Source organism: Taudactylus pleione, unplaced genomic scaffold (genome assembly GCF_031769625.1).
Source record: "Taudactylus pleione unplaced genomic scaffold, aTauple2 ptg000928l, whole genome shotgun sequence".
In the NCBI taxonomy this organism is placed as follows: domain Eukaryota; kingdom Metazoa; phylum Chordata; class Amphibia; order Anura; family Myobatrachidae; genus Taudactylus; species Taudactylus pleione.
Genome location: NW_028285329.1, coordinates 974,770 through 1,464,765, shown reverse-complemented (window position 1 = coordinate 1,464,765; position 489,996 = coordinate 974,770). Strand labels below are relative to the sequence as shown.

Here is a 489,996-nt window from a genome sequence, read left to right as displayed (position 1 = left end):
CCATCTCTCTCCCCCTTCCCCATCTCCCTACTATTCCTCCCATCTCTCTCCCCCTTCCCCATATTCCTCCATCTCTCCCCTTCCCCATCTCCCTCCTATCCACCCATCTCCCCCTTACCCATCTCCACCTATTCCTCCCATCTCTCTCCCCTTCCCCATCTCCCTGCTATTCCTCCCATCTCTCTCCCCCTTCCCCATCTCCCTCCTATTCCTTCCATCTCTCTCCCCCTTCCCCATTTCCCTCCTATTCCACCCATCTCCCCATATTCCTCCATCTCTCTCCCCCTTCCCCATCTCCCTCCTATTCCTCCCATCTCTCTCCCCTTCCCCATCTCCCTCTATTCCTCTATTCCTCCCATCTCTCTCCAACTCCCCATCTCCCTATTATTCCTCCATCTCTCTCCCCCTTCCCCATCTCCCTCCTATTCCTTCATCTCTCTCCCCCTTCCCCATCTCACTCCTATTCCTCCCATCTCTCTCCCCTTCCCCATCTCCTCCTATTCCTCCCATCTCTGTCCCCTTCCCCATCTCCCTCCTATTCCTCCCATCTGTCTCCCCCTTCCCCATCTCCCTCCTATTCCTTCCATCTCTCTCCCCCTTCCCCATTTCCCTCATATTCCTTCCATCTCCCCATATTCCTCCATCTCTCTCCCCCTTCCCCATCTCCCTCCTATTCCGCCCATCTCTCTCCCCTTCCCCATCTCCCTCTATTCCTCCAATCTCTCTCCCCCTCCCCCATCTCCCTCCTATTCCTCCCATCTCCCCATATTCCTCCCATCTCTCTCCCCCTTCCCCATCTCCCTCCTATTCCTGCATCTCTCTCCCCTTCCCCATCTCCCTCCTATTCCTCCCATCTCTTTCCCCCTTCCCCATTCTCCCTCCTATTCCTCCCATCTCTCTCCCTCTTCCCATCTCCCTCCTATTCCTCCCATCTCTCCCCCCTTCCCATCTCCCTCCTATTCCTCCCATCTCTCTCCCCTTCACCATCTCCCTCCTATTCCTCCCATCTCTCTTACCCTTCCCCATCTCCCCATATTCATCCCATCTCTCTCCCCCTTCCCCATCACCTTCGTATTCCTCCCATCTCTCTCCCCCTTCCCCATCTCCCTCCTATTCGTCCCATCTCTCTCCCCCTTCCCCATCTCTCCCCTCCTATTCCTCCCATCTCTCTCCCCCTTCCCCATCTCCCTCCTATTCCTCCTATCTCTCTCCCCCTTCCCCATCTCCCCTTATTCCTCCCATCTCCCCATATTCCTCCCATCTCTCTCCCCCTTCCCCATCTCCCTCCTATTCCTCCCATCTCTCTCCCCCTTCCCCATCTCCCCATATTCCTCCCATCAATCTCCCCCTTTCCCATCACCTTCCTATTCCTCCCATCTCTCTCCCCCTTCCCCTTCTCCCTCCTCTTCCTCCCATCTCTCGCCCCCTTCCCCATCTCCCTCCTATTCCTCCCATCTCTCTCCCCTTCCCCATCTCCCTCCTATTCCTCCCATCTCCCATATTCCTCCCATCTCTCTCCCCCTTCCCCATCTCATTCCTATTCCTCCCATATCTCTCCCCCTTTCCCCATCACCTTCCTTCATCTCCCTCCTATTCCTCCATCTCTCTCCCCATTCCCCATCTCCCTCCTATTCCTCCCATCTCTCTCCCCCTTCACCTTCTCCCTCCTATTCCTCCCATCTCTCTCCCCCTTCCCCATCTCACTCCTATTCCTCCCATCTCCCCATATTCCTCCCTTCTCCCTCCTATTCCTCCCATCTCTCTCCCCCATCCCTATCTCCCTCCTATTCCTCCCATCTCTCCCCCTTCACCATCTCCCTCCTATTCCTCCCATCTCTCTCCCCCTTCCCCATCTCCCTCCTATTCCTCCCATCTCCCCATATTCCTCCCATCTCCCTCCTATTCCGCCTTCTCTCTCCCCCTTCCCCATCTCACTCCTATTCCTCCCATCTCCCCATATTCCTCCCATCTCCCTCCTATTCCTCCTTCTCTCTCCCCCTTCCCCATCTCCCTCTAATTCTCCCATCTCTCTTCCTCCTGTCTTCCCACTATTCCTCCCATCTGTCTGTCTCCAGCCCCATCTCCCCTATTCTTCCCTGTTCTCTCTCCCCCATCACCTCATATTCCTCCCATGTATTTCTCTCCATCTCCCCCTATTTCTCCCTGCAACTCAATACTGATGCCTTATGTGGTCTTTGGATCCTGGAAGCTTTCAATGTGTAGGTCCCAGTCCAGGTCCGAACCAGTGCTATGCCCCCTGCTAATGCTGCATGCCCCTGCTAATGCTGCATCCCCTCTGCCAATACTGCATGCCCTCTGCTAATGCTGCATCCAATCTGCTAATTCTGCATCCCCCTGCTAATGCTGCATGCCCCCTGCTAATGCTGCATCCCCTCTGCTAATGCTGCATGCCCCCTGCTAATGCTGCATGCCTCCTGCTAATGCTGCATCCCCTCTGCCAATGCTGCATCCCCCCTGCCAATGCTGCATCCCCTCTGCTAATGCTGCATGCCCTCTGCTAATGCTGCATCCCCTCTGCTAATGCTGCATGCCCTCTGCTAATGCTGCATGCCCTCTGCCAATGCTGCATGCACTCTGCCAATGCTGCATCCCCCCTGCTAATGCAGCATGCCCCCTGCCAATACTGCATCCCCTCTGCTAATGCTGCATGCCCCCTGCCAATGCTGCATCCCCTCTGCTAATGCTGCATGCCCCCTGCAAATGCTGCATCCCCTCTGCTAAAGCTGCATGCCCTCTGCTAATGCTGCATCCCCTCTGCCAATACTGCATGCCTTCTGCCAATGCTGCACCCCATCTGCCAATGCTGCATGCCCCCTGCTAAAGCAGCATCCTCTCAGCTAATGCTGCTTGCCCTCTGCTAATGCTGCGTGCCCCCTGCCAATGCTGCATCCCCTCTGCTAATGCTGCCTGCCCCCTGCCAATGCTGCATCCCCTCTGCTAATGCTGCATGCCCCTGCAAATGCTGCATCCCTTCTGCTAATGCTGCATGCCCCCTGCTAATGCTGCATCCCCTCTGCTAATGCTGCATGCCCTCTGCTAATGCTGCATCCCCTCTGCTAATGCTGCACCCCCTCTGCTAATGCTGCATCCCCCCTGCTAATGCTGCATCCCCCCTGCTAATCCTTCATCCCCTCTGCTAATGCTGCATGCCCTCTGCTAATGATGCATCCCCCCTGCTAATGCTGCATGCCCCCTGCTAATGCTGCATCCTATCTGCTAATGCTGCATGCCCTCTGCTCATGCTGCATCCTCTCTGCCAACACAGCATGCCCTCTGCTAATGCTGCATCCCCTCTGCCAATACTGCATGCCTTCTGCCAATGCTGCACCCCATCTGCCAATGCTGCATGCCCCCTGCTAAAGCAGCATCCTCTCAGCTAATGCTGCATGCCCTCTGCTAATGCTGCATGCCCCCTGCTAATGCTGCATGCCCTCTGCCAATGCTGCATGCCCTCTGCTAATGCTGCATCCTATCTGCTAATGCTGCATGCCCTCTGCTCATGCTGCATCCTCTCTGCCAACACAGCATGCCCTCTGCTAATGCTGCATCCCCTCTGCCAATACTGCATGCCTTCTGCCAATGCTGCACCCCATCTGCCAATGCTGCATGCCCCCTGCTAATGCTGCATGCCCTCTGCCAATGCTGCATGCCCTCTGCTAATGCTGAATCCCCTCTGCTAATGCTGCATGCCCCCTGCTAATGCTGCATCCCCTCTGCTAATGCTGCATCCCCTCTGCTAATGCTGCATCCCTCTGCTAATGCTGCATCCCCCTGCTAATGCTGCATGCCCCCTGCTAATGCTGCATCCCCTCTGCTAATGCTGCATCCCCTCTGCTAATGCTGCATCCCCTCTGCCAATGCTGCATGCCCTCTGCCAATGCTGCATCCCCTCTGCCAATGCTGCATGCCCTCTGCTAATGCTGCATGCCCCCTGCTAATGCTGCATCCCCTCTGCTAATGCTGCATGCCCTCTGCTAATGCTGCATCCCCTCTGCCAATGCTGCATGACCTCTGCCAATGCTGCATCCCCCCTGCTAATGCTGCATCCCCTGCTAATGCTGCATCCCCACTGCTAATGCTGCATGCCCCCTGCAAATGCTGCATCCCCTCTGCTAATGCTGCATGCCCTCTGCTAATGCTGCATCCCCTCTGCTAATGTTGCATCCCCTCTGCTAATGCTGCATGCCCTCTGCTAATGCTGCATCCCCCTGCTAATGCTGCATCCCCTCTGCTACTGCTGCATGCCCTCTGCTGATGCTGCATCCCCTCTGCTGATGCTGCATCCCCTCTGCTAATGCTGCATCCCCCCTGCTAATGCTTCGTCCCCTCTGCCAATACTGCATCCCCTCTGCTAATGCTGCATGCCCCCTGCTAATGCTGCATGCCCCCTGCTAATGCTGCATTCCCTCTGCCAATGCGGCATCCCCTCTGCTAATGCTGCATCCTCTCAGCTAATGCTGCATGCCCTCTGCTAATGCTGCATCCTCTCTGCTAATGCTGCATGCCCCCTGCTAATGCTGCATGCCCCCTGCTAATGCTGCATGCCCCCTGCTAATGCTGCATTCCCTCTGCCAATGCTGCATCCCCTCTGCTAATGCTGCATCCTCTCAGCTAATGCTGCATGCCCTCTGCTAATGCTGCATCCTCTCTGCTAATGCACATCCCCTCTGCTAATGCTGCATGCCCTCTGCTAATGCTGCATGCCCTCTGCTAATGCTGCATGCTCCCTGCTAATGCTGCATCCCCTCTGCTTATGCTGCATGCCCTCTGCTTGTGCTGCATCTCCTCTGCTAATGCTGCATGCCCCCTGCTAATGCTGCATGCCCCCTGCTAATGCTGCATCCTCTCTGCCAATACATCATCCCCTCTGCTAATGCTGCATGCCCCCTGCTAATGCTGCATTCCCTCTGCCAATGCTGCATCCCCTCTGCTAATGCTGCATCCTCTCAGCTAATGCTGCATGCCCTCTGCTAATGGTGCATCCTCTCTGCTAATGCTGCATGCCCTCTGCTAATGCTGCATCCCCTCTGCTAATGCTGCATGCCCTCTGCTAATGCTGCATCCCCTCTGCTAATGTTGCATCCTCTCTGCTAATACTGCATCCCCTCTGCTAATGCTGCATGCCCCCTGCTAATGCTGCATGCCCCCTGCTAATGCTGCATTCCCTCTGCCAATGCTGCATCCCCTCTGCTAATGCTGCATCCTCTCAGCTAATGCTGCATGCCCTCTGCTAATGGTGCATCCTCTCTGCTAATGCTGCATGCCCTCTGCTAATGATGCATCCCCTCTGCTAATGCTGCATGCCCTCTGCTAATGCTGCATCCCCTCTGCTAATGTTGCATCCGCTCTGCTAATGCTGCATCCTCTCTGCTAATGCTGCATGCCCTCTGCTAATGCTGCATCCCCTCTGCTAATGCTGCATCCTCTCTGCTAATGCTGCATCCCCTCTGCTAATGCACATCCCCTCTGCTAATGCTGCATGCCCTCTGCTAATGCTGCATGCCCTCTGCTAATGCTGCATGCTCCCTGCTAATGCTGCATCCCCTCTGCTTATGCTGCATGCCCTCTGCTAATGCTGCATGCCCACTGCTAATGCTGCATGCCCTCTGCTAATGCTGCCTGCCCCCTGCTAATGCTGCATCCCCTCTGCTAATGCTGCATCCCCCTGCTAATGCTGCATGCCCTCTGCTAATGTTGCATCCCCTCTGCTAATGCTGCATGCCCCCTGCTAATGCTGCATCCCCTCTGCTAATGCTGCATCCCCTCTGCTAATGCTGCATGCCCCCTGCTAATGCTGCATCCCCTCTGCTAATGCTGCATCCTCTCTGCTAATGCTGCATGCCCTCTGCTAATGCTGCATCCCCTCTAGTGCTGCATGCCGCCTGCTAATGCTGCATCCCCTCTGCTAATGCTGCATCCCCTCTGCTAATGCTGCATGCCCCCTGCTAATGCTGCATCCCCTCTGCTAATGCTGCATCCCCTCTGCTAATGCTGCATGCCCTCTGCTAATGCTGCATCCCCTCTAATGCTGCATGCCCTCTGCTAATGCTGCATCCCCTCTGCTTATGCTGCATGCCCTCTGCTAATGCTGCATCCCCTCTGCTAATGCTGCATGCCCCCTGCTAATGCTGCTTGCCCCATTCTAATGCTGCATGCCCCCTGCTAATGCTGCATCCCCTCTGCTAATACTGCATCCCCTCTGCTAATGCTGCATGTTCTCTGCTAATGATTCTCTGCATTATGTGCAGGGGTCTATCTAGGGGTCTGTGCACCCTAGCAAACTAATGGACTGGCACCTCCCTCCCCCCACATTTTCTGAATAATTCCTTTCTTCTCCCCAGCCATCCCCCTTCTGTCTCCTCAGCCATCCCCCTTCTGTCTCCCCAGCCATTCCCCATCTGTCTCCCCAGCCATCCCTCTTCTGTGTCCTCAGCCATCCCCCTTCTGTCTCCCCAGCCATCCTCCTTCTGTCTCCCCAGTCATCCCTCTTCTGTGTTCTCAGCCATCCCCCTTGTCTCCCCAGCCATCCCTCTTCTGTGTCCTCAGCCATCCCCCTACTGTCTCCCCAGCCATCCCTCTTGTGTCCTCAGCCATCCCCCTACTGTCTCCCCAGCCATCCCTCTTGTCTCCCCAGCCATCCCTCTTCTGTCTCCCCAGTCATCCCCCTTCTGACACCCCAGCCATCCTCCTTCTGTCTCCCCAGCCATCCCCCTTCTGTCTCCCCAGCCATCCCTCTTCTGTCTCCCCAGCCATCCCTCTTGTCTCCCCAGTCATCCCCCTTCTGACTCCCCAGCCATCCCTCTTCTGTTTCCCCAGTGATCCCCCTTCTGACTCCCCAGCTCTCCCCCTTCTGTTTCCCCAGCCATTAGCCTTTCCATTTCTGTGTCCCCAGCCAACTCTTTTGTGTGCCCTGCCATCCCCCTTCTTTATCCCCAGGCAGGGGCAAATGCAGGATTTTTAGGGGGGGATTCCAAATATCTATCTCCCTCTCTATATACGCACATATATATACATATATATGTGTGATACACCCCCATTTTTAGTTATGTGTATCTGTATTGTGACCCTTACGCAGTGCCCCCAGTAGTTTTGCCCCATATGCAGGTCCGCTCCTTATGCAGTGCCCCATATGCAGGGCCCCTAAAGTAGTGCCCCCAGTAGTTTTGCCCCATATGAAACGCCCCTTATGCAGTGCCCCCTGCTGTTTTGCCCAATATGCAGGTCCCCCTAAAGTAGTGCCCCTTATGCAGTGCCCCCAGTAGATTTTCCCCATATGCAACTCCCCTTATGCAGTGCCCCCTGTCGTTTTGACCAATATTCAGGTCCCCTAAAGTAGTGCCCGTTATGCAGTGCCCCACCCCACGCTCAGTACTTACCTCATCACCACGCTGGTTCCCTCTGCGCCACTGTATCTTCCTGCTGTTGTGTGGCTGTGGCAGGCTCCTCAGTAAGAGCAGCAATGCAGCGCACATGATGTCACGCGTGCCTTGTGTAAAAAAAAACTTTTTGAATTATTTGCTCGTACCACTGGTGATTGCCAGTGGTACGAGCAAATGCTTCATAAAGTGTTTTTACACAAGGCACGCGGTAAGAATCTGTGTGGGCTGGGTGGAGGGGGGGAGCAGAAGGGGCCCTAAACATCTACCCCTTTTCCACAGGTGGCACCACCGGATGGCGCCTCCCCTCGGCCGGCATCCCTGGCGAGTGCCATCCTGGCCAATGGGTAGATACGCCCCTGATTATGTGCATGGAACATGATGTGCAATCCGCCTGTATGCTGAGCTATGCGCATCTCTGCAGCTGGACTATGGCCCTGATTCAGAGCCGGACGCTGTGACCAGAGTGCTCGCTCTGAATCAGGGCCCACCTCCATTAAAATGGAGCGTCCACCTGGATGCTCGTATAGCTGTGGGTCACCACCCACAGCATATACGAGTGTCCAACAAGATGGTCGCGATGGTCTTGACCATCGCGACCATCGGACTTGTGAGTGAAACCCTGTGGTCGGGTTTCTTAACCGCAAGGCCAGGAGTGATTTTGGCTCTATTAGAGCCAAAATCACTCCCACTGACATCACTAGTGATGTCAGTAGGGCCAGCTTCAGACGGTAGGCGTTCCCATAGGAACGCCTCCGTCTGGCAGGCACGCCCACCAAAGGGGGCGTGCTGTCAATCAACATCGACAGCACGCCCCCTTTGGTGCGAGACCCGGAGCGATGGAAAGTCCTTCGCTCGCCGGGTCTCGCGCATGCGCACGACGGAGCTCCCTCCGTCGTGCGCATGCGCAGTGGGGAACATCGACCCACTTGCGAGCGTACTGCCACTCGCGAGTGGGTCTGAATGACCCCCTATATGTACGCCTAGCTTCACAGCTCTCACCATTATCAGTGAGCCCCTGAAAAGCGGCTAATTTATACTCATTCACAAATCTGCTATTTCCCTGAGATGCCCCATTACCAGTTCTGCCCCTGCAGCCACATGTGGAGACATGACTGAGAGGAGTATGTCTCAGTTCTGGAGCACGCGCAGTGATAAATCGCATGGCACGCTCCATATATAGGACAGGATACTTCCAACACCGCCCACGTCATCTCTTTGCAACTTTTAATAATTGTAGGTTTGGCGGAGCGACCGCTGGAGAAATGACCAATTGCCATGGACGGATGCAGACTGATTACACTACAGAGAAATCTCTTCGGCGATCTCCTGCGTCAGAGGGAACAACAGCAACGGGATCCTCTAACCGTCTTCACTGGGGGAGATCCCGCTATACATCCCAACTGGCTGACGAATGTGATCGAGGAGTGGAAGCAAACACCGGATAGGTCGGTACAGTACAGCGCATTCCATCTGCGCCATGTTATTGGAAGGCCACTAAGGTCGCTTTATATAAAAGAGCTAAATAATTAGTAACGCTCAGAAATAAGTTGTATACAGTAAATGTGTGTGTGTAAATGTTTCTGGACCTTTGGAATAGTTGGAAGTAGATAACTTTCAATAATATAATAACCTTGAATAATAAAAAAATCCTTTCTCCTGTTACAATGTTTTTTTCTATCAGTTAAATATTGTAGGTTGGCTCTTAGGCCCTCATTCAGAGCCGTACGCTCTGAGCAGAGCGCACGCTCTGAATGAGGGCCGCCCTCCATAAAAATGGAGCGTCCTCCTGGACGCTCGTATAGCTGTGGGTCACCACCCACAGCCTATACGAGCGTGCAGTTTGATGGCCGCGATGGTCTTGACCATCGCGACCATCGAAACTGCGAGCCGGAGCCTGTGGTTGAGGTTTTCGACCGCAAGCCCCGGAGTGATTTTGGCTCTATCAGAGCCAAAATCACTCCCACTGACATCACTAGTGATGTCAGTGGGCCGGCTTCTGACGGGAGGCGTTCCCGTGGGAACGCCCCGGTCAGGGAGGCACGCCCACCAAAGGGGGCGTGCTGTCAATCAACATCGACAGCACGCCCCCTTTGATCAGACACAACGAGCCGTCGTGCGCATGCGCAGAGCACAACATCGACCCACTTGCGAGCGGACAGCCGCTTGCAAGTGGGTCTGAATCAGGCCCTTAATCTATTTCTCCCGCAGACCCTTGGTTCAGTTGTGAATTAATTGTTTACATTTTCTCTATGCAATGAGTAAAGCTGCACACACACACGATTGCGTAAATGAGCGATTTTAGTTAACGATTTTCGTTCATTTTTTCAAGGGAAAAATGAACAAAAATCGTTTACTAAAATCGTTCATTTACTAAATGTAATGAACGATTTTTTTGAACTACAAACGACTTTTGCATATTCCTTTACTGAAAATCATTGAGTTGGTCAGTCTGACTTGAACTACAAACGTGAACGCGCATGAACGATAATCGTTCATCGTTTTAACTCAGAAAGTGAACGATATTTTTAACGATTGAACAATAAAGTTATCGAAAATAGTTAAAAGAAAATCGTTGTGTGTGTATATACCTTAACTGCTTCCCGGAAGGAAGATACTGTAGGTACTAGCACAACATAACGAAAGCTGCATACACACGTTTTTTTTTAACGATTATCGATAAAGATATCGTTTATTATTCAATCGTTGAAAAAAATCGTTCACTTTCTGAGTTAAATCGATTAACGATTATCGTTCATGCGCGTTCACGTTTGTAGTTCAGTCAGACTGACCAACTGAACGATTTTCAGTAAGGGAATATGCAAAAATCGTTTGTAGTTCAAAAAAATCGTTCATTACACTTTAAAAAATCTGACAAAAAATCATTGGTAACAAAATCGCTGTCTGTGTGTATGCAGCTTAAAAGGTCATCAGCTGGTTGTTAGGCGGCATACAATCATTCTGCAAGAAAGAGACACGTTTTCGATGCTGTGACAACCTGATATTTTAGACGTTAGAATTCTAAACAAAGCATCTCCCTACAAGCCAATTCTCATGTCGTGTTACCGGATCAAAATGTCTGTAAAATTACTCAGTCAGGTTTTAAATCTCACTGATCCGTTATGTTTGGATAATCTCAGGATAATGTCAACATTATCCACAGTTCCAGAATAAAAACGACTAAAAGAATCTGTACTTTGCGACTTCTCCCGGTGGAAATGAGACACAAAGACAACTGTGATCACATCTGCTGATTTATTGGCGCCTTGCGGAGCAGTAATACTGAAAAAGGGGAACAAAGTTACCAGGATGTCTGAAACGCACATTTTTTTTAAGAGTACAATAAATCCTCTTTTTTTCCATTATTGTGGCATGACTGATAAACAAAAAAAAAAAATGAAAATATACAACTTATATTACACTATGTGTTATGAACAAAATATAAATCTATTACTCTATGTTATATTTACATAATTATTTCTTATTAAATTTTTCAAGTGAGATGGTGAGTAGCACACACTATGCTTTCAGCTCCAGGCGTTTGATTGTCATGTCTTTCACTTTCTACACCCAGAATCATTTTCTCAGCAAACAATTGGGTAAAACTACACAGCCAGCAACCAAAACACAAATACAAAAAGTACAATATTAAAAATTCTTTCTCAACAACATAAATACAATATGTAGTGTGTGTGTGTGTAGCTATCATATATATATATATATATATATATATATATGTTCCAAATGCTGTATCCAAGTAAGTTTACACATATGAAGTATAACCAAACATAAATAAAAATTACTGTAATATGAAATAATATCTGCATGTTCAGATAATAAAGAAACACGGAGGAACTATTCCATGGACAGTGATATTTTTGCAAGTTGCTGCCTAACTATTCATTTTGTACCGCTTTATTTATTTTGTCATTATAGTACAGTACTAAACATTACTCAGCGTGTGATGTCTGTTCATACATCAACTTACAGGAGGCCGGCAGAAAATACAGGATCCCAAAATAGATGCAGGTTGGACAGAAAATGCCTCAGTAAACTTTGTTTTAAAAAATATAAAAAAACACAACATAGAGGATAGTATGTAACTAAAACAGAAAGCTGCAAAAAATGTTTTTTCTTTTTTAACAAAATTTTTTTTAAATTGCTAATAATCTCTGTGGCAATGATATTAATGTTGGACATTACTGTTTTTTTTTTGCTGCAATTCTTCAAGAATAAAAAGTTATTTATTCTGGCTTTTCTGATTTCTTTACTACTCTTTAATAGGTATGATGTAAAATAATTAAAATACAGTTGACTTATTTTTGTATACCCAGAATTTTCTTATACTCCACTTTAGAGAACACTGGGATTTAAAACAGATAATACTTGAGAGTTGTACACGTTTCACTTACTGCGCACTAAAAAAATATTTAGATAATAAAGACAGATTGTGGTTTACTAAGAAAAGGATTGTCACCAAGGCACGTGGAACGCCAAGAGATCAGTATTAATTAAGAATTGATTGATCAATGTCTGTCAATTGATTTTCACGTTCTGCTGGTTGTAGAAAGTAATTTAATAATCATTGTCTTTATGAAATACGATTGGCTAATGTTAAGGAACCACTTTTACGTAAGAGGATATTTTATAAAAGTGAGGAATGGAAATTATGCCTTATTCTTGTCTTGAGTAACTTGTTTGAGGGGTTCCCCCAACAGAACATCTATTTTATAGTGGACACGTAATGCTGTTATTTTTCTATGTATTTTTTTCTGGCTGAATCGTTCACTATAATTTTTATTTTTTAGACAGCCTGGAAAATATTTCTAATAAATAGAGACATTTTAAATACAATATGGTGTAAAACTATAAAATTATTCCAGCAAATGACATCTGAAAGGACATTTTCAGATTCCTCGGCTGTTATAGAATACGACCCGAGGGCTGAGACATACAATGGTGGCTTGCCGATGCTTGGTCAATATTGACTTTTCAAGAGAAGAAAGTTGCGTGGAAAATCAGTGCTTGGGGGTTATGTCCCAGTCTCCCAGGCAAAGTTCCTTAATAAAATTAACTATTGGCAAAAAGCCGCAAAATGGTGCCAAGAAAAACAAGGATCACGGAGAATAGCCAAGGCGTGATCTGTAGCCCTATAGAAAACATAACTGTTGGTACGTGTTTGGTTTGGCTGTGGCTAAGGCTGCCTTGGTGACAACTACCTGGAGCTTATACAAAGCATTTCTGTAGCCCAAAGTCACATATTCAAACAGAGCACATTTAGCATGATGGTAGTTAAAACATCCAGCAAATGAGAGACAGGCTCAAAAGACAGACCTAATTCCTTCAGAAAAATGGGGAACATTTCCAACGTTGCTTCAGATTGTACACATGAATAATGCTGTTAAAAAAAAGAGGTCTTTCTGTCCAGGGTGCTTAAAAATATGTTAATGACGGTAGCTGCAATTAAATACACACAACCTGGCAGGAGGGGGGAAGTTCTGAAAAAAGTTCTGCGCACATTAAAATTCCAACATCAACTGGGCTTAAAATGGGAACATTGATTACAGTCTTATGAAAAGGAGGATGGGGTATAAATGAGGGAACATTGATTATAGCCTTACGGGGGTTAAGAAAGCTATGAAAATGAAAGAATTATATATATATATATATATATATATATACACACACACACACACATGCACTGCCAGATAACAGAATAAAATAACTAAGAATAACAACGAATAAAATAAATTACACATAACTTACTAATCTGGGAACAGCCGACCAGTATTATTAATATTAATAAAATAATCATCATTACATTACTAACGAGAAGAGGCAGTTCAACTGAAATAATACAGTCTTCAAAGTACAAGCAGAGAATATATAAAACCTACATGCAGGATACGATGACTCTCTCCCAGAGGAAAAAGGTTCCCCACCCAGGAGCAGTATTTACCTAAACTGTAATGAGGGGGTGACTTCCATTTCACATCCAACCTGACCAGAGGAAGCTTGTCTATTCAACTAGAGGTTTAGGGGACTTGCAGAAAGTATAGAGCTAATTCATGTTACTTTTCCCCCCAAACATAAAAGGACAATTCTGAGTGTTGTTAATTTGTTTCCAATGTACGGGGAACTGGTAGACTTGGAGGGGTGACGGAGGGTGGAACAGCATAACCAATTCCTCCGGTATAAGGTCTGATATATTTTTGAATATTTAAACAGCTCTTGTCTGTGGAAGCTGCATCTCTAAAATGGCTGTAATCCAGTAGAATACAAAACAAGCTTCAGAAATTTGATTCAATAGAAGGAATCCGAAAATATGTCGTCTGACGATCATATACATGGGGCTATTTGTGTCTTAGTTCATTTTCTATTTAAACATATTGGCAAGGTTTGCAGTATTTCAGCAGACATTAAATGAATTGTTTTTGTCTTTGCAATATTTCCATTCCACTGATGTACAGCAGAGATACCTAACGCCGCACAGTCCTGCAGTTTGGAGATTTTACCGGTCTAAATAAAAACAAAAAAGCTGTGAACTCTGGAGATCTTTATGGCCAAATTAGAGCTATATATACACATATATATTTTTTTTTATTATTTTAAGAGCTAATATTATTTCTATAAAAAGTTTTTAAATTTTAAAAACTTACAATTTCTTTCCCAAAAAAATCTATTTTTTTCTGTTTTTTTTTTTTTTTTCCCTCCTCTTTCCTTTCCATTCTTCTCAAGATATTTGAAGTGCAAATATTCATTAAAGGCTTCTTAAAGTCTGGTGACAAATAGGATGTGGGATTTCATCCCATGTTAAGCATGGTACGAACATATCATTAGTACCAGAACACGCTCACACGCACACATAATACATGCCATAAAATATTCTTATGTCTCTCACCATCACCTGAGAACTGCAACTACAGTTTCTGTTCAAAATAAAATAAGAATTAAAAAAAAAAAAAAAAAAAAAAAAAAAGAACTCAACTTTTACCAGCTGCTGGTCAATTTTCAGTTCTTAAAGAGATTGTCTAAGACATAACACTGCCTAATTTAAGACAGACCAGACACAAATGAGAAAATAATGAGCTAATTCAGCACATCAGTACAAATTTGGCACTTGCTAAAAGACGCGGTGTAAAATGCAACAGATGAAGATATACGTCCATGATACAAATGGAAAAAAAAAATAGGTTGGGTGTCCACGCGCGGCAGACCCTTGGATCCGCTCAGAACGCCAAGGAAAATGGGAGGAGGAGCCAGTTTAGGAGAATCTTTTTTTTTTTTGTCAAAAAATTCTTAATTCCTCTTTAAACTTTAGCACAAAACGACAAAACACATTCACAAGCCACTTGTTGGCACTGTGTACCTGAGTGAGAATTTCTAGAACATTGTTGAACAAACAGCCATAAAGTTTTTGAGTTTTTGTTTTTAACATATGAAAAAAAAAAACAAAAACAAACAAAAAAAAAAGTTGAAGGGTAAGACGTCAGTGCTGAGCAGCTGAATTACTGGCATTTAGTTTACCCATAGCTTATCCCATTCGTTTGGTGGATATTCAGTCGTTATCTGTAGTTCTTCTTTCCGACTCCATTGATACTTGTTGAAAGTCGATGTCCCAGCTCGTATTGAGGAACAGTTTAAGTAACAGTCAGTGTATTTGAAAGCTCATGTGCTCGCCACTGATATAGGGTGAGTCGGGACCGGGCTTTATGAAGTCCACAAAGTTCGCGCCGTCCACCCGTTATCAGTTGGCTTGTTCCGCACTGTGATTTTCACTGTCACTGCCATAATCCACGTCTGGGTCGTCTTCCTCATCGTACTCGTCATACATTTCGCTGTTGACGTCGTCGTTCTGGATCTCCTCCTTGATGTGAGGCTCATCTCCTTTCATGCCGTAAGTGCTTTGGATGACCTGCATGCCTGGCTCCGGGCTGCTAGAGACGCTGGAATGCTCGGAGGGCAGGTGAGGCGACGGCATCCCTGCCATAGCTATGGCTCCTGGGTACACAACTCCCGTCGTGGTGATAGGGATCTGTGCTTGTTGCCTATATGACAAGAAAGAAGAGAACGCATATAAAAAAATAAAAAAAAATATGAAGTGCAATAAATACATCTGAAATCATCTTTCTACGAGTCTATTGCTCTAAAACGCCCTGCTTCGTGCTGCTACAGGTCGCTATCGGGGCTCTACAAGACATTACTAGCTTCTGCTCCCTGAGCGCCTCTGATATCTCACGGCACGTTCTAAAACACTGCGATAATAACCGCTCTACAACTAAAGATCACTTTCAATTTCTGTGTTAGTTTCAATTACAAATTAAATAATAAAAAAATAAAAATCAGTACAGCAAAAAAATGCTGATTTATTCACAGCTAGCAAGCTACATAGTATTATATTAGATTGGGATGTATTCAATGGTAATCTAAAACACCAAGGGAAAAAGTAACAAACGGGGCTCGAGACAAACATCCGACACAGCTACGTGTCATACTGATTGGATTAAGCTTCCCAGCAAATATACGTTTCTGTCAGCCGACTGCAAATATCTGAGATTTAATGAGTCATTTTATTTTTTAGCAAAAAACAAAAACAAACTTATGTCACAAAATATATTGAACATTAAGTCAACTTCCCCCGAAGCATAAAGGCGCCCCTGACCGTGTCTATTTGTACAGCGCTGCAGATAATGTTGGAGCTACTGCTAGGACATAAATGAAAGGTGGTGTCTGATATGGAGAAACGCGTCACCGCATTCTATATGTTCTATCATCATTCAGAGATAGCTGGACGCTGGCATTTGGCTATGGGTCACCGCGTCGGGCGCACGTTATTAAACAAGTCCCTAGATGGCACACGGTAAGATGGAAGATGCTGCTTGCGGATGAGGGGGGGGACTGGTAACTGGACAGAGGTGAATTTGGCCTCCTACCCTACGTTGAAATACTGTCTCATCTCTTGCCGTCTGCTGCGCATGATTGCTTTGTATTCACCAATCCTCAGCTTTTTGCCGTCGACTAGGCAGGTGCGTTTCGGCCGCGGCTTGTACTTGTAATCCGGGTATTTCTCCAGGTGCTGTTTGCTGAGCCGTGCCTGTTCTTCGTAGTAAGGCTGTTTCTCCAGGTTGGTCATGGCTTTCCAACGAGAACCTGCAAGACAAAAAATAAAAAAAAATTTAAAAATGTAAGTTGTCCTCAACAATGGCTGTGACACGTGTGCGTGTTTGCGCGTAATAATAATTAAAGGAGTTAAGCCAAACTACGCAATGACAGAACTGCTGATATAGCTATTCACCAACTACCACGAGAACAAGACGCATATTCCTAGCCTGTTCCCCTTACGCCTTTCGGCAACATAACACGACCATTAGTGCAGTATCGTTTTCTTTACAAACAGGCTGAAAGCACGTGGCAGAAACAGCGTCACATTATATGAGCTACGACAATTGTGGAGATCTGCTAGGAGCTGCCAAACAGCGGCCAATGAAATGATTCGGATTCTTCGCCACTGGTTGTTGCGCTTTTGCATGAGTTGACGCCGCTTTTGGTTGGGCCTCAATAATGGATCCGTACTTTTTGTATTATATAGATTAACTTATTAAAAGAAAATAAATTATTTCCCTTTAAATGTATGTGTTCCGTTGGGCTGATGACTGTGAAATACACAATATATACATATCCTGCCGATCTGAGCCGGGGATCGTGTGCTGTGAAAGATGTAACGCGATCTTCCTGTGTTGTCTCCCTGCATCTCTATTATCGCCCCTGACGTTAGGCTGTAACGTGTTTGGGGGCTACGGTAACACAGCAGATGGAAGTCTGGTCTCGGGGTAAATGTCTGTCATATTTATTACACGATCTGCAATGAATTTGCACGTTGTACGCGAACTACTGTAAGCCTAATGAAAGAAAGATGTCCCTCCGCGCTCCTGATCCGGGGCCAAACAGTGAGAGGCAATTCCTTCTGCTGTAACAATTCCAGGGGGAACGGCTGATTAGGAGCAGATCCCGGAGTATTACAGAACGTCAGCGCGGCTCTCAGGAGCTGAAGTGTCTGTTGTACACAGAATGTGCCTACACGGGGTCCCTGCCCATCAGACGTGTAAATGACAGACACATGGGCGCTTACAGCTAGACGCGGGGCTCATTCTATAGATTGCTAGGTAGTGTGAATATCACGTAGTATTATCTCTGTACCTAGTATCTTGCTGATGTTGGAGTTATGCATGTCCGGGAAAGCCTGCAGGATCTTCCGTCGCTCATCCTTCGCCCAGACCATGAAGGCGTTCATTGGCCGCTTAATATGCGGCTCGCTGCTTCCACGGCCTCTAGACTCCCGATATATCCTGGACTCTGACACTCCGGCGCTTCCTATGGAAAAAACGATGGGAAATGATTTGGATGAAGTGAATGTACGTGCGGATCTGTCGGGTTTGTACATTTATTCCATGGAGGAATAGACTGTAACGTAGACAGAACGAGAGTCCTGCCCATATAATTAGGCCCAGTTAAACACATAGGCCACAAAGACTGGGCCCTGGGGTGCTGGCAGAGGGTGCAAGGTTCACAGCTGAAGAATGAGTGCTAGAGACTAAGGGTCTCATTCAGACCCGCTCGCGAGCGCAGGACGCTCGCAAGCGGGTCGATGGTACCCAAATGCGCATGCGCACGACGGAGGGAGCTCCGTCGTGTGCATGCGCGAGACCCGGATAGCGACAGCCAAGCTGTCGCTCCGGGTCTCGCACCAAAGGGGGCGTGCTGTTGATGGTGATTGACAGCACGCCCCCTTTGGTGGGTGTGCCGGGGGCGTGGCTGCCAGACGGAGGCGTTCCCATGGGAACGCCTACCGTCTGGGTCCGGCCCCACTGACATCACTAGTGATGTCAGTGGGAGTGATTTTGGCTCTGATAGAGCCAAAATCACTCCAGGGCTTGCGGTCACCAAGACCCTACCGCAGGGTCTCGTCGCAAGCCCAATGGTCGCGATGGTCTTGACCATCGCGACCATCATCATGGACGCTCGCATAAGCTGTGGGTGGTAATCAGGCCCTGTGTGTGAGTGCACGAGTGACAGAATGAGTGCTAGGGACCAAGTGTACCGAGTGACAGAATGAGTGCTAGATCATAAGTGTGAGTGCACAGTGCCAGAAACAGTGCTAGATGCTGAGTGTGGTGCACGGAGTTACAGAATGAGTGCTAGAATCTGAGTGTGAGTGCACGAGTAACAGAATAAGTGCTAGATGCTGAGTGTGAGTGCACTGAGTGACAGAATGAGTGCTAGATGCCGAGTGTACCGAGTGACAGAATGAGTGCTAGATACTGAGTGTGAGTGTACCGAGTGACTGAATGAGTGCTAGATACTGAGTGTGAGTGCACCGAGTAACAGAATGAGTGCTAGATACTGAGTGTACGGAGTGACAGAATGAGTGCTAGATACTGAGTGTGAGTGTACCGAGTGACAGAATGAGTGCTAGATACTGAGTGTGAGTGTACCGAGTGACAGAATGAGTGCTAGATACTGAGTGTACCGAGTGACTGAATGAGTGCTAGATACTGAGTGTGAGTGTACCGAGTGACTGAATCTGTGCTAGATACTGAGTGTGAGTGCACCGAGTGACTGCATGAGTGCTAGATACTGAGTGTGAGTGCACCGAGTGACTGAATGAGTGCTAGATACTGAGTGTGAGTGCACCGAGTGATAGAATGAGTGCTAGATACTGAGTGTGAGTGTACGGAGTGACAGAATGAGTGCTAGATACTGAGTGTGAGTGTACAGAGTGACTGAATGAGTGCTAGATACTGAGTGTGAGTGTACCGAGTGACTGAATGAGTGCTAGATACTGAGTGTGAGTGCACCGAGTGACTGAATGAATGCTAGATACTGAGTGTGAGTGCACCGGGTGACAGAATGAGTGCTAGATACTGAGTGTGAGTTCACAAATGACAGAATGAGTGCTATATACTGAGTGTGGGTGCACCGAGTGACAGAATGAGTGCCAGATACTGAGTGCACGAGTGATAAAATAAGTGCTAGATACTAAGTGTGAGTGCACCGAGTGACAGAATGAGTGCTAGATACTGAGCGTGAGTGCAACGAGTGATAGAATGAGTGCTAGATACTGAGTGTGAGTGCACCTGCTAGATACTGGGTGTGAGTGCACCGAGTGATAGAATGAGTGCTAGATACTAAGTGTGAGTGCACAGTGACAGAATGAGTGCTAGATGCTGAGTGTGGTGCACCGAGTTACAGAATGAGTGCTAGAATCTGAGTGTGAGTGCACGAGTAACAGAGTAAGTGCTAGATGCTGAGTGTGAGTGCACTGAGTGACAGAATGAGTGCTAGATACTGAGTGTACCGAGTGACAGAATGAGTGCTAGATACGGAGTGTGAGTTCACAAGCGACAGAATGAGTGCTAGATACTGAGTGTGAGTGCACGAGTGACAGAATGAGTGCTAGATGCTGTGTGTGAGTGCACCGAGTGACAGAATGAGTGCTAGATACTGAGTGTACCAAGTGACTGAATGAGTGCTATATACTGAGTGTGAGTGCACCGAGTGACTGAATGAGTGCTAGATACTGAGTGTGAGTGCACCGAGTGATAGAATGAGTGCTAGATACTGAGTGCACCGAGTAACAGAATGAGTGCCAGATACTGAGTGCACCGAGTGATAGATTGAGTGCTAGATACTGAGTGCACTGAGTGATAGAATGAGTGCTAGATACTGAGTGTGAGTGCACCGAGTAACAGAATGAGTGCTAGATACTGAGTGTGAGTGCACCGAGTAACAGAATGAGTGCTAGATACTGAGTGTGAGTGCACCGAGTAACAGAATGAGTGCTAGATACTGAGTGTGAGTGCACCGAGTAACAGAATGAGTGCTAGATAGTAGCAGAAATAATTAGCCTACAGAGAGGCTATGACTACACTGATGTAGTGTGACTAGTACTGTACCGGGCCATGTAACACGGCTAGGCGTTCTTACCGTCAGAGTCTCCGCTCAAGTTGAAATCCATCATGGTGTGACTGAACTTTCCGTCATCGTTCTGCTTGACCGCCAGCTGCTGCGAGAGACAATCTAATGACACTTTCTCCTGCAGGAAAGACCCAAAATGTATCACATTAAGGAGATTTCTGTCATTACTAGTTTCACAGATCCACAAATACACGGCCCGCTGGCTCCGTCCTACATGTAACACGCAAACAATAATAAAATACAAATATTACTATCCTGTAATGTTCTGCGTGACCTCACAAATTCCCATACAGTAGGGCCCCCTACAAATCGCAAATCACTTCTTCTTAATTGAACTGTGAGGTGCAGGAAACCACGATAGGGATTTATAGGAAGTAGCGGAGGGGAGAGAGCGAGGTAACGGGAAATGCTCCGTCACTATATTCTCGCGGTTGCGCATGCACTGCGGTTAGCGATGTTCTCAGTTTTCCTGCAATACGACATAACAGAAGGTGTACGATGTATTTGGGCAGCTGAGGGGTCCATCGCGCATCACCTCCTGTGTTACAGATCAGAGCGTCACGCGGTGCTCTGTACATGATCCCCGGCGGACTTTGGGCCTGATTCAGAGCCGGACGCTATTTGCGCTCGCTCGTCCAGAAAATAGGGGTGGCTATTCAAATGAACCGTTCGCTGTTTGCGGTCTGTTCACGCCTCTAGGTCTAAACGAGCGTACAAAACTTGCGGCCGTTTTTTGGGAAGCTACGCCCCCTGTCCGCTCGCATCCTACGTCATGTCCGCTATTTATTAGATTAATCGAGTACATCGAACAGGGTATGAGCTGCTCGCTATTCTTGTGGTTGGTTTTTGCTACCACAATTTTGCGAGCAGTTCTGGCTATAAAATAACCCTGTGACGTGGTCAATGACGCTGCTGTATTAATTATGCACACCCATAAAACGCCCGTTTTGACCTTTAAGCACGCCTGCGATCGGATCTCCACTCCCCGTTTTCAAGCACCTTCCCCTGTTACCACCCACATACGCCTCATCCTGTCACTCAAATTATCAGGCATTCGCTATTTTGTGAGCACATGAATTTTGGCCGCACTGACTGGTTCGCGCATGCGTATAACGATCCGTACGCATGCGCAGTTGGGCAAACATCGCTCGGAGCGAACGAGCTGCCGCTTACGAGTGGCTCTGAATCAGGCCCTTTGTCTCCTGCTGAATAAGACAACACCATCGGTTTACCCTCTTCTTATTGGTCAGCACATAACGATCCTTCTCTAATCATCATATGTGAGAGATAAAAACGCCCATTAATATATAACGTTTCACATTGCTTGGCGGTAAACAGCTGAGATACAAGCTCTGATATGTGAATGGTTTCCTTCTAGAGACAGATCACCCGCCGGAAACGCCAATGGCAAAGTGCGCAGAGCAGATGGCGTGAGCTGTGAAAATCTGTATGACTGAGCCGTAACTAGTTCCTACCTTATAGCTATTACCCATAATACGTGTAAATACAGTGATCTGTGTGTGGACATTACATGACACCATCTATACATCCTACCAATGTTTCCCACTAAAACAAGAGTCAGAAAAGGAAAACACTGTAAACGCCGTCTGGCTGCGCAGATTCTGCCCACTCCACGCCGCTTTCATGGGCCTCTATTATGGCGGTAACAGCTCCACAGAAGACGGACCACCAGAGAGGATGAAAGGATATTCTGATGTTTTAATGATTAATTAGTTATCTTTTTATTAGGCAGGAATGAATAAATGAAAAGTGTGCTAGTCCCCCTCCCCACCATATCTGGAGTCTTCCACAGATAAAGGACAATAACCCCTCCCGAGAAACATCATTAAAACGTGAAGACGCTATGGAGGTGCGGGGGGCTTCTGGGGGACGCAGAGAGTAATAGCGCAAAATGTGTCGCTGGTATCTTCTGCTTCTCCATAATAGGGACCAGTGCACAAATTCACTGATATGTGTTGTTAATTGCTGACACATTGTGACTAATTACTGACACGTCTATTATGTGACGCACAATGGAAGATTTCCATGTGTTACAATATTGTATAGCAGCAGAGAGGTCAGAGATATGGGAGGGGGCTCAAACTCATCTCTTTATAAATTCTGGGGACAGTACACAAAAACATATCTTAACTAACAGAAAAATAAACTATATATATATATACATATATACATACATAATGTATGTGTGTGTGTGTCTATATATCTTTACAAATGGATAGAATATTAAGGTCAATGGAGTTAGGGGTAAATCCAGCAAAAAGGTGAAATTTTACAGCTCGGCAAAACCGTTCTGCATTGCAGGTGTCTGTGTGGAGAGCCAAATATAAACATTGCAAACATATTTATACTGCAAACATATACGTTTTACAACTCAGTGGGGGCACGTCCAATTCTAGGTTGCTGTGTTAATTAAAAGCTGCCCGGTATTTTTGTGCTACATGCAAAAGAGACTATTTACCCTGTATGCAAAAATAAGATTGCACCTCAGCCCCTGGCAGCACTGCGTGGTTTGTCCAGGTGCGTATGTGCCCCTTTAACAAAATTTGCCCCAAAGAGACCTTACGATGAGGAGGGACTTCCTTGCTTTAAATGATTAGCATTTATTAAAAAAAAAAAAAAAAAAAAACAAGACTATCAAAGTGGCACCAAATATATTTGTTGCTGGCCATTAAAGGATTTCAGTTCAGAAAAATATTATTTATTATTTTTATATTATGTAAAAAAAAAACTGTAATAATAATAATAATAATAATAAGTTTAAAAATTGTGGATTTAAAACAGTTTAAAAAAATTAAAATAAAATAAAAAAAATAAATAAAAATAAGTACCTCCTAGTATGTGAGCATCTATACACGATGACCACATAAATATACTTCCCCGTATTCTGAATTAAATGTAACAAGCTGGAGAACCCTTTGTGTCAGGTGCCCCCGGGGGTACACGTAGCCCCAGTCACGAAAAATTAATGCCAATCCTTTATGAGAGACTAAATAATGTAAATATACCCCAATGAATCTAGTGCTTTCAGGTTATAGAAGCGGTGATTTTGTGCGAGGAGTTATTACTCTGCTGCGGCTTCGTATCTATACATTTCTGTCATTAAAAAAATATTAAATGGAATCAATTGCAAACCCTCGGTGCTTGCACATAATCAGTCTCTGCCATGCGTGGGATCTCATTAGCTGGAAGTTATGGCACGGTGACAAGTGAGGGAGACCGACTGTATTGCGGTGTGTTCCTCCGACCATCTGTGAAAATACGGCTCGTAGCCATGGAAGACGCACAGCTGTAAATATACCCAAATCGGGTAAAAGAGTGATAGAATAAGCCAAGCCTTAAACTCAAACGCAAGTGTTTAATAATCGTCGATGCTGGACACAGAGCCAGGGAATGGATGGCGTAGACTGAGGGCTGATGGGATGGAAAATAGGAATCCTCACCCGTCCTGGCCGTGTCCCAAACAGTGAACAATTCATAAGGGGTACAGAACCCATGTCAGTAAAAGATTGCAGCGTATATTCCAATGCTGCGGCTGAACTATTATACCCAGAAATATAGAAAGTCAGAAAGAAGGATTTCTACCCAAACGCTGACTGTTGTGTCCATCAGTAACATTACTAACAGATGCGCTGGGCATTATATTACTACGCCGTTATCTAGATGAGCCTATCAGTTAAATGTTGGATATCAGGCCCAGAACGCACAGAGCCGTGTCCTATATATACTGTATTTCCGCCGTCACTTCATTGCATGCGAGAGGTAAATTATTTCATGTGTGAGCAGCTTGGCACTGAATATTCCATCTCTGGTGACCGCGCCTCATTTACCTCTGAGAACGCAACTCCAATATGTCCGCAAACTACTATTGGCCTTTGCCAAATGATTCTGGCTACATTGCTGCAAAGAGCTGGGTGTCTAGAACTGCCCTAACTTATCATTTACAGCAAGGACGCCCCTCTACCCTTCGCAAGTCAGCAAGAAGAGTAACTGGCTGAGCACAGAACGGGGGATTAGCAGATAAGCAAACAGCGGCCGTCGGACAATAGCGAGGAGTAAATCGAACACTTTCCGCGCAGATGGCTGCGCTCCGGTTACTTAGTGAATAGGCTGAGCGGAGTCACTAGAACTGGCAGAAAGTCATGTGTGGGAACAACAGCTGATCTGTATTAAAGGAGATTAACTCGTGCTGCCACGGCGGAGAGCCCGGGATTATTTTATGCAGTTCCATCCCTGTGCGAGCCGTCAGCACAATTACTGCCCTCCTCGTGAATGACTGATCTGTAGCCACAGTTAAACAGCGCGCTGCTTAGGGGCCCCCGTGCATCATGAAGATGAATTTCCATACCATCAAGATGCTTTTAATGGGCTCCCACATCCAACAACAGGATCTGCCGCGCGAGTGTAGAGGAGTCGGGATGAAGGCTTCCTGTCCAAAACCATTTGTTCGGTTGTCACTTGACAATTCCCAGCTAGCACCAGGGGAGGGGAGGGGGGGGGGGTGAGATGTAAGGTTGCCTCTGCTTTGGAAGATTAAAAAAAAAGGGTACAGATGCTTTCTGAATGCAACCAACTGCTGTACCCACAGCCGAATTCAATGCGCTTAACAAATCACGGCAATTTAGCTACCCTTGCGAGGAATATCTCCAGTCACTTTACATTAGCATCTGGCTGAGTGTTAAAGCCCCTCTTCTGCGTGGGGACCAGAGAGAGAGGAATTTCCGCTCCGAGCGTCCTTTCAAGACTGCTTAAATATTTGAATATAAATTCCTCTGCGCTCTGTGATCGCTTCTCCAGCTAACCCTGCGCTGTCTTATGCCTTCCCGCCTCCCGCACATGAAAGAGCGCGCACGGCCAGCGCCTGCCGCCCTAACCTGTGCGGAGACTTTTCACTATCCAGCCCACTGAGGACCTCCCACGGGTACATGATACTAACCTCTGTGCCAGCCCACATATGTAATGCTAAGCATTGTGCCACCCCATATATATTATGATAATCACTGTGCCATCCTATACATGTATGATGCCAACCACCGAGCTGCCCGTCTGACCTTTTATACAATATGTAACAAGAGGTTGTTACGATTCCCTTGGTTAATATATCCTGCGCGTGGCACAAACCTGCGTCACTTCCTCGCCGGAACCACAGAGAATGTTTGAGCACAGAATAATCGCTGCCTGAAACCTGGAGGCTAACAGTCATTTTATCAACGAATCGCTACTTTCTCTTATTTTATATCCAGGTCCTCTCACTTGGAGTGCTGACAGATTATATATGGCTCTGCGTGTCAGGCCGGCGAGCAGCGTCTAATTAATATATATCTGTCATTAGCAGAGACTCCACAGCTTGTAATAACTTTGAGCATTTAGTGGGATAACACGGCCTGTCAGCCCTGCTGCAGAGCGGTCGGACAGCCCCTTCTACATGACATATGATAATGGTTTAAACCCCCAACGGCTCAGCTGAGAATCAGCTAAACGTCTGTTCCTGGAGAGGATGGTATTATACCCACAAATCCCGCTCTGATCTCGCTAACACTCCGGCTTTGCTGCGATTTCCAAGTCAACCCAGATATTTCAAAGAATTCACAGCAACGAAATAAAACATAATTCACAATGGCAACCGGGGAAGGGGGAACAGCCGGCAACGCCGGGCCGTGGATCTCCGCGAATGTGCGCAGTAAAGCCAGCCCTAGCCACTGACCTTTTCCGTCCGGCAGTTGTTCAGGCTGAGGCTGTTCATCACCGCCACCTTCCCGTCCAGGACCTGCTGCTCCCGCCTGAGCTGCTCCTTCATCTGCCTGGCCTCCTGGATCGCCTTCGTCACCGCGTCGTGATCATTTAAATAGCCGGTTGAGGTGATGGAGGACAGGATGTCTGCGGAACAGAAGACGCTTTTCAGTGTTGGCAGAACTTTTTGCACCAAAGTTACACAATAAAAAAAAAAATCACACAACAACTTCAAAAATAACTGGACCTGTGGTATTTTAATTATATATATTTATGTTTAGGTTTTAGTACAATAAAAGCAGTAAGTAGCAGTTGTGTGCATAGCATCAGTCTGTTCAAACGTATCTACGTCATGCCAATGTTCAATGATGGAGTAAACGACACTCACCGAGTATAAAATACACTTAAGGGTCATATCAATTAGACGCATCTAAGTTGCGTCCGCGAGTAAGGCGCGGTATGGTACTGCCGGACCCGTGGATTTTTGCTTGCAGCCCCATAGGGCTTCGTAAAAAAAATCCACGATTCTGGGGTGAGAACGGGTCATGAGGGGTGCCAGTTCAACTGGCATTACCAGCGTTTCTATGCCGTTGCGATGGCAACTTTTCCCCCTTGCTCCTAATTGGATTGACCCCTTAGATTTTAGGACAAACTCTTGCAAGTTATTTATTAAATAAATGTCATTTTTATAACAGCTCCCTAATGCGTTATTATTAGTTACAAGTCGAGGTGCTCCCATATTATTCTGACTTTAGTCTCAGTGCCCCTGGGTATTAAGAGCACAACTGCTGGAAACCGCGGGGTACAATGCACACAGACCGAGGTGAATTAGTCACAGACTTGGAGAGACGTTGAGTAAAACTTTCCCTTTCATTCTGCAATTAATTCCCCCACCATCCTGCGAGCGCCTGGATAACAGCACTCACGCCCCCTAATACAGGCCCAGGAGATTAGGATGTAATGTAGCAAAGATTACAGGATGGCGTCAATCAAGCGTTTTTCGGATGCTCGTGTTAGGAGCTGTCAGCGTTTTTTGCAGAGTGTCGGAAAACAAAGGCGAACGGAGATGAAGAAAACAAACAAACAACCAGTGGAATAAACGACGGCACAGACTAAATGTAACCAGATTTACGGGTGGTGTCTGACAGATGGGGGGGATTGCGGGGACAGAAGGCAGGCACTAATCGCACATGAAATGACCGGCTTGCCTGAACATGTTCTGCGGATTCCAGAAAACTTTACAACCTAATCCATTTTTAGAACAAAAAACATCTGGGCCGTAACTCCTCTAATCTGCCAAAACATGCCATTAAATCCTATGATTTGTTGAAAAACATTAAAGATTAAAGAAAGCAAATCTAAAGTTGCTAACTGCCATGTTGTGAAAGGGTTAATTAATACTTTCTCTTTTGTGTCAATTATGAATGTTGTGTTTGCAGGGAGCCTTGTCTAATCACGTCAGATTACACATCCGCGCTGTATCACTGGACTCTTCCATCTGATCCAAACGCTGCCAAGACCTGAAGAAAACATTGTCTTGATGTTTAAAAGGACTTCAGCGGGGAAACTGGTGTCAGATTACTCCAGCTAAACCCCGCTGCAAGGTCTTTCTGCCTGCGAGTGTTACAACGGGAGGAGATTCAGAGCAGAAATGAATTAAATCTTTAAGAAGGGAAATTAATCTTCCCTGCGCTCAGACAGATTTGCGAGCAGCGCTGCAGAACTACTGGAAGTAGGTCGAGGAGTTTGTAGCTCCGGTGAAGAGTCTGGAGTAGGAAAGGATCGTTAGCACTGAGAGCTGTCAGCGGCAGATAACGCTCGTCAAGGCTCCACCTCCACCCTTAAGTCTACCACTTCAGCACCCTGGACAGAGCCGGAGGCATTCGCTATCAGCTCGGTGCGCCCGCCAGGTGCAGGTTTACTGTAGGTGCGTTTTAGGTGACGCTATAAAGACAAAAAGGGCCTTGTTCAGAGCCGTGGTTCAGCAATTTCTTTTGCAACTGCGCACGCACGGAAATTCCTAAAAAACGTCTACCGCGCATGCGTTACACAGAGTGTACTCACAAAGGTGTTTTTTGCGCTCGAGACGCACATTATTAGAAATGTTGTGGAAAAGTGATGTGCGTTCCTAGTGGTGCACGCAAACATGGTCCGTTCAGTAGGCGTGTTATGGGCGGGTCACTGCAAGTCGCTGCGTGTACAGCCGCATAGGAGGCCATGGTTAAAGGAAGACACTGCACCTCCCACGGGACTAGGGCATATTTCGAAAGTGCGACTGATGGTGGCGTCTAAGGACACCATAATCGGTCATGCTGCGTGTACAGGCGCTGAAAGTGGCGTGCACATTTGGCCACACGGATGTACACCAGTGAAGGCGTTTGTAGCGGTATTTGTATAAACTCACTGACCAACGACCGCCAATAGGCGCTTCTGCGTCCATCTTTGAAACAGGCCCAAAGACACTGAAAAGCACGAGTACTTCTTCCAGAGAAAATAAAGGATGCAATAAATAGGCTGTTGTTGATATTTTGGGGTACCGCAGACCCCCAATTCTCTAGGCACACGGGCAGCTTGTACAGTGGTGACTGACGCGGCTGCTGGAGGTGACGGATGCGGTGAGTCAGACACTGAACGCTAATTATTCCTCGCTCACCACTGAGTCATGTTCCAGGGAACCAGTCTGTCTGTGAGGGGCACTGGCCAAACCGAGGAGGGGGGGGGGGTGATCTGAGTCAGCAGAAATGCAATGACGTCTGGTGCTGGGGCATAATGTTATATACGTCCATTGTACATAGGAATTCATTCAGGTAATACAGATATAAAATGCATTGAAGGACAAATAAACGGCATAACTGAGTGTATCATATATGATAAAGTACGATACAAGTTTAATTTGTATCTTATGCAAATGTAAAGCACTTTGAGTCTCATTTTGGGAAAAGTGCTCTATAAATCGTATAATTATTATTTATTTTTGTTTTTATTCTGACATTGCAACGCAGCTCATTAGAAAGCAGACTATTCCCTCCCTCTTCTTTACAGACAGCTGAAGCTCCTCCCACAGCGTTAGGAAAGGGTCTCGTGCAGGTCAAAAAAGATGCGAGATGACCATTGTTTATGAATGGACCAATCCCACTGTATTTTTACAGAGTAAGTTGGCCAAGCTGTCAGTCACTCTGCGCCCGCTCTGTTAGAGAATCTGCTGACGTGACCGCCTGCTGCAGGGAGGACACATTGCTCTACGTATAATCACTCCTTGTGTATTACGCAACTCGGCAATACGCAACCTGCGAGATCGACTCATGTTAATAGTGGCTTTGCCTAATCTTTGAGGATGTACAAATGAGACTGGATTCAGCTTCTGGTGCGGGTGGAGAGTTACCCTGCGCTCCGCGTCCCTGCGGGGATAGACAAGCACAGATCGCAGTGCGGTAAATACAATGTAACCAGCCACATATGCTCTGCAGGGCGGGATGTGTACTGTGTGTATTGGCGCTAACAATGAGTTTGACAACATAACAAAACCTGTTTAGGATCTTTCATTGTATGTTTGTATATCCGCTGCGTAAATGAGACATAAATGTAATCTGCTGTCTGAGCTGTGATATAAGTATATAATTAACACCTGCTTGCACTTCCTCTAACAAAAAGTAAAACATCTTAATTGGATACATACTTTTCAAAGTTTGCTCATTTGCATATAGCATAATTAGCTTTGTAAAAAAAATAAAAAATTAAAAAAAAATTACTAACTGATGTAGACATCTTGTATTGTGACATGGAAGATCTATAAAAAGCCGCGTGTGAAATGAATAATGAGGAGGCCGCACGATCCATCCATCCTACATAGAATAATCAGCAAAGTTATAAAGTCTTCTTATCTGTGATATCAGTGCTGCCATTGTAAGGGGGAAGGGCTCTGATCACGGGGAGCCCTGTGTCATAAGACCCTCTAGTGAGTAAACATCGGTACCATCGATGTATATCGGGAAGTCACTCAGCATTTATGTCAAGTCTGACCAGCTGTAAAAACTGCACGCGGAGAGCTCTCGTGCTGTGTACAAAAACGCAGTGGCTAATTTATGCACGCCAATCAAACGGCGTTCAAATAGAGACGCCTGCGTTTTTATGACCACCGCCCCATCACCACCGCCAAACCCTGACAACATGTCACTCACTCTGCGATGGACTCCTCTGTGCGTCCGGAATCGCTGCGCTGTACGGCTTATAGGCATGTGCAATGGCAGGCAATTGCTCGATTCCGCGCCTGTAATCACCACAGCATCCGGTGCTGTATCAGGCCTACAGTCTTCTACAGGGGGCAGCTAGGTATGGACAGACCCCAGGAACCAATCAGAGAGGCCCGAGAAACGAACAGCCAATTACAGAGGCCCGAGAGATGGACAGCGATGGCCGCAGGCCCTCAGGGAACAGAGCTATCTTATTCTACTGTCACATATATATATATATATATATATACTAGCTGGAGTACCCGGCGGTGCCTGGGATTTTAAGAATATTTGTTTACACATCACTCTCTAACAAACCTCTCCTTAGGCAGGCCTCACGAAAAGGGTGACCAACTTCCCCATCCACAGTCCTAAGGTCTTGGAAGGAAGTAGGACCTGTAACGGTGTAAAGCAAACTTCAGAGATAGAAGCATTCAAAATTTGTCAGATGTACAGTGTAACAACGGCCAAGAGCTTCTGTTGCTCTGATACCAGGATGACCATTTACAGTGACTCCCTGTTTTCTGCGCATAGAAACTTTTCGAGATGAATTCCATGTGTAATATTTTGGCAGCTCACAGTACAGCAGGGTCCTTGCAAAGTCATAATTTTGACACAGTTGGAAGAAAGAAATGAATGTTGCTGCGTAATTTGGTATAGTCAGAGAGCTGAGAATGCCGGGAAAGCCTGCTAAAGCTCTCTTTGATAATAAACATTAAGATCATGATAAAACATGACAACACAAAACGCTTGATCCGAGGCCCTACCTATATGCCGTGAGGCCCCACAATGAGCGTCCAGCAAAAATTGTTTTTTTTAATTAATTAAAAATTAACAGTAATTAATTTCGATTTCAAAATTCTTTAGTTGCCTCCGCCGTGTTTTAATTTCACGATCTTCGCTTGTAAACTGTGGATTTGTATAGAAAAACAAAAGGACAAATTTTCGCTTTTATATAGTAGAGTAGAAAAGAAAAAATAGTAGATAAGCTAAATCCTTTTCTAATTCCGGACCTGACCTGTAGAGGGCGAATGCTATGCAAAAATTGTGGTTTTGAATTAATTAAAAATTAACAGTAATTAATTTCGATTTAAATTTTTTTTAGTTGCCTCCGCAGTGCATATGTAAAATTTCACGATCCTGGCTTGTAAACTGAGGATTTATATAGAAAGACAGAAGGACAAATGTTCACTTTTATATAGTAGAATATGTCCAGGCTTAGTTACCAGAGCTGTTCCTAAGTCCCATTACACCCCTTGTACATTTACACTAATAGAGCGGTAAGTGTTAGATAAATACAGGACACGGACCAGTACAATACTCAGCCAGGGATTCTATTCCAATATTTCATGTCTGTAAAGTGCATTTCTCATATCTTTGCCGATAATAAAAACTTTGCTTTAGGTGTATACTAAGTTATTATAACTGGAAGAAATATCTCCTAGCCTCTGAGAAACAGATCATTGCTGAGTAACGCACAAAAGCATGTATTGTCCCTGCGTTCAGCGGTGTGTAGTGATGTCTGCGTGTATCAGTGGCGTGTAGTGATGTCTGCGTGTATCAGTGGTGTGTAGTGATGTCTGCGTGTATCAGTGGTGTGTAGTGATGTATGCGTGTATCAGTGGTGTGTAGTGATGTCTGCGTGTATCAGTGGCGTGTAGTGATGTGTGTGTATCAGTTGTGTGTAGTGATGTCTGCGTGTATCAGTGGCGTGTAGTGATGTATGCGTGTATCAGTGGCGTGTAGTGATGTCTGCGTGTATCAGTGGTGTGTAGTGATGTCTGCGTGTATCAGTGACGTGTAGTGATGTCTGCGTGTATCAGTGGTGTGTAGTGATGTCTGCGTGTATCAGTGGTGTGTAGTGATGTATGCGTGTATCAGTGGTGTGTAGTGATGTCTGCGTGTATCAGTGGCGTGTAGTGATGTGTGTGTATCAGTTGTGTGTAGTGATGTCTGCGTGTATCAGTGGCGTGTAGTGATGTATGCGTGTATCAGTGGCGTGTAGTGATGTCTGCGTGTATCAGTGGTGTGTAGTGATGTCTGCGTGTATCAGTGACGTGTAGTGATGTCTGCGTGTATCAGTGGTGTGTAGTGATGTCTGCGTGTATCAGTGGTGTGTAGTGATGTCTGCATGTATCAGTGTTGTGTAGTGATGTCTGCGTGTAGCAGTGGTCAGTAGTGATGTCTGTGTGTATCAGTGGTGTGTAGTGATGTCTGCGTGTATCAGTGGCGTGTAGTGATGTCTGCGTGTATCAGTGGCGTGTAGTTATGTATGCGTGTATCAGGGGAGTGTAGTGATGTCTGTGTGTATCAGTGGCGTGTAGTGATGTATGCGTGTATCAGTGGCATGTAGTGATGTCTGCGTGTATCAGTGGCATGTAGTGATGTCTGCGTGTATCAGTGGCGTGTAGTGATGTCTGTGTGTATCAGTGGCATGTAGTGATGTCTGTGTGTATCAGTGGCGTGTAGTGATGTATGCGTGTATCTGGGGCTTGTAGTGATGTCTGTGTGTATCAGTAGCGTGTAGTGATGTCTGCATGTATCAGTGGCGTTGTGTAGTGATGTCTGTGTGTATCAGTGGCGTGTAGTGATGTCTGTGTGTATCAGTGGCGTGTAGTGATGTCTGTGTGTATCAGTGGCGTGTAGTGATGTATGAGTGTATCAGTAGCGTGCAGTGATGTCTGCCTGTCAGTGGTGTGTAGTGATGTATGAGTGTATCAGGGGCGTGTAGTGATGTATGAGTGTATCAGGGGCGTGTAGTGATGTATGAGTGTATCAGTAGCGTGTAGTGATGTCTGCGTGTATCAGTGGCGTGTAGTGATGTCTGTGTGTATCAGTGGCGTGTAGTGATGTATGAGTGTATCAGTAGCGTGCAGTGATGTCTGTGTGTATCAGTGGCGTGTAGTGATGTATGAGTGTATCAGGGGCGTGTAGTGATGTATGAGTGTATCAGTAGCGTGCAGTGATGTCTGTCTGTCAGTGGTGTGTAGTGATGGCTGTGTGTATCAGTGGCGTGTAGTGATGTATGCGTGTATCAGTGGCGTGTAGTGATGTATGCGTGTATCAGTGGCGTGTAGTGATGTCTTGGGATAGGTATACACAGAACGGAGGATCATATGGGGATGAGGATAGCAGAAGGTAATATAGAGCAGACTAGATGGGCCAAGTGCTTCCTATCTGACGTCACCTCCTATGTTACTATGACCCTTTCCAGCTAAGAGTGAGCCCAGCAGGGATTGTGCAGCGCTGTCAGTGTACACAGCACATTGTCAGCAGATATACACATACATAATGCTCTACACGCTGCTGCAACTCACCTATTGAATTGACTCTGACAGGGGGGCTGGCGAGCGTGGAGGAGACGGAGGGTTTGTGGGAGCTGTTGCTGCTGCTTATCCGGGCTGTTAGGAGATGGGGCGAGTTGGGCGATGTGGGTGATTTACTGTCCGACGTCTTGGGCCTGGCGGAGAGGTTCAATGGCTGAGCGGCATCGTCCTGCAAAGAGACAAGAAGCAGCAGAGTTATCCCAGGTGGGGAGGCACAGCCAGGCATTGCGCTCAGGTGCCCATCCTCGGGACACCTGGGTATATGGTGATATCACGCCTGCGATATGATTGCTGTCAGGCAGTGGATCTGTCCCTCCCGGGTAATCAGTTACTATAAGGACAGATACTTACTCAATGTGGCAGTAAAGTAAATCAGCATGTAGGGACCCCCGAGCAATGTACTAATAGAGGGGGGGATGGGGTACATGAACAACTCAGGAATGTGGGAAACCCCTTTGAAGCTAAACCATCATGAAAGTGATTTACTACAAGTGTATTATCAGCGAACTACTAAGAGATGAGACTACTAGAACCCTGACAGATGGGGACGGAAGTCCAGTGACCCCCCACCCTTCACAAACATTAAGTTGTTCCCCCCATTTCAGTCTTCGGAAAGGCGATCTCTGTGTAATAAATATGTATCCGGTCGCCTTTGGCGCACAATACATTTCCATTAAACACAACACACAGGAGGCGAGAGCAGCTGGAATCACGTTGTTCCGGGGATGTGGGGGACCCTGGGTGGAGCAGACGTCTAACATGCAGTCTCTTTATGAATAAATGAGAGACACAACGCAGGGACTGTCACTCTGGCGCTGCACTCACGCTGTACGCTCCGCCTAATGGTCCTTTAATAAGAGGTCGGAGCAGCAGAGCTGTTAATTCACATCATGTAAACGCTTCCCATCAATTACTGGCATTTACAGCCTGACAAGGTGCCCTCTCCCTTTCTCCTCGGTGTCAGGTCGTCACAGCCGCCTGGCTCGAAGCGCAGAGAGAGAGAGGACGCGCCGTCTTGTATGGAGAGAGGCCACATAACAGGAACAGGCCTCATTATAAGTTTACAAACCACTGAGAGACTTACACGAGTGTCACAAGGTGTTATTAGCAATCACTTCCAATATATCTGATTAATACAGTATATACAACTGATAGCGCGCCCTTTTGTATTAGTTCCAGTCTGACAATCGGAGAGTGTCTGTACTGTATAGGACTATCCTGCTTTATGTACTGTATAGGACTATCCTGCTTTATGTACTGTACAGGACTATCTTGCTTTATGTACTGTATAGGACTATCCTGCCTTATGTACTGTATAGGACTATCCTGCTTTATGTACTGTATAGGACTATCCTGCTTTATGTACTGTATAGGACTATCTTGCTTTATATACTGTATAGGACTATCCTGCCTTATGTACTGTATAGGACTATCCTGCTTTATGTACTGTATAGGACTATCCTGCTTTATGTACTGTATAGGACTATCCTGCTTTATGTACTGTATAAGACTATCCTGCTTTATGTACTGTATAGGACTTTCCTGCTTTATGTACTGTATAGGACTATCCTGCTTTATGTACTGTATAGGACTATCTTGCTTTATGTACTGTATAGGACTATCCTGCCTTATGTACTGTATAGGACTATCCTGCTTTATGTACTGTATAGGACTATCCTGCTTTATGTACTGTATATGACTATCCTGCTTTATGTACTTTATATGACTATCCTGCTTTATGTACTGTACAGGACTATCCTGCTTTATGTACTGTATAGGACTATCCTGCTTTATGTACTGTACAGGACTATCCTGCTTTATGTACTGTATAGGACTATCCTGCTTTATGTACTGTATATGACTATCCTGCTTTATGTACTGTACAGTACTATCCTGCTTTATGTACTGTATAGGACTATCCTGCTTTATGTACTGTACAGGACTATCCTGCTTTATGTACTGTACAGGACTATCCTGCTTTATGTACTGTATATGACTATCCTGCTTTATGTACTGTACCTGACTATCCTGCTTTATGTACTGTACAGGACTATCCTGCTTTATGTACTGTATAGGACTATCCTGCTTTATGTACTGTACAGGACTATCCTGCTTTATGTACTGTACAGGACTATCCTGCTTTACGTACTGTATAGGACTATCCTGCTTTACGTACTGTTCATTTTACTGTACGAGTCGCAGTCACAACTATAGGGAAACTCTTCTATAGATCTTTCGCCCCCTTCCTTGTGTCACCTCTCAGACATCCTCCCTCCAATGTCACCGTGCGCCATCTGCAAAGACACCTTGCCATGCCTACCACCATATCATCATCTGGAACGGCACAGGAACACAGACTGGCGCTTGATTATGCAGGAACATAGGTTGCCTTAAGGGTAATCCGGCTCCGGAAGCCATGATAACAAAACTATATAAACCGGTGATGGCCAACAAATGGCCCTGAAACCGCCTCCGGCCCTCCTAGCCCTCACCTGCCGCGCCGAACTCTGTGCTCCTCTGAGGTCACCTTTGTTGGTTGTTGTTTGTAATGCTTGTGTAAATGCCTGATATGTTATACGGAAAGGGGCTCATTCTCACTGATTAATGTACCGCTGATATGTTATACGGATAGGGGTCATTCTCACTGATTAATGTACCGCTGATACGTTATACGGATAGGGGTCATTCTCACTGATTAATGTACCGCTGATATGTTATACGGATAGGGGTCATTCTCACTGATTAATGTACCGCTGATATGTTATACAGATAGGGGTCATTCTCACTGATTAATGTACCGATGATACGTTATATGGATAGGGGTCATTCTCACTGATTAATGTACCGCTGATATGTTATATGGATAGGGGTCACTCTCACTGATTAATGTACCGCTGATATGTTATACAGATAGGGGTCATTCTCACTGATTAATGTACCGATGATACGTTATATGGATAGGGGTCATTCTCACTGATTAATGTACCGCTGATATGTTATACGGATAGGGGTCACTCTCACTGATTAATGTACCGCTGATATGTTATACGGATAGGGCTCATTCTCACTGATTAATGTACCGCTGATATGTTATACGGATAGGGCTCATTCTCACTGATTAATGTACCGCTGATACGTTATACGGATAGGGGTCATTCTCACTGATTAATGTACCGCTGATACGTTATACGGATAGGGGTCATTCTCATTGATTAATGTACCGCTGATACGTTATATGGATAGGGGTCATTCTCATTGATTAATGTACCGCTGATACGTTATACGGATAGGGGTCATTCTCACTGATTAATGTACCGCTGATACGTTATACGGATAGGGGTCATTCTCACTGATTAATGTACCGCTGATACGTTATACGGATAGGGGTCATTCTCACTGATTAATGTACCGCTGATATGTTATACGGATAGGGGTCATTCTCACTGATTAATGTACCGCTGATATGTTATACAGATAGGGCTCATTCTCACTGATTAATGTACCGCTGATATGTTATATGGATAGGGCTCATTCTCACTGATTAATGTATCGCTGATATGTTATACGGATAGGGGCTCATTCTCACTGATTAATGTACCGCTGATATGTTATACGGATAGGGCTCATTCTCACTGATTAATGTACCGCTGATATGTTATAAGGATAGGGGCTCATTCTCACTGATTAATGTACCGCTGATACGTTATACGGATAGGGCTCATTCTCACTGATTAATGTACTGCTGATATGTTATAAGGATAGGGGCTCATTCTCACTGATTAATGTACCGCTGATATGTTATACGGATAGGGCTCATTCTCACTGATTAATGTACCACTGATATGTTATACGGATAGGGCTCATTCTCACTGATTAATATACCACTGATATGTTATACGGATAGGGGCTCATTCTCACTGATTAATGTACCGCTGATATGTTATACGGATAGGGGTCACTCTCACTGATTAATGTACCACTGATATGTTATACGGATAGGGGTCATTCTCACTGATTAATGTACCGCTGATACGTTATACGGATAGGGGTCATTCTCACTGATTAATGTACCGCTGATATGTTATACGGATAGGGCTCATTCTCACTGATTAATGTACCGCTGATATGTTATACGGATAGGGGCTCATTCTCACTGATTAATGTACCGCTGATACGTTATACGGATAGGGGTCATTCTCACTGATTAATGTACCGCTGATACGTTATACGGATAGGGCTCATTCTCACTGATTAATGTACCACTGATATGTTATATGGATAGGGCTCATTCTCACTGATTAATGTACCGCTGATATGTTATATGGATAGTGGTCATTCTCACTGATTAATGTACCGCTGATACGTTATATGGATAGGGCTCATTCTCACTGATTAATGTATCGCTGATATGTTATACGGATAGGGCTCATTCTCACTGATTAATGTACCGCTGATACGTTATGGATAGGGGCTCATTCTCACTGATTAATGTACCGCTGATATGTTATACGGATAGGGGCTCATTCTCACTGATTAATGTACCGCTGATACGTTATACGGATAGGGCTCATTCTCACTGATTAATGTACCGCTGATACGTTATATGGATAGGGGTCATTCTCACTGATTAATGTACCGCTGATATGTTATACGGATAGGGCTCATTCTCACTGATTAATGTACCGCTGATACGTTATGGATAGGGGTCATTCTCACTGATTAATGTACCGCTGATATGTTATACGGATAGGGGTCATTCTCACTGATTAATGTACCGCTGATACGTTATACGGATAGGGCTCATTCTCACTGATTAATGTACCGCTGATACGTTATGGATAGGGGTCATTCTCACTGATTAATGTACCGCTGATATGTTATACGGATAGGGGTCACTCTCACTGATTAATGTACCGCTGATATGTTATACAGATAGGGCTCATTCTCACTGATTAATGTACCGCTGATATGTTATACAGATAGGGCTCATTCTCACTGATTAATGTACCGCTGATACGTTATACGGATAGGGGCTCATTCTCACTGATTAATGTACCGCTGATATGTTATACGGATAGGGCTCATTCTCACTGATTAATGTACCGCTGATATGTTATACGGATAGGGGTTAGTCTCACTGATTAATGTACCGCTGATACGTTACACGGATAGGGCTCATTCTCACTGATTAATGTACCGCTGATACGTTATACGGATAGGGGCTCATTCTCACTGATTAATGTACCGCTGATATGTTATACGGATAGGGCTCATTCTCACTGATTAATGTACCGCTGATATGTTATACGGATAGGGGTTAGTCTCACTGATTAATGTACCGCTGATACGTTACACGGATAGGGCTCATTCTCACTGATTAATGTACCGCTGATACGTTATACGGATAGGGGCTCATTCTCACTGATTAATGTACCGCTGATATGTTATACGGATAGGGCTCATTCTCACTGATTAATGTACCGCTGATATGTTATACGGATAGGGGTCACTCTCACTGATTAATGTACCGCTGATATGTTATACGGATAGGGCTCATTCTCACTGATTAATGTACCACTGATATGTTATACGGATAGGGGTCATTCTCACTGATTAATGTACCGCTGATACGTTATGGATATGGGTCATTCTCACTGATTAATGTACCGCTGATATGTTATACGGATAGGGGTCACTCTCACTGATTAATGTACCGCTGATATGTTATACAGATAGGGCTCATTCTCACTGATTAATGTACCGCTGATACGTTATACGGATAGGGGCTCATTCTCACTGATTAATGTACCGCTGATATGTTATACGGATAGGGCTCATTCTCACTGATTAATGTACCGCTGATATGTTATACGGATAGGGGTTAGTCCCACTGATTAATGTACCGCTGATACGTTACACGGATAGGGGTCATTCTCACTGATTAATGTACCGCTGATACGTTATACGGATAGGGGCTCATTCTCACTGATTAATGTACCGCTGATATGTTATACGGATAGGGCTCATTCTCACTGATTAATGTACCGCTGATATGTTATACGGATAGGGGTTAGTCTCACTGATTAATGTACCGCTGATACGTTATACAGATAGGGGTTAGTCTCACTGATTAATGTACCGCTGATACGTTATACAGATAGGGGTCATTCTCACTGATTAATGTACCGCTGATACGTTATACAGATAGGGGTTAGTCTCACTGATTAATGTACCGCTGATACGTTATACGGATAGGGCTCATTCTCACTGATAAATGTACCGCTGATATGTTATATGGATAGGGCTCATTCTCACTGATTAATGTACCGCTGATATGTTATACGGATAGGGCTCATTCTCACTGATAAATGTACCGCTGATATGTTATACGGATAGGGCTCATTCTCACTGATTAATGTACCGCTGAGGCTAAGTGTAACGTGCGGCTCTTTATTTATTATTTAGATTTATGAAACTGCGGGCTGATTCAGCAAAGAACGTACAGGAGAGAACGCACAAACTTGGTTGATTTTTTTCCACTGCGCGTGTGCAAACTGGCCAGTGCGAAAGGGTTAGGGTACGCAGACTACATGCAGCGTGTACGCAGCCCCTTCCGATATTGATTGACAGGAAGTGCCGCTTGTGCGTGGTGATGGGGGGGGTGGTCAGACGAACGCAGGCGTGCCTATGCTTTGGGACGCCGTTATAGGGGCAGTGCGGCGGCATATACAGCCATACCGCAAGCTGTTCACAGGAAGCGGCCAAAATCCTGCGGCAGGTCAGCTCAACCACTATTGTGCGCATGGGTCCGATGGTTCCCGATGTTACCGATGTTTATGCGATCTTGCGTCCTGATCAGGCTGTGTGTGAAGGGAGATAGGCGGCTTAATACGGGGCTGGGTCTAGAGACTTGTAGCATGCAGAATATCTTGGTTTTACAACATGATCGCATTATTACACTAATCATTTTCTAGCCACTCATTTACTAATTGCGCTGTAATTGCTCCTGGCCGCTCGTTATTAATGATATCTCATAACCGAAAACAATGGGAACAGCTGTATATCTGTAGTCCTATAAAAGGACTCCGTTCCTGTAAACAATTTCTCCATTCCTGCCTTCTCCTCTTAATTACGGCATTGCCCAGTGTGATGAGTATGACTGATATAAGTGCTGCCTCCCATGATTAGAATCTCTGGGGCATGTATGGGACTGTGAGAGGTGCCAGTCTCTCTGCCAGCCCGGAACGCCGAAGGACAGGACAGAGAGATTGTAACCTCGCCCACGGATGATGTGACAACGTTATGGGGCCCGGGGGCAAACACGTCTGTAATGAAAATGCAAAGTGATCTCTAGTCACAAAGACTAACATTATAACACTTGTGCGAGTTACAAGCAGACATCGTTCTCCGCACGGTAAAACGAGATGGCTGCAAGGGCAAAGGAATTGAATTTCCATTGACATTAAATACTGTGACTGCAATGTCAGATGTCACAACAGTCTGTTCCGATAACCACAGTGCTCATTTCATTTCCATCTTATCTGCGGAGGGTCAGTGCCAGGAGCTGGCGCAGAGGTCACCCCATCCTAATTTTAAATTGTAGTCTTTCTTTACATCAGCATTCGGAGCCGCTGTGAAGGAAAAACACGGACACGGCTTGGCAAGGAAAAGCCCTCGTGCTGTTAAATGTGCTTGGAAAGAAACTGCGCAAGCTGTGGGCTACAGCTATTAGATTGTAAGCTCTTTTGTCGCTGTTCCTACTTATCTGCTGACTGTAAAGGAAACAAAGTATGATTATAGAGTACTGCCGACTTTCATCACGTTGTTCGCTTTCTAGAAGAGATGGACGACCTGGAGTCCACCTATACAGTGGGGCAAAAAAGTATTTGGACAGCCACCGATTGTGCAAGTTGTTGCGCTGTAAAAGATGAGAGAGGTCTGTAATGTCCATCATAGGAACACTTCAACTGTGAGAGACAGAATCAGAACAAAACATTCCGGAAATCACATTGTATGATTTTTAAATAATTTATTTGTATATTCTCCCGGAAAAAAAATATTTGGACAATCAAAAAGTTTAACGCGATACTTTGTAAAGTAACCTCGGTTGGCAATTACAGAGGTCAAACGTTTCCTGTAGTTCCTGACCAGGTTTGCACACACTGCAGCAGGTATTTTGTCCCACTCTTCAATGCAGGTCTTCTCTAGACGTGTCTTGTTTTGGGGCGGTCGTCAGGCAACACAGACTTTCAACTCCCTCCACAGATTTTCTATTGGGTTGAGGTCTGGAGACTGGCTAGGCCAATCCAGGACCTTGAAATGCTTCTTACGGAGCCACTCCTTAGTTGCCCGGGCGATGTGTTTGGGACATTGTCATGTTGGAAGACCCAGCCACGTTGCATCTTCAATGCTCTTACTGAGGGTAGGAGGTTTTTCCCCAAAATGTCACGATACATGTCCCCATTCATCCTCTCCGTAATACGGATCAGTCGTCCTGTCCCCTTTGCAGAAAAGCATCCCCAAAGCATGATGTTTCCACCCCAATGCTTCACAGTGGGTATGGTGTTTTTGGGATGCCACTCTATTTTGGTTTCATCTGACCACATGACATTCTCCCAGTCCTCCTGTGGATCATCCAGATGGTCACGGGCAAATTTTAGACGGGCCTGGACATGTGCTGGCTTAAGCAGGGGGACCATTCGGGCGCTGCAGGATTTGAATCCATGACGACGTAGTGTGTTACTAATGGTAACCTTTGTGACTGTGGTCCCAGCTCTCTTGAGGTCATTGACCAGGTCCCCCCGTGTAGTTCTGGGCTGATCCCTCACCGTTCATAAAGATCATTGATACCCCACGAGGTGAGATCTTGCATGGAGCCCCTGGTCGAGGGAGATTGTCAGTGATCTTGTATTTCTTCCATTTTTTTAATAATTGCGCCAACAGTTGATCTCTTCTCACCAAGCTGCTTGCCTATTGTCACGTAGCTCATCCCAGCCTTGTGCAGGTCTACAATTTTGTCCCAGGTGTTCTTAGACAGCTCTCTGGCCTGGGCCATGGTGGAGAGGTTGCAGTCTGACTGTGGACCTCATTCAGAGCCGGACGCTATTTGCGCTCGCTCGTTCAGAAAAAAGGGGTGGCTATTCAAATGAACTGTTCGCTCTTTGTGGTCTGTTCACGCCTCTAGGTCTGAATGAGCGAACCAAACATGCGGTCGTTTTTTTGAAAACTACGCCCCCTGGCCGCTCTCATCCTACGTCATGTCCGCTAATTATTAGATTAATCGAGTACATCGACCAGCGTCTGAACTGCTCACTATTCTTGTGGTTGGTTTTTCCTACCGCAATCTTGCGAGCAGTTCTGACTATAAAATAACCAAGTGACGTGGTCAATGACGCTGCTGTATTAATTATGCACACCCATAAAACGTCCGTTTTGACCTTTAAGCACGCCTGCGTTCGGATCTCCACTCCCCGTTTTCAAGCACCATCCCCTATTACCACCCACATACGCCTCATTCTGTCACTCAAAATAGCAGGCATTCACTATTTAGCGAACAAACGATTTTCGGCCGCACTGACTGGTTCGCGCATGCGTATTACGATCCGTACGCATGCGCAGTTGTGCAAACATCGCTCGGTACGAACGAGCGGCTGCTTACGAGCGGCTCTGAATCAGGCCCTGTGTGAGGGTGTGGACAGGTGTCTTTTATACAGGTAACCAGTTCAGACAGGTGCCATTAATACAGGTAACGAGTGGAGGATAGATGAGCTTCCTAAAGAAGAAGTAACAGGTCTGTGAAAGCCAGAATTATTGCTGGTCGGTAGGTGTCAAAATATTTATTATCCGCAAGAATATACAAATAAATTGTTTAAAAATCATACAACGTGATTTCCGGAATGTTTTGTTCTGATTCTGTCTCTCACAGTTGAAGTGTACCTATGATGGACATTACAGACCTCTCTCATCTTTTACAGTGCAACAACTTGCACAATCGGCGGCTGTCCAAATACTTTTTTGCGCCACTGTAGCGGCGGAAGATCTTGTTACAACTGGGCTGCGTCAGCTGCGGGTTGGGACTATAGGAGGGGGTCCCTATTTTCCGCTCTACCCTAATTAGCTAGTTATTTATCACACGTTTATATTAAATAGTAATGATATAATGAGCAGCACAGTTGGCGTAATGATTCACTACTGTCTCCCATCCCTGAGACCACGAGTTCCTGACCAAAGTACTCTCTGTGAGGAGTTTGTATGTTCACCCATGTACGTGGGTTTACTCTGGGAGCTCTGGGGCTTATTCAGATCCGCTCGCTAGGATGCGAACGCTCGTAGCTGGCCGATATTCGCAATCTGTGCCTACATCGCAATCTGCATGCGCGAACCACTGCGAAAGATCGGGAGGCGCTCGAAATATTCTCTGTAAAGCGTTGCGCAGTATGTGTGCGCTATATATGAAGAGAATAGCATTATTATGTCAAAGGTAATAGTCACCAATTTCCTATTCATTCTATTTTTAGCAATACTATATATCGGTGTATAAAGGGGGAATGTTATTAGGCGTATCTTACAGATCGCTGAACGGAAACGGCGTGTACGCTTCCCAATGCATCATATACATACATACGGCTATATACAACATTTGCTCTTTTTGGCCACTTTGTGCAGATCCCATCTTTGTATGTGTATATTATTCTATTATCCTTCTAGATCATAATAATAATATATAGTAATTCTCTCCAGGTTAGGCTGCCCTGCCCTGCATGTCCTTGTAATGTTATTCATCTATGTAATGAATTACTGCCAAAATTCTAAATATAAGATAAAAACAAGGCTGATTATATGACAGAAAGTAGACATCTCCTGAGGTTATGGTGAATTCTCCTGTCACCGGGTCCATCAGAAGGGAAGCTAGCCTCACATATACCATATCGGTATCTCTGGCTGTCACTGAGCGGGGTATTGTGACACTAACCCCCCCCTCCCCCTCCTCCCAGGGGGTCCTGATTGTCTCCTCTGAGCTGATCTTTCTCTAAGAGATTGTTATTCTAAAGCGCACACAGGACCTGATTCAGACCCGCTCGCTAGCAAGCGTTCGCACGCAGACAGTCGATGTTTGCAATCACGTCACCTGGCTGGTTTTTACACTGAAGTGCTCGCAGTAGGGTATGGTCAGCCACAAGTGCTGCAATCGCATCTGATGGTACCCGATGTACCGATGGTTGCATACACTTCCTGGAGATGACATGCGCAAGTGGGCGTCTTTAGGCAGGCTGGTTGGCGTCTGCATACACAGAGCGATCGCACGGCCAAGACATAGCGGGCGTGCTAATGCCTTGCCATGCGATCGCCTGCCTCCCCGAATTTGCATAAGCATCTAGCGAGCAAACGCATCTAGCGAGCGGGTCTGAGTGAGCTCCACAGTCTCACGCTAGACCCAAATGTAAATCTACAGTTCTAGATGGAAGTTGCAATGAAATGTGAGGGATCTAATAATAATATTTAAAAAATGATTTAGTTTAATGACTGGATCCTGAAATTGTTCAGCATTAGAGCTAACTCGTTTTGCTCTTTTTCTGTGATGCTCCAAAACGCGTAGGGTTATAGCTCAAGACAAAGTGCACACTGGGAAACGCCTTCTTCTCCCCTGTATCTAACATATGACGTTCATACAGATAATTTGGAGTATTAATAATAACCCGATGCTGTGTTGTGGTAGGGTACAGGAGTGCATAGGTAGGGTCACATGATCACAGAAGAGGCCAATAGCCTGACTGCACTCTGTCATACGCCGCGGTCTGCTTTCAGCATTGCACCTTGGGAGAAAAATAAGTGTCCTAAATATCCTGGAACGCTCTTGGCGAGGACCAGTACAGGGTCCCAATATCTGCTGCGCAATTCTAAATTATTCATCAATAATTAGCAATCTGAAGACAGAGATTTTTCATTATTGTAATTTTCATTAAGTAATCAATTTTTTAATTATGGTAAATGACAAATTTTAATTAAATTACTCTGTCACCCCAAACAGCGCCTGCAGCAAGTAAGACACAACCCAGGCACAGAATAAGCTTCTTAAATCCTATATTGCTGGTTACTATGACTGGTGTTATACATGTGACAATGTAGCCGGTTTAGGGACAGTGTGACCCATCTCCTGACCTGTCACTGTATAATGTTATGTAAAGTTACAATATCATTTCTATGGCTGGATTACCGCATACAGCACAACCACACTCAGCGAGGAGTAATCTGCGCAGTTGGGGATATTGACAAAAGGCAACAAATATTGTAGTGTCTCTTAGGAGCGGAGTCAGCATGGATCACAATTGCAACCGTGTATGCAGATCGCTCGATGGTGCCTACTGTGCATTCATATGCGTGCGTGAGTTAGCTTTGCAATCGCTCTGCGATCACGCACGCAGAAAAAAAGCCATACAGAGTGAGTGGTGGGCCGTCAGCATTTGGGGGTGGTGACGTCGTTACTTGGGCATGCATAAATTAGCCACTGCGACGGCATACGCATCTTGTGTACTCACTGCATGCGATGAGAGTTGTCATTTCTTAGACAGGTCAGGGCTGCTGCAATTGTGCGTGAGGAGCCGATGTTACGCGATGGTACCGATGTATACGCAGGACAGCGAGGTCTTACGGATGTAGTGGGTGTCTCTATGCTGGCCTTGCGATTGCAGACATTAGCTTCTATTCGCAGCAGAACTGCGTGCGTAATCACGGCTGCGATCCCAATAGCGATCTCTAGTGAATAATGGGAATAATGTCTGACCGACCTGCCATCGGGTGTATAACAATATCGAGCTAAAATAGGAAACTCGTCAACGTATTAGTAAACGAGCTTCCACCATTCTGAAGCTGGGTGTGCTGCCCGATTAATGACACCACCTGTGCTGTTAATGGTAAAGATATTATAGAAAGCCCTGTTACCGGGATTATGAGAGAAAATCCCGTTTCCCAGGATTAAGCTACTCCTCAGTGATAAAGCCTCAGGATGAGAGCCGCCGGCTGTATCACACCAGGTAACAGTCACCGCAATGATGCCAAAGGTGACAGCTGGCCTATATCCGGACTCCTCCATCAGAATACGCCTCATTCCTCCGCAGCATAAAGCCGTCGTACAAACTGAACGCGGCTCAGCGCGTATCCGTCACGCAGCTTCCCGGCGGTCAGGGGTCTGAGAAGATGAAATGAGAGGTTGAGGGGACATTCTGTCCGGCGGCCGGATTTACTGAAGGCGATAAAGACGGCCCTGGACTTTTGCTGTGTCAAAGGTTACCCACGGGCTAATTCACGGTTTATGTCCCACGTCAACTCCTGCCTCTCAGTTTAGCCCTAACGTTGATGAAGACGTTCAGACAGCTGAGGTTTGGAAGGACATGTCCGGTGGGGCTGATGTGTCACTGTCAGGAGACGGACGCATCGCTGATCGCTGGATCTGGGACAGGACAGCGTTACAGGGGGAAAGTGAATATCTCATCTCAAGGAAAAGTTGTAGCGAAAGTCAGCGTCTGGCCGGATAATGACAAGGTGTTATGTGCACTACCTGGATTTATAGCACTGTCCAGCTCTAGGTTATAATGATTCCAATCACTGCTATGGCACAGGCCTGGTACCTACCCCACCTACTAACATTCTACACTCTCCTTACGCTCATTTCTGGATCTGCCTGGTCCTGGCAAAGTCCACAGCTATTATTCTTATGATAAGTACTAATTACATCAGCCACAGACACCGATAATCTCACAGGTCATCGTCTCCCATCTACAGACCGGAAATGTCGCAAACATGAATCAATTTAGTTGCCACGACGATTAAAACAATCCCCTTCCTGCAAATGTTTTCCTGCAGGAGCTGTCTGGCCTTAATATTGGTGTGACCACGGCTGCTATGAGATACTTAATACAGTTATTGACTGAGGATCCAGGAGGTTCAGGGGGTGACAAATGTGGATTAATGTAGACTGTCTTATTAACACGCTACATGTGAAAAGCCGTGTCTCGGGGTTGCGGGGCGACACGCTATCGCAGGTTGGTCACCTCTCGCTTGTCGCTGGCGCTGTGAGCATGCAAAGTGCCGTGTCTGTCAGCCTCATCACCATTAGGACACAATCTTATTCTTTCATTACAAGTGAACTCTGGCGGATCTCACGGCGGGGAGCCGTGTCTGGGATTTCCAGGCTGAGCTCGGAGGTCACATCCAGCCTATCATTTCCAGCATTATCTTCCCCGTCTCTGGCTCTCTCTCGCAGTCTCCTACTGGCACACAGCAGATTGAAAACAGCAGGTCTCACACGTACCACGCTGAACCATTGCACAGCCCTTCTCAGAGGTTCCCCCTCTCCCCCTGTCCCATCCTCCTCTCTTTCTTAGCAATTTGCAAATGTGACTGGCTCTGCCGCGTGCTGCCGAACTACCCTCCACCTGCCATTAACCCCTTCTAGGCCTACCAGCCACACTCACAACTGGTATTGCTGCTAGGTGCTGACACCAACACTTCTAATATGTGTTCTCAGTCTGTATATACAGACAGCTGCACAGTGCCACTTCTATTACTCTGTATCCTGGATATAATTCTCAGTATCTGTTCTCATTCTGTATATACAGACAGCTGCACAGTGCCACTTCTATTACTCTTTATGCTGGATATACATCTTAGTATGTGTTCTCAGTCTGTATATACAGACAGCTGCACAGTGCCACTTCTATTATTCTGTATGCTGGATATACATCTCAGTATCTGTTCTCATTCTGTATATACAGACAGCTGCACAGTGCCACTTCTATTACTCTGTATGCTGGATATAATTCTCAGTATCTGTTCTCATTCTGTATATACAGACAGCTGCACAGTGCCACTTCTATTACTCTGTATGCTGGATATAAATCTCAGTATCTGTTCTCATTCTGTATATACAGACAGCTGCACAGTGCCACTTCTATTACTCTGTATCCTGGATATAAATCTCAGTATCTGTTCTCAGTCTGGATATACAGACAGCTGCACAGTGCCACTTCTATTACTCTGTATGCTGGATATAAATCTCAGTATCTGTTCTCAGTCTGTATATACAGACAGCTGCACAGTGCCACTTCTATTATTCTGTATGCTGGATATAAATCTCAGTATCTGTTCTCATTCTGTATATACAGACAGCTGCACAGTGCCACTTCTATTACTCTGTATGCTGGATATAAATCTCAGTATCTGTTCTCAGTCTGTATATACAGACAGCTGCACAGTGCCACTTCTATTACTCTGTATGCTGGATATAAATCTCAGTATCTGTTCTCATTCTGTATATACAGACAGCTGCACAGTGCCACTTCTATTACTCTGTATGCTGGATATAAATCTCAGTATCTGTTCTCAGTCTGTATATACAGACAGCTGCACAGTGCCACTTCTATTAGTCTGTATCCTGGATATAAATCTCAGTATCTGTTCTCAGTCTGTATATACAGACAGCTGCACAGTGCCACTTCTATTACTCTGTATCCTGGATATAAATCTAAGTATCTGTTCTCATTCTGTATATACAGACAGCTGCACAGTGCCACTTCTATTACTCTGTATGCTGGATATAAATCTCAGTATCTGTTCTCAGTCTGTATATACAGACAGCTGCACAGTGCCACTTCTATTACTCTGTATGCTGGATATATATCTCAGTATCTGTTCTCAGTCTGTATATACAGACAGAACCACAATGCCACTTCTTTTATTCTGTATGCTGGATATAAATCTCAGTATCTGTTCTCATTCTGTATATACAGACAGCTGCACAGTGCCACTTCTATTACTCTGTATCCTGGATATAAATCTCAGTATCTGTTCTCAGTCTGTATATACAGACAGCTGCATAGTGCCACTTCTATTACTCTGTATGCTGGATATAAATCTCAGTATCTGTTCTCAGTCAGTATATACAGACAGCTGCATAGTGCCACTTCTATTAGTCTGTATCCTGGATATACATCTCAGTGTATGTTCTCAGTCTGTATATACAGACACCTGCACAGTGCCACTTCTGTTATTCTGTATGCTGGATATACATCCCAGTATCTGTTCTCAATAACAATAAATGTAGAAATATACAAGGTATGTGACCACGGACTGATAACTTTCGGTGCTGGGTGTGTCGTGTACCTTGGATTTGGGCGGTGGGCTGTTGGTGCTCTTTTCGGTGTTGATACCGGTTGGAGACATGGCAGCGAGGTTCCCCTGCGGCATTCCAGGTATCTTGTTCCCCGGGGACACTTGCATGGCGGCCAGCTGAGCGGCGTACAATTGCTGCGTGTAAAAGAGAGAGACATCAGTCAGGGTCCCTGCGCGGCGGAGGCAATGCGGCTGCTGTCAGCCCTGACTTTTATTCAGCACATTGAGACAGGAGCTGTCACCCTAACGTTAGTGACTTGTGTCCCGTGGGAAGGAATGACAGGCGTGACATGTGCAGCGTGCCATAGCCAGCCTGTCCGGAGCACAATAGCCAGCCTCTTCCAACTCGCAGCGGCTGCTGGAATGCATTGGTGCTTCTGGCTGACCCCCAGTGTCAGACGTGTGATTATTGTGTCATGTTTAATATAAACAGGTTTGATGTAGTTATTACAATGACCCAGAACAGGTAAAAGTACTCTGTCACCACCTAGAACTTCAATTTACCTGCTGATAATGAATGAGGCCCATTCGCTGATTACCAGCTCATACGGGGGAGTCTGCCTTGTATATCCCCCAATTATTCATTTCATTTACGGTAAAATGACCAGAAGCCAATAATATTTAACACTGACAACACACACACACACGCACGCACGCACGCACACACTATAACATGTATAATGGTGTGTACAGAAATCTGCTCTGATTCTAAGTGCAATTCTCAGTACCTGTCCTCATCGTCCAATAACGGTCAACGAGACGGTACCAGCAGTATTATTTTCTACGCTGGTTGTAATTCTCATTATCTGTTTTCATCCCAAATGCATGTAAATCGCACAGTACTACTTCTTCCTGTGTGCAAGTCCTGTTAAACCTGACTCGCTTTGTATTCTGCGTAAAGATTCATTGTATCATTGTAACAGCGCTGAGACCCGACCACTTCCGCTGCTCAATGGTCCTGACAGGTAACAAAGGACAGCGGCAGTCAGTAAATGATGTGTAAGAGAGCCGTCATCCCGAGTGCTACAGACATTCGTCTTACTGGATCGATATTTAAAGCCAAATAAGAGCTGATCTCTCTGTTATTTGGGGAACTGGAGTCCATCGCTTCTCTTATCTGCCACTAATGAGCAGTCCGGCTGACATGCCATCTAACATCAGCCAAACGGCTTATTAATACGCGTCCGTGATCAGGGAGGACGGAAGGAGTCGCACTCAGCGCTGTGCACAACACGGATACTGAGAGATTCAACGGGGAAACGATCTTCACGGCCTCAGACAACCAGGAATCACTCAGTGTATGTCAGGAAAATAAAAACACTGTATTTACTGACACAAATCCGCCCGTGCGGCAATCCTCAGTGCCAGACGGGCTCATCTCACCTGTCTGCCCCTTACAGAGTCTTCCTAACAAAAGATTCTTAAATTGCCCCTTGTTTGTGTTGTCGTAACCTCTGTTTGTGAGCTGGATGTGAGCGCGGCGGCGGCGTCAGTGACGGACACTTATTAATGGCAGGCGACGTTGAGTCTTCGCCTGGAGCTCCCCACGATGAGAGACAGTGTGATTTGTGCCCTGTAGTCAGGACTAGCAGGGTTCTAAGCAGAGAACCACAAAGGGGAAGATGGGGTTTGACAAAAAGATGGCATCACGACGGTCGTAGCGAGGAAAGCGAAATCTTCCCTGAAAGCGAGTCTGTAACAGTGACGATTCCTAGGGTGGTTCCGAGGCGTTCTGCGTCCCATCCGTCTGAGGGTCTATGATACAATGTGACAGGCGGGGGATCTCGGCCTCTTCACTGGGCAAAACACACTTGGGATTCGAGTGGGCTGAGGGCCACGCAGGAGTAACCAGACGTTAGCGAGAGAATCGCGGACGAGTGCGCTTCTGGGAACGCTCCGCCGGATATTGCGATGGGTTATAATTGAAGTGACTGAGCGAGAGACTCGGTAACTGGTTGTCGTTATTGCCGCTACAGTAAAGGAGCAAACAGGATTCATTTAGGTTATAGTTACTGGGACGCATCACCGCGGGAACGGGACAAAGATCCGGGGCGATGACATCAGAGAGTAGCGCTTTCCTTTTTGTAATTGTCAAACCTGCCCCATTAGCCCATAACGATATAGGGGAGTGCAGCCCTGATATAATGGGACTTATTCTAAGTTAGGCGTAAAGTGGCGGAAGCCTCATTTACTACGGTACCTCCTGCTACTGCGAGATTCAATACAGCGAGATTCTGTGCGCCTACAAGCGAGAAGCTGGGCTGTCCATTGACGTTATGCCGACCTCCGCACCCGTCATCATTAGTACCTCAGCTTCCAGCCGCATCCAGCTCTGTCAGACACCGGCTTCTCCTCGCCATGCGCGTGACATGATAGCACGGAACGCAAACCACATGCCTACGACCCTCCCGTGACCCTCCCACAAGTCTAAACAGTTTTGCATTTTCGCCACCGAGTTCCCGCCCTGAAACGTTGTTTCACGTAAACACAGATCCGGACAAATTCTGCCCGACGCAGAACAGGACGCAGATGTGCAAAAATGTGTAAATCGCATCACCGCTTGCGCGGTATGCTAATATTCGCCGTTTGCGTCCACGCAGAGATCCACCCGACTCAGGATATGCCGCATAATGTATAGGAAATACAGTGATCGCAGCGTAAATGAGAAAAAAAAAGCTTGCAATGATACATTTGCGCTGTGCAGAACACGGTGGTGTGCGGTGAGCTCGCTCTGCCGTCTGTACCGCGCTACATTAAATGCTGCAAATCTGTTTAGCTTTGACTCAGCTCCAGGTTTGCGTTCTAGCGCTTTACAAGAAATAACATGGGGCCCTATTTCACTTTCCTCTGTAACTGTTGCGATAAAGATGCGATCAGGGCAGCGCGCCCCTCACACCTACACGCGTTCCTGACCGGTATATGAGCTAATGTTTACCCAGTGACTCTGACACATTTCTGCTGAGGCAGAGAGAGCCGAGTGGGCTGACTCCCTAATACTAATCAAACATAGCTGTAGATATTTTTAGAAGAATTTTAGTTAAAAAATAAATGACAACTTTCTGACATGCTCCCAAATATTACTTTAACCGAGGAGGGTGGAGGGTGGGGGGGTGTATTTTCATTTGACAACCTGACAAATGTCAGACCTTTAGAGTAATTACTGTGCTTAGAGGGCCTCCGAGCAGCAGCCTGACGGTACAAAGGGGCAGCAACACAGAACATGGTTCAGGATTTCCACCACGGGCTCAGCGGGCAGCAGGAAATTCCATACACAGCAGCATTAAGCTAGATAATCATCCCTTTACAACGGTTTGCTGGGACTTGTAGTTCCAGATTGTAGTTGCTGACTTCTGGTATAGGGAGCCAATGTAACTAGCACTTCTAAGTAGATAAAGCAATGAACATTAATGAAGTATACATACGTCGGGTTAGCGAGCGTTATGAACAGTGTAAACGGGCGCAAGAGACGTCGGCGGCAGATAACACCAGCCCTGGCGTGACAGTCGGGTACGACGCACCATGACGTATGGCCCAGAATAAAGTTCTGCGGCCAGTGCCGTGTTTACGATGTGACTCCGTTCGCCTGGGCCGAGGCTGGGCACTGCGGAGCCACGCAACACTGCACGTCTATGTCCCTGGACGCGGCAGAGAACGGCGTCTGATGGCTTCTCTCTCGCTCCCGCCCTCCGGCTCCGCGTGCTGTGCAGTAATCTATAACAATATGCTGCAGCAGATGCCTCCCCATATGACGCGTGACCCGTCTGACTGACCCTCTTCACGTCGCTGTAGAGAAGCCGATCATTACTAGAGAGAAAGCGCAAGTCGCTCTCTGAAGTCATCAATCAGCAGACGCAGCCCAATCTGGAAATCGGGATTCATCTCAGCCATCAATAAATAAATACGTCCACCTTAATCTGTGGCCGTATATACATGGGACTCGTATAGATAACCCGCCAGTGTCGATGCCCACATATATATATATATACACACACACATACATATGAACATACACACACACACACACACATTTATATATATATACACACACACATACATATAGATACACACACACACACATATATACATGCTCACATATATATATACATATAGATACACACACTCACATATATACATATAGATACACACACACATATATACACACACACATATAGATACACACACATATATACATACTCACATATATATACATATAGATACACACACATATATACATACTCACATATATATACATATAGATACACACACATATATACACACACACATATATACACACACACATATATACTCACACACATATAGATACACACACATATATACATACTCACATATATACACACACATATATATATACATATAGATACACACACATATATATATACACACACACATATATACATATAGATACACACACTCACATATAGATACACATACATATATACACAAACAACATATATATACATATAGACACACACACACATATATATACACACACTCACATATATACATAGATACACACACATATATACATACTCACATATATACACACACACATATATATATATATAGACACATAGACACACACATATATATATATATATATATATATATATATATATATACACACACACACACATATATATATATACACACTCACATATATACACACACATATATACATATAGACACACACACATATATATACATATAGACACACACACACATATATATACATATAGACACACACACACACATATATATATACATATAGACACACACACACATATATATATATTATACATATAGATACACACACACACACACACACACACACATATATATATATATATATATATATATACATATAGACACACACACATATATACATAAAGATACACACACACATATATATATACACACACATATATATATATATATATATATATATATACATATACACACATATATACACACACATATATATATACACATATAGATACACACACATATATATATATACACACACACATATATATATATATATACATATACACACATATATATACACACACACACACACATATATATACACATATAGATACACACACACATATATATACACACACACATATATATACACACACACACACATATATATACACATATAGATACACACACACATATATATACACACACACACACATATATACACACACACACACACATATATATACACATATAGATACACACACACATATATATACACACACACATATATATATATATATATATATATATATACATATAGATACACACTCACATATATACACACACACACACACATATATACATATAGATACACACACTCACATATTGATCGCACAGAAGGAATATACTCAAGCTTTAAATAAACATAGATTAACTGAACATAATAAATGATATAATTGGAAGGATGTTCTTGGTAATCAACAATCTTTGGCATCTCAGTCTCATTAATGCCTGGAATTTGGCTCAGTTATTTCAATATTAGTCCAACTACAAAAAAAATCCATCACTACCAGTTCCAGCAACACTGCCGCAGTCCAGCGCTTACGGGGTTCTTCCCTCAAGTGCGACGCTGGCGGTCGCTGCGGCTGATAGGAGGCAAGGTGTATAAAGAGGCAGGTACCAGACTGTGATATACACATTAAGTCAGGACCTAAAACCATATGAACTGTCACGGGAAGGGGCCGCGTAGGGTCATCAGCGCGCCGGCTGTTTGTGTTGTAGTCAGGCCACGCCCCCTGGAATGTCACGGAAGAGGACTGGTTGTGTCGTGACGTTAAGGGTTAAAGGTAAAACTCAGAGACTGTGCACTAGCGCCGCTGACAACCCCGCCGTATCCTGTAAGATATAGATATACAGAGATATTTACTAAACTACGCCAAAGTGAATTTGTGCACAACCAAAAGTGAGCAGACATTTTTTTTTAATCATGTCTGGACTGCAAAAAATAAAGCTCTCTCAGCACTCATGAGAAGAGGCTGGTACGCAGAGCTGACACTCTACTATCTATAGGCGATGCAGAGATGCTGGCAGAGCCAATGACCTGACACTTACACCAAATATTACTCACAGAATATGCAGCGATTTCTGTCTCCACCTTATGTCCTTAAACCTATTACATCCTCTACTGCAGTAACGAGTGTAATTATACATAATTCTCCTCATGTGGCTGCATTTACAGGAACATCACTTGTATTTTACCTCTCTTACATCGCCCCCTGACTTATATTATTGCAGCAGTTCACCTCCGATAAAATAAATAACTGCGCTAATTATTATCACCATCAACATTGCAACGGCTGCGGGGCGTCCCTGATGTTAAGTCGCTGACCTAGCTCTACTTACTGACGTGCGCTTGTCAGTAAATATGTAACAAGCTGACTGTCACAACAAGGGGTTTGTATGAGCCAGTAAAACAGAATATTGCAGGTGTTGCTTTTCCACAGCAAAGTTCTCAACCCCCCCCCCCCCCCCCCCCCCCCCAGCCCACGTGGGCAAAGAGCTGAAGAAAGGGGCCTCAGAATACGGCATGAATAGGGATCACTGATCCTGCGGCGTACAGTGTGGACACAACCAAAACTCTGGGAAACAGGCCGTCACCTCGCCATCCGCAGCGTAACAATGGCGAGTCTTTGCAGATCTACGTACAGCGCAATGAAACCAGCACCACAGGGGAGATGAGGGGGCGGCCACCTCGGATCTCTGAGAATTTAGGAAGGCAGCCCCAGTGTAAGTCTGGCTGCTCCCTGACCCAGAATCCCAGATTTCTGTCATGTGTGTTATTTAGTGAACTGACGCGTGACATTTTCCAGAGTTCACCGCTGGTTAACGAATACAATACCATGAGGGGAAGGGGAGGCGGAATCAGAGGCATGAAGGTTTGATTGACAGCCGGAGCCCGTGATCAGCGCGGTGTAGAGACATCAACGCGCCACTGATACGCTAACGAGTGATTGACAGATTAAAGGGCAGAAAGCATAGATTTGCTCCTACTAATTATTACATGATCTTTTGTGTCTGCAAATCAAGTAACGCTCTGGATGGCGCAGAAATGAACTTATAGCGTTTCGTACTCCGGGGGTGTCTATAACCAGCGGGACATTTGCAGGTGACACACGGGTCACACCTCAGCCAGGGACGCGACGTGTGCACGCTGGGGGGACATGGTAAATAGGTCCCGTCGTACACTGCTTTGTGCTGGATACAATAATAGGAAATGTGGAGATAGACGGGAGAGGAGTGGGTTAAAGCAAGGATTTTGCCATTTCCTTTGTCCAAATGTCATGAAGCTCCAGGGAGTCTTCTGGGTGGTGATGGTTATGTCAGTGGCTCTGAACAGAATCTCCCCCCCGGGCCAAACCTTTGAATGGGCGATGACTGCAGCCCGTATGGGCTGGGGGGCATGGCAGAGAATAGCGCAGTTGTTTAGGCCGATCGACCTATATTCTTTAGCATGCAGAACGTATGTCTAGGTCGCTGAATTGTTTTGCCTCTATTATTATATCTGCAATCCACATTCATGGATTCTGAGGGGACAGGTTACACATAATATTTCCCAATGTATAAAATAGGCGTTGTTCCTTAGCCTTCTCCTGGGCACAGACTTACACCCAGGTCTGGTGGGGCAGGATGATATAGATCAGATAAGGGGTGTAGGTGGCACATTAATGGTTGTTTCCAGCTGCAAAATTACGTGATCCTTCTGTCACCTCTGAGGTCTCAGATATTATCATTATATTTTAATTGTTAGGCGCCACAAGATGTACTCAGCACTGTACAAAGGTAACAAAAAAAGTACAGTAACCGGTATATGTACAATTTACAAAAGTAAGCACCTCACAGGAGTATACAGTATCAATACAATAATTGTAGGGATGAGATACGGGGAAGACACAGCAGCTCTCAGTGACTCTGTACCCAGCGTATGGAGGAGCAGCCAGTGTCATAGTCACTGAGGGGAGACAGGAGACCAGGAGCACTGGTGGTAAGGATAGTGCAGTGGAAGGCACAGCAGCTCTCAGTGACCGTGTACCCAGCGTATGGAGGAGCAGCCAGTGTCATAGTCAGGAGACCAGGAGCACTGGGGGTAAGGATAGTGCAGGGGAAGGCACAGCAGCTCTCAGTGACCGTGTACCCAGCGTATGGCAGAGCAGCCAGTGTCAGTCACTGAGGGGAGAAGGAGACAGGAGACCAGGAGTACTGGGGGTAAGGATAGTGCAGGGGAAGGCACAGCAGCTCTTAGTGACCCTGTACCCAGCGTATGGAGGAGCAGCCAGGGTCATAGTCACTGAGGGGAGAAGGAGACAGGAGACCAGGAGCACTGGGGGTAAGGATAGTGCAGGGGAAGGCACAGCAGCTCTTAGTGACCCTGTACCCAGCGTATGGAGGAGCAGCCAGGGTCATAGTCACTGAGGGGGAGACAGGAGACCAGGAGCACTGGGGGTAAGGATAGTGCAGGGGGAGGCACAGCAGCTCTCAGTGACCCTGTACCCAGCGTATGGAGGAGCAGCCAGTGTCATAGTCACTGAGGGGAGAAGACAGGAGACCAGGAGCACTGGTGGTAAGGATAGTGCAGGGGAAGGCACAGCAGCTCTCAGTGACCCTGTACCCAGCGTATGGGAAAGCAGCCAGTGTCATTGTCACTGAGGGGAGGAGGAGACCAGGGGCACTGGTGGTAAGGATAGAGCAGGGAAAGGCACAGCAGCTCTCAGTGACCCTGTACCCAGCGTATGGAGGAGCAGCCAGTGTCATAGTCACTGAGGGGGAGAAGACAGGAGACCAGGAGCACTGGGGGTAAGGATAGTGCAGGGGGAGGCACAGCAGCTCTCAGTGACCCTGTACCCAGCGTATGGAGGAGCAGCCAGTGTCATAGTCACTGAGGGGGAGAAGACAGGAGACCAGGAGCACTGGTGGTAAGGATAGTGCAGGGGAAGGCACAGCAGCTCTCAGTGACTCTGTACCCAGCGTATGGAGGAGCAGCCAGTGTCATAGTCACTGAGAGGAGGAGGAGACCAGGAGTACTGGTGGTAAGGATAGTGCAGGGGAAGGCACAGCAGCTCTCAGTGACCCTGTACCCAGCGTATGGAGGAGCAGCCAGTGTCATAGTCAGTGAGGGGGAGAAGACAGGAGACCAGGAGCACTGGTGGTAAGGATAGTGCAGGGGACGGCACAGCAGCTCTCAGTGACCCTGTACCCAGCGTATGGGGGAGCAGCCAGTGTCATAGTCACTGAGGGGGAGAAGACAGGAGACCAGGAGCACTGGTGGTAAGGATAGTGCAGGGGACGGCACAGCAGCTCTCAGTGACCCTGTACCCAGCGTATGGGGGAGCAGCCAGTGTCATAGTCACTGAGGGGAGAAGGAGACAGGAGCACTGGTGGTAAGGATAGTGCAGGGGAAGAAACAGCAGCTCTCAGTGACTCTGTACCCAGCGTATGGAGGAGCAGCCAGTGTCATAGTCACTGAGGGGAGAAGGAGACAGGAGACCAGGAGCACTGGGGGTAAGGATAGTGCAGGGGAAGGCACAGCAGCTCTTAGTGACCCTGTACCCAGCGTATGGAGGAGCAGCCAGAGTCATAGTCACTGAGGGGGAGACAGGAGACCAGGAGCACTGGTGGTAAGGATAGTGCAGGGGGAGGCACAGCAGCTCTCAGTGACCCTGTACCCAGCGTATGGAGGAGCAGCCAGTGTCATAGTCACTGAGGGGGAGAAGACAGGAGACCAGGAGCACTGGGGGTAAGGATAGTGCAGGGGAAGGCACAGCAGCTCTCAGTGACTCTGTACCCAGCGTATGGAGGAGCAGCCAGTGTCATAGTCACTGAGAGGAGGAGGAGACCAGGAGTACTGGTGGTAAGGATAGTGCAGGGGAAGGCACAGCAGCTCTCAGTGACCCTGTACCCAGCGTATGGAGGAGCAGCCAGTGTCATAGTCACTGAGGGGGAGAAGACAGGAGACCAGGAGCACTGGTGGTAAGGATAGTGCAGGGGACGGCACAGCAGCTCTCAGTGACCCTGTACCCAGCGTATGGGGGAGCAGCCAGTGTCATAGTCACTGAGGGGGAGAAGACAGGAGACCAGGAGCACTGGTGGTAAGGATAGTGCAGGGGACGGCACAGCAGCTCTCAGTGACCCTGTACCCAGCGTATGGGGGAGCAGCCAGTGTCATAGTCACTGAGGGGAGAAGGAGACAGGAGCACTGGTGGTAAGGATAGTGCAGGGGAAGAAACAGCAGCTCTCAGTGACTCTGTACCCAGCGTATGGAGGAGCAGCCAGTGTCATAGTCACTGAGAGGAGGAGACCAGGAGTACTGGTGGTAAGGATAGTGCAGGGGAAGGCACAGCAGCTCTCAGTGACCCTGTACCCAGCATATGGGAGAGCAGCCAGTTTCATAGTTACTGAGGGGAGAAGGAGACAGGAGACCAGGAGCACTGGGGGTAAAGATAGTGCAGGGGAAGGCACAGCAGCTCTCAGTGACCCTGTACCCAGTGTATGGGAGAGCAGCCAGTGTCAGAGTCACTGAGGGGGAGAAGGAGACAGGAGCACTGGTGGTAAGGATAGTGCAGGGGGAGGCACAGCAGCTCTCAGTGACCCTGTACCCAGAGTATGGAGAAGCAGCCAGTGTCATAGTCACTGAGGGGGAGAAGACAGGAGACCAGGAGCACTGGTGGTAAGGATAGTGCAGGGGGAGGCACAGCAGCTCTCAGTGACCCTGTACCCAGCGTATGGGGGAGCAGCCAGTGTCAGAGTCACTGAGGGGAGAAGGAGACAGGAGACCAGGAGCACTGGGGGTAAGGATAGTGCAGGGGGAGGCACAGCAGCTCTCAGTGACCCTGTACCCAGCGTATGGGAGAGCAGCCAGTGTCATAGTCACTGAGGGGAGAAGGAGACCAGGAGTACTGGTGGTAAGGATAGTGCAGGGAAAGGTACAGCTGCTCTCAGTGACCCTGTACCCAGTGTATGGGTGAGCAGCCAGTGTCATTGTCACTGAGGGAAGAAGACAGGAGGTAAGGATTGTGCTGGCGAAGGTATAAGCGCACCCTGCCCAACAGTTTATAGTCTATAGGGGGATATAAACAGTTGGAGGGTGAATTGGGCAGGAGACAAGGTGGTTAGGAGGAGAGCATGAGAGAGAAGATGAGAAGATGGCTGAGTCAACAATCAAAAGATGTCTTAAGGGAACGTTTGAAGGTGGGATATAGAGGAAGAAAGTTGGACTTGGAGAGGAAAAATGTTCCAGAGGAGGGGGCGCTGGGGGAGAGGTCTTGGAGGCAGGCCCGGGAGGAAGTGACCAGAGCAGAGATGAGGCGGCAGTCAGAGGAGGGGGTGGTGTAAGAGAAATCGGAGGCAGGCATGGGAGGAAGTGATCAGAGCAGAGGTTAGGTGGCAGTTGGAGGAGGGGGCGCTGGGGTAGAAGTCTTGAAGGCAGGCACGGGAGGAAGTGACCAGAGCAGAGGTTAGGTGGCAGTCGGAGGAGGGGGCGGTGTGGGAGAAATCTTGGAGGCAGGCATGAGGGGGCAGTGTGGAAGAAATATTGGAGGCATTCAAGGGAGGAAGTGACCAGAGCAGAGGTGAGGCGCTAGTTGGAGGGGGCGCTGGGGGAGAGGTCTTGGAGGCAGGCCCGGGAGGAAGTGACCAGAGCAGAGATGAGGCGGCAGTCAGAGGAGGGGGCGGTGTAAGAGAAATCGGAGGCAGGCATGGGAGGAAGTGATCAGAGCAGAGGTTAGGTGGCAGTTGGAGGAGGGGGCGCTGGGGGAGAAGTCTTGAAGGCAGGCACGGGAGGAAGTGACCAGAGCAGAGGTTAGGTGGCAGTCGGAGGAGGGGGCGGTGTGGGAGAAATCTTGGAGGCAGGCATGAGGGGGCAGTGTGGAAGAAATATTGGAGGCATTCAAGGGAGGAAGTGACCAGAGCAGAGGTGAGGCGCTAGTTGGAGGGGGCGCTGGGGGAGAGGTCTTGGAGGCAGGCCCGGGAGGAAGTGACCAGAGCAGAGATGAGGCGGCAGTCAGAGGAGGGGGCGGTGTAAGAGAAATCGGAGGCAGGCATGGGAGGAAGTGATCAGAGCAGAGGTTAGGTGGCAGTTGGAGGAGGGGGCGCTGGGGGAGAAGTCTTGAAGGCAGGCACGAGAGGAAGTGACCAGAGCAGAGGTTAGGTGGCAGTCGGAGGAGGGGGCGGTGTGGGAGAAATTATGGAGGCAGGCACGGGAGGAAGTGACCAGAGTAGAGGTGAGGCCGCAGTTGGAGGAGGGGGCGGTGTGGGAGAAATTATGGAGGCAGGCACGGGAGGAAGTGACCAGAGTAGAGGTGAGGCGGCAGCCGGAGGAGGGGGGCGGTGTGGGAGAAATCTGGAGGCAGGCATGAGGGGGCAGTGTGGAAGAAATATTGGAGGCATTCAAGGGAGGAAGTGATCAGAGCAGAGGTGAGGCGGTAGTTGGAGGAGGGGGCGGTGTGGGAGAAATCTTGGAGGCAGGCATGGGAGGAAGTGATCAGAGCAGAGGTGAGGCGGTAGTTGGAGGAGGGGGCGGTGTGGGAGAAATCTTGGAGGCAGGCATGGGAGGAAGTGACCAGAGCAGAGGTGAGGCAGCAGCTGGACGAGGGGGCGGTGTGGGAGAAATCTTGGAGGCAGGCACGGAAGGAAGTGACCAGAGCAGAGGTGAGGCAGCAGTCGGAGGACGAGCAGATAGAACGCGGGGGAAGTGTTCAATACTATCCTTATAATGTGATGCATTTTGCATCTTTTGCGGGAAAACGCATATGAAGGACCACTCCAACCAATATAATAATTTTCCATTACACATAAGTGTTGCATGTAATCCTGATGTCTCCTCACTCAAGACATATATCAGGGTTAATAGAGCACTTTCTTTTAGCAAACAAACAGTACTGTCCACGTGAATACTGGGTGTGGCCCTAATGGGGTCAGGGCCTGAACTATTATATTTTTCAGAGTATCCACCATATACTGTTAATCCCTCTAGAGTGTAAGCTCTCATGGCTAAGGATTGTCTCGTGTCTGCATCTTCTTTGTTGCCCTTGTCCTGTTTCTATACACCCACTGCCCGGAGCGGCCGGGTTATCCGTCGCCCTACAGATGGTGATGAGGGAGACAGGACGGCCTTTGTGGACGTTTGCGTAAGGAAATCTCCATCTGCTCCTTGCACTGTGCCCTCCTGAGCTGAGCAGCGAGGAGAGAAGGGAGACAATGATCGGAGAAGCAGGCAAGGTGCGATGCCCACTCCAGAGGAGATTTGTATTAGATCTCATTGTCATATTGTTCAGAGGGGAAATGAAATGCAGCCAGCAGCTGCTGTCCCCTGCTCACCCGATCTCTCCGCACCGCCACTCTACTCGCTGCGCGCATTTGTATTAGTGCCAATTAATCAGCGCTATTGTTGTGTTTTGATTAACAAACTATTGGCCAGGAAATGGGAACAAATGCATTGTGAATTCAATATCTCGGTAGATTAAGATCTTTGTGGAAATAAAAGGAAAAGTAACCCCCAAAATACGATGAATGAATGACTGAGAGGTGCAGACATGAAGACGGATGGCGCTGGCGCTACCGTTAGTGCGGCCGGCCACTGACGGAGTCTGCATTTATGACACATACACTAGGAATGCTCAGACAGCGGACTGTATAAGCTGCCGGAGATTTATCAAATAATCAAAAGGGGAAGAGTGAAGCGGTAGCCCACGGTAACCAATCAGATTGTAGCTATCATTTATCTAGCACATTCTGTAATAGCTAGAATCTAATTGGCTGCTATAGGCCTCCGTTTGAACCCCCTTAGACAGTGGGGAAGCCCTGTTGGAGTCATTCTTATGGGTAGGATTCAGAATTGTAATCCAGGGGTATTAGAAGCCTATGGAGATACAGGGCCAATGAAGTGCCTAGGACTAACAGTCCAATAAGAAGAGATCAGGACTTGCTCTGAATTTCCTGCGCAGCCACTTACTCAGTCCACAAGAGCTTACAATCTGTTGCATCTGAAATCGCGGCACCAGTTCTTCTTTTTAACTTGAATGTTTATTCAACTGCTGGCGCCGCTGGTGCTCGCAGGAGGATCGCGGTTCCTGGAAGGACTGCCAGCACCAAGCCCAATTCATAACTGTCCTCAGATTAAAAATCAAATGACCAGTTTGGCAAACACAGCCCTCAGCAATTCCCATAGGATGCGAGAGGCTTCGGGAATTCACCATGGTACAGATCTGGCAATCGCACTAGTCGGCGACCCGCGCTTATACCACACGTGTCCGCACGGACGCGGTATTCTATAAACACAGAAGTGTAATGCCGGGAAGAGTTACCATGCGACGCGCTGCACCGATATGGCAGCGTCACTTTTATGGTTTGCAGTGCAACATATCTCACAAGGATCATACGTGTAATTTGCACGCATCTAACATGTGATTGTCGGAACAGGACAGCGCAGATGTCAGCAGTGTGTGTCCGATCCCTAATACGCCCCTGACGTTACACAATGCCATACAGATGTCTTTAGAAAGAAAGACTTATAACGTAGCGAGGTCTGACCCGGCAGAGAGAGAAGGGATGATAAGAGCCCATTGTGCTGTGTATCCGGACGCTGCACGGAGGCTGTAAATGATTAAACTGCATTGTTCAAGCTTTTCTCCCGTCCGTCACTAATATGTGTGATATTCATCGTGCTGGGATTAACCCCTGCGCCACCTCTAATATAGCGCATTCCCCGCGTACGCTACTGGCCTGGTGAGTGCCGCCTTCCCCACTGCACGGTGACACTTTCTGCCTCAAGGGAAAAGCAAAACCTTTTCCTAACTATTAAAGTTCAGAACATTCGGCTACATGGTGGCGGCCGTAATGTTCTATCACCGCCACCAGCTCCGTAGGTCAGACACTGGCCGGGAACAGGTTAATCAGAAAGGTCCCAGTGAGCAGGGATAACGCGCTCACAGTACAATCGGTGAATAATAATGTCTTCATGTTCTTGATGGACAATAACAGATGGACCCTCGTCCCCAGGAGCTGGCGCATTGTCTGGGGTCTTACCTGTAACTGCAGCGGACCCAGGCCGGGAGTTGCAGCAGCTGCAGCCGCCATGGTGGTTGGAATCAGCTGAACGGGGTAAGGGTCACCTGAGAGGGAGAATAACAGAGGAGTTAGCACCCTTTATCTACTCCCCACCTGCACATTAAATGCCGGCATTCATTCCCTCCAAAGCCGCCTTTTGTGCACGGTACAGGGGCCTAATGAAAAGCTCTATTGTCACTTACTAACACTCTGCACAATCGGAGCTGGGAGAGGAATTTGAATAAAAGGCAATAAGCAATTAAGGAGGAAACCTCATCCCTGGGTTGTTATTTTTCATACTGTATTTAGGGAATTGGGAAGAAGTGGTGCAGAGCGCTCGCACTGCTCCTCAAAGCGCAGCTAAAGCCGTGAGATCGCAGGGGCGGAATTCGTGGTAATACGTGAACTTAGGGTCTGAATCCGAACCGGACGCATTTGCATTTGCGATTTCACTCGCAAAACAAATGCGAATATATCCTAATGACTCCGAAGTTTACCTGAGCGTCGGGACGCTCACTGCTGCCTACTCGCATCTCCCTCCGACGACGTGCAATGCCAATAACGTAAATATGGACGCAGGGGCGCCTATCTCCTAACGCGCGTATAGGGCTCTCCAGCTGCGAGCAAGGACGCCGTCGTGCCTGATAAATGCACACCCAGAAAACAGTGTGTAAAGAGAACTAACACGCCTGCGTTTCTGTAGCCACCTTGCAAACGGCGACTACCTGTCAATCACTTTATGAGTAAATCCTCTTACTGACCGAAATCAGTGCGGCTTATACCTCTCGCAATGGCGTGCAATCGCTCAGTCTGCGTAAAACATGAAATTTCAGCGTGGAACGGAATCAGGCTCTTACTCTGCAAACCGCATAATATGAACCGGACAGACCCCCCCCCCTCCCCCCTCGTCATCACATGATACATTTCTACTTTCCAATATCTGCCAGGTCGCCCTAGATACGGCCGCTGCGGAGATAATAATCAGTAAAACATTTACGCCACATGTAAAGAGTTGTTTCCTGGGACAAGCGATGAAGTATTTTATAAAGCTGCGACCGTCATGCCAGCGACCTGATTACAGCGACATCAAAGTGCAGTTAGTGAGGATCAGCAGAGCGTTTGTGTTTGGCCCAATGAATTGGTCACTGATATGATTATCTCTTTATCTCTGCACACAGTAATGCAGCGGAGATGCAGCGCACGGCGGATACGGGGAACAAATGCCCTCCGGGACCACGTCCCTCTAAAGAGCCAAGTCTAATGTCACGGAAAGTAATTAAGCAAGTCCATGTATATAACAATGTACATAGGGCCTGATTCAGAGCCGCTCGTAAGCGGCCGCTCGTTCGCTCCGAGCGATGTTCGCACATCTGCGCATCCGTATGGGTCGTAATGCGCATGCGCCAACCAGTCATTGCAGTCGGAAATCGAGCGCTCGCTAAATAGCGAATGTCTGCTAATTTGAGTGACAGGATGAGGCGTTTGTGGATGGTAACAAGGGAAGGTGCTTGAAAACGGGGAGTGGTGATCCGAACGCAGGCGTGCCAAACGGTCAAAACGGGCATTTTAAGGGTGTGCATAATTAACAAAGCAGCGTCATCGACCACGTCACTTGGTTGTTTCTTAGCCTGAACTGTTCGCATGATTGCGGTAGGAAAATCTTACCACAAGCATTGCGAGCAGTTCAGACGCCTTTCGATGTACTCGATTAATCAAATAAATAGCGGAGATGACGTAGGATGCGAGTGGCCAGGGGGCGTCTTTACAAAATAGCGAGCGCATGTTTCGTTCGCTCGCTCAGACAGCCGTCAACAGACCGCAAAGAGTGAGCGCTCAATTTAAATAGCCGGCCCCTTTTTCTGAACGTGCGAGCGCAAATAGCGTCCGGCTGTGAATCAGGCCCATAGTGTCTATAGGGGACTTGCCCATCTGAGAGAGTTTACATTCATTATATTGCAAATATTTTGTGCATTTCCGACGTTCCCCTAATCTGACCGTGACCTGATTTACTATGTGTATCTCAAACACACCGTGCAACAGGGGGACTGTTACTGCCTAACAATTACCTATAGCAGCAGGGTCTCCCAACCTCACGTGTCCTCTGGATGTCTCATTACCTGGCACTAATTAACACTAAAAAGGTTTTAATTTAGTAGGTAAAACTAGCAAGTGCTTAATGGAAAGTATCGTACTTAGATGTCTGAAAATAGCAATTCCCCTTCCTGTCCCCACTCCGTGCATTAAAGTCAATGACACAGATTTATAGAAAACTCTTACCCCTCATATAGGGCTGATTTTATAGGGCACCAATCGCCGACTCCCACCGGAGGCCACCATGACGTGGGCTGGGCCAATATTCCACCTGTAAGTGCATTAGGAGGAAGTGACATCACTCAGGCAAAGTGGCTGATTGATGTCATCAGTTCCTGGAGACCAGATTGGTCCCACTCTCAGGGACATTGGCCCAGACCATCAGATGCACCAGTGGTAGCAGTAACCGAGGGAAGGCTCGGAGAGACGATGAAATCGAATGCTGAGGATACCGCCGCTGGCTGGGCTGTCTATGACTGATACAGAGCGCTGAGGACACGCCGCTGGCTGGGCTGTCTATCACTGATATAGAGCGCTGAGGATACGCCGCTGGCTGGGCTGTCTATGACTGATACAGAGCACTGAGGATACGCCGCTGGCTGGGCTGTCTATGACTGATCTAGAGCGCTGAGGATACGCCGCTGGCTGGACTGTCTATGACTGATACAGAGCGCTGAGGATACGCCGCTGGCTGGGCTGTCTATGACTGATACAGAGCGCTGAGGATACGCCGCTGACTGGGCTGTCTATGACTGATACAGAGCGCTGAGGATACGCCACTGGCTGGGCTGTCTATGACTGATACAGAGCGCTGAGGATACCGCCGCTGGCTGGGCTGTCTATGACTGATACAGAGCGCTGAGGATACGCCGCTGGCTGGGCTGTCTATGACTGATACAGAGCGCTGAGGATACGCCGCTGGCTGGGCTGTCTATGACTGATACAGAGCGCTGAGGATACGCCGCTGGCTGGGCTGTCTATGACTGATACAGAGCGTTGAGGATACGCCGCTGGCTGGGCTGTCTATGACTGATACAGAGCGCTGAGGATACGCCGCTGGCTGGGCTGTCTATGACTGATATAGAGCGCTGAGGATACGCCGCTGGCTGGGCTGTCTATGACTGATATAGAGCGCTGAGGATACACCGCTGGCTGGGCTGTCTATGACTGATACAGAGCGCTGAGGATACCGCCGCTGACTGGGCTGTCTATGACTGATACAGAGCGCTGAGGATACGCCGCTGGCTGGGCTGTCTATGACTGATACAGAGCGCTGAGGATACATCCGCTGGCTGGGCTGTCTATGACTGATATAGAGCGCTGAGGATACCGCCGCTGGCTGGGCTGTCTATGACAGATACAGAGCGCTGAGGATACACCGCTGGCTGGGCTGTCTATGACTGATACAGAGCGCTGTGGATACGCCGCTGGCTGGGCTGTCTATGACTGATACAGAGCGCTGACGATACCGCCGCTGGCTGGGCTGTCTATGACTGATATAGAGCGCTGAGGACACACCACTGGCTGGGCTGTCTATGACTGATATAGAGCGCTGAGGATAAGCCGCTGGCTGGGCTGTCTATGACTGATACAGAGCGCTGAGGATATGCCGCTGGCCGGGCTGTCTATGACTGATACAGAGCGCTGAGGATACGCCGCTGGCTGGGCTGTCTATGACTGATACAGAGCGCTGAGGATACACCGCTGGCTGGGCTGTCTATGACTGATATAGAGCGCTGAGGATACGCCGCTGGCTGGGCTGTCTATGACTGATACAGAGCGCTGAGGATACGTCGCAGGCTGGGCTGTCTCTGACTGATATAGAGCGCTGAGGATACGCCGCTGGCTGGGCTGTCTATGACTGATACAGAGCGCTGAGGATACGTCGCTGGCTGGGCTGTCTATGACTGATATAGAGCGCTGAGGATACGCCGCTGGCTGGGCTGTCTATGACTGATACAGAGCGCTGAGGATACGCCGCTGGCTGCGCTGTCTAGGACTGATACAGAGCGCTGAGGATACGCCGCTGGCTGCGCTGTCTAGGACTGATACAGAGCGCTGAGGATACGCCGCTGGCTGGGCTGTCTATGACTGATACAGAGCGCTGAGGATACGCCGCTGGCTGGGCTGTCTATGACTGATACAGAGCGCTGAGGATACACCGCTGGCTGGGCTGTCTATGACTGATACAGAGCGCTGAGGATACTCCGCTGGCTGGGATGTCTATGACTGATACAGAGCGCTGAGGATACGCCGCTGGCTGGGCTGTCTATGACTGATACAGAGCGCTGAGGATACGCCGCTGGCTGGGCTGTCTATGACTGATACAGAGCGCTGAGGATACGCCGCTGGCTGGGCTGTCTATGACTGATATAGAGCGCTGAGGATACAGGAGCGCTGGGAACAGTGTGTCGTAGCTGGACGGAGTTGCAGTGTAAGAATAAAGGATGACAAGATCAGTGTCTCCCCTACACGTCACTATTGCTCCCTACATGATGAGAAGATCGGTGTCTCCCCTACAAGTCACTACTGATCCCTACATGACAAGGAGATTGATGTATCCCCTACAGGTCACTACTGATCCCTACATGATGAGATCGGTGTCTTCCCTATAGGTCACTACTGCTCCCTACACGACGAGATCAGTGTCTCCACTACAGGTCACTACTGCTCCCTACATGACGAGATCAGTGTCTCCCCTACAGGTCACTACTGCTCCCTACATGACAAGATCAGTGTCTCCGCTACAGGTCACTACTGCTCCCTACATAACGAGGAGACTGGCGTCACTCCTACAGGTCACTACTTCTCCCTACATAACGAGGAGACTGGTGTCACTCCTACAGGTGACTACTTCTCCCTACATAACGAGGAGACTGGCGTCACTCCTACAGGTCACTACTTCTCCCTACATAACGAGGAGACTGGCGTCACTCCTACAGGTCACTACTTCTCCCTACATAACGAGGAGACTGGCGTCACTCCTACAGGTCACTACTGCTCCCTACATAGCGAGGAGACTGGCGTCACTCCTACAGGTCACTACTGCTCCCTACATAACGAGAAAACTGGCGTCACTCCTACAGGTCACTACTGCTCCCTACATAGCGAGCAGATTGGCGTCACTGCTACAGGTCACTACTTCTCCCTACATAACGAGGAGACTGGCGTCACTCCTACAGGTCACTACTTCTCCATACATAACGAGGAGACTGGCGTCACTCCTACAGGTCACTACTGCTCCCTACATAACGAGGAGACTGGCGTCACTCCTACAGGTCACTACTTCTCCCTACTTAACGAGGAGACTGGCGTCACTCCTACAGGTCACTACTTCTCCCTACATAACGAGGAGACTGGAGTCACTCCTACAGGTCACTACTTCTCCCTACATAACAAGGAGACTGGCGTCACTGCTACAGATCACTACTGCTCCCTACATAACGAGGAGACTGGCGTCACTCCTACAGGTCACTACTGCTCCCTACATAACGAGGAGACTGGCGTCACTCCTACAGGTCACTACTTCTCCCTACATAACGAGGAGACTGGCGTCACTCCTACAGGTCACTACTGCTCCCTACATAACGAGGAGACTGGTGTCACACCTACAGGTCACTACTTCTCCCTACATAACGAGGAGACTGGCGTCACTCCTACAGGTCACTACTGCTCCCTACATAACGAGGAGACTGGCGTCACTCCTACAGGTCACTACTTCTCCCTACATAACGAGGAGACAGGCGTCACTCCTACAGGTCACTACTTCTCCCTACATAACGAGGAGACTGGCGTCACTCCTACAGGTCACTACTGCTCCCTACATAACGAGGAGACTGGCGTCACTCCTACAGGTCACTACTTCTCCCTACATAACGAGGAGACTGGCGTCACTGCTACAGATCACTACTGCTCCCTACATAACGAGGAGACTGGCGTCACTCCTACAGGTCACTACTTCTCCCTACATAACGAGGAGACTGGCGTCACTCCTACAGGTCACTACTGCTCCCTACATAACGAGGAGAGTGGCGTCACTCCTACAGGTCACTACTTCTCCCTACATAACGAGGAGACTGGCGTCACTCCTACAGGTCACTACTACTCCCTACATAATGAGGAGACTGGCGTCACTCCTACAGGTCACTACTTCTCCCTACATAACGAGGAGACTGGCGTCTCTCCTACAGGTCACTACTTCTGCCTACATAACAAGGAGACTGGCGTCACTCCTACAGGTCACTACTGCTCCCTACATAACGAGGAGACTGGCGTCACTCCTACAGGTCACTACATAACGAGGAGACTGGCGTCACTCCTACAGGTCACTACTTCTCCCTACATAACGAGGAGACTGGCGTCACTCCTACAGGTCACTACTTCTCCCTACATAACGAGGAGACTGGCGTCACTCCTACAGGTCACTACTGCTCCCTACATAACGAGGAGACTGGCGTCACTCCTACAGGTCACTACTTCTCCCTACATAACGAGGAGACTGGCGTCACTCCTACAGGTCACTACTGCTCCCTACATAACGAGAAGACTGGCGTCACTCCTACAGGTCACTACTTCTCCCTACATAACGAGGAGACAGGCGTCACTCCTACAGGTCATTACTTCTCCCTACATAACGAGGAGACTGGCGTCACTCCTACAGGTCACTACTGCTCCCTACATAACGAGGAGACTGGCGTCACTCCTACAGGTCACTACTTCTCCCTACATAACGAGGAGACTGGCGTCACTGCTACAGATCACTACTGCTCCCTACATAACGAGGAGACTGGCGTCACTCCTACAGGTCACTACTTCTCCCTACATAACGAGGAGACTGGCGTCACTCCTACAGGTCACTACTGCTCCCTACATAACGAGGAGACTGGCGTCACTCCTACAGGTCACTACTTCTCCCTACATAACGAGGAGACTGGCGTCACTCCTACAGGTCACTACTACTCCCTACATAATGAGGAGACTGGCGTCACTCCTACAGGTCACTACTTCTCCCTCCTTAACGAGGAGACTGGCGTCACTCCTACAGGTCACTACTTCTCCCTACATAACGAGGAGACTGGAGTCACTCCTACAGGTCACTACTTCTCCCTACATAACAAGGAGACTGGCGTCACTGCTACAGATCACTACTGCTCCCTACATAACGAGGAGACTGGCGTCACTCCTACAGGTCACTACTGCTCCCTACATAACGAGGAGACTGGCGTCACTCCTACAGGTCACTACTTCTCCCTACATAACGAGGAGACTGGCGTCACTCCTACAGGTCACTACTGCTCCCTACATAACGAGGAGACTGGTGTCACACCTACAGGTCACTACTTCTCCCTACATAACGAGGAGACTGGCGTCACTCCTACAGGTCACTACTGCTCCCTACATAACGAGGAGACTGGCGTCACTCCTACAGGTCACTACTTCTCCCTACAAAACGAGGAGACAGGCGTCACTCCTACAGGTCACTACTTCTCCCTACATAACGAGGAGACTGGCGTCACTCCTACAGGTCACTACTGCTCCCTACATAACGAGGAGACTGGCGTCACTCCTACAGGTCACTACTTCTCCCTACATAACGAGGAGACTGGCGTCACTGCTACAGATCACTACTGCTCCCTACATAACGAGGAGACTGGCGTCACTCCTACAGGTCACTACTTCTCCCTACATAACGAGGAGACTGGCGTCACTCCTACAGGTCACTACTGCTCCCTACATAACGAGGAGAGTGGCGTCACTCCTACAGGTCACTACTTCTCCCTACATAACGAGGAGACTGGCGTCACTCCTACAGGTCACTACTACTCCCTACATAATGAGGAGACTGGCGTCACTCCTACAGGTCACTACTTCTCCCTACATAACGAGGAGACTGGCGTCACTCCTACAGGTCACTACTTCTCCCTACATAACGAGGAGACTGGCGTCACTCCTACAGGTCACTACTGCTCCCTACATAACGAGGAGACTGGCGTCACTCCTACAGGTCACTACTTATCCCTACATAACGAGGAGACTGGTGTCACTCCTACAGGTCACTACTTCTCCCTAAATAACGAGGACACTGGCATCACTCCTACAGGTCACTACTGCTCCCTACATAACGAGACTGGCGTCACTCCTACAGGTCACTACTTCTCCCTACATAACGAGGAGACTGGCATCACTCCTACAGGTCACTACTTCTCCCTACAAAACGAGGAGACTGGCGTCACTCCTACAGGTCACTACTTCTCCCTACATAACGAGGAGACTGGCGTCACTTCTACAGGTCACTACTTCTCCCTACATAACGAGGAGACTGGCGTCACTTCTACAGGTCACAACTACTCCCTACATAACGAGGAGACTGGCGTCACTCCTACAGGTCACTACTTCTCCCTACATAACGAGGAGACTGGCGTCACTCCTACAGGTCACTACTACTCCCAACATAACGAGGAGACTGGCGTCACTCCTACAGGTCACTACTTCTCCCTTCAGAACGAGGAGACTGGCGTCACTCCTACAGGTCACTACTTCTCCCTACATAACGAGGAGACTGGCGTCACTCCTACAGGTCACTACTGCTCCCTACATAACGAGGAGACTGGCATCACTCCTACAGGTCACTACTTCTCCCTACATAACGAGGAGACTGGCGTCACTCCTACAGGTCACTACTTCTCCCTACATAACGATGAGACTGGCTTCACTCCTACAGGCCACTACTTCTCCCTACATAACGAGGAGATGGCGTCACTCCTACAGGTCACTACTTCTCCCTACATAACGAGGAGACTGGCGTCACTCCTACAGGTCACTACTTCTCCCTACATAACGAGGAGACTGGCGTCACTCCTACAGGTCACTACTTCTCCCTACATAACGAGGAGACTGGAGTCACTCCTACAGGTCACTACTTCTCCCTACATAACGAGGAGACTGGCGTCACTCCTACAGGTCACTACTTCTCACTACATAACGAGGAGACTGGCGTCACTCCTACAGGTCACTACTTCTCCCTACATAACGAGGAGACTGGCGTCACTCCTACAGGTCACTACTGCTCCCTACATAACGAGGAGACTGGCGTCACTCATACAGGTCACTAATTCTCCCTACATAACGAGGAGACTGGCGTCACTCCTACAGGTCACTAATTCTCCCTACATAACGAGGAGACTGGCGTCACTCCTACAGGTCACTACTTCTCACTACATAACGAGGAGACTGGTGTCACTCCTACAGGTCACTACTTCTCCCTACATAACAAGGAGACTGGCGTCACTGCTACAGGTCACTACTGCTCCCTACATAACGAGGAGACTGGCGTCACTCCTACAGGTCACTACTTCCCCTTACATAACGAGGAGACTGGCGTCACTCCTACAGGTCACTACTTCCCCTTACATAACGAGGAGACTGGCGTCACTCCTACAGGTCACTACTGCTCCCTACATAACGAGGAGACTGGCGTCACTCCTACAGGTCACTACTTCTCCCTACATAACGAGGAGACTGGCGTCACTCCTACAGGTCACTACTTCTCCCTACATAACGAGGAGACTGGCGTCACTCCTACAGGTCACTACTTCTCCCTACATAACGATGAGACTGGCTTCACTCCTACAGGCCACTACTTCTCCCTACATAACGAGGAGACTGGCGTCACTCCTACAGGTCACTACTTCTCCCTACATAACGAGGAGACTGGCGTCACTCCTACAGGTCACTACTTCTCCCTACATAACGAGGAGACTGGCGTCACTCCTACAGGTCACTACTTCTCCCTACATAACGAGGAGACTGGAGTCAATCCTACAGGTCACTACTTCTCCCTACATAACGAGGAGACTGGCGTCACTCCTACAGGTCACTACTTCTCCCTACATAACGAGGAGACTGGCGTCACTCCTACAGGTCACTACTTCTCCCTACATAACGAGGAGACTGGCGTCACTCCTACAGGTCACTACTTCTCCCTACATAACGAGGAGACTGGCGTCACTCCTACAGGTCACTACTTCTCCCTACATAACGAGGAGACTGGCGTCACTCCTACAGGTCACTACTTCTCCCTACATAACGAGGAGACTGGCGTCACTCCTACAGGTCACTACTGCTCCCTACATAACGAGGAGACTGGCGTCACTCCTACAGGTCACTACTTCCCCCTACATAACGAGGAGACTGGCGTCACTCCTACAGGTCACTACTGCTCCCTACATAACGAGGAGACTGGCGGCACTCCTACAGGTCACTACTTCTCCCTACATAACGAGGAGACTGGCGTCACTCCTACAGGTCACTACTTCTCCCTACATAACGAGGAGACTGGCGTCACTCCTACAGGTCACTACTTCTCCCTACATAACGAGGAGACTGGCGTCACTCCTACAGGTCACTACTTCTCCCTACATAACGAGGAGACTGGCGTCACTCCTACAGGTCACTACTGCTCCCTACATAACGAGGAGACTGGCGTCACTCCTACAGGTCACTACTTCTCCCTACATAACGAGGAGACTGGCGTCTCTCCTGCTTCTCTCCCAGCCAGCACTATACCAACAGACACTTACTGCATCCGGCCTTATAGCTGAATCCAGGAGGTATGAGGAAGCCTTGCTGGGCTGCCGCTGCAGCTGCGAGCGTCCTCTGATCAGGTGGGAATACAGGGATCATTAGGGGGGGCAGCTGGCCTTGGACCTGTGGAACAAAAACAAAAGAGGAAACAATTATATAATTTGTCACTTATTATATCCGATACATTGTATTATCCCTACAGCACACACGGTATGTATATATCCCTACAGCACACACGGTATGTATATATATCTACAGTACACACGGTATGTATATATCCCTACAGTACACACTGTATGTATATATCCCTACAGCACACACGGTATGTATATATATCTACAGTACATACGGTATGTATATATCCCTACAGCACACACGGTATGTATATATCCCTACAGCACACACGGTATGTATATATATCTACAGTACATACGGTATGTATATATCCCTACAGTACACACGGTATGTATATATCCCTACAGCACACACGGTATGTATATATATCTACAGTACATACGGTATGAATATATCCCTACAGCACACACGGTATGTATATATCCCTACAGCACACACGGTATGTATATATCCCTACAGCACACACGGTATGTATATATCCCTACAGCACACACGGTATGTATATATCCCTACAGCACACACGGTATGTATATATCCCTACAGCACACACGGTATGTATATATATCTACAGCACACACGGTATGTATATATCCCTACAGCACACACGGTATGTATATATCCCTACAGCACACACGGTATGTATATATCCCTACAGCACACACGGTATGTATATATCCCTACAGCACACACGGTATGTATATATCCCTACAGCACACACGGTATGTATATATATCTACAGCACACACGGTATGTATATATCCCTACAGCACACACGGTATGTATATATCCCTACAGCACACACAGTATGTATATATATCTACAGTACACACGGTATGTATATATCCCTACAGCACACACAGTATGTATATATATCTACAGTACATACGGTATGTATGTATCCCTACAGCACACACGGTATGTATATATCCCTACAGTACACACGGTATGTATATATCCCTACAGCGCACACGGTATGTATGTATTCCTACAGCACACACGGTATGTATGTATATATCCAAACAGCACACACGGTATGTATATATCCCTACAGCACACACGGTATGTATATATCCATACAGCACACACGGTATGTATTTACATCTACAGTACACACAGTATATATATCCATACAGTACACACGGTATATATATATATCCCTACAGCGCACACGGTATGTATATATCTACAGTACACATGGTATGTATATATATCTACAGTACACACGGTATGTATATATCCACACAGTACACACGGTATGTATATATCCCTACAGCGCACACGGTATGTATGTATCCCTACAGCACACACGGTATGTATATATCCCTACAGTAAACACGGTATGTATATATTTCCACAGCACACACGGTATGTATGTATCCCTACAGCACACACGGTATGTATGTATCCCTACAGTAAACACGGTATGTATGTATTCCTACAGCACACACGGTATGTATGTATATATCCAAACAGCACACACATATGTATATATCCCTACAGCACACATGGTATGTATGTATATATATATATATATATAAAAAATATGGTAGTTGCTCAAATCACCTTAATTGCATAATACAGGTGCTTGTAAAGGGCGGGGTTTACACTGAACACAGAAAAAAAGAGATTTGCCCCTCAGCACACTGCAGCAAAAATATATATATATGTATATATATCCCTACAGCAAACACGGTATGTATATATCCCTACAGCACACACGGTATGTATATAACCCTACAGCACACACGGTATGTATATAACCCTAGAGCACACACGGTATGTATATAACCCTACAGCACACACGGTATGTATATAACCCAACAGCACACACGGTATGTATGTATTCCTACAGCGCACACAGTATGTATATATCCCTACAGCACACACGGTATGTATGTATGTATATATCCCTACAGAACACACGGTATGTATGTATATATCCCTACAGCACACAGGTATGTATGTATGTATATATCCCTACAGCACACACGGTATGTATATATCCCTACAGCACACACGGTATGTATGTATCCCTACAGCGCACACGGTATGTATATATCCCTACAGCGCACAGGGTATGTATATATCCCAACAGCGCACACGGTATGTATATATCCCTACAGCACACACGGTATGTATATATCCCTACAGCACACACGGTATGTATTTACATCTACAGTACACACAGTATATATATCCCTACAGTACACACGGTATATATATATATATCCCTACAGCGCACACGGTATGTACATATCTACAGTACACATGGTATGTATATATATCTACAGAACACACGGTATGTATATATCCACACAGTACACACGGTATGTATATATCCCTACAGCGCACACGGTATGTATGTATCCCTACAGCGCACACGGTATGTATAAATCCCTACAGTAAACACGGTATGTATGTATTCCTACAGCACACACGGTATGTATGTATTCCTACAGCACACACGGTATGTATGTATCCCTACAGCACACACAGTATGTATGTATCCCTACAGTAAACACGGTATGTATGTATTCCTACAGCACACACGGTATGTATGTATGTATATATCCAAACAGCACACACGGTATGTATATATCCCTACAGCACACATGGTATGTATGTATATATATATATATATATATATATATTAAAAATATGGTAGTTGCTCAAATCACCTTAATTGCATAATACAGGTGCTTGTAAAGGGCGGGGTTTACACTGAACACAGAAAAAAAGAGATTTGCCCCCCAGCACACTGCAGCAAAAAAAATAAAATAAAAAAATAAAAATAATATATATATATATCCCTACAGCACACAAGGTATGTATATATCCCTAGAGCACACCTAGTATGTATATATCCCTACAGCTCACAAGGTATGTATATATCCCTAGAGCACACCTGGTATGTATATATCCCTAGAGCACACACGGTATGTATATATATATCTACAGTACACACGGTATGTATATATCCCTACAGCACACACGTTATGTATATATCCCTACAGCACACACGGTATGTATATATCCCTACAGCACACACGGTATGTATATATCCCTACAGCACACACGGTATGTATGTATTCCTACAGTGCACACAGTATGTATGTATATATCCCTACAGCACACACGGTATGTATGTATGTATATATCCCTACAGCACACACGGTATGTATGTATATATCCCTACAGCACACACGGTATGTATATATCCCTACAGCACACACGGTATGTATGTATCCCTACAGCGCACACGGTATGTATATATATCTACAGTACACACGGTATGTATATATCCCTACAGTACACACGGTATGTATGTATATATCCCTACAGCACACACGGTATGTATATATCCCTACAGCACACACGGTATGTATATATCCCTACAGCGCACACGGTATGTATGTATCCCTACAGCGCACACGGTATGTATATATCCCTACAGCACACACGGTATGTATATGTCCCGACAGCGCACACGGTATGTATGTATCCCTACAGTACACACGGTATGTATATATCCCTACAGCACACACGGTATTTATATATCCCTACAGCACATACGGTATATATGTATCTCTACAGCGCACACGGTATGTATATATATCTACAGTACACACGGTATGTATATATAGCTACAGCACACACGGTATGTATTTACATCTACAGTACACACAGTATATATATATCCCTACAGTACACACGGTATATATATATATATATATATCCCTACAGCCCACACGGTATGTATATATATCTACAGTACACATGGTATGTATATATATCTACAGCACACACGGTATGTATGTATATCTACAGCACACACGGTATGTATATATATCTACAGTACACATGGTATGTATATATATCTACAGCACACATGGTATGTATATATCCCTACAGCACACACGGTATGTATATATATATCTACAGTACACACGGTATGTATATATCCCTACAGCACACACGGTATGTATATATCCCTACAGCACACACGGTATGTATATATATATCTACAGTACACACGGTATGTATATATCCCTACAGCACACACGGTATGTATATATCCCTACAGCACACACGGTATGTATATATATATATATCTACAGCACACACGGTATGTATATATATATATCTACAGTACACACGGTATGTATATATCCCTACAGCACACACGGTATGTATGTATCCCTACAGCGCACACGGTATGTATATATCCCTACAGCACACACGGTATGTATATATCCCTACAGTACACACGGTATGTATATATCCCTACAGCACACACGGTATGTATATATCCCTACAGCACACAGAGCATCACCAGGGATGAAACCCAGCGTCTGGTGATGTCTATGCGTTCCAGACTTCAGGCTGTAATTGCCTGCAAAGGATTTGCAACAAAGTATTAAAAAGTGAAAGTTAGGTTTAGGATTGTTTAGTTTGTCCCATTACTTTTGGCCCCTTAAAAAGTGGGAGGCACATATAGAAACCGTTGTAATTCCTACACCGTTCACCTGATTTGGATGTAATTACCCTCAATTTAAATCTGAAAGTCTGCAGGTAAATCACATCTTGTTTGTTTCATTTCAAAGCCATTGTGGTGGTGAATAGAGGCCAAAATATGAAAATTATGTCAATGTCCCAATATTTACACCTGACTGTATATATATATATTTATTGTTGGAAGCAGCTGTAATTGCACAAGGAGAATGTGAACAAGTAGCAAATATGCCTGTAACAGGAGCAAATGCGCCAGGAATACGGCAGGAGGCGGCTTCACTGTGAGTACAAAGCGTGGTCAGTATTTCAGTGCACAACACATACACGATACAGTATGTGGCAGGAAATAACCACCCACGTCGCTTAGAGTAAGCAAACAAGACGCAAATATAAAACGTTAGCTTTAAGTCCAGACTAATAAACATATTGTTTGCCTTCCCTTCTATGCATTGTGTATGTATGTGTGTATACATTTATATATATATAAAATAATGTCCCCGTCTTAGAGGTCTGCCTTTTCGTTCGGGCTAATGTCTTCAACCACTGGAATGATCGTTGGAGTTTTCACTATTTCATACAGCATTGGTTGAGGAAGGCTTAGGTGTATGACCCGTTCATCTGTGACAAAAGGGAGCCGAGCAGTGACGGTTCTAGTGAAGCAAAGTCACGGAAAATGTCTTTGCACCAATCTGCTGTATAGGAGCTGGCCAGGGTGCTGAAACAGACAGTGAGACCCAATCAAAGATAGCTTAGCATCAACTTAGAGAGGGGTGGGGAGTCTAGGACTGAGCAGTGTCACGTCTGAGGCAGAGAGTGAGAGACAGCCTCCAATGAACCGCAGCCTCCAACAAACTCATGGAGCTGCCCTGATGCAAACACAGTAGCCAGAAATGAGCCAGGGGAGGCATAGATATCAGGCATTAATAAAACAGAAAACATCGGAACACCATCAAATGATGTTCATTCGATGGTGGCAAACATCGGACCACCACCATGAAATGGTAAGAACACTACAATTGAAACAAAAACATTGATGGTTAGTAACCATCGGATTCCGACGTCCATCCCTACGCTGAACCTGCAGAAAGACTCCGGCCACCACAACTTCAATGTGAAGTGTTCCCTTCTCTTTCGTCATGGTGTACGAGGAAGACATGTCTATGAGATTACGTTAAGAGATGTGTGATTTAATTTTGAGTTAAACTTGGAAAAAGTGGAAATGAAACTCATGAAATGTTACGGCAAGCATACGTCGGAGAAACTAGCCGTGGCTAGCGACCTGTGCCAGATTAAAATTGCGACGCCACTTTCTGTCCATATCCACTTGCCGGTGCACCAGCTGTAATTAGCCGGCAGCATGGCCCCAAAGCCACACCTGCTGGCTGCTGATGGCACACAGGGGGAGGCGAGAGGCTGCTGGAGGAACATAGGGAGGTGAATTACTGGGGGAGGGGGCATCATGTGTATGGGGCACTATGATTGTGTGTAATAATGTGTTATATGGTGCACTACTACTATGTGGTATAATCTGTAAAGGGAATTACTGTGCGGTATAACGTGTAAGGGGCATTACTGTGTAGTGTAAGGGGCATTACTGTGTGGCATGATGTATAAGGGGCACTACTACTGCGTGGTATAATGTCTATAAGGGGTACTACTGTGTGGCACAACCTGAATGGGCTCTGTGTTGGGGCAAATGTATGTGTTTTTTTATTTTACTTCTGGGGTGGGGGGGGTTGGCTTTTTTCAGATCTTGCTATGCGGCCCACAAAGTTCTAGTTACATGCAAGCATAGAGGCGCTGGATTTAATATGAACTTGCATGAATCATCAAGTTTGCCCAGACTGAGATTAAAATGATACTTTTGTAGCTTTTTCACAGGTTTTTGGCATACTGCCAATTTCCACTGGAGCCAGCCCTGTGACCTGTGCAATTTAAGAGTCCCCATTTTTAGAGATTGAGTGACAGTGTGTGGCCCTGATGAAGTTCAAACCTAGTCAAAAACCTAATCCTGGTCATAATTTACCACCATGCCAAATTAGATGGAGATAGCTCCAAAAATCTACAGCACACATAGTATGTACAGTATATATACATTACATAGGAGCTATACATTAAGGAAGAAGTGTATACATATGTGTGTATATATATATATATATATATATATATATAGTCCTACAGCACACATGGTATGTACAGTACATATACATTATACAGGAGCTATACATTGAGGGTGCAGTGTGTGTATATAATATATATATATATATATATATATATATATATATATATATATAGTCCTACAGCACACATGGTATGTACAGTATATATAATTACATAGGAGCTATACATTAAGGACACAGTGTATACATATGTATATATATATATTCCTACAGCACACATGGTATGTACAGTATATATACATTACATGGGAGCTATACATTAAGGACGCAGTGTGTGTGTGTATATATATATATATATATATATATAGTCCTACAGCACACATGGTATGTACAGTATATATACATTATACAAGAGCTATACATTGAGGGTGCAGTGTGTGTGTGTATATATATATATATATATATTTATATAGATATATAGTCCTACAGCACACATGGTATGTACAGTATATATACATTACATAGGAGCTATACATTAAGGACGCAGTGTATACATACATATATATATATATACATACACACATATATATTCCTACAGCACACATGGTATGTACAGTATATATATACATTACATAGGAGCTATACATTGAGGGTGCAGTGTATGTGTATATATATATATATATATAGTCCTACAGCACATATGGTATGTACCGTATATATACATTACATAGGAGCTATACATTAAGGACGCAGTGTATACATATATATATGTATATATATATATATATATATATATATATATATATATACACACATATATATTCCTACAGCACACATGGTATGTACAGTATATATACATTACATAGGAGCTATACATTAAGGACGCAAGTGAACAGCTGTGAGGAATTTTTTGCATCGTTCTCTTCGGCAAAGAGCCATGAAACTTTTTTTAAATGGTTTCCAAGGATAAAAGTGACTTTGCCAAGCGAAGAGGCTCCAAAACAGGCCTCAAAAAACACTAATAGAAAGACAGATGGTTCTACTAAGATACTCGCTGCCAAAAAATGGGGGGAAAATAAATAAATAAAAATAAAATGTTATTGAAGCTGATTGTAAAGTCCTTTAATTGCTGCCAATGTGGATGTGCCACTCAGATGCTCATGCCATGCACTGGGACGGGGAGCAGGAGCCTACCCGGGTGACCTGGGCTTCTGAGCTGACAATCTAATGCTCCCAGTGCTACGGAGCAAGCCCACGGGACAGCTGTGCAATGCGGTAATTCCTGTTGTAGAACTGCCAGTGTCAGTATGCCCCCTCTCAGCCAGCTGGAGGTGATCGCCGACTGGCAGGGCATGCTGGCATTTGCAGTTACTCAGCGGCAAAAGGGCTTATCTTATACGCATAGCGGTTACACAACATAGTTCCTATGTTACTGCAATGAGGCATTAGGCCGCGGACCTGGCGCGCTCCTCTCCTTGGCGTCCATCGTCTCTCTTTTTCGGGATACCCCAGTGATATTAGCAGTGATCTCAGTAACACAGACAGGGGGTGATGCCGCGAGGGAGACACCGCCTGCGCCAATGTGCAACAAAACAGTAAAGATTGCCGGACTGCAGTGAGCCGAGCGCTTACCAAGTCTAGGAGATAACTTTCCACACCATATTTTGGAGACTGCACCTGATTGACATTGGGAAAACATAAGATACTTTTAGAATTGAGAATTGAGAAGAAGCAGCTTTGTGCAAGGAACAAAAGTAAAACAAAATCAAATAGGAGCCCTGAACCCCAGAATAAAAGTCATCGGATATGAAGGTAAAATACGCTGTTCAGTGTAACCCTGCGTCTGTGTTCTACTAAGCTATTACTTCCCCCACTTCCTTACAGACAGCTGAAGCTCTGCCCACATATTTCTGACTATATATCATGATGGTTACACAGAGCCGCTCTGCAAAGCAAGTCTACAAGTCTGTCAGTCTCTCTGTGTCTGCTCCGATATCATGGCCGCCTGCTGCAGAGTAGCGAGGGAGCATGGGAGACATATTTATAGAAGGACTCCAGTTATTTCACATACATATTGTCCAGCTCTGTCATCAATATCACACAAAGGTGAAGTTCCCAAATATACAGAAGAATTATAATAACTTTCCCACGTGGAAACCATAAGTGATCTCAGATAAACTTAACACGTACAAACTGAAGATAAGAAGGTTTTTAACTTCACCTCACTGTAAGAAACTATATATCAACTGTATTTACAGGTATGGGCGAAAAGCAATGTTATCACTGGTTACAGAAATAAATCCCGAGCTATGCTGTGGTTATTGCACATTGAGGAAGATAGGTGGCAGCGCAGCAAACAATCAGGGGGACTGGGATGTGTGCCAAAGAGCTCACAATCAAAGTAACAAAGAGAGCAGGTTTTAGCAACAGTCCAAATAGCTGCAACAGCTACTAACTCGCATATATTACTAATATTTCCGGGTCACCCCCACCCCCTTTCCGCTATACTCACCCTGCTCTGGCGCCTCTCTTGGTTGGTCCCGTCTCTGTTGTTGGGGTGGGAGCAGTTGGGGGTCATGGCACGGTTCCCACTGCGCATATATACCTGCCTTGTGCCTGCACCCTGTCTGTATGCGCAGTCTGATAGTGGTCACCATGATCACTGCCCACCCACACCAGCTCTACGGGGTCTATTCAGCAATAGTGACCAAGACGCCCCGAATATTATCTGGCAACATCGCACGATTTTTTTTATCAACTTTTACATTTGAAGTCAGCTATTCAGCATCATTTTATGCAGGGAGAGCGGTGCGGTAACACGCTGTCCCTGCGATGTTACAGAAGGCATTGTTTTCAGGATTCCAAAAACAATCCCTTCTGTTTCTGCTGCAGCCTAGATGAGAACGCCCCAATACTGCCCACTTATGCCCCTCCAGCAGCAAGAGGAGAAGCCCCTGACTTTGCACACGACTCCGCAATACCCGTACTTGTGTGCGCTTGGCTCCGCGGTGCGGAAAGGTGCAAGAAACGCTCCGCAAATGGGGATTGTGTGCCGCTGTGTATGATGCCGCAGATCTCCCCTGAAGCCCATTATTAGTTTTTATGTAAGTATGGGCTAAATCTTTACGCCTATAAAACAACAAGTGCGGAACATTTTATTGTTCCATATAAAGCTCTAAGAAACGATGACAGTAGAGAAGGTTCTACCCTGACATCTCGTGTTCCAGGAAAGAGCTCAGGGTGGGACATTTCTACCATACCGTACGGCAGATCTGGCTGCCTCCAGGCCGCGCGGCAGCACCGTGTGCTCCCTCTAATTCAGTTTCCAAACGCTGTTCTCATTATAGAGACAATTGAAATGAGAACTTTTGCTTCCCTTTGTTTTTTTCCCTGTCTTTGTGGTTTCGTTGACTGTTCCAAACCTGATGACTGTTCCCTTGGCCAGAAACATAAACGCAGTAATCACACAATTATTGTGCTGGGAACAGTTTAATTCAACATTCTGTTCCCAACCACAGAACAATTACCCAACAATTTTGGTTAACCAGAGAATCATGCTGCCTGGGGACGCAACGTTACATGTATGTGCGCAGGGTGTATTGCCTCACACAGGAGCCGCCACCAGCGATTTCTATCCGGTTACTGGGACGCGCTACATTCCACCAGCTTAATAAAGACTAAATTAATTACAAGAGCTTTTATTGACTTCTTTATCTATATCAGTGGGGCAGTTTTAATTATACGTCGGTGTGCTAACGAGACAGAAATGAATCTGTGCTTGGCTTTAAATGATGAAGAGATATCTCGCTCGGAGGAAAGGAATCCCTATGTTTGTGTCAGCGTTTATAGCCAAGCGCAGGAAGAATGGCGCTAGACCGAACTGATGCACGGCGCACTTTGCTCTGAATGCTGCAGGTGGATCGATAAATAGATATAAAATTGGCGTAACGAGCAGGGAGAGCTTGGACTCGGGACAGTGACGTGTGTCAGATCCGGCTCAGGAGAGGAAAGGGTTAAGCAATCGCAATAGTCACTCGTACAATGAGCACTGATATATATCGACCCAACTGAATGAAGGAAAGAGGGAGCATTACGTCAGACAAACCAGCACACTTAGGGGGTCATTCAGACCAGCTCGCAAGCGGGTCGATGTTACCCCAATGCGCATGCGCACGACGGAGGGAGCTCCGTCGTGCGCATGCGCGAGACCCGGACAGCGACAGCCAAGCTGTCGCACCGGGTCTCGCACCAAAGGGGGCGTGCTGTCGATGGTGACTGACAGCACGCCCCCTTTGGTGGGCGTGCCGGGGGCGTGGCTGCCAGACGGAGGCGTTCCCATGGGAACGCCTACCGTCTGAAGCCGGCCCCACTGACATAGTGATGTCAGTGGGAGTGATTTTGGCTCTGATAGAGCCAAAATCACTCCAGGGCTTGCGGTCACCGAGACCCTACCGCAGGGTCTCCGTCGCAAGCCCGATGGTCGCGATGGTCTTGACCATCATCATGGACGCTCGCTATAGCTGTGGGTGGTCCAAGAGGCCGCTCCATTTTCATGTAGGAGGGCCCTGATTCAGAGCGATCGCTCTGGTCAGAGCGTCCGGCTCTGAATCAGGCCCTTAATGTCTATTCAATTGGTAGGACATAAAAAGCAGGCAGTACAGGTCCCACGGTGTAAGTCTATAACCGATATAACCGCCTCGCATAGCCATTCCTACAGTAAAAAAGGCTCTGGCACATGTGGCCGGCGTACATGTGGCTTTGCTGGCACAGAGGGTATAGCCTTAACCACTACATGGCTGGGTGACACCTAACACAATGCCATAAGGATGCTATACATTACAGGCAGTTTTTATTCTCTAATTATATTTTGGTCAGTAATTTTGGTACATATTTTAGATATCGCCGTGTGTAATAGGGATAATACATGTAATATGCTCTGCGTATAGCCACCAGCTAGAAATCACTAACTGTGCGTTGCACTGGAACACCGCATGCAATCAACAGTCAGCTTTTATCGGTCTACTGCAGGGAAGATAATGAAAGCCAATGACTGATTGGTTGCTGGAACTTGCTGTAAATTGTACAGATAAATGAGGCGTTAGCCATTGAGTGTTTACAGCTTCTAATGGAGCACTGTAAAACATAGACCCGTAGTAAATACTGAATCTAATATTTATCTTTCTGACATTGTATTGGAGGGGTTAAATGTCTTTGAAATGTTGCGCTGTATTTACTAATACTGTAAGCTCTATCTGCTGCATTGAGAAGGCACGGAAAGTACGGTTTATTAAGCGCAGTAGTATCGGCTGTGTCCGGCGTACAAGGAGGGGGGAGGGGGGGGGGTTTATTCGGAGGCAGATTAGGATGTGATTAGTGTTAAACCAGCTGGAAGCAAATATGTAAAACATAAAAAGATTGTGTGCAAAAAAAAAACCTGTTATTTTAAACACATAATAAGAAAAAGCTTTTTATTTCCTTGTTGTGTCAGAGGGCGGAATCCAGCTGTGTTATATTCTATAGAAACAAAAGTGTATCAGCTAAAGTAAATACCGGCTTCAGCTCTACCACGTAGGTGCTCTGTGTGTGTTACAATCCATTCACAAGGCTGATATGACACATTTCTGCCAGATAATGTATATAAATGATGTATGATCAGAGGAGGGGGTGGGGGCAGATTCTCTGCCCCGGGCCGGGTAGTATGTCACTCCGGTGTCTGGGAGCTGAACCATTCATTTGTGGATGCCCCCTGTTCTAGGCACCATCACACAACGCGCAAAAGATTATACCACGACGGCAGCACCGAACCTGCGACCGCCATACTGCGCCGTAGAATAGGGCACTTCAGTGAGAAGCTCTCAACGGCTGCACCTGGTACATGCCCAGCGCCTTCCCAGCGCTGCCCAGAATCCCGACCCCTCCACCCCTCCCACTGCTGTAGAACAAGGGGATTTGCTATCTTTCTTCTCTTTTAAATCAGCCTTATTCCCGATCATCCATCCCAATTTAGCCTCTGCCCTAGAATACTAAGGACAATGCTATTGGGCCCATCTGTGCTCCACATTAAACTCTGGTAATCCCTCTAAGAACAGCTGGGCATTCACATGCCAAGCGCTGTGCCCTCTCTATGTCACAGTAACAGTGTATGGGCTGAGGACACAAAGTGGCCCAATGTAACTAAGCAGAGAGAACTATTATCATCAACTTCATGCTGAATGTATCTAACAGCCAATCAGATCCCATCCAATGTGACCACTGACCAATCATGTCTCAATTACACTTTCAGAAATGCATAGGAGACAATCACTGAAAGCTCATCTCTATCCTACATGTTAGTACCTGCCAATGATATAAGGAGAGTGTGTATAACCAGGAGCGGAGAACAGGACGGTGTATAACCAGGAGCAGGGAACAGGACGGTGTATAACCAGGAGCGGAGAACAGGACGGTGTATAACCAGGAGCGGAGAACAGGACGGTGTATAACCAGGAGCTGGGAACAGGACGGTGTATAACCAGGAGCAGGGAACAGGACGGTGTATAACCAGGAGCGGAGAACAGGACGGTGTATAACCAGGAGCGGAGAACAGGACGGTGTATAACCAGGAGCGGAGAACAGGACGGTGTATAACCAGGAGCGGAGAACAGAACGGTGTATAACCAGGAGCGGGGAACAGGACGGTGTATAACCAGGAGCGGGGAACAGGACGGTGTATAACCAGGAGCAGAGAACAGGACGGTGTATAACCAGGAGCAGGGAACAGGACGGTGTATAACCAGGAGCGGGGAACAGGACGGTGTATAACCAGGAGCAGGGAACAGGACGGTGTATAACCAGGAGCAGAGAACAGGACGGTGTATAACCAGGAGCAGGGAACAGGACGGTGTATAACCAGGAGCAGAGAACAGGACGGTGTATAACCAGGAGCAGAGAACAGGACGGTGTATAACCAGGAGCAGAGAACAGGACGGTGTATAACCAGGAGCGGGGAACAGGACGTGTATAACCAGGAGCAGAGAACAGGACGGTGTATAACCAGGAGCAGAGAACAGGACGGTGTATAACCAGGAGCGGGGAACAGGACGTGTATAACCAGGAGCGGGGAACAGGACGTGTATAACCAGGAGCAGAGAACAGGACGGTGTATAACCAGGAGCAGAGAACAGGACGGTGTATAACCAGGAGCAGAGAACAGGACGGTGTATAACCAGGAGCGGGGAACAGGACGGTGTATAACCAGGAGCGGAGAACAGGACGGTGTATAACCAGGAGCGGGGAACAGGACGTGTATAACCAGTAGCGGAGAACAGGACGGTGTATAACCAGGAGCGGGGAACAGGACGGTGTATAACCAGGAGCGGGGAACAGGACGTGTATAACCAGGAGCGGAGAACAGGACGTGTATAACCAGGAGCGGAGAACAGGACGGTGTATAACCAGGAGCGGGGAACAGGACGGTGTATAACCAGGAGCAGAGAACAGGACGGTGTATAACCAGGAGCAGAGAACAGGACGGTGTATAACCAGGAGCGGAGAACAGGACGGTGTATAACCAGGAGCGGGGAACAGGACGGTGTATAACCAGGAGCGGAGAACAGGACGGTGTATAACCAGGAGCGGAGAACAGGACGGTGTATAACCAGGAGCAGAGAGCAGGACGGTGTATAACCAGGAGCGGAGAACAGGACGGTGTATAACCAGGAGCGGAGAACAGGACGGTGTATAACCAGGAGCGGAGAACAGGACGGTGTATAACCAGGAGCGGGGAACAGGACGGTGTATAACCAGGAGCGGAGAACAGGACGGTGTATAACCAGGAGCGGGGAACAGGACGTGTATAACCAGGAGCGGAGAACAGGACGGTGTATAACCAGGAGCGGGGAACAGGACGGTGTATAACCAGGAGCGAGGAACAGGACGGTGTATATCCAGGAGCTGGGGAGAGGGTGGGGTATAACCAGGAGCCGGGGAGAGGATGGTGTATAACCAGGAGCCGGGGAGAGGGTGGGGTATAACCAGGAGCCGGGGAGAGGACGGTGTATAACCAGGAGCCGGGGAGAGGGTGGGGTATAACCAGGAGCCGGGGAGAGGGTGGGGTATAACCAGGAGCCGGGTAGAGGACGGTGTATAACCAGGAGCCGGGGAGAGGGTGGGGAATAACCAGGAGCCGGGGAGAGGGTGGTGTATAACCAGGAGCCGGGAAGAGGGTGGGGTATAACCAGGAGCCGGGGAGAGGGTGGTGTATAACCAGGAGCCGGGGAGAGGGTGGGGTATAACCAGGAGCCGGGGAGAGGACGGTGTATAACCAGGAGCCGGGGAGAGGGTGGGGTATAACCAGGAGCCGGGGAGAGGGTGGGGTATAACCAGGAGCCGGGGAGAGGGTGGGGTATAACCAGGAGCCGGGGAGAGGGTGGGGTATAACCAAATTGAACAGAAAGTGGTGGAAGGAGATTATTACAGAAGGAACTTGTAAGATTTCAACAGATTTCAGCTGTTTTAGAACTACAACTCCCAGCATGGCCCATTACTAGACATAAGATTATATCCCCAGTCTTGATGCATTACTGTGTATTTCCCAATTGTAAGGCGCACAGGAATACGCTGGGGTTTTATCAGCAAATGCTAATAACTAAGTAACGTTCAGCGATAGTGATGGCGAGACGCAGCCAGTCGCTCTATGGTGTCGTCTCTGTTCCTGCACACAGTAATAGCAGCAGAAGGTTTCTATGACAATAGAGACTGTAAGGGATTGGGCGTATTGCCAGAACCTGCGCGAGTGAGAGGTCGGGGGCAGCGCGCCTCAGTCCCCACCTCCCCTATTAGCAGATAAGATCCCTTGGCACAAGAAGGAAAATAAAGGGCTGTGCGGACGGGCATCACGGCGTGGGGCTACAGGACCAGGCAATGTGGCTGGCACCGTGGATAACGTGGCCTATGAAATGTAGCCGGAGATGGTATAATAACCTGTGTGGGGTCACCCAGCATATCCGCAATGAGGCTTCCTCACCCATTACCCAGTCTAAATACTATTAACTGTATTTCAATTATTAGGTCACCGACAAGGAAACACTACATGTAACCCGTCTCAGTGAATCCCCCTCCTGCAGCACAAGCTGTACTAGGAAGTGTGCAGATGGCTTCTGCAGTGATGTTTCCCGGATGTGTGTGTGTGTGTGGGGGGGGGGTGGCGGAATATCTTTAATTTGGGGCGAGCAATATCCTATTGGGTGCAGACTCTTGTTTAAGAATTCCTGAATGCCAGCAAGCTTGTAAAGACAACAAGATGCGCCTGTATTAAAACTTTTAATGACTTTAGTAAAAAAAAGGTGGAAGTTAGAAGCCAGCTGGCTGACTACACAAGGCAGGCTGCACAGCTTGAACTTAAAGCTATCTTAACATAATGAATAAGTGCCAATAATTAGCATATGTAGTGTGAACAGGTTTGCTGGCACGAACAAGTGAAAAACTCCAAGGTAAAGTTATTATTAGGGAGTAATTAGCTCTGTGAAGTAAATGAGTGAAACAATAGCTGCCAGCACTCACAATATGTCCAACATCTGACGGTGCAGGAGATAACATTGTATAGTATCGCTCCCTGCGCTAGAATCTGTTAATAACCATATGTTAGTGTAATTAATGCAGAATCTCTCTGACCTGTTGTCACAGAGGAACAATACTTGGTGGAAACCATCAAACAGCCAACGCGGAAATTCGGGCGGTATCTACTTAGTAATGTGCAGGAGATGTAGAAGGGGCTGGATTCACTCATGCAATTAACATGTTCCCTGCTTCCCGGAGATGGAGATATAATGTTCATACAGGACGCATGTCCCCGACGTATAATCTACAGCTTGTTATATGCAACAGTGATATAAATACCAGCCGAGGTGGCCCGACTACTCCCTGGGGCAAATGTACAGCCCCCGTGTTACATTTACGTCGTGAAGGACGTTTGCGTAAATGTTTTTTACCATTTTAGTTCCTACAGCAAGGACTCTGGTCTATTTATTTTTTTACAATAGTATTGGTGCATTATAATTTTATATATATATATATATATATATATATACACACACACACACACACACACACACACATATCAAAACCTCTGATGAACGCTATTTTTCTTATTAAGAGTAATTTAAAAGTAAACTGCATTCCTAGACTAACACACATACAATGGGCTGCTGCAAAGATGAAGTTACGTGAATTGCGCAAATTCGCAGTGCACCTGCCCACAAATAGAACGTATTTATGCAGACTTTAGCGCATCTGACTTTTGCGCCGAATAGAACGTATTTATGCAGACTTTAGCGCATCTGACATTTGCACCGAATAGAACGTATTTATGCAGACTTTAGTGCATCTGACATTTGCACCGAATAGAACGTATTTATGCAGACTTTAGTGCATCTGACATTTGCACCGAATAGAACGTATTTATGCAAACTTTAGTGCATCTGACATTTGCACCGAATAGAACGTATTTATGCAGACTTTAGTGCATCTGACATTTGCACCGAATAGAACGTATTTATGCAGACTTTAGTGCATCTGACATTTGCGCCGAATAGAACGTATTTCTGCAGACTTTAGCGCATCTGACATTTGCGCCGCCTTACGACTGGAGAAGTGGAAAGAGGACAGGACTGGCTTCGACAACACAGCCCAAGCGCAATAAAGGTGTGCGACATGCTGGCGGCGGAATCACGCCTATATGTCTGTTAGGGGGCGCTTGTTTTGCAGCCACAAATTGGCGTAATGCGTTGCATATGCTGCTGATGCGGAGCCGGATGTACACTGAGGTGCGAACTGCTCCGCGCATACTTTTAGTAATGCTACCGATACACCTGTACGGATCCCCGTCACCTTCCCGTTGTCACTGACTGATGTGGCGGTTGCCGGGAGACAAACTCCTCACCCCGCCGAACGCCCGTCAGACCGACACCGGGTCCCATTCGGTAAACGCCGTACGTTGGGTTCTCTGCTAACTACCACGAGCACTTTTGTGTTGAGACGCGAGGCCGGTTTCATCTTCTGAAATGTACATTCCTGACAGGTTGCGGCAGCAGCGGAGAGGCTCATTCATCTTGTTACTAAACATCTGTTTAAGGCCTGTGTGATCTACCTGTCAGAGCCCAGATCCAGCAAGTGTTTGAACCTTCTGCCACAAGCCTCCGTGCTGTTTTGATCAGAGGCTCAGAGCCAGCTAATCACTGCATTTATCTCCTGTAATGTTAGGAAAAACACAGCGAGGCTGTCTTCCCAATCTGACGGTAATTAATCTTCCTGTGGGGGGAACCTGGCTGCCTCAAAAAGGGGAAGATCTGAGGGGCTGAGGCTCCCGTTCTGCGAGTCCTCGGAATGTCTGTCCCTGTACAGCGAGATGACCTTCGCTGGCCGCACACCGGAGAGAATAAGGGACCAAGCGGCATTACGGTGCACCACACTCCCCCCTCCCCCCAGTTTCTGCCCGCACGGTCTCAGTTATAGACGTGTACTGATAAACTTCTCCGTCGGCTCTTTAGGACTCTCCGTCTGGCTCTTACATTCAGTACAATAACACCCACCTGTGTTTTTCTCTTAGTTAGATCATTTTGCGGGATCTCTAGCCGTAAATAGTAACGTCTGCATTACATTTACATCACAGAGACTGAATGCAAAGGGCACATAAGAGGCGTTATAATACAGATCAGCAGGGCACCGTTCTCACCACAACATAAATGTCCTGCGCCGTCCTGCCACTAAAACGCTGCGGGACTGAGACAGAAAACAAACCAGCGCTTTTCCTGCGCCAGCTCTGCCCAATAGTGTGGCTCTATTTGGAAAACATTTCTGCGCATTTTTGTTGGCACTACTTACTGTTTTTTTGATTATTCTATGCACATTTTGAATGTTCCAAAATGTGAAAATACGACATATACCCTACAGAGGGAACAAAGGGTGCGGCGAGATACAGGACCTCATTCAGAGTCGGTCGTTGCGGCCGCTTGGTCGTACGCCACCGATGTTCGCTAAACTGCGCATGCGTAAAATTTGCAATGCGCGTGCGCAAACTAGCTATTACGACCAGAAATTTCTCTCTCCTTGAACACAGCCAGGTCGTTCGTTTGAGTGACAGATTGAGGCGTTTGTGGGGGGTAACAGGGGAAGGTGCTTGTGAACGGGGGAGTGGAGATGCCTCATTATGCGAACGGCGTTTTATGGGAGTGCATATGGTTTATGGGAGTGCATAATTAACTGAGTAGTGTCATGGCACATGTGACATGGGAGGTTTTTACACGGACTTGATCGTAGTGCTTAAGAGAGGGTATGGTCAACCTTAAGCTCTACGAGCAGCTCCGATGGTTCCCGATGGTCTCGATTAATCCTTATATGGCCGGAGATGACGTGTAATGGGAATGAGAAGGGGGCATATTTTTAGTCTTACGGCCGCATCCTCCCCTCGCTCATCCAGCTAACGATCCCATCTTAATGACGCAACTTGTGAGCACTTCATTTGCATATCCGGCCCCTTTTACCTTACGACCGACTCTGAATGAGGTCCACAGTCTCCTATCACTGAGCGTCACTGTGCGTTTGCTGATGCGATATAGCTGTAGTGCAATTCTACTTTCCAAATCACTGCCAGCCCCTGGGGTCTCGGCTTCTGGTTAGAGCACAATACAGAGAAACAACCTTTATTACTATATTTTGGATCCTCAGTTGGCCGCAGTTACACAGAAGGAACAATTTGCACTTCCGCGCCTTATCCCTACTTTCTCGGTTTGGGGAAACAATGTTATTTTACACCAGAGGTATAATTCAGTCTTAGGAAGGCTATTGCTGAGATTTATCCTGTATAAATGTTACACTACACACTGATGTACTATTGTTAGCATTTATTGACCAGGATTTGGTGTTAGCTGGTTGACTGTCTCGCTCTATGCTGAGATATCATTGGACAAAAGTAAAATCATTTCTGAAACTTTAAAAAAAAAAAAAAAAGATATTTTGGAATGATCATTTCATAACAATCTGGAATTTAATTTTGGATCCGATTCAATTTCATTCTCTTATCGTCCACAATTAATGCTTTTCTGATTTTACAATGTTATAATTAGCAGCGCTGAATCTCATAATTGCCAGCAGAATGCATCTTAATATGTCACGGAGATCAAATAAGCTGATGCCGCTCCAGATTTTAATGGCGATATAGTTAAGTGGTCTGTAAATAAATAAATAAATGTATTTCATTCTGACGTGGGAGAATTGACCTAAAAGGAAGAGCAGGATTTGGCATCCGGAGGTCGACCCCCCCCCTAAAGGTGAAGCCTCAAATTAATTGTCTGATAATAATTTTGGAAGTGAGCGCATTGGAAGCTACTGGCACGTGCTGGAACATCCACCTACAGCACTACGGAATAAAGTGCATCTAGTCCGGTGCAGAAGCACAGATGGACGCGGGTCACCCCAGGTAAAATAAAAGGAGGATAGAGGGACAGAATGCGGATAATATATGTAGAGGCTGCACACAAACTACGTCACAGGACAAGAGCCCCATTCCTGCAGGTCCCCAAGTAAGTGCGCTCCCAACTCTAGGTCACCGATCCCCAATGGAAATTAGTTTGATAATCTGAACGCACAATCCGGTGAGAAGAATTAAACTACTGCCTGGGAACAATATGCAAATAATCCAATTCCTATTCGGGAGATCATACCTCTGGGAACGGCGGTGAATGAAGGCTTTACCCGCCGGGTTATTAGAGCATGACCCAAGCTTGCTCTAACACAATGCAGAACAGACTGTTTGTAGGTGGATATTACGCCTCGAGCTTGCGCCATGCTCCAAAAACCAAGTGGATGAAGAGCGGATTCAGAGGGCCAACGTCTAAATGGAGTTTCCCAGAGTTCTCTGCTGTTACATAGGAGTGGCTTTAATGTACACGGCTAAAACTTCTTTGCCCTTGAAAACTTTCCCGGAAACATCATTTAACAAACGTGTAAACGATTCAAGGGTATTTTCAGGACTGTTGTGTAATTAGAAATATGTTAATTTTGAGCCTGTTTACAAACAAGACGTTTGGACAACTACAATCTGGCTGTCAGCTGCGGAACCTTCGGAGACCCTGGCGAGTCAGAGGGAGAGGCGAAGCCAGAGGTAACGACCGCCAAACTGTGTCAGAGAGGTAACTTCACTGTCATCCAGCGGCACGAGGGGCTCAGTAGGGCATGTTCGCGGGGAGACAAGTGGGAGTTTTGTGTCTGAATAATTGCTGCCGGGTGGTAGAGGACACTGATCTGTCTACATGCAGATGGGGGAAGGATGCACAGGTTACAGGAGTCGTGCAGCCACAGTGAGCAGACAATGTGCCAGCCATAAAGCTGAAAACGGGGGAAAAGAAATCTTACATCTGATATTTAAAGAGGTGTTTCATTAAGCTGAAGTGACAGCCTCCGTGTAGCCTTCAGCAAACTGCCGACAAACCTTCCCCAGACGACACTTTGCCGATTCCGAGAGCAGGTTTAAGATAAAGAACTGTTAATATTGCACAAAGGCAAAGGTTTGGGGGAGAGGTGCAGATTCCCAGTACAAAGTCTAACAATCTTCTATGTGTACAGGAAGGAGGAACAAAACGAGAACCGGTACAATGAGCAATAGCCCCTGAACATGACAGAACAACCAGGGAAAAGGGTTTACAGAAGTCATTGCTGAATGAACCAGCAGCAAGTTACCTCTGCACCCAGAAAGCAGGTTCTAGAACACCTGATAGCAGAGAGTGTGCAGTGTAATGCGGTAATAGGAGCTGCAGACAGGTGACAAGCCCCCATGTATTCAACAAGTGCGAAGACAGCTCTCACCATCAGGCTTTACACTTCCAATGAATGCAGAATATAAGCACATTACTAGAGAGCGCTGCCACACGACTCGGGAGCAAAGCAAACACAGCAGGAACTGTCCACCCGGACAGACCATGCTGCACTGCATATGGGGAGCAAATACATTTATTATTGTGCATGCAGGATAAATACTGGCTGCTTCTGCATGTAGCCTACAACTGCTGGACAGCTTATTACAAGGCAATTTTGTTTTGAGTTCGGACACGACCCTCCCAAATCAAACTCTTTGCACTTTTTATAACTGCCCCTCCCCCCCATGGTGACATGGTTTTACCAAAGTGCAAAGTTACTGCTTTCTTCTTGCTTTGGGGCCTGAAGCTGGTAAATGGTATTCAATCCACTACCGTCAGTCATTTACCATAACACAGAACAGGTGGTAGGAGCCCGTGTATGGGGCACATTACCGAGTGACTGATAGGTGCTTTCTATAACCAAATAAAGAGATCCTGCCAACTCATTTCGCTGCCAGGACAATACACACAGGAGATCTATTATTGCAGGTTTACGGATAAGAGGTTTTCACAGAACGTGATGCGCCATCCTTAACACGCATTCAAAACTGTCCCAGTGGCTCCGTGCCGCATAAAACTGATTAGACATCCTGATTAGACATTAGACTGTACGCACGACTGAAGATGTGTGTGACATTATCGCCGGACAGCAGCAAACGCTTTCATTTTCCATTATCCTTCCCGGAACCTTCTGAATAATGAATTTCTGGATAAGCGGTCCCCTTCCTCACCCTAACAGTATCCTTATTAAAAAATATAAATATGAAAGAGGCATAACAATGTCACCAAAAAATGCATTGGTATATTGTAACGAGTCAACAGTGAAATGTTAAAGTTCATAATCTCTGACGCCTTTACATGGTGGCGTACAAACGCCCCTTACCCACCTGGCCTGGAAAGAGACAGATCACCTGCCATCCCGAGCCATGGCACCTTGGTTGAAGCAGACGTCCGGTTTAAGTAATATCTCCGCTATTTAAAGCGGATAGAAATGAAAGGCTAGCTTTAAAGGTAAATGCTCACTGCAAAGTCTAACCTGCTTTCATTAAGTTTCTAGTCTACATCTTGTGCATTAGGGGAAAATCTGCACTTTCATCCAAAGCTTTTAGCCACGGTCACATAATTCCTCTATCTCCACTTTCATTTACAGCCTCACTTAGCCCTATGATGTTTTCACTTCCTCCGTAATCGAATAAAACATCCAGTTAGCAACAAGCTGCATTAACATGTATCACAGGTGGCCATTGTTTCTCTTCCACGCTACCACCGCCGTTGTTTGGTAATTATAATGCCATCAAAAGGGGAGAAAAAAAAAACAATCTAGTGGTCTAAATCCTAGCAATTTATGGTCCTAATGCACAACACGGTTACACTGCATTAGGTTTCCTACAATAACAGGTATGCAGTAGATTGGAGGAAGTCAATGAACATCGCCATAGAGCCATTGTTCCTGGCTGACGTGGGCAGGATTCCTGCTGGTGCATAGAGCAGCTTAACGCAGCCAGAGGTCGGGACGGGGAAGGTAATTAAGCGAATGTTGCATTAGGGGGCTCTGACACATTGTTTCTACTCTTTGGAGAAACAATGTGTCAGAGACCCCTAAAAAGCAAAATAGGGAGGAGGTAACAGAGGGCGACTTAACGTTCTCCCTAATATCATGGACCTGTCTAGAGTTCTCCACCCACCGCCCGGCAGGTTGGAAGACGGCTGGGGATGTCATTTGGACGGTGTAGCAGAGATGTTGTCCTCTGGCTGGTAATCATTGGATATAGATCAAAACAGACAGAGAAAAGGGCTGAAGCCTCAGCTCTCTCCAGTACACATCTAACCCGCACTGAGCGTTCTGTATCTCTACAGACCTGGAGGTGTCTGTGATAAGTGAGATCCGTGAGAGAGACAAGGGGAACATGTAGTGATGGTGGGTGCTGGGGTCCAGAATCAGTCCTTGGAGACGTTACTCTGGTCCAAAGTTCAAGAATTCCCATAACTACTGATGTGTCCACCAAACGCCTGGCAGGACTGAGCCGCTCCGAGAGGTGTAGCGAACCGTCTTTTTGCATCTTATTCGCAGACGCAGTGAAAGACAGTCCGCAGTGTACTAGAGACTCTGGACTGTGACTTTAACCACATAGGAACTAGCATTAAACACATACAAAGAGGCACAACAGAACTTGGCGTCAGAAAAAGCTGCGGACGCTGCACCACAGCGCTTTGTCCCCAGACTCAAGCGCACAAGGATGTACAAATTGTCGCACATCAAAGTAATCAGTATAATCTAGCGATGTGGTTTTGTCGCTTCCAGTTGTTTTATTTATGCGAATAAGACGCACATTTTGAGTGAGTAAGACGCCCAGCGTGGCGAAGTTGTCCAGGCGCGCCGAGAGAGCCTGTTTGGCGTGACTGAAGCCGCGGCGTATGAAGACACATCTGTTCCAGGGTCGTTATTTCATTACATGAGCTGCTGACTCCTCAATGGGTTTTCCGCCCTTTTTTGTTTTGCACGATTTACACCTACAAATATTTTCCCTTCTGCTGTTCTAGGTGTCTTGTGATGTCACTTCCTGTCTTTACAACCCAGTTTGTCAATGACCGCCGAGCCCCCCCTTATTGTTCAACTTCATTTATTTGTAATTAGAGTGACAGTAGGTCTAGGCTGGCTGAGAAATCATCTGCGCTCTATGTAAGGTTAGAAGTGGAGATCACACAGATCTGACTGCTCGATAACGTAACTATAACAGGCCCCAGGGTCACGACCTCCGGGACATCTTCTATCATCCTGGGGGATCTGGGCTGTATGGGAGAGCCCTACTCCCCTCTGCAACAATTAACTTGTAACACAACTATGTATCTTGGCTGCAACCTAGTTCATTGCAGCCCGAAAGCTGCTCTTTGATGGGACGTTGGTGTAACCAGCTGATGCTGACATCACAACTCCCAGGATCCATGCACAAGATGAGCATTGCCTGCACCCTAATGTTACACTGTGACATCATAACTCGCAGGATCCATGCACGAGATGAGCATTGCCTGCACCGTAATGTTACACTGTGACATCACAACTCCCCGGATCCATGCACGAGATGAGCATTGCCTGCACCGTAATGTTACAAAGTGACATCATAACTCCCAGGATCCATGCACGAGATGAGCATTGCCTGCACTGTAATGTTACACTGTGACATCACAACTCCCAGGATCCATGCACGAGATGAGCATTGCCTGCACCGTAATGTTACACTGTGACGTCATAACTGCCAGGATCCATGCACGAGATGAGCATTGCCTGCACTGTAATATTACAATGTGACATCACAACTCCCAGGATCCATGCACGAGATGAGCATTGCCTGCACCGTAATGTTACACTGTGACGTCATAACTGCCAGGATCCATGCACGAGATGAGCATTGCCTGCACCGTAATGTTACACTGTGACATCATAATTGCCAGGATCCATGCACGAGATGAGCATAGCCTGCACCCTAATGTTACACTGTGACATCATAACTCCCAAGATCCAAGCATGAGATGAGCATTGCCTGCACCGTAATGTTACACTGTGACATCATAACTCCCATGATCCATGCACGAGATGAGCACTGCCTCCACCCTAATGTTACACTGTGACATCATAACTCCCAGGATCCATGCACGAGATGAGCACTGCCTGCACCGTAATGTTACACTGTGACATCATAACTGCCAGGATCCATGTACGAGATGAGCATTGCCTGCACACTAATGTTACACTGTGACATCATAACTCCCAGGATCCATGCATGAGATGAGCATTGCCTGCACCGTAATGTTACACTGTGACATCACAACTCCCAGGATCCATGCATGAGATGAGCATTGTCTGCACCGTAATGTTACACTGTGACATCATAACTGCTAGGATCCATGCACAAGATGAGCATTGCCTGCACCGTAATGTTACTGTGACATCATAACTGCCAGGATCCATGCACGAGATGAGCATTGCCTGCACCGTAATGTTACAATGTGACTTCATAACTGCCAGGATCCATGCACGAGATGAGCATAGCCTGCACCCTAATGTTACACTGTGACATCATAACTCCCAGGATCCATGCATGTGATGAGCATTGCCTGCACCTTAATGTTACACTTTGACATCATAACTGCAAGGATCCATGTACGAGATGAGCATTGCTTGCACCCTAATGTTACACTGTGACATCATAACTCCCAGGATCCATGCATGAGATGAGCATTGCCTGCACCATAATGTTACACTGTGACATCATAACTCCCAGGATCCATGCACAAGATGAGCATTGCCTGCACCCTAATGTTACACTGTGACATCACAACTCCCAGGATCCATGCACGAGATGAGCATTGCCTGCACTGTAATGTTACAATGTGACATCACAACTCCCAGGATCCATGCACGAGATGAGCATTGCCTGCACCGTAATGTTACACTGTGACATCACAACTCCCAGGATCCATGCACGAGATGAGCATTGCCTGCACCGTAATGTTACACTGTGACATCACAACTCCCAGGATCCATGCACGAGATGAGCATTGCCTGCACCGTAATGTTACACTGTGACATCACAACTCCCAGGATCCATGCACAAGATGAGCATTGCCTGCACCGTAATGTTACACTGTGACATCACAACTCCCAGGATCCATGCACAAGATGAGCATTGCCTGCACTGTAATGTTACAATGTGACATCACAACTCCCAGGATCCATGCACGAGATGAGCATTGCCTGCACCGTAATGTTACACTGTGACATCACAACTCCCAGGATCCATGCACGAGATGAGCATTGCCTGCACCCTAATGTTACACTGTGACATCATAACTGCCAGGATCCATGCACGAGATGAGCATTGCCTGCACCGTAATGTTACACTGTGACATCATAACTGCCAGGATCCATGCACGAGATGAGCATTGCCTGCACCCTAATGTTACACTGTGACATCATAACTGCCAGGATCCATGCACGAGATGAGCATTGCCTGCACCGTAATGTTACACTGTGACATCATAACTGCCAGGATCCATGCACGAGATGAGCATTGCCTGCACCCTAATGTTACACTGTGACATCACAACTGCCAGGATCCATGCACGAGATGAGCATTGCCTGCACCCTAATGTTACACTGTGACATCATAACTGCCAGGATCCATGCACGAGATGAGCATTGCCTGCACCCTAATGTTACACTGTGACATCATAACTGCCAGGATCCATGCACGAGATGAGCATTGCCTGCACCCTAATGTTACACTGTGACATCATAACTGCCAGGATCCATGCACGAGATGAGCATTGCCTGCACCCTAATGTTACACTGTGACATCATAACTGCCAGGATCCATGCACGAGATGAGCATTGCCTGCACCCTAATGTTACACTGTGACATCATAACTGCCAGGATCCATGCACGAGATGAGCATTGCCTGCACCGTAATGTTACACTGTGACATCACAACTCCCAGGATCCATGCACGAGATGAGCATTGCCTGCACCGTAATGTTACACTGTGACATCATAACTGCCAGGATCCATGCACGAGATGAGCATTGCCTGCACCGTAATGTTACACTGTGACATCATAACTGCCAGGATCCATGCACGAGATGAGCATTGCCTGCACCGTAATGTTACACTGTGACATCATAACTGCCAGGATCCATGCACGAGATGAGCATTGCCTGCACCCTAATGTTACACTGTGACATCATAACTGCCAGGATCCATGCACGAGATGAGCATTGCCTGCACCCTAATGTTACACTGTGACATCATAACTGCCAGGATCCATGCACGAGATGAGCATTGCCTGCACCCTAATGTTACACTGTGACATCATAACTGCCAGGATCCATGCACGAGATGAGCATTGCCTGCACCCTAATGTTACACTGTGACATCATAACTGCCAGGATCCATGCACGAGATGAGCATTGCCTGCACCGTAATGTTACACTGTGACATCATAACTGCCAGGATCCATGCACGAGATGAGCATTGCCTGCACCCTAATGTTACACTGTGACATCATAACTGCCAGGATCCATGCACGAGATGAGCATTGCCTGCACCCTAATGTTACACTGTGACATCATAACTGCCAGGATCCATGCACGAGATGAGCATTGCCTGCACCCTAATGTTACACTGTGACATCATAACTGCCAGGATCCATGCACGAGATGAGCATTGCCTGCACCCTAATGTTACACTGTGACATCATAACTGCCAGGATCCATGCACGAGATGAGCATTGCCTGCACCCTAATGTTACACTGTGACATCATAACTGCCAGGATCCATGCACGAGATGAGCATTGCCTGCACCCTAATGTTACACTGTGACATCATAACTGCCAGGATCCATGCACGAGATGAGCATTGCCTGCACCCTAATGTTACACTGTGACATCATAACTGCCAGGATCCATGCACGAGATGAGCATTGCCTGCACCGTAATGTTACACTGTGACATCACAACTCCCAGGATCCATGCACGAGATGAGCATTGCCTGCACCCTAATGTTACACTGTGACATCATAACTGCCAGGATCCATGCACGAGATGAGCATTGCCTGCACCCTAATGTTACACTGTGACATCATAACTGCCAGGATCCATGCACGAGATGAGCATTGCCTGCACCGTAATGTTACACTGTGACATCACAACTCCCAGGATCCATGTACGAGATGAGCATTGCCTGCACCCTAATGTTACACTGTGACATCATAACTCCCAGGATCCATGCACGAGATGAGCATTGCCTGCACCCTAATGTTACACTGTGACATCATAACTGCCAGGATCCATGCACGAGATGAGCATTGCCTGCACCCTAATGTTACACTGTGACATCATAACTGCCAGGATCCATGCACGAGATGAGCATTGCCTGCACCCTAATGTTACACTGTGACATCATAACTGCCAGGATCCATGCACGAGATGAGCATTGCCTGCACCCTAATGTTACACTGTGACATCATAACTGCCAGGATCCATGCACGAGATGAGCATTGCCTGCACCCTAATGTTACACTGTGACATCATAACTGCCAGGATCCATGCACGAGATGAGCATTGCCTGCACCCTAATGTTACACTGTGACATCATAACTGCCAGGATCCATGCACGAGATGAGCATTGCCTGCACCCTAATGTTACACTGTGACATCATAACTGCCAGGATCCATGCACGAGATGAGCATTGCCTGCACCCTAATGTTAAACTGTGACATCATAACTGCCAGGATCCATGCACGAGATGAGCATTGCCTGCACCGTAATGTTACAATGTGACATCATAACTCCCAGGATCCATGCACGAGATGAGCATTGCCTGCACCTTAATGTTACACTGTGACATCATAACTCCCAGGATCCATGCATGAGATGAGCATTGCCTGCACCGTAATGTTACAATGTGACATCATAACTGCCAGGATCCATGCACGAGATGAGCATTGCCTGCACCGTAATGTTACACTGTGACATCATAACTGCCAGGATCCATGCACGAGATGAGCATTGCCTGCACCCTAATGTTACACTGTGACATCATAACTCCCAGGATCCATGCACGAGATGAGCATTGCCTGCACCTTAATGTTACACTGTGACATCATAACTCCCAGGATCCATGCATGAGATGAGCATTGCCTGCACCGTAATGTTACAATGTGACATCATAACTGCCAGGATCCATGCACGAGATGAGCATTGCCTGCACCGTAATGTTACACTGTGACATCATAACTCCCAGGATCCATGCATGAGATGAGCATTGCCTGCACCGTAATGTTACACTGTGACATCATAACTCCCAGGATCCATGCATGAGATGAGCATAGCCTGCACCGTAATGTTACACTGTGACATCATAACTCCCAGGATCCATGCACGAGATGAGCATTGCCTGCACCCTAATGTTACACTGTGACATCATAACTCCCAGGATCCATGCACGAGATGAGCATTGCCTGCACCCTAATGTTACACTGTGACATCATAACTCCCAGGATCCATGCACGAGATGAGTATTGCCTGCACCTTAATGTTACACTGTGACATCACAACTCCCAGGATCCATGCACGAGATGAGCATTGCCTGCACCGTAATGTTACACTGTGACATCACAACTGCCAGGATCCATGCACGAGATGAGCATTGCCTGCACCGTAATGTTACACTGTGACATCATAACTGCCAGGATCCATGCACGAGATGAGCATTGCCTGCACCGTAATGTTACACTGTGACATCATAACTGCCAGGATCCATGCACGAGATGAGCATTGCCTGCACCGTAATGTTACACTGTGACATCATAACTCCCAGGATCCATGCATGAGATGAGCATAGCCTGCACCCTAATGTTACACTGTGACATCATAACTCCCAGGATCCATGCACGAGATGAGCATTGCCTGCACCCTAATGTTACACTGTGACATCATAACTCCCAGGATCCATGCACGAGATGAGCATTGCCTGCACCTTAATGTTACACTGTGACATCACAACTCCCAGGATCCATGCACGAGATGAGCATTGCCTGCACCCTAATGTTACACTGTGACATCACAACTGCCAGGATCCATGCACGAGATGAGCATTGCCTGCACCGTAATGTTACACTGTGACATCATAACTGCCAGGATCCATGCACGAGATGAGCATTGCCTGCACCGTAATGTTACACTGTGACATCATAACTGCCAGGATCCATGCACGAGATGAGCATTGCCTGCACCGTAATGTTACACTGTGACATCATAACTCCCAGGATCCATGCACGAGATGAGCATTGCCTGCACCGTAATGTTACACTGTGACATCATAACTGCCAGGATCCATGCACGAGATGAGCATTGCCTGCACCGTAATGTTACACTGTGACATCATAACTGCCAGGATCCATGCACGAGATGAGCACTGCCTGCACCGTAATGTTACACTGTGACATCATAACTGCCAGGATCCATGCACGAGATGAGCATTGCCTGCACCGTAATGTTACACTGTGACATCATAACTGCCAGGATCCATGCACGAGATGAGCATTGCCTGCACCGTAATGTTACACTGTGACATCACAACTCCCAGGATCCATGCATGAGATGAGCATTGCCTGCACCGTAATGTTACACTGTGACATCATAACTGCTAGGATCCATGCACGAGATGAGCATTGCCTGCACCGTAATGTTACACTGTGACATCACAACTCCCAGGATCCATGCACGAGATGAGCATTGCCTGCACCGTAATGTTACACTGTGACATCATAACTGCCAGGATCCATGCACGAGATGAGCATAGCCTGCACCCTAATGTTACACTGTGACATCACAACTCCCAGGATCCATGCACGAGATGAGCATTGCCTGCACTGTAATATTACACTGTGACATCACAACTGCCAGGATCCATGCACGAGATGAGCACTGCCTGCACCGTAATGTTACACTGTGACATCATAACTGCCAGGATCCATGCACGAGATGAGCATTGCCTGCACCGTAATGTTACACTGTGACATCACAACTCCCAGGATCCATGTACGAGATGAGCATTGCCTGCACCGTAATGTTACACTGTGACATCATAACTGCCAGGATCCATGCACGAGATGAGCATTGCCTGCACCCTAATGTTACACTGTGACATCACAACTCCCAGGATCCATGCACGAGATGAGCATTGCCTGCACCGTAATGTTACACTGTGACATCACAACTCCCAGGATCCATGCACGAGATGAGCATTGCCTGCACTGTAATATTACACTGTGACATCATAACTGCCAGGATCCATGCACGAGATGAGCATTGCCTGCACCCTAATGTTACACTGTGACATCACAACTCCCAGGATCCATGCACGAGATGAGCATTGCCTGAACCGTAATGTAATGTTACACTGTGACATCACAACTCCCAGGATCCATGCACGAGATGAGCATTGCCTGCACTGTAATATTACACTGTGACATCATAACTGCCAGGATCCATGCACGAGATGAGCATAGCCTGCACCCTAATGTTACACTGTGACATCACAACTCCCAGGATCCATGCATGAGATGAGCATTGCCTGCACCGTAATGTTACACTGTGACATCATAACTGCCAGGATCCATGCACGAGATGAGCATTGCCTGCACCGTAATGTTACACTGTGACATCATAACTGCCAGGATCCATGCACGAGATGAGCATTGCCTGCACCGTAATGTTACACTGTGACATCATAACTCCCAGGATCCATGCACGAGATGAGCATTGCCTGCACCGTAATGTTACACTGTGACATCACAACTCCCAGGATCCATGCACGAGATGAGCATTGCCTGCACCGTAATGTTACACTGTGACATCACAACTCCCAGGATCCATGCACGAGATGAGCATTGCCTGCACCGTAATGTTACACTGTGACATCATAACTCCCAGGATCCATGCATGAGATGAGCATTGCCTGCACCGTAATGTTACACTGTGACATCATAACTCCCAGGATCCATGCATGAGATGAGCATAGCCTGCACCGTAATGTTACACTGTGACATCATAACTCCCAGGATCCATGCACGAGATGAGCATTGCCTGCACCGTAATGTTACACTGTGACATCACAACTCCCAGGATCCATGCACGAGATGAGCATTGCCTGCACCGTAATGTTACACTGTGACATCATAACTGCCAGGATCCATGCACGAGATGAGCATTGCCTGCACCGTAATGTTACACTGTGACATCATAACTGCCAGGATCCATGCACGAGATGAGCATAGCCTGCACCCTAATGTTACACTGTGACATCACAACTCCCAGGATCCATGCACGAGATGAGCATTGCCTGCACTGTAATATTACACTGTGACATCACAACTGCCAGGATCCATGCACGAGATGAGCACTGCCTGCACCGTAATGTTACACTGTGACATCATAACTGCCAGGATCCATGCACGAGATGAGCATTGCCTGCACCGTAATGTTACACTGTGACATCACAACTCCCAGGATCCATGTACGAGATGAGCATTGCCTGCACCGTAATGTTACACTGTGACATCATAACTGCCAGGATCCATGCACGAGATGAGCATTGCCTGCACCCTAATGTTACACTGTGACATCACAACTCCCAGGATCCATGCACGAGATGAGCATTGCCTGCACCGTAATGTTACACTGTGACATCACAACTCCCAGGATCCATGCACGAGATGAGCACTGCCTGCACCGTAATGTTACACTGTGACATCATAACTGCCAGGATCCATGCACGAGATGAGCATTGCCTGCACTGTAATGTTACACTGTGACATCATAACTGTGCAAATGGAAAGTGCTCCAAGATGATGTAAAAGCAAAAGAACCTTTAATAGAATAAATCACAGACAGAAACCAAACTATTTATATCATGCAGGAAACGGGACTGTCCCCTGTGACACATGCTGTAATCTTTCGGTTGGCCTCACGCACCTCCGCCCTCTAGTTAGCGCTGCGCCCCATAACTGAGGTGTCTCCTGAATCCTGGGGGTCTCCGCGTGTTCCTTCTCAACATCTTGTCTTCCTTTTCCCTAACACTTTGGGCGGGATGTACCAAAGTGAAAAATGCAGTTAATACCCCCGAAAATGCAGCTACCCAATATAAACCTATGGGCTTCTTATCGGGATGCCTCCCCTGAGAAGGATCCAATCGATCCCTTCTATCTCACCTCCCGATCCGCGTCCTTCTGAGCATGTGCAGAAGGACGCCAGAGAGACTTCTGGGTGTTAATCCCGGAAGTCTCTGTATTCGGCGGCATCGCGAAGGACAGCTCTTACCGGGAGCGCTGTCCTCTGCAAAGTAAATATGCATTTCTAAGTACATACCGCAATAATCAACTGCAGTATGTACCTGATGGGAGGCGGAGTGTACTGCATGGCGTATGCGACACTTAGTACATCTTGCCCTTTATGGGCCCGATTCAGAGACGGACGATAATGCAATTTTCACGCTGACCAAGCGATTGTTTGCAATTGCACATGTGTATAAATTGCGCTGCGAGTGTGCATCGATCGAATTGCGATGACGGACGCACAGAGGATCCCAACGCAAAGTAACTGACAGGTTGTCAGCGTTTCGGGGGGTGGTTAACGGTTGGTCACCGAGCGTTTAAATGGCGTTACATGGGCGGGCATAAAACAGCCATTGCGGTCTCCTGCGCAGCATGAGAGCCCCTCTGCGAGTCAGGAGAGCTGCCGAGTCTGCGGCTGGCCAGACCTGCCGCAAGGGCAAGATGGCTGCAAGATATGCGTCGATGTTACCGATAGTTACGCAGGTAAACGACGTCGTACACAGGTAAGAAGGCAGCGGTGGGCGTCCCTACGCCTGGGTGATCTTTTCAACCATTAGCATATTTTCTCCACCGTGTTTCCGTACGAAATCGCAACTGCGATCGCATTACTGTCCATCTCTCAATAAGGCCCTCTCTGTCTGACACGTTCCTTGGTTCTGTAGATTGTCAGCTCACTTGGGGAAGGAGTCCTGTGCGTCGTGTGTTGGTGTCACGTAATTTGTACTGCAGTCCCTCAGTATTGTACAGAGCTGCGGAATACGCTGTATAACACTAAATAATAATCACTATAGGGTACATTATAACATATCGCTCCTACAGTGTGTTATTATGTTTATGATGGCGACTACATCCAATCATTTTAAAGTTGACAATTTGACGACAATGAAAGTAAGTAACGTGCTGGCTGATGTGCGCAAATTACTGACGACTGGCAAACAGATCTTATATTGTTGTCCTGTGCTTCCAATATAAAATGATATAAAATGATATGTTGCCACAACGCCATTGTCAATGAAAGACAGAACGCGGAATATCAGTATCTATATTATCCGTCATGTCAGCGTACAAAGATGTTTCCTACACCAACCGGTCTATTATTTTCCTGCAAAAAAAATAAAACCCCCAACGATTAAATGAAACTGTATTTAGAAAAAAAAAAATACTTCGCCAACGGAAAACTCAACTCCCAAATCCGCGCCGTCCTAATAATAGATAATAATAAGGGACCGGGATTCATTCACTCGAGCGCAGCGTAACATTTGGATCACACACTTGATGTGGACAAGGGGAAGAGTCTGGAAAAGGGTAATGTAGTACCAGGACGTGGTTGTTTTTGGAGATTACGGCGAGAGGCTCATTCGGAGACGGTGGCATTTCCCCCCCACAAAAGACAGTTCAATCATAGTCTCGGGGGAGCGGGGCTCAGAAGTCCTTGTCTTCTATGAAAGAAACACCTGTTATAATCTTGAAGCATAGAACACGGTGACAAAGCCTGCGGAACGGGGAGGGCGTGACACGACGGAAGGGAGAGCGCACGATAAATCGCTCCCAACAGAGCTCTGCATGCGTTACATGAATGGCAGCTAACCACCTCGCCGTCACTTCTCACAGCAGCAGTCACCGGCCGGACAAAATCCCTTTCTACGACTTTGAAGGTCAGTACTCCCATTGCAACGCGTTCCCCTCCTTGCATAATCCTGTCACATGAATGTATATTGTGTCATTAAACACGATATTACCATACATGGGGCCCTAAATGAGTATGATCATAATTAGCTTTTACTTAAGAGGCATCGCAATGTGGGCCTGATTCAGACCCGTTCGCTAGGATGCGTTCGCGTGCAGCTGTCAGCTGCCAAAGTATGCAAATCTCGCGATCGCTAGCAAGACATAAGCACGCCCCCACTATGTCTTGGCGTGCGATCGCGGTTTGTAAGTAGACGCCCACTTTCCCTTCGTGATACACGTCATCTCCAAGAAGTGTATGCAACAATCGGCAACATCGAGTAACATCGGACCCATACGCAGCACTTGTGGCTGACCGCACCCTACCGCAAGCGCTGCGAGTGCCACTGTGTGTAATTCAGCCACGTGACGTGTATGCTGATGAAGCATCTTAATTATGCACGCCCCTGAAACGGCGTTCAGATGCACAGGCGCGCCTGCGTTCGCACCACCACAACCCCGTTTCCATCGACCACTCCGTCACCACCTACAAACGGCTCGTCCTGTCACTCATGCCTGCGGAGCGTCTGTGTACAGGGTGCGAACGCTTCCCGATCGCACGGACTAGTTCACGGACTGCGTCTTGTACGTATGCGCAGATTGCAAACATCGGCAGGGTACGTGCGAATGCAGCCTAGCGAACGGGTCTGAATCAGGCCCTGTGTCCTTAGAGTCACACAAAGGGGCAAACAGCAAATACTGCAAAATAGCAGAGTATCATAGGGTAAGTGCAATACACAACAGCAAACACTAGTGTAAGTACATAGCAGAAGAACAATCATTACCATAACACCACAGACTGGGTCAGACAGATAACACGGGCAACGACTTGGCGAGGGAGCGAGTTCCGGAGGAGGAGGCACATCGGGCCAAGTCTTGGAGGTGGGACTGAGGCAGCGGTCGGGGAAATGGCGAAGGGGGCGGGACGGAGCCTGGACAGAAATGATGAGATTGGAGATGTAAGTGAGGGGAGGAGCAATGTATGGCTTTATTTATGTGAGTGTGGAGTTTGAACTGGATTCTGAGGGAGTATGAGACACGAGGTACAATGAGGTAGACTAAGCCCGTCAGCAGTACAGTTGTCGTTTGCTTTGTGTGAGCAGCGAGGACGAGATAATTAATGATCCCTACGCAGAGTCACTTCTAATAAATAGGGACAGAATGCCACATAGTTATCAAGGAAAAACAAAGCGAGTGAGATTTTTAGTCAAACTCCTATTGTTCTGTATTTTCATGGGTTTCCGTCCACTGGGTGGCACTGTCTCATGGAATAAGTGATCGATCATTTATATAGTAAAAAAAAATGATGATGCAATATAAGTGAGGGTTAAAAATAATAATTGTCTATAGGAGATATTTGCCCTTAAAAGACAGAGCAGATTAATCACTAAGTAACCACATCCCATGACACGTCAGCAGTTGCGGAACTACAAGTCCCTGCATGCCCAGACAGCCTTTGACTGACAGGAGGGAAACATGCAGTTTATTATAAGAGGCGCGGGTGGTCTATATACATGACCTGTTCTACTGATGGTGTCTGGGGGGCTTATTAGCTGCAGAATCCCAGCACCGGTCATGTAACGTTTATTTAAAGGTTGGATGCTCAGTAAAGTCCAGGGCTGCTAGAAGTCAAAAAGGAATAAACAGAACAATTTAGTTAGAGAACAGGGTGCGCGCAGGTCTCGCGGAGGCTGGCGACACAGCAGCGGCCAGGCGGAGAATAACCCACTACTTGCCGTAATTACTGTGTTACAACATACAAACCCAGCTAAGTGCTCACATCTACAACATGCAGAAGACAGAACCTTGTGCAGATAGACGAGGGGTACAGAGAACACTGTCAGCTAATAGGAGGAGGTGACGACCATTATCAGACTAATAGGTCACGGGAATTCTGAACAAAGCAAAAACCAAACAGCCTCTTAAAGGAGAAGCAACACACAATGCATAGGTCCTAAGGATGGGTTACTATCATGATTATTTTCATATTAAATGAACCTCTCGCTAAAAATAAGCTGCTATAATACTTCGGCACTGCGAGGTGATTGCGGCCCTTACTGACGTCAATTGAAGTTTTAGGTGTCTAACTTTAGGGACGGATTCATTTATTTTGAAAAATGCTGCAATCAGGTCCCCAATTTTGATACCAGAGCGGGAAAGGCGGATGTAATTTGGCCGCGCCAAACTTTTTCACTGTAAAGCGATGACGGGATTCCGTGTGATTTCAGGAGCCTCCGCTGCAGACAACGCAATTGTTCCCCTTTAAGAATATCCTTAATTATTTAAGGAAGCCGACTCCTGTGCTCCAAATCTCTCTTGTTCCGCTGATTAGTATCAATTTGATTTAGACACCATCCTGAGTGTTAAGGACTTTGCATTCACAAATGAGAAAGGCAGTTTCCAGCACTTTAGTGAAGGAATAATTATCTGCTTTGTTTCCGTATTGTGTGGGGTTTTTTTTTTTTTTTTTTCCCGGCGTACGAAATCCTGCTTCTTATCTGGAGGCTACTTAGAAAAACAATAGCAGCAGCCGTTGTGTGTGCGCGATTTCGGCGAGCACCTGATTTCAATTATTTTTCTATTGCTAATTACTATTCACTGTCGAACGCGGCTTTGCCAGGTGCCAAAAAAAACCTCCGGTGTTCTATAGAGCCGATAAAAGTGCGATGAGGTGTAGGAATAAAAGTGTGTGTGCGCGCAGATGTACGCAATGTAAGGAGCCGGACCTCGCGTACTGGGTGGCGTTAGTCATTATGGAGTCAGGCGGCGATAGTCCGGTGTAAATAATGCTGTTGGGCTGCGGACGCAGATGCTGTGTAACTAGCACCGTTCTCTGAACATTCCTCCGTAAGTGGCTGCTCTCTCCACTTATCCGTCACTCAAAGTCGCTGCGGCTGTCATACGCGTACAAAGCGTAATCACTGCGCAGGGAGAGACCCCTCTATTTTTCTCTTCAGCTTGAAGCAAACACATTTTGACTGCTAGTCATTCAATTTGGGGCAGATGAAGCCATGACGGGAAAACATCCCGGAGACATCAGCGAGACGTACACTTATTGTGTCAGGGGAAAGCTGCTCTCGGTGCGGTCTCCCCCCTCTTCCCTGTAGTCCCCCCTTCCTGTAGATGCACAGAACAGGTTAATGATGGCGTACGGACACTGGTGTCCTCCACATGTGATCGCGCTGTACAATCTATGGGGATTTTGTGCTGATCCCGGAAATGTATCGAGGTTATCATGCGCTCATTTACTGTGTGTGTGGGATAAATAACGCACAGTGACCTGTCTCTCATTGTACCGATTAGGTGGGAACGTAACTACATGGGCGCTAGTGCTATACTGACCTACCCTCCCTACTCTGCCACTACTGAAACGTGATGTATTATCCATGGACACACATATGGGTCAATCTGCTCATTTATACTTTAATAAGGGCCAGGTACCCTCCCAGCCGTGCAGCAATACCTACAGGAGATTTATGGGTTATAGCGCAGTACAAACTATTTTTGGTTTTGTTGAGAGCAACAGCACAAGTCCACATTACCACCTCTGGCTATAAATACGGCTCGCCGCGTATGCCGGGCGCTCTTAGTCACATGAACCAGGACACGTGACCACAAAACACACATTTTCTACAATAAGTGAAATGTCTCCATTATGGAGGCAAAGCAAATATAAATCATTTCGTATATAACCTGGTCCCCCCATTAAACTGCGCACGCCCTTGTGTGACCATTTTTCGTTAATTATCGCTTCACTGAAAAAGATCATGAAGTTTACGTATTAATTAGTCTCCGAATCGAAAAATAAATCATTCATATTACTGGTGATGCCGTAACATACGGTGCGTTACATTAACGATTAAAGATTATTATATTATAAATGTTCATACAGTAATTTAACTCTTTTTATATTCCGTTTTCACTGGGATCATGAATCAAAAAAGTTTTCAGATCTTCGATAAGTAAAAGGGGATCTCCACGATCCATCTCTCTACGGGGGACGAGCAAGCGGGAGGGTCTTTGGACAGGCTCGGATGGAGATCCAGGTTGTCGCCCCCTGGCGAGACCTCAATTGTTACGTAAGCCTGTACTAGACTGGCCAAACACTGGAGGAGGGTTCAGTGATGGCGACATTATTACTCAGCGCCACTGACTGTGGCGCAATCACTGGAGGGCGGCGCTACAGCGCTAAACCAGGGGACTGATTTCCATTCAGTTAAAAAAAAAAATTAAATAAAAAAAAAAAAATCAGTATGTAATTATTTACTACTTTTACTTGCGTAATATTTCAGCATTTATTTATTTTAAACATTATTCACTTATGTATTTTATACAGGGGCTGGCTCTATGGACGAGGGGTAACCCAGGACAGTAGGACCAGGCGGTCCTTAAACCCAGCTATTTGCACTCCCCGACTAGTTACTGACAATGGGCCTGATTCAGAGCCGCTCGTAAGCGGCCACTCGTCTGCTCCGAGCGATGTTTGCCCAACTGCGCATGCATACGGATCGTTATACGCATGCGCGAACCAGTCAGTGCGGTCGAAATTCATGTGCTCGCAAAATAGCGAATGCCTGATAATTTGAGTGACAGGAGGAGGCGTATGTGGGTGGTAACAGGGGAAGGTGCTTGAAAACGGGGAGTGGAGATCCGAACGCAGGCGTGCTTAAAGGTCAAAACGGGCGTTTTATGGGTGTGCATAATTAATACAGCAGCGTCATTGACCACGTCACTGGGTTATTTTATAGTCAGAACTGCTCGCAAGTTTGTGGTAGCAAAAACCAACCACAAGAATAGCGAGCAGTTCATACGCTGGTCGATGTACTCGATTAATCTAATAAATAGCGGACATGACGTAGGATGCGAGCGGCCAGGGGGCGTATTTATCCAAAAAACGACCGCAAGTTTTGTTCGCTCGTTCAGACCTAGAGGCGTGAACAGACCGCAAAGAGCGAACGGTTCATTTAAATAGCCACCCCTATTTTCTGGACGAGCGAGCGCTAATTGTGTCCGGCTCTGAATCAGGCCCAATATACAACACAGTCAGGCTAATAAAGGCGTCTTTCATATAAAAACTTTGGAAACAATGTGTAAATAAAAGACAATGCCTATTGTCTGAGTCACAGTAACCACGGGAAGTGATAAGAAGGACGATACACAGACACAAGTGACAAATGACGCCATTACTGCGCTGCCTGCATGGCTGACAATCTCTGTACACTGAGTATGTCACCACGTCGCTGGCCGGCTGGATCCGTGGAGGGATCTGGAGGCTGGCGGCAGAGAAGGGGTTAACGCGGCTGAGAACAGCCTCCCCGGCCTCTCCCACCCCTTCTCCCTTTGTTTTTTGATCTCTGGGTTCCCAGGCGTTTATCTGACTTACAGGGGAGGGTGGGACCTATTCTGATAACTGATAGGACATCAGCTGTTGCGTCTCTCTGTGAGAAACAATTGTTCCTCAGTTGTTTGGGAAAAGGTTGCAGAGTCATGGGAAAGAGGCCGGGCGGCATCAGAGGCCGGTCCCTGGAATCAGGCTGTCCCTGTGTTTACAAGATGCAGAAAAACAGCTGCTCCTGACACATTGCCGGCTGGGACAGTACGTTCCTGCCGCTGACAGCGGCTGGGCGTGGCCTCTCTCAGGCTAATTAGCGTCCGTCCGATGACCGCAGGGAGCTGCGAGATGTCGTACACTACACACTACAATGACGTTGCTTTGTGACGTGACACACGGCATCATGTGGCTCTCCAGGAAGGCGGAACTACAAGTCCCAGAATGAGTGCATACAATTTTATCATTACCAGTCATTTATTATAGCGCCAACATATTTCATTAACGCGGCTCACTGCGTTCACCGATGGAAATTGCATCTCTTTTTTTATACAGCCCCTCTCTGTGTCCTGCGGGTCTGTACCCAATCAATTATTTCATACCCTGCGCGCTTAAATCTACTTCCCCGGATGACGTGTATGGCTGGATACATACTGACCTGTAATGGGGGTATTTATTAAGAGGAATATTATAAATGGAGGCATCGGTCTGAGGCGGCTGGGTCTGCTTTTTACCTAACTACCGGTAATTGCGGCATTTAGCTGTATCTGCCGGGCTGAGCATTGATCCTATGTGCCTCTCACGTATAGGAGGCAATTAGCGCCCGTCTATCTGCAGTCTCAGGAGTACGAAACCATCACTAAAGACAAATCCTCCGCACCCCCCAAAGTCTATCTCACAAAAATACACAAGTTCTGTCCTAATCTCATCGTTCTCGCTCACTTCTTACAGCCAAAGCACTAACAGAAAAAGCATGAAACAAACGTTCTGTAACCTGGCGGAGCGCAGCCTCTCCGTAGCGCTCTTATTACACGCTGACAAGACTATAAAATAAAAGGTCTTAATCAACAGAAAGAAGGGTGACTCGGTGACGGCATAATGCGGCCCATTGTCCGCAACGCGCCTCTGTTCCTTCCACAACATAATTATTCAGCGTCAATGTTCCGTGAGGTGAACTGCAGCCCTCGGTTAACACCATTTCCTGCACAATAAATCTGAGGCTGTTTATTTAGAGCTGGGGGTCGGTCTGAGACGGGCGTGATAGATTAGCTCAGCCAAGGTGAGCACAAGGGCCCGCACTGTTCCTCACGCTCTCCTTCTACTTCTATTTTTTTTTTTTTTATAAATTTGCAGGGGGAAAAAAAAAAACAAAAACAGACGAGGGTCACTGACACCCCCTCAGGTCTGCGAGAGGTAAACGTCTGTCTGTGGCCGTTATACGGCAATGTCCCAATTATTGCTCTGAAAGGCGCCTTGTCAAGACTCCCGAACAATGTTTTAATGACTGGATGGGGCGGCTACTTTGTCTGGGACGTGTTTGTTGGATCTTGTGAGTGGTGACGAGTGAGAGACAGAAACTACCTACAGATCTAATGTTAGAGGAGGAGAGGGAAGACGGTCAGGCCGCCCTTCGGCATAAGGACCTATTTATCCTGCCAGGAAATGCGAGTGAGGTCGTAAAGACCGCCTTCTGCGATTTCACCCGGCTGAAGGTGGAACACACGAGGGAACCACTTGGAGAAGACATATATATATATTAGATATATACACACACACGCACATATATATTAAGCCCACTTACGTAGGTAAATAATTCTTTATGACTCTCCTCACTATATTAGAGTATTATTAATTGACTGAAATAACGACTACGTGAGAACCAGATGATGGCTGTGTACCTGTAACTATCTCGCGGCTCGGCGCCTATCTGAGATCCCGTTCCCTATAACGAGGGATATTGCGCACAGTAATAATACAGCGGAGCCCAATGACACACACAATGGCAGAAGGTGATGGAGTCTCTGACCTGTATTTGCTGTTGGAGCAGGTTGATTTTATGCTGCTGCTGCAGTAGTTGCTGTTGTTGTCTTGCGATCTGGGGAGGAATTTCCGATTAATAGGAACAGGAAAAGGTTCTGGAGAGAAGCAATAATGCAAACACGGTATTGGCAGAAACCCCCCCCCCCACACCCCGCCCCGCTAATGCACCAAATCCCCGTTACTTCGGGGTCACGGGTGATGACATCATCAGATTATGTAAAGTAGTGAACATACCTCATATAAAGGGGGCGGGGCTAGCACTTAAAATCTCTCTCGCCCCCACGCCCTCACCCTTCCACGCCATCTTACTTTCTGACTAATTCCCAGCACTACCGGAGCTGTTCATGCAGAACCCGCTTATATATAACGTGTGTGAGCTGGGGATATAATCATCTGTACATTATAACGTGAGACGGGGAGCACTTTGTTTCATGTATTGGCTTTGTAGTGTCTGTCCGGAACGGGAAGCCCGGCGACCCCGCGGCGTGCAGCATGGCGCTTCGGGGACCCTGGCGGGCCGCAACTCACCTGTTCCTGCTGCTGCTTGGCCAGCTCCATCTGCTGGCGCTGTTTCTCGATCTGCGACGCGGCCAGCTTCTTCTGCTCGTCGTGCGCTGCCAGCAGTTGTTCTCGCAGACTCGTCAGCTGATTTATCATCCCCATCAGCTGCCTCTCCTTCTCCGCTAGGCTTTCAGGAGTCCCTACGGAGTGAGACAAGAATTAATGGAACGCTCATTAGACGGAGATTGATAAAGGACGGGCGCTCTCGCTTTTTTTTTTTTTATTAATCCAGACACCACCGTCCCACTTTTATATCCGATAGATACATCTGTGCTCGTATTATGTCCTCCGCTGCGTCTCAAACATGCTATCTTACTGTAATAATATTACACTTTATCCTGTGTATTCCTCAGTTTCATAGCGTCGCGCTGTCCGCAGTAATCTATACCGCGTCACTGTAAGTGGATCTAGATACACTTTCCCACTGCGCTATAAAGGTAGATATATACTATAGAACGATCAATGCTGATTAAAACGTTTGCACAATTGTCGCTGTGTGATACATTAAATAAAAGTTCTCAATAAATATGTAAAGAGCCTATTTTTTCACCTTACAGACTGTAGGTGTCACTGTTTCCAGTGCGAGCAGATCCAGCCGCTGCAGTATAGCGACACCTCCAGGCCAATATATGGTACTGCACCCCTCAGAAAAACGTATAAAACAAATATCAACAGAACCACGTAAAGCTTTAAATGCAATCAAACGGTATAATATAATAATATACTGCATTACACAAACTATACGAAGTTCGTAGTTTGACTAAATCAACCTTTAAAGTGACTGTGTACACAATCCACCACAATACAGAAAACACCTCAAAGTAATGGCTGTCTCATTGTCCGAGACTTCTCAGTAACACGTCACATACATACAGCGCGCACAGCTCTGCATGGGTACCGCGATAAATCAATGTAACATCATCCCAATGGCAAACGAGACAAGTAAAAGTTCAAGAGAATGTGACCACCAAGGGGCGCTGTGTCACTGATCTATATTATTATTATTATTATCGGCTATTTATATGGCGCCACAAGTGTTCCGCAGTTTGTAGCCGCAAAGAAACAACTTTAGGCCTGATTCAGGGATGGATAAAATGGCGATTATCGGTGATCTGCGCAGGCGTCTGTCTTATTATTGTTGTTGCTCGCATTGAAGATTAATACACAAAGTGATTGACAAGCAGGGACAATGGGTGGGGGTGACTCAACCGAAGGCGCGTCGCAACCGATTTCAGGATGAGTCTCTGCCTGCAACTGCGATCCAGCACGCGGTAAAAATGGTTACTAGGAAAGCCTATTATCTGCTACTCTGCGCCCCATGCTGCGTCTTAGTACGCGGTGGCCCTGCCTTTGCGAAGTCTCCGGTGGGTGTCGTAAGTTAAATCCCGGCGGCAGCAACATTTGCATATTTCCGCACAGCCGCGGCACACAGATTGGCGGCTGCGGCGAACGTAATTAGCGCCATCTCTGTATCAGGCCCTAAGGGGTCTATTTACTAAGCAGTGTTAGGAGACAGAGTGAAAAGTGATAAGAAAGTGATAAGGTTCCAGCCAATCAGCTCCCAACTGTCATTTTTCAAACACAGCCTGTGAGATGACAGTTGGGAGCTGATTGGCTGGCACCTTATCACTTTCTTATCACTTTTCACTCTGTCTCTTATCACTGCTTAGTAAATAGACCCCTAAGTCAGCAATAACGTGTGACAGTAAACAGGATATTTCTGAGGCACAGATTCTGATTGGCTATTCAGCTTCTGTATGACAACGTTCCCTCCTCGCCGCACGGCGTAAATCACTATATGAAACCAGAATATTCTACAGTAACTCAGGATACTGATTATTTATAACACAGGGAAATGAGTTCTGTATATGAGATGTCTATATACCATCACAGCGCTGACATTATGTCCTGAATAAGAAAAGCGTCCGGCATTATGGGGACAGATAATATAAACCTGTGGAGCCCTGTAAGAGGCGCATAGTGACTGGTTATTGTCATTACGTAACATTTTGGATTATTTAAATGACTGAATAAAACTGCAGCGGGCGCAGACGCCACCTCCGAGTCCAACCGAAGACTTTAGTACCGCCCCTTAGTTATCAAACCATACAGCTCAGTTCAGATTCACCATCCCCGTGCGCACTCAGAAAGAGACAGGCGCGCAATCCGGTCATCCGTTACCATACAGACACGCTAAATTCTCCTATGCCAAACGGAAAGCGTGTGCATAAACATGGCTGCGTTTCAACGTGAAGGTGAGTGACACTTCTGTATGTAAGTATGTATAGATTATATATATATAAATCGCAGCTGATGTAACTAAATAACTAATAGCTAAATTATAATTTTTTTTCTCTTTTCCAGGATTTATTCCCTAAAAAGTCCACCTTGGATTTCGGGAACAAGATGTTTTTCCGCCGGCAGAATCACCGCTAAACAGCGATTTCAGGACATTTTCACTCGCATTTCAATAAAAACCTTATTTCCAGGGAAATATTCTAAAATAAATAAATGTAAAAGAACTCTCCGCCTTGTTTCAGGAATGAGACATTTTGCCATTGAAGTAGTTCAGTATCCAAATATATCTACGAAAACAAAACTGTGCCCGGACTGTGGAAACGCCGAGATAGTCGTCCGCCTGCGCCGGACCCCCCTCTGGTGGTCTGTCCCCATAATGAACAGTGATACCACTGTGTAAACCAACCATCAAAAAATTACAAAAATGTTTATTTCGTTCGGCTCCGGTTTCGCTGGCCACTAATTTGCACCCGTGGAAGGAAATCTGCCGGGCTGGGCGTAAACAGCGCGGCTGCTATCTGCCCCGGGGCCCAGCGCGGCCCCCTCGATTCTACCTGATGAAGCTTCGGCTTTGTCTCCTCCGTTACAGACCCCTTCTGAAGCATGTTGGGGGTTTATAAACAATTTGTTTTCCTCCCTGGTCAGAGCAGGGAAATGTGGCAGCTATTACCCGCCGCCCGCGCTCGTTTCTGGGTTGTGAAGGACTGAATGCAACAAGTGACTTCTCTCAGGAACAATACAAGGTCTGTAAGAATGACTTACGGGGTAAAACACAGACGATCCCCATGTTTTACTCCATAACTATTACTTGCAAAAACAAATCACTGGGAAAATTAGCTGAAACTTTTTTTTTTTTTTAATCAAAGTGTAGCCGTTTCCCATAGCAACAGCTCCACTCCCACAGCAACCAATCATATTACAGCTTCTATTTTCTGAAAAACGTTGGATAGAGGACAGCTGGTTGCTATGGGCAAGTGGAGGTGATGCTATAAGCAACAGCTGCATTATATATATAAATATTTATTTCTTTTTTTAGAAATTTTAGTAAATCAATGCCCCAGTCTTTTTGTGACAACCGGTCCACAGGGGGGCGCTGATCGAAAAGAGTCTAAAATAGAATAACACTCCAACTAAAGTGGTAACATCAGAGCTCACTTGCTGTTATACAGTCTGGAGAAGCGCATATATATATATATATATATATATATATATATATTAACATCCCTTCCCCAATGGAGAGAGTTCATGGTCTATAAACAAAGACTGCATAGTTATATCCCAGTTATATCATTTTGGAATATTTGGGGCAGAAGAGCTCCCATAAGAGGGTGCCCAGCCTGTACCAGTCCGCCGGGCAGTTAATCACTGTACATTACCCTCTGCCTCCAGTCACCAGTCCTGGTGTTTACGGCTTAAAAGCATCAGTGAATAATTGTAGCCTATTGTCTATAATTGTGCTAAAATGGAAAAAACGAGTAAGAGAGATGCAGGGACCCGAGTGGGCTGTGGTAAATATTGAATGGATATTTCTTGGAATACATTGACCAAGTGACTCCAGTTCCGCTAATTACGGGGCAGATATTTCTGATACACTTTCGTTGCACAGAGGTCAACAGCATTAATGTAACTCGGCGTCCGTCCCGCGGTCTCGCCGTATTCACGCCACACAAACATAGAAATGGATGAAATGAGTCCAGCGCACAATATTAAATATACTATTAATCACTACTTAATACGTTGTCGGAGGCTGAAGCTAAAGAGCGCAGAGGTTATGTCCACGCTGACGTTTCTGCTTTCATGCTGTAAAGGGGAGCGCAGGAGCGAAGCGTAACGTAAATGCTGATGTGAGCCTCCTTTTTACCAATCATTTGCGGACCCCACAAAAAAATATGGGCGTGGAAGCAGTTTTATGGGGTCATTTCATTCCTAGCAATGTGTGTCCGCCTGCGCACATTACTGTACATACAATACATACAGCAGCCAATCGTCAGTCGTTTTCCTGCGCACATCTACAGGAAGCGTGGGATAATGAGCTAAGATACTGACCGTAGAGTGCCTTCACCACCCCATTCTGGTGGCAATTACCCCACAAAAATCCAGTCACAGTGGAGGCGGCTATTTTGTGGGTTGTTCAAAAGTTCCGCCTACTAAAATGGCTGCCTCCACCAGAACCGCTCATTAATGGATCAGTCCTCATTATGGCTGCATCCTTTGCCAGCAGGTGATGGGTGTAATGTATCATATTAAGCTGAAATGGAGAAAACAAGCCCCCTCCTCCATTTGAACACTTGTGTGAACGTTCCTCTCCCTTCGAGGTCTGCGACAACCCTGCTGACATCACAGGCCATATTTGCGTCTTGCCGTAAGGTGCCCAGATTTTATATGACGCACCAATGGCGGATGCAATCTGTAACCCAACACGCAAATCACAGCGTATAAGTGCCGTAGTCATAGTAACATGCACCATAAACGATCTACATACGAGATAGATTCTATAGGTGACAATATTCTCCGTAATCCACACACAACCCTGCGCTGAGCATATGCTGTCACTCAGGAGCCATCGTACCATGGAGGGGGATCTGCTCGCCCTCACAAACACTGCGCCATCACCGGCCGCCATAATCCCACTAATAGTACCAGAGATTTGCCCTGACATACACACGTTATATCTGCAGGCGGAGGAGCCGGGTTACGACGTGCACACTGACGGACCGACAGACGTATATATTAATATATTCACAGGCAGCACCCAGTGTATGAACAATATTTCACAGCAGAATTTCTAAGCCATAAATTAATTTGATTAGAAACTAAAATAACATCAAAAGGTCCACGGACTCATCAATACCAAGTAATTAATACGTAACCCGCGGCGGCAGCAGCAGAGATTACCGCCATATTCCTCGGGTGAACAGTGATAAATGATGGAGACCCCGGTTACACGGCTGGGTGCTCTCTAGCTGACAAATGCTCTTTATCTAGGGAGTAAATGGCTGAATATTGTCCTCACAGACATGATGTGTTCTGCTGTAAATCAGATTCTGGGTACTGTCCCAAACGTCTCGTGTTCCAGGGACCAGAGAGCAGGTTTTGGTGAAATTATTATTAAGGCGTATTTATATTCCGTTGCACATTACACACTGACAAGATGGGAGAGACAGCATCGTTACTGCGCCAACGCTACAAATACTACATCACATGACACGCGCTCAGGTACTGCTCTAATTAAAAAGCAGAACAGGGTCAGTGCAATCAGAAAGCAATCATTCATATCAGTTACTGACCAGCGGAGCTTACATTCTATACTCCCTACCACGCAGATAGGGCCTTGATAGGTTCAAACCCACTCTGTGAGGTGGCGATACCAACTACTATTCCTCCGTGCTGCCCAATGTCATTTATCAATTCTATGCCTACTTCCCATTATGCTGCAAAACTCACTGAGGTGACAAGGGGCACGGCGGAGGTGACACACTGGCATCAGCATAAAGGTGACAAGGGGCACGGCGGAGGTGACACACTGGCATCAGCATAAAGGTGACAAGGGGCACGGTGGCGGTGACACACTGGCATCAGCATAAAGGTGACAAGGGGCACGGTGGAGGTGACACACTGGCATCAGCATAAAGGTGACAAGGGGCACGGCGGAGGTGACACACTGGCATCAGCATAAAGGTGACAAGGGGCACGGCGGCGGTGACACACTGGCATCAGCATAAAGGTGACAAGCGACACGGCGGAGGTGACACACTGGCACAAGCATAGAGGTGACAAGGGGCACGGTGGAGGTGACACACTGGCATCAGCATAAAGGTGACAAGGGGCACGGTGGCGGTGACACACTGGCATCAGCATAAAGGTGACAAGTGACACGGCGGAGGTGACACACTGGCACAAGCATAGAGGTGACAAGGGGCACGGTGGAGGTGACACACTGGCACAAGCATAGAGGTGACAAGGGTCACGGTGGAGGTGACACACTGGCATCAGCATAAAGGTGACAAGGGGCACGGCGGAGGTGACACACTGGCACAAGCATGAAGGTGACAAGGGGCACGGTGGAGGTGACACACTGGCACAAGCATAGGGGTGACAAGGGGCACGGTGGAGGTGACACACTGGCACAAGCGTAACGGTGACAAGGGGCATGGTGGAGGTGACACACTGGCACAAGCATGAAGGTGACAAGGGGCACGGCGGAGGTGACACACTGGCACAAGCATAGGGGTGACAAGGGGCACGGTGGAGGTGACACACTGGCACAAGCATGAAGGTGACAAGGGGCACGGTGGAGGTGACACTGGCACAAGCATAGGGGTGACAAAGGGCACGGTGGAGGTGACACACTGGCACAAGCATAGAGGTGACAAGGGGTACGGTGGAGGTGACACTGGCACAAACATAGGGGTGACAAAGGGCACGGTGGAGGTGACACACTGGCACAAGCATAGGGGTGACAAAGGGCACGGTGGAGGTGACACACTGGCACAAGCATAGGGGTGACAAGGGGCACGGTGGAGGTGACACACTGGTACAAGCATAGAGGTGACAAGGGGCACGGCGGAGGTGACACACTGGCACAAGCATAGGGGTGACAAGGGGCACGGCGGAGGTGACACACTGGCACAAGCATAGGGGTGACAAGGGGCACGGTGGAGGTGACACACTGGCACAAGCATAGGGGTGACAAGGGGCACGGTGGAGGTGAACACAACAGCGCCAAAATTCAGCTTTTCACCAAATCAGGTCATGTGATCCTCACGCGCCACAACGGCAGAGAATTAATAATAAGGGCCGTATTCAATTAGTTTCTCGTCGACAAAAAAGTTCCACCTACCCAACGTTTCGCCTACATCGCGTGTTTTGGACGCAAAAACTTATTGTGCGCATCCCTGCTTTTTGCCTTATTCAATTACTAACCAGGCGAAAACGGCAAGCAGCGAATGCAGAACAGGCGGAACGTACTGTCAGAATAGGGGATATCAGTCTGAACCCCCCAAAAAGCTGCACTAACATTGGGGGTGAATGTAGAAGTGTCCAATAGCCCTAATAAAACCATTTGGGGTACATGATAATGGGTGCTAGTATATTTTAAAGTCTCTAAAGTGAAGTTTAAAAAAAAAAACGTGAAAAACGCCCCTGTTGCATACACCTGTAATCCTAAAAACCCCTGACCCATCCTGGCAGACCCCCAAGAAGCCTATTTCACTAGTTTTTATGCTTGTCCCCCCACTTTGTACTTTTTCACCCCCAAAATGAAAGTACTTTTTTGGGGTGTTCTTATGTTTTTTGCCCGGATTTTATGACACAGTTGTCCTTTGGGGGCTGTCCCGAGGGTTCTGAGAGGGTTCCCCACATTTGTACCCCAAAATAACAATGTTGCACTTCCTTACTCCGGCTATTCTCAGGCGACTCTATTTCGCCTATTACATTGCGCTGACTTTCCACGTAGGCGAAAACCGGCTGGAATTGAATTTGGAGATAAGTTCCGACCACACGAAAAGTCGCGATGAATACGCCCCTAACTATAATTTTTGTGAATGCCGTGATCGGTAGTTGTAGCCAGTTGGATTTGCACATTGAGCCGGCCAAACTCAGCAAGCATCGATGTCGTACAATGTCGGCAGTCACCGTTACAAGGGCGGCCAGTGTGTTTCATATGATTAAACGGCCGGTCTGTGGCTGGGGAGGGAGAAGCGCAGAAAATGGCGGTGACGGATTATTTCACTAATCAGCATCACAGACTTTCTGCAGTCACCATTTTGTTCTATATTCAGCTGTCCCATCGTTTATTCATCACTGCAAAGCATTCCTCCCAAGACATCTCCAAACACGGATACAAGAATAATGGGGCACAGATAGACACCTAATGGGGGTACACACCTGAGCGATGTAACAAATTATGTGACCATCGTGACTTCCAATCATACCGTCCCAGAAAACAGGATTTTAGCATATACACCGCAATCTTAGGGACAACGGCACAGAACATCATGTCAGGTAACCGTATCCAACTAATCGTACATCGCAGCGTCCATCTGACGTGCAGCATATCGTACCGTCTATCTATCTCATATCTATCTATCTGTCTATCTATCTATCTGTCTATCTGATATCTATCTATCTGTCTATCTGATATCTATCTATCTGTCTATCTATCTATCTATCTATCTATCTGTCTATCTGATATCTATCTATCTGTCTATCTATCTATCTATCTATCTATCTATCTATCTGTCTATCTCCTATCTGTCTATCTGATATCTATCTATCTATCTATCTATCTATCTATCTATCTGATATCTATCTATCTGTCTATCTATCTATCTATCTATCTATCTGTCTATCTCCTATCTGTCTATCTGATATCTATCTCATATCTATCTATCTATCTGTCTATCTATCTATCTCATATCTATCTATCTGTCTATCTATCTATCTCATATCTATCTATCTGTCTATCTCTTATCTGTCTATCTGATATCTATCTCATATCTATCTATCTATCTGTCTATCTATCTATCTCATATCTATCTGTCTATCTATCTCTTATCTATCTGTCTATCTATCTATCTATCTCATATCTATCTGTCTATCTATCTCATATCTATCTGTCTATCTATCTCTTATCTATCTATCTGTCTATCTCATATCTATCTATCTCTTATCTATCTATCTATCTGTCTATCTCATATCTATCTATCTCATATCTATCTATCTGTCTATCTATCTCATATCTATCTGTCTATCTATCTATCTCATATCTATCTATCTATCTGATATCTATCTCATATCTATCTATCTGTCTATCTATCTCATATCTATCTGTCTATCTATCTCTTATCTATCTATCTGTCTATCTCATATCTATCTATCTCATATCTATATATCTATCTATCTATCTCATATCTATATATCTATCTATCTATCTATCTCATATCTATCTATCTATCTCATATCTATCTGTCTATCTATCTGTCTATCTGTCTATCTCATATCTATCTATCTCATATCTATCTATCTCATATCTAGCGTTCCCGCTAGGCTGTTTTAGCAGGGTGCGGCACCCTGCCCTCCTTCTGGAGGACAAAAAGCACCCTGCCCTCACAGGCTGCGGGTGCAATCTTCACCCGCGGGACGCAGTGTCCCGCGGGTGGAGAAATGTGCGGTGACCCAGTCACCGCCGGAGAATAGACGCCGGGCGCATGCGCCCGGCATCTATTCTCCCTGTTTGCAGCGCTTGGGGGCTGCCCGGCATGTCCGTAAGTGCCGGGCACGCCCCCAAGTATGATGAAAAAGGGGACGCGTCTTATAGACACGCCCCTTTTATGGCCACGCCCCATTTTCGCCCGCGCGCACAAAGTTGCCCTCTCTAGCTCCGGCACCCTGCCTGCCGCCGGAGCTAGAGTGAACACTACATATCTATCTATCTATCTATCTATCTATCTATCTATCTATCTATCTATCTCATATCTATCTATCTGTCTATCTATCTATCTCATATCTATCTATCTGTCTATCTATCTATCTCATATCTATCTATCTCATATCTATCTCATATCTATCTATCTGTATATCTATCTATCTCATATCTATCTGTCTATCTATCTCTTATCTATCTATCTATCTCTTATCTATGTATCTATCTCATATCTATCTATCTATCTATCTATCTATCTATCTATCTATCTCATATCTATCTACATCATATCTATCTATCTATCTATCTATCTACCTCATATCTATCTATCTATCTATCTATCTATCTAGTGTTATGGTGTCTGTGAATACATGTTCTATACATTACATATGAAAGCTTAGCAATGTTGTTTCATATACATTATAGTCTCCAGTAAAACTCCGGATGACAGACAGACAGCGTATAACAGGTTGTGTCTCTGGTCTGAGGAACAAACACTATAATAATGACAGACAGCTGGAGAGGGGGCACATTTTACGCCTCCCAACCCCCTCCTTACAATGTGTGGATGCACCACTAAAATGAGTTAGCTAAAATCTGTGACACCTGTGAAACCCGTCACGCAAGCACGTGTTTGTCAGGGTGTACATGCACCAATGCCCCCCACCCCTGAGGCTGAATACAGAAGTCATCGGTGCTGACGGGCTGGAGAGGTTCCTTGGACCCTTGTTCCTGCTCGCTGAGAGCTGAGGGGGCCGCACTGCGACGAGCCCAGGGGAATAATGGCAGGGAACTTAGGACGGCTAATTTGTTTGGGAAGCCTAACAGCTCCAGAAGTAAGAGATTCATTAATCTACTAATCTCCAATTAAAAGACGGGCAAATCCCCTTAGTATCATCCAAAAAACAGGTGTGTACACACACGGGGTACAACAATCCAATCTTATGTGCTTCCTAATTAATCTAGAACAAAACCCATCATAGCGCCACTCAGCTCCTATCTGTCAGCCGCGCGGTTACACTCATCGTGTGTGTCAGTATAATTGGAGGATTAAAATAATAATACTGTTAAGATACAATTGTTGCCAGAAGAAATTATGTGTACAATAAGCAAATTATACATGGGAGGTAGCCAGCCTGTGGCTCTCTGGCTTTGGTGGAACTACAAGTATCAGCATGCCCTGGCTGCAGTTCCAGAGACACAGGCTGTTTGATCATAGCATGCACCAGACCCAGCGAGTAGAAGAGAAACATCTTCTGTGATACATAATGCACAGCACAACCGTAACGGCGTATTAGATTGCCAGCTCTGCGGGTAAGAGCGCAATTCCCAACTGAAACATGACATTGAGAGGCCAAAATAAATCCAGTTGTTGGGGCTATTACTAGTGTCTAATACATGAGCAAAACCTGCGGTGAAATTTCACACAAACTGCGCCTCTGCGAAACAGTCGGTTCTGCCGCAGAGCTCAGAGTTCCGGCAGCACAATCTTCCGGCTCTGATCTGCTCTGTATTGGTACATCAGCATTTCCCAGGACTTGAAGTCTATGCGGGCAATTTAATTCAGCAGTGCGATGGCCACGACGACAGGCCTCTGGTATAACATGTGTGAAGTCGAGTTACTTCGCAGCCATACATGGCGGTGATATGCGGCAGCTCACCGTGACCAAGTGATTTCCCCCCCAGTGCTGCTGCGCACATACTGGGTTACTGCAGGAATAAAAGCTGACATCTTTATTTGCTTGCGCCTATATGGGATGAGAACGAGGCATGTGAGGTTTTCCTGGTCGGGTAATATTAGCGTATGAGGTTCCGATGGAATTGTTATGGCTAACTGAATCGGCCCTTATATATAACGACTGTCGCCTCATGCTGCCGAGTGGCGTGGCTGGGGTAGGAACACTTACAGCCAAATTTCACCGGTGACGTGGAACAAAGTGAATATTTCCACTCGCCCACAATCTATCACCTATTGCGCAATCTGATATGGAGGCTCTACCTCTGCGCACAAACGCACACAGCGCCTGCACTGAATCATCTTGGCTTTGGCCCTTGTTAGTTTTCTTGATAAGTTCTCGTTAAATGTGTTTTCCCGGAAATTCTTAGCTCCTCCGGTGAGAAATGGGATTACGTACTTCAGGGAAAAAAAGAAAAAAGAAATTTCAACTTTAACTGGAAAAAAAAGGAAGCAGAGCCAGGCCGAACAGGCGGGCGAGGATACCTGACTGGCCATAGAATGTCTTTGTTACACTATGTACAGCTGAATGTACACACACTGCTCCTGTTGTCTCACCAAATACAGCTGCAGACCATCTGAATCTCTCTTTGTCGGCCCTGGTGGCACAAACGACTCATTCTTGGGCAGTAAATAACCAGCCCTCTTGACCCTGCAAAGATTCTATAAGTCAAATTAATCTACCCCCAGAGGGAGCCTAAATTGTGTCCTCCCTCCCCGCTAACCTCACACCAACAATAGACAATAATTGCCACTGTCACGGTAGTCGCCAGGAACAATAAACTAGGTCTTGTTTTCACAGCTTTCTGCAAAACCTGCTCCCCACCTAACCACCCCCCAGATTACTGCCCGAGGTGTGACTGCTCCGCACTACACACGAGGGGTGACTGCTCCGCACTACACACGAGGGGTGACTGCTCCGCACTACACACGAGGGGTGACTGCTCCACACTACACACGAGGGGTGACTGCTCCACACTACACACGAGGGGTGGACACCCCACACTACACACAAGGGGTGACTGCTCCGCACTACACACGAGGGGTGGACACCCCACACTACACACAAGGGGTGACTGCTCCACACTACACACGAGGGGTGGACACCCCACACTACACACAAGGGGTGACTGCTCCACACTACACACGAGGGGTGACTGCTCCACACTACACACGAGGGGTGACTGCTCCACACTACACACGAGGGGTGACTGCTCCACACTACACACGAGGGGTGACTGCTCCACACTACACACGAGGGGTGACTGCTCCACACTACACACGAGGGGTGACTGCTCCACACTACACACGAGGGGTGACTGCTCCACACTACACACGAGGGGTGACTGCTCCACACTACACACGAGGGGTGACTGCTCCACACTACACACGAGGGGTGACTGCTCCGCACTACACACGAGGGGTGACTGCTCCGCACTACACACGAGGGGTGGACACCCCACACTACACACAAGGGGTGACTGCTCCACACTACACACGAGGGGTGGACACCCCACACTACACACAAGGGGTGACTACTACACACGAGGGGCGACTGCTCCACACTACACACGAGGGGTGGACACACCACACTACACAAGAGGGGTGACTACTACACACGAGGGGTGACTGCTCCACACTACACACGAGGGGTGGACACCCCACACTACACACAAGGGGTGACTGCCCCACACTACACACGAGGGGTGACTGTCCCACACTACACACGAGGGGTCACTGCCCCACGCTACACACGAGGGGTGACTGCCCCACGCTACACACGAGGGGTGACTGCCCCACACTACACACGAGGGGTGACTGCCCCACACTAAACACGAGGGGTGACTGCCCCCCTGTTATAATAGTCACTATTATCAGAGTGCGTCTGTACCAATACTTGCGGTGAAACATGCACCAGGCGCATTTACACTTCCGTCAAACTCTGTGTATCCTACATTTGCGCAACACGTTCGCACTCAGCTCTGCCTATGAGAGAAGACTTCACTCCGTGTGTGCGCTGATTGTAGCCAAAGACTGTAATGTACCACGGGAACATATATATTCCTTAGTGCCAGGCTCACGCTGACTTTCCATGCAAATGATACAGAGGAGACAGAGGGCCTGATTCAGACCCGGACGCTAAGCTGCGCTCTATCGCAGCCAAAAGGGGCCGGGTATGCAAATGCCGCCATCGCACTGTCTGGTGGAAGGACGCCCTCTATGTCTTAGAGCGACGGCAGAGCGAACGCACGCCGGTATAAAGACGCCCACTTATCTCTCTTAACACACGTCGTCTCCAGGAAATGTATGATTACAGGTTGAATCTCCCATTTCCAAATATTCCGAAATATGGAATTTTTTTGGCATGACTGATATAATGAAACCTTTGATTTTTGATGGTTCAATGTACACAAACTTTGTCTAAGGCACAAATTATTAAAAATATTGTATAAAATTACCTTGTGTATAAGGTGTATATGAAACATAAATGCATTCTGGACCTCATTCAGAGGCGGACGGAGGATGCAATCGGTCGCTCAGAAACTGGGCGGCCACTTGCATCCTGACCGCCCGCCTGCCTCTGTTGCGGTCGTTAGGCTGTGGGTTAACACCCACAGCTCTAACGACCGCTCGGGTGATGGTCGCGATGGTCAGAGACCATCACGACCATCGGGGCTTACGACGAGACCCTAGGGTAGGGTCTCACTTGTCGTAAGCCCCGGAGAGCTTCTGGCTCTGTCTGAACGCCTCCGTTTGGGCTGCCACCCCCCCGGCCCGCCTTCCAAACGGGGCGAGCTGTCAATCAACATCGACAGCTCGCCCCCTTTGGATCGAGCTGTCGGTCGTAGCGGGTCTCACGCATGCGCATGACGGCGCCGTCGTGCGCATGCTCTGTGGGGGGCCATAGACCCGGTCCGAGCGCATCGGCGCTAACGACTGGGTCTGAATGACCCCCTCTGTGTGTATATTTGGGTCCCATTCCCAAGATATTTCATTATGATATGCAAATATTCCAAAATACGGAATATTCCGTTATCCATAATACTCCTGGTCCCAAGCATTTTAGATATCGGAGACTCAACCTGTAATCGGAACCATCGAGAGCCATCGGAGCTGCACACAGCGCTTGAGGTAGGTCCTACCGTACCGCAAGCACTGCGATCAGTGCGGTCTAAAATACAACCAAGTGACGTGTACAATGACGCTTCTTTGCTAATTATGCACACCCCTAAAACACCGTTTTGACGCCCAGGCACGCCTGCGTTCACACATCCACTCCCCTGTTCACAAGCACCTTCCCCTGTTACCACCCACAAACGGCGCTATCTGTCACTCAAAGTAGCGTCCAGTCTGTGTACTACGAGCGCACAATTCTTGAGCGCAGTGAGTGACTTGTGCATGCGCATATTGACGCATACACCTGCGCAAACGTGCGATTATCGCCCATTGTGTTCGTTCGCGGCTTAGCGTCCGTGTCTGAATCAGGCCCAGAGTCAACAGGACTTCTAGTAGTGTAAGAAGGAAGACAGCCGACTAACTATGAGAGGCAAGGTGACTGCGAGGACCCAATTCCTCTGTCTAACACAAATTCTAGTTTGAGACGGAATAAATCTCTACAAGAACTTCCCAGCAACGACATTAAAGCAACACGTACTAAACACTTCACAGCTATAAAGAACAATTCTGACCGTACAAAGAACTTTTGTCACAGATGTATTCCAACAATATCTCCCTCAGTCGCCAGTTTATAAAACTTATACCTGCAGCTATTTCTGGGAGGAAGACAGAGAGATAAGCTGCAGGTGGCTTATTGTACATGCACAATGTGTCAGTGATACAATGTAACAAGGGGCGGGATTACTGCCTCAGCGGCTGGTGCTCTTACCTTTTATGTCACCTAAATTCCCTGATCCCATGGCGAGAAGCTTGTCCTTCCAGTCCTTAGACAAAAGCTTTTCAATGCTGGGCGTCTCTGTGAGAAGAGAACAGAGAGAACATGCCTTAGTTATGAGCGGAGACTGAGGCTCGCGGTGACAGCAGCTGTATGAGGGGTTAGGAGCAGCCAGGTCGCTGAGAGTGTCCGGTGTAATTACAGTGCTGCAGGGCAGAGGGATCTCTTATAGCCCGGCTTTATTATCTGCTCTGCATCACTTCATATTTATTACAGAAAATAAAAGGTATCCTTACACGTGACCTATACAGGGAGTTGCAGTGCTCGGCCGAGACAGTGCTGCGCTGAAACAGTGACGCAAAGTTGCATGCTGGCGACTTTGCTGCACGCCGTGTTCTCACTGCGCAGAGGACAGATCACTGATCAGTAAGGGCCTCTGATAGGAGGAGACGCACAGTTACACCTGGGATGACCACACCGGGTTTAGGTGCAGGTTTTAGCAATTGCGAATTGTACATGATGTTCCCAGCACCAGATGTATACTGAGCGACTTCATGTTACTCTGTGATGCAGAGCTGAGCTGCAATGTGCTGGCTCTGCACCCTAACTCTGTACACACGTTACCCTATAGCAGCGCAGTGTGGTTTTATATACTCCCCGTATATTCAGTGTATTTATATTGTCATGGGCAACAGACCATAGAGGCGCTATGTTACTGAGATACTGCACGCTTTGCAATGTACCATGTACCGAGGACAGAAGCTGTATGTGCTGCGCACCCCTGCATTCTGCTGGACTATAGCTGTATGTGCTGCGCGCTCCGCAATGTACCCTGCATTCTGCTGGACTATAGCTGTATGTGCTGCGCGCTCCGCAATGTACCCTGCATTCTGCTGGACTATAGCTGTATGTGCTGCGCGCCCCTGCATTCTGCTGGACTATAGCTGTATAAGCTACGCGCTCTGCAATGTACCCTGCATTCTGCTGGACTATAGATGTATGTGCTGCGCGCTCCGCAATGTACCCTGCATTCTGCTGGACTATAGCTGTATGTGCTGAGCGCTCCGCAATGTACCCTGCAATCTGCTGGACTATAGCTGTATGTGCTGCGCGCTCCGCAATGTACCCTGCAATCTGCTGGACTATAGCTGTATGTGCTGCGCGCTCCGCAATGTACCCTGCATTCTGCTGGACTATAGCTGTATGTGCTGCGCGCTCTGCAATGTACCCTGCATTCTGCTGGACTATAGCTGTATGTGCTGCGCGCTCTGCAATGTACCCTGCATTCTGCTGGATTATAGCTGTAGGTGCTACGCGCTCTGCAATGTACCCTGCATTCTGCTGGATTATAGCTGTAGGTGCTACGCGCTCTGCAATGTACCCTGCATTCTGCTGGACTATAGCTGTAGGTGCTACGCGCTCTGCAATGTACCCTGCATTCTGCTGGACTATAGCTGTATGTGCTGAGCGCTCCGCAATGTACCCTGCAATCTGCTGGACTATAGCTGTATGTGCTGCGCGCTCCGCAATGTACCCTGCATTCTGCTGGACTATAGCTGTATGTGCTGAGCGCTCCGCAATGTACCCTGCAATCTGCTGGACTATAGCTGTATGTGCTGCGCGCTCCGCAATGTACCCTGCATTCTGCTGGACTATAGCTGTATGTGCTGCGCGCTCCGCAATGTACCCTGCATTCTGCTGGACTATAGCTGTATGTGCTGAGCGCTCCGCAATGTACCCTGCAATCTGCTGGACTATAGCTGTATGTGCTGCGCGCTCCGCAATGTACCCTGCATTCTGCTGGACTATAGCTGTATGTGCTGCGCGCTCCGCAATGTACCCTGCATTCTGCTGGACTATAGCTGTATGTGCTGCGCGCTCTGCAATGTACCCTGCATTCTGCTGGACTATAGCTGTATGTGCTGCGCGCTCTGCAATGTACCCTGCATTCTGCTGGACTATAGCTGTATGTGCTGCGCGCTCTGCAATGTACCCTGCATTCTGCTGGACTATAGCTGTAGGTGCTACGCGCTCTGCAATGTACCCTGCATTCTGCTGGACTATAGCTGTATGTGCTACGCGCTCTGCAATGTACCCTGCATTCTGCTGGACTATAACTGTAGGTGCTGCGCGCTCCGCAATGTACCCTGCATTCTGCTGGACTATAGCTGTATGTGCTGCGCGCTCTGCAATGTACCCTGCATTCTGCTGGACTATAGCTGTATGTGCTACGCGCTCTGCAATGTACCCTGCATTCTGCTGGACTATAACTGTAGGTGCTGCGCGCTCTGCAATGTACCCTGCATTCTGCTGGACTATAGCTGTATGTGCTGCGCGCTCTGCAATGTACCCTGCATTCTGCTGGACTATAGCTGTAGGTGCTGCGTGTTCCGCAATGTACCCTGCATTCTGCTGGACTATAGCTGTAGGTGCTGCGTGTTCCGCAATGTACCCTGCATTCTGCTGGACTATAGCTGTATGTGCTGTGCGCTCCGCAATGTACCCTGCATTCTGCTGGACTATAGCTGTAGGTGCTACGCGCTCTGCAATGTACCCTGCATTCTGCTGGACTATAGCTGTAGGTGCTACGCGCTCTGCAATGTACCCTGCATTCTGCTGGACTATAGCTGTATGTGCTGCGCGCTCTGCAATGTACCCTGCATTCTGCTGGACTATAGCTGTAGGTGCTGCGTGTTCCGCAATGTACCCTGCATTCTGCTGGACTATAGCTGTAGGTGCTGTGCGCTCCGCAATGTACCCTGCATTCTGCTGGACTATAGCTGTATGTGCTGCGTGCTCCGCAAATGTACCCTGCATTCTGCTGGACTATAGCTGTATGTGCTGCGCGCTCTGCAATGTACCCTGCTTTCTGCTGGACTATAGCTGTAGGTGCTGTGCGCTCCGCAATGTACCCTGCATTCTGCTGGACTATAGCTGTATGTGCTGCGTGCTCTGCAATGTACCCTGCATTCTGCTGGACTATAGCTGTATGTGCTGCGTGCTCCGCAAATGTACCCTGCATTCTGCTGGACTATAGCTGTATGTGCTACGCGCTCCGCAATGTACCCTGCATTCTGCTGGACTATAGCTGTATGTGCTGTGCGCTCCGCAATGTACCCTGCATTCTGCTGGACTATAGCTGTAGGTGCTACGCGCTCTGCAATGTACCCTGCATTCTGCTGGACTATAGCTGTAGGTGCTGTGCGCTCCGCAATGTACCCTGCATTCTGCTGGACTATAGCTGTAGGTGCTACGCGCTCTGCAATGTACCCTGCATTCTGCTGGACTATAGCTGTATGTGCTACGCGCTCTGCAATGTACCCTGCATTCTGCTGGACTATAGCTGTAGGTGCTGCGCGCTCTGCAATGTACCCTGCATTCTGCTGGACTATAGCTGTATGTGCTGCGCGCTCTGCAATGTACCCTGCATTCTGCTGGACTATAGCTGTAGGTGCTGCGTGTTCCGCAATGTACCCTGCATTCTGCTGGACTATAGCTGTAGGTGCTGTGCGCTCCGCAATGTACCCTGCATTCTGCTGGACTATAGCTGTAGGTGCTACGCGCTCTGCAATGTACCCTGCATTCTGCTGGACTATAGCTGTAGGTGCTGTGCGCTCCGCAATGTACCCTGCATTCTGCTGGACTATAGCTGTAGGTGCTACGCGCTCTGCAATGTACCCTGCATTCTGCTGGACTATAGCTGTATGTGCTACGCGCTCTGCAATGTACCCTGCATTCTGCTGGACTATAGCTGTAGGTGCTGCGCGCTCTGCAATGTACCCTGCATTCTGCTGGACTATAGCTGTATGTGCTGCGCGCTCTGCAATGTACCCTGCATTCTGCTGGACTATAGCTGTAGGTGCTGCGTGTTCCGCAATGTACCCTGCATTCTGCTGGACTATAGCTGTAGGTGCTGTGCGCTCCGCAATGTACCCTGCATTCTGCTGGACTATATCTGTATGTGCTGCGCGCTCTGCAATGTACCCTGCATTCTGCTGGACTATAGCTGTATGTGCTGCGCGCTCTGCAATGTACCCTGCATTCTGCTGGACTATAGCTGTAGGTGCTGCGTGTTTCGCAATGTACCCTGCATTCTGCTGGACTATAGCTGTATGTGCTGCGCGCTCTGCAATGTACCCTGCATTCTGCTGGACTATAGCTGTAGGTGCTGTGTGTTCCGCAATGTACCCTGCATTCTGCTGGACTATAGCTGTATGTGCTACGCGCTCTGCAATGTACCCTGCATTCTGCTGGACTATAGCTGTAGGTGCTGCGCGCTCTGCAATGTACCCTGCATTCTGCTGGACTATAGCTGTATGTGCTGCGCGCTCTGCAATGTACCCTGCATTCTGCTGGACTATAGCTGTAGGTGCTGCGTGTTCCGCAATGTACCCTGCATTCTGCTGGACTATAGCTGTAGGTGCTGTGCGCTCCGCAATGTACCCTGCATTCTGCTGGACTATAGCTGTAGGTGCTACGCGCTCTGCAATGTACCCTGCATTCTGCTGGACTATAGCTGTAGGTGCTGTGCGCTCCGCAATGTACCCTGCATTCTGCTGGACTATAGCTGTAGGTGCTACGCGCTCTGCAATGTACCCTGCATTCTGCTGGACTATAGCTGTATGTGCTACGCGCTCTGCAATGTACCCTGCATTCTGCTGGACTATAGCTGTAGGTGCTGCGCGCTCTGCAATGTACCCTGCATTCTGCTGGACTATAGCTGTATGTGCTGCGCGCTCTGCAATGTACCCTGCATTCTGCTGGACTATAGCTGTAGGTGCTGCGTGTTCCGCAATGTACCCTGCATTCTGCTGGACTATAGCTGTAGGTGCTGTGCGCTCCGCAATGTACCCTGCATTCTGCTGGACTATATCTGTATGTGCTGCGCGCTCTGCAATGTACCCTGCATTCTGCTGGACTATAGCTGTATGTGCTGCGCGCTCTGCAATGTACCCTGCATTCTGCTGGACTATAGCTGTAGGTGCTGCGTGTTTCGCAATGTACCCTGCATTCTGCTGGACTATAGCTGTATGTGCTGCGCGCTCTGCAATGTACCCTGCATTCTGCTGGACTATAGCTGTAGGTGCTGTGTGTTCCGCAATGTACCCTGCATTCTGCTGGACTATAGCTGTATGTGCTGCGCGCTCTGCAATGTACCCTGCATTCTGCTGGACTATAGCTGTATGTGGGGGAAATGACCTTTGGACACTCTCATGTATCATTATTACACTGTTACACTTATCTGCAGTCTAGAGAAAAACATTTATTTTACTTGATCAGGCCAAATACTGTCTGAGATACTTTACACTGTTACTTTATGCTCCAGACAAATCTATTAGACCATATAACAGTCACACGGTGCCTTACAGAGAGACGCCATCAATCAACACTGCGTAACTATAGGTGACAGCCAAGTACAGGTGCAAAAATAAACACACACCAGGAGCATTATATATATACATTATATATATATATATATATATATATATATATAAGTAAATTTTGTATCCTTCCAGTTGAATATGTGTATACAAGCGCCACTGTCTGTATACAGATATTCAGTCGTGTTTATATAAATTGAATTTATCTTTAAGGGGATAAGAGAAGTCTTCATCTGCTGGTGATTGTGAAATGATCGTATTTAGAGACTGGTGTTTTTCCCCCCGTCCTGATATTTTGACATTCAATCCCCCCACGTTGACCTGCGTTGCAGATTTTTTCCTATCACAGTGCATACAAATGCTATTCAAATGTAGAGGACAATTGAGTGAATTGAACAATGTAATTGTATACTCATGTCAGCTCTGAGACGGCTGACAATTACCACTGCTTTCACATCCGTGATTAGGACTCCGGCATTCAGCAAGAAAACACAGAGTGGAAGATAAGTGTCCCAATATGATTCAGCTTAATAACAATGCTGCCGTTTAATATTCCCTTTTAAGAAAGTATATTGCAATTGCCCCCGCACTTGTGTTTATGTGAATGTGGAATTGTTTGGCCATTTCACTACCCCCTGCCGGGGAACATGACGGCTCTGCCTGTTAACGTATCACAGCGGCGGCGGGGGGGCTGGTCTGAGGGGCTCACCATTATCCCAAGCTGGTTAATTTCCCCCCTGACAAAACAGGGTCAGAGATTGGATGTCTGAGGCTGTATCTGTTACTCGTAGCCTCTCGTGCTGTGGGGGGCTCCGTGCAGTGTTGCAGGGGTTAACGAGAAATACATTTACCTCTGCATGCTAGCTATATTACATTCAGTCATTGCTACAGAAAACAGGTAACAATGTAGTATATATATATATATATATATATATATATATATATATATATATAAAATATTGTCCATGATCCACGTACTGCAAAACTGTCATCATCTAGTATGTAATAAACCAATAAATATACTGTATTAATATGGGGCAAGTGGCTATTTTCCGTAACAGTAAATACAATAAAAAATAAATCGCTATAATCAGTGGTTAGTTACTTAAATAAAAGTTAAACCCGACTGATTTAGTGACTTATTTCAAACCCACCGGAAGCTCTAATGAGAATTAATCGGAAGACTGGATGGGATTATTCTTCTGTTTTGTTTTTAGTGGCGGAATATAAGAGAGGTTTTACTGCCCAAGGGGGGGGGGGATATAGGGGGGGGGGGGATATGGGGGGGGATATGGGGGGGGGGGATATGGGGTGGGGGGGGAGATATTTTGCAACTTCTTTTAACAAATGAACAAAACTGTTCCTTGGAGCTACATTGTATCTGTCTTGCTGAACATACACACACTGGCATTCTTCAGGAAGAATTAAAGGGCAGCGTCTGCGGCAGAGGGCGGCCAGTTATTAAAAGGCTCCCAAACTCTGCGTACAGCAGGAATGTAGTAACAGCCGTCCATTGTGCGCTGACAATAGGCCTCAGTACCTCCAGGCATCACAGGGAATGCATTTTACTTTTAAGTCTATTGTCAGGAGAGTGTGTGACAAAGCTTTTCCCCTGCAGCTAGACAAAATATTCACTGTAGCAGCTCATAAAGGAGCCGGAGTCTGTGTGCGACTTCCAGGCTGAGCTCCGCAGTTATCAGCTTTCCCGGTCACCCACAGATCTCCCTACAAAACCGCCCCACGACAGACGTCTCCGGAAATGGCAGAGGCTCTCGCTGAGAACTAGCCGACGGTCTCCAGAAAACGACGCAGAGGATAAACTTATTTAGTAAAACAGACGCAAAGTAACGGGGTCTTAAATACTGATTTAGAAAATGCCCCCGGGCTCGCACACAGCATACGCTCAGCTCAGAATGCGGCACACTTTATATTTACAGTTTTGTATATAGCGCACACGTATTGCGCAGCGCTGAGAGTATATCAGCCAGGCCCAGTCCCTGCCCCAGTGGAGCTTACACTCTATAGGTCTGACTCAGGGTATAGGTAAATCCAGTAGGTTTTTGGAGTATAGGAGGAAACCGGAGCACCTGGAGGATATCCATGCAAACACGGAGATAACATACAAACTCCACACAGATACTGCCTTGGTTGGGAATAGAGGCGGTAATGCTAACCACTACGCCACTGTGTCCACCACAGCAGCATTACAGCAATATATATATATATATATATATACACAAAGATACCCTATTATTTGCACTAAAATTATTAATGATACTGATATGTAACCAACACTTAAATCTAATGGAGTGGATGGCTGCACCTTTCACCTAATATCTCTGTTAGACAGATATGGAGGGAAATGGAAACCAAGAAAGAAGAGAAAGGGCGCTCTAATGTACAAAATATAAAATATATTAAAATACAAAATGTGTACATAACACAAACTGAATAATTAAAAAATCAACAATTAATGCAGCAGACTTGTCAGCAGTATTTTGCCGGAGTGGAACAGGATTATTGCTTCTGAGCAATCCTTACCTGGGAGTATAAATCCATCCACTATATAAAGTGCGTCTACTCCAGTTTATTCTCCGCAAACAGATCTTAGGATCATTTAATCAGTGTTCACATTTTCCTGACTATTAATAGGACTGATAATACAGTCATTTGATGATGTACCCCTGATGAAGTCCCATGTGGGGACGAAACGCGTTGGGTCTCCATCGTATTTTGACTAGTGTTTGATGTAAGCTCATCAGATTCACTGATTTTATTGAATAAATATTGTTCTTTTTTATTGAGATTGAAGTGTTTTATTCAAATAATAATAGTGGCCTGTTTGGGTGTATTTTTGGTGGAAGGGTATTTTTCAGCAACATTACAAGGAATCATTGCTAACCCTGGAAACAGCATTTATGACCTCTACAAAATCATTTAAAGACCAACAAAGGACTCAATAAATGTACTCTCTGTGAAACGAAAGGGAGATTCATCCTTTGTGTCGACATCTAGGACTGATCATTGAAGTAGCTTCATTGCTGCATTAATTGTTGATTTTTTAATTATTCAGTTTGTGTTATTTACGCATTTTGTATTTTAATATATTTTATATTTTGTACATTAGAGCGCCCTTTCTCTTCTTTCTTGATATATTATGTGCTGTGACATGGACTCAAACATAAAAACATAACGCACGTTTGCACAGTGGGCCTAATTCAGCAGTGAAATCACGCAAGTGCACTGCTGAACGCCGATTCCCGATTTTCAGGAATCTGCGCATATGCAGGACTCACTCTGCCAGTTTGCAGAATGAGTCCTGTTAACACGCATGCTAGCCCCTGAATGCCTCTGCCTGATTCACAGTGGGTGGAGCGGGGGCGGGGTCAAGCGCCATTCCCGGAAGCGGGGCGTATCCACCCCGTTTTCCGTCAGTGGCCAGGCTGAGTGAGGCTTACTCAGCCATCCTGCCGCCCAGCACCGTCCACCATCGCGACCATCAACCACGGATGGTCGCGATGGTGATCCCAGCACTGCAACACTGGGATCGCAAATGCAGCAGGGGGTGTCATACAGGAGGGTGTCATACACCACCTGCTGCATTTGCACGATTGCAAGGATCGCAGTGCATATATCATATATCTATAGCCTGCGTACATACATCACATATCTATAGCCTGCGTGCATACATCATATATCTATAGCCTGCGTGCATACATCATATATCTATAGCCTGCGTACATACATCATATATGTATAGCCTGTGTGTATACATCACATATCTATAGCCTGCGTGCATAAATCATATATCTATAGCCTGCGTGCATACGTCATATATCTATAGCCTGCGTGCATACATCATATATCTATAGCCTGCGTGCATACGTCATATATCTATAGCCTGCGTGCATAAATCATATATCTATAGCCTGCGCGCATAAATCATATATCTATAGCCTGCGCGCATAAATCATATATCTATAGCCTGCGTGCATACATCATATATCTATAGCCTGCGTGCATAAATAATATATCTATAGCCTGCGTGCATAAATCATATATCTATAGCCTGCGTGCATAAATCATATATCTATAGCATGCGTACATACATCATATATCTATAGCCTGCGTGCATACATCATATATCTATAGCCTGCGTGCATACATCATATATCTATAGCCTGCATGCATACATTATATATCTATAGCCTGCGTGCATATTATTATCCTTTATTTATATGGCACCACAAGTGTTCTGCAGTGCCTTACAAAGTATACAAACAAATAATTTGACAAGTGACTTACAGTACAGTACAATAGAGGACCAGGACAAGGATAATATACATTGCTACATTAGTGACCATAACACCCAGAAAAGCAACAGAGCGTAAGCAACCAAGTGCTAGGTGCCCTGGTGGGGGGTAAGAAGTTGATGAAAGTAAAGTAAGAAGAAGCACAAGAGGGTAGAGGTCCCTGCTCGTAAGAGCTTACATTCTAAAGGGGAGGGGCAGACACAGGCGTGACACAGATGGGATAAACAGTGAGGAAGGAACATGTTGCAGCAAGTTAGGATGGGAGCTGGAAGGCTTTGATGAAGTAGTGGGGCATATATCATATATCTATAGCCTGCGTACATACATCATATATCTATAGCCTGCGTACATACATCATATATCTATAGCCTGAGTGCATGCATCATATATCTATAGCCTGAGTGCATACATCATATATCTATAGCCTGTGTACATATATCATATATCTATAGCTTGCATACATATATCATATATCTATAGCCTGCATGCATACATCATATATCTATAGCCTGAGTGCATACATCATATATCTATAGCCTGTGTACATATATCATATATCTATAGCCTGTGTACATATATCATATATCGATAGCTTGCATACATATATCATATATCTATAGCCTGTATGCATACATCATATATCTATAGCCTGAGTGCATACATCATATATCTATAGCCTGTGTACATATATAATATATCTATAGCTTGCGTACATATATCATATATCTATAGCCTGCGTACATAAATCATATATCTATAGCCTGTGTACATATATAATATATCTATAGCTTGCGTACATATATCATATATCTATAGCCTGCATGCAGCTTTGCAATTGCCATCCTTGCTGAATCAGGCCCAAGTGTCGTTTATATCAGTGTGCGCCACCGGTTTATGACGAGCGGACGTGAAATGATTTGCATGGTGACAATAAGATACATACACCCATCAGCCATAACATGAAAACCACCAGCCTAATATTGTGTAGGTCTCCCCCGAGGCCTGGACTCCACAAGACCTCTGACGGTGCGCTGTGATAACTGGCGCCAGGACGGTCCTGTAAGGTGTGAGGTGCGGCCTCCATGGCTGGGATTTGTCTTACCAGCACATCCCACAGATGCTCCATCAGATTACGATCTGGCCACAAGTCACCACCTTGATCTCTGTCATGTTCCAATGTTTACAGTGTGGCAGAGCGGCGGCGTGGTCAAAAGGGCGACAATCACAATGTCCACACTAAATGATGACAGTTATGAAGTCGTCATTGTCAGAATACAGACGTGTTCTAGGCTGTGGGTGGGATGGTTAGGTTGGGGGAGGGGGTAAGAGTTAAGCGCTAGAGGAGGGGTTAAGGGTAGGGATTAGGGATAGGAAAGAAATACTCAACGGAACTCTGCAGCTTTGGAAAGTGACGGTCACATGACCACCGGCCCCAGATAGACGCACTGGACTCGCAGCAGCCATACTACACCCAGTAGGGCACGTTACGCTGCGGAAAGAGGCCACTGCTATCAGAGAATACCGGTGCCAAGAAGGGCTGTACTTAGGGCCTGATCCAGCTTTGCAATTCCGTCTGTGCAAATGGGCCAGATGTACTAAGCTCTGAAAAGTGATAAACCACCAGCCAATCAGCTCCCAACTGTCATGTTACAGGTTGTGTTTGAAACATGACAATTGGGAGCTGATTGGCTGGAAGTTTATCACTATCCACTTTATCACTTTTCAGAGCTTAGTACATCTGGCCCAAGGTAATGCGCAGGGGCCATCACGCCTCCGGCTGCATTACTTACCCGAGCTGCGTTGTTCAACGCAGCATTGGATAATCTGCGGAACATGCCGCAGATGAGAAATCCTGGACTCCTCCCTCCCCCCTCAACAGCGGCGACATGCTTCCAACTTGGGAAACAGAGGCCTATCGCTGCCCCCTCCCCACGCACAAATGGCAGCAGACTGTCACTCAAGGACAGTCTGCTGCCAGTCTACGTGAGGAATCGTAGACCAGTTCTGCTCATGTTCAAAACTGGCCAGGGGCCTGCGCAATTCCCGATCATCAGGAAGCTACGTTCAGCAGTGCACGCTGAATGGGGACCTTAGTCTGCAGCAATGGTTATATAGGTGCACGCTGAATGGGGACCTTAGTCTGCAGCAATGGTTAGGTAGGTGCACGCTGAATGAGGACCTTAGTCTGCAGCAATGGTTATATAGGTGTACGCTGAACAGGGACCTTAGTCTGCAGCAATGGTTAGGTAGGTGCACGCTGAATGGGGACCTTAGTCTGCAGCAATGGTTAGGTAGGTGCACACTGAATGGGGACCTTAGTCTGCAGCAATGGTTAGGTAGGTGTACGCTGAATGGGGACCTTAGTCTGCAGCAATGATTAGGTAGGTGCACGCTGAATAGGGACCTTAGTCTGCAGCAATGGTTATATAGGTGCACGCTGAATGGGGACCTTAGTCTGCAGCAATGGTTATATAGGTGCACGCTGAATGGGGACCTTAGTCTGCAGCAATGGTTATATAGGTGCACGCTGAATGGGGACCTTAGTCTGCAGCAATGGTTATATAGGTGTACGCTGAACAGGGACCTTAGTCTGCAGCAATGGTTAGGTAGGTGCACGCTGAATGAGGACCTTAGTCTGCAGCAATGGTTATATAGGTGTACGCTGAACAGGGACCTTAGTCTGCAGCAATGGTTAGGTAGGTGCACGCTGAATGGGGACCTTAGTCTGCAGCAATGGTTATATAGGTGTATGCTGAACAGGGACCTTAGTCTGCAGCAATGGTTAGGTAGGTGCACGCTGAATGAGGACCTTAGTCTGCAGCAATGGTTATATAGGTGTACGCTGAACAGGGACCTTAGTCTGCAGCAATGGTTAGGTAGGTGCACGCTGAATGGGGACCTTAGTCTGCAGCAATGGTTATATAGGTGTACGCTGAACAGGGACCTTAGTCTGCAGCAATGGTTAGGTAGGTGTACGCTGAATGGGGACCTTAGTCTGCAGCAATGGTTAGGTAGGTGCACGCTGAATGGGGACCTTAGTCTGCAGCAATGGTTATATAGGTGCACGCTGAACGGGGACCTTAGTCTGCAGCAATGGTTAGGTAGGTGTACGCTGAATGGGGACCTTAGTCTGCAGCAATGGTTAGGTAGGTGCACGCTGAATGAGGACCTTAGTCTGCAGCAATGGTTAGGTAGGTGCACGCTGAATGAGGACCTTAGTCTGCAGCAATGGTTATATAGGTGTACGCTGAATGGGGACCTTAGTCTGCAGCAATGGTTATATAGGTGCACGCTGAATGGGGACCTTAGTCTGCAGCAATGGTTATATAGGTGTACGCTGAATGGGGACCTTAGTCTGCAGCAATGGTTATATAGGTGTACGCTGAATGGGGACTTTAGTCTGCAGCAATGGTTATATAGGTGCACGCTGAATGGGGACCTTAGTCTGCAGCAATGGTTAGGTAGGTGTACGCTGAATGGGGACCTTAGTCTGCAGCAATGATTAGGTAGGTGCACGCTGAATAGGGACCTTAGTCTGCAGCAATGGTTATATAGGTGCACGCTGAATGGGGACTTTAGTCTGCAGCAATGGTTAGGTAGGTGCACGCTGAATGAGGACCTTAGTCTGCAGCAATGGTTAGGTAGGTGCACGCTGAATGGGGACCTTAGTCTGCAGCAATGGTTAGGTAGGTGTACGCTGAATGGGGACCTTAGTCTGCAGCAATGGTTAGGTAGGTGCACGCTGAATGAGGACCTTAGTCTGCAGCAATGGTTAGGTAGGTGCACGCTGAATGGGGACCTTAGTCTGCAGCAATGGTTAGGTAGGTGTACGCTGAATGGGGACCTTAGTCTGCAGCAATGGTTAGGTAGGTGCACGCTGAATGGGGACTTTAGTCTGCAGCAATGGTTATATAGGTGCACGCTGAATGGGGACCTTAGTCTGCAGCAATGGTTAGGTAGGTGTACGCTGAATGGGGACCTTAGTCTGCAGCAATGATTAGGTAGGTGCACGCTGAATAGGGACCTTAGTCTGCAGCAATGGTTATATAGGTGCACGCTGAATGGGGACTTTAGTCTGCAGCAATGGTTAGGTAGGTGCACGCTGAATGAGGACCTTAGTCTGCAGCAATGGTTAGGTAGGTGCACGCTGAATGGGGACCTTAGTCTGCAGCAATGGTTAGGTAGGTGTACGCTGAATGGGGACCTTAGTCTGCAGCAATGGTTAGGTAGGTGCACGCTGAATGAGGACCTTAGTCTGCAGCAATGGTTAGGTAGGTGCACGCTGAATGGGGACCTTAGTCTGCAGCAATGGTTAGGTAGGTGTACGCTGAATGGGGACCTTAGTCTGCAGCAATGGTTAGGTAGGTGCACGCTGAATGGGGACCTTAGTCTGCAGCAATGGTTAGGTAGGTGCACGCTGAATGAGGACCTTAGTCTGCAGCAATGATTAGGTAGGTGCACGCTGAATGGGGACCTTAGTCTGCAGCAATGGTTATATAGGTGCACGCTGAATGGGGACTTTAGTCTGCAGCAATGGTTAGGTAGGTGCACGCTGAATGAGGACCTTAGTCTGCAGCAATGGTTAGGTAGGTGCACGCTGAATGGGGACCTTAGTCTGCAGCAATGGTTAGGTAGGTGTACGCTGAATGGGGACCTTAGTCTGCAGCAATGGTTAGGTAGGTGCACGCTGAATGAGGACCTTAGTCTGCAGCAATGGTTAGGTAGGTGCACGCTGAATGGGGACCTTAGTCTGCAGCAATGGTTAGGTAGGTGTACGCTGAATGGGGACCTTAGTCTGCAGCAATGGTTAGGTAGGTGCACGCTGAATGGGGACCTTAGTCTGCAGCAATGGTTAGGTAGGTGCACGCTGAATGAGGACCTTAGTCTGCAGCAATGATTAGGTAGGTGCACGCTGAATAGGGACCTTAGTCTGCAGCAATGGTTATATAGGTGCACGCTGAATGGGGACCTTAGTCTGCAGCAATGGTTAGGTAGGTGCACGCTGAATGGGGACCTTAGTCTGCAGCAATGGTTAGGTAGGTGTACGCTGAATGGGGACCTTAGTCTGCAGCAATGGTTAGGTAGGTGCACGCTGAATGGGGACCTTAGTCTGCAGCAATGGTTAGGTAGGTGCACGCTGAATGGGGACCTTAGTCTGCAGCAACGGTTAGGTAGGTGCACGCTGAATGAGGACCTTAGTCTGCAGCAATGGTTAGGTAGGTGCACGCTGAATGGGGACCTTAGTCTGCAGCAATGGTTAGGTAGGTGTACGCTGAATGGGGACCTTAGTCTGCAGCAATGGTTAGGTAGGTGCACGCTGAATGGGGACCTTAGTCTGCAGCAATGGTTAGGTAGGTGCACGCTGAATGGGGACCTTAGTCTGCAGCAACGGTTAGGTAGGTGTACGCTGAATGGGGACCTTAGTCTGCAGCAACGGTTATATAGGTGTACGCTGAATGGGGACCTTAGTCTGCAGCAATGGTTAGGTAGGTGTACGCTGAATGGGGACCTTAGTCTGCAGCAATGGTTAGGTAGGTGCACGCTGAATGGGGACCTTAGTCTGCAGCAATGGTTAGGTAGGTGTACGCTGAATGGGGACCTTAGTCTGCAGCAACGGTTAGGTAGGTGTACGCTGAATGGGGACCTTAGTCTGCAGCAATGGTTATATAGGTGTACGCTGAATGGGGACCTTAGTCTGCAGCAATGGTTATATAGGTGTACGCTGAATGGGGACCTTAGTCTGCAGCAATGGTTATATAGGTGTACGCTGAATGGGGACCTTAGTCTGCAGCAATGGTTATATAGGTGTACGCTGAATGGGGACCTTAGTCTGCAGCAATGGTTATATAGGTGTACGCTGAATGGGGACCTTAGTCTGCAGCAATGGTTATATAGGTGTACGCTGAATGGGGACCTTAGTCTGCAGCAATGGTTATATAGGTGTACGCTGAATGGGGACCTTAGTCTGCAGCAATGGTTATATAGGTGTACGCTGAATGGGGACCTTAGTCTGCAGCAATGGTTATATAGGTGGTATGTATAACGAGTAACATCCGCATGACCCAAGGTTTCCCAGCAGAACACTGCCCACAGCATCACACTGCCTCCGCCAGCTTGCCTATTTCCCATAGTGCATCCACAGCAATGCGATGCTCTGCGAGTCCTGACACCTTTCCATTATAGCCATCAGCTGGGCATCCACTATACAAATATCTGTCACATATCTGTCCAATCTGGCTGGTTGGTAACAGTTTCAGCAATTTGTGCTACAGTAGTTCTGTTGTGGGAGAGGACCAGACAGGCTAGACTTCACGTGCATCAACGAGCCTTGGGCACCCATAACACGGTCACCAGTTCACCGATTGTCCTTCCTTGGACCACCAACCACTGCATACTGGCAACACCCCACAAGACCCGCCGTTCTACGCTCTGTCCTTTTTGTCCAGCCGGCACAATTTGGCCCCTGTCAAAGTTACATAAACTTCAAGTACTGGCTTCTCACTTGCTGACCCCCCCCCAGGTGTCATTGTAACAGGATAATCAGTGTTACTCATGACACCTATCAGTGGCTTTAATGTTATGGCTGATGGGTGTATAATGTAATGGTAAGAAGCAGCCACAGATGGGTCACTCATAGGATGTGTCTCCAGAAGGTAAAAATAAAATGAATGCGGTCTGGGGGCTGATCAGCGGAACGTGCTGAAGGATGGCAGTGATCCACATTTATCACAGAGTTCTCTCCATGGCTGAACAATAAGAGCCTGTATTTGGAAAGCACTTATGCTGCACGCTGGAAGCCGCGCTCTAACTTCTCCCTGTAATAATCTTGGCAAAAACAGTAGAGTGAGCAGTTCAGCCTCTGTCTATCGGCCTGTGTACTGGGGATGAGAGAGACATCCGGGGAGAGAGGGAGACAAGGGAGAGACAGTCAGAGAAGAGGGAAACAGACAGCTGGAAACAGAGGTGAATGAAGAGTCAGCTGGGGATAGAGATAGACGGGGAGAGGACAATAAAGAGACAGCATCAAGAGAGACGGTAGAGAGAGATACTGTATAGATACAGAGAGAGGGGCATGTAGGTAAAGAGAGCGGGTGCAGGAACCGGGCATTAGGGTGTACAGGGCATTAACCAGATGTGACCATACAGTATGTGCCTCAGACATTCATCACTAACAGATACTAATGTATAGCAGCCGGGCTGTGATCAGGCACCACAGGGGTTAAGTCTCCTATGCTGCACAATGCACCCGCTTCACCCAAGCCTCTGCTCCTCACATATGCTTCCTGCATCAGTGCCCATGGCAATACCCAGTGGTGAGTGTCTGTCCAGCACAGCCAAGTATTGTTCTGTGACTGCTGGCTCCTCTCACTTCCCTGCATGTCTGATTCCATCATCCGGAACAGTGTGACCAACATTCTGCCATAGCCACACAAAGCGGGCACATGGGGGCAGCAGGGGGAAATGCCAACATTCTGCCATAGCCACACACATAGCGGGCACATGGGGCAGCAGGGGGAAATGCCAAAATTCTGTCATAGCCACACAAAGCTGGCATACAGGGCACAGCAAGGGGATACAGGGTGAGAAATGCCAACATTCTGCCATATGTGAAATGTCATATATGGGGATTGAGTTGGCATCCCGGGGGACATAGTTTGCATACAGGGGGACAGAGTTGGCATACAAGGATAAACAGTTGGCATACAGACGGACTTGCCATGAAGGGGGCACAATTGGCAAATGGGGTAGTTTGCATACAGGAGGTCAGACTTGGCATACAAGAGGTCAGAGTTGGCATACATGAGGTCAGAGTTGGCATACATGAGGTCAGAGTTGGCATACAGGTTGCACAGCTGGCACACAGGAGGTCAGAGTTGGCATACAGGAGGTCAAAGTTGGCATACAGGAGGTCAGAGTTGGCATATAAAATGTACAGTCACAGTATATATACACTGTACATTACAGTCACAGTATATATACACTGTACAGTATAGTCACAGTATATATACACTGTACATTACAGTCACAGTATATATACACTGTACAGTATAGTCACAGTATATATACACTGTACATTACAGTCACAGTATATATACACTGTACAGTATAGTCACAGTATATATACACTGTACATTACAGTCACAGTATATATACACTGTACAGTACAGTCACAGTATATATACTCTGTACAGTACAGTCACAGTATATATATACACTGTACAGTACAGTATATATACTCTGTACATTACAATCACAGTATATATACACTGTACATTACAGTCACAGTATATATACACTGTACATTACAGTCACAGAATATATACTCTGTACATTACAGTCACAGTATATAAAAAATGTACAGTACAGTCAAAGTATATATACACTGTACAGTACAGTCACAGTATGGATACGGAGCACATTATAATATAATGTAGAGAATATGTAAATATCCGCTAGGAAACAAGTGGCAGCTGCACAGGGTCTGGAAATAATAATACTCTCCCTGTTTGGCAGATGACAGCTGTCACCCCGATACCCCATGTGTGCAGCTTCCTACCAGACACAACTTCCTGTACTGGGAGCTTCCGACACACTTACTGACGCTAATACCACTTACTGACATAGACACACACTTACTGACACAGGCACACACTTACTGATGCTAATACCACTTACTGACATAGACACACACTGACACAGGCACACACTTACTGACATAGACACACACTTACTGATACAGGCACACACTGACGCTAATACCACTTACTGACACAGGCACACACTTACTGACGCAGGCACACACTTACTGATGCTAATACCACTTACTGACACAGGCACACACTTACTGACACAGGTACACACTTACTGATGCTAATACCACTTACTGACATAGACACACACTGACACAGGCACACACTTACTGACATAGACTACCACTTACTGACATACTAGGCACACACTTACTGACATAGACACACTTACTGATACAGGCACACACTTACTGACGCTAATACTACTTACTGACACAGGCACACACTTACTGATGCTAATACCACTTACTGACATACACTACTTACTGACACAGGTACACACTTACTGACACAGGTACACACTTACTGACGCTAATACCACTTACTGACATACACTTACTGACACATGTACACACTTACTGACGCTAATACTACTTACTGACACAGGCACACACTTACTGACACAGGTACACACTTACTGATGCTAATACCACTTACTGACATACACTACTTACTGACACAGGCACACACTGATGCTAATACCACTTACTGACAGACACTACTCACTGACACAGGTACACACTTACTGACACAGGTACACACTTACTGACGCTAATACCACTTACTGACATACACTTACTGACACAGGTACACACTTACTGACGCTAATACCACTTACTGACATACACTTACTGACACAGGTACACACTTACTGACCCAGGCACACAATGACCCAGACACACTCACTGACACAGGCACACACTTACTGACACAGGTACACACTTACTGATGCTAATACCACTTACTGACATACACTACTTACTGACACAGGCACACACTGATGCTAATACCACTTACTGACAGACACTACTCACTGACACAGGTACACACTTACTGACACAGGTACACACTTACTGACGCTAATACCACTTACTGACATACACTTACTGACACAGGTACACACTTACTGACGCTAATACCACTTACTGACATACACTTACTGACACAGGTACACACTTACTGACCCAGGCACACAATGACCCAGACACACTCACTGACACAGGCACACACTTACTGACACAGGTACACACTTGCTGATGCTAATACCACTTACTGACATACACTACTTACTGACACAGGCACACACTGATGCTAATACCACTTACTGACAGACACTACTCACTGACACAGGTACACACTTACTGACACAGGTACACACTTACTGACGCTAATACCACTTACTGACATACACTTACTGACACAGGTACACACTTACTGACGCTAATACCACTTACTGACATACACTTACTGACACAGGTACACACTTACTGACCCAGGCACACAATGACCCAGACACACTCACTGACATATACACGACCACTTACTGACACACACACGCACTACTCCTTACTGACACAGAGGCACTTACTGACACAGGGGGGCAGGGAGACGCCCGGGCCGGGTGTGCGCTGCGTCTCTCCGGGAGTCGCCCGCCCGCTCCGCTCTGACATCCCTATGTGAGTACGGAGCTGTCCGCATGGAGGAGGGGGAGGGGACCCTCTGTATCAGCTGTCTGTCCGTCCGTCCTCCGACAGCTGCCCACAGTCTGCGAATCATGGCCTCACCCCTGGTCACCGTCTCCTATTCCTCCTAATCCGGCACCGGACACTTCCCTGCAGCCACCCGCTACTGCGCCATGAGGGGGCATCCTCTATGTGGGTGCAGGGAGGTGGCACTCGTCTATATGGGCGCAGGGAGGTGGCACTCATCTATGTGGGCGCAGGGAGGTGGCACTCATCTATGTGGGCACATGGAGGGAGGGGGAATTTATCTATTTGGATGCCAGGAGGGAAAACTTATCTATGTAAGTGCAGGCAGAGGGCACTCTTTTATGTGGGCACAGGCAGAGGGCACTCATTTATATGGGTGTAGGGAGAGGGAACTCATCTATGTGGGAAAACCCTGAGCCTATAAAATATTGAATAAGAAGAAGATAACATATTTATGGGTGTTTTATATATATATGGGTGTTTTATATATATATATATGTATATATATACATACACACACACACATGGGTGTTATATATATATATGGGTGTTATATATTTATGGGTGTTATATATATATATATATATATATATATATATATATATGGGTGTTATATATTTATGGGTGTTTTATATATATATATATATATATATACATACACACACATGGGTGTTATATATATATATATGGGTGTTATATATTTATGGGTTTTTTACATTTATATATATATTATATATATATATATATATATATATATATATATATATATGGGTGTTTTATATATATATATATATATATATATATATATATATACATACATACATACATGGGTGTTATATATTTATGGGTGTTTGGGTAGAAAGTAGACAAAGATTTTGGAACCATTGTGCAACATTCCTTAGCACCGTGCAAACAAGTGATGCCCAGCAGGGGGAAGTGGCACCTCCGTGTGTAACCCCCACTGAGCCCCTGTGACCTCCGCGAACTCCCCAGAGTTATAAGACACCAGCCGCATTATAATACCATACTGGGAGGAAAGCCTCATTAACCTGCGCAGTGCTGCACCAAACCCACCTCAGCGGACGCCTCTCTTCATAAATGTAAAACATAGAGATGAATGAGGGAGGGGTGTAGTTGGGTAGAAGTATGAGCACAGCGGTACAGTACCTGCTACTCATCCCCAAATTACTGTAACAATACCAACACTCATCTGTTTGCTGGATTCCAACCCTCAGACTGTCTCATAGCCTCAGACAGGACACTGTACACTACTACAAGGGCAGTTTCTTCACTTCCCAGGGTGTCATAGCCAGTAAAAGCACCCACTACAACAGACTATTGATTCATCTAAAGTGACAGGAGCATAGTAAGGAGGATAGGATAGCCGTGGCCACCCACATAACCCTTCCTGGGCTTGTGTCTTCAGATCAGCCCGGCGGTACCCCCACCACTAGTGTTACCACCGTCATCAGTTCCGCTATAATTGGAGTGTTATCACGTCACCTTTTCCTACATGGTTGGGTGGCTCCGATTATTTATACCAGGGGTTCACAAACCCGGTGCTGAAGACATCCTAACCGTCCAAGTTTTAAGGATATCCATGCTTGTGCATAGATGGTATAATCAAACTGAGGTTTGAGGTTCTAATTAGCTCACCTATTTATTTATTATTATTACCAGTTATTTATATAGCGCACACATATTCCGCAGCGCTTTACAGAGAATATTTGGCCATTCACATCAGTCCCTGCCCCAGTGGAGCTTATAATCTATATTCCCTATCACATGCTCACACACATACACACTAGGGTTAATTTGTGTTGGGAGCCAATTAAGCTACCAGTATATTTTTGGAGTGTGGGAGGAAACCCACGCAAACACAGGGAGAATATACAAACTCCACACAGTTAGGGTTGTGGTGGGAATTGAACCCACAACCTCAGTGCTGTGAGGCAGTAACGCTATCCATTACACCGTCTGTGCACCTGTGCTTAAGTATGTATATCCTGAAAACCTGGACTGTTAGGGTGCCTTAAGGACTGAGTTTTGGGGACCACTGATTTCTTTTTCGGTGGCACTAATATGGTCGGTGGCACTAATATGGTCGGAATGAAATCATCTGTGTTTAAAACACCTATGGCACGGTTGGTGTAGTGGTTAGCATTACTGCCTTACAGCAATGTGGTCATGGGTACACTTCCCACCAAAGCCCTATCTGTATGGAGTTTGTATGTTCTCCCCAATGCTTGCGTGAGTTTCCCATGGGTGCTTCGTTTTCCTCCCATAATCCAAAAACTATAAACACACTGTAGCAGGAGTGGGGTTAGTACATGGACAGATCACGCATCTGCAGCACGCTCAGGCCTGCAACTATTCTCCCTGTACGTCCTTTTTATTTTAGGAATTAAAATGATTACAAACCAATTAAAGTTGCCCTGGCTACAACCACCTTTGCCCTGACGGTACATGGGGGTGGGGGCTACAGTTTGGGTTCCCTGGCTGCGACTGATACAACCCTGAGAATAGCGTAATAAAGTTGACATGTTCTTCCCAGCAGGTATAGGACGGCCATAAATCCTGTGTACAATTACCTGATGCATCAGATTTCACTAATGTAATTATTCCACTTAGTGATATTGCACGGGGAGCAGTCTGAGGACATCCAATCCGCATATTACCGTGTGGCACAATATAAGCTACAGGACCTGTTGGTGCTGGTGCTCAGCACTAATTTATGTGACGCCCCCTCACCCCAAGCTGGTTCCGCAGTGTAAAAGGAACACTATTCACCCATGTGGGTTGTTATTGCTGTGCCAATGCATTTCCTGCGCCAGCCAGCCCTGGGCACAGAATCCGGACCGTGAATTCTACTTCTGCCCTCACAGGCCACCATGAATCAGAAACTGGAGACCCCAAGGCCGACCCTATTGTTTTGTTTGTCGTCTGGGTATCACTGCCCCGGCCGACATGCAATCTGGCTCCAGACCTGAAAATACATTGCGACTATTAGGGGGTCACTTAAGATACAGGCAATGTGGCACAGAGCATGGCTGCGATACTTAGCCGCACACATATCTGCCATATATTGTAGCTGCAACATCGCTTGTTCTCCTGCAAAGGTCTATGGATGCCATCGTGGAGACTGAATGGAACTGAACTACCCTCTTATACTGTACAACCAGACCTCGTGGTCTTAAAAGATAAATTAAACCCTGAACCCCCTCCCCGCAGGTTTCCTACATTAGTCTGTTCCATTCCAAATAATGTATACATCTAGCTCATATTGAGAGGACTCAGGACCTGATTCAGACCCGCTCGCTAGGATGCGTTTGCTCGTAAACGGCCGACTGTCGCTTTATGCGCATGCGCGAACCAGTGCGAGAGATCGGGAAGCGTTCGCTCGCTGCGCATAGACAGCCCAGCAGAATGAGTGACAGGAGAAGCCGTTTGTGGGTGGTGACAGGGGCTGGGTACTTGAAATGGGGGAGTGGAGGTGCGAACGCAGGCGTGCCTGAGCATAAATAACAGGCAGCGTCATTGTACACGTCACCTGGTTGTATTTCACACTGAAGTGATTGGAGAACTTGCGATCGCATCCGATGGTGCTCGATGTACCAATGGTTTCATGCACTTCCAGGAGATGACGTGCGCAAGTGGGCGTCTTAAGACAGGCAGGTGGGCGTCTGCATACACAATGTGATCGCACGCCAAGACATAGTGGGCGTGCTTATACCTTGCCGTGCGATCGCCTGCCTTGCGGTTGTGCGCCAGATTTGCATATGCTGGGTGAGAGCGTACGCATCTAGCGATCTGGTCTGAATGAGCTCCTCAGCTCCCTTGTTAGCATTGAGACCTATACTAAGATAACACACCCATCCCTCTGCTCTGCTGGGTTTTCTGGCCGGTCAGTGGGATCTGTCATTAGAATGAAGACAGAGCCACACAAATAACTGAGCATTCGGAGAAATGGCCCCAATTCAGGCTGTGGTCCAGCTCATACAACATACACTGGTGAACCTCCAGCGCCAAACTGCAGACGTGAACCCCTCTTTATTGCCAGCGACCTCCCCTCTTCCGCAACCTGGAACGGAGCATTGCCCCCCCCCCCACATTACTGCTGTGATACACAGACCCATGGGTCACATCAGCGCAGTCCGCAGCACAGACCTGCAACCTGCGGCTCTTGTGGAACCACAAATTCCAGCATGACCTTCCAGCCAAAGTCTAAAGCATGACACAGAAAAACATACGAAAAATGCAAAAAAAGCAATAAAAAAAGCAAATTACCAACTAAGTGCGGAATTCAATTAGTTTTGCATACGCGATAAAAGTTTCACCTGACGAACTTCTCGCCTACATCGCGTAATTTAGCCGCGGAAACTTATTGTGCATGCCTGCTATTCGCCCTATTCAATTCCAAAAGACGCGAAAATGACGTCACGCAAAATTGGAACAGGCGAAAAGTGGTGTCAGAATCGGGGAAATCAGCCTGAACCCCCCCAAATAGAAGCAGAAACATTGGGGATGAATGTAGTCGTGCCCGAATAGCGCTAATACAACTGTTTGGGGTACGTAAGTTCGCAAAATTGCCTCTAATTAGCGTCTTTGCACAAGTGGTGAAGAACGGCGTAAAGCAGTATTTTTTGGAGAAAATAAGTAGTCCTGGCAAATTTGGGGTACCTGAAAATGGGTGCGAGCATGTTTTAATGTCTCTAAAGTGCAGTTTTAATAAATGCTAATTTCCACCCTCATAAAAGCACCTGCAATCCCAAAGACACTTGACCCCTTAGTGCACCCCCAGAACCTTATTTCCCTAGTTTGCGAACTTGTCCCCCCATTTTGTGCTTTTTCGCCCCCAAATTCAAAGTACTTTTTTGGGGTGTTCTTAAATTTTTGTCTGGATTTTTATGACGCAGGTGTCCTTTGGGGGGGCTGTCCTAAGGGTTCTGAGTGGTTTTCCCACCTTTGTACCCCAAAATAAAAATATTGCCCTTCTTTTCTCCTGCTATTCAGAGGCGAATCTTTTTTCCTATTGCATTGCATTAACTTTCCGCGTACGCGAAAAGCGGATGGAATTGAATGCGGAGATAAGTTTCCGACAGACGAAAAGTCGCAATCAGTGATACTTTTTCGCGATCTTGGCTTTTCGCTTCTAATTGAATACGGCCCTATATGCTTCTTTACATCATTTTATTTAATTTATAGAAAAAAAAATTCTGCAGAAAGATATCGGCTGGTTTTGTTCCGGATCATTTCTATACATCTTAGATAACAAAGTAATAAAATAGTGACTTTGGCCCTCATTCAGAGCCGTTCGCTATTTGCGGTCGTTCGTTTAAAAACAAGGGGTGGCTATTCAAATGATCCGTACGCACATTGTAGTCTGTTCACACCTCTAAGTCTGAACGAGCGAGCAAAACATACGCTCGTTTATTTGTTAAAAACGCCCCCTGGCCGCTCGCATCCTACGTCATGTCCGCTATTTATTAGATTAATCGAGTACATCGACCAGCGTATGAACTGCTCGCTATTCTTGTGGTTGGTGTTTGCTACCACAAATTTGCGAGCAGTTCTGGCTATAAAATAACCCAGTGACGTGAACAATGACGCTGCTGTTTTAAATATACACACCCATAAAACGCCCGTTTTGACCTTTAAGCACGCCTGCGTTCGGATCTCCACTCCCCATTTTCAAGCACCTTCCCCTGTTACCACCCACATACGCCTCATTCTGTCATTCAAAACAGCAGGCACTCGCTATATTGCGTACCAACGATTTTTGGCCGCACTGACTGGTTCGCGCATGCGTACTAAAAACCGTACGCATGCGCAGATGTGCAAACATCACTCGGAACGAGCGTACTGCCGCTAACGAGCGGCTCTGAATGAGGGCCTTTGGCCCCAAAACATTCAGCAATAATCGGCCGGTGATTTGTGAGAGCATCCAGCACAACGGCCTCTGGGCCTGATTCAGAGCCGGACGCTCTGACCAGAGCGCTCGCTCTGAATCAGTGCCCTCCTACCTAAAAATGGAGCGGCCTCCTGGCCACTCGCATAGCTGTGGGTGACCACCCACAGTATATGCGAGCGGCCAAAAAGATGGTCGCGATGGTCAAGACCATCGCGACCATCGGGCTTGCGACGAGACCCTGCAGTAGGGTCTCGGTGACCGCAAGCCCTGGAGTGATTTTTGCTATCAGAGCCAAAAGCACTCCCACTGACATCACTAGTGATGTCAGTAGGGCCGGACCCCTCCGTCTGGCAGCCACGCCCCCAGCACGCCCACTAAAGGGGGCATGCTGTCAGTCACCATCAACAGCACGCCCCCTTTGGTGCGAGACCCGGAGCGACAGCTTGGCTGTCGCTGTCCGGGTCTCGGGCATGCGCACGACGGAGCTCCCTCCGTCGTGCGCATGCGCATTGGGGTAACATCGACCCGCTTGCAAGCGTCCTGCGCTCGTGAGCGGGTCTGAATGACCCCCTCTATGCGCAGAATACAGGGAGCTATAGAAGAAGGATTTCATTATCGGGGGGATGCATCTGCCGAAAAATGAAAGGGATTTTTGTGGTTAGGTTACCGTTCTGAAAAAGACTCAGGGCCTGATTCAGACCCACTCGCTATCTGCGTACGCTCGCTGGATGCGTTTGCAAATTTGTCAAAGTGACGACACGGGAAGCGAACGCTCGCTAAGGCATAAGAACGCCCACCACGTCTTAGTGAGCAGCCACTTTGTCTAAGCGTACGCCCAATCGCACAGGCAGAGCCGCCCACCAGCAACACGTCATCTCCAGGATGTGTATTAAAACATTGGTGCATCGAGCACCATCGGATGCTAACGCAGTGCTTGTGGTCGCTTTACCCTACGGCAAGCATTGCGAGGAAATCAGTGTAAAAAAATGGCAAGTGACGTGTACTATGACGCTGCCTGTTAATTATGCACGCCTCTAAAACGGCGTTGAAACACTGAGGCACGCCTGCGTTCGCATCTCCAACCCCCCGTTATTAGTGTCCTGCCCCTGTTACCACCCACAAACGGCCTCTCCTGTCACTCATTACTTTGGGTTGCCTTTGCTGAGCGAGTGGGTTGCGATCGCAGTGTGTAGTTCACGCACGCGCAGAATGAAGCATGCGCGTACGCAGTATGTCCGACTGCTTGCGAACGCACAGCGCGAGCGAGCGGCTCTGAATCAGGCCCTCAGCAGATATAAAACGACAGGTTTGGTTACTAAAACAGGACACATGAAACCAGTCCCTGACTTCACTCCGAACCCCATGTGACATGTCAGCCTAGGGACATCTCATTACTGACAGATATTTCCGCAATGTCGGTAACGTTATCCTGACCACACATACAGACATTTTCACTGACGATTTACACCTATCCCGCCTTGTCCAAGTGCTTGCCATGCATTAAGAGCAATAAAAACCAGATGAAATATTGGTATGGCGACGGTAATTTGGATGTGGATCGGTGAACCCTAGCAAGTGACCCCGGCACTAACCGTGTTTATCCAGCATCATTTGTTATTTATTCAGAGTCTGCACAAGTCTGACAATCGCCAGGATGCAGCCCTAGAAAGTTACCGTTATTTACATGGTACATGTACATGGTAAACACCACAAAGCACCGTACAACTGCCAATAATACAGAGAATAACAAGGGAAAGGAAAACACAAAATAATACAATACAGGTCTGAAACGCTTCCGGAATTCTCCCATGATCTGACACGACGCAGAACGAGCTCTTTACTGCAGCGAGAATCCCCAGCTCCACTTTCACTTTCATTTTAAAGGAAGATTATTATATAACATGATAAAAAAAAAAAGTTTTATGTCAGAGGCTTTTCCTTGCTCTGTTTTTAATTTTGTTTTACTCCACATTTTTTCACACGGTAGTCTGGCTCCAGTTACGGAGCTCTCGGCACTTTTGGATAATGTGAAGATACATTATGGTCGGGTCTATAAAAGACTGGGGCAGCGTTTATCAGGAACACAATCTACCGAGACGGCTTGTTTTTGGGAAAAGGGACGATGGGCGTAAATGTGGGCGCAAGGGGCAGCACCGACGACTAGAAGTCATCACACTTTCCTCGCGGTTGGGTGACTTTACAGGAGTTAAATGCCGTGGGCGAGACGGAAGCAATATGACGGGTATATAAGTGTCCTGGCTTAGGAGAGAAAGTGATGGGCTCGTCTGCCCGCTACGCATCAGTGCACTCAGAGAATGCGCCATGAGGTCACCGGTGATAGACAGTATTTAGGGGTCTATTTACTAAGCAGTGTTAGGAGACAGAGTGAAAAGTGATAAGGTGCCAGCCAATCAGCTCCTAACTGTCATTTTTCCAACTTTGGGGTCTATTTACTAAGCAGTGATAGTGTTCACTCTAGCTCCGCGCGCGTCCGAGAAGGAGGCGTGGTCATCAAAAAGGGGGCGTGTCTATAAGACGTGTCCCCTTTTCGTCACTCTTGGGGGCGTGCCCGGCACTTACGGACACGCCGGGCAGCCCCCAAGCCCTGCAGACAGGAAGAATAGATGCCGGGCGCATGCGCCCGGCGTCTATTCTCCGGCGGTGACCGTGTCACCGCACATTTCTTCACCCGCGGGACACTGCGATCTGCGAGTGAAGACAGTTCCCGCAGGCTGTTAGGGCAGGGCGTTTTGCCCTCCTTCTGGAGGGCAGGGCGCTTTTTGCCTTCCAGAAAGAGGGCAGGGCGCCGCTCCCCGCTAAAACAGCCTAGCGGGAACGCTAGTGTTAGGAGACAGAGTGAAAAGTGATAAGAAAGTGATAAGGTGCCAGCCAATCAGCTCCCAACTGTCATTTTTCAAACACAGCCTGTGAGATGACAGCTAGGAGCTGATTGGCTGGCACCTTATCACTTTTCACTCTGTCTCCTAACACTGCTTAGTAAATAGACCCCTTATTATTCTGCTGCCCTCGCGGGGGCTCTGCGACTCGCTGCTCCTCAGAGATGGCCGTGTAGGGGCAGCGACTCGCCCTCCATCTTTCCGTATTTGTGTAGCTGTTAGACATTCTGTGAAGGAGGGAGCAGTAACCAGCCTTGCTACAACAAAAGCCTTACTGTCACCGAGCCAGTCCCAGACATGGTGGAAGGCAGCCGACAGGAAAAGGACTGGCTCCACCACTAGGGCCCCGGCCGAGTACAGTCATCACATTCACTCAAATTGGCAACTGGTCTCAGTGCTGCTGGCTCTGAGCTGCGAACAAGGGTCGGGATTGAATAACCAATTATACAACCGCTGACTGAGTTTATACAAGGTTTGCAAACTGTTATAATAGCACAGTGTACAAGTGGCCGTTTTATCCCCTTCCAGATAGGGGCTCGCATCTCTGTCCACTTGTCACTTTACTCCACGGGGCCCACGGGAGAGATTAATAAAGTGTCACAGCCATTGTCTACAACTTCTGTGCTGTAATATCAGAGATCAGGTGCTGTATAACTATCATTATATATCACACCAGTCCTCACTGTCAGCTTAGTCGCTGACTACCTGTTACAGGAGACCACTGGCACACGTCACGTGGCTGATGACACTAATCTCTATGTGCTGTAGTCTGCAAACTAATAACTACTGAGGTGTCTCTACTGTCTCCTAACACAACCTACATGAGACATGGACGGTCACTCCCTGCTCATACATGGCACATACAGTCACTCCCTGCTCATACATGGCACATACTATCACTCCCTGCTCATACATGGCACATACTATCACTGCATGCTCATACATGGCACATACTATCACTCCCTGCTCATACATGGCACATACTGTCACTCCCTTCTCATACATGGCACATACTGTCACTCCCTACTCATACATGGCACATACTATCACTCCCTGCTCATACATGGCACATACTGTCACTCCCTACTCATACATGGCACATACTGTCACTCCCTGCTCATACATGGCACATACTATCACTCCCTGCTCATACATGGCACATACTGTCACTCACTGCTCATACATGGCACATACTATCACTCCCTGCTCATACATGGCACATACTGTCACTCCCTGCTCATACATGGCACATACTGTCACTCCCTGCTCATACATGGCACATACTATCACTCCCTGCTCATACATGGCACATACAGTCACTCACTGCTCATACATGGCACATACTGTCACTCCCTGCTCATACATGGCACATACAGTCACTCACTGCTCATACATGGCACATACTGTCACTCCCTGCTCATACATGGCACATACTATCACTCCCTGCTCATACATGGCACATACAGTCACTCACTGCTCATACATGGCACATACTATCACTCCCTCCTCATACATGGCACATACTGTCACTCCCTGCTCATACATGGCACATACTGTCACTCCCTGCTCATACATGGCGCATACAGTCACTCACTGCTCATACATGGCACATACTGTCACTCCCTTCTCATACATGGCACATACTGTCACTCCCTTCTCATACATGGCACATACTATCACTCCCTGCTCATACATGGCACATATTGTCACTCCCTGCTCATACATGGCACACGCTATCACTCCTTGCTCATACATAGCGCACACATCCGAGGTGGACATAGGCATCTCAGTGGATGTGAAAAACTATTCAGAGTAGTACGGCAGCCGGCCGGATCTCCACTGGGCAGCATGGGGCATTCTCACTTAGCATGGGCTTGCCGTGTGCGTGTTGTTGGCATGTGTATGGAATTGTGGCCTGTTCAAAGGTAAGTGACGCAAAGATCCGGCGATGTCTGACAGCTCTCTTGCAGCCAGGATAAGGCTAATGACGATGTGCACTAATAGTAACGCCGGGTGCTCTAACAAGCAGATGTATAGCGCGGTGAGGCCTGAACTCGCCTGAATACGCCTCACGGTGCATAAATCGCCACTGAACGAGCTACTTACATATCACCTGATAATCACCTGACAGTCCGGTGATCTTCAGCACATCAGCACATTTAGGCTATAACCTGACATAATTAACAACTGAAAATAAAAAAAATGATCACTGTCTGCAAAGCATAAGAATAATTCAATTGCAATTACCTGTAAACCCGTCCAGCAAAACCCATAATTCCTGTATTATGCTGAACACAGCAGTAACATGTACAATTGTTGGGCGGTTTGTGGATATTCTTAATATTAAGCATAGGAGGAAAACAGGGGACGATTTATGTTTTTATAAAGCTTCATTAAAATATAAAGAACTTAATCTGCTGTAAGAAGCTTATTTCTCTGCCTACCTGTCAGTATAACACTGCCGAGAGGCGCTGCTGCCATATCTTATACCGAACCATCCTCAAACCTCCTTTCTTCAATCAAATCATTTTCTTACACTTTTACTTAAATGTAACCGTCACACATATCCATTCACATCTGATGACATCACTGAGGCACACGTGCCTCGTGCCTCAGTCAAGCATTCCCAAAATGAATGGTTCAGCCACTGGCAACGTATAAGAAATAAGAATAGAAAATGACTCAGAATAAAGGGCCGCACACATCACCAATGTTCTCGGACAATATTTGCTTTTTCCTGAGCACTAAACGGCCTCTTGAAGACAAGTGACCGGGTAATGGGTGAAATCTATAGGAGATGAGAAATGTTTGGAATTCTGACTTTAAGATGCAAAAAGCTCTTAAGCCTTGTAGGTAGGAGAGAGGGAAACAGGGATCTATTGTCATCAGGCTCTATATACATGTGTTTCTATGGCACCTCTCACTTTCTGCTTCCAAGATAGAGTGGTTGGGCCAAATGGCCGTGTTTATCCAGCGCACGGTATCTGAGACCCAGGCGGGGGCGGCAAGGCAGAAGGATAAACAGGCACATTATATCCTAGGCAAAAAGTACTGACAGGCTGAGAACATACAGCACAATATTACCTCAATGCACGCGTGTTCTAGGCTAGGCAATACAGCTATACCCCTGGTGCTCTCTCTCTCTCTCTCTCTCTCTCTCTCTCTCTCTCTCTCTTTGGAGGACGGAAAAAAAAAATCACAAAAAACTAATAATTGTTACTGAATTTCTTTCTCAATAAGAAGCTTTTGGCCTAGGGGTGCCAAGGAAAAAATGCTGATACTCTAGGGCGCCGTGATTCAAGGTTTGGGAACCACTGGCGTAATGCATTCATGTCTTATCTGTATAAGGATTCCAGCGTTACAGAATTTGTGGCACCCCGTAAGTAAACATTGCACTGATAGAGCCAAAAGCACTCAAGGGTCTCGTCGCAAGCCCGATGGTCGCGATGGCCTTGGGTGGTCACCAACAGCTATGCGAGCGGCCAGGAGGCCGCTCAAAAAGTAAGAGGGCCGTCCCTGATTCAGAGCTAGCGGTCTGTCAGAGCGTCCGGCTCTGAATCAGCGCCTTTGTTTCGTATCTTCCTGTATCAGTTACTGTAGAAAGAAGCCTCATTACACTGCTACAGTATGTACCATTCTTGCTGACATTTAATTCTCTCCGAGAGAAGCTGCTGCCTCCATTCCCCTCCTCACATCATGTCACTGCCCCTGTCACATGTAGCCCTGTCCTCACTAACACATCACTCATCTCCTGATATACTCTGTACTGCTGGGGACCCTGCTCCTCCCACTATATAACTCTCAGTCTGTGGCTTCCTGCTGCCTCCATTCCCCTCCTCACATCATGTCACTGCCCCTGTCACATGCAGCCCTGTCCTCACTAACACATCACTCATCTCCTGATATACTCTGTACTGCTGGGGACCCTGCTCCTCCCACTATATAACTCTCAGTCTGTGGCTTCCTGCTGCCTCCATTCCCCTCCTCACATCATGTCACTGCCCCTGTCACATGCAGCCCTGTCCTCACTGACACATCACTCATCTCCTGATATACTCTGTGCTGCTGGGGACCATGCTCCTCCCACTATATAACTCTCAGTCTGTGGCTTCCTGCTGCCTCCATTCCCCTCCTCACATCTTGTCACTGCCCCTGTCACATGCAGCCCTGTCCTCACTGACACATCACTCATCTCCTGATATACTCTGTGCTGCAGGGGACCCTGCTCCTCCCACTATATAACTCAGTCTGTGACTTCCTGCTGCCTCCATTCCCCTCCTCACATCATGTCACTGCCCCTGTCACATGCAGCCCTGTCCTCACTAACACATCACTCATCTCCTGATATACTCTGTGCTGTTGTGGGACGCTGCTCCTCACTAACACATCCTGATATACTCTGTGCTGCTGATAATATTGTGATGATCTGACTGTCTATATGATATTCCCACCAACTAATGTGCTCACAATAGTAAATAGAACTTTGAAACACAACAAATAATTATCATCTATTTGGATACATGGAATATAGTATGTTCACATAACCTATAGATGAAGTTATGTACAAACAATAACATCACCTAGAATCTATCCATGAAGAATACTAGTAGGGGTTGTAAAACAGAGGTGATGGGAGTAGGGGGGTTGGTTAGAATGGAAAGGAGAAGCTGACACTGGATTTGCTATACATGTCCAACAGGACTAGGAACACAGGACCTATTCCAGTACCAGCAGCATTGGGGTGACTGTTATGCAGGGTCTGCACGTTACGGGGTCTGTAGTGTGCCCGCCTACAGCAGAGAGAGCCCAGCCGTTATAGGGAGGAGGACATACCCAGTCCCAGGACGGACCCAATGACAGTGAGAACCTTTAGTAAAACCTATTTATCACTGTCTGTGTCATTGTGACGGTGGTGTCAGCGCCTTTAGTTGTGTTTAGAATCTCTTTCTCGCGCTATAAAACACATATTTATCTGCCCATTACCTGTAACCTGTGCCGGCTTATATCCCCACAGAGGTCTCAGCTAGTACTGAGGAGGGGTCCGGAGACCTCGTCTATCCCCTGGGTATGGTAACAATGGACACACGCATCAGGTCTATGAGTACAGAATGGGAGCACATGTCATGTTGGGGACCGGTCACCTGGACACATATATATACTGTGTACACACATGTACATGTAGACACGTATGTATGTAAACAGGTTTCCGGGAGCTGCGTTATACCTAAGTGTCACAGATGGGCTGTCGGTGATAACTTGTGGAAGGGTGGCAGCTATAATGTGTCATTTCCATGCGCTGCCTCTCGCCCCTTTAATATCCCCGCGCTTATGTCTGCCAGCGCGGCATCACTTATCAGTCACCTGACAGCCAGATTTACAAATGAATAGCTGTGCACATAACATGTTATTACCATGCGTGTGCACAGGCCAATAACCCTTCCTGTGCCTGACTGCTGGGAGACTGCACGCACATTACTCCTTCCCAGCGCCCTCCAGCTCAGTCGCACACAGTATAGGATACACGGGTGGTGATCTCGGTGGCAAGCGGCCGATGGTTTTTGTCTGCGTCTGTGCTGTCCCGGTGGTTACTGCCGTGGGAACGAATTTGGTCGCAGAGAGAGACTATTTTAGTGGGAGTTCTTTGGTGGTAACCGGGGTGACGTCTTTTTGCGCAGTTGCACTGGCACCGGCAGCCATGTTCCAGCAGACAATCTGACCAACCATAGGGCCGCTGTAATATCCGATGGCGCAACTGATGTGCACCCGATGGTGCGGCTTATTACGAATCCCATCGGCTGTGGCACTGGCATAAAGACCAGTCGCCCTGTGTAAAAAGTCGCCGTCGCGGCTGCATTACCGTCCACCTCTGCATCTGAGCACAATGTCATAGATCGGCTTCACTTGCTCTACCGGAAGTTACAACAGATAAAACGCAGAAGTCTCCGTTGCCTGTCAGTACTGTCTCATGTGAGTGAGGAGACAGACCGAGTAGTTTATTCTATAAGTATAAATACACAGATGGCTCTGTAGAAAGAAGGACAAACATCCCTTCCTCATTATAGCACAAGTCTATGATAGGAGGAGCAGCCTAGTGTCACACAATGCAGAACATGCAAGTACTGAGCGCTATGTGTGCTGGACACAGGCCTGTTCTCGGTACATGTATCAGTGCCGTACACATGTAGGAGAGAGCAGATAACTCCCGGTCTCTGTAGCTTATGCCCCGGCTGTCCGTGTCCTCACTATGACCTCTCGGATTATCTCTAATCTGTCCGGGCCAACAGCCCAACCGGCCTCTGACCTGAGTGCCCAGCTGATAACTGCGAGCACACACGCTGGTACAGTCCACTGTCAGTCACCTAAAGCCCAACCGTCCTCCGACCTGAGTGCCCAGCAGATAACTGCGAGCACACACACTGGTACAGTCCACTGACAGTCACCTAAAGCCCAACCAGCCTCTAACCTGAGTGCCCAGCAGCTAACTGCGAGCACACACGCTGGTACAGTCCACTGTCAGTCACCTAAAGACCAACCGGCCTCTAACCTGAGTGCCCAGCTGATAACTGCGAGCACACACGCTGGTACAGTCCACTGTCAGTCACCTAAAGCCCAACCGGCCTCCAATCTGAGTGCCCAGCTGATATCTGCGAGCACACACGCTGGAACAGTCCACTGTCAGTCACCTAAAGACCAACCGGCCTCTAACCTGAGTGCCCAGCAGATAACTGCGAGCACACACGCTGGTACAGTCCACGGTCAGTCACCTAAAGCCCAACCGGCCTCTAACCTGAGTGCCCAGCAGATAACTGCGAGCACACACGCTGGTACAGTCCACTGTCAGTCACCTAAAGACCAACCGGCCTCTAACCTGAGTGCCCAGCAGATAACTGCGAGCACACACACTGGTACAGTCCACTGTCAGTCACCTAAAGCCCAACCGGCCTCTAACCTGAGTGCCCAGCTGATAACTGCGAGCACACACGCTGGTACAGTCCACTGTCAGTCACCTAAAGCCCAACCCTCTAACCTGAGTGCCCAGCTGATAACTGCGAGCACACACACTGGTACAGTCCACTGTCAGTCACCTAAAGCCCAACCGGCCTCTAACCTGAGTGCCCAGCTGATAACTGCGAGCACACACGCTGGTACAGTCCACTGTCAGTCACCTAAAGCCCAACCGGCCTCCAATCTGAGTGCCCAGCAGATAACTGCGAGCACACACGCTGGTACAGTCCACTGTCAGTCACCTAAAGCCCAACCGGCCTCTAACCTGAGTGCCCAGCTGATAACTGCGAGCACACACATTGGTACAGTCCACTGTCAGTCACCTAAAGCCCAACCGGCCTCTAACCTGAGTGCCCAGCAGATAACTGCGAGCACACACGCTGGTACAGTCCACTGTCAGTCACCTAAAGCCCAACCGGCCTCTAACCTGAGTGCCCAGCTGATAACTGCGAGCACACACATTGGTACAGTCCACTGTCAGTCACCTATAGCCCAACCGGCCTCTGACCTGAGTGCCCAGCAGATAACTGCGAGCACACACACTGGTACAGTCCACTGTCAGTCACCTAAAGCCCAACCGGCCTCTGACCTGAGTGCCCAGCAGATAACTGCGAGCACACACACTGGTACAGTCCACTGTCAGTCACCTATAGCCCAACCGGCCTCTAACCTGAGTGCCCAGCTGATAACTGCGAGCACACACGCTGGAACAGTCCACTGTCAGTCACCTAAAGACCAACCGGCCTCTAACCTGAGTGCCCAGCAGATAACTGCGAGCACACACGCTGGTACAGTCCACGGTCAGTCACCTAAAGCCCAACCGGCCTCTAACCTGAGTGCCCAGCAGATAACTGCGAGCACACATGCTGGTACAGTCCACTGTCAGTCACCTATAGCCCAACCGGCCTCTGACCTGAGTGCCCAGCTGATATCTGCGAGCACACACGCTGGAACAGTCCACTGTCAGTCACCTAAAGACCAACCGGCCTCTAACCTGAGTGCCCAGCAGATAACTGCGAGCACACACGCTGGTACAGTCCACGGTCAGTCACCTAAAGCCCAACCGGCCTCTAACCTGAGTGCCCAGCAGATAACTGCGAGCACACACGCTGGTACAGTCCACTGTCAGTCACCTAAAGACCAACCGGCCTCTAACCTGAGTGCCCAGCAGATAACTGCGAGCACACACACTGGTACAGTTCACTGTCAGTCACCTAAAGCCCAACCGGCCTCTAACCTGAGTGCCCAGCTGATAACTGCGAGCACACACGCTGGTACAGTCCACTGTCAGTCACCTAAAGCCCAACCCTCTAACCTGAGTGCCCAGCTGATAACTGCGAGCACACACACTGGTACAGTCCACTGTCAGTCACCTAAAGCCCAACCGGCCTCTAACCTGAGTGCCCAGCTGATAACTGCGAGCACACACGCTGGTACAGTCCACTGTCAGTCACCTAAAGCCCAACCGGCCTCCAATCTGAGTGCCCAGCAGATAACTGCGAGCACACACGCTGGTACAGTCCACTGTCAGTCACCTAAAGCCCAACCGGCCTCTAACCTGAGTGCCCAGCTGATAACTGCGAGCACACACATTGGTACAGTCCACTGTCAGTCACCTAAAGCCCAACCGGCCTCTAACCTGAGTGCCCAGCAGATAACTGCGAGCACACACGCTGGTACAGTCCACTGTCAGTCACCTAAAGCCCAACCGGCCTCTAACCTGAGTGCCCAGCTGATAACTGCGAGCACACACATTGGTACAGTCCACTGTCAGTCACCTATAGCCCAACCGGCCTCTGACCTGAGTGCCCAGCAGATAACTGCGAGCACACACACTGGTACAGTCCACTGTCAGTCACCTAAAGCCCAACCGGCCTCTGACCTGAGTGCCCAGCAGATAACTGCGAGCACACACGCTGGTACAGTCCACTGTCAGTCACCTAAAGCCGAACCGTCCTCCAATCTGAGTGCCCAGCAGATAACTGCGAGCACACACGCTGGTACAGTCCACTGTCAGTCACCTAAAGCCCAACCGGCCTCTAACCTGAGTGCCCAGCTGATAACTGCGAGCACACACATTGGTACAGTCCACTGTCAGTCACCTAAAGCCCAACCGGCCTCTAACCTGAGTGCCCAGCAGATAACTGCGAGCACACACGCTGGTACAGTCCACTGTCAGTCACCTAAAGCCCAACCGGCCTCTAACCTGAGTGCCCAGCTGATAACTGCGAGCACACACATTGGTACAATCCACTGTCAGTCACCTATAGCCCAACCGGCCTCTGACCTGAGTGCCCAGCAGATAACTGCGAGCACACACACTGGTACAGTCCACTGTCAGTCACCTAAAGCCCAACCGGCCTCTGACCTGAGTGCCCAGCAGATAACTGCGAGCACACACGCTGGTACAGTCCACTGTCAGTCACCTAAAGCCGAACCGTCCTCCAATCTGAGTGCCCAGCAGATAACTGCGAGCACACACGCTGGTACAGTCCACTGTCAGTCACCTAAAGCCCAACCGGCCTCTAACCTGAGTGCCCAGCTGATAACTGCGAGCACACACATTGGTACAGTCCACTGTCAGTCACCTAAAGCCCAACCGGCCTCTAACCTGAGTGCCCAGCAGATAACTGCGAGCACACACGCTGGTACAGTCCACTGTCAGTCACCTAAAGCCCAACCGGCCTCTAACCTGAGTGCCCAGCTGATAACTGCGAGCACACACATTGGTACAATCCACTGTCAGTCACCTATAGCCCAACCGGCCTCTGACCTGAGTGCCCAGCAGATAACTGCGAGCACACACACTGGTACAGTCCACTGTCAGTCACCTAAAGCCCAACCGGCCTCTGACCTGAGTGCCCAGCAGATAACTGCGAGCACACACACTGGTACAGTCCACTGTCAGTCACCTAAAGCCCAACCGGCCTCTAACCTGAGTGCCACACACACACCTTCATGGCTGACTCATTCCTACACAAAATACAGAGAGCAGAACAGATTCCAAGTCTTATACAAAACGCATCAACCATTGTCCAGCAAAGTCCGACATAACTGCATCATGAAATAACAGGAAACGCAACGTGGAAAACTTATAGCACCTCCTGCATCACTGGGCGTGCGCTATAGAATGGCAAATATCGCAGCTGGTCGCCTAAAGGGAAATAATTACTGTCCCATCATTACCCACACATCTCATGTAATAACACATCAGCCATACACACAGGCACTTTAGGGCTGATTCTGCAAGAGGGGCAAATACAGGTATTACATGTGCATGCAGGGTAATTACTGGATCCTATTGCATATAGCCCACATATGCTGGGCAGCTTTATTATCACACTGCAAATTGTAATATTCTGAGTGGACGCGTCCCCCCCAAAGCTAACTCTGCCACCCTGCGGTATAACATGGTGTTATCAAAGGGCACAGTTATGTGTACTTTACTTATTCAGTACCATATTCCACAGTGCTGGGAGAGAATTGTTCACTAGAGCTCACAATCTAAAGAAGGACGTCATTATCAATGAATAATAATGGCTGGTCAATGGCTGCAGTAGTTGGCATTACCCACCACTTCTTCCTATTGTAAACACAGCAATAACACAAGTATAAATGGGATTATACTACTGCTGAGGCCTGGGTAACAAATACTCCAGCTACTGCTGACTGCGGCTGTGATAAGGTTTATTCTGTAGCTGGAGGGCCCCACAGCAACCTGCCCCGTGGAATACTGGACCTAACACAAGTCAATGTTCTGGTCTGCGAGGCTCAGTCCCAGGTATCACTGGCAGTGCCCCTATGACTGGTTGCACAGTATAACATCTGTCCTATGTGCTACATGCAGTCAATAGCAAAGTACAATGTACAGATTAGATCATTGGTTCCCAAACTGCGCCGTGGCACCCTGGGGTGCCTTTGGGATATTTGCAGGGGTGCCTCAGGTTTGTGGTCCAGCACCAAAACAAATTATTCAATGTAATGTAAATATGTGGACAAACAGAAGCGCAATCCTGTCCAACACCACATAACTGCACCTAAGGATAACGGGAGCACAATTTACTGCACTTTACATCGTTACTACATTTTATTCTGTATTTCTCAATAAGAAACGTTTGGCTTAGGGGAGCCGTGAGAACACTGCTGACACTCTAGGGCGCCGTGATTCAAAAAACTTTGTGAACCTCTGGATTAGATGGAGAAATCAGACCATTGTCGGTGCTCGCACAAGTCGCTCCTGTATCTGTTATCTGAGCATGCTATGGTCCTGCGCTGAGCTGGCCTCACATATGTGACCCCGCAATGCGTGCTCGCTACTACATGCATACATCACCCGTACTTGGTGCAAAAAGTACATCTGGAAATGGGCGTAATTACGCTTCCGTCCAGCTCCGCACATCCCGTAGCTCCTGCAACACGCCCTCGCTGATCTGAGAACACCCCATTACAGCCCAGTTACCCCTCTTCCACGGCAAGTACAGACCACACTGAATACGTACAGCTCTGCATAGCCCGTACTTGTTTACGCTTGGATCAGGAGAATGCGCAGAGCAAAGACATGCAAGAAACGCTCTGCAGACAGGTGTATGCTCAACTCCACATCAGTCCCTATATTTCTGAAGCAAACAGAAGAGCCCAGCGGCACTCAGCACCCTGATTACCAAGTTACCAGGACGTGCAGCCACATTTCCCCACCTGCAGGTGAAATACGCAGCGCGGTCAGGGGACGCTCCCGGCTTCACACTAGGAATGCTCCTGGTAATCCGCCCTGCAGGTCTATGGGCTGTCTTCCATCACACCAGCTATCAACGTCACCGCCCGAGCATGCAGACACATTCCCTGCCAGTGATATGGGCTGAGCGTATACATACATACACACACTTACATATATCACTGCTAATCTATGAGGATCCCGGGGCCCCACTCATCACAGCCGCCCAGGGAGAGTAATCTACGCTCAGATTTAAGATCACCATTATATTATACAGGAATCGCTCACGTCAGGTGTTCACACCACTTCTATTCAACTCAGTAACTGTCCACGGAAATTAGCCAACAACAGGACAGGTACAAATAATCGGATACCGCTGCAAGGCTGGGACGGCGGGGTCCCGTACAAACAAAGGGACAAGTCACCCTATAGAAGACGGCAGCTGCTGCATATAGTATAACTTAGGGTATCTGGCTGAATTTGCTTTAAGGTGTTATCCCCAGAGGAATGTTTACTGCGCTGTCCATCATACGACCTGGGCGGGGAGACAGAGAAACGCGGAAACGTATGGCTCCTCACAGAGCGGTCTAGTATCAGCATGCTCGCATTGTTTGCGCCTGGAAACGCCCGATAGTAAAGAAAGACGATTCCAGCCGGGTTCAGTACGACTATACGGACATACACAAAAATGCGTAAAATAGTATCCGAGCGTGCGCTGTAGGCTAAGATGCGCCAATTGCGTCCATGCACAAAGATCTGTCCGATGTGGAATCAGCCCCTTAACGTTAACACTAAAGCCGGCTACGCATTGGAACGATGTGTAGCCGACCGTTCTGACAGGCAAGGGACCCTGAACCGGTACGTCCATAGATACTTGCCCGATGCAGGGGGTGATGGGGCTACGTAGGATGCCATGCTGCATGGCATCGTATACGAAATATTCGAATTGACCGCGCAGCATGGCCAATCAGAAGATATCGGATGTGACCGCAGGAGCGAGCAAATCGGGCATACACACTTAGCGATATGCCCGATTTCTCGTTCCGATTTGCCTGGAAACGACAAATCTGCCCGCTTCAGTGTGTACCCACCAAAAGGTGCCACGCGGGTCATCCGCATCGGAGAGATCAGCAACATTGTTGCAACAATGTAAAAATGTGTGCTGACTGCCTATTGCCGGGAGCAGGAAAGGGCGCGGGACGGGAGAGCGCAGACCTCTTACAGCTCGCTCCAACGTAATAGATAGAGGACAGCAGAAATCCGCAGCTGGAAGCAGAGAGGAGAGAAAACACTTTCAAATATTGCTAATTTTCCACCAGAAGGCAGCGGAAACTTCATTATAATTTGCAAATCATCTTATTATCAGCTGGGGAATATGAAGGTTTATATGAATAATTTTGTGTGGATCCCTATTACGATGTCAGAGCCTAATCCCTGGCAATAGCGGGGTGAGAAGTCCCAATGTACTGTATGGAAGCGTCCGTCCCAATCACCACATCGTCTTTCATCCCTATTAGAAACCCCAGGAGTTATTTCATCTTCCCCAGGACTGGCGCAGCCTGCTGTTTAATTGGTACAATAATCAGAATATATTATTATTTCTGCCGCCTCGGTGACAGTATAAGCTGAGCTTCCGTCTAACAGGGACAGGGGGAACTGTTCCTGAGTCTCTGTGTTACATCCCCAACCTACTGTATATACTCCAGCAATGATAATCTGCCACATACTGCCCCATGTCACCTGTCTCTGATTTACACAATGCCAGCGCCCAAATACGCCATGCTGGGCCGTGTGATGTGGGCCCAATATAGACCTGGTCCCCCTCTGTCTGGGTCAATCACAGCAGAGCAGTGGGGGCAAAGCTACCTCCCAATCAGTGACGTGCAGTGAGGTGAATGGCTGGGGAGACACACATGGAGATGGGTCTGAGTGCTGGGAGCCTGTCTCATTGTAACTCTCCCCTCACTACACTAAGCTTCAGTGTCCATTGATTCTTCTACCTGCATCAGTGTGTCTTCTCTTGCTGCTGCTGACTGAGTGAGCTACGATCTCTAAACACTGCAGTGCACTTCCTGGTCACATGACACATCCAAGGCACACCCCCATTCTTAGAGGCATGCCTCTATTAGCTCACTTTCCGTGCAGCTTACTGCCCGTGTTGTGGCCCTGCCCCCAGCTCTGCAAGCAGTGTCTGACTATACAGAAGCGAGGCTGAGCTGTTGCTGCCTCATCTCTCGTCTCCCTGCGGTCCCAGGGAGCTCCACAAAGCTGGTGAGTGTTAACTATAAAATTGATTACAATAAACAAAGAAGAGGTTTATAAGTTATAAATATCTTCTTTGTATTATTCAAATCATTTTCATTTTATATCTCAGGAGTATGACACTACCCGTCCCTGCTCCCAATATAAGTAAATAAGGACTGGAAGGTCAGGGAACTGAAGACCCCTTTCTACTAGGACCACTGAGCTGGCAAAGAATATATCATTAACCCTTTATTACAGTACCTATCCACACTTTCCATTCCTTCCCTCCATGTCCCCAATCCCCCCCTGATCTATCCGAGCCTGTTCTCGTTCTCACACCTACTACTGATCCCAGAACTCCCAGGTCTCTGAGTAATAATTGACTTGTGGCATGTAGGCGGGTTGAATATTCCTGGACAGCGATGGACAAATCTACAAGAGAGTACTGCACCACCGCTCCCAGGAACGCTGTGACCCCTCTACATTCTCCCCCCTTCCCCCCAATCTTCTCGGAACACTCTATGGCCAATATAGTTTTGTAGCACCCAGATATTTATCGCTCTCCTGGAGAATGGAGCCTTCGTGAGTACCAGCCGCAAGATATCACTGTATCCCAGCCTTACGATGATGCATAACGTGAAATTGATGCTAACCAGGAGACCTCTTGTCCGGAGTTGAGGGCTGCAGACAACGTAGCGACGCTTCTCACGGAAGGAGAAGACGACTGGCCGGAATCCATCTGCTCACTAAAGAAAGCAACAGACTGGAAACGCTGCACAAAAGGTCTCAATTTGCACAAGTGTTAATGGTCTTGGCACGCAGAAGAGGTCACCTGACCCTGGCCCTGTGCCGCAACAATAGCGAGGTGCATGAATTGAGTCTTCTATGGCAAATGCAACACGCCACAAAGCTGAACCCTAAGTCGTGCAGTTCCTCTACTTTTGCTATGTAACCATATATGGGATGTAGTTAAGACTGTTTAATCCCTGCAAGAGACTAATGATAGGCATTGAAATCCCGAAGCCCAGCTTCCCGATCGTAGGTTAGCCGGGCGTCGGGAGTGGATAGCCGCGGGAAGGGGGGGGGGTTAGGTTTTGGGGCTCCCGGGGTACTTAGGGTTAGGCACCCCCCCAGAAGGCTTAGGCTAGGGGAAGGGGGGGGGTTAGGGTCAGGCACCTCCGAGGGGAGATTAGGGTGCGGGGAGGGGGGGGGGGTAGGTTTAGGCACCCCAGGGGTGAGGTTGGGTTAGGCACCCCTAAAGAAAGGTTAGGGGAGGAGAGGGGAGGGTTAGGTGGTTTATTTACCTCCATCGGGATCTCCTGCTGCCGGCCGTCCGGCGATGGTATTTCGTGTGCCGGGCTTAGGTCTGGCCGTATGACATACGGATATTACCTCCATGCCATTTGTGTCTATAAGCCCACGTTCACATGCCAGTGAGGCCGCATGTTAAATGTAAATGCGCATGGCACGCTGCTGTTTGTCGCATTCGGGAGGTCAGTACAAGGTCACACCTATGACCACAATGTATGTATATGACTTCCCGTAAGCGCTTCCCAGGCCGCCTGTTACTGACAGTTTTACTTCTTATTCCAAACGCTATAAGGAACTTTTGGACATTTTTAATGGGATTCTTCCTGATTCGGTGACTTTATATCTGACGTACTTCCATCCGCCATTGAGATGATCCTTAAAGTCATCGACAGACATTAAACTATTTGCCAACTACTACGCCCTCCCGTTCTCATCTATTGTCTGGGTTAGTACAATTTGGTTGGCTATTGGATTTTAAAAATACCCTGTTAGATCTCCCACACTGCCCCCCCCCCCCCCCAGTACCAGCTCTCACCAATCACTCCCCGGCATTACACTAAACCGCTTCCTATCTGCGGATCAGACTTTGTTGCCTCTAATAGTAACTGTTCTGCTACAATTCCTATATTTATGTCAGGGTCTTCCTATTGCTGACCGACCCTCACATATAACGAACCGCCAGAAAGATGTTATGCACTTTAGTCATCGGTACCCATGGATTAGTGGGGATATACTGTAATTAATATATATTTTAGATCCACATTACAAATAATCACCCTAAAATATGTTTATATAACTAAAACAGCAAAATAAACAATGTAACAACAGTGAAACAAGGAGAATGAAATTAACTATTCGGGTAAATCCTGGTGTAATGAAGGATTTTTTGTTATGCGATAAACTAATCTTTGCAGAATATTATATAATTTACATAACTTGAACACTGATATGCGCAGTGACTCCAGACGCACAGGTGGCAGGGGTATCCCAGACATATTCTATTACAGGTGAGTGATTATTATTCCTGAGATTAAATACATCTATAATATTGGGGACATATATACGGAGTATTTCACAATCTGCGAGTCACCATTATCCCCTGAGGAACATAACAAATATTATTTTGACTTATCAACTCAGATCTTTATATATCAGCCCCAACTGCCATCTTTATTTATCAGCCCCAACTGCCATCTTTATATATCAGTCCCAACTGCCATCTTTATATATCAGCCCCAACTGCCATCTTTATATATCAGCCCCAACTGCCATCTTTATTTATCAGCCCCAACTGCCATCTTTATATATCAGTCCCAACTGCCATCTTTATATATCAGCCCCAACTGCCATCTTTATTTATCAGCCCCAAATACCATCTTTAGTTATCAGACCCAACCACCATCTTTATTTATCAGCCCCATCTGCCATCTTTATTTATCAGCCCCAAATGCCATCTTTATTTATCAGCCCCAACTGCCATCTTTATATATCAGCCCCAAATGCCATCTTTATTTATCAGACCCAACTGCCATCTTTATATATCAGCCCCAACTGCCATCTTTATTTATCAGCCCCAAATACCATCTTTATTTATCAGCCCCAACCACCATCTTTATTTATCAGCCCCAACTGCCATCTTTATTTATCAACCCCAAATGCCATCTTTATTTATCAGCCTCAACTGCCACACTGCATGCGCCATGCACACTTCTATTATAAAACATTAATTTTCACGATGCTGCCCGCTCCAATATACCAGCATTCACAGGTGGATAGAGCGCCCTCCATTGGCCCTCCTGACCGCAGAAAGTGCAAGCGCTCATTAACCAACGCATGTGAAGCCTATGTTTGCCATCAGGTGTCGGTGGCGTATGAGGCAACTCCGCACTGTAAGGGTCCTTAAGTAGCCATGTAAATTTGTGAGATATTTCAGATATAAGGATCAATGTCCGGCTTCTGTGCGCCCCCTAATAACAACGCATCCAGCGGGCTGGCAGAGCCACGTTGTTACGCAGTTGAAGGTATGTAATAATATAAGCCAATTATAGAATACAGATACATCGGAATCTGAGATAGCACGGTGTTGCAGCGGGGTGTCAGATAATCTCCCTCCATTAGCGATACATTGATTGTGAGAGGTGATAGCGGCAGGGGCTCCTCTGATGCAATGTTATCGTTCGCTCCCACATGTTCAGGCACACCATGGGGGGGCATCCTCCTATCTGCTCATCACCTCGGACAGTGTTGTATAACATCAGCTCACCGGGAAAAGTAGGAGAAACCCAGATAACATAAACGTTTCATCAGAGGGCAAGAACTGCCAGGTCATGGTGTCCTATCTAATGACACAGGAATACATCCATTTAGTATTCCAGCTCGTATATGGCATTGTACCTGTAACCTGCCATAATAAGGTAAGCATTCTATGGACAGAACAAATATTCACCGAGGCACGAGGTAGAATGTACCTCAGTATTGTTATCAGATCCCAATGAATTAGTAGCCTGCATTCTTCTAAATATGGGATCAGCCCACAAAATAAAACAAAGACTCTTGCCTCGGTGGCCTTTGACTGTAATGTAAAATACTTTGTTTTTAGTCTATGTTTACTGCATTCTGCTATATTTCTCAGAGAGTCTGCCCCATGACCCAAGCCACTAACTGGAGCACACCGCCACCAGCACAGAGGACAGTCCTGATTTTCTGAATGGCGGAAGGAGAGTCACTTGTCGGACAAGAGATGTGACATTGCCGCAAGCGGATTGCGGCTATATTTGATTTGCCAGTCAGGGATGTCACGTGCACCACAGGGTGACATTCCTAATATCATGGAAGGATGGTTCCCCCCACTTGCATTGTACTGATGACAGTCTGTGTGTACTGACCCTCCCAGTTGTCATATCCTTGTACAATGCGTACACATCCTGTCACTTGTTGTATTTGTTCAGCCTGAAACGTTGAAGTTCTGCAGCAAACTCTGCACTGTACACAACCGTGCTGCACCCAAAATGCACCAGCGCCCCTTCTGGCTATGAGCAAGTACTGCTACAAAAGCTAGAAATAAACTTCTATTACAGATTGATTTGATTCATGATTAATGGTGATGCACTGAAACTTTGCTTTGACACAGAGGGCGGAATTCAATTGAGTCCTGCCCCATCGCGCCCGACGGAGCTATTCAATTCTTGCTCCTGTCGGGCACGATCAGCTGACAGCGCTACATTTCAGCTCGCAGCCCCAGGGGGGTGAGAGCTGAAATGTGCGAAAAGTGACATGTTTGGGCGCCCAAACATCACTTTTCGCGATCGCGCCCTGGACTTTGGTCGGGTTTAGCTGCTTTACGCGGCTAAACCCGACCACTTTGGGCACGATCAGCACGAAAATCTGGAACAATTGCATAGCGGCCCGCAAACTCCTGTCACTTTAGACGGGAGATGCGGGTGGCGAAAACAATTGAATTCCGCCCAGAGCATAACACTGCACATCACAGAGCGGTCAGTAGGCCAGGCAGAAGCCGCAACACGGATACTATATGAAATGGCTCCGCTCGGTGAATCCCGGAGAGAGGGCCTGCGATCAGATCTGCAGACATAGCCGTGGCGTGCTGCAGACATTGCACCAGCAGTGCGCTGTTACACTCCCGGATTCCACCTGCATCCCCAGATTAATAGAGAAATGCACAGTGAGGGGATGCTATAAAGACAGGGACAATCTGCGCTCCCTTTCTACCAGTGTGGAGACCGGGGGGGGCCTGATAATGCCCAGGACTTGGCAACCTGCGGGGAAGCCCAGTTGAAAATGACAAACAGCTGGAGGTGACAGTTGTTTTAACAGCTGAGCTGACAGGATTAATTTAAATGCACTGAGATCAAAAGTAGGTAACACCTGTTTGGTCTTCTGGGGACACTCCACAAGGTAGGCCAAGAGCAGGGGGTATGTGAGGGGTGTGGGGGGGCATGCGGGTAGTTCCTTTCCTGGAAGCCTCTCATTTGTCTGCGGGTAATGCAGCGTGCAAACGTCGCTGTATATATGGGTGTGCAGCGTGCCTCTCTGTATATACCAGTGTGCAGCGTACCTCTCTGTATATACCAGTGTGCAGCATACCTCTCTGTATATACCAGTGTGCAGCGTACCTCTCTGTATATACCAGTGTGCAGCGTACCTCTCTGTATATACCAGTGTGCAGCGTACCTCTCTGTATATACCAGTGTGCAGCGTGACAGGGGATATCTAGGAGGGCTCATCCCCTAGCAGACATCTGGTTTCCATATTGCATCCCCTCTGTCCTCTCTCACCCCCACCCTCTCTCCTGCAAGGTTGTTGACCCAGGCCTAGCGCTGGATAAAGATCTCAGCATTTCAAAGCCCGGCCTCTTTCCTTTAGCATCCCAGCTATCCTCCTGGGCTAATTACTGTATTCTCTTTGAGCTTTCAGTCACCAAAGCGCCCGTCTTCCCTTTCATCCCCCTCTCCAGCCTTCCCAGCCGCACCGCACAGTGCACAACTTGTTTATCCACATGCAAAACATTAGGACGGATCTGTGTTTCTATCTGTAATTTGTTTAGCAGAGGAGATTTGAAGGAAATACTGACTGCAATATAGAGCGGTTTATAACATGAAAAGGGTGATAAAAGACTGCGGAGACGCTTTGTTATAATAAAGCAGCACATCGCCCCTATTAATGCACAATATTTCAGGCATAATCTAATTATCTCACAATCCTGGCACAGGGAGAGAGGGGAAGGTCAGCGGAGCGAAATTTCAAGGGTTAGCAGTGTACTTCTAACCATTTACTATTCACAGACCAGGAAGCCCATAACCCCACACAGTGCACAAAGCATTGCTTCCATGCTACAGATCTGACCACCATATATACCTGTTCTGTATACCGCTTAGTACTACTGTCCATGTTCTGTATACTGGGATATGTGATAGTACCAGTACCACTTCTCCTGTTCTGTATACTAGGATATGTGACACTGCATAGTACCACTTCTCCTATTCTGTATACTGGTATATGTGACAGTGCATAGTACCACTTCCCCTGTTCTGTATACTGGTATATGTGACACTGTATAGTACCACTTCCCCTGTTCTGTATACTGGGATATGTGACACTGCATAGTACCACTTCTCCTGTTCTGTATACTGAGATATGTGACACTGCATAGTACCACTTCTCCTGTTCTGTATACTGAGATATGTGACACTGCATAGTACCACTTCTCCTGTTCTGTATACTGGTATATGTGACACTGCATAGTACCACTTCTCCTGTTCTGTATACTGGTATATGTGACACTGCATAGTACCACTTCTCCTGTTCTGTATACTGGTATATGTGACACTGCATAGTACCACTTCTCCTGTTCTGTATACTGAGATATGTGACACTGCATAGTACCACTTCCCCTGTTCAGTATACTGGCATATGTGACACTGCATAGTAGCACTTCTCCTGTTCTGTATACTGCTTAGTACTACTTTCCCATGTTCTGTATACTGGGATATGTGACACTGCATAGTACTACTTCTCCTGTTCTGTATACTGATATATGTGACACTGCATAGTAGCACTTCTCCTGTTCAGTATACTGGTATATGTGACACTGCATAGTAGCACTTCTCCTGTTCTGTATACTGGTATATGTGACACTGCATAGTAGCACTTCTCCTGTTCTGTATACTGGGATATGTGACACTGCATAGTACCACTTCTCCTGTTCTGTATACTGGTATATGTGACACTGCATAGTAGCACTTCTCCTGTTCTGTATACTGCTTAATACTACTTTCCCATGTTCTGTATACTAGGATATGTGACACTGCATAGTTCCACTTCTCCTGTCCTGTATACTAGGATATGTGACACTGCATAGTACCACTTCCCCTGTTCTGTATACTAGGATATGTGACACTGCATAGTACCACTTCTCCTATTCTGTATACTGGTATATGTGACACTGTATAGTACCACTTCCCCTGTTCAGTATACTGGCATATATGACACTGCATAGTAGCACTTCTCCTGTTCTGTATACTGCTTAGTACTACTTTCCCATGTTCTGTATACTGGGATATGTGACACTGCATAGTACTACTTCTCCTGTTCTGTATACTGGTATATGTGACACTGCATAGTAGCACTTCTCCTGTTCAGTATACTGGTACATGTGACACTGCATAGTAGCACTTCTCCTGTTCTGTATACTGGGATATCTGACACTGCATAGTACCACTTCTCCTGTTCTGTATACTGGGATATGTGACACTGCATAGTACCACTTCTCCTGTTCTGTATACTGGTATATGTGACACTGCATAGTAGCACTTCTCCTGTTCTGTATACTGCTTAGTACTACTTTCCCATGTTCTGTATACTAGGATATGTGACACTGCATAGTTCCACTTCTCCTGTTCTGTATACTAGGATATGTGACACTGCATAGTACCACTTCCCCTGTTCTGTATACTAGGATATGTGACACTGCATAGTACCAGTTCTCCTGTTCTGTATACTGGGATATGTGACACTGCATAGTACCACTTCTCCTGCTGTGTACTGGGATATGTGACACTGCATAGTACCACTTCCTATGTTCTGTATACTGGGATATGTGACACTGCATAGTACCACTTCTCCTGTTCTGTATACTAGGATATGTGACACTGCATAGTACCACTTCCCCTGTTCTGTATAAAGGGATATGTGACACTGCTTAGTACCACTTCCCATGTTCTGTATACTGGCATATGTGGCACTGCATAGTAGCACTTCTCCTGTTCAGTATACTGGCATATGTGACACTGCATAGTACCACTTCCCATGTTCTGTATACTGGCATATGTGACACTGTATAGTAGCACTTCTCCTGTTCTGTATACTGGGATATGTGACACTGCATAGTACCACTTCTCCTGTTCTGTATAAAGGGATATGTGACACTGCTTAGTACTACTTCCCATGTTCTGTATACTGGGATATGTGACGCTGCATAGTACCACTTCTCCTGTTCTGTATACTGGGCTATGTGACGCTGCATAGTACCACCTCTCCTGTTCTGTATAAAGGGATATGTGACACTGCATAGTACCACTTCTCCTGTTCTGTACAATGGGATATGTGACACTGCATAGTAGCACTTCTCCTACTCTGTATACTGGGATATGTGACACTGCATAGTACCACTTCCCCTGTTCTGTATAAAGAGATATGTGACACTGCATAGTACCACTTCTCCTATTCTGTATAATGGGATATGTGACACTGCATAGTAGCACTTCTCCTACTCTGTATACTGGGATATGTGACACTGCATAGTACCACTTCTCCTGTTCTGTATATGGGGACTGCATAGTACCACTTCTCCTGCTGTGTATACTGGGATATTTGACAGCTACATTGTATTTTTCATTTATAATTACATCACTGCATACATGTACACCTATACTGCTAAATACATATTGCACATACACACACACATATACATACACAAAATACACTTTACTGTGAATTATCTGTATAAATGCATTAATGGTACACTGAATATTCAGTAACACACCCTTGTTACATACCTGTACTGGAGACTTGGAAGGACTGTGCTACACACCTGCAGACAGGGTTGGACTGGCCCACAGGGGTACAGGGGAAACCCCCAGTGGGCCCCGCTGCCTGAGGGCCCATCCCCTCCTCTAAGGATCAGGTTCAAGACTTTGCCCTTGAACTATATATTATACATATGCTACATGATACTGCAAAGGACTATGGTGTATTTTCTACAATGCATTGCTGTTATTAATCTGGTACATTATCATGCATGCACTCTCTAATGGTTAGCAAAGCCTCTGTGAGGGCTGGCCTCATCCCAAAGTGTGGGCCCCTATCACTGCATTTCTCCGGTGGGCCCTTCATGCCCCAGTCCGACACTGCCTGCAGAAGGTAGCAATGCACAGTATTATAGTGTGTATGTCTGAATTATCACTTTCCTGCATAGTGGCACTTATTATTTATTATTGTATCATTCAAAATTGGAATCATATTCAATTTATTACAATTACATGTTTTGTCCAAATGTTACATAGAAAGTGCCACAAAGGGTGCATTAGCTTAATGTGCTCTACTGAGGCCACCCTGCATCCTGTGCTCTTCAGCCATGTTTTTACATCATTGTGTATTGCTATTGCCCTGGGTTTTGTGCTCGATGTATAGACTACAACTGTATCTAGAGAACTGCTGCATGTCAGACCCAGGCATAGGAAATACAATGTCTGCCAGATTATAGGGACAAGACTGAGAAGCACTGAAATAAATTAGCCGGATAAAGTATATAGTAAAAGTTAAAAGTGCGCCGGAAAATCTAATGGTGCATCGTACACTTTATTTCTGTCCAAACCAAACACTTAACAACACATACAACAAAATATAAACAACACACACAACAAAATATAAACGCACAACAATATAAACAACATACACAACAAAATATAAACGCACAACAATATAAACAACATACACAACAAAATATAAACAACACACAACAAAATATAAACACACACAACAAAATATAAACAACACACAACAAAATATAAACAACACACAACAAAATATAAACAACACACAATATTACACAACAAAAAGCATTAAAAACATAAAACAAAACTTAAACAATACACACATACAGAAAAAAAAAAATAAACAATTTAAAGCCACACAACATGACACAGACTTGCTGGATAGGATGAATAACCCAAACATCAGATCGCACATGACACAAGACTAAGCACACATTGCAAAGAGTATGCCACCTGGATGCCTGTACATCTTGTTTATAGAGTGTCAGTTCTTCAGGGCAGAAACCTCTATCCCATTCACAAATGAAGCGATTTCGGTCTGCACCATGTATCTCACTGGCCAGTTCCTCTTTCTGCAAAGCGATCTCACACGTGTATATACATGCAGACATCTCACACCCGCTGACACCCCCCGGGAGATCAGGACTGGGGCCACGCATGTTACTCTATCTCTGCTGAGATAATATTTTACTTTGCATGAGAAGAGGTTTATTTTCCTGCGGGAAACACATGGCGTGGCGCTGTATGAAGTCACATGATATATATGGATTAGCGGAGGCTATAATAACCTCACAATGGTGGTGGCTACTGGTCAGGATTGAAGTGGTAATAAACTCCCCAAAAATGACCAATTATATTAACATCTCTAATAGGAGGCAAACACTGGGAGGGAGCACGTAACGCCACTATCTTACCCTGATATATGTCATTGCTGTGTATTATACATGAGATAATATGTCATCGCTGTATATTATACATGAGATAATATGTCATCGCTGTGTATTATACATGAGATAATATGTCATCGCTGTGTATTATACATGAGATAATATGTCATCGCTGTGTATTATACATGAGATAATATGTCATCACTGTGTATTATACGAGATAATATGTCATCGCTGTGTATTATACATGAGATAATATGTCATCGCTGTGTATTATACATGAGATAATATGTCATCGCTGTGTATTATACATGAGATAATATGTCATCGCTGTGTATTATACGAGATAATATGTCATCGCTGTGTATTATACGAGATAATATGTCATCGCTATGTATTATACATGAGATAATATGTCATCGCTGTGTATTATACATGAAATAATATATCATCGCTGTGTATTATACATGAAATAATGTCATCGCTGTGTATTATACATGAAATAATATATCATCGCTGTGTATTATACATGAAATAATGTCATCACTGTGTATTATACATGAGATAATATGTCATCGCTGTGTATTATACATGAAATAATATATTATCGCTGTGTATTATACATGAGATAATATGTCATCGCTGTGTATTATACATGAATTAATATATCATCGCTGTGTATTATACATGAGATAATATATCATCGCTGTGTATTATACATGACATAACTGGTTTGTGTAGCATATGGGGGTCTATTTACTAAGCCTTGGAGAGAGAGATAAAGTGGAGAAAGATAAGTTCCAGCCAATCAGCTCCTGTCATTTTTCAAACACAGCCTGTGTACTGACAGTTAGGAGCTGACTGGCTGGTACTTATCTTTCTCCATTTTATCCCTCTCCAAGCCTTAGTGAATAGAGCGTACGTTATTACTGCACATGCTTAGAAAATGATTGCGCGCAAATTCTCAAGTAGGCAAAGCTTCCGATATCGTGCTCACGTGACTGCGGGCATGTAGGCCAGCCCGTCAGCGTATATACCCATGCACCAAGAGGTGCACGTCGTCTAGGACAGGCGCTAGTACACACTGATGATAATGGCTTGTAGCAAACCCGGCGCATATGCTACACGAGCGGAAATGCGCTACTTTTCAGTGCGCCTTTCTTTTGAGTAATGCCCGCCAGTTATTCTTCCAGCTGTGCATCAGCCCCAATGTGCCTTCCATGCTCTCTCACTCCTCGGTGGCCGGGCACCGGAGCTGACGCAGAGTGACTGACAGACTGGCACACTTGCTGTGTAGAAATGCTCTGCGGGGATTGGATGATTAATACCAGTGATGCCGGTCAGAAGACTGTTATCATATCCCATTAATCCTAAACATGTGGGAGGGGCTACAGCTGTGTGCAATGCAGGCGAAGGTAATAGTCGTCCCATAGATTATATATATCAGGGTAGCACTGAGCAGCGTATTACACATCATAACCTGAGGACAATGTAGGGGCTCAGCTTATACAGGGTTTATCCCTATATTAGCATCATGTGTATTATATTGTTATGAGAACCTATTGCTCTTCCATGTGGGACCCGGCGTTCCAGAGCGGTTACGTTCCACGCGCTTCTCCTCTCTGGCTGACGTTTGAAAGTTCCCAGTCTATCGGGCGCAGGGAAATAATTGTCGTCCCATTCAGGCTAATGATAGATTGTGGTGGATGCATCAAATAAAAAGCTGCTTCTTCTTGCCTTTAATTCCACTCCACAATTCCGAGGCTGGGAGAAGATAATTACAAACAATGACTGAAGAATGGTTCAGTTAATGTTAATTTATACAACAAACTAATTACTACCAAATGGTAAAAATCACATGTGGAAGTTTCCTCTCTCCCACGCACTGAACCAGCAGCCATCTGTCTGTGTGCGAGGCGGCTCGTGAAGGCGAAGGGGCAGATTACCCTTTCCCCCCCCCGTCCTCGCTACTACATTACGGTGAGAAAATGCACTCTGACATCACGCTGATCACAATACAGCATCTCACAGCTCAGGAGACCCTGGGTGAGGAGGAAAAGCTGGAAACAAGCGAGATAAAAGGGACAAGCTAGATTGTGAGCTCTTGGGCAAATCCACCCTATACAGTAATATACCAATACAAATGACTGTGGGCCTGATTCAGAGCCGCTCGTAAGCGGCCGCTCGTTCGCTCTGAGCGATGTTCGCACAACTGCGCATGCGAATGGTCATTGCGATCGGAAATCGTGCGCTCATAAAACAGCGAGGGGCCGCTAATTTGAGTGACAGAATGTACCGTTTGTGGGTGGTAACAGGGGAAGGTGCTTGAAAACGGGGAGTGGAGATCCGAACGCAGGCGTGCCTAACGGTCAAATGGGGCGTTTAATGGGAGTGCATAATTAGTAAAGCAGCGTCATCGACCACGTCACTTGGTTGTCTTTTAGCCTGAACTGCTCGCATTATTGCGGTAAGAAAAACCTACCACAAGCACTGCGAGCAGTTCAGACGCCTTTCGATGTACCCGATTAATCTTTTAAATACCGGAGATGACGTTTGATGCGAACGGCAAAGGGGCGTCTTCACAAAATAGCGAGCGCATTTTTCGGACGCTCACTCAGACATAGAGACGTCAACAAACCGCAAAGAGCGAGCGCTCAATTTAAATATCCGGCCCCTTTTTTAGAACGACCGTCCGCAAATAGCGTCCCGGTCTGAAACAGGCCCTGTGTTTGTAAGTATTATTGTGCGATTGAACGGCAGCACCATCCGCCAATCAGCGCAGGAGGCGGCGCTAATCTTTGCGCGTTTACAAGATTTGACGCAATCTATTATGGAAAACTTCCCGTCACCTTACTGGAAAATATACAAAGCGGAACAAATGCATTCAGGTGCCTGTTCCAGGTGGGGGATTGGTTCTTATTCGTCAGTGACGTCACCGATTTTCTAGCGCACACTCAATAGGGCGGCTCCCAGCGTGCGTGCATTGTAAACGAGCACTTATATAATCCTTCGTGTGGTGTACAGGGGATATCAGTATGCACGGCACGTCTCTGGGATGCAATATATACGTCTAGAGGTAAAACAGTCAACTAAGGATCTTTGGTTTTTACATTTTACTTTACTATCTAACTATCTATTGCAGCTCTGTGAAATTTACTAGGCCAAAAGGCTAACACTCTACACAGGAAACAGCGCAAGTCTGTAACCCTAATAAACTAATTGCATCTGTGCACTTGTCTGCGGACAGCCCTGGGCCCCCTCTAATTTATTATACATATACTGAGGAGGTTTGTGTCAATGCAGAGTGTTATCTCTCCTTGCAATGTGCAGTATGTCTGTATGTGTCAGTATTATATACAATGGCAATGACTAATAGTGATACAGAGCATTAATCCCGTATAACATATGAGCCCCCTCTGTGCATTTAATGCATTATCTATTCACTTGATCTTGCTCATGGTGCAGCTTCTCCATCATTAATGTATATTGATTGCTGCCACTAATGTTACTGCGATAGATTTATACACATCCGACAAACCTGAAACCATTAAACAGCTCTTTATTTATTAAGAGTTATTATTATTATTCTTATTATTATTATAGCGCATGCATATTGCGCAGCGCTTTACGGAGAATTGTCAACCCACAGCGCAGGGTACCAACTCCTAAAAACTAATTTTTGTTGATAATCTTATATAAATGTATTCAGCGCTGTAAGAGGACGGCGACCCCCTAAACCTGGGACATCACAATATCACGCACCCTGCAAGCCACAAGCAGATGCCGCGGGGCAGTATCCCACGCCCCTAGTTATGGCCCTGATTGTACAGACATCTTTTGTTTTTACTGACATATACGGTTTCATAATGTATCTAGTAAAACAATTATCTACAACAAAACTAGGAGCACAAATTATTCAATAAATGGTTTCTAAGCCTAAACAATTTTAAAATCATGAAAGGTCATAAAAGCGTAGACTGTAGTCATCTGAGTGACAACACTGACCCTACCCCCCGTGTACGAACCCCCCCTACCCACACACAGCAAGTCTGCAAAGTGGTCAGTCCCCCTCTGTCTGCTCCCTTAGATAAGCTCCTCCCCCCTAACACGGCCATCTGCGGCAGAGGAGCGAGAGAACATGACGGACACGTTTGGGATGATACAAAAGTTGGGCAGAAATTAATATATAAAAAAATATATATCTGATTTCCACCCATAGAGAGAGCGCTTGAAAAGAATTCCGGTAACAGCAATATTTGCGTCTGATTTACACCAGGCGCACGCGACAAACACTGACACAAACATATTGTAAACCATTTACTTATTTGCACCAAATGCATCCGCTATGAGGCATCAATTAAACTACAGAACCTTCTCTGTAATACAGCAGAAAGAACTCTCCATCTCATACATGCAAAAAAGGAACAGCCAAAAACATAAATATGCTTAAACACGTTCACAGAAGTATATCGTAAGCGCCAGCAGACAGACAGCGCCATCAGTGTCAGCGAAGCTTCTGTAAGCAATCATAGGCAGCTCGCCAGTGCCGGTCACCGCCTACTATCCGCCCCTGCCCCTGCCCGCAAAATAATACGGCTTTCTCAGGCATATATGTGCTTCTTTCCCCCAGTCTGCTGCATTCACAATCTCACACACCCATAGTCTACTGATCCTACGCTAGAATACTGCTCCCCGTCCTAATCTGCCCACCCAGGCGTAAGTAACATAATCACGCAAATCTGCATGGAAGCAAATATGGCTGCCCACTTCCGGGGCACGCACAGTGTGTAAGATACGCTATGCTAACTCGTGGCACACTCAGGGCCTGATTCAGAGCCGGACGCTATTTGCGGACAGTCGTTCCAAAAAAGGGGCCGGCTATTTAAATTGAGCGCTCGCTCTTTGCGGTTTGTTGGCGCCTCTATGTCTGTGCGAGCGAACGAAAAATGCGCTCGCTATTTTGTAAAGACGCCCCTTTGCCGTTCGCATCACACGTCATCTCCGATATTTATATGATTAATCGGTTACATCGAAAAAGGCATCTGAACTGCTCGCTATTCTTGTGGTTGGATTTACTTCCCGCTATCACTGCGAGCAGTTCAGGCTAAAAGACAACCAAGTGACGTGGTCGATGACGCTCCTTTACTAATTATGCACACCCATTAAACGCCCTTTTTACCGTTTGGCACGCCTGCATTCGGATCTCCACTCCCCCGTTTTCAAGCACCTTCCCCTGTTACCACCCACAAACGGTACATTCTGTCACTCAAATTAGCAGCCCCTCGCTGTTTTGCGAGCGCACGATTTCCGACTGCAATGACTGGTTTGCGCATGCGCATTACGACCCACACGCATGCGCAGTTGCGCGAACATCGCTCAGAGCGAACGAGCGACCGCTTACGAGCGGCTCTGAATCAGGCCCACACTCTCTATCAGCTCAATTTATGTACAAATTTTCCAATGACTGAATTATTATTATTCAGATCCAGAATACGCCGATTTTTATATACTTTGATATGTATAAAGGCAGCTTATCCTTAATATGGTTAATAAAGAGCTGGCAGTAATGAGCACTGGTTCTTGGTATTTGCCCTGTGGTACTGGGCACAAGGACACACACGATAAGTACCTGTGCCCTGATCTGTGCTCTATCATTGGGTATTATACAGCTGCTGCGGGCCAGACTATATAACATACAGGACACAGGCGAGTGCTCCCCACCTAATGAGATGTAAGATCTGTTCTGTCTTGTTCCTCTCATGGCGAAAGTCTGCGAGCGCTGAGGCAGGGGCCAGGCTTAACCCTTACCCTGCTGATTACTGTATGAGCCCGGACTTCTGCACTCAATATCAGACATAGAAAGGATCATCCAGCAGCGCAAGGACCGGGGAACGGTGCCCTGTGTTACATCCGTGCGGGCCTGGGGTGTGAAGACACAATGCACATATTGGGGTCAGGAGGCTTCCTGCTACCGCTGCAGCGCGCCCCACAATTCTGGCATGGACGCAGTAACTGAGAGACACGCTGCAAGTCCTTACAGGCTGCGCCGCTCGGAGGCGATTAGGCTTTTGTCAGAAAAAAAAAAACTTTAGCTAACTATTTTTATTCTTATTTAAAGAGGGGCCAACCCAGTCCACAAAGAGCCCGGCTGAGTGTAACAAGATCCGCAAACAATGGAGATGGGTTTGACAAGGAATTTTCTTCACAAACAGAGAATTGTATAACGTGCTTTAAGGTCGACTGCAGAATTAAAAGGATCCTTATCGCCCGCAGCGTTGCCATGGTTAGTAACAGGTACTGTTTATTTAGGCGCTCCGGGGCACTGGAAACTAAAACGCACGACTGACCCCGGTGACACTGTGCGTCTGTCTCTTCATTGCAAATATCGCTGCACTAAAGATCGCTTCATCTGCCCAAACTAATCTATCTCCTCCGTCCGAGCTCGCCACAGAGGCAGCGCTCAACCAAAAGCTACGGTAAGCGATGGGGTCATTACCCAGTTTGTGTGGTCAGCAATAGAGGGCTCCTTCCAGGGGTGCAACCAGACATTTGGGCTACATTGTGTAAGGCCCCAGTGTACCGCTGATAGAAAGGTGACATATCCACACAAGGGCTGTGATTGGGGCCCTTCCTCAGCCATGGGCCCGATAGCTGCTGTGCCGCGTAGTGCTGTTACCATTTCACAGTTTATTCTGAGATTCCGACCTAATGAATAATTAGAAATGTTAATTAGGGAACGTTATACCCACTCTATGGAATGACCTACCTCGCACAATAAGACTTTCCTCTAGTCTCCAATTCTTCAAGCGTTCCCTGAAAACTCACCTCTTCAGACAAGCTTATCAGATTCCAGAACCTCCCACATAACCTTCATAGCTTCCATATCTAATTACATTACCCTTTTTACAGTCCACACACAGGTGGTCATTCAGACCCGGTCGTTCGCGCTGATGCGCTCGGACCGGGTCGATGGCCCCCCACAGAGCATGCGCACAACGGCGCCGTCGTGCGCATGCGTGAGACCCGCTACGACCAACAGCGCCGGTCGTAGCGGGTCTCGATCCAAAGGGGGCGAGCTTTCGATGTTGATTAACAGCTCGCCCAGTTTGGAAGGCGGGCCGGGGGGGCGGCAGCCCAAACGGAGGCGTTACGTTTGGGGGCGGCCCCACTGAAACCACTAGTGATGTCAGTGGAGAGCTTCCGGCTCAGACAGAGCCAGAAGCTCTCCGGGGCTTACGACAAGGGAGACCCTACCCTAGGGTCTCGTCGTAAGCCCCGATGGTCGCGATGGTCTCTGACCATCGCGACCATCACCGGAGCGGTCGTTAGAGCTGTGGGTGTTAACCCACAGCCTAACGACCGCAACAGAGGCAGGCGGTCAGGATGCAAGTGGCCGCCCAGTTTCTGAGCGACCGCTTGCATCCTCCGACCGCCTCTGAATGAGGCCCACAATCTCACACATAGTCTTTCTCTCACATCCTGCTGACATTTGGCCGACATTCCTGTGTGACTGGATCATGTAGCCCACCAAGAACCTGCATTCTGGCTGGACCAAAATGCAATATATAGCACCTATCCTTGTGTATCAATGCCTATTTCCCTATAGATTGTAAGCTTGCGAGCAGGGCCTTCCTACCTATATATCTGTCTGTTATTACCCAGTTTTGTTCTATTAATGTTTACAATTGTAAAGCGCAACGGAATATGCTGCCCTATATAAGAAACTGTTACTAAATAAATAAAATACAATAAATAAGTTAATGTGATTTACGTCACTGCATCAAAACGCACGAAGGCCCTCCCCAGTTTAGAAGACAGCGGGATCCCGGAGGGTGACTTACTCTGCTGTACTCGCTGTCATTCAGGAGTCTCCCGGACATCTCAGAGAGTTCTTTATATTACATTTGTAAACGTGTCCAAAATAACGTAAAACTTGGGGAGACCGATCCTGTGTTGCTATTTAGGTAATGATACGAAGGAACAAAACCTTCTGCGACATAACTGTGACGGAAGTGGAGCCCACTCACCCGCCCCGCCGGCCTCAGTGCCCCAGTCGTACAGCAAAAACTTATTTCACCGATGACGACACAGCAGGACACATAAGTAAGTAAGGTGTCTATTAAAAGTTCTGCGTGAGTCGCCATATAAAGATTTATTTCACTCAGCGCATGGAATCCAACGGCTCTTCCCCCTCAGAATCATCTGCCGCCCCGCAAACCGTTCCATGCAGCTCTGGAAGTCAGGGTGTAATTAGCTGGAAAGCAGCGGTGAGCTGGGCGTATTAGTGGAATAATGGGGTCTATTGGTTAGAAGTGCTAGCGGAGAATGTCACGATCTTTACGGCTTGTGCTGAGCGAACGCTTTTAACAAACAGAAATCTTTTCCTGTTAGTCCGAGACGGGCGCAGAAACGTGATATTCATTATTAAATCTGAATCATTTCCTTCATGTTATATAATGAGGGTAAATCCCCAAGTTTCGTTTTTCCTCTTCACATAAATTCCAGGAAGTTTTCACATCCCAGGTAGGAAAATGCGCCAACTCCTACCGAGTACATACGTGACATGAACTACGTGGCTGCCCGCTCGCCGTTATATCGTGAGGTTACAGGGATGATACTTTCAGATATATTTACTAAACAGTCATAGGGCCTGATTCAGAGCCGGGCGCTATTTGCGCTCGCTCGTTCAGAAAAAGGGGCAAGCTATTTAAATTGAGCACTCGCTCTTTGCGGTCTGTTGACGCCTCTACGTCTGAGCGAGCGAACGAAACATGCGCTCGCTATTTTGTAAAGACGCCCCCTGGCCACTCGCATCCTACGTCATCTCCGCTATTTATTTGATTAATTGAGTACATCGAAAGGCGTATGAACTGCTCGCAATTCTTGTGGTAGGATCTTCCTACCGCAATCATGCGAGCAGTTCAGGCTAAAAGACAACCAAGTGACGTGGTCGATGACGCTGCTTTGTTAATTATGCACACCCTTAAAACGCCCGTTTTGACCGTTTGGCACGCCTGCGTTCGGATCACCACTCCCCGTTTTCAAGCACCTTCCCCTGTTACCACCCATAAACGCCTCATCCTGTCACTCAAATTAGCAGGCACTCGCTATTTTGCGAGCGCTCGATTTCCGACCGCAATGACTGGTTGGCGCATGCGCATTACGACCCATATGCATTCGCAGATGTGCGAACATCGCTCGGAGCGAACGAGCGGCCGCTTACGAGCAGCTCTGAATCAGGTCCATATAACAAACTTATTTTGCTGATAATGATACAACAGGACGTTAGGCTTTCACAGACGCATATAAAACAACTATAGCAATAAACGCTAAATCAGGCTTGTAGCGCATTTATTGCTAATGGCGTTTTAAATCCCATCCCATGGTCAAAACTGCCGATAATCGCCGGCTTTGCAAACCCGCTGTTTAGTAACTATACTAATAAGCCCCGATTCACCAAGGAACGCAGAATACACACGCAATCGGCTGATTGTTGCGTACTGCGCATGCCTCGCAGTGTGCGCGTCGAAATTAGCCACTGCCATCTGGACTGCAAATGCAACGGCTACGCAGACCCATTAAAGAGTGATTGACAGGAAGTGCCGTTTGCGGGTGTTGACGGAGAATGGTGGGGGAGTGTCGGCTGAACACACATGTGCCAGTGCGTTTTAACGCTGTTGCGGGGGCATGCATAAATTATCCACTGTGACGTCCTACGCGGGCCTGAGACCTGATAGCGTGCGCTGAAGTCAGCAATTCCTGAGTAAGGTCAGAGCTTGTGCAAGTGTGCGCGAGGCTGCGATGGTACCGATGGTTTCACAGTCTTGCTAAACATTACGGATGTGTGTAAGGTAAAGTCAGCGTCCTTATGATGTGCTGAGCATACTATCGTAGTTAGACTGCGTGCGTAATCGCCATTGCATTCCCCGCTGATTAGGCCCGTAGTGCCACTAAACCCTAAAGATTAAAATGTTTTAGAAATGCTGAAGCCCCTCCCACATATTTAGATCCTGATAGGCGTTCCCGTGTCACTGTCGCTAGTCCCGCCCCTGTGTATGACTCAACCCGTCAGGCCTTCAGTGTCTGCTCAGTTATAGAAGCTCCGCCTCTATCATGGCTGCCTAATGCAGAGGAGATCAATCAATCAAAATGTATTATCACATCCACATTACAAATGTATCAGCGAAATTGTGGTGCAAGAAAACTCACAGCCAGATAGAATTACATAAAAGTACAATAAAATTGTAAGAATTTAAACTAATAATCGCGGCAGGGAAAAAAAAAACGGTTCCGCAGTCTACTGGTTCGACACCCAATACACCTAAAACGCTTACCAGAAGGCAAAATGAAGATAACAAAGAATAACAATCTTATTTGCTTTTGAAACACACCTTTTAGTATAATCTTCTTCTAATCTAAGTAGGGATTGGCCGATGGTTCTTTTGGGTGCTTTATCCACCCCAGCTAAAGAACCACGGTCCGAGCGTTTGGAATTCCCATACCAACCAGTGATAGAATACGTTAGAAGGCTCTCAGCTACACAACAGTACATGTACAAGTAATGGCCTCGATAAACCACTTGCTCTAAGTTTCCCAAGGAATGAAGGCGTTGCTGAGCCTTCCCCACCACTGACGAGATAAGCGAGGACCATAAGTCATCAGAAAAGTTAATACCTAGGAACCTAACTCCAGTAACCCTCTCTACCTCAGAGCCGTTCAAAAATAGAGGTCGGGGGGCACTTTTCCTGGTCCTTCTAAAATCTACCACGAGCTCCTTTAGTTTTCTTACTATCCAGCAGCAGATCAGCATTCCTGCCCCACTTAACGAGTTGATCCACCTCCGCCCTGTAACTGTCCTCATCCCCATCACTGATCAAACCCACTAATCGTGGGGTCATCAGCAAATTTTACAATAGAATTACATTCTGAACTAGACACACAATCTGATGTATACAAGAAGTAAAGGAAGGGACTCAGGGCCTAATTCAGACCCGCTCGCAAGCGCATAGCGCTCGCTAGCAGGTCGATGGTGGCCCAGTGCGAACGCGCGGCATGCGCGAGCCCTAGAGCGAGCGCAAAAGGCACTCGCTCCGTGGCTCACTACAAAAGGGGCAGCTGTCGATGTTGATCGACAGCTCGCCCCGTTTTGTAGGCGTGGCCGGGGGGTGGCTTCAGAAACGGAGGCGTTCCCAAGCGAACGCCTGCCGTTTGTGGGCGGCCCCACTGACATCACCAGTGATGTCAGTGGGAGAGCTTCCGGCTCTATTAGAGCCAGAAGCTCTCTGGGGCTTGCGGCCACGAGACCCTACAACAAGGGTCTCGTCGCAAGCCCGATGGTCGCGATGGTCTTGACCATCGCGACCATCATCCTGGCCGCTCGCAATAGCTGTGGGTGGTCACCCACAGCTATGCGAGCAGCCAGGAGGCTGCAACTAAAAAAAACAGCGCCACCCTGATTCAGAGCGAGCGCTCGCTTTTTGTGAGTGCCTCTGAATCAGGTCCTCAATACCTCCTATATTCACAATAATAAGGGATGAGAGATATATTTATATAAGTGTAATCACTCCAGTTACACAAAGAGTGACCCGAATAAAAGGACTACATGGGGACCTGTTAATGGGTCTGACAGCTGACTGTATGCAGGTCATCGCCTGCGGTCACCTATTAACCACACTAACAGGTCCCGGTGCGATTTGGGCGCTTGACTCAGAACAGAAATTACAGATGTTTAATTTGTCTCTATGTCCGAATTGCAGATTTGGTAACACTGACGCAAATTTGGTGGAGACCAATAGATCAATCTGAATAATCCAGGTCCAGTTGTAGTAGTGTCAAATATATGCGGGATGAGAAGGGAATGCCGTCCTTACCGATAAATCACCAGTGGGCAATAAAACCCACCCACTCAGCGGTCAGGCCAAACGACTCAGCAATATGTGCGCAGCTCTATCTGTATAACAGCAATATTACACATTGTTCCCATCCACAAAAATATGAATGTAGTTAAGACTGAAAAGGCCGTCGGCAGGGGCAGATAAAAATAATGAAGAATGTAGGCGCCAGTGCGGCAAATCTAGGAGCGAGGAGCGTTTTTAAACTGATTTGCATCCATTGGCATCTGCAGAAATTATATATAAAGGGTATAGACACTGCCTCCTGGGAGCAGAAATGATATATAAAGGGTACACACTGCCTCCTGGGAGCAGAAATGATATATAAAGGGTATACACTGCCTCCTGGGAGCAGAAATGATATATAAAGGGTAGACACTGCCTCCTGGGAGCAGAAATTATATATAAAGGGTATACACTGCCTCCTGGGAACAGAAATGATATATAAAGGGTAGACACTGCCTCCTGGGAGCAGAAATGATATATAAAGGGTATACACTGCCTCCTGGGAGCAGAAATTATATATAAAGGGTATACACTGCCTCCTGGGAGCAGAAATGATATATAAAGGGTAGACACTGGCTCCTGGGAGCAGAAATTATATATAAAGGGTATAGACACTGCCTCCTGGGAGCAGAAATGATATATATAGGGTAGACACTGCCTCCTGGGAACAGAAATTATATATATATATATATATATATATATCCACGCCCTTAACTTCTCTCGCCTTGCTTACTATAATCTACTGCTAACTGGCTTACCGATCTCCCGCCTCGCCCTTCTTCTGTCTGTCACCTGTGCTGTCCCCTCTGCCTATCCCTCCACTGGCTCTCTGTCCCAAACAGAATCAAATTAAAATTTATGTTATTCACCCTCAAAGCCCTCAGCCACTCCAACTCCCCCACAGTACACCTCCAACCTCATTCCAAACACACTCCCTCCGCCCACTATGCTCAACGGATGACTGCACCTCCACCCTCAACAGCTCCTCCCATGCCGGCCCTCGCCTCCAGGATTCATCCCACACTGGTCCCTACCTCTGGAATGACTCCCACCTCATCACTGAAGCCTAATACCACACCACCTATCATTTCAGCCAATGCAATACCAATCTCTGCTCCCGCTCCCTGTCCGCACATTGGCCCTCATTCAGAGCCGTACGCTCTGAGCAGAGCGCACGCTCTGAATGAGGGCCGTCCTCCATAACTATGGAGCGTCCTCCTGGACGCTCGTATAGCTGTGGGTCACCACCCACAGCCTATACGAGCGTGCAGTTTGTTGGCCGCGATGGTCGTGACCAACGCGACCATCGAAACTGCGTACAAAAGCCTGTGGTTGAGTTTTTCAACCACAAGGCTCGGAGTGATTTTGGCTCTATCAGAGCCAAAATCACTCCCACTGACATCACTAGTGATGTCAGTGGGCCGGCTTCTGATGGGAGGCGTTCCCGTGGGAACGCCCCCGTCAGGGAGGCACGCCCGCCAAAGGGGGCGTGCTGTCAGTCAACATCGACAGCACTCCCCCTTTGAAGAGACACTACGAGCGAAGGAAAATCCTTCGCTTGTCGCGTCTGGCGCATGCGCACGACGGAGCTCCCTCCGTCGTGCGCATGCTCAGTGCAGAACATCGACCCACTTGCGAGCGGACAGCCGCTCGCGAGTGGGTCTGAATCAGGCCCATTGTGCCCTCTAGAATGCAAGCTCTTGCGAGCAAGGCTTCTGTCTTTCTCTGTGGGCTCTACGGAAATACGTAGTCAGCGGACTGTAATTATTTTGGTAAATTGTCTGTTACTATCCTGTTTGATCACTCATGTAATCCGTCAATCTGCTGTATGTACGATGCTACGGAACCTTTGTGGCGCCATATAAACAAAATAATGACAAGTAAAAGTTAGATGCTGGCAGGGATGTTGCCGCGGAATCTCGTGGAATCTCCTGGATCTCTCCAGCCATGGCTGCAGCATTTGCACAGTGGGAGCAGATAGAGCCGAAAGCGCTGGATACAGACGGTAACGCCAGCTCTGCGCTGCCTCCGCTCCCTGTTCCTAGGTTTAGGCTTTTCCTATATATTTGACAGGTTAATCGAGTGTATCTTCCTCAGTAGAGTAAAGATAAGGCAAAGGTCTGGGAAGTGGTGTGTGTGTGTGTGTGTGTGTGTGTGTGTGTGTGTGTGTGTGTGTGTGTGTGTGTGTGTGTGTGTGTGTGTGTGTGTGTGTGTGTGTGTGTGTGTGTGTGTGTGTGTGTGTGTGTGTGTTTTTGAGGGGGGGGGGCTGTGTAGATATTTGCCAAACCACACTGACACCAGTCACATCGGGAATACACTTATTTTAAATGTACTCAATAAATTACACTGGAAGAAGAAGTGATCATCTAAACGGTCCTGACAGTCAGCTCTCTATAGTCCTATGTGGCGCAGCCAGGAGACTAATGAGGTAAGAATTGGAAAACATCAATATAAGTCTGGATGGTCTGTACTGCTTACATGAAGCATCTGCTATGTGAGCGGAACGGGGGGTCTGTGACACTGGACACCCTCCAGGGACCGGACCCTCCTTATTTGCATTTCTTTTAACAAAATCTTTTAAAAAAATGAATATAAACTTGGTGCTGTATAATACTCCATGTGTTACTGAGATCTAGGACACGAGAGTGTGGGGAAGAGACGGCAGCATGCACTCTCACACGCCTAGCCAGATGTACAGACCTGAACATGCCAGTAACTTTCTAGGTGCAGATTATCCTATGCCAGTATTAAGTTACATAGAGAAAGCACAAAGATATGGGCAGAGCCGCACCGTGTCACCGCAGGCCGGGTGAGAGCACCGTGTCACCGCAGGCCGGGTGAGAGCACCTTGTCACCGCAGGCCGGGTGAGAGCACCTTGTCACCGCAGACCGGGTGAGAGCACCTTGTCACCGCAGGCCGGGTGAGAGCACCTTGTCACCGCACACCAGGTGAGAGCACCTTGTCACCGCAGGCGGGGTGAGAGCACCTTGTCACCGCAGGCCGGGTGAGAGCACCTTGTCACCGCACACCAGGTGAGAGCACCTTGTCATCGCAGGCCGGGTGAGAGCACCTTGTCACCGCAGACCGGGTGAGAGCACCTTGTCACCGCAGGCTGGGTGAGAGCACCTTGTCACCGCACACCAGGTGAGAGCACCTTGTCACCGCAGGCCGGGTAAGAGCACCTTGTCACCGCACACCGGATGAGAGCACCTTGTCACCGCACACCGGGTGAGAGCACCTTGTCACCGCACACCGGGTGAGAGCACCTTGTCACCGCACACCAGGTGAGAGCACCTTGTCACCGCAGGCCGGTGTAGACCCCCTTTGTCACGGCAGACTTGAGGAGACCCCCTTGTCACCACAGATTGGCTGAGAACTTCTTCTCACCGCAGTTCGAGCAAGACCCCTTTGTCACAGCAGACCGGGCAAGACCACTTTGTCACCGCAACCAGGACAAGACCCCTTTTTCAGCACAGACCGTAGAAGACCCCCTTGTTACTGCAGACCTGTCGAGACCCCCTTGTCACCACAGACTGGGCAAGACCCCTTTGTCACAGCAGAAAGGACGAGACCCTCTTGTCACAACAGACCGTGCAAGACCACTTGGTCATCGCAGACTGTAATAGACCTGCTTGTTACCGCAGAATGGATGAGACCCCCTTGTCACCACAGACTGGAGGAGACCCTGTCACCTGTCAGGGGCAGATAGTTTGCAAATTAATTAAACACAAGAAAGAATAAATCAGGGGAAGGGGCTGCAATTAGGGGGGAGATGTGACGATTACAGACACAGTGGGGAGAGATCTGTGCCATTGGATTCCGAGCAGAACTCCCCCTCACCCACCTACCCTTATTGCCTGGTCACCCCTGAGACTACACTCTCTTTCCCTTACAGAGCTGGGTAGAGGATGACGACAGATCTGTGACAGGGCATCTGGGTGACGCCTGGTAACCCCGATAATGATGCAATAATCACATCTACAATTCTGTGTACTGAAACCATGAGCTATACAGGGTCATAGTATAAAAAGGTGAAGTATAACACAAACATTGCAGGATCTCATCACCATTCAATGCCTACAAAAGAAGCAGAAGCCGACAATTCAGAATGACCTTTAAATCCCTACCCGGGACTTCCCTAGAATATCCCTGCCACTTACACTAATTACCCTGAAAGATAATCTGCATTTTCCATGTCAGTTCTGCGGGAAATGGGATCCTGGCAAATCTGAAATTCATCAACCACCAAAAATATTTAGCACTTGGGCCTCAAATGTATTTTAAATTTTTTGTATTTTTTTTTAGTGCTGTTGCAGGAGCAGAAGGTAAAGGGAATCGTGTCACAACACATAACCTCGCAAGTAATTCTCTGCGGAATTTCCATTTAACACGATGGGGGCGTTTCCCACAAAAGCATTGCTCACATGCCGTATCAGGAGGCTCAGCCGCTGCCAGGTGGAGACAAAGGCGAGCTGCAAACTTTACAGGGACTAAACAAATGGACAAAGGTTCAGGAGGAGCCTTGTCACCCTAGCAGAACTGCCAAACAATAGCTATTGTCCAGGAATAGCACACGGTAAACACTGCGCACAAAGCCGGCGATGAAAGATATATTTACTTATTCAGGTTGTTTTTTTCCATATTACATACACCCACTATATGGTGCGCGTTGCGTCTCTGAATAACCGGTAGCGACAGGAGACAGGAGGATGCGGCAGAATCAGGCGGCGGGCCTGGGATGGTATTTATGGCACGGGTGATGCACAACGCTCCGTTTCCAGCTCTCATACATACGTTCTACATAGCACAGAATACAATCATTGATTAACATCTAATGAACCCAAGTGATCCTCCAAAGGCAGGAAATCTGCTGCTATCACACCACATGTGTGTAACATGTAACATGCGAGACTACCGTATGTACACTGTAAGCTAGTGACATTGGACCTCATTCAGAGTCGGTCGTTGCGGCCGCACGGTCGTACTGGAAAAGGGGCCGGATATGCAAATGATGCACACGCATGTTGCGTCCCTAAGGTCGGATCGTTAGCTAGCCGACCATATAAGGATTAATCGCGAGCATCGGGAACCATCGGAACTGGTCGTAGAGCTAAAGGCTGACCATACCCTCTCTTAAGCTCTACAATCATGTCAGTGTAAACCCTCTCATGTCACATGTGCCATGACACTACTTTGTTAATTATGAACTCCCATTAAACGCCGTTCGCATAATTAGGCACGCCGGCGTTCGGATCTCCACTCCCCCGTATTCAAGCACCTTCCCGTTACCACCCACAAACGCCTCATTCTGTCACTCAAACTATCGACCTGGCTGTGTTCAAGGAAGGAGAGAGAAATTTCTGATCGTAGCCGCTAGCTTGCGCACGCGCATTGCGAACTTTACGCATGCGCAGTTTAGCGAACATCGGTGGCGTACGACCGTGCGGCCGCAACGACCGACTCTGAATGAGGTCCATTGTATCTACATGCTCTAAGCTTGGTCTCAGATATCCCCAGGTCTGATACAGCTCCGGGAACGGTGACTGTTTCGCCAGCAGCTTATTATAGAAATAACCCTGTATTTCAGGCGTTCGGTGGTCCTATAAGGCTGTGTGTCTTATATGACTCTACGGCACAGCTACGTAAGCTGGAAGATAACCCACCGGGGAGCTTTAATGGGTAAGCTCTGTGATACATGTATATTGAGCCTGGATAGGTGACACGCACCTGACATCCGTGCACATGAAAGCGTTCTGTCTGGAGAAAAGAATCCTCTGCCGCCCTGAGACTGTGACAGGTTGTAAGATACATTTTTGGCATCTAGAAAGACCAGTATGTCACCTGGCTCCACGTCTTATCTGCCGATCTGCTACTTTGCGCCTGACATTTGTAGTATCACACGCAGTTGCTACCGTCCCCTAACGTTTGGGACACTAATTAACCCTTGCAGGTCCCTGGGAATGAGTTGCAGAGACATCGGTCGTTCCAAGTGTTATACAAAGCCTGGGACAGGTCCTGTACTACGGATTATATTTATAAATGCATCCCCGGCTACAGCAGGACAGGTGTAATGGTGCCTACACACTCAGCGATATTTTACACCATTTGCCCGATTCCGACGCATCGTGACGACAAATCGTGTAAAATACGCCCAAATCTTGAGTGTCCACTCACGATCACGATGCTGTTGCGCGTCCCCGCAGGTTGTACATCGCATCTTCAGATCTGCCGTGCTGTAGGGCGGATCTGACAATCTCAGTCATGATGCACTGGAATAGTTAGGAGGCACGATGCACTGGAATAGTTAGGAGGCACGATGCACTGGAACAGTTAGGAGGCACGATGCACTGGAATAGTTAGGAGGCACGATGCACTGGAACAGTTAGGAGGCACGATGCACTGGAATAGTTAGGAGGCACGATGCACTGGAATAGTTAGGAGGCACGATGCACTGGGATAGTTAGGAGGCACGATGCACTGGAATAGTTAGGAGGCACGATGCACTGGAATAGTTAGGAGGCACGATGCACTGGAATAGTTAGGAGGCACGATGCACTGGGATAGTTAGGAGGCACGATGCACTGGGATAGTTAGGAGGCACGATGCACTGGAATAGTTAGGAGGCACGATGCACTGGAATGATTAGGAGGCACGATGCACTGGAATGGTTAGAAGGCACGATGCACTGGAATAGTTAGGAGGCACGATGCACTGGAATAGTTAGGAGACACGATGCAATGGAATAGTTAGGAGGCACGATGCACTGGAATGGTTAGGAGGCACGATGCACTGGAATGGTTAGGAGGCACGATGCACTGGAATGGTTAGGAGGCACGATGCACTGGAATAGTTAGGAGGCACGATGCACTGGAATAGTTAGGAGGCACGATACACTGGACAGTTTCTAACACCAAATCGTGCCCAGGACTGCCGGGGAGCTGCTGGGGAGACTTCAAGGGGAAATCGGACACAATGTCGGATCGTGAGCACATCGCCAAGTGTGTCGGCACCTTTAGTGTGCTCCATTGGGAAGGGGAGGGGTCTCTGCCAGCCTACGAGATCAATGTTATTACTGACGGTAACCCCTTTATTGCTTTGGGCGAAGCGGTAACAAAATGGTAGTTTTCACCCGCAATTGGACTATTCTCCCTGAACTCATTGATATATTGATACCACCTAACACTGCGACCTGGGCAGGAACAAACAGGACAGGAAACGCGTGTGAGCGACGAGGGAGAAACTGCACGCATGGCGCATCCAGACTAGAGCGGTGAGTGATGGGCCGTTAATGTTTCAGCGCAGAGATACGCTCAGTTCCTGTGCGAAGAATTCACTACAGATTCAGGAAATGCCCTAATAGCCCTAATATCTTCCCCTCAATCATCTCAGCCCAGCAACTGGCAGACAGACGGTATAATGAGGGTGCTGCAATGTCCATTCCAAAGTGACAGACCCGAGCCAACTCCGACGCCCTTATGGTCCGCCACATTCTCCGTCTTCCACAAATAGGCAACTTAGCACACAACGCAGGGCGCTCAGGGTCCTGGCACTGGGGCGCAGGTGGCATAGGACACTATGAAGGGCCCTCCTCACAAGTACTAGTGCTGGTCGTGCCTACTTCACTGGCAGATCTTATTAAACAAGACCAAGCACCCACTACAAGCAAACCAAGCTGGTCTTTTTAATTAGGAGAATATGCTTTATCTGCACTTGGCCGTGCTAATCACACAGTCACACAGGCCTGGGGAGGCTGATTAATTTTACTATGCACGGTCATGATAAGCGCCTCTGGGGTAAGACAACAGCCCTTCTACAAAACACTACATTGGGTCCAGAGATGTGTCTTCACTGAAGATTGGATGTTTATTATTCACCGAGGGTCCTAAACCTTTCACGCCAGAGATAAGGGCGCTCGTAAGCAGGTGTCTGGCTCTTCATTTGTAAGAACGGGACGGTATCGGCACTGCCCGTATACGGGGAAAACTTGGCACAGGCCCCCCCCTGCGCGAGTCTTACTAGGTCAGACCGTTGTAGTGGAACACTCTGCATATTGGCTGAGCACCGAGCCTGCCGCTGTCGCCTTCTGCGCCCGGCGCACTAGAGGAAATCTTTCGCTAACTTATCATGGAGGCTGCGTTACGTATTAAAGATGTGCACTCAGGAGCGGATTTAGAGTTGTAGGTAGGATTGCAAACTTGCACCTGCACAAATATTCACCAACCTCAGTTAAATACTCCTGTATACGCTCCTGCCTGCATGTACAGCTGTATTACGCTAGCACGGGAGCTACCGAAACACACGTAACACTGACCATATAAACACGTGCGCAGCTCGGGCGAGCACAGATCACTTCCACTTCCGTACTGCACTTTACCTAAACGCCTCTGATCCGTTTCTGGACGTATAAAGAGTCGCAAGTGCTAGGTTAGGTCATACGATGATGTGTCCAACTCCAACTTCTTATGGCTGCAGTGTAAGGGGGCCGGACTAGCGAACGTCGCTACCCCCAGCATGCTCATGTGGTTACAGGCTGACAGACGACAATTATTTACACTTACAGAAAGTATAAGGAGAAAAATAAAAAAAACAAATTGATGAACAAATGTGTAACCTGTTATACAATGCGCCACAAGTGTCTGGACGCAATCACTGGAAGTTTACATTGTGCCCGAGCAGGAAACTAAACACACTGTAACCTGTATAGGTCAGGGGTGTATTCTTCAATACTTTATTTAATCTGCTCTTTCCGTAGCACACCTGCATGTGTAAACTGGGTTATGTATCTGCGGCAGCTGCTCGGTATTGACGGGGCAGTTGAGTGACGCTCAGGTATGCATTTTATAACTACAGGTAATAACTGATTATATTTGGTGATTTATTAGATATATAATAGGTCCTTTGGTCATTTTTTACACATTAGGACGGCGTAACGCTGCCTCATTAGAGGGGCTTCTCTTTGTCGGCCTCTACTGGTTATATATCCTTTACTCTGCAGACAGACAAACAGCCCCAATTAGAGCCTCAAGGATCCCGCTCCCCAGAATTAGCCCCATCAGGTGTAACATTAAAGTGCGCTGGTTACAGGTCGCCGGCGCAGGCACGGGGAAAGCTTCTAGTCAAAACAAAGGATCTTTTACACACGGTTCTATTTAGAGAGCGTTTATCTCCCAGAGATCACATAAGAGACAAATAACATTAATACCCGACCTGGACACAGGTAAATTCAGATTTCCAGGCAAATTACAGCTCATCTCTGTGCTCAGAGTGCAGGTTTATTAATGCAAACATTATGGGGCATATGCGCTGAAAATAGCGGAAGCACCGAAATCTTTTCATTGTACAGTGCAGTGAGGATCAGACATTTTTGCATGATTATCCCAGCAATGTACTAAATGTAACTCGCACGTTACCACTAACCGCCGTATAGTATTAGATCCGGACGCCGGCCAAGGGCTGCGGGAGAGGGAAGGTGAGATCCCTCTCCTGCGAATATCTCTCCGTAGGCATAAAGCCACGTAAACCAAAGGGACTAATCTCGGAAAAGCGAAGGTACAAAGTACAGAGTGGTCAGACTGCAGTCCTCAATGACATTAATGGGGATTGCGGTGTACAGCTGTACATAGCCTTTTGCAGCATCCAGAGAGATTTTGAAAAAGAGATAATGATTTATAGGAGGACAGCTCATAAAATTCAGATGCATGCTTAATAGGTAATTTAAAAGAAACAATTTAAACTTCTATGTGGGATCGCTGCTTTAAGAACGCATGGAGAAAAACGTCATTGATAAGGACTAAAAAAAACAATCAAAAACAGAACATAGGTAACACAACATAGGTAACACAACATAGGTAACACAACATAGGTAACACAACATAGGTAACAGAACATAGGTAACACAACATAGGTAACACAACATAGGTAACACAACATAGGTAACACAACATAGGTAACAGAACATAGGTAACACAACATAGGTAACACAACATAGGTAACACAACATAGGTAACAGAACATAGGTAACACAACATAGGTAACAGAACATAGGTAACAGAACATAGGTAACACAACATAGGTAACACAACATAGGTAACAGAACATAGGTAACACAACATAGGTAACACAACATAGGTAACACAACATAGGTAACACAACATAGGTAACAGAACATAGGTAAATAATTATTTTGGTACAATATGGTGCAAAACTGTATCTAATGCTCAACCAAAGACGTTTCTAAGAACATGTTCAGATTGCTCGTATAGCTCCCGATGATTATAGGCCACTTCCTCCTAAATCACTGCGAGGAGCACTGCTACGCTAAGTAATAGGAGGAGAATGCCAGGGGGCAGATAATAAACCTAATTCAGCATATTTTTGGTATAACGCTAAGAAAGACCCCAGTTACAGCGATTACGCATAATGTACCCTCTATTTTTCGGGAGGCGTCCAAAAAAGGAAACGATTCCTCTGTTACATCACCCCAGCTTTCCTTATGTCCTATACATCACTATATTACACTGTAATATATAGGACATAAGGAAAGCTGGGGTGATTCACTCTCCATTAGCCACAACTCTCATACATCTGGCGACACCCTGCACTGGTCATACCGGCCATCTATAGACCAGACTCCCTGACGCCTAGGACAAACACCGGGACTTCGGAAAGGCAGGACTATACAGACGCGCCCAAACATGCACACGCATTTCACCATGCGATTCCCTACGCCTGCATACACTACGGTACACTATGGCGCACACTGCTGGGCATATCTGTAGCTCAAGTGAGACACATCAGCAATTCACTTGTATTTGTATATACAGATATCTCCTTATACACCTTTGCTGCAGTCCGCGCCGGGTGATTTTTTGCCGAAAATGCAAAACAATGTGACTAGGATGCACCAACAACTGCGCTGAGTAATGTGATATGTGACACCTGTATATCTGTGTGCTCCTGAGTCTGTATATGGGAGACTGCGCTGATTAATGTGATATGTGACACCTGTATATCTGTGTGCTCCTGAGTCTGTATATAGGAGACTGCGCTGATTAATGTGATATGTGACACCTGTATATCTGTGTGCTCCTGAGTCTGTATATAGGAGACTGTGCTGAGTAATGTGATATGTGACACCTGTATATCTGTGTGCTCCTGAGTCTGTATATAGGAGACTGCGCTGAGTAATGTGATAGGTGACACCTGTATATCTGTGTGCTCCTGAGTCTGTATATGGGAGACAGCGCTGAGTAATGTGATATGTGACACCTGTATATCTGTGTGCTCCTGAGTCTGTATATAGGAGACTGTGCTGAGTAGTGTGATATGTGACACCTGTATATCTGTGTGCTCCTGAGTCTGTATATGGGAGACTGCGCTGAGTAATGTGATATGTGACACCTGTATATCTGTTTGCTCCTGACTCTGTATATGGGAGACTGCGCTGAGTAATGTGATATGTGACACCTGTATATCTGTTTGCTCCTGACTCTGTATATGGGAGACTGCGCTGAGTAATGTGATATGTGACACCTGTATATCTGTGTGCTCCTGAGTCTGTATATAGGAGACTGCGCTGAGTAATGTGATATGTGACACCTGTATATCTGTGTGCTCCTGAGTCTGTATATAGGAGACTGCGCTGAGTAATGTGATATGTGACACCTGTATATCTGTGTGCTCCTGAGTCTGTATATGGGAGACTGCGCTGAGTAATGTGATATGTGACACCTGTATATCTGTGTGCTCCTGAGTCTGTATATAGGAGACTGTGCTGAGTAATGTGATATGTGACACCTGTATATCTGTGTGCTCCTGAGTCTGTATATAGGAGACTGCGCTGAGTAATGCGATATGTGACACCTGTATATCTGTGTGCTCCTGAGTCTGTATATAGGAGACTGCGCTGAGTAATGTGATATGTGACACCTGTATATCTGTGTGCTCCTGAGTCTGTATATGGGAGACTGCGCTGAGTAATGTGATATGTGACACCTGTATATCTGTGTGCTCCTGAGTCTGTATATGGGAGACTGCGCTGAGTAATGTGATAGGTGACACCTGTATATATCTGTGTGCTCCTGAGTCTGTATATAGGAGACTGCGCTGAGTAATGTGATATGTGATACCTGTATATCTGTGTGCTCCTGAGTCTGTATATGGGAGACTGCGCTGAGTAATGTGATATGTGACACCTGTATATCTGTGTGCTCCTGAGTCTGTATATAGGAGACTGCGCTGAGTAATGTGATATGTGACACCTGTATATCTGTGTGCTCCTGAGTCTGTATATAGGAGACTGCGCTGAGTAATGTGATATGTGACACCTGTATATCTGTGTGCTCCTGAGTCTGTATATAGGAGACTGCGCTGAGTAATGTGATATGTGACACCTGTATATCTGTGTGCTCCTGAGTCTGTATATGGGAGACAGCGCTGAGTAATGTGATATGTGACACCTGTATATCTGTGTGCTCCTGAGTCTGTATATAGGAGACTGTGCTGAGTAATGTGATATGTGACACCTGTATATCTGTGTGCTCCTGAGTCTGTATATAGGAGACTGCGCTGAGTAATGTGATATGTGACACCTGTATATCTGTGTGCTCCTGAGTCTGTATATAGGAGACTGCGCTGAGTAATGTGATATGTGACACCTGTATATCTGTGTGCTCCTGAGTCTGTATATGGGAGACTGCGCTGAGTAATGTGATAGGTGACACCTGTATATCTGTGTGCTCCTGAGTCTGTATATGGGAGACAGCGCTGAGTAATGTGATATGTGACACCTGTATATCTGTGTGCTCCTGAGTCTGTATATGGGAGACTGTGCTGAGTAATGTGATATGTGACACCTGTATATCTGTGTGCTCCTGAGTCTGTATATGGGAGACTGCGCTGAGTAATGTGATATGTGACACCTGTATATCTGTTTGCTCCTGACTCTGTATATGGGAGACTGCGCTGAGTAATGTGATATGTGACACCTGTATATCTGTGTGCTCCTGAGTCTGTATATAGGAGACTGCGCTGAGTAATGCGATATGTGACACCTGTATATCTGTGTGCTCCTGAGTCTGTATATAGGAGACTGCGCTGAGTAATGCGATATGTGACACCTGTATATCTGTGTGCTCCTGAGTCTGTATATGGGAGACTGCGCTGAGTAATGTGATATGTGACACCTGTATATCTGTGTGCTCCTGAGTCTGTATATGGGAGACTGCGCTGAGTAATGTGATAGGTGACACCTGTATATATCTGTGTGCTCCTGAGTCTGTATATAGGAGACTGCGCTGAGTAATGTGATATGTGATACCTGTATATCTGTGTGCTCCTGAGTCTGTATATGGGAGACTGCGCTGAGTAATGTGATATGTGACACCTGTATATCTGTGTGCTCCTGAGTCTGTATATGGGAGACTGCGCTGAGTAATGTGATAGGTGACACCTGTATATATCTGTGTGCTCCTGAGTCTGTATATGGGAGACTGCGCTGAGTAATGTGATATGTGATACCTGTATATCTGTGTGCTCCTGAGTCTGTATATAGGAGACTGCGCTGAGTAATGTGATATGTGACACCTGTATATCTGTGTGCTCCTGAGTCTGTATATGGGAGACTGCGCTGAGTAATGTGATATGTGACACCTGTATATCTGTTTGCTCCTGACTCTGTATATGGGAGACTGCGCTGAGTAATGTGATATGTGACACCTGTATATCTGTGTGCTCCTGAGTCTGTATATAGGAGACTGCGCTGAGTAATGCGATATGTGACACCTGTATATCTGTGTGCTCCTGAGTCTGTATATGGGAGACTGCGCTGAGTAATGTGATAGGTGACACCTGTATATATCTGTGTGCTCCTGAGTCTGTATATAGGAGACTGCGCTGAGTAATGTGATATGTGATACCTGTATATCTGTGTGCTCCTGAGTCTGTATATGGGAGACTGCGCTGAGTAATGTGATATGTGACACCTGTATATCTGTGTGCTCCTGAGTCTGTATATGGGAGACTGCGCTGAGTAATGTGATAGGTGACACCTGTATATATCTGTGTGCTCCTGAGTCTGTATATGGGAGACTGCGCTGAGTAATGTGATATGTGATACCTGTATATCTGTGTGCTCCTGAGTCTGTATATAGGAGACTGCGCTGAGTAATGTGATATGTGACACCTGTATATCTGTGTGCTCCTGAGTCTGTATATGGGAGACTGCGCTGAGTAATGTGATATGTGACACCTGTATATCTGTGTGCTCCTGAGTCTGTATATGGGAGACTGCGCTGAGTAATGTGATATGTGACACCTGTATATCTGTGTGCTCCTGAGTCTGTATATAGGAGACTGCGCTGAGTAATGTGATATGTGACACCTGTATATCTGTGTGCTCCTGAGTCTGTATATGGGAGACTGCGCTGAGTAAAGTGATATGTGATACCTGTATATCTGTGTGCTCCTGAGTCTGTATATAGGAGACTGCGCTGAGTAATGTTATATGTGATACCTGTATATCTGTGTGCTCCTGAGTCTGTATATGGGAGACTGCGCTGAGTAATGTGATATGTGATACCTGTATATCTGTGTGCTCCTGCGTCTATATGGGATACTGTGCTGAGTAATGTGATATGTGACACCTGTATATCTGTGTGCTCCTGAGTCTGTATATAGGAGACTGCGCTGAGTAATGTGATATGTGACACCTGTATATCTGTGTGCTCCTGAGTCTGTATATGGGAGACTGCGCTGAGTAATGTGATATGTGACACCTGTATATCTGTGTGCTCCTGAGCCTGTATATAGGAGACTGCGCTGAGTAATGTGATAGGTGACACCTGTATATCTGTGTGCTCCTGAGTCTGTATATGGGAGACTGCGCTGAGTAATGTGATAGGTGACACCTGTATATCTGTGTGCTCCTGAGTCTGTATATGGGAGACTGCGCTGAGTAATGTGATATGTGACACCTGTATATCTGTGTGCTCCTGAGTCTGTATATAGGAGACTGCGCTGAGTAATGTGATAGGTGACACCTGTATATCTGTGTGCTCCTGAGTCTGTATATGGGAGACTGCGCTGAGTAATGTGATATGTGACACCTGTATATCTGTGTGCTCCTGAGTCTGTATATGGGAGACTGCGCTGAGTAATGTGATATGTGACACCTGTATATCTGTGTGCTCCTGAGTCTGTATATGGGAGACTGCGCTGAGTAATGTGATATGTGACACCTGTATATCTGTGTGCTCCTGAGTCTGTATATAGGAGACTGCGCTGAGTAATGTGATAGGTGACACCTGTATATCTGTGTGCTCCTGAGTCTGTATATGGGAGACTGCGCTGAGTAATGTGATATGTGACACCTGTATATCTGTGTGCTCCTGAGTCTGTATATGGGAGACTGCGCTGAGTAATGTGATATGTGACACCTGTATATCTGTGTGCTCCTGAGTCTGTATATAGGAGACTGCGCTGAGTAATGTGATATGTGACACCTGTATATCTGTGTGCTCCTGAGTCTGTATATGGGAGACTGCGCTGAGTAATGTGATATGTGACACCTGTATATCTGTGTGCTCCTGAGTCTGTATATAGGAGACTGCGCTGAGTAATGTGATATGTGACACCTGTATATCTGTGTGCTCCTGAGTCTGTATATGGGAGACTGCGCTGAGTAATGTGATATGTGACACCTGTATATCTGTGTGCTCCTGAGCCTGTATATAGGAGACTGCGCTGAGTAATGTGATAGGTGACACCTGTATATCTGTGTGCTCCTGAGTCTGTATATGGGAGACTGCGCTGAGTAATGTGATAGGTGACACCTGTATATCTGTGTGCTCCTGAGTCTGTATATGGGAGACTGCGCTGAGTAATGTGATATGTGACACCTGTATATCTGTGTGCTCCTGAGCCTGTATATAGGAGACTGCGCTGAGTAATGTGATAGGTGACACCTGTATATCTGTGTGCTCCTGAGTCTGTATATGGGAGACTGCGCTGAGTAATGTGATATGTGACACCTGTATATCTGTGTGCTCCTGAGTCTGTATATGGGAGACTGCGCTGAGTAATGTGATATGTGACACCTGTATATCTGTGTGCTCCTGAGTCTGTATATAGGAGACTGCGCTGAGTAATGTGATAGGTGACACCTGTATATCTGTGTGCTCCTGAGTCTGTATATGGGAGACTGCGCTGAGTAATGTGATATGTGACACCTGTATATCTGTGTGCTCCTGAGTCTGTATATGGGAGACTGTGCTGAGTAATGTGATATGTGACACCTGTATATCTGTGTGCTCCTGAGTCTGTATATGGGAGACTGCGCTGAGTAATGTGATATGTGACACCTGTATATCTGTGTGCTCCTGAGTCTGTATATAGGAGACTGCGCTGAGTAATGTGATAGGTGACACCTGTATATCTGTGTGCTCCTGAGTCTGTATATGGGAGACTGCGCTGAGTAATGTGATATGTGACACCTGTATATCTGTGTGCTCCTGAGTCTGTATATGGGAGACTGCGCTGAGTAATGTGATATGTGACACCTGTATATCTGTGTGCTCCTGAGTCTGTATATAGGAGACTGCGCTGAGTAATGTGATATGTGACACCTGTATATCTGTGTGCTCCTGAGTCTGTATATGGGAGACTGCGCTGAGTAATGTGATATGTGACACCTGTATATCTGTGTGCTCCTGAGTCTGTATATAGGAGACTGCGCTGAGTAATGTGATATGTGACACCTGTATATCTGTGTGCTCCTGAGTCTGTATATGGGAGACTGCGCTGAGTAATGTGATATGTGACACCTGTATATCTGTGTGCTCCTGAGCCTGTATATAGGAGACTGCGCTGAGTAATGTGATAGGTGACACCTGTATATCTGTGTGCTCCTGAGTCTGTATATGGGAGACTGCGCTGAGTAATGTGATATGTGACACCTGTATATCTGTGTGCTCCTGAGTCTGTATATGGGAGACTGCGCTGAGTAATGTGATATGTGACACCTGTATATCTGTGTGCTCCTGAGTCTGTATATAGGAGACTGCGCTGAGTAATGTGATAGGTGACACCTGTATATCTGTGTGCTCCTGAGTCTGTATATGGGAGACTGCGCTGAGTAATGTGATATGTGACACCTGTATATCTGTGTGCTCCTGAGTCTGTATATGGGAGACTGTGCTGAGTAATGTGATATGTGACACCTGTATATCTGTGTGCTCCTGAGTCTGTATATGGGAGACTGCGCTGAGTAATGTGATACGTGACACCTGTATATCTGTGTGCTCCTGAGTCTGTATATAGGAGACTGCGCTGAGTAATGTGATAGGTGACACCTGTATATCTGTGTGCTCCTGAGTCTGTATATGGGAGACTGCGCTGAGTAATGTGATATGTGACACCTGTATATCTGTGTGCTCCTGAGTCTGTATATGGGAGACTGCGCTGAGTAATGTGATATGTGACACCTGTATATCTGTGTGCTCCTGAGTCTGTATATAGGAGACTGCGCTGAGTAATGTGATATGTGACACCTGTATATCTGTGTGCTCAGTACTCAGCGCAGTCTCCTATATACAGACTCAGGAGCACACAGATATACAGGTGTCACATATCACATTACTCAGCGCAGTCTCCTATATACAGACTCAGGAGCACACAGATATACAGGTGTCACATATCACATTACTCAGTGCAGTCTCCCATATACAGACGCAGGAGCACACAGATATACAGGTGTCACATATCACATTACTCAGCGCAGTCTCCCATATACAGACTCAGGTGCACACAGATATACAGGTGTCACATATCACATTACTCAGCGCAGTTTTCCATATACAGACTCAGGAGCACACATATATACAGGTGTCACATATCACATTACTCAGCGCAGTCTCCTATATACAGACTCAGGAGCACACAGATATACAGGTGTCACATATCACATTACTCAGCGCAGTCTCCCATATACAGACTCAGGAGCACACAGATATACAGGTGTCACCTATCACATTACTCAGTGCAGTCTCCTATATACAGACTCAGGAGCACACAGATATACAGGTGTCACATATCACATTACTCAGCGCAGTCTCCCATATACAGACTCAGGAGCACACAGATATACAGGTGTCACATATCACATTACTCAGCGCAGTCTCCTATATACAGACTCAGGAGCACACAGATATACAGGTGTCACATATCACATTACACAGCGCAGTCTCCCATATACAGACACAGGAGCACACAGATATACAGGTGTCACATATCACATTACTCAGCGCAGTCTCCCATATACAGACTCAGGAGCACACAGATATACAGGTGTCACATATCACATTACTCAGCGCAGTCTCCCATATACAGACTCAGGTGCACACAGATATACAGGTGTCACATATCACATTACTCAGCGCAGTCTCCTATATACAGACTCAGGAGCACACAGATATACAGGTGTCACATATCACATTACACAGCGCAGTCTCCCATATACAGACACAGGAGCACACAGATATACAGGTGTCACATATCACATTACTCAGCGCAGTCTCCCATATACAGACTCAGGGGCACACAGATATACAGGTGTCACATATCACATTACTCAGCGCAGTCTCCTATATACAGACTCAGGGGCACACAGATATACAGGTGTCACATATCACATTACTCAGCGCAGTCTCCCATATACAGACTCAGGTGCACACAGATATACAGGTGTCACATATCACATTACTCAGCGCAGTCTCCTATATACAGACTCAGGAGCACACAGATATACAGGTGTCACATATCACATTACACAGCGCAGTCTCCCATTTACAGACACAGGAGCACACAGATATACAGGTGTCACATATCACATTACTCAGCGCAGTCTCCCATATACAGACTCAGGAGCACACAGATATACAGGTGTCACATATCACATTACTCAGCGCAGTCTCCCATATACAGACTCAGGAGCACACAGATATACAGGTGTCACATATCACATTACTCAGCGCAGTCTCCCATATACAGACTCAGGTGCACACAGATATACAGGTGTCACCTATCACATTACTCAGCGCAGTCTCCCATATACAGACTCAGGAGCACACAGATATACAGGTGTCACATATCACATTACTCAGCGCAGTCTCCCATATACAGACTCAGGAGCACACAGATATACAGGTGTCACATATCACATTACTCAGCACAGTCTCCCATATACAGACTAAGGAGCACACAGATATACAGGTGTCACATATCACATTACTCAGCGCAGTCTCCCATATACAGACTAAGGAGCACACAGATATACAGGTGTCACATATCACATTACTCAGCGCAGTCTCCCATATACAGACTCAGGGGCACACAGATATACAGGTGTCACATATCACATTACTCAGCGCAGTCTACCATATACAGACTAAGGAGCACACAGATATACAGGTGTCACATATCACATTACTCAGCGCAGTCTCCCATATACAGACTAAGGAGCACACAGATATACAGGTGTCACATATCACATTACTCAGCGCAGTCTCCCATATACAGACTCAGGGGCACACAGATATACAGGTGTCACATATCACATTACTCAGCGCAGTCTCCTATATACAGAATCAGGAGCACACAGATATACAGGTGTCACATATCACATTACTCAGCGCAGTCTCCTATATACAGACTCAGGAGCACACAGATATACAGGTGTCACATATCACATTACTCAGCGCAGTCTCCCATATACAGACTCAGGAGCACACAGATATACAGGTGTCACATATCACATTACTCAGCGCAGTCTACCATATACAGACGCAGGAGCACACAGATATACAGGTGTCACATATCACAATACTCAGCGCAGTCTCCCATATACAGACTCAGGAGAACACATATACAGGTGTCACATATCACATTACTCAGCACAGTCTCCCATATACAGACTCAGGAGAACACAGATATACAGGTGTCACATATCACATTACTCAGTGCAGTCTCCCATATACAGACTCAGGGGCACACAGATATACAGGTGTCACATATCACATTACTCAGCGCAGTCTCCCATATACAGACTCAGGTGCACACAGATATACAGGTGTCACATATCACATTACTCAGCGCAGTCTCCTATATACAGACTCAGGAGCACACAGATATACAGGTGTCACATATCACATTACACAGCGCAGTCTCCCATATACAGACTCAGGAGCACACAGATATACAGGTGTCACATATCACATTACTCAGCACAGTCTCCCATATACAGACTAAGGAGCACACAGATATACAGGTGTCACATATCACATTACTCAGCGCAGTCTCCCATATACAGACTAAGGAGCACACAGATATACAGGTGTCACATATCACATTACTCAGCGCAGTCTCCCATATACAGACTCAGGGGCACACAGATATACAGGTGTCACATATCACATTACTCAGCGCAGTCTACCATATACAGACTAAGGAGCACACAGATATACAGGTGTCACATATCACATTACTCAGCGCAGTCTCCCATATACAGACACAGGAGCACACAGATATACAGGTGTCACATATCACATTACTCAGCGCAGTCTCCCATATACAGACTCAGGGGCACACAGATATACAGGTGTCACATATCACATTACTCAGCGCAGTCTCCTATATACAGACTCAGGAGCACACAGATATACAGGTGTCACATATCACATTACTCAGCGCAGTCTCCCATATACAGACACAGGAGCACACAGATATACAGGTGTCACATATCACATTACTCAGCGTAGTCTCCCATATACAGACTCAGGAGCACACAGATATACAGGTGTCACATATCACATTACTCAGCGCAGTCTACCATATACAGACGCAGGAGCACACAGATATACAGGTGTCACATATCACAATACTCAGCGCAGTCTCCCATATACAGACTCAGGTGCACACAGATATACAGGTGTCACATATCACATTACTCAGCGCAGTCTCCCATCTACAGACTCAGGAGGACACAGATATACAGGAGTCACATATCACATTACTCAGCACAGTCTCCTATATACAGACTCAGGGGCACACATATATACAGGTGTCACATATCACATTACTCAGCGTAGTCTCCCATATACAGACTCAGGAGCACACAGATATACAGGTGTCACATATCACATTACTCAGCGCAGTCTCCTATACACAGATTCAGGAGCACACAGATATACAGGTGTCACATATCACATTACTCAGCGCAGTCTCCATATACAGACTCAGGAGCACACATATATACAGGTATCACATATCACATTACTCAGCGCAGTCTCCCATATACAGATTCAGGAGCACACAGATATACAGGTGTCACATATCACATTACTCAGCACAGTCTCCTATATACAGACTCAGGAGGACACAGATATACAGGTGTCACATATCACATTACTCAGCACAGTCTCCTATATACAGACTCAGGAGCACACAGATATACAGGTGTCACATATCACATTACTCAGCGCAGTCTCCTATATACAGACTCAGGAGTACACAGATATACAGGTGTCACATATCACATTACTCAGCACAGTCTCCTATATACAGACTCAGGAGAACACAGATATACAGGTGTCACATTACTCAGCGCAGTCTCCATATACAGACTCAGGAGCACACAGATATACAGGTGTCACATATCACATTACTCAGCGCAGTCTCCCATATACAGACTCAGGACCACACAGATATACAGGTGTCACATATCACATTACACAGCACAGTCTCCCATATACAGACTCAGGATCACACAGATATACAGGTGTCACATATCACATTACTCTGCGCAGTCTCCTATATACAGACTCAGGAGCACACAGATATACAGGTGTCACATTACTCAGCGCAGTCTCCTATATACAGACTCAGGAGCACACAGATATACAGGTGTCACATATCACATTACTCAGCGCAGTCTCCTATATACAGACTCAGGAGTACACAGATATACAGGTGTCACATATCACATTACTCAGCGCAGTCTCCCATATACAGACTCAGGAGCACACAGATATACAGGTGTCACATATCACATTACTCAGCGCAGTCTCCCATATACAGACTCAGGTGCACACAGATATACAGGTGTCACATATCACATTACTCAGCGCAGTCTCCCATATACAGACTCAGGAGCCCACAGATATACAGGTGTCACATATCACATTACTCAGCGCAGTCTCAATATACAGACTCAGGAGCCCACAGATATACAGGTGTCACATATCACATTACTCAGCGCAGTCTCAATATACAGACTCAGGAGCACACAGATATACAGGTGTCACATATCACATTACTCAGCGCAGTCTCCATATACAGACTCAGGAGCACACAGATATACAGGTGTCACATATCACATTACTCAGCGCAGTCTCCATATACAGACTCAGGAGCAAACAGATATACAGGTGTCACATATCACATTACTCAGCGCAGTCTCCCATATACAGACTCAGGAGCACACAGATATACAAGTGTCACCTATCACATTACTCAGCGCAGTCTCCTATATACAGACTCAGGAGCACACAGATATACAGGTGTCACTTATCACATTACTCAGCGCAGTCTCCCATATACAGACTCAGGAGCACACAGATATACAGGTGTCACCTATCACATTACTCAGCGCAATCTCCCATATACAGACTCAGGAGCACACAGATATACAGGTATCACATATCACATTACTCAGCGCAGTCTCCCATATACAGACTCAGGAACACACAGATATACAGGTGTCACATATCACATTACTCAGCGCAGTCTCCTATATACAGACTCAGGAGCACACAGATATACAGGTGTCACATATCACATTACTCAGCGCAGTCTCCCATATACAGACTCAGGAGCACACAGATATACAGGTGTCACATATCACATTACTCAGCGCAGTCTCCCATATACAGACTCAGGAGCACACAGATATACAGGTGTCACATATCACATTACTCAGCGCAGTCTCCCATATACAGACTCAGGAGCACACAGATATACAGGTGTCACATATTACATTACTAAGCGCAGTCACCTATATACAGACTCAGGAGCACACAGATCACATTACTCAGCGCAGTCTCCCATATACAGACGCAGGAGCACACAGATATACAGGTGTCACATAGCACATTACTCAGCACAGTCTCCCATATACAGACTCAGGAGCACACAGATATACAGGTGTCACATTACTCAGCGCAGTCTCCCATATACAGACTCAGAAGCACACAGATATACAGGTGTCACATATCACATTACTCAGCACAGTCTCCCATATACAGACTCAGGAGCAAACAGATATACAGGTGTCACATATCACATTACTCAGCGCAGTCTCCCATATACAGACTCAGGAGCAAACAGATATACAGGTGTCACATATCACATTACTCAACGCAGTCTCCCATATACAGACTCAGGAGCAAACAGATATACAGGTGTCACATATCACATTACTCAGCGCAGACTCCTATATACAGACTCAGGAGCACACAGGTATACAGGTGTCACATATCACATTACTCAGCGCAGTCTCCTATATACAGACTCAGGAGTACACAGATATACAGGTGTCACATACCACATTACTCAGCGCAGTCTCCCATATACAGACTCAGGAGCACACAGATATACAAGTGTCACCTATCACATTACTCAGCGCAGTCTCCTATATACAGACTCAGGAGCACACAGATATACAGGTGTCACCTATCACATTACTCAGCGCAGTCTCCCATATACAGACTCAGGAGCACACAGATATACAGGTGTCACTTATCACATTACTCAGCGCAGTCTCCCATATACAGACTCAGGAGCACACAGATATACAGGTGTCACATATCACATTGCTCAGCGCAGTCTCCCATATACAGACTCAGGTGCACAAAGATATACAGGTGTCACATATCACATTACTCAGCGCAGTCTCCTATATACAGACTCAGGAGCACAGATATATACAGGTGTCACATATCACATTACTCAGCGCAGTCTCCCATATACAGACTCAGGAGCACAGATATATACAGGTGTCACATATCACATTACTCAGCGCAGTCTCCCATATACAGACTCAGGAGCACACAGATATACAGGTGTCACATATCACATTACTCAGCGCAGTCTCCCATATACAGACTCAGGAACACACAGATATACAGGTGTCACATATCACATTACTCAGCGCAGTCTCCTATATACAGGCTCAGGAGCACACAGATATACAGGTGTCACATATCACATTACTCAGCGCAGTCTCCCATATACAGACTCAGGAGCACACAGATATACAGGTGTCACATATCACATTACTCAGCGCAGCCTCCCATATACAGACTCAGGAGCACATAGATATACAGGTGTCACATATCACATTACTCAGCGCAGTCTCCCATATACAGACTCAGGAGCACACAGATATACAGGTGTCACATATCACATTACTCAGCGCAGTCTCCTATATACAGACTCAGGAGCACACAGATATACAGGTGTCACATATCACATTACTCAGCGCAGTCTCCTATATACAAACTCAGGAGCACACAGATATACAGGTGTCACATATCACATTACTCAGCGCAGTCTCCCATATACAGACTCAGGAGCACACAGATATACAGGTGTCACATATCACATTACTCAGCACAGTCTCCATATACAGACTCAGGAGCACACAGATATACAGGTGTCACATATTACATTACTCAGCGCAGTCTCCCATATACAGACTCAGGAGCACACAGATATACAGGTGTCACATATCACATTACTCAGCGCAGTCTCCCATATACAGACTCAGGAGCACACAGATATACAGGTGTCACATATCACATTACTCAGCGCAGTCTCCCATATACAGACTAAGGAGCACACAGATATACATGTGTCACATATCACATTACTCAGCGCAGTCTCCCATATACAGACTCAGGGGCACACAGATATACAGGTGTCACATATCACATTACTCAGCGCTGTCTCCCATATACAGACGCAGGAGCACACAGATATACAGGTGTCACATATCACAATACTCAGCGCAGTCTCCTATATACACTCAGGTGCACACAGATATACAGGTGTCACATATCACATTACTCAGCGCAGTCTCCCATCTACAGACTCAGGAGCACACAGATATACAGGAGTCACCTATCACATTACTCAGCGCAGTCTCCCATATACAGACTCAGGAGCACACAGATATACAGGTGTCACATATCACATTACTCAGCGCAGTCTCCATATACAGACTCAGGAGCACACAGATATACAGGTGTCACCTATCACATTACTCAGGGCAGTCTCCCATATACAGACTGAGGAGCACACAGATATACAGGTGTCACATATCACATTACTCAGCGCAGTCTCCTATATACAGACTCAGGGGCACACATATATACAGGTGTCACATATCACATTACTCAGCGCAGTCTCCCATATACAGACTCAGGAGCACACAGATATACAGGTGTCACACATCACATTACTCAGCACAGTCTCCCATATACAGACTCAGGAGCACACAGATATACAGGTGTCACATATCACATTACTCAGCGCAGTCTCCTATATACAGACTCAGGAGCACACAGATATACAGGTGTCACATATCACATTACTCAGCGCAGTCTCCTATATACAGACTCTGGAGCACACAGATATACAGATGTCACTCACATATCACATTACTCAGCGCAGTCTCCATATACAGACTCAGGAGCACACATATATACAGGTATCACATATCACATTACTCAGCGCAGTCTCCCATATACACACTCAGGAGCACACAGATATACAGGTGTCACATATCACATTACTCATCACAGTCTCCTATATACAGACTCAGGAGCACACAGATATACAGGTGTCACATTACTCAGCGCAGTCTCCATATACAGACTCAGGAGCACACAGATATACAGGTGTCACATATCACATTACTCAGCGCAGTCTCCCATATACAGACTCAGGAGCACACAGATATACAGGTGTCACATATCACATTACACAGCACAGTCTCCCATATACAGACTCAGGAGCACACAGATATACAGGTGTCACATATCACATTACTCAGCACAGTCTCCTATATACAGACTCAGGAGCACACAGATATACAGGTGTCACATTACTCAGCGCAGTCTCCATATACAGACTCAGGAGCACACAGATATACAGGTGTCACATATCACATTACTCAGCGCAGTCTCCTATATACAGACTCAGGAGCACACAGATATACATGTGTCACATATCACATTACTCAGCGCAGTCTCCCATATACAGACTCAGGAGCACACAGATATACAGGTGTCACATATTACATTACTAAGCGCAGTCACCTATATACAGACTCAGGAGCACACAGATCACATTACTCAGCGCAGTCTCCCATATACAGACGCAGGAGCACACAGATATACAGGTGTCACATATCACATTACTCAGCGCAGTCTCCCATATACAGACTCAGGAGCACACAGATATACAGGTGTCACATTACTCAGCGCAGTCTCCCATATACAGACTCAGAAGCACACAGATATACAGGTGTCACATATCACATTACTCAGCACAGTCTCCCATATACAGACTCAGGAGCAAACAGATATACAGGTGTCACATATCACATTACTCAGCGCATTCTCCCATATACAGACTCAGGAGCAAACAGATATACAGTTGTCACATATCACATTACTCAGCGCAGTCTCCTATATACAGACTCAGGAACACACAGATATACAGGTGTCACATATCACATTACTCAGCGCAGTCTCCTATATACAGACTCAGGACCACACAGATATACAGGTGTCACATATCACATTACTCAGCGCAGTCTCCCATATACAGACTCAGGAGCACACAGATATACAGGTGTCACATATCACATTACTCAGCGCAGTCTCCCATATACAGACTCAGGAACACACAGATATACAGGTGTCACATATCACATTACTCAGCACAGTCTCCTATATACAGACTCAGGAGCACACAGATATACAGGTGTCACATTACTCAGCGCAGTCTCCATATACAGACTCAGGAGCACACAGATATACAGGTGTCACATATCACATTACTCAGCGCAGTCTCCTATATACAGACTCAGGAGCACACAGATATACATGTGTCACATATCACATTACTCAGCGCAGTCTCCCATATACAGACTCAGGAGCACACAGATATACAGGTGTCACATATTACATTACTAAGCGCAGTCACCTATATACAGACTCAGGAGCACACAGATCACATTACTCAGCGCAGTCTCCCATATACAGACTCAGGAGCACACAGATATACAGGTGTCACATTACTCAGCGCAGTCTCCCATATACAGACTCAGAAGCACACAGATATACAGGTGTCACATATCACATTACTCAGCACAGTCTCCCATATACAGACTCAGGAGCAAACAGATATACAGGTGTCACATATCACATTACTCAGCGCAGTCTCCCATATTACAGACACAGGAGCAAACAGATATACAGGTGTCACATATCACATTACTCAGCGCATTCACCCATATACAGACTCAGGAGCAAACAGATATACAGGTGTCACATATCACATTACTCAGCGCAGTCTCCTATGTGTCACATATCACATTACTCAGCGCAGTCTCCTATATACAGACTCAGCAGTACACAGATATACAGGTGTCACATACCACATTACTCAGCGCAGTCTCCCATATACAGACTCAGGAGCACACAGATATACAGGTGTCACCTATCACATTACTCAGCGCAGTCTCCCATATACAGACTCAGGTGCACACAGATATACAGGTGTCACATATCACATTACTCAGCGCAGTCTCCTATATACAGACTCAGGAGCACAGATATATACAGGTGTCACATATCACATTACTCAGCGCAGTCTCCCATATACAGACTCAGGAGCACACAGATATACAGTTGTCACATATCACATTACTCAGCGCAGTCTCCCATATACAGACTCAGGAACACACAGATATACAGGTGTCACATATCACATTACTCAGCGCAGTCTCCTATATACAGACTCAGGAGCACACAGATATACAGGTGTCACATATCACATTACTCAGCGCAGTCTCCCATATACAGACTCAGGAGCACACAGATATACAGGTGTCACATATCACATTACTCAGCGCAGTCTCCCATATACAGACTCAGGAACACACAGATATACAGGTGTCACATATCACATTACTCAGCGCAGTCTCCTATATACAGACTCAGGAGCACACAGATATACAGGTGTCACATATCACATTACTCAGCGCTGTCTCCCATATACAGACTCTGGAGCACACAGATATACAGGTGTCACATATCACATTACTCAGCGCAGTCTCCATATACAGACTCAGGAGCACACAGATATACAGGTGTCACATATCACATTACTCAGCGCAGTCTCCCATATACAGACTCAGGAGCACATAGATATACAGGTGTCACATATCACATTACTCAGCGCAGTCTCCCATATACAGACTCAGGAGCACATAGATATACAGGTGTCACATATCACATTACTCAGCGCAGTCTCCCATATACAGACTCAGGAGCACACAGATATACAGGTGTCACATATCACATTACTCAGCGCAGTCTCCTATATACAGACTCAGGAGCACACAGATATACAGGTGTCACATATCACATTACTCAGCGCAGTCTCCTATATACAAACTCAGGAGCACACAGATATACAGGTGTCACATATCACATTACTCAGCGCAGTCTCCCATATACAGACTCAGGAGCACACAGATATACAGGTGTCACATATCACATTACTCAGCGCAGTCTACCATATACAGACTCAGGAGCACACAGATATACAGGTGTCACATATCACATTACTCAGCGCTGTCTCCCATATACAGACTCAGGAGCACACAGATATACAGGTGTCACATATCACATTACTCAGTGCTGTCTCCCATATACAGACTCAGGAGCACACAGATATACAGGTGTCACATATCACATTACTCAGCGCAGTCTCCTATATACAGACTCAGGAGCACACAGATATACAGGTGTCACATATCACATTACTCAGCGCAGTCTCCCATATACAGACTCAGGAGCACACAGATATACAGGTGTCACATATCACATTACTCAGCGCAGTCTCCCATATACAGACTCAGGAGCACACAGATATACAGGTGTCACATATCACATTACTCAGCGCAGTCTCCCATATACAGACTCAGGAGCACACAGATATACAGGTGTCACATATCACATTACTCAGCGCAGTCTCCCATATACAGACTCAGGAGCACACAGATATACAGGTGTCACATATCACATTACTCAGCGCAGTCTCCCATATACAGACTCAGGAGCACACAGATATACAGGTGTCACATATCACATTACTCAGCGCAGTCTCCCATATACAGACTCAGGAGCACACAGATATACAGGTGTCACATATCACATTACTCAGCGCTGTCTCCCATATACAGACTCAGGAGCACACAGATATACAGGTGTCACATATCACATTACTCAGCGCTGTCTCCCATATACAGACTCAGGAGCACACAGATATACAGGTGTCACATATCACATTACTCAGCGCAGTCTCCTATATACAGACTCAGGAGCACACAGATATACAGGTGTCACATATCACATTACTCAGCGCAGTCTCCTATATACAGACTCAGGAGCACATAGATATACAGGTGTCACATATCACATTACTCAGCGCAGTCTCCTATATACAGACTCAGGAGCACACAGATATACAGGTGTCACATATCACATTACTCAGCGCAGTCTCCCATATACAGACTCAGGAGCACACAGATATACAGGTGTCACATATCACATTACTCAGCGCAGTCTCCCATATACAGACTCAGGAGCACACAGATATACAGGTGTCACATATCACATTACTCAGCGCAGTCTCCTATATACAGACTCAGGAGCACACAGATATACAGGTGTCACATATCACATTACTCAGCGCTGTCTCCCATATACAGACTCAGGAGCACACAGATATACAGGTGTCACATATCACATTACTCAGCGCTGTCTCCCATATACAGACTCAGGAGCACACAGATATACAGGTGTCACATATCACATTACTCAGCGCAGTCTCCCATATACAGACTCAGGAGCACACAGATATTCAGGTGTCACATATCACATTACTCAGCGCAGTCTTCTATATACAGACTCAGGAGCACACAGATATACAGGTGTCACATATCACATTACTCAGCGCAGTCTCCTATATACAGACTCAGGAGCACACAGATACACAGGTGTCACATATCACATTACTCAGCGCAGTCTCCCATATACAGACTCAGGAGCACACAGATATACAGGTGTCACATATTACATTACTAAGCGTAGTCACCTATATACAGACTCAGGAGCACACAGATCACATTACTCAGCGCAGTCTCCTATATACAGACTCAGGAGCACACAGATATACAGGTGTCACATATCACATTAATCAGCGCAGTCTCCTATATACAGACTCAGGAGCACACAGATATACAGGTGTCACATATCACATTACACAGCGCAGTCTCCCATATACAGACTCAGGAGCACACAGATATACAGGTGTCACATATCACATTAATCAGCGCAGTCTCCCATATACAGACTCAGGAGCACACAGATATACAGGTGTCACATATCACATTACACAGCGCAGTCTCCCATATACAGACTCAGGAGCACACAGATATACAGGTGTCACATATCACATTATCCAGCGCAGTCTCCTATATACAGACTCAGGAACACACAGATATACAGGTGTCACATATCACATTACTCAGCACAGTCTCCTATATACAGACTCAGGAGCACACAGCTATACAGGTGTCACATATCACATTACTCAGCGCAGTCTCCTATATACAGACTCAGGAGCACACAGATATACAGGTGTCACATATCACATTACTCAGCACAGTCTCCTATATACAGACTCAGGAGCACACAGATATACAGGTGTCACATATCACATTACTCAGCGCAGTCTCCCATATACAGATATACAGGTGTCACCTATCACATTACTCAGCGCAGTCTCCCATATACAGACTCAGGAGCACACAGATATACAGGTGTCACATATCACATTACTCAGCGCAGTCTCCCATATACAGACTCAGGAGCACACAGATATACAGGTGTCACATATCACATTACACAGCGCAGTCTCCCATATACAGACTCAGGAGCACACAGATATACAAGTGTCACATATCACATTACTCAGCACAGTCTCCCATATACAGACTCAGGAGCACACAGATATACAGGTGTCACCTATCACATTACTCAGCGCAGTCTCCTATATACAGACTCAGGAGCACACAGATATACAGGTGTCACATATCACATTACTCAGCACAGTCTCCTATATACAGGCTCAGAAGCACACAGATATACAGGTGTCACATATCACATTACTCAGCACAATCTATTGGTGTGTCCGTATTTTCTGCAAAAAAAGATGCCTGACGCAAGTCATGCTGCATGGCGTATTGAGGCTAGATGTATGAAGATACATCTGTATAGTGCCTCATTCTAAGTTGCATGTAAGTTTGAAGGCGGCCGTATCTAGTGAGTTTTAGCCTCTTGTGCTGTCGGTCTAGTGAACATATGCGTCTTTGAGTATCGCAGCGCCATTCTGAGTCAGACGCATCTCGGACGTTTCTCCCTGCCCGTGAAATGGGAATTTCTGAGTGGCAGCTGGGTGGTGAGATCAGTTTTGTGGGAGTGTCATGGGCATGTGGCACCTAGTACGGGGTAGGGTGTAAGTGCTGACACTAGCAATGACAGCTGTGCTAAAGGACGGGGCGGTCTCGATGTGGGAATAGTAACCTTGACAACACAACAATGTACGTGAAATAAACAAATAATAAATAGTTCTACAGTATCATTTAGCCAGGTGTGAAAAGTGGGGAATAGAATCAAGATATCAACACGTTACTGTCAGAAGGACCTGACAATCCCTGGAGAAACCGCGTCAGAAGGCGACGAAGCTCCGATAAAACATCAGCTCTGTAACGCGTTTCCCAAATCACCTCTGAGAGGAGACTCTAACAAAGTGCAACACGAAACCAAACGCAAACGCAGAACCTGCCGTGGGTCGAAACTTGCAGGTATGAATAATTTCATTAAGTTACTTTATTTTGCCCTTTGTTCCTCTGTTGACTCTGTTACCCGGCCCCTCGGCAGACAATGGGGCTGCGGCTGGCGTTCCCGGCATTATTCCCTTGTTAACAGCAATTGTGTTTTGCGGTGGAAAAGAAAGTGCCCCAGGCAGCGAAAGCTTGAGGTCTGTCACAGTGTATAGGATCTCTAAATACCCAGCGCATTAATTATGTTGTTGTAAGACAGGCAATTTAATCATGCAAAAATCTCCTTGCGAACAGTTAAGGTTGCGCAGATAGGGGCTGTATCATTAAAAGTAGTTTATATCCTCAGGGTCTGATTACAGGAAAGTTGTGCGGACATTTTCTAGAGGATTACACTCTAAACTACACTGAACATAATCACAATTATACAAATTACATGTTGGATTGAATATACTGTCAAGTCCATTTGTCTCCAGCTCCCCGCGGTATGGAGGACAGGTAGATACACATATTACACTGGGAGGAATAAGCAACCCTTCAGTCTTCCCATAGCCGCACCGTGGTGGCAGCCAGTGACCTCCGATTTATCCAATGGGATCACTAATAAGATCATTGTGTCATGGTCCAGCGTTACTGGAGAATGATACGTGAGGTGGGAACATTATGGACTTGAGACCCTGGCTGGCCATGAGGAGGGGTATTTACCATAAAAACGTCGCTGACGTCACCGACTCGGCCAATATTACTAACCTCCTCCTTTCACTAGTTGCACCATTTGGAGCTGTGACATGCCCCCGTTTTACCCAGCGCTGAGACACGAAAATATTTCATTCTACACTTTAAAATGAGAAATGAGGTCGGGGGGGGGTTGTGGGAGAACCATTGATAAACCTCAGTGGGTAAATCGTGGCTTTTCATTGGCACACTTGCCTACAGTCCCGGAACGCATATTCTTAATCTGGGGCGCTCTCCTGGACCCCCCTAGGGAGTAGGCTGGATTCCACCCATCTCCCTAATTGTGCAGTCACGCCCCAAACTTGTCCATTGGACCTTTCCCCCCCACCCCCGGTTTGGTTGGCTTATAAACTCCAGCCCTCGCGTGCTGTTATAGAACCGTATTCCCGACACGCCTGTTGGCACTGCAAAATATCATAACTCAGAACACTACGAAAGGGAGAATTCTAACAACAAAAAGTGGGACAATCTGGGGGCCAAATGTAACGGAAGCGGTATGATTTACCGCCGGACGGTTGGAATCCCAAAACCAGCATCCCGGCAGCAGTGGAAATCCCGATCGTCCTCAGGTAAGTATTAGCTAACCTTATTCTACCCCCTAACCCTAACCCTCTCTTAGGGGTGCCTAATCCTAACCTCCCCCCAGAACCTAACCCTAATCCCCCCTCTAAGTGCCTAAACCTAACACCCCCATCCCCTAACCGAAACCTAAGTCCCCTGGGGGGGTGCCTAACCCTAACCCCCCCCTTCCCCTAGCCTAAACCTAACCTCCCGGGGGGGTGTCTAACCCTAATTCCCCCCCGGGAACCCTAAACCTAGCCCTCCCCCGCGCGGCTATCCGCGCTCGGCACCCGGCGTCCCTTCAATCGGGATGCCGGGCGTCGGGCTCCTGGCGTATATGTCTAATGACAGGCGTCGGCATATCGACGCCTGTCTTTAGACCCTTGCCGGGATATGACAGTCGGGAAGCCAGCTGTCGGGATTAGATCCGCCGGCTTCCCGACTACATACCAATGTAACACACAGGAGCCAATTACACCCCAGCTGCCATCAGAATAATGATAGCCCATGCCTGATTGGTCAGCCGTGGTAAGATTTAGGGGTAAACTTAATGAGCAACTTCATGCATTTATGCAGGAAATGTAAATTGGCGACACTATTCAAAGCAAATACCACGCCGTTTTACATTCCCTGCGCAAGGACGCGGCAGAAGTTTGTTTCCAGCCAAATTCCAGCATCAATCAAAGAAATCTACAGAGCTCTAAAAAATCATTCTGATAGTGACATTAGGTTCTGTTGCCGCGGGGACCACTGTTGAGCAATTAACTAATGAATGGTAACGCACTTTGTAATTTATTGCGCCCTGTGCATGACGTCCATTAAACGATCACCCTCGCCGATGGCTTTGGGTGTATTGATTATTGGAAGCGTAATAAAATGGCTGACATTGGCTCTCATAAGAAAGGAAAAAAAATCTGCTGTTAAAGGAATTAGTTTGTGAAAGGGGTGAGCGCGGGGCGGTGTAAGGCTCGCTCTCACTCTCGCCTGCGCTCATTACGATTTATAAGTCAGGTGATAAATGTTCAGTGGGCTGTAAAATGGAGAATAAGCCCCCCTCACCTCCCCGTGATTTACAGACTGTGTCAGGAACAGATAATAAAGTAAATATTATATGGGGAGCCGAGACTGGTCGGTAATGTGCTCAGGTAAATCATTACACATCCTGAACGCAACGGTTTTTGCCACAGGGCAAGATATATGAAGAGCACGAGATCTCGGAGACACACAATGCAACGAGCGTAGCCTGGATGACTTAATTGTAGAAATCAGGGCGTTTGTACAGATGTAAATGAATATCTCGGGAAGTGCGGGGTGGTGGTTAGAGAAGAGAGAGACCTCGCTAAAAGACCCCTTTCAGTGCCCATCTATAAACTTAGGCTGGTGACACTCGGCGACCCGTTTTTTGTGCCTCCGTTATTTACCATTCTTTCATTTTTCCTTACTTTTAACTTTCACTCGCGGTTTTGTATTGAGATGAGGGGGGAAAAAAAAAATAGCATTTCAAAGCGTAAAAAAAAAAACAAAGCTATGAATATGGGTCCTCTCATAATGACTGAACAAAGCCTTAATGAAATTTTCACCACAACCCGCTGTTCATTTTAATGGCCTTTGCAAGACAATAGAACAATGGGCCGAGGAGAGGGCTCTCACATCGGACAGATTTTCTTCTCTCTCTCTCCCTCTTATTTTTCAAAGAGTCCCACTTCTTTTGTTTGTGCATTTTCATAAAGCTGAGATAATGCGCGCTCTCTGGATCCATTTTGATGTTTCGCTCTGACCTTTGCTAATGGGGTCTCCGGAATATACGCAATCTCGTACTTAAATCTCCGGCTTTACACATTCGCTTTGTTGCCCGTCCTCCAGTAACATTGCCGCTTGCACCGTCTTTAGGCGTCTTTGGGGGCCCAAAGTAAGGACACGTTTGTCTCACGCTTAAGGGGAAAGTGGTTCGACTCAGAAACTCTAACTGCAGACAAACGTAAAAGTTCACGTGTTAACAAAACATGATTAGGCCACATATGGGAGGCTCCAAAAACACGTTTTCATGTTAAGCATTATCCATTAGCCAACCTATGCTTCTGCCTAAGGAGGGCATTAGGAAGCGCGGATTATTTGTATGTGAGAGGGAGAGAGGCCTAAACCACTATTAAGCCTGGGGTTTTACCAAGGGTCTGAGCAGGATAACTTTATGTGTAAAGTGTGCGTGCAGGCGTGTTTGTGCGAACACACGTGAGTGTCAGACTGGTATGAATGCCAGGAGCAAAGTATCCAATGTACATAACAAAATATATCTGGAGCCCATTTATTTAACTTTTGGAATCTTATCTGTTGAGTTTCATTTCCTTAGCTCGTGAAGAACTCCAGCTGGCTCCTAAATGCACCTGACTGGCGCTGAACGGCGATTATTTTGCACACCTTCAAAGAATATCGGTATAGTCTGATACTGCAAATATAACACATCAACCATTTACACTAGACAAATAAACCCAGAAAACGTAAAACCATATATATGGCTCGGAGAGAGATTCCGACGTCTCTGCTAGTACTGAACAACATGGCAGACTGGCCAACGGATGACCCCAAAGTCTCACAATCACCAGGTAATGCAGAGCCAGCGTAGCCACATAGCCTCCACACCTCCTCTGTTTATTTAGAATACAAAAAGAAACGTTATCCACTGTATTCTCGTTTGTTGCAGAAGACAAAGCACCCGGCTGTCAACGCGGTAAAGTGCCAAATATTGCAACAGTGCCTTGTGTACAGAAGGTCCACACAATCAGGACGACTGTTCCAACACAACCTCCGCCACTACTGGGAACAACACAAAACGCTTTATAACTCTGCCACAATAGGGATTAAATCACAGCTATGTAAAGAATTTCAAATGCACTAAATCTTTCTAGAAGAAAGGACATATAACGGTAGGAAATTCACAATATATGCACAATTGCCCAGCATTCTGGCTGATTAACATACACTGCCAGTGGCTATGTAAGAGACCAGAGACCCGCACTGTACGTCTCTTAGCTGACGGGAACACACCATCCAGGATATAGGTCAATGATTACAAACCGACCATCTCATCCAATTTCACCTTATTACCAAACGTTCCTGGAATACAAACCTGACACTAACAATTCTATATGTAGATGCGATTACACATACATGCAAAGGACAATATAAACCACATCCTTAAATGACGGTAAACAAACCAGCAGGCTCCTGTAATGCAGCAAAGTCCTAGAACGTGTACAATGAGCAAGGTATACTGACCAATTTTAAATGCCTTTCTTACCTTCCGGTTCGTTTTTAATGAGCTCCTCCATTTTACGCTGCTTCAGTGTGTCCACCACGTCCGCTAAGCTACCTTTGCGCCTTTCCGGTGTCCCCAGGGCGGCGTTAGACAGAGACTCGCCACTTTGCCTCCCACCTTCATCTGCCTTCATGGGTGAGGTAGCGGCATTGTGAGGGGCAAATGAAGAGATCAACTTATTGCCATCGATATCCTAAAAGACGGAGAGAAAGAACGTTAAACGCAAGAGTCGGGCGCTTTTCCGGAAATGTTTACAAACCTTTATTCTTCCAAACACATTATTATTGTCATTGATTGTTATCAGAGCTTCAATCTCTATTGCCATTAATATACCAAAGGAAAAGACTCCCATGAAAAAATGCCCCCTAGTGGACAAATGATCATGAAAACAATATATATTTTTTATTTTTTTTTGTTAGGTGGCTATTACTGTTCAATGTGTGTTGCTGAAAATAAGGCAACCAATATTACGAGCAAATTACAACATATAAGGTGATATTATATCCATCATCATCCATTATATATCTATCATCCAGATATATGTAGTAGAGAAAAGGTGATGAGCTGCTGAACTCAGCACAACAGATAACTATTAGATACGGCTCAATACTAGCAATAGATAAAATGACCGATATATGTGTGTGGAAATTATCTATCTATCTATATATACATGCACAAAATCCCGGCACTCACAAAAACAGGGTAAGAGTCCATACTCGCTACGGTGCCCTTCCTGAGTGTGGTAATCACTCTGTATAGAAGGACGAATGGACGGCACTCAATAGGCTGCTTCACATGTTAAAATTGTCCTTTATTCCTACGTTTCGGGGTTTACCCCTTCGTCAGGGACAACAGTATACATAGTGTATGAATATTATATGTATGTATATATATATATGTGTGTGTGTGTTTTTTGCTCAAAATATGAACATTTTATTTGCTAGCTATACACACACATATATATATATATATATATATATATATATATATATATATACACACACACACACACACATATACATGCTTGAGGCATTTAAACACAGTGATCTGAGATGGGAAAGGAGCGAGTTCGGTTACTGAGTGCTCCTGTGCCACTTACAGAGCTCTGCGAGGTCCCAGACTCCCATTGTGCTCATTTTCCACACTGATTGCACCTTATTGTAATGGAACACAATGTACCGTATATTATGTCTGTATATACACTGTGTGGAATGTGTGGGATAATGTCAGCACACCCCAGAACAGCTCCAGTTCACACGTATACGGATGTTAATAACGGATCACAGATCTCTGAAGTGGGAAGGATAACAAAGGTGTTCTCCTCCAACAATTGCCTGCATGAATGTCAGCCGCACTCAGGTGTAGCGCTGTGCACTTGCTGGTAACAGTATAGCGGCACCCCGTCTAGGATAGGGGTGGGCAAATAAGCATACCCCTATATGTTGTAAAACTACACATCCCAGTATTCCGTCGCAGTTTTGTTATTTGACCATGCTAAAAATGTTGCAATGCATGCTGGGATTTGTAGTTCCACAACATCTGGAGGGCGGCTTATTGCCCACCCCTGGTCTAGGAGCTCGGGACGGATCCCAGGGGCCGGTAACAGGATCAGGGTTCAGTCAAAACATTTAGCAATCCGATAAAGTGATTTAGTGCAATTGTTTGTGTAGGTTACAGAGTTATGGCCTCCGGGAGCTACAACCACTCATTCACTATAACCATTTAGGTCCTTCCTACCTAGTATGAACCTGGATATTAGGATTTGGTTCAGGGATTCTTTAGAGAACGGATTTAGCATTCAGCCAAAGATGAGTAATATTTCACATTCTGGGGTCCATTTATTAAACACAGAAGGGGCTTTTCTCCACTCATTAGGGGGCAAATGTTTCTTTATTTGAATTATTGAGGTAACATATCAGAGATTAGCTGCGGGGACACGTTCCGGCGCAGAGTACGCCAATCCTGCTGCACATGCGCGGTTATTGGGGGCTGCTTTTTGGGGACCTGGAAACGTACGGAGAGCAGCAGACAGCTCCCATCTCTTCGTCCTACACTGTGGGGATACTTAGTTTTTGCGTGAATCTTCATATGTTCCGCAAAATACGGTCAATGAAGGGGCCCTAAAAGGCTTTTAGCCTGAGATATCCGAGAGTCCCCTGGCGCTCACCAAGTCAGCGCTGCTTACCTCGCCCTCATAGACCTCCATGGTGATGTAGCCTTGCCCTTATCGCAATTTACCAAGCAGGGAAAAGCTTTGCGCCATGTCGCTGGGCAACGCCAACCTGAGACGGTGTCACATTATAGCCGGCAACGGGAACTTGTGAAGCAGAAGCCTGGTAACACTACATTGGGTAACATGATAGTGCTCCAATCCCATTAATGGCAGTTGCCCCCCCCCCTAAGCTATCTCGCCCTGTACAACATTGTAATCACCCCATTATAGGCCACAGCTCCCTCTGGCCGCAGCATGGGGAGACACAGCCACTCACTGTGTGGTCAGGGCGGATGATCCGCATCGCAACGTCCGTCCATGAGGGGGCAGTTCCGCTGGGGCGGCGCAACGGGGAGGTAGGCCCCTCCTACGGAACAAGCAACCAATCACTAAGGGGCTGCTGAGAGAGCGTCCCTTCTCTCCGTTCCCGCCCTTTCCATCTACGTCACCCCGGTTCCCGCCCTTTCCATCTACGTCACCCGCGTTCCCTCATCTCCTTCTCACTCCTCGAGTCCCCGCCCCTTCTTTCTATGTCACCGAGTCCCCGCCCTTTCCTTTCACGTCACCGAGTCTCCGTCAGTTCCTTCTACCTCCACCAGTCCCCGCTGTTTCCATCAACGTCACCCGAGTCCCCGCCTTTTCCTCCTCACTCCACGAGTCACTTGTCTCCCGGCCTCGCCTAGTCCCCGCCCCATTACTTGTCCCGGACGAAGCTCCTCCTCTTCTGCAGCTCCGCGCTGTGTGAATAGACCACGTGACATAGCAGGCAGAGGTAAAGGGAGGGCGTATATATGTATGTCTGCGACTGTTTTATGGGGGTATATATATATATATATATATTTATATATATTATATATATATATATATATAAATAAATAAAATGTATATGAAGGTGTAATAATGTCTTGTGGGACCAGACCATGTAGTGACTTGATGTTTTACATTCATATAGTACTTGGGTCTTGGTATAGAGAGGGACACACACACACCCCTATTCTTGGGCGTGCTGTCGTACATGAGAGTGTGATCGCACACCCGAGTGGTACTGCATATTTACTTATAAATTAGTCCTTGCTGTGAGAAAATAGTTCTGTGTGGAGTATAATGTAGGGCAGCATTTTTTAACCACTGTGCCACGAGCGGTTGTCAAGTGTTCCGCGGCGGTCAGCTCAGCGCACTTGTACTGTAGTGAGTTTTATTCCTGTGGAGGCCAATGTAGTGTATTTTATTCCTGTGGAGGCCAATGTATGTGCGTTTTATTCCTGTGGAGGCCAATGTAGTGTGTTTTATTTCTGTGGAGGCCAATGTAGTGTATTTTATTCCTGTGGAGGCCAATGTGTGTTTTATTCCTGTGGAGGCCAATGTAGTGCGTTTTATTCCTGTGGAGGCCAATGTAGTGAGTTTTATTCCTGTGGAGGCCAATGTAGTGAGTTTTATTCCTGTGGAGGCCAATGTAATGTGTTTTATTCCTGTGGAGGCCAATGTAGTGTGTTTTATTCCTGTGGAGGCCAATGTAGTGTGTTTTATTCCTGTGGAGGCCAATGTATGTGTGTTTTATTCCTGTGGAGGCCAATGTATGTGTGTTTTTTCCTGTGGAGGCCAATGTATGTGTGTTTTTTCCTGTGGAGGCCAATGTATGTGTGTTTTTTCCTGTGGAGGCCAATGTAGTGTGTTTTATTCCTGTGGAGGCCAATGTATGTGTGTTTTATTCCTGTGGAGGCCAATGTATGTGTGTTTTATTCCTGTGGAGGCCAATGTATGTGTGTTTTATTCCTGTGGAGGCCAATGTATGTGTGTTTTATTCATGTGGAGGCCAATGTAGTGTGTTTTTATTCCTGTGGAGGCCAATATGTGTGTTTTATTCCTGTGGAGGCCAATGTATGTGTGTTTTATTCCTGTGGAGGCCAATGTAGTGTGTTTTTATTCCTGTGGAGGCCAATGTATGTGTGTTTTTATTCCTGTGGAGGCCAATGTAGTGTGTTTTATTCCTGTGGAGGCCAATGTAGTGTGTTTTTATTCCTGTGGAGGCCAATGTAGTGTGTTTTTATTCCTGTGGAGGCCAATGTAGTGTGTTTTTATTCCTGTGGAGGCCAATGTATGTGTTTTTATTCCTGTGGAGGCCAATGTAGTGTGTTTTATTCCTGTGGAGGCCAATGTAGTGTGTTTTTATTCCTGTGGAGGCCAATGTAGTGTGTTTTTATTCCTGTGGAGGCCAATGTAGTGTGTTTTTATTCCTGTGGAGGCCAATGTATGTGTGTTTTATTCCTGTGGAGGCCAATGTATGTGTGTTTTTATTCCTGTGGAGGCCAATGTAGTGTGTTTTATTCCTGTGGAGGCCAATGTATGTGTGTTTTTATTCCTGTGGAGGCCAATGTAGTGTGTTTTTATTCCTGTGGAGGCCAATGTAGTGTGTTTTTATTCCTGTGGAGGCCAATGTAGTGTGTTTTTATTCCTGTGGAGGCCAATGTATGTGTGTTTTATTCCTGTGGAGGCCAATGTATGTGTGTTTTTATTCCTGTGGAGGCCAATGTAGTGTGTTTTATTCCTGTGGAGGCCAATGTATGTGTGTTTTTATTCCTGTGGAGGCCAATGTAGTGTGTTTTATTCCTGTGGAGGCCAATGTAGTGTGTTTTTATTCCTGTGGAGGCCAATGTAGTGTGTTTTTATTCCTGTGGAGGCCAATGTAGTGTGGTTTTTTTATGTGGGAGCCAATGTGTAGGTTTTTTCATTGGTCATGCACACCGCATCGCCGGATAGTGTGCATTGGCAATTTAAAAATTTTGTGTAGTGTGCCTTGGGTTGAAAAGGTTGAAAATCACTGCTGTAGGCTGACACAGATACAGAATAGGAGGAGAAAATAGCTCAGACTTGGGGGTCAATCCAATTGGTCATGAAGAGTGCGAGCTGCCATTGCCACGGTGTTAAAACGACGGCAACAGCACCTGAACTCGCACCCCTTGCGGTCTGCTCCGTGATCAAATTTGCCCTAGGGCTGCGAGCACTTTTGTGCGAGTTCGGGCTGCCGTAAACTGTCTGTTGCCGCGATGACTCGCATCTGCCAGATTATCACGGCTAATTGGATTGAGCCGTAAAATGCTTAGTTTGAATTATTGTTAATGAATAAACATGTAACTGGATGATAGTGTAAGTGAATAAAACAGTTCAACATTAATGACAGCTGTCACTGTGGCGCATTTTGGAAAGAAAACGTGTTGTACAGTGATTTGTACTAGTAGGAAGTGCCTAAAGGTCAGTGAGGCGGTGATCTGTATGTCTGTCACTGATGAGTATTCCTGTCAGTGATGAGTATTCCTGTCAGTGAGTCAGTGATGTGTATTCCTGTCAGTGAGGCGGTGATGTGTATTACTGTCAGTGAGGCGGTGATGTGTATTCCTGTCAGCGAGGCGGTGATGTGTATTCCTGTCAGCGAGGCGGTGATGTGTATTCCTGTCAGTGAGGCGGTGATGTGTATTCCTGTCAGTGAGGGGGTGATGTGTATTCCTGTCAGTGAGGCGGTGATGTGTATTCCTGTCAGTGAGGCGGTGATGTGTATTCCTGTCAGTGAGGGGGTGATGTGTATTCCTGTCAGTGAGGGGGTGATGTGTATTCCTGTCAGTAAGGCGGTGATGTGTATTCCTGTCAGTGAGGCGGTGATGTGTATTCCTGTCAGTGAGGGGGTGATGTGTATTCCTGTCAGTGAGGGGGTGATGTGTATTCCTGTCAGTGAGGCGTTGATGTGTATTCCTGTCAGTGAGGCGGTGATGTGTATTACTGTCAGTGAGGCGGTGATGTGTATTCCTGTCAGTGAGGGGGTGATGTGTATTCCTGTCAGTGAGGCGGTGATGTGTATTCCTGTCAGTGAGGCGGTGATGTGTATTCCTGTCAGTGAGGGGGTGATGTGTATTCCTGTCAGTGAGGCGGTGATGTGTATTACTGTCAGTGAGGGGGTGATGTGTATTCCTGTCAGTGAGGTGTTGATGTGTATTCCTGTCAGTGAGGCGGTGATGTGTATTCCTGTCAGTGAGGCGGTGATGTGTATTCCTGTCAGTGATGTGTACAGTGAGGCAGTGATGTGTATTCCTGTCAGTGAGGCGGTGATGTGTATGTCTGTCACTGATGTGTATTCCTGTCAGTGATGTGTATAGTGAGGCGGTGATGTGTATTCCTGTCAGTGAGGCGGTGATGTGTATTCCTGTCAGTGAGGCGGTGATGTGTATTACTGTCAGTGAGGCGGTGATGTGTATTCCTGTCAGTGAGGGGGTGATGTGTATTCCTGTCAGTGAGGGGGTGATGTGTATTCCTGTCAGTGAGGCGGTGATGTGTATTCCTGTCAGTGAGGCGGTGATGTGTATTCCTGTCAGTGAGGCGGTGATGTGTATTACTGTCAGTGAGGCGGTGATGTGTATTACTGTCAGTGAGGCGGTGATGTGTATTACTGTCAGTGAGGCGGTGATGTGTATTCCTGTCAGTGAGGGGGTTATGTGTATTCCTGTCAGTGAGGGGGTGATGTGTATTACTGTCAGTGAGGGGGTGATGTGTATTACTGTCCATGAGGCGGTGATGTGTATGTCTGTCACTGATGTGTATTCCTGTCAGTGATGTGTATAGTGAGGCAGTGATGTGTATTCCTGTCAGTGAGGCGGTGATGTGTATTCCTGTCAGTGAGGCGGTGATGTGTATTCCTGTCAGTGAGGCGGTGATGTGTATTACTGTCAGTGAGGCGGTGATGTGTATTCCTGTCAGTGAGGGGGTTATGTGTATTCCTGTCAGTGAGGCAGTGATGTGTATGTCTGTCAGTGAGGCAGTGATGTGTATGTCTGTCAGTGAGGCGGTGATGTCTATTCCTGTCCATGAGGCGGTGATGTGTATGTCTGTCACTGATGTGTATTCCTGTCAGTGATGTGTATAGTGAGGCAGTGATGTGTATTCCTGTCAGTGAGGCGGTGATGTGTATTCCTGTCAGTGAGGCGGTGATGTGTATTCCTGTCAGTGAGGAGGTGATGTGTATTCCTGTCAGTGAGGGGTGATGTGTATTCCTGTCAGTGAGGGGTGATGTGTATAGTGAGGCAGTGATGTGTATTCCTGTCAGTGAGGCGGTGATGTGTATTCCTGTCAGTGAGGCGGTGATGTGTATTCCTGTCAGTGAGGAGGTGATGAGTATTCCTGTCAGTGAGGCGGTGATGTGTATTCCTGTCAGTGAGGCGGTGATGTGTATTCCTGTCAGTGAGGGGGTGATGTGTATTCCTGTCAGTGAGGAGGTGATGAGTATTCCTGTCAGTGAGGCGGTGATGTGTATTCCTGTCAGTGAGGCGGTGATGTGTATTCCTGTCAGTGAGGCGGTGATGTGTATTCCTGTCAGTGAGGGGGTGATGTGTATTCCTGTCAGTGAGGGGGTGATGTGTATTCCTGTCAGTGAAGCGGTGATGTGTATTCCTGTCAGTGAGGGGGTGATGTGTATTCCTGTCAGTTAGGCGGTGATGTGTATTCCTGTCAGTTAAGCGGTGATGTGTATTCCTGTCAGTGAGGGGGTGATGTGTATTCCTGTCAGTGAGGGGGTGATGTGTATTCCTGTCAGTGAGGCGGTGATGTGTATTCCTGTCAGTGAGGGGGTGATGTGTATTCCTGTCAGTGAGGGGGTGATGTGTATTCCTGTCAGTGAGGCGGTGATGTGTATTCCTGTCAGTGAGGGGGTGATGTGTATTCCTGTCAGTGAGGGGGTGATGTGTATTCCTGTCAGTGAGGCGGTGATGTGTATTCCTGTCAGTTAGGCGGTGATGTGTATTCCTGTCAGTTAAGCGGTGATGTGTATTCCTCTCAGTGAGGGGGTGATGTGTATTCCTGTCAGTTAAGCGGTGATGTGTATTCCTGTCAGTGAGGGGGTGATGTGTATTCCTGTCCGAGTGAGGTAGTGATGTGTTTGTCAGTGAGGCAGTGATGTGCTGCTGTCAGTGAGGTGGTGATGTGTATTCCTGTCAGTAAGTCAGGGATATGCTGCTGCCATTGAGGTCTGACAGTGATGTGCTGCTTTTCTTTGAGCAGTGTCTCTCTGAGAGATGTTATTGTTTACACTTGTGGAGCGATACAGCTGTGGCTTTGTGATGAGGTTCAGATTACAGTAGGAAGTAGATCAGGTGTTGGGTGTGCGGTGGTTGGGAAATAATGCACGGTCATATGATCTAGTGTGTCCAATCATGTTGGTTTTATCTCTTAATATACCACACCATTTACATGTGTGTGTGTGTGTGTATATATAGGGGCAGCACGGTTGGCATAATAGTTAGCATTATTGCTTCACAGCACTGAGGTCTAGGGAACATAGGGCCCAATTCACTACGGATCGGTATTCTGCTTATACGCACGCAACTGTATTGCTAATATCAGATGAGTTCTTTAAATGTATGCATTCGCATTGCGATCGCAGCCTGGCATAAGGACGTCCACTTCCGCTTACGCGCATCCGTATACTTTAACAACATTGCTTACTTCAGCGCACGGTATGAGACCTCAGGAGGTATCTGGTATCGCAGTGGCTGATTTATGCAATCCTACGCAACAGCGTTGAAACCGTATCCACACCATCACCGTATCCTCGCCACCACAGTATCCTCGCCACCACCATATCTCATTTCTTTCGTTTCAATAATCTCATTCTGCACACTGAAATGTATATTTTACACTTCTCCGCAAAACTAAGTGCATCAATGCACCTACTCGGTTCTCCCTGTAGATAGTGAAATGCTGCCATCTTGCCCCATAAAGCCATGTGCTTCGGCGCAAACGCTAGCGCACGGCACCACCAATCAAGCATTTGTACTTCGTTGATAAGGTTGAGTGAACTCAGCGCATTTATGTGCCCCCAACATGGCTACCTCCGCTGCTGGTAGATAACGGGTCGGCTCTAATTTCCAATAAAATATATACACGAGAAATCTTGAGTTCGGCAGAACGTGTTTGTTCGCCATTGTTACCGTGCATCATTTTACAATGGACAATGGCAGCTGTGCCTGTCGTGAACCGTTAAATGTAAATCAGGAGACAACGACCAGGCAGGAGTCATTCAGCGGCAGCACGTGGAGGAGCGTCTACTCTAGTCGCTGGCAATCCATTCATTATATGGAGTAAGATCAAACAGAGACTCATAATTAAAAAGCTCCCATTGAGCACTTAGGCTCCTGTAACACACAGAGTGAGAAAACAAAGCGCGGGGCTGGCTTACAAGAGGAATACTCCATCTTCCCTAATTAATTTCATAGATTTCCTGCTCGTTCACCATCCCATTTATATATCGGCTATACAACTGCTCTGGATAAAGGATCATTGGAAGTTGGATCTCAATTAAAGCAGACCTGAAAAAGCAGAGTTTACTTAATAATGTGCTAAATACAATTATGCCGACAGTTCTCCGTGTGTTAGAAAGTTAAAAGGAAGCCAGGAATTAGTCGCTGAGCAAAACCGATGCCCCAAATCCCATATTTATGGGCGGAGATTTTGGGTGTAGAATAATAAAACAATATCATCAATGTTTCCCTATGACAAATTTTCACCCTAATGAATGAAACACTTGCATATATTTTACAATAGATTGTTGCATTGAGTTTTCTGTTCCACCGGAAGGATTGGTCCATTTATTGCAATCTAAAGATTGTGCTAGAATCTGGTAGTAAAATCACCAGTATCGTTCCCGGCCACATACAACTCGCTCCGGAGACACTTACAGAGAGGGAAATTGTGAGAGAGACCACAGGTAACAAGAAGAAGACAAAACAGATAGTGACAGACTCCATGGGGACATAGGGCCTGATTCAGAGCCGCTCGTTCGCTCTGAGCGATGTTCGCACAACTGCTTATGGGTCGTAATGCGCATGCGCAAACCAGTCATTGCGGTCGGAAATCGTGCGCTGGCAAAACAGCGAGGGGCTGCTAATTTGATTGACAGAATGTACCGTTTGTGGGTGGTAACAGGGGAAGGTGATTGAAAACGGGGGAGTGGAGATCGGAACGCAGGCGTGCCAAACGGTCAAAAGGGCGTTTAATGGGTGTGCATAATTAGTAAAGCAGCGTCATCGACCACGTCACTTGGTTGTCTTTTAGCCTGAACTGCTCGCAGTGATAGTGGGAAGTAAATCCTACCACAAGCACTGCGAGCAGTTCAGATGCCTTTCGATGTTCCCGATTAATCTAATAAATACCGGAGATGACGTGTGATGCGAGCGGCAAAGGGGCGTCTTTACAAAATAGCGAGCGCATTTTTCGAACGCTCGCTCAGACATAGAGGCGTCAACACACCGCAAAGAGCGAGGGCTCAATTTAAATATCCGGCCCCTTTTTTAGAACGAGCGAGCGCAAATAGCGTCCGGCTCTGAATCAGGCCCATAGAGCAAAAGACAATAAAAGAAAGTGAAACTGACGACAGAAATAGGAGCACCTCCTCTCTTCATGCCGTCTATACCCCCTATCCCAATCTTCTTACCTAGGCACCGGTTTGCCCTCTCCTACTGTGGACCGAAATCAACGTCTTTTATACAACTTTATGGCATCGAAAACTTTTTTTTCTAGTTTTTACTTAAAACCTATTAAAGGACATTTAGGAAACGAGAGCAGAGTAAAAAGTGGCAGATTTTTGTTGTCATTCTTCATTCATTATTGATTTATTTTCAGAAGTTGATAAGAGAATATTTGGCGGCCAATCCTCGCATGTACTGCACAGTTACCGGGGGCAGGCTGCGGAAAGTATTCTGGGAACACGTGAGGCTGCAGCACAACATAAATAAGACAATATATGACCAGGTAACTACACCTTACACCCGCAGACACTGCACATATATGTCAGACTACAGTTCTCCATCACCAGCAAAATGTATTCCAGCCGGACCCCCCGGGGTGCTCTCCCCATAGGGTCCACTCACATGAGGTGCATGTACGTCCTGAAATAATAACATGGAGGGGGAGGTGGATCAAACAGGCGAACGACTCGTTTATCTCGTCAACTATCTCTTAGAATCGCTTCTATTTTAAAAGATGAACGTCTCAGATAATCCAGCTACACAAAGCGCCGAGAGCGCATGTAATCACCCACATACATATTAATCAACTAGCAGAAGAGGGGAAAAAAAAAAAACCCACGAAAGTCAGAAGAATAGAGGAAGAAACCGCGTCTTAAATAACATCTCTCCTCTAGGCTGCGATTCCCACAGATGAAGAGGTCAGCGCTGTTTAGCAGGGCTCTGCCACGTTAATTTAGTATGACAAGATAAAGCAGTAATCTCTGCTCCAAGAGGCCGTAAGCTGCCTGCTACCCTGGGACACGCTCCGCTCCATCCCCACTGTATATCACTTTATACCACTGCCGTGACAAAGCCTCCGAGTTCTCTTATGTAAATCTCCCTCCTGCACTGCCAGTCAGGGAGCGCAGGAGACGGGCTATAAGCTGTGCGACTATTAGCGTCTTACACACGCCGATGGGGCCAGTTACCCCCCCCTCCCTCTCATCAGAGGAGATGTTTAGTATTCGGATAATCCATTGATCTCCGCTTCCATAGGCTCTCTCTCTCCGCCGTGTTGATTTGACAACGCCAGGAAATAAACCGACGTTTCATGTTCTCTGAGATTTGGAGTTTCTGGGGCTGATCGTTTTCAAAGGGGTTTATAGGCTCTGTGCAAAGATTATCATGCTTAACCCCTTCCGACACCGCGCTCTGACAGTGTGACGGAGAGGAGGTGCTGGAGTAGCGACTCGTAGGTGTCACTGGTGCAAAGTAAAACGCCCAGCGCCAAGTTTAGGTTAGCATCAGAGACGCACATCTTATGTTTATACTACAAGACAAACATGAAGGTTTTCAGTCTCGTAGGAGAGGGAGAAAACATGTCCTGCAGCTTCCAGCGTGGCCTAAGGACAGGTGGACATCGAGCCTCCCAGTACAAGATATGACGGGGGCAGAACAGCATCTGATGGTGCACAGTGCGTACAGTGTCTCATAAACGCATCAAGTCATCTTACATGTTACATGACAACTGCTCGGAGTATAACAGGACCACGGGCATCCAAATCCACAATATACCATCCATACGTTTCCGTGTACTCTCTTACATAACATAATACGGCTCCTACAACAAATATATACCATTTCTTCATGTAGCGCTGACATATTCTGCAGCACCGCGCAATAAGCCCCATATGAACACAAACCAAAAGCAGGAAATCGCAGACGCAGGCAGCGTCACACCCAGAAAATGGTCGCGACATGCCCCTAACGGCCGTTAACTGACAATCACTCTGCAAATAAAAAGTCGTTGCTTGCAACTACGGATAATGGACTTTGTTGCTTGCGCGGTGAAACTCTGACGCAAGTGCGGATGCCCGATAATCGCTCAACTGCGAAAACATCGTCATGGCGTGGTTCCCTGACTCGGGCCCTATGTCATAAAATGCACCTAAATTTAAGGTTCGACGCTGCCCCAACCGTGCAGATAAAAAATCTTTACACACTGTTCTTTTGAAGTGTACACTAGCAATTATGTTCTATGTAACAACACGTACATGAAAGAATATCTGTCCTGAAACGCTGGAAGGAATTTGTATCCAGTCAGCGAAAACATTGAATGCAGAAATATATATCGTTAGGAGTTAGCATACTCAGTAATTAGTTGTTAAACTGATCCCCAAAGATCGATATCGCTGTTAATGCCCCATGTAACATGTAGTTTTTTCGTATGTTTTCGTACTGCATTATAGTGGAAACACAAACCTGTATTAAACATGCTTCTAACCTATCTACTTATGAGCTAGGGATTTCAAATGAAAGATGATGCATTCGCAGTGCAACTCAGACGCAGACCGCCGACAATCGCTCAACGACGTAAAAATAGGAATTGCGCCCATCTCTAGGCCGAAAGAGAAATTGATACAATTACACGCTGTAAGACAATCGTCATCAGTAGGCGATGGAAACATTTGGAAAATAAGTAATAGCATTATTCTCCCATTTGTGGGGCTGATATAATAACATGATACAGTAAATCAGTTAGTAGCTTTCAACTAGCAAATGGGACTAATGAACCATGTTATCTGCCATCAGACACTGGCAGGATTTGTCAAATAAGACTACACAGGAAATAAAGAAATCTTTTCCAGATGTTTGTAATTATCCTACCCCTGGTGGGATTGCCCCCCCCGGTATACAGCCATAAGTGATCCTGTCCAATATGGCCGCCCACGTGTACCCGACACTGTTACTTGATGCTATGAGGACTGGGCTACGATGCTAATTACCTGACCAAAGCATAACGAGATACCACCTATAGACTTCAGTATCCCCGGTAATCAACAGAGTCATTCAAATACAAATATCCACATTTCAAAAAAAAACCAGACATGGGAGTACCAATGATTACGTTCAGCCGGGAGCTCACTATCGTTTGGTAATCATTAATAAGAGCATGAATTTAACAGGACATCCAGTGATGGGAAGTTATATTATCTATGAATTATATGGTGGCCCAGCATACTAGTAATACTTGGCCAGTGTGTGAAGAACATGTACATCATACACGTATATAATACCCCAGGTCATTCCAATACTCCACTGTACACCCACAGTGGGAGATGTCACCGGGCTGTACAAACGATAGGAGAGCTGTAGGGCAACCGAGTCATCGCACAGAGACACAGCCATGACCGCCGGCCAGAGTGTGTGCCGGGAAAGACAAGCCCAAGAGTCAGCTGAGTCCCATGCAATCCCCTAGGTGCCACCCTGTCACAGCCAGCCAAGTATAATACCCCGTGAGTTCTGTAAATCCCTCGTCCAGGCCCAGCTCACTCACGTACACGGGCCCACTTCAATCATAAGGCCCCTCCTTCATCACAGAGGTGCTTATTAGGAACCACTCACCTCAGCAATTGACTGGCCTTTATATCACAGAGATAGCCAGCGCTGATATAATAGTACAATAAGAAGGAACATTCAAAGTTACAAAAAAAAACAATGAAAAGAACCGGGACCCCCAGCTAACGTCAAACTGGCAGTTATCGCGCAACTGTGTAATAATAACGGTTTAATAACCCTGATGATTGGGGACATTCTCTCTTTTTACTCCTTCACACAGATCCTAGATAGCTATAAAGAGCTAACAAAGGCCCTCATTCAGAGCCGGACGCTCTGAGCAGAGCGCTCGCTCTGAATGAGGGCCATCCTCCATAAAAATGGAGCGTCCTCCTGGACGCTCGTATAGCTGTGGGTCACCACCCACAGCTCATACGAGCGTGCAGGATGATGGTCGCGATGGTCTTGACCATCACGACCATCGCCAGTGCGACCAGAAGCCTGTGGTCAGGGTTTTCGACCACAAGTCCAGGAGTGATTTTGGCTCTATCAGAGCCAAAATCACTCCCACTGACATCACTAGTGATGTCAGTGGGGCCGGCTTCTGACGGTAGGCGTTCCCTTGGGAACGCCCCCGTCAGGGAGGCACGCCCCCGGCACGCCCACCAAAGGGGGCGTGCTGTCAATCAACATCGACAGCACGCCCCCTTTGATCAGACACAACGAGCGGAGGAAAGTCCTTCGCTCGTCGCGTCTGGCGCATGCGCACGACGGAGCTCCCTCCGTCGTGCGCATGCGCAGTGCACACCATCGACCCACTTGCGAGCGGGTCTGAATGAGGCCCAAAGTCACAGGATACAAAAAGTTGCACTCATTTATAAAAGACAGAAGGTGCTTAATAACGCTGCAAAGGTAAACGGACTGGTACCAAAGACATTTTATCTGCCAGACGGACGCTGCGACATACATAAACCAGACTGATCAGCTCCGCGAGACAAGCCATTCAGTCACTTGGCAACAAGAAAAAGATCCAATGGTTTAAGAAACAATTCTCAACCTCTTTGTGGTCTCCAAAGGATGGCGCCAAGGAGTACAAGGCGCAGTCTATTGTGTATTACTCTCAGCTGACACGGACGGAGTTGTCTATAGAGGCGCTCTTACCTACCGGGGTGGGGTTATCCACAGGAGATACCTACAGAGGCGGAGTTACCTATAGGGGCGGAGTTACCTACAGGGGCGGAGCTGTCCGTGTTACTGGTGATGTGACTACTGTTATTCCCAACAGACACTGGGGAGCACTGTGCGCCTGATTCTGAATGGGTCACTTCCGTACCCACTTTTCCATACGGCCGCGGCAGGCTGCTTGATTTGTCATGCCAAAGAGAGAATCCACTTGTGTATGCCGAATACTCATGCGTCTCTGTCTCGTCCGCCATTTTTACGTTCGCAGCCGCCGTCATTCAAATTTGGACTTGCACTCACCCAGTGCTGGAGATCTGCCAGGAACAGGCGTCCCACCTGCGGTCGCTCGCTGCGAACCAGAACGACAGTTGGATTTCATGACTGTCCCATGACACACCCATGGGGCTGAGCGGATCAGTGCGATGGCATGGGCGCAACCCAGGAACGCCCCTTTTCAGTAAAAAAAGTGCTCTGTTGCCGCAAACCCCTTCCGTGCGCGTACGCCTGGATCAGGGCATGCGTGTCTGCATGGAGCCCACTATGTGCATCGCTCACACTTCCTTACATTGCATTACTTTATAGTGGCCTGTGTTGTCCTGTAACATAAGCTGGGCCACCAGCCCTATTCCTGCCCTTTCTGGTGCAGAACAATCACCCTGAGAATAATCCCTATGGACAGGGTGATACTCAGGCAGTTGGTTTCCTCGCAGGCCCTCATTCCTGACCGTCCTGTAAATGTACAGATCAACGAAAAAGAGCGCTGAAATCCTGGGATTATGTCCGAGGATAGAGCTTTCATGTGGCCATTCCCTGTAAGAGTATAATATCATTCCCTGACACACTGTAACTAGTCCGGATCCCCCAAAATCTGCAAACCGCACATCCTCACGGCCTGTGATAAACGAGCGCGCCTATCTCTCCCAGAAACATCAGTCTAAAGATAAAATGTGTGAAATCCCATGTAGGGAATTACGCTGCCACATTGCACATATGGCTTGTAAGCCAGCTTTAGCACAATCCCTGCAAATCTATTCGCCACGCTGTAAAAACGGAGCGCGGCGGTGAGAAGTAATCACATTTCTGTGTACAGAGGAGAACACGGCATTTACAAAACAACAATCGCTGCTTCACAGAAGTAGACACAGAACTTGCTGGTTGGTATCAGGTTTAATCTCAATTAATGAGCGCGGTTTACGATGGAATTAAGTTAATGGTACAATTGGGTCTCATTTCATATCAGCCGCTGATGAATGGCAGGAACCTGCAGATACTTCCACAGCAAAACAAAGTGTATTAAATCCTCACTGCCAGAGATAACGAAGCAGAAATGCTGCAATTTACTACGCTGTACTCTAACATGTACTGATGTCAGCTGTGCAGAGAGAGTAGGATTTATTGCACCAGGCATCTGAATTCTGTATCTTACTAGCACTTGTTTTATATCCCCCATAAGGAGCCATTGTAATATCATTCCACCACAATATTAACTCCATCCCTAAGCACTTTCCATACTCATAATAGGATATCGCCTAGTTTCTGTGACGGTTCTAGCAAATCTTCTCTTGCCCATAATCCTTGTATCTTCTACCACACCCCTAATGTCACTTTTATTAAGGTGTGAAAACCCTCTCATAATATAATAAATTGGTGGCATCACCCAATGGCAAGAGATGTCTGTGCCCTCAGTGGGAAGTGTGGTTTGATGCCATAGTAAGGTGGGTTGAGCTAGGCCCACAAGTGTCTGGAAATGTGAATAAAAAGTGGCACATTGAGGTAATATGGTATTCTAGGCAGGGGCACAAATTACCCATGTCTCTGTGGGGGGCCTTGGAGGGGAACAGTCAACCACACCCCCTGCTGTATACCCCAAACCGTCCAGTGGCCACGTTCCTCCAGTATCAGGGCCCGTCTGATGCCTCAGCGGCTCTGATTCCCGACACAATCAAGCAAAGCAATAGGCTGAGTTTATAGTTTCTTTATTCCTTTAAGGCAAATCCATCATCCCATGCACTGGTTAAAACAGCAAACTCCAAGCTCGTTTGTGTGCCAGTGTAATAAACCAGAGAACGACTTTTTGCAATGACCGCTCCCCAAGCTTACAGCGACCATATGCATCTGTAGACTGTTAGCCTACGTGTCAAATCCGTCTCCTGCCCCTTATTTACACAGCTGTCACCTGTATTGTGGAGCAGATCCCTTGCACGCTTTACAGGGTCATATGAACTGGGACAGAAAGTGCCATCGTCTGCTGTATGGGGCAACGGCAAAGGCCTTTTTTTGGGGGGTACAGGGTAACACTTTTGCAACACTAAAGATGAGGGCATATTGCTCCAGGCCACGTGCAGCAGAACCTACCATTGTGTTGTGTTGGTACGTTGGACTCCTGTGGTCACAAGCGTCTTGCGTCAGTAGGGAGACCGCCTGAAATTCCTCAGAGTGAGGCTTGTTGGGAAAACTGGCGTGTAAGGGCAGGTGAAAGGCTGGGAGCCCTCCGCTCGCCTCGTCTTCCATTTTCTGCCGGCTTGTCACCATGGCTACCTGTCCATCTGCTTCCCCATACGGAGAGGCTGGTCGCTTGGAAGACATCCTGGAAGGAACAAAAGAGAAGAAAATAATGAAACCTCCACATAAATCCTTAATGCCGTCATTGTGATGTTAGGGTCCATTGTAACAGAAATGGCTTTTTGTGCTTAAAGCGAGCAGGAATCCATCCAAATACCACTGCAAAGCGTACACAGCCGGGAACAATGACCAGGCAGGTAGGAACAGAACACGGCTCGTTTGTTATGAGAATAATCAACTAATAGCGCATTCTTTCTGGCTCCTGAAATGAGAAATTTCACCTATAAAACATTATCCGCTGGAGGCCCTCCCCGGGGACATGTTATTCACTTACAATGCTGCAGAATTCGGGTTAGGCCGACAGAGGGGTAAAATAAACGAACAAACCGTGATTTACAGACGACGTTTTCTAAGTAGACACAATCTCTTCGTAGATAATAGGAGACTGTCCGAGTCGTTCGCAATAAAGTGACGGTAAGTAGTGACCTCAGAGGTGGCCTCTGCACGCGTCAGGGACAACAGCGGACCCCCCAGATGTCTCGTACGTACGTTACACATTTATTTTACACAATAAAAGTCCACTTATCGGGGAGCAATCAAATTATTAGATTAACAGCTAATAATACATTAACATCTAATGATTAGATTAATATCTAATATTGCGCGCTAACTCATTCTGGAGCGGTAATGGTCACTGCAGCTAAAGGAGCCGCAATCCGTGGACATCTCACCGCTATAGATAGGGACAGGCTATAATAGTGACATCACCGTGGTCGGCTAGTTCCAGGAGTTGGTTCGGCCACAGACTGGAGTCAGGAACCCGAAAACACAGTTCCCAGTGTAGTCAGCAATGTGGTCCCCTGCGTTACGCGGTTATAAACCGCGGCTACTGTGAGCGTGTGTAACCAGGGATCCGGTAAGGGGAAGGATTGGAGTTACCTGGTCTAGATAACATATATATTTATGTTGTACAGAATAATCTCATCTCTATGAGCGCATTAATTACAGTGCATTATCTTCAATCCTTAGTGCACCTGACGCGTTTAGTTATTCATCCGAAGAGTCCGTCCAAAACCGTAAGAACAATTTAACATACACCTTACAGCAAAGGGGGGAACAGACAGTTCCTATGCGGGTAGCGCAGTCCTTTGCACATCAATGCGTACCGAAATGCGTATATAAGCACCTGGCAGACACATTCATAAACACGATTCATGTGTGTCTTTACCTGCATTTTATAATGCGTGGAAACATCAGTGTCTATAGCCTAGAGCAGCGTAAATACATTTACTTAAACACATAAGGGTTCTCTGTGATTATTTCACCAACACAGGAATACACCTGAAATGTTTCTGATTCCCAACCACAGCGACGCTATAAGCCAACAATATAAACCACTCATATTCTGCTCTACATTATTACCCTGCTCTTTAGTCATTTTTCTCATCGCTCTCCTGTCTCCTTCTATATCACCTGCCGTCCATACCCCTAGATTGTCAGCTCCTACGGCCAGGGCCTGCCTCATCCTTTGTAAATGTAAGTTATTGTGTCGGTCACGATTTGCAACCTGTCCCATTTTACAGCTGTGGGGAATATGTTTAACTCTTTATAAATGAATGATAACGATACTCTTTTACGAAAACTCTCCCGTCAAACAATATGATCCCAAACGTAGCAGTAACTTTGTCCATTTCTAAGAGGATTAGGGGAAGTGGCTTACAGGCAGCTCCTAATGTGATAAACACGTGTCTCTGCGGCGAGTGATCTTGCCGCACGTTCCGTAAGTAGATTAATAAATCACTACAAAAAGTCAGCAGATAACCCTCCCCCAAGAAGACTGCAGGTTAAGGCGGCAGATTGGTTCAGCAGCGCTGGGATGTTCTGGGCGGTGGGAGAAGGAGGGACGGACACGAGTCCAACTGGAAGAAAATAACCTGGGGCTTATTCGGTATGGATCTCAATTGCAACAGCGTGCGCAGATCGGCCGATGGTGGGTACTGTGCATGCGTATGCATTCACAGTGCGCCTGCGTGAGTTAGCATTGCGATCGCTCTGCCATCACGCACGCAGAAAGAAAGCCATCGCAGATGGAGGGACGGGACATCAGCGTTTGGGGGCGGTGACGGGACTGGTCGTAGAAACGCAGGCGTGCCTGTCCATTTGACCGACGTTACTTGGGCGTGCATAAATTAGCAACTGCGACAGCATACGCATCTTGTGTACTCACTGCGACGAGGTTAGCGATTTCTGAGTAAGGTCAGACCTGTTGTAATTGTGCGCGAGGGACCGATGTTACTCGATGTTCCCGATGTATACGCAGGACTGCGGGGTATTACGGATGTGAGATAGCGGTAGTGGCCGTCTCTGTGCTGGCTTTACGACGACATTGCGATAGTCATTAGCATATTTTCGTAGCAGAATTGCGTAATCTCAGCAGCGATTGCAATAGCGAGCCGTAATGAATTAGGCCCTTGATAAAGAAAAAGGCCAATAGGCAGATACAATGACGTGTAATCAAGTTACTGGGGATTAAATACACTTCCCTATCGATTAACTGTATTGATCAGTGCTAAACTGAGCCACAATGACAAACGGGCTGGTGTTATTGTTAGTGGTGCTTCCAGTCCCAGGCAATGTCCAGAATACACTATTGTAACATGTGTAATAACTATGCCGAACATGCTGGGACTTATAGTTTCACACGGGGAGGGGGGGGGTCACACTGCGTCCCCTCCAACCACAAAGAATTAATCCTCTCATGAAGAATCTTTGCTCCCATTTTCTGCGCTTTTAACGTCTGGTATGTTGGGCTTAGTCGCTGTCATCAGAGACTGCGATCGGATCACTGGCGGTAAGGCGACATAACAGTTCATGGACGCCTGTGAGACGTCCTCGCCGCAGGAAACACGTAAAACAAAATGATCCAAGGTAGAAGATGCTCTGTAACATTGCAGTAACCATCACTGTACAGTGCTCCGCACCAGGATTCGCCACTTACAGACTGGGTTCAGCGGCGCGCACACGAGCACTGGATTGGATCAGATACTTTCACGCCTAGCGCCTGATTATAGGGTTTTCATTGTATCTAGAAGAGTGCGACGCTTAACGCTCTGCTCACTACACCAGGATTCGGTTGGAGAGTGTTTTGATGAGCGCTTCGGACACTTGTCGCGATGAAAACCCTTGTGGGTCCCAATCGCTGTTTTACGCGGAGAAGTAGCCGTCAGACGCTGCGCTCTAAACGTGGGGTGGGAACACCCAATGCGACACTATTAACAGCGGACAGCGTGCCACGTGTGCATATCTCACACTTTACGAACAAATGGACCCTGGGAGTAGGTGAGAGCGGAGGCGTCACCTCGCACAGAGCGCCCTGGGGCATTCTTTGCGTTTTGGAGGTGTTGGGACCATAAAGCTGATCTCCAGCTGTATAAACCTAAACGTGACAGGAGGCTGCAGTTGTCAATGGGCTGCACTCACTTTACCAGGGTAAGAGGTGGGGGAGGTAATCAGCTGGTGTTTATTTTACCCCCCCCCCCCCCCATCATAGATCCTTTCTCTGCTCCTATTAACAGGACCCCTCCCCCCATGGAAAAAGTCCCTTTAACCAACTGGTCTTTCCTATGGCAGGGATGCCCATTCTCCATTAAACCTTGCTGAGCAGAGATGGCGCTCTTCATTAACCCTTACATGTCGGAGATGGCGCTCTTCATTAACCCTTACATGTCGGAGATGGCGCTCTTTATTAACCCTTACATGTCGGAGATGGCACTCTTCATTAACCCTTACATGTCAGAGATGGTGCTCTTCATTAACCCTTACATGTCGGAGATGGTGCTCTTCATTAACCCTTACATGTCGGAGATGGTGCTCCTCATTAACCCTTACATGTCGGAGATGGTGCTCCTCATTAACCCTTACATGTCGGAGATGGTGCTCCTCATTAACCCTTACATGTCGGAGATGGTGCTCCTCATTAACCCTTACATGTCGAAGATTGTGCTCTTCATTAACCCTTGATTGGTTACAGGCTGGTCTGGTCCTGTGAGTGTTCTAATGCTTTGATTGGTTACAGGTTGGTCTGGTCCTGTGAGTGTCCTAATGCTCTGATTGGTTACAGGTTGGTCTGGTCCTGTGAGTGTCCTAATGCTCTGATTGGCTGCAGGTTGGTCTGGTCCTGTGAGTGTTCTAATGCTCTGATTGGTTACAGGCTGGTCTGGTCCTGTGAGTGTCCTAATGCTCTGATTGGTTACAGGCTGGTCTGGTCCTGTGAGTGTCCTAATGCTCTGATTGGCTACAGGTTGGTCTGGTCCTGTGAGTGTTCTAATGCTTTGATTGGTTACAGGCTGGTCTGGTCCTGTGAGTGTCCTAATGCTCTGATTGGTTACAGGCTGGTCTGGTCCTGTGAGTGTCCTAATGCTCTGATTGGCTGCAGGTTGGTCTGGTCCTGTGAGTGTTCTAATGCTTTGATTGGTTGCAGGCTGGTCTGGTCCTGTGAGTGTCCTAATGCTCTGATTGGTTACAGGCTGGTCTGGTCCTGTGAGTGTTCTAATGCTCTGATTGGTTACAGGCTGGTCTGGTCCTGTGAGTGTCCTAATGCTCTGATTGGTTACAGGCTGGTCTGGTCCTGTGAGTGTCCTAATGCTCTGATTGGCTACAGGTTGGTCTGGTCCTGTGAGTGTTCTAACGCTTTGATTGGTTACAGGCTGGTCTGGTCCTGTGAGTGTCCTAATGCTCTGATTGGTTACAGGCTGGTCTGGTCCTGTGAGTGTCCTAATGCTCTGATTGGCTGCAGGTTGGTCTGGTCCTGTGAGTGTTCTAATGCTTTGATTGGTTGCAGGCTGGTCTGGTCCTGTGAGTGTCCTAATGCTCTGATTGGTTACAGGCTGGTCTGGTCCTGTGAGTGTTCTAATGCTCTGATTGGTTACAGACTGGTCTGGTCCTGTGAGTGTCCTAATGCTCTGATTGGTTACAGGCTGGTCTGGTCCTGTGAGTGTCCTAATGCTCTGATTGGTTACAGGCTGGTCTGGTCCTGTGAGTGTTCTAATGCTCTGATTGGTTACAGGCTGGTCTGGTCCTGTGAGTGTTCCAATGCTCTGATTGGTTACAGGCTGGTCTGGTCCTGTGAGTGTTCCAATGCTCTGATTGGTTACAGGCTGCTCTGGTCCTGTGAGTGTTCTACTGCTCTGATTGGTTACAGACTGCTCTAGTCCTATGAGTGTATTAATGCTCTGATTGGTTACAGACTGGTCTGGTCCTATGAGTGTTCTAATGCTCTGATTGGCTGAAGGTTGGTCTGGTCCTGTGAGTGTATTAATGCTCTGATTGGTTACAGACTGGTCTGGTCCTATGAGTGTATTAATGCTCTGATTGGTTACAGACTGGTCTGGTCCTATGAGTGTTCTAATGCTCTGATTGGCTGAAGGTTGGTCTGGTCCTGTGAGTGTATTAATGCTCTGATTGGTTACAGACTGGTCTAGTCCTATGAGTGTATTAATGCTCTGATTGGTTACAGACTAGTCTGGTCCTATGAGTGTTCTATGCTCTGATTGGCTGCAGATATATTGTATTCACATCCACTACTAAATAGCTGTGAAACTACAACTGTTACAATAAGAGCTGATATCCCAGTAAAAATTACCAATAAGTAACCTTGAGCCATTTAAATGTTTGTTAGATTGTAAACGCTCAATAGTGATTATTATTCTAATTATTATTAAGAAATTTCCTATCACTTTTAATTTCCAGATGCTCAGTATTATACCTGACATCATGAAACGCTGCCATGCAGTATCATGTGACACAAGGGGATGGGATCTGATTACATAGTACACATGACAGGCAGGGAATTGGAAGGTTATTCTTGTCTTAGGCAAAAGTCAATTAATAGAGTGACAACATATTACATAGCACTACACAACTGGTCAGTTATCCACCAGGCACAAATAATAGTGATATTAATATATTCTTCTCTGACTGACACTGATCACCATGGAAGCCAGCGTCCCCCACCGGGATCTGTAGGGATACGGCACAAAGGGACCTCTGCTGCTTTTCTGGGGGGAAATCACCATTCAAGTATATCAGTGTCTAAGGGTTAAATGTTCCTAAGAGTAGGAGAGCTGAGGGGTCGGTGGCCGGCCGGCCGGTCAGGACTACAGAATGGAGGTCACACTGCTGTATTGGATAAAGGACAAGTTGACATGTTCACAATAAGTGTAATGTGTTTTATTTCCAGCACAAGGCGGCAGCTTTTGTTGAATGGGAAATGAGAATGATTCAGGGTGGAGAGAGGAGTAAATATTCGGCTTTATAAATACTTACATGAATTTGGGGGATATGGGCGACTGAAAGGATTCTCTCTCTTGTACTTTGCTCACTGAGTTACGGAGGATGATTTGGTTGCAAAACTTTTCACTATGTATTATGCAAAATGAGAGCAAACAATAAATCAACTCAACAGTGTAACCCTACAAAAACAAAGAGCTGATTCGCGCCAGGCAACCAGTGCCCATGGGCGTCTCATGTGTTCTCGCTGAGACTGTGACAAAACAAGGTCCCCCCACAAAATCAAAGTTTCCATCTGTTTCCCAGGTCACTGTCTGAGCAGGCAGCTATTATATAGAGTGTTATTACACTGCAGAACCTCTGTACATGTGTGTTATATGCACCTTTCTACACTCCTACGTGTTACATGCACCGTTCTACACACATACATGTTACATGCACCTTTCTGCAACATACATGTTATATGCACCTTTCTGCAACATACATGTTATATGCACCTTTCTTCAACATGTGTGTTACATGAACCGTTCTACACACATACATGTTACATGCACCATTCTACACACATACATGTTATATTCACGTTCTATACACATACATACATGTTACATGGACTGTTCTACACACGTGTTACATGAACCGTTCTACACACATACGTGTTATATACACCTTTCTGCAACATACATGTTATATGCGCCTTTCTTCAACATATGTGTTACATGCACCGTTCTACACACATGTGTTATATGCACCTTTCTACACATACATGTTATATGCACCTTTCGGCACACATACGTGTTAGATGCACCTTTCTGTACACATGCGTGTTAGATGCACCTTTCTGCACACATATGTGTTATATACACGTTTCTGCACACGTGTTATATGCACCTTTCTGCTCACATACATGTTATATACACCTTTCTGCAACATATGTGTGATATACACCTTTCTGCACCATATACGTGTTATATGCACCTTTCTGCAACATACGTGTTATTTGCACCTTTTTGCACACGTGTTATATGCACCTTTCTGTTTGCAAACTGTTTATACGTGTTATGCACCTTTCTGCAACATACGTGTTATACATGTTATATGCACCTTTCTGCTTGCATACAGGACCTGATTCAGACCCGCTCACGAGTGCATAGCGAGCGCAAGCGGGTTGATGGCCGGGCAGTGCGCAAGCGCGAGCCACGGAGTAAGCGAGAAATCACTTACTCCGGGGCTCGCTACAAGACGGGGCGGCATCGACAGCTCGCCCCGTTTTGTAGCGATGTCAGTAGTGAACTTCCTGCTCTGTTAGAGCAGGAAGTTCACTGGGGCTTGCGATGGACGAGACCCTACCACAAGTGTCTCGTCGCAAGCCCTATGGTCGCAATAATCGCGACCATCGCCAGGCCACCCGCTAAAGCTGTGGGTGGTCACCCACAGCTTAGCGAGCGACCTGGAGGCCGGGGTTAAAAAAAACGGCCCGGCCTGATTCAGAGTGAGCACTCGCAAATAGCGAGCGGCTCTGAATCAGGGCCACAGTCCCAATTTAAAAAAAAAAATTAGAACCCAACTTTTAATGTTCTTTTTTATTGTGGTTTTGTAAACTTACGCTTGGTTTTCAGCAAAGGAAGACCCCACCCTAAAATTCACTCCTTCTTGTTACCCGACCATAATATATACATCTAGGTTTCTGGTAGCGTCCTGTTTGCAGATCCCTAAATTCTCTGCGTTTACGGTTAATTCCATGGAATTTCAGGCATCCTCAGGTACGATCATGGGGAGAAGTGATAATATCCATCTACTGCTACAGATCCGCCAATAGCTTGTGGGACAGTATGAAGGATGTGTTACTGGGATAAGATCAAAGCAAAACAGAGTTTTTACATTTACTGAGCTGATCATTAACTGAGGGACAAGAAATAGGAACTCGCCCATGGCCCCTTCTAAGCAAATCAGAGCATATAACTAAGAGTGGTGGGAGGAGTATAGGTCCCCAAACCTCATCGTACAACGTCCCCAGCGACATCTATAGGACTTCTGTCCTCGGATAAACAGAAGCGTTATACAGAGATAATAGCTCCCTGCCACATCACAGCTGGGCTTCAGCCACCGTTTGGGAGCAATGTTACACCTAATAACAATGAGCAAAGACTGCAGCTTGTCAGACACCGGAACGTAAAGTAACACCGAGCAGTGAGCTCACTTTGTGCGCTAGTCACCCAGTGGCTTCAATCTATCCTGGAAAACAGTTTAAATGGACACAGATGCTCGGGGAAGGGACGGCTGAGATATACCGCCATGAAAAACTCGCCATCGGCATATTATCCAACTACAGCATTAGCACACGGCTGATCACTGCTTATATTTACACTTACTGAATTATACTACTAAAGACAGTAAAAAAAAACAACATGATATGAAAATATATATACAGTATATGTGTGTGTGTGTGCCCACTTATGGTGATTGGAATAGTCATTTCCTCGGCCTACCTGCAACTGCGATTACGCATGCATTCGGCCGATTGTTGCGTGCGCGGACAGTGACTACGCAGACCATCACAGAGTGACTGACAGGAAGTGACCGTGTGGGGGAGGTGACTGGGGGGTGGTCGGTGAAACGCAGGCGTCCCAGTGTGTTTGAACGCCGTTGAATAAATCATCCACTGCGATGCCATACGCGGCTTGGGCTCTCACTACGTGCGCTGAGGTTAGCAATTCCTGAGTAAGGCCAGAGCTTGTGCAAGTGTGCGTGAGGCTGCGTTGGTGCGCGATGTTACCGATGGTTTCGCAGTCTTGCTAAGTATTACGGATGTGTGTAAGGTGAGGTGGGCGTCCTTATGTAGTGCTGCGATGGATTAGCGATTGCAGAGAATTAGCATATCATCACAGTGAGACTGCGTGCGTAATCGCTATTGCGATCCGTACTGAATCAGGCCCTTGAGTGTATATTCCGGTAATGTAAATCACACGGAAACAGAGAAACACGTATAAGATTTATGCTGCTTCGCCAACAACTGCTATAAATGACGCTACAAAGGAGGGGGGTGGGGGAACTGTTACAGGTAGTTGGGTCGGGGTCTGGCCTTTGAAGTTGGAGCTGACATGTTGCATAATGTTCAGCACCCGCTGTCCGGCATATCGGAGGGATGGGTGTGAAAGTGGACGGGGTGTCTGTTAGAAGTGTAGTCTGTGATGTTGGGGGGGGGGGCGACGTCAGACTCCTCTCCCCGGGAATTGGCGCAGTATGGGAAGCAGACATCAGACCTATCATGGCACAGCGTCTGACAACGGTGGCATAAATCAGACGGGTTAGTTGAACTCCACTGTTACACAAGTTTCTAATTAAAATGACCAAAAAAAACAAAGGTTGTTAAAGTCCTATAAAAGCGCCCTCTGGGGCCACGTTGGGAACCAGCATGATGTGTAAAGGTCACAAAATACCACTGTTATTAAATGTTACACGCCAGATGGCCCATATGTGGCAAACAGACCTCTCTGGCCACAAGACAGACACTGGGGAAAGTGTCACTTTGTCCTGAGAGACCTCTCTGTACCGGCCTCGTAAATCAGTGCGTCGGGCCTGGGAATAGCTTCTGGGAGGACTGCCATTATGGCAGGAGGTGAAGCCGCTATGGCGTCCGCAGCTGGCGAGGGGGCACACAACTGGGCGGTGGGGTCTACCCCCGGTCAACGCCCTATGCTGGTTTTGTTTTCACCTGTGGGTGGCACATTGAGATCTTTACAAAATTGTGCCGTGTGGCCCTCAGACATGACCCAAACTGATTTGTGGATACAACCTAATCCAATACAGAGAAGATCTAAGCAGTAATGACATATTCTACAGCGCCAGATGTTTTATTATGGCGTGAGAACTTTTCTATATACAGCTCTCAATGTCACATAATACTTTCATATTGCTGTATATATAATATATATTTGTAATATTTCACACTATTGGCCAAGAGTGAAGGCTTCTTATTGCCCGTACTGCCTACCTTACCTACAGTAACTGTGACCTGTAGGGAGAGACAGGACTATGTCATACTGCGTTCCCAGTATAGAGTTACACCTCCAGTTCTCACTGGTTCTCCCAGTATCTGCCAATGGGAGTGCGCTCACAGCCCCCTGCTCCTTCTGTCCATGTCTTATGATTTTAGGACAGTAAATCTATTTGGGGCAAAGTTAGGTCACAAAAAATATATGTTCGGTTTTAGTAGACTGCATTAATATGTAGGCAATAAGCACTTGTGTCCTGTCAGCGATGACGTATGTCAGCCTTACATCACCTACACACAGGGACAGCATCATGTATTCACTGATAGAAAAGAAATAATATATTTATATCACATAGCCAATAAACCCATAAACTTCATAAAGTTCTTTCTCTGTACAGATATATTTGTATATATTGATAGCTAGATAGATATGAGATAGATAGATAGATGATAGATATATATGAGATAGATAGATGATAGATATATATGAGATAGATAGATGATAGATATATATGAGATAGATAGATGGATAGATATGAGATAGATAGATGATAGATATATATGAGATAGATAGATGATAGATATATATGAGATAGATAGATGGATAGATATGAGATAGATAGATAGATGATAGATATATATGAGATAGATAGATGATAGATATATATGAGATAGATAGATGGATAGATAGATGATAGATATATATGAGATAGATAGATGGATAGATATGAGATAGATAGATGATAGATATATATGAGATAGATAGATGATAGATATATATGAGATAGATAGATGATAGATATATATGAGATAGATTGATAGATTAGATAGATAGATCAGATAGATATTAGATAGATAGATAGATATGATAGATTAGATAGATATATATGAAATAGATAGATAATAGATAGATTGATAGATATTAGATATGATAGATAAATAGATCAGATAGATATTAGATAGATTAGATAATAGATATGATAGATCAGATTGATATTAGATGGATTAGATATGATAGATAATAGATAGATAGATATTAGATAGATATTACCGATGTGCACCATGTAAGCCATTAGTACTCATTGTAATGTTGTGCTTTACGTTGCAGTATTACAGCATCATATATAACGAGAGACATGAAACACATGAAATCTTGTACTTGGATCTGACATCCCTCATTTCACCTGACTCTGGCCTCTGTACCCAGGGGGTAAGTCTCTGGCCTCTGTACCCAGGTGGTAAGTCTCTGGCCTCTGTACCCAGGTGGTAAGTCTCTGGCCTCTGTACCCAGGTGGTAAGTCTCTGGCCTCTGTACCCAGGTGGTAAGTCTCTGGGCCTCTGTACCCAAGTGGTAAGTCTCTGGGCCTCTGTACCCAGGTGGTAAGTCTCTGGCCTCTGTACCCAGGTGGTAAGTCTCTGGCCTCTGTACCCAGGTGGTAAGTCTCTGGCCTCTGTACCCAGGTGGTAAGTCTCTGGCCTCTGTACCCAGGTGGTAAGTCTCTGGGCCTCTGTACCCAAGTGGTAAGTCTCTGGGCCTCTGTACCCAGGTGGTAAGTCTCTGGCCTCTGTACCCAGGTGGTAAGTCTCTGGCCTCTGTACCCAGGTGGTAAGTCTCTGGCCTCTGTACCCAGGTGGTAAGTCTCTGGCCTCTGTACCCAGGTGGTAAGTCTCTGGGCCTCTGTACCCAGGTGGTAAGTCTCTGGCCTCTGTACCCAGGTGGTAAGTCTCTGGGCCTCTGTACCCAGGTGGTAAGTCTCTGGCCTCTGTACCCAGGTGGTAAGTCTCTGGCCTCTGTACCCAGGTGGTAAGTCTCTGGGCCTCTGTACCCAGGTGGTAAGTCTCTGGCCTCTGTTCCCAGGTGGTAAGTCTCTGGGCCTCTGTACCCAGGTGGTAAGTCTCTGGCCTCTGTACCCAGGTGGTAAGTCACTGGCCTCTGTACCCAGGTGGTAAGTCTCTGGCCTCTGTACCCAGGTGGTAAGTCTCTGGCCTCTGTACCCAGGTGGTAAGTCTCTGGCCTCTGTACCCAGGTGGTAAGTCTCTGGCCTCTGTACCCAGGTGGTAAGTCTCTGGCCTCTGTACCCAGGTGGTAAGTCTCTGGCCTCTGTACCCAGGTGGTAAGTCTTTGGGCCTCTGTACCCAGGTGGTAAGTCTTTGGGCCTCTGTACCCAGGTGGTAAGTCTCTGGGCCTTCAGCCTCACTGTAGACCTTGAATGATAAGACAGCCTACGGCAATGTGATTATAATATCTGCAACTTCACGTGAAAAACTTGGAAAAGCAGTTGTGTAAAATCACATTGCATGTCCTCCTGAAAAGGAGATGTTATTGGTGTTGTCTCCTCTGTTTCTCTGGTTTGTTCATCACACTGGTGACTGCCGCAAGGAAAATCTAGTCACATAGTCACATGCGCACTTGGGCGGTTTTCCCAGAATAACTCAATCTGAGGAGTCAGGGATATGTATGTATTAACCCGTGCCATGCCGCAGACACCATCAGCCCAAAGGATGGCGAGACGCTCAGATGTAACGCTTGCTGCGACCACAGAGGCGGGCTGAGAAACTTATATTTGGGGAACAAGGGACACTGTCATGTGCAGGAGCCAAAATGTCCACAGGTCTGTCTATGTCCTGCACTGAGGTTACAAGCAGCGATAGATAGATAGATAGATAGATAGATAGATAGATAGATAGATAAATAAATATATATGAGAGATAGATAGATAAATAGATATGAGAGATACATAGATATGAAAGATAGATAGATATGAGATAGATATTATATAGATAGATATGAGATTAGATAGATAAATAGATATTAGATAGATAAATAGATATGTGAGATAGATCGATATGAGATAGATAAATAGATATGAGATGATAGGTAGATGTGAGATAGATTAGATAGATAGCTAGATAGATGGATTAGATAGATAGATATGAGATAGATAAACAGATAGATCGATAGGAGATAGATAGATATGGGATAGATATAAATAGATATGAGATGGCTATTATATAGATAGATATGAGATAGATAGATAAATAGATATGAGATGATAGATATGAGATAGATAAATAGATATGAGATAGATAAATAGATAGATATGAGATAGATTAGATAGATATGTGAGATAGATATGATATAGATAGATAAATAGATAGATATGATATAGATAGATAAATAGATAGATATGAGATAGATAGATAGATATGAAATAGATAGATAGATATGAGATAGATAGATAGATAGATATGTGAGATAGATAGATAAGTAGATGTGAGATAGATTAGATAGATAGCTAAATAGATAGATAGGTATGAGATAGATTAGATAGATCGATAGGAGATAGATATGAGATGGATATTATATAGATAGATCTGATATAGATAGATAAATAGATATGAGATAGATAATTAGATAGATATGAGATGATAGATAGATAAATAGATATGAGATAGATAGATATTATATAGATAGATAGATATGAGATTTATTAGATAGATATGAGATAGATAAATAGATTTGAGATGATAGATATGAGATAGATTGATAGGAGATAGATAGATATGGGATATAGATAAATTGATATTTATTTATTTATTACCAGTTATTTATATAGCGCACACATATTCCGCAGCGCTTTACAGAGCATATCTTACCATTCACATCTGTCCCTGCCCCAGTGGAGCTTACAATCTATATTCCCTACCACATGCTCACACACATACACACTATGGTCAATTTTGAGGGAAGCCAATTAACCTACCAGATATGAGATGGATATTATATAGATAGATATGAGATAGATAAATAATTAGATAGATAGATATGAGATAGATAGATAGATAGATATGATATAAATAGATAGATATGAGATAGATAAATAGATTTGAGATGATAGATAGATAAATAGATATGAGATAGATAGATAATTAGATAGATAGATATGAGATAGATAGTTAGATATGATATAAATAGATAGATATGAGATAGATAAATAGATATGAGATGATAGATAGATAGATATGAGATAGATAGATATGAGATACATAAATAGATTTGAGATGATAGATATGAGATAGATAGATAAATAGATATGGGATAGATAGATAAATAGATATGAGATAGATAGATATATAGATAGATAAATAGATATGAGATAGATAGATAAATATATATGAGATAGATAGATAAATAGATATGGGATAGATAGATAAATAGATATGAGATAGATAGATATATAGATAGATAAATGCTGACATTAGAACGTGCACAACCATGGAACCCATCTTCCTCTATAGAAATAACTAACCAGCCATAAGCAATATGTTTAGTGTTTATTTTTCCAGACAATATGCGACTTGTCCTTTTATCCGGCATAATGCTGCCGATAGCTGGGAGAAGGGATGGATGTGAGAGGGCACGTGCCTGGGAATATTGCGCACACACATCCCCGCTCCATATCTCTGCATTAATTACATTGGGCAACAAAAAAATGCAACTTTTTAAGAAAAAAAAAAAAAAAACAACCAATGTGAATGTCTGTACTCTCTTCTTCAGCCAAGTTTTCTCACAAACAGCCTGGCAGAGATGGCTGACTTTGGACACGACACAACACTGGGATGCAGATACAAATGAACCCAATGCAGAGATGCACTATCCTGTGTCATATCCAAGGGTACTGAAGATATATATGTCTGCCTGGTTGATAGTTCAGCATTGAAACGCACAGCTATGAGACATATAAGGAAAGCAATGCATTTAAACTTTCAGCAGGACAAAGTAGTAAATTACAGTCATTACAGTCCCTTTAATCACTTACAATAAAATACAGAATGCTTTATTTCATTAAGCTACTAGTGCTGATTTTTTTAATATTGAAAGAATAGAAACAGCGAATTCATAGACCCAGCGGATCAGTTTGCAAATCAAAGTCCAAAAAGGTAAAAAAAAAAAAAAAAAAAAAAAGGGGGTGCAGACTAGTTGGGCCAATTGGTAGTTTTCTACCGTCACATTCTATGTTTGTAAAGTCATCTATTCGGTCAGATTACTCCCTGGCAGACCCCACGGCCTGTGATCAGCAGCTAAAGACCCTAGTACAGTGGGGTGGTAGAGTCCTGTGCCTACACTCGCCACCTGCTTGGTCTCCCCTGTGCCAGCGGTTCGATCAGCAGTTTTTGCAAAATGTCTGTATTTTTGGCTATTCCAGTTTTACAGGAAAACAAAAAAGTGCAGAACGTCCGACGTCAGACGAAACACGCAGAGCTTCCCATGGCCGGGGCTCCTCCAGGACTCGATCACCCAGGGAGGCTGGCGAAGCTGCCGTGTGACATATTATTTAGGAGAAAGAGCCCGAACTGCACCTCACCCTCTCTCCAGATGAATTATATCTAAATATAAAGCGCGGGATTGAAGCCGTTCCTGTAAGCACTTCACAGCGCCGCTCTACACTTATCCCTGCCGCTGTGACCCTGCTTTATGACTAGGTAACCCTTAACTAACGCTGCATATTTATACAGGAAATCGCTAGGTGCACTTAACAATAACATAATAATACTCATTAATATTATTTTTTAGCCACTTAACATAGAAAAGGGAAACGCTGGGGAAATGTCTCTAAATAAAGTGTTTGGGAGAATAATGGAGGGTTCTGTAAGTACGCTGTAGCGGGAGCAGGTTTTATCCAGCGCTGAATTACAGAAATACGAGATCCTAGTTAACCCGACATTGTCTGGGCCGGACGCAGAGGTCGAGTCACTCGGAGTTGTTGCAGATTTGATTCTCTCTCCGCGGCAGACAGACTGCAGTCCCAGTGGACGCAAGATTAAGCGTGCTCCGGATAAAAGAGCCTTTGTTTTCTGGACAGCCCCCCTCGCCCTCCCAGAAAATAGGGGGATATCTCCTTTCCCAAACACCTGGATCCTCGTAAAGTCCCCGGGAGCTGTCTAGGGGGTATCGGCTGAGATCAGACCTGTCTCATTAGGGGAAAGGACGTCTGACTGCCACGATCTTATTCCTATGGCTCCAGTGTGCTCCACAGCGTTGTACAAGATCAGACACACAGCGATTTAGCACCCACAGTCTGAGCGGTGATCACTAACAGACGGAACCTGGAGGTTAACGGAGACGTAGAAACGCAAAAGCACAGCGGGATAACGCGCAGAATCACCGGCACGTTACAGGGTGCAGCATTGTTCTGCTCTGAGAGGTCTCAGACGGGCTTTTGGTATTGGGGTGAGACACCCCCACATTGACGGGGGGCTTTAATGCCGTTTCTCTCCATGTTCTATCAAAGTGTAGGAACCTGAAAACAGTCCTACAACAATGTTAGATGGAACAGCTGTAGAAGTTTTCACTCCATGTTCTATGAAAGATTAATTTACGATACAAACTTTTTTTTTTTTACTTTCTTTTTTGCCTTTTCCTATAGTTTGATAAAAAAAAAAAAATAACTGTCTGTGCTTTCCCTGACGTTTAAAGAAAAAAAAAATGGCAAATGGCCGTCCCGTAATTTCTTCTGATGGAAAAGTTTACGGCTCGTTTAACGTGGAGCGTCGTAGAGAAAAAAAAAATGTACGTCACAAACAACCACGTAACGTGTATCCTACAATAGTGGTGCTTTGTCGTGCTGTGACCTAAGCCGAGGTGTCAGAGAAACTGGATTAAAAGTTAAAAAATAAGCCAAAAATCCAGAGGGACAGGCCCCTATTTGCTTCTTGGGGGGGGGGGGGGATGTTGAATGAATCGTCCTTCCACTGTGAAAACTGCTATACACAGTATAAATATATATTTTATGGATTTGGATCACATTAGTGTTAAGAGTAGATTCAGCTAATGGGGGAAATGTGCAGCCTGGTAATATCACGTTAAGCGGCAGATAGGGGGGAATGCAAACAGGACAGTTTGGGGAGGGTGGGGGTCATCCTGCCAGTACTATCCCTGCATGCAAAATGAATTGTATTATTGCCCCTCACATTGCTGCATGGTTCCCCCAGAATAAATGTCCCCGTTTCCCTGGATTTGCTCCAATCACTAAATGGGGCTCATTATGTCTACGACGTGTCTGCGATGTGATTATTAGACTCCTGATACAGTAACGTGTCCCCAGTTAGTGAGAGGTTCTGTACTGTGGCTGGCCCATGAGGGGATAAATGACCGGTATGGATTGTAGGGTCCCCCCTGGGTAATGTAACTTCCTGGTGCCAGTGATATGACGGGGGTCCCTGGGAGCTGCTGAGATCACAATCGCTTTAAAACAATATAAAAGTACACGAAACAAACCATAAGTTGTAAAGTGACTGAAACGCTCTCACTAAAACTTTGGCAAAGTAACACGGGTCCTTATCCAGTGGCCAACGCGACACCGCCACATACCGCAAGGCAAACAAACGCCTACGTAGCCACAATGTGACAATGAGAGAACATTGTGGTTTGGTTCATGGATGCTGAAAACAGCGGCCACCAATTTCCAGTCCTGGGGAAAAGTGTCGCACAATCTCCTCGCTGTGACTACAACGTTACGTTTATCTCACACACCCTGCAAGGAACCTTCTAAGTCTATAAATATATACATACATACATATACTTTACAGAAATTATGTATAAATATAAACTTTGCTATATACTAATATATAACAAAGATTTAACGAGTTGTCGTTTTAATCGCAGCATAGTACTTCAAAAGTACCCATTCAATACGCATAGCAGAGGCAGCCACTTTGTACCCCGAGCCAATCACCGTGAGACTACAGCCTACTAATGTAATAGGAACTAGACACGGTGCCTCGTGCCTCAGCGATGCCTCTAGTCCTTAGTGACCACTCTCCAGAATCTTGGTTTAATTTGTTCCTTCAGACAATGGCTACAAACTACAGAAAGGCCTATCAGGCAGTAAGTGGCGTATGCGCGCACCTCATCGTGCAGTATCCATCTTTCTCTATGGCCAATATTGTACATGAATTAATATTACACAATATCAAAACCTGGACCTGCAGGGCTGCCCCAGATACAAAGGAAAATACAATATCTCTTCCCAAAAAATAAATTTGTAACAATCCTGGCCCTGTGTGCACAGGACCCCTCCTGGGGGGTGAGTGTTCCTATAAGCAGGACATAAGTACAGACTGATTGCTTTTTACAGGCCTGCGTGAATGACAGTCAGGAGTTTCAGGCAGCGGTGTAAGATCTCGGCCTCGCACATTTACACTACAAGACGGGAATAAAGAATGCATTAAGCAACTGAAATCAATAAATAACTTTATAGAAATTCCTTCCATTTACCACCTATTGCTTTTAATGCTCTGCACATGCGAGACGTGACGCAGTAATCGCCCGGCGTAATTCAATCCACCGCATTTGCACACTTGTAAAATCTGCGGATCAGGAACGTGCCAACACTAGACAAACTCCCTGCCTACAGCCAATCCCCCTGAGACGCAGCTGGTCAAATACAGTCGTCTAAGAGGTTTGCAGGGGTTAAACAGGCAGCAGCGCGCACGTACCTCACTGAAAACCCCCATGTAACGAAGGCATTGTGTACAAGCTGCTACAATGTCACATCTTACTAATCAGCCTCATACAGCTCTGTCAGCACAGGGGGGGTTAAAGACCCTTCTCTCCATGGGTTTAATGCTCACCGGCAGTTTAAAGGTTAAATCTGCTCCTCGCTGGTTTCCAAACATTCTCTAAACGGATGCGATGACCGGAAACAATAATGGACCAATGTACAGGGAAGGTCTCTATATGTAACCATATAATACTCAGTCACATAGCTTATCCTCATACAATTCATACAATAGTAAATAGCAGAACATACATAAAATAACTCTAGATCTCCAGACTACACTGCTTAGAGATGATAATATATATATATATATATATATATATATATACGCACTTATACATGTGCTCCTCCTCTATATAGGTTGAGTCTCCCATATCCAAATATTACGAAATACAGAATTTTTTTTAGCGTGAGTGAGATAGTGACACTTTTGCTTTCTGATGGTTCAGTTTACACAAACTTTGTTTAAGGCACAAAATGATTAAAAATATTTAAAAAAAATTATCTTCAGTCTGTGTGTGTGTGTGTGTGTGTGTGTGTGACAAATGAATGTTATGTATGTACACAAACTTTGCTTGATGCACAAAATTATAAACAATATTGTATAAAATTATCTTCAGGCTGTGTGTATAAGGTGTATATGAAACATAAATACTTTCTGTGTTTAGATTTGTGCCTCATTCCCAAGATATTCCATTATGATATGCATTTATTCCAAAAAAAACCCAAGTCCAAAGCATCTTGGATATGGGAGAGTCAACCTGTGTATAATATATATATATATGTAAACCACAAAAATTACAGTGAAGGGCAGTGTTTATTATGTGTGTATATTTATATATATATATATATATATATATATATATATATATATACTCTCTTTTATCCACCACACAGGACTGTGGGACTTTACAATTCGACAACACTAATGATGATCTGATGAAGACTAATCTTATATTTTAGTACACAGACATCATATTATATAAAGGTTCTTTAAACTGCGGATTACGGTCCCAACAAATAGACCCCTTGTGTTATTAGTGATGGGGCCCAATTATCTTCTTTCTGCAAATTTGTGAATGTTCCCAGGTGAGTAACCAATTGATATATTTGTATATTTTCTTTTTACATTTATCTAAATATCTAACAAGCATCTTTCATACATAATAATAATTTTAGTTTACAGAAGTCAATAAAATAGAATAGGTTAATAATTCAGGACTGACCTATGCACCTAAATGAGGGATTTAGACTTAATCTGGGTGTGTGGATGTCAGAGGTTAAACAGTGAGTATTGTCCGAGTGATATTATGCAGCTCCTGAAGTTTATTCTCCCCTATGTCTGTGTAATGCGCTCGCCCCCACATCGCTGCTTTCAGTCTGGAGAAATCACTTTCTGTAACCGTCCTGTCATAAACCCATTTATAGGACTTACACAATATTGGGGGCTGCAAATAGACAAACACTTCCTGATGATTTGAAGGTAAATAGAAATTATTAACATCTATGTTATTATTATTATAATATAATGTCTGCTAGAAATGAGCTGTAGCTCTGCAGGACAGTGACATATGACAAGAAGTAATTCAGTTTATATTCTGGTGGATCTGTCCTCGATGGACAGATTTCAGCCACTAAAGTTTATTTTACCATGTAAAACATTATGACAAAAGCTGTCAATGGTTACATACCCACTGGCGTTTGCAAGATGTTTTTTATTACATTTCAAGAAAATGCTATTTAAAATGAATATGACCAGTGTTGTGCCTATGTATGTATTTAATATGCATGTACGTCCAATCTGCGATTTATAAACATGGATCTGCGACAGCACAGGAGGCTGTTATCTTGTTCAGGACAGAGACACGAGTAAGCATGTCTCATGGCATGTGCTGTGTGCCAGGAACATGTTACACGCACTGAAGTAGCTGACAATCATTACTCTGATCCAGGATACAGTGTCAGGTGGAGACGTTTATATCTGTGCTGTTATAATGTGTTGCTGGTTTATGCACTGACATGGAACAAGAACGCACGCTAAGCGCACCTAAAGTCACATATATGCCATTGCCAGGCCCCCATAGCTGCCATGATTTCTATGTGCACGGTCCCAATTCTACAGGGAAAAAATACTGTTGTTTTTGAAAAATCTACTCACAGGTAAATTTATTAAGTGAGAGTGTTTAGAAGTGATGTTGCCCATAGCAACCAATCACATTCTACTTATCATTTAACTAGCACCTTCTAGAATCTGAGTGGTTGCTACGGGCAACATCTCCACTTCTAAAACCTCTAGTAAATTTACACACAGAATCTATCCACTCACATGAGATAGATAGATATGGGATAATAGATAGATTTGATACAATATATATATATGAGATGATAGATTAAATATGATATAATAGATATGAGATAGATAGATAAGATATGATATAATGGATAGAGAGATAAATTAGATATGAGATAGATATATCGATGGATATGGGATAATAGATATATAATATATAGATTAGATATGAGATAGATTAGATATGATATAATGGATAGAGAGATAGATTAGATATGAGATAGATATATCGATGGATATGGGATAATAGATATGATATAATATATAGATTAGATATGATATAATAGATAGAAATTAGATATGAGATAATAGATAGAAATTAGATATGATATAATAGGTATGAGATAGATAGACATGATATAATAGATAAATAGATAGACATGATATAATAGATAGGTATGAGATAGATAGGCTTGATATAATAGATAGATAGATAGACATGATATAATAGATAAATAGATAGACATGATATAATAGATAGAAATTAGATATGATATAATAGATAGGCATGATATAATAGATGGATAGATATGGGATAATAGATAGACATGATATAATAGGTATGAGATAATAGAAATTAGATATGATATAATAGTTATGAGATAGATAGATAGACATGGGATAATAGATGGACAGATATGGGATAATAGATAGACATGATATAATGGATAGATAGATATGAGATAATAGATAGACATGATATGGGATAATAGATAGACATGATATAATAGATGGATAGATATGGGATAATAGATAGATAGACATGATATAATAGAAAGACATAGATAGACATGATATAATGGATAGATATGGGATAATAGATGGATAGATATGGGATAATAGATAGACATGATATAATAGGTATGAGATAGACATGAGATAATAGAAATTAGATATGATATAATAGTTATGAGATAGATAGATAGACATGATATAATAGATGGATAGATATGAGATAATAGATGGATAGACATGATATAATGGATAGATAGATAGATATGGGATAATAGATAGACATGATATAATGGATAGATAGATAGATAGACATGATATAATAGAACAGTCCCTAGAAGCTGTCAGCTGATGAAGTCTCTTATTAGAGGACAGTTACAGGCTATGTATGGGTCAGGACTCCGTGTATCTCCTCTGACAGTAGCCCCTGATTTCTTCCTGCAATTATAGATTACTGTACTTTCCCTGCCTGAGCTGCTGAAGTTCTGTAACAATGTATCACTCCCTATAATCATTGTATTCCTCTCCTGTATCAACATTTACACCCATAGATGCCTTTTATTCTGGGAAAATCCATTTTTTTGTTTCCAAACTACATCAGCAGATTCCACTGGAACAGACCGTTCACCAATAGTCCCTACACAGTCCCGGCTTTATCCAGCACCACTGCCTGGTACAAAGGGACAGAAGTCTCAGTCATACACATACCAGGGACAGACACAGGACACATATCCCGACAGGGGCTCCGACAGCAGCACAGAGGCCCCCCGTCCGCGCTGCCAGCACACACTAGACACGTGCGTCAGGCTGAGATGCGATTTGGGTGCGTTTTCCTTAGCAATAAATCCCCGGAGGAGTTGGCAGCTCGGAAACTTTATATTAGAGACAGTGAAGATACAGAAGCATCTAACAATGAGAGGCCGAAGGGATTACACATTGCTATAACGCACAGAGGTAACATCTAACACTGAGAGGCCGAAGGGATTATTACACCTTACTATAACGCACAGAGGTAACATCTAACACTGAGAGGCCGGAGGGATTATTACACCTTACTATAACGCACAGAAGTAGCATCTCAAACATCTGCAAATCATTTCCAGGGCTCCGATTAATACACCATAAAGCGATTTATTCCAACCCCTGCCAGCGATGACACACTGCTGACCATGGGCTGTGCACTGGGAGAGGGGGACACTGCTGACCATGGGCTGTGCACTGAGAGAGGGGGACACTGCTGACCATGGGCTGTGCACTGGGAGGGGGGGGGACACTGCTGACCATGGGCTGTGCACTGGGAGGGGGGGGGACACTGCTGACCAGGGCTGTGCACTGGGAGGGGGGGGGACACTGCTGACCAGGGCTGTGCACTGGGAGGGGGGGGGACACTGCTGACCAGGGCTGTGCACTGGGAGGGGGGGACAATGCTGACCATGGGCTGTGCACTGGGCGAGAGGGGGGGACACACTGCTGACCATGGGCTGGGAGAGGGGGGGGACACACTGTTGACCATAGGCTGGGAGAGGGGGGGACACACTGCTGACCATGGGCTGGGCGAGAGGGGGGGACACACTGCTGACCATGGGCTGGGAGAGGGGGGAGACACTGTTGACCATAGGCTGGGAGAGGGGGGAGACACTGTTGACCATAGGCTGGGAGAGGGGGGGACACACTGCTGACTATGGGCTGGGCACTGGGAATAAATAGAAAGTTTGGGAGAGGGGGGTGCTCAGCATCTCTCACGCCAGTAACCCTGTGACAATCACCCAGCCACACAATCCCTGTGTACACACAGCACCAGGCAGGGGACCAGAATCACAGCCTGCCTGACTATTAAGGAGAGACAAAAGCAAATTGTTATTGCAGAGTGTAATTACCTAGTGATTGATATGTATTGCACATTGAATAGAGAGGCTTGGAAGGTTTCCACAGCACTTTATAATCTGGATTTATTACACGCAGTTCCTATGTAGACAATAATATAAGAACTATTTATTTCCCCTTCGTGAGTTCTGTGCACTAACAAATGTTATTATGGCCAGGGGGGTTGTGGGAAATAAAAACAGGGATCAGAGGTGTCCCTTCTACAAGTGTGGGGGGGGGGGGGAGGGTGCTGAGACCTCAACTGGAGAACACTCTACTGCCCAAATATCACTAGCTGCCAATCATCCTATACATGGCGCATCACACTGCAGGGTCAGTATATATCGCTATATATCTACATACACTGGGACACTATATACCAATAAGTAGTTATATACTTCCCCCGGCCTCTATGGGACAGGAGCACCCTACAAGGTGCCGGGGGTATCTGCTCCAGCCCGTAATTCCCCCATGGAACCGCCGCTTTCACTTTACAGAATAGAAATACATTTAGCCATGACTTTTATCCCACACGGATGTCACATTTCCTGCACAGACAATTCCAATATTATCCATACACAGCTGACTGACAGTTCCAATATTATACATACACAGGGCTGACTGACAGTTCCAATATTATCCATACAGAGGGCTGACTGACTGTACCAATATTATCCATACACAGGACTGACTGTACCAATATTATCCATACACAGGGCTGACTGACAGTACCAATATTATCCATACACAGGACTGACTGACTGTACCAATATTATCCATACACAGGACTGACTGTACCAATATTATCCATACACAGGGCTGACTGACAGTACCAATATTATCCATACACAGGACTGACTGACTGTACCAATATTATCCATACACAGGACTGACTGACTGTACCAATATTATCCATACACAGGGCTGACTGACAGTACCAATATTATCCATACACAGGGCTGACTGACAGTACCAATATTATCCATACACAGGAATGATTGACGGTACCAATATTATCCATACACAGGACTGACTGTACCAATATTATCTATATACAGGACTGACTGACAGTACCAATATTATCCATAGACAGGGCTGACTGACAGTACCAATATTATCCATACACAGGAATGATTGACGGTACCAATATTATCCATACACAGGACTGACTGACTGTACCAATATTATCCATACACAGGACTGACTGTACCAATATTATCTATATACAGGACTGACTGACAGTACCAATATTATCCATACACAGGACTGACTGTACCAATATTATCTATACACAGGACTGACTGACAGTACCAATATTATCCATACACAGGACTGACTGACAGTACCAATATTATCCATACACAGGACTGACAGTACCAATATTATCCATACACAGGACTGACTGACAGTACCAATATTATCCATACACAGGACTGACTGTACCAATATTATCTATATACAGGACTGACTGACAGTACCAATATTATCCATACACAGGACTGACTGTACCAATATTATCTATACACAGGACTGACTGACAGTACCAATATTATCCATACACAGGACTGACTGACAGTACCAATATTATCCATACACAGGACTGACAGTACCAATATTATCCATACACAGGACTGACTGACAGTACCAATATTATCCATACACAGGACTGACTGTACCAATATTATCTATATACAGGACTGACTGACAGTACCAATATTATCCATACACAGGACTGACTGTACCAATATTATCTATACACAGGACTGACTGACAGTACCAATATTATCCATACACAGGACTGACTGTACCAATATTATCCATACACAGGACTGACTGTACCAATATTATCCATACACAGGACTGACAGTACCAATATTATCCATACACAGGACTGACAGTACCAATATTATCTATACACAGGGCTGACTGACAGTAAGCGACATCGATCCAGTAATTATACAGATTGCTTAACCCAGATCTGGTCGACATGGATCATACAGCGCCCGGTTATAGCGTAATAAAACTAAAACAAACTCGGCAATGGAATAGGATTATTTACACTTACACATATATAGTATATACACACACATATAGATAGAGGCATTATAACTCGCAGTATATATATATATAAATATATATATGCATTTATATACAGTGCATTATAACTCGCATTTGTTTTATATATATATATGTATATATATATATATATATATATATATATATATATATATTATATACACACATACATATATGTATAGTGCATTATAACTCGCATTTAGACATACATATAATGCATATATTTATATAGTGCATTATAATATATATATAAAGTTTGTAAAACAGTTGTACAGAATAAAAAAAAGGTTACTGTAATTGCATTGTGACATACAAGATTATTGCACTGAACAAGTGTCAGACAGGTCATTACGATATCATGTATATATATATATATGATAAAAGTCTTCTTGTATATTAATCACAGTGGTAGCAGCCAAACACAAGCTGAGTATCAGTCCCAGGGACCAGTGAGGGCATATACCTGCACACTCACACTATAAGAGGGGACACAGGGGGTCTGGGAGAGGGGAGATCAGTCTGACAGAGATCACATTATCTAAGGGCTGGAGAATCGCTGAAGTTTCTCTATTGGGGGAAACGAAATAAAAATCCCCAAACTCCATATAATGGAGGATGAGCTGGGTCAGCGCCCGGCATGGGAGCCCCTACAGCCGGTTCCCAGAACTCAGCCAGCCCCGTACTGATCAGTCATTTAGGTGAACAGGATGGGACGGTGCGCAGGTAAATGCGGCAGTAACTGCGCTGGCGCAATGTACAGCAGGGACTCGCATGCTATATCCAGGGGGTGTTTATATGAGACACAACACCAGGGCCACACAATGCCCCCAGCCCCAATAGTACCCCCTGTAAGACAGATGCAGGAACTTACACAGAACTCGGTGAGAACTTCTCCCACAGGCTCAGCTGCTGAGTGCTCTCCCTCCTGAGCCTCATCACTGCCCGGACAGTAGGGATCTCCCAGCACAGTCCATTCCCCCCAGTCTGACCGCCCAGCAGCCCCTGGTCTTCTCCTGGGCCCGGGCCTCGCAGCACTCAGCTGTGACAGACATGGGTGGGGGGTCTGTGTCACATCTGAGGGTGTCTACTCCATCTGAGGAGAGGTCTCATCCACAGGAAGATTATCCCTAGGACAATGTGGGACCTCCCTCCCCCTGACATACACAGCACAGATTGGATCAGTGTCACAGAGATTTCTCCGGGCTTCCAGCCTGGCACCCCTGGGGGGAGATGGGGTGCTGCACCTCTCCTCTCATTTCCTATATATATATATATATATATATATATATATATATACATATATATATATATACACACACACACAACTTTATATAAGTGATAAATAAGCAAAGTTGTCAGTTTTGTGGATTTATTTTTACCCCTAAAGTGAGGACTGCCGCAGCACAGTAACACACATGTGCAGGGGATAGCATGACACAGTAACACACATGTACAGGGGATAGCATGACACAGTAACACACATGTACAGGGAATAGCATGACACAGTAACACACATGTACAGGGGATAGCATGACACAGTAACACATGTACAGGGGATAGCATGACACAGTAACACACATGTACAGGGGATAGCATGACACAGTAACACACGTGTACAGGGGACAGAATGACACAGTAACACACATGTACAGGGGATAGCATGACACAGTAACACACATGTACAGGGGATAGAATGACACAGTAACACACATGTACAGGGGATAGCATGACACAGTAACACACATGTACAGGGTTAGAATGACACAGTAACACACATGTACAGGGGATAGAATGACACAGTAACACACATGTACAGGGGATAGCATGACACAGTAACACACATGTACAGGGAATAGCATGACACAGTAACACACATGTACAGGGGATAGCATGACACAGTAACACATGTACAGGGGATAGCATGACACAGTAACACACATGTACAGGGGATAGCATGACACAGTAACACACATGTACAGGGGACAGAATGACACAGTAACACACATGTACAGGGGATAGCATGACACAGTAACACACATGTACAGGGGATAGAATGACACAGTAACACACATGTACAGGGGAGAGCATGACACAGTAACACACATGTACAGGGTTAGAATGACACAGTAACACACATGTACAGGGGATAGAATGACACAGTAACACACATGTACAGGGGATAGCATGACAGTAACACACATATACAGGGGATAGCATGACAGTAACACACATGTACAGGGGATAGAATGACACAGTAACACACATGTACAGGGGATAGCATGACACAGTAACACACATGTACAGGGGATAGCATGACACGGTAACACACATGTGCAGGGGATAGCATGACACGGTAACACACATGTGCAGGGGATAGCATGACACGGTAACACACATGTACAGGGGATAGCATGACACGGTAACACACATGTACAGGGGATAGCATGACACAGTAACACACATGTACAGGAGATAGCATGACACAGTAACACACATGTACAGGGGATAGCATGACACAGTAACACACATGTACAGGGGATAGCATGACACAGTAACACACATGTACAGGAGATAGCATGACACAGTAACACACATGTACAGGGGATAGCATGACACAGTAACACACATGTACAGGGGATAGCATGACACAGTAACACACATGTACAGGGGATAGCATGACAGTAACACACATGTACAGGGGATAGAATGACACAGTAACACACATGTACAGGGGATAGCATGACACGGTAACACATGTACAGGGGATAGCATGACACGGTAACACACATGTGCAGGGGATAGCATGACACGGTAACACACATGTACAGGGGATAGCATGACACGGTAACACACATGTACAGGGGATAGCATGACACAGTAACACACATGTACAGGGGATAGCATGACACAGTAACACACATGTACAGGGGATAGCATGACACAGTAACACACATGTACAGGGGATAGGATGACACCGACATGGGAGCTGATGGACATGTCACCTTTGAACGCTGCAGAGTAAATCCTGCTCTCTGTTGTCACATGGTCACAGGTCACTATTATATTATAATGCCAGGAAATGTCACTGCGATGGGGCTGGGAGTCTGGGTACAGTCAGGCCTGATGTGCAGCCTCTGTCACCCACCAGCTGCATCACATCCACCTCCTGCTGAGACTGACTGTGCCGGCGCTGTGTACGGACCTTATAGAGAACGATACACTGTAACAAGGGCTCAGGATACAATGTAACAAGTGACAGGGACTCAGGATACAATGTAACAAGTGACAGGGACTCAGGATACAATGTAACAAGTGACAGGGACTCAGGATACAATGTAACAAGTGACAGGGACTCAGGATACAATGTAACAAGTGACAGGAACTCCTAACTATAATACAATGTAACAAGTGACAGGGACTCAGGATACAATGTAACAAGTGACGGACTCCTAACTATAAAACAATGTAACAAGTATCAGGGCCGCCTAACTATATATGACACAATGTAACAAGTGACAGGGACTCCTAACTATAATACAATGTAACAAGTGACAGGGACTTCTAACTATAATACAATGTAACAAGTGACAGGAAATCCTAACTATAATACAATGTAACAAGTGACGGACTCCTAACTATAATACAATGTAACAAGTGACAGGGACTTCTAACTATAATACAATGTAACAAGTGACAGGAAATCCTAACTATAATACAATGTAACAAGTGACGGACTCCTAACTATAATACAATGTAACAAGTGACAGGGACTCCTAACTATAATACAATGTAACAAGTGACAGGGACTCCTAACTATAATACAATGTAACAAGTGACAGGGACTTCTAACTATAATACAATGTAACAAGTGACAGGGCCGCCTAACTATATATGATACAATGTAACAAGTGACAGGAACTCCTAACTATAATACAATGTAACAAGTGACAGGGACTCCTAACTATAATACAATGTAACAAGTGACAGGGACTCAGGATACAATGTAACAAGTGACAGGGATTATCTGCGGTGCAGCACAAGAGAGGGATCCGGAGAAGGGGACTTATCAGCTGATTCCTGGGTGCGTTTTGTATACTGAGGAGCTGGCAGAAAGAGCCAAGTGCTGGGCACATTCTGGGCAGAGAACCAGGAAGCAGGCGGCCAGGAAGTAGCCCTCTATTTCTGTATACTCGGGGTACCTACAGTATGGGCATATCAGGTCACTAGGTCCCTACTTCCTCCGGAGCTGCTCAGGCAGAGCATACATGAGACCCCCGGAGCACACGATGGGCAGATCATACATGAGACCCCCGAGCACACGATGGGCAGATCATACATGAGACCCCCCAGCACACGATGGGCAGATCATACATGAGACCCCCCGAGCACACGATGGGCAGATCATACATGAGACCCCCGGAGCACACTATGGGCAGATCATACATGAGACCTCCGGAGCACACTATGGGCAGATCGTACATGAGACCTCCGGAGCACACTATGGGCAGATCCTACAGGAGACCCCCGGAGCACACTACGGGCAGATCATACAGGAGACTCCCGGAGCACACTACGGGCAGATCATACAGGAGACCTCCGGAGCACACTATGGGCAGATCATACAGGAGACCTCCGGAGCACACTATGGGCAGATCGTACAGGAGACCTCCGGAGCACACGATGGGCAGATCGTATATGAGACCTCCGGAGCACACGATGGGCAGATCGTACATGAGACTCCCGGAGCACACGATGGGCAGATCCTACAGGAGACCTCCGGAGCACACGATGGGCAGATCCTACAGGAGACCTCCGGAGCACACTATGGGCAGATCCTACAGGAGACCTCCGGAGCACACTATGGGCAGATCCTACAGGAGACCTCCGGAGCACACTATGGGCAGATCGTACATGAGACCTCCGGAGCACACGATGGGCAGATCGTACATGAGACCTCCGAGGCACACGATGGGCAGGAGCAAAGTAAAGAAGGAAATATATAATGCCCTTAGATACTGCAATGACCATCTCAGGAGCTGCATAATCATGGAGCAATGCACCTATTACTTCTGGAGCACACTATGGACCGACCGTACACTGAGACCTCTGGAGCACACTATGGGTAGCAGCACACCCAGGTCCCTTCTACGAGCACACTATGGACAAATCACACACTGAGACTTCTGGAGCACACTGTGGACAGACCGTACACTGAGACTTCTGGAGCACACTGTGGACAGATCGTACACTGAGACCTCTGGAGCACACTGTGGACAGACCATACACTGAGACTTCTGGAGCACACTGTGGACAGACCATACACTGAGACTTCTGGAGCACACTGTGGACAGATCATACACTGAGACTTCTGGAGCACACTGTGGACAGACCATACACTGAGACTTCTGGAGCACACTGTGGACAGATCATACACTGAGACTTCTGGAGCACCAGGGTCCCTGCTACCTCTGGAGCACACTGTGGACAGACCATACACTGAGACCTCTGGAGCACACTGTGGACAGATCGTACACTGAGACCTCTGGAGCACACTGTGGTACACTGAGACCTCTGGAGCACACTGTGGGCAGACCTTACACATGAGACCTCTGGAGCACACTGTGGACAGACCGTACACTGAGACCTCTGGAGCACACTGTGGACAGATCGTACACTGAGACCTCTGGAGCACACTGTGGTACACTGAGACCTCTGGAGCACACTGTGGACAGATCATACACTGAGACCTCTGGAGCACCAGGGTCCCTGCTACCTCTGGAGCACACTGTGGGCAGACCGTACACTGAGACCTCTGGAGCACACTGTGGGCAGACCGTACACTGAGACCTCTGGAGCACACTGTGGACAGACCGTACACTGCAGGGGTCTCACACACAGAGCAATACGAGTGCACTTACCTCTGCAACTCCGGGGGGACGTCTGTCTCAGTGAGCATTGCTGGACACAGCAGCACTATATCCCTTTGTCACAGCAGCAGCCACCTCTGTCAGTGAGTCCTGCCCGGAGTAAATCCTCCTCTCCCCTCTCACTCAGACTCACACACACCGCTAGGACTGCTTGACCAGATTCTTAAAGGGCCAGTAGCAGCAGCAGCAGCGAGCTCCCCCCTCTGAGTGAGTCAGTCCCTGCACAATGATCCTCATCCCCGGGACAGGGATCTGCCACCCCCACAACAATCACACATTGTTCCAGCAGCAGAGGCCCCAAGGAGGGACAGTCAGCAGCTTGTCAGGCACTCTCTCACTCCCTCTGGGCTGTCTCTATCCCTGTCATCTCTTACTTTACACTGACTTTCTCTCTCACTGGGCTCCCGCACTAGGTTGTCCTTAACTGTGCTCTATTATTACTCTCTCTCTCTCTCTCTCTCTCTCTCTCTCTCTCTCTCTCTCTCTCTCTCTCTCTCTCTCTCTTTGTGTGCAGTAAGTTTTATAGTTTTATCCTAATCTCTGCTCGAGCTCTCCCTCTGTCACTATCACTTTCATTTTGTTTTGTTCTCACACTCTCAGATTTTATCTTGTGTGTCTCATTCAGGGGCTATCTCTGGACCCCATCTCTTGTAGGGGCTGCCTCTGGTCTCTCTCTCTCGTCCATCTCTCTCAGGGGCTGTCTATGGTTCCTGTCTCTCCAAAGGGCTGTCTCTAGTCCCTCTCTTTTAGGGGCTGTCTCTTGTCCCTCTCTCTCATGGGCTGTCTCTTGCCTCAGTCTCTCATGGGCTGTCTCAGGTCCTGTTTAAGGGGCTGTCTCTGGTCCCTGTCTCTCTCGGTTCTGTCTCTGGTCCTTGTCTCTCTCAGGGGCTCTCCCTGGTCCCTGTCTCTCTCAAGGGCTGACTGGCCCCAATCTCTCTCAGTGACTGGCCCCAATCTCTCTCAGTGGCTGTTTCTGGTCACCCACCCCCCCCCCCCCCCCACACTCTCTGAGGCTGTCTCTGGCCCCAGTCTCTCACAGGGCTGCTCTGGACCCAGTCTCTCACAGGGCTGCTCTGGACCCAGTCTCTCACAGGGGCTGTCTCTGGCCCCATTCTCTCTCAGGGGCCGTCTCTGGCCCCAGTATCTCTCAGGGGCTGTCTCTGGACCCAGTCTCTCTCTCTGGGGCTGTCTCTGGTCCCAAACTTTCTCTCGGTCGCTGTCTCTGCCCCCAGTGGTTGTTTATGGCCTCAGTCTCTCTCAGTGGCTGTCTCTGGCCCCATTTTCTCAGTGTCTGTCTCTGGCCCCAGTCTCCCTCAGTGGCTGTCTGGCATCAGTGGCTGTCTTGGGCCCAGTCTCTCAGTGGCTGCATGTGACCTCAGTGTCTCAGGGGCTGTCATTGGTCCCAGTCTCTCACTGGCTGTCTCTGGCCCCAGTCTCTCCCAGTGGCTGTCTCTGGCCCCCGTCTCTATCTCAGTGGCTGCCTCTGATCCCAGTCTCTCTCTCTCAGTGGCTGCCTCTGGCCCCAGTCTCTCTCTCAGTGGCTTTTTCTGGCCTCAGTCTCTCTTAGTGACAGTCTCTGGCCCAAAGTCTCTTAGTGGCTGTCTCTGGCCCCAGTATCTCTCACGGAATGTATCTGGCCCCAGTATCTCTCATGGAATGTGTCTGGCCCCAGTTTCTCAGTGGGTGTCTTTGGCCCCAGTCTCCCTCAGGGGCTGTTTCTGGCTCCAGTTTCTCAGTGGCTGTCTCTAGCCCCAGTTTCTCAGTGGCTGTCTCTGGCCCCAGTCTTTCAATGGCTGTCTCTGGCCCAAGTCTCTCAGTGGCTGGCTCTGGTCCCAGTCTCCCTCAGTGGCTGTCTGGCATCAGGGGCTGTCTCTGGCTGCAGTCTTTCAGTGGCTGGCTCTGGCTGCAGTCTCTCAGTTACTGTCTTTGGTCCTCTAAGTGGCTGCCTCTAGCCCCAGTCTCTCAGTGGCTGCCTCTGGCCCCAGTCTCTCTCTCTCAGTGGCTGCCTCTGGCCCCAGTCTCTCTCTCAGTGTCTTTTTCTGGCCTCAGTCTCTCAGTGGCTGACTCTGACCTCTTTCTCTCTTAGTGGTTGTCTCTGGCCCTAGTCTCTCTCTCAGTTGCTGTCTCTGGCTTCAGTTTTTCTCTCAGTGGCTTTCTCTGGCCCAGTTTCTCAGTAGCTGTCTCTGGCCCCAGTCCCTCTGGCTGTGTCTGGCCCAAAGTCTCTCAGTGGCTTCCTCTGGTCCAAGTCTCTGTTCGTGCAGTCTCTGGCCCCAGTCTCTCTCGGGGTTGTCTCTGGCCCCAGTCTCAGGGGCTGTCTCTGATCCCAGTCTCTCTCTCACACAGGTTATCTCTAGCCCCAGTCTCTCTCAGTGACTGTCTGGCCCCATTCTCTGTCAGGGTCTGCCTCTGGCTCCAGTCTCTCACTGGCTGTCTCTGGCCCCAGTATCTCTCAGGGCTTGTATCTGGCCACAGTCTCTCTCAGGGGCTGTCACTGGCCCAAGTCTCTTAGGGGCTGTCTCTGGCTCCAGTCTCTCAGGTGCTGTCTCTGGTTCCAGTCTCTCAGGTGCTGTCTCTGGTTCCAGTCTCTCAGGTGCTGCCTCTGGCTCTAGTCTCTCAATGGTAGTTTCTGGCCCCAGTCTCTCTCAGTGGCAGTCTCTGGCCCAAAGTCTCTTAGTGGCTGTCGCTGGCCCCAGTATCTCTCACGTAATGTCTCTGGCCCCAGTTTCTCAGTGGCTGTCTCTGGCCCAGTCTCTCAGTGGCTGTCTTTGGCCCCAGTCTGCCTCAGTGACTGTCTCTGGCCCCAGTTTCTCAGTGGCTGTCTCTGGCTCCAGTCTTTCAATGGCTGTCTCTGGCCCAAGTCTCTCAGTGGCTGGCTCTGGTCCCAGTCTCTCTCAGTTACTGTCTCTGGTCCCAGTCTCTCTCGGGGGCTGTTTCTGGCTGCAGTCTCTCTCAGGGCCTGTCTCTAGCCCTAGTTTCTCAGTGGCTGTCTCTGGCTGCAGTCTCTCAGTGGCTGTCTCTGGTTGCAGTCTCTCAGTTACTGTCTCTGGTCCCACTCTCTCTCAGTGGCTGTCTCTGGTCCCGGTCTCTCTCAGTGGCTGTCTCTGGGACCCTGTCTCTCTCACACGGGCTGTCTCTGGCTGCAGTCTCTCAGTGGCTGTCTCTCAGTTACTGTCTCTGGTCCCACTCTCTCTCAGTGGCTGTCTCTGGCCCCGGTCTCTCTCAGTGGCTGTCTCTGGCACTCTGTCTCTCTCACACGGGCTGTCTCTGGCCCCAGTCTCTCTCAGTGTCTGTCTCTGGTCCCAGTCTCTCTCAGGGGCTGTCTCTGTCACCCTGTCTCTCTCTCACACGGGCACTGTACACTCCTCCAGGGGGGCGGAGACCAGGAGCTGGGGACAGCCTGTCCCCCTCTGCCAGCTGCTGCTGCTTCTTAACCCACTCAATCCCCGCTCCCTGCACTCTCACTGCATCACCCTGACTGACAGTGCGAACAGGGGGCTGCCCCCAGGAGCTGACACTCTACAGCTGCATCACTCTGAATGAGTTCTAGCAATGGTCTGCCCCCAAGAGCTAATAGTCTACAGCTGCTCAACCAGACTGTCCGAGGGCCTGATTCAGTAAGGATCGCAGTTGCTTATACGCACGCAATCGTCTGATTGTTGCGTACTGCATGTGCATTGCAGTGCACGTGCGTGAGCCGGCCACTGTGATCGGGATTGACAGGAAGTGCCGTTTGTGGGTGGTGACGGGGTCGGGCGAAAGCAGGCGTGCCAGTGCATTGGGAAGGCGTTGCAGGGGCGTGCATAAATTAGCCACTGCGATACCAGACGCAACCCGAGGCCCCATAGCGTGCACCGAAGTAAGCAATTCCTGAGTGAGGTCAGACCTGCCTTATCTGTGCGTATGGGTCCGATGTTACTCCATGTTACCGATTGTTTTGCTCTGGTGTCAAAGTATACGGATGTGAGTAACGGGAAGTGGGCGTTCTTATGTGAGGTTGCGATCGCAATGCGAATGCAAACATTTACATATCACCGGTGATCTTAGCGACTGCGGCCGTATAAGCAGAATAGTGATCTATGCTAAATCAGGCCCTGAGTGCGAGCAGGGGAACTGCCCCAAGAGCTGACACTCTACAGCTGCAGCACCCTATTACTGACTGAGGAGCTCATTCAGACCCGCTCGCTAGATGCGTTCGCTCGCATCCAGCATATGCAAATCCTGCGCACGCCCAGCAACGCAGGCAATCGCACGGCAAGGCATTAGCACGCCCACTATGTCTTGGCGTGCGATCACTATGTGAATGCAGACGCCCACCAGCCATTCATAATAGGCCCACTTGTGCACGTCATCTCCTGGAAGTGCATGAAAACATTGGTACATCAAGCACCATCAGATGCGATTGCAGCGCTTGAAGTGGACTATACCCTGCCGCAAGCACTGCGATCACTTCAGTGTGAAATCCAACCAAGTGACGTGTACTATGACGCTGCCTATTAATTATGCAACACTCCTCCACTCCCCCGTTACTAGTGTCCTGCCCCTGTTACCACCCACAAACGGCCTCTCCTGTCACTCATTCTGCTGGCCTGTCTATGCTGGGCGAGCGAACGCTTTCCGATCTTTCGCAGTGGTTTGCGCACACGCATTGCAATGTACACGCATGCTCACATTGCGAGCCATCGGTAGCTACGAGCGAACGCATCCTAGCGAGGGTGTGTGAATGAGCTCCTGAGTGCGAGCAGGGGATTTCCCCCAGAAGCTGACACTCTACAGCTGTGTCACCCTACTCACTGACTGAGGGCCTGATTCAGGTTGGATCGCAAGGCTGCGTTCGCAAGCAGCCAGCCAATGTTTGCGTGTAAGACGCAGTGCACGTGCACAACCCAGGCGCTGAAATCAGCAATTCGATCGCAGGCAGTACGCAGACCCATCACCCAGTGATTGATAGGAAGTGCCGTTTGTGGGTGGTGACGGGGGGTTGTCGTGCGAACGCAGGCGTGTCTGTCCGGTCAAACGCTGTTGCAGGGGCGTGCATAAATTATCCACAGATCACAGCGAACCCATATGTAGCCTGAGTACTCACTGCGTGCAGGAAGTTTAACAATTCCTGCGGGAAGGTCATGCCAACCACTATTCTGCATCTTGGTACGATGATTCTCAATTGTACCGATGTTTTCGCTATCTTGCACATTATTACGGATGTGAGTAAATGTAAGGGGGAGTCTTCATATTATGCCACGGTGGCAGTGCCTATGCATTCATATTTTCGCAGTGGCCGGGTGCGTCCGATTGCAGACTTGCAACCCGTGCTGTATCAGTCCCTCAGCACGGATCGCACGGCTACGTTCGCACGCAGCCAGCCGATGTTTGCATTAAGTGTATGCATCGCAGTGCGTGAACCGGCCGATGCGATTGGGAAGCGATTGCAGTGAACACGCAGAGTCTTCACAGAGTGATTGACCGGAAGTGACTATTACGGGGTGATGATGGGGGATGGTCGGCGGAATGCAGGCGTGCCTGTGCGTTTGACCGCCATTACAGGGGCGTGCATGATTGTATATGCTGCAGAGGTCCAGATGGCGGCAGGAAGTTTAGCAGTTTGTGAGGTAGAGTCAGGTCAACCACAACTGTGCGGATGGTTCCGATGTTACTCAATGGTACCGATGTTTTCGCATGTCATGGGAAGTGGGCAGTTTTATACAGTCTTGGTATAGTGCTTGCGGTTGGCGTGCGATTGCATTTATTAGCATATTTTCACAGCTAGTGGGTGTGTGCGAATGCATCTGCGTGATCCATGCTGAATCAGGCCCTGAGTGCGAGCAGGAGACTGCCCCAAGAGCTTACACTCTACAGCTGCCTCACCCTCACTGACTGGGTGCGAGCAAGGGGCTGCCCCCAAGAGCTTACACTCTACAGCAGCATTACTCTGACTGAGTGCAAGCAGTGTGCTGCCCTCAAGAGCTGACACTCCACAGCTGCCTCACCGTCACTGATTGAGTGCGAGCAGGTGGCTGCCCCCAAGAGCTGACACTCTACAGCAGCATTACTCAGTGCAAGCAGGGTGCTGCCCCCAAGAGCTGACACTCTACAGCTGCCTCACCCTCACTAATTTAGTGTGAGCAGGGGGCTGCCCACAAGAGCTTACACTCTACAGCAGCATTACTCTGACTGTGCAAGGAGGGGACTGTGCCAAGAGCTTACGCTCTACAGCTGCATCACCTTAATACTGACTGAGTGTGAGTAGGGGCTGCCCCCAGGAGCTGACAATCACTGCTTCACCTTAGTACTAACAGTGCGAGCAAGGGGCTACCCGTAGGAGCTGACTCTCGCTGCATTACCCTATTACTGAGTGCAGGAAGCTGCCCCAAGGCCCCTACTTACTGTACCTGTAACTTTCTGCAGCTTTCCATACCTACCTGTAGCTTCACAACATCCCTTTAACTCTCACCCCTAATTGTAACTCGTGCACCTACCTGTAATGCCCTGCACCTACCTGTAGCTCTTCTCGCACCTTCCTGTAACTTATTTGACCGCTCTGTACCTTCCTACACCTACCTGTAACTCTTCACAACTTCCCACATCTACATTCACATACCTGTAATTTCCCACACCTATCTGTACCTTCCCACATCTACCTGTAACTCTCCACAACTTCCCACACCTACCTGTAACTTTCTTTGCTTTCAGTAACTTCCTGCAGCTACCTGTAACTATTTATATCTTCCCACATCTACCTACACCTACCTGTAAATCTTTGCACCTACCTGTAACTTCCTGCACCTAAGTATAACTCCCTGCACCTACCTGTAACTCCCTGCACCTACCTGTAACTTCCTGCACCAACTGTTATTTCCCACATCTACCTGTAACCCTCCACAACTTCCCACACAAACCAGTAGCTTCCTGTATCTACCTGCACCTACCTGTAACTTCCTGCACCTACCTGTAACTTCTTGCACCTAAGTGTAACTCCCTGCACCTGCTTGTAACTTCCTGCCCTACCTGTAACTCTCTGCACCTACCTGTAACTTCTGCATCAACTGTTACTTCCCACACCTACCTGTAACTCTCCACAACTTCCCACACCTACCTGTACCTTTTTGTGTAAACCTGTAACTACCTGCAATTTCCTGCACCTACCTGTTAATTCCCACACCTGCCTGCAACAGTCCACACCTTCTCACACCTACCTGTAACTCCCTACACCTATCTGTTAATTTGAAAACCTGACTGTTAACACCTAACTGTAACTCTCCACAACTTTTCGCACATACCTGTAACTTCCTTTGCTTACCTGTAGCTTCCTGCAACTATTTGTTAACTTCCCACATCTACCTACACCTATCTGTGACTTTCCACACCTACCTGTAACTCCCTGTACCTAACTGCAACTATTCATAACTTCCCACATCTACCTACACCTACCTGTGACTTTCCACACCTACCTGTAACTCCCTGCACCTGCCTGTAACTTCCCACACCTACCTGTATCTCTCCACAACTTTCCACACCTACCTGTAACTTCCTGTGTATACCCGTAACTTCCTGTATCTACCTGCAACTTCCTGCACCTATCTGTAAAATCCCACAACTACCTGTGACTCCCTGCACTTACCAGTAACTACCTGCACAAACCTGTAACTTCCTGCACCTATCTGTAACATCACACACCTACCTGTGACTCCCTGCACTTACCAGTAACTACCTGCGCATACTTGTAACTATCCACAACTTCACACATCTACCTGTAACTCCCTGCACCTACCTGTAACTCTCCACAACTTTCCACACCTACCTGTAACTTCCTGCATCTACCTGCAACTTCCTGCACCTATCTGTAACATCCCACACCTACCTCAGACTCCCTGCACTTACCAGTAACTACCTGCACAAACCTGTAACTTCCTGCACCTATCTGTAACATCACACACCTACCTGTGACTCCCTGCACTTACCTGTAACTACCTGCGCATACTTGTAACTATCCACAACTTCCCACATCTACCTGTAACTCCTTGCACCTACCTGTAACTCTCCACAACTTTCCATACCTATCTGTAACTTCCTGCATCTACCTGCAACTTCCTGCACCTATCTGTAACATCCCACACCTACCTGTGACTCCCTGCACTTACCAGTAACTACCTGCACAAACCTGTAACTTCCTGCACCTATCTGTAACATCACACACCTACCTGTGACTCCCTGCACTTACCAGTAACTACCTGCACAAACCTGTAACTTCCTGCACCTATCTGTAACATCCCACACCTACCTGTGACTCCCTGCACTTACCAGTAACTACCTGCACAAACCTGTAACTTCCTGCACCTATCTGTAACATCACACACCTACCTGTGACTCCCTGCACTTACCTGTAACTACCTGCGCATACCTGTAACTTCCTGCACCAATCTGTAACATCACACACCTACCTGTGACTCCCTGCACTTACCTGTAACTACCTGCGCATACCTGTAACTTCCTGCACCTATCTGTAACATCACACACCTACCTGTGTCTCCCTGCACTTACCAGTAACTACCTGCACAAACCTGTAACTTCCTGCACCTATCTGTAACATCACACACCTACCTGTGACTCCCTGCACTTACCTGTAACTACCTGCGCATACCTGTAACTTCCTGCACCTATCTGTACATCACACACCTACCTGTGACTCCCTGCACTTACCAGTAACTACCTGCCCAAACCTGTAACTTCCTGCACCTATCTGTAACATCACACACCTACCTGTGACTCCCTGCACTTACCTGTAACTACCTGCGCATACTTGTAACTATCCACAACTTCCCACATCTACCTGTAACTCCCTGCACCTACCTGTAACTCTCCACAACTTTCCACACCTACCTGTAACTTCCTGCATCTACCTGTAACTCACCACACTTCCTACACCTACAGTAGCTGTAACTCCTTGCACCGACTTTTTACTCCTGGCACCTACATGTAACTCCCCACACTACATGTAACTCCCTGCACCTACTTTTTACTCCTGGCACCTACATGTAACTCCCCACACTACGTGTAACTCCCCACACTACATGTAACTCCCCACACTACGTGTAACTCCCCACACCTACTTTTAACTGCCTGAACTACCTGCACCTACTGTACCTTTAAACCCCGACACCTAACCGGTAATTCCTGTACTTAACTATGGATCCCTGCACCTACCTGTAATTCCCTGCATGCCTCCTGTATACATATACTAACACACGATCGAAGTGATGCCCGGCGCTGCTGCGGACAGCCGAGGGGGGGAGGGTTAGGTTTAGGGCTCCCGGGGGGGACTTAGGGTTAGGCACCCCCCCCGGAGGTTAGGTTAAGGCTAGGAGGAGGGAGGTTAGGGTTAGGCACCCCCGGGGGGGACTTAGGGTCAGGCACCCTCCCCCGGGGGACAGGTTTAGGTGGCGGGGAAGTGGAGGTTAGGTTTAGGCACTTAGCGGGGGGATTAGGGTTAGTCACTGGGGGGGAAGGTTAGGGTTAGGCACCCCTAAGGGAGGATTAGGGTTAGGGTGGGGGAATAGGCTAGCAATACTTACCTGGGAACGATCGAGATTTTCATCCTGTTCGGGCAGCCGCTGTCGGGATTTGAACCGCCGGCCAGGGGTCCGGCGGTAAAGCATACCAATTCCGTCTACCATTTCCCTTAAAAATACTGGATGGTCCTGTCTAACAGCGACGGACCACTTTTCTCCCCTCTACTCTCCCAGAACCTGTTTATTCTGGATTTTACCAAACACTTTCCACAAAACCAGCTAACAACCAAAACAGCCAAATGAATAGGTGAATGTTCCCTCCAACTGTTCCTGGATCTTAATTGTCCAACTGTTCCTGGATCTTAGTGTCCACATGTCCCCTTCTATGGAGCTTTTTACACCACTCCTTCAAAATGTTTTCACGGTCCATGAAAATGCTTCTCTTCAAATAAGGGTTATTCTCCGTCTTCTCCGTAATCATTCCGGTTGCGCCAACTCTGCAGCCACGCCTTCTCCACCAACAGCTGCAGCTGTTATTCTGTTACCTTTTGCGCCAAGTCTTCCCCACACGTCTTCAGGGATGATTCAGTGCTGTACGCAGATTTCCAATAGTCGGGAATCTACGCTTTTCCGGACCTGCTTGTGTGCCTCTTTGCATTTCCTTCCAGTGCTGAATCAGCCCCTTAGATTGTGAGCTCCTTTGGCAAGGGCAAGCTTTACCTTCTGATTCATGCTGCTGTCATTTGTTTGATCATCACCTCACTATAAACTCCTTTAAAGAGAAAGGATGAAGGAGAAATGTGCTCTGTAGGACCATGCAATGAATCCTGCTTTAGAGATGCCATTTAATATAAGAATAGATGAATAAGGGAAATGCAACAAGGTTTGAGAATCACAAGTTCCAAATTTCACATGAAAAAAATAAATAAAAAACACTTTATTTCTTTTAATTAATAGAGTAATGTTACACATTGCATAACACCAACGCACAGGAAAAAGTATACACATGGTATGAACAAGTCAACATAGCAAGAAGAGATGGTCAGTTTGGAACATACGGACATGGGCAGGGCCTTTACTAGGGTAGTGTTACCCGTGCCATGGCACAGGGCAGCACAGGGCAGGGGGCGCTGTTTGGCACTGTCAATTTTCCTGTTTATTATCATTCTCACTTGTAGCTTCCTCTTCTTTTATCCCCAGCATCTCCTGGCCTCCCCTATCTCTTCCCTGGCCCTTCCCCATGAGGCCATAGCCCTCTCTCAGGCGCACTATATTATGTCCCTATTTATCCCCATCATCTCCTGGCCTCCCCTATCTCTTCCCTGGCCCTTCCCCATGAGGCCATGGCCCTCTCTCAGGTGCACTATATTATGTCCCTATTTATCCCCAGCATCTCCTGGCCTCCCCTATCTCTTCCCTGGCCCTTCCCCATAAGGCCATGGCTCTCTCTCAGGTGCACTATAATATGTCCCTATTTATCCCCAGCGTCTCCTGGCCTCCCCTATCTCTTCCCTGGCCCTTCCCCATGAGGCCATGACCCTCTCTCAGGTGCACAATATTATGTCCCTATTTATCCCCAGCATCTCCTGCCCCCCCCCCCATCTCTTCCCTGGCCCTTCCCCATGAGGCCATGGCCCTCTCTCAGGTGCACTATATTATGTCCCTATTTATCCCCAGCATCTCCTGGCCTCCCATATCTCTTCCCTGGCCCTTCCCCATGAGGCCGTGGCCCTCTCTCAGGTGTACTATATTATGTCCCTATTTATCCCCAGCATCTCCTGGTCTCTCCTGTCTCTTCCCTGGCCCTTCCCCATGAGGCCATGGCCCTCTCTCAGGTGCACTATATTATGTCCCTATTTATCCCCAGCATCTCCTGGCCTCCCCTATCTCTTCCCTGGCCCTTCCCCATGAGGCCATGGCCCTCTCTCAGGTGCACTATATTATGTCCCTATTTATCCCCAGCATCTCCTGGCCTCCCCTATCTCTTCCCTGGCCCTTCCCCATAAGGCCATGGCTCTCTCTCAGGTGCACTATAATATGTCCCTATTTATCCCCAGCGTCTCCTGGCCTCCCCTATCTCTTCCCTGGCCCTTCCCCATGAGGCCATGACCCTCTCTCAGGTGCACTATATTATGTCCCTATTTATCCCCAGCATCTCCTGCCCCCCCCCCATCTCTTCCCTGGCCCTTCCCCATGAGGCCATGGCCCTCTCTCAGGTGCACTATATTATGTCCCTATTTATCCCCAGCATCTCCTGGCCTCCCATATCTCTTCCCTGGCCCTTCCCCATGAGGCCGTGGCCCTCTCTCAGGTGTACTATATTATGTCCCTATTTATCCCCAGCATCTCCTGGTCTCTCCTGTCTCTTCCCTGGCCCTTCCCCATGAGGCCATGGCGCTCTCTCAGGTGCACTATATTATGTCCCTATTTATCCCCAGCATCTCCTGGCCTCTTCTATCTCTTCCCTGGCCCTTCCCCATGAGGCCATGGCCCTCTCTCAGGTGCACTATATTATGTCCCTATTTATCCCCAGCATCTCCTGGCCTCCCCTATCTCTTCCCTGGCCCTTCCCCATGAGGCCATGGTCCTCTCTCAGGTGCACTATATTATGTCCCTATTTATCCCCAGCATCTCCTGGCCTCTCCTATCTCTTCCCTGGCCCTTCCCCATGAGGCCGTGGCCCTCTCTCAGGTGCACTATATTATGTCCCTATTTATCCCCAGCATCTCCTGGCCTCCCCTATCTCTTCCCTGGCCCTTCCCCATGAGGCCGTGGCCCTCTCTCAGGTGCACTATATTATGTCCCTATTTATCCCCAGCATCTCCTGGCCTCTCCTATCTCTTCCCTGGCCCTTCCCCATGAGGCCATGGCCCTCTCTCAGGTGCACTATCTTATGTCCCTATTTATCCCCAGCATCTCCTGGCCTCCCCTATCTCTTCCCTGGCCCTTCCCCATGAGGCCATGGCCCTCTCTCAGGTGTACTATATTATGTCCCTATTTATCCCCAGCATCTCCTGGCCTCCCCTATCTCTTCCCTGGCCCTTCCCCATGAGGCCATGGCCCTCTCTCAGGTGCACTATATTATGTCCCTATTTATCCCCAGCATCTCCTGGCCTCCCCTATCTCTTCCCTGGCTCTTCCCCATGAGGCCATGGCCCTCTCTCAGGTGCACTATATTATGTCCCTATTTATCCCCAGCATCTCCTGGCCTCTCCTATCTCTTCCCTGGCCCTTCCCCATGAGGCCATGGCCCTCTCTCAGGTGCACTATATTATGTCCCTATTTATAATCGGCATCTCCTGGCCTCCCCTATCTCTTCCCTGACCCTTCCCCATAAGGCCATGGCCCTCTCTCAGGTGCACTATATTATGTCCCTATTTATCCCCGGCATCTCCTGGCCTCCCCTATCTCTTCCCTGACCCTTCCCCATGAGGCCATGGCCCTCTCTCAGATGCACTATATTATGTCCCTATTTATCCCCGGCATCTCCCGGCCTCCCCTATCTCTTCCCTGGCCCTCTCTCAGGTGTACTATATTATGTCCCTATTTATCCCCAGCATCTCCTGGCCTCCCCTATCTCTTCCCTGCCCTTCCCCATGAGGCCATGGCCCTCTCTCAGGTGCACTATATTATGTCCCTATTTATCCCCAGCATCTCCTGGCCTCCCCTATCTCTTCCCTGCCCTTCCCCATGAGGCCATGGCCCTCTCTCAGGTGCACTGTATTATGTCCCTATTTATCCCCAGCATCTCCTGGCCTCCCCTATCTCTTCCCTGGCCCATCCCCATGAGGTCATGGCACTTTTTTCAAGTGCACTATATTATGTCCCTATTTGAAAAATGGGGGTGCGCCAATGCTCTTTCTGGCACAAGGCACCAAAAAGTCTAGTTATGGCTCTGGGCATGGCATGTCGGCATCCCGACAGGTTTAGGATACTGACACCTGTCGGTCGGTATCCTAACCCTCCCACTCTCCCTTCCCAATGCCTAAACCTAACCTTCCCCTCTAGTGCCTGAACCTAACCTCCCTCCCCGTACCCTAAACCTAAACCTCCACCCTTAGTGCCTAACCCTCCCCCCTTAGTGCCTAACCCTCACCGTAACTCCACTACTTACCTTTGGGATCCTGGCAGTCAGGATGCCGGATCCAGTATTCTGACAAGTGTCGGCATTATGAACGCCGGGATCCTCGCGTTTGCGATTATGGCCGCATCTCCTAGAAACACAACAAATAATAAAAATCATTTTTCATTAAAGAGGTGAAGGGACGGTGGTGAGGGCTGTCTGCATCCACTTGTACTGCTAATTTGATTTGGGGCCACACGGTTGGTGTAATGGTTACAATATGCAATCTCCACAGCCCTGTGTGGAGTTTGCATGTTCTCTCCGTGCTTGTGTCGGTTTCCTCCCACACTCCAAAAATATACTGGTAGGTTAATTGGCTCCTGACTAAATATTAACCCTATGCGTGTATGTGTGTGCATGTACTGTGCAAGTGATAGGGAATATAGGGCCTGACTACGCTGATTTATGCCATTGTCACCGCAGCTGCTGTGCAAAATTATGCCAATGTCGCAACCACCGTGGTCTTTGCAAATCCACAGCTTCGGTCGCAGATCATTCAATGTTATGGCTTCAGGATCTGAGGCGTCGGGGCAAGATTGCGGATGCAGGATGTGACACTCCCCGTTAGCATGCCCAAACGCGCACCAACTGTCAATCAAACTGCGAATAGCTACTCACATGCACAGACGAGCGATAATCACTCAAATGCGAAAATATCGGCATTGCGTATAACTCTGAATCAGCGCTATAGAGTGTTAGCTCCACCGGGGCAGGGACTGATGCAAATGGTAAAATATTCTCTATAAAGTGCTGCGAGATATGTGTGCGCTATATAATAACTGGTAATAATAATAATAGTAATAAGGCTGACAAGAAACTTTTACCTCCCTAAGGTGTTTTACAGCGCGGTGGAAGAATTCCAACAATTGCCCATTGTGACCTATGGGGGACAAACCTCTAGAAATGGATTAACAATCGTCTAACCCTGGGGCAACCATTTGATAGGAAGAACAAATTGCTTGGGCACAGGATCACTGAGTATGGCATCGGCTGGCCCATTGCTTGGGCACAGGATCACAGATCCTCGGTCCAGGAGCCCATGTTGTGTGACCATAGGGTTAGTCACATGGGCAATTATCCGAGAACCTGTATATGGGATGTTACCTTCTCTGCAGGTGATAGCTCTGTGAATGATTCAAACAGTATCAAATGGGCTACACACAGCGTGGTGATGGTGGTAAGAAGGGAGAGGTAAGCTGGGTACACACAGTCTGGTGATGGGGGTAAGAAGGGAGAGGTAAGCTGGGTGCACACAGTCTGGTGATGGGGGTAAGAAGGGAGAGGTAAGCTGGGTGCACACAGTCTGGTGATGGGGGAAAGAAGGGAGAGGTAAGCTGGGTACACACAGTCTGGTGATGGTGGTAAGAAGGGAGAGTTAAGCTGGGTACACACAGTCTGGTGATGTTGGTAAGAAGGGAGAGGTAAGCTGGGTACACACAGCGTGGTGATGGGGGTACGAAGGGAGAGGTAATTTGGGTACACACAATCTGGTGATGGTGGTAAGAAGGGAGAGGTAAGCTGGGTACACGCAGTCTGGTGGAGGGGGTAAGAAGGGAGAGGTAAGCTGGGTGCACACAGTCTGGTGATGGGGGAAAGAAGGGAGAGGTAAGCTGGGTACACACAGTCTGGTGATGGTGGTAAGAAGGGAGAGGTAAGCTGGGTACACACAGTCTGGTGATGGGGGTAAGAAGGGAGAGGTAAGCTGGGTACACACAGTCTGGTGATGGGGGTAAGAAGGGAGAGGTAAGCTGGGTACACACAGTCTGGTGATGGTGGTAAGAAGGGAGAGTTAAGCTGGGTACACACAGTCTGGTGATGTTGGTAAGAAGGGAGAGGTAAGCTGGGTACACACAGTCTGGTGATGGGGGTAAGAAGGGAGAGGTAAGCTGGGTACACACAGCGTGGTGATGGGGGTACGAAGGGAGAGGTAAGTTGGGTACACACAATCTGGTGATGGTGGTAAGAAGGGAGAGGTAAGCTGGGTACACGCAGTCTGGTGATGGGGGTAAGAAGGGAGAGCTAAGCTGGGTACACGCAGTCTGGTGATGGTAGTAAGAAGGGACAGGTAAGCTGGGTACACACAGTGTGGTGATGGTGGTAAGAAGGGAGAGGTAAGCTGGGTACACACTGCCTAGTGATGGTGGTAAGAAGGGAGAGGTAAGCTGGGTACACACAGCCTGTTGATGGTGGTAAGAAGGGAGAGGTAAGCTGGGTACACACAACCTGGTGATGGGGTAAGAGGGGAGAGGTAAGCTGGGTACACACAGCCGGGTGATGTTGGTAAGAAGGGATAGGTAAGCTGAGTACACACAGTCTGGTGATGGGGGTTAAGAAGGGAGAGGTAAGCTGGGTACACACAGTCTGGTGATGGGGAAAGAAGGGAGAGGTAAGCTGGGTACACACAGTCTGGTGATGGGGGTAAGAAGGGAGAGGTAAGCTGGGTACACACAGTCTGCTGATGGTGGTAAGATGGGAGAGGTAAGCTGGGTACACACAGTCTGGTGATGGTGGTAAGAAGGGAGAGGTAAACTGGGTGCACACAGTCTGGTGATGGGGGAAAGAAGGGAGAGGTAAGCTGGGTACACACAGTCTGGTGATGGGGGAAAGAAGGGAGAGGTAAGCTGGGTACACACAGTCTGGTGATGGTGGTAAGAAGGGAGAGTTAAGCTGGGTACACACAGTCTGGTGATGTTGGTAAGAAGGGAGAGGTAAGCTGGGTACACACAGTCTGGTGATGGGGGTAAGAAGGGAGAGGTAAGCTGGGTACACACAGTCTGGTGATGGGGGTAAGAAGGGAGAGGTAAGCTGGGTACACACAGTCTGGTGATGGTGGTAAGAAGGGAGAGTTAAGCTGGGTACACACAGTCTGGTGATGTTGGTAAGAAGGGAGAGGTAAGCTGGGTACACACAGTCTGGTGATGGGGGTAAGAAGGGAGAGGTAAGCTGGGTACACACAGCGTGGTGATGGGGGTACGAAGGGAGAGGTAAGTTGGGTACACACAATCTGGTGATGGTGGTAAGAAGGGAGAGGTAAGCTGGGTACACGCAGTCTGGTGATGGGGGTAAGAAGGGAGAGCTAAGCTGGGTACACGCAGTCTGGTGATGGTAGTAAGAAGGGACAGGTAAGCTGGGTACACACAGTGTGGTGATGGTGGTAAGAAGGGAGAGGTAAGCTGGGTACACACTGCCTAGTGATGGTGGTAAGAAGGGAGAGGTAAGCTGGGTACACACAGCCTGTTGATGGTGGTAAGAAGGGAGAGGTAAGCTGGGTACACACAACCTGGTGATGGGGTAAGAGGGGAGAGGTAAGCTGGGTACACACAGCCGGGTGATGTTGGTAAGAAGGGATAGGTAAGCTGGGTACACACAGTCTGGTGATGGGGGATAAGAAGGGAGAGGTAAGCTGGGTACACACAGTCTGGTGATGGGGAAAGAAGGGAGAGGTAAGCTGGGTACACACAGTCTGGTGATGGGGGTAAGAAGGGAGAGGTAAACTGGGTACACACAGTCTGCTGATGGTGGTAAGATGGGAGAGGTAAGCTGGGTACACACAATCTGGTGATGGTGGTAAGAAGGGAGAGGTAAGCTGGGTACACACAATCTAGTGATGGTGGTAAGAAGGGAGAGGTAAGCTGGGTTCACACAGCCTGGTGATGGGGGTATGTAGGGAGAGGGAAGCTGGGTACACACTATCTGGTGATGGTGGTAAGAAGGGAGTTAAGCTGGGTACACACAGTCTGGTGATGGTGGTAAGAAGGGAGAGGTAAGCTGGGTACACTCAGTCTGGTGATGGTGGTAAGAAGGGAGAGGTAAGGTGGGTACACACAGTGTGGTGATGGTACGAAGGGAGAGGTAAGCTGGGTACACACAGCCTAGTGATGGTGGTAAGAAGGGAGAGGTAAGCTGGGTACACACTGCCTGTTGATGGTGGTAAGAAGGGAGAGGTAAGCTGGGTACACACAACCTGGTGATGGGGTAAGAGGGGAGAGGTAAGCTGGGTACACACAGCCGGGTGATGTTGGTAAGAAGGGATAGGTAAGCTGGGTACACACAGTCTGGTGATGGGGGTTAAGAAGGGAGAGGTAAGCTGGGTACACACAGTCTGGTGATGGGGAAAGAAGGGAGAGGTAAGCTGGGTACACACAGTCTGGTGATGGGGGTAAGAAGGGAGAGGTAAGCTGGGTACACACAGTCTGCTGATGGTGGTAAGAAGGGAGAGGTAAGCTGGGTACACACAATCTGGTGATGGTGGTAAGAAGGGAGAGGTAAACTGGGTACACACAGTCTGGTGATGGTGGTAAGAAGGGAGGGATAAGCTGGGTACACACAGTCTGGTGATGGGGGTAAGAAGGGAGAGGTAAGCTGGGTACACACAGTCTGCTGATGGTGGTAAGAAGGGAGAGGTAAGCTGGGTACACACAATCTGGTGATGGTGGTAAGAAGGGAGAGGTAAACTGGGTACACACAATCTAGTGATGGTGGTAAGAAGGGAGAGGTAAGCTGGGTACACACAGCCTGGTGTTGGTGGTAAGAAGGGAGAGGTAAGCTGGGTACACACAGTCTGGTGATGGTGGTAAGAAGGGAGAGGTAAGCTGGGTACACACAGTCTAGTGATGGGGTAAGAAAGGAGAGTTAAGCTGGGTACACACAGTCTGGTGATGGTGGTAAGAAGGGAGGGATAAGCTGGGTACACACAGTCTGGTGATGGGGGTAAGAAGGGAGAGGTAAGCTGGGTACACACAGTCTGGTGATGGGGGTAAGAAGGGAGAGGTAAGCTGGGTACACACAGTCTGGTGATGGTGGTAAGAAGGGAGAGGTAAGCTGGGTACACACAGTGTGGTGATGGTGGTAAGAAGGGAGAGGTAAGCTGGGTACACACTGTCTGGTGATGGTGGTAAGAAGGGAGAGGTAAGCTGGGTGCATACAGTCTGGTGATGGGGGTCAGGGCTGCCTTAACAGCAGTGCAGGCCCCTGGGCAAAGCAATGTACTGGGGCCCCTATTAAACAGTCCTCTGTCGGGGATGGGATGCTATTGGTGGAGGCTGTGCCGGGGGAGGGGGGTGTTGGCTATCGGCAGAAAAACAGAAGTAATTTACAGGAAAAAAGTCACAGTCTGAACATGTACAGTACAACAAATTTCCTATGCAGTGCCCCCAGTAGTGCATCTTATATAGTGCACCCAGAAGTGGTCTCCACTACGCCGTGCCCCCAGTAGTAGTCCCCCCTATGCAGTGCCCCCAGTAGTAATCCCCCTATGCAGTACCCCCAGTAGTAGTCCCCCCTATGCAGTGCCCCCAGTAGTAGTCCCCCTATGCATTGCCCCCAGTAGTAGTCCCCCTATGCATTGCCCCCAGTAGTAGTCCACCTATGCAGTGACCCCAGTAGTAGCCCCCCCTATGCAGTGGCCCCAGTAGTAGTCCCCCTTTGCAGTGGCCCCAGTAGTAATCCCCCTATGCACTGCCCCCAGTAGTAGTCCCCCTATGCAGTGCCCCCAGTAGTAATCCCACTTTACAGTGCCCCCAGTAGTAATCCCCCCTAGGCATTGCCCCCAGTAATAGGCCACCCCATACAGTGCCCCCAGTAGCGGCCACCCTCCCCGTACAGTGGCCCCATTAGAGGCCACCCTCCCAATACAGTGCCCCCAGTGTAGAGGCCCCACCTACAGTGCCCCTAGTAGCACCTCCTCCTATACAATGCCCCCAGTAGCGGCCACCACTGGCGGCTGTGTGTTTGTAAACTGTGTAAGGCAGACCGCTCTGACTGCTGTCTGCCCTACACTTGGGGATTGGGGGACTTTAGCGGGGGTGGAGCGGCGGCTATGGGCCCCTGCACTACAGCAAGCCCCGGTGCAATGCACCGACTGCACTGCCGCTAGTTCCACCCTGAGCGGTACCCATATCTGCCTCCTCCCCATGCAGGATTATCAGTGGTAACAGCTATGCGATGGGGGGTAGGGTTGCTATTGGCGACGGGCCCTTGGAATCCTGGGGCCCTTGGGCAACTGCCCATTTAGCCTATAGGTAGAGACGGCCCTGATGGGGGTAAGAAGGGAGAAGTAAGCTGGGTACACACAGTCTGGTGATGGTGGTAAGAAGGGAGAGGTAAGCTGGGTACACACAGTCTGATGATGGTGGTAAGAAGGGAGAGGTAAGCTGGGTACCCACAGTATTTTGATGGTGGTAAGAAGGGGAAGGTAAGCTGGGTACACACAGTCTGGTGATGGTGGTAAGAAGGGGAAGATAAGCTGGGTACACACAGCCTGGTGATGGTGGTAAGAAGGGAGAGGTAAGCTGGGTACACACAGCCTGGTGATGGTGGTAAGAAGGGAGAGGTGAGCTGGGTACACACAGCCTGGTGATGGTGGTAAGAAGGGAGAGGTAAACTGGGTACACACAACCTGGTGATGGGGGTAAGAAGGGAGAGGTAAGCTGGGTACACACAGCCTGGTGTTGGTGGTAAGAAGGGAGGGGTAACCTGGGTACACACAGCCTGGTGATGGTGGTATGAAGGGAGAGTTAAGCTGGGTACACACAGCCTGGTGATGGTGGTAAGAAGGGAGAGGTAAGCTGGGTACACACAGCCTGTTGATGGTGGTAAGAAGGGAGAGGTAAGCTGGGTACACACTTTCTGGTGATGGTGGTAAGAAGGGAGAGGTAAGCTGGGTACACACAGTCTGGTGATGGTGGTAAGAAGGGAGAGGTAAGCTGGGTACACACACCCTGGTGAAGGGGGTAAGAGGGCAGAGGTAAGCTGGGTACACACAGCCGGGTGATGTTGGTAAGAAGGGAGAGGTAAGCTGGGTACACACAGTGTGGTGATGGGGGTAAGAAGGGAGAGGTAAGCTGGGTACAGACAGTCTGGTGATGGGGGTAAGAAGGGAGAGGTAAGCTGGGTACACACAGTCTGGTGATGGGGGTAAGAAGGGAGAGGTAAGCTGGGTACACAGTCTGGTGATGGTGGTAAGAAGGGAGAGGTAAGCTGGGTACACACAATCTGGTGATGGGGATAAGAAGGGAGAGGTAAGCTGGGTGCACACAGTCTGGTGATGGGGGAAAGAAGGGAGAGGTAAGCTGGGTACACACAGTCTGGTGATGGTGGTAAGAAGGGAGGGTTAAGCTGGGTACACACAGTCTGGTGATGTTGGTAAGAAGGGAGAGGTAAGCTGGGTACACACAGCGTGGTGATGGGGGTACGAAGGGAGAGGTAAGTTGGGTACACACAATCTGGTGATGGTGGTAAGAAGGGAGAGGTAAGCTGGGTACACGCAGTCTGGTGATGGGGGTAAGAAGGGAGAGCTAAGCTGGGTACACGCAGTCTGGTGATGGTAGTAAGAAGGGAGAGGTAAGCTGGGTACACACAGTCTGGTGATGGTGGTAAGAAGGGAGAGGTAAGCTGGGTACCACAGCCTGGTGATGGTCGTAAGAAGCGAGAGGTAAGCTGGGTACACACAGTCTGGTGATGGTGGTAAGAAGGGAGAGGAAAGCTGGGTACACACAGTCTGGTGATGGTGTTAAGAATGGAAAGGTAAGATGGGTACACACAGCCTGGTGATGGTGGTAAGAAGGGAGAGGTAAGCTGGGTACACTCAGTCTGGTGATGGTGGTAAGAAGGGAGAGGTAAGGTGGGTGCACACAGTGTGGTGATGGTAAGAAGGGAGAGGTAAGCTGGGTACACACAGCCTAGTGATGGTGGTAAGAAGGGAGAGGTAAGCTGGGTACACACAGCCTGTTGATGGTGGTAAGAAGGGAGAGGTAAGCTGGGTACACACAACCTGGTGATGGGGTAAGAGGGGAGAGTTAAGCTGGGTACACACAGCCGGGTGATGTTGGTAAGAAGGGATAGGTAAGCTGGGTACACACAGTCTGGTGATGGGGGTTAAGAAGGGAGAGGTAAGCTGGGTACACACAGTCTGGTGATGGGGAAAGAAGGGAGAGGTAAGCTGGGTACACACAGTCTGTTGATGGGGGTAAGAAGGGAGAGGTAAGCTGGGTACACACAGTCTGGTGATGGTGGTAAGAAGGGAGAGGTAAGCTGGGTACACACAGTCTGGTGATGGGGGTAAGAAGGGAGAGGTAAGCTGGGTACACACAGTCTGCTGATGGTGGTAAGATGGGAGAGGTAAGCTGGGTACACACAATCTGGTGATGGTGGTAAGAAGGGAGAGGTAAACTGGGTACACACAATCTGGTGATGGTGGTAAGAAGGGAGTTAAGCTGGGTACACACAGTCTGGTGATGGTGGTAAGAAGGGAGAGGTAAGCTGGGTACACACAGTCTGGTGATGGTGGTAAGAAGGGAGAGGTAAGCTGGGTACACACTGTCTGGTGATGGTGGTAAGAAGGGAGAGGTAAGCTGGATACACTCAGTCTGGTGATGGTGGTAAGAAGGGAGAGGTAAGGTGGGTACACACAGTGTGGTGATGGTAAGAAGGGAGAGGTAAGCTGGGTACACACAGCCTAGTGATGGTGGTAAGAAGGGAGAGGTAAGCTGGGTACACACAGCCTGTTGATGGTGGTAAGAAGGGAGAGGTAAGCTGGGTACACACAACCTGGTGATGGGGTAAGAGGGGAGAGGTAAGCTGGGTACACACAGCCGGGTGATGTTGGTAAGAAGGGATAGGTAAGCTGTGTACACATAGTCTGGTGATGGGGGTTAAGAAGGGAGAGGTAAGCTGGGTACACACAGTCTGGTGATGGGGAAAGAAGGGAGAGGTAAGCTGGGTACACACAGTCTGGTGATGGGGGTAAGAAGGGAGAGGTAAGCTGGGTACACACAGTCTGGTGATGGTGGTAAGAAGGGAGAGGTAAGCTGGGTACACACAGTCTGGTGATGGGGGTAAGAAGGGAGAGGTAAGCTGGGTACACACAGTCTGCTGATGGTGGTAAGAAGGGAGAGGTAAGCTGGGTACACACAATCTGGTGATGGTGGTAAGAAGGGAGAGGTAAACTGGGTACACACAATCTAGTGATGGTGGTAAGAAGGGAGAGGGAAGCTGGGTACACACTATCTGTTGATGGTGGTAAGAAGGGAGTTAAGCTGGGTACACACAGTCTGGTGATGGGGGTAAGAAGGGAGAGGTAAGTTGGGTACACAGAGTCTAGTGATGGGGGTAAGAAGGGAGAGGTAAGCTGGGTACACGCAGTCTGGTGATGGTGGTAAGAAGGGAGAGTTAAGCTGGGTACACACAGTCTGGTGATGGTGGTAAGAAGGGAGAGGTAAGCTGGGTACACACAGTCTAGTGATGGGGTAAGAAAGGAGAGGTAAGCTGGGTACACACAGTCTGGTGATGGTGGTAAGAAGGGAGGGGTAAGCTGGGTACACACAGTCTGGTGATGGGGGTAAGAAGGGAGAGGTAAGCTGGGTACACACAGTCTGGTGATGGGGGTAAGAAGGGAGAGGTAAGCTGGGTACACACAGTGTGGTGATGGTGGTAAGAAGGGAGAGGTAAGCTGGGTACACACTGTCTGGTGATGGTGGTAAGAAGGGAGAGGTAAGCTGGGTGCATACAGTCTGGTGATGGGGGTCAGGGCTGCCTTAACAGCAGTGCAGGCCCCTGGGCAAAGCAATGTACTGGGGCCCCTATTAAACAGTCCTCTGCCGGGGATGGGATGCTATTGGTGGAGGCTGTGCCGGGGGAGGGGGGTGTTATCTATCGGCAGAATAACAGAAGTAATTTACAGGAAAAAAAGTCACAGTCTGAACATGTACAGTACAACAAATTTCCTATGCAGTGCCCCCAGTAGTGCATCTTATATAGTGCACCCAGAAGTGGTCTCCACTACGCTGTGCCCCCAGTAGTAGTCCCCCCTATGCAGTGCCCCCAGTAGTAATCCCCCTATGCAGTACCCCCAGTAGTAGTCCCCCCTATGCAGTGCCCCCAGTAGTAGTCCCCCTATGCATTGCCCCCAGTAGTAGTCCCCCTATGCATTGCCCCCAGTAGTAGTCCACCTATGCAGTTACCCCAGTAGTAGCCCCCCCTATGCAGTGGCCCCAGTAGTAGTCCCCCTTTGCAGTGGCCCCAGTAGTAATCCCCCTATGCACTGCCCCCAGTAGTAGTCCCCCTATGCAGTGCCCCCAGTAGTAATCCCACTTTACAGTGCCCCCAGTAGTAATCCCCCCTAGGCATTGCCCCCAGTAATAGGCCACCCCATACAGTGCCCCCAGTAGCGGCCACCCTCCCTGTACAGTGGCCCCAGTGAAGAGGCCCCACCTACAGTGCCCCTAGTAGCACCTCCTCCTATACAATGCCCCCAGTAGCGGCCACCACTGGCGGCTGTGTGTTTGTAAACTGTGTAAGGCAGACCGCTCTGACTGCTGTCTGCCCTACACTTGGGGATTGGGGGACTTTAGCGGGGGTGGAGCGGCGGCTATGGGCCCCTGCACTACAGCAAGCCCCGGTGCAATGCGCCGACTGCACTGCCGCTAGTTCCACCCTGAGGGGTACCCATATCTGCCTCCTCCCCATGCAGGATTATCAGTGGTAACAGCTATGCGATGGGGGGTAGGGTTGCTATTGGCGACGGGCCCTTGGAATCCTGGGGCCCTTGGGCAACTGCCCATTTAGCCTATAGGTAGAGACGGCCCTGATGGGGGTAAGAAGGGAGAAGTAAGCTGGGTACACACAGTCTGGTGATGGTGGTAAGAAGGGAGAGGTAAGCTGGGTACACACAGTCTGGTGATGGTGGTAAGAAGGGAGAGGTAAGCTGGGTACACACAGTATTTTGATGGTGGTAAGAAGGGGAAGGTAAGCTGGGTACACACAGTCTGGTGATGGTGGTAAGAAGGGGAAGATAAGCTGGGTACACACAGCCTGGTGATGGTGGTAAGAAGGGAGAGGTAAGCTGGGTACACACAGCCTGGTGATGGTGGTAAGAAGGGAGAGTTGAGCTGGGTACACACAGCCTGGTGATGGTGGTAAGAAGGGAGAGGTAAACTGGGTACACACAACCTGGTGATGGGGGTAAGAAGGGAGAGGTAAGCTGGGTACACACAGCCTGGTGTTGGTGGTAAGAAGGGAGAGGTAAGCTGGGTACACTCAGTCTGGTGATGGTGGTAAGAAGGGAGAGGTAAGCTGGGTACACACAGTGTGGTGATGGTGGTAAGAAGGGAGAGGTAAGCTGGGTACACACAGTCTGGTGTTGGGGGTAAGAAGGGAGAAGTAAGCTGGGTACACACATTCTGGTGATGGGGGTAAGAAGGGAGAGGTAAGCTGGGTACACACAGTCTGGTGATGGTGGTAAGAAGGGAGAGGTAAGATGGGTACCCACAGTGTGGTGATGGTAAGAAGGGAGAGGTAAGCTGGGTACACTCAGTCTGGTGATGGTGGTAAGAAGGGAGAGGTAAGCTGGGTACACACAGTGTGGTGATGGTGGTAAGAAGGGAGAGGTAAGCTGGGTACACACAGCCTGGTGATGGTGGTAAGAAGGGAGAGGTAAGCTGTGTACACACCGTCTGGTGATGGTGGTAAGAAGGGAGAGGTAAGCTGGGTACACACAGTCTGGTGATGGTGGTAAGAAGGGAGAGGTAAGCTGGGACACTCAGTCTGGTGATGGTGGTAAGAAGGGATAGGTAATCTGGGTACACACAGTCTTTTGATGGTGGTAAGAAGGGGAAGGTAAGCTGGGTACACACAGTCTGGTGATGGTGGTAAGAAGGAGAAGGTAAGCTGGGTACACACAGCCTGGTGATGGTGGTAAGAAGGGAGAGGTAAGCTGGGTACACACAGCCTGGTGATGGTGGTAAGGAGGTAAGCTGGGTATACACAGCCTTGTGATAGTGGTAAGAAGGGAGAGGTAAGCTGGGTAGACACAGCCTGGTGATGGTAGTAAGAAGGGAGAGATAAGCTGGGTACACACAGTCTGGTGATGGTGGTAAGAAGGGAGAGGTAAGCTGGGTACACACAGTCTGGTGATGGGGTAAGAAGGGAGAGGTAAGCTGGGTACACACAGTCTGGTGATGGTGGTAAGAAGGGAGGGGTAAGCTGGGTACACACAGCCTGGTGATGGTGGTATGTAGGGAGAGGGAAGCTGGGTACACACAATATGGTGATGGTGGTAAGAAGGGAGAGTTAAGCTGGGTACACACAGTCTGGTGATGGTGGTAAGAAGGGAGAGGTAAGCTGGGTACACACAGTCTGGTGATGGGGGTAAGAAGGGAGAGGTAAGCTGGGTTCACAGTCTGGTGATAGTGGTATGTAGGGAGAGGTAAGCTGGGTACACACAGCCTGGTGATGGGGGTAAGAAGGGAGAGGTAAGTGGGTACACACAGTCTGGTGATGGGAGTAAGAAGGAGAGGTAAGCTGGGTACACACAGTCTGGTGATGGTGGTAAGAAGGGAGAGGTAAGCTAGGTACACACAGCCTGGTGATGGGGGTAAGAAGGGAGAGGTAAGCTGGGTACACACAGTCTGGTGATGGGGGTAAGAAGGGAGAGGTAAGCTGGGTACACATAGTCTGGTGATGGTGGTAAGAAGGGAGAGGTAAGCTGGGTACACACAGTCTGGTGATGGTGGGAAGAAGGGAGAGGTAAGCTGGGTAAACACAGTCTGGTGATGGGGTAAGAAGGGAGACGTAAGCTGGGTACACACAGTGTGCTGATGGTGGTAAGAAGGGAGAGGTAAGCTGGGTACACACAGTCTGGTGATGGTGGTAAGAAGGGAGAGGTAAGCTGGGTACACACAGTCTTTTGATGGTGGTAAGAAGGGGAAGGTAAGCTGGGTACACACAGTCTGGTGATGGTGGTAAGAAGGAGAAGGTAAGCTGGGTACACACAGCCTGGTGATGGTGGTAAGAAGGGAGAGGTAAGCTGGGTACACACAGCCTGGTGATGGTGGTAAGGTGGTAAGCTGGGTATACACAGCCTGGTGATAGTGGTAAGAAGGGAGAGGTAAGCTGGGTACACACAGCCTGGTGATGGTAGTAAGAAGGGAGAGATAAGCTGGGTACACACAGTCTGGTGATGGTGGTAAGAAGGGAGAGGTAAGCTGGGTACACACAGTCTGGTGATGGTGGTAAGAAGGGAGAGGTAAGCTGGGTACACACAGCCTGGTGATGGTGGTAAGAAGGGAGAGGTAAGCTGGGTACACACAGTCTGGTGATGGGGGTAAGAAAGGAGGGGTAAGCTGGGTACACACAGCCTGGTGATGGTGGTATGTAGGGAGAGGGAAGCTGGGTACACACAATATGGTGATGGTGGTAAGAAGGGAGAGTTAAGCTGGGTACACACAGTCTGGTGATGGTGGTAAGAAGGGAGAGGTAAGCTGGGTACACACAGTGTGGTGATGGTTGTAAGAAGGGAGAGGTAAGCTAGGTACACACAGCCTGGTGATGGGGGTAAGAAGGGAGAGGTAAGCTGGGTACACACAGTCTGGTGATGGGGGTAAGAAGGGAGAGGTAAGCTGGGTACACATAGTCTGGTGATGGTGGTAAGAAGGGAGAGGTAAGCTGGGTACACACAGTCTGGTGATGGTGGTAAGAAGGGAGAGGTAAGCTGGGTAAACACAGTCTGGTGATGGGGGTAAGAAGGGAGAGGTAAGCTGGGTACCCACAGTCGGGTGATGTTGGTTTGAAGGGAGAGGTAAGCTGGGTACACACAGTGTGCTGATGGTGGTAAGAAGGGAGAGGTAAGCTGGGTACACACAGTCTGGTGATGGTGGTAAGAAGGGAGAGGTAAGCTGGGTACACACAGTCTTTTGATGGTGGTAAGAAGGGGAAGGTAAGCTGGGTACACACAGTCTGGTGATGGTGGTAAGAAGGAGAAGGTAAGCTGGGTACACACAGCCTGGTGATGGTGGTAAGAAGGGAGAGGTAAGCTGGGTACACACAGCCTGGTGATGGTGGTAAGGAGGTAAGCTGGGTATACACAGCCTGGTGATAGTGGTAAGAAGGGAGAGGTAAGCTGGGTACACACAGCCTGGTGATGGTAGTAAGAAGGGAGAGATAAGCTGGGTACACACAGTCTGGTGATGGTGGTAAGAAGGGAGAGGTAAGCTGGGTACACACAGTCTGCTGATGGGGTAAGAAGGGAGAGGTAAGCTGGGTACACACAGTCTGGTGATGGTGGTAAGAAGGGAGAGGTAAGCTGGGTACACACAGCCTGGTGATGGTGGTAAGAAGGGAGAGGTAAGCTGGGTACACACAGCCTGGTGATGGTAGTAAGAAGGGAGAGATAAGCTGGGTACACACAGTCTGGTGATGGTGGTAAGAAGGGAGAGGTAAGCTGGGTACACACAGTCTGGTGATGGTGGTAAGAAGGGAGAGGTAAGCTGGGTACACACAGCCTGGTGATGGTGGTAAGAAGGGAGAGGTAAGCTGGGTACACACAGTCTGGTGATGGGGGTAAGAAAGGAGGGGTAAGCTGGGTACACACAGCCTGGTGATGGTGGTATGTAGGGAGAGGGAAGCTGGGTACACACAATATGGTGATGGTGGTAAGAAGGGAGAGTTAAGCTGGGTACACACAGTCTGGTGATGGTGGTAAGAAGGGAGAGGTAAGCTGGGTACACACAGTGTGGTGATGGTTGTAAGAAGGGAGAGGTAAGCTAGGTACACACAGCCTGGTGATGGGGGTAAGAAGGGAGAGGTAAGCTGGGTACACACAGTCTGGTGATGGGGGTAAGAAGGGAGAGGTAAGCTGGGTACACATAGTCTGGTGATGGTGGTAAGAAGGGAGAGGTAAGCTGGGTACACACAGTCTGGTGATGGTGGTAAGAAGGGAGAGGTAAGCTGGGTAAACACAGTCTGGTGATGGGGGTAAGAAGGGAGAGGTAAGCTGGGTACCCACAGTCGGGTGATGTTGGTTTGAAGGGAGAGGTAAGCTGGGTACACACAGTGTGCTGATGGTGGTAAGAAGGGAGAGGTAAGCTGGGTACACACAGTCTGGTGATGGTGGTAAGAAGGGAGAGGTAAGCTGGGTACACACAGTCTTTTGATGGTGGTAAGAAGGGGAAGGTAAGCTGGGTACACACAGTCTGGTGATGGTGGTAAGAAGGAGAAGGTAAGCTGGGTACACACAGCCTGGTGATGGTGGTAAGAAGGGAGAGGTAAGCTGGGTACACACAGCCTGGTGATGGTGGTAAGGAGGTAAGCTGGGTATACACAGCCTGGTGATAGTGGTAAGAAGGGAGAGGTAAGCTGGGTACACACAGCCTGGTGATGGTAGTAAGAAGGGAGAGATAAGCTGGGTACACACAGTCTGGTGATGGTGGTAAGAAGGGAGAGGTAAGCTGGGTACACACAGTCTGCTGATGGGGTAAGAAGGGAGAGGTAAGCTGGGTACACACAGTCTGGTGATGGTGGTAAGAAGGGAGAGGTAAGCTGGGTACACACAGCCTGGTGATGGTGGTAGGAAGGGAGAGGTAAGCTGGGTACACACAGTCTGGTGATGGGGGTAAGAAAGGAGGGGTAAGCTGGGTACACACAGCCTGGTGATGGTGGTATGTAGGGAGAGGGAAGCTGGGTACACACAATATGGTGATGGTGGTAAGAAGGGAGAGTTAAGCTGGGTACACACAGTCTGGTGATGGTGGTAAGAAGGGAGAGGTAAGCTGGGTACACACAGTCTGGTGATGGTGGTAAGAAGGGAGAGGTAAGCTAGGTACACACAGCCTGGTGATGGGGGTGAGAAGGGAGAGGTAAGCTGGGTACACACAGTCTGGTGATGGGGTAAGAAGGGAGAGGTAAGCTGGGTACACATAGTCTGGTGATGGTGGTAAGAAGGGAGAGGTAAGCTGGGTACACACAGTCTGGTGATGGTGGTAAGAAGGGAGAGGTAAGCTGGGTAAACACAGTCTGGTGATGGGGGTAAGAAGGGAGAGGTAAGCTGGGTACCCACAGTCGGGTGATGTTGGTTTGTAGGGAGAGGTAAGCTGGGTACACACAATGTGCTGATGGTGGTAAGAAGGGAGAGGTAAGCTGGGTACACACAGTCTGGTGATGGTGGTAAGAAGGGAGAGGTAAGCTGGGTACACACAGTCTTTTGATGGTGGTAAGAAGGGGAAGGTAAGCTGGGTACACACAGTCTGGTGATGGTGGTAAGAAGGAGAAGGTAAGCTGGGTACACACAGCCTGGTGATGGTGGTAAGAAGGGAGAGGTAAGCTGGGTACACACAGCCTGGTGATGGTGGTAAGGAGGTAAGCTGGGTATACACAGCCTGGTGATAGTGGTAAGAAGGGAGAGGTAAGCTGGGTACACACAGCCTGGTGATGGTAGTAAGAAGGGAGAGATAAGCTGGGTACACACAGTCTGGTGATGGTGGTAAGAAGGGAGAGGTAAGCTGGGTACACACAGTCTGGTGATGGGGTAAGAAGGGAGAGGTAAGCTGGGTACACACAGTCTGGTGATGGTGGTAAGAAGGGAGAGGTAAGCTGGGTACACACAGCCTGGTGATGGTGGTAAGAAGGGAGAGGTAAGCTGGGTACACACAGTCTGGTGATGGGGGTAAGAAAGGAGGGGTAAGCTGGGTACACACAGCCTGGTGATGGTGGTATGTAGGGAGAGGGAAGCTGGGTACACACAATATGGTGATGGTGGTAAGAAGGGAGAGTTAAGCTGGGTACACACAGTCTGGTGATGGTGGTAAGAAGGGAGAGGTAAGCTGGGTACACACAGTCTGGTGATGGTGGTAAGAAGGGAGAGGTAAGCTGGGTACACACAGTCTGGTGATGGGGGTAAGAAGGGAGAGGTAAGCTGGGTACACATAGTCTGGTGATGGTGGTAAGAAGGGAGAGGTAAGCTGGGTACACACAGTCTGGTGATGGTGGTAAGAAGGGAGAGGTAAGCTGGGTAAACACAGTCTGGTGATGGGGGTAAGAAGGGAGAGGTAAGCTGGGTACCCACAGTCGGGTGATGTTGGTTTGAAGGGAGAGGTAAGCTGGGTTCACAGTCTGGTGATAGTGGTATGTAGGGAGAGGTAAGCTGGGTACACACAGCCTGGTGATGGGGGTAAGAAGGGAGAGGTAAGCTGGGTACACACGGTCAGGTGATGGGGGTAAGAAGGAGAGGTAAGCTGGGTACACACAGTCTGGTGATGGTGGTAAGAAGGGAGAGGTAAGCTAGGTACACACAGCCTGGTGATGGGGGTAAGAAGGGAGAGGTAAGCTGGGTACACACAGTCTGGTGATGGGGGTAAGAAGGGAGAGGTAAGCTGGGTACACATAGTCTGGTGATGGTGGTAAGAAGGGAGAGGTAAGCTGGGTACACACAGTCTGGTGATGGTGGTAAGAAGGGAGAGGTAAGCTGGGTACACACAGTCTGGTGATGGGGGTAAGAAGGGAGAGGTAAGCTGGGTACACACAGTCTGGTTATGGTGGTAAGAAGGGAGAGGTAAGCTGGGTACACACAGCCTGGTGATAGTGGTATGTAGGGAGAGGTAAGCTGGGTACCCACAGTCGGGTGATGTTGGTTTGTAGGGAGAGGTAAGCTGGGTATATACCTGGCTGGCGCACACACTTACCTACCGTTCAGCCAATATTTCTGCCAAAAACCGAACCCGGTGGAGCTTATTACACTAACATATGACACAAATACTTAAATCATTTAATAAAAATACATACATAAAAAGTAATCAATAGCTCCCGGGAGTAAAGCAATAAAAGATTCAATGTAACAATGATCAATAGTAGATATATTGATAATAGCAATTAAGTGCAGTCTATTGATCAGTAATCAGCAATGGCAATATGATATAAAATAGAGATCACTCAATAAAATGAATTGCAGCTTCCATATATATCAGTCTTTACAGTCCTAATGGTATATGTACCAAATGATAACCACTCCACCTACTATCACTTATATAGAATATGACAATGAACAGTCTCTCTGTATTAGAAGGAAAGGAGATTGGATCAGCAGACGCGTAATAAGACACTTCTGAATGTAAAATGAATAGCGTTTCTCATCACATCAGTGCTCAAGTAGCATGTCCCGTAATGGTGATCGTTATTCTATATACTGTATATCGTTATATAATTACCTTTCTCAGATGTGTCTGGAAAATCTGGTAGATCAGGAACAATAATTTTCTATCAAACCCCTAATCACAAGATTAGATTTGCCAAACCAGCTGCTGACTATTAGGCTTCCTGTTGAAAAACTCTTCTAGACTAGAGCTAAATAATACCCCTGTTATACCGGAGCTAAATAATACCCCTGTTACACCGGAGCTAAATAATACCCCTGTTACACCAGAGCTAAATAATACCCTTGTTATACCGGAGCTAAATAATACCCCTGTTATACCGGAGCTAAATAATACCCCTGTTATACCAGAGCTAAATAATACCCCTGTTATACCGGAGCTAAATAATACCCCTGTTATACCGGAGCTAAATAATACCCCTGTTACATCGGAGCTAAATAATACCCCTGTTATACCGGAGCTAAATAATACCCCTGTTACACCGGAGCTAAATAATACCCCTGTTACACCGGAGCTAAATAATACCCCTGTTACACCGGAGCTAAATAATACCCCTGTTATACCGGAGCTAAATAATACCCCTGTTATACCGGAGCTAAATAATACCCCTGTTACACCGGAGCTAAATAATACCCCTGTTACACCGGAGCTAAATAATACCCCTGTTACACCGGAGCTAAATAATACCCCCGTTATACCGGAGCTAAATAATACCCCTGTTATACCGGAGTTAAATAATACCCCCGTTATACCGGAGCTAAATAATACCCCTGTTATACCGGAGCTAAATAATACCCCTGTTATACCGGAGCTAAATAATACCCCTGTAATACCGGAGCTAAATAATGCCCCTGTTATACCGGAGCTAAATAATACCCCTGTTATTCCGGAGCTAAAACCCTGGGTTAGTGAAGGGATAACCCGGGCAGCTCCTTGGTGTAAAAGGGGAGAGGGTTGGATCGCCGGGCAGAGTGACCTGGCATTCCAACCCAGGTAACTTGCAGGGTTTAACACGGGAGTAACTCGTGAAACCCTGCAGTGTGAACGGCGTGCTCCAGGTCACATTGACCTGCAGCGTGCCGCATGCCGGCTGATTGGTCCAGCTTCAGTGGCGCTTGGAGATGACATCATCCCCAAGCGTCCATTTCAACCCCGGAAAAGCCGTGGCTATGCTGACCCAACTGCGGTGTGAACGGCGCCGACTCGGGAATGTCCTGGGTCGGCACCAGCTAAATTCCGGGTCTGATCCAGATTGGAACCTTGTTCCAACTCCGGGTCAGACCCGGAATGTAGGTGTAAAAGGGGTATAAGAAACTCCTTTTCAGGGGCACTGTAAAATTAATATGTATTGCATGAATTGATGAATATATTAAAAATTAACCTTTATTGTTACTTATTAAAATTAATAAAGGGGTATGAATTGACTCAATTATTATTCTGTGACCAAAGATGTAAATGGCGAGTCTACCCTATTGACTAAAACATAATTTACTATATATTTGTACCTTTAATGCATATCTAGGTGACAATATTCTGGCGAAAATGATGTGTCAGCCCTCACTTTAAGGAATTCAATTTGCGGCAATAATGGCGGGCTTCTTTACCCCCGTGGGTACTGTGACAGTGATACCAATGGAGTTAGAGCTCCCTGATCAAAATATTTGCAGCACACTATAGTGGGTATTGTTATGTTGCAATATACCAATCAAAAATATGCCAGTCAAATATAAATATGTGATATTAAATAGGCAGTTTGTACTCTATAGAAAACATTGTTATTGCACTTAGGGCCTAATTCAGACCGGCTCGCGAGCGTAGGACGCTTGCAAGCGGGTCGATGGTGCCCTAATGCGCATGCGCACGACGGAGGGAGCTCCGTCGTGCGCATGCGCGAGACCTGCATAGCTACAGCCAAGCTGTCGCTATGTGTCTCGCACCAAAGGGGGCGTGCTGTCGATGGTGACTGACAGCACGCCCCCTTTGGTGGGCGTGCCGGGGGCGTGGCTGCCAGACGGAGGCGTTCCCATGGGATCGCCTACAGTCTGGGTCCGGCCCCGCTGATATCACTAGTGATGTCAGTGGGAGTGATTTTGGCTCTACTGCAGGGTCTCGTCGCAAGCCCAATTGTCACGATGGTCTTGACCATCGCGACCATCATCATGGACGCTCGCATAAGCTGTGGGTGGTAACCCACAGCTATGCGAGCGTCCAAGAGGCCGCTCCATTTTTAGGTAGGAGGGCCCTGATTCAGAGCGAGTGCTCTGGTCAGAGCATCCGGCTCTGAATCAGGCCCTTAATCCATTAATAGGTGTTGGATGAATGTTCATTCAAACATATACATGTATATCAAGCATTACAAAAATTGAATGAGTCCTGTGAAGACTCTGCACAGCATATAGCAGTCTCTAAATCTTCACTGGATTACACATAAGAGAATTTATTGCACTTTGCCCATTGATAATGTGAACAGGAGAAATATACATCCTAAGCAGCTGGAAAATTGCATACATGTGTTATAAGGTTAGTCTTACTCTGGATAATAGAAAAGTTCACATTAAATATAGTACACCCTACACATGGTGCTAAACAGGACAATCATGAATACCTAGATTGCCTGTATGTACAGTATGTTCTAATCCATAAATTAGTTCCTCACAAACCAGTGAACAAAATCCTGTATCTCTTCATGTATCTATAATAACAGGGTAATCCTGAGTAGATGGTTCTGACTGTGTAAAAACCACTGGCCAATTATGGTCAGACAGTGTTCATATATTAAATCATATCATATAATATTCACAAATCATCATCCACAGATCATCAAGAATAGTATGAACAAAGTACAACACCCAGAAGTCCTGGTCACCTTCTGCTGTCTGTGGTCTTCACTGAGTGGACCACAGATGGGGGAGGGACCCCGGGTGGTGCTGATAGAAACAAAAGTAGGTGGAAGGACACAGACCCATGTGTGGTGTTAGACGGCCCTTGTTGCTAATTGCAGGGCAAGGGCCGGATTTGCCACGGGGACAATTCGCTTCCCACTTGAAGGAGAAATACCTGTGCCCATCTGCAGTAAACAATTCTGGCAGTATCTGCCATAAAACAGCTTCTATCAGTGTAGGGGAGCCGAGACCGTTTCACCCTGAGGGCTTGATCACCATAAGTTTTGCTACACATGACTATTAGGTGTCCATCTGCGTCACAGGTATATAGGTCCACAGAGCCGTAGCTAGATTTTTTGGTACCCTGTGCCAGAAAGAGCATTGGTGCCCCCTCATTTTTCAAAGGGACATAATGCACCCAAAAAGGGTCCATGGCCTTATGGGGAAGGGCCAGGGAAGAGATAGGGGAGGCCAGGAGATGCTGGGGATAAATAGGGACATAATATAGTGCACCTGAGAGAGGGCCATGGCCTCATGGGGAAGGGCCAGGGAAGAGATAGGGGAGGCCAGGAGATGCTGGGGATAAATAGGGACATAATATAGTGCACCTGAGAGAGGGCCATGGCCTCATGGGGAAGGGCCAGGGAAGAGATAGGGGAGGCCAGGAGATGCTGGGAATAAATAGGGACATAATATAGTGCACCTGAGAGAGGGCCATGGCCTCATGGGGAAGGGCCAGGGAAGAGATAGGGGAGGCCAGGAGATGCTGGGGATAAACAGGGACATAATATAGTGCACCTGAGAGAGGGCCATGGCCTCATGGGGAAGGGCTAGGGAAGAGATAGGGGAGGCCAGGAGATGCTGGGCATAAATAGGGACATAATATAGTTCACCTGAGAGAGGGCCATGGCCTCATGGGGAAGGGCCAGGGAAGAGATAGGGGAGGCCAGGAGATGCTGGGGATAAATAGGGACATAATATAGTGCACCTGAGAGAGGGCCAAGGCCTCATGGGGAAGGGCCAGGGAAGATATAGGAGAGGCCAGGAGATGCTGGGCATAAATAGGGAAATAATATAGCGCACCTGAGAGAGGGCCATGGCATCATGGGGAAGGGCCAGGGAAGAGATAGGGGAGGCCAGGAGATGCTGGGGATAAATAGGGACATAATATACTCCATCTGAGAGACGGCCATGGCCTCATGGGGAAGGGCCAGGGAAGAGATAGGAGAGGCCAGGAGATGCTGAGGATAAAAAGGGACATAATATAGTGCACCTGGGAGAGGGCCATGGCCTCATGGGGAAGGGCCAGGGAAGAGATAGGGGAGGCCAGGAGATGCTGGGGATAAATAGGAACATAATATTGTGCACCTGAGAGAGGGTCATGGCCTCATGGGGAAGGACCAGGGAAGAGATAGGGGAGGCCAGGAGATTCTGGGAATAAATAGGGACATAATATAGTGCACCTGAGAGAGGGCCATGGCCTCATGGGGAAGGACCAGGGAAGAGATAGGGGAGGCCAGGAGATACGGGGGATAAATAGTGACATAATATAGTGCACCTGAGAGAGGGCCATGGCCCCATGGGGAAGGGCCAGGGAAGTGATAGGGGAGGCCAGGAGATGCTGGGGATAAATAGGGACATAATATTGTGCACCTGAGAGAGGGTCATGGCCTCATGGGGAAGGGCCAGGGAAGTGATAGGGGAGGCCAGGAGATGCTGGGGATAAATAGGGACATAACATTGTGCACCTGAGAGAGGGCCATGGCCTCATGGGGAAGGGCCAGGGAAGAGATAGGGGAGTCCCGGAGATGCTGGGGATAAATAGGGACATAATATTGTGCACCTGAGAGAGGGTCATGGCCTCATGGGGAAGGACCAGGGAAGAGAGAGGGGAGGCCAGGAGATGCTGGGGATAAATAGGGACATAATATAGTGCACCTGGGAGAGGGCCATGGCCTCATGGGGAAGGGCCAGGGAAGAGATAGGAGAGGCCAGGAGATGCTGGGGATAAATAGGGACATAATATAGTGCACCTGGGAGAGGGCCATGGCCTCATGGGGAAGGGCCAGGGAAGAGATAGGGGAGGCCAGGAGATGCTGGGGATAAATAGGGACATAATATTGTGCACCTGAGAGAGGGTCATGGCCTCATGGGGAAGGACCAGGGAAGAGATAGGGGAGGCCAGGAGATGCTGGGAATAAATAGGGACATAATATAGTGCACCTGAGAGAGGGCCATGGCCTCATGGGGAAGGACCAGGGTAGAGATAGGGGAGGCCAGGAGATACTGGGGATAAATAGTGACATAATATAGTGCACCTGAGAGAGGGCCATGGCCTCATGGGGAAGGGCCAGGGAAGTGATAGGGGAGGCAAGGAGATGCTAGGGATAAATAGGGACATAATATAGTGCACCTGAGAGAGGGCCATGGCCTCATGGGGAAGGGCCAGGGAAGTGATAGGGGAGGCCAGGAGATGCTGGGGATAAATAGGGACATAATATAGTGCACCTGAGAGAGGGCCATGGCCTCATGTGGAAGGGCCAGGGAAGAGATAGGGGAGGCCAGGAGATGCTGGGGATAAATAGGGACATAATATAGTGCACCTGAGAGAGGGCCATGGCCTCATGGGGAAGGGCCAGGGAAGAGATCGGAGAGGCCAGGAGATGCTGGGCATAAATAGGGAATTAATATAGTGCACCTGAGAGAGGGCCATGGCCTCATGGGGAAGGGCCAGGGAAGAGATAGGGGAGGCCAGGAGATGCTGGGGATAAATAGGGACATAATATACTGCATCTGAGAGACGGCCATGGCCTAATGGGGAAGGGCCAGGGAGAGATAGGGGAGGCCAGGAGATGCTGGGGATAAATAGGGACATAATATAATGCACCTGAGAGAGGGCCATGGCCTCATGGGGAAGGGCCAGGAAAGGGATAGGGGAGGCCATGAGATGCTGGGGATAAATAGGGACACAATATAGTGCACCTGAGAGAGGGCCATGGCCTCATGGGGAAGGGCCAGGGAAGAGATAGGGGAGGCCAGGAGATGCTGGGGATAAATAGGGACATAATATAGTGCACCTGAGAGAGGGCCATGGCCTCATGGGGAAGGACCAGGGAAGAGATAGGGGAGGCCAGGAGATGCTGGGGATAAATAGGGACATAATATAGTGCACCTGAGAGATGGTCATGGCCTCATGGGGAAGGGCCAGGGAAGAGATAGGGGAGGCCAGGAGATGCTGGGGATAAATAGGGACATAATATAGTGCACCTGAGAGAGGGCCATGGCCTCATGGGGAAGGGCCTGGGAAGAGATAGGAGAGGCCTGGAGATACTGGGGATAAATAGGGACATAATATACTGCACCTGAGAGAGGGCCATGGCCTCATGGGGAAGGGCCAGGGAAGAGATAGGAGAGGCCAGGAGATGCTGGGCATAAATAGGGACATAATATAGTTCACCTGAGAGAGGGTCATGGCCTCATGGGGAAGGGCCAGGGAAGAGAGAGGGGAGGCCAGGAGATGCTGGGGATAAATAGGGACATAATATACTGCATCTGAGAGATGGCCATGGCCTCATGGGGAAGGGCCAGGGAGAGATAGGGGAGGCCAGGAGATGCTGGGCATAAATTGGGACATAATATAATGCACCTGAGAGAGGGCCATGGCCTCATGGGGAAGGGCCAGGGAAGAGATAGGGGAGGCCCGGAGATGCTGGGGATAAATAGGGACATTATATTGTGCACCTGAGAGAGGGTCATGGCCTCATGGGGAAGGACCACGGAAGAGAGAGGGGAGGCCCGGAGATGCTGGGGATAAATAGGGACATAATATAGTGCACCTGGGAGAGGGCCATGGCCTCATGGGGAAGGGCCAGGGAAGAGATAGGGGAGGCCCGGAGATGCTGGGGATAAATAGGGACATAATATTGTGCACCTGAGAGAGGGTCATGGCCTCATGGGGAAGGACCAGGGAAGAGATAGGGGAGGCCAGGAGATGCTGGGAATAAATAGGGACATAATATAGTGCACATGAGAGAGGGCCATGGCCTCATGGGGAAGGACCAGGGTAGAGATAGGGGAGGCCCGGAGATGCTGGGGATAAATAGGGACATAATATTGTGCACCTGAGGGAGGGTCATGGCCTCATGGGGAAGGACCAGGGAAGAGATAGGGGAGGTCAGAAGATGCTGGGAAAAAATAGGGACATAATATAGTGCACCTGAGAGAGGGCCATGGCCTCATGGGGAAGGACCAGGGAAGTGATAGGGGAGGCCAGGAGATGCTGGGGATAAATAGTGACATAATATAGTGCACCTGAGAGAGGGCCATGGCCTCATGGGGAAGGGCCAGGGAAGTGATAGGGGAGGCCAGGAGATGCTGGGGATAAATAGGGACATAATATTGTGCACCTGAGAGAGGGCCATGGCCTCATGGGGAAGGGCCAGGGAAGTGATAGGGGAGGCCAGGAGATGCTAGGGATAAATAGGGACATAATATAGTGCACCTGAGAGAGGGCCATGGCCTCATGGGGAAGGGCCAGGGAAGAGATAGGGGAGGCCAGGAGATGCTGGGGATAAATAGGGACATAATATTGTGCACCTGAGAGAGGGTCATGGCCTCATGGGGAAGGACCAGGGAAGAGAGAGGGGAGGCCAGGAGATGCTGGGGATAAATAGGGACATAATATAGTGCACCTGGGAGAGGGCCATGGCCTCATGGGGAAGGGCCAGGGAAGAGATAGGAGAGGCCAGGAGATGCTGGGGATAAATAGGGACATAATATAGTGCACCTGGGAGAGGGCCATGGCCTCATGGGGAAGGGCCAGGGAAGAGATAGGGGAGGCCAGGAGATGCTGGGGATAAATAGGGACATAATATTGTGCACCTGAGAGAGGGTCATGGCCTCATGGGGAAGGACCAGGGAAGAGATAGGGGAGGCCAGGAGATGCTGGGAATAAATAGGGACATTATATAGTGCACCTGAGAGAGGGCCATGGCCTCATTGGGAAGGACCAGGGTAGAGATAGGGGAGGCCAGGAGATACTGGGGATAAATAGTGACATAATATAGTGCACCTGAGAGAGGGCCATGGCCTCATGGGGAAGGGCCAGGGAAGTGATAGGGGAGGCCAGGAGATGCTGGGGATAAATAGGGACATAATATAGTGCACCTGAGAGAGGGCCATGGCCTCATGGGGAAGGGCCAGGGAAGAGATAGGAGAGGCCTGGAGATGCTGGGGATAAATAGGGACATAATATACTGCACCTGAGAGAGGGCCATGGCCTCATGGGGAAGGGCCAGGGAAGAGATAGGAGAGGCCAGGAGATGCTGGGCATAAATATAGACATAATATAGTTCACCTGAGAGAGGGTCATGGCCTCATGGGGAAGGGCCAGGGAAGAGAGAGGGGAGGCCAGGAGATGCTGGGGATAAATAGGGACATAATATACTGCATCTGAGAGATGGCCATGGCCTCATGGGGAAGGGCCAGGGAGAGATAGGGGAGGCCAGGAGATGCTGGGCATAAATAGGGACATAATATAATGCACCTGAGAGAGGGCCATGGCCTCATGGGGAAGGGCCAGGGAAGAGATAGGGGAGGCCCGGAGATGCTGGGGATAAATAGGGACATAATATTGTGCACCTGAGAGAGGGTCATGGCCTCATGGGGAAGGACCAGGGAAGAGAGAGGGGAGGCCCGGAGATGCTCGGGATAAATAGGGACATAATATAGTGCACCTGGGAGAGGGCCATGGCCTCATGGGGAAGGGCCAGGGAAGAGATAGGGGAGGCCCGGAGATGCTGGGGATAAATAGGGACATAATATTGTGCACCTGAGAGAGGGTCATGGCCTCATGGGGAAGGACCAGGGAAGAGATAGGGGAGGCCAGGAGATGCTGGGAATAAATAGGGACATAATATAGTGCACCTGAGAGAGGGTCATGGCCTCATGGGGAAGGACCAGGGAAGAGATAGGGGAGGCCAGAAGATGCTGGGAAAAATAGGGACATAATATAGTGCACCTGAGAGAGGGCCATGGCCTCATGGGGAAGGACCAGGGTAGAGATAGGGGAGGCCAGGAGATACTGGGGATAAATAGTGACATAATATAGTGCACCTGAGAGAGGGCCATGGCCTCATGGGGAAGGGCCAGGGAAGTGATAGGGGAGGCCAGGAGATGCTGGGGATAAATAGGGACATAATATAGTGCACCTGAGAGAGGGCCATGGCCTCATGGGGAAGGGCCAGGGAAGTGATAGGGGAGGCCAGGAGATGCTGGGGATAAATAGGGACATAATATAGTGCACCTGAGAGAGGGCCATGGCCTCATGGGGAAGGGCCAGGGAAGAGATAGGGGAGGCCAGGAGATGCTGGGGATAAAAGAAGAGGAAGCTACAAGCAAGACTGAATATTTATATCTAATTATCTGACATATGGATACTGAAGTTTTTTACTTTTCTGATTGTATTGCTCTGGAAATTTTTGGGTTCATATTATGGGGCCTATTCATCAACACTAAAATAACGTTTTTAAGGACATTTTCCTTAAATAACGTTATTTTAGTATTCATGAAGCCACTTAGCACAGTGGATATCACTGATATCTCCTTGCTAAGTCCCCCTGCGTTAATTTCCACACTCCCCATACATAAGTACATTAGTATGGGTACATTAGTACATTAGTATGGGGATATGGAAATTATGGTATTCATCAAATTCCGAAAATTATGTATTTTCGGAATTTGATGGAGGTACTATCTGCCACTGTGAGGTGCAAATAGTAGGTGAGACTTACCTGCGGTCAGCTGGACAGGTCTCCCGGAGTCTTCCTCCGGCGCTCTGGTCCCTCCTCTGGCTCCCGTGGTTGCTCGCACACTGTGTTCTCCCAGCAGAACACAATAAAGTTTAGAAAAAAAAAGTTGTTTTTTTTTCTAAACCGTTCTGTGGTCTGCCCGGGAGACCACGTGTCAGACCAGCAGGAAGAAGGCTGCTGCGCGGCATGTAAGTGCGGGACGGGGGGGGAGGTGAGCGGAGGGGGGAGGAGGGAGGGGAGGTTTGGGGGGGCACACAAACTTACTGCCGCTGTAGGCAGTGCTGCGCATGCACTGGGTTTACGAATGTAACAGCACATACAGAGCACTGATTACAGCTGCTGTAACTTAGAGCAGGCAGGGAAAAGTATCTATTTCCCGAAAAGCTGTCATCGCAAAAATGACAGCTTTTTGGAATAGATACTGATGGAGAGGAGAAATCATGAATTCCTCCGGTAATTAGATAGAACTCCATGCCAGTTCTAAACCTAATTACCTCCAGCGATTTTTAAGGTATGATGAATAGGCCCCTATATGCGTTACTTTTGTATATTCATGAAATAAATTAATGCACTGTTTTATGTACTTAGAGTAGGCCTTGTGATTGTGTAATCATTGCATTGTAATTTATTTGTTTACATGATACATAATTAATTTCTATATCTAGATTTAAGTATATTTTACTGTTAACTATTTTAGCTCTTCTATCTGTTTAGTTTAATGTTTCTTTTCTAACTTGGATTATGCTAGTGGTCAGGTCATGTTGGGGGTGTAGTGTCCTATGTCTGTAGTAGGGATGAACGGGTTGGGATTTCCGAAAACCGAACCCCCCCCCCCCCGATCCGAGCAAGGAACCGAGTCCAACTCGAGTTTTCCCACCAGACTCGGTTCCTGAAACTAGTCAAAACCTCATCATCCCGCTGTCGGATTCTCGTGGGTTTTGGATTCTATAAAGGTCCTTTGATCGCCGCCATTTTTCATTCTGGCTGTGGAGTGTGCAGAGTTAGGAAGCTGGGAGCTGTTAGTTGTCACTCAGTGTTGTGTGTTACTACTTAGAAATAATAAAGTACTGCTGGCTGTCTACTGTGAAGAGGGACTGAGGGAGGGAGGGAGGGAGCTGTTGATGACGCTGGCCATAGGGGCTGGCTGGCTACTGTTGTCTATATACAATTAAATAGGCCTGGCTGGATACTCTTGTCCTTGTCCATATAGGGGCTGGCTGTTGTCCTGTCCATAGGGGCTGGCTACTGTTGTCGATATACATAGGGGCTGGCTGGCTACTGTTGTCTATATACAATTACATAGGCCTGGCTGGATACTGTTGTCCTTGTCCATATAGGGGCTGGCTGTTGTCCTGTCCATAGGGGCTGGCTACTGTTGTCCATATACATAGGGGCTTGTTGGCTGGCTACTGTTGTCTATATACAATTACATAGACCTGGCTGGATACTGTTGTCCTTGTCCATATAGGGGCTGGCTGTTGTCCTGTCCATAGGGGCTGGCTACTGTTGTCCATATACATAGGGGCTGGCTGGCTACTGTTGTACAATTACATAGGGCTGGCTGGCTACTGTTGTCTATATACAATTACATAGGCCTGGCTGGATACTGTTGTCCTTGTCCATATAGGGGCTGGCTGTTGTCCTGTCCATAGGGGCTGGCTAGCTGTAGTGCTGTGTTGTCCAGGGGGTGCTCTGTCCTTCAGGGGTGCTCTCTTCACCCGCCCCAGTGTGAAAAGCTGCCCTTCATCAAATTACTTTTTACAGGGACTGTCCTGTGTGTTGTACGCTGCCCTTCATCAAAATAATTTTTACAGGGGCTGTCCTGTGTGGTGTAAGCTGCCCTTCATCAAAGTAATTGTTACAGGGGCTGTCCTGTGGGTTGTACGTTGCCCTTCATCAAAATACTTTTTATAGGGGCTGTCCTGTGGGTTGTATGCTGCCCTTCATCAAACTAATTTTTACAGGGGCTGTCCTGTGTGGTGTACGCTGCCCTTCATCAAAGTAATTTTTACAGGGGATGCCCTTCATCAAAATAATTTTTACAGGGGCTGTCCTGTGTGTTGTACGCTGCCCTTCATCAAACTAATTATTACAGGGGCTGTCCTGTGGGTTGTACGCTGCCCTTCATCAAACTAATTATTACAGGGGCTGTCCTGTGTGGTGTGCGCTGCCCTTCATCAAAATAATTTTTACAGGGGCTGTCCTGTGTGTTGTAAGCTGCCCTTCATCAAACTAATTATTACAGGGGCTGTCCTGTGTGTTGTACGCTGCCCTTCATCAAAATAATTTTTACAGGGGCTTTCCTGTGTGTTGTACAATGCCCTACATCATCAAAGTCATTTTTACAGAGGCTGTCCTGTGTGTTGTACGCTGCCCTTCATCAAAATAATTTTTACATGGGCTGTCCTGTGGGTTGTACGATGCCCTACATCATCAAAGTAATTTTTACAGGGGCTGTCCTTTGGGTTGTACGCTGCCCTTCATCAAACTAATTATTACAGGGGCTGTCCTGTGGGTTGTACACTGCCCTTCATCAAAATTAATTTTTACAGGGGCTGTCCTGTGGGGTGTATGCTGCCCTTCATCAAAATCATTTTTACAGGGACTGTCCTGTGGGTTGTACACTGCCCTTCATCAAAATTCATTTTTACAGGGGCTGTCCTGTGGGTTGTATGCTGCCCTTCATCAACATTATTTTTACAGGGGCTGTCCTGCCTGTGTGTTGTACTCTGCCCTTCATCAAAATAATTTTTACAGGGGCTGTCCTGTGTGTTGTACGCTGCCCTTCATCAAACAAATTTTTATAGGGACTGTCTTGTGGGTTGTACGCTGCCCTTCATCAAACTAATTTTTACAGGGGCTGTCCTGTGTGGTGTACGCTGCCCTTCATAAAAATAATTTTTACAGAGGCTGTCCTGTGGGTTGTACGCTGCCCTTCATCAAACAAATTTTTAGAGATGAGCGGTTCGGATTCTGTGGAATCCGAACCGCTCCGAACATTGGGGATCCGAGTCCACCCGAACCCTGTTCGGGTGTTCACCGCCTGACTCGGATCCCCGTTCGGGGCCGAACGGCGGCCGCCTGATGTCGGATTCTCACTAGAGAATCCGACATCAGGTCTCCTCGCGTGTAGGGCAGAGCGCAGTGATAGCGCTCTGCCCTACACAGACACAGACACACAGCCGCCAGCGGCAGCTGTGTGTTTGTTACAGCAGCCAATGAGAGTCACACAGACTCTCATTGGCTGCTGCACGGAGGGAGCCGGCTGGAGCTCACACATGAGCTCCATCTTCCGGCTCCCTCCTCAGCGTGTGACAGAGCGGACGGCGCGGGAGCGGGGAATCAGGTAAGTTTTATTTTTTTTATTTTTTTACTTGTCAAAGGTCCGGGGGTGCTACTGGGGGGGGTCTGCACTACTGGGGGGGTCTGCTACTGGGGGGGCTATACTACTGGGGGGGCCATACTACAGAGGGGCCTGCTACTGGGGTGGGCTATGTTACTGGGGGGGGTCTGCACTACTGGGGGGGTCTGCTACTGGGGGGGGCAGTACTACTGGGGGGGCCATACTACAGAGGGGCCTGCTACTGGGGGGGGCTATACTACTGGGGGGGGTCTGCTACTGGGGGGGGCCATACTACTGGGGGGGATCTGCACTATTGGGGGGCCATACTACAGAGGGGCCTGCTACTGGGGGGGGTTATACTACTGGGGGGGTCTGCACTACTGGGGGGGGTCTGCTACTGGGCGGGGCTATACTACTGGGGGGGCCATACTACAGAGGGGCCTGCTACTGGGGGGGGCTATACTACTGGGGGGGGTCTGCTACTGGGGGGGCCATACTACTGAGGGGCCTGCTACTGGGGGGGCCATACTACTGGGGGGGCTTACTACTACTGGGGGGGGCTGCTACTGGGGCAGCCTACTACAGGGGGGGCCATACTACAGGGGGGGCCCATACTACAGGGGGGGCTACTACTGGGGCAGCCTACTACTGGGGGGGCCTGCTACTGGGGCAGCCTACTACTGGGGGAGCCATACTACTGGGGGGGCATACTACTGGGTGGCATGCTAATGGGGGGCATACTACTGGGGGGGCCTGCTAATGGGGGGCATACTACTGGGGGGGCCTGCTAATGGGGGGCATACTACTGGGGGGCATTCTACTGGGGGCACTGCATAGTGGACCCTACTACTATGGGGACTGCATAGGGGCACCACTGCTGGGGGACATTGTGTAAGGGACACCGCTACTGTTGGCATTGTGTAAAAGGGTCACTACTGTGGGCATTGTGTAAAAGGGGCACTACCGTGTGTCGTAACATAAATAAGAGACACTACTTTATGGTGTAATGTGAATCAGACCCTATGTGCGGTGTAATGCTAATAAGATTGTGCACTGTGACTCCTAGGGCCGTAGCCCACTTTGTAAACAAGTACTGTGACTCTGCTGGCCGTACCCCACTGGGTGGGTGCACTACTTTTCATTTCTGCCACTGCTGTGTGGCAATGTGTCATAGATGTGCTTTATACTGTGGTGTCTGTGTCGTTGTGCCGCTGCTTTGTCGCTTAGTAACCAGTCAGCTCACTGCAACCTTTGGCCAATAATGTTGAAAACAATATTATAAGCTGTGATATGGTCTAAATTGACTGGAAATTAATGTTATTGAGGTTAATAATACTCTAGGAAGAAAAAAAGACCAATTTATGTGATTTTAGCTTTTTTTGTCAATTTTTGTAAAAAAATCCAAATCCAAATCCAAAGCCAGTCACCGCAGTTTGGCAAATCCAAATCCAAAGCCGGACGACGAATTAGAACCAAATCCAAATCCGGCAAAAATGGTCCGGCGCACATCCCTACAAATTTTACAGGGACTGTCTTGTGGGTTGTACGCTGCCCTTCATCAAACAAATTTTTACAGGGGCTCTCCTGTGTGGTGTACACTGTCCTTCATAAAAATAATTTTTACAGGGGTTGTCCTGTGGGTTGTACGCTGCCCTTCATCAAAATAATTTTTACAGTGGCTGTCCTGTGGGTTGTACAATGCCCTACATCATCAAAGTAATTTTTACAGGGACTGTCCTGTGTGTTGTACGCTGCCCTTCATCAAACAAATCTTTTCAGGGGTTGTCCTTTGGGTTGTACGCTGCCCTTCATCAAACTAATTTTTACAGGGCTGTTCTGTGGGTTGTACAATGCCCTACATCATCAAAGTAATTTTTACAGGGACTGTCCTGTGTGTTGTACGCTGCCCTTCATCAAACAAATCTTTTCAAGGGCTGTCCTGTGGGTTGTACGCTGCCCTTCATCAAAATTATTTTTACAGGGCTGTTCTGTGGGTTGTACACTGCCTTTCATCAAAATATTTTTTACAGGGCTGTTCTGTGGGTTGTACGCTGCCCTTCATCAAAATAATTTTTCACGGGCTGTCCTGTGGGTTGTATGCTGCCCTTCATCAAAATAATTTTTACAGGGGCAGCCCTGTGTGGTGCAGGTGTATGCTGCCCTGTGCCCTGTGTATATTCACTCCAAATAAAAAGGGGTGATTTAATTCATCCAAATAATTTTTACAGGGGTTATTTAATTAATCCAAATAATTTTTACAGGAGCTGCCCTGTGTGGTGTAGGGGTACGCTGCCCTGTGCCCTGTGTGCTGCCCACTTGTGTCGCTTTGCATAGTCATCCAGCTACCTTGGTGCAACCTATTGGCCTAAAAACAATATTGTGAGGTGTTCAGAATAGACTGGAAGTTAGTGGAAATTAATGTTATTGATAATAGCATAGGAACAAAAAAAACAAACAAATTCTGTGATTTTAGCTGTTTTTATGCTGTTTTCCAAAAAAATACAGATCCAAAACCAAAGCACAAAACACAAAACCCGAAAGGGTGGTTTTGGCAAAACCAATCCAGATCCAAAACACAAAGAAAGATCCAGATCCAAAACCAAAACACAAAAAGTGGCCGGTGCATACCCCTAGTCTGTATACAGTGTAATAGATGTGTATTATGGTCATGTACAGCGGTCAGGACATGTTGGGGGTGTAGTGTCCTATGTCTGTATACAGTGTAATAGATGTGTATTATGGTCATGTACAGTGGTCAGGACATGTTGGGGGTGTAGTGTCCTATGTCTGTATACAGTGTAATAGATGTGTATTATGATCATGTACAGCGGTCAGGACATGTTGGGGGTGTAGTGTCCTATATCTGTATACAGTGTAATAGATGTGAATTATGGTCATGTACAGTGGTCAGGACATGTTGGGGGTGTAGTGTCCTATGTCTTTATACGGTGTAATAGATGTGTATTATGATCATGTACAGCGGTCAGGACATGTTGGGGGTGTAGTGTCCTATGTCTGTATACAGTGTAATAGATGTGTATTATGATCATGTACAGTGGTCAGGACATGTTGGGGGTGTAGTGTCCTATGTCTGTATACAGTGTAATAGATGTGTATTATGATCATGTACAGCGGTCAGGACATGTTGGGGGTGTAGTGTCCTATGTCTGTATACAGTGTAATAGATGTGTATTATGGTCATGTACAGCGGTCAGGACATGTTGGGGGTGTAGTGTCCTATGTCTGTATTAGGGGTGTGCACCGGCCACTTTTCGTGTTTTGTGTTTTGGTTTTGGATCTGGATCTTTCTTCGTGTTTTGGATCTGGATTGGTTTTGCCAAAACCACCCTTCCGTGTTTTGGGTTCTGGGTTTTGTGTTTTGGATCTGTATTTTTTTGAAAAAAAGCATAAAATCAGCTAAAATCACAGAATTTGTTGGTTTCTCTGCTCCTATGCTATTATTAACCTCAATAACCTTAATTTCCACTCATTTCCAGTCTATTCTGAACACCTCACACCTCACAATAGTGTTTTTATGTCCAAAACGTTGCACCGAGGTAGCTGGATGACTATGCTAAGCGACACGAGTGGGCGGCACAAACACGTGACCCATCTAGGCGTGATACTGCAGTGGCAGACAGGATGGCAGTTAGAAAAACTAGGCCCCAAACTGTACATAATGCAAAGAAAAAAAAGAGGTGCAAGATGGAATTGTCCTTGGGCCCTCCCACCCACTCTTATGTTGTATAAACAGGACATGCACACTTTAACAAACCAATCATTTCAGCGCCAGGGTCTGCCACACAACTGTGGCTGAAATGAATGGTTCGTTTGGGCCCCCACAAAACAAGCTGGCAATTAATGTGTCCCTGCACAAACTGGCTCTACGGAGGCAAGATGTCATCCTCATCCTCCTCATCCACCGATTCCTCACCCTCTTCAGTGTGTACATCCTCATCCTCACAAAGTATTAACTCGTCCCCACTTGAATCCACCACCACAGGTCCCTCTGTACCTTCTGGAGGCTGGTCTCCCTGGAAGAGCTGATAATTCATTTTGATGAACATCATCTTCTCCACATTCTGTGGAAGCAACCTCCTACGCCTTTCGCTGACAAGGTTCCCGGCTGCACTAAACACTCTTTCGGAGTACACACTGGAGGGGGGGCAACTCAGGTAAAATAGAGCCAGTTTGTACAGGGGCCTCCAAATTGCCTCTTTTTCCTGCCAGTACAGGTATGGACTGTCTGACATGCCTACTTGGATGCTGTCACCGATGTAATCCTCCACCATTCTGTCAATGGTGACAGTATCATATGCAGTGACAGTAGACATGTCAGAAATTGTTGCCAGGTCCTTCAGTCCGGACCAGATGTCCAAACTTGGTCCTGCCTGCCCTGCATCACCGCCAGCGGGTTGCTTAGGATACCTAAGTTTTTTCCTGGCAGCCCCAGTTGCGGGAGAAAATGAAGAAGGAGCCGTTGACGTGTCACGTTCCGCTTCAGCTGACAGTGTGTTCACCAGCAGGTCTTTGCACCTCTGCAGGCTTGTGTCGGCCGGAAAGAGAGACACCACATAGGCTTTAAACCTAGGATCAAGCACGGTGGCCAAAATGTAGTGGTCTGATTTCAACAGATTGACAACCCTGGAATCCTGGCAAAGCGAATGAAGGGCTTCATCCACAAGTCCCACATGCCGAGCGGAATCGCTCCGTCTTAGCTCCTCCTTCACTTTCTCCAGCTGCTTCTGCAAAAGCCTGATGAGGGGAATGACCTGACTCAAGCTGGCAGTGTCTGAACTGACTTCACGTGTGGCAAGTTCGAAGGGCTGGAGAACCTTGCACAACACGGAAATCATTCTCCACTGCGCTTGAGTCAGGTGCATACCCCCTCCTTTGCCTATGTCATAGGTGGATGTATAGGCTTGTATGGCCTTTTGCTGCTCCTCCATCCTCTGAAGCATATAGAGGGTTGAGTTCCACCGCGTCACAACCTCTTGCTTCAGGTGATGGCGGGGCAGGTTCAAGAGTGTTTGCTGGCGCTCCAGTCTTTGGCACGCAGTCGCTGAATGGCGAAAGTGGCCAGAAATTTTTCGGGCCACCCAAAGCGTCTCCTGCACGCCCCTGTCGCTTTTCAGAAAATTCTGCACCACCAAGTTTATTGTGTGAGCAAAACATGGAACGTGTTGGAATTTGCCCAGATGTAATGCCCGCACAATATTGGTGGCGTTGTCAGATATCACAAATCCCCAGGAGAGTCTAAGTGGGGTAAGCCACTGGGCGATGATTTCCCTCAGTTTCTCTAAGAGGTTGTCGGCGGTGTGCCTCTTACTGAAACCGGTGATACACAGCGTAGCCTGCCTTGTAACGAGCTGGCGTTTCTGAGATGCTGCGACTGGTGACGCTGCTGCTGTTGCTGCGTAAGGTGATACATCTACCCAGTGGGCTGTCACAGTCATATAGTCCTTAGTCTGCCCTGTTCCACTTGTCCACATGTCCGTGGTTAAGTGGACTTTGTGTACAACGGCATTTTTCAGGACACTGAGGACACTTTTTCTGACGTTTCTGTACAGTCTCGGTATCGCCTACCTAGTGAAGTGGAATCTAGACGGGATTTGGAACCGGGGACACACTACCTCCATCAATTGTCTAAATCCCACTGCACTAATGGCGGATACCGGACGCACGTCTAACACCAACGTAGCAGTCAAGGCCTCAGTTATATGTTTTGCTTCAGGATGACTGCTGTCGTACTTCATCCTCCTCGCTAAGGACTGTTGGAGGGTCAATTGTTTAGTAAAAGTAGTGGTGTTCCTACTTCCTCTCTGGGATGATGAACGACTCCCAGCAGCAGCAACAGCAGCAGCGGCAGCAGTAGGCGTAGCAATGTCGGATCCTCCAGAGGAATCCCGGATAGGAGAGTCAGTCATGCCAGTGACATGGCCTGCAGGACTACTTCCGATCCTGACTAAGGAGGAAATTGACGAGGAGGGAGTTGACGGTGTGGTTTGCAGGCGCTTGGATACAACAGGACAACGGGATTTAGGTGTCCCTGGACTGCTTACGGTCTTAGCCAAAGTTTCTGAACTTGACAGTAACTTTTTATGAACGCGCTGCAGGTGCCGTATAAGGGAGGATGTTCCTAGGTGGTTGACGTCCCTACCCCTACTTATTTCACCTTTACATATGGTACATATGGCAAGACAGTTGTTGTCCGGATTTGGATAGAAATATTGCCAGACCAAAGAGGTGGAATGTTTGGTCTTCTGCCCAGGCATGACCGTGATGGGCTTTTTCATCCCACCCCACGGACAACAACTGTCTCCCCTGGAGCCTGATTTAAACAAACCACATCACCATCAGAATCCTCCTTGCCAACTTCCTCCTCAGCGCCAGCTACACCAGTATCCTCATCCTGTTGTACTTCAACAGTGACATCTTCAATTTGCATATCAGCAAGTGGACTGTGCGTGCTCCTTTCAGCACTTGCAGGGGGCGTGCAAATGGTGGAAAGAGCCACCTCTTCCCGTCCAGTGCTGGGAAGGTCAGGCATCGCAACCACCACCACACTTGGACTCTCCTTGGGGATTTGTGATATCTTCTTAGAAAGCACAGTCCTTCGCTGTGCTTTTGCCAGCTTAACTCTTTTGATTTTTTTAGTGGGAGGAGGGCTTCCATCGTCATGTGAAGCTGAACCACTAGTCATGAACATACTAGGGATCGACCTTAGCCGTTCCTTGCCGCTCCGTGTCGTAAATGGCATATTGGCAAGTTTACGTTTCTCTTCAGCTGATTTAAATGTATTTTTCAAGGTCATTTTCCTGAACTTTGCCATTTGGGATTGTATGTGCCCTCTACTATGACATTGGGCATCGGCCTTGGCAGACGACGTTGATGGCATGTTATCGTCTATGTCATGACTAGTGGCAGCAGCTTCAGCACTAGGAGGAAGTGGTTCTTGATCTTTCTCTATTTTATTTTTATCGGAGAAAGTTTGGTCCTCCATTTATGTTATATCTATTTGATATATACGTGCGGCTAAACACAGAAAATAATTTTTTTTTTGGTTTGGACTGGAGTGTACTTTCAGGGGTTACAGCACCCTTAACGGTCAAACCAGCCGGCCCTTTACTTATGACACAGGCGCACGCTTGGCACTACTTTGTTGATGCACGTGCGGCTACTGCGCACACAATTCACAAACACAGAAAATAATTTTTTTTTGGTTTGGACTGGAGTGTACTTTCGGGGGTTACAGCACCTTTAACGGTCAAGCCAGCCGGCCCTTTACTTATGACACAGGCGCACGCTTGGCACTACTTTGTTGATGCACGTGCGGCTACTGCGCACACAATTCACAAACACAGAAAATAATTTTTTTTGGTTTGGACTGGAGTGTACTTTCGGGGGTTACAGCACCCTTTAATGGTCAAGCCAGCCGGCCCTTTACTTATGACACAGGCGCACGCTTGGCACTACTTTGTTGATGCACGTGCGGCTACTGCGCACACAATTCACAAACACAGAAAATATATTATTTTTTTAGCACTTGGGGGGGAGCACCCCTGATGGACAGAGCACCCCCTGGACAACACTACAGCACCCCTTTAGGACTGGGACACTGCACAGGACTTTGGAGTGGACACAGCCCCTATGGAGAACTGACTGCACAACACAGTCCAGCCAGCCCCTATGGACTTTGAAGTAGTGGACACAGCCCCTATTAACAACAGCAGCACAGCACAACACAGCCAGCCCCTATGGACTTTGAAGTAGTGGACAACAGCAGCACTACACTACACTACACTACACAGCCCTAACTCCCACCCTCCCTCTTCACTGTCCACAGCCGAGTGAGAAAATGGCGCCGACGCGGGTACCTTATATAGGATCCAAAACCCGCGAGACTCGGAAGGCGGGATGATGACGTTTTGCCTCGATTTCAGATCCGAGTCAGGCGGGAAAAGTCGAGCCTGACTCGGATCGGACTCGGATCGGGGGGGCTCGGGGGGGTTCGGATTTCAGAAATCCGAACCCGCTCACCCCTAGTCTGTATACGGTGTAATAGTTGTGTATTATGATCATGTACAGTGGTCAGGACATGTTGGGGGTGTAGTGTCCTATATCTGTATACAGTGTAATAGATGTGTATTATGGTCATGTACAGCGGTCAGGACATGTTGGGGGTGTAGTGTCCTATGTCTGTATACAGTGTAATAGATGTGTAGTATGATCATGTACAGCGGTCAGGTCATGTTGGGGGTGTAGTGTCCTATGTCTGTATACGGTGTAATAGATGTATTATGATCATGTACAGTGGTCAGGTCATGTTGGGGGTGTAGTGTCCTATGTCTGTATACAGTGTAATAGATGTGTATTATGGTCATGTACAGCGGTCAGGACATGTTGGGGGTGTAGTGTCCTATGTCTGTATACAGTGTAATAGATGTGTATTATGGTCATGTACAGTGGTCAGGACATGTTGGGGGTGTAGTGTCCTATGTCTGTATACAGTGTAATAGTTGTGTATTATGATCATGTACAGCGGTCAGGACATGTTGGGGGTGTAGTGTCCTATGTCTGTATACGGTGTAATAGATGTGTAGTATGATCATGTACAGCGGTCAGGACATGTTGGGGTGTAATGTCCTATGTCTGTATACAGTGTAATAGATGTGTATTATGGTCATGTACAGCGGTCAGGACATGTTGGGGGTTAGTGTCCTATGTCTGTATACAGTGTAATAGATGTGTATTATGGTCATGTACAGCGGTCAGGACATGTTGGGGGTTAGTGTCCTATGTCTGTATACAGTGTAATAGATGTGTATTATGGTCATGTACAGCGGTCAGGACATGTTGGGGGTTAGTGTCCTATGTCTGTATACAGTGTAATAGATGTGTATTATGGTCATGTACAGCGGTCAGGACATGTTGGGGGTGTAGTGTCCTATGTCTGTATACAGTGTAATAGATGTGTATTATGATCATGTACAGCGGTCAGGACATGTTGGGGGTGTAGTGTCCTATGTCTGTATACAGTGTAATAGATGTGTAGTATGACCATGTACAGCGGTCAGGACATGTTGGGGGTGTAGTGTCCTATGTCTGTATACGGTGTAATAGATGTGTATTATGATCATGTACAGCGGTCAGGACATGTTGGGGGTGTAGTGTCCTATGTCTGTATACAGTGTAATAGATGTGTATTATGGTCATGTACAGCGGTCAGGACATGTTGGGGGTGTTCTGTCCTATGTCTGTATACAGTGTAATAGATGTGTATTATGGTCATGTACAGTGGTCAGGACATGTTGGGGGTGTAGTGTCCTATGTCTGTATACGGTGTAATAGATGTGTATTATGGTCATGTACAGCGGTCAGGACATGTTGGGGGTGTGGTGTCCTATGTCTGTATACAGTGTAATAGATGTGTATTATGATCATATACAGCGGTCAGGACATGTTGGGGGTGTGGTGTCCTATGTCTGTATACAGTGTAATAGATGTGTATTATGATCATATACAGCGGTCAGGACATGTTGGGGGTGTAGTGTCCTATGTCTGTATACGGTGTAATAGATGTGTATTATGATCATGTACAGCGGTCAGGACATGTTGGGGGTGTAGTGTCCTATGTCTGTATACAGTGTAATAGATGTGTATTATGATCATATACAGCGGTCAGGACATGTTGGGGGTGTAGTGTCCTATGTCTGTATACAGTGTAATAGATGTGTATTATGGTCATGTACAGCGGTCAGGACATGTTGGGGGTGTAGTGTCCTATGTCTGTATACAGTGTAATAGATGTGTATTATGATCATATACAGCGGTCAGGACATGTTGGGGGTGTGTGGTCCTATGTCTGTATACAGTGTAATAGATGTGTATTATGATCATATACAGCGGTCAGGACATGTTGGGGGTGTAGTGTCCTATGTCTGTATACGGTGTAATAGATGTGTATTATGATCATGTACAGCGGTCAGGACATGTTGGGGGTGTAGTGTCCTATGTCTGTATACAGTATAATAGATGTGTATTATGGTCATGTACAGCGGTCAGGACATGTTGGGGATGTAGTGTCCTATGTCTGTATACAGTGTAATAGATGTGTATTATGATCATGTACAGCGGTCAGGACATGTTGGGGGTGTAGTGTCCTATGTCTGTATACAGTGTAATAGATGTGTATTATGGTCATGTACAGCGGTCAGGACATGTTGGGGGTGTAGTGTCCTATGTCTGTATACAGTGTAATAGATGTGTATTATGGTCATGTACAGTGGTCAGGACATGTTGGGGGTGTAGTGTCCTATGTCTGTATACAGTGTAATAGATGTGTATTATGATCATGTACAGCGGTCAGGACATGTTGGGGGTGTAGTGTCCTATGTCTGTATACGGTGTAATAGATGTGTAGTATGATCATGTACAGCGGTCAGGTCATGTTGGGGGTGTAGTGTCCTATGTCTGTATACGGTGTAATAGATGTGTATTATGATCATGTACAGCGGTCAGGACATGTTGGGGGTGTAGTGTCCTATGTCTGTATACAGTGTAATAGATGTGTATTATGATCATGTACAGCGGTCAGGACATGTTGGGGGTGTAGTGTCCTATGTCTGTATACAGTGTAATAGATGTGTATTATGATCATATACAGCGGTCAGGACATGTTGGGGGTGTGGTGTCCTATGTCTGTATACAGTGTAATAGATGTGTATTATGGTCATGTACAGCGGTCAGGACATGTTGGGGGTGTAGTGTCCTATGTCTGTATACAGTGTAATAGATGTGTATTATGATCATATACAGCGGTCAGGACATGTTGGGGGTGTGGTGTCCTATGTCTGTATACGGTGTAATAGATGTAGTATGATCATGTACAGCGGTCAGGACATGTTGGGGGTGTGGTGTCCTATGTCTGTATACAGTGTAATAGATGTGTATTATGATCATGTACAGCGGTCAGGACATGTTGGGGGTGTAGTGTACTATGTCTGTATACAGTGTAATAGATGTGTATTATGATCATGTACAGCGGTCAGGACATGTTGGGGGTGTAGTGTCCTATGTCTTTATAGAGTTGAATAGAATTATATTATAATCATGTACAGTGGTCAGGACCTGTTGGTGTGGGGGGGGGGGGTTAGTGTCCTATGTCTGTATAGATTTTAATAGAAGTGTATTATGGCCACTGTATAGAACAATATCATTTCTATCTTTAACCCATTACCTTCTCTTCCACCACCATTATGGGTGTAGAAAAAAGCCCTGGGCTGCTGGTTGATCCTCTGGAGTGATTTTATTTTTGTGGTCCCACTTTCCAAGGTTTGCCAGCTTAGGACTGACCAGTGTGGGGCTGGGGAATGCTTTGGCAGTGGGACCCCATGCTGTGTGTCTATTTGCTATGGTATTACCACCCCAGCTGGTTCAGCCCGGTGCTGGTGTTAGGAATATAGAGGGAACCTCACACTGGGGTCTCCCCTGATTTTTCTGGGCTCAGAGCTGGTTATGATTTTTGGGGTGATCCCACGATGGCTCTTTTAACCCTTTATTACACCTTGTTCAATTGAACTATAAATATTATTACAAATACAGTTGTTGAGGTGTTTTTGGAGAACAGTAATTTTAAACTTCGGCAGCTGGCTAGTGTTTTAAGTCTGCGCATGCGCCCCTATTATCTGCATACAGAGATGCAGCACAGATTCGGACGCACGGTCTGAGAACTACCACCATAGGGTCTCAGCTGTTTAAAAATCAGATGCGGCATTAGCATCAAGTCCACCTCTATAAAAGGCTCTAAGAAGGTAACGTAACTCGTTTACTCCCATATGGTGGGTCGGGGGCCTCACAAGACGCGTCCAGCTCATCCCCAGTAGAGACGCGCTGGGTTTGCGTTTGCCGTGCAGAGGCACTAACGCACAACCAGGTCATAGGCACCAGTAAGCTTGTCACATTTAATCAACAATCTTTAATACAGCAGGTACGATCGTTCTCCTCGTATATGAAGAAAAGTAACAGCATAAAATAATGCGGCCACATATCGTATAATATAGGAGCGATTGGCGAAGAGCGCATCTGTCAGCTTCAGAGGTGAGACGGCTACTTACAGACGCATCTGCTTCATTCCGCACTTAGGCGCTCACGTCCTTTCTGTACTACGTTTCCATAGGCCCGTTCCTTATCTCCAAGCTCAGCGTAGCGGCCGCTGTCATAAATGCACGTAGTCATAGCCATACGCCTTTTGTTGTGGGTATACTAAGTACAAATATGGAAATATGGCGGACTGCGTGCATCCATCTCAGCCTCAGCCTCTAGCGCCTTAAAATGTGCTACCGACCGGTGCTTTAGAAAAAACGCAGGAAAAATAGATAAAATGGGAGAAGCCGCAAAGACTACAAACGGGGTTATTCCTATAAATGGGAGATAGTTATCTTGTTATAATGGTGGTTTTACATATATTCAAACCCACTGTGGAGTCAGAGGGAAGTTAAGGTTATATAAACTGTAGCAGGAATCACGGGGCGCTGGTGGAAACGTTCTCTTAGAACAACAATCACCTCCCTCTCACCCGCAGCCGAGCTGTGAATTTACTGGGGGCGTACGGCTGTAATGAGCCCATTCATTTATTAGGGCAGCACCTGTTTAGGGTGGGTGCCGGATGAGGGGCTCTTTACTATGTGCATTCAGCATATAGATACGTAAATGAGTAATTTCCATGTCCTTGTCCAAAATAAAGATCATTTAATAAGATTATTCTGGCTGCCCCCGTCCCTGTGAGGGTCTCGATGGCAGAAATGAATCACAGTAATAGTGATATAGTCTACGCCCCCACACTTATAGAATGATTTACCAAAATTTGGACCCGTCACTTTGCACTTTGGTCGCCAGGCAGGATTTTCTATACCTTGATTAAGCAATGACTTAAATCTCCCCTTAAAACTGTATAAATATCTCTGAAACATACATTAGTGATTTTTCTACACCTTGTACATTGTAAACTCTCTCCCCAGAGCTGCCTCTCAATGTAGCTTCCTAGGTGACCGGTCGTATCGTCATTGTGGGATCTGTGGGGTACCAAGGTTTACATGTCCCTTAGTGGCAGTACGGCCCCTTACGCCCCATAAAGTTACCATCGCAGTTACAATCACCAAACATCACATATCGCATCCTCTACTCTTCCCAACCCGGTATCTTCATGTTTATGCCTTGTACAGTTCTGGTTACGTCATGCATACAGCAGGTGAAGACGTGCTCTAGCGTCATCAGTAGCGCCAACTTCTACCCTTCTTGATGATGGGGGCTGCTCGCTGTGCTGCAGTCTGGATGTTCGGCGTTCCGGACAGCCCGTGTTGCTTCACCTGGCCGGTCCATTGCATGTGCACAACTGATCTGGTAGCTGTTGGGACCAGTGCATGCACACACCGGCAGAAGCACAGGCTTCTAGGGACTGCAACTGCTGAAGCCCCTGAGAAGCCTGATGGGTCAGACAGAGAGACACGGGAGGGGGGGCTTCCCACTGACCACTGAGAGCGCTCTATCTGTCAATCGCGTTCTGGACTGGCAGCCCCAGGGGGAGAAAACTGTGTGTGCTTTCAGGTAGTGCTTCCCACACACAGCAACTGGCCTAGGTAAAATCCGGCCACCGGTCATCACCAGGGGCGGATTGGGGACGGAAAACCAGCTGGGGAAATTTATGGAAGCAGCCCTAATGGGGCCGAGGTCTCTCGAGGGGGCGGGATCCCTTCTCATCTGATTCTGAGTTGGACACAGTGACGGCCGTCCTTACGTCTTTTGCTGCAGTTGCGTCTGTGACTTTAGGCTAATACCGCTACTATGTCATTCCCTGGTGAACAGTCCTAATATGCAAGGACCGAGCCGCCCGCTTTCAGTGTATAAAGGGTCTATTCACTAATCCATGGAGAGAGATAAAATGGAGAAAGGTAAGTACAAGCCAAACAGCTCCTAACTGTCAGGTTACAGGCTGTGTTTGAAAAATGACAGTTAGGAGCTGATTGGCTGGCACCTTATCACTCTCCATTTTATCCCTCTCCAAAGATTAGTGAGTAGACCCCTGGTCTTTAGACACCACCATTGCAACTTTCAACCGCCCTATGCAAGGTGCAGATCAGGGGCAGAACTACCCGTGCACTGCACCTGGGCCCGCCGCAATATAGGGGTCCACACTGCCCTGCACCGTTTGCAGTTGTATGGCAGGCTGCAGTGCAGCTGCTTGCCGGGCAGTCATCAATGCTGTGCCTGAGCCAGCTGGCAGATATACGCAGTCAGGCTCAGCACTGCAGTGCGCTACTGGGTAATAAATCCCAGTAGTCTCTGCAGTGGGGCATGTGCTGAGCTCTGATTGGAGGAGCCCATCACATGCTCCTCTGACCTGGAGTTTAGCAGCAGCGCAGCCTCATGGGTGTGGCTTATTGTGAGGCTGTGACTGCTGCTCTGCTGGCTGCCTGAGGATGCTGCTGGGGAGTACACTGTGTGGGCACTACAGGTCGCATAATGTGTGGACGCTACAGGTAGCATAATGCATAGGCACTACAGGTGGCATAATGTGTGGGCACTACAGTGTGACATAATGTGTGGGCACTACAGGTGGCTTAATGTGTGGGCTCTACAGGTAGCATGATGCGTGGGCACTACAGTGTAGCATAATGTGTGGGCACTACAGGTGGCATAATGTGTGGGCACTACAGGTGGCATAATGTGTGGGCACTAGAGGTGGCATAATGTGTGGGCACTAGAGGTGGCATAATATCTGGGGACTACAGTGTAGCATAATGTGTGGGCACTACAGGTGGCAAAATGTGTGGGTACTACAGTGTAGCATTAAGTGTGGGCACTACAGGTGGCATAATGTGTGGGCACTACAGGTAGCATGATGTGTGGGCACTACAGTGTAGCATAATGTGTGGGCACTACAGGTGGCATAATGTGTGGGCTCTACAGGTAGCATAATGCATGGGCACTACAGGTGGCATAATGCGTGGGCTCTACAGGTAGTATAATGCGTGGGCACTACAGGTGGCATAATGTGTGGGCACTACAGGTAGCATGATGCATGGGCACTACAGTGTAGCATAATGTGTGGGCACTACAGGTGGCATAATGTGTGGGTACTACAGTGTAGCATAATGTGTGGGCACTACAGGTGGCATAATGTGTGGGGACTACAGTGTAGCATAATGTGTGGGCACTAGAGGTGGCATAATGTGTGGGCACTAGAGGTGGCATAATGTCTGGGGACTACAGTGTAGCATAATGTGTGGGCACTACAGGTGGCAAAATGTATGGGAACTACAGTGGTATAATGTGTGGGGACTACAGTGTGGCATAATGTGTGGGCACTACAGGTGGCATAATGTGTGGGCACTACAGTGTGGCATAATGTTTGGGGAATACAGTGTAGCATTAAGTGTGGGCACTACAGTGTAGCATAATGTGTGGTTACTACAGTAGTATAATGTGTGGGGACTACAGTGTGGCATAATGTTTGGGCACTACAAGTGGCATAATGTGTGGGCACTACAGTGTGGCATAATGTGTGGGGACTACAGTGTGGCATAATGTGTGGGCACTAGAGGTGGCATAATGTGTGGGGACTGCAGTATGGCATAATATGTGGGCACTACAGTGTGGCATAATGTGTGGGCACTAGATGTGGCATAATGTGTGGGCAGTACAGGTGGCATAATGTGTGGGCACTACAGTGTAGCATAATGTGTGGGCACTAGAGGTGGCATAATGTGTGGGGACTACATTGTAGCATAATGTGGGGGCAAGATAGGAGTAATAGGGGATAGCAGGGGCAGGATAGTAGTAATAGTGGAAAGCAGGGGGCAAGATAGGAGTATTAGTGGAAAGCAGGGGGCAGGATAGGAGTAATAGTAGAAAGCAGGGGGCAGGATAGGAGTAATAGTAGAAAGCAGGGGGCAGGATAGGAGTAATAGTAGAAAGCAGGTGGCAAGATAGGAGCAATAGTAGAAAGCCGGGTGCAAGATAGGAGTAATAGTGGAAAGCAGGGGGCAGGATAGGAGTAATAGGGGATAGCAGGGGCAGGATAGGAGTAATAGTGGAAAGCAGGTGGCAGGATAGGAGTAATAGGGGATAGCAGGGGCAGGATAGGAGTAATAGTGGAAAGCAGGTGGCAGGATAGGAGTAATAGTGGAAAGCAGGGAGCAGGATAGGAGTAATAGTGGAAAGCAGGGGGCAGGATAGTAGTAGTGGAAAGCAGGGGACAGGATAGGAGTAGTAGTGGAAAGCAGGTGGCAGGATAGGAGTAATAGTGGAAAGCAGGGGGCAGGATAGGAGTAGTAGTGGAAAGCAGGGGGCAGGATAGTAGTAGTGGAAAGCAGGGGACAGGATAGGAGTAGTAGTGGATCGCAGGGGACAGAATAGGAGTAATAGTGGAAAGCAGGGAGCAGGATAGGAGTAATAGTGGAAGGCATGGGGCAGGATAGTAGTAGTGGAAAGCAGGGGACAGGATAGGAGTAGTAGTGGAAAGCAGGTGGCAGGATAGGAGTAATAGTGGAAAGCAGGGGGCAGGATAGGAGTAATAGTGGAAAGCAGGGGGCAGGATAGTAGTAGTGGAAAGCAGGGGACAGGATAGGAGTAGTAGTGGATAGCAGGGGACAGAATAGGAGTAATAGTGGAAAGCAGGGGCAGGATAGGAGTAATAGTGGAAAGCAGGGGGCAGGATAGGAGTAATAGTAGAAAGCAGGTGGCAAGATAGGAGCAATAGTAGAAAGCCGGGTGCAAGATAGGAGTAATAGTGGAAAGCAGGGGGCAGGATAGGAGTAATAGGGGATAGCAGGGGCAGGATAGGAGTAATAGTGGAAAGCAGGTGGCAGGATAGGAGTAATAGTGGAAAGCAGGGAGCAGGATAGGAGTAATAGTGGAAAGCAGGGGGCAGGATAGTAGTAGTGGAAAGCAGGGGACCGGATAGGAGTAGTAGTGGAAAGCAGGTGGCAGGATAGGAGTAATAGTGGAAAGCAGGGGGCAGGATAGGAGTAGTAGTGGAAAGCAGGGGGCAGGATAGTAGTAGTGGAAAGCAGGGGACAGGATAGGAGTAGTAGTGGATCGCAGGGGACAGAATAGGAGTAATAGTGGAAAGCAGGGAGCAGGATAGGAGTAATAGTGGAAGGCATGGGGCAGGATAGTAGTAGTGGAAAGCAGGGGACAGGATAGGAGTAGTAGTGGAAAGCAGGTGGCAGGATAGGAGTAATAGTGGAAAGCAGGGGGCAGGATAGGAGTAATAGTGGAAAGCAGGGGGCAGGATAGTAGTAGTGGAAAGCAGGGGACAGGATAGGAGTAGTAGTGGATAGCAGGGGACAGAATAGGAGTAATAGTGGAAAGCAGGGGCAGGATAGGAGTAATAGTGGAAAGCAGGGGCAGGATAGGAGTAATAGTGGAAAGCAGGGGGCAGGATAGGAGTAATAGTGGAAAGCAGGGGGCAGGATAGGAGTAATAGTGGAAAGCAGGGACAGGATAGGAGTAATAGTGGAAAGCAGGGGCAGGATAGGAGTAATAGTGGAAAGCGGGGGACAGGATAGGAGTAATAGTAGAAAGCAGGGATTTCGGAGAAGCCAGACCCACTAACTCAGAGGCCACGCTACTTCCTGTCAACAAAAAAATGATAAAGATCCCACCAATATTGGGACACAGGGTCTGATTCAGAGGCGCACGCTATTTGCGTGCACTCGCTCTGAATCAGGGCATTCCTATTTTGTTTTATTCCGGCCTCCAGGCCACTCACACAGCTGTGGGTGACCACCCACAGCTTGTGCGAGTGGCCTGGCGATGGTCGCGATTATCGTGACCATCGGCATTGCGGGTAGACCCTTGTGGTGAGGTCTCAGCACTTGCAATGCCAAGTGGACTTCCAGCTCTGATAGAGCTGGAAAACCACTACTGACATCAAGAGTGATGTCAGTAGGGCCGCCCACAAACGGCAGGCGTTCCTTGGGGAACGCCTCCATTTGTTCAGCCACTCCCCCTACCCGCCTACAAAACGGGGCGAGCTGTCGATCAACATCAACAGCCGCCCCGTTTTGCTGCGAGCTCCGGAGCGAGTGAAGGTCTCACTTGCTACGGGGCTCATGCACGCCACGCGTGCGCACATGGCCACCATCGACCTGCTTGCGAGCGCAATGCGCTTGCGAGCGGGTCTGAATCAGGCCCATAGTTGTGCACTTTGTATGGTCAGAGTTTTCACCCACAGACCCCACCTCTATCAGGAATTGCTTGATAGAAGGTACGGGCTGTCCGGGGGCTGTTACTGCAGGTTGGGGTCTCAGACATAAGCAGCACATAACCTAATGCAGAGTTGGGAATAAATCCATTTGAGCTTGCACAGAAAAATGCGCATATTCAGAGTTGCTGGCATTTCCAGATGTGACAATAGGTCGGATGCGCTATCATCAATTATGCGGTCAAACCCACCAAAATGCTGTTTTCAGGGGTTTGACCTCATTTCTCATATGTACCAAGCTTTGGAAAGCAAAGTGTTCCGCAGCCTGTACCCGGTGGGCAACTCCACCTACAGTTGGCGTTGCCCGATAGAAGCCTATGGGCTTCTTTCGCTAAGTGCTCTGAGAAGGATCCAATCCCTCCCAGCACTGCGCACAGCGCACGTGTCATACGCTGCATGCACAGAGGAACTTCTATGTCATAAAGCCAGAAGTCCTCCTATTGCAAAGGACAGCTCTTATTGGGAGATATGTCCTTTGCCATTTTACTTGCATACTTTAATGTATACTAACGGTATTAACGCCAGCATGCATGCGATATTTGGCGGGATTGCGATGCTTGATGAATCCTGCCCTGTATCTGCATGTGAGCCTGAGTGAGATACAATCAGACATTGTTATTAATGCGCACTTACACGACGCAAAAGACAGACCTCCAAACAAGTGCATTTTCTCTTCCATCCAACTCTTTGCGGCCCCCCGGTGTGTCAACACCCCTTACGTGAGAAGGCACAGTCACAGCCCAGCTTTGGTCATAATTGTAGATGCAATACTTCTGCCCCATGTACTTATCAGGCCAACAGTAATAGCACAGTAGTAACACAGTAACTGCAAAGTAACAACACAGTAACAGCACAGAAACAACATAATAATAACATAGTAACAATACAGTAACAGCCCAGCAACAACACAATAACATAGTAACAGCACAGTAATAACACAGTAACAGCGCAGCAACAACACAATAATAGCATAGTAACAACACAGTAACAGCACAGTAACTAACAGCACAGCAATAACACAGTAATAGCACATTAATAACACAGTAATAGCACATTAATAACACAGTAACAGCACAGTAATAACAATAACTAACAGCACAGCAATAACACAGTAATAGCACACTAATAACACAGTAACAGCGCAGCAACAACACAATGATAGCATAGTAATAACACAGTAACAGCACAGTAACTAACAGCACAGCAATAACACAGTAATAGCACATTAATAACACAGTAATAGCACATTAATAACACAGTAGCGCAGTAATAACACAGTAACAGTACAGCAATAACACAGTAATAGCACACTAATAACATAGTAACAGCGCAGCAACAACACAATAATAGCATAGTAACAACACAGTAACAGCACAGTAATAACAATAACTAACAGCACAGCAATAACACAGTAATAGCACACTAATAACACAGTAACAGCGCAGCAACAACACAATGATAGCATAGTAATAACACAGTAACAGCACAGTAACTAACAGCACAGCAATAACACAGTAATAGCACATTAATAACACAGTAATAGCACATTAATAACACAGTAGCGCAGTAATAACACAGTAACAGTACAGCAATAACACAGTAATAGCACACTAATAACATAGTAACAGCGCAGCAACAACACAATAATAGCATAGTAACAACACAGTAACAGCACAGTAATAACAATAACTAACAGCACAGCAATAACACAGTAATAGCACACTAATAACACAGTAACAGCGCAGCAACAACACAATGATAGCATAGTAATAACACAGTAACAGCACAGTAACTAACAGCACAGCAATAACACAGTAATAGCACATTAATAACACAGTAATAGCACATTAATAACACAGTAGCGCAGTAATAACACAGTAACAGTACAGCAATAACACAGTAATAGCACAGTAACAGTACAGCAATAACACAGTAATAACACAGTAACAGTACAGCAATAACACAGTAATAACACATTAATAACACAGTAATAGCGCATTAATAACACAGTAGCGCAGTAATAACACAGTAATAACACAGTAACAGTACAGCAATAACACAGTAATAGCACAGTAACAGTACAGCAATAACACATTAATAACACAGTAACAGTACAGCAATAACACAGTAATAGCACATTAATAACACAGTAATAGCGCATTAATAACACAGTAGCGCAGTAATAACACAGTAACAGTACAGCAATAACACAGTAATAGCACAGTAAAAGTACAGCAATAACACACTAATAACACAGTAACAGTACAGCAATAACACAGTAATAGCACAGTAACAGTACAGCAATAACACATTAATAACACAGTAACAGTACAGCAATAACACAGTAATAGCACATTAATAACACAGTAATAGCGCATTAATAACACAGTAGCGCAGTAATAACACAGTAACAGTACAGCAATAACACAGTAATAGCGCAGTAACAGTACAGTAATAACACAGTAATAACACAGTAAAAGTACAGCAATAACACAGTAATAGCGCAGTAACAGTACAGTAATAACACAGTAATAACACAGTAAAAGTACAGCAATAACACACTAATAGCGCAGTAACAGTACAGCAATAACACAGTAATAACACAGTAAAAGTACAGCAATAACACAAAGAGAAGGTTCTGTTCTTGGTAAGCTTCACATTCTGACACTGACTTTCAGAGATGTAAAGTTATAAAAGAGTAACGAGAACTTTCCTTCTAATAATACAACATTTTGAGAAGAATCTTCACCTGTTTTATCTGACTCATTGGACTTCATTCATTCAACGCGAATTGAATAACGCCGGCAATGAGCTCCAGGAGTTATTCAATTCTGTGCGCTGTTAGGTTGGGGAATGCCCGTTCTCCCGCCCCTCGCGCCTTAAACAGGATGTTTAGTCGCTAGAATGGGCATTCTCCGACTAAACTTCCCGGCGCGATGCTGTTTCCGCCGTGCTAAGGGAAAATATTACTGCGTCTTAATATTTAAGCTGGAACATCAGAACAGCAAACATGAGTTATATAAGTATAATGTATTTAGATTTTATTTTTGAACATGCAAAAACACATTAAATGTATGTAAACATTTATTTAGCACCATGAATCTTATTAGACATAATAAGGGCAGAAAAGGGCAGAAAACAGCATCGCGCCTGTACTTTTGCTGGATTTCTGCTTGCGTCCCAGGAGGGATGGGAGAAGAAACCCCTAGTCGGGCATAGCAACGCGCTGAAATGAATAGCTCGCGGAGCTCATTCCCGGCGCTATTCATTTCGCGCCCATTGTGTTTCTTCTTCATCATAAACTTTGATAGGAATAAATAAGGAGATTTCAGGACTTTCCCGTCTTGTCAGAGATAGTTAATGTGATTATAATAGTATGAATGTCTGAGCCCGTCTGTTATTGGACATGTCAGGGAGAGCTGTACGGTGACTGACTGCACATGGCTTCCATGGTGTCAGGGATCAGTGTCACTCGCTGACTGCGCTCGGCTTACTGACTGCCAGATCGCACTTACTCACCGATGCCAGAGCCAGCATACACAGCTCGGATCATGGTATACTATATATAAGTATATCTGTCTATCTATTTATATATCTATCTATCTCATATCTATCTCATATCTATATATCCATCTATCTCATATCTATCTATCTATCTATCTATCTATCTATCTCATATCTATATATCCATCTATCTATCTCATATCTATCTATCTATCTATCTATATATCTCTCTCATATCTATCTATCTATCTATCTATCTATCTATCTATCTATCTATCTGTCTATCTATCTATCCAGCTATCTATCTCATATCTATCTACATATCTATCTATCTCATATCTATCTATCTCAAATATATCTATCTATCTATCTGTCTATCTTATCTATCTCTCTATCTTACTCATCTCATATATATATATATATATATATATATATATATATATATATATATATATATATCTGTCTATCTTATCTATCTCTCTATCTCATATCTATTTATCTCTCTATCTCATTATCTATCTATCTATGTATCTATCTCATATCTATCTATGTCATATATATCTAACGTATCTATCTCTCTATCTATCTCATATCTATTTATCTCTCTATTTCATATCTATCTATCTCTATCTCATAGCGATCTATCTATCTCATATCTATCCATCTATCTATCTATCTATCTATCTATCTCATATCTATCTATCTATCTCATATCTATCTATCTATCTATCTATCTATCTATCTATCTATCTCATATCTATCTATCTATCTATCTATCTATCTATCTATCTATCTATCTATCTCATATCTATCTATCTCATATCTATCTATCTATCTCATATCTATCTATCTATCTATCTATCTATCTCATATCTATCTATCTATCTATCTCATATCTATTTGCTACTGATACTACATATTTTAACGCGGTCGCTTGGATTTGCAAAGCTGCTGTGGACGTCTCACTACAAATCCTGATGACTGTGACACTAGTATATCTATGTACAGCCTCTATGTACTAATTAGCAGCAGTGAGAGCATTAGCGTCTATCTCTGACACAGACCCTATATGAGGATACACACAGTATATAATATAATGTCACTCACTCCTGTCATTATTCTGCACTGTGATTACTGGACTATGGCCCCAGGGCATACTTGCCTACCCTCCCGATTTGGTCGGGAGCCTCCCGAAAATCGGGTGCCGCTCCCGACCTCCCGGGAAGGCAGGCAATTCTCCCGGCTGCCGCTCACCCGTCCTATCCCCCCCGCTATAACCCCTGTAACCCCCACAGCGGGGGGGCCGGTGAAGCGATTCGCGTCATTTTGGTCCCGCCCCCTGCTGCACAATGCCTATTCTATCGGCATTGTGTAGCGGGGGCGGGGCCAAACTGACGCGATCGTGTGACTCCGCCCCCGCCACGCCCACAAGTGCCGTCACCCGACCGGCCACTCCCCCTTGCCTCGGCCACGCCCACCCCGTCCTGCCTATCTGGCTGCTCCCTCCCGGAAGGAGCAGCCAGAATGTCGGCAGGTATACCCCAGGGGTGTATCTACCCATTGGCCAGGATGGCACTCGCCAGGGGTGACAGCCGAGGGGGGGCGCCATCCGGCGGTGCCACTCGCGGCCAAGGGGTACAATCAGGCTGTGATTACACTCCTGCTAGGCTGCTACTGCCCGCTTAAGTGAAGAGGGAGCCCGCTCCTACTGTCTGCCGCCTGCGCTACAACATGACTGAAGAGGGAGCCAGCTGCTACTGCATGCGCTACTTCCTCCATGCATGAATAGGGGGCCCACTCCTGCCGCCCGCACTATGCCCTCCTCGGGTGAAGAGGGGCCCGCTCCAGCCGCCCGCACTATGCCCTCCTCGGGTGAAGAGGGGCCCGCTCCAGCCGCCCGCACTATGCCCTCCTTGGGTGCAGAGGAGCCCGCTCCAGCCGCCCACAATATGCCCTCCTCGGGTGAAGAGGGGCCCGCTCCAGCTGCCCGTACTATGCTCTCCTCGGGTGAAGAGGGGCCCGCTCCAACCTGCATGCCGCGCTGTCTACCAGTTTGATTGCAGGTAGTCAGCGTCAGCCACCGCTTGTCCCCTTCAGTCCCCTTGTAGTATGTATGTCAGCATGTGTGACATCACACCTGCCGCACTGCATGGGAGAGCAGTGCTGGCTAGCCGATCCGGAAGATGCAGCCAGAAGGAGCTTTCTTCAAGAAGGTAAGTCATGAAGCTTGTAATTTATGGGAATTTGATGATTTGTTTTAGTATGTGATGTACAAGTGATTATATTTAGGCTAAATATAATCACTTGTACACTACAGGGATAGAGAAACATGTTACTATTGGGGGGGGGGCAGTGTTACTACAGGGATAGAGAAATATGTTATGGGGCAGGTTGGGGGAGACGTGAGATGTCATAGAGGGAGGATGGGCTACAGGGGAGGAATGACATAGGAATATGTGGCTGGGGACACAGAAGGGGGAATGGCTGGGGACACAGAAGGGGGAATGGCTGGGGACACAGAAGAGGGAATGGCTGGGGACACAGAAGGGGGATGGCTGGGGATACAGAAGGGGGAATGGCTGGGGACACAGAAGAGGGATGGCTGGGGAGACAGAATGTAATTATTCAGAAAATATGAGGGGAGGGGGGCGCCAGTCCATTACTTTGCCAGGAGCGCTCAGACCCCTAGATACACCCCTGTATGGCCCTATTCAATTTGGAGCGAAAAGTCCATTGCCAGACTTTTCACCGTCATTGCGGGTTTTGGGTGCGAAAAAGTATCGCTCTCGTCCCCGCGTATCCCCGTATTCAATTTGGAATCGGTGAAAACGGGACGCGCCGAAACTGAAATCGGCAAAAAAGTTCTGTCAGTTTTGGGGAAATTAGCCTGACACCCCCAAAAAGATGATCTGACATGGGGATCACTATGGGTACCTCCGAATATCCCTGCTGAAGGTATTTGGACACTTTAAATGGTCTCAATAGGTGCAATTTTGCGTGTTTTAAAAAGTGGTGAGGAATACCATTTTGGTGTTTTTTTTGGAGAAAATAACTAGTCCCATCAAATTTGGGGTACATGAAAATGGGTACCAACATATTTTTAAGTTGCTAATGCGAAGTTTTAAAAAAACGTGAAAAATCCACCTGCCGCATATTTGAGGACCCCCTTGGAGTCTATTTAGCTAGTTTTTAACTGTGTACCCAACTTTAGATTTTTTTCACCCCCCCCCCCAAACGAAAGTACTTTTTTGCAGGTCTGAAGGTACTTTTTAATTTTTTTTTGACACAGATTACCTTTAGGAATCTGTCCAAGGGCTGCAGGGTGGTTTTTGGAAGTCTGCACCCCAAAAACCCCAAAACTGCACTTTTTTTCGTCACTTATTCACAGGCGATACTCTTTCACCGGGTCTGATGCATTGACAAGGTCGGCCAAATTGAATTCGGGGATAAATGAAATTGTTGAAAATTACGTCATCGGCGAAAAAGTATCGTCGAAACGGACTTTTCGCTCCAATTGAATATGCCCCTATAAGGTAATTACTTAGGGGTGCAGGAAGCTTACTGTGACTGCATATAAATAAAAAGATAGACTTTACTGCCTTTGAGAAGTATATGTGTAATTAAACCAATGAAGCCTGTAAGTTTTTAATTTCTGCATAGTGCCACGGAGTAGGATCTATATGTGTAAATTGATATTTAGTGTAGGAATGAAGTATGTGTCAGGTATTTATCTCATACTACGGCCGTTTATGAACCTGAGGATAATACTCTAATCTGGTGCTCTAGTTGCAAGGAAGTCACTAATTACACATTGACTTGTTGTTAACCCTTGTACAGTTGCGCAGATATCTGGGTTATCAGATCCTGACTTAACACATCAGACGTTATTTCAGAGCGTTCACATCCTGCTGACAGCCGTCTCGTATTAGGCACAGAAACAGACAAATCTCAGGTGCACAACTCCAAATTATTGATAATATGTAAATGCAATAACATTTTGCAATCAATAGAGGTTTTTAGCATACTCATGGCCAAGGTTATGGGCCTACCCACCATATCCAGGTAACCTCTTTAGGGTAGGTCCCTAACATACTAGGGTTCAAATCCAGAGCGCAGGACCCCCCAAACTGGCCCAGCTAAGTTGCCCCAGGGCACCACCATAGTAAGAAAAGTGCAGTGTAAAGAGATAGTTAAGAGCAGCCACAGCTGCATATAAAGAATGAAAATAAAAAAAGTGAAGTATATGTATAATAAACACACAGTGAAGGGTTAAAATGTGTTATAAAAGAAAAATGTGTTATAATGCGGTGCCCTGAGACAGATCAACCAAAGCAATCCAGGGGGACCCACGCCCCAAAAATGAACCAAAGTTGCACTACAGTATATAACTTGTAGAACTTACCTAGAATTGTGCCTAATACCAGTGGGCATATACTATACCAGACTCCATGCTTTTAAACCAATAAGGAAGGGGTGCTAATCCAGACTGAGGGCTTCTCCTTTCCCTCAGGTGTGCAATAAAGCACATTAAATGGAGTATATGGAAAGATTTCTGGACTACACACCCTGAATATATATATAATGGGAGGTGCTACCTGATGAGACTAATTACAGGCACAGAAACAGACAAATCTCAGGTGCACAACTCCAAATTACTGATAATATATAAATGCAATAACATTTTGCAATCAAACCCTTCCTTATTGGTATAAAAGCATGGAGTCTGGTATAGTATATGCACACTGGTATTAGGCACAATTCTAGGTAAGTCCTACAAGTTATATACTGGACTGCAACTTTGGTTCATTTTTGGGGTGTGGGTCCCCCTGGATTGCTTTAGTTGATCTGTTTCAGGGCACCGCATTATAACACATTTTTTCTTTTATAACACATTTTAACCCTTCACTGTGTTTATTATACATGTACTTCACTTTTTTATTTTCATTCTTTATATGCAGCTGTGGCTCCTCTTAACTATCTCTTTACACTGCACTTTTCTTACTATGGTGGTGCCCTGGGGCGGCTTAGCTGGGATAGTTTGGGGGTGTCCTGCGCTCTGTATTTGAACCCTAGTATATTAGGGACCTACCCTACAGAGGTTACCTGGATATGGTGGGTAGGCCCATAACCTTGGCCATGATTATGCTAAAAACCTCTATTGATTGCAAAATGTTATTGCATTTATATATTATCAGTAATTTGGAGTTGTGCACCTGAGATTTGTTTGTTTCTGTGCCTGCAATTAGTTTCATCAGGTAGCACCTCCCGTTGGACAGGTATATCTGCAGACATATCTATCCATCGGCAAGTGTGTACGGGCAATCAGCCGATCGTCCGTACACATGCAGCGGTGCGACCCCCAGTCAGCGGAACCCGCGGCTGCCTGGAAGATGATGGTCGTTTAGTGTACATGAACGACCATCCTCTACAGATATATATTTGCAATGTGTACCCAAAACGCTGATTTATACATAGGCCATAACTTACTGTAAGCTGTAATATTACTGAGCCAATTAGAGGGAGCATTTTCAGGTTGGGATGGAGCCAAATATTGTGGTACAGTAAGTAAGAATTCACAGGTGGAGCCTCATATAACTGCTCTGTGCTCTGCTCTGAGGCCACAAAGAGATCATCTGTGCCCTGGAGAGGGGACATGCCCCATCGAGGCTACATGGTCAGTAACCCACAGGAAGCTGTTTTGCATGCTGAGGGCACATGACCACACCATCCCTGGTAGAATAAGGCCAGTGTCTGTACTCTTCAACACAGCCATCTTGGAAGATACTACTTCAACAATATAACTCAGTCTATGGCTTTCTGCTGCCCCCATTCCCTTCATCACATCATGTCACTGCCCCTGTCACAGCCCTGTCCTCACACATCACTCATCTCCTTATATACTCTGTGCTGCTGGGGGACCCTGCTCCTCTCTATATATAACTCTCAGTCTGTGACTTCCTGTTTGCTTCATTCCCCTCCTCACATCATGTCACTACCCCTGTCACATGCAGGGGCAGTAACACATCACTCATCTCCTGATATACTCTGTGCTGCTGGGGACCCTGCTCCTCCCACTAACGCTCAGTCTGTGGCTTCCTGCTGCCCCCATTCCCCTCCTCACATCATGTCACTGCCCCTGTCACATGCAGCCCTGTCCTCACTAACACATCCCTCATCTCCTGATATACTCTGTGCTGCTGGGGACCCTGCTCCTCCCACTATATAACTCTCAGTCTGTAGCTTCCTGCAGCCTCCATTCCCCTCCTCACATCATGTCACTGCCCCTGTCACATGCAGCCCTGTCCTCACTAACACATCCCTCATCTCCTTATATACTCTGTGCTGCTGGGGGACCCTGCTCCTCTCTATATATAACTCTCAGTCTGTGACTTCCTGTTTGCTTCATTCCCCTCCTCACATCATGTCACTACCCCTGTCACATGCAGGGGCAGTAACACATCACTCATCTCCTGATATACTCTGTGCTGCTGGGGACCCTGCTCCTCCCACTAACGCTCAGTCTGTGGCTTCCTGCTGCCCCCATTCCCCTCCTCACATCATGTCACTGCCCCTGTCACATGCAGCCCTGTCCTCACTAACACATCCCTCATCTCCTGATATACTCTGTGCTGCTGGGGACCCTGCTCCTCCCACTATATAACTCTCAGTCTGTAGCTTCCTGCAGCCTCCATTCCCCTCCTCACATCATGTCACTGCCCCTGTCACATGCAGCCCTGTCCTCACTAACACATCCCTCATCTCCTGATATACTCTGTGCTGCTGGGGACCCTGCTCCTCCCACTATATAACTCTCAGTCTGTAGCTTCCTGCAGCATGCATATGCATATGAGTGACTGGAGATTATGTGCAGGGGTTTGGGTTTGATCCTACACTGTATATACTGTATGTGTTTATTGGTTTTATTGCACTTGTGTTCCCTGAGGAAGATGCAGCCGTATTGAAATGTTAGAATTAGTACACATTTAATTGTTCACCTATTTGTAGTCCCTGACTGCCGCCATGATGTCATTGGGTATACGCTAGTGTTTCGGACCTGTCATTTGCCGGGTTGCATGTATGCAAAAATGCGTGACATATTTTACCGGGTGTGTAAAACTTACGGTGACCGCCCGCATTACACGCCATTCTGGACAGTGCGGAAATGCAGGTGCAAATCTGCATCATTTACACTAAACAAAGGCGTTTACGCCAAACGCACAATCCGCCCCAGAGAGTTTGTAACCAGGGACTATCATAATCGCTCACTTTCCTGACGCCTGGTCCACAGTAAACTGGAAACACAGTAAATTACTTTTCTTTTAACTGTTAAAACTGGATATAGACATACAATATAAATGTAGGAATCAGTGGAGCTATATGCTATGTATAAATCACATCAATCTGTAAATGACTTAAAAATTATTAAATTAAATTAATATTTACAGGAGTTTTGCATTTTATTTAAGAAGTTTATAAATCCCCCTGATAATACAATATTTGTACGGTGATTCCTACTCTTACCCAGTAGCTGGGGACTGATCCCTACTCTTACCCAGTAGCTACGGACTGATCCCTACTCTTACCCCGTAGCTGGGGACTGATCCCTACTACAACCCCGTAGCTGGGGACTCTGCAGATCACCCTCAAAGCTGTTTGTGTCTCCTGACCTGACCCTGCAATACTAATTGAAAACCTTAGGGGGCGCCTTAAATCCTTGCGAATGTGCTATCACGATTTCTGACTGCGCACATCCCGAAGGTTAAGCTAGCCCATCATTACGAATACCAGTGCCGGACACCCAACAGCAGTCGGAATCCTGGCGCCAGAATCCCAAACGGTGGCATCCCATCGGGAAGTATTAGGGTTTGGGGGAGGGTTAGGGATAGGCACTAGGGGGAGGGTTAGGGTTAGGCACTAGGGAGGGTTAGGGTCAGGCACTAGGGGGAGGGTTAGGGATAGGAACTAGGGGGAGGGTTAGGGTTAGGCACTAGGGAGGGTTAGAGTTAGGCACTAGGGGGAGGGTTAGGCACTAGGAGGAGGATTAGGATTAGGCACTAGGGGGAGGGTTAGGTATAGGCACTAGGGGGAGGGTTAGGGATAGGCACTAAGGGGAGGGTTAGGCACTAGGGGGAGGGTTAGGGTTAGGCACTAAGGGGAGGGTTAGGCACTAGGGGGAGGGTTAGGGTTAGGCACTAGGGGGAGGTTAGGGTTAGGCACTAGGGGGAGTGTTTGGGTTAGATTGCAGGAAAAGTGGTTAGGGGTAAGGGTTAGGATTACATGAGATTTTGGTGTAAGCAGTTTGTGGGGCGCAGATCGCATATCGCATATCGCATAATGTATGAGACACCCATATCTTGTCCATTTGATGACGGCAGACCGCTAGAAGTTGATCAGACACACAGCTGACACATCTCTCACCTAATATACAAATTACGACTGGGATACAATCAATTTTTTACAGCCAATAAGAATTTCCGTTATGTCCAAGGCAGCTGTAGGGATTGTGTCCTCCATCGTCCCATGATCGCATCTCCTTTCTCCTGCCCATATGGTGAATCATATCTCTCAATTAAGCATCAAGTTTGTTTCATTAAAATATTTATTAAAATGTAATAAATGAAAAAAAAAAAAACCTGAATAATTATTTTTTAACACATTCCTTTCGCCTGTTTACAGAACATCAAGAATAATTCTGCGCTTTCAACACGAGCCGCGATTATCATTGTGCCTGCTCTGCCCCCAGGCAGTAAGTACTTGACGAGAGGCGACGTGTAGATTATATTTAGAGACAGAACTTGTGTATATAGGCGCGATGCTTATTTTGGGGCGCCTGCCCGCTCCTAGCGCGCACACTGCCGCGACCTGCTTATGTTTGTGTTAATGTTACTGCCTGTCTTTTGTTGTCTATGTGTCAATGTGTTTAATTACTTTTTAAATTTAGGTGTAAAATCTATGGTGTGTAACATCATAGGCAGCAGCCTGTTTACACCAGCGTTGGCGCATTATATCGGATGCTTTGTGAAATAACACAATATAATAATTCCAGCATCAACATAGTTGTCACATTTCAACACCATTTAATGGATTTCATTGATATCAGAAAGGATCTGACAAATGGATTTTATTTAAAATACTGAACTGAACATTGTTGTAAATTTTCGTGAATTCGCCGTCTTCTGTGTAGAGTAAAATGACGGGCGTTACAAACTACGCATATCCCCTTTAGTGCTCGCTAATGGGATTTTGACTTCCTTTCTGTATTTAACAAACAGTGGTAATCTTAAAGAAAGGAATGACGATTTGTTTAAATGTTCAGAAGTGATCTGAAGGTTCAGGAGCGTATAGTAATAGCAGATGACTTTGCCAGCTTATTACCAAAGGCTAACGCCAGCAGCCGTCCCACCCATCCCGCTGTTTTTCCTTCCGCACCCAGCATTATTGTATGACTGGACCAATATGTAATACAGAATAGCATTAAGCCATCTATTTATTTTGACAATTTGGATTTTAGTGCAAATTACCGAGTTCCGGACTACAGACAGACAGCAATTAGTTAGACAATGTCGAGATCAGGGGCTGGCTGGCAACTATTAGCCTGGGGGGCAAATGCATGCAGGCGGCCCTGGCAGAGGAGTAGCGTGTAGCCAGGGTGCCCGAAGAATGTGCGTGCTACCGCGCCCCCCCCTCAAGTGCTCCAGGGAGGAGGCAGGTCCATATGGGATTAATGTAAAGTAAAAATAAAGATTAGGGACAGCCCCGTCGTGGTACCCATATGCAGTGCCCCCCTGTGCCCCAGGAGAGGACCCCCTTATGCAGGCCTCCAGTAGTGCCCCCAGTAGTGGTCCCCCCTGTGCAGTGGCCCTTGTGCCCCCAGTAGTGGTACCCCCTATGCAGTGCCCCTTATATAGTGCCCCCAGTAGTGGTACCCCCTATGCAATGCTCCTTATATAGTGCCCCCAGTAGCAGTCCACACCCCATGCAGTGCCCCCAATAGTGGTAACCCTTATGCAGTGCCCCTTAAATAGTGGCCCCAGTTGTACTCTCCCCCCTATGCAGTACCCCCAGTATTGCCCTTTTTATAGAGCCCCCAGCAGTGGTCCCTCGATGCAGTGCTCCAGTGGTAGTCCCCTCCCCCCTATGTAGTGCCCCTTGTAGTAGTCCCCTCCCCCTATGCAGTGCCCCTAGTAGTTGTCCCCTCCCCTTGTAGTGCCCATAGTAGTAGTAGTCCCCCCTTGTAGTGCCCCAGTAGTAGTCCCCCCTTGTAGTGCCCCCAGTAGTAGTCCCCCCAAGTTGTAGTCCCCCCCTTGAAGCTCCCCCAGTTATAATCCCCAGTAGTGGTCCCCCCTTGTAGTGCCCCCCTGTAGTTCCCCCAGTAGTGATCTCCCTCTTGTAGTGCCCCCAGTAGTAGTAGTCCCCCCCTTGTAGTGCCCCCAGTAGTAGTAGTCCCACTTTGTAGTTCCCCCAGTAGTAGTAGTCCCTCCCTCTTGTAGTGCCCCCAGTAGTGGTTCCCCCTTTGTAGTGACCCCAGTAGTAGTAGTCCCCCCCTTGTATTGTCCCCATTAGTAGTAGTCCCCCCCTTGCAGTGCCTCCAGTAGTGGTCTCCCCCTTGTAGTGCCAGCCCCCCTCCCCAGTAGACACACGTAGTAAAAAAACAAAAACACTTACCTGAATCCCCGCTCCCGCCATCGCCATCCGCTCCTCCGTCTGTCCTTCCCGGGCTGGGCCACTCTGCATTATGGGAGAGACGTCATATGACGTCGTGATGCCTCTCCCATTGCCCACTGCGGGAGCCGGAAGATGGAGCGGCTCCTGCAGTGGGCGCAGCAGCAGCTAATGAGAGTCTGACAGACTCTCATTGGCTGCTGATCAAAACAAACACACAGCTGCCGGAGCCGGCGGCTGTGTGTTTGTCACTTGTGTAGCGCTACACACGTCCGGTCAGCGCTACACACGCGGTGCAGTCTGAGTCACAGTGACACAGACTGCCCGCAGCCCCCCGGCCCAGCCTGCCACTGGTCTAGATAGACACCAGATATTAGACAGTTAATAGTTAGACAAGGATAAAAGTTCGATACAGACAAAAGTCAGACACACTAAGGTTAGACATGTAAAAAGTTTGATAGATACAAAAGGTCGACTTGAAAATGATTGACACAAAAATGGTCGACATTTTTTTTTTATTTTTTTTTAGGGCTAGGGGTTAGGCACTTACTGGAGGGTTAGGCACCAGAAGGGAGGGTTAGGCACCAGAAGGGAGGGTTAGGGTGAAGATTAGGGCTAAAAAAATAATAATTGTGTCGACCATTTTCATGTCCAACTTTTGACCCCGTCGACCTTTTGTACCTGTCGAACTTTTTACATGTCTGACTTTAGTGTGTCTGACTTTTGTCTGTATCGAACTTTTATCCTTGTCTAACTATTAACTGTCTAACATCTGGTGTCTATCTAGACATTGTCTAACTAATTACTGTCTCTCTCTTATACCACACCCCAAATTACCAATCCGAGGCGGCGATAGGTGAGAACCCTGCACCCCTGCTTTGTGGTTTTTCTCTGCTTGACCGGCAGTCTAGCCGCAGCTTCTGTGAAACGCGAACGCTTAGCGCACAGTAGTGTTCACCTTTGCGGGTCCCCAACAAAGATGGCTTGTTACATTGAGCGTAGCTCGGTATGGGGAACGTGGTAATCTGCAAAAATACAGGGACCACAAGAGAAATCAATGACTGCTCTGAGATCTCCCTGCAGTCTAATTGAGGAAATGGTGATAAAGGGGTTATCATGTCTTCATAAATAGACCCCTCAATGACATGTATCAAGCTCCTGAATTGTCCTACACAGCATAAGTGTAGATAGAAGAATCTTGTATACAGATATGTTATATGGTTCAGACATTTCCTCAGCATGAAATATGCAAAATATCAAAGCCAGAGATAATACCATGATTCGCTCTGCGGCACAATGTACCAGGAAGAATCCAGCGCATAGAGGGACAGGAAGGAAGGCATTGAGGATTATATGTTTCCTGTGAGAGCGTGTACTGTGCATCTGTGTCAGCGATACAGCCTGGGTCACAGAGCCATACCCCTCTATGGGTGCAGGACACTGACCCCGGGGCCACACCTGGTGCCCTAACACTCTTCCTCTGAGTCTGTCCCAATGCGGTCATAGCTCACTTAACGCCAACCTTGGGACCCTGAGACAGCCCTCGGCTATGGGTGTGGTGACGCTGGCGCCGGTTTAATTCTTCCAAACAGAAGGAATACGGATTCGCAAGTGAGGTCATTTCGCCAGGCGGAAAGTTTCTGGCGTATTCAATTCTTACGACTTTTGGCCGGTGCGGAAAGTCAATACAATGTACCCGCCGAAAAAGTTTTGCATCTGAATAGCCACAGTCAAAAGAGCAGAATTGCGGTTTTGGCGTGCAGTGGTGCGGAAACCACTCTGCACCCTTTGGACTGAGGAACAGCCCAAAAAATGACTTTGAAAATGGGGGCGAAAAAGTTCAAATTTGGGGTTGAAACATAAAAACTAACGAAATAGGCTTTTAGGGGGTCTGCATGTATGGGGGAGGTGTTTTTTTATTGCAGGTGCTTGCTGAAGGTGCGTTTTTTGCAACACTAAAAACGTAGCTTTAGCGATTTTAAACCATGCTAGCACCCCCCATTTTCATGTACCCCAAATTTGACAGAACTATTTATTTTCACCAAAAAATACTGCTTAATGCCATTCTTCACCACTTGTGCAAGGATGCTAATTAGAGGCAATTGACAGCACTTCAGTAGGGCTATTCGGGGGTATGTACATTGATCCCCAATGTCAGTGCATCTTTTGGGGGGTGTCAGCTTGATATCCCCAGCACTTTTCGCCTGTTTGAGTTTAGCCGGGATGCGTTTTTGCGTCCTTTGGAATTGAATACGGTGAGTAGCGGGAGCGCACACGATACTTTTTCGCATGCAAAACTGGCGATGTTTGCGACAAAGTCCGGCATGCGAAAAAGTATCGCAGGTGCGAAAAGAATTGAATGCAGCTCATAGTAGGTATTGCCTATTGCAGATTACACTGTACGGGGGAAACGATCACCTCCGGGGACCGAGCACCATAGAGGAGGGAGTTAGGGGCTGGTGCAGAATGAGCACTGCGCCAGTTTGTGCATGATTTCACTTTGCGCATGCTCTGAAATCAAACGTACGCATATGTGCCTATGGGGTCCAGCGCATACGTGACACTGACCAATCCCTGCATCTGGAGAGGCGGGATGTGGAGGGAAGGGGCGGCCTAAAGTAGAATTAGGCAGGTGAAAGTACTCGCTGATCATAGTGACGTGTCGTAAAGCAGGCGCATATAATGCCTTGGCAATGACCCTGACGCGTCTCCGGATGCGTGTGCGGTTCTGCATACGGGCGAGATACAATATTTTTTACTATTTTATTTTTTAAAGCCCGCCGAGAGCCTCAGAAATCTGGCTGAACCGATAGGCAATATGTAGCACCTATCCCTGTGTATCACATGCCTATATCTGTATAGGGCCTAAGCCTGCGAGCAGGGCCCTCTCACCTCTCTGTCTGTTATTACCAGTATGGTTTTGTGAATGCTTTAGTCCCTATTGTAGAGCAGTGAGATATACTGGCGCTATATACTGTACACTGTACGTAACTGCTAATAAATAAACAATAACAATAATGTTTTTAGAGTAATTTACGCTCATTTTGCTGACAGCTCTGCAGCAGCCACTTAGGGGGTATTTTCTCCGTGGGGCGTATAATACTGATCTTCGTAAAATGCCCCTAAAATGGCGTATTTCTCCTGCAAGGTTAGTAAAGTATTCCGATGAAGATCAGTCTCACTACACCTGATCCAACCGTCCGTTCAGCCGCATCGCAGTGTGTATTAGGCCAAGCTCCAGCGTTGCTGCCTGTAACCAGGAGTCACGGCCCAGACTGAGGTGCGTGAATGAGGCAGTAACAGGACAAGCACTCAGGAATCTCTCCTTATTGTGATATTACTCAGACTGTCTATAACACAGACTGTAGGGGGGCTCCCCAGGGAGGCTCGTCAGGGGGGGCTACACTAGTCTGCCATGCCAGAGTGTGAGCTACCTGACCTCCATTTACAGCTGAGCCTCTGGCGCTGATTGATTCCACTAGTGCTCTCAGGCCTGATACCGCCAGAGAGCGTCTTGTAGACAAGGTTCAGACTGAAAGAAAACTGATATTCACCCTTCAAATAATACACAGCTATTCTCTCTGTTTAGTGCCAGTGCTCTTAAATCAGAGGTGTATCTATAATGAATCATATTTTTAATACTTACCTCTCCGGAGTCCCACGTCGGCAGTATCAGCTCCGTACAAATCACCTGTAAAATGGCATTTTCCCAGAGTTTTGCTCAGTAGCGAAATCACCAGGAAAATGGCTGCCATGCAATTTCCCTGGTGACCTGAACATGCGCAGTAGACTCTGGGCGCAGACTAGTGCACAGAATCTACTGCTGTGCTCAGTGCACTGCCGGCCGCCGGGGAGAGTGGAGGGGGCCCTGGACGTAGACTGCACAGGGCCCCCTCCTCTTTTAATACGCCCCTGCCTTAAATGAAGGGTGTCACGTAGACAGACGCAAGGCTATAATCACTCGCTACGAAATGTGGCATAATGTGTTTTAGAACTACAAGTCTCAGCATCAGGGCCACCATCAGGGGGGAACTTCTGCTACTGGAGTCCAGGGCCCTGACACTCGAGGGGCCCACCCGCTCCTACCGGCCAGCACCCGCTGCTACTACCACCTTGAATTAAAAGCGACAGAACCGAGGGCCGCTCCTACCAACACGCCGCCTGCTACTAAACCCCCCCGCCCTTGCTGCTGCACAGTATAAGTGAGTGACAGTCCCAGTTCTGCCCTCCGGCTCCGCCTGGTGTCATGTTGCGGATGTTCAGAGTAGGGCTGGCTGGAGCTGCTTTGCTCTTTGGTTACTTTCCCACATTGATTCAGACAGACAGAGAATGATGGGAGAACCTCTGCTCCATGGAATTCTCCCCATGCCTGCTTTTTTCTGTCTTTCTGCTTCTTTCTGTTTTCTCTCTGCTTCTGCTTCTTTCTGTCTTCTTTCTGTTTTCTTTCCGCTTCTGCTTCTTTCTGTCTTCTTTCTTTCTACTTCTGCTTCTTTCTGTCTTGTTTTTGCTTCTTTCTCTCTGCTTCTTTCTGTCTTCTGCCTGCTTCTTTCTTTCTGCTTCGTTCTGCTTCTTTCTGTCTTCTCTCTGCTTTCTGTCTTCTTTCTGTCTGCTCCTTTCTGTCATTTTGCTGCTTCTGCTTCTTTCTGTCTTTCTGCTTATTTCTTTCTGCTTCTTACTGTCTTTTTCTGCTTCTGCTTCTTTCTGTCTGCTTCTTTCTGTCTTCTTACTGCTTCTGCTTTCTGTCTTTCGGCTTATTTCTGTCTTTCTTTTGTCTGCTTCTTTATTTCTGCTTCTTTCTGTTTTCGTTCTGCTTCTTTCTGTCTTCTTTGTTTTGCTTCTGTTTCTTTCTGCCTTCTTTCTGTCTGCTTTGTACTATCTTCTTACTTCTTCTGCTTGTTTCTGTCTTCTTCTTTCTGTTTGCTTCTTTCTGTCTGCTTCTTTATGTCTTCTTACTGCTTCTGCTTCTTTCTGTCTTCTTCTTTCTGTCTTCTTCTTTCTGTCTTCTTACTGCTTCTGCTTCTTTCTGTCTTCTTTCTGTCTTCTTTCTGTCTGCTTCTTCCTGTCTTCTTACTGCTTCTGCTTCTTTCTGTCTTTCTGCTTCTTTCTTTCTGCTTCTTTCTGTCTTTCTGTCTTCTTTCTTTCTGCTTCTGCTTCTTTCTGTCTTCTTTCTGCTTCTTTCTGTCTTTTCTCTGCTGTCTTCTTTCTGTCTTTTTTCTGCTTCTGCTTCTTTTTGGCTTCTTTCTGCTTCTTTCTTTCAGATTATTTCTGTCTTCTTTCTGCTCCTGCTTCTTTATGTCTGCTTATTTTTGTCTTCTGTCTGCTTCTTTCTATCTTCTTTCTGTCTTCTTTTTGCTTCTTTCTTTCTGCTTCTATCATCTTTCTGTTTCTGCCTCTCTGCTTATTTTTGTCTTCTTTCTGCTTCTTTCTTTCTGTCTTTCTGCTTATTTCTTTCTATCTTTTTTCTGCTTCTTTCTGTCTTCTTTCTGCTTCTGCTTCTTTATGTCTTCTTTCTGCTTCTTTCTGTTTTCTTTCCGCTTCTGCTTCTTTCTGCTTCTTTCTGTTTTCTTTCCGCTTCTGCTTCTTTCTGTCTTCTTTCTTTCTACTTCTGCTTCTTTCTGTCTTCTTTCTTTCTGCTTCTGCTTCTTTCTGTCTTCTTTCTGCTTCTTTCTGTCTTTTCTCTGCTGTCTTCTTTCTGTCTTTTTTCTGCTTCTTTCTGTCTACTTTCTCCTTCTGCTTCTTTTTGGCTTCTTTCTGCTTCTTTCTTTCAGATTATTTCTGTCTTCTTTCTGCTCCTGCTTCTTTATGTCTGCTTATTTTTGTCTTCTGTCTGCTTCTATCTTCTTCTTTCTGTCTGCTTCTTTCTATCTTCTTTCTGTCTTCTTTTTGCTTCTTTCTTTCTGCTTCTACCATCTTTCTGTTTCTGCCTCTCTGCTTATTTTTGTCTTCTTTCTGCTTCTTTCTTTCTGTCTTTCTGCTTATTTCTTTCTATCTTTTTTCTGCTTCTTTCTGTCTTCTTTCTGCTTCTGCTTCTTTATGTCTTCTTTCTGCTTCTTTCTGTTTTCTTTCCGCTTCTGCTTCTTTCTGCTTCTTTCTGTTTTCTTTCCGCTTCTGCTTCTTTCTGTCTTCTTTCTTTCTACTTCTGCTTCTTTCTGTCTTGTTTTTGCTTCTTTCTCTCTGCTTCTTTCTGTCTTCTGCCTGCTTCTTTCTTTCTGCTTCGTTCTGCTTCTTTCTGTCTTCTCTCTGCTTCTCTCTATCTTCTTCCTGCTTCTTTCTTTTGCCTCTGCTTCTTTCTGTCTGCTTCTTTCTGTTTGCTTCATTATGTCTTCTTTCTGTTTGCTTCGTTCTGTCTTCTTACTGCTTCTGCTTCTTTCTGTCTTCTTTCTGTCTGATTCTTTCTGTCTTCTTACTGCTTCTGCTTCTTTCTGCTTATTTCTTTCTGTCTTTTTTCTGATTCTTTCTGCTACTTTCTGTCTGCTTTTTTCTGTCTTTCTGTCTTCTTTCTGCTTCTTTCTTTCTGCTTCTTTCTATCTTCTTTCTGGCTTCTTTTTGCTTCTTTCTTTCTTTCTGCTTCTCTCTGCTTCTCTCTGCTTCTCTCTGCTTCTTCCTGTCTTCTCTCTGCTTATTTCTTTCTGCTTCTTTCTGCTTCTGCTTCTTTCTGTCTTCTTTCTAATTCTGCTTCTTTCTGTCTGCTTCTTACTGCTTCTTTCTGTCTTCTCTCTGCTTCATTCAATCTTCTTTCTGCTTCTGTTTCTTTCTGTCTGCTTCTTTCTGTCTTCTTTCTGCTTCTGCTTCTTTCTGTCTTCTTTTTGCTTCTTTCTTTCTGCTTCTTTTTATCTTCTTTCTTTCATCTTTTTGCTTCTTTCTTTCTGCTTCTTTCTGTCTTCTCTCTTCTTCTTTCTGTCTTCGTTCTGCTTCTTTCTTTCTACTTCTGCTTCTTTCTGTCTTTGTTCTGCTTCTGCTTCTTTCTGTCTTTTTTCTGCTTCTGCTTCTTTCTGTCTTCTTCTTTGTCTGCTTCTTTCTGCCTTCTTTCTTTCTGTCTTCTATCTGTCTGCTTTTCTGCTTATTTCTGTCTTCTTTCTGTCTGCTTCGTTCTGTCTTCTTACTGCTTCTGCTTCTCTCTGTCTTTTTTTGTCTGCTTCTTTATTTCTACTTCTTTCTGTTTTCGTTCTGCTTCTTTCTGTCTTCTCTCTGCTTCTTTCTATCTTCTTTCTGCTTCTTTCTTTTGCTTCTGTTTCTTTCTGCCTTCTTTCTGTCTGCTTCTTTCTGTCTGCTTCGTACTGTCTTCTTACTTCTTCTGCTTGTTTCATTCTGCTTCGTTATGTCTTCTTTCTGTCTGCTTCTTTGTGTTTGCTTCGTTATGTCTTCTTTCTGTCTGCTTCATTATGTCTTCTTTCTGTCTGCTTCTTTCTGTCTGCTTCTTTATGTCTTCTTTCTGTCTGCTTCTTTCTGTTTGCTTCTTTCTGTCTTCTTACTGCTTCTGCTTCTTTCTGTCTGCTTCTTTTTGTCTTCTTTCTGTCTGCTTCGTTATGTCTTCTTTCTATCTGCTTCTTTCTGTTTTCTTACTGTTTCGGCTTCTTTCTGTTTGCTTCTTTCTGTCTTCTTACTGCTTCTGCTTCTTTCTGTCTTTCTGCATATTTCTTTCTGTCTTTTTTCTGCTTCTTTCTGTCTTCTTTCTGTCTGCTTCTTTCTGTCTTCTTACTGCCTCTGCTTCTTTCTGCTACTTTCTGTCTGCTTTTTTCTGTCTTTCTGTCTTCTTTTTGCTTCTGCTTCTTTCTGTCATCTTTTTGCTTCATTCTTTCTGCTTCTTTCTATCTTCTTTCTGTCTTCGTTCTGCTTCTTTCTTTCTACTTCTGCTTCTTTCTGTCTTCGTTCTGCTTCTGCTTCTTTCTGTCTTCTTTCTGCTTCTTTCTGTCTTCTTTCTGTCTGATTCTTTCTGTCTTCTCTCTGCTTCTTTCTGTCTTCTCTCTGCTTCTTTCTATCTTCTTTCTGCTTCTGCTTTTTTCTGTCTTCTTTCAGCTTCTCCTTCTTTGTCTGCTTATTTCTGTCTTCTTTCTGTCTGCTTCTCTCTGTCTTTTTTTTGTTCGCTTCTTTCTGTCTGCTTCTTTCTGTCTACTTCTTTCTGTCTGCTTCTTTCTTTCTTCTTACTGCTTCTGCTTCTTTCTATCTTTCTGCTTCTTTTTGTCTTCTTTCTGTCTGCTTCTTTCTGTCTTCTTTCTGTCTGCTTCTTTCTGTCTTCTCTTTGCTTCTTTCTATCTTCTTTCTGTCTGCTTCTTTCTGTCTGCTTCTTTGTCTGCTTCTTTCTGCCTTCTTTCTCTCTGTCTTCTTTCTGCTTATTTCTGTCTTCTTTCTGTCTGCTTCTTTCTGTCTTTTTTCTGTCTGCTTCGTTATGTCTTCTTTCTGTCTGCTTCTTTCTGACTGGTTCTTTCTTTCTTCTTACTGCTTCTGCTTCTTTCTGTCTTACTGCTTCTGCTTCTTTCTGTCTTTCTGCTTATTTTTTTCTGTCTTTCTTCTGCTTCTTTCTGTCTTCTTTCTGTCAGCTTCTTTTTGTCTTCTTTCTGTCTGCTTCTTTTTATCTTCTTACTGCTTCTGCTTCTTTATGCTACTTTCTGTCTGCTTCTTTCTGTCTTTCTGCTTCTTTCTGTCTTCTTTTTGCTTCTTTCTTTCTGCTTCTTTCTATCTTCTTTGTCTTCTTTTTGCTTCTCTCTGCTTCTTTCTGTCTTCTCTCTGCTTTTTTCTTTCTGCTTCTGCTTCTTTCTGTCTTCTTTCTGCTTCTGCTTCTTTTTGCTTCTTTCTGCTTCTTTCTGTCTGCTTCTTTCTGTCTTCCCTCTGCTTCTCTCTGCTTCTTTCTGTCTTCTCTCTGCTTTTTTCTTTCTGCTTCTGCTTCTTTCTGTCTTCTTTCTGCTTCTGCTTCTTTTTGCTTCTTTCTGCTTCTTCCTGTCTTCTTTCTCTCTGCTTCTTTCTTTCTTCTTTCTGTCTGCTTCGTTCTGTCTTCTTACTGCTTCTGGTTCTTTCTGTCTGCTTCATTATGTCTTCTTTCTGTCTGCTTTGTTATGTCTTCTTTCTGTCTGCTTCTTTCTGTCTGGTTCTTTCTTTCTTCTTACTGCTTCTGCTTCTTTCTGTCTTACTGCTTCTGCTTCTTTCTGTCTTTCTGCTTCTTTCTGTCTTTCTGCTTATTTTTTTGTCTTTTTTCTGCTTCTTTCTGTCTTCTTTCTGTCAGCTTCTTTTTGTCTTCTTTCTGTGTGCTTCTTTCTGTCTTCTTACTGCTTCTGCTTCTTTATGCTACTTTCTGTCTGCTTCTTTCTGTCTTTCTGCTTCTTTCTGTCTTCTTTCTGCTTCTGCTTCTTTCTGTCTTCTTTTTGCTTCTTTCATTCTGCGTCTTTCTATCTTCTTTCTGTCATCTTTTTGCTACTTTCTTTCTGCTTCTCTCTGATTCTCTCTGCTTCTTTCTGTCTTCTATCTGCTTCTTTCTTTCTGCTTCATTCTGCTTCTGCTTCTTTCTGTCTTCTTTCTGCTTCTGCTTCTTTCTGTCTGCATCTTTCTGTCTTCCCTCTGCTTCTCTCTGCTTCTTTCTATCTTCTTTCTTTCTGCTTCTGCTTCTTTCTGCCTTCTTTCTTCTTCTTTCTTTCTGCTTCTTCCTGTCTGCTTCTTTGTCTGCTTATTTCTGTCTTTTTTCTGTCTGTCTTCTTTCTGCTTATTTCTGTCTTCTTTCTGACTGCTTCATTATGTCTTCTTTTTGTCTGCTTCGTTATGTCTGCTTTCTGTCTTCTTACTGCTTCTTTCTGTCTTTTTACTGCTTCTGCTTCTTTCTGTCTGCTTCTTTCTGTCTTACTGCTTCTGCTTCTTTCTGTCTTTTTCTGCTTCTTTCTGTCTTCTTTCTGTCTGCTTCTTTTTGTCTTCTTTCTGTCTGCTTCTTTCTGTCTTCTTACTGCTTCTGCTTCTTTATGCTACTTTCAGTCTGCTTCTTTCTCTCTTCTTTCTGCTTCTGCTTCTTTCTATCTTCTTTCTGTCTTCGTTTAGATTCTTTCTTTCTGCTTCTCTCTGCTTCTTTCTGTCTTCTCTCTGCTTCTTTCTGTCTTCTCTCTACTGCTTCTTTCTGTCTCTGCTTCTTTCTGCTTTTTTCTGCTTTCTTTCTGCTTTTTTCTTTCTGCTTCTTTCTTTCTGCTTCTTTGTCTGCTTATTTCTGTCTTTTTTCTGTCTGATTCTTTCTGTCTTCTTTCTGTCTGCTTCGTTCTGTCTTCTTACTTCTACTGCTTCTTTCTGTCTTCTTTCTGTCTGCTTCGTTATGTCTTCTTTCTGTCTACTTCATTAGGTCTTCTTTCTGTCTGATTCGTTATGTCTTCTTTCTGTCTGCTTCTTTTGGTCTTCTTACTAATTCTGCTCTTTTCTGTCTTCTTACTGCTTCTGCTTCTTTCTGCTTATTTCTTTCTGTCTTTTTTCTGCTTCTTTCTGTCTTCTTTCTGTCTTCTTACTGCTTCTGCTTCTTTCTGTTTTTTTCTGCTTCTTTCTGTCTTCTTTCTTCTTCTTTCTGTCTTCTTTTTGCTTCTTTCTTTCTGCTTCTTTCTGTCTTCTCTTTGCTTCTTTCTGTATTCATTCTGCTTCTTTCTTTCCGCTTCTGCTTCTTTCTGTTTTATTTCCGCTTCTGCTTCTTTCTGCTTCTTTCTGTCTTTCTGCTTCTTTCTGTCTTCTTTCTTTCTTTCTGCTTCTGCTTCTTTCTGTCTTATTTTTGCTTCTTTCTTTCTGTCTTCTTTTTGCTTCTTTCTTTCTGCTTCTTTCTGTCTTCTCTCTGCTTCTTTCTGTCTTCTGCCTGATTCTTTCTTTCTGCTTCTTTCTGCTTCTTTCTGTCTTCTTTCTGTCTGCTTCTTTCTGTTTTCGTTCTGATTCTTTCTGTCTTCTCTCTGCTTCTTTCTATCTTCTTTCTGCTTCTTTCTTTTGCTTCTGCTTCTTTCTGCCTTCTTTCTGGCTGCTTCGTTCTGTCTTCTTACTTCTTCTACTTCTTTTTGTCTGCTTCGTTATGTCTTCTTTCTGTCTGCTTCTTTCTGCCTTCTTTCTGGCTGCTTCGTTATGTCTTCTTACTGCTTCTGCTTCTTTCTGTCTGCTTTGTTATGTCTTCTTTCTGTCTGCTTCTTTCTGTCTTCTTACTGCTTTTGCTTCTTTCTGTCTTTCTGCTTATTTCTTTCTGTCTTTTTTCTGCTTCTTTTTGTCTGCTTCTTTCTGTCTTCTTACTGCTTCTTTCTGTCTACTTTTTTCTGTCTTTCTGTCTTCTTTCTGCTTCTGCTTCTTTCTGTCTTTTTTTTGCTTCTTTCTTTTTGCTTCTTTCTGTCTTCTTTTTGCTTCTTTCTTTCTGCTTCTTTCTGTCTTCTCTTTGCTTCTTTCTGTATTCATTCTGCTTCTTTCTTTCTACTTCTGCTTCTTTCTGTCTTCTTTCTGCTTCTGCTTCTTTCTGTCTGCTTCTTTCTGTCATCTCTCTGCTTCTTTCTATCTTCTTTCTGCTTCTGCTTCTTTCTGTCTGCTTCTTTGTCTGCTTTTTTCTGCCTTCTTTCTTTCTGTCTTCTTTCTGTCTGCTTTTCTGCTTATTTCTGTCTTCTTTCTGTCTGCTTCTTTCTGTCTTCTGTCTGCTTCGTTCTGTCTTCTTTCTGTCTGCTTCTTTCTGTCTTCTTACTGCTTCTGCTCCTTTCTGCCTTCTTTCTTTCTGTCTTCTTTCTGTCTGCTTTTCTGCTTATTTCTGTCTTCTTTCTGTCTGCTTCTTTCTGTCTTCTGTCTGCTTCGTTCTGTCTTCTTTCTGTCTGCTTCTTTCTGTCTTCTTACTGCTTCTGCTTCTTTCTGCTTATTTCTTTCTGTCTTTTTTCTGCTTCTTTCTGTCTTATTTCTGTCTTCTTACTGCTTCTGCTTCTTTCTGTCTTCTTTCTGTCTTCTTTCTGCTTCGTTTTGTTTTCTTTCCGCTTCTGCTTCTTTCTGTTTTATTTCCGCTTCTGCTTCTTTCTGTCTTTCTGCTTCTTTCTGTCTTCTTTCTTTCTGCTTCTGCTTCTTTCTGTCTTATTTTTGCTTCTTTCTTTCTGTCTTCTTTTTGCTTCTTTCTTTCTGCTTCTTTCTGTCTTCTCTCTGCTTCTTTCTGTCTTCTGCCTGCTTCTTTCTTTCTGCTTCTTTCTGTCTCCTTTCTGTCTTCTTTCTGTTTTCGTTCTGCTTCTTTCTGTCTTCTCTCTGCTTCTTTCTATCTTCTTTCTGCTTCTGCTTCTTTCTGCCTTCTTTCTGTCTGCTACCTTCTGGCTGCTTCGTTCTGTCCTCTTACTTCTTCTACTTCTTTTTGTCTGCTTCCTTATGTCTTCTTTCTGCTTCTGCTTCTTTCTGTCTGATCGTTATGTCTTCTTTCTGTCTGCTTCGTTATGTCTTCTTTCTGTCTGCTTCTTTCTGTCTTCTTACTGCTTCTGCTTCTTTCTGTCTGCTTCTTTCTGTTTCTTTCTGTCTGCTTCGTTATGTCTTCTTTCTGTCTGCTTCGTTATGTCTTCTTTCTGTCTGCTTCTTTCTGTCTTCTTACTGCTTTTGCTTCTTTCTGTCTTTCTGCTTATTTCTTTCTGTCTTTTTTCTGCTTCTTTTTGTCTGCTTCTTTCTGTCTTCTTACTGCTTCTTTCTGCTACTTTCTGTCTACTTTTTTCTGTCTTTCTGTCTTCTTTCTGCTTCTGCTTCTTTCTGTCTTTTTTTTGCTTCTTTCTTTTTGCTTCTTTCTGTCTTCTTTTTGCTTCTTTCTTTCTGCTTCTTTCTGTCTTCTCTTTGCTTCTTTCTGTATTCATTCTGCTTCTTTCTTTCTACTTCTGCTTCTTTCTGTCTTCTTTCTGCTTCTGCTTCTTTCTGTCTGCTTCTTTCTGTCTGCTTCTTTCTGTCATCTCTCTGCTTCTTTCTATCTTCTTTCTGCTTCTGCTTCTTTCTGTCTGCTTCTTTGTCTGCTTTTTTCTGCCTTCTTTCTTTCTGTCTGCTTTTCTGCTTATTTCTGTCTTCTTTCTGTCTGCTTCTTTCTGTCTTCTGTCTGCTTCGTTCTGTCTTCTTACTGCTACTGCTTCTTTCTGTCTTCTTTCTGTCTGCTTCTTTCTGTCTTCTTACTGCTTCTGCTCCTTTCTGTCTTCTTACTGCTTCTGCTTCTTTCTGCTTATTTCTTTCTGTCTTTTTTCTGCTTCTTTCTGTCTTATTTCTGTCTTCTTACTGCTTCTGCTTCTTTCTGCTTCGTTTTGTTTTCTTTCCGCTTCTGCTTCTTTCTGTTTTATTTCCGCTTCTGCTTCTGCTTCTTTCTGTCTTATTTTTGCTTCTTTCTTTCTGTCTTCTTTTTGCTTCTTTCTTTCTGCTTCTTTCTGTCTTCTCTCTGCTTCTTTCTGTCTTCTGCCTGCTTCTTTCTTTCTGCTTCTTTCTGTCTCCTTTCTTCTTTCTGTCTTCTTTCTGTTTTCGTTCTGCTTCTTTCTGTCTTCTCTCTGCTTCTTTCTATCTTCTTTCTGCTTCTGCTTCTTTCTGCCTTCTTTCTGTCTGCTACCTTCTGGCTGCTTCGTTCTGTCCTCTTACTTCTTCTACTTCTTTTTGTCTGCTTCCTTATGTCTTCTTTCTGTTTCTGCTTCTTTCTGTCTGCTCGTTATGTCTTCTTTCTGTCTGCTTCGTTATGTCTTCTTTCTGTCTGCTTCTTTCTGTCTTCTTACTGCTTCTGCTTCTTTCTGTCTGCTTCTTTCTGTTTCTTTCTGTCTGCTTCGTTATGTCTTCTTTCTGTCTTCTTACTGCTTATGCTTCTTTCTGTCTTTCTGCTTATTTCTTTCTGTCTTTTTTCTGCTTCTTTCTGTCTTCTTACTGCTTCTTTCTGCTACTTTCTGTCTCCTTTTTTCTGTCTTTCTGTCTTCTTTCTGCTTCTGCTTCATTCTGTCTTCTTTTTGCTTCTTTCTTTCTGCTTCTTTCTATCTTCTTTTAGTCTTTTTTTTGCTTCATTCTTTCTGCTTATTTCTGTCTTCTCTCTGCTTCTTTCTTTCTGTTTCTTTCAGTCTTCTTTCTGTCTGTTTTCGTTCTGCTTCTTTCTGTCTTCTCTCTGCTTCTTTCTATCTTCTTTCTGATTCTTTCTTTTGCTTCTGCCTTCTTTCTGTCTGCTTCTTTCTGTTTGCTTCGTTCTGTCTTCTTGCTTCTTCTACTACTTTTTGTCTGCTTCGTTATGTCTTCTTTCTGTCTGCTTCTTTGTGTTTGCTTCGTTATGTCTTCTTACTGCTTCTGCTTCTTTCTGTCTTCTTTCTGTCAGCTTCTTTCTGTCTTCTTACTGCTTTTGCTTCTTTCTGCCACTTTCTGTCTGCTTCTTTTTGTCTTCTCTCTGCTTCATTCTATCTTCTTTCTGCTTCTTTCTTTCTGCTTGTGCTTCTTCCTGCTTCTTTCTGCCTCTCTCTGTCTTCTTTCTGTCTTTTTACTGCTCTGCTTCTTTTTGTCTTTCTGCTTCTTTCTGTCTGCTTCTTTCTGCCTCTCTCTGTCTTCTTTCTGTCTGCTTCAGTATGTCTTCTTTCTGTCTGCTTCTTTATGTCTTCTTTCTGTCTTTTTACTGCTTCTGCTTCTTTCTGTCTTTCTGCTTATTTCTTTCTGCTTCTTTCTGTCTTTCTTTCTGCTTCTGCTTCTTTCTGTCTTCTTTCTGCTTCTTTCTGTCTTGTCTCTCCTGTCTTCTTTCTGTCTTTTTTTTGCTTCTTTCTGTCTTCTTTCTATCTGCTTCTTTTTGGCTTCTTTCTGCTTCTTTCTTTCTGCTTCTTTCTGTCTTCTTTCTGCTCCTTCTTCTTTCTGCTTCTTTCTGCTTTTGCTTCTTTCTGCTTCTTTCTGTCTTCTTTATGTCTGCTTCTTTCTGCTACTTTCTGTCTGCTTCTTTCTGTCTTTCTGGTTCTTTCTGTCTTCTTTCTGCTTCTGCTTCTTTCTGTCTACTTTTTGCTTTCTTCTTTCTGCCTCTCTCTGCTTCTTTTTGTCTTCTCTCTGCTTCTTTCTGTCTTCTCTCTGCTTCATTCTATCTTCTTTCTGCTTCTTTCTGTCTGCTTCTTTCTGCTTCTCTCTGTCTTCTTTCTGTCTGTTTCTTGCTGTCTTCTTTCTGTCTGCTTCGTTATGTCTTCTTTCTGTCTTCTTACTGCTTCTGCTTCTTTCTGTCTTCTTTCTGTCTTTCTGCTTATTTCTTTCTGTCTTTTTCTGCTTCTTTTTGTCTGCTTCTTTCTGTCTTCTTACTGCTTCTTTCTGCTACTTTCTGTCTCCTTTTTTCTGTCTTTCTGTCTTCTTTCTGCTTCTGCTTCTTTCTGTCATCTTTTTGCTTCTTTCTTTTTGCTTCTTTCTGTCTTCTTTTTGCTTCTTTCTTTCTGCTTCTTTCTGTCTTCTCTTTGCTTCTTTCTGTCTTCGTTCTGCTTCTTTCTTTCTACTTCTGCTTCTTTCTGTCTTCGTTCTGCTTATTTCTATCTTCTTTCTGCTTCTGCTTCTTTCTGTCTGCTTCTTTGTCTGCTTCTTTCTGCATTCTTTCTTTCTGTCTTATTTCTGTCTGCTTTTCTGCTTATGTATATCTTCTTTCTGTCTGCTTCTTTCTGTCTTCTGTCTGCTTCGTTCTGTCTTCTTTCTGTCTGCTTCATTATGTCTTCTTTCTGTCTGCTTCATTTTGTCTTCTTTCTGTCTGCTTCTTTCTGTCTTCTTACTGCTTCTGCTTCTTTCTGCTTATATCTTTCTGTCTTTTTTCTGCTTCTTTCTGTCTTCTTTCTGTCTTTTTTCTGCTTTTTTCTGTCTGCTTCTTTCTGTCTTCTTTCTTCTTCTTTCTGTCTTCTTTCTGTTTTCTTTCCGCTTCTTCTTGTTTCTGCTACTTTCTGTCTGCTTCTTTCTGTCTTTCTGCTTCTTTCTGTCTTCTTTCTTTCTGCTTCTGCTTCATTCTGTCTTCTTTTTGCTTCTTTCTTTCTGCTTCTTTCTGTTTTCTCTCTGCTTCTTTCTTTCTGTTTCTTTCAGTCTTCTTTCTGTCTGTTTTCGTTCTGCTTCTTTCTGTCTTCTCTCTGCTTCTTTCTATCTTCTTTCTGATTCTTTCTTTTGCTTCTGCCTTCTTTCTGTCTGCTTCTTTCTGTTTGCTTCGTTCTGTCTTCTTGCTTCTTCTACTACTTTTTGTCTGCTTCGTTATGTCTTCTTTCTGTCTGCTTCTTTGTGTTTGCTTCGTTATGTCTTCTTACTGCTTCTGCTTCTTTCTGTCTTCTTTCTGTCAGCTTCTTTCTGTCTTCTTACTGCTTCTGCTTCTTTCTGCCACTTTCTGTCTGCTTCTTTTTGTCTTCTCTCTGCTTCTTTCTTTCTTCTCTCTGCTTCATTCTATCTTCTTTCTGCTTCTTTCTTTCTGCTTGTGCTTCTTCCTGCTTCTTTCTGCCTCTCTCTGTCTTCTTTCTGTCTTTTTACTGCTTCTGCTTCTTTTTGTCTTTCTGCTTATTTCTTTCTGCTTCTTTCTGTCTTTCTTTCTGCTTCTGCTTCTTCCTGCTTCTTTCTGTCTGCTTCTTTCTGCCTCTCTCTGTCTTCTTTCTGTCTGCTTCAGTATGTCTTCTTTCTGTCTGCTTCTTTCTGTCTTCTTTCTGTCTTTTTACTGCTTCTGCTTCTTTCTGTCTTTCTGCTTATTTCTTTCTGCTTCTTTCTGTCTTTCTTTCTGCTTCTGCTTCTTTCTGTCTTCTTTCTGCTTCTTTCTGTCTTGTCTCTCCTGTCTTCTTTCTGTCTTTTTTTTGCTTCTTTCTGTCTTCTTTCTATCTGCTTCTTTTTGGCTTCTTTCTGCTTCTTTCTTTCTGCTTCTTTCTGTCTTCTTTCTGCTCCTTCTTCTTTCTGCTTCTTTCTGCTTTTGCTTCTTTCTGCTTCTTTCTGTCTTCTTTATGTCTGCTTCTTTCTGCTACTTTCTGTCTGCTTCTTTCTGTCTTTCTGGTTCTTTCTGTCTTCTTTCTGCTTCTGCTTCTTTCTGTCTACTTTTTGCTTTCTTCTTTCTGCCTCTCTCTGCTTCTTTTTGTCTTCTCTCTGCTTCTTTCTGTCTTCTCTCTGCTTCATTCTATCTTCTTTCTGCTTCTTTCTGTCTGCTTCTTTCTGCTTCTCTCTGTCTTCTTTCTGTCTGTTTCTTGCTGTCTTCTTTCTGTCTGCTTCGTTATGTCTTCTTTCTGTCTTCTTACTGCTTCTGCTTCTTTCTGTCTTCTTTCTGTCTGCTTCTTTCTGTCTGCTCCTTTCTGTCATTTTGCTGCTTCTGCTTCTATCTGTCTTCTTTCTGTCTGCTTCTTTATTTCTGTTTCTTCCTGCTTCTGCTTCTATCTGTCTTCTTTCTGCTTCTGCTTCTTTCTGCCTTCTTTCTGTCTCTCTCTGTCTTCTTTCTGTCTTTTTACTGCTTCTGCTTCTTTTTGTCTTTCTGCTTATTTCTTTCTGCTTCTTTCTGTCTTTCTTTCTGCTTCTGCTTCTTTCTGTCTTCTTTCTGCTTCTTTCTGTCTTGTCTCTCCTGTCTTCTTTCTGTCTTTTTTTTGCTTCTTTCTGTCTTCTTTCTATCTGCTTCTTTTTGGCTTCTTTCTGCTTCATTCTTTCTGCTTCTTTCTGTCTTCTTTCTGCTCCTTCTTTCTGCTTCTTTCTGCTTTTGCTTCTTTCTGCTTCTTTCTGCTTCTTTCTGTCTGCTTCTTTCTGCTTATCTCTCTCTCTTCTCTCTGCTTTTTCTCCTTCTTTCTGCTTCTCTCTGTCTTCTTTCTATCTGCTTCTTTCTTTCTGCTTTTATCTGTCTTCTTCATGCTTCTTTCTGCTTCTTTCTGCTTCTTTCTGCTTTTGCTTCTTTCTGCTTCTTTCTGCTTCTTTCTTTCTGCTTCTTTCTGCTTCTTTCTGTCTGCTTCTTTCTGCTTCTTTCTGTCTGCGTCTTTCTGCTTCTTTCTGTCTGCGTCTTTCTGCTTATCTCTCTCTCTTCTCTCTGCTTTTTCTCCTTCTTTCTGCTTCTCTCTGTCTTCTTGAGGGCAGTTAGGCATGTTTGCAACTTTCCCAGATTGGCCGCTCACAATCGAGCGACAGTGGGCAGTCCGGACGGGCAGATGACGCATTTCACGCTGAATCGCGTCATAGTAGCCCCGCTAGGGAGCTAGGGCGGAATTCAGCATGAATCGCTGGTAATATCGGCATTATAAAGCGGGGCCATGATGATGTGATGATGCCGCCACACCTCCGCACTGCCCACTTATACCGCCACCACGCTGCTCTGCCCGGAGAGGGCAGCCAGAAAGTCGGTAAGTATGCAGTTAGGGAAATTTGCCTCCATTTTCATGATGGTGCACGATTTCTAATACACAAATATTTATAGTAGTTTGTGATAATTTTTTGGGCAAAATATTTGACTTTTTTTATGAATAAGGTGTTTGGGGGGGGGGACGGCTGACTCAGGCCCCACAATTTCTGATGGCAGCCATGATCAGCATGACCCGCTAGCCACAAATAGGCACTCTTCTGGTACAGGAACATGTTTAGTTGTCAGCTTGTGAGCAGGACCCTCCTACCTGTGTGTCTGTTTATTATTACACTGTCTTGTAATAAATACTGGGCCTGATTCAGAGCCGGACGCAATTTGCGCTCGCTCGGTCAGAAAAAGGGGCCGGCTATTTAAATTGAGCGCTCGCTCTTTGCGGTCTGTTGATGCCTCTATGTCTGAGCGAGTGAACAAAACATGCACTCGCTATTTTGTAAAGACGCCCCCTGGCTTCTCACATCCTACGTCATCTCCGCTATTTATTTGATTAATCGAGTACATCGAAAGGCGTCTGAACTGCTCGCAGTGCCTGTGGTTGGATTTTCCTATCGCAATCATGCGAACAGTTCAGGCTAAGAAACAACCAAGTGACGTGGTCGATGACGCTGCTTGGTTAATTATGCACACCCTTAAAACGCCCGTTTTGACCGTTTGGCACGCCTGCGTTCGGATCACTACTCCCCGTTTTCAAGCACCTTCCCCTGTTGCCACCCACAAATGCCTCATCCTGTCACTCAAATTAGCAGGCATTCGCTATTTTGCGAGTACTCGATTTCCGACTGCAATGACTGGCTGGCGCATGCGCATTACGACCCATACGCATGCGCAGATGTGCGAACATCGCTCGGAGCGAACGAGAGGCCGCTTACGAGCGGCTCTGAATCAGGCCCAGTGTTCTGTTCCCAAGTGTAAAGCACAACATAATATGCTGACACTATGTGTTGTTAATAAATAATAATGTGTAAGGGAGAGATGGTAAAAAGGAAAAGAAGGGGGTGATTATGAAAGCCCACATCACATGTGACTGCCCGCCTCCGCTACACAATGCTGAGATTACCACCACTGTGCAGCAGGGGGTGGAGCCACAATGACGTGATTCTGCGCGAATCGCGTCATTGGCTACCCCAGGCCGTCCACTTGTATTGTATAAGTGGGTGGCAACAGGGGGGAAAGCAGGGTTAATTTTGACAAGAAGGTAAAAAAAGAAACAAATGTAGCGCTGGTAGAACAAAAAAACATACAATTTAATGACGAAATGCACAATAAATAAAATCAGTATATATATATAGTTTTATTTGTATCTTTAATAATATGCCTATATCCATATTTGTTATCCCTGAGTATGTCCTCATCCACTTTTAATGTTTGCATAATGCTTACATGTGTATTCTAGTGAGACCATGGTTTAATTACAATTGCTTTCCATAAATGATTATTGCCAAGAGGTGTGTAATTGTGGAGCCAATATATGCTCTGCTAGGAAGTGCAAACCATCTGAGCCCACCTTCTGAGGAAACCGGGAGTGCTGTCCCGGAGAAACGCGTTAAGGCATTTTGGGCAAGTACACTGCCAGGTATACACCAGCCTTTTGTGGATGTCCACTTCTGCTTTGGAGAGTTCCAGCCGAGAGGAGACCCGTTTGACACCGCGTCGATGCCAAAGCTTTAATCTAAAGCAGCTGCCATATACCAGCTCGATCGACGGTTGGACGCACCGTCTGCTCACTGCCTGAATACCACAGTGCCAATACCTTCTACCATCCACTGAACTGGGCCCCCGCATGCATTGTCAGCGGCCATGACTTCCAGCTACACTTACTGAACTGGGCCCCCGCATGCATTGTCAGCGGCCGTGACTTCCAGCTTCATTTACAACAGCCGCGGTTTAGCATGCAGGGATAGAGAGCCCATAGCGGAGGTCCTCACGTCACAGATTGATTCCTGTGCAGGCACCGGGGCATATGTATACGGCTTGTGTGCATTCACTGAAGGCTGGACACACTCTCAGGCTTAGGTCAGTCACACATTTTTTTCATATCACGGCTTCCACTCCATTTACCTTTTTGGAGATCTATACCAGCTTGCCGTTTGGTGTATACAGTCATCACTATATATCAGTCCAATTGGATAAATTGAGTGACATTGACAATTTTATTCCCTAAAGAGATACATATCTCCAACTTTTCTCCCCATTAGGGATTGCAGTGTACTCTTTATTGCTACATATTTACTGATTTTATTTATTGTGCATTTCGTCATTAAATTGTATGTTTTTTTGTTCTACCAGCGCTACATTTGTTTCTTTTTTTACCTTCATGTTCATTTTGGTGGGTTGCAGTTCCCACATTTTGTAGCAGCTCTTTGTAGACCAAATAGTTCTCAGGGTGAGTAGTATTGCGCACCATCCCTCCATTTTAATTTTGACAAGGATTTTAAATTTACTTTGAAGGTGCGTACACACTAGACGACTCGCAAAAGATGCGATGTCCTCAGCGATTTCCCTTGAACTCCCCGACACTCCTGGACAAACGATATCTTGCATAAACTGCAATCTACAAACGTTCTGACCAACTACTTTAATCTCGTTAACGAGATTGCAAGATCTTGCTGCATGTAGGTAAGATCTGTGGATACCGCGGGACCGCGCATAGTTATCGTTAGTGGACACTGCACAATTTGTCGTTCCAATGCATTGAACACAGATTTAGTCATAATCATTATTAAAATGTTTATATTTTTGTTATCGTTACAATTTAGTCCTCAAAAATGATGTTGTCGATGATAACTTTCTGTCCAAATTTTCGTCAACAAAATGAACACTGGGAGAAAGTGGACACTGGCGGGGGGATATGCGGGCGAGTGACGGCCGGCTGAGAGGACTGCTCACTCTTCTGGGCGGCCAGGAGTGGCACCTGATTTTCGAGGGCCTCCTGGCTGCTCTGGGAGAGTAAGTAAGCAAATAAGGACAAAGTAGATAAAGTTAGAACCGTTGTCCATGTGGTTTCAATCAGCATACACTCATTTTGGATTACTATTTTCTGTCAGGAACATTTTAATATAATGTTTGAAGTAATTAGGAAATTAATGTACTTATATTTATGACGGTTTCCGAGCGGTGAGGTATTTTATTGGGGGGCAAATTGTGCTCTTTTTGTACTGCACACGCAACGAAATTATTATTACGCTTTATCCATATGTAGATTCGGCATCATTTTGCGCTTACGTCTCCTTACGCTCATTGCGAAACGATCTGGCGGCGGAGTGCAAGCGTTAGGCGAGGACAGTTAGGGTGTGTCGCAGAAAGACTACAGCAGAGACTCCGGCTAGGAGGCGGATCAATTGCGGGAGCTCCACACCTGGCGCAAAATAGGCACCGAAGGCAATCTCTCCGCCCACTGCTGATTGGCTGAGTGCATCCAGTCCCCTCCCACTGACTCTGTTATTAGCGCAGCTGCTGCCATCTATTTACATTATTTATTTGTATTCTGTCTTCAGCAGCGAAGCAGATCCTCATCTAATTCATGTATACGTGCAGACAATGGACTTTTGTATTTAGTTGAATGTCATTTTTTTGTTTAAATGTATAATTATTAGTAACGCTGTCTAGACACTGCCTTATGTAGATGGTACTTCATTAAAATAATATATTGTGTGAATTTTTAAATGCGATTTCGGCATTTACTGCTAACACTGGAACAGACGTCTGCTGGCACATGTAGTACAGTTTTTTCCTGGCGTTAACTTGGTGCAAATGATACTGGACCTGATACAGCAGCGATTGCAAATGCAACCGCGTACGCAGATCGAGCGATAGATAGCCATTGCGTATCAGCCGCACTGCGATCACGCACATAGAAAGCCACTCATTGATACAGAGTGAACCGGTGACCAACAAGAGCTGGGGAGAGTGCGGCCACTGGCCCCCAGTACTGAGAAGGAGTGTGGTGAATCCAGGTGACGCGTGGTCACGGTTCCTCTTAAAAAATATGAAGAAGTACATGGGGGAGCCAGTTGTCCCCCTCAGTAGCTGCTGCTCCCCGGGGGGGGGGGGTGGGAGGGGACGGGGTGGGGTCGTGTGCACCCAGGTATGCCCAGGGATGGACTGGGACTGCTCAGTCCACAATATGGGCGTGGCCGAGTGCAAGAGGGGGCGTGACCACACCTCACAGGGGGCGTGGTCTTGCTGGACACCCCGTCTTTCAGTGTCCCGGGCCCAGCAGAGCGCTGGGAGGCGGAGCTGCAAGAGTAAGTAAATTCGCACCATGATAAACCAAGCTGCACTGCTAGGGGGCAAATAGAGTTTGTTTGTGTTTGTTTTTTTGCATGCAGGGTAAATAGCGGCTGCGTTTGCATTTGGCCCACAAATGCTGGACAGCTGTATTCTTACACTTGAATTTAGGTTTGTGTGGACACATGTGATACCCCAATAGTAGGGTGCTGTGAGGGTGTAATGTTTAAGCCTTGCCAGGCTGCGATCACTGGCATCCAAATGGGGCCGGGTAAGCAAATTCCGCGATCGCACTGTCTGGTGTAGGGACGCCATCTATGTCTTAGAGAGCGACGGCAGAGTGAACGCACGCCGGTATAAAGACGCCCACTTCTCTTTCTTAGCACTCATCATCTCCAGGAAGTGTATGATTAATCAGAACCATTGAGAGCCATCGGAGCTGCACGCAGCGCTTGAGGTAGACCCTACCCCACCGCAAGCAGTGCGATCACTGCATGCTGAAATGAACCAAGTGACGTGTACAATGACGCCTCTATGCTAATTATGGACGCCCATTAAACGCCGTTTTGACGCCCAGGCACGCCTGCGTTCACACATCCACTTCCCCGTTCACAAGCACCTTCCCCTGTTACCACCCACAAACGGCGCTATCTGTCACTCAAAGTAGCGTCCAGTCTGTGTACTACGAGTGCACAATTCCCGAGCGCAGTGAGTGACTCGCACAATTCCCGAGCGCAGTGAGTGACTCGTGCATGCGCATATTGACGCATTCACAATCGTGCGATTATCGGCCATAGCGTGCGTTCGCTGCTTAGCGTCCGGATCAGGTCCAATGTTCCCAAGTTGGTTTCACTTTATTGAAAAGAGCAGTATGTAGAACGAGTCTGGATTCTACAAGAGCATCAATAATACATCTAAATCTGATTCAATCACACTTACAAGTACTTCACACTAACAACAGAATTGCAATTTAGTGTACTGGACGCCGCGATGTCCATAACCTCCTCCAATCAGGAACAACGGCACTTACCTGAATCTGGCAACACGATTACACTGTGCCGGAAGTAGATAAGTCGCCATACAGAGTAATATCATTGCCAGCAGCATCGTCATGGATATTAAGGCGGAAATATTTGTCAGCATAATACAGTACTGTAACCGCTATATATAACTAAATGCGGATCTATGAGAACCAATAGAAATAAGGGAGAAATTCTACATAATGATTCGGTTAATACCAAAATGTATTTTTAACCCAAAACCTTAATGTGTCCCATATAATGACAGTATTAAAGTTGCATCTATAAAGGTGGTGCACATCCGAAGCTGCTATTTACTTCCAATGATACCAGTAATGCTGATGGACTGTTCTCTGTTGCTTGTTGCCCGGGATGTATTATGTGTGAATAGACCTCTCCGTTCCTCCAGTGCTAGGGTTTAGAATTCATAAAGCAAACTATGGGGGAGATGTATTATAGCGCCACGCATCGTGCCGCTATAACTCTTCCTGCTTCACCTTTTACCGAGGCCACGCAGGAAGCAGCACCGATGAAATGTAATTAAAATCTCATCTGCCGTAGTAGAGGAGTGAAGACTCCCCCCTCCAGCCATCCCCGCCTGAGTACACAGCACATAAGCCTGGTGCTGTGGCACTCTGCCTCTCTTCCTAGCCGCCCCCGCTGAGCATGTGCGAGGTTTCACGTGCAGCCCGAAGCCGCCAGCCGCCGCAGTCAGGGACACTGCTGTCCCTGTTGTGGTGATAGAGTAACGACAGCTGCAGAAAATGATATTTGTAGCTGTTGGAACGGTCAGTGCCACTGACTGCTTATATATTGCCCAGCGTATTGGCGCGTTATCTTATAGATAGCAGTGCTGATAATTTACTGCCCAACCTCACATACAGAGCTGTCCATTTATGTGTAACCAGCTGAAGTACCCGGCGTTGCCCGGGTTTAAATCTTCAAGTTATGAAGTTTTTTTATGTGATGTCCAAATCCATCCAGTGGAAGGCTCAGAACAGGCTCCCTGGCCCAAAGTTCTGCCCAGCGTACACCAACGGGGCGTCCGACCGGGATCCTAACCCCCCTAAAACCTGGCCAGGATTAAACTGGACCACCTCACGTTGGTTTCATCCCAATCGGTGCAGGGGTGTCAGAATGCATAACCAAACAGACCAATGAATTTTATATATAACATTTGTCGCATTGCTGCGTTGCCGCTATGTGGTCTGGTAGCTGTTACTTTTTTATACTAAATGACTATGTAAGATTTGGCTGATGTAGTAACTAATTGTATTCTCTTACATTACTATACTCCTCCCCGAGAAGCTGCCACTTTGTAGCGCTGTGACTGATGTATAATTACAGGCCTCTCTGGACGCTCGCTACGGCTCTCTGCTCAGTGAGGAATCCTCTCCCTCCGTCCTGGCACTCCCCTCAGAGGGACTGTCTGTTCTGCCCACAGCCCGCCCGCCTTCAGTGCAGGAGAGTCAGCCTCCCCGTTACTCAGCGCCGGCTCTGCCGCACTCTGTGATCGCACACAGCCACCACCAGGGGCTCCTCACTAGCTCAGGATGCAAACACACTTATAAGCATTTAGGTATTGTCACCACATACTACCTGCACCAGTACTTATGTGTATATGGGTAGATTAGGGTTAGGCTGCAGGGGGAGGTTAGGGTTAGGCTGTGGGGGGAGGTTATGGTTAGGTACTAGGGGGAGGTTAGGGTTAGGCTGCAGGGGAGGTTAGGGTTAGGTACTAGGGGGAGGTTAGGGTTAGGCTGCAGGGGGAGGTTAGGGTTAGGTACTAGGGGGAGGTTAGGGTTAGGCTGCAGGGGGAGGTTAGGGTTAGGCTGCAGGGGGAGGTTAGGGTTAGGCTGCAGGGGGAGGTTAGGGTTAGGTACTAGGGGGAGGTTAGGGTTAGGCTGCAGGGGGAGGTTAGGGTTAGGTACTAGGGAGAGGTTAGGGTTAGGCTGCAGGGGGAGGTTAGGGTTAGGTACTAGGGGGAGGTTAGGGTTAGGCTGCAGGGGGAGGTTAGGGTTAGGCTGCAGGGGGAGGTTAGGGTTAGGCTGCAGGGGGAGGTTAGGGTTAGGTACTAGGGGGAGGTTAGGGTTAGGCTGCAGGGGGAGGTTAGGGTTAGGTACTAGGGGGAGGTTAGGGTTAGGCTGCAGGGGGAGGTTAGGGTTAGGTACTAGGGGGAGGTTAGGGTTAGGCTACAGGGGAGGTTAGGGTTAGGTACTAGGGGGAGGTTAGGGTTAGGCTGCAGGGGGAGGTTAGGGTTAGGTACTAGGGGGAGGTTAGGGTTAGGCTGCAGGGGGAGGTTAGGGTTAGGTACTAGGGGGAGGTTAGGGTTAGGCTGCAGGGGGAGGTTAAGGTTAGGCACTAGGGGGCGGTCAGGGTTAGACTGCAGGGGGAGGTTAGGGTTAGGCTGCGGTGGGAGGTTAGGGTTAGGCTGCGGTGGGAGGTTAGGGTTAGGCTGCGGTGGGAGGTTAGGGTTAGGCTGCGATGGGAGGTTAGGGTTTGGCTCTGGGGGGAGGTTAGGGTTAGGCTGTGGGGGGAGGTTAGGGTTAGGCTGCAGGAGGAGATTAGGGTTTGGCCATACTTGCCTACCCTCCCGATTTGGCCGGGAGCCTCCCGAAAATCGGTTGCCACTCCCGGCCCCCCGGAAAGGCAGGCAAGCCTCCCGGCGGTGAAGTGATTTCGGGGCGGGGGCCAAAATGACTTGATCGTGTGGCCCTGCCCACAAATGGCAGTTATGTGTCGGCCACGCCCCCTGCCCTGCCGATCTGGCTGCTCCCTCCCGGAAGGGGCAGCCAGAAAGTCGGCAACCATGGGTTAGGCTGGGTACACACTGGCAGATATATTAGCCGATCAATTGAACGTTCACAGACATATCACGTCGGCTGTGCTGCACAGCTGATGGACAGATATATCTGCTGACATATCTGTCCATCGGCAAGTGTGTACGGGTGGTCTGCTGAACGCCCGTACACATGCAACGGCAGCCGCGGGGAGGGAGACGGATCCGCCCCCCGGCCAGCGGGATTCGCGGCTGCCTGGAAGATGATGGTGCTCAGTGTATATGATCTATCTATCTGCTAGGTGTGTACCCACCGTACGGCTGCTTTGCTGTCAGAGAAGTCTGTGAAAGACTTCTCCTAAATGCCGGGGATATAACTCGCAGGTACAGTGATTACCGCAACCGCGGTCCCTGCGAGTTTCTCCTTTGTACATAGCGGGGATATTTTTATTAAAAATGAAAGTATCCTCTGCGAGTTGGACTGATAATAATTGCGGCAGTATCTGGATTATTAGTACATAGACCCCTAAACTACCGCACATCACCAGTGGTTCGGCAGTCCACCCTCCAAACCACAGTATGATAAATCTTGCAGCTCGGTGCTGGTGATGTCTGTGTGCTGATTTGCAAAGCTGCTTATTTATCTAGAAAGTACGTCATTTCACTGTGTAACGTAATTTAAAGTGCGGAGACAGGTGACTGTAATACTAGGACGCACTCATCTTCATTGTTCTAACAACCTGTCCGCTCAGTTGTCTCTAATACCTAAATGAACATTTACCATCTTACATCACAAACTGTTTGCGACTATCATCTTTCTATATATGTCTTATCAGGGCTCTGCCAGACCAATGTTCTTTGTATTCTCTTCTGCAGAATTTAAAATATGCTGCACTTACATGTGTATTTTGTATTAGCGTCTGTATAGCACCACCATATTACACAGCCATGTACAGAAAATATTTAATCATTCACATCAGTCCCTGCTCCATTGGAGAGCGGCCTGAGGAGCTCATTCAGACCCGCTCGCTAGATGCGTTCGCTCGCACCCAACGTATGCAAATCCTGCGCACACCCAGCAACGCAGGCGATCGCACGGCAAAGCATTAGCACGCCCACTATGTCTTGGCGAGCGATCACTTTGTGTATGCAGACGCCCACCAGCCATTCATAAGATGCCCACTTGCGCACGTCATCTCCTGGAAGTGCTGGAAACCATTGGTACATCGAGCACCATCGGATGCGATCGCAGCGCTTGAGGTTGACTATACCCTGCCGCAAGCACTGCGATCACTTCAGTGTGAAATTCTACAATGACGCTGCCTGTTAATTATGCACGCCTCTGAAACGGCGTTGAGACGCTCAGGCACGCCTGCGTTCGTACCTCCACTCTCCCGTTTCTAGTGGCCAGCCCCTGTCACCACCCACAAACGGCCTCTCCTGTCACTCATTCAGCTGGGCTCTCTATGCTGGGCGAGCGAACGCTTCCCGATATTTTGCGGTGGTTGACGCATGTGCATTGCGATGCATGTGCGGTTTGCAAATATCGGCCAGCTACGAACGAACGCTTCTTAGCGAGCGGGACTCAATCAGCCCCTAAATTCCCAAACACACGCACCTTCCATTCCATATTGTCAAATTACAGGCCGAGTACACGCTGGCAAATTCCAGTCACCTGAAGGTGGAGAGAACTTCCTGTTAATATAAGGTAGAGCCGCTCATTTGGAACATACCGGGGAGAACAGTTTTATTCTGGGGAAGCAGAGAGGACAGGACAGCTCCATGTAGTGCTGGCTGAGGGACTGGGGCTGGAGACGCTGCAGATTACACCCATGCTAGACGCTGGAGACACTTAAAGTTCATGCCTCACCTCCAGCAGAAAGGGAAATGTACCCCCGGGGCTATTACCTGTGCTCCGTTCTGGTGTCAGCCATGGAGAAATGAAAAAGGCAAATTCACCTTCTATAAGAAAATGTCAACAAACGAGTTTCACGGGGGAGAGTGAGGTGAGCACACATCTCTCCAGCAAATAACCCGCCGCGCAGTGAGCACAGAGATCAGCACGCTGAGGAATTAGCTGCATTTTTCTGACTCTCTGTCACTACCTGTATGGGGCAGCAGGAAAACCAAACATTACACAGCCTGGCATGGCACCTGGAGAAAGGCTTCGCCTAGCAGGATTGTACACAAAATAACAAGCTCTGCGGCGTAAATTAATCTCGTGCTGCCGTCGAATTAGGCAACCGAGGCTGCTGCCCAGGGCCTAGTGAGTATGGGTGGGGAGGGGTTGGTTATACGCCATAAAGTAACGCTGGTTGATGACCCGTCTGGCAAAACAATTCATTGACCTCTCTCCATCTCCGTCCTCTTATAGCCTGAGGATGGAGGTCTGGTTATACATGATCAGGTTCTGTCCTCACCAGCTGGGCATTTACAGGTGACAATAGGTGAACCAGGCAGCGTAAGAAACAGAGGGGCAAATGTATGAAGCTCTGGGAAGTGATAAACTGGAGAGTGGTAAACGACCAACCAATCAGCTCCTAACTGTCATTTTTCAAACACAGCCTGTAACATGACAGGAGCTGAGTGGTTGGTCGTTTATCACTCTGCACTTTATCACTTCCCAGAGCTAAATACATCTGCCCCAGAGAGTCTGAGATGCCCGTCATATGACCAGAGCTCCGGCGATCAGAACTCCCGTGCCAACATCCATCTGTTTACTGAGTAGGACGCACCTATGCGACCGCGCCGCACCCAGCCCTCCATTTGTGCCTACAGCTGTCATCACTATTATCAGCATCTGCGCCAGCCCCATTCTTGGTGTAAGAGATCCGACTGATATAGGAATATTCTGCAACCTCATGTAGGTGCCCACAGAATGCCCACAGAATGCTTCTTCTACGTATAAGCGTACCGCCCTGTAACAGCCAATCAGTCCTATGTGGGAATCAATGTGCAGTCTGCTAAAAATCTGCAATCACAATTGCGTGCGCAGAGTGTGTCGCATATACGGGAGCGCTGGATGTGAGCAGTTTATCAACTAATCCCAACCTAGTTATTTCATTTGGGCCAGTTGTCCAAATAGATTTGTTCCACCTATTGTATAGAAGCCCAGCGGGTCCACACGGGCAAAACTGAGTCTAGTCTTCATCATTCCAGATTGTCAGGGGGGTTCCTTTATTAGCAGAGTATAGCGGAGTGCGCCTGGGCACATGGGTAATTAGCAGAGTATAGCGGAGTGCACCTGGGCACATGACCTATAGGCAAAGTATAGTGGAGTGTGCCTGGGCACGTGACCTATTAGCAGAGTATAGTGGAGTGCACCTTGGCACGTGACCCATTAGCAGAGTATAGCAGAGTGTGTCTGGGCATGTGACCTATTAGCAGAGTATAGCAGAGTGCACCTGGGCACGTGACCTATTAGCAGAGTACAGCACAGTGCTCCTGGTGATGTGACCCATTAGCAGAGTACAGCACAGTGCTCCTGGTGATGTGACCCATTAGCAGAGTTCAGCACAGTGCTCCTGGTGATGTGACCTATTAGCAGAGTATAGGGGAGTGCACCTGGTGATGTGACCTATTAGAGTACAGCATAGTGCACCTGGTGATGTGACCTATTAGCAGAGTATAGGGGAGTGCACCTGGTGATGTGACCTATTAGAGTACAGCACAGTGCTCCTGGTGATGTGAACCATTAGCAGAGTATAGGGGAGTGCACCTGGTGATGTGACCTATTAGCAGAGTACAGCACAGTGCTTCTGGTGATGTGACCCATTAGCAGAGTACAGCACAGTGCTCCTGGTGATGTGACCTGTTAGCAGAGTACAACACAGTGCACCTGGTGATGTGACCTATTAGCAGAGTATAGGGGAGTGCGCCTGGTGATGCCACAGCTCCATTGACTGGTTGGATTCAGTAGCTACTGTTGCATGGCATCCCACTGTGTCTAGGGTATATCATTGTTGGTGCTGGGTTGCTGCACCAATTACAGTACCTCTTTGGTTGTACACAACACACTAACCCCTTGCAAATTGGACTGTTTCCTCTCCTCTCAAGTACACTAATGGCAATTAGATTAGATCCTAAGTCCGGCACAAATAGTACATCTTTAATGACTATGACAACTGCTTTGCTTATAATTGTCAAGCATATAATAATTGTTACTGACTTACGCAGCATTAATTACTTGAACCAACTTTCATTACAGCTAAAATGCTTTGTTGCTCCTGAGTCCATGTACCAGCAGTCCTTACAGTAGTTATCTGCTACATTTAAGGCTGACTCATTCCGGATGTCAACATAGGCTTTCTGTGCTTCAAAGTACTAGACTCTAATGGCACTACCGGGAAGTTGTACTTTTGCATAAGGTTTTGCAGCATTGCCATTGCAACCTCCTCGTCATCTACTATGACATCTACTGAAGTCAAATGCTGAGAGATGGATAACATTCTGTCAATATACTCGTTCCTGTTCTTGCATGCATTAAGCTTTGTTGCATATAATGTGTGCCTCTTCAAAAGCCATCTGCAGAGTCACCCACATACCATGTATGTATGTGAATGATGGAATATATGTGTGATTCCACAGCTATTCCAATTGTTCCTAAAACTCTACTTCTTCTGAGCTTGGATTATCTCTATAATTGCTTGTAACTTTCCCTGCTTTAACTGCATCTCCATGGTAAACTTGCATATAGCATACTTTTTTTTGCACCTTTCAGCTTCTCAAAACTCATGCTGATCCCTGCACTGTACGATTTTCTCATACAGGTGAATAAGGGTCTGTCTGATCCTCTTATTCCGTGTCCCCGCAACTTGCTGATCTTAGTATCGGTTTGTTCCACACCTAGGTATCTGGACTTTAAGCAGCCGTAATTGTGCATGGTGACGGTCTTGGATCAGATCCCACGTGCTCATAGCCTATGAGGTTTGGCTATTAAATAACAAGACTAAAGCAATAATTTATGGGTTTTTTATGTACATTTTAACTCTGTTCCCCTTCTATGTACTCCCATTCTGCATCACACACCGCTGCATTCTTATTTTCCATTGGCCACAGCCGCGCTGTAGCTCATTATCTGCCAGTTGTCTCATCAGCTCTGTTATTTTCTTTTTTACCTCAGTAACCAATGCAAAACAGTCCCCTGAGTACAGATTTGACTTTAGGGAAAAGACAGAAGTCACAGGGTGCCAGGTCTGGTGAGTATGGAGGGTGCTCTAGTGCTGCTATCTGTTTATCAGCCAATAACTGCATCACAGAGAGAGCTCTGTGGGCTGTTGCACTGGGAGGCAATCGGGAAGCCGACTGCCTAAATACTGGCAGCCGGCTTCCTGACTGCAATTTCCCGGCAAGGGTGAAATGCCGGGCGTCTAGATGTAGACGCCCGCATTTCCCCGACGCCGGGAGACCGAGCGGACAGCCGCGGGGGGGAGGGTTAGGTTTAGGGCTCCGGGGGGGACTTAGGGTTAGGCACCCCCCCGGGAGGGTTAGGGTTAGGCTAGGGGGAGGGAGGGTTAGGCACCCCCGGGGGGGACTTAGGGTTAGGCACCCCCCCGGGGGACTTAGGTGTAGGCAGCAGGGAAGGGGGTGGTTAGGGTTAGGCACTTAGAGGGGGGATTAGGGTTAAGCACTTGGGGGGGAAGTTAGGGTTAGGCACCCCTAAGGAGAGTTAGGGTTAGGGGGGTTAGGTTAGGTTAGTAAATACCAATTTCATACCAATTCCATTGCACTGTCCTGATGGTGGATGAAGCCATTTTTCCACAACTCTGTCCTCTTTTTCTTCTGATTCTTTCCTGAAAAGTTGCTAGAACGTTCTTTTTGTAGTAATGTTGAGTCACCGTTTCGCCTTCTGGTATCTTAATATCAAAGTAAACAATATACATGGCTGTGAATTTGGATTTGCCATGACGCGATTTCTTCATTCCTGGTGATGATGGGGTTCTCCAGCGCATGGACGGCGTTTTGTCTCAAGATCATACTGGAAGATCCAGGTTTCATCACAGGTCATAACTCTATCTAAAAAATGTGATTCCGCTTGAATTTGTTCCAAAATCTATGTACAAATTCGCTTTCGATTTTCCTTCTGTGCGGCAGTGAGGAGCCTGGGAACCGTCTTAGCACAAACTTTAGTCCTGTTAAAATCTTGATGTAAAACTTGTCTAACAGTTTCTGTGTCGATGTAATTTACCATTTCTGTTACTGTATCATTCCGATGTCGACGATTAATTTGAACAGTTTTCAAAATTTTTTCCACATTTACATTTGTTTTTCATGTGCAAGGCCTTCCGGGACGTTCATCAACTTCGACATCCCCACGACTATCACTAAATCTTTTGTACCACTCAAACACACGTGTCGTACAATCTGCCCCGTAAGCCTCGGTTAGCATACTGTAAGATTCGGTGGTGGTTTGTTCAATTAAACAAAAAAAATTAAGTTAACACATTGCTGCATTTTTACGTCACACGGAAAAACACAACTTATTTGAATGCTGTGTGGCAGGGAGCTATCTGTGTAAGAGGGGTGACACTTGGTCAATGTCCCCCCACTCCCTTTTAACTCACGCAGTGTGGTTTATTTTATACAAGTACAGTCCCCTTATTTAATAGCCAGAGCTTGTATTAGCAGAACAGTGTTCTGGGCCCATAATCTATTAGCAGAGTATAGCGGAACGCACCTGGGCATGTGACATATTAGCAGAGTATAGCGGAACGCACCTGGGCATGTGACATATTAGCAGAGTATAGCGGAACGCACCTGGTTATGTGATCTATTAGCAGAGTATAGCGGAACGCACCTGGGCATGTGACCTATTAGCAGAGTATAGCGGAACGCACCTGGGCATGTGACCTATTAGCAGAGTATAGCGGAACGCACCTGGGCATGTGACCTATTAGCAGAGTATAGCGGAACGCACCTGAGCATGTGATCTATTAGCAGAGTATAGCGGAACGCACCTGGGCATGTGACCTATTAGCAGAGTATAGCGGAACGCACCTGAGCATGTGACCTATTAGCAGAGTATAGCGGAATGCACCTGGGCATGTGACCTATTAGCAGAGTATAGCGGAACGCACCTGGGTATGTGATCTATTAGCAGAGTATAGCGGAACGCACCTGGGCATGTGACCTATTAGCAGAGTATAGCGGAACGCACCTGGGCATGTGACCTATTAGCAGAGTATAGCGGAACGCACCTGGGCATGTGACCTATTAGCAGAGTATAGCGAAACGCACCTGGGCATGTGACCTATTAGCAGAGTATAGCGGAACGCACCTGAGCATGTGATCTATTAGCAGAGTATAGCGGAACGCACCTGGGCATGTGACCTATTAGCAGAGTATAGCGGAACGCACCTGGGTATGTGATCTATTAGCAGAGTATAGCGGAACGCACCTGGGCATGTGACCTATTAGCAGAGTATAGCGGAACGCACCTGGGTATGTGACCTATTAGCAGAGTATAGCGGAACGCACCTGGGCATGTGACCTATTAGCAGAGTATAGCGGAACGCACCTGGGCATGTGACCTATTAGCAGAGTATAGCGGAACGCACCTGGGTATGTGACCTATTAGCAGAGTATAGCGGAACACACCTGGGCATGTGATCTATTAGCAGAGTATAGCGGAACGCACCTGGGTATGTGACCTATTAGCAGAGTATAGCGGAACGCACCTGGGCATGTGACCTATTAGCAGAGTATAGCGGAACGCACCTGGGCATGTGACCTATTAGCAGAGTATAGCGGAACGCACCTGGGCATGTGACCTATTAGCAGAGTATAGCGGAACGCACCTGGGCATGTGACCTATTAGCAGAGTATAGCGGAACGCACCTGGGCATGTGACCTATTAGCAGAGTATAGCGAACGCACCTGGGCATGTGACCTATTAGCAGAGTATAGCGGAACGCACCTGGGCATGTGACCTATTAGCAGAGTATACAGGAGTGCACCTGGGTATGTGACCTATTAGCAGAGTATAGCGGAACGCACCTGGGCATGTGACCTATTAGCAGAGTATACAGGAGTGCACCTGGGTATGTGACCTATTAGCAGAGTATAGCGGAACGCACCTGGGCATGTGATCTATTAGCAGAGTATAGCGGAACGCACCTGGGCATATGACCTATTAGCAGAGTATAGCGGAACGCACCTGGGTATGTGACCTATTAGCAGAGTATAGCGGAACGCACCTGGGTATGTGACCTATTAGCAGAGTATAGCGGAACACACCTGGGCATGTGACCTATTAGCAGAGTATAGCGGAACGCACCTGGGTATGTGACCTATTAGCAGAGTATAGCGGAACGCACCTGGGCATGTGACCTATTAGCAGAGTATAGCGGAACGCACCTGGGTATGTGACCTATTTACGAAGTGACCAGGGAAGGACATCGGGGTCCTTAATTTGATAGCAGGTATGCTGTAAATATATGTTATAACCACAGACGGTACACCGGGAATACACCAGGATCTGTGCACAGGATGATAAGTGAGCAGAGGTGCTGGTGGCGGTTATCACGTGGTACAGCTTACCCAGGATTCAGCTTTATTTAACCAGATAGAACAACAAAATGGCATAGAGACATAGTTGCCTACTCTCCAGAAAATTGGGTGCCGCTCCCTTTCCATATTTCTTAATACTTACATCTCTGGAGTCCCACGCTGGTGGTATCAGTGTTGTACAAATCACCTGGAAAATATCCGCCGTGGCCATTATCACGGCGTTTTCAATATGCGCAGTCTCTCCGCCAGCTGGCAATGTACTGAGCATAGCGCCGCAGCAATAGATTCTGGTCAGTAGTCTGTCGCACAATTTCCCAGCGATTTCCCTACTGCGCATGCTGAACACGCTAGGAAAATGACTGTGGCAGCCATTTTCCAGGCGATTTGTACAGCGCTGATACCGTCGACGTGGGTCTCCGGAGCGGTAAGTATAAAAAATATGGTTGCAGGGTGTGCGATGTGGACCCAGGGGCCGCGTTCCCCAATTATAGATATGCTCCTTGGCTGGAGTAGCCTGGAGGGTAAAGGTATTACTGGGCACTGTAGTGCGCCAGGTGGCAGGATGGTTAGTGGCGCTATGCCACTTAATAATAGCAGTGTTGGTATAGAGTACTTGCGGTACTCTGTAGGGCTCCTGTATGTGGCTCTTATGGCTGAAAGTGTAAGAGGGCACGTCCAGTCTCCTGGAACACTGAGGAGGAAAGACGTGCCAATAGATGCTATAGCCGGCACAGGGCATCCTTCACACCAGTTACGGCGCTGTATGAAACATACATGAAATATATTATTATTCATATTATTACTGTACGTGTGACACATGTCAGCCGGATAGCCAATATGATGCTGTATGTACATATGCACAGTCGAGTCACATTACTATGACCACCAGCTAATAGCCAGCGTAACCACGTGTGCGGCACGGACAGCAGCTAGACTGGCCGGGAGTGACTCAATAAGGTGCTGGTAGGTTGGCACAGGTATCTGGAGTCATGCTGACTGCATCCCACAGCTGCTGGCAGGTGCGTGGTGGAGGATCCATAGAGCCAACACAACGATGGAGATGGTCCCACAGATGCTCAATTATGTTCATATCCAGGGAATTAGGGGGCCAGGGAAGTACGTGGAAGTCTTGGTCGTGCTCGTTCAACCACTGTTGGACATTTCTAGCTGTGTGACATGTCGCATTGTCTGAGGGAAGATCCCATCCGCCTCAGGGAAGACAATCAGCATGTATGGGTGTACGTGCTCTGCAAGGATGGATTCATAACCAAATAGGTTGAGGGCGCCTTCCACATGGAGGAGTGGGCCCAGAGAATGCCATGAAAACATTCCCCAGACCATAACGCTGCCACCACCAGCCTGTGTTCTTCCAGCCATGGTTGCAGGGTGTTTGCTCTCCGATGCTTCTCGCCTGACACGCCAACCTCCATCCATTCGCTGAAGCAAAAAACGTGACTCATCGGAGAAGGCAACCCTTCGCCAATCAGCAGAGGTCTAATTCCGATACAGGCGTGAAAATTGAAGCCTTTTCCGCCGATGCTCCTATGTTAGTATAGACGCAGTGACCATCCGTTTGCTTCGGAGCCCCATACGCAGCAGGGTTCGCTGAACTGTCATTTTAGACACACGTCTGGTCATCCCCAGGTTCATTTTGATGGTGAGCTGCTCCACTGTAGCGTGTTGGTCGGCCCTCACGCACCTTCATAGCCGACATTCACCTCTCACATCAGTGGCACATGGTGCTCCGCAGTTTCCACGTCGGTTATTCGCAATGGTGCCATTTTGTCCAGTCAAGATCCATCTTTACCACAGCAGCACGCAAACAGTTCACAAACTGCGCTATTTCAGAAATACTGCCACCCTTGGCCCGAAAGCCAATAATCATCCCTTTTTGCAACTCAGACAAATCGCCCTTTTACCCATGACAGCAACGAGTGATATGTGTGCAGACGGCCTATCGCACACCTTATATACCCACCAAGTCAGCGCACGGCACGTGACGTATTTCACGGGCTACGCGCTGCCGATGTGAAATGTAGGAGGTGGTCATAATAATGTGACTCGACAAAGTACATATATATACTATTTTTGCTGGATTTGGATTTGGCTCTGATTCATCGTCCGGCTTTGGATTTGGATTTGGATTGGGATTTTTTACAAAAATTTACAAACAAAGCTAAAATCACATAATATGGGCTTTTTTGGGGGCGCTCGCTAAGCTGTGGGTGACCATCCACAGCTTTTGTGAGCGGCCAAGTGGTGGTCGCGATGGTCGTGACCATCGGGCTTGCGACGAGACCCTTGTGGTAGGGTCTCGTCCATCACAAGCCCTAGTGAGCTTCCGGCTCTAATAGAGCTGGAAGCTCACCACTGAGGCCGCCCCCAAATGGCAGACGTTCCTTCGGGAACGCCTCAGTTTGGTCAGCCACCCCCCCTGCCCACCTCCAAAACGAGGCGAGCTGTCAATCACAATTGACAGCCGCCTGGGACGGAGCACCTGTCGCTGGCAGGGTCTCGCGCACGCTGGAGCCGGCTCTGGCGTGCGCATGTGCAGTGGGGAACCATCGACCTGCTTGCGAGCGCTGTGCGCTCACGAGCGGGTCTGAATCAGGCCCAAATGTTGCAGTGAGCTGGCTGGTTACTAAGCAACAGAGCAGCGACACAGACACCGCAGTTTAAAGCACATCTATGAAACATTGCCACACAGCAGTGGCAGAAATTAATGGTAGTGCAAGATGGAATTGTCTTTGGGAAGTGGGGTACGGCCACCGGAGTCACAGTACTTGTATATACAGTGGGCTAAAGCCCAAGGAGTCACAGTGCTTTTATACACAGGGCTACTGCCCATGAAGTCACAGCACTTGTAAACACAGAGGGCTACGGCCCAAGGAGTCACAGTGCTTGTATACACAGAGGGCTACGGCCCAAGGAGTCACAGTACTTGTATACACATAGGGCTAAGGCCCAAGGAGTCACAGTGCTTGTATATACAGTGGGCTAAAGCCCAAGGAGTCACAGTGCTTTTATACACAGTGGGCTATGGCCCAAGGAGTCACAGTGCTTGTATACACAGAGGGCTACGGCCCAAGGAGTCACAGTGCTTGTATACACAGAGGGCTATGGCCCAAGGAGTCACAGAGCTGGTATACACAGAAGGCTACGGCCCAAGGAGTCACAGTGCTTGTATACACAGAGGGCTACGGCCAAGGAGTCACAGTGCTTCTATACACAGCGGGCTATGGCCCAAGGAGTCACAGTGCTTGTATACACAGCAGGCTATGGCCCAAGGAGTCTCAGTGCTTATATACACGGAGGGCTAAGGCCCAAGGAGTCACAGTGCTTGTATACACAGCGGGCTATGACCCAAGGAGTCACAGTGCTTGTATACACAGCGGGCTATGACCCAAGTAGTCACAGTGCTTGTATACACAGCGGGCTACTGCCCAAGGAGCCACGGTGCTTGTATACAGTATACAGTGGGATACAGCACAAAAAAATTTTTTTTTACTTTTATTAATTTATTTTACTTTTTCTATACTTTTTAAAAAAAAATTTATTTCATTTTTTTTTTACACTGAAGCAGGTGGGCATGAGTACAGCACAGCATACATCAGCATGGCTTGTACACACAGCCACTTAATCAGCAGAGTATAGTGCAGCATACATCAGCGTGCAGTGTGCCCCCTATACACAGTCACTTTACCAGCACAGCCACTCTGGACACAGCCACTTTAACATATGCAGAGAGACATTGCAGAGCAGTGTGCAGCATGTGAGTGAACAGTGAAATGGCGCCGAGTTCCGGACGCAGCGCCTTATATAGAAATGTACTCTCTTGAGAATCTGACGTCGGGAGGATGACGTTCGTCCTCGAAGTGGGATCCCGGTCAGTTGGGAACGGCTCGGGTGGACTTGGATCCCCAGTGTTCAGAGCTGTTCGGATTCCACAGAATCCGAACCGCTTATCTCTAATATAGATATATAGATATATATAATTTTAGTCATATTATAAAATTTTGTTATTAAGTAAATGAATAAATAATTAGAATAATTCCCAGCTGTTTGTGATCGATCGCGTCACATAAAGAAAAAAAAGAAAAATCTTCAAACGACTATTTAGTATAACCAAAAACACATGTAAAGAATATTAGCTTGTTTTACCCTCAAGGACTCAGAACATAAGCTGGTACATCTCACCTCCGCTTATCCGGCGCAGCGAGACCTGAGCCCGGCGCAACCTCTGTGCAGTGAACCGGTAAGAACATTTGTCAATCAATAGAAACATGGCAGAATAACCTCATACAGTAACTTTGTGCAGAAAACTAAGAATTAATTCTCTCATAATTCATAGTTATTGAGCGTGTTTTGCTAATGTTACATAAGGCCTCCTTGCCAGGCTGTCAGAGGGTAAAACAATATATAAATGGGATACAGTCAGTATCCCAACGGCCGCGATACTGGCGCTGATAGTACCGGCGCCAAAATAACAACGCCTTTCACAATACTGATGCAGGCATCCCGACCGCCAGGATACCGAAGGTAAGTAGCGGTGTTGGGAGGAGGGTTAGGTTTTGGGGGTTAGAATTAGGCACTAGAAGGAGGGTTAGGGTTAGGCACTAAGGGGTGAGGGTTAGGCACTAGGGGGAGGGTTAGGTTTTGGGGGGTTAGGGTTAGGCACTAAGGGGTGAGGGTTAGGCACTAGGGGGAGGGTTAGGTTTTGGGGGGTTAGGGTTAGGCACTAAGGGGGGAGGGTATAGGCACTAGGGGGAGGGTTAGGTTTTGGGGGGTTAGGGTTAGGCACTAAGGGGGGAGGGTATAGGCACTAGGTGGAGGGTTAGGTTTTGGGGGGTTAGGGTTAGGCACTAAGGGGGGAGGGTATAGGCACTAGGGGGAGGGTTAGGTTTTGGGGGTTAGGGTTAGGCACTAAGGGGGGAGGGTTAGGCACTAGGGGGAGGGTTAGGTATTGGGGGGTTAGGGTTAGGCACTAAGGGGGGAGGGTTAGGCACTAGGGGGAGGGTTAGGTTTTGGGGGGTTAGGGTTAGGCACTAAGGGGGGAGGGTTATGGTTAGGCAGGGCTGTAGCTAGGGTAGTGCGGCCGGTGCCATCGCACAGGGCACCACAGGTCAGGGGGCACTGTTTGGTCCTGTCAAATTCCTGTTTATTATCATTCTTGCTTGTAGCTTCCTCTTATATCATCCCCAGCATCTCCTGGCCTCTCCTATCTCTTCCCTGGCCCTTCCCCATGAGTACATTCCCCTTTTTTGGGTGCATTATGTCCCTTTGAATATGTGGAGGGCGCCAATGCTCTTTCTGGCACAGGGTACCAAAAAGTGTAGTTACGGCTCTGTGGTTAGGCACTAAGGGGGAGGGTTAGGTTCAGGCACTAGGGGTGGAGGTTAGGGTTAGAGACCGGGGACAGAGGGTTAGAGTAGGGAGAGGGGGAGGGTTAGCATGCCAAACAACAATTGTCGGTATGCTAGCCCTGTCAAGATGCTGGTGGTTGGGATTCTGACTGCCGGCATCCCATACCCAACCCTATAAATATATTATGACATTTATATATAGTGCTTTTTTCAGCAGGAACTCAGTTCATTAGCTATGATGTAATATCCTGGCCCAAAATGTATTTTCCATAAGATAAGTTTTATTTTAAAAGCCCTTTTGAGTGTCTTCTATTCTAATTACTATATATACTATATATATATATATATATATATATATATATAATATAGACAGGGTTGCCGACATTCTGGCTGCCCCGTCCTGAGGAAGCAGCCAGACTGGCATTGCAGGGGGGCGTGGGCGGCGCAGGGAAGTGACAGGACAGTTTGTGGGCGGAGCAGGGGGTGTGGCAACGTGGTTGCGCCATTTTGCCCCGCCCCCACTATACAATGACGAGATTATCGGCATTGTGAAGCAGGGGCCGTGGCCAAAATGACGCGATTCAGCGTGAATCACTCCACCCCCCCCCCGTACCGAGAAGGCTTGTCTGCCTTTCCGAGGGGTGAGGAGCGGCATCCAATTTTCTGGAGGCTCCCGGCCGAATCGGGAGGGTAGGCAAGTATGAATACTGATAATACTTATATATAATTAATTTTCTATAGCTCCACCCCCTTTGGTTTCAGCCACAGTTCCTGATCCTATTTTTCCGGAAAAATAGCCCTGTATGTATCTATCTATCTATCATCTATCTATTTATCTATCTCATATATATCTATCTCATATCTATCTATCTATCTATCTAATTTCTATCTATCTATCTATCTATCTATCTATCTATCCATCTCATTTCTATCTATCTCATATCTATCTATCTATCTATCTATCTAATTTCTATCTATCTATCTATCTATCTATCTATCTATCTATCCATCTCATTTCTATCTATCTCATATCTATCTATCTATCTATCTATCTATCTATCTATCTATCATAACACCTATAACTTTTCATTTGTTATTATTAGAGATGAGCGGGTTCAGATCTCAGAGATCCGAACCCACCAGAATTTTGGGGATCCGGGGCGATCCGAGTGCAGCTCAGATCTCCCTGCCTGCCCCGGATCCCTCACCGGAAGCAAAACCTTGCGACCCCGCTGTCGGGTTGCGAGGTTTTGTTTTGAGCAGGCTTAACGCTGATTGGCTGAGAGAGCCGTCTGTCACGGCTCTCAGCCAATCAGCGTTAAGCCCACTGAAAATGCACTAGGAGAGAGAAAAAGATGACGCTCACCATCCCCCGCCGCCTGACACTGCCGGCACCCCCACTGGCAGCATCCCCCGCTGCCGATATCACAGCTGCCGACACCCCTGCACTGCTGCCCCGCGTACTGAGGACACAGTCAGCTACCCCGACACTCCCACACTGAGGAGACCACCAGCACCCCTGCACTGTCGACACTATCAGCACACATGCACTGAGGACACCACTGGCATCCCCGCTCTGCCGACAGCGCCGGCACCCTGCATTATGAACACCCCTGCACTGCCGACACAGTCAGCAAACCTGCACTGAGGACACCGCTGGCACCCCCGCTCTGCCTACACAACCAGTAAACCTGCACTAAAGACACCGCTGGCACCCCCGCACTGCCAACACAGCCAGCAAATCTGCACTAAAGACACCGCTAGCACCCCCGCACTGCCGACATCACCGGTACCCTTCACTGAGGACACTGCCAGCACTGCAGCACTGCCATATCATGTGATGAGGACCATCACCTGGCCGCTCGCAAAAGCTGTGGGTGGTCACAGCTTAGCGAGCGGCCAGGAGGCCGGCTCTAAAAAAAAAGTGGCCACCCTCATTCAGAGCGAGCGCTTGCTTTTTGCAAGCGGCTCTGAATGATGTCCTGTATCCGTGTTGGAAATTAGAAACTGAACTGCCACATGTTACTGCCGCCCACTGTGTCACTTAGCTTAGTCAGCCAGCTAGCTGGATGCAACCTTTTGGCCTTAACTAGATGAAGCAAATAATATTGTGAGGTGGTCAAAATTGATTGGAAATTACTGGAAATATATGTTATTGAGGTTAATTATACTGTAGGAACAAAAACAGGACCAAATTATGTGGATTTAGCTGTTTTTATGATTTTTTTAAGAAAAACATCCAGATCCAAAACCAAAACACGAAAACAAAACACCAAGGAAAAAAATCCAAAACCAGATTCAGATGCAAAATCAAGGGAGATCCAGATCCAAAACCAAAACACGAGGGTCGGCGCACATCTCTAGTTATTATAACTAGAGATGTGACATTCTGTTTTCATGAACAAATCCAAACTTAGGCCCTGATTCAGAGCCGGACGCTCTGACCAGAGCGCTCGCTCTGAATCAGGGCCCACCTCCATTAAAATGGAGCGTCCTCCTGGACGCTCGTATAGCCGTGGGTCACCACCCACAGCATATACGAGCGTGCAAAATGATGGTCGCGATGGTCTTGACCATCGCGACCTTCGAAACTGCTAGCAGAAGCCTGCGGTTGAGTTTTTCAACCGCAAGGCCCGGAGTGATTTTGGCTCTATCAGAGCCAAAATCACTCCCACTGACATCACTAGTGATGTCAGTGGGGCCGGCTTCAGACGGTAGGCGTTCCCTTGGGAACGCCTCCGTCTGGCAGGCACGCCCCCGGCACGCCCACCAAAGGGGGCGTGCTGTCAGTCACCATCGACAGCACGCCCCCTTTGATCAGACACTACGAGCGAAGGAAAGTCCTTCGCTCGTCGCGTCTCGCGCATGCGCACGACGGAGCTCCCTCCGTCGTGCGCATGTGCAGTGCAGACCATCGACCCACTTGCAAGCGGACAGCCGCTCGCGAGTGGGACTGAATCAGGGCCCTAGAGTTTCCAAATCAAATCGAGTCCCAGTTCGGAATCACTTTGGAGTCCCGGCTCCGGTCTGGTGTCAGTTCGGAACTTGGATTTAAAAACCGAACTGGGGTTTTGGATTGCACGTAAGCAAGTCCAAATTACAGGATTTTATCTGTTTTTATCAACCTTTATTGTTTTTCAAACCAATTCGGTGTTTGGAACCAAACCCGAATACGAACAATAAACTTGAGGGTGGTTTTGCCAAAACCAAAACACGATGATGAATTAGAACCAAAACAGGGGACACGTGCACATCCCAAGTTATAATAGACAATTAAGCCAAGTTCCTTTCCCCTGTCCAACCACCATTCCTCTATTACTGATTAATCTGTATAACCTCCGTCTCAGACCTCAGGTTCTTTACCCCATGTCCTGCCCAGACCTATAACTAAATACATGTATCCAGTGGCTTATTTGCAATGCTCCACAGACCACCCCCAACACATCTCCTTATACCCAATTATCTAGGCTGCGACCCAGTACTTTCCATATCAGAATCACCGGCAGCTCGCCGCCAGGAGGGCAGAAAACTTTCTTGAGACCTGACGGTTTAATCCGAAGTTTTCAAAGAACTCCCTAAAACTCCCAATCTGGGACCCTCACGGCTAATAAAGGCACAGGGTGCGTGCGGACGGCGGCGACAGCATCGATGCACAGTATATTATTTCATTAAGTGGGGTTTTTTTTTTTCACGGGGATGGGGGGGGATTTAAGAGTAAAAGTTGCGGCTTTGTGCGGCGAGGTCAAGATCTGCTAGCGCATTAGAGGTAACTCCTTTCATCTCCTCCGTCCCCAGAGACCCCTAACTCGCCGAAGAGTCGGAGCTGGTAAGTCTGGGCGAGACAGGATTCGGCATTGTTGTCAGAACATTGAGCTTTCTCCTGTTTTTTTTTTTTTTCCCCCTAAACAAAACAAATCTGAACTGAGCCTAGGAAACAAAAATGTATTGTTCCTCGCAGATGGAAGCAAGTGTCGCCTAGGTAACCGGATTAATCTCCCTTTTCTCTCCCTTCCTCTCTTGTCGAGCGGTAATCGGTGAGTCCTTTTCACAAAAAGCCAGCCTCAAAGCCAGGGCCTCTAACTAGGTTCCTAATTAGCTGCAATTTACAATGAAGACAACATGATGAGATAATAGAAATTTGCAAAATAATGACATACCTCAGCCAAATATTCCTCCTACTAAGAACCATTTTTATACAAAAACAATACAGAGGGCCCTTCTAAAGCGAAGCTGGAAAATGGTGGCGCATTATGAGACACAGAGCGCTATTGTTCTTCCCTTGTTACCCCAATCAACAGTTTATTGTTTACCGTCTTAAATAAAAATGACTGGAATACGGGCCCCATAATGATCTCCATTGCGCTAATATATACCGAATAGAGAGAAATGTATCAGAGCCAACAGGGCGGAGAGCGGGGCCTGGAGGGGCGATCGGCAATGCACTACGCCCCGGGAGAGGCCCCTTATCCCAGCCGCTATCACACTTCTTTCTTATTTTCTTTTGGTTTCCTCCTCCAAGGACGGCACCTGAGTTACTGACAAGGGTACGTACGTCATGAAGTAGAATAGCGCCCTGTTACCGTACAATGCTCTCTCAGGTCACATGGAGGAAGAATATATGGCGTCGCTGTGAGGTAGGGAAGCGGGAGGAGTCGTAGGGACACTGCTACCATCTCTCCAAGTGCACCTGTCACCATGGATTAACCCTTCCTTATTCAAGAGCTACATATATATCATGAGGTTTATTCTGTATTCTCCCTTCCTGCAGACAGCTCCCTCTGTAATGCCAATGGCTTTATATGTAAATCAGAGAGCAAAGGGACTCATGGTAATGACACACTGACAGCGGGGGTCCCAGAACAATGTCACACTGACACCGGGGGTCCCAGAACAATGTCACACTGACACCGGGGGTCCCAGAACAATGACACACTGACACCTGGGGTCACAGAATAATGTCACACTGACACCGGGGGTCCCAGAACAATGACACACTGACACCTGGGGTCACAGAATAATGTCACACTGACACCTGAGATCCCAGGACAATGACACACTGACACCTGGGGTCACAGAACAATGACACACTGACACCTGGGGCCCCAGAACAATGACACACTGACACCTGATGTCACAGAACAAAGACACACTGACACCTGGGGTCACAGAACACTGACACACTGACACCTGAGGTCACAGAACAATGACACACTGACACCTTGAGTCCCAGAACAATGACACACTGACACCGGGGGTCCCAGAACAATGACACACTGACACCTGGGGTCACAGAACAATGAGACACTGACACCTGGGATCCCATAACAATGACACACTGACACCTGGGATCCCAGGACAATGACACACTGACACCTGGGGTCACAGAACAATGACACACTGACACCTGAGTTCCCAGAACAATGACACACTGACACTTGGGGTCACAGAACAATGACACACTGACACCTGGGGTCCCAGCACACTGACACCTGAGGTCACAGAACAATGACACACTGACACCTGGGGTCACAGAACAATGATACACTGACACCTGGGGTCACAGAACAATGACACACTGACACCTGGGGTCGCAGAACAATGACACACTGACACCTGGGGACCCAGAACAATGACACACTGACACCTGGGGTTCCCAGAACAATGACACACTGACACCTGGGGTCCCAGAACAATGACACACTGACACCTGGGGTCACAGAACAATGACACGCTGACACCTGGGGTCACAGAACAATGACACACTGACACCTGGGGTCCCAGCACACTGACACCTGAGGTCACAGAACAATGACACACTGACACCTGGGTTCCCAGAACAATGACACACTGACACCTGGGGTCACAGAACAATGACACAATAACACTTGGGGTCCCAGAACAATGACCCACTGACACCTGGGGTCACAGAACAATGACACACTGAAACTTAGGTCACAGAACAATGACACACTGACACCTGGGGTCACAGAACAATGACACACTGACACCTGGGGTCACAGAACAATGACACACTGACACCTGAGGTCACAGAACAATGACACGCTGACACCTGGGGTCACAGAACAATGACACGCTGACACCTGAGGTCACAGAACAATGACACGCTGACACCTGAGGTCACAGAACAATGACACACTGACACCTTTGGTCCCAGAACAATGACACACTGACACCGGGGGTCCCAGAACAATGACACACTGACACCTGGGGTCACAGAACAATGACACACTGACACCTGGGATCCCAGAACAATGACACACTGACACCTGGGGTCACAGAACAATGACACACTGACACCTGAGTTCCCAGAACAATGACACACTGACACCTGGAGTCAGAGAACAATGACACACTGACACTTGGGGTCACAGAACAATGACACACTGACACCTGGGGTCCCAGCACACTGACACCTGAGGTCACAGAACAATGACACACTGACACCTGGAGTCAGAGAACAATGACACACTGACACTTGGGGTCACAGAACAATGACACACTGACACCTGGGGTCACAGAACAATGACACACTGACACCTGGGGTCCCAGCACACTGACACCTGAGGTCACAGAACAATGACACACTGACACCTGGGGTCACAGAACAATGACACACTGACACCTGGGGTCACAGAACACTGACACCTGGGGTCACAGAACAATGACACACTGACACCTGGGGACCCAGAACAATGACACACTGACACCAGGGGTTCCCAGAACAATGACACACTGACACCTGGGGTCCCAGAACAATGAGACGCTGACACCTGGGGTCCCAGAACAATAACACGCTGACACTTGGGGTCACAGAACAATGACATACTGACACCTGGGGTCCCAGCACACTGACACCTGAGGTCACAGAACAATGACACACTGACACCTGGGGTCACAGAACAATGACACACTGACACCTGGGATCCCATAACAATGACACACTGACACCTGGGGTCCCAGAACAATGACACACTGACACCTGGGGTCCCAGAACAATGACACACTGACACCTGGGGTCACAGAACAATGACACACTGACACCGGGGGTCCCAGAACAATGACACACTGACACCTGAGGTTACAGAACAATGACACACTGACACCTGATGTCACAGAACAATGAACACTGACACCTGATGTCACAGAACAATGACATACTGACACCTGAGATCCCAGGACAATGACACACTGACACCTGAGTTCCCAGAACAATGACACACTGACACCTGGGGTCACAGAAAAATTACACACTGACACCTGGGGTCCCAGCACACTGAAACACTGACACCTGATGTCACAGAACAATGACACACTGACACCTGATGTCACAGAACAATGACACACTGACACCTGGGGTCACAGAACAATGACACACTGACACCTGAGATCCCAGGACAATGACACACTGACACCTGAGTTCCAAGAACAATGACACACTGACACCTGGGGTACCAGAACAATGACACACTGACACCTGGGGTCCCAGCACACTGACACACTGACACCTGATGTCACAGAATAATGACACACTGACACCAGGGGTCACAGAACAATGACACACTGACACCCGGGGTCACAGAACAATGACACACTGACACCCGGGGTCCCAGAACAATGACACACTGATACCCGGGGTCCCAGAACAATGACACACTGACACCTGGGTCCACAGAACAATGACACACTGACACTTGGGGTCACAGAACAATGACACACTGACACCTGAGGTCACAGAACAATGGCACACTGACACCTGGGGTCCCAGAACAATGACACACTGACACCTGGGGTCACAGAACAATGACACACTGACACCTGAGGTCACAGAACAATGGCACACTGACACCTGGGGTCACAGAACAATGACACACTGACACCAGAGGTCACAGAACAAAGGCACACTGACACCTGGGGTCACAGAACAATGACACACTGACACCAGAGGTCACAGAACAATGACACACTGACACCTGAGGTCACAGAACAATGGCACACTGACACCTGGGGTCCCAGAACAATGACACACTGACACCTGGGGTCCCAGAACAATGACACACTGACACCTGGGGTCACAGAACAATGACACACTGACACCGGGGGTCCCAGAACAATGACACAATGACACACTGACACCTGTGGCCCCACAACAATGACACACTGACACCTTGGTCACAGAACAATGACACACTGACACCTGGGGTCCCAGAACAATGACACACTGACACCTGGGTCCACAGAACAATGACACACTGACACCGGGGGTAACAGGACAATGACACACTGACAACGGGGGTCACAGAACAATGACACACTGACACCTGGGGTCACAGAACAATGACACACTGACACCTGATGTCACAGAACAATGACACACTGACACCTGGGGTCACAGAACAATGACACACTGACACCTGGGGTCACAGAACAATGACACACTGACACCTGAGATCCCAGGACAATGACACACTGACACCTGAGTTCCCACAACAATGACACACTGACACCTGGGGTCCCACAACAATGACACACTGACACCTGGGATCCCAGAACAATGACACACTGACACCTGGGTCCACAGAACAATGACACACTGACACCGGGGGTGACAGGACAATGACACACTGACACCTGGGGTCACAGAACAATGACACACTGACACCTGGGGTCACAGAACAATGACACACTGACACCTGGGGTCACAGAACAATGACACACTGACACCTGGGTCACAGAACAATGACACACTGACACTGGGGTCACAGAACAATGACACACTGACACCTGGGGTCACAGAACAATGACACACTGACACGGGGGTGACAGGGCAATGACACACTGACACCGGGGGTGTCAGGACAATGACACACTGACACTGGGGTCACAGAACAATGGCACACTGACACCTGGGGTCACAGAACAATGACACACTGACACCTGATGTCCCAGAACAATGACACACTGACACCTGATGTCACTGAACAATGACACACTGACACCTGGGTCCACAGAACAATGACACACTGACACCGGGGGTGACAGGACAATGACACACTGACAACGGGGGTCACAGAACAATGACACACTGACACCTGGGGTCACAGAACAGTGACACACTGACACCTGATGTCACAGAACAGTGACACACTGACACCTGGTGTCACAGAACAATGACACACTGACACCTGGGGTCACAGAACAATGACACACTGACACCTGAGATCCCAGGACAATGACACACTGACACCTGAGTTCCCACAACAATGACACACTGACACCTGGGGTCCCACAACAATGACACACTGACACCTGGGTCCACAGAACAATGACACACTGACACCGGGGGTGACAGGACAATGACACACTGACAGCGGGGGTCACAGAACAATGACACACTGACACCTGGGGTCACAGAACAATGACACACTGACACCTGGGGTCACAGAACAATGACACACTGACACCTGGGATCCCAGAACAATGACACACTGACACCTGGGTCCACAGAACAATGACACACTGACACCGGGGGTGACAGGACAATGACACACTGACAGCGGGGGTCACAGAACAATGACACACTGACACCTGGGGTCCCAGGACAATGACACACTGACACCTGGGGTCACAGAACAATGACACACTGACACCTGGGGTCACAGAACAATGACACACTGACACCTGGGTCACAGAACAATGACACACTGACACTGGGGTCACAGAACAATGACACACTGACACCTGGGGTCACAGAACAATGACACACTGACACCTGGGTCACAGAACAATGACACACTGACACGTGGCGTCACAGCACAATGACACACTGACACGGGGGTGACAGGGCAATCACACACTGACACCGGGGGTGTCAGGACAATGACACACTGACACTGGGGTCACAGAACAATGACACACTGACACCTGGGGTCACAGAACAATGACACACTGACACCTGATGTCCCAGAACAATGACACACTGACACCTGATGTCACTGAACAATGACACACTGACACCTGGGGTCACAGAACAATGACACACTGACACCTGGGGTCACAGAACAATGACACACTGACACCTGAGATCCCAGGACAATGACACACTGACACCTGAGTTCCCAGGACAATGACACACTGACACCTGGGGTCACAGAACAATGACACACTGACACTTGGGGTCACAGCACACTGACACACTGACACCTGAGGTCACAGAACAATGACACACTGACACCTGGGGTCACAGAACAATGACACACTGACACCTGGGGTCACAGAACAATGACACACTGACACCGGGGGTCACAGAACAATGACACACTGACACCGGGGGTCACAGAACAATGACACTCTGACACCTGGGGTCACAGAACAATGACACACTGACACCTGGGGTCCCAGAACAATGACACACTGACACCTGGGGTCCCAGAACAATGACACACTGACACCGGGGGTCCCAGAACAATGACACACTGACACCGGGGGTCACAGAACAATGTCACACTGACACCGGGGATCCCATAACAATGACACACTGACACCGGGGATCCCAGAACAATGACACACTGACACCTGGGGTCACAGAACAATGACACACTGACACCTGGGGTCACAGAACAATGACACACTGACACCTGGGTCACAGAACTATGACACACTGACACCTGGGGTCCCAGGACAATGACACACTGACACCTGAGGTTACAGAACAATGACACACTGACACCTTGGGTCGCAGAACAATGACACACTGACACCTGGGGTCACAGAACAATGACACACTGACACCTGGGTCACGGAACAATGATGCACTGACACCTGGGGCCCAAGAACAATGATGCACTGACACCGGGGGTCACGGAACTATGACACACTGACACCTGAGGTCACAGAATAATGACACACTGACACCTGAGGTCACAGAACAATGACACACTGACACCTGGGGTCACAGAACAATGACACACTGACACCTGGGGTTACAGAACAATGACACACTGACACCGGGGGTCACGGAACAATGACACACTGACACCTGGGGTTACGGAACAATGACACAATGACACCTGAGGTCACGGAACAATGACACACTGACACCTGGGGTCACAAAACAATGACACACTGACACCTGTGGTCCCAGAACAATGACACACTGACAACTAGGGTCACAGAACAATGACACACTAACACCCGGGGTCCCAGAACAATAACACACTGACACCTGGGGTCCCAGAACAATGACACACTGACACCTGGGTCCACAGAACAATGACACACTGACTCCTGGGGTCACAGAACAATGACACACTGACACCTGGGTTCCCAGAACAATAACACACTGACACTTGGGGTCACAGAACAATGACACACTGACACCGGGGGTCCCAGAACAATGACACACTGACATCGGGGGTCCCAGAACAAAGACACACTGACACCTGGGTCACAGAACAATGACAAACTGACACCTGGGGCCCCAGAACAATGACACACTGACACCTGGGGTCCCAGAACAATGACACACTGACACCTGGGGCCCCAGAACAATGACACACTGACACCTGGTGTCACAGAACAATGACACACTGACACCTGGGGTCCCAGAACAATGACACACTGACACCTGGGGTCCCAGAACAATGACACACTGACACCTGGGTCCACAGAACAATGACACACTGACTCCGGGGGTGACTGGACAATGACACACTGACTCCGGGGGTCACAGGACAATGACACACTGACACCTGGGTAACAAAACAATGACACACTGACACCTGGGGTCACAGAACAATGACACACTGACACCTGGGGTCACAGAACAATAAAACACTGACACCGGGGGTGACAGGACAATGACACACTGACACCTGGGGTCCCAGGACAATGACACACTACTAGGGTCACAGAACAATGACACACTGACACCTGGGGTCACAGAACAATGACACACTGATACCTGGGGTCACAGAACAATGACACACTGACACCAGGGGTCCCAGAACAATGACATACTGACACCTGGGGTCCCAGAACAATGACACACTGACACCTGGGGTCCCAGAACAATGACACACTGACACCTGGGGTCACAGAACAATGACACACTGACACCGGGGGTCCCAGAACAATGACACACTGACACCTGAGGTTACAGAACAATGACACACTGACACCTGATGTCACAGAACAATGAACACTGACACCTGATGTCACAGAACAATGACACACTGACACCTGGGGTCACAGAACAATGACACACTGACACCTGAGATCCCAGGACAATGACACACTGACACCTGAGTTCCCAGAACAATGACACACTGACACCTGGGGTCACAGAACAATGACACACTAACACCTGGGGTCACAGAACAATGACACACTGACACCTGGGTCACAGAACAATGACACACTGACACTGGGGTCACAGAACAATGACACACTGACACCTGGGGTCACAGAACAATGACACACTGACACCTGGGTCACAGAACAATGACACACTGACACCTGGGGTCACAGAACAATGACACACTGACACCGGGGGTCACAGAACAATGACACACTGACACCGGGGGTCACAGAACAATGACACTCTGACACCTGGGGTTCCCAGAACAATGACACACTGACACCTGGGGTCACAGAACAATGACACACTGACACCTGGGGTTAACAGAACAATGACACACTGACACCTGGGGTCACAGAACAATGACACACTGACACCTGGGGTTAACAGAACAATGACACACTGACACCTGGGGTCACAGAACAATGACACACTGACACCTGGGGTCCCAGAACAATGACACACTGACACCGGGGGTACCAGAACAATGACACACTGACACCGGGGGTCACAGAACAATGTCACACTGACACCGGGGATCCCATAACAATGACACACTGACACCTGGGATCCCAGAACAATGACACACTGACACCTGGGGTCACAGAACAATGACACACTGACACCTGGGGTCACAGAACAATGACACACTGACACCTGGGTCACAGAACTATGACACACTGACACCTGGGGTCCCAGGACAATGACACACTGACACCTGAGGTTACAGAACAATGACACACTGACACCTTGGGTCGCAGAACAATGACACACTGACACCTGGGGTCGCAGAACAATGACACACTGACACCTGGGTCACGGAACAATGACGCACTGACACCTGGGGCCCCAGAACAATGATACACTGACACCGGGGGTCACGGAACTATGACACACTGACACCTGAGGTCACAGAATAATGACACACTGACACCTGAGGTCACAGAACAATGACACACTGACACCTGGGGTCACAGAACAATGACACACTGACACCTGGGGTTACAGAACAATGACACACTGACACCGGGGGTCACGGAACAATGACACACTGACACCTGGGGTTACGGAACAATGACACAATGACACCTGAGGTCACGGAACAATGACACACTGACACCTGGGGTCACAAAACAATGACACACTGACACCTGGGGTCCCAGAACAATGACACACTGACACCTGGGTCACGGAACAATGACACACTGACACCTGGGGCCCCAGATCAATGATACACTGACACCGGGGGTCACGGAACAATGACACACTGACACCTCGGGTCCCAGAACAATGATACACTGACACCGGGGGTCAAGGAACAATGACACACTGACACCTGAGATCCCAGAACTATGACACACTGACACCTGGTGTCCCAGAACAATGACACACTGACACCTGTGGTCCCAGAACAATGACACACTGACAACTAGGGTCACAGAACAATGACACACTAACACCCGGGGTCCCAGAAAAATAACACACTGACACCTGGGGTCCCAGAACAATGACACACTGACTCCTGGGGTCACAGAACAATGACACACTGACACCTGGGTTCCCAGAACAATAACACACTGACACTTGGGGTCACAGAACAATGACACACTGACACCTCAGGTCACAGAACAATGGCACACTGACACCGGGGGTCCCAGAACAATGACACACTGACATCGGGGGTCCCAGAACAAAGACACACTGACACCTGGGTCACAGAACAATGACAAACTGACACCTGGGGCCCCAGAACAATGACACACTGACACCTGGGGTCCCAGAACAATGACACACTGACACCTGGGGCCCCAGAACAATGACACACTGACACCTGGTGTCACAGAACAATGACACACTGACACCTGGGGTCCCAGAACAATGACAAACTGACACCTGGGGTCCCAGAACAATGACACACTGACACCTGGGTCCACAGAACAATGACACACTGACACCGGGGGGGACTGGACAATGACACACTGACTCCGGGGGTCACAGGACAATGACACACTGACACCTGGGTAACAAAACAATGACACACTGACACCTGGGGTCACAGAACAATGACACACTGACACCTGGGGTCACAGAACAATAAAACACTGACACCGGGGGTGACAGGACAATGACACACTGACACCTGGGGTCCCAGGACAATGACACACTACTAGGGTCACAGAACAATGACACACTGACACCTGGGGTCACAGAACAATGACACACTGATACCTGGGGTCACAGAACAATGACACACTGACACCAGGGGTCCCAGAACAATGACACACTGACACCTGGGGTCCCAGAACAATGACACACTGACACCTGGGGTCCCAGAACAATGACACACTGACACCTGGGGTCACAGAACAATGACACACTGACACCGGGGGTCCCAGAACAATGACACACTGACACCTGAGGTTACAGAACAATGACACACTGACACCTGATGTCACAGAACAATGAACACTGACACCTGATGTCACAGAACAATGACACACTGACACCTGGGGTCACAGAACAATGACACACTGACACCTGAGATCCCAGGACAATGACACACTGACACCTGAGTTCCCAGAACAATGACACACTGACACCTGGGGTCACAGAAAAATGACACACTGACACCTTGGGTCCCAGGACAATGACACACTGACACCTGAGTTCCAAGAACAATGACACACTGACACCTGGGGTACCAGAACAATGACACACTGACACCTGATGTCACAGAACAATGACACACTGACACCCGGGGTCACAGAACAATGACACACTGACACCCGGGGTCACAGAACAATGACACACTGACACCCGGGGTCCCAGAACAATGACACACTGATACCCGGGGTCCCAGAACAATGACACACTGACACCTGGGGTCACAGAACAATGACACACTGACAACTAGGGTCACAGAACAATGACACACTAACACCCGGGGTCCCAGAACAATGACACACTGACACCTGGGTCCACAGAACAATGACACACTGACACTTGGGGTCACAGAACAATGACACACTGACACCTGAGGTCACAGAACAATGGCACACTGACACCTGGGGTCCCAGAACAATGACACACTGACACCTGAGGTCACAGAACAATGGCACACTGACACCTGGGGTCACAGAACAATGACACACTGACACCAGAGGTCACAGAACAAAGGCACACTGACACCTGGGGTCACAGAACAATGACACACTGATACCTGGGGTCACAGAACAATGACACACTGACACCAGGGGTCCCAGAACAATGACACACTGACACCTGGGGTCCCAGAACAATGACACACTGACACCTGGGGTCCCAGAACAATGACACACTGACACCTGGGGTCACAGAACAATGACACACTGACACCGGGGGTCCCAGAACAATGACACACTGACACCTGAGGTTACAGAACAATGACACACTGACACCTGATGTCACAGAACAATGAACACTGACACCTGATGTCACAGAACAATGACACACTGACACCTGGGGTCACAGAACAATGACACACTGACACCTGAGATCCCAGGACAATGACACACTGACACCTGAGTTCCCAGAACAATGACACACTGACACCTGGGGTCACAGAAAAATGACACACTGACACCTTGGGTCCCAGGACAATGACACACTGACACCTGAGTTCCAAGAACAATGACACACTGACACCTGGGGTACCAGAACAATGACACACTGACACCTGATGTCACAGAACAATGACACACTGACACCCGGGGTCACAGAACAATGACACACTGACACCCGGGGTCACAGAACAATGACACACTGACACCCGGGGTCCCAGAACAATGACACACTGATACCCGGGGTCCCAGAACAATGACACACTGACACCTGGGGTCACAGAACAATGACACACTGACAACTAGGGTCACAGAACAATGACACACTAACACCCGGGGTCCCAGAACAATGACACACTGACACCTGGGTCCACAGAACAATGACACACTGACACTTGGGGTCACAGAACAATGACACACTGACACCTGAGGTCACAGAACAATGGCACACTGACACCTGGGGTCCCAGAACAATGACACACTGACACCTGAGGTCACAGAACAATGGCACACTGACACCTGGGGTCACAGAACAATGACACACTGACACCAGAGGTCACAGAACAAAGGCACACTGACACCTGGGGTCACAGAACATTGACACACAGACACCAGAGGTCACAGAACAATGACACACTGACACCTGAGGTCACAGAACAATGGCACACTGACACCTGGGGTCCCAGAACAATGACACACTGACACCTGGGGTCCCAGAACAATGACACACTGACACCTGGGGTCACAGAACAATGACACACTGACACCGGGGGTCCCAGAACAATGACACACTGACACCTGGGGCCCCACAACAATGACACACTGACACCTGGGTCACAGAACAATGACACACTGACACCTGGGGTCACAGAACAATGACACACTGACACCTGGGTCCACAGAACAATGACACACTGACACCGGGGGTGACAGGACAATGACACACTGACACCTGGGGTCCCAGAACAATGACACACTGACACCTGGGGTCACAGAACAATGACACACTGACACCTGGGTCCACAGAACAATGACACACTGACACCGGGGGTGACAGGACAATGACACACTGACAACGGAGGTCACAGAACAATGACACACTGACACCTGGGGTCACAGAACAATGACACACTGACACCTGATGTCACAGAACAATGACACACTGACACCTGGGGTCACAGAACAATGACACACTGACACATGGGTCCACAGAACAATGACACACTGACACCGGGGGTGACAGGACAATGACACACTGACAACGGGGGTCACAGAACAATGACACACTGACACCTGGGGTCACAGAACAATGACACACTGACACCTGAGATCCCAGGACAATGAGACACTGACACCTGAGTTCCCAGGACAATGACACACTGAAACCTGGGGTCACAGAACAATGACACACTGACACTTGGGGTCACAGCACACTGACACACTGACACCTGAGGTCAGAGAACAATGACACACTGACACCTGGGGTCGCAGAACAATGACACACTGACACCGGGGGTCACAGAACAATGACACACTGACACCTGGGGTTCCCAGAACAATGACACACTGACACCTGGGGTCACAGAACAATGACACACTGACACCTGGGGTTAACAGAACAATGACACACTGACACCTGGGGTCACAGAACAATGACACACTGACACCTGGGGTCACAGAACAATGACACACTGACACCTGGGGTCACAGAACAATGACACACTGACACCTGGGGTCGCAGAACAATGACACACTGACACCGGGGGTCGCAGAACAATGACACACTGACACCTGGGGTTCCCAGAACAATGACACACTGACACCTGGGGTCACAGAACAATGACACACTGACACCTGGGGTCACAGAACAATGACACACTGACACCGGGGGTCACAGAACAATGTCACACTGACACCGGGGATCCCATAACAATGACACACTGACACCTGGGGTCACAGAACAATGACACACTGACACCTGGGGTCACAGAACAATGACACACTGACACCTGGGTCACAGAACTATGACACACTGACACCTGAGGTCACAGAACAATGACACACTGACACCTGAGGTCGCAGAACAATGACACACTGACACCTTGGGTCGCAGAACAATGACACACTGACACCTGGGGTCACAGAACAATGACACACTGACACCTGGGGTTAGAGAACAATGTCACACTGACATCTGGGGTCACAGAACAATGACACACTGACACCTGAGGTCACAGAACAATGACACATTGACACCTGGGGTCACAGAACAATGACACACTGACACCTGGGGTCCCAGAACAAAGACACACTGACACCTGGGGCCCCAAAACAATGACACACTGACACCTTGGTCACGGAACAATGACGCACTGACAGCTGGGGCCCCAGAACAATGATGCACTGACACCGGGGGTCACGGAACTATGACACACTGACACCTGAGGTCACAGAACAATGACACACTGACACCGGGGGTCACAGAACAATGACACACTGACACCGTGGGTCACAGAACAATGACACACTGACACCGGGGGTCACAGAACAATGACACTCTGACACCTGGGGTTCCCAGAACAATGACACACTGACACCTGGGGTTCCCAGAACAATGACACACTGACACCTGGGGTTCCCAGAACAATGACACACTGACACCTGGGGTCACAGAACAATGACACACTGACACCTGGGGTCACAGAACAATGACACACTGACACTTGGGGTCCCAGAACAATGATACACTGACACCTGGGGTCACAGAACAATGACACACTGACACCTGAGGTTACAGAACAATGACACACTGACACCTTGGGTCCCAGAACAATGACACACTGACAACGGGGGTCCCAGAACAATGACACACTGACACCTGGGGTCACAGAACAATGACACACTGACACCTGGAATCCCATTACAATGACACACTGACACCTGGGATCCGAGAACAATGACACACTGACACCTGGGGTCACAGAACAATGACACACTGACACCTGGGGTCACAGAACAATGACACACTGACACCTGGGGTCCCAGAAAAATGACACACTGACACCGGGGGTCCCAGAACAATGACACACTAACACCTGGGGTCACAGAACAATGTCACACTGACACCTGGGATCCCATAACAATGATACACTGACACCTGGGATCCGAGAACAATGACACACTGACACCTGGGGTCACAGAACAATGAGACACTGACACCTGGGGTCACAGAACAATGACACACTGACACCTGGGGTCACAGAACAATGACACACTGACACCTGGGTCACAGAACTATGACACACTGACACCTGGGGCCCCAGAACAATGACATACTGACACCTGGGGTCCCAGGACAATGACACACTGACACCTGAGGTTACAGAACAATGACACACTGACACCGGGGGTCACAGAACAATGACACACTGACACCGGGGGTCCCAGAACAATGACACACTGACACCGGGGGTCACAGAACAATGACACACTGACACCTGGGGTCAGAGAACAATGTCACACTGACACCTGGGGTCACAGAACAATGACACACTGACACCTGAGGTCACAGAACAATGACACACTGACACCTGGGGTCCCAGAACAATGACACACTGACACCTGGGGTCCCAGAACAATGACACACTGACACCGGGGGTCCCAGAACAATGACACACTGACACCGGGGGTCACAGAACAATGACACACTGACACCTGGGGTCACAGAACAATGACACACTGACACCTGGGTCACAGAACTATGACACACTGACACCTGGGGTCCCAGAACAATGTCACACTGACACCTGGGGTCCCAGAACAATGTCACACTGACACCGGGGATCCCATAACAATGACACACTGACACCGGGGATCCCAGAACAATGACACACTGACACCTGGGGTCACAGAACAATGACACACTGACACCTGGGGTCACAGAACAATGACACACTGACACCTGGGGTCCCAGGACAATGACACACTGACACCTGAGGTTACAGAACAATGACACACTGACACCTTGGGTCGCAGAACAATGACACACTGACACCTGGGGTCGCAGAACAATGACACACTGACACCTGGGTCACGGAACAATGATGCACTGACACCTGGGGCCCAAGAACAATGATGCACTGACACCGGGGGTCACGGAACTATGACACACTGACACGGGGGTGACAGGACAATGACACGCTGACACCTGGGGTCACAGGACAATGACACGCTGACACCTGGGGTCACAGAACAATGACACGCTGACACCTGGGGTCCCTGAACAATGACACGCTGACACCTGATGTCCCAGAACAATGACACGCTGACACCTGATGTCACAGAACAATGACACACTGATACCTGGGGTCACAGAACAATGACACACTGACACCTGGGGTCACAGAACAATGACACCCTGACACCTGAGATCCCAGGACAATGACACACTGACACCTGAGTTTCCAGAACAATGAAACACTGACACTTGGGGTCACAGCACACTGACACACTGACACCTGAGGTCAGAGAACAATGACACACTGACACCTGGGGTCACAGAACAATGACACACTGACACCGGGGGTCACAGAACAATGACACACAGACACCGGGGGTCCAAGAACAATGACACACTGACACCGGGGGTCACAGAACAATGACACACTGACACCTGGGGTCACAGAACAATGACACACTGACACCTGGGGTCACAGAACAATGACACACTGACACCTGGGGTCCCAGAACAATGACACACTGACACCTGGGGTCCCAGAACAATGACACACTGACACCTGGGGTTCCCAGAACAATGACACACTGACACCTGGGGTCACAGAACAATGACACACTGACACCTGGGGTCACAGAACAATGACACACTGACACTTGGGGTCCCAGAACAATGACACACTGACACCTGGGGTCACAGAACAATGACACACTGACACCTGGGGTCACAGAACAATGGCCCTCATTCAGACCCACTCGCAAGCGGGCGCACGTACGTTAGGCGTACGTACAAAAATATTTAAATTCAATGGCTCGCTCGTATTTTCGTTCGCATCTAAAATTCCTCCCTAAACTCTGACGACCCCTCCTCTAACTAACGAGCGTACGAAATAGCGAGCGTACATCCCCGAAATGGCTTGAAAGGAACGCACGCACACGTATAAACAGGAAGTGGCCTTGTCAGATGTCGATTACCTGCTCCTTTATTCTGCCTACCTCCCTCAATCGTATCATGCCAATCAATGTATCAATTAGCTTAATTGTTTGTTTTTTTTCAACACAATGCAAGAAACTTTACTCTTGTCCGTGTTTGTGTTTACCCGCAGAATACGTACGGATGAAACATTCGCTTTTATTGTTTAAAAAACATGTGAACCACAATTAAACAATTGTACTATTGTTGTGGATCCCCGCTTATTTTCCGGGGTTCATTTCTTTATTTAAATTTGCTTACGCATGTCACTGCATCAAGCCTATCCTAACTCTCCAGAGATTTCTGGCCCTGTCGAACACATGACTCATACACTAACCAATAAAATTGCTCCTGTTAATTTCCAAAATACATTAGCCAATCAGAAAATTTTTACACACTTTATCAAAAATGATTTTTAAGAAAAACACCATTGCCATCATGAGAGCCTCCGCATTCACCAGGCGTGAGCTGCTGGTGCTTACGGAGGTCATGGATCGCCGGATCACCAGCCAGCCTCAACCCATGACCAACCGGCAGAAGCGCTCCGCGTATGCGGAGGTACGGTCCCGCCTGCGGTCCTTCGGCTCACGCCGCAACATCGGGCAGCTGGAGCGCAGGTGGTCCGACCTGCAACGGCGAACGCCCCGCTTGCTGGCATGCTTTCGCATGCAGATCCTGGCAAGTAAGTGTTATGTATTGTGGTTTTAATGTTTGTGTTTGTGGGGCAAACTGCGTGTGCATGTTTTCCTGTCTGTTCTATTTATTATTTGTACTCATATCTGCGTCTGCATGTTTTCCTGTCTGTTCTATTTATTATTTGTACTCATATCTGCGTCTGCATGTTTTCCTGTCTGTTCTATTTATTATTTGTACTCATATCTGCGTCTGCATGTTTTCCTGTCTGTTCTATTTATTATTTGTACTCATATCTGCGTCTGCATGTTTTCCCTCTTTTTCTGATTTTTTAATTCTACTGCTATTTTTTTTGGTTTTATTTTTTATTAATTTTTTTTTTTTTGTTTGGTTGCCCGGATTTGTCCATAAACTAAACGCAATTTCTTTGACATATTTTAGGGGGACAGCCAAGACTCCGCCGTCAACGTCCGTCCAGACGGCGTTTCCGCCCACTCTCCCCAACCCCCAGCCAACACTCCACCCCAAATCTTTCCCCTATTCCCCACTCCTCCCCATCCTTCCCAGACCCTCTCCCGGAAATGTCGGGCCTCCTTCCCCTCCGTCCCACTTCCCCCTCTCCTCCACCCACCCCTCTTCCAATTACCCCCTCCCCGGAGTCCAGCATAACTCCGCCCCATTCTTTGGGGAATGACGGATCCTCCGAGGAGGATCATGGAGGTTTGGCCGGAGCTCCCGATTTGTCTCCCGGTATGTTTTTTTAATTTTTTTTTTAAAGCACAAACTGTTTGTATGTAATCATGTGTCGTGCCTTTCTTCGTGTTTTTGTGGCTTGACTTTTGTTGATTGTGAAGGTTTGCCTTTACCTCTTCCTGGTGATTTAAGCATACACGTATCATACCTGTGGGAATTTGTACCTAGGCCTTGTATTTTTGCCAGCCCACCCTTTTTATTTCTGTTTTTGGGTTTAGGAGTGATTTGGTTTTTTTTTTATGTTTTTCTGTGGATTCCCTATTGTTGTATTAACCCACACACTTTTCTCACCCACAGAGGAACAGAGGCGTCGGCAAGAGGTGGCGGATGTTGTGGGGCAGATGCGCCACCATGTAATCGGCCTTCTGGTGGCCCTCGACCGGCTGTCTGGCCTCCTTCGGCATTAGATTTTTTTTTTTTGTTCTATTTTCCAAATAAATTTATTAAGACAAATATACGTTGTGGCTCATTTTTAAAAACCAAAACCAAGATAGTTTAGCCTGACATAAGTTCCTGCAAGGATTTCCCTTTTTTAAAAGTTAGATTGTGTTTTGTCTTTGTATGTCAAACAGACACCAGAAACACATAACAGTCACAATGTAATTTCCCTTTTTGGGTGTAGTGTCAATTACAGATTTCTACATTTTCCAGGTTCCTACTTGGTGCGCAAGCTGCTTAGGCCAATCTTTCAAATCCCAAGGTTGGGCCAGGCTTCCTTTTGGTGTGGATTGGGAAGCTGAAAACATATTTCAGTTTTGCTCAACTGGCGTCAGTACTGGTTTACCCCTTAGTCAAATGTAACTTGTGTTAACCTGGTTACACTTGCTGTTAACGTCCCAAAAAAGGAAGACCATTTCACTCTTCAAACATTTATTCACAACATAACAGAGAAAACAAAGTGGTCACTCCCAAAAAAAATACACAGTGATAAATTCAAATACAACACATACCAATAAATAATTAAATAAAAACACAAAATCAAGAACTGGTTGATGAAGGACCATGCCAACATGATTCCACAAACATGGCGTTGCGATATGGGTTCAAGAATATATGCCCAAAAGGACCAGATCCAGGTTTGGTAAGGGTAGCAGGAAGTAGTGAGCGTTGGAGTGCCAAAGATTATGTGAACAAACAGAAGATGGTGAGAAAATTAAAAATAAATTAGATGTTCGCCAAAAAACACAAACACATTAGGTATAAACACTGGAGTTTTGTTCAAACTTACCTAAAAAATCTGGCCACCACATCATCGCGTATGGCCCCCCCACATACTGACCTTCGACCAACCTCGGGGGGGCCATCCTCAGGTAAGGCATCCTCTGGCTGCATTGGGACACCACTCCTTATGGCAATGTTGTGAAATATCCCACACAGGACCACAATTTTCGACACCATATCCGGCACATACATGAGCTCGCCACCAGAGCGGTGGAGGCATCTGAATCGGCCTTTTAAAAGGCCGATACAGCGCTCCACCACTTGCCTGGTGGCTGTAAGTGCGGAATTATACGCACTTTGTGGCCCTGGTGTGGGAGCCAAATAAGGAGTGAGCAGCCAGGACATGCAAGGGTATCCACTGTCTCCTGTGAACAAAAATAGACCACATCAGGAACACTGTGTATCAAGCTTAACATTGTTATGTACTAAAGGTCTCCACTTACCCAGAAGCCACGCATCACCAGCTTGTAGGTTGGTTAATTTCTGCCATATCCCTGATTGCCGGATGACGAAGGAGTCATGAGCACTTCCGGGTAATTTAGCATTCAGGGACAGGATCTGGAGGGAGGCATCACATACCACCATTACATTCAGGGAGTGATAGTGTTTCCTGTTTCTAAATATTGCCTCCAGCCGTGCTGGAGGCTGAAGTGGTATGTGAGTACCATCCACAACCCCTATGATGTGTGGGAAGCCAGCTATTTGGTAAAAATTGGCCTTGGCCACACTAAGGGCACCCATATCCAAAGGCATTTTAATAAAATGATGGAGGTGCTTGAAAAGTGCCTCCATCACTGCCCTCAGATCCTGGAAAAGGAGGATTGGGAGATGCCCGCCACTATTCCCACCGTTGTTTGAAATGATCCTGAGGCACAGAAATGTAACACCGCCATAAATTGCGTCAGTGGTGGTATTGCTGTTGGACTGTCAATTTGCCGCTCAAGATCACTTTCTATTAATGAGAGAGTGTCTATGATGATTTTGGGAGGTAGACGGTAGCGTCTTAAAACCTCATCATCGGGCATTCCAAAAAGGGTGACACGTGTTCGAAATATCTGGGGCCTTGCATGCCTACGATGCCTACGCCTGGGACGAGTTTGAGGTTGGTCGTCTTCCGGGAGCAGGGCCAGAACAATTCGCCCCAGATCTACCTGAAATTCAAAGTTTACAATGTAAGGCTTTTGACCCACCCCAAAAGTAAGAAAAAACAACTTAGCTTTCTGATACCATCCATAGCTGCTTACATGCCGGGGTATTGTCATGATACGTATAAACTGTAAAAAAGCCAACAATGAGACTTCAAAAATTTCGAGGGTGTTTTTTTTGTTTAAAAATTGTTGCAAGCCAACACAGAAAATAGCGGAAAAACACATTTGGCCATCGATGAAAACGACATTGCACACCGTACGTCAAATAGGGTTCAAATGGACCCCAAAAATGGAAAAGGGAAAAGCAAAACTGGATTATATGATGAATAAGCCGTCAAAAATGCGGTAAATAATTCGCAAATGCAAGTCGCTACACCAACAGTCAAAAATGCGGTAATTAATTCGCAAATGCAAGTCACTACACCAACAGTCAAAAATGCGGTAATTAATTCGCAAATGCAAGTCGCTACACCAACAGTCAAAAATGCGGTAATTAATTCGCAAATGCAAGTCGCTACACCAACAGTCAAAAATGCGGTAATTAATTCGCAAATGCAAGTCGCTACACCAACAGTCAAAAATGCGGTAATTAATTCGCAAATGCAAGACAAAAAATGGACTTACCCAACTCGAATATATAAGATTTCCACAAAAAACTTCTTTGGGTCCGAAAACAAAAAAAAACTAAAAAAGATGAAATGAGTGTTAAACAAATTAACGAACCACAAAACAGAAGAATACACCAATTGGCCACAAATTTGAATGCACAAAACTTACCAAATCAGGAAAGGATGTTGAAAAAATGAAAAAAATGCGAACGGAAAAACCAAAGAAATGTACCAAAAACAAACAAAAAAACAACTCTGCCAAATCCTCCAAACGCAAACAACCAAATCCAAACCACTTAACCGACAACACTCCAACAACCCCACCTCGAATCCACACACACCAAGCCATAAATAGTGTTTATTTTCCCGCACAAATTAAGGATGAATCATAGGGACGCACAATCAATGATGCGGCCGCAAACTAAGGACGCATGTATAAATACGTCACGAAATCACATAGAATTTCTGGATGATTTCATGCTGGAAGCAGAGACATGGCTTCAAACCAGGGAAACAATGGTCAAAATTGCGGCGGTAAGGCCTTCATGCATTTTGTGTCAATGATTCTTTTAAAACATAATATTGTGCAAGTTGTGAAGTGGCTAAATCTGCATATTTACCCAAATAGGTGAGGAGGATGACATGGAAGAGACTGCTGGCCCCAGTCAACCCGCCAAAGCTGCCAAAAAAAAAAGGCAGCCACATTTCACAAGCAAGGAGATGGAGGTTTTGATCCAGAAGTGCGTTGACATCCTGCCCCAGGCAGCCAGGAATATGAGCCAAAGCCAGAAGTGGAGAATGTGGGAGGAGGTCGCCGTTGCTGTCAATAGGGTGGGTGATTATGTCCGTCTAGCCCGGGATGTCAAACGGCGGTAAGTAAACACTTTCCCATCCTATAAACAAACCCCATTGTAAAAAAAAGGATAATGGTTCCAAATTCATTCCACAGATGGGCAGACTTCAAATATCGTCTCAAACAAAAACTTGCCGACAGGGCTAGGCATGCAAGGGGGACAGGTGGGGGTCCCACCCCTGTGTCATTGGAGTTGACAGACTTAGAAGAGATGGCACAGGGGTGTGTGCAGGCTGTGGAGGTGTTTGGCGTGTCCAACATGGATACGGACATGCCAGACTTTGCGGCTCCTCATGTTGGCCAAGGTAAGTCTTGTGATGTCACCAACTCAGAAATGCTATTGTGCCAATATGTAGATTCTAATGTGAGTCTTTTCTCCAATTTCCTAACAGAGACAGAGGCGGATGAGTCTGCTCCAGAGGGGAGCCTTGGCCGCAGAATTTCTGCTGGCTCTGCAGGGGAGGAACCAGTACATCCGGCTGAGGACCCTGCAGAAGCCAGTCCAGGGCGTGCCCCCTCGCAGGCAGTGGGCCTCCTCACAGAACTCAATTTTAAATCGGATTGCCATACGGAGATTCTGCAGAGGATGGACGCCAGTCTGATACGGGTGGCTGAGGCCCTGGAGCAAAATGCTGCGGCCAACGTGACCATTGGTCAGGCCCTGGCGGAAAATACCAAGGCCAACATCCGCATCGCCGATGCCCTGGAGCAGCTCGTTCGCCAGCACATGGTGGAGCCGACCTCCCTTCCTGCCGGAACATCCGGATCCTCCACCTCTGGCACAACATCAGCCAATCCTCCAAATGTGCCTAGCCCTGTGCCTAGTCCAGAGGCCACAACATCTGCCTCTGGACAGGCCAGCCCGATGGCATCCCGGACCCGGTCTGGCGCCCACCCTCACCCAGCCAAACGGGCGAGAAAACGGTGACAGCAATGGCGACTTTTCCCACACTCCTTCTGTGCTTGGCTCATATTCCTTTCTGGTCAAAACTTCCCTCTCCTTTCTTGTGAAATGTTTTTAAATTTTGTATTTACGCTTATGTTAGTAGTTATGTTATATTTTTTTTTGGATCAAATATCTTGGCCACAAAAAAAGGCAACAAAATATTAGGCCAATTTGTTTGTGTGTAAACAATAAATTAAAAACAAAACACTGACATTGTATTGTGACATTATTGTACAAATGGGTTACATTTAATCCTGGCCTTAAACGCAAAAACTGACCCTCTTTAAAAAAAAAAAAGGCCTCTTTAAGGAACGTTTAAAAAATCACATAGCGATGCAAATTCCACAGTAAACCAAAAAAAAGGGGAGCTAATTAAAAGATGATGACATTATTGTTACAATAGGCCATAACCACCAAATTGTGGCCAAAATAAAACCCCAAAAATGTACGCTAATTGATTGTGTAATCATGACATTAGCAGCTCTGATTTCCACCTGCGTACGCTTTTGTGCTATCCCAATAAACTGCTTTCCAAACACATACCAAGCCGGATTTCAATCCAACACTAATTACTTTACTGACCAGCCGCGATTAATCGCTGCACCATCGTGGAGTCCCGGGACGGAGGAGAAGGCCATCGCCAATGTGGTCGAGTAATCCTGACCCTAAGCTGTGCGAGCATTTTGAAGGGAAAGCGGATGTTTCAGTGACGTATGAGACGGTCCGAACACATTTGACGTTCGCATCTGCTAATGTATGTACGCCCCAAAAACGCCTCGCCACGCCTGCGTTTTTTCATCTCCACCCCCGTCAACACCCAAAAACGCCCTGTTCTGTCAATCACATTTGACATGTCACTTCCTGTACGCTATTTTAGGAACGAGAGAAAAAAAGCTCGCAATCTGCCGTACGCACATGCGCAGTGTAACACCGACGCATGCGCGGTTAGTCAACATCGGAACGCAACGAGCGTACTGTTGTTAACGTGCGGCTCTGAATGAGGGCCAATGACACGCTGACACCGGGGGTCACAGAACAATGACACGCTGACACGGCGGACCCATAACAATGACACGCTGACACGGCGGACCCATAACAATGACACACTGACACCTGGGGTTCCCAGAACAATGACACACTGACACCGGGGGTCACAGAACAATGACACACTGACACCTGGGGTCACAGAACAATGACACACTGACACCTGAGGTCACAGAACAATGACACACTGACACCTGGGGTCCCAGAACAATGACACTCTGACACCTGGGGTCCCAGAACAATGACACACTGACACCTGGGGTCACAGAACAATGTCACACTGACACCTGGGGTCCCAGAACAATGATACACTGACACCTGGGTCACGGAACAATGACACACTGACACCTGGGTCACTGAACAATGACACACTGACACCTGGGGCCCCAGAACATTGATACACTGACACTGGGGGTCACGGAACAATGACACACTGACACCTGGGGTCCCAGAACAATGATACACTGACACCGGGGGTCTCGGAACAATGACACACTGACACCTGAGATCCCAGAACTAAGACACACTGACACCTGGGGTCACAGAACAATGACACACTGAAACCTGGGGTCAGAACAATGACACACTGACACCTATGGTTAACAGAACAATGACACACTGACAACTGGGGTCATAGAACAATGACACACTGACACCTGGGGTCACAGAACAATGACACACTGACACTTGGGGTCACAGAACAATGACACAATGACACCAGGGGTCACAGAACAATGACACACTGACACCAGGGGTCACAGAACAATGACACACTGACACCTATGGTTAAAAGAACAATGACACACTGACATCTGGGGTCACAGAACAATGACACACTGACACTTGGGGGTGACAGAGCAATGACACACTGACACCTGGGGTCACAGAACAATGACACACTGACACCTGGGTCACAGAACAATGACACACTGACACCTGGGGTCACAGAACAATGACACACTGACACCTGGGGTCACAGAACAATGACACACTGACACTTGGGGTCCCAGAACAATGACACACTGACACTTGGGGTCACAGAACAATGACACGCTGACACCTGGGGTCACAGAACAATGACACGCTGACAACTGGGGTCACAGAACAATGACACGCTGACAACTGGGGTCACAGAACAATGACACGCTGACAGCAGGGGTCACAGAACAATGACACACTGACACCGGGGGACCCATAACAATGACACACTGACACCTGGGTTCACAGAACAATGTCACACTGACACCTGGGGTCCCAGAACAATGACACACTGACACCTGGGGCCCCAGAACAATGATACACTGACACCTGGGTCACAGAACAATGACACACTGACACCTGGGGCCCCAGAACATTGACACACTGACACCGGGGGTCACGGAACAATGACACACTGACACCTGAGGTCACGGAACAATGACACACTGACACCTGAGGTCACGGAACAATGACACACTGACACCTGGGGTCCCGGAACAATGACACACTGACACCTGGGATCACGGAACAATGACACATTGACACCTGGGGTCCCGGAACAATGTCACACTGACACCTGGGGTCCCGGAACAATGACACACTGACACCTCGGGCCCCGGAACAATGATACACTGACACCTGGGTCACGGAACAATGACACACTGAAACCTGGGTCACGGAACAATGACACACTGACACCTGGGGCCCCAGAACATTGATACACTGACACTGGGGGTCACGGAACAATGATACACTGACACCTGGGTCACGGAACAATGACACACTGACACCTGGGTCACGGAACAATGAAACACTGACACCTGGGGCCCCAGAACATTGATACACTGACACTGGGGGTCACGGAACAATGACACACTGACACCTGGGGTCCCAGAACAATGATACACTGACACCGGGGGTCACGGAACGATGACACACTGACACCTGAGATCCCAGAACTATGACACACTGACACCTGGGGTCACAGAACAATGACACACTGACACCTGGGGTCACGGAACAATGACACACTGACACCTATGGTTAACAGAACAATGATACACTGACACCTGGGGTCATAGAACAAAGACACACTGACACCTGGGGTCACAGAACAATGACACACTGACACCTGGGGTCCCAGAACAATGACACACTGACACCTGGGGTCACAGAACAATGACACACTGACATCTGGTCACAGAACAATGACACACTGACACCGGGGGTCACGGAACAATGACACACTGACACCGGCGGTCACGGAACAATGACACACTGACACCTGGGGTACGGAGCAATGACACACTGACACCTGGGTCACGGAACAATGACACACTGACACCTGGGGTCACGGAACAATGACACACTGACACCGGGGGTCACGGAACAATGACACACTGACACCGGGGGACCCATAACAATGACACACTGACACCGGGGGTCACAGAACAATGACACACTGACACCGGGGGTCACAGAACAATGACACACTGGCACTTGGGGTCACAGAACAATGACACACTGACACCAGGGGTCACAGAACAATGACACACTGACACCAGGGGTCACAGAACAGTGACACACTGACACCTATGGTTAACAGAACAATGACACACTGACATCTGGGGTCACAGAACAAAGACACACTGACACTTGGGGGTCACAGAACAATGACACACTGACACCTGGGGTCACAGAACAATGACACACTGACACCTGGGGTCCCAGAACAATGACACACTGACACCTGGGGTTCCAGAACAATGACACACTGACACCTGGGGTCCCAGAACAATGACACACTGACACCTGGGGCCCCAGAACATTGATACACTGACACTGGGGGTCAAGGAACAATGACATACTGACACCTGGGGTCCCAGAACAATGATACACTGGCACCGGGGGTCACGGAACAATGACACACTGACACCTGAGATCCCAGAACTATGATACACTGACACCTGGGGTCACAGAACAATGACACATTGACACCTGGGGTCAGAACAATGACACACTGACACCTATGGTTAACAGAACAATGACACACTGACACCTGGGGTCACAGAACAAAGACACACTGACACCTGGGGTCACAGAACAATGACACACTGACACCGGGGGTCCCAGAACAGTGACACACTGACACCTGGGGTCACAGAACAATGACACACTGACACCTGGTCACAGAACAATGACACACTGACACCGGGGGTCACGGAACAATGACACACTGACACCGGCGGTCACGGAACAATGACACACTGACACCTGGGTCACGGAACAATGACACACTGACACCTGGGGTCACGGAACAATGACACACTGACACCGGGGGTCACGGAACAATGACACACTGACACCGCGGGACCCGGAACAATGACACACTGACACCGGGGGTCACAGAACAATGACACACTGACACCGGGGGTCACAGAACAATGACACACTGACACCTGGGGTCACAGAATAATGACACACTGACACTTGGGGTCACAGAACAATGACACAATGACACCAGGGGTCACAGAACAATGACACACTGACACCAGGGGTCACAGAACAATGACACACTGACACCTATGGTTAACAGAACAATGACACACTGACATCTGGGGTCACAGAACAATGACACACTGACACTTGGGGGTCACAGAACAATGTCACACTGACACCTGGGGTCCCAGAACAATGATACACTGACACCTGGGTCACGGAACAATGACACACTGACACCTGGGTCACTGAACAATGACACACTGACACCTGGGGCCCCAGAACATTGATACACTGACACTGGGGGTCACGGAACAATGACACACTGACACCTGGGGTCCCAGAACAATGATACACTGACACCGGGGGTCTCGGAACAATGACACACTGACACCTGAGATCCCAGAACTAAGACACACTGACACCTGGGGTCACAGAACAATGACACACTGAAACCTGGGGTCAGAACAATGACACACTGACACCTATGGTTAACAGAACAATGACACACTGACAACTGGGGTCACAGAACAATGACACACTGACACCTGGGGTCACAGAACAATGACACACTGACACTTGGGGTCACAGAACAATGACACAATGACACCAGGGGTCACAGAACAATGACACACTGACACCAGGGGTCACAGAACAATGACACACTGACACCTATGGTTAACAGAACAATGACACACTGACATCTGGGGTCACAGAACAATGACACACTGACACTTGGGGGTGACAGAGCAATGACACACTGACACCTGGGGTCACAGAACAATGACACACTGACACCTGGGTCACAGAACAATGACACACTGACACCTGGGGTCACAGAACAATGACACACTGACACCTGGGGTCACAGAACAATGACACACTGACACTTGGTGTCCCAGAACAATGACACACTGACACTTGGGGTCACAGAACAATGACACGCTGACACCTGGGGTCACAGAACAATGACACGCTGACAACTGGGGTCACAGAACAATGACACGCTGACAGCAGGGGTCACGGAACAATGACACGCTGACACCTGGGTCACGGAACAATGACACACTGACACCTGGGTCATGGAACAATGACACACTGACACCGGGGTCACGGAACAATGACACACTGACACCGGGGTCACGGAACAATGACACACTGACACCTGGGGTCACCGAACAATGACACACTGACACCGGGGGTCACCGAACAATGACACACTCACACCGGGGGTCACAGAACAATGACACACTGATACGGGGTCCCAGAACAATGACACACTGACACCTGGGTCACGGAACAATGACACACTGACACCTGGGGTCACGGAACAATGACACACTGACACCGGGGTCACGGAACAATGACACACTGACACCTGGGTCACGGAACAATGACACACTGACACCTGGGGTCACCGAACAATGACACACTGACACCGTGGGTCACCGAACAATGACACACTGACACCGGGGGTCACAGAACAATGACACACTGACACCGGGGGTCCCAGAACAATGACACACTGACACCTGGGTCACGGAACAATGACACACTGACACCTTGGGTCACGGAACAATGACACACTGACACCGGGGGTCACGGAACAATGACACACTGACACCGGGGGTCACGGAACAATGACACACTGACACCGGGGGACCCATAACAATGACACACTGACACCGGGGGTCACAGAACAATGACACACTGACACCGGGGGTCACAGAACAATGACACACTGACACTTGGGGTCATAGAACAATGACACAATGACACCAAGTGTCACAGAACAATGACACACTGACACCTATGGTTAACAGAACAATGACACACTGACATCTGGAGTCACAGAACAATGACACACTGACACTTGGGGGTCACAGAACAATGACACACTGACACCTGGGGTCCCAGAACAATGACACACTGACACCTGGGGTCCCAGAACAATGACACACTGACACCTGGGGTCATCGGGGGACCCATAACAATGACACACTGACACCGGGGGTCACAGAATAATGACACACTGACACTGGGGGACCCATAACAATGACACACTGACACCTGGGGTCACAGAACAATGACACACTGACACCTGGGGGTCACTGAACAAAGACACACTGACACCGGGGGACCCATAACAATGATACACTGACACCGGGGGTCACAGAACAATGACACACTGACACCGGGGGACCCATAACAGTGACACACTGACACCTGGGGTCACAGAACAGTGACATACTGACACTTGGGGTCACAGAACAATGACACACTGACACCTGGGTCACAGAACAATGACACACTGACACCGGGGGTCACGTAACAATGACACACTGACACCGGGGGTCACGGAACAATGACACACTGACACCTGAGGTCACGGAACAATGACACACTGACACCGGGGGTCACGGAACAATGACACACTGACACCTGAGGTCACGGAACAATGACACACTGACACCGGGGTCACGGAACAATGACACACTGACACCTGGGGTCACGGAACAATGACACACTGACACCTGAGGTCACGGAACAATGACACACTGACACCGGGGGTCACGGAACAATGACACACTGACACCTGAGGTCACGGAACAATGACACACTGACACCGGGGGTCACGGAACAATGACACACTGACACCGGGTGTCACGGAACAATGACACACTGACACCGGGGGTCACGGAACAATGACACACTGACACCGGGGGTCACGGAACAATGACACACTGACACCTGAGGTCACGAAACAATGACCCACTGACACCTGGGGTCACGGAACAATGACACACTGACACCTGGGGTCACGGAACAATGACACACTGACACCTGGGTCACGGAACAATGACACACTGACACCTGGGTCACGGAACAATGACACACTGACACCTGGGGTCACGGAACAATGACACACTGACACCTGGGTCACGGAACAATGACACACTGACACCTGGGTCACGGAACAATGACACACTGACACCTGGGGTCACGGAACAATGACACACTGACACCGGGGTCACGGAACAATGACACACTGACACCTGGGGTCACGGAACAATGACACACTGACACCTGGGTCACGGAACAATGACACACTGACACCTGGGTCACGGAACAATGACACACGGACACCTGGGTCACGGAACAATGACACACGGACACCGGGGGTCACCGAACAATGACACACGGACACCGGGGGTCACAGAACAATGACACACTGACACCGGGGGTCACAGAACAATGACACACTGACACGGGAACCCAGAACAATGACACACTGACACCTGGGTCACGGAACAATGACACACTGACACCTGGGGTCACGGAACAATGACACACTGACACCGGGGTCACGGAACAATGATACACTGACACCGGGACACACTGACATTTGGGTCACGGAACAATGACACACTGACACCTGGGGTCACGGAACAATGACACACTGACACCTGGGTCACGGAACAATGACACACTGACACCTGGGGTCACGGAACAATGACACACTGACACCGAGGTCACGGAACAATGATACACTGACACCGGGACACACTGACATTTGGGGCATGGAACAATGACACACTGACACCTGGGGTCACAGAACAATGACACACTGACACTTGGGTCACAGAACAATGACACACTGACACCTGGGGTCACGGAACAATGACACACTGACACCGGGGTCACGGAACAATGACACACTGACACCGGGGTCACGGAACAATGACACACTGACACCTGGGGTCACGGAACAATGACACACTGACACTGGGGTCACGGAACAATGACACACTGATACCTGGGGTCACGGAACAATGACACACTGACACCGGGGTCACGGAACAATGACACACTGACACCTGGGGTCACGGAACAATGACACACTGACACTGGGGTCACGGAACAATGACACACTGATACCTGGGGTCACGGAACAATGACACACTGACACCGGGGTCACGGAACAATGACACACTGACACCTGGGTCACGGAACAATGACACACTGACACCTGGGGTCACGGAACAATGACACACTGACACCGGGGGTCACGGAACAATGACACACTGACACCGGGGGTCACGGAACTATGACACACTGACACCGGGGGTCACCGAACAATGACACACTGACACCGGGGGTCACAGAACAATGACACACTGACACCTGGGGTCACAGAACAATAACACACTGACACCCGGGGTCACAGAACAATGACACACTGACACCCGGGGTCCCAGAACAATGACACACTGACAATTGGGGGTCACAGACGATGAAACACTGAGACTTGGGGTCCCAGAACAAAGACACACTGACACCTGGGGTCACAGACCAATGACACCCTGACACTTGGGGTCCCAGAACAATGACACACTGACACCGGGGGACCCATAACAGTGACACACTGACACTTGGGGTCACATTACAATGACACACTGACACCGGGAGACCCATAACAGTGACACACTGACACCTGGGGTCACAGAACAATGACACACTGACACCAGGGGTCACGGAACAATGACACACTGACACCGGGGGACCCATAACAATGACACACTGACACCTGGGGTCACAGAACAATGATACACTGACACCTGGGTCACAGAACAATAACACACTGACACCTGGGGTCCCAGAACAATGACACACTGACACCTGGGGTTCCAGAACAATGACACACTGACACCTGGGGTCCCAGAACAATGACACACTGACACCTGGGGCCCCAGAACATTGATACACTGACACTGGGGGTCAAGGAACAATGACATACTGACACCTGGGGTCCCAGAACAATGATACACTGGCACCGGGGGTCACGGAACAATGACACACTGACACCTGAGATCCCAGAACTATGATACACTGACACCTGGGGTCACAGAACAATGACACATTGACACCTGGGGTCAGAACAATGACACACTGACACCTATGGTTAACAGAACAATGACACACTGACACCTGGGGTCACAGAACAAAGACACACTGACACCTGGGGTCACAGAACAATGACACACTGACACCGGGGGTCCCAGAACAGTGACACACTGACACCTGGGGTCACAGAACAATGACACACTGACACCTGGTCACAGAACAATGACACACTGACACCGGGGGTCACGGAACAATGACACACTGACACCGGCGGTCACGGAACAATGACACACTGACACCTGGGTCACGGAACAATGACACACTGACACCTGGGGTCACGGAACAATGACACACTGACACCGGGGGTCACGGAACAATGACACACTGACACCGCGGGACCCGGAACAATGACACACTGACACCGGGGGTCACAGAACAATGACACACTGACACCGGGGGTCACAGAACAATGACACACTGACACCTGGGGTCACAGAATAATGACACACTGACACTTGGGGTCACAGAACAATGACACAATGACACCAGGGGTCACAGAACAATGACACACTGACACCAGGGGTCACAGAACAATGACACACTGACACCTATGGTTAACAGAACAATGACACACTGACATCTGGGGTCACAGAACAATGACACACTGACACTTGGGGGTCACAGAACAATGTCACACTGACACCTGGGGTCCCAGAACAATGATACACTGACACCTGGGTCACGGAACAATGACACACTGACACCTGGGTCACTGAACAATGACACACTGACACCTGGGGCCCCAGAACATTGATACACTGACACTGGGGGTCACGGAACAATGACACACTGACACCTGGGGTCCCAGAACAATGATACACTGACACCGGGGGTCTCGGAACAATGACACACTGACACCTGAGATCCCAGAACTAAGACACACTGACACCTGGGGTCACAGAACAATGACACACTGAAACCTGGGGTCAGAACAATGACACACTGACACCTATGGTTAACAGAACAATGACACACTGACAACTGGGGTCACAGAACAATGACACACTGACACCTGGGGTCACAGAACAATGACACACTGACACTTGGGGTCACAGAACAATGACACAATGACACCAGGGGTCACAGAACAATGACACACTGACACCAGGGGTCACAGAACAATGACACACTGACACCTATGGTTAACAGAACAATGACACACTGACATCTGGGGTCACAGAACAATGACACACTGACACTTGGGGGTGACAGAGCAATGACACACTGACACCTGGGGTCACAGAACAATGACACACTGACACCTGGGTCACAGAACAATGACACACTGACACCTGGGGTCACAGAACAATGACACACTGACACCTGGGGTCACAGAACAATGACACACTGACACTTGGTGTCCCAGAACAATGACACACTGACACTTGGGGTCACAGAACAATGACACGCTGACACCTGGGGTCACAGAACAATGACACGCTGACAACTGGGGTCACAGAACAATGACACGCTGACAGCAGGGGTCACGGAACAATGACACGCTGACACCTGGGTCACGGAACAATGACACACTGACACCTGGGTCATGGAACAATGACACACTGACACCGGGGTCACGGAACAATGACACACTGACACCGGGGTCACGGAACAATGACACACTGACACCTGGGGTCACCGAACAATGACACACTGACACCGGGGGTCACCGAACAATGACACACTCACACCGGGGGTCACAGAACAATGACACACTGATACGGGGTCCCAGAACAATGACACACTGACACCTGGGTCACGGAACAATGACACACTGACACCTGGGGTCACGGAACAATGACACACTGACACCGGGGTCACGGAACAATGACACACTGACACCTGGGTCACGGAACAATGACACACTGACACCTGGGGTCACCGAACAATGACACACTGACACCGTGGGTCACCGAACAATGACACACTGACACCGGGGGTCACAGAACAATGACACACTGACACCGGGGGTCCCAGAACAATGACACACTGACACCTGGGTCACGGAACAATGACACACTGACACCTTGGGTCACGGAACAATGACACACTGACACCGGGGGTCACGGAACAATGACACACTGACACCGGGGGTCACGGAACAATGACACACTGACACCGGGGGACCCATAACAATGACACACTGACACCGGGGGTCACAGAACAATGACACACTGACACCTGGGGTCACAGAACAATGACACACTGACACTTGGGGTCATAGAACAATGACACAATGACACCAAGTGTCACAGAACAATGACACACTGACACCTATGGTTAACAGAACAATGACACACTGACATCTGGAGTCACAGAACAATGACACACTGACACTTGGGGGTCACAGAACAATGACACACTGACACCTGGGGTCCCAGAACAATGACACACTGACACCTGGGGTCCCAGAACAATGACACACTGACACCTGGGGTCATCGGGGGACCCATAACAATGACACACTGACACCGGGGGTCACAGAATAATGACACACTGACACTGGGGGACCCATAACAATGACACACTGACACCTGGGGTCACAGAACAATGACACACTGACACCTGGGGGTCACTGAACAAAGACACACTGACACCGGGGGACCCATAACAATGATACACTGACACCGGGGGTCACAGAACAATGACACACTGACACCGGGGGACCCATAACAGTGACACACTGACACCTGGGGTCACAGAACAGTGACATACTGACACTTGGGGTCACAGAACAATGACACACTGACACCTGGGTCACAGAACAATGACACACTGACACCGGGGGTCACGTAACAATGACACACTGACACCGGGGGTCACGGAACAATGACACACTGACACCTGAGGTCACGGAACAATGACACACTGACACCGGGGGTCACGGAACAATGACACACTGACACCTGAGGTCACGGAACAATGACACACTGACACCGGGGTCACGGAACAATGACACACTGACACCTGGGGTCACGGAACAATGACACACTGACACCTGAGGTCACGGAACAATGACACACTGACACCGGGGGTCACGGAACAATGACACACTGACACCTGAGGTCACGGAACAATGACACACTGACACCGGGGGTCACGGAACAATGACACACTGACACCGGGTGTCACGGAACAATGACACACTGACACCGGGGGTCACGGAACAATGACACACTGACACCGGGGGTCACGGAACAATGACACACTGACACCTGAGGTCACGAAACAATGACCCACTGACACCTGGGGTCACGGAACAATGACACACTGACACCTGGGGTCACGGAACAATGACACACTGACACCTGGGTCACGGAACAATGACACACTGACACCTGGGTCACGGAACAATGACACACTGACACCTGGGGTCACGGAACAATGACACACTGACACCTGGGTCACGGAACAATGACACACTGACACCTGGGTCACGGAACAATGACACACTGACACCTGGGGTCACGGAACAATGACACACTGACACCGGGGTCACGGAACAATGACACACTGACACCTGGGGTCACGGAACAATGACACACTGACACCTGGGTCACGGAACAATGACACACTGACACCTGGGTCACGGAACAATGACACACGGACACCTGGGTCACGGAACAATGACACACGGACACCGGGGGTCACCGAACAATGACACACGGACACCGGGGGTCACAGAACAATGACACACTGACACCGGGGGTCACAGAACAATGACACACTGACACGGGAACCCAGAACAATGACACACTGACACCTGGGTCACGGAACAATGACACACTGACACCTGGGGTCACGGAACAATGACACACTGACACCGGGGTCACGGAACAATGATACACTGACACCGGGACACACTGACATTTGGGTCACGGAACAATGACACACTGACACCTGGGGTCACGGAACAATGACACACTGACACCTGGGTCACGGAACAATGACACACTGACACCTGGGGTCACGGAACAATGACACACTGACACCGAGGTCACGGAACAATGATACACTGACACCGGGACACACTGACATTTGGGGCATGGAACAATGACACACTGACACCTGGGGTCACAGAACAATGACACACTGACACTTGGGTCACAGAACAATGACACACTGACACCTGGGGTCACGGAACAATGACACACTGACACCGGGGTCACGGAACAATGACACACTGACACCGGGGTCACGGAACAATGACACACTGACACCTGGGGTCACGGAACAATGACACACTGACACTGGGGTCACGGAACAATGACACACTGATACCTGGGGTCACGGAACAATGACACACTGACACCGGGGTCACGGAACAATGACACACTGACACCTGGGGTCACGGAACAATGACACACTGACACTGGGGTCACGGAACAATGACACACTGATACCTGGGGTCACGGAACAATGACACACTGACACCGGGGTCACGGAACAATGACACACTGACACCTGGGTCACGGAACAATGACACACTGACACCTGGGGTCACGGAACAATGACACACTGACACCGGGGGTCACGGAACAATGACACACTGACACCGGGGGTCACGGAACTATGACACACTGACACCGGGGGTCACCGAACAATGACACACTGACACCGGGGGTCACAGAACAATGACACACTGACACCTGGGGTCACAGAACAATAACACACTGACACCCGGGGTCACAGAACAATGACACACTGACACCCGGGGTCCCAGAACAATGACACACTGACAATTGGGGGTCACAGACGATGAAACACTGAGACTTGGGGTCCCAGAACAAAGACACACTGACACCTGGGGTCACAGACCAATGACACCCTGACACTTGGGGTCCCAGAACAATGACACACTGACACCGGGGGACCCATAACAGTGACACACTGACACTTGGGGTCACATTACAATGACACACTGACACCGGGAGACCCATAACAGTGACACACTGACACCTGGGGTCACAGAACAATGACACACTGACACCAGGGGTCACGGAACAATGACACACTGACACCGGGGGACCCATAACAATGACACACTGACACCTGGGGTCACAGAACAATGATACACTGACACCTGGGTCACAGAACAATAACACACTGACACCTGGGGTCACAGAACAATGACACACTGACACCTGGGGTCACGGAACAATGACACACTGACACCGGGGTCACGGAACAATAACACACTGACACTGGGGTCACGGAACAATAACACATTGACACTGGGGTCACGGAACAATGACACACTGACACCTGGGTCACGGAACAATGACACACTGACACCGGGGGACCCATAACAAAGACACACTGACACCGGGGGTCACAGAACAATGACACACTGACACCGGGGGACCCATAACAATGACACACTGACACCTGGGGTCACAGAACAATGACACACTGACTCTTGGGGTCACAGAACAATGACACAATCACACCAGGGGTCACAGAACAATGACACACTGACACCAGGGGTCACGGAACAATGACACACTGACACCGGGGGTCACGGAACAATGACACAGTGACACTTGGGTCACGGAACAATGACACACTGACACCTGGGGTCACGGAACAATGACACACTGACATTGGGGTCACGGAACAATGACACACTGACACTGGGGGTCACAGAACAAAGACACACTGACACTGGGGTCACAGAACAATGACACATTGACACTGGGGTCACAGAACAATGACACACTGACACTTGGGGTCCCAGAACAATGACACACTGACACCTGGGGTCACAGAACAATGACACATTGACACTGGGGTCACAGAACAATGACACACTGACACCTGGGGTCACAGAACAATGACACACTGACACCTGGGGTCCCAGAACAATGACACACTGACACCTATGGTTTATAGGACAATGACACACTGACACCTGGGGTCACAGAACAATGACACACTGACACCTATGGTTTATAGGACAATGACATACTGACACCGGGGGACCCATAGCAATGACACACTGACACAGGGGGACCCATAACAGTGACACACAAACACTTGGGCGTCACAGAACGATGAAACACTGACACCTGGGGTTACAGAACAATGACACACTGACACCGGGGGTCACAGAACAATGACACACTGACACCTGGGGTCACAGAACAATGACGCAATGACACGGGGTCACAGAACAATGACACACTGACACCTGGGGTCCCAGAACTATGACACACTGACACTTGGGGTCCCAGAACAATGACACAGTGACACTTGGGGTCCCAGAACAATGACACTGACACCTGGGGTCCTCATCCAACTGTCTTAAATTGGTACCAGTGTGCTGTCTGATTTTTATAGTGGTTACTAGAATACTTTCTCTATTGTATATTTATATATAACTAGAATTCTGTTTGTATTGTATAAATTTTATTAGAATTCTCAGTGTATTCAATTTCAAGCACTAAAATGCTCTCTGAATTGTATTGGAGTCACTAGAATGCGTTCTGTATTGTATATTGATTTACAGAATGCTCTCTATATTATATATGGAATGTTTTTTTCTATAGAGGTCACTAGATGCTCTCTATATTGTATAAGCATCACTGGAAGGCTCCCTTTATTGTATAGAGATCACTAGTATGATTTCTAGTATGATGTGTAGAGCATATTGTGGGGTTATATTACATATATTTGCACTGTACATGCTCGCCCATACATGCTCACCCATGTATGGGCGGTGCAGAGTCATATGCATTTTTATCGCATCTACACTTATGATTGGAGAGCTAGAGCAGGGGTGTGAAAGTGCATTCTAGAATGCTCTGTATTTTTTAAAGATCAGTAGAGTAATCTATGTATGGTATATCATCACTAGAATGATCAGTGTATTGTAAATTGATTACTAAATTCTGCTTTATTATATAGAGGTCAATAGAATACTTTCTATATTGTATATCAATCAATGGAATGCCCTTTGTATTGTATAGAGGTCCTTAGAATGCTCTCTGCATCTTGTGACCTATATGGCCCCATTGAGAAAGAAATCAGTGGGGCCAGGCAACACCTGTAACAGAATTATTCAACCATTCAATTGCTGCAGGAGTGATTCCAGAGGACTGGAAAAGAGTGAATGTAGTCCACTGTACAGAGACCAGTAACTACCGACCAGTGAGCCTTCCATCAGTAGTGAGGAAAGTGATGGAGTATCTCAGCAACTTACAGGATCCCAAACAGCATGGATCACGCCGACCAGTGAGCCTTCCATCAGTAGTGGGGAAAGTGATGGAGTATCTCAGCAACTTACAGGATCCCAAACGCCATGGATCACGCCGACCAGTGAGCCTTCCATCAGTAGTGGGGAAAGTGATGAAGTATCTCAGCAACTTACAGGATCCCAAACAGTATGTATCATGCCAAACAAATTGGATTGACTTTCCTTGGCGACATGTCGACATTGGCCACGTTAACATTCATCATGCCAACATTGATGAAATGTTGACATGATTAGAATGTCGACACAATGTTCCTGGTGTTCTAGTGGTGAGTTACCTGGTACAGCAGGTCTAGTGGCTCCAGTGTTGTCTTCCGAGTTTGGTGTTGATTCCCTGATGACTTCTGGCAGATCCACCATCGCTTCCACTGGTGAGTATGGCTAACCCCATCCCTCCCCTAGTGCCTAACCCTAACCCTCCGATGCTGCAGCCTAGCCCTCCTACAATCTAAAAGTCCCCCTAGTGCCTAATCATTCTCTCCCCTTCCGTAGCCTAATCTTAAACCTTCCACTAACGCCTAACCCTCCATCACTGCAGACTGATACTAACCTCCTGACCCGCAGCCTAACCTTAATCCTCCTCCTAGTGCCTGCCTCCACTGCTGCAGCCTACCCCTAACCCTCCCCTCCCGCAGCCTAGCCCTCCACTGCTGTAGTCTAATCCTCCCCTCCCGCAGCCTAACGCTCCCCTCTGGCAGTCTAGCTCTCAGCTCCTGCAGCTTAACCTTAATCTCCCCTCCTGCAGCCCAACCTTAACCCTCCTCCTAGTGCCTGCCATCACTGCTACAGCCGAACCCTCCCTTCCCGCAGCCTAGCCCTCCGCTGCTGCAGCCCAATTTTAACCCTCCATTCCCGCAGCCTAACCCTCTACTACTGCAGTCTTACCCCTCCCACAGCCTACCCTTAACCTTCCTCTTTGTGCCTGCCTCCATTGCTGCAGCCTAACCCTGCCCTCTCCTCCCACAGCCTAACCTTAACCCTCCTCCTAGTGCCTGCCTCTGCTGGTGCAACCTAACCCTCCCCTTCCACTTCCTAACTCTCCGCTGCTGCAGCCTAGCCCTAACCTTCTCCTCCCGCAGCCTAACCTTAACCCTCCTCCTAGTGCCTGCCTCCGCTGCTGCAGCCTAAACCTCCACCTCCACAGCCTAGCCCTCAGCTCCTGCAATCCAACTCCTCCCTCCTGCAGCCTAACCTTAACCCTCCTCCTAGTGCCTGCCTCCTTTGCTGCAGCCTAACCCTAACCCTCCCCTCCCGCAGCCTAACCCTCTGCTTCTGCAGCCTACCCCTCCCCTCCTGCAGTTTAGCCCTCCACTACTGCATCCTGACCCTAACCTCCCCTCCTGCAGCCTAACCTTAACCCTCCTCCTAGTGCCTGCCTCTGCTGGTGCAGCCTAACCCTCCCCTTCCGCATCCTAACTCTCCACTGCTGCAGCCTAACCTTAGCTGGCGACATTGGGTGACATACACAACAGTATATTACCTTGTGTCCACTGATACCGAGTAACAGGTTTGGCAGCAAAAATGCAAGTGAAGATACCCCAGTGACCCTCTGTAGCACTGAATTAAATAAATTATGCAAATTGCGCCTATAAATCTACGCTGTACATACAGTAAGTAATGGGTGCTCAGCTCTGCAGACATGAACCTGAAACAAATATGTGGAATCAAAATCTTTACTGATAAAAGTAAATTACAAGAAACTAAAATATCTTGCAATAGGAAGCCATAAAGGTCAAAGGTGAGGCCATAAAGGTCAAAGGACAGTGTAAGTAAAATGAGTCAACCTCAATAGTCAAAAAACAGAAATAGAATGAAGTAAAAGTAAAGTAGACATAAATCCTTAACGAGCTTACATCCTATTTCGAAGGAAAATGTCACATTGGAAGTAAGACTGAAGTGTTGGGACAGAGGGCTCGATTCGGACCCGCTCGCTAGATGCGTATGCAAATTTGGCTAAGTGACGGCAAGGCAGGCGATCGCACGGCAAGGCATAAGCACGCCCACTATGTCTTGTGTGCCATCGCTCTGTGTATGCAGACGCCCACCAGCCTGTCTTAAGACGCCCACTTGCACATGTCATCCTCGGGATGTGTATGCAACCATCGTTACCATCGGAAGCGAACGCAGTGCTTGTGGTTGACCATACCCTACCGCTAGCACTGCGGGCACTTCAGTGTAAAATTCAGTTAAGTGACGTGTACTATGACGCTGCGTCTAAATTATGCACGCCTCTGAAACAGCGTTAGGACGCTCAGGCACGCCTGCGTTCGCACCTCCACTCCCCCGTTTTTATAGGCCAACTCCTGTCACCACCCACAAACAGCTTGACCTGTCACTCATTCTGCCGGGCTGTCTATGCTCAGCGAGCGAATGCTTCCCGACTGCTCGGATTGGTTCGCGCACGAGCACTGCGATGCGTAAGTATGTGGAAGGCTGTGCTGGGATCACGTGTTTGATCCCAGCATCAGCCGAGGTGCAGGGGCAGGCAGGAGGGATGTGTCCTCTGCGGGACACATCCGTTGCCGGCGCTGGGACAGTAATATCCCTAGCGTCGGTGCAGACACCGCGGGCACCTGGTGAAGGGACCGCCTGGTCCCTTTCACCAGTGCCGGCGGTACTGTGGCGCCGGGAGAAGCTTGGCTCCGGGCGCAAGCTCAGCGGAGCTTGGCGCCCGGCAGCCAAGAAGCGGCGGGTAGCCGGCGCTGGGAGAGAGTACCTGCTCCCAGCGCCGGTCAGGCGTTGGGCGCGGTGTACTGTGCGGCGGGCGTTTGGCTCTTGCCGCGAGCTAAACCTGGCTCGTGGGCCAGCAGCCAATCAGAGGCGGACGCGACGAGCCAATCGCAGCTCGCCGTGTCATAGCCCCGCCCACTCGCGCCGTCTTGTATTAGACGGTGCCGAGCGGGAACAGTCAGTTCGGCGGCGGAGAGGGAGGAGAGAAGACCTCCTGAAGAGCAGCAGTTCGGCGCGTCAACAGGGGCAGCGGCCGCGGAAGAGGCCAGAAGACGCCGCTGTCAAGAAAGAAGAAGAAGACAGGCGGCGCCGGCTGGAAGAAAGGAAGAAGAGGCGGCGCCGCTGGCCAGGACAGGCCAGCGGCAGAAGAATGCGGCTGAGGACCGGCGAGGACTGCGGAGGAGGGAAGTAAAAGAGCGTCACGAAGCTCCCCCCCGCAGCCTCTTCCAACGTAGCAGGTAGGCCCTCCGTGAGGCCCACCATATACCCCCCTCCCTTGACCGCCGGGGTTGTCGGGCGCTAGGCCCGTGGATCATTGTCGGGCACTAGGCCCGTGGGCAATTAGTCGGGCACAAGGCCCGGGGCACTATAGCGGGCATTAGGCCCCAAAAAGGATCCCCTCTTAATTAGGTATAAGTGGCCTGGGTACTAGGCCCAGGTCACTACCCAATAAAGTAGGCGGGCACCAGGCCCGTGGCCATAAATCAGGCATAGGCCTGTACCCATACAGGAGGGCACTAGGCCCTATATATGAGCCCCACAGATAGGCAGGCAAATAGGCCTGAGCCCCATAATAAGTGATCTGGCCATTAGGCCCAGACCACTACCTACCACCGTTTGGCAGGCACCTAGGCCTGAGCCGCATGTAAGACCCTGGGCGTTAGGTCCAGGGCCCTGAGCCCATTAGGTGTGCCCCACATATAGAAAGGTAGCCCCCGCATACATGATTAGAGGTGTGAGCAGTGGTGGAGAGCTGTACGGCTTCCACCCATGAGGTAGTGGTTTCTCCAGTCACCGAGAAGAGGAGCTGGCCAGCTCTGGATAGGTAGCAGACATTTAAAGGGACAGCACTGTGTTTTGCTCTTGTGTATTTAGTCTGTGTTTGGTGTTCCATGCAGGGCAAATGTTTAGTTTTTGTTATATCTGTCACACTACACACACTGTAGGTTGAGGGTGATGCCGTTTTAGTATGTGTAGTTGCTTGACATAGGTTTAGGCCCTGCATAGCTGTGTTGTGTATCTCCTTACAGGGACCTGTAGGCGAGTGAGCGGACGAAGAGCAAGAGTGGACACGGTGAGAAATATCTGTGTGTACTGTCTCTCCCTGTTTGTTTGTCACTACCTATCTCCTTCCTTCTGGGCGGACGGTGAACCTTGCAACCCGGTGCAAGGACGGATCTTCACCTGGTGCGTGAGTACCGATAGGTGAAAATTCGGGATCTGTGGCCAAAAGTGCCAATGATGATCTTCACTTAAAACCTGAATTTATCCCCCGGTTCGGTAGGGCGCGTCGGTCGACGTGAGGAAGGACGGTACTCACCTCGTCTCCTTCCCCCTAGGTCATCGTGTCCGTGTTCTATTTGGAGGTTCCAGGACCGTCTGTTCAACACACGGCCTGAAGGTGAGAGGGTGCGACGCAAGGTAAGTAACAGACGTACACCTGCACGGCAGCAGGCATTGCACCGCACCCGCCTCTAACATTTGGCGTAGTCGGCAGGATCACGGACACGATGTGGACCACCGGCAAGAGGACCCCCCTACGGACAGCTCCGGAGTGGAACCATCCCCGGGCGTATGAGGACAAGAGAGACTGGATTACGGTGTCAGGAGAAGACATCATGAAGATGGTGCAGCGGTCGGTACAGCGCGGCAAGGAAGAGCGCCGGGAGAAGGGGTGCAAGAAATCCGCTGTGATCCCCTGCAAGACGTGTCAGCGGCTGGGACATGATGCCAGCGAATGTCCCTGGAGAGAGTTTAGGGCGACAGAAGGGGAAGAAATGTCCCCGTTGGAGATCACACAGATGGCCCAGCAAGCGGTCCAGAGATGTGGTCAGAAGAACTCTGTGAAGAAGAGACTCTGGTGTATGCTCTGCGGAACCTACGGGCATGAGCATAATAGCTGTCCACGTGATGAAGAGTGGCACCAGGAGGATGAAGAATTCCGGTGTGAAGGATGTGGAGATCCAGAGCATGAGCTTCGAGATTGTCCGTGGGACGAAAACCGGATGATCTTGGATGGCCGAGCCCAGAAGTGGATAGAAGAAGCCAGGGAAGTGGAGCAGAAGAGCCTGCTGGAAGTACGTTCGCAGGTGCCCATTGTTCCTGAGCAGGAGCCGAAGGGTAGGGACCCCTTTGTGATGAAGATGGCAACAGCACCCCCGTGCTGGAAGTGTCGGCGGCAGGGACACTTGGCCCATGAGTGTCCCTGGGAAGAGGCAGTGACACTGTTATGCTCCGAAGAGGTCCCAGTGAAGAAGGATCCTTGCCCGCAGAGGACGGATGTGGATGACTGGGAGGTGAAGATGCCACGCTATAAGGAAGAGCGTGAAGACCCAGTGGCAAAGAAGTCTAGGATCTCCCCGTGCTGGAAGAGTCCGAGACCTGGATACCCGGAGATGTCAGCGGAAGAGATGGAGTACGCTGAAGAAGGAAAGTGTCGCTTGCTGCAGGAGTCTGTGGAGAAGAGTCCAGACTCATGGAAAATGTCGGCGGAGACCCGGGAGGAAGAGGATGCCCCGGAGGAATCGACTATTGGGTGGTGGTTAGTGCCACACCCTGAATTCAGTGAAGATGCCCCAGACAAGTTGGAAGAAGAGTGGGTGGCTGCGGCACCCTTAGAAGAAAATTCCCCATGGTGGCCCATCGTGAGTGGCACTTCCGAGTTGCCACTCCCACAGAGGATCCGCAGAGTGAAGTCAGGAGGTACGAAGATGGAGAGCCCGGAGCCAGTGGAGAAGGAATGTGGGGTCATAGTTGGTCCCGGCTGGGCCCTTGAACAGATCCTCGCTGGAGGGACCATAGAATACCCTGACCCGCGGAGGATGGAGATGGAAGAAGACTTTGTAGGGACTACAAAGGAAAAAGGGGGGGGAAATGTGGAAGGCTGTGCTGGGATCACGTGTTTGATCCCAGCATCAGCCGAGGTGCAGGGGCAGGCAGGAGGGATGTGTCCTCTGCGGGACACATCCGTTGCCGGCGCTGGGACAGTAATATCCCTAGCGTCGGTGCAGACACCGCGGGCCCCTGGTGAAGGGACCGCCTGGTCCCTTTCACCAGTGCCGGCGGTACTGTGGCGCCGGGAGAAGCTTGGCTCCGGGCGCAAGCTCAGCGGAGCTTGGCGCCCGGCAGCCAAGAAGCGGCGGGTAGCCGGCGCTGGGAGAGAGTACCTGCTCCCAGCGCCGGTCAGGCGTTGGGCGCGGTGTACTGTGCGGCGGGCATTTGGCTCTGGCCGCGAGCCAAACCTGGCTCGCGGGCCAGCAGCCAATCAGAGGTGGACGCGACGAGCCAATCGCGGCTCGCCGCGTCATAGCCCCGCCCACTCGCCCCGTCTTGTATTAGACGGCGCTGGGCGGGAACAGTCAGTTCGGCGGCGGAGAGGGAGGAGAGAAGACCTCCCGAAGAGCAGCAGTTCGGCGCGTCAACAGGGGCGGCGGCCGCGGAAGAGGCCAGAAGACGCCGCTGTCAAGAAAGAAGAAGACAGGCGGCGCCGGCTGGAAGAAAGGAAGAAGAGGCGGCGCCGCTGGCCAGGACGGGCCAGCGGCAGAAGAATGCGGCTGAGGACCGGAGAGGACTGCGGGGGAGGGAAGTAAAAGAGCGTCACGAAGCTCCCCCCCGCAGCCTCTTCCAACGTAGCAGGTAGGCCCTCCGTGAGGCCCACCATATACCCCCCTCCCTAGACCGCCGGGGTTGTCGGGCGCTAGGCCCGTGGATCATTGTCGGACACTAGGCCCGTGGGCAATTAGTCGGGCACAAGGCCCGGGGCACTATAGCGGGCATTAGGCCCCAAAAAGGATCCCCTCTTAATTAGGTATAAGTGGCCTGGGTACTAGGCCCAGGTCACTACCCAATAAAGTAGGCGGGCACCAGGCCCGTGGCCATAAATCAGGCATAGGCCTGTACCCATACAGGAGGGCACTAGGCCCTATATATGAGCCCCACAGATAGGCAGGCAAATAGGCCTGAGCCCCATAATAAGTGATCTGGCCATTAGGCCCAGACCACTACCTACCACCGTTTGGCAGGCACCTAGGCCTGAGCCGCATGTAAGAGCCTGGGCGTTAGGTCCAGGGCCCTGAGCCCATTAGGTGTGCCCCACATATAGAAAGGTAGCCCCCGCATACATGATTAGAGGTGTGAGCAGTGGTGGAGAGCTGTACGGCTTCCACCCATGAGGTAGTGGTTTCCCCAGTCACCGAGAAGAGGAGCTGGCCAGCTCTGGATAGGTAGCAGACATTTAAAGGGACAGCACTGTGTTTTGCTCTTGTGTATTTAGTCTGTGTTTGGTGTTCCGTGCAGGGCAAATGTTTAGTTTTTGTTATATCTGTCGCACTACACACACTGTAGGTTGAGGGTGATGCCGTTTTAGTATGTGTAGTTGCTTGACATAGGTTTAGGCCCTGCACGGCTGTGTTGTGTATCTCCTTACAGGGACCTGTAGGCGAGTGAGCGGACGAAGAGCAAGAGTGGACACGGTGAGGAATATCTGTGTGTACTGTCTCTCCCTGTTTGTTTGTCACTACCTATCTCCTTCCTTCTGGGCGGACGGTGAACCTTGCAACCCGGTGCAAGGACGGATCTTCACCTGGTGCGTGAGTACCGATAGGTGAAAATTCGGGATCTGAGGCCAAAAGTGCCAATGATGATCTTCACTTAAAACCTGAATTTATCCCCCGGTTCGGTAGGGCGCGTCGGTCGACGTGAGGAAGGACGGTACTCACCTCGTCTCCTTCCCCTAGGTCATCGTGTCCGTGTTCTATTTGGAGGTTCCAGGACCGTCTGTTCAACACACGGCCTGAAGGTGAGAGGGTGCGACGCAAGGTAAGTAACAGACGTACACCTGCACGGCAGCAGGCATTGCACCGCACCCGCCTCTCACAAGTATGCGCAGAATGCAAAAATCATCTGGCTGCATGCGAACGCTTCCTAGCGAGTGGGTCTGAATCGGAGATGCATTAAGCAGCAGGCAGTATAGCACCTATACACACATATAGGCAATGCAGAGGCATACTAACATCACTGCACGTACTCGGGTCCTGATACAGCAAGGAACGCACAGGATAGAACGCACGCACTTGCCCGATGTTTTTGGACTGCGCGTGCATATTCATCTCACTGCGTTTGTGCAAACTATCCAGTGCAATCGGGTTAGGGTACACAGACTACACGCAGTGTGTACGCAGTGTGTACGCAGACACTTTCGATATTGATAGACAGAAAGTGCCCTTTGTGGGTGGTGAAGGGGGTGGTCAGGCGAACGCAGGTGTTATAACGCCATTGTAGGGGCGTGCATAATTAAGGCAGTGCGACGGCATATGCAGCCATACCGTAAGCTGTACACAGGAAGCGGCCAAAATCCTGCGGCAGCTCAGGTCAGCCACTATTGTGCTAATGGTTTCCGATGGTTCTCGATGTTCCCGATGTTTACGCTATCTTGCGGACTGATCTGTCTGTGAGTAAAGGGAGATGGGCGGCTTAATATAGGGCTGGGCGTCTGCATCTTGTGCTGTGGTCTCCGTGCGCATGCATTGATTAACATATCCTCGCAGCGGACGGGTGCGTGCGTCTGCTAGTGTGCGTTCTTTGCTGAATCGGGCCCTGTGATTATGGAGGTGTGACAGGACGTTCTCCTCACATTGGCGAATTCGGGAGGTTTGTATGCACACATACGTGTTAGTCAGACCTGCGCATAAGCGTAAAGCACCTGATTGGAGGCTGTATCTTTTACACCTTGTATAGGGCAGCGGCAATTACTCTCTGGGACTGATGTAGTCTCACCATGCGCACTTCCTGTGAGGAACGTGCGCCTCCTTCCAGCTGCTCCAGGGGTGTAGCGATAATGGCCGCAGTGTACGGTGCGCTCACCCTGCACCCACAGGCTGTACTGACCCTACCACCCCTGCTGTAGAAGTCACTGTGACAATAGCGCCATTTTCCAGCGTATATACGCATGTGGCGTAGGGAAAATGGCACCGGATCCATGTTTCCGAAGACATGTGCAGGGCCAGAGTCTACTGGAAGCATCTGCAAGTGTGTGTAAGAGGGGAGGGGGCTGCATGCGGACCCCATTGGCAGAAGACAAATAGAAATAAACGTGGGGAAATTTTTTTTTTACAATAAACCCAATTTTCAGGAATATTCATGTAATTCGGCCACAAGACGTGTCCCGTTGAGATTCCCAATGTCATTCATTTCAGAACGACTATACAATAGCAGCGTGAGGCGCTATTCTGCCGCCGTCTGCGGCTGCCATGTCAGACTATGGGATATATGTGATGCGTCGAGGCTCCCTGGAAACAGACGCTAAATTTAAAGCACCAATTTGTTTTAAGGCTAAACCCATCTGATTTTGGGGCCTATTCATCAACACTAAACTAATGTTTTTAAGGACATTTTCATAAATAACGTTATTTTGGTATTCATGAACAGACTTAGCACAGGAGATATCACAGATATCTCCTTGCTAAGTTCCCCTGCGTTAATTTCCACACTCCCCATACATTAGTACATTAGTATGGGGACATTAGTACATTAGTATGGGGACATTAGTACATTAGTATGGGGATATTAGTACATTAGTACATTAGTATGGGTACATTAGTATATGGGTACATTAGTACATTAGTATGGGTACATTAGTACATTAGTACATTAGTATATGGGTACATTAGTACATTAGTATGGGGATGTGGAAATTGTGGTATTCATCAAATTCCGAAAATTATGAATTTTCGGAATTTGATGCAGTTACTATTCGCCATCGTGAGGTGGCGAATAGCAGAATCGACTTACATGTATCCGCGTGTGCAGGTCCCCCGACGAGTCCCTCCGGCGCTCTGCTCCATCCTCAGGCTCCGTCCTGCTGGTCTGTCATGTGTGCTCCCCAGCAGAGCACAAGAAAGTTTACAAAAAGAAAAAAAAAGTTTTTTTTTTTTTCTAATCTGTCATGTGGTCTGCTGGGAAACCACATGACAGACCAGCAGGACGGAGCCGGAGGCTGCTGCGCGGACAGGTAAGTCGGGGGGGGGGGGGTACACTACCTTAACGCATCTGTAGGCAGTTCTGCGCATGCGCTGGTTCTACAGATGTAACAGCGCATGCGCAGCACTGTTTCCAGATGCGATAAGGTAGTGTAGGCAGGAAAAGTATCTATTTCCCGAAAAGCTGTCATCGCAAAAATGACAGCTTTTCGGAATAGATACTTATGGAGAGGAGGAATGATGAATTCCACCTATAATTAGCTAGAACTCCATGCGAGTTCTAAACCTAATTATCTCCATCAAATTTTTAGGTTTAATGAATAGGCCCCTTTGTCTTAAAACAATTGAGCAGCTATATTGCCGAAATCAGACCAATTACCTATACCCGTGTGTCAGCTGTCATCCCCCAGTCATACAGGGCTCAGGGGTGATTCAGACCTGGACACAAAGCAGCGCACTCTCACTGCCATCAGGGGCAGGGTCTGCAAATTCCGCAATCACAAGGCTTAAGGACGCCCTCTATGTCTTAGAGAGCGATGGCAGAGCGAACGTACGCCGGTCCTAAGACGGCCCCTTTTCCTTCGCAGCACACGTCATCTCCAGGAAGTGTATGTAATATCAGTAACATCGAGAGCCATCGGGGCTGCTTGTAGCCCTTGAGGTAGACCCTACCCCGCCGCAAGCAATGCGATCACTGCAGGCTGAAATACAACCAGGACACGTGTACAATGACGCCTCCATGCTAATTACGCACGCCCGTGAAACACCTGCGTTCGCACATCCACACCCCCGTTTCCATAGACCTTCCCCTGACACCACCCACAAACGGCGCTATCTGTCACTCAAAGTAGCGCTCAGTCTGTGTACTACGAGCGCGCAATTCCCGTATGCAGTGAATGGCATGCGCACTGCGTCGCATGCCCAGACGGGCGACTATCGGCCATAGCGTGCGTCCGCTGCTTAGCGTCCGGGTCTGAATCAGGCCCTCAGTATGTCCCTGCTTTTCTGAAGTGGCCCATTAACTCACAGTATCGATGTTACTATATAATAACTATTGCTGGTATTTATAATTAATATTTGCGCTCGTCAGATCACACGACTGTCCTGATTGTCTGCTCTTTATAAATACCTATACTCAGGACGGGAATGTTCAGAAATGAGTATAAAGTGCGTATCACACTTATAATAGAGGCTCTGGGCCTTCTAACGACAACTGGATGTATCAGCGACCGTTCCAAGTAACAGGTGAAAAATCCGTTTCTAATTTGAAAGTTGCGACACCGCAAACTATGTCTATTTATGTCGATGGCGGAGGCAGGATGTGTGTTTTAAATCAATAGCCGGGGTCTTAGTATCGCCTCCCTCCAATCACAATGTCTTTGTCTTCACCCGGCTCGCCCCCCCCCCCAGCACACAGAGTAAATATAAACCAATTCCTCCTGGAATTAGCCCCTTCATTCATAGACCTCTACCTAAAGGAAGAAAACAATTAAGGGAAACGAAGGAGTAATCTCATTTTGTTTGTTTAGCCTCTTCATCCTGCAGTGTATGGGTACTGAGTGCTGCAATCAGTCTGGGGTCTGCTATCATTCCACCTTAATTAAAAAAGACACAGGCAGCGGGGCCACGAATTAGAGATATAACAGCGCCGCGGCCTGATTAATTCAAAGCTCATGTTGGATTAATAACTTTGAACAAAGAACAAAAGGAAATTGTTGTAGGAGCTGCAGTCCTTCCAAGCCGGAGAGAGAGGTCAAATCACAGGATTCCAATTCCATCCGGCGTCGCTTAATCAACTCTTCTCCGAGGGGAGAGCCGGGACGCAGCCCCGAGTCCTGGTCACAAGACGCAGCCAGATAACTCCCAGCCATAATCCCGGGGATCCTCCATCTCTCCTTGTCTTTTCCCTTAATGTGACAACCTCATTAGCACTAATGACTAAATAATGTCACATCAGGCCGCCTGCCGGCACTCTGAGGCGCTGAGAACGCAAGATGTATGCGCTGGGCGGTGGTAGATGCTGTAAACGCCACGATCCCAAACCAGATCGTTGGGCAGTACTGATTCAGAATAGGGATGGACATTGACCATCAATGATTAGAAAATATCAATGGTCACCAGCTGATGTTAAATAGTTTTACCATCGATGGGTGAGAATGAAATGGTTCCCCACCATCGATGCTAGCCATAGTCCTGATGGGTTTTTCCCCTCCCCCTTACACTGTGTGTAAGAGCCGTGGCACTGCTGATTGCCCTCCTCGCTCCTGTAGCTGACTATGGTAGACGAAATCTGTATAGGATTGAGGATAGATAAGATTGATGGTTTCTGCAAGGTGTTTTTGTATATGACAGCCTGGTTGGCTGAGTGAAGGGTTTGTGTCAGGTGGCCAGATCATCCTATAGGCAGAGGGATAGGAGGAGTTAAATGGAGGATATATAAGGAAGGGTTAGAGGGCAGCTCAGCCTCTTTTGCAGTGGAATTTCGGAAAGGCTGAGTATCTCTGGCATATTTATCCTATTTACTTTGTTACCACTGTCTTTTTTCACCATGTCTCGTCCTCGTCGCTATGCCCCCCCTCCCCGCCGGCTGGCTGAATTTTCGTGCCCTCTGCGCTCTGTTCCCGCCCGCTTATCTCCCCCAACCTCCCCTTCCCAGTTTCATTCATCCACCCCGAGCGGCTCTGCCCCCCTTGTCATCGGCCCCCCAGCGGCTGCTGGGTCCGCTCCCTCCTCTGCCTGCACTCTTTCCCCGCGTGCTTCTGCAGCTGGCGCGCCTACATCCCCACCTTGCCCCGGCGCCAGCTCTTCTGGCAGCATCGCGGTCCCTGCTTCTCCAGCGCGCGACGGGTCTGCGCATCCCTGTCCGCTCACCCTCTCTTCGGTCAGCGTCGCGTCTCCTTTGGCGCCGCTGGGGTCCCCTTGCACACCTGCTTTGCCTGCGGCTCCGGCGGGGGCTCTCGGCGGCGTCAGTCACGTGCGCGCCGCATTTTCCGCGGGTCTCCCCATTCAAGCAGCGGAGGTCACCTGACCTCAGCCCCGTCCTGGCCTCATGTTGGGTCCGGTGGTGTCGTGGCCACCGCGGCTGCGACCTCTGCCGCTTTGATTTCCGGTGGCCCAGCCGGCCTGGCCCATGCGGCGGGCCCGGCGGCCATCTTGCCTCAGGCGGCCATTTTAGGTGCGGGGTCTCCCTATTTCCCAGGCACCTTTCCACATTTTTCGGGGGGTTTGGCGCAGCGTTTAAGCTCCCCAACTTTTCCCGCTACTCCATTTGCTGGAGTATCATTTGGGCACGTTGTGCCGGTTTCTATTCAACCCCCATGGTACACCCCAGCCGGCAGCCAGGCACCCTCCTTTAATGCACCACCCCCCCTTTCTATGGCAGGCCCTTCTTGGGGTCAGACTTCTTGGAGCTCAGGCGTAGCTCCTCCGATTTTGTCATCTTCTGTTGCTGTTCCTCCTGCCCACTTTTATTCTCCCCATTTCGCGGCCCCTCCTTCGGCATATCCTCCTGCTTTTCAGCATGCGCAGTTTCAGTACCCGTACCTGCCAGCTTGGCAAGTTTACCCACCTGCAGCGGCTGCGCCACCGCCTTTGCCCCCAGTTTCCTCTTTCAGCACACACTCCGGCCAAACTGCCTCTGTTTTTCCCCCGCCCAGTTTGTCGCCTCCTGCGCGGGCGCCAGCCATTCCGCCTCCTGTCCCTTCCCACCCCGGAGGTTTCCGGGTCCGTTTCTGCGGTGGCTCACACGTCTTCCTTAGTTCCAGGCCTTGAAGTATCTGATGGTCCAAGTGGTGAGGTGTCCGCAGTTCTTTCATTGCCTGCTTCGGGACAGGAAGATTCGGCACCGGTATCTGAAGCTGTGGCGCCGTCAAGGGAGAAGTCTGCTGAAGCGGGTCCGCTTCCATCTGGTTCTGGTGAGTATGAAACTCCTTTGTCTTCTTCTGACTCTTCTTCTTCTTCATCTCACTCTTCTGGTTCCCCCGCTCGCCCCCGTAAAATTGCTAGACTGGTTGCGCGGCGGCTGGCGAAAAAGTCAGGTGGCGAGACTAGGAGGTCTGATGAGTCAGGGGCAAAAGCGCAGGAAGCAGGGGCAGATACAGTGCATTGCGCGAATACTGCGGTGCTACGAGGCTTACGGAAAAGTGTAAAAGGCAAAATTCGCAATGGGAAATTTGTAGACCTGTTTTCACTCACAGATGACATGAGGAAAGGTTTGGTGCAGGCTAAAAAATCGGGAGGCATAGGAGAAGATGCTTTTTGCAACTTTAATACGTGGTTGAAAGGCATGCTCATATTTGCGACATGTTATTTGGAGACCAGGGCGCAGGAGCACGTTAACATTCTCAGGTATCTATTTTTAGTGCTCGACATGTTCGTCAGGTCTCGTAACTTGGCATGGCGTGAATATGATTCACAATTTAGGAAAAAACATGACAGTTCTTTAGTTATTCCTTTCGGGGTTAAGGATGTTGAAGTCTGGTTAGAGGTCTCTCAACAGCGTCGGCCTCCGTTGGACGGTGCGCCTCCTCGGAAAAGCTATGCTGCCACCAGACAGGGGTCGACAGGAGTGGGGAGAGGGAAATGCTTTGCCTACAACGACTCCAAATGTACTAGGGGGTCGGGGTGTCGCTTTCGCCACTCCTGTCGTCTCTGCGGAGGTGAGCATCCGGCCAAGGACTGTCGACGTGGGGCAGGAGGTATTTCCCAGGACCGTGCTGAGGGCCCCAAGAGTGCTAGTTAAGGCTTGTTCTCCAGTCCGTTTAGATTCTCTTATTAGATGGTTACATTTATACACATGTAGAGAGGATGCACTTTTTCTTTACGAAGGTTTTTCAGTAGGTTTTCGTTTACCCATTGACAGGCAGTTGATTGTTAGGGCATCCCAGAATTTGCGCTCTGCCAGGGATTTTCCCGGGGAATTGAGGGTTAAGGTGTGTGCGGAGGTTTTGCTGGGGAGGATGGAGGGTCCTTTTCCTTGTCCTCCCTTGCATAATCTCTGTATTTCTCCAGTTGGCGTAGTTCCTAAAAAAGTGCCGGGCAAGTTTCGGTTGATTCAGCATCTTTCATATCCGCAGGGAGGTTCTGTTAATGATGCCATACCAGAGAATTGTCGTAGGGTAGTTTACCAATCATTTGACGATACCTTGAATTTAGTTCGTAGTTTTGGACATGGCGCTTTGTTGGCTAAATTAGATATAGAATCAGGTTTTCGTTTATTACCAATGCATCCTGAGGCCATGAGATTTCTGGGTTTTAGGTTAGATTCGGGCTATTTTGTAGATAAGTGTTTACCTATGGGCTGCGCGGTTTCCTGTGCCTATTTTGAGAAATTCAGCTCCTTTCTTCAGTGGTGTCTCCATGCCGGGACCGGAAAAACGGGCATAGCACACTATTTAGATGATTTTCTCTTTATGGGTCCAGGAAGAAGTGACGTTTGTGCTGACCTCCTTTTTTCTGCGCAGTCCTTATTTAGAGTGTTCCCGTTGCTAACGAGAAGACAGAGGGTCCGTCTGTTTGTTTATCTTATTTGGGAATTGAGATAGATACGATAGAGGGCTGTTGTAGACTTCCCATTGATAAGGTTGAGAAGCTGCGTGGTCTTATTGAGGTCTGCTTAGCAGAGGATTCAGTAAGGTTACGTAGAGTTCAGTCTCTCCTCGGCTCTTTAAATTTTGCTTGCCGTTTTATTCCTGTGGGTAGGGTCTTTTGTAGAATATTGGAGAGGGCAACAGCTGGCGTGGTTCGGCCGCATCACTACATTCGCCTGTCCGCGGTGATAAAGGAGGATCTTCGCATGTGGAATAGATTTTTGATACACTTTAATGGTGAACGCATTTGGCCTTCGCCTCCATTAGCGAACAGTTCGTTGCAACTTTTTACGGATGCGGCTGGATCATCCGGTTTTGGGGCCTTTTTCAATGGGGAATGGTGCGCGGCTCCGTGGCCGATAGCTTGGCGTGAAGAGGGTTTGACGGATAACTTGTTGCTGCTGGAACTTTTTCCAATTGTCGTATCAGTTGAACTTTGGTCCGTGCGACTGAGCAACTGTCATGTAGTATTTTGGTGCGACAATTTGGGTGTGGTTCATGCCATCAACAATCAGCGTTCGTCTTCGCATTTTGTTTTGCGTTTGCTCCGACATTTAGTTTTGCACTGCTTGGAGTTTAATATTAGATTCAGGGCGAAGCATGTGCCAGGGGTGTGTAATGACATTGCAGACGCGCTGTCCCGATTTCAATTTGATCGCTTCCGGGCGCTTGTGCCGTCGGCTTCTAACGTTGGTTTGGTCTGCCCCTCGTTTGTGTGGCAGATTATCAGGCCGGCTTAGAAGGTTTGGCGTTAAAGTCGCTTGCTCCATCGACTTTCCGGGCTTACTCAGCCACTTGGCGGGATTGGTGCACGCATTGTGCTCTCCCAGACGTGGAGGGTAAGCCTCCGGAACAGTTGATTTCATCTTTTGTTTGGTTTCGTTATCAGCAGGGCAGATCTAGAGCGTTTATAGGTTCCGCGCTTGCTGGTATCTCCTTTTTCTGCAAATTAAAAGGTTTGCATGACCCCACCAAGGCTTTCGTGTTAGTGAAGGCTTTGAGGGGTTGGGCTAAGGGGTCGCCAGCTCGTTCAGACTCTTGCCGGCCAGTCGATTTGCAGCTTTTGTCTGGCTTGTTGACTTCAATGGGAAAGATAGCGGTTGATTTGTATGAAACTTTTCTTTTTAGGCTTGCTTTTGCGGTAGCATTTTTTGGGGCGTTTCGTGTTAGCGAGGTAGTGTCTACCAATAAAACTTCCACAGTTTCTGGTCTTTTGTTAAAAGACATTGTTTTTCGTGACTCAGCGATACTTTGCAAGCTGCGTTTCTCCAAAACAGATCAAACAGGCAGGGGGAAATGGGTTACTCTGCATAAGAATAGGGATTTAGACATCTGTCCAGTTCAGTTAGCTGCCAGGTTTATGGAGTTACGTCCTAGTCGGGGTGTGCAGTGGCTAATTCATGCGGATGGCACTCCTCTGACCAAGTTTCAATTTGCAGCGGTTTTTAAGAAATGTTTGTTAGAATTGGGTTTGAATCCTTCAGAGTATGGCACGCATTCTTTTCGTATTGGCGCTGCTACTTGTGCGGCCCTCTCAGGGGCGTCTGTGCAGGACATTCAGAAGGTGGGGCGCTGGAAGTCAGCTGCATATAAAAAGTACGTGCGCTGCGATAAGGTATAGGGGCGCACCCTGCGTTAACCCGAAAACGTTGCTTACCCGCCAATTGGTCAACGGTTAGCGTTGAGCAATTGGGGGTGTGAAGGGATTTTTAATTTTTCCTCCCGTTAGCCATGATTTGACCCATTTGGTTCACGGGCAGGTTTTTTGGTTTTTCTTCTTCACTCGGGTTCCTGTTTTCCCCAGTTCTGCATCCCTGCTAGTCAGTTGCTATGTGTTACTAAAGTTGTGTCCGTTGGAATTGGGTTTGGTGCGGTTCTCACGGTTAGGTTCTCTCTTTTTCCACAGCATTGACGGAAGAAGAGGGGCAGGTGTGGCTTCTTGGTCACTCATATATTTTTTGGGCGGAAAAATATGTGTTGTCCCAAAAACAGGTTTTGTGGCCTCGCAGGTTTAGAGTGCGTTGGATTGGTGTTAGGGGCTTGCGTGTTGCATCTGTTTTGGCACTGATAGTTTCATCGGTGGCTAAGTGGGGAGTTCCGAATATATTGGTTTTACATGTTGGTGGCAATGATGTGGGCCAGTTGAAAGGTGTGGAGCTGATTGTCAGGATTCGTGAAGTGATGGACGAGATACGTTTGCAGTGGCCCAATATTCGGATTGTATGGTCTGAAATGATGCCTCGTTTGACATGGAGGGGAGTGCGCAAGTATGGTGCTTTGGAGAGAGCACGTAAGAAAGCGAATGTTGCGATTGCCAAGCATGTGGAAAAAATTGGAGGAATTTTGGTGAGTCGTGGCTTTTTGGTTGGTGATATTGGGAAGTTCCTTCGTCATGATGGTGTGCATTTGAATGCTGTGGGGACCAGTTTGTTTGTGAAGGATTTATTCTCATTTTTGGTGTAGTTTTTGGGTGGCGGGCCAGTCTTTCCTTAGGGCCTGGCTTTGGCGGGAGTTCGCTGCAACTCAGTGGCTTTAGGTGGCGTAAGACAACTTTGTGGGGGCACTGTCCCTCATTGCCCCTGGCGAATTTGTCCTTCCCTTTGCGGGGGGACCCGGGTGCTGTTTTAGTGCGAAAGCACCTCGGATTGGCCCAGGAGGGAAGTGAGACTCTCGCATCGTTAGTACGTCTTGAAGGGGGGTCGTTTAGTCGTCCTCCGAGTATTGAGCAAGGTGAAAGCTAGAACTGAGTTGCAGCGTCTCTTGGCCACCCTGGTTAGGTTGATTGAATTTAATTTATAAATAAAAAGCTGTGACCTTTTTTAGCCAAGCTCTGGTGTCCGTGTCTTTATTTATTTGTAACTTAAGTTAAGTAAGCTAATCAGGTGTTAAAGTATTGTAAAGCAGTAAACCAATACAGATCTTATACAGTCTGCAGCCCTGCACCGACCCTGGCTACAGTGTGCCAAGATGCCAACCGAGACTCCTCACCCAGGCCCCGCCCCCATCTCAAAAGTTGAACGCAGGAAACTGACCAGCGCACGGGTCGCCCCTTCTGCGCATGCCCTCTATCCATCCCTTTCCTGTAGATTGTAAGCTCTTTGAGCAAGGCTATCAGCCTTGGATGGAGATAAAGTGGACGGAAATAAAGTACCAACCAAACAGCTCCCAACTGTCACTTTACGGACTGCGCTTGAAAAATGACAGTTAGGTGCAGTATGGAAATGCGGTAAAACCCCCGAAAACTGTTTTTTTACTGTATTTTTCCTTTAGTACATCCCGGCCTTAATCTCCGTCCACTTTATCTCTCTCCAAGGTTAGTACATAGGGCCTGATTCAGAGCTGGACGCTCTGACCAGAGCGCTCGCTCTGAATCAGGGCCCTCCTACCTGTTCTTGGAGCGGCCTCATGGACGCTCGCATAGCTGTGGGTGACCACCCACAGCTATAGCGGGCGGCCATGATGATGGTCGCGATGGTCAAGACCATCGCGACCATCATGCTTACGACGAGACCCTGCAGTAGGGTCTCGCTGCCGCAAGCCCAGGAGTGATTTTGGCTCTATCAGAGCCAAAATCACTCCCACTGACATCATTACTGATGTCAGTGGGGCCGGACTTAGACGGTAGGCATTCCCATGGGGAACGCCTCCGTCTGGCAACCATGCCCCCGGCACGCCCACCAAAGGGGGCGTGCTGTCAGTCACCATCGACAGCACGCCCCCTTTGGTGCAAGACCCATAACGACGGCTTTGCTGTCGTTATTCAGGTCTCGCGCATGCGCACGACGGAGCTCCCTCCGTCGTGCGCATGCGCATTAGGGCACCATCAACCCGCTTTCGAGCGTCCTACACTCGCGAGCGGGTCTGAATCAGGCCCATAGACCCCTGTATAATGATATTGATTAGATTGTAAGCTCATCTGTGCTGAGCCTACTAGGGCCCTCATTCAGAGCCGTACGCTCTGAATGAGGGCCGCCCACCATAAAAATGGAGCGTCCTCCTGGACGCTCGTATAGCTGTGGGTCACCACCCACAGCCTATACGAGCGTGCAGTTTGATGGCCGCGATGGTCTTGACCATCGCGACCATCGAAACTGCGAGCCGGAGCCTGCGGTTGAGGTTTTCAACCGCAAGCCCCGGAGTGATTTTGGCTCTATCAGAGTCAAAATCACTCCCACTGACATCACTAGTGATGTCAGTGGGCCGGCTTCTGACGGGAGGCGTTCCCGTGGGAACGCCCCCGTCAGGGAGGCACGCCCACCAAAGGGGGCGTGCTGTCAATCAACATCGACAGCACGCCCCCTTTGATTAGACACAACGAGCGAAGGACTTTCCGTCGCTCGTCGCGTCTGGCGCATGCGCACGACGGAGCTCCCTCCGTCGTGCGCATGCTCAGTGCACAACATCGACCCACTTGCGAGCGGACAGCCGCTCGCGAGTGGGTCTGAATCAGGGTCTATGTTTCTATTTTAGTAAGTTACTGTATATGTAGAATAAAGTCTGCAGCGTGATCCTAACAGCCCATCTTTGCCCAAACTATCGTCACCACACAAGCACAGTCTAATAATAATAATAATTCTGCCATAGTTCCTGAGCTACCACAAGTTATGTACAGAAATAGGGAACACATTATTATCACTGAAATGACAACGCTGATTCCCTTGGTTGTCATTCTGGAGGATGTAATACGGAGGACATCTAGTATACGGTATGTGTATTCTGCATCGCTATGTGGTATCATTGAATTAAGGCGCGCACCGTTCTCAGGGCCTGATTCAGAGCCGCTCGTAAGCGGCCGCTCATTCACTCTGAGCGATGTTCACACAACTGCGTATGCGTATGGGTCATAATGTGCATGCGCAAACCAGTCATTGCGGTCGGAAATCGTGCGCTCGCAAAACAGCGAGGGGCTGCTAATTTGATTGACAGAATGTACCGTTTGTGGGTGGTAACAGGGGAAGGTGTTTGAAAACGGGGAGTGGAGATCCGAACGCAGGCGTGCTAAACGGTCAAAAGGGCGTTTAATGGGAGTGCATAATTAGCAAAGGAGCGTCATCGATCACGTCACTTGGTTGTCTTTTAGCCTGAACTGCTCGCAGTGTTTGCGGGAAGAAAATCCTACCACAAGCACTGCGAGCAGTTCAGACGCCTTTCGATGTACCCGATTAATCTAAAAAATACCGGAGATGACGTGTGATGTGAACGGCAAAGGGGCGTCTTTACAAAATAGCGAGCACATTTTTCGTTCGCTCGCTCAGACCATAGAGGCGTCAACAAACTGCAAAGAGCGAGCGCTCAATTTAAATAGCCGGCCCCTTTTTTGGAACGACCGTCCGCATATAACGTCCAGGTCTGAATCAGGGCCTCAGTTCTAACAAGATATTTATTTGCTAAACCCAAATGGCAGAGGTCACACCACCCTCCCCAGCCTGGTCCCCGGTGTAATTACTGGCCGGGTTCTCCCCTCCAAGATAAGGATCATTCTGTTACTCATTATCTAGCAGAAGTAGGACGTTGTGCATTGGACATACAGTATATGATCTCTGAGAGTCAGTGTAGGGACTGGCCGGATGGGAGACCGGGAAGTGGTTGGTCAGCTGGACAAATTATTGCAATATTGTGGAACTAACATTCCCTGTATTCAAAGGAATCATAGCTTGAAAAGTAAGCGAGTACCGAGTTTTTATGAGATATATATAAATATATATATAATATATACATAATATATAGATATATATATAAAATATAGCACATGTCAGAAATCAGGGGCACTTTCACGTTGACAAAACAGACACTGAACTTTTTCATTTATTTTTATATAATGTAAATATTCAGAGATGGACGTAAAGTAATGTACACGGTGAGGGAGTTTTCCTGGCTGATATAAAGGTGACCATCGGGTTAAACCTTCTATCGGATGAGGTGTTGTCATGTGTGCAAACCACTTATCATACTAACATAAAATAAAGACACTGAGACGTGGATTTGGCAGATAACTTGATGGCGATTTATTGGAGCAATAATAATTATTATTTATTTAAGGATGTATGGTGGCAAAGAAAGGACGGCCAGAAATCAGCCAGATCTGCTATGCCCACACACAAACAACAAAAGGCATAGCAGGCGTAGATCGCCCAGAGTGCATACACATAACCATGTAACTCATATCATCAACAAAAGGTAACGCTCACCCCCATCTTGACTTCCCACCCGTTTAGGTGGTGATACTGCCCCCCGTTAGGTTGGTACAGCCAGCTACCAGTCAACGAAGGGAGCGCCCTTAACTCATAATTGCACCCGGACTGGTGAACTGCCGTTCTTTCCCGCCACTACATAATTAACTACAACAACCTGCCAATAATTGCAAAGGGAAGGGAGGGTGGGCAATCTGGAACAAAGAGGCTTTGGCCCACACTTCTAGCCCCTTATATAATGTCTCTATTGAAAACCCGCCCCTGCTAACAATAGGCTAACTCTAAACACTCATTTGCATACATGCCGGCCCCCACCCTAGAATTGAACACACCTCTTTTCTTATGCAATCTTTCGGTTTCACTTACGTACTTATATATCTATATTTTGTGTTGTGGGATCGTGTGCTTGTGAGTGAAATTGTATCGCCCGCGGCATGGTTACTTATATGGCTCAGGCGTGTACCTGGCTTTATTCTGCCTGCAGAGCAGTAGCCCTCCTGTCAGTCCCATTTATGTGTGTGAGGGGAGCACATGCAGAGAGACCGGACAGGACACATGGGGGACGACCTGCGCCTCACAATGCCACCCGTCATCATAATGCCTTCCCTGCTGCCACTCACCTAGGTGGTACATGGGCACAGATGGGCACAGATGAAGCTGCATTTTGTCTGCTTTAAATATTTGACATAAGAACCTCCTAAAATTCATTGAGCCTGATCCAGGGCTGGACGCAGCGGACGATTACAGACGCACATAGGAATCCATCACAAGGTGAGTGACAGGCTGTCAGCATTTGGGGGTGGTAACGGGGGTTGGTCTGAGAAACGCAGGCGTGTCTGTCTATTTGAACGCTGTGCATAAATTAGCCCATGTGATCTCCTACGCAGCTCTGCGTCAGGCGTGCTCCCAAGGCTGCGGCAGGTCAGACCTGCGAGGGCAAGATGGCTGCTCAATGTGCGTTGATGCTACCGATATTTACGTATTTGTAAGCGACATCATACGCATATGAGAAGACATCAGCAGCGGGCGTCCTTGTGCTTGGGCAATCACTAGCAGATTCTCGCAGCTGCGATCGCATTAGTGTCCGTCTCTGGTCTCTGAATCAGGCCCGTATTTCAGGAAAGCACAGCGTCAGGCCGCTTCCTGTCTTTAACCCTCCAGTTAGCACTGCTGATAATTTTTACCTGTTTATTCATTTTATCTCCTGCGCATGTTCACCCCCCCCCCGGAGTGCTGCACAGACTCCACCCCCAGCGCATCTTCAATTCTTGTTCCTCTCCCATTTTCTCCGCCAGACTTAGGGGTCTATTTATCATTGGGGGCTATTGGGCAGTGGTAACTCTCATTATGGGGCCTATCTATTAAAGTGACTTGACTCTTTTCAGTCTGCATTGCAGCAGGAATAAGACATTTGTACATGATTATTCTCGCTATGTACTAACATACTCTACAGGGAGCATGTTCGCGATAAAGTGCAGTCCCTGCTAAATACTTCCCGAGACACCTTGGAGGAGTCGTTCGTGCTTTCAAAAGAGTCCTCCATAGTCTCCGGCAAAGCGCTGTGGTCCCTTCCTAATCGTATGAAAAACCGGCATGATAAATATATGCCCCTTGCTGGAAATGCAGGGATAGGCGTTTCCTAGATACAGTCGGAGTCTTCTCCGGATTTTTGGCAAATCAAAAGATAATCAATAGACCCCAAAAATGTCTCTCACGTTGATGAAGAACTACACAGCGCAAGTACCCCGCTCACTGGTGTAAGACTGGGCGCCAACAAATAGGAGGAGGAGCCCTGGATGTTGGTATAGTATTTAGGACCTGATTCAGACCTGCTCGCTAGCAAGCGATCGCTCTTTGCTGGCGATGTTTGCTAATGTGCGCATACGTATAGTTCGCAGTGCACGTGCGCAAACTAATACGAGCAATCGGGATGCGCTCACTCGCCCTGCAAAGACAGCCTAGGGGAATGAATGACAGGAGAAGCCGTTTATGGGTGGTAACAGGGGCAGGGCAGTGGAAACGGGGGAGTGGAGGTGCGAACGCAGGCGTGCCTGAGCATCTTAACGCCATTTCAGAGGCGTGCATAATTAACAGGCAGCGTCATAGTACACGTCACCTGGTTGTATTAGACACTGAAGTGCTCGCTGTGCTTGCGGTAGGGTACAGTCAACCGCAAGCGCTGCGGTCAGTTCCGATGGACCCCGATGTACTGATGGTTGCATACAGGAGATGACGTGCACAAGTGGCCGTCTTATGAATGGCTGGTGGGCGTCAGCATACACAATGTGATCGCTCGCCATGACATAGTGGGCGTGCTAATGCCTTGCCATGCGATCGCCTGCCTTGCCGTCACTTAGCGGAATTTGCATACGCTGGGAGCGAGCGGGTCTGAATCAGGCCCTTACTGCGTAAAAAGTGATGGCGCCGACTTCTGAATGAATAAGCAGCATGGTGGCCTCTTCTGTGCGATGACTGCGAGGCACCCGGCCGGTGGAGCTTTCAGTTATCCAGGAGTTTAGCAATCGCGGCCACAATGTGCCTCCATTGTCCGTCGGGGGGTTTGGAAGGACACATTCTGTACCTGATACCTCATGGGATAGGGTAATTAGCCGCACAAAGCCGCCCTCTCACATAATACATATTTGTGCTCCAGCTTGAATCTATTTTGACATAAAAGGCGTTGGGACATTTTTTTGGTAAACCTGGGTAAACTGAGGCCTGTGAGGATTGTGCCGCTGAGCTGCGCACGGTATGAAAGGACTCCACACATCCGCACGGGTTCATTCCATCTAGTGTGTCAGGAAAGCTGATTTTTCCGCACTCAGAACATTCCACACCCTTGTTAATCAATAGTGGAGTGTTAGTGGTTTGTTTGTTTTCTAGACATCTGTGGATGACTGTTATTTAGCGCTGGTTTCCCCTCTCCCCCCCCCTCCACTCGGGGCTTCATAATGTTGTATTTATTCATCTGCTCCATCAGTAAACTGCCTGAAATACGCTGCGAAAACACCACAGACCTGGGTTTATTTTGCTGGAATTAATTCACCATTGTGGCAGAAAGGAGCATTGTGTGTACAGGCCGCTGTCAAACAACAGGCCGCCCAGGAATGTGACTTTCCTCTGTACTCGCTGATAACGCTGCTGCGATTATGGGACAATAGGTTGCTGTCGGCCCCTTGTTAACTCAGAGAGGAACATATCCTGAACTTTGCTCCAAAGCTGAGTGTGTGCAAATCTAGGTGGTGTTTTTTTTTCTACCTGTTAGTTTATGGTAGTGGGTCTGAAAGTCAAAGAGCGTCTGCAAAACCAACGCAAAATATAGGGCTACAGCCCCTCTGGATTGCCTCTTTCACGTAACAGGCAGAGTGCAAACAACTGCTGTAAAGTATCTGACCTGCGCTATTGCGGTGATTAGTAACGTTTAATAGCCGCCTTCTGATGTATATATTACATTCTGGCTGTGGGCAGGTTTGTACCAGGTATCGTACATAGGGCCTGATTCAGACCCGCTCGCGAGCGCACAGCGCTCGCAAGAGGGTTGATGGCCGGGCAGTGCACACGCGCCGTGCGCGAGCCCCATAGCGAGTGAATTTTCACTCGCTGCAGGATTCACTACAAGACGGGGCGGCTGATGATTGTGATTGACAGCTCGCCCTGTTTTGTAGGCGTGCAGGGGGGGTGGCTGGACAAACGGAGGCGTTCCTGAAGGAACGCCTGCCGTTTGTGGGTGGCCCTACTGACATCACCAGTGATGTCAGTAGTGAACTTCCTGCTCTATTAGATCAGGAAGGTCACTGGGGCTTGCGGTGGACGAGACCCTACCACAAGGTTCTCGTCGCAAGACCGATAGTCTTGATAATCGCGACCATCGCCAGGACGCCCGCTAAAGCTGTGGGTGGTCACCCGCAGCTTAGCGAGTGGCCTGGAGGCCGATGAAAAAAAAAAACGTCCCATCCTGATTCAGAGCGAGCGCTCGCAGATAGTGAGCGCTCGCAAATAGCGAGCGCCTCTGAATCAGGGCCATAGAGCCACATGTACAGTACAGGCTGCCACTGGTTTCTGATGTCCATCCCTAAATACAAATGCCTGAGCAAAACGGTGGCACAAAAAGTAGATGGCGATAACGCACCAACCAATCAGCGCCTAACACTGATTTTTCAAACACAGCCTCTAACATGACAGTTAGGAGCTGATTGGTTGGTATTTTATCTCCGTCCACTTTATCCCTTTCCAAGGCTTAGTACATCTTCCCCTGTGGGTGTAACTGTGTCACTGTTTGGCTCCGGCATTTGTACTGAGGGATGGCAGAACCCAGTGGTTGGCATCCATTGATGATTCTGATCCAAGGGCAATGGTTTTTCTATTCAGTTAGAAATGGCCCCCTCATAAATATATATATATTATAGATGTGTGGTTCGGTTCTCCAGAAATCTGAATCCACTGGAATTTCCTGAATCCGGACAGATCCGAGTCGCAGTTCTAATCTCTTGAGGAGATCCGGATAAATCCGAGTCGCAGTTCTGATCTTCCAGCGGTTCGCAATTTGGATTATAATTCCGAATTTTGGGTTTTGGGTTGCAAAAATTACCTGATTTTAGCTGTTTTCAAAAACTTTTTATCATTTTTCTTTAATCCAGATCCAAAACCTATATTAAAACTAGGGGTGTGCACCGGCCACTTTTCGTGTTTTGTGTTTTGGTTTTGGATCTTTCTTCGTGTTTTGGATCTGGATTGGTTTTGCCAAAACCACCCTTCCGTGTTTTGGGTTCTGGGTTTTGTGTTTTGGATCTGTATTTTTTTGAAAAAAAACATAAAAACAGCTAAAATCACAGAATTTGTAGGTTTTTCTGCTCCTATGCTATTATTAACCTCAATAACCTTAATTTCCACTCATTTCCAGTCTACTCTGAACACCTCACACCTCACAATAGTGTTTTTATGTCCAAAAGGTTGCACCGAGGTAGCTGGATGACTATGCTAAGCGACACGAGTGGGCGGCACAAACACGTGGCCCATCTAGGAGTGACACTGCAGTGGCAGACAGGATGGCAGTTTGAAAAACTAGGCCCCAAACAGTACATAGTGCAAATGCAAAGAAAAAAAGAGGTGCAAGATGGAATTGTCCTTGGGCCCTCCCACCCACCCTTATTTTGTATAAACAGGACATGCACACTTTAACAAAGCAATCATTTCAGCGCCAGGGTCTGCCACACGACTGTGGCTGAAATGATTGGTTCGTTTGGGCCCCCACAAAACAAGCTGGCAATTAATCTGTCCCTGCACAAACTGGCTCTACGGAGGCAAGATGTCATCCTCATCCTCCTCATCCACCGATTCCTCACCCTCTTCAGTGTTGTTTACATCCTCATCCTCACAGAGTATTAACTCATCCCCGCTGGAATCCACCACCACAGGTCCCTCTGTACGTTCTGGAGGCTGGCCTCCCTGGAAGAGTTGATAATTAATTTTTATGAACAGCATCTTCTCCACATTTTGTGGAAGCAACCTCCTACGCCTTTCGCTGACAAGGTTCCCGGCTGCACTAAACACTCTTTCGGAGTACACACTGGAGGGGGGGGCAACTCAGGTAAAATAGAGCCAGTTTGAACAGGGGCCTCCAAATTGCCTCTTTTTCCTGCCAGTACATGTACTGACTGTCTGACATGCCTACTTGGATGCTGTCACCGATGTAATCCTTTAACAGACAGATGCACGCTTGTCGCTGCTGCTTTGAGGATGCAGGTGCGGCTACAGCCCACACAATTCACAAAGACAGAAAAAAAAAGAATTTTTTATTTTTTGTGGAGCGCACTTTGAGGGTTACACCACCCTTTAACAGACAGACGCACGCTTGTCGCTGCTGCTTTGAGGATGCAGGTGCGGCTACTGCGCATACATTGCACACAGAAACACAGAAAAAAAGATTATTTTATTTTGGTTGGAGCGCACTTTGAGGGTTACACCACCTTTAACAGACAGACGCACGCTTGTCGCTGCTGCTTTGAGGATGCAGGTGCGGCTACAGCCCACACAATTCACAAAGACAGAAAAAAGAAGAATTTTTTTATTGTTTGTGGAGCGCACTTTGAGGGTTACACCACCCTTTAACAGACAAACGAACGCTTGTCGCTGCTGCTTTGAGGACAGTATCATATGCAGTGACAGTAGACTTGTCAAAAATTGTTGGCACGTCCTTCAGTCCGGACCAGATGTCCAAACCGGCCCTTGACTTATGACACAGGCGCACGCTTGGCACTGCTACTGTGCTGATGCACGTGCATCTACATCGCACACAAGTCACAAACACAGAAAAAAAATTGTTTTTTATTTTTTGGAGCACTTTGGGGGTTACACTACCCTTTAACAGACTTATGGGACACAGGCGCACGCTTGGCGCTGCTCCTTTGTTGATGCACGTGCAGCTACAGTGCACACAATTCACAAAGACAGAAAAAAAAGAAGAATTTTTTTATTGTTTGTGGAGCGCACTTTGAGGGTTACACCACCCTTTAACAGACAGACGCCCGCTTGTCGCTGCTGCTTTGAGGATGCAGGTGGAATCTAGACGGGATTTGGAACAGGGGACACACTACCTCCATCAATTGTCTAAATCCCACTGCACTAATGGCGGATACCGGACACACGTCTAACACCAACATAGCAGTCAAGGCCTCAGTTATACGTTTTGCTTCAGGATGACTGCTGTCGTACTTCATCCTCATCGCTAGGGACTGTTGGAGGGTCAATTGTTTAGTAAAAGTAGTGATGTTCCTACTTCCTCTCTGGGATGATGAACAACTCCCAGCAGCAGCAACAGCACTAGGCGGAAGTGGTTCTTGATCTTTCCCTATTTTATTTTTATCGGAGAAAGTTTGGTCCTCCATTTATGTTATATTGATATATACGTGCGGCTAAGGCGCACACAAACACAGAAAATAATTTTTTATTTTTGTTGGAGACTAGTGCACTTTGTGGGTTACACCACCCTTTAATAAATGAGCAAGCCGGCTCTTTACTTATGGGACACAGGCGCACGCTTGGCGCTGCTCCTTTGTTGATGCACGTGCAGCCACAGTGCACACAATTCACAAACACAGAAAATATTTTTTTATTTGGTTTGGAGTGTACTTTGGGGGTTACAGCACCCTTTAACAGTCAAGCCAGCCGGCCCTTTACCTATGACACAGGTGCACGCTTGGCGCTACTTTGTTGATGCACGTGCGGCTACTGCGCACACAATTCACAAACACAAAAAAATATTTTTTTACATTTTTTTTGGAGTGCACTTTGGGGGTTACAGCACCCTTTAACGGTCAAGCCAGCCGGCCCTTTACTTATGACACAGGAGCACGCTTGGTGCTACTTTGTTGATGCACGTGCGGCTACTGCGCACACAATTCACAAATATTTATTTGTTTTGCACTTGGGGGAGCACCCTTGATGGACAGAGCACTCCCTGGACAACACTACAGCACCCCTTTAGGACTGGGACACTGCACAGGACTTTGGAGTGTGGACAACTGACTGCACAACACAGTCCAGCCAGCCCCTATGGACTTTGGAGGAGAAGACACAGCCCCTATGGACAACAGCAGCACAGCGCAGCACAGCCAGCCCCTATGGACAACAGCAGCACAGCACAGCACAACACTACACTGCACTACACTACACTACACAGCCCACCCAGCCCTAACTCCCACCCTCCCTCTTCACTGTCCACAGCCGAGTGAGAAAATGGCGCCGACGTGGGTACCTTATATAGAATCCAAAACCCGCGAGACCCGGAAGGCGGGATGATCACGTTTTGCCTCGATTTCAGATCCGAGTCAGGCGGGAAAAGTCGAGCCTGACTCGGATCGGCCTCGGATCGGGGGGGCTCGGGGGGGTTCGGATTTCAGAAATCCGAACCCGCTCACCCCTAATTACAACCTACATTAAATACATATATGATATATATATATAATGTATACACGCACGCATTCAGTAAGATATATCAGTGTCGGTGATTAGCGTTGGTACATAAAGTACATTAATATAGTGTATGCCGTATCATAGTGCCAGATCTGACAGCAAAGAAGAAGGACAAGCGTCCATCTGATAAAATAGCGCCCAGTGGCTATATGAGCATGAAGAGGCACACTGCTTGTGGCGCAGTATTAGTGAAACATTCCAAACGTCCACATTTGGACTTATGGGACTGATTTAGAATACCCGTAAGCGCCGCCGGGATTCTGCCGGTTTTGCGGGATGTTTCTCAGAGGTGGATTTCTGCTGGCAGCCTATGGAAGTGCGAGCATATATCAGCCGGCCGTAACTGCGCTTATAAGCCCACAAGCTAATTGAATTGCCCCTAAGCATTCCTAGTCTTACCCCACCCCCACCCATCGCAGTATTAATCAGCCCTCATCGTAACCGCCTTATCCACAGATCCAGCAAAGGTACAAATCTACAACAGAGCGCAGGATTGCGAAGCAAAACCGGATCTTGGCGATTGCATCAGCGCAACTCTCCAACCTTTGCAAAACAGCCAAACTACTGCCTCAATGTTAGAGCGAGTCCCCTCTCACACACGTGATGACCATATATCAGATAGAGACAAGATAAAGACTTATAGAATAAACAATGGGTGGGAGCGCCCCTATAAACAATGGGTGGGAGCGCCCCTATAAACAATGGGTGGGAGCGCCCCTATACACAATGGGTGGGAGAGCCCCTATAAACAAAGGGTGAGAGCGACCCTATAAACAATGGGTGGAAGCGCCCCTATAAACAATGGGTGAGAGCGCCCCTATAAACAATGAGTGAGAGCGCCCCTATAAATAATGGGTGAGAGCGCCACTATAAACAATGGGTGAGAGCGCCCCTATAAATAATGGGTGAGAGCGCCCCTTTAAACAATGGTTGAGAGCACCCCTATAAATAATGTGTGAGAGCGCCCCTATAAATAATGTGTGAGAGCGCCTATAAACAATGGGTGACAAAGCCCCTATAAACAATGGGTGAGGGTGCCCCTACAAATAATGGGTGAGAGCGCCCCTGTAAATAATGGGTGAGAGCGCCCCTATAAATAATGGGTGAGAGAGCCCTTATAAACAATGAGTGAGAGCGCCCCTATAAATAATGGGTGAGAGCGCCCCTATAAATAATGGGTGAGAGCACCCCTATAAATAATGGGTGAGAGCGCGACTATAAATAATGGGTGAGAGTGCCCCTATAAACAATGGGTGAGAGCACACCTATATACAATGGGTGAGAGCGCCCCTATAAACAAAGGGTGAGAGCGCCCCTATAAATAATGGGTGAGAGCGCCTATAAACAATGGGTGACAAAGCCCCTATAAACAATGGGTGAGGGCGCCCCTATAAATAATGGGTGAGAGCGCCCCTGTAAATAATGGGTGAGAGCGCCCCTATAAATAATGGGTGAGAGCGCCCCTATAAACAATGAGTGAGAGTGCCCCTATAAATAATGGGTGAGAGCACCCCTATAAATAATGGGTGAGAGCGCCCCTATAAATAATGGGTGAGAATGCCCTTATAAATAATGGGTGAGAGCGCCCCTATAAACAATGGGTGAGAGCACCCCTATAAACAATGGGTGAGAGCGCCCCTATAAACAAAGGGTGAGAGCGCCCCTATAAACAATGGGTGAGAGCGTCCATATAAACAATGGGTGGGAGCGCCCCTATAAACAATAGGTGAGAGCGCCCCTATAAACAATGAGTGAGAGTGCCCCTATAAATAATGGGTGAGAGCACCCCTATAAACAATGGGTGAGAGCGCCCCAATAAACAAAGGGTGAGAGCGCCCCTATAAATAATGGGTGAGAGCCCCCTATAAACAATGGGTGAGAGTGTCCGTATAAACAATGGGTGGGAGCGCCCCTATAAACAATGGGTGAGAGCGCCACTATAAACAATAAGTGAGAGCACCCCTATAAACAATGGGTGAGAGCGCCCCTATAAATAATGGGTGAGAGCACCCCTATAAACAATGGGTGAGAGCACCCCTATAAATAATGGGTGAGAGCGCCCCTATAAATAATGGGTGAGAGCGCCTATAAACAATGGGTGACAAAGCCCTTATAAACAATGGGTGAGGGCGCCCCTATAAATAATGGGTGAGAGCGTCCCTATAAATAATGGGTGAGAGCGCCCCTATAAACAATGAGTGAGAGCGCCCTATAAATAATGGGTGAGAGCGCCCCTATAAACAATGGGTGAGAGCGCCCCTATAAATAATGGGTGAGAGCGCCCCTATAAATAATGGGTGAGAGCGCCCTTATAAATAATGGGTGAGAACGCCCCTATAAATAATGGGTGAGAGCGCCCCTATAAACAATGGGTGAGAGTGCCCCTATAAACAAAGGGTGAGAGCACCCCTATAAACAATGGGTGAGAGCCCCCTATAAACAATGGGTGAGAGCGTCCGTATAAACAATGGGTGGGAGCGCCCCTATAAACAATGGGTGAGAACGCCACTATAAACAATGGGTGAGAGCGCCCCTATAAACAATGGGTGAGAGTGCCCCTATAAATAATGGGTGAGAGCGCCCCTATAAATAATGGGTGAGAACTCCCCTATAAATAATGGGTGAGAGCACCCTTATAAACAAAGGGTGAGAGCGCCCCTATAAACAATGGGTGAGAGCCCCCTATAAACAATGGGTGAGAGCGCCCCTATAAACAAAGGGTGAGAGCGCCCCTATAAATAATGGGTGAGATCGCCCCTATAAATAATGGGTGAGAGCGCCCCTATAAATGATGGGTGAGAGCGCCCCTATAAATAATGGGTGAGAACGCCCCTATAAACAATGGGTGAGAGCGCCCCTATAAATAATGGGTGAGAGCGCCCCTATAAATAATGGGTGAGAGCGCCCCATAAACAATGGGTGAGAGCGCCCCTATAAACAAAGGGTGAGAGCGCCCCTATAAATAATGGGTGAGATCGCCCCTATAAATAATGGGTGAGAGCACCCCTATAAATAATGGGTGAGAGCGCCCCTATAAATAATGGGTGAGAACGCCCCTATAAATAATGGGTGAGAGCGCCCCTATAAACAATGGGTGAGAGCGCCCCTATAAATAATGGGTGAGAGCGCCCCTATAAACAAAGGGTGAGAGCGCCCCTATAAATAATGGGTGAGAGCGCCCCTATAAACAATGGGTGAGAGCACCCCTATAAATAATGGGTGAGAGCGCCCCTATAAATAATGGGTGAGAGCGCCTATATACAATGGGTGACAAAGCCCCTATAAACAATGGGTGAGGGTGCCCCTATAAATAATGGGTGAGAGCGCCCCTGTAAATAATGGGTGAGAGCGCCCCTATAAATAATGGGTGAGAGCGCCCCTATAAACAATGAGTGAGAGCGCCCGTATAAACAATGGGTGAGAGCGCCCCTATAAATAATGGGTGAGAGCGCCCCTATAAATAATGGGTGAGAGCGCCCCTATAAACAATGGGTGAGAGCACCCCTATAAACAAAGGGTGAGTGCGCCCCTATAAACAATGGGTGAGAGCCCCCTATAAACAATGGGTGAGAGCGTCCGTATAAACAAGGGGTGGGAGCGCCCCTATAAATGGGTGAGAGCGCCCCTATAAACAATGGGTGAGAGCGCCCCTAGAAAAAATGGTTGACAGAGCCCCTATAATCAATGGGTGAGAGCGTTCCTATAAATAATGGGTGAGAGCGCACCTATAAATAATGGGTGAAAGCGCCCCTATAAACAAAGGGCGGGAGCATCACTATAAACAATGGGTCGGAGCTCCCCTATAAACAATGGGTGAGAGCGCCCCTATAAACAATGGGTGGGAATGCCCCTATAAATAATGGGTGAGAGCGCCCCTATAAACAATGGGTGAGAGCGCCCCTATAAATAATGGGTGAGAGCGCCCCTATAAATAATGGGTGAGAACGCCCCTATAAATAATGGGTGAGAGCGCCCCTATAAACAATGGGTGAGAGCGCCCCTATAAATAATGGGTGAGAGCGCCCCTATAAATAATGGGTGAGAGCGCACCTATAAACAATGGGTGACAAAGATCCTATAAACAATGGGTGAGGGCGCCCCTATAAATAATGGGTGAGAGCGCCCCTGTAAATAATGGGTAAGAATGCCCCTAAAAATAATGGGTGAGAGCGCCCCTATAAATAATGGGTGAGAGCGCCCCTATAAATAATGGGTGAGAGCGCCCCTCTAGTGCCGAATGAGGAAAATATTTATCTCCTCGCACATAATATGATTTTTATATATCCTGCGTCGGACATAATGGCGATTAAGTTATGCCGTCTCAGAAATGTCGTGGTCGTTCCTGGGAGGGGGTTAAACAGACGCACGCAGGTGGTCCTTCCTAATGACATGTTATGGGAGTTTCGGAGGCATGTCGCTGTAGCAGTTGCGAACGCCAATGCTCATCCGCCCACGTTGGAGGCCATATTGAGACAGAGAACTTGCACCCAGCATGATGCTGGCATAAGTTTCAATGGTGCGCCCGTTGGCGTTGCCTGAAGGTGCACCGAATGCTATGTCAGCATGTGAAGATGCGTCAATTGGGCATCTCAGTCACATTCAGGTGCGCGGTTGTACGCCAGGGAAGCGCTTGTAGCGGTATTAGCATAAAGTCGGACACGGGATCCCGGCATTAGACGCAGTTTCCGATATACCCCAAATGTCAGCACATCTGGTCAGAGAGACTTCCCAATTTGTCATTTACCCACCTGGACCCCTGAGTTACAGGCGCCCCCCAGCTCCTCTGTGGCTGGTAACAGTGACTGCGTTGGGTGCTAAGCCTCGGAGAGAGCGAAAGTGGCTGGAGATAAAGTACCAACCAATCAGCTCCTAACTGTCACAGTCTGTAAAATGACAGTGAGGAGCTGATTGGCTGGGACTTTATCTCCATCCACTTTATCTATCTCCAAGGCTTAGTAAATAGACCCCTCAGTCATTACACAACTATTTCTTACAGTCACAACTTAATGCACTAAGGGCCGTATTCAATTGCCGGCGAAAAGCATAGTGACATCATTTCACCAGGCGAGAACTTCTCCCTGTATTCAATTCCAAAGACTTTTCGCCGGTACGAAAAATCTGCGCCTTGTAACTAGCGGAAAAGATTCACCTATGAATAGGGGTTGGAAAAAAGTGCAGAATTGGGAGTTTGGGGTACACACTTCTGAAATCCCCCCCAGTACCATTTGCACAGGCAGGGCAGTTTCTAGCCAATCTGGCTCCCAGTGCGAATATTTAAAATGCACCCCCCCTCCATACCTACCTGGCATAACATGCTCCACACCCCCCAACTGACATTACACATGCTGCACCATACGCCCCAACTGACAAAACACAAGCTGCACCCCCCAACTGATATTGCTGCACCCCCAAACTTACATTACACATGCTGCACCATACCCCCCAACTGACATTACAAATGCTGCACCCCCCAACTGACATAACCCATGCTGCACCCCCCAACTGAGATAACCCATGCTGCACCCCCCAACTGATATTACACATGCTGCACCGTACCCCCCAAATTATATTACACATGCTGCACCCCCCAACTGATATAGCCCATGCTGCACCGCACCCCCCAACTGCTATTACACATGCTGCACCCCCCAACTGATATAACCCATGCTGCACCGCACCCCCCAACTGACATTACAAATGCTGCACCCCCCAACTGACATAACCCATGCTGCACCCCCCAACTGAGATAACCCATGCTGCACCCCCCAACTGATATTACACATGCTGCACCGTACCCCCCAAATTATATTACACATGCTGCACCCCCCAACTGATATAGCCCATGCTGCACCGCACCCCCCAACTGCTATTACACATGCTGCACCCCCAACTGATATAACCCATGCTGCACCACACCCCCCAACTGACATTACACATGCTGCACCCCCAACTGATATTGCTGCACCCCCTAACTGACAAAGCACATGCTGCACTCCCCAACTAATATTACACATCCTGCTCCCCCCTTCCCCCCCGAGGAGGTGCAGTTACCTGGTGATGGTGAAGCACATGCACATCTTTGCTGCTTTGCTTGTCGCATGTGTGCCCACTGCCCAGTCCGGAGTGCGGCAGATGGGAGCGGACAGCCGGGGGGCCCCTACCACTAACACCATGTGAGACCACTCAGGGAACAGTACTTAGTCTCAGGCGGCATCCGGAGTGCGACGGTGAAGTGGAGAGGGAGCAGGAGTGAAGGAGGTCTCAGCAGGCGTCCTGAGAGTCAGTGCGGCTGATGTGAGAGACCCTTCCTGTCATGTGACACCCAGAAGGAGCTGAGGGAAGGTGGCGATTGGATGCAAAGCTACTGTCGCCGTAATTATTGGTTAGGGAGGCGCTGACAGTGCTAATGCAGGACCAGGTAATTTTTTACATTTGAGTCCCATGCTGCCTGTAGCGCGCGCGTATTTTGCGATCACTGGTCAGGGGGCGGAGCGCCCCGTGCGATTGCATGGGTCGCCTGCCCCTAGAAACGGCCCTGTGCACAGGCCCCCAAAGGTAAACTGTGTAAAAAAAACAAAAACAAAATACTTTAGAACACTCCAAAAAAGTATTTTTGTTTTGGGGGCGGGAAAAACAAAGTTGGGGGACAAAGTTAAAAAGTAGCGAAATCGACTCCAGGGGGTCCCCAAGTATGCCACAGGGGTTTATTGGAGGTGCTTGCTGAAGGTGCATTTTTTACGTTTTTTTAAACCACACTTTTGCGATTTGTAACCATACTAGCACCCTTTTTCATGTACCCCAAAATTGCTGGGGGTAGTTATTTTCTGCAAATGCTGTTATTCACCACTTGTGCAAAGACGCCGATTAGCAGCTAATGAGAGCATTCAAGTTCCCCAAATACCTTCAGCAGGGCTATTCGGGGGCATCTATAGTGATCCCCAATGTCAGTGCATCTTTTGGGGGGTGTCAGGCTGATTTCCCCAAATCTGACAGCACTTTTCGCCTGTTTGAGGGGGGAAAGTGGTGACGAGCGCGATACTTTTCCAGAGGCAAAACTAGCGATGACGGCGGAAAGTGCACCGTGCGAAAAGTCCTGGACTTTTCGCTGGCAATTGAATACGGGCGTAAAGATTCCTGAACACATAACTAGCGGCACAGATGAGAGGCAGTAGTGCGGGGCGAGAGGAGATTCGGGTGTGTACATAGTATACATCTACTGTCCCCTGTGTCAGATGTATAATGCTGCAGGTGTATAATAAATGTTGTATTTTGTCACGACAGGCCGATATAACGTCACAGTGATCACCCGTTACTGTCACATTCAGGCCCGAGGTGTGAGAGCGTCACTGTAACTAGAGGGGGCAGAACCAGAAAACAATGAGAGAAAGTAACATTATATCACAAGGGAGATCCCGTTCGCACGCCCGTGTTATCTAGCCGGGGGAGAGCTATTTGGGGCACAATTATACACATAACCTCATGAATCAAACCCTATTCTACATGACCTTTATTGCTGCTAATGTAAATATCTACATATATATATCTGTGAGTGACCATTGCTGGGGCTGGGAGCGAGGTTACACTAATAATTAGCTACTTATTATAACAAGATCTTCCCCCCACCCAGTGCTGGATTCCTGTCAGACACATATGTTGTATGATGGTGCATCGTTATGTCATATATGTGCGTGTCATTATGTCACATGTGCGCGTCATATCACATAGTATATGCCGGACACCATGACGGCGCCATCTATCACTACAGTCACAGTTACAATGGGCCTGTCCAGATTCTCGTGCCCAGAAAGCGATGTCAGGATGTGGGCGTGGTCTGGTCAGGTTGCGGTGAGGGGACGGATGATGAGTCGGACGCTGCAGCGTCCATGTCTGTGTTTTTTGCTGCAGTCACCTGTGCGACTTTAGGCTAATACCGCTACAAGCCCTTCCCAGGGGTACATGCATGTGCCCGCCCGTACGTGCAAGGACTAAGACACTCACTTTGTGCATCTTTAGAAGCTGAGATGCCACTTGATGCATCTTTAGACGCAGCCATTAGTCGCAGCACGGACATTTGCACCTGCCCCATACCAGGTGCAGATTCTCTGCCAGAGTGTGGCCTTTACACGATTGTGCGTCTGAGTGCGCACCCAGTTCTGAGACACTCCCACGACACTCTTATACCATGCCCATAAGACGGTATATCTCCGTGCCTGTGCAAAGCCGCCGCCCAGGAACGCCGGGACATTCCTGAGTCTGTACATCTCAATCCAAACTGCAACGTTTTACGCATGCACCGTTTGACACAAGCATCCTGCAACTTTTTCGTGACTTCGGCGCATGTGCAGATGAAAAACATTTGCACGAATATCGGCATGGCGAACAAAATAAGTGTGTCCCCGCTATGGACGTTTATCGATGGTTCAAACTATCAAATGTTTTTCCATCACTGATGTACTTCCATCGATGGAAAGTACCAATGGTGAACCATTCGACGGCCCATCCCCAGTGGAGACCCTTCTATGGTGACCTCAGTACTTTTGCGTTGAGGAGACCCCTGATGAAATGAGGCAATGATACAGGGGTACCCTGCGGCCTGAATAGCGGATTGGGGGCCTGATTCAGATCAGTTTGCAATGCTGAGGTTTGAAGCGATTTTTTTCATCTGCGCATACATATGAGTCGCACGGCGCACATGTCAGGGTAAGTTACCATAGTTGCTCGCGGCGAGTATTTATTTGCAGTGTGCTTGACAATCAGGGAGCGTTTGGGGGAACCGACGGGGAGAGTCGGCTAAAAACTAGAGATGTGCGGTTCTCCAGAAATCCGAATCCACCTGAATGTTGTGAATCCTGGTAAATCCGAGTCGCGGTTCTAATCTCCTGAGGAGATCCGGGTAAATCCGGGTCGCAGTTCTGATCTTTTTTGCGGTTCGGAATTCGGATTTTAATTGGGCTTCGGGTTGCATAAATTACATAATTTTAGCTGTTTTTAAAACTTTTTATCTATTTTTTATTAAAAAATCCAGATCCAAAACCAAAACACTTGAGGGTGGTTTGTAAAACCAAATCCAGATCCAAAACCTTGAAGAAGATACAGATCCAAAAGCGAAACACGGAGGTTGGCGCACACCCCTACTAAAAACGCAGGAGTGTCTCGACCATTTCAGGGGGGTGTCACACCCTACGACTGCCATCCCGTACGCAGGAAACAGGGCTCCGGTGCTTAAGTTACGGCGGCCATTCCAAGTGACCCTGGACTGGCTCAGCTGTTCCATTAGCAGAATTTTGCAGAACCTCAGCTTAAAAAAATCGCAGCTGCAGCAGCAACAGTGTACGTCTCCGAATCACGCGCCGCGTCCTCTAACAAGGGGCTCAAGATAACTCACTAGGAATGGAGCTGAAGAGAAGATCCCAGCGAGGGCTCGTTGGCCATGTTTCCGACGCGATATCTTCCTTTTCCCTCAGGCATCAAATAATATTTTTTATTGAATGGGGCATGGGGAACTGGGCTTCTACAAATCCTGTGTACTGTCAGCAATGCGTAACACCATCCGTGCTCCGTAATAAGAACAACCAATAAATATTGTGTAAAGCGACCGGGATATTAGTTTCCCAGTTTAGCTGGATGGAGGCAGGAGGTGACCAGGTGCCCGGTATGTAAATCTGCAGCTCGTTACTGATCTGTACTGTAAAAGTGTCCAATACTTTCTAAAAAGCTCTGCCGTTCCGCCCTTACCACTGGGAGGGGGTCCCGTCTCGTTCCCCAAGTCTCTCCTTGGCGCGGATACTCTGCCATCACGTAAACCACTGTGGCATTAGCCTGCAAACTCATTTTTTATGCATGAGGGAGAAGGAAGGAAAAGTGAGCAACCCAAGTTCACAGTAAAGGTTACAGCCGTTAGCCCGGAGTTATATAGTCACTTGTCACTATTACTCCGCTTTCTAGCCAGAAGGACCCACTTTCCTCTCTCACAGGTTGTCAGACTCCAGGGTGAACCAGAACCTTGTTCTCAAACAGCCCATAAAATGTCACTCTTATCTGTCTTATTGATAATACAGCCCCAGCGATCAGATAACAGCACAATGATACAGAACAAAGAGACTATTTGCTCTGACATGGAATGTTTATGGTCTGTTTTAGCACGAGAGCCGAATCTCAGGTTTCTATAAGAAAATACTTGTGGCCGAAACCTCCCGTGCGTCCTCTGGGGCATTACTCGCATACTGTGCATTGCAACCCGACGCGTTTCTCTATCAGATGAATTGTTTCTGTAGCATTACGAGCTCTGGCTATTAAATATCGAGACTGTACTTGTAAAAAATTAACCATACTGCGTAAGTTAAAACGGAATGGGGGAACATTGACCATGGACTATCCCAAAATGGTTTCCCAAGTGTCACCCCTCTTATAGAGACTTCCATACAGCGTTCAAACAAGTTGTGTTTTTCCTATGCGTCCTATAAATGCTTTGTTCAAAATTACAGCAATGTATTAACTTAAATGTTTAGTTAAACCAAACCACCACCGAATCTTTCTGTATCCTAACCAAGGCTTACGGGGCAGATTGTACGTCACGTGTGTTTGATTGGCACAAAACGATGGTCGTGGGGATGTCGAAGTTGATGAACGTCCCGGAAAGCCTTGCACATGAAAAACAAATGAAAATGTGGAAAATTGTTCTAAGTAATCGTCGACTCAGCATCGGAATGATACAGCAGCAGAAATGGTAAATTACATCAACACAGAAACTGTTAGACAAGTTTTACATAAAGATCTAAACAGGACTAAACTTTGTGCTAAGACGGTTCCCAGGCTCCTCACTGCCGCGCAGAAGGAAAATCGAAAGCGAATTTGTACAGAGATTTTGGAACAAATTCAAGCGGAATCACATTTCTTAGACAAAGTTATGACCTGTGATGAAACCTGGATCTTCCAGTATGATCCTGAGACAAAACGCTCGTCCATGCGCTGGAGAACCCCATCATCATCGCCAGGAATGAGGAAAGCGCGTCATGGCAAATCCGAATTCACAGCCATGTATATTGTTTACTTTGATATCACGGATGTTATTTTGGAAGACTGAGGGCCTGATTCAGACCCTGTCACAAGCGCTGAGCGCTCGCAACCAGGTCGATGTATGCCCACTGGGCACGCGCACGACGGAGCCGGCTCCGTCGTGCGCATGCGCGAGACCCGGCTAGCGACGGGTGCTCCGTCGCTCCAGGTCTCGCACCAAAGGGGGCGAGCTGTTGATGGTGATTGACAGCTCGCCCCATTTGGTAGGCGTGGCCGGGGGTTGGCTTCACAAACAGAGGCGTTCCCAAGCGAACGTCTGCAGTTTGTGGGCATCCCCACTGACATCACCAGTGATGTCAGTGGGAGAGCTTCCGGCTCTATTAAAGCCAGAAGCTCTCTGGAGACTTGCGGCCACGAGACCCTACCACAAGGGTCTCGTCGCAAGCCACATGGCCGCTCGCTATAGCTGTGGGTGGTCACCCACAGCTATGCAAGCAGGAGGCCGCTCCAAAAATATAAAAAAACGCCCTGATTCAGAGCGAGCGCTCTTTCAGAGCTTCCGTCTCTGAATCAGGCCCTGAGTACTAGGGGGAGCAACAGTACTAACAAAACGTTCTAGCAACTTTGCGTGAAAGAATCAGAAGAAAGAGGCTGAAGTTGTGGAAAATGGCTTCATCCTACCAGGATTCCCGGTATTTAACTCGCCATCCTGTCACCCACTCTCCTGGGGGTTCGGGAGACTACCTGCAAACTTCCTGGAGAGTAGGTAAGTATGGATCAGGGTCCCCCGCAGCACAGAGTATATCAGGAGATGAGTGATGTGTTAGTGAGGATGGGGCTGCATGTGACAGGGGCAGTGACATGATGTGAGGAGGGGAATGGAGGCAGCAGGAAGCCACAGACTGAGAGTTATATAGTGGGAGGAGCAGGGTTCCCAGCAGCACAGAGTATATCAGGAGATGAGTGATGTGTGAGGACAGGGCTGCATGTGACAGGGGCAGTGACATGATGTGAGGAGGGGAATGGAGGCAGCAGGAAGTCACAGACTGAGAGTTATATAGTGGGAGGAGCAGGGTCCCCAGCAGCACAGAGTATATCAGGAGATGAGTGATGTGTCAGTGAGGACAGGGCAGCATGTGACAGGGGCAGGGACATGATGTGAGGAGAGGAATGGAGGCAGCAGGAATCCACAGACTGAGAGTTATATAGTGGGAGGAGCAGGGTCCCCAGCAGCACAGAGTATATCAGGCGATGAGTGATGTGTTAGTGAGGACAGGGCTGCATGTGACAGGGGCAGTGACATGATGTGAGGAGGGGAATGGGGGCAGCAGGAATCCACAGACTGAGAGTTATATAGTGGGAGGAGCAGGATCCCCAGCAGCACAGAGTATATCAGGAGATGAGTGATGTGTTAGTGAGGACAGGGCTGCATGTGACAGAGGCAGTGACATGATGTGAGGAGGGGAATGGAGACAGCAGGAAGCCACATACTGAGAGTTATATAGTGGGAGGAGCAGGGTCCCCAGCAGTACAGAGTATATCAGGAGATGAGTGATGTGTTAGTGAGGACAGGGCTGCATGTGACAGGGGCAGTGACATGATGTGAGGAGGGGAATGGGGGCAGCAAGAAGCCACAGACTGAGAGTTATATAGTGGGAGGAGCAGGTTCCCCAGCAGCACAGAGTATATCAGGAGATGAGTGATGTGTTAGTGAGGACAGGGCTGCATGTGACAGGGGCAGTGACATGATGTGAGGAGGGGAATGGAGGCAGCAGGAAGTCACAGACTGAGAGTTATATAGTGGGAGGAGCAGGGTCCCCAGCAGCACAGAGTATATCAGGAGATGAGTGATGTGTCAGTGAGGACAGGGCAGCATGTGACAGGGGCAGGGACATGATGTGAGGAGAGGAATGGAGGCAGCAGGAATCCACAGACTGAGAGTTATATAGTGGGAGGAGCAGGGTCCCCAGCAGCACAGAGTATATCAGGCGATGAGTGATGTGTTAGTGAGGACAGGGCTGCATGTGACAGGGGCAGTGACATGATGTGAGGAGGGGAATGGGGGCAGCAGGAATCCACAGACTGAGAGTTATATAGTGGGAGGAGCAGGATCCCCAGCAGCACAGAGTATATCAGGAGATGAGTGATGTGTTAGTGAGGACAGGGCTGCATGTGACAGAGGCAGTGACATGATGTGAGGAGGGGAATGGGGGCAGCAAGAAGCCACAGACTGAGAGTTATATAGTGGGAGGAGCAGGTTCCCCAGCAGCACAGAGTAT

At 47.6% G+C, this 489,996-nt stretch overlaps 1 protein-coding gene across 8 annotated transcripts; it reads right to left on the bottom strand.

The window, feature by feature from the left end:
- Positions 1-10,637: 10,637 nt before the first annotated feature.
- Positions 10,638-289,041, bottom strand: SOX5 (SRY-box transcription factor 5). Of its 8 annotated transcripts, none has more exons than XM_088459731.1 (17): positions 288,505-289,041; positions 253,804-254,035; positions 236,218-236,428; positions 134,164-134,250; positions 118,789-118,961; positions 118,247-118,315; positions 84,018-84,062; positions 75,615-75,741; positions 64,924-65,009; positions 49,834-49,977; positions 33,667-33,844; positions 30,668-30,745; positions 26,095-26,267; positions 20,382-20,490; positions 17,595-17,768; positions 16,331-16,547; positions 10,638-15,445 (listed from the first exon to the last, which is right to left on the bottom strand). In XM_088459731.1, exons 2-17 carry the CDS (start codon positions 254,032-254,034, stop codon positions 15,145-15,147), a joined length of 2,403 nt encoding a protein of 800 aa, XP_088315857.1. In that variant the 5' UTR covers position 254,035; positions 288,505-289,041; the 3' UTR covers positions 10,638-15,144. The 8 variants fall into 8 exon arrangements, with proteins under 8 accessions (XP_088315857.1, XP_088315855.1, XP_088315854.1 ...); XM_088459729.1 differs by lacking the exon at positions 288,505-289,041 and adding an exon at positions 285,793-286,281; XM_088459728.1 differs by lacking the exon at positions 288,505-289,041 and adding an exon at positions 280,746-281,103.
- Positions 289,042-489,996: the final 200,955 nt, after the last annotated feature.

Excerpts from the sequence above, each read along its gene's own strand:
- SOX5 (XM_088459728.1), bottom strand. The coding sequence starts at position 280,810 with ATGAGGCTCAGGAGGGAGAGCACTCAGCAGCTGAGCCTGTGGGAGAAG. Across the intron at positions 134,251-236,217 it reads CATTAAAAACGAACCGGAAG|AGACGCCCAGCATTGAAAAG; the intron begins GTAAGAAAGGCA and ends CTCTTCTCACAG. Across the intron at positions 16,548-17,594 it reads CAACATCAGCAAGATACTAG|GTTCTCGTTGGAAAGCCATG; the intron begins GTACAGAGATAA and ends TTTGTCTTGCAG.